The sequence below is a fragment of the Tursiops truncatus genome, chromosome 4 (assembly GCF_011762595.2).
Source record: "Tursiops truncatus isolate mTurTru1 chromosome 4, mTurTru1.mat.Y, whole genome shotgun sequence".
Lineage (NCBI taxonomy): Eukaryota > Metazoa > Chordata > Mammalia > Artiodactyla > Delphinidae > Tursiops > Tursiops truncatus.
Window position 1 is genome coordinate 10,546,134 of NC_047037.1, and position 521,888 is coordinate 11,068,021.

Below are 521,888 nucleotides of genomic sequence, written 5' to 3' on the forward strand. Positions count from 1 at the left end.
AACTTTGGGTGAATGATGCAGAATTGGAGATTGCTGCCCGGCACGTGGAGTGGAAGTGGAGGAGTGGGGAGAGAAGAGACTGTCTAGTAATGCTGCGCTCGTTCTTCAGTGCCTGACCCTGCCCTCCTGCACGCACTCTCCACCTTTCTCTGCCCTGCTCTGTGCTCAAGGAGGCTGATCCCAGGGGACTGCGTCAGCCATGTTCCCTGGCTGGCTGGCTTCTGAGCAGCCAGCAATGAGAGGCACTGGCAGGAAACTGGAAGGTGGGAGGAGAGAGAAAACAGAACATCTCTTCCCCTCTCTATTCCTCTCTGCTCCTTCACAGCTACAACGCCATGCCTGCAGCTCATCAGCCTCTGCTAATACTCTCTTCCCCTGCCCCTTCCAAGCCTGAAAGGGTGGTGACAGCTTCCCGCTGCTGCTGGTCCCTTGGTGCCTCAAGCCCCCGTTTGTTCCCTTGACCCGGATCACCCCTCTATAAGCAATTCCTTTATTAAAGTCTTTTCATTGCACCTTCTGGGTGAACTTGGTTTCAGGCTGGAACTCTGAATCAGGTGCCAAAGTGATGCACATGGGCTGAGCAAGGGGAAGTCAGAAGACCTAGTGAGGAGCAGACTGGGGTAGGTTGGTTTGGAGCTGGCCCTGCGCCGAAGTGTAAGTGTCAGATACCCTCCAGAGGTGGTGCTGGCTGGGTCCCACACATGACTTTAAGAGGCTTTATTTACCATCTACCCGTTTTGGTAGCCTGGCAAAACCCCTCCTCCTATATGACAGTGACATTTCCAAGCCTCCAAAGGTCTTCCCTGTGGCTGGCCAGGACGCCATTTATGCTAGGACAGGGCTAGAGAAATCCTCACAAATGCTTTTTCTTCTGCTATGGCCCCAAACATTGCAACAGGCCCTTTCTAGTGTAGAAGTTAGATGCACCAATGCCTCAGTTCTGACCCTGGCTCTTCCTCTTGCTAGCCATGTAACCTTGAATAAATAGGTAGTCCTTCTAGGCCTCAGCATTCTCATCTGCAAAATGGGGATAATAATGGGGTTGGGACAAGAACTAAGTGACCTACTACATATAAAGCTTAGCACAGTGGCTGACACCAACAAATACTCCAAAAATGTTAATATCTCCACCCTTATGTAGCCACAGGGCCTTAACGGTTTACTTCACCTTTCTGTACCTCCATTTCCTTCTCTATATACTGAGAAAATAACACTGACCTCCTGGGTCAGTGATCTCCTGTGTGAAGATCAAAGGAAGAAAATGTCAATGAAAGCGTTCTAGAAACTGTAGAGCATCTTATGAATGCAAGGTCTTTTAAAACATACATAATAATAATTATCACAATTTAAAAGCTAGCAGGGGGCCCTAATAAATATTTCAGTAAGCTTTCATACCAATATTTATAATGAGATAGAGGAGAAAATTTAATAGTAAGGCCCATGAGAAGGTCTTAGATAAAGAACAAACCATTTTTTAAAGAAAGATCAAGAGAACTTCTGAGAGGTGGATTCCGTTTCATTCTGAGGCTGACAATCTGAAAGTCGCTGCTGAAAAGTAATTTCTACCATAATATCTTATCCAAATGAACTGATCATTAAACCAACTATGAGCAGTGACTAAAGTACACTGGGTCAGATGCTTCGAAATGAATAAGTCACCCCAGAGAACTGTCAGAGCCCCCCTGCCATCTCCCAAGCATCCAGAGTGGGCCACTCCCCTCTTCAGGGCAGCACACCTCCATGCCCACCCCTACCCATACCTGGCCACACCCAGGGGGGCAGACGGCCACGGTCCAGAGTCCATGGCCATGACTCTGTCTGGAAGAGTAGACTCTCAAACTAGACTGTTTTTTTTTTTCTTGCCATTCATTCCCTACCTTTCCTTCATAATAATAAAGACATTGACTTTGTGGTGAGGGTTTTAACCTCTTGAAACTCAGAGGTTTTTAACCTCTTGAAACTTCCGTCTGTGGAACAGCAGTGTAGCATTACCTGGAGCTGGTTAGAAATGCACCATCTTGGGCCCACCCCAGATCCACTGACTGAGAGTCTGCATTTTAACACAATCCCAGGTGATTCATATGCCCATTAAAGTTTGAGAAGCACTGTTTTCATCTTTCTGAATCTCATATTTATCCTGCAAGGTTATTGTGAGGATTAAATGTATTCAAAGTGCCTGGCAAGTAGTAGGTGCTAAGTAAGTTATTCTCATCTTCCTTCACCCAGCACCTGGCCCTGCCACGCCTCTACGCCGTCTCCTTCTGCCTGAGCCCTGCTCCCTGGCCTGGGCTTCTGAACACTGACCTTAACTTGCTTCCTCAGATACTGCCACTTGGCTGACCTCAGCTCTTTCCTTGGAGTCCCTGGCAGGCTCGCTGGGAGCTGTTGCTATACTTCTCAGCACTCCCCGCTGACCTAGACTCTCCCCAAGCCCCACCTCTCTTGGCCTGTCCCTTCTTGTGGACACCAAATAGCCTACAGCAGTATTTATTTTAGTCATGGTGCCATTGCTCAATATGGCCTTGGAACTGCTCCTTGGAATTTGCTTTCACATCCTCACATGGTGCTGGGCCCAGTGTAAGCTCTCAACTAAATCTGCCTTAAGACAGTGCATGAAGAACAAGGGTTTGCTTCATACTAAGCCACAGTATTAAGGTTTATATCTCCATTTGGAGATTTGGTCTCTTTGCTTTTCCTTTTTCTCACTTTTCTTAGCCATCCAAAAGTGTGATGCAGAAGGCTGAGACTTAATGTCGACCCAGGAAGAAAGGGCCAGTGAGAATGCCCGACCTATTAGGATTCTAGACCCCAAGCCCCTCTGAACGGGAGCCCCTGTGGCTCCTCAGGGTCCAGCCCTACTCACTGTGATTCCACACTGATGCTTGAGGCCAAAATGCCAGATGGTAATGAAGTGTTCTGGTCCTGGCCTGGTCTTCTCCGCTTAGGTCATCGGAGGCTGATGGTGTCCTGTTCAATCTCCCTCACTAGGCAGTACTTCCCAGCTGCTGCAAGTCCTATGGCCAAAAGTGTCTGCCTGTGACCTTCTCTGGACACATCCTTCCTTGGATGAGCTGTCCCACCCAGAAAATTTTGAGATGTATCACCCCAAGCAGCCAATGACTGATGGATACAGGGGCACAAATCCTGGTCCCCTAGTCTCAAAGTGGAACAACTCTGTAGTGCAACTTACAATCTAGAGTGACCATGGATCAGGCCAAGGCTAGAATTTACCTGAGATCACATCCTGCTTCCTTTACTCCCTTACAGGCTCCTTTCCAGGGCATCCCTCAATAAACTGTGTGTACCTAAAACCGCTTCAGATCTGCTTCCGGGGAACCTGACCTAAGACAGTGTTCTTGGGAAGCCCAATATATAACACAAATAAAAGAACTGCCTCATTTGTAGCTGGGTAGAGAGCATGGAACCCTTACTGGCTGGTTCTCATGAATTTATGGTGACCAGAGAGGAAACTCTCCAGAGGACAGTCTGGAAATCGTAAAATAAATTGAGGAGAGAACATAAGATTGCTGGTCCAGATACACTCCTCCAGGGAAGATTTGTGTCATATTTTAGATTCCACATATAAGTGATATCATATGCTATTTGTCTTTCTCTGTCTAACTTACTTCACTTAGTATGATAATCTCTAGGTCCATCCATGTTCCTGCAAATGGCATTACTTCATTTTTTTTTATGGCTGATTAGTATTCCACTGTGTGTATATACACACATCTTCTTTATCCATTCATCTGTCGTTGGACATTTAGGTTGCTTCCATGTCTTGGCTACTGTAAATAGTGCTGCTATTGGCACGCTGGGTTGCATGTATCTTTTCGAATTATAATTTTCTCAAAATATATGCCCAGGAGTGGGATTGCTGGATCACATGGCAACTCTATTTTTCGTTTTTTAAGGAAGCTCCATATCGTTTTCCATAATGGCTGCACAAATTTACAACAGTATAGGAGGGTGCCCTTTTCTCCACACCCTCTCCAGCATTTGTTATTTGTAAACTTTTTAATGATGGCTGTTCTGACTGGGGTGAGGTGATACTTCTTTGTGGTTTTGATTTGCATTTCTGTAATAATTAGCAATGAGGAGCGTCTTTTCATGTGTTTGTTGGTCATCTGTATGTCTTCTTTGGAGAAAAGTCTATTTAGATCTTCCCCCCATTTTTTGATTGGGTTATTTGTTTTTTGATATTGACCTGCATGTATCTTTTGGAGATTAATCCTTTGTCAGTTTCTTCATTTGCAAATATTTTCTCCCATTCGGAGGGTTGTCATTTTGCTTTGTTTATGGTTTCCTTTGTTGTGCAAAAGCTTTTAAGTTTAATTAGAGCCCATTTTTTAATTTTTGTTTTTATTTTCATTACTCTAGGAGGTGGATCAAAAAAGATCTTGCTGCAATTTATGTCAAAGAGTGTTCTGCCTATATTTTCCTCTAAGAGTTTTACAGGGTCCGGCCTTTAGGTCTTTAATCCATTTTGAGTTTATTTTTGTGTATGGTGTGAGGGAGTGTTCTAATTTCATTCTTTTACATGTAGTTGTCCAGTTTTCCCAGCACCACTTATTGAAGACACTGTCTTTTCTCCATTGTATTGATATATTCTTGCCTCCTTTGTCATAGATTAGGTGACCATAGGTGTGTGGGTTTATCTCTGGGCTTTCCATCCTGTTCCATTGATCTATATTTTTGTTTTTGTGCCAGGACCATACTGTCTTGATTACTGTAGCTTTGTAGCATAGTCTGAAGTCAGAGAGCCTGATTCCTCCAGCTCCGTTTTTCTTTCTCAAGATTGATTTGTCTATTCAGGTTCTTTTGTATTTCCACACAAATTGTAAAATTTTTTGTTCTAATTCTGTGAAAAATACCATTGGTAATTTGATAGGGATTGCATTGAATCTGTAAATTGCTTTGGGTAGTATAGTCATTTTCATAATATTGATTCTTTTGATCCAAGAACATGGTATGTCTCTCCATCTGTTTGTGTTGTCTTTGATTTCTTTTATGAGTATCTTATAGTTTTCTGAGTACAGGTCTTTTGCCTCCTTAGGTAGGTTTATTCCTCGGTACTTTAGTCTTTTTGTTGCCATGGTAAATGGGATTGTTTCCTTAATTTCTCTTTCTGATCTTTCATTGCTAGTGTATAGGAATGCAACAGATTTCTGTGTATTAATTTTGTATCCTGCAACTTTACCAAATTCATTGATTAGCCCTAGTAGTTTTCTGATAGCATCTTTAAGATTTTCTATGTATAGTATCATGTCATTTGCAAACAGTGACAGTTTTAGAAACTATTCTTGATTTAGATAGTAGATTCTTCAGTTACAAGTAATAGAAACCAATTTGAGCCACCTTGAGCCAAATAGGGAAAAATATCATACAACCGTACAAAGGTGTCTCCCAAAATTCAAGTGCAAGAATGCAGCTAGGCCTCAGCAACCAGGAACTGGAAAGCCATCAGGATTCTGTCCCTTATCTCTGCGTGTTTCTGCCTGCTTGTCTCACTGTTTCTGCCTGCAGTTAGGCTTTCTCTGCATCTCCAATCTTCTTGAGATCATGTGGCCACTCAAAGCACCCATGTTTAGAGACTATATCTGAATCTCAGCATCAAATTCCCAAGAAAGAGAGTCTGAGTGAGTGTGCTTGGGTCAGGTGACCACTGCTGGCCCAATCAGCCATCGTCTAAAAGGAAGTGACTGCTCTTTTTTTTTTTTTTTTTTGCCAATTAGTTCTTTTATTTTTTTTATTTTATTTTTTTTTTAACATCTTTATTGGAGTATAATTGCTTTACAATGGTATGTTAGTTTCAGCTTCACAACAAAATGAATCAGTTATATATATACATATATTCCCATATCTCTTCCCGCTTGCGTCTCCCTCCCTCCCACCCTCCCTATCCCACCCCTCCAGGCGGTCACAAAGCACCGAGCTGATCTCCCTGTGCTATGCGGCTGCTCTTAAAGTAGCTATGCAGTGCCCATTTCTGTGGACCAGGGAGCAGTTCTCAGGGAGGACAGGGGTGGCTCACAGGCTGAGCAGACAGCCTGGGACGTTTTCCATTACCATTATCCATCAATAGGCAGTGGCACAGAGATGAAACATATTTTATCCTCAGGATCTAGATCAGGGCAGCCAATAGAACTTTGGGTGATAACGGAAATGTTCCAATCTGCACTCTCCGATATGACAGCCACTCACCTCTTGTAAGCTACTGAGCACTTGAAATGTGTCTGGAGAACTGAATTTTTAAATCTTACTTATTTTTAATTAATTTAAATTTAAGTAGTTGTATGTAGCACCATACTAGACAGTGTAAATCTAGGCCTTTCCAGTTTAAAGGTATGAAAACTGAGCTCCCAGACCACATAGCTAGTTAATAACACGACTGGAACTAAAAGCTTGGTCTCTTCTCTTTTTAATTTTCTATCCTATTCACTGGAATTGGGGAATCTGCATAAGTGACTTTCCCAGATAATTCAAATTTGCCATCTTAAATGTCCAGACCTAACCATTCTTTGATGTAAAGCTTTCTGAAATGCATTACACACTTCCCTGCCTTGGGGAAAAAAAGCCATGTGGCCATAACTGTAGACTTTTCTTAATGACACAGAATTGTAATTGTGAACCGCATTTGTCATTCTGGGTAATAATAGTGGGGACCTCAGAAGAGGGCCTGGTGAGGCTTACAAGGCTGTCTTCTCCACCCTGCATGGCTCTGCAGCTGGGAGTGATTTGCTGCTTCCTCTCTCCTTGTCACATCTTGATATGGTGGCTTCTGACAGCATCCCACCTCCCTTCACTAGCTCAGCAATGAACCAGGTATAGGAACTTAATCCGTAAATGGGCTTAATTTCACCCACAATTCTAAACTATTAGGCCTGGGGGAGTTTCACAACTGAGTCAGGTACAGAGGGTTTTGTACAAAATTTTCCACAACACACAGTTTTTTTTTCTTAAAGGTCTATGATGATGCAAGTCTCATAAAAGCTGATTGTGGGATAAATGGTATAATGTTTTATTTTACTTAAATTGTGCCACTCAATACGTCAATATTGCCATGGCTAGGGTCCCAAGGCAGACTAGGACTGTGCACAAAATAGTTTCAGAAATGAGACTGAAATTGGGTATGGATTATTTTAGATTACTTTCCTGAGCTGTTTCTCCATAGTGTATTCTCAAGTCATGGAACAGGAAGTTTTATGAGTCTTTTTGAAGATGTTCAAAAAACCAAAGTAAATTTTAAGAACACTAAAGGAAATAATAATGCATTCATTTTAGTACTCTCTACTTATACAGAGGCCAGACTTGCTGTGATTGTATCTATTCAAAACATATCTGAGCATATGGCAGCCAGAAAGGGCTCAAAGCAAGGGGAATAGTTGTCATGAAGCCTGTGCACTAGAGTCCCTGGCCCGTTCCCAGGGGAGACAAGCCACTCTGATGGCCTTCAGCCTGGGTCCCATGCTCCACTCCTGGGGCCCAGCCGGAGGCTGTAAGAGAAGAGTGATTCAAGGGAAATCTGGGTTCTGCTTCCTGGACCCCCAAAAGCCAATAAATGACTATGCACTCTGTTCACCTCCTCTGGGGAGAAGATAACCCATTTGAGAAAAAGTTCCCTTACGCAATTAAGAGGTGGGGTTTCTTGTCATCAGTGAGGGTGTTTTTCAGTTATCTGGATAAATTGTTTATGCAAAGGCACCACCACCAGATAGGTGTTCTGTATTTTTCCTTGGCCTCCTGGAACAGCTTGAGGATTTGCTCAAGGGAAGCACTCGTTTTGCCTCTACGCTGCTTTGGAAAATAACTTCAACAACATGTTCGTTGTTCCATTAGTTATTTATAGGCCAGTTTTGATTATCCACCAGGCAGGTTCCTGGCACAGTTTTCAGCCCTGTTTGCCTTTCTCACCTCCCACTGACACACACTTGCTGCAGCTTGTAGCGACTTAGAGTTTCACGAGACACTGCTCAGCCGCCCCCCACCCCAAAGATGTCTACAAACCAAAACAACCGAGACCCACCTTCCCCCAACCTTCCCCAAGAGTACTAGGAGGTCGCTGAAGAGACCTGGGGGAAGGCCGTGGACTGCGGCTGCCAGGCAGTGGGCAGAGAGCCCCAGGTGGACATGTGCCAGTGGACAGGAGGCTGGAGAGGGTCACTAGCCTGGGCAGGATGGAGATGCAATGGCTCCATAGCGTGGCATCATTTTGTTGTTTCAGGTGCTGTATGTTCCCGAGACATGGGACACGCCCTCCCCTGCCCAGAGTCCAGAGGAGTACAAATTCCTAAGTCCTATCAGAAGTACTTCCTTTCTATCTGCACCTTGGGCCCCAATAAAGGTGGCATTGCAAAAAATTCACATTAAAGGAACTCTCAGGGATATTTGACTGAAAGCTCAAAGGATAAAATATTGGAAGCTGATCTAAACTTGGAAAGGTTTTGGACTGAGGGATGTCTCCTGGGTCCTCCAGTCCCTAAGCCAGAGCAGCCTTCATGCTCGCTTGGAGCTGTGGTTTTAAGTGGCAGGGTTCTGATCCCTAGGCCTCGGCTCTGGAGATTCTGATTTCAGCTGGTCTGAGGTTAAGGCGTGAGCGCTGGAGTTTCCAAACATCCCCAAGTGATGCTAATGTGCAGCCTAGATTGAGAGCCTCACTTGGCCACAGTGTTTGCGAGTGGGTCTCTTCAAGTGCACAGCTGTGGCTCCGCTGATTTAGAATAAATGTTTGAATAGGAAGGGGAGGAGTACATACAGAGAACAATTCAGGAGCCACTGCACATCCTAGGGTCAACACTTCATTCACTCAACAAACATTTATTGAGGGCTGCTACTAGGATGCGTGGATGCAAAAATGCATGATGCAGTCACTAACCTCAAGGAAAAACCAACTCCCTGGAAGAAGGATTTGGACACATTCTGCAGGCCCCTAGGGTCCCCCACAGGGGCAGTCAAGTCTTGTCCTTCCTCTTCCTTGTTTGTGCCCAGTTGGTGACTCCTAATTTGCCTGTACTTGCACACGATTTGACAGAACATATATTATCCTGCTGCCTATAGTCTCTGGTTGCTATACAGAGTGCAGTTGCTTGAATTATGACAGTTATCTCTGCTAATAAAGTTCACTTTTTTACTGCAGAGTTATAAATACATATGCAGCTTGCATACTCAAGGAGGCCTGTGGGAGGAAACGCTGAGGCCCTTCTAGAACAGAAGCCGCTCCCTGGCACCTGCACATACATAACTTTCCTGATTCCCCCCCAGAGAGGCTCGTCTTCAGGACTTTCTTATAGAAATAATTTACTGTAAACAGCCCTGGTAAGAAAATCAGCAATTAGTATCCTTGACATTTGCATTCTTTCCTTGGGCCTCCAAATGGATTCCCAGCCATCCGCTTTCCTTTTCCCAAAGGAAAACTGGTCCCACAGGCTGAAGAACCTGGAAAGGCATTGAATGGGATGTAAAATAACAGCCAAATGGCAATCAGGAAGATGAGCGGCTGGAAGGGGGATGGCCAATCTTGTAAATCTGAGCCGTACAAGTAAGTTCATTAAATCCAGGATGTGCTCAGGATGCTGGTAAGGCATATAAAGAAGCAGCAGACAAATAAATCTGGCTGGTTATCTGGAGGAGAAGAGCTAATGGAGGAATTTTCTAAAAGGAGCTTTAACTTTTTACTGAACGCAGTGACACTATAAATTACCAATCAGCTGACTGGAATTTTACAATTTAGCATGGGATTTGAGCCTCTTGCAGGAGATTGTACCGTGTGCGTAATAACGGGTATGCGTGGTGACTGTTATAGAGCACAGTTCTTTGAAATATATAGCTAGCTACGTTGGTAACAAATATGTTTATTTGCAAAGAAAATTACGATTATGGTGTGAACAGCATGTAGCAGGAGCTGCTGCTTGTCTCACCAACAGCTTTTCCCCGGTTTCCTTGCTAGTCAAGCACTGATTTGGGAGGGGGGATGGGTGTCAATCCTCCCCCATGTGACAGTTGAGACTGACTTTACCCTACTCCCAGGATCAAAGGGAAATCCTGACGACCGGGGTGGGTGTGTGGGTGTGGTCTGTGGTCAGCTGTGTGGTTCTACCACATTCCCTTCTGAGTCTAGGAAGCAGGCTTCCCAGAGTCACTGTCTCAGCCTGTTCCAGATGACTGCTTCCAAGAGGAATTCAGGGCAAGATTTACAAAGAGGATGGTGTTATTCCTCTAGGGATGGCTGGAGCTGTATAGGTGGGCAGGTGAGAGATTGTCAGCAGCTTCCTGGCACAAACTTGAGGAATTACACACTTAGGTGTTTCAGGCTAAGATCTATCAGGGTCAACTCCTCTGATCTTCTAGGATAGTTTCTGAACTCTGCTCCTCCATCTCTCCCTGAAGTCATGTATGCCCCTAATTCTGTATTAAGTCCTTTATATCGAGAATGCATAGAATGGCTTTAGTTGTCCGTCCTGAACCCTGACTGATACAGTGGCCATGTGGTCCAGTTCTGGCCAATAGGTTGGAGGGCTTCTCCTTACTCCTGAGAAGGAGACTCTGGAAGAAACATCCTCTATCTGCCTCTGGATGACATGGCATTTGGATGCAATGCCTGGGACAGCTGTCCTGATTTGCTTCCAGCCTGAAATAGAGCCAATGTGCAAGCAGGAGGCAGAAATGTCCAGCAAGAGGAGCTGGAGTCCTGATGAACTTGCAGCCAGTGCCCTTTTTTTTTTTTTTTCCGGTACACGGGCCTCTCGCTGCTGTGGCCTCTCCCGCTGCGGAGCACAGGCTCCGGACGCGCAGGCTCAGCGGCCATGGCTCACGGGCCCAGCCGCTCCGCGGCACGTGGGATCTTCCCGGACCGGGACACGGACCCGTGTCCCCTGCATCGGCAGGCGGACTCTCAACCACTGCGCCACCAGGGAAGCCCCGCCAGTGGCCTTTTAATTGGTGCATACTCCGCCGTTAGGAAGCAAATGTGAAGATGGCTTGACGTTGACCGTCATGTTTTCCGGGGATGTGACGTTATACAGTGATTCACACCTGTTCTCCATCCTTAACTTTTCATATTCCCATCCTTCAGTCAAAGGAATACCCAGATCACCTGTGTCTCAGATGCATCACACACCTTTGAAATAGCTATGTGAGTTATAGGTTTGCATTGGCAGATGTGTCTATAATATTATTGCATCTTTTATCTTTTTTCTAATCCCAATGACACTTTAAAATACACTTACATTGCCAAAGCATTAGTACAATTCTATCATTTTGAATTTCTTCTTGTTTTACCAACATACAGGCGGTCCTCACGTTGCATGGTAATTCAGGAGCATAAAAATGACCATGTAAGTTGAAAGGGAGCAAAGCAATCTTAATAATCAATAGGACAAATTGTTCCATTAAAAAAAAGTTCCATTAAAAATTTTGCCGAAATATTAAAACCTTTTACTTTGATTGGTAAATGTACAGGGATAGTTTAAAAATAGCAAAACTGGGGCTTCCCTGGTGGCGCAGTGGTTGGGAGTCTGCCTGCCGATGCAGGTGACACGGGTTCGTGCCCCGGTCTGGGAGGATCCCACGTGCCGCGGAGTGGCTGGGCCCGTGGGCCGTGGCCGGGCCTGCGTGTCCAGAGCCTGTGCTCCGCGACGGGAGAGGCCACAACGGTGAGAGGCCCGCATACCGCAAAAAAAAAAAAAAAAAAAAAAAAAAAAAATAGCAAAACTGGAAATTAGTGAAGTTAGAACACACCTTCACACCATACACAATAATAAATTCAAAATGGCTTAAAGACTTAAATATAAGACATGACACTATAAAACTTCTAGAATAGAACATAGGCAAAATATTCTCTGACAAAAATCATACCAAGGTTTTCTTAGGTCAGTCTCCCAAGGCAATAGAAATAAAAGCAACAATAAGCAAATGGGACCTAATCAAACTTATAAGCTTTTGCACAGCAAAGGAAACCATAAATGAAATAAAGACAACCTATGGACTGGGAGAAAATATTTGCAGATGATGCAACTGACAAGGGCTTAACTTCCAAAATATACAAACAGCTCATACAACCAGTAACAAAAAAACAAACAACCCAATCAAAAAATGGGCAGAAGATGTACACAGACATTTCTCCGAAGAAGACATATAGATGGCCAACAAAAACATGAAAAGATGGTCAACATCACTAATTATTAGAGGAATGCAAATCAGGACTACAGTGAAGTAGGACCTCACACTGATCAGAATGGCCATCATTAAAAAGTCTACAAATGACAAGTGCTGGAGAGGGTGTGGAGAAAAGGGAACCCTCTCATACTGCTGGTGGGAATGTAAATTGGTGCAGCCACTATGCAAAACAGTATGGAGGTTCCTTAAAAAAATTAAAAACAGAGTTGCCACATGATCCAGCAATTCCACTCCTGGGCATATATCCAGACAAAACTACATTTCGAAAAGACACATGCACCCCTATGTTCATAGCAGCACTATTTACAATAGCCAAAACATGAAAACAACCTAAATGTCCATCGACAGATGAGTGGATAAAGAAGATGTGTGTACATGTACACAATGGAATACTACTCAGTCATAAAAGAGGATGAAATAATGCCATTTGCAGCAACATGGATGGACCTAGAGATGATCATACTAAGTGAAGTAAGTCAGAAAGAGAAAGACAAATACCATATGATATCACTTATATGTAGACACAAATGAACATATCTACGAAACAGAAACAGATTCACAGATATAGAGAACAGATTTGTGGTTGCCAAGGGGGTGGGGTGGGGGAGGGATGGACTGGGAGTTTGGGATTAGCAGATGCAAACTATTATATATAGAATGGATAAACAACAAAGTCCTACTGTACAGCACAGAGAAATATATTCAATATCCTGGGATAAACCATAATGGAGAAGAATATGAAAAAGAATATATATAAAACTGAATCACTTCGCTGTACAGCAGAAATTAACACAACATTGTAAATCAACTGTACTTCAATAAAATAAAATTTTAAAAAACAGCAAAACTAATATTTAATAGATTATTATTTAAAACAGAAGCATTGACAAAATGTTTTTTCTGTTTGTAAAAATTTTATCAAGAGTAATTTAATAGTGCACCCCTTCAGAGCATCTTTTCTATGCCTTAGCAAATGTGACACCCCTTCTAAGTTTAGATCAGCTTCCAATATTTTATCCTTTGCACTTTCAGTCAAATATCCTTGAGAGTTCCTTTAATGTGAAATTTTTGCTGTGTACTTCCTCTGGGACATCACCCTTTTGGCCACACCCCTCATTTATGTTGATAAATGTGCTTACTGGCTGCATAAACTTTTTTTTTTTTATTGGCCGCACCATGCAACATGTGCAATCTTAGTCCTTGACCAGGGATCGAACCTGTGCCCCCTGCAGTGGAAGTGCAGAGTCTTAACCACTGGACTGCCAGGGACATCCAGCATAAACTTTCCTGAATAACAGCAATGTCAACATTCTCAATATAGAAATATATATATTACTTGCAGCCAAAATAATCCTGATACAGGAACAACTATTACTCTCACTGTTGTAAATTCCATCCAAAAACTACCTGGTGAGTTCTAAATCAGACACAGTAGTAGAATTTGAAAAGAACTGTATGGAAACCTCTGGCGCTTGCCTCTGGAAAAATAGAAAATCGTGTTGTATGAATGCACCCATTCTATTGAATATATTGAATACTGAAGACAGTTTTATGGAACATCGACTACCTAAAATGCCAGTGTTTTTCTCCCGGTTCCCCTATGCACCACAAACCTTCTAGATTGGCACTAGAACCTATCTACCCTTCTAGGAAAAAGAAAAGAGGGGCACAAGGTCAGAGTTTTGGGAAAAGCCAGCTGGACATGGAACAGTTTTGTTAGGTCACTATCATCCAGGCCAGCAAATCAATAGAGTCTCACCGGGCAGGTAGCAGTGGCTTCCTGGAGCACCGTGTTGAATAGGACTTTGGGGCTATGTCTAGGTTCGACAAAAAAGAGCACTGAGATTGATTGGCAATGTCTGTCAGAGTTAAAGGAGAAGGGAGTGAGCACACTTGCTTTGTACGGGTCATTTCTGGCCTGGAGCCTGGTTCTCAGTTGAAAGATCAGATATTCACGTTTGCCAGCACATCAAAAGATATTTGATCAGGGTGTGGGGGTGGGGCGGGGGACTGGCGCAACCAAATTCATAAGACACTGATTTATAAATCAGGAGGACAGTTTATTGACTTAAACTAGAAATATTAGTGTGCACCTGTTTTGAAGTTGGACTCTGTGTGGCATAATGAAGAAACTCGGTCTTTGGAGTCAGGCCCACCCAGCTTTGCACCATGGCTGCATTTCTCACCAGCTACATAGCTCCTCAGACCACTCTGTTGATAAGGACATCGATGCTGTGTCTGAGACCAGAGGAAAAAAATGTCCTGATTAATTAACTATTTCTGAAGCAGTCAAGGTGGGGGGAGCGGGGGTGGCTATTTTTGGTATATATTGCTGTATGTTCTAGTTTTCACTAATCCATGTATTCTCTTCCGATAGGAAAGCCTAGTTTCTAGAATTAAAAATTGATTTTTGAGGGGATTACCTGGTGGCGCAGTGGTTGAGAGTCCGCCTGCCGATGCAAGGGACACGAGTTTGTGCCCCGGTCCGGGAAGATCCCACATGCCGCGGAGCGGCTGGGCCCGTGAGCCATGGCCGCTGAGCCTGCGCGTCCGGAGCCTGTGCTCCGCAACGGGAGAGGCCACAACCGTGAGAGGCCCACGTACCGCAAAAAAAAAAAAAATTACTTTTTGAATATGGATATGAAAGATGTTTGCTGCAGGATTTTTATGGCTAGTATCATCAATCTATCTTCACCATACAAACACAAATGACACATGAATAAGAAATGACGATTTGTGCCTCTGGATACCCACTGTCCTGCTCAGAGCTGGAGGAAAAAATGGTCAAATTTTGTCTCCTGCCTACCCTCCATTTTATATACATCTTCCATACCACCTGTGCTAACAGAAATATAACGCAAGCAAGAAAGGTGAGCCACATAGGCTATTTAACATTTTCTAGTAGTCACAGGAAAAAAATAAAAAGTTTTTATATGTTTTCACAAAAATTTTATCATATAGTTTTATTACCCATTATACCTTGTCCTACATACTCTCACTTAGAGGTTAATCTTTTTATTTAGCTATTGGCCTCAGGTGACTTTGGCTAAGGATTGCTATCTCAGAGAAGGAGACCAGGGCCCTGGTCCCCTCAAGGCTTAATCTCCCTAGTCTGCACTTGCCCCTGGGCGGCTGACAGGAGCTGCCCAGCCTGGCATTTGTGCCTCTCTTTGTGGAGCACTGATCTCTCCACAAGCACTGCTCTGGCAGGCTCTCAGTCAACCTAAACTGTTTTTCTACTTTGGAGTCTCCCAAAATGTCCACTATAATCGTGTATTTTTTAAAAGTTGGACAAAAAGACAGGTTTCTTTCTTCTTCATAAAGCTGCATTTATGGAAGTGAATCTATAGTTTTCAGATTCAGTACGTCTGGGCTGGGGCTGGTGCATTTGCACTGCTAAGCGTTCCCAAGGGACCGCAATTTGCTGGTCCAGGGACCACACTTTGAGAACCACTGATATATATCGTTCATTTCGTTGGAGGAAGGAGATGAGACACTTTGGTATTTGAAAGTAAAAGAATTTTGTAAAGTGGAAAGCATCAGGTTACACCTTTCCTCCAAAATAAGCCAATCCCAATTCTTTGTTATTCCTTCCCCAGAACCAGCATCTTAGCATGCTCCAACAGCCCCTCTTCTAAAATTTCTCCCCCAGCCTCCTGCTAGAGGCAGAGCACCCAGGTCCCTCCTCTGTCCTGGCACAGACCTCGACCACAGCCCTCTACTGTTCCATGGTGCGGTAAGCATCTGGGCATGCATGTTGACAGTCTTTCGGCTGGCAGCACCATCTCCCTAATGCTAGAAGCTCTCATGGCAGTCACTGGAACAAAGAGTGCTGAATGATTAAGTGAATGAATGGCATGTGTTTGGAAGAGAAGAAGGGGACTATTTACATGTTTGTTAAAACTTCTCCTAAGTGTAAGAGATAACAATGACACAGGAAATTCTTTTTTTAACTAAATTAAATTAAAATTTTTATTGAAGTATAGTTGATCTACAATGTTGTGTTAGTTTCAGGTGTACAGGAAATGATTCAGTTATATATATTCTTTTCCAGATTCTTTTCCCTTATGGTTATTATAAAATGTTGAGTATAGCTCCCTGTGTTATACAGTAGGTCTTTGTTGCACAGGAAATTCTTAAAAAACAAAACAACGAAAACACCTGGACCTCCTGAGAACTCATTGTAACTTTAAAATCACTTACATGGTGTCAATCACCCAGAGTTCAAAATACCCATCATCGTTCACAGACACGATTTCCATTTGACATAGATGCCGTGACTTGGGAGTGATGGACCTAAGCTGTGATATTCTGAAGAGAATGGATTCAGTGCCCTTAAAACACAGGGTCTCAGGGGTCCTTATTTTTTATTTTAACTTTATTTTGGAAAATTTCAAATATATACAAAAGTAAAGAGGACAACATAATGAACCTTCATGAATCAACTGTCCAGAATCAATAATTTTCAACTCATGACCAACTTGGTTTAATCTATAACTTCATCCACCTCACCAATCCATGTAATTCTTTTGAAGCAACTCCCACTGTCATATCATTTCAACCATAAAAAATGTCAGTGTGTACCTCAAATATATGACGATTCTTTTAAGAAGATAACACTATCATTATCACACTTAAATAACAAATCCTTAATATCATTGAATATTCAACCCATGTTTACATTTTCCCATTGTCTCATAAACTTTTTCAGTTTATTTGTTCAAATCAGAATACAAACAGGTTCAAAAATTGCAATAGGTTCATATGCTCTTAAGTCCCTCTTTTTAATCACTAGGTTCCCATTCTATCCCCTTTTAAAAAAATTTTTTTTATTTGTTGAAGAAACTGGATTGGTTATTTTATAATGTTTCCCACAGTCTGGAGTTTGCGGATTATATCCCTGTGGTATCATTTACCCTATCCCCTCCCTCCCCCTACAGGAAATAAATTTCTTTTGAAAGTATTGTATTTTATCCTTTCATTAAAAAAAGTAAATTAAGGGACTTCCCTAGCGGTCCAGTGGTTAAGACTCCATGCTTCCACTGCAGGGGGTGCAGGTTCAATCCCTGGTTGGGGAACTAAGATCCCATATGCCATGCAGCGAGGCCAAAAAAATAAAAATTAAAAAAAGTTAAATAGTAACATACCATACTACATGCACTTTTCTCTGCCTTGCTTTTTTCACTCAACCTTATATCCTGGTGATCCCTCCACAGCAGTTCACAGAGGTGGTCCACAGTCCTTTTTTACAGCTGCATAGTACTCCACCACATGGATGCTACATAGCTTATTCATCCAGTCCCCTACTGATAGACATTTGGGGTGTTTGAAGTTTGTTGCTATTACAAATAGTGCTGCAGTGAACAGCCAATATATCTCTTTGTATTTTTGCCAGGATATCTTTGGAATAGATTCCTAGAAGGGACACAGCTGAGACAAGGGATAATTGCATCTGTAGTTTAGCTAGAAATTGCAGGCACTCTGCTTTTAAACGTAATGTGTTTCTAGAAGTTTTGTCATAAAAGGAATTCTGGAACAGATCCTATTTTAGTTATCTATTGCTAAATAACAACTAACTCACAAAAGTAGTGGCTTAAAACAGCCCCATTTATTATTTTCTCATGACTGCAGTTTGGGTGGGGTTCCTCTGGGATGGTTTGTCTCTGCTGCATCTGGTTGGCTGGGACAGCTTGGCTGGGCTGGAGAATCCAAGATGGCTTTATTCATGTTTCACACCTCAGCTGCAGTGGCTGGGATGGCTGGACGCTGGCTGCGCTTCTCTCTCTCCATGTGGTTTCATATTGTCCAGAATTCCAAGCTTCTTAAACATGGTGTCTAGATCCCAAGGCAGTAAAACTGGAAGTTGCAAGGACTCTTAAGGCCCAGGCCCCAAAGTCATATGACGTTACTTTGACTTCTACTGAGCACATCTCAAGGCCACCAGATTCAAGGGGGAGGGGAACAAACTCCATCTCTTGTTGGGAGAATGATGTACATGTAGATGATATACGTACAGAGATGAAAGAAATTGTTGATGGCCACCTTTGCAGACAATTTACCACAGACCCCAACTGCATATATGTGTTACACAAACCACAAACGCATGCCCTGTTCTTATCTACTTCAGCGTCAGCAGACTGTGGAAAGGGTCCATAAAGGTGGTGAGAAGTGAAACACCTCTTTATACTGAAGGGTTCAGTGTGTGTAGTGGTAAAGCTCTACAGGGGGCCCAAAGTGGAGATAACATCTGCCACGCAAAAGGGAGAAAGTCCTCATTTGAGGCAGGGCACTTGATCACCTATCTAGAATGTAAACCTATCAACAGCTATTGTATTCATTCACTCTGTCTGTGTTTATTCAAGAACACTGTTCCATGCTCCAAGAGCACAGCGGTGAACACAACGGACAAGGTCCCAGCTCTTATGGTACTTACTTACATTCTAAATGGGGAAACACAGAACACGATCAGGAATAGAAAGATAAATAAGAGAATATCCTGCCCTTGAGGAAGATACAATGTAGCTGAAAGTAGGGGTAAGCAATGATGACCTAGCTAGAACCAAGTAGAGATAATGGAAAGACAAACAAACACAACTTTGTATGAGCAGAGGGAAACCCAGATTAGGGCACCTGCTCTGCATAAGTAGCTACAACACCAGCCAGGATGTCTGCAGAGGTATGGACAGTAATGAGAAAGACAGCAGTTCGGAGGAAAAGAGAGGAAGGGAGGGAGCACTGTGGCTGGGGGAGTTGGGGAATTCTGCAGATGGGAGAGACGCACGGCGGGGACCAGCCTCTGCCTGGGTACCTGACGCCATATTGGTGGGTCCCAGGGGGACCTGTGTGATTAAAGGTTCTCACCAAGAAGGCTTCCCCCCAAGGTGGGCTCCCACTACTTGTTGAGAGAGGGAGAAAGACAAAATGGGGACTTAAGACTGACAGATTGACCTGGGAGGTAGTGCTGTTCCATGTAAAATATCACAGTCAAAGGTCAAGGTCAAAGGTTCGAAGGTCAAAACTGGAGTCCCCTGACAGGTGTTCAAGGCTTGGTCTCTGGCTCTCACCTCCCCATGCTCTCCCTTGGTGATCTCACTCAGTCTGCGGCTTTCCAGAGCATGTAAATGCCAGTGACACACAAAAGATCTTCAATGCCGACATCTTGCCATACTTACATATCAACCGTTAATCGTACAGCACAGGGAACTATAGCCAATCTCCTGGGATAAGCCATAATGGAAAATAATATAAAAAAAGAATGTATATATGTGTATAACTGAGTCACTTTGCTGTATAGCAGAAATTAACACAACATTGTAAATCAACTACACTTCAAAAAACAAAAAAAACCCTACATACCACTCGGAAGCCTAATAGGCAATGTAAGCGTCACATGGCCAAATTGGAATCCTTGATTTTTCCTGCAAAAAAATCTACTCCTCCCCCAGCTTCCCTGTCAGTGAGTGGCACCTCCAGCACCAAGTTACTGGAGCCAAAACACTGGAGGCTTTCTTGACTCCTCTCTTTTTCTAACACCCCACATGCAGCCGATCAGCTTGCCCTGTTGTTCTACCTTCAGAAGAGATCTCAGATTCAACCACTTCTCAACACTTCTTCCCCTGCACCAAGCCTCCATCACCTCTCACCTTCTAACAGATCTCCTGCTGCCTCTCATGCTCCCCTTGGTCTATTCCCTACCCAACTGCCAGAGGAAACTTTTAAAACTAAAAATAAGGTCACAGAATATCCCTCATTAAAACCCTCCAATGGCTTACCACAGCAATTAAATGAAAATTCAAACTCCTAACCTCTCATTTGGCTTACAAGGCCCAGATTATTCTAGTCCCTGACCTGGGATTCAACCTCACCTTATGTTACACTTTCCTGTCCTTGCAACGCTCCAGCCACAATGGCCTTCTTTATGTGTCTTAAACATGCTTAACTTACTGCCTCCTTGGAACATTGCTCTTTCCCCTCCATCTCTGTGTGGCTGAAAACTCTTTTCTTAGGTCTCACTTTCTGGACAACTGTATCTAAAGGAGCCCATAGTTCAAATTCACTAAGCAGGGCAAAAGGGTACAGTGATGACAAGCTCTTGTGGTACTTACATTCTAAATCGAGGGAATCAGAACCTGGTAAGGTATATCCTGTTACCCTGCTTTACAGCCTTCATAGCATTGATTGTATTCTGAAAAATATCTTACTTACTCATTTTTTTATTATGTCCATCTCCCTGGTTCAGTATACATTGGCAAAGGGAGATAGGACAGGGCTCTCAGCTATCTTGCTCTGTACGGTACTTCTAGCCCTTACAATAGGGCCTAGCATACAGCTGGATCTCAATGAACTATATGAGTGAATATAGTTAACTATATGAGTGAATGTGCTTGCATATATTAAAATATATAGGAGTAAATTACAGTTACAAAGGAAGAATCTGTTATAGATGAAAAGCTGTTTATATCCTCTTCTCCTCAATTATATTCTTCTAAACCTTGACCTCCAATCCCACCTCAACATTATGTTGATGTCAAGGGTTATTGGACGCATTCATTACATTTGCCATCAGGGGAATAGACATCAGCCTAATTACCCTAAGGTGACATACACTTCCTAGAGGGCAACATACCTCTTTGCTTCCCGTAAAAATATATTCTTTCAGGGTGGTGTTAAATGTAGATGTTCCAGTGATGGGTTCTAATGGCATTTTCTTTGGTCTTTGACACGAGCAGTCATGACCTAGCCAGAACCAAAGAGACATAATGGAAAGACAGACACAACTTTGTGTAAGTGGAGGAAAACAAACACAGATTAGGGCACCTTCTCTGCACCCTATATGGACTAATACAAATAACAATGAACCTGATTTAACAGTCTGATGCTGAACAAACTATTTTGTCCTTCATTACAGAAAGAATTTCCTCTTTCTGTAACATCTAGGTAATCATGCTTATTCTTCCTGACTTCCTTATGATAGGTGTATTATTTTGTATCGCAATATTAGGTGCTGAGGTCTCTTGGGAATCAGTTAATCCATATCCAAATGTGGCAACTGAGGCCAGATGAGGTTAAGTGATTGACCCAGGCTCACAGCTAATTATTGGCAGGGCTGGAAACAGAGCTCAGATCTCAGGAACCTCAGGCTGGTGTTCTTTCTGCCTCACCATACTGAAACGTTTGCCCTGTGGTTTAGCTTCTTACAGGTGTATGCATTACCTTCAAGTTAGCTCATACAACTCTTGATGATTATTATCATCATTATTTTATTATTATCTTGATAATTCCTCTCTCCCACAGTGCTTAGTTGGTCACATATAAATAAATACTTATTGGGACTTCCCTGGTGGTCCAGCGGGGAAGACTCCATGCTCCCATTGCAGGGGGCCTGGGTTCGATCCTTGGTCAGGGAACTAGATCCTGCATGCCGCAACTACAAGATCCTGCAAGCGGCAATGAAGATCCTGATTGCTGCAACTAAGATCCGGTGCAGCCAAATAAATAAATAAATAGATAATAAAAAAAGACTTATTAAATGAAGGAATAGTCTGCCATCAGTCCACAATACCCGCCACCCCTCCCTGTTGTAATCATCAGCAACTTTCCAGTTATCTCCCCACATTCATTTGCACCTGCCTGTCTCTCCATGTGACCAGCTTTTCTTGGTAACTTTGACAAGCTCATAAATGTCCACCTGACAACTCTGGCCACTCAGTTTCCTAAACTCCTCACCTCCAATGATCTTTTCCTCCACCCCATATTAGGTACCCATTCCCATGCTCGTATAACTCGAAACCTTGATTTTAAGCACTCCATTATTTGACCATTGCCTCCTGTCTCCTAGTTCACTTATTTTAATACCTGCACTCCAGCCACTCTCCAACCCCAGCAGGAACTCTGGTCCTTCGGCCCCATCCGTTTTTCACTGTCCTTCCTCTCCTCACTCTCTTCTTCATCCAGCTAGACTCCCTGGTCCACCACTGTCATCACTTCTTCGTGTACATCCACAACACCCTTGCCATTTTCTTTCTCTATCATGCTTGCCCAGAAAAACTCCAGTCCTGGTTAAAGCCAACTCTATACTTTGTCCTTACACCCAAGCATTGGAACAAACCTGGTTAAAACAGTCATAACTTGCTGTTTAAACTTATGATCATAAATTATAGGAGGGCCCTCGGCAGTGCCTAGTAACTCTTCATGTCCTTAGTCTACCCTCTCTCACTCTTCCAGAGGCCCAGTCCTCAGTCTTACCTGATACTCTCACCTACTGATACTCTGGGAAGAAAATAAAACAAAAGAGAGCTAATAGCATCTTGTCCAATAATCTTATCTTCTCTACTCTCCCAGCCTCCACGCCTTAAGATGGATGAAGTGTCTGTGCTCTTAATTTAGGCTAAATTTTCTGTTGAGACAATTCTCCACGTGTCTCACATGTCTTTTGTTTCAGGCTATCTTATCAAGGATGTTTGTAGAGTGAACAGCTTTGGAGATAGAGATAGTGTCTCCCTTTGGAACCAACACCAGGGATGCTTACTGTCCAGTGTAATAAAAATAATGTCTCTCTCTGGAGCAAAGGACAGGTATGTTTACTGCCCCATATAAAAGACTGGGGTTTGCTGAGTTCAGATTTCCTTACTTGTAATGCAACCCACTGAGTGTGCAGGTGTCACCTGGCTCTCTTCACACTGCTCTGTGGGAACTGAGGTTCAGGAAACTGATGCAAGAAAATTCTGATACTCTGGTTACCACTCTCGCTGTGAGAAATGACGTCCTTTGTCTCTGACCCAGGAGTCTCACATTTTCTGCCAGCATCCATGAAATTGTGACAGGCTAACTTGTTAGCATGCAAGTAGGGTAAAGTCTCAGACACTTCAGAGTTCTTGACATGTTCTGATGCATCCTCTGAACCGCATCTCATCCCCCGCTGCCTCCTCAAGGACTTTGCTCCTGCAGGTATCTGCTCTCTCCTTCGCCTGGTCAATTTTCCCCTTTCGACTGTGTCACTCCTCAGCCTATACACAGGTAATAACTCCCACCTTAAAAGACAAAAACAACTTCCCTTTGGCTTCTCATTCCTCTCTATTTACTGCCCCACTTCTCTGCTGCCTTTTAAAACAAGACTACTTGAAAAAAATTGTCTGTACTCTTTTCCCGCACTTCTTTACTTCTCATTCCCTTCAGATTTTCAATGACACAAGTTTCCTGAAACCCTTCCTAAGGCTGTCAGCCACCTCCAGAGAGTCTAATCCAACGGTCAATTCTCATTTCTCTTTTTATTGGACTTCGCAGCACTCACCAGGTGACTACTCTCTTACCTGAAATACATTGTCTTGATGTGTGTTTTCTTATCCCACTCAATCTCTTTTGCTGGCTCTTCCTACTGTACTGAGGTTATGTGATCTTTGTTCTTCATTCCATTAATACAGTATATTACATTAATTGATTTTCAGATGTTAAACTAACCTTGCATTCCTGAAGTAAATCCAACTTGGTCATGGTATATAATTTTTTTTTGAATGTTGAACTTGATTTGATATTTTGTTAAGGATTTTTGAATCTTTGTCCATGAAGGATTCGTCTGTAGTTTTTTTTTTTTTTTTTTTTCTTGTGACAGCTTTGTCTGCTATGGTATCAGGGTAACACTGGCCTCATAAAATAAGTTGGGAAGTGCTCTTTTTGGTCTTCTGAAAGAGTTTATGAAAGACTGGTATTATTTATTCTTTAATTTATTTTATTTATTTTTATTTTTGGATGTGCTGGGTCTTTGTTGCTGTGTGCGGGCTTTCTCTAGTTGTGGTGAGGAGGGGCTACCCTTTGTTGCAGTGCGTGGGCTTCTCATTGCAGTGGCTTCTTTTGTTGCGGAGCAGGGGCTCTAGGTGCTCGGGCTTCAGTAGTTGTGGCATGCAGATTCAGTAGTTGTGGCTCTTGGGCTCTAGAGCGCAGGCTCAGTATTTGTGGCACAAGGGCTTAGTTGCTCCACGGCATGTGGGATCTTTCCGGACCAGGGCTCTAACCCGTGTCCCCTGCATTGGCAGGCGGATTCTTAACCACTGCGCCACCAGGGAAGCCCTATTTCTTCTTTAAACAGTTGATAGAATTCATCAGTAAAGCCATCTGGGCCAGGGATTTTGTTTGTGAGATTTTAAATTACTAATTCAGTATCTTTACTTGTAGGTTTAGTCAAATACTTTATATCTTCTTGAGTTGGTTTTGTTTGTGTACTTCTAGAAATTTGTCCATTTCATCCAAGTCTTTTAATTTGTTGGCATTAAGCTGTCAATAATATTCCCTTATAATCCTTTTAATTTCTATAGGGTAGGTAGCAGTATCCTATTTTCTTTCCTGATTTTGATAATTAGTGCCTTCTCTTTTTTTCTTAGTCAGTCTAGTTAAGGGTTTGTCAATTTTGTTGATCCCTTCAAAGAAGCAAATTAAAAAATTTTTCTCTATTGTTTTTCTGTTACAACCTTTATTATTTACATTTATTATTTCATTTATTATTTCATTAATAACACTTATTATTTCATTCTTTCTGCTTGCTTTGGGTTTAGTTTGCTCTTTGTTTCCTAGTTTCTTCAGATGAAGCTTAGATTTTTGATTTGAGACCTTTTTCCTTTTCTGATATAGGCATCTAAAGTTATACATTTCTAACCACTGCTTTAGATACATCCCATAACTTTTGATATGTTGTATATTTTTCATTAAGCCCAACTTATTTAATTTCCCTTGCGATTTCTTCTTTGACTTTTGGGTTATCTAGAAGTGTGTTGCTTAATTTCCAAATATGTCGTGTTTTCTCAGATTTATTTGTTATGGATCTCTAATTTAATTTCATTGTGATCAGAGGACATACTTTGTATAATTTTAATATTCTTTATTTTATTGGGACTTATTTTGGTCTTCAGCATATGGTCTATCCTAGAAACTGTTTCGTGAGCACTTGAAAAGAAAGTATGTTGCAGTTATTGAGTGGAGTGTTCTATAAATAGTAGTTAAGACAAGTTGGTTGATAGTGTTGTTAAAGTCTTCTCTAGTTGTTCTATCAATTATTTAATGTAGGGTGTTAAAATCTGTATTATTGATTGTCTACTTCTCCTTTCATTTCTGCTGGATTTTGTTTCATACATTTTGGGGTTTGGTTCCTAGCTGTATGTATGTATGTATATATATATATATATGTATATATATATATATACACACACACACACACACACACACATATATATATACACATATATATTTATTTATTAAAAAATATTATTTATTTATTTATTTAATTTTTTATTTTTGGCTGCGTCGGGTCTTAGTTGTTGCATGCGGAATATTTCTCTGTTGTGCGCGGGCTCTTCATTGCGGTGTGTGGGCTTCCTCTAGTTGTGGCGTGCGGGTTTTTTTTCTCTTCTCTAGTTGTGGTGCGCGGGCTCGAGAGCGCATGGGCTGTGTAGTTTGCGGCACGCAGGCTCTAGCTGAGGTGCATGATCTCAGTAGTTGTGGAGCGTGGGCTTAGTTGCCCCGCGGCATGTGGGATCTTAGTTCCCTGACGAGGGATTGAAACCACATCCCTTGCATTGTAAGGTGGATTTTTTACCACTGGACCACCAGGGAAGTCCCTATATATTTATAATTGTTATATCTTCTAGATGTTTTGACCTTTTATCAAAAATGTCTCCAGTAATATTTCTTGCCTTAAAGTTTATTTTGTCTGATATTAATATAGCCACTCTAGGTCTCTTGTGGTTACTTTTTTTTTCTTATTTTTTAAAAATTGAAGTATAGTTGATTTACAACATTGTGTTAACTTCTGCAGTACAGCAAAGTGATTCAGTTATACATATATATACATTCTGTTTATTTAATATTCTTTTCCATTATGGTCTATCACAGGATAATGAATATAGTTCTCTGTGGTATAAAGTAGGACCTTGCTGTTTATCCATTCCATATGTAATAGCTTACATCTGCTAACTCCAACCTCCTACTCCATCCTTCCCCCAACCCCCTCCCCCTTGGCAACCACAATTTTGTCCTCTATGTCCGTGAGTCTGTTTCTGTCTTGTAGATAGTTTCATTTGTGTCATATTTTAGATTCCATATATAAGTGATATCACATGGTATTTGTCTTCCTCTTTCCGACTTACTTCACTTAGTATAATAATCTCTAGGTCCATCCATGTTGCTGCAAATGGCATTATTTCATTCTCTTTTATGGCTGAGTAGTATTCCATTGTATATATGTACCACATCTTCTTTATCCATTCATCTATTGATGGACATTTAGGTTGCTTCTATGTCTTGGCTATTGTGAATAGTGCTGCTATGAACATAGGGGTGCATGTATCTTTTTGAATTATAATTTTATCTGGATATATGCCCAGGAGTGGGATTGTTGGATCATATGGTAATTTTATTTTTAGTTTTCTGAGGAACCTCCATACTGTTTCCTATAGCAGCTATAACAACTTATTTTTTTTACATCTTTATTGGAGTATAATTGCTTTACAATGGTGTGTTAGTTTCTGCTTTATAACAAAGTGAATCAGTTATACATATACATATGTTCCCATATCTCTTCCCTCTTGTGTCTCCCTCCCTCCCACCCTCCCTATCATCCTTCACTTTCAATCTACTTATATCTCTGAATCCCAGGTGTGTCTCTTGCTGACCTGTAACACAGAGTTGGAGCTTGCTGTTTTATTCAGTCTGATAAAATCTGCCTTTTGAGTAGGGTGTTTAGTCCAATCACATTTAATGTATTTATTGTTATAGTTAGAATTTCTTTTGCTATTTTGATAGTTGTTTTCTATATGTCTCATGTCTTTTTTATTCCAAGGAAGTAATGAAATCATGAAGTGCCAGTGTATTTGTAAACTACTTAATTTCTTGCTAAATAAAATATGCGAAATACAGAAAAATAGAAGGACTCATACATCTGTCACTCAGACATAACTTTATTTAATGTTGAAGGATATTTTCTTCCAGAGTTAATTTTTTTTTTCTATTCAGGTATTTGCTTGCTTGATTTTTAACAAAGCTTATATCATACCATTCATACAATTGTATATTTTTATCTCAGGCAGTCTATTATATGCATTTTCCATGTGTTTCAACTACAGAGGAGCAGTCATCAGCAGAGAGATAATTGAAGCAGTTAAGCAGAGACCCCCTTAGAAGAGCTTTTGACTCAATGAAATGGTTCTGAGGGCCCTGTTGTTGAAATAAGTGCCCTTGTCAAAGAACTGGACAGGTCCAAGGGTTGGTTTGGAAGACAAGGTGTCTGAGCAGCACCTGTTGCATCATGAGTCTCAGTTATACTTGGTTCTTAGTTTCTTACTTTGTGAAATATAACAAAGGAAAGGCATTGTCTCCTGTATGTTTGGTAAAAATCACCTGTAAAATGGCTGGATTTAGTGTCTTGGAGAAGCGGTATGAACTATTTTTTTTTTACTGTTGATTATGTGCGTGTACATGTGTGTTCATGTATAAATCTCACATGGTATCAAGCTTATTGATTTTATGGTATTCTAACGTTTTGTCTGCTTGTCTATTAGTTTCTGATGGTGCAATTGCCAACTTCTCTACTTAGTTCCATCAAATTTTGCTTTATGTGGTTAAGTACACACAAATTCATGAATGTATTGTGACTGTGTATCTTCATGGGGGATAGTTTCTTTTGTGATTCCTACAAATCACCTCTTTATCTCTATCAGTCCTTCTTGCCTTAAATTCTTATGCCTGATATTAATGTTATTAGGCAAACAATTTTGGGGTTAGTATTTTCTTGGTATATGGTTTTCTTTAATTGCCTTCCCCCAAACTTTTTGGTAATATTTTCTAACCATATATCTTGCAAACAGCACATGGTTGGATTTCTTTTTTTAAAAATCCAGTCAGAATGTATTTGTTGTGTTGTTGTTGCTTTTTAATAGGCCTAAACCATGTATATTTATTGTGATTAATAATATACTTGGACTTCTTTATACAATCTTATCTGAGTTTCCTATTTATCATAATTTTAGTTTGCTTTTCCTTTTCTTCTTTCTTGCCCGCTAATCTGGTAGCTAACTCTTCTCTAGGTCATTTTTTTTTTCTCTCTCTCCATAGGTTTGGAAGCCACACATTCTATTTCTCTTATTTTGGTGAGTCTCCTATGTTTAATATATATACCACTAAGGGGCTCTGTCATATTCAAGGCTGCCATAATCTTTTAAATAGCCTTTCTATATTTGGGATAATTCCCTAGTCACAGATCCCTCTTCCCCTGTGTAAAACTGAGAACTCAAATTTCCTGCCTCCCTTGCAGCTATGATGCAGGCCTACGATACTGGCTCTGCTAACCAGAAGCACCAGTGGAAATATGAGGATGTGAGGATACAAGCTCTGCACATGGCTCCCACTGTCCTGGTGCAGGTAGAGGCCGATATCCAGTTTGTAGAGGTGGCAGTGGCCGCAAGACTAATTTTCTGACACAGAATTGGCATTGATGCTGATGGCAGGAGCAGATGAAGAGAAGTTGAGCTCCTGGCATTTGGTGTTTGATGGGAGCAGCAGCAGTTTCTTTATCACACCAGCTCTATTACATGGTTTAGGGCACTTTTTCTAGAAGCTCAGCCCACGCTTGTTTTTTCAGCTCTCCCAGTGACTCTGGGAGCTGTTGAAGATCGATTTAACGAATTCTTGCTTGGATTTTGTTGTTTGCAACAAAAAACTTTAACCAATGTAATAGTTTGTCAAAGTCTAAAATTTAAGACTGCCTCACTCCTTCTGAATAAAAAAAGTTGTCTTTAACTCAGAACTCCTTTCTGCCATTATCTACCACATTTTTATGGGCTAATAATGTAATTTCACCTGGTTTTAAAATTCCAAAATACGGGTACTTAAAAAAATACTACTGATTTAGATTAACCAAGATATTCACTGATTTATCTGTTTATCCTTCCTTCTCCCACTCACTTATTCCTTTTGGTTTCAGCTTTTTGCTTGTTGGAGTATATTCTTTCGTATCTTTTTCAACGACCATCTGTGAGTCCTAAATTTTAAAAATGTGTTTATTTGGGCTTCCCTGGTGGCGCAGTGGTTGAGAGTCCGCCTGCCGATGCAGGAGACGCGGGTTCGTGCCCCGGTCTGGGAAGATCCCACATGCCGCAGATTGGCTGGGCCCCTGAGTCATGGCCGCTGAGCCTGCGCATCTGGAGCCTGTGCTCTGCAACAGGAGAGGCCACAACAGTGAGAGGCCTGCGTACCACAAAAAAAAAAAAAAAAAAGTGTTTATTTTATTCTTCCTCTTGAAAGATGGTTTAGTCAGGAATAGAATTCTGGTTTCTCAGGATGGACTCTCAATACATTGAAGATATTTCCCATTGTTTTCCATAGCCTATTGTTGCTAATAAATCTACTAACAGGTTGACTGTCATTTCTTTTAAGATAACTTGACTTTCCTCAGCGGTAACTCTGAACATTTTCTTATTGTGTTTGGTATTCTCTAATTTCACTACTATGTGTGGGTCTCAATTTAAAAAACTTTGCTTGAGCCTTAGCATCTTCCTTTGATCTGATAACTCATTTTTCTTCCAGTCTGACAAATTCTCACGCATCATCTCTATAGAGATTGCTTCTCCTTCATCCTCTATTTCCTCCAGAAACTCTTTTATATGTATATGAGGTTTTCCAATTCTATGCTCTAGGTCTCTGAACATATCTTTGCTGCTTTGGCAGTTTATGATATGCATTTTCCATGTATTTCAGGCTCATGATAAAATCCATTTTATAATATAAGGATTATCTGGCTCAAAAGCCATCAGTAGTTGTCTACTTCCTATCACATAAGCTATTCTTTTGGCTTTCCAGGTCCTCATGCATCCAGGCCCTGTCATTGATTAGCTGGGTAACAATGGGCACACCCCTTCTTTGGACCGCAGTTTCCTAACCTAAAAAGGTTACTGAAAAACTTAAATGATGTAAAGCATGTAAGGCGCTGGCAAATGCCCACTGTGGTTGTAGTACAGTAAGTAAACTTGGGTGTGGCTGCCTAGCTCACAGCAATTACCCTGGTGGTCACATCTACATGACATCTTTCCTCCCACTGTTTTAAACATGAATTCTCAATGGAAGCTGTCATCAATTCTCAGACCTTGCTTCTTTGGTTGTAGTGATTGGCTGAGGCATGGGCACATGAGTCTAGCCTGATTAGTCATTCCTTGAGACTTTTAAAATTTGAGATTTCCTTCATGACTGCACAGTACTTAAGATGTGAGTTGAGCTGCTGACTGCAGTAAGGGAGAATGAAAGTGACGTTTAGAAAAGGGTGGGGTGATAAGGGTGGGACAGAGAGATTACCAATACCATTCAAGTTCCTGACATCATCAGCTTTGATGACATGGGACTTTTCAATACTACAGATTCCTTTAATATTTAAATATTATATATATATATATGCCAGAATAACCTTATAATAAAGATTTAAAAAATAGTATCAGAATTTGGATATGAATCTTATTTCATTTTATTGCTCAATGACATAGATTTCTTATTCCTATTTTTCAGAATGATTGTCACCCTCTCTCCAGCTATGGAAATGTAGTTGCTGTAATAATAACATTAAATTTGAATGGTTCTGCAGAGTTCCCACAGCCTTTCATACCATTATCTTATTTGATTGCGTGAGATGAGTAGGCCAGATAATGTTATGCTTAGATTTTACAGATAGTGAAATTAAGATGCAAATTGGGCTTCCCTGGTGGCGCAGTGGTTGAGAGTCCGCCTGCCGATGCAGGTGACGCGGGTTCATGCCCAGGTCCGGGAAGATCCCACATACTGCGGAGCGGCTGGGCCCGTGAGCCATGGCCACTGAGCCTGCGCGTCTGATGCAAATTAAATGGTGTTCAGGGTGGAGGAGGGTGAGAACCAAGCTGGATATTAAGCATTATCTATTGGGAGCTTGGAACCTTCTATGTGCAAGTTGTCAGGGATGGTGCCTTGTAAAATACTTTCATTAATTAATGTGAATTAGAAAATCTCAGAAGAGCCCTGAAAACTTTCATTAGCTCAATCCTAAAACCTATTAAAATGCATACTTGGTCCACAATTTACGCATACTCTCAAATGCACTTGTTTTCCCTAAAGTGAATCTTCCTCTTCTTCCTAATCAAGTTTCTGTTATGCTTTTAAATTCTAGAACTTTTAACTCAGAGGAGAGGTTTCTGGGGGTGGGCTGGGGGAAGAGGGGGATGTATTAATTCCTGGCTAGACATCCACAGTGCTTAATAGGTTTGTGCATGAATGAGGGTAAATTCTTACACTCCTGGACTAAGAACTCTGTATTGGACATAGCACATGGGTAATTGTTTACAAAGGTGACTTGTGATCAAAAAGTACTCTAGCAATATTATCACAACATCTCTGTTGCGGAAAACTCAAGTGTTTTCACAGTATTAACTCCTTCACCCTCACTGAACTGATAGGAGAGGCAGGGTGGGAAACAGTATTCCTATTTTATGTGCAGGAGTTGATGAAGTAAAGGGGAGAGAGGTACTGAGGATGCAAAGCAAGAACAGTCTGGCTTCATCATGAGTGTTCCCTCACAGTTGTGAGGATCCCTCCATTTTAATTTGAAAATATAATTTATGATGAGGAATGTCATTTTAGATAATTGTTTCTATAGAATCAAGTCTTTGGTATGCCGAAGAATATTGGAAGGATCATGCTATTAGTCAGCAGTGTTTTTCATGTTGCATTCTGATATTTTCATTTTTTATGGGGCTAAAAGAAGTTTTTTGTTATAAGTGCAGCACTATAAGACACTGACAGCCCTGGCATAGGTCCCCTTTTCTCCCGACTGCCATTAGACCCAAATCGATCCTCTAAATAAAGTCTGTCCCAAGAGACACAATTGATGTAGGGAACAGGGAACTTTTTAAAACCAAGCCTGACGTCACACATTCGTGTTCTAACCATCTGTACCTTTTATTAACCAAGGGCTGGAGTCGCCCGGGCGGACAGACACAGGCGCACAGCAGTCTTCTCCCACACAAGCCTGGAATGGCAACAGTGTGTTGTTGCCTAAGAAAGAAAAGCCGTTTCAGAGCTGTGGGGTGGCGTGGGGGCGTGTGTAGCAGGGGAGTCATTCCTCTCCTCCTCCATCCAAGGATGCTATTTATTGGCAATCCAACACATCTTTTTTTTTTTTAAATTGATTTCTCTCGAGTGGGAGGCAAAACCCTTCAGATGCAAATGAAGAAAGGGGGAAAATGCAAGCCAGGCAGGAGGATTTGGGGAGAGAACCACAGCCTTGCTTCGGTTTGGAACCGCGGGTAGAGAAAGGCTTAGGCGTCCACACCAGTTTGGCTGCGAAGGTGCTGCCTTTCTGCTCAGAATGCCAGCATCGCCCCCCTCCCCCACGGTTGCTGCCCGCGGGAGGGCGGCCCCCCCAGACGTCCCCTCTAACCTCCCCAGGTCCGGAGGGGCGCGTGCCAGAGAGAAAAGGGGCGCTCTTTCTCCTTACACAACGTGCCAGACTCCGCCAGTTCACGCTCCCCTCCCCCTCCCTCCGGCCCTGCCCTCCTGCCCGCCCCCCAACCCCCGGGAGGACAGCCGCTTCCCGGTGACCATCTCTCACCCCACTCCCTTGGCTCTTGCATCCTGCGGAAGCCCAGGGGCGAATCCTCACTCCCCCTCCACGTGCAAGTCCTGTTCGCCACCCTCCCCTCGCCGCTCCCAGGACGGCAGCAGCCCCCAGGTGCCCACCTCTCACCCCCTTTCCGGCCCCTCACCCCTCACCCAGCCCCTGCAGTCTCCTCCGGCTTTGGGGAGCGTTCTGCACGCTCCCTCCACGTGCGAGCCCCGGGCAGTTACCCCCCACTTCCCGGGACCCGCACCTCAAGCCCGGGCTCCTCCCACCGCGCCCTGGGCACCTGGCTGCCCCTCCCCCGGCTCCGCTCCCTCGCTCGCCCCCGCCCAGTGCGCCCGGCTCCGCGCCTACCCTCACCGCTTCCTCCCCCGCCCTTGCCCATCCGGGAGGCGGGGCCCGAGCGAGCGAGGCGGCGTGGCCAATGGGCGCTCGTCTTACTCTGGCCTCTCCCCCGCGCGGCCGCCAATCGCGGCGGGCGGTGGTGGTAATATTGTGGAGTGGAGTTTGGATGCCGCGGCTGCCGCGGGCTGGAGCGGGGCGGCCGCGGGGGCTGCCCGGCTGTTTCGAGAAGGGGGCGTGAGGCGGCAGCGGCTGCGGAGACAGCGGAGGGAAAAAGGAAGAAAGGAAGGAGGAGGGCGGGGAGTCCTCGAAGAGGAGGTGGGATCCTCCGGTTCCTCACCTCTCGGCTGCGGAGGGCGGCGGGGAGGCGGTGCCGCCCCCTGCCCGCGGACTCCTTAGCTCACTGCCGCCGACCCGCCGCCTCCGGGCGCAGGCGAAGCTTCTGGGGCGGGAGCGGTGGCCGGGCGGCGCCGACCGCCATGGCGTTCCTCAAACTCCGCGACCAGGTAGGCGAGGGGCGGCAGGCCCGGGGGTGGGAGGGAAGGCGGGAGGAAGGGGGGGCCGGCGGTGTGGGCCGCTGGGCGCCCGCTCGGCGGGGCGGTGCGAGGGAGGCGGGGACACCTCGGGGGTCGCGGCGGCCCGCCTGTCAGCGCAGCCCGGCCGGGGGAGCCCACGTGCCGCCTCCGGCCGCCGCCGGCGGAGGGGCGGGTCCGCGCTAGTGCCGGGCGCCCGCGTCCGGGTCCGCGCCTCCTCTCCAGGTGAGGCCGGGGCCTAACAGGTGGCTTCCCGCAGCCAGGCGGGGCGCTGCCGGCGGCCGTGACCGAGGGTCACGACCTTGCTGGCTTGTTGGCGTCGCCGGGTAGTTCGAGGCCGACTCTCTGGGTCAAAGGAGATTTTGCTCAGGGAGTAGTTATTCAACGTGCAAGTTCCCACACTTGTTTTCTTCTGACATCTTGTGCACCATCTTGGTTACTTTTCTTGACTCAGGAAGAGCTGATACAAGAATACCTGAAGTGCGGTAAACTGTCATGATTCTTGGATTGAGGAAATATTTCGTGTCTAGGAACGAAATCGCAACTGTATCAGAATTACTTGTACACCTGAAAACGTGGAACGATGTAACAAGGCTTTCAGGCGATGCAGAGGTTTCCAAACATCTGAATCTCTCCTTGAAGGAAAACGGAAACGTGTGAAATATACCGAATCGCAGTAGACTCCTTAGTGCTGAGAATTTCTCTTTGCCATTTGTTTTTCTGAACAGAAGATAGTGAACAGATTTGAAGGGAAGGTAATTGCATGTATTGGGAAACTATTCCGAAAGTGAGTTCCCCTTTTGAAAAACAGTGAGGGAAAAACTTGAGATATATTTTTCAATGTTGTCTCTTAGTGAATATTGTACCTTAAGTTCTGAATCTAAGTAGTGTCATTTAATAAGTGAGTTTTCTGTTTAGGCTGATGGCTGAACTTGTGTATCATTTGGTATCAGAAAGTTTTTAGTTGGTGTTAACATCATCAGGACATGATACTTTGAGAAACCCTAGTGTTTAGTCAAGCTTATACTTTGTATTTCAAATTGTGGAACTGCATTGTCCAGTATGATAGCCACTAGCCACATGTGGCAACTTAAATTAACTTTAATTTTATTATTTATTTATTTATTTATTTTTGGCTGCGTTGAGTCTTTGTTGCTGTGTGCTGGCTTTCTCTAGTTGCGGCGAGCGGGGGCAGCTCTTCATTGCAGTGCACGAGCTTCTCATTGCAGTGGCTTTTTTTTGTTGTGGAGCACGGGCTCTAGGTGCGCGGGCTTCCGTAGTTGTGGCTCTCGGGCTCTAGAGCGCAGGCTCAGTAGTTGTGCACGGGCTGAGTTGCTCCTTGGCATGTGGGATCTTCCCGGACCAGGGCTCGAACCCGTGTCCCCTGCATTGGCAGGCGGATTCTTAACCACTGCACCACCAGGGAAGTCCCTAAATTAACTTTAATTTTAAATAAAATAAATTCAGTTCTTCATTCCTGCTAGCCACGTTTCAGGTGCTCCATAGCCCCACGTGGCTCTTGATTATGGTATTGAACAATACAGGTGTGGAGCATCTGTATCATCAGAAAGTTCTGTGGGGCAGCACTATTAAAGAATAAGAGGTAAAGCATAAACCAATTCCTGTACAGTTAACTCACGTTGTACTCTTAATGGTGTGTAACTCAAGATCCAGGGTCTCCACTAATCTTTACCAATCTAATGGCACCTTGTGGTTCCATAACTTATAGTTGAGGTAACAATTTTTGTTTTGTTTCTCGTCTTACGCTTTTGAAGAAAGTTGTTTGGATTATGTGTGTTAGAAATTTGGTGAACTTTTGGGAGAGCATCTCATTTTATTCACCATCAGATTTAAACAGAAACAGGATTGTATTTTCAGTTGGACATAAAATCCAATTGCACCTTTGCATTTGTGTATTTAGGAATTGCAGTTGTGAAACAATTGTGATGCTACTCCAGTTTTATATAATATCTATTAATACTTGGTGGTAAAGATGATATGTAAAATGTCACCTGTAAACTTGAAGGTATTTGGGCAAGTTAATGAAGTGGCATGGCTGGGGCCGGGGGGCGGGGGGAAGAACCTTGGGGTTTACCTCTAATAAACTACTAAGTAATTGGCTCAGGAAAGGAATAGCTGCTTTTAGAAGTCATCTTATGTGTTGATATTTTATTAGCTGTTAAAAGCGATGGTACAAATGAAATGGAATGCAAATACTATTTTAACCTTTCCCATCTACAGGACAGGCGGTTCAGCTAGACGAATTATTTTATTTGGAGGAAAGGAGGAGATCTGTTTAAGTACACAGAATTTTAAAGCTGAAAGGTAGTTGACATAGCATTTAGCTCAGTCCTCATTTACACTTGAACTAGGAGGTAGTAGAATCTGCTTTTCTATGTTATTTCCATGTACACCCTGTATTTTGCTTTTTTCCATCTTTGTAAATACAGTCTATTACATAGAAGCTAAACGTGGGTAGGGGTTGTTTTTCTTTGTGCATATAAGCATCAGGGGGTTCTAGGTGGTTTAAACATAAAATCAGTGAGTAAATAAAGCAGTTAGTTTTCATATCCAATCAATGACAATGAGTAAGACAGCTTTCCCTCATTTTGTGCCAACACCAATATGGGGGTAAGAAGTTACTACTGTGCTATTTTCTATTACTAGGTGAAAATAACTTTCAATTGTAAATGAAATGAAAAGAATTTGTTTCCTGTTTTTAGGAAACATCCCTGGATTTTTTCCCCCACAAAAAAGTGTTTATAACAGCACGAATCTGTAACAGTTGCAGGGTTTTATTCAACAGGTGTCACTGTCAGGTTTTTTCTCTTTGCAGTTACTAAAAATGTAATCATACATGGTTACATTTAAAATTTATTTTCCGGCTTTATTGAGGTATTATTGATATATAACATATGTAAGTTTAAGGTGTACAGCTTTGATTTTATACCTGTATATATTGTGAAATGCTTACCACAGTAAGTTAGTTAACACTTCCATCCCTTCATGTAATTACCATTCGTGTGTGTGTGTATGTGTGTGGAGATAACATTTAAGATCTACTTCTCTTAGCAGCTTTCAATTATGTATATATAATAGAGCATTGTTAATTATAGTTACCATGCTGTACATTAGATCCCCAGATCTACTCATTTTATAGCTGGAAATTTGTACCCTCAGACCAATTACAGGCTTACATTTTATCAGCAGTGATTCATAGTATACCCTAAAAAGAAAGGTAGATGGTCTTTGTTTGGTTCAGGGGTAACAAACTCACAACTGGGGAGTTAAATGGCGGCTGATACATGGCTTCAGTATCTAGGACACAATAGGGAGTGATGGGGATCATGGCAAATAGCAGGTATGTTAGCTGCTGTTCGCTCCAGGCCATTGTTTCTGTGCAGGTGTGCCTAGTATTTTTAGAACTCCAGTTTTTTGTAGGAAGCCAGAAATACAGATTCTTATGAAAAATTTCTATTTATAAGTGTTGGCAAGTTGGTAGATAACATTGAGAAAAATTCAAAGCCGTGGTTTTAAAAAGGGGGACCAGTTTATAACCACTAGTTTAGATCAGCTTGAGGAAACAAACTGTTATAAAATTAGATTCCTATTAAAAAACAGTTTTCTCTGAGATAAAATAGCCAAAATGGTCATAAACTTAAAAAAAATTGAGATATAATTTGCATACCATGAAATTCACCCTTTTAAAATGTTCAGTAGTTTTTAGTATATTCACAAAATTGTACAACCATTACCACTGTCTAATTCCAGAACATTTTCATCACTCCAAAAAGCCATTAGCCGGACTTCCCTGGTGGCGCAGTGGTTAAGAATCCACCTGTCAATGCAGGGGACCTGGGTTCAAGCCCTGGTCTGGGAAGATCCCACATGCCCTAGAGGAATTAAGCCCGTGTGCCACAACTACTGAGCCTGTGCTCTAGAGCCCACGCTCCGCAACAAGAGAAGCCACCGCAATGAGAAGCCCGCGTGCAGCAATGAAGACCCGATGCAGCCAAGAATAAATTAAAAAAGAAAAAGAAAAAGTCTTTAAAAAAGCCATTAGCAGTCACTCCTTGTTCTCCCCTCCTCCTACCTCCTGGCAGTCACTAATCTACTTTCTATCTCTATGAATTTGCCTGTTATATTTCATATAAATGAAATCATACAATATGACCTTTTATGTCTGACTTGTTTCACTTGGCATAATACTTTTAGCGTGAATCAATTAGAAACTTTTATATCATGTTTAAGACTTTCTAAAAAAAGTTTCTATACTTTTGTGCTGTTTTATTGCCTCTGGTAGTGTGCATATGTATAGTCTGGATGTTGTTTTTTTCTGTTTTCCGAGTTGGTTTTATAACTCAAGTTAAACTTTGTTTGCAGTAGTACTAAAAAGGATAATAGTTTTCACATTTGGATTATTTTTGTGTAGGAGCCATCTTTGTGTTCCCTCCTGGGTTAATGGTCATTAGGTAAGAATTCTTGCGGTACGCGGGCCTCTCACTGCTGTGGCCTTTCCTGTTGCGGAGCACAGGCTCCGGACGCACAGGCTCAGCGGCCATGGCTCACGGGCCCAGCTGCTCTGCAGCATGTGGGATCTTCCCAGACCGGGGCACGAACCTGTGTCCCTTGCATCGGCAGGCGGACTCTCAACCACTGCGCCACCAGGGAAGCCCATGGTTTTTTTTTTTTTTTTTTTTTTTTGAACAAAGTTGGCATATCAATGAGTAGATATTGTATGGATGAGAATAAATCACTGTTTCAGATAGTAAGTTCTCACTTGTCAAGCATTCACTAAGGGTAGAGCATTATTTGACTTTTCAGTAGGAGAAAAAACTAGATGATCCTTGAAAAATCTTATAATTGGGGATACAGAATGTATGAAATGCCCCCAAAACACTGATGCCCATATGTTCAAGTATTCCATATCGAGTGTCTCCTTGCTTTGTGTTGGAGATTGTGGGGGACACAGGGTAGAGTAGCTACCATCTCTGCTCCTAAGAATCTTACTGGCTAGAAAATGAGCGAAGACATGCATAAATAAATGCACAGCGTCTGAGATACTTCACATGAAAAGGTTTATAGAAGTTGAGGAAAAACATGGAGCATATTCTTTGGAAATGTAACTACTATATAATTCAGAAATAAGTGTGTTCTATGTTTCTTGACTTTTTTTTTTGAATGCTTTGTATAATACAGTGTAGAACATGGAGTGCTCCGTAAGAGATGGAGATAACATGATTCTGAATTCAGAAAGGATCAGATGATCTGATTGTAGGCAGAGGGAAACCCTCATGGCAAGGGAGGTATTTTAGGTCCACAGAAAGGGTTTGTTGAGAGCAAACATTTGGGCAGGAAAGCAACAAGAGGGAACCCAGAAGGCAAGCCAGAAAAAGAGGATGGTATATTTCTGTTGGGATAGTTAGGAGATAGACCCGATTGGTGGGTGTAGTTGGAAAGGACTGGAGGTAGATTAGTTGAATTAACAGTGACTACATTATGAAGTACTTGGAATACAAGGTTAAGAAGTTTGGACGGATCGGTAGGTGATGGGAAGTCTAAGCTAGGCTATGAAGAGCTTCAGGGGGAATGTGCATAAATGTACTTTTCTCAAGAGGGTTCATAGTTTTATTAGATCTTCTGAGGGGCCCATGACACCCCAAAGTTAAATAACCGCTACATTACAGGTTTTAGAAGAGTAGATTATAAAAGACAAATAGGGACACCCAAGACTGGTTAGGTGGCTACTGCTGTAATTCAGAACATATGTAAAACCTTTTAATTTAGTATAAACTGAGTATATTAATTACTAAGCCAAAGTTTGAATGGAAATGAGTACATCTTTAAAGGATCGTTATAGCTGTAATAATGACTCACTTATGTGTACAATTATGTCTTATATTCATATAACAATTGATAATCTTTTTTGTTGCATAGTCCCACTAGGGTCAATCACACATTAAAATGCAATTGAACATTGATTATGGTAGTGAAAAAAAAGCAGATAATCCAAGTAGTTAGGTATGGGTTGTATTAGGTTTTTCGGCATTTTATTTCCTTTTCGTTTTTCTAGTCTAATGTAAAATTCATATACCTGGGCTAGACTGAGATGCCCCTGGGAAATGTTCTGTGCCTGGAGGAAATAGTTTAGGATTAAGCCTTTTTGTTCTGGATTATGTATCCTGTGGACAGTTCACATCAAGCCAATCACTGAGTAATACTTACAATTTAAAACGAAAATTAAATGAAATCTCCAGTTATTTAAACCAATAATGTTTTAAAGTGTTACAGTGTATTGTACACGATGATTAAAGTTCCCAAGTACTTTAGGTTTGATTTCTACTCCGGTCCCTAGCCCCAGTTCTTCATTATACTATTGAGGGATTCATCTACCTTCCTTATGTGATACTGATTTTAAGAAAAGTTGCCAGGATTCTTCGTGTATACTGGTTGTCATACAAAACAAAGTCTAGATAGAATTACTACTCCCACAGCTAAAGTTCACTTATGCGCAGTAAATTTAAGTTCAGATTCTTAATTGGTGATGGTTTCATCTTTGATTTATTATAAGGTTAAAGGTTATGTCTTTTCTACTCTTGCGGATTTAAGGTCACAGGTAATATTAAACCATGCAGCACAGGACAAGATATTTAAAAAGGGAAATTAGGAAGCAGTTGCTTCTGACACAAATGCTTGTTCTGGAAGCCTAGAATGCAAGTTATTACAGTTGAACACTACATTTTTTTAAAAAATAAATTATTTATTTTTGGCTGCATTGGGTCTTTGTGGCTTATGTGCTGGCTTTCTCTAGTTGTGGTGAGCGGGGGCTACTCTTTGTTGCAGTGTGCGGACTTCTCATTGCAGTGGCTTCTCTTGTTGCGGAGCACAGGCTCTAGGTGCACGGGCTTCAGTAGTTGCAGCACGTGGGCTCCAGTAGTTGTGGCTTAAGGGCTCTAGAGCGCAGGCTCAGTAGTTAGGGCGCACGGGCTTAGCTGCTCCACGGCATGTGGGATCTTCCTGGACCAGGGCTCGAACCCGTGTCCCCTGCATTGGCAGGCGGATTCTTAACCCCTGAGCCACCAGGGAAGTCCCCTCTTTTCCTTTGAGGGAGCTCCCGGATTAAAAATGATGAAAGTCAGAAAGGACCTACTTAGCTATCTTTAGTATTGTATTTTTATTGGTGTAAATTAATTAGGATAAAATCAGATAATTCAAACAGGACTTTGAAAGATTTTATGTATGTGTTTGGTGTGGATGTGTATGTAGATGGGTAAACAAAAGGCATCTATGTTGGGTAGTTCTCTGAATGGTGAGAGGTTTCCCCCACTTTTTGAAAGCTTATATGCTAGGCGGTGTATAGTTCCAAGAGTGCAAGATTGGGTTATGCCAAGAGTGAGAATGGTGTCCCTGGGAGAACTTTATAAACAGCAAGGCAAGTGACATTCACATCCTGGAGAAATGGAGTTAGTTGGACTTCAGAGTTAAGAACAGCTGGCTTTTAAGGGATGTAAAAGCAAACTGCAGCATGAAGGGTGGGCAGTGCAGTTGAAGCCAGCTGAACAGATCGGAAGAGCAGGTGTAGTATTAGTCACACAGAGCCAGTAAGTAGCCTAATCCAAGGTATAGGCAGGTAGTTAGAAACCAGCATGTCTGTTAGTTGAATGATTCACATAGAGAGTTCTGGAATCGAGAGACTTCAGTAGAGGAGGGCTGGGGGCTGTAACCTTGCAGACATTCTCATTTGATACTGTAGCGGGGACAACGGAGGGAACGTGGTGGGAGTATTTCCCACCTTAGAAACTAGTCTGGAGTTCTAAATGAAAAGACGATGCAGGTGTATTATAGAAATGTTTTGGAAGATTGTGTATATGTTAAATAATGGTTAATCCACCTTGCTATTTTAAAGAAACTGTGAATTATTTTAAATAGCCTCTTAATAAAACAACTTATTTTTAATCTTTTATCATAAAGCTGAATTTCTATATATCATTTTCACATAAATTTAGATGTACTGACTTGATTGCATAACTATTACAAATGATCAGCAATACATGGATTATTTTGTATGTTCTGATGTATTACTGGTTTAGAACCTTCAGTGTTTTGGCTATTGAATTATTGCTTTTAAAATGTTGCTAATCAACCTGTGTGTGTTTTCTTTCCTTACTAACAATGTTCTACCTACCTATGACTCCAGATTCTATTATAGTCAAAAGAACTCCTTACCTGTTCACTTTCTAGTTTCCTCAAAGTCTTGGAGCCACAGTTTTGAACTTGGAATTCCTTTTGTCTGACCATAACTTTTTTCATCATTGGTTGTCCCGTCTTTTCACCCACAATGAAGCTGAGCTTTGCTGTGTTGGAACCTACTTCACCTAGTTGGTTAAATTCAATTTGGCCACAAACTGACCTCTTGAGAAGTCTTGAGCTCCTGATTGGAGCAGTATTGGCTAGGGTAGTGTTTTCTGAAGTGTGGGACAGCTTTTCCTACTGGTGTGTTTCTTGAGATTTTACGGGGTGACCTGTCTACTTGGACTTCCAGGTGTTGACCCACATTTCCTTGCTTCTAGTCTACTCAAGACCGTAGCCTGGTGTCCTGCTTCAGTCTCACTTTCCTCTGGCCTGTTTGGGGGTTTCCCAGCTCACTTCATTGTACCCTTTCGTATTAACCATTCCTACTCATCTTGCAGCTTTCATCTGTTTTTCCACCTCAGCCTCCTTTCTTAAACCCTTTGCCACCCTCAGTTCCTAACTTAAACACACCTCAGTCTCTTCCCCTTCACCTTGGTCTGCTGCCTCTTGGAATTTTTCATTCCTTTCCATTCCCACCCCTTCTCAGGCTGTGCCGTCTTCTCAGCAAGCCTTGACTCTCAGTGGACACTTTACCCACAGTTCCCCCCATTGGCGCTGTTAATGTCAGTCTTACATTCTTATCCTCTACCTTTTCCACTCTTGTCTGTAGCCCCAGTATTACCCTCTCAGGTTATGCCTTCCTTCTTTCCTGTGGCTTTGCTGGGCAAAAGAAGCAAATGACTTAAAGAAAAGGTTAAGTAAATATTAGTAGATGTCATTCATGGATATGGAGAACAATTATGATAGTCTTAATTGAATGTCTGGAATGCTGGAACATATACTTTTAATTCTGGCTCATTTATTTATTCCCTTTGTGACCTTGGGCAAGTTATTTCACTTAAGTTTGTGTTTCCTCGCCTAGAAAAGGGAGGTAGTTGTGTCTAGCTCGCTGAATTGTTGAATTAAATGAGAGTGTGTAAAACCCCTGGCACATAATTGGCACTTGATAAATGGCAGCCACTACTGTATTGAAATACTTTGGCTTGGGACTTAGCTCTTCCACTTTCTTACTGTATGACCTTGGGCAAAGAAACTAAATCTGAGCTGGAATTTGTTTTTAACATCTTTTTTGAGATATAATTCACAAAACCTGTACATTAAAATAATTTAATAATGTATAAATTAAATAATGTATAATTCAATGTGTTTTTTTGTTTTGTTTTTAGTAAACTCAGCGTTGTGCAACTATCAACCACAATCTAATTTTGGAATATTTATCACCTCAAAAAGAAGCCCTGGGCCAATGAGCAGTTACTCCCATTACTCCTAACCTCCCCTCCTTTCTCTTAACCTTAGGCAACCACTAATTTATAGGTATACCTCAGAGATATTGCAGGTTTGGTTCCAGACCACCGCAATAAAGCAAATATTGCAATAAGACAAGTCATGTGAATTGTTTGGTTTCCCAGTGCATGTAAAAGTTTTGTTTACACTGTACTGTAGTGTATTAAGTGTGCAGCAGCATTATGTCTTAAAAAAAACCAATGTACATACCTTAATTAAAAAATACTCTATTGCTTAAAAACGTGAACCATTTGACAATGCAGGGTTGCCACAAATCTTCAATTTGTGTAGATGTGTGTTTTAATTTCTCTTGGGAAGATTCGTATGAGTTGCTGAATTGTATGGTAAACTTCTGTTTAATGTTTTAAGAAGAGCCAAGCTATGTAATCCCTTTTGTGTGTTGCTGGATTTGGCTTGCTGATATATATGTATATTTTTCGGTACGCAGGCCTCTCACTGTTGTGGCCTTTCCCATTGCGGAGTACAGGCTCCGGACGCGCAGGCGCAGCGGCCATGGCTCACGGGCCCAGCCGCTTCGCGGCATGTGGGATCTTCCGGGACCAGGGCACGAACCCGTGTCCCCTGCATCGGCAGGCGGACTCTCAACCACTGCGCCACCAGGGAAGCCCTGGCTTGCTAATATTTTATCTCTCTTTTCTTGTGATGTCTATTTCTTTGGTATGAGGGTAATGTTGGTCTCATAGAATGAACTGGGAAGTGTTCTCTGCTCTCTTCTAGAAGAGTTTGTGAAGGATTTGTAGTATTTCTTCTTTAAATGTTTGGTAGAATTCACCAGTGAAGCTGTGTGGGCCAGGCCTTTTCTTCGTGATAAACTTTTAAATTAGTAGTTCTGTTTCTTCACTTGTTATAAATCTCTTCAGATTTTCTGTTTCCTCTTGAGTCAGTTTTGGTAATTTGTGTCTTTCAGGGATTTTTTTCATTTTATCTAAGATATCTAATTTGTTGGCATAAACTTGTTAAAATATTCCCTCATAATCCTTTTAATTTCTCTAAGGTTGGTGGTGATGTACCCCTTTTTATTCCTGATTTTAGTAATTTGTCTTCATTATTTTTTTCCTCGGTCTAGCTAAAGGTTTGTCAGTTTTATTGGTCTTTTCAAAGAACCAACTTTTGGTTTTATTGATTTTTTTCCCCCTATTTTTATCTTTTCTATGGTATTGATTTTTTCCTCTAACATAATTTCTTTCCTTCTGCTTACTTTGGATTTAGTTTGCTTTTTTCTGATCGCTTAAGCTGGAAGCTTACTTGAGGTCTTGATATCTGTGTGTACAGCTATAAATTTCCTTTTCTGTAAATTTTGATATGTTTTGGTTTTGTTTTCAGTCAGTTCAAAATACATTCTAACTAAAAAGTTCCCTTGTGATTTTGTGCTTGACCCAAGTGTTCTTTAGAAGTGTCTTGTTTAATATCCAAACATTTGTGGATTTCCTAAATTTTTTGGGTTTTTTCTAATTTAATTCCATTGTGATTGGGGATTATTTAAATTCTTTGTCTTTTCAGTTCTTTTAAATTTGAGACTTTTAGTAGCTACTAAAAGTAGCTGCTTCCTTGCAGGCGTAAAATATTTACAAATTTGTGACAGAGTTACAGTTTGTGGAGTGGGAACCATGGGAGCAGTCTGTGAAGTTCGTGAAGCATCCATCTGAGAACCACTGTTACAGAATGAATAGGTTGCTGCTGTGTGTGTGTGTGTGTGTGTGTGGAATGGAGTGTGTATTGAAACATTAGATAAACATCTTCTGGCATCTGACCATTTTTTCTGATTCTTAAAGGCTGGGTATATGTAAGTGGTACCTTTTAGTAGTTTTGATATGACAGAAGTGTTTGATCTTTTTCTTATATGATACTCAAAACTTTATTTTTGAAGTATAGTTGATTTACAATGTGTTAGTTTCTGGTATACAGCAAAGATATATATATATATTCTTTTCCATTATGGTTTATCACAGGATATTGAGTATAGTTCCCTGTGCTATACAGTAGGACCTTGTGGTTTATCTATTTTATATATAGTAGTGTGTATCTGTTAATCCCAAACTCTTAATTTGTCCCTCCCCCACCTCCTTTCCTCTTTGGTAACCATACGTTTGTTTTCTTGTTTGTTTTTTTTTTATTTTATTGAAGTACAGTTGATTTACAATGTGTTAATATCAGAGAGTGATTCAGTTACACCTATATATACATTTTTTTCATATTCTTTTTCATTGTGGTTTATCACAGGATATTGAATATAGTTCCCTGTGCTATACAGTAGGTCCTTGTTGTTTATCCATTCTATATATGTAATAGTTCTCATCCATAAGTTTGTTTTCTATGTCTGAGTCTGTTTCATAAATAAGTGCATTTGTGTCATATTTTAGATTCTACATATAACTGATGTCATATGGCATTTGTCTTTCTCTTTCTGACTTACTTCACTTAGTATGTTAATCTCTTGGTCCATCCATGTTGATGCAAATGGCATTATTTCATTCTTTTTTATGGCTAATATTCCACACCTTCTTTACCCATTCATCTGTCAATGGAAATAGTGCTGCTATGAACATAGGGGTGCATGTAACTTTTTGAATTATAGTTTTCTCCAGATATATGTCCAGGAGTAGGATTGCTGGATCATATGGCAACACTAGTTTTAGTTTTTTGTTTTTTGTTTTTTTTTTCGGTACGCGGGCCTCTCACTGTTGTGGCCTCTCCCGTTGCGGAGCACAGGCTCCGGACGCACAGGCTCAGCGGCCATGGCTCACGGGCCCAGCCGCTCCGCGGCATGTGGGATCTTCCCGGACCAGGGCACGAACCCATGTCACCTGCATCGGCAGGCGGACTCTCAACCACTGCGCCACCAGGGAAGCCCCTAGTTTTAGTTTTGTAAGGACTCTCCATACTGTTCTCCATAGTGGCTGTACCAGTTTACATTCCCACCAACAGTGTAAGTGGGTTCCCTTTTCTTCATACTCACGACTTTTTTTTAACCATAGAAAGGATATATAAGAGGTTTTTGATTGTTGTTTTTTGGGGTTTTTTTGTTCTTTTTGTTTGTTTGTTTTTGCTTCTTAGGAAAAATTGAAGAGCAGAAAACTTACTTATTCCAGGTTTTTGGTACCAGTTTTTCACAGAAGTATAAAATGAGAGGAAGAGAAGTCCCCTCCCTCACTCAGTCTTGCCAGATTTTGTTGTGAACAGTCCTTGTGACTGTCAGCTTGTCAGTGGATTTTTTTTTTCTTTGAATAACTTCTGCAGGAGGCAACCTTTTTTTTGGACTATTCTCTGTTATTGCCTGCATTTGCGTTTAGGAGTGCAGGATCTTTCCCCCCCATTTATAAAATCATTAAACTGAACCATTTTCAAAAGTTTGACGTAGTGTTTTCATTGAACTCACAGAAGTTAGAATTGAAGCTGTGAGAGAATTTACCTATTTAGTCTTGAGCTTATAATTTCCCAAAGAGTAAGGGCCACAGTTTTGCCCCGTACTAAACACGTAACAAGAAATTTAGGCCTGTAGTTTATATCATAGGCTTCCTGAATACTGAAATGCAAAAGAAACATTTTCACCTACCGCATTCAGTACTTTGATACTATCTACTGATATTGGTGAGAATGCAGGAAATTGGTTCCATTACACTGTTTTATATCCCTGTGGTTCTATCTGAAATAATTCTCTTTATATGACTATATTTATGGTCTGTCTCCCTCTACTGGAATGTGAACTCTAAGAGGGCAGGGGCCATGTCTGTTGTTTACTGCTGTATCCCCATCACCTACAGTAATGCTTTGCATATAGTGGACATTCAGATAATTGCTGGATGAGTAAAGAATTCTGATTAGGTGTATCTGAGATGGGACCCTGATACCTATATTTTTTTTTAAAAAAGCATCTCAGGTTATTTTGATATGCACTTCCAAGGCTGAGAACCACTGGGCTATTTTCCTTCTCAGACATGCAGTAATGTGCATAAGGTACAGAAGATATATCCTTACTGAAAGATCATTATTAGAGGCTTTCTCCACTCTTGAAATTGGGAAAACCTGATTGAGTTCCCTAGAAAGAAGAGTTTAATTCAGTATTGTTTTCCAAGTATTGCTTGCAGGTAAGACTCAGAATGGACAGTTGCTTTCCACCATCAGATAATTAAATTTAGGAGTGGTGAGAAGAAAGAGCTAGAATGGAATTTATTACCCCCCCACCCCCCATTTTTAACATCAACAAAAGGCAAGGTCAGGCTTCCTAGATGACTTCTCCAAAACAGTGATTTTCAGTGGTGGGGGATGGGATTTCTCTAATGACTGGGGACTTTTTTTTTTTTTTTTTTTTTTTTTTTTGCGGTACGCGGGCCTCTCACTGTTGCGGCCTCTCCCGTTGCAGAACACAGGCTCCGGACGCGCAGGCTCAGCGGCCATGGCTCACGGGCCCAGCCGCTCTGCGGCATGTGGGATCTTCCCGGACCGGGGCATGAACCCGTGTCCCCTGCATCGGCAGGCGGACTCTCAACCACTGCGCCACCAGGGAAGCCCATGGAGACATTTTTGATTGTCATAACTGGCGAGGAGGGAAAGGATACTACTGGCATCCATTGGATAGAGGCCAAAGGTGGTGCTAAACATTGTACAGTGAACAAGAAGACATCCACCCCCAACAAAGAACCACCTGCTCTACAGTGTCAGTATTGCAGAGGTTGAGAAACCCTGCTTTAAACAAGCCGCTTGGAGAAAGCATTAGTAGTTAATGTTGAGTTTGGCAATTATGAATACATGGAGCCTGTGTGTGTGTCTGTGTGTGCGTGCGCATGCACACATACCCGTTTTTGGCCCTGGGCAAAACTGAATGTCTGTGTAGAGAAACCTGTATGTATGTACAGGAAGACCTTGTTTTATTGTGCTTTTCTTTGCTTTACTGTGCTTCGCATATATTCCGTTTCCTGCACCTTGAAGGTTTGTGGCAACCCTGTGTCAGGCAAGTCTGTAGCGCTATTTTTCCAACAGCATTTGTTCACTTGGTGTCTCTGAGTCACATTTTGGTAATTCTTGCAATATTTCAAGCTTTTTCATTATTTTATTTGTGATGGTTATCTGTCATCGGTGATCTTTGATGTTATTGTAACTGTTTTGGGGTGCCATGAACCGTGTCTGTATCAGACGGTGAACTTAATCCATAAATGTGTGTGTTCTGACTGCTCTTTCTCCCTCTCCTCTGGCCTCCTTATTCTCTGAGCCACAACAATACTGAAATTAGACCAATTAATAAATAGCACTACTAATGGTCTCTAAGTACTTCTTGAAATGAAGAGTCACACAACTCTCACTTTAAGTCAAAAGCTAGAAATGATTAAGCTTAGTGAGGAAGGCATGTCAACAGCCCAGATAGGCCGAAAGCTAGGCCCTTTGAAGCAATTAGCCAAGTTGTGAATGGATGCAAAGGAAAAGTTCTTGAGGGAAATTAAAAGTGCTACTCCATTGAACATGCGAATGATAAGAAAGCAAAGCAGTCTTATTGCTCATATGGAGAAAGTTTTTTTTTTTAAATTGAGGTATAGTTGATATACAGTATAAGTTTCAATCAATATAGTGATGTACAACTTTTAAAGGTTATACTCTATTTTACAGTAATTATAAAAAATTATAGTCCCTGTGTTGTACAGTATATCCTTGTAGCTTATTTATTTTATTTATAGTAGTTTGTACTTCTTGACATAGAGAAAGTTTTAGTGGTCTGGATGGAAGATCAAACCAGCCACCACATTCCCTTAAACCATAGTCTAATCCAGAGCAAGGCCCTAACTCTCTTCAGTTCTGTGAAGGCTGAGAGAGGTGAGGAAGCTGCAAAAGAAAAGTTTGAAGCTTAGCAGAGGTTGGTTCATGAGGTTTAAGGCAAGAAGCCATCTCCATAACATGAAAGTGCAAGGAGAAGCAGTGAGTGCTCACATAGAAGCTGCCACAAATTATCTAGAAGATTTAGCTAAGGTAATGAAGGAAGCTACACTAAACAATAGATTTTTGATGTAGGTGAGCAGCATTCAGTTGAAGAAGATGCCATCTAGGACTTCATAGCTGGAGATGAGACGTCAGTGCCTGGCTTCAGAGCCTCAAAGGATGGGCTGACTCTTGTTAGGGGCTAATGCAGCTGGTGACTAAGTTGAAGCCAGTGCTTGGATTCTGAAAATCCTGGGGCCCTTAAGAATTATGCTCTCTACTCTGCCTGTCCTCCATAAATGGAACAGCAAAGCCTGGGTGACAGCACATCTGTTTAAAACATGGCTTACTGAATATTTTAAGCCCACTGTTGAGACCTGTTCCTCAGAAGAAAAGATTCAAGATGACTGCTCATTGACAGTGCACCTAGTCACCCAAGCACTCTGAGGGAAATGTATCAATGCAGTGAGATTCATGTTGTTTCCATACTTGCTAACACAACATCCATCTGCAGCTCAAGGAATAATTTTGACTTTCAAGTGTTATTATTTAAGAAATACATTTTGTAAGGCTGTAGGTACCATAGATAGTGATTCCTCTGATGCCTGTGAGCAAAGTCAATTGAAAACCTTCTGAAAAGGATTCACCATTCTAGATGACGTTAAGAACATTCATGATTCAGGGGAAGAGGTCAAAATATCAACGTAGAGGTTTGGAAGAAGTTGGTTCTAGCCCTCATGGATGACTTTGAGGGGTTCAAGACTTCAGTAGAAGAAACAACTGCAGATGTGGTGGAAACAGTAAGAGAAAGAGAATTAGATGTGGAGCCTGAAGATGTGGCTGAATTGCTGTAACCTCATGATAAAACTTTTAACAGATGAGTTACTATTTATGGGTGAGCAGAGAAAGTGGTTTTTTGAGATGAAATCTCCTGGTGAAGAAGCTGTGAAGCTTGAAATATTGAAAGTATATAAACAATTTTTCACTTTTAATTTTGAATAATGCACCAACATAAATAACCCCCATAAACAAAACTCTTTGAGGTCCTCAATAATTTAAAGGTGTGAAGGGGTCCTGAGGCCAAAATATTTTTGAACAGATGGTGTCCTGAGATTGGTTCCTCAGACACTGTTGAACCTATGTTTGTGTCTCTTGTTGGTTTAGGCTTCTATAGACTAGAAGATTTAAATTCCTTGGGCTTTGATAGAAAGTTCTGGCTTTTTATTTTGACCTGAGTATGTCTTTAATGTATAAAATATATAGCAGAATTTTCAAAGGTTAAATTTTGAGTTCATAGGGATACAAAAGCATTACTTATAGATTAGATGAGTGGAGAATTATATCTGGAAGAATGACAGAAACAATCACAGGAAATGGTAAATTATTTTGGAAAGGTTACAATAGACAAATGATTGTGGAAAAAGTGTCATTTTATGAGAGTCTTAGAGAAAAATTATGAATAGGTTTAGCAAACACCAAACACGTTAAGTATAAGAGACTGCATCCCCATAAAAAAGGGGATGTGATAGGAGCATTTTAATTATTAACACACACACTAGAGCTTTATCTAACCATAAAGAAATAATAGGCTTTCTGTTTCCTTAAACACTGAAAATAAGCTCTGTAGGTTTGAGTGAATTGTTGGTAGGTTACTATGCTTTAGGCAACATTTAGGAGAACCATACTGAAAGTGATTTAGAGGAAAAGAGACTTTCCATAGATATTTTCTTATCTATATAAAATAATTAGCATTACCCTGATTTATTAGAGGCCTGGTCTTAGTTAAGCCTTTGTAAAGGGTAAGTTTGGCTTGTGACCTAAATAGTATCTTTGGGGTCAATGAATAAGTGTTGCGTGGTGTGCAAAGGTGTGGAAGATCCAGAAGAAATCAGAGAGAAAAACTTGTCAAGAGTTGAGTTAACAACTTAAAGACAGTGATCTTTTCCCCCTAGATATTAATATTTTGGTTAACCCGATTTTTTAAATGTTATTTTTCTGTATTGCATTTTAATCCCTAAGAGGCTTGTAATCCTTTGAAGTGACCCATAGTCATTTCATGGTGGGGATTAGGAACTAGATTGTTAGGAAAGACCACAATTTGTTTTTTCTCAAATTCTAATACAAATAATACTTTAGCATTAATACTTGTATACTTAATTTTCACTAGGTAAATGTGAGGAAGTTCTATCTTTAAAAACTTGCCTTGAAAAAGAGTTTTTTCCTCATCACCAAGGTACTTTTTTTGAAACGTTTAAGTAGATATAGTTACCTTTTAAAATTCCGTGTTAAATTTTTTTTTAGATCAAATGATTTAAACTTATATTCCTATTTTATCTGAACAATAACATGATATATTTAGGGGCATAGGTCTTCATAAATTTTTTGTGTGTGTGATAGAATTCGTCAGAATACTATTTTACCACTGGTGTTAAAAAAAAAAATTCTCATTCCAAAATTAATCAAACAAAAAAATATATTACTCTAAACTATTCATTTATATAAAAGCAAAAAATTATTTTTCTATTTATTTTTCATTATGGTAAAATCAACATACATAAAATTTGTCATTTTAATCATTTTAAGATGTGCAATTCAGTGACACTAAATACATTCACATTGTTGTGCAACTGTCACCACCACCCATCTCCAGAACTTTTATCTTCACACATTGAAACTCTGTATGTATTAAACATTAACTCCCTATACCGTTTATCCCCCAACCTCTTAACAAACACCAGATACCATTCTGCTTCCTGTAAGTGGATCATACAATACTTGTCCTTTTGTGATTGACGTTTTTTACTTAGCATAATGTCTTCAAGTTTCATCCATGTTGTAGCATGTGGCAAAATATCTTTTTTAAGGCTGAATAACATTTCATTGTATGTGTATGCCACATTTTAAAAATTCATTAATCCATCCACAGACAGTTGGATTGCTTTCTAAGTGTCCATTAGGCTCTTGTGAGTAATGGTGCTGTGAACATGGGTATGTACGTACCTGTTTGAGACCCTACTTTCAGTTTGTTTGGATATATCCCCAGACGTGGAATTGCTAGATCATATGGTAATTCTGTGTTTAATTTTTTGAGGAAATGCCATATTGTACTTGTGCATTGATGGCTGTACCATTTTACATTCTCACCAACAACACATAAGAGTTTCAATTTCTCTGCACCTCACCAACATTTGTTATTTTCTGCCTGTTTTTCTGTTTTCTTTATAATAGCCATTCTGATATGTGTTAAGTGTTATTTTACAGTTTTGATTTGTATTTTCTCAATGATTAATGATGTTAAGCATCTTTTCATGTGCTTATTGCCATTTGTATATCTTTGGGGAAATGTCCATTTTTTAATTGGGTTGTTTTCATTTGTTACTGGTTTGTAGTTCTTCATCTATTCTGGATATTAATCCTTCATCAGACACATGATTTCCAAATATTTTCTCCCGTTCTGTAGGTTACCTTTTCACTGCATTTATAGTGTCCTTTCATGCACAAAAGCTTTTAGTTTTTACTAAGTTCAGTTCATCTGCTTTTTCTTTTGTTGCCTGTGCTTTTGGTGTCATGTCCAAGAAATCATTGGTAAATTCAGTGTCATGAAGCTTTTCCCATTTTCTTCTAATAGTTTTATATTAGCTCTTGCGTTTAGATCTTTCATCCATTTTGAGCTGATATTTGTATATGGTGTAAGGTAAGGGTCCAACTTCATTTTTTTGCACGTGGATACCCAGTTTTTCCAAAACCATTTGTTGAAAAGACTGTCCTTTCTCCTGTTGAATGGTCTTGGGACCCTTGTTGAAATCTGTGGACCGTATATATGTGAGGGTTTATTTCTGGGCTTTGTTCTGTTTCATTGGTCTATATGTTTGTCTTTATGGCAGCTCCACACTGTTTTGATTACTGTAGCTTTGTAGTAAGTTTTGTTTTTGTTTTTTTCTTTTTTTTTAAAAATTTAATTTATTTTATTTTTGGCTGTGTTGTGTCTTCATTGCTGCATGCGGGCTTTTCTCTGGATGCGGCGAGCAGGGGCTACTCTTCATTGTGGTGCACAGGCTTCTCATTGTGGTGGCTTCTCTTGTTGCGGAGCACAGGCTCTAGCCGCTTGGGCTTCAGTAGTTGTGGCACACAGGCTCAGTAGTTGTGGCACACGGGCTTAGTTGCTCCGCGGCATGTGGGATCTTCCCGGACCAGGGCTTGACCCTCTGGCTCCTGCATTGGCGGGTGGATTCTTAACCACTGCGCCACCAGGGAAACCCTGTTTTTTTCTTAATTTATTTGTTTTTCGCTGCATGGGGTCTTCATTGTTGCATGCGGGCTTTCTCTAGTTGTGGTGAGCGGGGGCTGCTCTTCATTTTGGTACGTGGGTTTCTCATTGTGGTGGCTTCTCTTGTTGTGGAGCACAGACTCTAGGCTGCAGGCTTCGGTAGTTGCGGCATGTGGGCTTAGTAATCGTGGCACACAGGCTCTAGAGCTCAGGCTCAGTAGTTGTGGCGCATGGGTTTAGTTGCTCCACGGCATGTGGGATCTTCCTGGACCAGGGCTTGAACCCATGTCCCCTGTGTTGGCAGGTGGATTCTTAACCATTGCACCACCAGGGAAGTCCCTGGAGTAAGTTTTAAAGTAAGGAAATGTGAAACCTCCAAGTTTGTTCTTTTTTTTCCCAAGATTGCCAAAACAGAGTTCCTTGAGATTCCATATGAATTTTAGGATGGATTTTTAATCTGTAAAAAGACATTGTTGGGATTTTGATAGGGATTATATTGAATCTGTAGATTACTGTGTGTAGTATGGACGTTTTAACAATATTAAGTCTTCCAATCCATATCTTTCCATTTCTTTGTTTCTTCTTTAATTTCTTTCAGCAGTGTTTTATAGTTTTCAGCATACAAGTCTTTTGCCTCCTTGGTTAAGTTTGTTCCCAGGTATTTCATTCTTAATGCTGTTGTAAATGGAATTGTCTTCTTAATTCCCTTTTCAGTTTGTTAGTATATTAAAAAACCCTGATTTTTTTGTGTTGATTCTGTATTCTACAACTTTGCTGAATTCATTTATTAGTTCTAATATTCTTTTTGTTTGTGGACTCTTTAGGGTTTTCTATGTATAAGATTATGTTGTCTGTGAACAAAGGTTATTTTACTTCTTCCTTTCCAGTTTGGATATGTTTTCTTTTTCTTGCCTATTAGTTTTAATAGATGGAGAGATAAAATAGGAAATGGTATTAGATGATTTAGAAATCTGTTTATCTGAGGCTTTACTATGGAAAATATATCTTGAAAGTTTTTCATGCTATTCCATGGAAACTGGGGAACTTAAGTGATAAAGGTAGTCTGCATTGCAAAGAAAATTTAACTCACAGCTTCTAGATTTATAATACGTTTTTGTTTGTTTGTTTTTGTTTTTTGCTATCTCAGAAAGCCTAATCCCAGTTGCAGTTTTCTTCTAGTCCTTGACATTGTGCATGCTTTTTGTTTTTTTCTGCTTGCTTTTGAAGGTAGTTGTTAGCATTTAATTATTCTTTGGAGTTTTTGTTTTTGTTATTATAGATATTTGTATAAGAGATGCCTGTAACCGACATTATAGATACATAAAATGTAAAGTCGTTAAAAACAGGTGGTACTCTGGAAATAAACTTTAATCATTTAGGTCAGATCTTAAGATGGGAGAACTGAGGCCTGGAGAGGATGTTAACTTGTACAAGGTTATACAGTTATTATCAATCAGGACTAAACCTCTTTGGTGATTTTTTTTCTCATTCTTTCTGTCTACTTGAATCATTGATTACTGCAACAGCCTTTTAATTGTCTTTATGGACTTTAGACTCATCCTTCAGTCTGTTCTTGCTACTGGATCCGAAGCATAGTACTTCTAAAATATGAACAGTTACATCAGTGTGTTAGTTTTTTCAGTTATTAACCATTGTCTTCAGGGTAATATTAGCATTAAATATAGCTAAGTCCATTACTTGGGTTGTCTGATTTAATACTTTGAACGGTTCTTTACTGTTAATTATCCCAGTTTTATAGATGAGGAAATTGAGACCAGGACTGTCTAATTTCAAAGTTTATGTTCCTAGGCATTATATTATTACTAGTTAAGTAAGACATTCAAGACTCTTTGTGTTGTTGCTCCTATCCACTTCTCTTGTGTTCAGTTGACATTTTTAACTGTAAATTCCTTGAAGGCCGATATCATGTCCCAGACCAAGCAGTTGCCTGATACATAGCAAATATTTGGTAAATGTTGAATAAATTTTAAGTAGTGAGTGAATGGCACAGGATAGTGAGCCTAGCCCAGTGTGAGAAGACATGAATATTACATCTGAAAGAAAAGATTCCTCTGACTGGCCATGGTCAGTAAAGGTCAGTCTTTGGGTTAAAGAACAGAATGAAGGAAATGAAATCCAGAGACATGATTAGAGATAGCAACTATTTGTTCTTGACTTAAATTAATTATATCTTTGGGTTGTAAGAACTTGAAAATGAATTCTCTAAGTAACTTTTTATGTTTTCAGGCCTGGTGGCGTTAAGGAGAGAGGCACCTGAAGACTTGAGACAGGGAAAGTTTACTTCATTTTTTAGAAAGGGAAAGAAGGAAGATTGCAGAGCTTGATGTGTGAAATTCTAGAGTAGATTATTTAAAGAATTACTTGTTTCCAGGAGAGATGAAGTACTAAACATTAAGAATTAGCCTGAATTCATTAAGAACAAACCAAAACAGCCTAACTTTTCTTTTTGTGCATGAAATCTCCTATCTTCAATGAATTGCACGAGATTTACAGATTACTCATCACATTTGCAGATGGCACAGATATAGGAGGGATAGTGTGTTAGCTGGGATGGGCTAGATTTTGCTGTAGTGATAACCTCTAAATCTCAGTAACTGAAAAAGTAAAAGAGATTTATTTATTGCTTCTATCACATGTCTGTTCTCAGGTCAGCAGGGTTCTCTGCTTTGTGTTGTTCTCATGCAGGAACCCAATCTGGAGTTTCTGCCTCCTGGAATGTTGCTTGTACTTGTGGTACCAGAGAGGGAACATGATGAATGTCATATCAGGCTTCAAAGCCTCCGTCACACATCACTTCAGCTCACTTTTAACTGATCAAAGCGGGGTGGCCACACCCAACCTGGGTGCTTGTGGGGTAGGGAAGTATAATCCTACCATAATTTGGAAGGAAGGGACCGAGAAATATCACTGAACATCAGTGTTGACTCGCTGAGATAGTGAGCACTTTGGATGACAGGTTAAGGAACTAAGAGGATTGAGCTTGGTAGGCTGATGTGATCAGCTGAATCAGACAAAGGGAAAGTGAAGAGGGAGAATTGTAAGAGCCTGTCCTTCCTTCCCAAAACTAATCCCAGTAGAATACTGTTGATGGAAGGGGCTGAGGGTTGCAGCTTGCTAGCTTTATCAGCACATGTGGCACAAAGAAGTGTAGTGGTTGGTGCAAGGGAAATGACAAAGAGGCTTCGATTCTGACTTACTCCATATGCCCAACTTACCACATTTCTGGATATAGGTGCTTGTTCAGATGGGAGATACACTTGAAATCATGTGATGTGGATGACTGAGGCAAATAAAAATGTGCAGCTGGGAAAATTCACCTGGGTAGGGGAGTGGGAGGCATCATGGCTGCCTCAAATATTTGGAGGCCTGCCATGGGAAAGCAGGAATGGACTTTTATCATATGTCACAACTAAGAAACTAGTGGATGAAAACTATAGGAAGTGATTTAAGCTCAGTGAAAGCAAGCTGCTAGTTTATTTTCTTTTTAATTATTTTTATTTTTTTAATGTTTAGACAGGCTTCCACTTTATTTATTTATTTATTTATGACTGTGTTGGGTCTTCGCTTCTGTGCGAGGGCTTTCTCTAGTTGCAGCAAGCGGGAGCCACTCTTCATCGCGGTGCGTGGGCCTCTCACTATCACGGCCTCTCTTATTGCGGAGCACGGGCTCCAGACAAGCTGCTAGTTTAGAGGTGGTGTAGAATACTTCTTCCTGGAAATAATCAGGCATCAGGTTGATTCCCCTGAAATTCTATGACTTTGAATGACAGAAGAATGCCTGTTTTATGCTAAGAACTTTCATAAACACTTAATACGAGTATGTAAACATTTATGTGATTATTTCTAACTTCACTGGTGAAAAAAGTGAGATATAATGAATTAGTGATCTAATAAAACATTTTTATCTTTATGCCTATTAAGTACTAGAACTCTGCTAGGAACTTGATGAATTTTTTTTTTTCCCCTAAATCTTACGTTAGTCTCATTTTATACACGAGGAAGCTAATTCAGAGATAATAGCTTGCCCAAGGTTTATTCTGGTTAACTGGTCAAGTAAGGATTTTAACCGAGATCTCTTCAATTCCCAAACCTGCTTTTTCTACTCTCTCACTCTAATAGTTACCTTGTGTTGCTTGCCTACCATGTTTGTGTCTCCTGGGAACAGTACCCCCTTATTTTGGGGTTCTGTCTGTCCATCTCTGTCCCTTACCACATAGTTCTAATGGGGCTTCCCAGAGTCCTCACTACTTGGTCACTTGCCTGCCTCCCTTCACATGGGCCAGTCAGAATTCCCTGGGTGTTTTTAAGTGAAACCAAGAAGGAGACTCATCCCTCTGTGGTGATGTGTGTAGTAAGATGTAATGTGTAAGACCTGTCTTTGTCATGTTCCTTGAAGAAAGCCAGTCTGCTTTGACAGGAGTGATACCCACTGTAAGTCCCTGGTTCCAGTGGTTCCTGATGCTCAGCTGCTTTCCTGCCCTTGCTATGATTCAGTTATTCTACCCTTCTCCTATGTGAGACATCTCCAGTATCTGACACAATTCCTATTTTGCTCAAAGGGTTGGACCTTGAACAGTACTGGTCACTTTTGAGAGATGCAGTATGGCTGTGGGACTGTGTGCTGGGCAAACTCCCTGATAGGGAAGAAAAGAACCATTGAGGAAGGTGGTCACCTCAGTGGCTCTTGAAGGTGCAATTTTTGTGTATATTTATTTGTACTGAGGAAAGGTGGGATTGTCAACACTGGTGATTTTGCAGAATTCTTTTTTTTTTTTTTTTTTTTTTTTTTCAGTACGCGGGCCTCTCACTGGTGTGGCCTGTCCCGTCGCGGAGCACAGGCTCTGGACGCGCAGGCTCAGCGGCCATGGCTCACGGGCCCAGCCACTCCGCGGCATGTGGGATCTTCCTGGACCGGGGCACGAACCCGTGTTCCCTGCATCGGCAGGTGGACTCTCAACCACTGCGCCACCAGGGAAGCCCCTAGAATTCATTTTTTAAAAGCCATTGGATCCATTTTACCAAATGTGGCCTGTGGTGTGTACCAGTATCTTATGACAAAGTCAGAGCCCTTCTGGTTGAGTAGTGTTTGGAGCCCTGGCCTCTTCATCCCCTTTTCTTTCCCTTCTTGGTTACTACCTGAGGTACCCTGATGTGATCTAGAAAGATTTTTTTTAACTTCCTCTCCTGTTTTTGTCATTAAACACAAGAGACAGAGCAGCTACTCTGGGGACGGATGGAGGAAAGGAGGAGAAAGATGGGCAAGAGATTTATGTTTATTGAGTCCTTAAAGTGTACTGAATACTTTATATGAATTTGGGGTAAGTGGCATTGTTCTTATTAAAGTTAAGGAGATTCAGTCTCGGAGAAGTTAACTTTGTTCAAGGTCACAGGTCTAATCCTAGATCTGTTCGAACTCTAAAACATGACCATTTCATGTAACTACTAGAGAGTAGTAACTACTAGAGATTATCTGTGCAGTAGGTCATGTATGTAAGTCAGAGATCAGAGTTAGTTGCATCTGACTTCATCTAATAAAAGATAAAGTCAGGGCAAAAATTCAGAGAAGGAACAAAAGAGGAAAAATTATTCTATAAAGGACTAAAAAGAGAAGAAACACAAAAATGATGGTAGGTCAATATTAATAACTAATTGAACTATATTGTGATACCAGTGCCCAGAAAAAGTATATCTCTCACAACACTGAACAGAGTGCTGTGTCAAACAGCCCAAGTTATAATACTTCTATCTTTGCCTCTAAAAATGATTCTCAAAAGACTAGAGAATTTTTTGTCTACTTCTGAGTTAACAGAAACAAATTATTTTTCCTTTTTGCAAGTGTAATAAAAAGACGTGTGGAGGGCTTCCCTGGTGGCGCAGTGGTTGGGAGTCTGCCTGCCGATGCGGGGGGAGCGGGTTCGTGCCCCGGTCCGGGAGGGTCCCACATGCCGCAGAGCGGCTGGGCCCGTGAGCCGTGGCCGCTGGGCTTGCGCGTCCGGAGCCTGTGCTCCGCATCGAGAGAGGCCACGGCAGTGAGAGGCCCATACCGCAAAAAACAAAAACAAAAACAAAAAGACGTGTGGAGTTTCTGAAGGGTGATGTGACCTTCGCGTTACAAGCTGAAAAGCAGCTGTGTGTAAGCACAAGTAGAGCAGAAGGTGGAGCTAATACATCTCCTTTCCTCTCCTGTTCTGTCTCTCTTAGGTGGTTTATGCTGATAAGAAGACAACTGTGAAAGAAACTAGTGTTCAGTTCTAAAAGTTGCATTACCTCAATATTTAAGCAAGGAAAACTACACATGATGGCTTCCGGGGCTTAACATATTTTTGGTAGTTGTCTGATAGCAGTACTTTTCATAAGGATCCTACTGTCTTACTGCAGTGCTTTGTGATAGGAATGGTGACCTGCTGGACCTTTGGGCCTACATTCTTCTTAAGCAGAGCTGGGTCCATTTGGACCACCGTGTCATTCTCATGCATGTGTGTGAATGCACATGCATGCACACTTATATGAGATAGAATCATCTGAAATATTAGTGTTGATGAAAGCATGCTCTTAGGTTCAAATTGTACCTGTATATCAGGACGTTGTTCAGTGGGGCTGACTCATTATCTAAGTGTTTTTACATGTCTTTCCGGAATTTGCAATGTTTTTGCCTATAATTCTGTTTGGATCTGATGTTAATGACTCTTGAGACCTATGTCTGTAGAATTATTTTCAGATGATGATTAGAGATGATGAGTTTTAGACTTTGTTTATAAGCTGCCATCTTTCATGTGATACACAAATAGTGAAAGCGACAAGTTTTGGTGCAGATTGACAAGGATGTGTCTTTGTTACGTTGTGTTAGTAATACAGACATGATGATAATACCGTGAATCAGATTTAATAATAGTAGTGCAGAGTTTCTGGACAGAAGCTCCTCAAGCTTTGATTTTTACTAAGTAGTTCTGTAGAAAGGCAGCATAAGTTCTGTATCTAGAAGCTGTTGTAATTGAACTTGAATTTTGTAAGACAAATCCCAAATCAAGCTGACGTTGGAGAACCTTTTTTTTGAGTTATCATATATGCACAAATATTTCAACAATACAGGAGATCCTGAAAGAATGGCTCCCAGGCATCCAAGGATTGCATGAGTGTATAAAAAACTCTCTAGTCCTAATCCGTGTGTGTAAGGGACAGGTCTCTCTCTCCTCCCACTTCCTTGCTCTCCCTTCATGCTGCTCTGCCTCCCGCTGGGATCGACAGAGCCTCTCACCAGCCTGCCCTTCCACAGGCTTGCGCATTTCAGTTTATCTTCTATGCTGAAGCCAAGCAGAATGATCTTTCTTGAAAAATATTTTAAAATCAGATTGAGATTTTCAGACACACAGGATAAAGTAAAATTCAGTAGAAACCTACATACCTAGTACCAGGAATAAACAGATGTTAATACTTTGCCCTATTTGCGTTGTCTCTTAAAAGAGTAAAATAGTTATATATACAGCTAGAGCCCTGTTTCCATCCTTCCCTAGATAACCACCTTGAAATTTGACTTACATCATTCCGTTTTTTGCACTTACACTGTATTTATATATCCATAAACAATATCGTAAAAATATCATAAACAATATGAACTGTTATTTTTGTGTTTTCTAAACTTTTAAATGGTATACTGTATGTGTCTTTTGCAACATTGTTTTAAAAATTTATTCATGGTGGTACATTTGTTGTAATTGCTATGTATCTCATACAAATAAATGCAGTTTATTCCCGTAACATACTGTAGTTTGGTAGTTTCCAGTTTTGAGCTGTTACAAAGAGTGCTGCAGTAGATATCCTGGTGTGTCTCCTTGTGTACATGCCCAAGTTTCTCTGAGGTTGACATGTGCAAGTAGGCTTTCTGGGTCGTGGCAGTTATACATGTTCACCTTTACTGTGTAATTTTAATTTTCTCCAAAGTGGTTGTACCAATTTATATTGCCTCTTTACTCTTAAACTTGTTGGTAATTGTTTTAGTTTGATTTCAGTTTTTACAGTCTGATGGGTATGATGTAGTATCTCATTTTAATTTGTATTTCTCAGATTATATTGAGATTGAATATATTTTCATATGTTTTGACCAATTGGAATTTTTTGTGTGAGTTGCCTGTTGTTCATTTTTTTCCCCTCCTTACAGTGCAGTCGTGTGTGTGTGTGTGTGTGTGTGTGTGTGTGTGTGTGTGTGCATACTATGATTTCTTTGTTGGTGGTGATTTTGTTATATACATCTCAATATGTTGCTAGTCTTTTCACTTTACTTATGGAGTCTTGTTCAGAAACTTTAAATTATAGTGTAATCATACTTACCAATCTTTTATGTTTTTTCCTTCCTTGTGAAAGAAACCATCAAGTTCCTAAAAATACAGTTTCTTCTAAAAATTTGCAGTTTCTTTACCCACTTAATTGTTTGACCCACCTGGAATTTTATTTTTGTATATGCTGAGAAGTTCACATTTTTCTTCAAAATTGACTCTTCCTTACTCTTTGATTTTTTATGTACATTGAAAAAAATTTCAAATTGCCATGGAAACTTGAGTTTAATGGTTATTCCATTGAAATTACGGATTTAATTTGGAAAATTGACATTGTACAATATTGAGTCTGGAAAAAGCAGATGATTCTCATGCAGCAGCCAGTTCAAACCTCATGCCTGTTGCCTGCCCATGTGTTTACTCACAGTTGCCATCAGACAATAATAGCGTTCCCTTCTCTTCTGTAAATCTTGCAGTAACCCTCACTGGCAGAGAAACGCTATCCTTGAGTCATTCGAGAAAAGGGATTCTGGAAAATGTAGTTGCAGACTTCAGCCCACAAGGGGTTTACTTGATTGTTGTGTAAGTTTTCCTCCCAATTGATATATTTCAGAGATCTTTGTCAGCAGGACATACATTTGTAATATACAGAGACTATATTAATTTATATTTCTATCTGTAGTGTGTTGCTTTCTTTTGTTTTACACCCTGCCCTCCTTATTATAAATGCCTTTTTACCTTTGTTTGGCCAGCTTGTTTCAAGACCAAGTCATCCTAGCAGAAGTGATACCTGACACATGCACACGCACACATACTCAGTTCTTCTACTTCTTGAGATTGGATTAGTTTTGCTTTCTTTATGACTGCAAAATTTAGTACTTATAAGCATTTTCATCAATTTAGTACTTATAAGCATTAATTAATTCATTTCATTAACACTTACAGGCATTTTCTTTCTGCCCCTTTTTAGGCCTGGGCTTTCTTAATTATCAGTGTGTATCCTTCTGTCATAAGCACATTGTGTGTGTGCTTGTCTCCTCTACTAAACTATAGCTCCTTCAGAACAATGCTGTGCTCTTTGTTACCAGCCCAGAGCACATAGTAACAACTCAGTAACTCTTGGAATGAGTGAGTGATACATAATTCTAAACAGGGTATATGCAGTTTTATAACCTTTTCATTTAGCAAAATATATTGCACTAGATGCTTTTTATATATTAATGTGATTCCTCACAACAACCATGCAAGGCACCTCTGTTTCATAAAAAATGTTTTGTCAAGAACACATTATTAATTATGGGGCTCCTATATATAATTTGGGTTGAAACCCAGCTTCATCTCATTTTAGTGTCACGCTTCACCTAGTTGCTACGTAATCTCCCAAATTATGATTTTTAATGGTTGCATCATATAACATCACGTTGATTTATCATTTTGCCCTTTAGATATTTAAATAATTGAATTATTCTTCAAAGGAGTAGATTACATTTCCAGTATTGAGTGAACCATTGTTCTAAATAATTATTACCATTGGTATGCATTTGATTCACCTATGTAGCTTTTAAAATTTAATTTTAACAGGCAGTCGTACGGTTCACCATTTAAAAGGAATGAAAGGATATAATGTAAAAATATGTCCTTATACTTCGATCCACTCACACCCAGGTTGTTTGGTTTCCCCTACTGTAGCCAACCAGTAGTATTTTTTTTTTATGCCTAGAGATTTTATCATTATATAAACAAATATTGGTTACTACTGCCTTTTACACAATGGAGAGTATATCACACACTGTTGTGCGTCTTATTTCCTCTCTCTACCTCCAGGATCATTCCCTATCAATACTTAAAGAGTTTTTTTTTTTTTTATTACTTACGGCTGCTTAGTATTTTCTTGTTTATATATACCCAGTTCCCTATTGATATCTAGGTTGTTTTTATGCTAATGCAAACAAGGCTGCAATGAATAACCACCTACTACAGGGCAGTTCTGTAGACATCACAGGTTAAGGGTTTGGTCCTCAGAAAGACTGCCCTCACTTCAGACACCAACTGCGGCTCCGGGGCTCCCACGCCACCCTCGCTTCCGACCTACTGGCTATAAATTTGGGGCTTCCCACTACCCCCTCAGGCTTGATAATTTGCTAGAATGACTTCCAGAACTCAGGAAAATGCTATACTTATGATTACAGTTTTATTAAGAGCAAAAGGATAGAGAGCTGAACCAGCAAAAGGGGGAGACACATAGACCTGAGAGGGTCCCACACTCAATTTCTGAGTCTTCAGGATGTGTTATCTGGGTCCTTGGACTCAAATCAGTAGTAATTGATAAGAGGCCAGATGAGAAATTCAGGCAAGGCTTTACTGGGGCTCGAGCTGTAGCAGGAGGGAGCGAGAACAAGCAAGAGGTGCCTTTGCTTGCTCCCCGAGGTGGGTGGGGGGTGTGGGTGTGGGTGTGTGTGAACTGGTCCCTTAAATGGGGTTTACAGTAGGGGCGGCTCGGTGGATAGGGACGGAGGCGTGGCTTAGGTGGTCTGCCCACCCCCTTGGTGGTGTTGAGTGCAGGGATCATGCATGTTACCCTGCTTTTTTTCCTAACACCTTAGAAGTGGCAGTTGGGCTTTTGGTCTTGTTGTATTTTGTTGTTTGTAATTTGCCCCAACTGCACATGCATGCAGTTATTTTTAGTCCCTTATAGTTTCTTTGTATTCTGTTGCTTGAAGAGACGTTTGTCCAGGTGTAAGCACTGTGACAGAGGGTCCCAGGTCACAGGTCCCAGCCTGTCTCAGACAGATCACCCTCCTAGCTTGCTGGTACTTCAGTGTAAAGATTATTTATTTGGGGGGATTCAATTCATAGGTATGATGGGTTGAAACATTGGCCACATGATTGAACTCAATCTCTAGCCTCCTCCTCTCCCAGGAGTTCAGGAGGTAAGGCTAATATCACATGGCTCACAGCCCCAGTCCTTTTATCACACGATGGTTCTTTCAGCATGGTCAACCCTAATCTGGAACAATCTAGAGGCCTGCCTTGAGTCACCTCATTAGTATAAACCAGTGTATGGTCCTTGGAGCTCACCATGAATAACAAAGACACTTCTATCACTTGGGAAATTCCAAGGGTTCAGATGCTCTCAGGTACCCAGGACAAAGACCAGACAAATTCTTCATTATATAACACCTACATATATCACTTTGCTCATGTGCAAATGTACCAACTACAGGCTAAATTCCTCTTTCTCCTCCCTCTTTCTTTTCCCCCCTTCACATAATTTAATAATCAAAACCAGATAAAGCTATACTTGAGAAGTCTTTCCCCCATTTTGTGTCTCATGAGTAAAATTTGTACAGCTCATTCCAAATGAATAAACCATGTTTGTTTCCCCTGTAGCCTTAGTGTTTCTATATGCAGATAAAAGCAAATACAAATATGTCTTTCTCTTGTTAACTTAAAAACATACAACGTAAAACCATGAGTCAAGCTTGTTCAGCCTGGGAACCAGGCTTCCAGATTGCTCTGAGAAACTGTTCTAAGGACGTAAGGGAGGAGGTCAACATTTGCGATTTTGGCGAATCTGGTACATGCAACCAAGCGCACATCTCGGTAGAAGGTTGCTGCTAGTCACAAGGAGCAGGCGTCTTAGTTAATGGTTTTAGTGCTTTTCTAAGTATGGGAAGATGCAAGAGTTTGGGGTTCATAAAATTTTCTCCTGAAAGTATCTAACTATCTGAAGGCCTGTTCTGCCAGTTTTCCCAGAACACAGAGTGTCTCCTTCCTGATCTCTACCCTGAACTCCTTTCAGGGTGTGTTAAAGGTCAGAGACTGCAGTGACTCAGTCCTTGTAGACATTCTTCAGTTGGTGCGCTCTTTCTTACACAAAAGACATCAGACTTTATAGACCCAATGTAACTTGCTCTTTTCACTTAAAAATGTATCCTGGAAATGTATTTCCATATCAGTAGAATATGCGTTCATAGTTTGCCGGATATTGACAAGTCGCTTTCCCACAGAGATTATGTTAATGACTCATTAGATTATGTTAATAACTCATTCATTCTAGGACCTAAACAGTTTTAGACTTGATTTTTGCCAGTTTGCGAGGTGATCAACGATACATCCATGTAGTTTAATTTGATTTTCTTTTACGAGGTTGAGCATCTCTTTATATGTTTGAGACATTTATGTTTCCTTTCCTGTGAATTGTTTGTTTCTATTCTTTGCCTTTTTTAATAGTGGATTCTACCCCCCCCCACCAATATTTGTCATTTGTTTCACTTTTTGGTTACATTTTTTAATGCAGAAATTTAATGTTTTTAGATGTTTAAATTTATGAATTTTTATTATGTCTTCTAAATTTTTGTGTCTTCCCTATTAGATTTTTTTTTAAATTGTGAGGTGGATTCTTCTAGTATTTTTATAGTTTTTTTCTATTTTTATTAAGGTATAATTTAGATATAGTAAAATTTACGCTTTTTAGTATACAGTTTTGTGAGTTTGTACAAATGCATACAGTCATGTAATGACCACTGCAATCAAGATAGAGAACAATTCCATCACCCCTAAAAATTCCTTTCTACCCCTTTGTATTCATCCCTTCCCCAGGTCCCTAGCTCCTAACAACTACTAATCTTTTTTCTGTCCTTAAGGTTTTGGCTTTTGCAGAATGTCATAAGAAATAGAATCATTCAGTATACAGCCTTTCACTTAGCATAATGCATTTGGTATTGTCAATTTTTTTAAAAGACGTTCTAGTAGGTGTGTAATAGTATCTCACTGTATTTTATTTTGTGTTTTTCTAATGATTAACGTCTATATATTTTTCATGTCTGTATATCTTCTTTGGTGAAGTGTCAAATTGTTTACATCTTTTGCCCATTTAAAAAATTGGACTATCCTATTACTGAGTTATAGGAGTTCTTCATTTATTTTGGATATAATTCCTTTGTCATATATCTAATTTGCAGGCACTTTCAGTCTGTGGCCTGTGTTTCCATTCTTTTAATGATGTCTTTCAAAGAGCAGAAGTTCTTTGTTTTGATGAATTTTAAGGAATCAGTTTTTTTTGTTTTTTTTTTTTTTTGCGGTACGCGGGCCTCTCACTGTTGTGGCCTCTCCCGTTGCGGAGCACAGGCTCCAGACGCGCAGCCTCAGCGGCCATGGCTCACGGGCCTAGCCGCTGCTCGGCATGTGGGATCTTCCCGGACCGGGGCACGAACCCGTGTTCCCTGCATCAGCAGGCGGGGACCACTGCGGCACCAGGGAAGCCCTGGGTTGTACTTTTGAAATCATCTCTAAGAAATCTTTGCCTTCACTGTCGTCACAAATATTTCCTCCTATATTTTCTTTTAGAAATTTTATAGTTTCAGGTTGAACATTTAGGCTTGTGATCCATTGTAAATTAATTGTATGTAGTATCAGGTAGAGGTCTAAGGTTTTGCTGCTGTTGTTGTTTTGGCAAATGAATTATCTAATTGTTCCAGACTATTTGTTGGAAAGATTATTTTTTCTCTGTTGAACTGCCTTTTGCACCTTTGTCAAAAGTCAGTTGACGACGCGTGTGTGGATATATTTCCAGACACTTCCATTCCAGCCCATCAGCTGTCTGTCCTTTGTCCAGTGTCACACTGTCTTGATTACTGTAGCCTTCTAGTAGTGTGAATCCTGCAACTTCATTCTTCATAAAATTTGTTTTAGATCTTGTAGTTCCATTGCCTTTCCATATAAATTTTTGAATCTGCTTATTAATTTCTACAAATACCACTGGGACTTTGATTGGGATTGCATTGAGTCTATAGATTAAATGAGGAAAAATTGACATCTTAACAATAATGAGTCTTCCAAGTACATGAATGTGGTATCTTTCTTCATTTATTTAGGTCTTTGATTTCCTTTATCAATATTTTATAGTTTTAGCATACAGATTCTGCATATATTTTGTTAAATTATACCTTAGTATTTCTAATTTGAGGTGCTATTATAAATGGTACTGCTTAAAATTTTTTTTATTTTTAGTTCATTGGTAGTATGTAGAAATACAATTGTATTCTATGACTTTGCTAAACGTATTAGTTCTGGAAACTTTTTTTTTTTAATTAATTTATTTATTTATGCTTGCATTGGGTCTTCGTTGCTGCGTGCGGGCTTTTTTCTAGGCTTCATGGCATGTGGGATCTTCCCAGACCAGGGATCGAACCCGTGACCCCTGCATTAGCAGGCGGATTCCCAACCACTGCGCCACCAGGGGAGCCCTCTGGAAACTTTTTACCCATGTTCATGAAATTTTCTACATAGACAATCATGTTATCTGCTAATACAGGTAGTTTTCTTTCTTTCCAAATTGCATGCCCTTTATTTCTTCTTATAGTGCTATCGCAGTGGCTAGGAGTTCCAATATGATAAATTGGAGTGGTGAGGGCAGGCATCCCTGACTTGCTTCCCATCTCAGAGAGAAATCAGTCAGTAGTTTCCCAGTACTTTTATATTTCTTTAAACACATACAGCTCAAAATAGTGATCACTTAATCTTTTTGAGTCCTAGTTAATTTTATTTTCTAATTTTATTTTCCAGGTGGCTTCCACTTTTCCTGGTATCATTCACTGACTTGTATACCTTGTGATTGCTAATGCATTATATGTACGTACATCTCTCTCTCTCTCTCTCTCTCTCTCTCTCTCTCTCTCTCTCTCTCTCTCTCTCTCTCTCTCTCACACACACACACACACACACACACACAAACAGAAGTTTGAACTTCTGTCAAAGCACTTATTGTACTGCTTTGCAGTTTACTTTTTACTTATCTCTTTCCCTTACTAGAAGACAAACATTTTGAGGGGGATAGGAAATGGTTCCTACCCTCAAGGAACTTATGTCGTGAATAATTGGTATTAGGTTGGCCCATGTGAAATTGCCGATGTTAATTTTTAACCTGTAGAGTCTTGTATCTATATGGGAAAAAACAGAAAAAAGAAAATGAAATTTCTCTTCTGCTAACAAGATCCAGTCATCAGTATGAGAAATAAATATCCATGCATAGCAAATTGTTCATGACTGTTGTGTGAAGAATCATAGGGGTATACTGATGTGAGTGGCATATGGCCTCGCCCTGGAGGAGCTGCTGTGCTGTGAGGACGGGGTGTGTAACTCAATGGTTCAACTGTTCTTATGTGCACCGTATAGCCTTATTGTGAATCCACTCATGATTCTAGACCCATGCCTCTCAGTGTCTTGGATTAGAAGACATTTTGGCAGTGATTTCTCCAAATAAGTTACTGCAAAGTTTGACAGACTTTGCTGTGTGATTATTTTGTGTGAAAAGATACTCTGTGTACATTTTTTTCAGTTTGATACAGCTTAATATTTCAGTCACTTAGCATCTTGTGGGTTGAGTAAACAAGAGTAGTAAACTAAGGGCACCAAACATTTTCCCTTTCGAAATAACTTGATATTTCAAAAGAAGAGGAAGCCATTAAGGGAATCGTAATACAAAAGTAAAACTCTGTTGCATTTCCTTACTCTAATTTTTTTGTGTAGTTTTTTTATTGTAAATTGTATGTAGAGCAAAACAATATTTTTGTATTTTATGTATATTTGTATACTATTTAGACTGTCAAGCTGGCCTTTTACTACACCATTTTACAAGTCTGGGAAAAGGATGTGTAAGCTTCATGAAGCCAGAAACAATTTCTCTTGTTTACTGCTGTATTCCTTGTACTTAGCACATATGAAGTTATTAACAAATGATTATTGAATAAGTATTGTGGCTTCTGAGGCTAGGTTAGCTGGATTTGGTTTAGAGTAAAAAAATGTAATTTTTACGTGAGATATATAAATATTAGCACAAATGAAAGTTATTGCAGTTACTTATTGCTTGATAAGCATCAAAAGATTTCCATAGTTTTTGAGGCTATTAAATTGTATTGGTAAATGCTATAGTAACAGAAGGCTATTAATATTAATCACAGATTCTCTTGTAACACTGTTTTGAGCTTGACTGTTAACAGGATTAAAACATAACTATTAAAACCTGTAAAACACCATCTTTCATTTGAAACTCTTGTTTAAAAATTCAAGATTCAGGAAAGACTACCTTTGAATTGGTAATAATACGATAGGTGTACTCAGGAAATTACTTCCTTTTGTGTTTGCTGCCACCAAATGGCAAGTTAATATTACTACTATGTCTGTTGCATTAATATGGTAGAAGACATAGTAAAAGTAATGCCCCTTGAATATTTTTTTGACAAGGTTAATTTTTTTCATTAAGAGTTTTGACAAGAGGAGAAATAACAATTTTTAATATGTTTAGAACTGTAGTTAACCTTCTTCTGCCAGGTGGATAGGATGGTTTCTGTCTTCTTTTAACATACTGGAAAGGCATATTAGAACATAGCAATAATCACTGTGACAGCAGTGATAAAACTGATGATTCTTTCAGACTAATAATATCGTTGACAGAATACTTCTATACAGAGAACTTAATTCTGACATTTGATCTAAGTCAGTGCACCTGAGAATTAAGGCTCCAGAATATTTTAGGCCTAGTTTTATTTATTTGAAGACAAGCCATTTCACTAAAAATAACTGTTGTGATATGAGCCTGAAAAAATTATTATATATGAATAAAAAAAGAGGAGTAACTCCAATGTTCAATCTTAGGAAATTGGTTAAATATAATACAGATGATAGTACTTTTGAATGTTATGTTACATAGTCATTGAAGGTGTTATAGAGGAATATTCAAGAACACGAGTAAGGTCCACATTGTCAAGTGGAAGAAAATGGAGAGAAGCAAGTTACTAAACAGTATATTATCACAAATTTTTAGTACATATATAGAAAATAATTAACAGTGTTTATCTTTGGGAGGTATTATTTCTTAAATTTATATATTTCTAAAATGAACATGTTTTTAATATTCAGAAATTATGTAGATTGAATATTTTATACTTTATAGACAGTTTGTTAGATTAAGATATCCCCGTGAAATTATTTGATAAATGTTATAGTAAATATATTTGGATAGTTTTTTGTTTTTTGAATTAATGAGAATGTCTTGTTGCTAGCAGTTCTGAGAATCTAACTGCACTTTTTGAGTCTCTTCAGAGAATCCAGCAAGAAATGGTTCATATATAAAGAAAACCTTTTAAAAACTCTGTCTCATTACACAGATTAATAACTTTCTTTCTCTTTTTAAAAATAATTTTCTTTCTTGATAGAAGGGTAAAACTAAGTTCTGAATTAGGAAGATTTTTGAATATGATCTAGTAATTCAAAGTACTAGTTTTTTTTTATATTGCAGCCCTTCATTTCTAGGGTCAGCATATTCTTGCTTTTGATATTTGTTTTCTGCTACAGGCCTGATACTGGAATTGAAACAATACCACTACTGCTTCCACCAGAGGAAATAGTGTGGGAATTCCTATTATGCCTAGGTGGTTTTCCCAAAGTCTCTCTGCAGTAATAGAGGCAGCTCTTGTAATTTGTTAGTTTGTTGCTCTTTACGCCTCCTGGTAACTTAAACTTCGCTTTTATATATAAGTGTATGTGAATAAATACTTAGTGTCAATGCAAATCCTGTGTTGTAGACATTCTGTTTATAAGTGTGGTGGGCCCTGTATTCCTGCGAAACTTAGTATAGCAACTTACTTAATAATTCAAATAGATTTTCAGTGGAGGGGGCTTAAGAATCTAATAAGCTCTCTCTCTGTTGGAGCTTGGAGAAGAGAATATTAAATAGCTGATGATGGCACTGCAGTTAGTTTTATTTTACGCTGAAACACTGACGTAGTACTGGACGTGTTCTTCCTTCTCTTGTCTGACTGGTGTCTCCCTGCTCCTAGCTCGTTTTCCTGTATGTTCCATGTTTGTTATGTACACTGTAGACATGTCAGCCGTTCACTGTAGACATGTCAGCCTGTCATCCCCAGGGAGCCACACTATGAGAGTGATGCCTGTGTTGTTAGTGAAAGTAGTTTAAAAATCTGCAGGTGTCAAACTGAAGGCACTAGTGAAGACACTATAAGCTAGTTTGATATCATTGGTATGGTTTGTTAGGCTTCTTATTTGAAATTCATACATACTGAAAGATTGTGTAGAAAGGAAGAAGCTATAGCCCAGTCATTGGCTTCTTTGCCATTACCAAGTGGCAGCCTGCCTCACTTTGTGATAAATAGTTTATGATGATTATCAAATGGTAATACCATTTGATATTAAGTAGACTTAATGCAACGTTGTTTCAAAACAAAAAAATCACCCTTATTAGCTTTTTGATTTTTTGTTAGTAATTTATTCCTGGTTAAACTTTTTTTTTTTTTTTTTTAGAAGAGGGTGATCAGAGAGGTGTTACTGGAAGCTGAAAATTTTTTTCCGGTAGATGGGGAGCTGATTATTGGGAAAGCATTATTAGGTTGTATTCTTCAACTTGGAATAATTTTGATGATGTCAAATATTCATATTCTCTTTAGGAATTCTGAATGCATTAACGAATTGTAAATCTTTACCTGGCTTTTCAGGATTATCTACCAACTTATCATTTAAATAAAAATGAAACATAGGATGCCTCTAATTTGTTGTTACCTGGAATGGCCCTTGCCGAGTGGAATTCCATTGGAAATTCATCCCTCACACACCTTATTTCTGTTCTTTAGAAACTGTTTTCTAACCTCTAGCTCAATAAAGGCTCTGGGTGAGTCTTGAATTTAGTCAAGCATTTGGGTAATGGGTGGGCAAGTCAGAAAAGGGAAAAATGTCAAACTTAAGATAGTAAGAATAAGATTGGATTGGGAAAATGGTAACAAATAGCAGACACCATCAACATCATTTAGCCCATTTATTTTTTCTTTCCTGGTAATGTGTATTGGAGACCATGTAGAGTCACAAATTTATAAGTTGTAATTTTCATCTTTTACCACTGGATGGTGCTTTTGCATTGGTTTCTGCAAATTTTCGAAATTTACATAGGAAATCATTTTTAAATTCTTCGTAAAGAACCAGTGAAATTAAGATAGCAGTATAATTGCTCTTATAGGTAGGTAAATTAAAACTAGTGAAACATAGTTTTAATCATTTGTGATCTAACACTCAGTTTAATTTTTAAAAAAAGATAGTAAGTCCTTGTGTATGAAATGGTTAAGAGCTATACCTGACTAGATTTTTTAATATAATCTTCAGTCTGCTACCTTAGAACCGTCTTAGATGTTTTGATTTTTTAAGTGGTACTGTAATTTAAATGGCATCTAAATAAAACACAGTTTCTTAATTTGTAATGTTAGAAAAAATTCAGATAGCTCAGGCTTTAAAAATTGTCCTTGATCATTTTGTCTTTTTCTCCTATCCAGTAGCCACCCAAACTTCTTCATTGAAGCCTTTTATTTCACAAATATTATATTCAAATTCTCTTTTGTTAGTTATCAAAGGACTTTTTGATCGTTATCCTGCTTGACTAAATTGAATGCTTGGGTCTGTAGAGTTTATTTGGAATTGTAACAAGGTTGTGGAAATCTCACTTCAAGGAAATAATAGTCTCACGTTAAAAGCATTCATGTATTTTAAAAAGCAAAGTAGGTACAGACAATAGAACATCAGTGTCTCCAAACACCTTTCTCTGAGGCCTTCTTTCTTCTGTCTAGTCTGTCATTACTATTTCCTTTTCTGTTCCTTGAAAGATTTTTTTGTATAAAAATAAAGTTATAAAAATAAGCATTTAGGGCTACCCTGGTGGCGCAGTGGTTGAGAGTCCGCCTGCCGATGCCGATGCCGAGGACACGGGTTCGTGCCCCGGTCCGGGAAGATCCCACATGCCGCGGAGCGGCCCGTGAGCCATGGCTGCTGAGCCTGCGCGTCTGGAGCCTGTGCTCCGCAACGGGAGAGGCCACAACAGTGAGAGGCCCGCGTACCGCAAAAAAAAAAAAAAAAAAAAGGATTTAAATTACGCCTTCTTATAGTCTCCTCTTCACTAGCGATTTGATGCCTTTGAGGTGCGGATTTAGAGGCCAGCTTCAAGCCTCAACAGCCTTGGTCTGTGCTCAGTGCCCCGCTGTTGCAGGTTCTCCGTAGCTGCGGGTGATGGCTCTGCCTTCATGGGTCTGCTTCTTAACAGCAAGCCTTCCACCCAGGCAGTGTTCAGGTTTTGGTCCCAACAATTATTAATGTGAATTTTTGTCATTTAACCCCTTTAGGACTTACTTTTCTTTACCGTTAAATAGTGGTTGATTTTAGCAAATCTAAGTAACACTATTACTCAGAAAAAACGAAATTACTCAGAAAAAACCAAATATGTGAACATATGAAGGAAGGAACAAATTATCCATAATCCTACCACTCATCTAACTAATCTCTTGATACTGTTGTTGCTTTTTTTAAAATAAATCCTTCTGATCATCATTATTTAACATAATTTAGAATCATACTGTGTGCAGTGGTGTGTTCCACTTAACATTTATGGGTATTGTCTCATGCTTTAAAAAATTCGGTTTCTAACTATCATTCAGTTTCACTGTATGATATATTCTAAATTTTAATTATTGTTTAACACTTAGGTTGTTAATGTTTTCTTATCAATGCTTCTTCAGTAAAATCTTGATATGTAAATTTCATAGGCTTCACATTACTTCCTTATGTCTACTTTCTTGCGAGTAGAAATGATAGTTTAAAAACTTTCAAAGATTTATCAATGCTATTTGACAGCAATTGGCAAAATTTATTTCCCCAGAAATGTCCTAATTTATTCCTCTTACCATCCTTTGTAGCCTCTGGTTTAGACTATTTCAGTAGCCTACTATTGTTTTCTCTGTCTTTAGTATCACCTCATTTTTAGGTCATCCTTCATACTACGTCCACATTGAGGCCTCTAAGTTACAAATCTGATTACGTCACTTTTTGACTTACAATTTTTTTTTAACATCTTTATTGGGGTATAATTGCTTTACAATGGTGTGTTAGTTTCTGCTTTATAACAAAGTGAATCAGTTATACATATACGTATGTTCCCATATCTCTTCCCTCTTGCGTCTCTCTCCCTCCCACCCTCCCTATAACTTACAATTTTTTAGTGGTCTCCCCACCATTCTGCAGTTAAAATGTGTATATGTCAGTGTGGCATTTAAGGCCCTTCATGGTTTGGCCCCTGCCTAATTTTCCAGCCTTATTTTATGCAACCCTACTATATATTTTGTGGATAAGCAGGTAGAAAGGGAGCATTCTAGGCAGAGGGAACAGTGTAGACAGTGGCACAGCTGCATGAAATGATATGGTATATTACAATTGTAACAAGTATATTTGCATTTGTGAAACTTAAAGACAGGGTAGTGGTGGGTGCCTTCCGTGTTATGTTTTAGTAAAATTTAGTTGACTAAATAAAAGCAGGCAAATAACATTTTATCTGTGATTTAGAGAAGTGACTTGTGGTATAGAAAATTGTTAATCAGGACTCTCGGTTACAAATCGCAGAAATCCCAACTCAAAGTGGCTTAAATGCAAAAGAAAACTGATTAGCCAGGCAGTTCAGCTTAAATTTCCTTACAATCCCAAAAGAAAAAGAGAGTATTTTTCCCTGATATCCTCAGCAGGAAACTAAAACCTTGAGGAAAATCCTGCCTGGATTTGATTGTATGTTCATCCCTGACCTAAACATGTGACTAGGAGTAGGGGGTGCTTTGGCCAGTCCTCGGTCTCTTGTATATCTTTGGACCAGATGTAATCCCTAAAGCAAGCGATTCTTGTGAAAGAACCCATGTCTGCTACAAGGATGGATAGAACTGGAAAAAGGAGAGACAAGAGTTGAGAGACCAGCTAAGAGGTGGTTTTGATAATTCAGATGAGGACTGAAGTGGGTCTGAACTAGGCCCCTGTGCGTGAAGAGAGTTTAGGAAGATTTTAGGTAGAATGCTTCGAACTTGGCAACTAGAATTGGGAGATAAAGTAAGGGAAGTCTTCCAGATAAAAGAACCATTTGGGGGAGTGGACTAGAGATGGTATGTTGAATTTTGATATGCCGAATCTGAGATAATACAGAGCATGCAGGTAAAAGGGCCCATTGAGCATTTGGAAGTTGTGTCTGGAGGTTAGGACTGGAAGTAAAGTCTTGGAAATATTACATAAGTGATGACTCATATTATAGAAATAGATGAGATTGTCCAGGAAGAGATTGTAGACCAGGAGGAAGAAAAGTGGACTGAAAGGAAAGCCAATATTTAGGTATAGGGGGTGGAAGAAAAGCCAAATGAAAGGGACTACAATAAAAAATAGATGAAAACTTTATGGAAGTAGCAAGAAGAGAGTTTAATAAAGATCACTGGTGTCCAGTATTGTAGACTAGTTGAGAAAAATGAAGATTTTGCAGTTGGTTCTCATTGGTGACCTTAGAGCAGTATCAGTTGAGTGGTGGTTGAGAATGGAGTCTGGCTGCAGTAGGGAGAAACGAGTAAAAAATGGAGTAGTATAGGGGGGCAAAGTTTTCTGTAGGCTAAGAGAAAGGAACAGGGATAGCAGTGAGGAATAAATCAAAGTGATACAAGAAAGGAGTTGAAATTGATAGAGTAAGATCTGTTAAGGAGATGGCAATTTTTTTTTTTTTTTTTTTTTTTTTGCGGTACGCGGGCCTCCCACTGTTGCGGCCTCTCCCGTTGCGGAGCACAGGCTCCGGACGCGCCGGCTCAGCGGCCATGGCTCACGGGCCCAGCCGCTCCGCGGCATGTGGGATCCTCCCGGACCGGGGCACGAACCCGTGTCCCCTGCATCGGCAGGCGGCCTCTCAACCACTGCGCCACCAGGGAAGCCCCGCAATTTTTTTTTTAAATGTACTTTTTTGCCCTCTGTGCCTACAGGTTCTTCCCATCAGACTGCAGAGTCATTGAGGTTTGGTATCTGGCATGTAAGAAGTGTTTAGTAAATGAGTACTGAATGAATGAAAGATCAGAGGGAAAAAATGGAAAATAGATATTTTGGGGGTAAACCAGAAGAAAGTTGAAGGAATCTATCTTTGCTGTCTTCTTATTGTCTGAGGTAGAATGCCAACAGAATGAATGCTTCCCTAGCTTACTTACCTTACTTCACTGCTGTGAGGAACTAATGTGAGAACAATTGTGAAGTGCTGGTATAAGTGAAAGGGAGTATTAACTTTTCATTTCTGGCATCTTAGTTTTGAAAGGGACTTCGAGTCAGATGACAGTTCTCACCAACTCAGAAATCCCATTTGCTTCCTTAACAACTGATTTAACTTCTTTTAGGTGTGTGATGTGTGGGAAGAGCCAGGCTTTGGAGACAGATGGGCCAGGGTAAGAATCCAGTTTTCCCCACTTCTTAGCTGTGTGATTTCCAGTTTTAACTTGTCTAGCTCAGAATTTATCTGTGAAATGGAGTGTATTTTGCAGGCTTGTTGTTACAAGTTAAGTACACATTAAGCGCCTAGAATCTAGGTATTCAGGTGACCTGGGATATTCGTCCCTGCCCCATATGAGCAGCCAACCTGTTCCATCTTCAGATAAAATGCTAGGTAAAAGAGTACTATCTTATATTGAACCAGATTTTATCTTCCTGCTTGTTACTATTCATTGATCCTAGTTCTTATTTCCAGACCTATGCAGTTTGGTATCTCTTTGCAACGACAGCACTTCAGATATTTTAAAGCTGGCATATTCTCCCTGTCTCCAAACCCCTCAGCTTCACTGAGCCACGATCATTCCTGGCTGTCTTCTTTGAATGTGTTCTGGTCTCATTACTCTAGGTGCAGTTTGACCTATGTCTAGTAGTGTTAACCTTACTTTTCCTAGAAGAGAAAAGTGAGATTAACAGGAAACATTTTTGACATAAAACTTTAATTTTAATTGGTCAGAATTAAAGTGTAATTTTACAATTTTATATTCTAAAGTATATTATTCTCTTTTGTCAGTAGTATTCATAAAATGATTGCCTTTCATCTGTCTTAAGATAAATTATTGGTGACTGATTTTTTTTCCCTTTTAAAAATAAATCTCCAAAGTTCTCAGAGTGTCTCATAATGGGGGGAAAACTAAACTATTGAAATATAATGCCAAGATTTAATTTTTCTATATAGTAAATAGTATACTGTTAGTTGCCTACCCACTGGCCATTACCCACTTCCTTCCTTGCAAGCCCCCAGTTTTGTTTGGTTGCCCACCTCTATCTCACATGACTTGGAGAAGTCCCTGATAGTGTAAGCTAATCATGGTAATCCTGCTCTGCTTAGTAGTGAGCAAAGTCTGGTCACATATCAGGGAAAGTCAGTTGAGGTATTGGGTTCACCAAAAAGTTAGTTCGTGTTTTTCTATAACATCTTACAGGAAAACCCGAACGAACTTTTTGGCCAACCCAACAGCTTCTGGGGAAGTCTTCTTTGTACCTAAAAAAGGAGACACAGAAGAAAACTCCCCCTTCTGCTGGACAGCAGTGTGTGTCTGATATGATGCCTTGAAGTATGGCAGGTATTATTTTGTGACTGTGAAGGTAATTATCCTAAGGTCCATGCTGAGTCTGACAGAAAAGCTGGAAGGAGCCCAGGTGTCTTAGGTGATAGTGTTGAGTAATCAGATCAGTCACCTTGGAGCCCCTTTATTTCACTTCTTTTTGTTTATGATGATAAGACTCTATTGTTTAAACTAGTTTGGTGTAACATGCTATTTTATTTTAGTTAAGGATAGCCCTGATATTAACAAACGTGTTTGATAATCTGTTGTGCAGAAAATTAGATACTTTGTGGAAGGCCCATTAAGATGTAATGGGTCTCAATTTTATGATCACGTTAGAACTATATTGGGGTCAAAGTTTCATAGGTATTCTTGCATTACTGAGTGTTAACTTGTGAACAAAGTAGACAAAAAAAGTTCTGTAATACAGTAACTGATAGCAGGTTTAACTACCAGTTTTTCAAGAATGAGCTTATCATCAATTCTGACAGGGACCCTCTTCTTCCCACTCAGGAGGTTAAAAATTGACTACATCTAAAGGAATCGGCACTGTTTTATTCTGAAGTACTGAGGTAATATTAAGTTATAAGCATGACGTTTTACAAATTTATCAAGAGCATGAACATCTATTTATGCAAAAAGATTCCATGACTGAAACACGTTAGAAACACCCTTTCCTTCTTTCAACAATAGAAGCTGCTTTGTAAAATTTTAGATAGCACTCTTTAATAAAGGAAACTAAAGAATATGAAAAATGTTGAAAACTATCTGAGTCATCACTTGGATTTTAAAATAGTTGCTTTTAGTGTTTTAGTCTCCACCCACCCTTCTGTGGTTTAGAAAGATGTGAATCATCTTCCTTAGTATTTCCCAACGATAGCTACTTTGAAATGGAAGTGGCGTATGCAGCCCCAATTTGTGTGTGAAACAACTAGTGTGCACTTCAGCTACTGATCCTACTGCACTTGTGGGAAATCCCTGGATGGCTCACATAGTTATTGCTCATAAAAGTAAACATTGGGTAACCATAGCAATTTATTTTTAAATTGAAAATTTTCTCCCTTCAGCTTGTAAAGTACAGTAACTTAATGCTACATTTACCCCAGTGTCACCACATTGTAGAAACCAGAATGAATTGCAGCTACCCTTTCTTCAATCTTTTTTAAAGAAAGGCAGAAATTCAGCCTATTTAAAATAAAAATTTTATACTCTAAAACTTTGAAATATTGGGCCTAAGTTGTCTTCAAAACAGTTGCTGAAAGATTATTAATTATGCAAACAATGTTAATTATATTTCAGAAAATGTTTTTATCATGGGTCTGGTAAACATAAGTCATATGCCAGACATGCTGCTAGTTAACATAAATTCCAGACAAAAATTATAAGAGATCAAATAGGGTATTTTCCCAAATAACACGATTTAAAAAACTTTAATTCAGTCTGGCCTTCAATCCAGTCTGAATGATGAAACTTTTGCTTAACTTTACTTGCTGAGGTAATCAAAATTATGCAGAAAATAATCTAACTTTAAAAAATACTGCTTAAATACAGTACTACATACTTCTCCTTTCTTCCTTAGTTTTGGCATATTGGGTATGTTCTAGAAAACTACCTGTATTGTTACATTTGGCTTGTTAAAATATTTTGCTTGCATACTTTTCAAAGGAAGTAGTTATTTTTCTCAAGACTGAAGTCTGAAAATAGTCATCTAAATATTGATTTAGACCTTAAGTTCTTATGTATAATTCATGAATCTACACTCTTCCCAGAAAACCCATGGACATTCCATGTCCTGTCTTCGCTGAAACTCAGTGTTTTCATAAGTACGTCCTTCTCCAGAGGTCTTCTTTAAGTGTAGCTGTTCCTTTACTCACAGCCAGTTTATCTTGGGAAAATGTTACTAGTCTACCTACCTATAAAAACCTTCCTTATTTTGAGGTGCATGCCATCTGGTAGGTAATTCTTCTATTTTTAGAACATTGCTGTTAAATCTCACTCTCCAGCACCTCTGGGCTGTAGCTGTTTTCCCATCATCTAGGTGATTTCATTTCTTCGTAGATGACATTTTGAACATTCTACTTCACAGTTCAACATCAGTGATCCTCTACCCTTAGCTCTAACCATGTACTCCAGTGAACACACCCCACAGCGTGTCTCGTGTACTGAAACTACTTTTATTTCTGTATTTTTGTCATTATCCAGCTTAGAACCCATGACCCATTTCAACTGCTAAACACTTACTGCTACTCCTTTTCAACATTATCTTTTCTCTGCCACTTACTAACTTACCTACATTGATCCTTTCCTCCTGTTTGAGAAGATAAAGATGCCTTCTTCATGACTCAGATAATTTTTCTACTTCCATTCTAGATCTTCCCTTCTTTTTCTGCGTCTGTACGATCTTCTTTCATTACTATTCCTTTTTTTTTATTAAGTTCTTTTTGTTTTTTTTTTTTGGCTGCGTTGAGTCTTTGTTGCTGCGTGCAGGCTTTCGGTGAGTGGTGGCTACTCTTTGTTGTGGTGTATGGGCTTCTCATTGAGGTGGCTTCTCTTGTTGCAGAGCACAGGCTCTAGGCATGTGGGCTCAGTAGTTGTGGCACGTGGGCTCAGTAGTTGTGGCACATGGGCTCAGTAGTTATGCCTATGGGCTCTAGAGTGCAGGCTCAGTAGTTGTGGCGCACGCCTTAGTTGCTCTGTGGCATGTGGGATCTTCCCGGACCAGGAATTGAACCCCTGTCCCCTACATTGGCAGGTGGATTCTTAACCACTGTGCCACCAGGGAAGTCCCTTCATCACTATTCTTTTTCAGTTATTCCCTATCTTTTTTTTCTCTTTTTTTACAATATTGTCTTCCAAACCATGAACATAGGATATATTTTCATTTATTATGTCTTTTTTTTTTTAAGATTATTTATTTATTTGGCTGCGTTGGATCTTCATTGCTGCACAGGCTTTCTCTAGTTGTGACGAGTGGGGGCTACTCTGAGTTGCGGTGTGTGGGCTTCTCACTGCAGTGGCTTCTCTTGTTGCGGAGCTCGGGCTCTAGGCATGTGAGCTCAGTAGTTGTGGTGCGTGGGCTTTGTTGCTCTGCAGCATGTGGGATCTTCCCGGACCAGGGCTTGAATCTGTGTCCCCTGGGTTGGCAGGCAGATTCTTAACCACTGCGCCACCAGGGAAGTCCCCTATTATGTCATTTTTAATTTCTTTTATCTCTGTTTTGTGATTTTCAGTTTGCAGGTCTTTTACCTCCTTAGTTTATTTCTAAGTATTTTATTGTTTATGAAGTTTCCTTTTCAGATGGTTAATTCTTCATGTACAGAAATGCCACTGACTTTTGTTCAGTTTGTATCCTGCACTTTTACTGAATTCATTAGTTAGTTCTAACAGTTTTTTTGTGGAGTCTTAAGGGTTTTCTGCATAAGATCATGCAACATAAGATCTGCAAACAGGAATAGTTTTACTTCTTCCTTTCTGATTTGGATGCTATTTATTTCTTTTTCTTGCCTAACTGATCTGGCTAGGAATTCCAGTACTGTGTTAACTAGAAGTAGTAAGAGTGAGTGTTCTTGCCATATTCCTGATCTTAGAGGAAAAGCATTGAATCTTTTCACCATTGAGTTTGTGGGCTTTTCATATATGGCCTGTATTATGTTAAGGTAATTTCCTTCTATTCCTAGTTGGTTGCAAGTTTTTATCATGAAAGGGTGTTGAATTTTGTCAAATGTTTTTTCAACATGATTGTGGTTTTTTAAAAATCCTTCATTGAGTTAATGTTGTGCATCACATTAATTGAATTTGAATTTTGTGTGATGAACCATGATTGCATGCCAGAGTTAAGTCCCACTTGGTTATGGTGCATGATTCTATTAATGTGCTGTTGAATTTGGTTTGCTAATATTTTCTTGAGGACTTTTGCATCTGTGTTCATCAGGAATATTGACACGTAATTTTCTTTTCTTGTAGTGTCTTTATCTGGCTTTGGTATCAGAGTAATTCTGGCTCATAAAGTGAGTTTGGAAATTATTCTTCCTCTGATTTTTTTGGGAAGAGTTTGAGAAGGACTGGCATTAATTCTTTAAATGTTGGGTAGAATTCATGAGTAGAGCCCTCTGGTCCTGGGTTTTTTTGTTGGGAGGTTTTGATTACTGATTCAGTCTCTTCACTAGTTATAGGTCTGCTCAGATTTCCTATTCATGATTCAGTCTTGGTTGGTAGTGTGTTTCTTTGGTTGGTAGTGTGTTTCTTAGTATTCATCCATTTATTCTAAGTTGCCCAGTTTGTTGGCATATAATTGTTTATAGTAGTCTTATATTCTTTTTTTCTCCTGTGGCATCAGTTGTAATATTTCCTCTTCCATTTCTGATTTTACTTATTTGAGTTCTCTTTTTTTCTTAGTCTTGCTGAAGATATGTCAGTTTTATCTTTTCAAAAAACCGAGTCTTAGTTTTGTTGATTTTATTTCTATTGTTTTTAAAATAGAGATTTTATTTCTGCTCTAATCCTACATTACTTCCTTCCTTTTGCTACCTTTGACTTTTCTCTGTTCTTTTTCTAGTTCTTTAGATGCAAATTTAGGTTGTTTTGAGATCTTCCCTTTTTAATGTAGGTTCATTGCTAGAAACTTCCTTCTTTGTGCTTTTGCTACATCTCATGAATTCTGGTATGTTTTGTTTTCGTTTTTGTCTCAAGATATTTTCTGATTTCCCTTTCGATACCTTCTTTGACCCACTGGTTGTTCAGGAATGTGTTTAACTTCCGCATTTTCACGACTTCCCTGGTGGTGCAGTGGTTAAGAATTCACCTGCCAGTGCAGGGGACAGGGGTTTGATCCCTGGTCCGGGAAGATCCCACATGCCGCAGAGCAACTAAGCCCGTGCACTGCAACTACTGAGCCTTTGCTCTAGAGCCTGTGTGCCACAACTACTGAAGCCCGCGCCCCTAGAGCCTGTGCTCCGCAACGAGAGAAGCCACTACAATGAGAAGCCCACACACTGCAATGAAGAGTAGGCCCCATTCGCCACAACTAGAGAAAGCCCACACTCAGCAATGAAGACCCAATGCAGCCATAAATAAACAAACAAATGCAAACAAATAAAGTAAAAAAAAAAATTTTCCCCCCACATTTTCCAGCATTCCCTTCTGCTGTGGATTATTAGTTTCTTCTTAAATATGTTAAATTTCACTTTGTGGACTAAGATGTCATCTGTCCTGGAGAATGTTCTGTGTTTGTTTGAGAAGAAAGTATTTTATGCTGCTGTTGGGTGGAATGTTCTGTATATGTCTGTTAGGTCAGCGGTCCCCAACCTTTTTGGCACCAGGGACTGGTTTCGTGGAAGACAGTTTTTCCATGGATCCGGGGCGGGCAGGATGGTTCAGGTGGTAATGCGAGCCAGGGGGAGCGGCAGATGAGCTTCATTTGCTTGCCCACCACTCACCTCCTGCTGTGCTGCCTGGTTCCTAACAGGCCATAGACCAATACCGGGCCGCGGACCGATACCGGGCTGCAGCCCAGGGGTTGGGGGCCCCGGGTTAGGTTTATAACAGTCTATTTTAAGCCGATAACTTTAATCTCGTACAAAAACTGTACACTTCTTTGCACCTACGCTTTGTTATTGATGTCACAATTTATATCTTTTTATATTGTGAATCATTAACATTTTATAGTTAGTTGTTTTTAATAATTTTGTCTTCTGTACTAGAATTAAAACTTATTTACATACTGCCATTACAGTATGACAGTATTCTGTATTTGTTTATATATTTACCTTTACCAGCACATTTTGTACTTTCATCTGTGTTCATGTTGCTTTTTAGCATCCATTCATTCCAACTTGAAGAAAAGCCTGTAGCATTTCTTGTGAAGCAGGTCTAGTGCTGATGAATTCCTTCAGCTTTTGTTTATCTGGGAAAGGCCTTATCTCTCCTTCATTTTTGAAGGACAGTTTTGCCACCTGTATTATTCTTGGTTGGCAGTTTTTGTCTTTCACCACTTTGAATATACCATCCCACTCGCTTCAGGCCTGCAAAGTTTCTGCTGAGCTGTCCCATGCTCTTATGGGGATTCCCTTGTATATGACAAGTCACTTTTCTCTTGCTGCTCTGTTGACAGTTTGATTTTAATGTGTCTTGGTGTGGATTTCTTTGAGCTCATTTTTTGGGGACCCTGTTGGGCTTCCTGGATCTGGATGTCTTATTTCCTTCCCTAGATTGGGGAGTTTTTGGCTATTTCTTTGAGTAAGCTTTCTGGCCCTTTTCTTTGTCTTTTCCTGGGACTCCCATAGTGTGTATTTTGGTCTGTTTGATGGTGTCCCATCAGTTCCGTAAGCTTTCTTCATACTTTTCATTCATTTTTCTTTTTGTTCCACTGGATAATTTCAAATAATCTGTTTTTGAGTTCACTGATTCTTTCTTCTATGTGACCTACTCTGATGTTGAATCCCTCTTTTGAATTTTTCAGTTCACTTATTGTATTCTTCACTTTCAAGATTTCCGTTGGGTTCTTTTTAAATTTTTCTATTTGTTGAAATTTTTACTTTGTCCACATATTGTTCTCTTGACCTCAGTGAGCATTTTTATTACCATTATTTTGGATTCCTTGTCAGGTAATTCATGTACCTCCCTTTCATTTGGGTCACTTACTGGAGCTTTATCTTGTTCTTTTGTTTGGATCATGTTTCCCAATTTCTTCATTTTCTTTGACTCCTTGTGTTGGTATCTCTACTTATAGAAAAAACAGACACCTCACCCAGTCTTCATGGACTGGTTTCATACAGGGGAAGATCCCAACCACTCAGCCTGGCCAGAGATTCTGGGGCTGTCTCAAACCTTTATACTAGTCCCAAACTGCCATCTTTATTCTTAGCAACCCCCAGGCAACTACAGTGTGCAGGATCTTGTCAGCACTCTGAGACAGTTGAGACAGAAGCCAGTCCCTCTGATGGCACCTGGAAAAGTTGGGACATTGGGCACACAGTCCAGTTATTTCCCTCTCCAGGGAGAAGCTGGGATCTGGGTTTTCCCTCACTTATTCTGTGCTGAGCTGGCATGGAGGGTGGTAGGAGGTAATGGTGAGTCCTTGCATGCTAATCCAAACCACTGTCTTTGTTCTCAGTGGCCCCCAAGCAGCTGGAGTATGTCAGGTCCCGTCAGTGCTCTAAGAGACAGAAGCCATGTTCTTGGTCAGCCCCCAGAAAAGTTGGAACATCAGCCACATGGTCCAGCTCTTACCCTCCCCAGGGGAAAACTGGGACCTGGGTTTTTTGCATCTGCTTACACTGGACTGAGCTGGGGGGAGGGGCTCTGGTGAATGCTTCCAAACTGCCTTCTTTGTTCTTAGCTGCCACCAGGTGTCTAGAGTATGTCAGAACCCATCAGCACTCTGAGACAGGCAAGACAAGACGCCAGTTCCTCCCGCAGCAACCCCAAGATTGGATGTTAAACGTACAGTTTAGTCCTTTACTCCCCTCCCCAAGGAGAAGTTTGTTGCTGTGGGTTTATCGCCAATTGTATGGCACTGCACCAGGGGTAGGAATTACAGCGAAAGGGTGTCTCAGATTTTACTACAGGCTTCAGTGTGGTTAGTTTTGCACAGTCCTGGGTGTGGAAGTCCCTCAGCTGGTTTCTGGATTTCACAAAGGGAACAAGTCCATGTATTTTTGGTGAATTAGCCTGTCCATGGCTTCTTGTTCACCAGCTTGCTGACATCACTTTCCCTATGTCTTTCCTTTTTGAAAATCAAGTTCTTTAACCTTCACCATGTTTATCTTGATCTTTACCTTTTTCCTTTAACCCTTTTTGGGTTAAATATTGCCTAATTTATTTATTTTTTCTCTCAAACTTATTGAAAAAAATGTAATCAGTGGTTGCTACCACCACTTTTGGTACTTCTCTTTCAGCAATCAGCCTACTGTTATCAGAAAAGGGACACAAACTCGTAAAATGTTAGAACTGAAAACAACTATAAAAAATATTTGATCAGTTCCCTTTCCTTTGATAGTAAAATAAAGGTACCTAAAGAAAGAAAGTAATAATGCTGACAGCCAATTTTTGTTAACTTAAACTTATGAACTCTGTGTGGAACCCTAATGTATGTGAAGAGGCCTCTGCATAATGAAGAAAATGGCACCTATAAAGTTCATGTACTTTGTTCACAAGAAAATATGTTACTGCCTTCAAGCCAGGGTTAATACTGTGATAAAATTAGGGAGGTGTTTATATATTTTGAGAGAAGAGACAAAGAAAAAAGAAAGAACTAGTGAGCCATTCAAGTTAAGACAGAAATATTTAGAAAACATCAACTAAGGCCATTATCTCCTAATGTGGTTATTTTACTATAAAACAGTCTAACAACGTATATTCATATTAGTGACTCTGAACCACCATAAAAATCTAAACTATGTTCTTTTCCTTTAGACAGTAATGTAGATAGCATATTTAAGTCGGTCGTTACAAATTTAAGCCAGTGTTGTACAACATGATAGTCACTAGCTGAATGTGGCTGGCTACTGTAACTGAGGAACTTAATTCTTAATTTTGTCTAATTGTCTTAGTTATTGGAAAACTTTTAAGTATGTTTGGAACAACTTGAGCACATGTATTGTAAACTTTATGAAACCTGAATAGAAATCAGTTATTTCCAATGAAAATTTAATGTTTGCATTGAGATATGCTGTAGCTATAAAATACACAACAAATTTTGAAGACTTAATTTTAAAAGTAAAATATCTGATAACTACGTTGATTCCAAGCTGATACAATATTTTGGATATATTTGATAACACAAAGTATTATTATAATTAATTTTACTGGTTTCACCATTTTAAAATGTGTTTACTAGAAAATTTAAGTTACCTATGTGGCTCACTTTATATCTCTTATTAGATGGCACTTATTTACACTTTGGGTAGCTAAACTTATTCTTGTGTTATAAATAGTTTTAGTGTTAAATAGTTTTAGCATTTCAACATTTTTCTCACAAATATGATCAAGAATAAGTTTTGATGTTAAATGTTCTAGCTAGTAGACCATTGGTTTCTTTGAGAAAGCATCCTTCCAGTAAATTAAAGGTGGAAAAATTATCAACAATGAGGTTTATAGATAGCTTTATAAAGGACATCATTTTTTTATGGAGTGGACAATTAGATGGTATCTTTACATACCAGTTAAAATTAATAAATTCATATGCTGCACTCTTACCAGTGACTGATTAGTGGCAGGTATAGTCTATATCTCTTATTTAAGTCTTCTATATATACTGCCTTTTATTGTCTTTTGTATTCTTACCTTGTACTTGTTAGTTTTTTTTGTGTATGATGTAGTACCTCATTTAAGCCACAGAAGGCCTTTTTTCCTCCAACTTTATTTAAGTATAATTCAGGTAATTCAAGTAAAGATTGTGTATATTTAAGGTGTACAGCATGACAATTTGATATACATATACCTATGAAATGGTTACTACAATCAAACTAAACACATTAATTAGCAAATCCATCACTTCACATAGTCATCATTTTTTCCATTTGTGATAGGAACACAAGATCTACTCTCGGCAAATTCGAAATATACATACAGTGTTGTTAACTATAGTCACCATGCTATATGTTAGATCCCCAGAATTTATTCATCTTAAAACTGAAAATTTGTACCCTTTGACTAACATCTCCCCTTTTCCCCCACCCTCAAGCCCCTGGCAACCCCCATTCTACCCTCTGCTTCTATGAGTTCAACTTTTAAAGATTTCACATATAAATGGAATCATAAAATATTTTTCTATGTCTGGTTTATTTCACTTACAGTAATATCCTTCAGGTTCATCCATGTTGTTGGAAATGGCACAGTTTCCTTCATTTTTGTAACTGAATAATATTCCATTGTATGTATGTGTGTGTGTGTGTATATACACACACACACACACACACACACATATATATATACATATATATATATACACACACACACACACCACATTTTCTTTATCCGTTCATCTGTCAATAGACACTTTGGTTGTTTCCATATCTTGGCTTTGTGAATAATGATGCAATGAACACAGGAGTACAGACATCTCTTTGAGATACTGGCTTAATTTCCTTTGGATCCATACCTAGAAGTGAGATTGTGGGATCTTGTGGTAGTTTTATATTTAATTTTTTGAGGAACCTCCATACTGGTTTTCATAGTAGCTGTATCAATCTCCATTCCCACCAGCAGTGTACAAGGGTTTCCTTTTCTCCATGTACTCACCAACACTTGTTGTCCCATCTTTTTGATGCTAGCTGTCCTAAAAGGTATGAAGTGAAATCTCATTTTGATTTTGCTTTGCATTACCCTAAAGATTAGTGATGTTGAGTACCTTTTGTTGTTGTCATGTACCTATTGGTCATTCATATGTCTTCTTTAGAAAAATACCTACTTAGGTTTTTGCCCGTTTTAAAAATCAGGTTATTTGGTTTTTGGGTTTTTTTGTGGGTGTTTTTGTTTATTTGTGTTTGTTTTTGCTGTTGAGTTGTATGAGTCCTTATATATCTTGGATATTAACCCCTTATCAGATATATGGATTGCAAATATTTTCTCCCATTCCGTAGGTTGTCTTTTCAGTTTGCTGATGGTTTGCTTTGCTGTACAGAAGCGTCTTAGTTTGATGTAGTCCCACTTGTTTTTCTTTGCTTTTGTTGCCTGTGTTTTTGGTGTCATATCCAAAAACTCACTAGGTTGCATAAGGTCTTTGAAGGTGAAGGTGGTATATGACATTTTGTGATCTCTTGGTGTGGTGTGCATAGTGGAGTGGAAATAGTAATATTAAGTATTTGTTGAATCAGTTGCTATTGTAATTTTGGTGCACGCTTTAAGAATAAGGTATTCTTGCCAAAAGGTTTTTAGATTATTTCAATGTACTGGAGAAGGATTGAACCAAATCTTTCCATTCTTTAGGAACTTTTTTATACTCACCTAGAATTAGGCAGCTTTGGGATTGTTAACACTTCATTTTCAAATCATGAGGGTATATGCTAAGATACAGACTTTGGATTAAGATTTGAAACCAACTTTGAGCTTGAAGGGACCTTAGATAAGATACAACAAATCATATTCCCCATTTTATAAATTTGGAAACTGAAGGAGGCCCAAATTGCTTGAACTCTAGTAAGCACTAGTTTCCTAACTCAGAAACCTGGTAGTTGTTGTGATTACCACCTTCTCCCTCACTCCTACATCCAGTTTGTTAGCATGTCCTATAAATCCTGTTTCTAAAATAGATCTGTCTCTCCATTTACATGCCCAGCATCCTAGCTCAGATTACTCATTCTTTTGGTTTACTGCAGTGGTCCCCTAACTAGTCCTTTGGCTTTCATTCTTCTACTTCATTCCATTCTCTACACCGAAGCCACATAATCTTTTTAAAGCAAATCATGATGACTACCTTGTTTTAAAAGTTTTAATGACTTTTCCATCCCTTAGTCAAAAATACAAACTTAATAACTTGGTTGACAAAGCTCTGTGTCATCTGAGTTTGCTGTTCCTCTAGCTGCATCTGCCATTGTCCTTCATGATTGCTTGCTCCAGCCACGTGGACCTTCCTTTAGTTCTTTACCCTCCAAAATTTCTTTTCCTTCTACAGTTTCTCACAGTTTGCAGTTATGAAATATTTATTTGTGTGTAAGCTTCATTGGTGTGTAAGCTTCATTAGAACAAGGATTGACTGTTCATAATTTTGTTTCCTTGACCTAGCAGAAAGCCTGGCACATAGTAGATGATGAATAAATACAGATGAATGGATGAGTCATTGACTGACTGGATGTTACCGAGCCTCCGTTTCCCATGTATAAATTGTAGAGTAGTACCCACCAGTAGTGATTGAGGATTCAGGGAGAATATGTGTGATAAATATTTGTTTCCTTTTCCCTCTGTTGATTTTCCTTTGCTTACCCGGGGTAATAGTGGATTGTTCTTCAAGCTGTTTTCTGGTCAGTTATTGTTTCTATTAAATTTGTTGTGGCTAGCATTTATAATTCATTTCATTTATTGAAAATGTAAGTGGCTGTATTGTACTAGAGTATGAATAGTAGGAGAACAGGGCTGGAAGGGTATATGCCCACTGATTGATGATTAAAGGAAGAGCAACATTCTCACTTAGAGTTAGGTTCAGCTCCATGTGAAAAGAGACTGAAAATCACAGTAACTTAAATGAGGCAGAACTTATTTCTCTCTAACATAAAAGTCAGGAAGTAGGCAGTCCAGGACTTTTATGGCAGTTCTGTTCCACAAAGTCCTCAGGGACCCAGATCCCCTCTAGCCTAGACTCTGGTCCTTATTTGGTTTAAGATGGTGGCCAGTCATCCATGTTCCAGGATGCAGAATGGATATGCCATTTGTCCTTCTAGGAAGTTTTCTGGAAGCCACATAACACCTCTACTTAAAAAGCTGGTTAGAACTTTGTCCTGTGGCTTCTCGCTGCAAGGGAGGCTGGGAAGTATCATCTTTGTCCTGTGGGACTCTGTACTTACCTAAAAACTTGAATGTTCTAGTTGAATGGAAAATGGCAAGAATGGATGCAGAATATAGGTCTTTGCAAAGAACACATCACAATAATATGTTAATGTGTTAACACTAGTATATAGTAATATTATAATAATGAAAGGGTTAACAATTTATCGTTATGCTGGTAGGGTGAAACCAATTGAGATCTTAAGGTAACATTGATGGTCATTTTGGAAGTATGATCGGTAAACATTAAAAAATCTAGTTGATAAATACATTACACATAGAGAATTAAATCTGATCTCTTATAAGGATTTTGAATTCATCATTTTAAAAACATACAGTGACATTTTTGCGGTGGCTGTACTGATCACAAGGAAATCTGACCAGTAGCCTAGAGAGCAGCTGTTTCTTGATCCCCCCCTTTCCTTGCACCCCCATTTGCTTTTAAATCTGTTCATAAGACTTTTTCTAAAGTATATGGACTGCTGAGGCATGTAACTCAAGAGGATTGTTCAAGATCCTTGAACTATGAGAAATGTTTCTGAAACATGATTTGAATTCACTTATCCCATAAGCTTTTTATTTTTTAATACTCAGAGACTAGTTTGGCACAGAGTAACCACTTAGCATACCCTAAATAAGATATTTTATTCTATAGTAATCAATCTGGAGTTCACAGATTTGTAAGAGATAAGACGAGCTTTGGGTTGACTCTCTATGCAGAAAGGAAAAATCATGTGTGTCAAAAAAAGGAATTCTGTTGTAACAAAATTGGGAACCTAAAAATAATCTTTCAGGATGTTTTTTTATCAGTAAAATGAAGGTTTTAAACCAGCTTTTCCATTAAGAGACTCTGTGTGAAGAGTAGGAGTAAGCTTTTGATAGGGTACATTTTAGTATAAAGAATGGAAGGATTATCAAGTTGTCAGGGTTGAAATTGTTAGCCTATTAAAAAATTAATCTAATTTGGCCTAAAAAGTAAATGCCTCAAGAAAAAACCACATCCCCTTGCCATTGTTCAGCTGAAAAAAGAAGCAACAACAAAAACTTAAGTTGTGTGAATTTAAATTTGCACAATTATTGTCAATAATTTTTCATCACGAGTACTTTTCTCCACTTTCTCCATTCCTAATTTCTTAAATACTTATTTACCTGTGTCCTTTTCCTTTAAGATGTGAGTTCCTTGAAACTAGGGGGCCTGTCTTTTTCAGGAGGAGATATAAAACAGTGTTATATGGTGCTGTTAACTTATATATAATATGTCAGTATTGTTTGTAATTTAATATATTATGGGCCAGTCCTTTTTACCCTTTCTTTTTCCCTAGACTGTAAAATACAATGAATGTGGAGGAATGCAGAACCCTGTAGTCTTACTTCTTGCCTAAGTTTACTGCACCCTCCCCCAGTAACACTTAATAAACACACTGGAGTGTAAGGACTAGCTTCTGAAGTCTCTCTAGAGGCCTGAAAATGGTGGGGACTTAGTAACTGAATGGGCTCTCCAGACACCAGTCTGAATCACCTCACCAGTAGGGGGAGGTTGTCAGTAGCCCTTTTTTTTTTTACTCTGTGTCTTCACAAAAGATATCTTTTCAACTCTCCTAAATATCTGTAATAATAATATTATCTTTATTTTAAACTTCACTATTAATAACACTATAAAGTAGATTCTGTTCAGTTCTTTAATAGATGTTGAAATGATTCACGGGAAGGTTAAATGACTTGCTCAAGGTCACACAGTTAGATTTGTTAGGGAAGCCCGATTAGATTAGTTTGGCTACAAAGCCTATCTTCTCAAACACTGTGCTGTTACAGTATGTCTCCTAGGTAAAAATCTCTGGAGATTATTATTCTTGGAAGTCTAAGAAATTTAGACTCAGGGAATTGAAGTAGTTTGCCCAAGGACACAGCTAATATATAATGGAATCAGAATTTGAACTCCAGGTAGGCTGACTCCTGAGCCCGTAGTGTTAGCTGACATTCAGCATAATTGTTTTATATGCTGTCAACTTATGTTGAATACATTTAAGTTGCTCTCCCACTAGAGGGCACGGAACTCATTCTGTTGCACTTTAAAGCCTCCCATGTTTACAGGTTAAAGCATATGAATCCTCCCCCCATTGTCTTTTGTAATTTTGCTACTCTATTCCAGAGTTCTTGTAACATAATATAATTTATTTCAATGAAATCATTTACAGATGGAAAAAATTGGAAGGAAAAAATATGTGTATAACACAGCCCCTGCCTTCAAAGAGCTTGCGTTCTGGTTGGGAAAAACCTAAGTATGGAAGTTGACCTAAACAGGAAAATAGGATGTACCTGCTTAAGTCTAAGTAGGTGAACTTATACACTGGATACTTTAGAACAAGTTAAAATTGTCCATATAAAAAGAGGTTTTGTTTGGGGGTGGGTGGGGCAGAACCCTGACAGAGACAGTAGAATATAGGATATTGTTACTATCGTGGTTTCGTTTTCAGATACTTCAGACATCAAGGTGATATTTTTTATTTAGCCCTGTGGTGACAGTTAACATCATTTTTGTATGTCAAAATATTTGCATGTCTTTAACTTGGCTTAAAACCATTTATATATTTTAAAGTAACCGAATTTTAAGCGTAGTATCTTGGTACAGTTATGTTAGGCTTACAGGTTTTTTCATAAACTGATACTTAATGGCTTTTGTTGTTAAATTCTGGCACTCTTATTTATCTATATCATGCTGGTCTTTTTTTTTTTTTTTTGGTAAGTCAACTGGCTTAAACGTGTGAGGTAACACTAGCCCTGAAGTACCTATTTAAAAATAACTTGTTTGGGAATATTATCACAGTAAATAGTATGTTCCTTTGTTACCTAAACTTTTTGCAATCATTATACATTGTTTATCTTTTAAAATCACTTTTACAGTCTATTTTGCAATTATAGGTTGCAAAGCTCTCAGGAGAGTGTGTACGTACAATCAGTGGAAGCAGAGTAGATTAGAAAGAGCATGTGTTTGTAATTAGGTACAACTTTATTAATTTGCCTAACTTTGGATATAATATTTAATTTCTAAGTCTGTTTTTTCTTCTATACTATGGCAGTGTAGCAAGGTCACTGTGAGTATTAAATGAGAATGTATAGCACCTAGCACATCACAAATGTTCAAGAATATTATGTTTATTAATAAGAATGCTGGTTGATAGAAGAAAGAACAAAGGTTGAGGAGGTCATGGTATTTTCTTTGTAGTTTTCCTGTGGGGAAATATCCCCATCCTTGAGTAAGCAGAGAAGCAGGGAGGAAACAGAGAAAGCCAACAATAAATTTTTTTTTTTTGCGGTACGCGGGCCTCTCACTGTTGTGGCCTCTCCTGCTGCAGAGCACAGGCTCCGGACGCGCAGGCTCAGCGGCCATGGCTCATGGGCCCAGCCGCTCCGCGGCATGTGGGATCTTCCTGGACCGGGGCACGAACCCATGTCCCCTGCATCGGTAGGCGGACTCTCAACCACTGTGCCACCAGAGAAGCCCAAATTGGTTGTTTTGACACTTATTTGTAGCTTGGGATAATTAATTTTTTAGGAAGGGAGAAGATTCTTTGCTTTGGTTACCCTGTGCCTTTTCACTACCAAGGACTTGAAACAATAGTTTTACATAGCTATTTAACAGATTTAAGGCTTTATTCCACATCCAGATGGGAAGATAGAATTATTTCTTTTGTGAAATTCAAGTGATCAATAGAATTTTACAATTATAATTTCTAAAATATGAAATTTTTATTTTTCCCTTTCAAAATATGACTTGGTTGTTTAAATTCGACAACTTAGAAATTGTTAGTAAATCTTAAATTTCTTTTGTTTAAACTTTGTGCATTCTTGAAAATAACATCTAGTAGATTGAAGATGGTCTTGGTAAAATAAGAAAAAGAAAACGTTAGGTTCATGGTATTTATATTCTCATAAAATGCTTCTTTATCTCTAGTTCTCTTTTATGGATTCACTGCAGACATTATCACTGCAGCTGTCACTATAGGGTTAAACATTTGCTGTTTTGTAACATATGAAAGCAGTTAAGCTGTTTGGAATTGTTTACTTGCTAAAACCAGTGTTAGTCAGCAGAGGCAGTACACCAGATTTCCTTGTGGCTTTTCGTGGAAAATGTTAAAAGCGCACTCATTTTTCAGTTACAGAGTTTTTTAGTTTGATCTGGATTAGTCACAGAACTGGCATGAACCTTCTCATTGTGAAGGCTGTCCAAATGCACTATTTTTTTTCTCCTGCTAGAGGAAGTTGCATCCTGAGCAGTAGCTCAGCTCTCTGGTAAGTGTAACATGTGAGCATTACTAGGCATTTCATTCTGCGGTTCTGCAGTCTTTGCTCTTCAGACTGTTGCTCAGTTGAAATGCTACTGTGGCGCCGATCCTGAGGTTCTCTATTTTTTAAGGACCTACTCATTTGAAGGTGTCAGTGGCATTTTGCAAGATCATCTGAGGAACAGGAAACCATCTGAAATCGACTGAAAAGGGTAACTGTAGCGGTTTTCACAGTGGAAGGAAACTATACTGGCACAGAGGCAGATGATTGAATAAAGTAGTTGGCTCAAAGAAGATGCACAGTCTGCTGTTTCTTCCTCTGAATGAAGAGTCTTTAATGGAAGCTGTATTCATGTGGAGATCAAAGAAAACACTGGAATGATAAACTACTGGGTTTTTTTTCCCCTTCTCTTTTTTAAAAATGAAAAGCCTGAAGCAGTAATTTGAGCTCAGATGCCTTCTAATTCCTTCGCAGCCTGCCTGTTCCATTCGGATTCTCCGCTAACACCATTTCTGCCTGGTGCCTGTGTCCTTTTGCTGGAGCAGCTACAGACCACTGCCTGATGGAGGAAGAATGAACGCTCTGCCTTGCCTATGCTGTCGATGGGAATAAAGCTAACTGTTTCTTATATGGAATATCTGGATTATTCAAGCCATATTCTAGTACCAAGAGTCCTATTGTCTCTTGTGGTCTGACTCATCGCATGTAAATGTACTGCAGCTTTGCTATTAATGCAGAGTGTTGTTTGTTTTTTTTTTCTTTCTCAAACACAGAAAGAATTGTCAACCTCTGAGCAACATTTTGAGAATTTGTATTGAGCTCTCGATGTATTTTTTTTCTGGATAGTATCAGCATTAAACCAGTGAAGCTGAAGAAATGAAGACAAATTAGAAGTGGAAACAGAACAATGAGATTTTATTTTTTGTTTTCAATTATAAGCAAGCCAGCTACTGGTAACTATATGACCTTGCAGGCAAGAGCAGGTACAGCTGCGATCTTCTCTGTCACAGCAGTTGTTTCTCATCTTATTCTGCAGCGTGTGTTGATGTCACCCAGACAGTGATCTTTTTATGCAAGTAAATTTCTATGAAACAGAGGGATGTGATGACTGTTTTGGTAGGGGAAAAATATTTTTAAATGAGCTTGTCCTGGACTCAGTTTTAGTTATTGACATGTTGATGTCAAATTTCTTTTGAGTTTTACAGTAACCCAACAGAAAATAACAGAATTGTTTTCTTAGTAAGTTACAAGTATGTAGTTATAATTTTAAACTTCACTTTTTCCGATAGTATTTATTAACTTTAAAAAACCAGCTGCGCTGTTCAGAGAATGATTCTAAGTGTTGTACAGAAGAGGAGGAAAAACTACTTGTGCTCTTCCAACTGTGACTTTTATCACATAGCTTAGAATTCAGTTTTTTAAAAGAGCGAATGAGTCGAGTGTGTATTGTTGTTTTGGAGGAGGTAGAAGATGAGTCTCCTGCATTCATTTCTAAGTTGCCACAGGAAAATAAGTCCCTACATTCTCCACCTTCGGGAAGTGTATTGGTAAGATATGAGAGTTTATGTTTACTGTATACTACTGAACTAGTAGGGTAAATTTTATTTTTTAAGAATAAATGTAATTTGCACTAGTTTCATTAAAAACCCAAATTAAAGCAGTATAGGTGTGTGAATATGATGCAATATTACTTGTAAATGAATGCACACATTTCTGATTTTCACTTATTCAGATGTTTAAATAACATTTCAGACTTTATCTCTTAATCTCTTAAAAAGACTTTTAAAAATAATTTGAGGATAGTAGTTATAGCAACCACATTTCTGTTTTCACTTAGTGGTTTTAAAAACCGATGTAACGGGAATGAGGGACTGTATGTTTTAGGAAAGGTTGACTACTGCCAGCAACACCGAGGCACAGCCTTTTCTGTAATGAATTGTATGTATTTACATGCAAGGCTGTTACATGAAAAAGAGTCAGACTTCATCTTTAATCTTATTTTTAATGCTGTTGTCAATTGACTTCTTGTTTGACTAGTATAATATGATACCTTATCAGGGAGGCTGTGTCGTTGATTAAGAACTTGTTATATTTAGATGTTCATGTGTCTGCCTCTTCATGTTATTCAGGTTTACAGTAATTTTTGGTCTTTGAATAGTAGTGATTTTCATCAACTGCCAGATTTTCTTTCTTTGGGTTTTTATCTTTATACATGTAATACTAACCCACGCAAGTTGTTTTGGTGCCCCAAACAGAACTTTTCAAGGAGGCCTTCGTGGGCCTCCACATGGGCTAGGAACTACTTGTTTGACAAGTTATATCCCACAAATAGATGTTGAGATGTGACACTTGTATTTGGAAGAGACTTTCTTTTTACCGTATGTATATTCAAAAGGCCTCCACTCATATAAAATAAAATCTGATTATGCTTATGCTACCTAATTTTGGTCATACGGTATTGATTTTTTTTTTTTTAATTAGGCCTTTTTTCCAAGGAGGAATCCTGTACTTTCATATGATTTGACTTCATGAAACTTGGTTCATGTCAAAAGCCAAGTGATTAACATGATAGGGAAGAAAATTTTTAGATTTAAAAGTTATGTGGAAATAGCTTTAGAATCATCCATGTGGTGTGATTAATGTTTTTATTACTCTCTTGTATTTTAGCCATCACTGGTGCAAGCTATATTTAATGGAGATCCTGATGAAGTTCGAGCACTAATATTTAAGAAAGAAGATGTTAACTTTCAGGTAAAACAGTTTCACTGATACCAGCCTTGAAACCTACTTTTCTAGAGTTATGATTTTTGTTAAAAGGCATAACACAATTCTGTAACAGCTGTTTTAAACGAGGGTAGAAGGGTCTTGAAGCAAACAGGAAGGGACTGGACATATATTCAGGGTAATGACTAAAACACAGGAGAACTAGGAGCCAATGCGGGTTTTTTGTTCCCCCAACTTTGTACTTTGAAAATTTTCACAGAATAGTTGAAAAAAGACTTTGAATACCCATATAACCTCCACTTATATCCAGCATTGATAACATTTACCATATTAGCTTTCTCTCCCATATTTACACAGATTATATTTATACTACACATATATTTTTTTCTTTCTTTTGCTGAATCCCATTTGAAAGTAAGTTATAGACATCATGACACTTCACTGTTAAATACTTGTGTGCATTTCAGATGAGGGTTCTTTCTTTTTTTGTGAACTTGAAAGAAGAGACATGTCTATAAAATTTATAATATATCTAACTTGATTGTGAGATCAAATTTGCTTTCTGTGAATAACATTATACACAAAGACTCATCTGTTTGGGGTCTCGCAACAAATAAAGACATACTGTTTGAAAATTCCTCAGACTTTTAAAGATACAGTGGATTTAACATTCAGGACTGACATGACGGACAGTTTTAGAAAGAGTGGGCGTATGGATAATTTCCTTCCATATATGTTTCTCCAGTGGCCAGACGTTTTTTAATTTACTAAACTGAGGCTGAAAATATATAATTAACTATAATAAGATCAAATTTATTAATGTATATGTTTTTACTGGAAGTGACTGTTTTCAGTATCTTTTTCATACATAATTCAGTTCTCTGAATGATGGAGAGTAGGGAGAGGTCATGATTCCTAAGGTCCCTATAGCAACAGCAAAACAGATTACCTGGAATTGATTGGCCAGTTCTAAGAAAGCTGTGCTCTGCCAGCTCATCTCCAACTCTCATCTTTTCCCTCATTCTTTTGGACAGTACTATTGTGACCACTTGATGTTAAGTAGATAAAAGAGGTATTTATCTTATTTTTAAAGGTTGAATTAACTGAATAGATTTGAATCTTTAACTAAAATTGTTCATCATTACATTTTTTTTTCCTTAAACATTCCTAAGTGAATTGCATTTAAGTTTACATTTATTGGAAACATGCACCTAGTTCAGGATTTATTTTAAACGGAGCGCTGGTCACTTTACGTAACTGGGGTGTTCTAGAGAGTCTGCTTTCTGTAAGACAGAAAATAACTATAGGGGTATAGACTAAGGAAAAGGAGAAAAAGGCTTTCTGTTCTGTTTAACTCTAGTATTTTTTGTTTGTTTTAAATAGAACTAACAAATCTCATCTTGGTGAGAAAGTTTGGACTATAATCCTACTTACCATGGTTAATTTCTCCATCATTACAAAGTCTCATTATAGCCAACTGCTTTTCTGCCATAGTAATCAAATTATCTTAAGTTTTTAAAATTTTATGCTCAAAAAATCATGTTTGAGCATCAGTTTATTCTCCTGTGATGTCCTTGGGAGGTATTGTGTTATCTGTAACTAGTGTGTGACCCCCTAACTTTTATGACTTTTAGCTTCTGCTTTTCTCCTTATAGATTCCTTTCCTTGCTTACTTTTAAAACATCGTTTCTTAACATCTCCTAGCTTGTTCTCTTGCTCTGAAACTTAGAACCAAGCTTAGAACTAAAAGTCTGGTTAGTGCTTCAAATCAGTATGAGAGTGACTTTGTCTTCAGTGATTCATGGGTTTTTGACAAATTTTTTTACAGTTGCTTTTCTCGTGTGACTCTTCACAGTTGAGAGTATAGTCATAATTATCAGATGTGTTAAGTCTTTGGCCATTGTTCTAATTTAGGATGGTAGTTTTTGTTTTTCTATTTTTGTCCTCTATGATAAGGAATCGCATAGAGTTTTAAGAGGCAGGTATGTATGTTTGTGTATGTGCAGGTGTGTGTAATAAAACTTAACTGTTTTGTAATATAAAACCCACTCACTCTTGATAGGTAATAAAATATTTTTAAGCTTTATGTCAGTGCGACAGTGGTGTTTTTCTAAAATAGATTTATTTAAATGAGTATTTGAGAATAACAGCTGACTTTTTGAAATTTACATTTTTTGCAGTTATTTTTGTAAAATTTTAGAGTGGGTAAAAGAGCTCACATTTGGTTCTATACTCTATACTGTTAAGTAAACATTGTTAATTATTTTAGGTTAGCTTCTTGAGTCATATCCTGAAGTTCTGAATACTGTGGACCACTAAATAGCATCTTTCTTAGTAACACACCTAATTGATTTTTAAAAAACTAATATAAAATATTACACATTCATATTATTTGGTCTGAGAAGGAAGTCTTTTATTGTAGAAGCTAGCTGAGATGATTTCACCAGAAAATACTGGAGTTTTATATTTGGAGGCTTTGGGCCACAAGTAGTTGACTGAGTAAATATAGGTTTATTGCTTATATAGTAATTTAATCCAGAACAAGGTAATTGGTGGGGGATTGGTTAAGACAGTAATGTCATATCTCTGAGTGAGCTTCTCTGTGAGACTCTTGGCTTTCTCCTCCTGGTAAAGAAATGATTGCTGTATCCTGCACTCAAGACAAACAGCCAGAGAAAGTGGAAAGGAAATTCTCCCTGTACATTTCCTTTTTTTCTTTTTCAATCAAGCAAAAAGATCTTTTCCAGAATCCCCACAAAACTCCCGCTGAGTTTCCTCGGTTACAAGCCCTCTGTAAACCAGTCCACCAGCAGAGGTAGAAGGGGATTAACTTTTTGCTTAGATCAGTCATTGTTCATCACCTGGTTCATCCCCTAGGGTGAGAGGCTTATCATCAGTGATTATATTGCACTCCGTATCTGGAGAAAATCAGCATTTTCATGAAGGAATAAAAGGGAAATAGTTGTTTGGGTAGGTAACCTAGTAGAAGAAGATTTTTTATTGCCTAAAAATAGTTGAAATAGCAAACTTTTAGAAGAATAAGTCACTTGGATATGGAAGAAGCACTGTAAAACAAACAGGTGAAACGGTCAAAAAAATTTAAAGGCAGATTGGTATACATAATGTAAAGAACAGTTGGAGCATAAGTTGTAAGACCTAAGTGCTTCTATCTTCTTACCTTTATGCTACATGAACAAATCCATTTCACTTATTAGGACTCACTTTTCTTTTGTAAAATGTGTGGGATTACATTAATGGCCTTCATGTTTTTTTCACACCCCAAATTTGGGATGCTCTAAAAATTCCAAGTGACCTTGAATGACCTCCTGCTTTTGCCCAGAAGGTTTCATTTGTATTTTCAGGTTTATGTGGCCAAAATAATAATAATAAATGACTTTCCCTAGGATTTACCAGAACTTAATGCCATGCCATGTTGTGGAGCCCAAATAATTAAATTTGAAATATTAATAACATATTTCAGAGGAAAGGTATGACTTTATAAGAAAATTTTCTACAAGCAGAAATTGTTTTTCTTAATCCACAGTGATAGAAATTGGTGTTAATTATAGCCTTTATTTCAGAGACAGTGATGTACCTAAACATTTTTATGGTACCTGCCTTTAACTCACACAGCAATCTTGTAAAGTTGGTAGGTTAACATTTCCATCCCACCAATAGGTGACAGAACTAAAACTTAGAAAGTATGTAGCAGAACAGACATTTGAACCTATGTAGATTTGACAGAAGCCGGGAAATAAAAAAGTAAATTGGAGAGAAATATTTTTTCTTTTGCCAAATAGTGCCATAAAGCAATAATTGTTAAAAAATGGATTTTTCCCCCTAAAAGTTATGTCCACATTCTGTGTGGACTCCTACCTTTTAAACTGTAATGCAAATGTGATCCTGATTTTCATAGTCAAGTGCTATTAAAATTTTAGCATTGCAAATGAGTGAATAAACAAGCCTCCCTTAGTGCCATGTTCTTTGGCTGGTTAAAAATGTCATTCGAAGTAGTGTCAGACTGGGGGTAATTATAATCTAGCCAACACCGTTTTTAGTGTTTAAAACAGGAAGTCTTAGATTATGACTTCTGTGACTGTGACCCTTTTTAAACTCAAAAGAATTGATTAAGAGCTAGTCAGTAGATCTTGCCTGTATCATATAAACTTGATAATTTTGAAAATGCTACCTTGTATATTTTGCATATTGGTTTCTGAATTTAGATGTACTTTTTTATTCAGAATATTTTGGTATTGATTTTGCCAAAGTAGTCTTCAAAATTATTAACATCTTCTAAGCTTTCAAAAATACTTTCTGGGATCATTGAAATGATGTTGCTTTTACTTTGTCAGATAAAGTGTTTGGCAAATACATACATGTACGTGTATGTACATCACACAAGGAGATCATTTGTTTTCATTATTATTGTAATAAGATAGTTGGCAGTTTACACAAAGTAGTAAACCATAAGTTTACACAGGTTGCCTGAATTCCACCCACCCTCATTCTTCACAGTGTTCTCTAGTCTTTTCTAGAAATTAGCAAGAAGTGCTCTAATCTTTAATAAATCTTTCTTGTGACCACAAGTCGCTTCTGCTGGCTGTCAGTACACCAAGCTGTTGATGTTTCTGGAGAGGTTCTTAAAAACCTCCTCACTCAGTTACTTGAGGTTATATGAACTCTCTGTCCCAAAACTGTATGTGTGTACATGGTCTTCTGTAGTTACAGTAATTAGTATTGTGGCCCGCAAACCTCCAGCCCCATCTCAAGTGTACCCACCCAGTTCCCAGCTGGCTTCCACGGAGCATGGAGTGAAACCGGGGAGGTAGTGAAGAGAGAAGAACCAGGTCGGCTTCCACCCTGGAGAGGGTTGCCCTGTAGTTTCTCCATCCCCAGAAACTGCACCTCTCCTCTGTTCTTGCCAGTGCTTCTAGATTTCAGCCTCAGATTTTTAAATTTTCTTCACCAGTGTTCTTGTTCCCTCCAAGATCCATAAATGAGTGTATGTTCCATGTCATTGTGACTAAATGGCTGTTATGCTGGTCCTGAAACAAAGGAGGTTTTGTGTAATGAAACCAGCTGTTTTTTCAGCTAGAAACTGGTGGTGATTTATCTTTGTATTCCATTCATTGTTTTTTATTTGGCATATATATTTCTTCATTTTCCTTTTTTTCATCCTGTATATTTGGGGAATCAGTCCATACCAGCCTAGAGAGAGCTTCCTTATTCTTTATAATCACATAGTTCTACGCTTAGGTGTTTATAACAATTTATTTAACCAGTCCCCCTTTTGGAGGGCATTTGGATTATTATTAGTCTTTATTGCTAATTGGTAATAAATGAGATAAATTCACCAAGTAAACAGACATTCTGGTGGGCAAGCAAAACTTTAATTAATTTATTTTTTAAGTAAAAGGTTTATTTAGAGGGATACATACTCCATAAACAGAGTGTAGGCTGACTCAGAAGGCGAATGCATGGAAGCAAAACTTAGAATGTTGGGATTTATTATGGATTATTTAAATATGTTATCAACTTCCCAAATAGACTAAATGTCCTCTAAGTTCTTTATTTGAAGCAATTTTAGTGGACATGTTTGTATAAATTGGTGGTGGGTAAATAATGATAGTTATATAGAATAGTAAAAATGTCATAGATTGTGTCCTAAATTTCAGCCTGAGCTGAAATTACTGATTGGCCTGGTAAGTCTCATCTAGCACCTCTGCCTATTTTTATTTAAGTTTTATTGAGGTATAATTGACATGCAATAAATTGCATATATTTAAAGTGTATAATTTCATAAGTTTTGACATGGGTGGGTATATGCCTGTGAAACCATCACCACAATCAAGATAGTTAACATTCCCATCATTCCCAAAGGATTCCATTTGCCCCTGACCTCTGATCTGCTTTGTGTCACTATAGATTAATATGAATTTTCCAGAGCTTTATACGATATGTCCTCCTTTTATCTAGCTCTTTTCTCTCAGAATAATTATTTTGAGATTCATCCATGTTGAGGCATGTGTTAACAGTTCATTACTTTCTGTTGCTGAATAGTATTCAGTTGTCTCAATATACACAATTTGTTTATCCACTCACCTGTTGATAGAGTTTGAGTTGTTTTTCTTTTTCATCTGTTACAAATAAAGCTACTGTGAAGGCATGTCTACAGGTCTTTGTATGAACATATGCTTTCCTTTCTCTTGGGTAAATATATGTTGGTGGAACGGTCAAACCATATGGTAGGTGTATGTTTAACTTTTTAAGAAACTGCCAGCTGTTTCCGAACTGGTTATACCATTATACATTCCCACCAACGGGATATGAGAACTACAGTTTTTTCCACATCTTGCCAATATTTGGTATGATTAGTCTTTTCTAATCTTAAACATTCTAATAGATGAGTATCTCACTGTGGCTTTAATTTGCATTTCTGAGATAACTGATGATGTTGAGCATCTTTTCATTGCTTCTTGGCAATCTTTGTATCCTTGGTGAAATGTCTTTTCAAATGTTTTTGCTTGTTTTTTCCCTTATTGGATAGTTTTCTTACTTTTGAGTTTTATATGTTCTGGACACAAGTCCTCAATCTGTGGCTTTATTTTAACTCTCTTCTGAGTGTTTTTGGAGAGCAGAAGTTTAAAAATTTGATGATGTCCAATTTATCAATTTTATTCTTTTATGGATTTTTGTTTTGGTGATGTGTCTAAAAAAGTCTCTCGGTGTCACATAGATTTTCTCATATCTTCTAGAAGTTTATAGTTTTAAATTTTACATTTAGATCTACAGCCTATTTCAAGCTAATAATTGCATGTGGTACAAGGTGTATGTCAAAGTTCACTTTTTTACATATGGATATATCCAGTTGTTAAAATATTTGTTGCAAAGGGGGGTTCCCTGGTGGCCTAGTGGTTAGGATTCTGGGCTTTCACTGCCATGGCCTGGATTCAGTCCCTTGTCGAGGAACTGAGAATTCCACAAGCCACAAGGCGTGGTCAGAAAACAATTTTTTTGTTGAAAAGACTATACTTTCTTTACTGAATTGCCTTTGCATTTTTATCAAAAGTCAATTGTCGATATATGTGTAGCTCTATTTATGGACTCTGTTATGTTCCATTGATGTATTTGTGTAGCTCAACATCAATACCACACCATTATGATACTATAGTTTTATAATAAGTCTTGAAACCAACTTTTTTCTTGTTCAAAATTGTTTTGCCTTGTGCTTCCCTGGTGGCGCAGTGGTTGAGAGTCCGCCTGCCAATGCAGGGGACACGGGTTCATGCCCCGGTCTGGGAGGATCCCACATGCCGTGGAGCGGCTGGGCCTGTGGGCCATGGCCACTGGGCCTGCGCATCCGGAGCCTGTGCTCCGCGGCGGGAGAGGCCACAGCAGTGAGAGGCCCGCGTACAGCAAAAAAAAAAAAAAAAAATTGTTTTGCCTATTCTAGGTCCTTTGCATTTCTGTGTGAATTTTTAGAATCAGTTTGTCAGTCTTTTGGGGAAAAAGGAAATTGGAATTGTGTTGATCTATAGATGAAATTGGCAAAAATCAACATTTTAACAATATTGGTTCTCCTTACCTATGAACAAGTTATATTTCTCCATTTATTTAGGTCATTTTTAATTTCCCTCAGCAAATTTTGTAATTCCACATTTACATCTTTTGCAGATTTATCCATATTTTATAAATTTCGTTCCTACTATAAATGTTATTTAATTTCAAAATAGGCTAATTATTCTCCACTTCTGAGATAATTTTTCCTGAGTACTTTATCCAAGGTTCTGGGAGTGATGAGTTTTTCTGGTTTGACTGGTAGGAACAGGACACTGTTTCCTGTGTGCGAAGCAGGCACTGTTCCGTCTAATGCGTGCGTTCTCATTGATGATGATATCACCTCCAACTTGGCAAAAATTGTGTTTTTTGTTGGGATGCATGTGTGTGTGCGTATATATGAAAAATCTCACATAGTACCATGATTTGTGGCCCTCTAAAGGGCCGAAGTGTATAAATTAGGTATACAGTGGTATTAAAATTTCATGGGGGCAATTAGGGAGAAAAAAATCTAAAAAGGCTCTTGGGTCAGGGTGATAAGGAAAAAAAGGTTGAGAAACACTGCTTTAATTATTTTGGATGCTTCTTTTCATGAGTCTCCAGTGGTATTCTTACACACGTCATGTGCTGCTCAGTACTCAGTGGAGTACACGAAGGGATATTCTGCAGGTCTCTGAGATTCTCTCCTTGTACCATCCTCTCCTCTCTGTTACTCTGTCCTGAGAATTCTAATCCTGGTTTTCTCCCCAGACTGTCAGCTCTGTCTCTTCAACTCAGGGAAATATGCCTATTAAAAATATACATAGCTCTGGAAAAGCCATTGAGAAGCATTTTATTGATTGAAACAGCTGACTGACATTCCACTGAATGTTTTCACACTTACACCTTACATATTTTGTGAAATGGCAATTTTTTATTGTAGTCCAGCAGTATTTTTTAAAAAGAAATTCTGTACATTAGTTTTCAAAACACTGGTGTTGCATTTGATAATTAAAATTGCCCAATCAGGGACTTCCCTGGCAGTCTAGTGGTTAAGAATCTGCGCTTCCACTGCAGGGGGCATGGGTTCGATCCATGGTCAGGGAACTAAGATCCAACATGCTGCAAGGTGTGGCCAAAAAAATAAAAAAGAAACCAAAAACAAAATTGCCCAATCATAGATGGCATCACCTCTGCTCCCTCTTACTCTTATAAGACCTGGTATTGATATGTAATTTTGGTGTTTTATTTTTTTATGAAAAGCAAGTAAGTCTTAGCCTAGGAGTATCTGATTACTGCTAAATTTGTAGAAGAGAGTAAATTCAGTATTTAGAATAGGATGCTCTGTGGACTTGTCTTTTTAATATTACTACTGATAGAGCAATATCTAGATTACAACATGAATTAATACTAGATTCAAAACTTCTTAAATAGAATTTGCGCCAGGGCAAGAATCATGCCTTCCACTGTGTAAGACAGATAGCACTGGAAACGGATTTTGGAGGTCTAGTAGTTACATCATCTGTTATAGATGAGGCAAAAATAAGACCCCTGGAGTTTATTTGGTCACTTCCATTTAGCAGAAATAGCTTAAGAGCCTGGATTTGTTAATGTCCAGTTCAGTTTTCTGCCCATGTTGTCTCCCCTGGCTTGACACCCCTCATTTCTGCCCAGTGGGTTACTATTACAGCAAAGTTCTTAGCTTTTCTCTTGTAGCTGTAAGTATATAAGCCCTTAGTAAATACTTGATAGCCTAATTTGATATAATTTGGTATGTTGGTTCATTCCCTTGATGAATATGTGCCATTTACCATGCTGGGTATTGGGGAGACCAGTCATATATACTTTTTTCCCCTGTCGTTCATGCTCTTTTCCGACTCAGGATATCAGTTGTGCCCACATTGTCTCCAACTCCCTTTACCTTGTCTCAATTTCTGTTCATTCTGCAGATTGCAGTTTATGTCAGGCAGAACTCTACGATGGCCTACAAAGGTCTCATTCCCTGGTGTACATCTCCTGTATATCTCCTGTACTGTAAATATGATAGGATGGCACTTCTGTGATGAGTTTATGACATCTGGCACAGTTGGCTTTAGGAAAGTGAGATTAGCTGGATGGACCAGACCTAATGACATGAACTCTTTAAATCTGGATCTAGAGTCAGAAACAAAGGGAGTAAGGAATGTGATATGAGGCAGATTCTCTGCTGCTGACTTTGAAGATGGAGGGGGCCACATGCCAAAGACTGTGGGACTGTGGGAGCAGAGGGATCCTTCTGGCTGACAGTCAGGAAGGAAAATTGGAACTTCAGTCTCTCAACTACAAGGAACCAAATTTTGCCTGAATGAGCATAGAAGTGACCTTTTCCCTTAGTCAGGCCTCCTTTTGAGAACACAGCCCGTTGACACCTTGGTTTCCACTTTAAGAGCTACCCTGAGCAGAGAACCCAGCCAGTACCATACTTGGACTTCTGCCCTACAGACTGGTGAACTAATAAATGAGTGTTGCTTTAAGCTGCTGTACTTATGGTAATTTGTTATGCAGCAATAGAAAACTAATACAAGACTTAAGTATCTCTTTTTCTGGAACACCTTTCCTGGTCCCCCAGGTAGTATTATGTTAGCCTAATAGATGGCTGTAGCACTCTGAACTTCTCCTTTGTAACACTCAATTTATTTGTGTCATGTTCAGTAACTCTCTGGAGATACAGACCTTGTTTGTGTTCTGTATTTATACCCAGTATAGTCATCCCTCAGCATCCATGGAGGATTGATTCCAGGACACCCTCCCCCATCTCCGCCAGACAACCAAAACCTGTGGATGCTCAACAAGACCCTTGTATAAAACGGTGTAGTATTTGCCATTTGTATAACGTACGCACATCCTCCCATCTTCATGTATACTTTAAATCATCTCTAGATGACTTACAATATCTAATACAATGTAAATAGTATGTAAATAGCTGTAAATACAATGTAAATGCTATATAAATAGTTGCTGGCCTGGGACAAATTCAAGTTTTGATTTTTGGAACTTTCTGGAATTTTTTTTTCCAAGTAGTTTTGATCCATGGATACAGAAGGCCGACTGTAAGTAGTAGCCATTTAAAAAGTGTTAGAAATGAGTAAATAAAAATAAGGCATAGTCTCTGACTTTAGCAAGTTTATAATCCAGAGTGTTTGGCTGTATTGTTTGTAGGTGTTTTCTTGTTTGTGTCAGGGGTGTGTGGGTTTTGGGTTTGGTGGGTGGGGGCAGTCTACTGTCAGTTGCCCAAGTGCAATTAAGCTAAACAGGCTTCTTTCCACAGTCTTTTTGCCTTGCATTCCCATCAGTACTTGTTTAGACAATTCAAATCACTTTGACATAGGAAGGGTGAATTCTTTAAAAAAGCAAAACCAAAAAAACATATGTGCTTGAAATGCAGGCAGGCAAAGGCTTTCGTGAAAAATAAATCTATCATTTGCACCATTCTGCTGATGGTCTATCAGAGCATTGACTTTAAAGAGACAGCTGGAGGTAGACCTGTTCCACCCTATTCTCTGCCGAGGGGACTAAATCCCATCTTCCCTCAATGCTCAGGAACAGAAGTTGGTTCTTAGGGAAGGTATTTAATAAAGTTTTTAGCATTTGCATTTCCCTGACAACCTCGAAAGCAGCTTTACTGTTGTATTACAAGTCTAAATCATACTCAGTAAATAGAAGTAAAGTTTGCAGGATTGCTGAGCATGACACATAAGCAACACAGGAAATAATAGAAACGTTGCAGGTGAAGAGGGGATTCAGAGATGTCATTCAGTGTTAAGAACTGCCTAATAAAGCCAAATGTATAGTTTTTTGATAACATGGGGTTCAGTTTTCATTCAGATCATGTTGCCAAAACAGTGACACATATAAACAAGTCTAAATAGCTAATACATTGGTAATTTTATGTAAACCAAAGTACCTGTAATAGCCAGAGTCAGATTTGGGAAAGGAAACTTCTTGTCCCATCCTATCCCAAATCATGTATTGACAAATAAAATATAAAATATTTTAGATGATGATTTTAGATTATCTACTGTGAAAGTGAGTGATTTGAGTCGATTAATTACTAAATATACATTTTTCATAAAACAACGATAAAACCTTGAGATATTTTTTTGTATCTTAGCATAATTACTTGTTGAGGAAAATGTAAATTACATAAATATTTTAAACTAATAATGTATCATTTTTTTCCCTCAGTAGTTTTTCTAGAGAATCAATGATTTGAATATGACTTACCCAAGTGATTTGAAGCATGTTTTCTTGTACAAGTGCAAAAAATAATAATTTATTCATTTTAGAATATATTTGTCTTCGTATGAGAAAACAGTTACAAAATGCTATATGTCAAGTTTTTATCATTAGTTTGGAAGATAGATATGTACAGTGAGGGTTTTGGTGTTTTGTTTACATAGAAACTAGATTATTTTGTTTGAGTGTTTTCAGATTGCATTGCACAAACGCAATTTCTGGTAATAAAATTTCTATTTTTATTCTTAATTCCCTTGTAGATCCAAATGGTAGTTGGGGGAAGGGCACGGGTGTAAGGGTGAGTAGTTTTCTTTTCCAATATTGAGGAGACTTTCATTTTCATTTTGAACATTAGTTCAGGAGAATGAATCTTGACAAACCAACAAAGGAAGCTACTTTTCTTAAGCTGAAATATTGTTTCAGAGCCTGTCTTTTCTGCCAATTTTTTTTTTAAGGATTTCCTTTTTTAAAAAAAGTGGTATGTATGTATGTATGTGTGTATGTATGCATTTATTTATTTTTGGCTGCGTTGGGTCTTCGTTGCCGTGCTCAGGCTTTCTCTAGTTGCAGCGAGTGGGGGCTACTTTTCATTGCGGTGTGGTGGGCTTCTCATTGCAGTGGCTTCTCTTGTTGCAGAGCACAGGCTCTAGGCGCGCAGGCTTCAGTAGTTGCAGCATGTGGGCTCGGTAGTTGTGGCACGCAGGCTTCAGTAGTTGTGGTGCATGGGCTTAGTTGCCTCGCAGCATGTGGGATCTTCCCGGATCAGGAATTGAATCCGTGTCCCCTGCATTGGCAGGTGGATTCTTAACCACTGCGCCACCAGGGAAGTCCATCCTCCAATTTTTTGATGCACGTTTCCTCTTAGTTCAAATGTGTTTTAATAGATATTTTGAAAGAATGTTGAAGCACTCATGTCTGATCTTTTTCTCCTTTCTTGTAACCTTTTAAAAATTATGAAATATAACTCATTTAAAATATGTAGAACAAATATAGAATGTGATGAATTATTTAAATGTAACCACTACCCAGATCAAGAAACAGAACACTCTAGCATCTCACAAGCGCCCTTTGTGCTCACTTTGTGATTAGAACTGTTTCCTCCCACCCCACAATGTAACCAGTAATCTGACTTTTTTTTTGCGGTATGCGGGCCTCTCACTGTTGTGGCCTCTCCCATTGCGGGGCACAGGCTCCAGATGTGCAGGCTCAGCAGCCATAGCTCACAGGCCTAGCCACTCCGCGGCATGTGGGATCTTCCTGGACCGGGGCACGAACCCGTGTCCCCCGCATCGGCAGGTGGACTCTCAACCACTGCGCCACCAGGGAAGCCCTGACTTTTATTATAGTCTCTTTCTTAGTTTTCTTTTATAATTTTGCCACCTAATTATTCCTCCCTAAAGCAGTATAATTTTGCATGTTTAATTAAATGAGTCATACAACATATATTCCTTTGGGTTCTTGTGCACAAACTATCTCATTTTAAAAATTTACCTGTGTTATGTATTGCTAAAGATTATTCATAGTATTCCACTGAATGCATATACCACAGTTTATCCATATTCTGTTGATGGACAGTTGGGTTGTTTCCAGGTTTTGCCTGTTGTAAACAATGCAACTATTCATAAGCACGTCTTCTGTTGCACATTACCGTGCATTTCTATAAGACATATACCTAGGCATAGAATTTCTGGCATATAAGGCTATGTGTATATTCAACTTAGAGAATGCTATATTCTTAAACAATATACACGCCCATTAGCACTATATGAGAATTTTTGGTGGCCCACATCCTTGGACCATATTCTTGCTTTTTGTCTTATTTATTTAGCCATTCTGTGGTATGTGGTAGTATCTCATTATTTGTAAAGTTTGAGGGTTTTTTTTTTTTGATGACAGTGTCACGTGCCTTTTTATATGTTTATTAGACATTCATATAACCTCTTTTATGAAGTGCCTGTTAAATCTCTTGCCCATTTTTCTTTTGATTTCTCTCTTTCCTTATTAATTTGCAGTAGTCCTTTATATATTCTGGATATGAACCCTTTGTGAGTTTTGCAGATATCTTCTCCCATTCCAATTTGCCTTTTCATTCTTTACTGTGTCATTGAACATGGGGTCTTAATTTTAATGTAGTCAGGTGTTTCAGTATTTTCCTTTATTGTTAATGCTTTTGAGTTTTTGCTACCTTAAGAAGTCCTTCCTTAACCTGAGTCATAAAGGTAATGTATTTGTTTCTCAGAGCTTTATCGTTATGCTCTTTAAATCTAGCTTTATGATATACTTGCAGTTAAATTAGGCATATAATGTGAGATAGTGGGGAGCTTTTCCCCCCTTTCCAAGTGGGTACTGAATTGTCCCAGCACAATTTAATTGCCCATATTTTGTTGGACTGTTTTCTAACTGTTGAATTTTGAAAGTCCTTTGTATATTATGAATGCAAGTTCTCTGTCAGATATGTGATTTACAAATGTTTTCTCCCAGTGTATGTCTTTTCTTTTTATCTTCTTAACTGTATCTTCCTGAGAGCAAAAAGTTTTTCATTTTGATGAAGTTGAATGTATCAGTTTCATGGATTTAATGTATCAGTTTCATGGATTGTGCTTTTGGTTTCACATCCAAGAGCTCTTTGCTTAACCTACTTGTTTTCTCCTATCTTTTCTTCTAGAAGTTTTAAAATTTTAGATGTGGCAGTTGGGTCTATGATTCTTTTTGAGTTAATATTTGTGTTAGGTGTTAAGTATAGATTGATGTTAATTTTTTGACATGTGGATATCCAGGACCATTTGTTGAAAAGATTATATATCCATTCAGTTGCTTTTTTACTTTTGCCCAAAATCAGTTGATCATATTTGTGTGGGTTGATATCTGGACTCTTTATTCTGGTTATCTCTTTCCCTTTTAATACCACACTGCCGTGATTACTGCAGCTTTATAGTAATTCTTGAAATCACATAGTGTAAGACCCCCAACCATGTTCTTTTCTATCAAAATTGCTTTGACTATTTTAATATCTTTGCCTTTCCACATAAATTTTAGGTTGTTATATCTACTGTGAGTCCTGCTGGGATTTTGATTAGGATTGTATTGAATCTATATAGATCAAATTGACATCTTAACAATAATGAGTCTTCCAATCCATGACCATGGTATTTTTCTCTATTTAGGTTTTCTTTATTTCTTTCATGAATGTTTTGTAGTTTTCAGCATATAAATCTTGCAGATTTTTGTCAGATTCATACCTAGGCATTTCTCTTTTTTCTTTCTTTCATTCTTTCATATTGTAAATGTACAGTTTTTAAAATTTTGATTTCCAGTTGTTAATTGCTAGTATATAGAAATACAGTTGCTTTTTGTATGTTTACCTTGCATTCTGTAATTTTTCTAAACTCATTCTAGGATTTTTTTTAATAGATTCCTTGGGATTTTCTCTATATACAGTACCTCATCTATGAACAGAGACAGTTTCATTTCTTCTTTCCCAATCTATATGCGTTTTATGTTACCAACTAGAACTTCAAGTATGAGAATGAATAGAAGTGATGAAAATAGGCAAACTTGCCTTTTTCCTTATCTTAGAAGGAAAGCATTCAGTCTTTTGCCATTAAATAGGATATTAGCTGTAATTTTTGTAAATTACCTTTATCAAGTTAAGGAAGTTCCTTTTTATTCCTAGTCTGCTGAGAGTTTTTTTAAAATCATGAAAAGGTGTTGTTTTTTAAATGTGATGATCATGATTTTTAAAAAATATTACTTCTACAGTTTTCGGTTTTTTAAATTTTATTTATTCTTTGGCTGCATTAGGTCTTCGTTGTGCGCGGACTTTGTCTGGTTGCAGCGAGTGGGGGCTACTCTTCGTTGTGGTGCGTGGGCTTCTCATTGCAGTGGCTTCTCTTGTGGAGCATGGGCTCTAGGGCGCGTGGGCTCAGTAGTTGTGGCTCGCGGGCTCTAGGGCACAGGCTCACTAGTTATGGCGTACAGGCTTTGTTGCTCTGCGGCATGTGGGATTTTCCCGGACCAGCGCTCGAACCCCTGTCATCTGCTTTGGCAGGCAGATTCTTAACCACTGTGCCACCAGGGAAGTCCAGGAACATTTACTATTTAAATTGCCCTCTGAATACTGCTTTAACTTCATATCACAGATTTTGATATATTTTCATTTTCATTCAGTTCAAAATGTTTTCTAATGTCCTTTGAGATTTCCTCTTTCCTGGGTTATTTAGAATTAGTTTTCTTCTTTTATTCTACTTTACTATTAAAGTATATACTTTGATTTTCAAATACTTGGGGATTTTCCAAGTGTCTGTCTCTTATTGGTTTCTGGTTTAATTCTGTTATGGCCAGAGTACATCCTTTGTGTAATTTCAGTTTATTTTAATGTATTAAGGTATGTTTTTTGGCCCAGAACATGGTCTACCTTGATGAATGTTTCAAGTGCAGTTAAAAATAATGTTTATTCTTTTGTTCTTAGGTAGCGTGTTCTGTAAATATAAGTTAGGTTCAGATGATTACTAGTGTTTTTTAGCTCATCTGTATCTTTGCTAATTTTTCTGTTTACTTGTTTTCTTTGGTACTGGGTGAGGCATGCTGAAGTTTCTTGTAATTGTGGATTATCTGTCTCTCCCTTCCTTTTTATCAGTTTTGCTTCCATGACTTTGAAGCTGTTATTAGGTACATATACACTAGTATTGTCATACTAATGAGGTTTTGTCTGCTTCTTATTTATTTTGGGGGTTTTGTTGGGGTTTTGTTGTTATTTATTTTTGATGAATTGACCCTTTAACATTATGTAATGTGCCTCTTCATCCCTGGTAACTTTCCTTGTTCTGATTTTTCATCTGATGTTACTAATAGAGATACTTTAGCTGTCTTTTCATTACTGTTTGCATGATATATCTTTGAACAACTTATAAACTTTCAGCATAAATATATCATTATATTTTAAATGGTTTTTTGTAGGTAGTATTGTTTTTATATCCAAAATGACAATCTGTGTTTTTTAATTATTGTGTTCAGATCATTACATTTAATGTGTTTATTGATGTGGCTGGATTTAAGTCTGCTGTTCTGTTATTTTTGTCCCTTTTAACTTTGGCTCCTCTATTCCCTCTTTCCTTCCTTCTTTTGGATTATTTGGATATACTGTTTTTGCGAACTTAATGACATTTTGACCATATCTTTATTATTTTCTTAGTAGTTGCTCTAGGGATTATAATATAAATACGTATCTTTTCACAGTCTACATAGAGTTAAAGTTTTACCACTTAAAGTTTAAAAAAAAACAAAAGCCCTTACTTTCCCCTCTTTGTGTTAGAGTTGCCGTGTAATATATGTAATACACTGAATTCCTTCCCAGATAACATTAAAGTTTTTTGCTTTCAGTAAATTGTGCATCCTTCATATTTGAAGATCTGTTTCCCTCTGGTAGCATTTCCTTTCAGCCTGAAAAAACTTCCTTTAGCATTTCTTGTAGACCAAGTCAGCTGGGAATTAATTTCCTTTAGCTCTCTTTTATCTGAGAAATGTTTTTATTCTGGCTTCATTACTAAAGGATGCTTTCATGTCATACAGAATTCTTGTTTGACAGGTTTTTATGTTTTTATTTTTCTTTAGTTTTCTGGCCTCCCTGGTTTCTGATGAGAAATCCACAGTCATTTGAGTATTTCTTTTATGTGTAACTTGCCTTTAAAGCAGGCTGAGGAAAACAATTTTTGTCTTTCTGTTTGGGTTTTAACAGTTTGATTATGGTGTGTCTCAGTATGGTTTTCTTTACATTTATCGTATTTGTAGTTCACTTAACTTATTCAATGTATAAATTTATGTCTTTTACCAAAAATTGGGAAATTTCCAACCATATTTCTTCAGATTTCTTTTTTTCCTGTGTCAGTTTCTTTCTCCTCTCTTTCTGGGACTCAGTGACACAAATGTTAACCTTTGATATTGTCTCAGATTGGTATTGTATTCAATACAGATATTTATACTGAAAATCTTCCTGGATACAAGGATAATTTCTTTAAAGGTATTAACAAGTCTTGGTTATATAACTAAGGGGGAAAGTCCTCCTTTTGATTCAGCTGGTAAATGAAAATATAAATTATATAAATCACTTAAAGAATAACATATAAAATCACTTAAAAGTAACATACTGCCACATAGACTTGACTTTAAAACATTTCATAGTTTAAAATTTTATTTCATAATTTATAATTTAAAATGGATCATTTTGGTTCCCACCCCCAAAAGAGGTTTCTGTGTGTGGTATATTTACAGAACCATGTTGATCCTTACTCACCACAAATAGCCATGTTTATATTTATCCACTGTGTTCAAGCATAGAACTTTTGAGATAAGATCAGATCTTTCTAGTGTATCTAGTGATTTAACTGGTATATTTCAAGTTCAGGATGAAGTTTTCCCCCCCTCTGATTGTAGCTGTGTAATCTGATTCTTGATTTTTTAGCTCTACTCTAAATTAATGTTCAAGGTTATAATACCTGTAATTTGCTAGTGCTGAATATTCCGATTATCTTTATTAATTGAGAATATGTGTTTAATTGAACAGTTAAATATCATGGCCGTAGTAGTATATACGCATATATTTGGGATTAGATTTCTTTTTCTCAGGCGGCTGTTATTATATAAAATGTTATCTTGTGCTGAAGGTTAATATTTATAGTTGAGTGAGGGCATGTTTGAGTAGCCTTGTTTAAAGTATTTGTTTATAAATGGAGACTGTTCTCCTCTGTGACTCCAAGGTACTAATAGTTAGTCCCCAAAATAAGCTTCATCAAGAAGTATGACTAGTTATTTGTTAAGTGTATCTTCCTTGTTTACTAGTCATAAACTGAAACTGTTAATAATTGGTTTAAATGTAACTTTCAGTTACATGTATTGTCTAGTAGGCAGTGTGATATTTTTTGTTTAAATTATTTATCTTATGAGTCTCCTGTTTTATTTGATTCTTTTCTAAGAAATGAAAATCTCTCTTCTTCCTAGACTTTGTACTATAAGTTTCATTTAATAATTGTAATTGTCACAAATTGAGGGCTGTAAAAAAGAACATTAAGGTTGTCATACTGTGGAAAATTTTTCTGAAGTGGGACCATACTTCTACAGTTATAGGACAGTGATGAGTCCTTTGTTACTGCTATGATTTTTTAAAATAGATTATTTTCTAAAATCCAACACATGTGCAGATATTTACAGATAAACACATGAACGTAAAGCACGACAGCTACCGCATTGTTGCTGTTAACTATTAAACTGTAAGGAGGTGAAGAGGTCCAAAGTGTAACAGTAAGAGGAACCTTGGCCTCTAAGCAGACAGACTAGACTCTAGCCTGTGTGTCCTTCCCTGGTTCAGCCTCTTTGAGCCCTACTTTTCTCACTTGTAAAACGAAGCGATTGAATTAGATGATCTCTGAGGCTGTTTCTGTTCCCAGTATGTTACTTTGACAAGTCTGTAAACTATTCTGTTTGCTTTGTGAATTATATCCCTTAAGCCTAGGTCATTTCACAGCGGTTTTGGGGGGTAAGAGGGATGCTTCATCACATTTTAGCTTAGACTCCAGTTAATGATTCCTTTTTCTTTTGTTACATTTTTCTTTTCAGTCGGTAGTAACAAAATTGATTTGAATTTCTACTCTAATAGGTGTCTTGCTTGTTCTGATATTTCCCTCATACCATGTTGTCTAGAACACTCAAGTATCTGGGAAGAAAAATAATATCAAAGGCCATATAAAATCACAAAGTGACAGAAACTTTGGCTACTGATTTAATGTTCATTCATTTTCCACCTTCTAATGGGCAGAGCTCTGATTTTGTTCAGGCATCTTATCCCCCACCTCATTCACTGGAAGGCGACCACTGAGAAACACTTGTGAGGTTCACAGACCAGAGGCACAGGCTCACTAAAAGACAGACTTACTCATAGGACTGTAGAACACTGGCCTTGCCCTTACACCTCACCAACACGTTACAAAAGGCGTAGTTATCCAGTACATCATGTCTGGTCATGAAGAAAAAATTATAAGACTTACAAAAAGGCAAAAACCACAATTTGAAGAGACATGAAAATTCTAAGAAACAACCAAAAGAAATGCTAGAAATGAAAAACACTGTAACAGAAAAATGAAGAATGCCTTAGCTGAGGAAAGAATCTCTGAGCTAGAGGATGTCTCAGTAGAATCCTCAATACCTTAGAAGCAAAGAGAATGAAGACTGGAAAAACAGAAGAGAACATCCAAAGACTGTGGGGCAACTACAGAAGGTGTAACATACTTATAATGGGAATGTCAAAAGGAGAAGACAGAGAAAGGAACAGAAGAAGTATTTGAAACGATAATGACTGATTATTTCCCCAACTTAATGTCAAGATACCAAACCATAGATCTAGGAAGCTCAGAGAATGCCAGGCATGATAAATGTGAAAAACAAACAAATAAACAAACTGTACCTAGGCATATCATTTTGCAAACTGCAGAAGATCAAAGGTAAATAAGTCCTGAAAGAAGCCAGAGTGGGGGAAAACACCTTATAGAGAAGCAAAGTTAAGAATTACATCCAACTTCTCAGACACCATGCAAGAAGAAGAGAATGGAGTGGAATATTTAAAGTGTTGGGAGAAAGAAAAAAAACACCAACCTAGAATTCTGCACCTTTATCCTTAGAAGATAAAGGAGAATAAAGACTTTATCAAACAGAAAAGTTTGTTACCAGTAGACCTGCCTTGCAAGAAATGTTAAAAGAAATTCTTTATACAGAGGAGAATAAGTCAGGAACTCGGATCTACATAAAGAAAGGAAGAACATTCCTACATAAAGAAGGAATAAGTCGAAGTAAAATATTTTCTTATTCTTCATTGGTCTTACATTTAAGTTCGTTCAAAACAATACTAAATATTCAATTATGTGTGCTTATATATATGTATATATGTCATATATTATGCTTAATTATAAGTGAAATGAATGACAGTGATGATAAGGAACAGGATGGAAGAATAAGGGTTATTTTGTTATTATAAGAACTGACAGTACCCATGAAGTGGTATTTGAAAGTAGATGGATTGGCTATAAACGTATACTGTAAACTCTAGGGCGACCATTAAAAAAAATTTTTTTTAAGTAGAACTGATAGGCTAAATAAGAATGGAGAGAAAATGGATTCATATTAAATTCATGCTCAAGTAAAGCCACAAACGGCAGGAAAAGAGTGGAAGATAAAAATAGGAATAAAGAGTGAGGGAAACAGGACTTCTCTGGTGGTGCAGTGGTAAAGAACTCGCCTGCCAATGCAGGGGACACAGGTTTGATCCCTGGTCTGGGAAGATCCCACATGCCGCGGAGCAACTAAGCCTGTGCGCCACAACTATTGAGCCCGCATGCTGCGACTACTGAAGGCTGCGTGCCTAGAGGCTGTGCTCTGCAACAAGAGAAGCCACCACAGAAGCCCGTGCACCGCAATGAAGAGTAGCCCCCGCTCTCTGCAGCTAGAAAAAGCCCATGCACGGCAACGAACACCCAACGCAGCCAAAAATAATAAATAAATAAAATAAATAAATTTTTTTTAAAAAGAGGGAAACAAATAGAAAAGTGTAATGAATATAGTAATATTAATCCAAGTATTGGGTTGGCCAAAAAGTTTGTTTGGTTTTTTCCATAAGATGGCTCTAGTAGCACTTAGTTGTCTTTAATTTCATTCAAAACAATTTCGTTAGATTGTATGTGACGGCTGTCATATCAGTGTGCATTTAAAAAAAGACATCAAAATTGGTGAATTTTTGTGTAGCCATTTTCATATTGAAGATGGAAGAAAATAACATTTTCAGGATATTGTGCTTTATTATTTCAAGCAAGGTGAAAGCACAACTGAAACGCACAAAAAGATTTGTACGGTGTACGGAGAAAGTGCTGTGACTGATCGAATGTGTCAAAAGTGGTTTGCAGAGTTTCGTGCTGGAGAGTTCTCGCTGGACGATGCTCCACGGTCGGGTAGACCAGTTGAAGTTGATAGTGATCAAATCGAGACATTAATTGAGAACAATCAACGTTATACCATGCGGGAGATAGCCAACATACTCAAAATAACCAAATCAAGCGTTGAAAATCATTTGTGCCAGCTTGGTTACGTGAATTGCTTTGATGTTTGGGTTCCACGTAAGTTAAGTGCAAAGAATCTTCTTGACCGTATTTCTACATGTGATTCTCTACTGAAATTTAACGAAAACATTCCGTTTTTAAAACATTGTGACAGGTGATGAAAAGTGGATACTATATAATAATGTGGAACAGAAGAGGTCATGGGGGAAGTGAAATGAACCACCACCAACCACACCAAAGGCTGGTCTTCATCCAAAGAAGGTGATGTGTATATGGTGGGATTGGAAGGGAGCCCTCTATTATGATCTCCTTCTGGAAAACCAAACGATTAATTCCAACAAGTACTGCTCCCAATTAGGCCGACTGAAAGCAACCCTTGACGAAAAGCATACAGAATTAGTCAATGGAAAACGCATAATCTCCCATCAGCATACCGCAAGACCGCATGTTTCTTTGATGACCAGGCAAAAGCTGTTACAGCTTGGCTGGGAAGTTCTGATTCATCCGCCGTATTCACCAGACATTGCACCTTCCGATTTCCATTTATTTTGGTCTTTACCAAATTCTCTTAATGAAAATATTTCAATTCCCTGGAAGACCGTAAAAGGCATCTGGAACAGTTCTTTAGTCAAAGAGATAAAAAGTTTTGGGAAGATGGATTTACGAAGTTGCCTGAAAAATGGCAGAAGGTAGTGGAAGAGAAGGGTGAATCATTGTTCAATAAATTTCTTGGTGAAAATGAAAAATGTGTCTTTTATTTTTACTTAAAAACCGAAGGCACAGGACTCTCTTGGTGGTGCAGTGGTTGAGAGTCCACATGGCAATGCAGGGGACAGGGGTTCGGTCCCTGGTCCAGGAAGATTCCCACATGCTGTGGAGCAACTAAGCCCGTGCGCCACAGCTATTGAGCCTGTGCTCTAGAGGCCGTGAGCCACAACTACTGAGCCCACGTGCCACAACTACTGAGGCCCACACGCCTAGAGCCTGTGCTTTGCAACAAGAGAAGCTACCACAATGAGTGGCCCCCGCTCACTGCAACTAGAGAAAGCCCACGCATAGCAACGAAGACCCAGCACAGCGAAAAATAAATAACTAAAATTAAAAAAAAAAAAGAAAAACCGAAGGCACTTTTTGGCCAGCCCAATATATCAGTAGTCAGTGCTCAAATGAACCAGTTAAAAGAAATTGTCAGAGATCCAAAAACAAGACAACTATATGTTGTTTACAGGAAACCTGCTTTAAACAGAAAGACACATATAGATACAAGTAAATGGATGAAGAAAAAAATACCATGCTAACACTAATCAAAAGAAAGCAGGAGTATATACTATTGGTGGGAATGTAAGTTGGTGCAGCCACTACGGAAAACAGTATGGAGGTTCCTCAAAAAACTAAAATTAGAATTACCATATGATCCAGCAATCCCACTCCTGGGCATATATCCAGACAAAACTATAATTAAAAAAGATACGTGCACCCCTATGTTCATAGCAGCAGTATTCACAGTAGCCAAGACACAGACACAACCTAATGTCCATTGGCAGAAGAATGGTTAAAGAAGATGTGGTACATATATACAATGGAATGTTACTCCACCATAAAAAAGAATGAAATAATGCCATTTGCAGCAACATGGCTAGAACTGGAGATTATCATACTAAGTGATGTAAGTGAGAAAGAGACAAATACTGTATGGTATCATTTATATGTGCAATCTAAAATGTGACATAAATGAACATATCTGTGAAACAGAAGCAGACGCACAGACATGGAGAACAGACTTGTGGTTGCCAAGGGGGAAGGGAGGGTGGAGGAAGGATGGAGTGGGAGTTTGGGATTAACAGATGCAAACTATTACGTGTGGAATGGCTAAACAACAAGGTGCCACTTTATAGCACAGGGAACTATATTCAGTACCCTGAGATAAACCATAATGGAAAAGAAATAAAAAGGAATGGGTGGGTGGGTGGGTGTGTGTGTGTGTGTGTGTGTGTGTGTGTGTGTCTGTGTAAGTAACTGAATCACTTTGCTATACAGCGGAAATCAACACAACATTGTAAATCAACTATACTTCAATTAAAAAAGAAGAAGGAAGCAGGAGTAGCGATGTAAATTTCAGACAGAGCATACCTCAGAGCAAGGAAAGTTATTGGGGTAAACAGGGGCATTATATAATAATAGAAAGGTCAGTTCTTCGGGAAGACATAATGATCCGTTTATATACCTAACAACAGAGTATCAAACTATGTGAAGGAAAAACTGATAGAACTGCAGGGGAAAATAGATGAAACCACTGTTACAGTTGGAGACTCCAACACTCCTCTATCGAAAATGGACAGATCAAGTAGGTGAAAAATCTGTAAGGACATAATCAATAGCTCCATCAAACAGCTGGATATAGTTGACATCTGTAGACTACTTTATCCAACAACTCCAGAATATACATTCTTCTCAAGTTCACATGAAATATTTACCATGATAGAATACCTTCTGGGTCAGAAAACACACTTTCTTCAACAAATTTAAAAGAAGAGAAATTATGCAATGTCTGCTCTTAGACCAAAATGGAATTAAACTAGAAATCAATAACAGAGAGCTAACTGGAAAACCCCCAAGTACGTGCAGATTAAAACAACAAACTTCTAAATAATTATGGGCCACAGAGGAAATCTCAAGTGAAATTTAAAATATTTTGTACTAAGTGAAAATGAAAGCACAACTTACCAAGGATAAGGATACAATGAAAGCATTGCTTTAAGCTGGAAATTTATATCATTGAATGTATATATTAGAAAAGAAGATTAATAATCTAAGTTTCACCTTAGGAAACTATATAGAAAAAGAAGAGCAAGTTAAATCCAACATAAGCAGAAGAAAAGAAACAGAGCAGAAATCAATTAAATTGATTTTTCTCTATTGATTTCCTGTTTTCAATGAAACCAAAAGCTGGTTCTTTGAGAAGATTGATAAAATTGATAAGCCTCTACGAGCTAAGAAAAAAGGAGAGGAGGCACAAATTACTAATATGAGAAATGAAAGAGGGGATATCACTATGGGTCCTATAGACATTAAAAGTATAATAAAGGAATAGTGTGAATAACTCTATGCCCACAAATTTGACAACCTACATGAAATAGACCAGTTCCTTAAAAAATGTTTTTGGGCCAAGACTCACAAAAGAAATAGACAATCCAAATAAGCGTATATCTATTAAGAAATTGAATCATAATTAATAACCTTCTGAAATAGCACCAGGCCCAGATGGATTCACTGCTGAATTCTACCAAACACTTAAGGAAGAACTTATACCAAACACTTAAGGAAGAAATTATACCAATTCTCTACAGTCTGTTTCAAAGGATAGAATCAGAGGGAATACTTCCTAACTCATACTTTGAGGCCAGCATTACCCTAATAGGAAAACCAGACAAAGACATTACAAGAAAAGAAAACTACAGACCAATATCTCTCATGAACACAGATGCAAAAATTTCTAACAAAGTATTAGCATATCGAATCCAACAATGTGTAAGAAGAGTTCTATATACCACGGCTGGCTGGGATTTATGCCAGACATGCAAGGCTGCTTCAACCTTTGAAAATCAGTTCATGTAATATATCAAATCAACAAGCTAAAAACGAAACCACAAGATCATATCAATAGATGCAGGAAAAGCATTTGGCAAAATCCAACACCCTTCATGCATGATAAATTCTCTCCATAAACTAGGAATAAAGGAGGAACTACCTCAACTTGATAAAGAATATCTACAAAAAACCTACAGCTTTATATATTTTTTTTTTTTCTTTTTTTTTTTTTTTTTGCGGTACGCAGGCCTCTCACTGTTGTGGCCTCTCCCGTTGTGGAGCACAGGCTCCGGACGCACAGGCTCAGCGGCCATGGCTCACGGGCGCAGCTGCTCCACGGCATGTGGGATCTTCCTGGACCGGGGCATGAACCCGTGTCCCCCGCATCGGCAGGTGGACTCCTAACCAGTGCGCCACCAGAGCAGCCCTAACATTATATATATATATATATATATTTTTTTTTCTAACGTTATATTTTAATGGTGAGAAACTCAAAGCTTTTCCACTAAGACTGGGTATAAGACAAGAGTGTTCTTTTTTACAACTCCTTTTCAGCATCATTCTGGAAGTTCTAGCTAATGCAAAAATACAGGGAAAGGAAATAAATGGTATACAGATTGAGAAGGAAGATATAAAACTGTCTGTGTTCATAGATGTCATCATCATCTAGGTAGAAAATCTAAAAGAATTGACCAAAGAAGGATGTGGAGCAGTGGGAACTCTTAGTCATTGCTGGTTGGAATGCAGCGTGGTACAGCCACTTCAGAAAACAGTTTGGCAGTTTCATAAAAAACTAAGCATACTCTTAGCGTATGATCCAGTCATCATATTTACCCAAATGAGTTGAAAACTTATGTCCACACAAATACCTGCACCTGGATGTTTATAGCTGCCTCATTCATAAGTTCTAAAACTTGGAAGCAACCAAGAAGTCCTTCAGTAGGTGAATGGATAAATAAACTGTGGTGCATCCAGATAATCGAATATTATACAGCACTAAAAAGAAATGAGCTATCAAGCCATGAAAAGACATGGAGCGGGACTTCCCTGGTGGTCCAGTGGTTAAGACTCCGTGCTCCCAGTGCAGGGGGCCCGGTTTCAATCCCTGGTCAGGGAACTAGATCCTGCGTGCTGCAACTAAAGCTCCCGTATGCTGCAACTAAAAAAAAAATCCCATGTGCCGCAACTAAAGATTCCACATGATGCAACTAAAGATCCCGCATGGTGCAGTGAAGATCTTGCGTACCACAACTAAGACCTGGTACAGCCAAATGAATGAATGAATGAATGAATAAATAAATAAATAAATTCTGATCTTAAAAAAAAAAGACACAGAGAAACCTTAAATGCATACTACGTAGTGGAAGAAGCCAATCTGAAAAGACTACATACTGTATGATTCCAACTATATGACATTCTGGAAAAAAAAAACTTCGGAGACAGTATAAATATGAGGGGTTGGGACTTCCCTGGTGGTCCAGTGGTTTAGACTCCAGGCTTCCACTGCAGGGGGCGAGGGTTCGATCCCTGGTCAGGGAACTAAGATCTCACGTGCCGCAGCTAAATGAATGCATGAATGAATGAATATGCAAATAAATAAATATGAGGGGTTGGTGTGGGATGGGAATGAATAGGCAGAGCACATAGGATGTTTAGGGCAGTGAAAATACTCTGATACCATAATGATGTATACACGTCATTAAACATTTGTCCAAACCCATAGAATTTACACCACCAAGAGTGAACCCTAAGGTTCTGGACTTTGAGTGATTATGATGCGTTGATGTAGGTTCATTAGTGTAGCAAATGTATCGCTCTGTTGGGGAGTGTTGGTAATGCTGGGGGCTGTGCATGTGTGGGGGTAGAAGGTATATGGGAAGTCTCTATACCCTCAGTTTTGCTGTGAACCTAAAGCTGCTCTTTTAAAATTTCATTAATTAACTAATTAATTAAAATAGATACACAGGAAAAGATGTCTTCTCTCCTGTTGCCGGATTTGTTTGGGGTGAACTAGCTTGAGATGAGCCTTTACACTGGTTATAACGTATAGTTGTAGTTGGAGGCACAGTGGAAAGGTAGAGTTTCTGAGAGACATCTGGATGATGTCATTGAGCTTCTGGATCAACCAACTTTGTCCGTACCCTTTATGAGAGTAGATCTTCTTTATTTTAAAGCCATTTTTAATTGGTGTTTTTCTGTACTTGAAAAATAACATAGGATACAATTAAAGAACTAACTGTAAACATTGTTTGTCCTAAAAGATGGTGCTGCTTTTAACATCTCATTAATACCATATTGAACTAAGAGAATAAAATTTCTCCCTCTTCTCTACCTTCCTTTCCCCCTTCCCCAACTTCCCTACAGCATATTCATGACTGTGTCCTTTTACAAGGATGATTGAGAGGTCATGTAAAATCTTCTTGTCTACTGTCGTCCAGAGTGTTTGTTACTGTCAAAAGCTAAACATGTCAAGTTCCTTTAGGTTTTGATTTGTGCTACTCTTTAATTTTTATCTGTCTTACAAGTTTTGCTTATGAGTTTGATAAATTCAAACCAGCAAATATTTATTGAGCATCCATTTTATTGCTCTGAACTTTTCAAAGTTTGGATTGCATTTGTTGTACTGAAGATTAGGATTTGCAAAGCATCCATTGCCATGTGCAAGGTATATTATTTGGGATGAAGTGTTTTTGTTTTGGCTTTTTAGTTTAACCAGCACAATTAGGTCATTATATTATTTTGAATATAGCTGACTATTGTTGTATATTAATTAGTGAATTGTTGGATATACATTTTCTTAAGTGTTTTTAGAAGTTTTTGGAGTGTAGACATTCATACCTGTGCACTGTCCCTGGTACTTAAATACAGTTGACCCTTGAACAATGTGGGGATAAGGGGCACCAACACCCCACCCAACCTATGAAGCTGAAAATCCATGTATAATTTTTGACCCACCTAAAACTTAACACTGATAGCCTACTGTTGACCAGAACCCTTACCGATAACATGAAGAGTCGATTAACACAGATAATACATGTTATTTTTATTACATACTGTATTATAGTAAACTAGAAAAAAAGAATGCTATTAAGAAAATCATAGGGGGACTTCCCTGGTGGCACAGTGGTTAAGAATCTGCCTGCCAGTGCAGGGGCCATGGGTTCGATCCCTGGTCCAGGATGATCCCACATGCTGCAGAGCAACTAAGCCCGTGTGCCACAACTACTGAGCCTGTGCTCTAGAGCCCGCGAGCCACAACTACTGATCCTGCGTGCCACAACTACTGAAGTCCACGGGCCTAGAGCCCGTGCTCCACAACAAAAGACGCCAGTGCAGTGAGAAGCCCACGCACTGCAACGAAGAGTAGCCCCCGCTCACTGCAACTAGAGAAAGCCCGTGTGCAGCAACGAAGACCCAACACAGCCAAAAATAAATAAATTTATTTAAAAAAAAAAAGAAAATCATAGGAAGAGAAAATACATTTACAGTACTTCACTGTATTTATCAGTACTGTAAGTTTACATCGTCTGTTTATAGGATGAATCATCTCTTACTACCTACATCAGTATTGTCTTATAATGATACAAAACACTAGATGTTATATGTATTACTAATACTAGACAACAAAAAAGAAAAGATAATATGAAAAAGAAATTCATACTTATTTACAGGTATAACAATTCATGCATTGATACTGAAGCAGCAACGTATGATTGCTTTATGGTAGCCTGGTGTAATCAGTTTCCCGGCAGCCTAGCTTGTACACTAATGAATGAATCATTATAAAAATGATTTATCTGTGTTGACAGGCTGATAACACATTTTCTCCAATTATAAGGGGGGTGGGAGGGGGAGAGGGAGGGGATACTGTATGGTAATTTAATTCTTTGAAAGCAAAGTTATAAAACTAAAAAACTAACATCATTTATATTAAATATCACTCACCTTATGTGCCTGAGTAAGGATAGACTAGTATGTACATATCTTTTATGCATTCATGACATACCTAACTTTTTCTTAGTTTTTTCAGTATATGTAGACTACATGGTTCATCTGCTAGTTTTTCAAATTGTCACAGATTTCCAAAATTTTTCCCAATATATTTATTGAAAAAAATCGGCATGTACATGGACCACGCAGTTCAAACCTATGTTGTTCAGGGCTCAACTGTATATACAATCCTGGATCTCTGGCTAGTGCAGCTTTTCTAAAGCAGTGGAAGGAGAGATAGCATGCTTATTACCCAATTATTTCTCAGCCGTTCCTTTTGCTTCCTGTGGAATACAGAAAGGGAATATAGAGGGACATCGTTCATAGGCTAATGATAGTTCTGTGCGTAGAAGGAATAAGCTAGATTTCAGTATCCTTAAGTGTGGGGAAGCTCAGCCTGTAGCTCAAATAACTAAGCAGTGTACTTGCTGCAGTTTTGCTTTTTTTTTCAAGATTCCCAGGAGAAGCCACAACTGGCCAAGCTTTGATAAATACTTTTATTTGGTCAGTTGTCAGTATAGCGTTTTGGTGAAGAGCCTGAGTTTGAAAGCAATTTCCTCATCTATTAAGAATAATGCAGGGGCTTCCCTGGTGGTGCAGTGGTTGAGAGTCCGCCTGCCGAGGCAGGGGACATGCCCCAGTCTGGGAAGATCCCATATGCCATGGAGCGGCTGGGCCCGTGAGCCATGGCCACTGAGCCTGGGTGTCCGGAGCCTGTGCTCCGCAGCGGGAGAGGCCACAACAGTGAGAGAGAGGCCCGTGTACCGCAAAAAAAAAAAAAAAAAAAAAAAGAAAGAAAGAATAATGCATGCTCAACGGTACAGTAATTTTGCAAAGTAAAACAGATGTGTCAAGTGCTTTATGCAGTGCCTACCGCAAAATAAAGATCTGTGGGTTGCACTCCTTTTCTGAGAAACTCCTCATTCCACATGGTTACTGTAGGAACTGCTGTGTTAATAAAACCTGACTTCTTCAGCTGTTCTCACTTGATTTGTACACATGTGAGCAACTAACCAAAGTCTGGTTGGTCAGAATACTGTTCTGAGGTTTAGAATTAAAAGACTTCCCTTTGGTCTGCTGAAGTTTTAAAAGTAAATCCCGGGATCTCTAATGCTTTGTTTCCTAATGTGAGGAAAATTGTTGTTGGTGAAGGCAAAGAAAAGCAGCTGATGCTGAAGAAACTGAGAAGTAGACAGAGTCCTGAATGTTTCACGTGCTCTTGTGGCCTTGCCACATGCCTTCCTGACCTAAGTTGTAGTTGTTGGTGCTCAATTCCATTAGGTATTCCGGTGTCCTTCTGATAAGTCCGTTTTACCTAAATTGGTTCAATTTAGATTTCTTTTGCTTACACCCAGTAATGCCATCTAAGGTATGTGTTCAATAAATAGTAACTCTTAAGGACAGTGAGAGAAACAGAGACTGTTTACTAGTCAAAATACTTTTTTAAAATGTATTTATTTATTTAATTTTTGGCTGTGTGGGGTCTTAGTTGCGGCATGTGGGATCCTTCATTGGGGACAGACTCTTTGTTGTGGCACAGGTTTCTCTCTAGTTGTGGCGTGTGGGTTTTCCCTTCTGTAGTTGTGGCGCATGGGCTCTGTAGTTTGTGGCACGCCGGCTCTCTGGTTGAGGCGCGCGAGCTCAGTAGTTGTGGAGCACGGGCTTAGTTGCCCCATGTGGGATCTTAGTTCCCCGACCAGGGATTGAACCCGCGTCCCCTGCATTGGAAGGTGGATTCTTTACCACTGGACCACCAGGGAAGTCCCCGAAATACTTTTTACTTACAGTTACATTCCTCTGCTAAATGCAGATGATTTTTCATGTTATAATCTAGAACTTCAAGGTTCCACAGAGGTTCTCAAAGTATTCCTTGGAAAAGAATCATAAACATTTAAGAACTGGTTTTTAATTCATTTATGTATAGTTGTTTGTACCCAGAGATTTGGGTAGTTGTCTGTCAGAGGCTATTCTAGAATGTACTGTGTTCTGGGACCCCAAAATCAATATAGGAGTCTTCTACAAGCTATACAGTACATTAGAATATTATTGATTCATGGCGGGTTTTCTTCATTAACATTTAAATTTGTTTAAACCTCTGTAGTGCCTGTGTGGTATGTAACTTTAAGCCAGGTGCTATGTGGGTATAAAATTGACTCTTTGCTTCCTCCAGATACTTATTACCTAATTATGAAACCATGACATAAGCCCAAAGTTGAGCAATAACAAGAATGCCATCTGTATGGTACAAATGATAATGTTGTAATAGAAGCACAGGATAGAGAGACCCCAGTGTACTGACATGCTCCTGAAGACTTTGTGACAGAGATGAAATTTGCGCTGGACCATGAAGAGTAGAAGGGATTGGGGCAGGGGAAAGGCATTCTGGGTGAAGGGAAGAAAGGTGAAAGATGAAAATGTGCTATTATTCATTCTATTAGTAGAGATTAACTGGTTTCAGCTATAGGTTAGTACTTTTGAACATCAGGTTAACGAGGGAGAGTGGACTTGATTGGTGATGATGTCAGCCACTAAGAGTGATGGAGCTTTTGATTTAATGAATGTGAAATTGCCTTCAAGTTTGATCTGCTAGCACGTAAACCCGTTGGATCTCTGTGATTTGAGGATGAGAGGATAAGTTTGGAGGATGGTAGTGAATTTAAAAATAAAAACTAAAAGCACAATCTAAGGATTTTTCCAGATAGCTGTAAGTGTACAGAGTGTCACTTCCATGCCAAAGTATGCTAGGGTTCTCTTATTTGAAGCATCTCAGACATCCGCCAACACCCTACAGAACTATATCCCCAAAGCCAAGGTTCACCGTGGGGTTTCTCTGAGTGCAGGCTGTTGAGGACAACCAGCCATCATAACTTACTTTATGAAGGGATCAAGACAAGAATGGATCTGATAAACCCTAGCTAAGTTCAGCTGAGTTCTATGGACCAGAAGCTGAGCATTGAAAGATGATACCCAGATACTCAACAGGGAAGTTTCAGTCTGATAGCAGTAGAAATAAAAGAAAAAGTAAAAATGATGGGGCAGAAAAGAGAGTGACCCTCATGGGAAAGTAAATTTGGAAAATAGAGAAAAGAAAGAAAAGCTACTTAGAAAATTATAAGAAATTGATAAGAAAAAGTGAAGTCAGACCACAGAATGTTTTGAGGGAGAATGATTAGTTTTAAGCAGACAGCGGTTAAATAGATAGTGGAGCCTTGTAGATAGAGTCTGTATAATAAGTTAACATCACACACCTGGAGCTCAGCTGCCACTGCTTCAATCCTGATTCTGCCAATTCCACATGATCTTGAGTGAATTCCTTAAACTTTTCTGTGATTTGATTTCCTTATATGTATTCACTTCCTTAACCTTGTGAGGTAAAGTTCTTAGAGCAGTCGTAGCATAAAGCAAGCTCTGTGATATTGGTGTTACTCTTCTTCCTGGTTACAGCTGATATACACGAATGCTTCAGTACCTGGAGTAGGGCAGAATTGCGGAATTGAGTCATTGTTGTGAAGGTTGTAGTTGAATCCGTATACATAGATGAATTCTTACTCTAAGTATTTCTTCTTGTACAGATGTTCTGTCTCTCTTTCAATTTATCATTTCTAACTTTTCACTTCTCTGTTTTCCTACCTTATAGGCTTCCTCTTATTCCAACCTGATCCTAGAATCTGCTTTAAGTTAAAGCTTCCACAGAAAATGTTGAGAATGTATAAGTGCAGTTTGAGTTTGCAGGTTTGACGCAAGGCACATCCTGTTAGATCTAATAGCTCTTTTCCTGGGCTGTGCTTGGGATATACCATAGATTCCCTTCTTTCTCACAGACTCATTCCCTAGGTTGTCTAACCTTGCTTGACTCTGTTTCGCTGTTTCTGGAGTTTGCCATAGTACAACATAAAAACTAAAGGATGTTTCTGAACACTTTTTAAAAACTTTATTTTGAAGAAATTATAGATACTCCAGAATTACAGAAATGGTACAGAGAGGATCTTGTGTTTCTATCAACCAGATTCCTCCTATGATGACATCTTACAGTGCATTATCAAAAACAGGAAGTTGATACTGGCATAGTACAACTAATTAGACCACATACCTTTCTTGGGTTTTACCAGTTTTTGCATGCACTCATATGGGGGAGGAGGAGAGGAGTGATGGTAACATCTCTGTGTATAATTCTTTGACATTTTGTCACATGTGTAGATTTGTATAACCGCCAACATGTTCAAGATGCAGAGCTATTGCATCACCACAAACGAACTCCCTCATGTTCCAATCACTTGTGTGTAATGCACCAGTCTACCATTAGCCTGTGGCCCAACCTCAAAGTGGTTAGCAATCACTGGTCTCCTTTAATATGTGTCCTTTTCCCATCTTTCAGAATAATCACTTATAAGCACTAAAGCTATTTTTCAGTTTGCTTTTATTTGGGGAGGGTGAATAATTTTTTGTAGTCCTAATCATATGCACAAATATCTTTTCAGGGCACCACATGAGAACTGTAAGAAAAATATTTATTTCAGTGGATATAATCAAAAGCTGTGTGATCAAATGAGTTAAATTTTTTGTTTGAGTCTGTTGTGTGTATTTCATAATTCTAGTTGGGATTGTTCTAGAATACAACACGGAGGTATGGTTTCTTTAAAAACCGACTTAATATCTAAGAAACATTTTCTTTTTTTAATGGGCACCTGGACTTGTGAAATGCCTGGTATGGGAAATTACTGAAATGCTTTTCAGCTGATTGAAATGTTATTTTTAATTTTTTAATTTTACTTTTTGAAACATGGTAATAACTCCATATGGTACCAAAGGCCACAAATGGTGAAGAATAACTCTCACACTTCAAACTCTAGTGTCAGAGTTCTTTACCCAGAGGCAATCACTGTATCTTGAGTATACAAGATATCCTTGAGTATCCTTCCGAAGATGTTTTATGCATGTTCAATCCTAGGAGTGTGTAGAACCTTTAGCATATAATTGTTTCGAGGCTGCGTTTTTCATTTAACACTGTGCTTTAGAGATGTTCCATTGATAAGGAACATGAGGGTCTGCTTGTTATTTTAAATTGAAAACATAGTGCGATATTGGGTTGGCCAAAAGGTTCATCTTGTTTTTTCCGTAAGATGGCTCTAGCAGCACTTAGTTGTCTTTAACTTCATTCAAAACGGTTTCGTTAGATTGTATGTGACAGCTGTCATATCAGCGTGCATTCAAAACAAGGCTTAGCAAAATTGATGAATTTTTGTGTAGCCATTTTAATATTGAAGATGGAAGAAAGAAAGCAACATTTTACATATTACACTTTATTATTTCAAGAAATGTAAAACCGCAACTGAAATGCACAAAAAGATTTGTGCAGGGTGTGGAGAAGGTGCTATGACGGATTGAATGTGTCAAAAGTGGTTTGCAAAGTTTCGTGCTGGAGATTTCTCACTGGATGATGCTCCACGGTCGGGTAGACCAGTTGAAGTTGATAGTGATCAAATCGAAACAATAATTGAGAACAATCAACATTATACCACGCGGGAGATAGCCAACATACTCAGAATATCCAAACCAGGCATTGCAGTCATCATTTGCACCAGCTTGGTTGTGTGAATCGCTTTAATGCTTGGGTTCCACATAAGTTAAGTGAAACAAACCTTCTGGACCATATTTCCCTATGCGATTCTCTACTGAAACGTAATGAAAACATTCCATTTTTAAAACAAACTGTGATGGGCGATGAAAAGCGGGTACCGTACAACAATGTGGAATGGAAGAGATTGTGGGGCAAGTGAAATGAACCACCACCAACCACACCAAAGGCCGGGCTTCATCCAAAGAAGGTGATGTGTATATGGTGGGATTGGAAGGGAGTCCTCTATTATGAGCTCCTTCCGGAAAACCAAATGATTAATTCCAAAAAGTACTGCTCCCAATTAGACCAGCTGAAAGCAGCACTTGACAAAAAGCGTCCAGAATTAGTCAACAGAAAATGCATAATCTTCCATCAGGATATTGCAAGACCGCACGTTTCTTTGATGACCAGGCAAAAACTGTTACAGCTTGGCTGGGAAGTTCGGATTCATCCGCCGTATTCACCAGACATTGCACGGTCCGATTTCCATTTATTTCGGTGTCTACCAAATTCGCTTAATGGAAAAAATTTCAGTTCTCTGGAAGACTGTAAAAGGCATCTGGAACAGTTCTTTGGTCAAAAAGATAAAAAGTTTTGGGAAGATGGATTTACAAAGTTGCCTGAAAAATGGCAGAAGGTAGTGGAAGAGAACGGTGAATCATTGTTCAATAAAGTTCTTGGTGAAAATGAAAAACCGTCTTTTATTTTTACTTAAAAAAACACTTAAAAAGGCACTTTTTGGCCCACCCAATATTATGATTTATAATAGGAAATATACATTTGGTCTTTGTTTCTAGCATAGAAAAACCTTTGGCATTTCCTATGAGGAACCCTTAACCCTGAACCCTTAACTTGTGGCACCTGATGCTGTCCCCTGGTAGGTGGTGTCAGAATTGTGTTGAGTTGTAGGACGACCAGCTGGTGTTGGAACTTTGCTTGGATGTGTGGGGAAAACCACCCCCCACACACACTTTGGAATTGGATTCAGAGCCCTTACATATTATTTCACAATGTGGATGTGCAGCTCAAAGACCTCTCATCTGAAAAATGTTCATAACTGGTAGTGATAAGCTGATCAAAGTCTGACAGAAGGAAGCATTTTAAATGATCTTTAAGCATTTTGCTGCAACAGTGTGTATTTTCCAGCCGTTAAAAAAAATACTGGTCCAAGGCTTTTTGGAGTCCACTGACAGTTCAATGTTACCTTCCTTGCATAGACCATACCCACAGTGCGTTATCTTTAATTCCCATTTTGGGTTTCTTTAAGTGATGTGAGAATTTAGATACCTAAGAATCAAACTGAGGGCAAAACTTCTCCATATCTTAACTGTTTGCCTTAGTGTTTCAGTTGTCTTGGCCACACCCAATTCAACAGTACTTTTTTTCATAGCTTGCCTTTATTGAGTCTTTATATAGTATTCAACCTACTGATCATAGAAGCAATTTGCATTTTTCATTCCTATTTCATCAGTTTAAGTAATATTTTTAAAATTTACATAAATGATTGCAGGTGCAGTTGGCACAAGCAGTTGTGGTAACAAACACGTCTTACCCTGGTAAACATATACCCAGCGGTAGGAGCGAGCATGCAGTGTCTTGGTTGTGGTGGTCTATTAGTCAAAACACATGGTGTGGGCTTCCCTGGTGACGCAGTGGTTGAGAGTCTGCCTGCCCGTGCAGGGGACACGGGTTCGTGCCCCAGTCCGGGAGGATGCCATGTGCTGCAGAGCGGCTGGGCCCGTGAGCCATGGCTGCTGCGCCTGGGTGTCCGGAGCATGTGCTCCGCAGCAGGAGAGGCCACAGCAGTGAGAGGCCTGCGTACCACACACACACACACACACACACACACACACACACACACACACACACACAAAACACATGGTGTGCCAAATTCACCATTAGTTTTACTCAGGAAACAGAAAATATGATTAATCATGTGATTCAGTTAAATGAAGGTTGGTTAAGAGCTGCTTGTGTTTCATAATTTTAAATAACCACTTCCTTATTGATGGGCATTGAAATTGTTTTCGGCATTTTGCTTCCTATATGATCAGTAAATATACTTAAGTTTTGTTTGCACACACATAGCAATACCTTTATCTTAAAAAAAAAATGCCTTGAAGGGGAATTCAGTGTGTATAAGGGAATAGTTATTTTTTCATTCTAATAAATTTTGTTAAAGGGAATCTTAAATGTTTTATTGCATGATTTTCAATATTTAATTGTAGTAAAGTAAAATATGATAGGTAAAGTTTTTTCTTTTAAAATTAACCAATTTATTCCTTAGTTTTTCCTTTCTCCAAATCAAATTAAAGAAAAAAGAAAGTTCATGAGTCATAAAATAATAGATAAATAGTATTTAAGGCATTGAGTCATAGAATTCCAGACATCTCTCACACATAAATGACTCACTTTCTGTGTGTGCTGTGTATGTGGTTTATACTGTGGAATAGATGTGTTCCTCAATTTGAGTGGGTCTGTTCATATTTAAACAGTAGGGAAGTTTGATGTGTTAGTGATTAACAGTGAAAAGCCTTAAGCCAAGGATCTTTTTATTAAATTGACTAAGTTAGGACTCAGCTTTGAATAAAGCCTGATATTTAGTGGTTCTGTGTTAGCTGTTTCAATGACAGTTTGTTCAGTAATTTCTATGCAAACCATTTGTTTGATGGGGTATGTATTAGAATAAAAAACATGGTCTTGTGGAAATTAGTTGGGGTTCGAGAGACAGGAACTCTTCGCTTATTAAAAACATTAATAACGACTATACCAACTATTTTAAGAACAAAAACAGTATCACAAATATATTAAAATTATATGAAGAAATGTATGTAGAGCCAGTTATAATTGTGTTACACATATCTTTCTAATTCCTTTATATACTACAGCTAAACCTTTTTGGAATTGCCTGTGAATATTTTTAACCCTCTTTTTTTTTTTTTTTTTTTTTGTGGTATGCGGGCCTCTCACTGTTGTGGCCTCTCCCTTTGCGGAGCACAGGCTCCGGACGCGCAGGCTCAGCGGCCATGGCTCACGGGCCCAGCCGCTCCGCGGCATGTGGGATCTTCCTGGACCAGGGCACGAACCGGTGTCCCTTGCATCGGCAGGCGGACTCTCAACCACTGCACCACCAGGGAAGCCCTAACCCCTCTTTTGACTAGCAGTTTTTTTCCTAATTTATTCTCATTGGCCTAACTATCTTTTCTTTGCATAATTGGGGTTTTGATTGCCAAACTGGAAAATTATTATGACGTGAAAATTTTCATTTTTTTAAATCTTGAAAGTTATAATGTTATCTTAATACAAGAGACCCCAAAACACAATACCTATTTAAATAAGAATTTTATTTCTCTTAATAGTCTAGAAGTTAGTGGTCCAGCTCTTTGTTGGTGGGGCAGCTGTGCTCTACAAGATGATTCAGTACGTTTTGCTTAACAGACTTGTAGGATATTGGCCTGCCTCTGCATGGTCAAAGCCGATACAGTTGCACATGTGCCTTCTAGCCTGAGGGAAGTGGGAAAGTTTTAGTCTAGCTCTGGATTGGTGTCTTTTAGGTTGAAGATGACCTGAAAGTTGTGCCTTTACTTCCACTCACGTACCATTGGTCCACACTAAGTAACAAAACTTCAAGGCATGCTAGGAGTCTATCCTCTTGCTGGTGGGTAAATAACCAGGTAAAACTTTATTCCTATGGACAAAGGGGAAAACGGATAATGGAAAACAACTAATAATCTGGCTCAAAAGCCAGTATCTAAAAAATTGGATGTAAATTTCAAACTGAATATTTCTAAATGAATAGCTTTCTCAGATACAGCCAAGTCAGCAACACTGTTGTAACTTTAGATGAAGTGTAATGTGAATTGAATCCCTGAATGTGACATTACTGTAAGATCTTGCTTCTCAAACTGGAGGACGTTGTTGTTTGAGGGGGGAAGTACACACAGCCATGCACTTAGATGTAGCTTCTCTTCCTGGAGGAAGATTTAGAAGACTATGCATAGGATAGGAATATATTTTAGAGCTAAAAACGAAATTGGCAGGACCTTTAAGAAAAAGCTTAGGATTATTTTAAGGGATAATTTCAGATCCCCAGAGATATTTTTTATTTTTGCCACTACAGTCCTGTGGAAACATTTTGATAAGCAAACTTTTTTGTTTGTTAGGGTTTGTTTTAGTTAGTTAGATCAACAATTCTAAACTATGTAAAATTGTGGAAATATATTGGGGGGGTGGGCAAGTAGTATGAAGTAAAGGAAATTTTCTTGTGTATACAAGCAGCATAGGCATCTTTATTCAAAGAAAGTCTTAAGTTATTTCTTTGTCATCTTAGATTTTTCTTTTATTCTTTGCTGCATTTTATACAATTCTTTTAAGGCCAAAATATATTTTTTAGGCTCTTCTTCTCCTTGCAGAGAAATAATGGGACTTGCAGACTACACTAGAGTTGTGGGAGTAGTAAGCTGTAGTTAATAATGGCTTTTCTTCATTTAAAGTATATTAAAATTAACTTTATATTAAAACTTATGTTCCATCTTTCCTTCTTATCACAGGACAATGAAAAGAGAACTCCACTGCATGCTGCTGCCTATCTTGGAGATGCAGAAATCATTGAATTGCTTATTTTATCTGGTATGGTAAGCTCTGTTTAAGAGCACATAATGCACATTTTGGTCATATTTAATATTTATTAAACCTCATTGACTATTTCTTCATACTTGTTAAACAACCTGAAACTTATTTGTTCATTCTAGAAGTAATGATCTCATATCATGTCCCAGGTACTGTTTTAGTGCTTAGAGTACATTGGAAAACAAGTCACTGCCTTGCGGAGCATATACTCTAAAGAAAAACAGGCTACAAATACAAGTAAATTTTACAGTATGTTAGAAGGAGATAAGTGCTATGGAAAAATGAAAAAGTAGACCAGAATACAGTCAGCCCTCTGTTTTCATGGGTTCTGAATCCATGGATTCAAACAGCCACAGATCAAAAATATTTGGAAAAAATTCCAGAGTGTTCCAGAAGGCAGAATTTGAATTTACCATGCACTGGCAACTATTTACATAGCATTTAAATTGTATTAGGTATTATAAGTAATCTAGAGATAATTTAAAGTATACAGAAGAATATGCATAGGTTATATGCAAATACTATGCCATTTTATATAAGAGCTTTGAGCATCTGTAGATTCTGATATCCACAGTGGGTCCTGGAACCAATCCCTTGCAAATGCTGAGGGACAGCTGTAATGGAGTGGGATGAGAATTATATAAGTTGGGTATTATATGGAGTAGTCATACAAGGCCTCATTGACCTCAGAGTTGCTGGGAGATGATAATAGTTCTCCAACGAGGAGGTGATAGTAGCTTGGAGCTAGTACAGCATTGGAGGGGTTTAGGAAAGATGTGATTGTAGATATATTTTGAAAATGATGCCAGCAAGATTTATGTCTTTAAATAGCTTGTGTCTAATTCTTTTTGAGGGCCTGTAAAATATATTTTAGGAAATTGTACTTTATTTTTAAATTTCTTCTAACCTGTTCAAGACCTTACAATATGAAATAATGGTAGAACTGTGTCCTATAGAATAGCACCTATGGTGGTCAGACTTCTTGCAGTCCTAAAACAGGCAATCAAAGGGAGTTTAGAAATATTTTTGTTGTATCCAGATGATCGTAAGTGATATTTATTGAAAAAGGATGCCTATGTTTGAATTGTGCTTATGTTGCCAGATTGCACAGATATATGCATAATGCAATTGGAGAGATAGTATCATTCCTTTGATATTTGGGAGAAGGAGCACTGAGAGAAATTTTGAGTGAAAATCCTCTTAAATAGTAGCCTGAATAGAATTTTGCCATTATAAATTAATAACGTTTTTTAAATGTGGTTTTTATAACAAATTGCATGATCTTATAGAATTACAGTCACTTATGGACCAAGCTAATATTCTTATATTAGTTTCTTTATGAATAACTTTATCACTGACATACTTCCTTGAAGATGTCTGTTCCTCTATGGATGCTAGCTCACTAGTTTTCAGCTGAAATTTACTAGAGGTAAGAACTGAGGAGGTTCAAGAGAAAAATAATGCTTCCTCTTAATTGAGGCATATTCTGCTTTAATAATATATCCAGGACCAGATGGCTTCACAGGTGAATTCTACCAAACATTTAAAGAAGAGTTAATACCTATCTTTCTCAAACTGTTCCAAAATTTGAAGAGGAAGGAATGCTTCCAACCTCATTTGAGGTCAGCATTACCCTGATACCAAAATCAGAAAAAGACACTACAATAAAAGGAAGTTACACCCCAATTTCCCAGATGAACATAGATGCAAAAATCTTTAATAAAATATTAATAAACTAAATTCAACAATACGTTAAAAGGATCATACCTCATGATCAAGTGGAATTTATTACAGGGATGCAAGGATGGTTCAGCTTCCACAAATCAATCAATGTGATACACGCCTTAACAAAATGAGGCTAAAAATCATATGATCATCTCAATAGATGTAGAAAGAGCATTTGACAAAATTCAACACCTACTCATGGTAAAAACTCTGAACAAAGTAAGTATAGAGGGACTATACCTCAACATAATAAAGTCCATATATGGCAAGCCCACAGCAAACATACTTAAAGCTGAAAAGCTGAAACCTTTTCCTCTGAAATCAGGGGCATGGTGAGAATACCCAGTCTGATCACTTTTTCAGCAGTCCTAGAAGTCCTAGCCATAGCAGTTAGGCAAGAAAAATAAATTAAAAGTGTTCAGATTGGAAAGGAAGAAGTAAACTGTCTCTTTTTGCAGGTGACTTATTACATATAGAAAACTATAAAGACTCCATCAAAAAACTATTAGAAATGATAAACAATTTTAGTAAAGTTGCAGGATCCAAAATCAATATACAAAAATCTGTGTGCTTGTATATACTAATAACTATCAGAAAGAGAAATTAATAAAATAGTTCCATTTATGATTGCATCAAAAAGAGTAAAATACCTAGGAATAAATTTCACCAAGGAAGTGAAAGAGCTGTACACTGAAAACTATAAGACATTGATGAAAGAAATTGAGGAAGGCACAAAGAAATGGAAAGATATTCCGTGCTTGTGGATTGGAAGAATTAATATTGTTAAAATGTCCATACTACCCAAAGCAACCTACAGGTTCAGTGCAATCCCTGTCAAAATTCCAGTGGCATTTTTCACAGAAGTAGAATGAAACAATCCTAAAATATGTATGGAACCACAAAGACCCAAGTAGCCAAAGCATTCTTGAGAAAGAACATTAAAACTGGAGCTTCCTGATTTTTAAACTGTATTACAGAGCTGTAATAATCAAAACAGTATAGTATTGGCATAAAAACAGACACAGAGATCAGTGGAACAAAAGAGAGCCCCAAAATAAACTTGTGCATGTTGTGATCGATTAAGGCAAAGGAGCTAAGAATAGACAATGGGGAAAGGACCATCTCTTCAATAAATGGTGGTGGGAAAACTGGGCAACTATCTTACACCATACACAAAAATCAACTCAAAATGGGTTAAAGACTTGAACATAAGACCCCAAATCATAAAACTCATAGAAGAAAACATACAAGGTAAGCTCCTCGGACTCAGTCTTGGCGATGATATTTTAGATTTGACACTAAAAACAAAGAAAACAAAATCAGATATAACAAGTGGGACTATATCAAACAACAAAGCTTCTTTCTGCATAGCAAAGGAAACCAACAAAATGAAAAGGCAACCTACAGAATAGGAGAAAGTAATGTGCAAATTATATATCTAATAAGGGATTGATATCCAAAATATATAAAGAACTCATATAACTCAGTAGCAAAAAACAGACAAACCAATCTGGTTAAAAGTCAGCCAGAGGGACTGAATACACATTTTTCCAAAGAAGACAGAGATATGGCCAAAGGTACATGAAAAAGTGCTCAACATCACTAATCATCAGGGAAGTGCAAAGCAAAACCACAATGAGATACCACCTCATACTTGTTAGAATGGCTATCATTTAAAAAAAGAAACAAGCATTAACAAGTATTAGTAGGGATGTAGAGAAAAGGAAAACCCCTGTTGGTGGGAATATAAATTGGTATAGCCACCGCGGAAAACAGTATGGAGGTTCCTCAAAAAATTAAAAATAGAACTGCCATATATGATCCAGCAAACCCACTTCTGTGTGTATATCCAAAGGAAACAAAATTACCATCTCAAAGAGATACAGGCATGTTCATTGCAGCATTATTCCCAATAGCCAAGACATGGAAACAACCTAAATGTATGTCAATGGATGAATAAAGATGATGTGGTAAATGCATACATTGAAATATTATTTGGCTGTAAAAAAAGAAGCAAATCCTGCCATTTGCAGCAATATGGATGGACCTTGAGGGCATTATGCTAAATGAAATAAGTCAGAGAAAGACAAATAATTCATAATCTCACTTACATGTGGAATCTACAAAAACCAAATTGATAGAAACAGAGAATAGATTGGTTGTTGCCAGAGGTAGACAAGTGGGGGGTGGAGGAAATGAGTAAAGGTGGTCAAATGGTACAAACTTCTAGTTATAAGATAGTTCTGGGGATGCAAGCTTAAAAGTCTCATCACAAGAAAAAAATTTTAACTATGTGAGGTGATGGATGTTAACTTATTGTAGTAATCATTTCTATATTATATGTCATATCATTTTGTTCTACATCTTAAACTAATATAATGTTATATGTTAATTATATAATAAAGCTGGGGGGAAAATAATGATCACCCAGAACAGTAGTCTTCAAACAGTATATGTACACTCTTGAGGTTCTGTAGTGGTGTTTCACGGGTTCTGCTTAAATTTGGTTTGAATGCCATGGTTGTTGAGGCCCAAGTTATACACTAATTTACATACCCCGATTTCAAAATAGCCTTATAATTGTATTGAATGAATTTTTAATAAGTTATAAATTAGAATTGAAACTAAGTGTTTTACCTGATAATTCCCTAAAGAAGAGAATTAAATACATGAACGGGAAAGTAGACAACAACATTAGGCTAATTTGTTTGTAATTAGTAATGAAAATTGTTACTGAAAAGTTTAGGGTAGACTGTTCTTACCCTTCATGTTAGTTACCAATGACATGTTACAATAGTAATTAGGTTAACTTTAGTGTAATCTTAAGAAAATTAAGCAATGTGAAATAATAATCTCCATTTAGCTCTTGCATTATACAAAAGTCATGGTATGCTCCAATAAGAACACACAATAAAGTAAATTACTATAATTTCATATTATAAAAACTACTTTGGTATCCATGGCAAGGAATAAATAGTTCCTAAAATATTTCTCTAAAACGAAAAGTGAAGAATATAAAGAAATTGATCGTTCCTTAGAGCCGTGTACTTCGATGTTCATGGATGTTTATGTTTCAGGTTTTGGTGGTTTTCTGATTTACTGTGGTGAGAAGTTAGGAAGTAACGTTTTGTAATTTGTTTCACTCTTGTGTTTCCATTGTCAAGAATTACGACGTTACAGTTTAATTTGTAATCATAATTCCCGCTGTTTTATCACACACACTCTGTCCTTATTCATAGCTTCTCTATTCCCAGGTTTTAAAATTTTGATGTCTCTTGGTTAAATAGACCTCATCATCAAGTAGTTTTTGTTTTTATATTTTCTGTAAGAGCTCATGGATATTGTATTCTGTGGTATCTTATTTATTTTGGACCATTTCTTTTTTTTTATTTAGTTGAAGGGTAGATAAGCTAGTTATAAAATTCTCAATTTATGCTTTTTCCTTTCAATATTGTAGATGTTACTCCACTGTCTTCTAGCGAGTGAAAGTCTTGAATTGAGCTCCTCTCTGCTTACATTCCATCCCCCCATTACACTTTCCACCACCATAGTCCATTCTCTTCTGCCTGGATGCCTGTAGGATTCAATTCTTTATCCCTGAAATTCATGCTAACTTTCCTAGGCTAAATCTCTTGATTCTTTTTGCTAGGGCATTATGTGAATGTACACTTTTAGTGTTGAAATTCGGATTTTTATTTCATTTATATCTTTCATTGCATCTTTACATGTTTTATTTCCGTGTGTTTTTCTGTCAGTAAATTTTTGTGCAGTGTGTTTTGCTACTAAAATGGATATCCTTCATCTGTCTTTATCAGCTATTTTCTGATTGTAATTTTGTCTTTAAATTTAGTTTTAAGTTATTTCCTTTTACCTATCCTTCATTCATTCAACAAATATTTAATGAGCCTGGCTGCATAGCAGGTACCGTTCTAGGTGCTGTGGTAGAGCAGTGAATAAAATAAATGAAGTCCCAGCCTTTATGGAGTTTATGTTTTAATGGGGGAGATAGTAGCAAGTTAATATATAGTTTGTCATGTGTTGATAATTGCTATGGAAAAATTAAAGGAATGGTATGTTGGGTGGGGATCAGTTGCTATTTTGTGTTGGGTTATCAGGAAAGGATTCAGTGACATTGGAGGAGATAAGCAAATATGGAAGCGAGCCTTGCATATGGTGCAGATGTTTACTGGAAATTAAGAGATTAGCAAGAACAAACACCGTGAGGTGTAGCATGTTTGGAGGCAAGTGAAAAAAGCAGTAGGAGGTAAAGCAGAGGTTGGGGGTGTTCCAGGTAAATACTTGCTTTGGCCCTTAAAGTGATGTGGAAAACCAATGGGGAGTTTTAGGTGGAGGGACAGAGGCTGACCTAGTTTTTTAAAGATTCACTCTGGCTGTGGCTTCAGATTCTTGACTGTGTTGTAAGACATGTCTGCTCTGCTTTTTGTTGTTTCTAGGCTTTTATCTTTGATTGCTTTATTTTCCTTTTCTCTTTCCTGATCTGCCAGCTCTCATCTCTTTGCATTGTTTTACCTCTTTCTTGGAGCTTTTCTTTGAGGTCTCTGTTCAGAACTTAATTTCTCTAAAGTTGTGTATAAAGAGTAGTTCACAAATTCTTCCTCTCCTTTCCTGGGATAATTTCTTTCAAATATATTTACCTATTAACTGTATTCTGCTCAGTTTACTCTGCTTTTGTATATTTTTGCTCTAGTCCTGTGCTGAATCCTTTAAGGTTTTTTTTTTTTTTTTTTTTTTTTGGCCACACCATGCAGCTTGTGGGATCTTAGTTCCCCTACCAGGGATTGAACCCGGGCTGTTAGCAGTGAAAGCGTGGAGTCCTAACCACTGGACTGCCATTATATATCATTGAGGAATATGCTTTTTCCAGAACATCTGTTTGGAGTAGGGAGGGGCAAAAAACGCCTCATAGATTAACTGTGTGGTTTCCTTTACTCATAGAACTACCTGTTAGATCTGTGGGACAGAACTACAAGACAGAGCTGCCAAGTAAACTATGAAAAACCTGACAAACTTTTTATCTTAAGTATTGGCATATCCCAATGATCTGTACTGTTCTAAGGTGCGATGGCTTAGGAGTGAATATGATTTGAACCTAATACATTTTTAGAGGGTGTCAAATTCAGAACCAGGCAGATCCATCACCTGACCCTAAACACGGTCCTAAAGTAAATTGCTTGAGGAAATTGGATCCCAAAGATTACAGGTGGGGAATTTTGAAGTGTGTCCATATTTCATTGGAGATCAAAGAAGCCTAACTAAAAGAATTGTGGGCTGACTCACATGATAGCTTCTTTTTGAAAAGGCTGTTTTATCTTGAAGATTATGAGTTTGGAGGAACTAAGGTGATTGGCAGTGGAAAGAATCAGAACATTCGAAATTCCTTAAAAATTTATTGATTTAAATAACTTTGTGTTACACATAATTAAAAAAAAAACCTTTAAAAAATAAATAATGAAGATTCTTGCTTGATCTCTCCTGTAGCACAGCCTTACCTTGTTCTTCTGTGTTATAAAGGGAGAGTCTCCTGTGGATGACCTCTAGATCATCTAAAAGGGTGTTAGATAGGGATTCTAGGACACAAACAGTGGAGAGAAGGGGGCAAAAGGACATTCACACAAACACACTCTTTTAGTCGAATTGGTAGCCTTCCTGAAGAAACTTCACTTGATGTCCATGATGCATTTTTAAGATTCATGGATGAGGGGTATAACTTTTGACATGTTATATGTAATCAAACAAGTGAATCCTTCCGTAGAGTCTATATAGTAACACTAGAGTCTAGTAGAATTACTCTTACAATTATTATTGAATGGAGCAAAGTAATTGGAAGCAGTGAGTGCTTACTATATCTCAAGTACTGTGTTAAATTTAGCTTTTTCATTTATGACCTCATTTTATCCTCAACTCTGAAGGTATTATTATAGATAAAGGAAGCGAAAGCATTTAGAGATGTGATAACTGGCTGAAAGTTATACTGCTAATAAAAGCTAGAGCCAGCATAGTAAGTCAGACCCAGGCTATCTGACTGTGGAGTTCAGGCTATCTGACTCTTAACTCTGCTGCAGTCTGAACTGTGCTCCCCTCTACACTCTACCCACCCCCATCTACTTAGCATTTAGTAAAATTTGTATAGAAAATAACTTTTGTTGAAGAACTTCTGTTTTAAGGACTAAATTTACTGGCTGCCTAAATATAGATATTTTTATGGGAGCTATTCGTGTAATGCTTATATTTTTCAAACATAGGTTTACCAGTACCTCAGGCTGTTTATAGCATGTGTTAGGTGGTTAAATAATGTGTTGTATTAATCATTTAATTGGCCTTTTATAGAAAATAAAGTTCTTAATAAGGAAATATGTATACTGTGTTTCTGGTAATAAGAATTAGACCTAAAGTGTGTGACGTTTGAAAGACTGCAGTGTTGGTATATAAGTTTACTAGGGCTGCCATCACAAATTACTACAAGATGAGTGGCTTAAACAACAAAATTTATTTTCTCACAGTTCTGGAAGCTGGAAGTACAAGATCAAGGTGTTGGCAGAGTCAGTTTCTTCTGAAAGCTGTGAGAGAAGGATCTGTTCTAGGACTTTCTCCTTGGCTTGTAGATGACCGCCTTCTTGTGTCTTCCATCGGTACATGTCTATGTCCAAATTTCTAATGCTTATAAGGATCCAGTCATATTGCATTAGGGCCCATGCTAAAAAAAAAAACACCTCATTTTAACTTAATTACCTCTGTGAAGACCCTGAGGTGCTGGGGTTAGGACTTCAGCATATGAATTTGGTGGTGGGGACACAGTTCAACCGACAATATCTATATATCCATAACACCCTCTTAAATGATACAGTGCACTAGCTTGGTGGTAGGGGGGGTGGTCTAGCATCACAGGTGGAAAAGTGGAAATGTACTTGCTTTTTGCTCATTCTTCTCCCAACCTGAAAACGGAATCTGAAGCTTTTGCCACTGATTTTGGTAGACAGCCAAAGGAAAGCATTATTTCCAGTTTGGGAAGAGTGCTAAAAGTACTTGGCTCCTGGCCCAGCTCACTGTATAGGGACTATCTCCTCTGTGGCTTAGGAGCAGAGAAAAAAACTATGCTCTGCAAACAGAAGTTTTAGAAAATTATTAGTGGGACTATAATTATTACAAACAAATAGGAAAATAGAAATAATTTTAATAGCATTAAATCTCAGGTACTTCGCCTAGATCAGAGGCTGATAGACTTTTTATGTGAAGGGTCATACAGACACACTGGCAACTACTCATCTCTACTCCTGTGATGCGAAAGCTACTTATTTAACACGTAAGTGAATAGGTGTAGCTATGTTGCAGTAAAACTTTATTTAAAAATAGGTGGCTGGCAGTCTGTGGGCTGTAATTTGAAGATCCCTGGCATTGATTATAAAGATATTATCTTACCTATTTAATGTTAAAGTAAGGCAAGGTATTTAATAAGCATGAAATAACTTATTCTGAGTATTTCAAAATAGGGTAGAATATTATCACTGGAAATGGATCGTAGAGATCATTTACCACAGCTCTTATTTTACTGATAACTGAGGTTCAAAAATCAAAGAATTGGCAGATCTTGGTGAGTGATCAGATTAGGGAGAAAGCAGGTGAATTAGTCTTCTTGCGGAATGAGACCTAGAGTCACATGGGACACTTGTGATTTGGTGCCTGACTTTGTAGAGCTCAGAAACAGGTGCTCCCTGTGTTCTTTTAACCTGGGGCCTAGCCTCCCTTGAGAGAGAGAGAGACAGAGACGCGCATGGGCATGCACACACAAGGATTATTATTACCAAAATGAAGGCGTAGGCATATGAGGAGCAGTCCCAGGTCACACAGCCTGCTGGTTACAGAGCCATTATTAGATCACAGGTCTTACTCCTGGGCTCCATCCGCTGACCCCTGACTGCCTCCTCATATGTCCAGACCTCTCTTCAGCTACATTGCTGGCAAGAGCCCAGGCTAGACTGATAAAAGTGAACCAGATTTTTTTATTTTTTAAAATTACTTTCGTTTTATCTCTAAATGTAGTAGACATGTATCTAATTTTGGAAGAAATTTTACCTTAAATATGTTTTTTCTTTTAAAAAGCTATTGTTTCAGAATATATTTTATATGTGTGAATTAGTAAATGAAAAGATTGGGTGAAAGGAAGAAGGTTATCTGGATTTTTCTGTATAATCTAACTGTGGTATCAAATGGATACAACCAAGCTGTTTGGATGACCCTGCAGTTGATTTTTGCTTGCTTGTTTTCTTTTTGCTTTTAACGTATTGGAAATCTGATCACATCTCTGTTCTGGAAAGGTGAATCCAAATTCAGATATTTGACGAGACGTAGGTTCTGGCTGCTTGTTCTTCTTCAGGGAAAGCTCAGTTGATGTACATTTGATAGATTTGTGGGTGAAAGGGAGTCTAGTAAAGACAGTCTTTGATTTATACAGTGGGGCATAACAACCTTGGGTTTTTCTAGATACGCTGCTAGCACTCAGGAGGCTTTCTTTGGGTGTCAGTTTGCAGTGGTCATCAGTGACATCATCCGCAAATTGCTGTCTTGTCTGCAGCTTCCACAGCAGTGCTTCTCCTACCACAGGGTCTCCCGGTAGCCTGACTGCAGCAATTGAGATGGCGCTGCTATTTTATGTTCTTTCCTGTTTTAATGATTAGGAAATAGTAAAGAAATTAATCTTTTCTTGAGAGAAACTTAAGTCTTGTGACTTAACATCATCCTTTGGAATCACAAATATTATACTCTGCCAGGTAGAGAGCCTGTGATGATGCTACTGGAGCTGTTACATTTGGTTTTATTTCTCTCTAGGAAGACTATTTTGTGTTTTCAGTGGATAGGATTTCTTTCTTTTCCTGCCCTCCCTCCCTCCCTCTTCGTTCTCTCCCTCCCCATCTTCCCCTTTCCCACTCTCTCCCCTTCCCCCTAGGTCTGTTCCCCTCCCCCTCTTCCTCCTCTCTGTCTCCCTCCATCCCCCGCCTCTCTCTCCCTCTCCCCTCCCCATCTCCTTCTCTCTCTCCCTCCCCTCTCCTTCTCTTTTTCCTGTCTTCATCTTCTTTGTGGCTAGTTTTCAGCTGTTGGATTAGTTACTTTACTCTGTAAATGTCTTTTCCATTACTGGAATTACTTTGTAGTGTGTATATGAATATGTAGCTAATTTTGGAGCTCTGTGTGGAACAGAAGTCTGGTTACCTTCAGAGAGCTCACATGAGATGAGCTCTGGTAGCCTGGACGTCTGATGTGCACTGCCATGTTTATTGTTCTTAAGCCATTTTTCATTGTGCAGCCAACTGCTGCTCTTATAATGGACCTTGCTATGCCATGTTCGTCTGTTAATATATAAGGCACATACTAATTTACCCATGTGGGCAGGGGAGATATTTGTTGTATTGTGTCCTTAGAGATAGCTCAACCATTACTCACATACTTGACCTTTAATTTCCAAGGCATTAAAATATCTGATTAGTGTTACTAGAAGATGACTTAACACAAGTGTCTTCTGAGATAGGATATGATTAGATGTCTAAAATTCCATTGTGCTGATCTTCCTGCAGTTAAGTATCTTTAGAATCTTTAAAAAAGAGCAAGCCAAATTTTTTATCAAGTTGTCTACTAGTTGCAAGTGGCAGCATGATGTGTCCTCGTTAAGCCACTAGTGGATTATTTGTTATAGTCACTCATGTTTTTGATAAAATTATCTTTGAATTTTTTATTAAAAGAGAAAGAAAGACGATTTAATTAATTAGTTAATTATTGTAACTTAAAATGGAAGAATGAAGCAAGCAGGTTTTTTACTTTGGGCTGCCAAATGCACCATAAATATTAGATTTTCTTCCTTCAGTTGTATATCTGATAACCCATTTCCAAAAGAAAGACAGACTATCTTCACCCTCTTCCTGCTTTCCAATTTTTTCTTTGCACTTGAAGCCAAATTCTTGGAGTGTTTTTTCATGACCACTCCTTTCATTTCATTTCCTCTTCAGTACATTTCACTTTTTGAACATGTAGTATTTCAGTGTCATTTCCGAATTAAAATATACACACCTTTAAAGGTATACAGCTTACAGCGCAGTTGCCTTTCTACCCTAGTTCCCCATCACATCATCCAATTCTTATTGCCCCCCACCACCAATGCAAACACATAGGCAACCGCTGTTCTTAATGTCTTAGCTTTCCTCCAGGGTTTCCTTTTGCAAATGTAAATATAGATACTTAACTCTTCCTTTTTCTATGTGAAAGTAAAGAATATTATTCATACAGCTCTCACTTATTGCTGTTCTTACATTTTTTTTTTTTTTTGCGGCACGCGGGCCTCTCACTGTTGTGGCCTCTCCTGTTGCGGGGCACAGGCTCCCGCCGCGCAGGCTCAGTGGCCATGGCTCACAGGCCTAGCCGCTCCACGGCATGTGGGATCTTTCCTGGACCAGGGACACAAACCCGTGTCCCCTGCATCTGCAGGCGGACTCTCAACCACTGCGCCACCAAGGAAGCCCTATTTTTACTTTTTATTTCTCAGATCTTTATCAGCACGTAGAGATCATCCTCATTTTTTGTGACAGCCACATTCTATTTCCTTGTCGGTTAATGCCTTGAATCAGACTTCTGACCCTTCCCATTTGTTGGAGGCCCATTTTCAGGCCTCATTCTTCTCTACTTCTGTCTTTCCGGGGTACTTGTGTCTTTTGAGTGTCTGTGTCACTACCCTTCTGGCCTTAATGCCAGGACCTGCCCTCCTACTGTGCACATAAATACAAAATCATAGAAGGAGGTACAGGAATTATAGAGAACCATTGAAGTTCCAAGTGATAAATGGGGAGAAGGAAGGAGCCTCTTCACTGTCTCTAGGGCTCCAACTTTCTGACCCGTGAGCATTTCAAGTGTTTGTGCTCTTACCCAAAACAAATGCTGACTTTATTGTGGTCAGAAAAGCTTCTTTTCACCATTTCGGTCTCCACAGAACCTGGCCAGTAGTTGTTCATATGTTTATTCCATTAATATACCACTGTCTCTGGCTGGGTTGTTTTTTTTTAATTGGCTGTGTTGGGTCTTCATTGCTGCACGTGGGCTTTCGCTAGTTGTGACGAGTGGGGCTACTCTTTGTTGTGGTGTGCAGGCTTCCCATTGTGGTGGCTTCTCTTGTTGCGGAGCATGGGCTCTAGGCACGCGGGCTCAGTAGTTGTGGCTTGTGGGCTCCAGAGCGCAGGCTCAGTAGTTGTGGCGTATGGGCTTAGTTGCTCTGCGGCATGTGGCATCTTCCCAGACCAGGGCTCGAACCCGTGTCCCCTGCATTGGCAGGCGGATTCTTAACCACTCTGCCACCAGGGAAGTCCCTCTGGCTGGTTCTTTATTTTGCTGACTCCCTTTCTTTCTCCCACAGCTTTAAGCAATCTTGAAAGCTCTCCTGCTGGTTCATGATTCACTGGCCCTGCCCACACAGAGTTCAGCTTCAACTGCTGCACTTGTGGATGATTTCCTACACCTGCCTTTCATTCATTTTCTCTCACATTCAGACTTATAAAATCTACCTCTAATGTATCCGTGCTACATGTACTAGGTACATTGGTTTGTATGTTAATCTTTTTTGTTGGTTTTTTATTGTTTGTTTGTATTTTGACTGTGCCGTGCTGCATGTGAGATTTCAGTTCCCTGACCAGGGATTGAACCCATGCCCCCTGCGTTGGAAGCTCGGAGTGCTAACCACTGGACCACCAGGGAACTCCCCTGTTAATTTTTGTAACAAGGTATTAGGGGATCTGGTTTATAGATGAAGAAATGTAGGTTCAGAGGGATCATATAGCTAGTTAGGGACCTATAGCTAGAGGTTATTCGGGCTGTAACTTGGAGTCACTGCACTTGATTATTACGTAGAACCTCACACTCAAAACAATGTAAACATTAGGATGTCTGAGTTCTATCCTTGATTCTGCTGTAGTTGACTCTGGCGGTGAGCTGCTTGCTTGTACCAGCATTTCATCATCTAGAAAGTATGGAGGTTGGACTAGGTTCCTAAAGCCTCTTCTCACTTAGCTAGTTATTATTCTAGATGTAAATCTAGGATTGCTCATAGTGCAGGACCTGTTGCAAGTTCTCTAGTCCTGAGAGTCAAGGTGGTTTCTCTCTACGTAGAGTGATCCCACGGTGTGCTGCTTCTGTTTGGTGGGGATTTAAGCACCAAATCAGTGGATTTTACATAGGTGATAGATTTTTTCCCCCTCAAATTATATAATACACTTATTGTCTTACTAAATTGTATTTCCATTCTATTAAGGAAAATTTGTGTCCATTGACTTAATGATTTTTAAACAAAAAATACATAGTTGATTTGTTTTAATTATTACTACTTTAGAACTTTAGGTATAACATGGAAAGACATGTGGATTGGTTCATTTCCTTTCTCAGTATTTTCCCCTAAGTTTATAGCCATTGTATCCATTTATAAAATAACTTTATAGTACTAAAGCATTTTTAATCAATACTGGAGAACTATTTTGATATTACTGTATTGCATTATAACATGATACATTCATTAGTAAAGAATTATAATGAAGACTTTGTAATGGTCTACGTTTTATGTCTTAGTATTCTTATTCATGTATTTAAGTATTTGAGGTTTTTAACACAAATTCTACATTGGGGTCTGATTTTCATTTTGGATGTGCTCTGTATAAAGGTGGCTTTTCTAGACTATATATAAAATGATGTTTCTTTGATTTTTAATAAAAAGAGCTAGTACCTTACTGGATAATTATATCAATTAAAAAGGATAGTTTTGTTTTGTAATTTAAGGGTGATTTATTAGCAGAAAGTATAAAAATGAAGTACTACATTTTCAGTTGTTATTTATCCAATTTGGACTATATATAACTAGTATTTCAGGATATTTACTTAAAACATTTTATGTAAAATATTTCAATTTATTTTTTTCTTCTTGTTGCAGGAGCTAGAGTTAATGCCAAAGACAACAAATGGTTGACACCTTTACACAGAGCAGTTGCATCTTGTAGTGAGGTATGAAATTTCTCTTAGTAAATATTTTGTATATAAAATCATTAAGTAGGCCTGCCTATGAGTCCATATTCAAATTCTGTATTTTCAAAAAAGGAAAAAGCAACTGAAAATACCTAGACTGGTCACTTTACTTTGGAATTTGTTCAAACCAAGTTAATTGTTCCATTTTCCTTTTGTGACTAAGGCCTCTTGGAGAGTCTGAAGTGGCAGAGAATAGAAAACCCTGCTTCTGTACTTCTTACAAGAGAGCAGTTGTTTTTCTATGTTACAAATTCCTCCTCAAGGCTTTTCTCTGCTGACTGGTTCACAGTAGCCTAATAGACATGTTGCAGAGGTTCTGCTGGTTGTGGTCAAGAAATAATCTCAGCAGTGTGTAATGACTAAATGAAATATTGTTTAGGTAAACACTGAAATTAGTTTCAGAAACATTACTTGATCTCACATGTTGCCAGTTCTAAATACAATCTTAAAATATGTTAGGTGTCTTATGAGGAAGAACAATTCCTTTTTATTTATAATCCTGTGTATTGTTTGACCTTCAAGATAACTGACATTTTGGGAGAAAGTTCATTTTTATATTTGTCATATCTTCTAGTCCTCATAACATCCTTGTAGGATAGATATTTTAAGGAACTGTGTAGTTAATAATTTGCCAGAACCACTCAGCTGTTGAGTAGCAGAGATGACACAAATACCTGGACCCTCTTTTTTTCTGTCATTTTACTGCCTTTCTAAAATGGATTGGGTACTTTTTACAGATGCATTGTGCCCAAAGCACCCCTTTTACCTATCTTACGATAGTTGAAAACATTTTTTAAATAAAAGGTGGGACTGTATAAATTAATGTTTTCTTCAGTTATTCAAATTGTGGGAGACGAGGGAGGGTGGCTACTGCTGCTTCTCCCCATCATGGGGCCAGATAGTTCTGGAGAGAGAAGGGGAACACATGCCTTGGGAGGATGTTTCCCCAGGAGAAACTGGGGGTGCTCCTTTCTGTTCATTCTTCTTTGTATTCCTCATTTCGAAGTACACCTTGAACCCCAAATGAGAGTTGGGTGAGTGAAGAAGAGTGGAGGAGAAGGTGGCTGGAAGGGAGGGACTGTAAATGCTGCGGTGTGACAGAGGCGGTCTGTTGACCATAAGCCTCTGGATCGGGAGAGGACGGTGGTCCTTGGTGGCTACAGCTAGTGAACTGTGGGACTTGGAACAGGAGACACTGGCTTCAGATATCACCTGCCACTTTCTAGCTGTGTGATCTTGGGCAAATCTGGGAATTCTGAAAACTAAGACCTATTAACCAAAATACTTTGAACTCTGAAATTCATAGTAATGTTTTTAAGTTAGTGGTTAGCCCTCTTGCAGTGAAGTTTCTTTAAATAAAGGCGGTTAAGGAAGATAAACATTGCCATCATGGCAACCTATTGATAAATTAGTCATACTTACCTATTTTTTGGTATGACTCTTGGAAATATGACTATTAAATTTAGTGGAGTTTTGTCAAATTAAATAATCAGAAAGAACACTTTGTATATTTGTAGAGATTATAAAACAGGCCAAAGATTCTTTAAAAAAATAATTAATGTTAAAGGCAGATTGCAGGTTCTACCCAGAGGCCTAACTGCTGATTTTTTAAAACTCTGTACGTGGCTTGAACTTAAGGGCAAGCTGTAGGTTAGAAAGCAACAGATCCTAATAAGTTTAAGTTTAAGCTTTTCAACCTAAAAAAGGTTTAGGCTTTTCATCCTAAAAACTACTGGGCTATGTAGTATTACTACTCTTCTGCAGGATTATGGGAAACAGCTATAAAATGTAACCATTCCATAAAAATATAACTTCTGTAAACCCTGAGCCCTAAGGATTATTTTTCTTTTAAAAGGAAAATGCCATGATTAGGAAAACTGCTAGGAAACCTAGTCAAGATTATCAGTTTCACTGGTGTTCTTTTAATTATTCTTGTCATATCCTAAGAGCAAAAGAAAGCTATACTTACATTACTTACTTCATTTAATAGAAAACATAACCGCAAAGGGGTATATAAAAAGGCAAAATTTTAGGTAGCTTTTGGTTTATGTTTTTGAGATACCATGAGAGAAGTAAGCTCTACAGAAGATGATTAGAGTGACTATTTTCTCACTTCTCCCAAGGACAGAGATGACTAGCATCGCTGAAGATGCATAGTAAGGAAGTTAACTCCTCACAGACAGTGGATGTCTTAAGGCTTAATTCCCTCACTGAACTTGGGTTTAGAAAGACTGCTTCGGGTTAACTATACCAAGTTCCCCAGCTCTCCTTCCGTGACATGGTTTCCATGCACCTGGTCATATTGTCTGGCTGCCGCATCTTTTCTCCACCACTGGTTTGTGACTGTCAATCTTGAAGTGTAGCATACAATCTAGCTCTCCATAAATGCTGAGTATTCTTCTGAATAAATCAGTTTCTGAATATTAGGGCTTTGTGAGTGTGTGTGTGTGTGTGTGTGTGTGTGTGTGTGTTATTTATTTATTTATCTATCTGTCTATCCATCCACATAACACTGGATCCTCTGAAGGATATGCATTTATTTCTTTAACCTAACTCCAGGAATTAACATTTTAGTTCTATCAAGATAACTGAGTTTAAAATATATTATCATGTGAGGTATTAGTGGTTCACCCAAACATTGTGTTTATTTGGAATGCGTTAGCCGTTCTTTTCCCTGTGCCTGACCGTAAGCTATGAATAAATAAATACTCTTTGGATATAATTAGTTAACCTTTTGTTATCACCCCACCCCCATATTTCTTAATCTTATTTAAATCAGTGTCATAGGGTATTACTTGTTTGTTTGAAGTCAAGGCACACCTGCAGCATTTCTTACACATGCATACCCTCTAATAATGGAAAAATCGGGATCAAGGTTACTATGGTAATTCTGTCATTAGTAAAACTATATCCTTGGTTATCTCTACATTTTTTTTCTAAATGCTTGTAATGTGTTGCTAATAAAATCTAGAATTTTACTAGGGTAAGACATCAGGCTCATTGGTTTGTAATTTCCAGAAATTTACCTTTTAAAATTTTTTTTTTGTTTTTGTTTTTGAATCTCCTGTCTTTACAGAGTTCTTTAGTTTTCTCTAAATTTTCAAAGATCACTGCTATTGTGATATGGCACTGACGTATATTATTCTGAGTAGTAAATGATGGATGTATTAGTCAGCTCAGCTGCCATAACAAAATACCATAGACTGGGTGGCTTAAACAACAGAAATGTTTTTTCTCACAGACTGGAGGCTAGAAGTCTCAGATGAAGGTCCAGCAGGGTCAGTTTCTGATGAGGACTCTCTTCCTGGCTTGCAGATGGCTGCCTTCTCACTGTGTCCTCACATTTGGTCAGGGAGGGGGGAATCTCTCTCTCCCTCTTCCTTGTCTTAGAATGCCATCAGTCTGATCAGGTTAGGGTCTCTCCCTTATCATCTCATTTAACTTTACCGCTTTGTGGTGGGGGGTGGTTAGGACTTTGACACGAATTGTGGGGTACACAATTAAGCGTCCCCAGCAGTGGACCCAGTGTCCAAACAGTCTTAGTCGTTGTGTTTACAGCCTTCTTTAGGTGCCATCTTACCCACCCTCAACCATAAACTGGATTTATTCTTGTTTTGCTGTGAAACGAAAGTATAGCTTTGATTTTTCTGTTCTTGCTGATGGAACATAAGTATTCCATACACTTTTCAGAAACTTAAAGGTATGCGTTGTGAATTCCAGTTGGAAATAATTAAGGCAAGCCTGGCATCTATAGTATGCTGTATTTGCCTAGTTTATCCAATTATAAATTCTTCATTTTGTTTTTAATTATTTTCTAGTACATCTATTTCCCAGGATGGTATTAGTGTTACTCCCTAAGTCACAAAATACCCTTCTTGAGGATGAAGATTGAGAATCCTGACAGTGTTTGTACTTTGTTCTCCACGATTCTGAGTATATATTCCCCTGTGTATCTTTTTCCCTATATTCCTTTTTCTTAATTGAAATATAATTTACAGTAAAATGCACAGACTTTAAGTGTGTAGTGTTGAGTTTTGGCAAATGTATACACCCATGTAACCTTTCTCCCAATCTAGATTTAGAAGATTCCATCACTCCAGCACGTTCCCTCATGTCCCTTTTCAGTCAGTCCCTCCTGTCCCCAGAGGCACCTCTCAATTGCCTGTTCTAGAATTGCCTGTTCTAGAATTTTATAAAAATGGAATCATACAGTATGTACTCTTAATGTCTTGACTTCTTTTGAGATTAGTCATATTGTTGTGTACATTAGTGGTTCATTTCTTTTTATTGCCGAGTAGTGTTTCCTGTATGGATGTACAACAGTTTATCTATTTTCCTATAGGTGGACATTTACATTTCTTGTTTTTGGCTCTTATGAATAAATAAAATAAAAAATAAAATAAATAAAAACATTCTTAGATGGGTCTTGTTAAAATTTCTCTTGGGTAAATAGCTGGATTGGAATTGTGGGGTCACAGGGCAGGCCTCCATATGTCTTTACTTAGCTACTCAGCAGGTTGATAGATTGATGGGCGTCTCTCCAGTCTTTTGCCAGCCTTGCGCTGGTTCCCATATTTCAGCAGTTCTGATTACTTTTTATTTCAAAGGCTATGTGCAAATCATGAATAATACTATTTTGCTTAGTCTTCCTTGCTACTTTGCATAGTTAGTTATTTTAATCTTTTGAACAATCTTATGTACGTTAGGTTTTTTTGCTTCATAGCAGACTTGAGATGAGTGATGGACAGGTGCTCTTTCCCCTCTTTACTGATAAGAAAACCAAGGGTCAGTTTTACTAGACTTGAATAGTTATACCTTGTAAATGACAGAACTGAGGTGATTTGGTTCTGGTCCTTTTCATTTCATATGTAGTTTGTTGTTCATCTGCCAAAAATAGGATGATCACTGTAAGGAGAAAAATTTTGCTACGTTTAGTTCTGATTATATTGCTTAATATTGATGGCATACTGGATTCCTTTCGATTTTGCCATGAGTCCAGTTTATGGATGTTCTGTGACATTTTTCTTGTGCTTCTGGGAGACCAATCCCTTTGAATGATAAATTCTTAATTTGCCTTGTTAACACCAACTTTCCCACCAGGTAGCATCACAACAAAGGCTTCTTCCCTCCCTCCCTCCCTCCCTCCCTCTCTTTCACTCTCTCTCTAATGAATTAGATCCTAGTGATTTTTCATTTTGTAAAATATAGCATGTGGAATACTTTGGGAAGTAGTATGTTTAAATTTTTTTATATTTAATGGCAAAGTGATAAATCTACTTTTTAAAGCTTTGAAAGTATAAATTAGTTGTATCTCACCATCTAGAAAAGCAATATTAGTAATGAATGTTTTTGAAGGATATTTGTCAGTATTTCTTGTACATTTTGATAGAGACTGATTGTTGTGCCTTTAATTGGAGGATAGAGAAAGGGAATGTTTTATTTTGATGTATCTTGCATGGCTCTGAGTACTGCCTTTAGTTCAAGCTATTTTGTTTTCTGGCTTGTTTATAGCAGGTTCTGCCAGAACTATTTTTATTTTCTCAAGAAATTTTATTTCCTTCATGTGTGTACAATTTCTAAAGCTGTTAACTCATTTGTCTTGTATATCTTCATATGTTTTAGGAAGCAGTTCAGGTACTTTTGAAGCATTCTGCAGATGTTAACGCTCGAGACAAAAACTGGCAAACACCTTTACACATAGCGGCTGGTAATAAAGCTGTAAAGTGTGCGGAAGCTTTGGTCCCTCTGCTGAGTAATGTAAATGTGTCTGATCGAGCAGGGAGAACTGCACTGCATCATGCAGCTTTCAGTGGACACGGGGAGGTAAGTGGTATTCAGTTAGACAGTGATTCTCTCTCTCTGCGTGTGTGCCCGCCCCCCCCATTATTAATGAACTTGCCTATTTTGCTCATTTTTATTTAATTTTGCCTTTTTCAAACCCTCAGACTTCTTTTCATGATAATTCATGATATATAGCTTTCTCAAATTTAGAAATTTATTTATCAGATACAGCCCCTGCACTTGAATTTCATGGTCAACCTGGGGAGATAAAGGACAACACTGCCAACTGTAACACAATGTGAAAAGTATGTTCTGTCATTGCAGGAAAAAATGTCTAGGAAGGTGGAACAGTTTCATTGTTCTCCAGAAAGATGGTGACAAAGGAAGGTGGAGTGTAGAAAACCTTTTTTTTTTTTGCGGTACACGGGCCTCTCACTGTTGTGGCCTCTCCCGTTGCAGAGCACAGGCTCCGGACACGCAGGCTTAGCGGCCATGGCTCATGGGCCCAGCCGCTTCGTGGCATGTGGGATTTTCCCGGACCGGGGCATGAACCCATGTCCCCTGCATCTGCAGGCGGACTGTCAACCACTGCGCCACCAGGGAAGCCCAAAAACATTTTCTTATAGTTTATTTTGAACATTTAGTCAAGAATTCTTTGATGACAGACCATCAAAAGAAAACAATTTAAGAAAATTAATATTTAGTTATCTTATACAAGGAGTATTGGTTAATGTTAAGTGTGCCATAGCAAAGAGTGGGGTTTATGTATGTACATGGAAGACTTAGGAAAGAATGAGACTCAGAGTTAGAAGAACCTTTGAGGGCAGCTTGTCCAGTCCTCCATTTTTGTTGCAGACACAGAAACTCAAAGAAGTAAAAATGGTGGTCCTACTGTATAGCAGAGGGAACTATATTCAATATCAATTCTTTTCCTGTAGTAGAAAAGAATCTGGAAGAAACATATGTATATATAAAACTGAATCACTTTGCTATGTACCTGAAACATTGTAAATCAACTATACTTCAATTTTTTTTAAAAAAAGAGGTAAAGTGACATTCCCAAGATTCCATGGCTGAGGGTTAGTCACTGCAGTGCTGTTTTCACTGTTCTTGGCTTTTGCAACATAAAGAATTCTTGTCTCTGCTGCAGTTCAGGTCACTAGATGAGTCCCTTTTTGACATCTGGAATGCCCTTTCTAATGGGGAAACTATTGTAAATATGCTTGAACCTAATGGAAATGACTTTTTTGGTACATTATGAGGTAAGTAGACTGTGCAGTGACCTTCAGGTCTAATCATTCTGATCCCAGAAACCTCTTAAATTTAATTCAAACACAGATGCAGTTACGGACACTGCATCTGTGTTTGAATTAAATTTAAGAGGTTTCTGGGATCAGAATGCACTTTGAATTTTAATAACACTTTGGGCTATAAAAAGGAATAAAACCTGTTGTTAAATACTCTCCCTTTAGACTTTCCAGATTTGTGCTTAGTTGTTCATAAAATACCAGGACACAAAGTGGCATCTTTAAAAAGATGCTGATGCCTGACTTCAGTAACCACCATAGTGAAACCTTTTTTCGTATATTGTCCTGTTGTTTATTAAATTATGTTAAAGCATCTTCAGTATATAGTCTCATCTTTCCTTTCTACAGATGCAGAAATTCAGTGCCAGAGAGCTTGAGATGAGTAGTTTTCACGATGGATATTCATGAACAGTTCTGCTTCTGAATGTTGATGAAACTGTGTTTATTTTTATTCCAGATGGTGAAACTACTCTTGTCTAGAGGTGCCAATATTAATGCTTTTGACAAGAAAGATAGACGTGCTATCCACTGGGCAGCATATATGGGTATGTGTATTTTAAATTTATTTTTTGACATTAAGTATTAAGGAAAAGTTGGACATTTCGTTCTTGCATTTGGTATAACATGTCTTTTGGGGTAGTGAGAAGTTGCACCATATCTGAGTTTGCTGCCCAAGTGGAACCAGCCTGGGAGTCAGGGGAGGTTTGCCAGGACAGGAGTACATTAGGTCCAGTTCTCCTGAAAGCTGTTTAAAATTAATTGTTTACTTTTAAAGGGAGAGATGTCCTAGACACAAGTTTGGGATACAGAGTTTAGATTGGTGTTTACTAAAAGCCCATTCTCATACCCATCCTGAACCCATCCTTGTTTGTATGGGAATATTAAGGTAGAAGTTGTGAAGATGTATTAAGAAGCCTGTTATCTTGTGCCAAGCACTGTGTTAAATAGGCATATCACGTTTGATTTCTACCACAGTAAGAAACTGAGGTTTAGATATCAGCTTTTCTGCTTTTAACATTCTTGAGGGAATTCCCTGGCAGTCCAGTGGTTAGGACTTCTTGCCTTCACTGCCGAGGGTGTGGGTTCCATCCCTGGTCGGGGAACTAAGATCCCACAAGCTGCTCAGTGTGACCAAACAAAGAAAAAAAAGGATTCTTGAAAAGTCTTAGGATCTGCACAGTTGCAGTTTGAAACTAACAGAGCTCATGGGAAAATGGTCCTGGGGCAGACTGCTTAAAACCTACGCAACTCCACGAGCAGAGCACTAACGAAAGCATTAATGGGTTTTTGAGGTAACTGGGACAGCCAGGGAGGAGAAAAGTCAGGCTTCCACAGGATACTTTAAAACGCACAGAAAGAACAGAGCAGAGATGCTGGCCTGCGGGCGCTAAGACCACGCAGGTCGAAGTGTATCTCAACCTGCTGCAAACCTTGCAAGTCCCATAGGGCTAGGCTGTGCCTCTGGAAGGAAGCCGTGGGTGGGGCATCTTACAATAGAGCTGAAGAACTCCTTTCTTTGCAGCCATGGAGCTCAGGGCTTTTTCTTTTCCTCCCAACAGTCTATTCTGCTTCTGCTCTTCTTGCTCCTCTGACTTAGGAAAAATTACATGGACTGACGGACCACATAGTGCTGGTCTCATTCCCATGTGCCTCTCATACTGACTACAGAGACAGTCTAGCCCCTCTTCTCACAGGCATAGCTTATCCTCACTACTCCCTGCCTTTGCTTTTGTCTTTTCCTAGCTCTCACTTAAAATTCGAAGGTTGATAGAAGATTATTAATTTTAAAAACTATATAAAATTGTAAAATACAAAAATGTAAGAAACCAAATGAACTCAAACCAGTTGACGGTAACCCCAAGGTCCAGGAAAATCCTTTGCCCATCATGGAAATAACTCTTGGACTCTTGGTGTTTCTCTCACACCAAAGGTTTGTGCCTCCAGTTATGTCATGGGCACTTTTCTTCTGTTAACTGAAGGTAAAACATCCAGAAGCAAGTCTCCTGTGGTGTCCTAAAGTGCCCTCCTCACAGCCTGTAGGTTTTCTGTATTTTAAGTCTTGGGGATTTTTCTGAATATTCTGGAATAGCTTATTCTTGACAGTTCAGGAACAGATAGTCTGTGATTTTAAACTATATACCTTATATTAAAAGGTTCACACATTAAGCAGAGGGTGTCAGGCCTTTTATCTCCAAAGAATTAAACTTGGCTAAACAGCTGTTTTCATAAAATTGAAGGCCAAGGAATTTTGTGGGTTGCCTCTAATTGAGCTCCCAGAGTAGCTGGGTGTGTATATCTCAGAGGCCCTTGGATGGCTTTGTTTTCCTTGATCTACTAAATGTCATTTTTCAGGCCAATTGTGGATTGTAAAAGATATTCTGTATTTCTTGGACCTCATAGTCCATTTAATTTTTGAGCATAAACATTCAGAGATTCATAATTTTCCTTTCCCTGTCTCTTCCTTCCTTTAAGCTTGGAAAAAGAGGAGTATTGACACACAGTTTCTAAAACCATTCAGTTGTTTTAGGTGTTCAGGATTAAAAAGGAGCTAAATATATGAAAGTAGGGAGTTACTGCCTGGTCTCTTAAGACAGGCCTTAAGTCCAGGTCATTGACACCTCTAGAGAATCTGCCAATATTAGCCTAAGAGACATTACATTATTGCATTACATGTCTTCTTGTAATTTATTTCTCACAGGCTTCTGTATTTGCCCTGGCCTTCTGTCCCCTGGTTGAGGCTACCCTTACTTTTCTGTTAGGTTCTACCTCTTATACTTCTGCTACGATTGAATCCTCTGTTTATGTTCCCCAGCCCCACCTCTGTCCCCAAATGAACTGATCATTTTTCCCTCCCTACGCTGTGTTTGCTCCTACCATGAACCTTCATTAAGAATCCATTTACTGTTACTGATGAACCTAGTTACAGGGCAGGAATAAAGAGGTAGACATAGAAAATGGACTTGAGGACATGGGGTGGGAGGGCGAAGCTGGGGCGAAGTGAGAGTAGCATCGACATATATACACTACCGAATGCAGAATAGTTGTTGGCTGGTGGGAAGCAGCAGCATAGCACAGGGAGATCAGCTCGGTGCTTTGAGATGACCTAGAAGGGTAGGATAGGGAGGGTGGTAGGGAGGCTCAAGAGGGAGGGGATATGGGGGCATGTGTATGCATGTGGCTGATTCACTTTGGTGTACAACAGAAACTAACAGTATTGTGAAGCAATTATACTCCAATAAAGATCTGTTTAAAAAAAAATCCATTTACTCATTCATGTTTTCTGTTGCCTTCAGTGCTTTTAGCAATATCCAGTCACTTTTTGCCTCAAAGTACCTTACTGTGGTGACTTTGACATAGAGGGTACTAAATAAATATTAATTACCTTGATAAGCAACTCATTACATTAATTCTTCTTAAAGCAATGCATAATTTGAGTTGATGTGAAATGGTGTTTTTCTTCTTACTTTCCTTTCCATAAAAACTTGTGAGCATAGCTCATTTTACTTTTATTAATACATTCATGAACAAAAGAAAAATGTAGGGAATTTTCCAAATTCCTGACAGATAATGATTACATTTATCAAATTCACGTTGCATGGATATAATTTTTTTAAAGGAGTTATTGACTACAGAATTATGTATGGCATGCATGTCTGCTGGATGCTGTCTTCTAAAAATACACCCATATGAATTGAATGAAATCTAGTCTCCTTGGTAGCATCGTTCTATAAATTGATAAGGAAAACACATATGTATTCTGGCTAGGTTCCACCTTGCTAGAACAATATCATTTACTTCACTCTAGAACTTTCTTCCCTTTTTTCTTTTAAATAGGTCACCCCAAACTGGCTATGGAAAGACCCCTTCTTCATGTTTTCAGTGGTCCGTTAAAGGAATTTTTACATATTTCAGATATGTGATTAAATAAATATTTGTCAATTTTAAGATTGTAAATTTCCCTATGCATGGCACCTTTTAAAAATAGGGCTTTATCGGTCTCAGGAAAAGTTCACACTTCCTGGAATCTACATAATTAATATGATCTAAGTCATTTACTTAGAATGATGTGTTGGTTTTGGATAGTTTTTCCATTATGTTTGTATAATGGGCCTTCTAGTCTTAAAAATCAGGAGAATTTGTTTCTTTTTGGCATATTTAGTGAATAATATGCATTTGCCCGGTTTAAAAAAGCTATATTTATGCGTGAGCCTCCTGGGCATTACAAGTCCTGGTTTTTAATACATTACAGTAAACCCAAGTAGTTGTCTTTCTAGAGCCATAGATCAGAGAGTAATGTGTAGTGAGAGATCTTTTGTACCAGTTAGTGCTCTTATATGATAGTCACATTTAATTTGGCATCTAATGATTTGACAGATATTCTTTTGATTTTTTCCTAAAAATATAGTAGATATTTTTCATATTGAAATGGGGAAAAAATAGCTGAATGTATCCACTTTAATTGATAATTTATATATATGAACAACTATATCTACTTGATTCTTTATGCATCTTGTAGACTCCTTTTTTCAAGGGGGCAAGGCACTATGTTTGAAAGTCTCATTTTTATAGTTATTTACTTTATATACTCCTTCCCTATGAGGGGTATTAAAAATGGCATCATTAGCAACTCGTTTAATGTAACATATTTATTAGGTACCTATTTTGTTTGAAATACACCAAGAAGTAGAGCATAAGAGCCTATGATATTTGCCTTTAAAGATATATATATTTGGGAACTTAATACATAAAAGTAATTAAAGAGTTTGTTAAATAATGATTCAAGTTTAAGATACATCACAAAGTATTATTATGTATGCTTATTAGATAGTATTTACAGGTACACTGTGCTTTTGGCCACGTAATTCTAGGCAACTAGAAGCCTTAAAAAGACTTCTAGGGAAGATAGGAACTGACATGACCTTCTTCGAGGATTAGTAACAACGATTAGAAAGAAACGTCCAAGCAGAACATTCTGTACAACGTAGGAATCAGTCCCATGAACAAAGGCACAGAGGTGGAAAGGCTTTTGGGAGGAGGAGAAAGTACTGTATAATCTAATGTGACAAGAAGTGAGGAGATAAGAAAGGAGAACAGCGGTTCTCCCTCCTTCCACCTGGCCTCCTTATGTGGTTGGGTAGGGCCTGAGACTAGTTCTGCCTAATGAAAGTAGCATCCCCTGTGGACCAGAGCATTTAATTGCTGGTGTGAGACTGTAGTCTGTTCCCCTTTCTGGCACAGTGACGAAGCTGCCTTCAAATCGTGTGTCAGCTCCATGAATCTGGATCCTTGCGTGACTGAGCAGAGCCCTCTGGCCAAGCTATCATAATGCTAAAGAGAAATAAAACACTAATTGTTTAAGCCACTGAGATTTGGGAGTTGGTTGTTAACCACAGCATGTATAACCTAGCCCAGGGGTCCTCATCCCCCAGAACCGGGCCACACAGCAAAAGATGAGCCGCAGGCAAGCCAGCCAAGTTTCATCTGCCGCTCAGCATCCCCCGCATAGGGCTGAACCATCCCCCCCATCACTCACATTACCGCCTGAACCATTCCCGCCCCACCCCCGCCACGTGGAAAAATTGTCTCCCATGAACCCGGTCCCTGTTGCCAAAAAGTTTGGGGACTGCTGACCTAGCCTATCCTGATTGTTAAGGCATCTGGTGGAAATAATAAGGGAAAAGAAGTTTTTAGCTGCATGTTCTAAAGACCTGACATTTTTTAAGAAATAAGCCCAAGTCACTCCCAGATTTCCACGTAGAAGAAGATTCTACAACATAAACTAATGTCTTACATTAGACATGAAAAGCTAACTTAAGAATTGGAGAATGTATTGAAACAACCTTGGAAACAACAAGATCTAGGTAAAAGGATTGCAGGGTTATCATTGGATAAAATAATTAAATGTATTATTTTCAATTATTAGTTACCTCTATCAGCATTTATCAAAATTATCCTGAATTCTTATTTTTTTCTTCTATCATCTCTCTGGTTATAATGTGATTAATTGGTGACTTGTCATGCATTATCTAGTTAATTTGTATTGTATTTTTACCTGTCTTTAAAGATATTCAGGATTGTATGTTTTCCATACACTCATCTTCTTGTTTTTTTCTTCATAAACACATTTTCAGGTCACATTGAAGTAGTGAAATTACTTGTGGCACACGGAGCTGAAGTGACATGCAAGGACAAGAAGTCTTACACACCTCTCCACGCAGCAGCCTCTAGTGGGATGATCAGCGTGGTCAAGTACCTTCTTGATCTTGGGGTTGATGTAAGCAGTACAGAAGAATGGAGCATTTTGTGTGTTTGTGATTTTGTTGTTGGCAGAAGTTATTTCAAATTTAAAAGATGATTTCTTACAATAAGATTTTTGTCTTTTAATAGTTTTATGTTTATAGTCCTTCACATAATATACAGTGCACTGATGTCTGACCAAGCCATGAAGTTAGTCAAATGTATTAAGAGGTAAAATATATTCCAAAGGTGAACGGTTGATTGACAGAAGTTTTTCTTTTCCATCACATTCTAGGCCCTGTAGCTTCATTTCAGCTATGGAAACCAGCAGATCAGACATATTTGGATTATTTTCCTAAGTGGCTGGGTTATTGTTAGTATTATTTGCCCAGTTTGTCTAATATTTCCTTTAAATGACCGTAGCTGTTCACATTACAGGATATTGGCCAGAGGCAGGCAGGAAAACTAGAGGCTTCTGGCCCATTAGCTGCAAGTGTTCCTTACTGTATGATCTCTTTGGTTCAGAGGGGTTGCTCCTTCATCTGAATATATTTGATTACGGAACTGGGATAGCTAAGAATACCTGGAACTCCCACAGTCCATCCTTTAGGCACAGTTCTGACAAACTCATCTGGTCTTTAAAACACAGATGAAAAAGCAGCCAGGTAGAAGGAGAGAGGGAGGTAGTTTAGATCAGCTGCAAAGACAGAAAGATAGGTGGTAATCTGGTTGGACAAAGAATACGTGGCAGAACTGTGGAGCTGGATAGCCTATTAATTTAATTTAAGAACTTTGTGAAGCACTTAGTTATTGAAAATGTAGGGATCAAAAATTCAAACACATTGTTAGGTAGAAGCTTGTAGAGTGCAAACAGATGAAAGTTTTATTTCAACTCAGCAGTTCCTAGCTCTGTTTCAACAGAGTGACATAATGCCTTAAGAGACCCTTGATCTAGATAAATGAGATAGCCTTGTTTCTGATCACTGTTTCAAGTCCATTCTGGTGCAATTTTTAAAGCTTATGTTATTGACAGCAAAATTATAAACTCTGGTGAGAGTGTTCTTCAGAAAAAGTGGTCAGACTTAGAGCCATTTAGTGACATGTGGCCTCCAATTGCATGACTTAGTTTCCTAGAGCTGAAGTGAGTGACTTAAAACAATAAATTTAATCTCTCAAAGTTTTGGAAGCTCCGAGGGAGAATCTTTTCTGTGTCCGCCAGCTTTTGGTGATGAAATCTAGATAACCTGACTAAAGTTAACTGTTGCTTTTTCACTTCCTCTAATTTCTGTTACCAGAGATGTGAGAAAAGAAAATGTTAAATAAAGTTGTGATAAGTTGGGGCCAACCACAAGGTTAGAGGGCACAGTCTCCACGCAGGACTGACTTCAGTTTTGATGATTCACTAGAAGGACTCCAGAAACTCACTGCAAGCTATTATACTCACAGTTATGGTTTATTATGCAGAAAAGATACAAATTAACATCAGCCAAAGGAAGAGACACACAAGGCAGAGTCTAAGAGTATTCTAAACACAAAGCTTCCATTGGCCTCTCCTTACAGAGTTAGGACTCCTTACTCTCCCAGCATCAGAACGTGACATATGCACATAGTATTGCTAACCAGAGAAGCACTCCTGAGCTTTGTTTTCAGAGTTTTATTGGGCCTCCACTACATAGGCATGATTGATTGATCAAAATTGCTCATATGGTTGATTTCAGTCTCCAAGTCCACTGATACCAGCGGACCCAAAGCCCCTCCCCTCCATCACATGGTTGGTTTATGTGGTGTGGTTGGCCCTGCCCTAAAGACCCGCTGTGCCTGCTCCTGCTCTCAGGTCCAGGGTAGCCAGCTCCCACCCTGGACAAGGACACAGCTGTCAGGTGTGCCATAGATGACCTCCCAGAAGACAGGAGCGAAAGTACAATTCTTTACCACAGAAAAGTTATGTAAACTTTAAAATATTCATCCAATATATTTTTTAAGAAATAGAAAGGAAACTTCAGTTACATGAATTATTTCTCAATGTTGACTATATTTTTTGAGCATATTCATTTTGGTAAAATGTCAGTATGTAGGCTGGAAAATATCTAAAGCCCAAGTTTGTTGCAAAAATGAATTAAATAGAAAAGGATGTCAGTCATTTTTAAAAAAATCTTTCTCTCTACTAATCACCAACTTTATTAACCTTTTGTCACTGTAAATAGCAGAAAATATGCGTGTTTTTCAATATGTGTCAGAATTTTCAATTTGTGTTCATTTTTCATGATTCTTAGAATTAATTCTGTGGTTGTCCCTTCCCTAGAATGCTTTTAAAAATATATTATTTGTTTTCATTTTCCTAAAATATCTCTTGGAATCATTCAGTTTTGTCATGAAGTAGACATCGTATATATGAGTTATGTTCCCTGAAGCTACAAAATCGTTTGACACCAAAATGTTGTTATGTTCATTTTTTTATTGAAGTTTAAGATTATAAGCCATATCTGTGTATTTATCCCTGTTTGTTTCTCACTTTAATAATTAGATTTCAACCACAGTGTTGCTAAAATAGCTCACAGCGATAATTAGGAAGACTGCTTTAAGATTGACAATTTTTTTCTTCCAATAGATGAATGAACCAAATGCCTATGGAAATACACCTCTTCATGTAGCCTGCTACAATGGACAAGATGTTGTCGTGAATGAACTTATAGACTGTGGTGCTAATGTAAATCAAAAGAATGAAAAAGGGTTTACTCCTTTGCACTTTGCTGCTGCATCAACACATGGAGCATTGTGTTTAGAGCTTCTAGTAGGCAATGGGGCCGATGTCAATATGAAGGTATGAAGTAATATCAGAATCCCTATCTAGTATTTAGGAGTTCACTGTAGTATCAGTAGCTACTGAAAAGGAGTGAATTACTGATAACACACAGATGAATCTTAAAAATACTATGCTGAGTGAAAGCGTTACACAAGAATATATTCACTATTTCCATTTATATAAGGTTTTAGAACAGACAAAATTCCAGTTATATGGGGTTCCATACGCTATAGTTGGGGAAATAAAAAAAAGAGAGAACAATTGTTGCCTCTGGGAGGAGAGACTGATGAAAAGGGGGCGTGGGGGAACTTTCTCTGTGGTGGTAATGTCCTGTATTTTGACAACTTTGTTATATAAATAAGTGTTAGTCAAAACTCATCAGGTGGTACATTTTTTGTATGTCTCATTGCATGTAAATGTTCCCGTAGAAGGTTACAAATCAAACAAATACTGAACCCTAGTTAATGATATGCATACCAAAGTGTTTAGAGGTAATAGGTAATGATATCAGCAGCTGACTTTAAAAAGCATCACTTAGGGACTTTCCTGGCGGTCCAGTGGTTAAGACTGCACGCTTCCACTGCAGGGGGCACAGGTTTGATCCCTAGTCTTGCATGCCACGCGGTGTGGCCTACCCCCCCCCCCCAAAAAAGCATCACTTAATTGCACGGGTGGGTAGAGAGATGGATGTATGATAATGCTCACATAGTAAAATGTTAGTGGTAGACTCTAGGTGGTAGGTATATGGGTGTTCACTGTAATATTCTTTCAACTTTTCTGTTTTGAAATTTTTCACTGTGTTAGAAAAATTAGAAGACTGATACAGTGTTTTACATATAAGAATAGTTGCTTTTTGGTTTTTTGGTCATTCACTTCCAAGAGTGAACATTTAAATTTAAAAATATGTGAAAATTCTGGAGCCAAAATGTACGTACTTTACTGCATAATTCTTTGGAAATGCACCTGCAACCACAGTTTTGAACATAACTACTTCATAATGTGTAATCATCATTTTATATTTTCCAAGATGCTTTCACTGATTGCTTCTGTATTAATTTATTAATTCATTCTTTGAGCACTTGCCAAACCATGTCTTGTGGTGTAAAGAAAAGAAAACCACAAACAAAATTGAACCGTTTAGGATTAGTAAAAACATTTAAGCTTCAAATGTTTTCAGAGCTTTCATTGCATAAAATTTCAGCTTCTTTTGTAGGTGTGATGAGCCAGTGTTTTTCAGACTGATAGAGAAAGGAGTCCATTTTCTTACCTGTCTAACTTTAGAAAATCCTTTAACGATGCCACTGACCCACTCTGACAGCTGTAGCAGCAGCAAGCCCATCTATAATTAGGTCGTTGCTCTAAATTGCCCCTTGCCAGCTAAAGGACAAAATTTATACATATCAACTTATGGAAGGAAAGGGCATGAGATATCATAAAGAACTCCTTTCTGGTTAAAATGTCTCTTTTACGAATATACATTTAAAGCTTTCAGTTCTCAATCAAATCACCAACTAAACTAAAATTTTATTTTTAATAATTTAAATAACTTCTAAATATTTACTGATAAGTTCAAACTGCTTATTTTGATTTGAAGAATTCCTGCTGTTTGGATAATCAGTGCCTAGAAAAAATATCAGAATTCTTGTGGGGGTGGGAAGTTAGTTACTTGTTTCCTCAAAAGCCTAGTAATATTTTTTAATGAAGAGTTTTTCAAAATAAAAACTTTGAAATTATCTTCATATTCTTCAAACGAAAAGATCTCATCAAGTAGTTTTAGTCTCTGTGAGACCCCTTTATGATAAAGGGGCTGTAGTTAAAATTATCTTTGTTAAATATTAAGTATCATGAAATAAGAGGCTTACCTATATCATTAACTATTATGCATTTTTTAGTTTATATGGGGCTGGGTAAAAATTAGGCTTTCTATTTTATACAGTGCCATTTAGACATGACTGTTTACTATAATTTGAAGATAATTAATCGCTTGCTTCATGTCATTGCCTACGTAGCTGACTCTAGTACCTATGATTATTTTTAAGTCTGTATTTTCTTTTGAAATGTTGAGATGAGAATCAGTTCTACAAGAGGGTCACTTGTAGTATAATGCTTAGCAGTGGTTTTATTTGAAGTTACCTCCCTAATGATTTAGAAAATTCAGTGGTAGATTTTACACATGACAAGGGAATGTTTTAGCAAAACAGTTAAGATGTGGTGGTTAAGTAGATTTGAAGACAACAGACCATGATGCTGGTTTAAAAATAGATTTCATAAAAGTTGCTTTAATTTTGTCTAAGGACGTATGACATCCTGCTGATGTGCAGTTGCCCAGTTATCTTACTGCCGAGTTCCATTGAAACACACTCCCTAAGTTGTTGATGACTTCTGAGGTACCGTCCAACTGACATTATGTAAAAATTGTTGATAGCAGTGAGTTTTCAACGCATAAGAATTTGCATTCATTCAAGAATATATCTTCGTTCCTGACACTATGTTTCCTGTATTTGTCAAATCGATGCTTATCGAATTATTGTTTGACTAACAAGTTAAGGCTTTGACATTTGCCTTGGAGGAAAAATATTATATTTGTTGACCCTAAAGTTCTCCTTATCAAGGCACCTTTCTCCTTCATCTTTTCCTCCCATTCCATTCTCTATTTTGATTTTTCTGTCCTTGATCAGGTTGTGGATGACTAGAATTGGAATGTGAACTTAGATTTGTAATTATTCAGTTTATAAGTTTTTTAATTGGTTGTCCTACAGAATACTACATAGAAGTAAAATGAATGGGTTTTTTTACATATTTATTAGAGTATAATTGCTTTACAATGGTGTTTTAGTTTCTGCTTTATAACAGAATGAATCAGTTATACATACACATATGTTCCCATATCTCTTCCTTCTTGCATCTCCCTCCCTCCCACCCTCCGTACCCCACCCCTCCAGGCGGTCACAAAGCACCGAGCTGATCTCCCTGTGCTATGCGGCTGCTTCCCACTAGCTATCTACCTTACGTTTGGTAATGTATATATGTCCATGCCTTTCTGTCGCTTTGACACAGCTTACCCTTCCCCCTCCCCATATCCTCAAGTCCGTTCTCTAGTAGGTCTGTGTCTTTATTCCTGTCTTACCCCTAGGTTCTTCATGACATTTTTCTTTTCTTATATTCCATATATATGTGTTAGCATACGGTATTTGTCTTTCTCTTTTCTGACTTACGTCACTCTGTATGACAGACTCTAGGTCCATCCACCTCATTACAAATAGCTCAATTTTGTTTCTTTTTATGACTGAGTAATATTCCATTGTGTATATGTGCCACATCTTCTTTATCCATTCATCCGCTGATGGACACTTAGGTTGTTTCCATCTCTGGGCTATTGTAAATAGAGCTGCAATGAACATTTTGGTATATGACTCTTCTTGAATTATGGTTTTCTCAGCGTATATGCCCAGTAGTGGGATTGTTGGGTCATATGGTAGTTCTATTTGTAGTTTTTTAAGGAACCTCCATACTGTTCTCCATAGTGGCTGTACCAATTCACATTCCCACCAGCAGTGCAAGAGTGTTCCCTTTTCTCCACACCCTCTCCAGCATTTATTGTTTCTAGATTTTTTGATGATGGCCATTCTGACTGGTGTGAGATGGTATCTCATTGTAGTTTTGATTTCCATTTCTGTAATGATTAATGATGTTGAGCATTCTTTCATGTGTTTGTTGGCAGTCTGTATATCTTCTTTGGAGAAACGTCTATTTAGGTCTCCTGCCTATTTTTGGATTGGATTGTTTGTTTTTTTGTTATTGAGCTGCATGAGCTGCTTAAAGTTTTTGGAGATTAATCCTTTGTCAGTTGCTTCATTTGCAGAGATTTTCTCCCATTCTGAGGGTTGTCTTTTGGTCTTGTTTATGGTTTCCTTTGCTGTGCAAAAGCTTTGAAGTTTCATTAGGTCCCATTTGTTTATTTTTATTTCCATTTCTCTAGGAGGTGAGTCAAAAAGGATCTTGCTGTGATTTGTGTCATAGAGTGTTCTGCCTATGTTTTCCTCTAAGAGTTTGATAGTTTCTGGCCTTACATTTCGGTCTTTAATCCATTTTGAGCTTATTTTTGTGTATGGTGTTAGGGAGTGACCTAATGTCATACTTTTACATGTACCTGTCGAGTTTTCCCAGCACCACTTATTGAAGAGGCTGTCCTTTCTCCACTGTACATTCCTGCCTCCTTTATCAAAGACAAGGTGACCATATGTGCGTGGGTTTATCTCTGGGCTTTCTATCCTGTTCCATGGATCTTTCTTTCTGTTTTTGTGCCAGTACCATACTGTCTTGATTACTGTAGCTTTGTAGTCTAGTCTGAAGTCAGGGAGCGTGATTCCTCAAGCTCCGTTTTTCTTTCTCAAGATTGCTTTGGCTGTTCGGGGTCTTTTGTGTTTCCATACAAATTGTGAAATTTTTTGTTCTAGTTCTGTGAAAAATGCCAGTGGTAGTTTGATAGGGATTGCATTGAATCTGTAGATTGCTTTGGGTAGTATAGTCATTTTCACAATGTTGATTCTTCCAATCCAAGAACATGGTATATCTCTCCATCTATTTGTATCATCTTTAATTTCTTTCATCAGTGTCTTATAATTTTCTGCATACAGGTCTTTTGTCTCCTTATGTAGGTTTATTCCTAGGTATTTTATTCTTTTTGTTGCAGTGGTAAATGGGAGTGTTTTCTTGATTTCACTTTCAGGTTTTTCATCATTAATGTATAGGAATGCCAGAGATTTCTGTGCATTAATTTTGTATCCTGCTACTTTACCAAATTCATTGATTAGCTGTAGTAGTTTTCTGGTAGCATCTGTAGGATTCTCTATGTATAGTATCATGTCATCTGCAAACAGTGACAGCCTTACCTCTTCTTTTCCAATTTGGATTCCTTTTATTTCCTTCTCTTCTCTGATTGCTATGGCTAAAACTTCCAAAACTATGTTGAATAAGAGTGGTGAGAGTGGGCAACCTTGTCTTGTTCCTAATCTTAGTGGAAATGCTTTCAGTTTTTCACCATTGAGGATGATGTTGGCTGTGGGTTTGTCATATATGGCCTTTATTATGTTGAGGAAAGTTCCCTCTGTGCCAACTTTCTGCAGGGTTTTTATCATAAATGGGTGTTGAATTTTGTCAAAAGCTTTCTCTGCATCTATTGAGATGATCATATGGTTTTTCTCCTTCAATTCGTTAATATGGTTTATCACATTGATTGATTTGCATATATTGAAGAATCCTTGCATTCCTGGAATAAACCCCACTTGATCATGGTGTATGATCCTTTTAATGTGCTGTTGGATTCTGTTTGCTAGTATTTTGTTGAGGATTTTTGCATCTATGTTCATCAGTGATATTGGCCTGTAGTTTTCTTTCTTTGTGACATCCTTGTCTGGTTTTGTTATCAATGTGATGGTGGCCTCGTAGAATGAGTTTGGGAGTGTTCCTCCCTCTGCTATATTTTGGAAGAGTTTGAGAAGGATAGGTGTTAGCTCTTCTCTAAATGTTTGATAGAATTCGTCTGTGAAGCCATCTGGTCCTTGGCTTTTGTTTGTTGGAAGATTTTTAATCACAGTTTCAATTTCAGTGCTTGTGATTGGTCTGTTCATATTTTCTGTTTCTTCCTGATTCAGTCTTGGCACGTTGTGCATTTCTAAGAATTTGTCCATTTCTTCCAGGTTGTCCGTTTTATTGGCACAGAGTTGCTTGTAGTAATCTCTCATGATCTTTTGTATTTGTGCAGTGTCAGTTGTTACTTCTCCTTTTTCATTTCTAATTCTGTTGATTTGAGTCTTCTCCCTTTTTTTCTTGATGAGTCTGGCTAATGATTTATCAATTTTGTTTATCTTCTCAAAGAACCAGCTTTTAATTTTATTGATCTTTGCTGTCGTTTCCTTCATTTCTTTTTCATTTATTTCTGATCTGATTTTTATGATTTCTTTCCTTCTGCTAACTTTGTGGGTTTTTTGTTCTTTCTCTAATTGCTTTAGGTGCAAGGTTAGGTTGTTTATTTGAGATGTTTCCTGTTTCTTTCTTTCTTTTTTTTTTTTTGCGTTACGCGGGCCTCTCACTGTTGTGGCCTCTCCCGTTGCGGAGCACAGGCTCCGGACGCGCAGGCTCAGCGGCCATGGCTCACAGGGCCCAGCCGCTCCGCGGCATGTGGGATCTTCCCGGACCGGGGCACGAACCTGTGTCCCCTGCATCGGCAGGTGGACTCAACCACTGCGCCACCAGGGAAGCCCGTGTTTCTTGTTTCTTAAGGTAGAATTGTATTGCTATAAACTTCCCTCTTAGAACTGCTTTTGCTGCATCCCAGAGGTTTTGGATCATCATGGCTCCATTGTCATTTGTTTCTAGGTATTTTTTTTATTTCCTCTTTGATTTCTTCAGTGGTCACTTCGTTATTAGTAGTGTATTGTTTAGCCTCCATGTGTTGTATTTTTTACAGATCTTTTCCTGTAATTGATATCTAGTCTCACAGCGTTGTGGTCGGAAAAGATACTTGGTACCATTTCAGTTTTCTTAAGTTTACCAAGGCTTGATTTGTGACCCAAGATATGATCTATCCTGGAGAATGTTCCATGAGCACTTGAGAAAAATGTGTATTCTGTTGTTTTTGGATGGAATGTCCTATAAATATCAATTAAGTCCATCTTGTTTAATGTATCATTTAAAGCTTGTGTTTCCTTATTTATTTTCATTTTGGATGATCTGTCCATTGGTGAAAGTGGGGTGTTAAAGTCCCCTACTATGTGTTACTGTCGATCTCCCCTTTATGGCTGTTAGTATTTGCCTTATGTATTGAGGTGCTCCTATGTTGGGTATATAAATATTTACAATTGTTATATCTTCTTCTTGGATCGATCCCTTGATCATTATGTAGTGTCCTTCTTTGTCTCTTGTAATAGTCTTTATTTTAAAGTCTATTTCATCTGATATGAGAATTGCTACTCCAGCTTTCTTTTGGTTTCCATTTGCATAGAATATCTTTTTCCATCCCCTTACTTTCAGGCTGTATGTGTCTCTAGGTCTGAAGTGGGTCTCTTGTAGACAGCATATACATATGGGTCTCGTTTTTGTATCCGTTCAGCCAATCTGTGTCTTTTGGTGGGAGCATTTAGTCCATTTACATTTAAGATAATTATCGATATGTATTTTCCTATTCCCATTTTCTTAATTGTTTGGGGTTCGTTATTGTAGGTCTTTTCCTTCTCTTGTGTTTCTTGCCTAGAGAAGTTCCTTTAGCATTTGTTGTAAAGCTGGTTTGGTGGTGCTGAACTCTCTCAGCTTTTGCTTGTCAGTAAAGGTTTTAATTTCTCCATCAAATCTGAATGAGATCCTTGCTGGGTAGAGTAATCTTGGTTGCAGGTTTTTCTCCTTCATCCCTTTAAATATGTCCTGCCGGTTCCTTCTGGCTTGCAGAGTTTCTGCTGAACGATCGGCTGTTAACCTTATGGGGATTCCTTTGTGTGTTATTTGTTGTTTTTCCCTTGCTCCTTTCAATATGTTTTTTTTGTATTTAATTTTTGACAGTTTGATTAATATGTGTCTTGGTGTATCTCTTTTTGGATTTATGCTGTATGGGACTCTCTGTGCTTCCTGGACTTGCTTAACTATTTCCTTTCCCATATTAGGGAAGTTTTCAACTATAATCTCTTCAAATATTTTCTCAGTCCCTTTCTTTTTCTCTTCTTCTTCTGGAACCTCTATAATTCGAATGTTGGTGTGTTTAATGTTGTCCCAGAGGTCTCTGAGACTGTCCTCAGTTCTTTTCATTCTTTTTTCTTTATTCTGCTCTGCAGTAGTTATTTCCACTATTTTATCTTCCAGGTCACTTATCCCTTCTTCTGCCTCAGTTATTCTGCTATTGATCCCATCTAGAGTATTTTTAGTTTCATTTATTGTGTTGTTCTTCGTTGCTTGTTTCATCTTTAGTTCTTCTAGGTCCTTGTTAGATGTTTCTTGCATTTTGTCTCTTCTATTTCCAAGATTTTGGATCATCTTTGCTATCATTATTCTGAATTCTTTTTCAGGTAGACTGCCTATTTCCTCTTCATTTGTTAGGTCTGGTGGGTTTTTATCTTGCTCCTTCATCTGCTGTGTGTTTTTCTGTTTTCTCATTTTGCTTATCTTACTGTATTTGGGGTCTCCTTTTTGCAGGCTGCAGGTTCGTAGTTCCCGTTGTTTTTGGTGTCTGTCCCCAATGGCTAAGGTTGGTTCAGTGTGTTGTGTAGGCTTCCTGGTGGAGGGTACTAGTGCCTGTGTTCTTGTGGATGAGGCTGGATCTTGTCTTTCTGGTGGGCAGGTCCACCTCTGGTGGTGTGTTTCGGGGTGTCTGTGGACTTATGATTTTAGGCAGCCTCTCTGGTAATGGGTAGGGTTGTGTTCCTGTCTTGCTAGTTGTTCGGCATAGGGTGTCCAGCACTGTAGCTTGCTGGTTGTTGAGTGAAGCTGGGTGCTGGTGTTGAGATGGAGATCATATTATGTGGAGCTGGGAAGTCTCTTGTGGACCAGTGTCCTGAAGTTGGCTCTCCCACCTCAGAGGCACAGCACTGACTCCTGGCTGCAGCACCAAGAGCCTTTCATCCACATGGCTCAGAATAAAAGGGAGAAAAATAGAAAGAATTAGAAGAAAGAAAGAAAGAAAAAAGGAAGGAAGGAAGGAAGAAAAGAAAAAGAAGGAAAGAAAGAAAAGGCAGGAAGGAGGGATGGAAGGAAAAAAAGAAAGAAAGAAGATAAAGTAAAATAAAGTACGATAAAATATAATAAAGTTATTAAAATAAAAAATAATTATTAAGAAAAAAATTTTTAAAAAACAGACGGATAGAACTCTAGGACAAATGGTGGAAGCAAAGCTATACAGACAAAATCTCACACAGAAGCATACACTCACAAAAAGAGGAAAAGGGGAAAAAATCATAAATCTTACTCTCAAAGTCCACATCCTCAATTTGGGATGATTCGTTGTCTATTCATGTATTCCACAGATGCAGGTACATCAAGTTGATTGCGGAGCGTTAATCCTTTGCTTCTGAGGCTGCTGGGAGAGATTTCCCTTTCTTTTCTTTGTTTGCACAGCTTCCAGTGTTCAGCTTTGGATTTGGCCCAGCCTTTGCATGTAGTTCACCGGAGGGTGTCTGTTCTTCACTCGGACAGGACGGGGTTAAAGAAGCAGCTGCTTCGGGGACTCTGGCTCACTCAGGCCAGGGGTGCGGGAGGGGCACGGCGTGCGGGGCGGCTTGCTGCGGCAGAGGCTGGCATGAAGTTGCACCAGCCTGAGGCTGTGCGTTCTCCCAGGAAAGTTGTCCCTGGATCCTGGGACCCTGGCAGTGGCGGGCTGCACAGGCTCCCCGGAAGCAGGGTGTGGATAGTGACTTGTGCTCGTACACAGGCTTCTTGGTGGCAGCAGCAGCAGCCTTAGCGTTTCATGCTCATCTCTGGGGTGTGCGCTGTTAGACGCCCGTCTCTGGAGCTCCTTTAAGCAGCGCTCTTAATCCCCTCTCTTCGCGCACCAGGAAACAAAGAGGGAAGAAAAGGTCTCTTGCCTCTTCGGCAGGTCCAGACTTTTCCCCGGACTCCCTCCCGGCTAGCCGTGGCGCACTTAGCCCCCTTCAGGCTGTGTTCACGCAGCCAACCCCAGTGCTCTCCCTGCGCTCTGACCAAAGCCCGAGCCTCAGCTCCCAGCCCCGCCTGCCCCGGCGGTGAGCAGACAAGCCTCTCGGGCTGGTGAGTGCTGGTCGGCACCGATCCTCTGTGCAAGAATCTCGCCACTTTGTCCTCCGCACCCCTGTTGCTGCATTCTCCTCCGCGGCTCCGAAGCTTCCCCCCTCCGCCACCTGCAGTCTCCACCCGCGAAGGGGCTTCCTAGTGTGTGGAAACCTTTCTTCCTTCACAGCTCCCTCCCACTGGTGCAGGTCCCGTCCCTATCCTTTTGTCTCTGTTTATTCTTTTTTCTTTTGCCCTACCCAGATACGTGGGGGAGTTTCTTGCCTTTTGGGAGGTCTGAGGTCTTCTACCAGCATTCAGTAGGTGTTCTGTAGGAGTTGTTCCACGTGTAGATGTATTTCTGGTGCATCTGTGGGGAGGAAGGTGATCTCCACGTCTTACTCTTCCGCCATCTTCCCCTCGTCCCCAAAATGAATGGTTTTTATAAAGCAGTATAGCCCTGGTTTTTCATAACCTTGCTTATCATGAACACTGCCTCATTGATTTTGTCACTTACCGATTTTTTTTTCCCACTCTTCAAGTGTTTATTCCATAATCAGTTACTGTAGAGAACAGAACCCCAGTTGTATATAGGTTGAAAGCAAGAAATATACAGTTTCTCACAATATATCCAGTTGTCAACCCAGATAGCTGTCACACCTGTTCCCACCCCACCGTGTACTTTAAATTTTGGTCAGATAAACAAAATACCCCAAATACTTCTTTCCTTTGTGATGGTCACATGTATGTTTTGATTAACAAAATAATTTTCGGGAAGAAAAGACTTTACCTAACTCGCAATAAAAGATATCACCTAACTCAGGCGTTGTTTTTCTTCATATGTGGAATTCCTCTAGAATTTCAGAATTTCTACATCAAACACACATACAAGGCCAGTCTGGTTTATTATTTTAAGTAATTTGAGAAAATAGCTAACATTATTTGTTACAAATAATTATAAACAAAATAATGTGTAAAGTTTTTTAAGTGAATTATAGTTTCTGAAGTTAATTCTAACATTCACTTTTCCTTGGTCAAGGAGGGATTCAGCATTTCTTAGAACAAAAGAATTGTAGCAGTGTGAAATTTTTGAACTGTGGGCAGCACATCCTGGCAGTACCACTTCCAGTGATGTGACCTTGGTCGAATCATTAATATCCTTTGTGCATCAGTTCCCCTACCTGAAATAGGAGTGATGCTAAGATTACACCACACCCACCACTCCAGGCCTTTTTAAAACTATGGGCATTGAGGTTTCTGTATATTTGTGCTTTATGATATACATACTAAAAAATTAGTTCATAATTTCAAACAGCTGTTTTACTGCCACAGGCTTCAGTTAAACTTAACGCTTGAGTGTAATAGTTCTACAGAGTAAAGTTGCAAGAGGATATTCAGAATAAAACTAACAATTACATGGTACAGATATAACAAGAATTTTAAATCTCTTGTGTGTTTATTTCAGAGCAAAGATGGAAAAACCCCACTGCACATGACTGCCCTCCACGGTAGATTCTCCAGATCACAAACCATTATCCAGAGTGGTAAAAAGTATTTCTGTTTGTTTTTTTTCTTAAGTGTAGTAAAAGCATCCACATAATGGTATTGAGGAATTGTCATAGCAGTATACACATTTTTGACACTTGATATCAGAGCTCATGAAAATCAGATAATGAATTTTAAATGCCACGTACATGTATCTTTTGTAATTTTGTTTTTCATTTATTTTTGTATTGTTTCCCTTAGATTATAAATATAATTTCTCTAGCAGTTAGTGTTGGCTTTTTTAAAACATGCTAGATAGAAAACTCTGCCTTTCTACTGCGAACTGTATTATATATTAAGAAAACTTTGTTTCATTTCTCTCTTCCCTTCTGACTATCTTGACCTGTTTTTAGCGTTTTCATTTCTTTTCTGAACTTGTCTTCTTTTGCATTTGAATTAGTACTAGGCAGGCTAAACTTTTAAATAAAAAGAACCTTTGGGTACTTTAAAGTAGTATTTTCACAAGCCATGTTCCAAGGAACTGTTTATTAGTAGTCCTGAAGACAATAGCTGTTCTGATTTTGCAGGGAAAGGGTAGGAATAAGCTCATGATGAAATAATTCATAAAATATTGCATGCTGTCTTCTTGGTGACACAGAGTGTGCACATTAAAGCTTTGGAAAGTCTCACTCTGAAGAAATGTGTTTAACTTCGTTTAAATACAGTGGTTTCCAAACTTATTGGATGCCCAGAACCCTTTTGTAATTTTTAAATCTGTTAAAATCTTATGCTTGTTCACAAAATTGCTTTAAGTGTGAAATCTAACCCCAGTGCCTGGCCCAGTAAATGTGCTGTGGATGAAATCTATGGTTAAATTGCTATACCCATTAGTTTGTGCTTTTTATAATTGCATTTTATATCACTTTCCATGTAATAGATTTGACTTGATCGTTATATTAGTCCAGTGTCTGATAGTATGTCCTTTATTGCAGGAGCAGTAATCGACTGTGAGGACAAGAATGGCAACACCCCTTTGCACATAGCAGCAAGGTACGGCCATGAGCTGCTAATCAACACTCTAATTACAAGTGGTGCTGACACTGCAAAGTAAGTACTTCCCAAGGTAGTGTTGATGCCTTGTCAGGGAAACGTGGATTTTGTCCTCAATGTAGTACTAATTGCTTGAGATTTATCCTCTTTTTATTGGCGATGTAATAGAATAGAATGTTTAATGTGATTTCATTGGTAAACCAGCATAGGGTATTTTTATATTTTTTTACCCCAGTTCTTTCTAGATTATGAATAACATACTAAAGTTTCCTTGTAAGATTTTGTTTGAAAGATGGATTCTCTTGCATGCTCTGCAGAAAGAAACACCCTACTTTTAAATTGATGTTTATCATTCTTATGTATGTTTTTAAATTTTTATTACCTTTTTTATGTTTATTAACATGTTTTAAATCTTCTGTTAAACTTTCTGTAAATGGTATGCTACTGTACACTTTTTAACTTTTTTTTTTTTTTTTTACATGAAGTTGTTGGTTTAGCCATGTAGTTATAAATTTGGGCTTTTTTTCCTCATCTCTATACGTAACTAGTTCATTCATTTTATAAAATTTAATTCTTGTGTAAAGATTTCACAATTTTTATTCATTCTCATTTACAAACACAAGTTGCTTCCAAGTTTTTACTATGACAAAAATTACTGCAGTGAACATTCTTAAACATTTTGCCTTGTGGTAATGATTCTCAACATCGGGGCAGGGGGAATGGGTTTTGCTCCTGAGGCAAATGTCTAGAGACATTTTTGGTTGTCATAATTTGGGGAGGAGAGTGTTATTGTCATCCAGTGTAGGTAGAACCTGGGGGCACTGATGACATCCTACAGGCACAGGATAACCCAGCCCCCCAGCCCCCAGCCCCCCAGAAAATCCATAGTGATGGTAGTGCTGAGGTTGAAAAGTCCTGCTCCTGCTCTAAGAGGAAAGCTGCTGGATAAGTTAAGTATTGAATAGTTTCTTTTTAATTTATTTAAGTGATTGCATTGTGATGAGGACACTGTCCTGTTCACTTTAGGCGTGGCATACATGGAATGTTCCCCCTCCATTTGGCAGCCTTAAGTGGTTTTTCAGATTGCTGTAGGAAACTTCTTTCTTCTGGTAAGTGGAACCTTCACAGACAGATTATCCCCTTTTACCTCCCCAAACCACCCCCCGCCATCTCCCATTTTAATACAGTCTCTTTATCCTGCTTTTCCAGAATCACATATAGATATGTCCATGTGTGGATCATTTATTAACCCCTCCTAGAAGATGTTGGACCCTTTAATTTTAAGATTTGATTTTCTCTTCAGCTCTGGGAAAGGTTTTATTTTTCCAGTGATTTCCTCCTCTCTCTCTTAGTTGGGGAATGGGGTGTGGAATATTTCTAGAGCAGTCCCTTTGTGTCTAGAAGTAAAATATCTTCATTTGCATGCTTCCTTTTTAAGAGCCAGTGGCCAGTTTACAATATCTTGTAGGTTTGTGAAATTATTTATGCCATATCTAATTACTGTCTTAAAATACCACATAATCAGTTCGAAGCAAAACAGGATCAATAGCTTTCTATAACTATTACTACAAAATTATCCTTATTAAATGCATAGAATTACTAAATATATAAGATTTAATTTTTAATGATATTCTATTTCTTAGCGTGTTAGGAAAGTTGAACAGATTTTGTATATTAATACTCTTGATTGCTAAAAGAATTATGGGAAAATTTCAGTGAAAATTAACATATTGTGAGACAGACAGTGAGTTTTTCTTAATGATATCTTTTAAGTGAGGTAATTGTGTTTTGAATGTTTTAAGTGTATGTGTGTCCACAAGTCATCACATACCCATTTATCTATGAAGGAGAATTCTAAAAACCTCTTCTCAGTGTTAGTATTAACGTGCAAGTATCAAAGCACCTATGGGTTTAAAAAAAAAGTTTTATTAAGAAATAATTCATGTATCATACAATTCACCTGTTTAAAATTTACAATACAGTGTTTTTTTTAATTCATATTATTATATTTATTTATTTTTTTTTTATTTTTTTCATTTTAACATCTTTATTGGAGTATAATTGCTTTACAATGGTATGTTAGTTTCAGCTTCACAACAAAATGAATCAGTTATATATATACATATGTTCCCATATCTCTTCCCGCTTGTGTCTCCCTCCCTCCCTATCCCACCCCTCCAGGCGGTCACAAAGCGCGGAGCTGATCTCCCTATGCTATGCGGCTGCTTCCCACTAGCTGTCTACCTTACGTTTGGTAGTGTATATATGTCCATGCCTCTCTCTCGCTTTGTCACCGTTTACCCTTCCCCCTCCCCATAGCCACAAGTCCATTCTCTAGTAAGTCTGTGTCTTTATTCCTGTTTCACCCCTAGGTTTTTCATGACATTTTTTTTTCTTAAATTCCATATATATGTGTTAGCATACAGTATTTGTCTCTCTCTTTCTGACTTACTTCACTCTGTATGACAGACTCTAGGTCTATCCACCTCATTACAAATAGCTCAATTTCGTTTCTTTTTATGGCTGAGTAATATTCCATTGTATATATGTGCCACATCTTCTTTATCCATTCATCCGATGATGGACACTTAGGTTGTTTCCATCTCTGGGCTATTGTAAATAGAGCTGCAATGAACATTTTGGTACATGACTCTTTTTGAATTATAGTTTTCTTAGGATGTATGTCCAGTAGTGGGATTGCTGCGTCATATGGTAGTTCTATTTGTAGTTTTTTAAGGAACCTCCCTACTGTTCTCCACAGTGGCTGTATCAATTTACATTCCCACCAACAGTGTAAGAGGGTTCCCTTTTCTCCACACCCTCTCCAGCATTTATTGTTTCTAGATTTTTTGATGATGGCCTTTCTGACTGGTGTGAGATGATATCTCATTGTAGTTTTGATTTGCATTTCTCTAATGATTAGTGATGTTGAGCATTCTTTCATGTGTTTGTTGGCAGTCTGTATATCTTCTTTGGAGGAATGTCTATTTAGGTCTTCTGCCCATTTTTGGATTGGGTTGTTTGTTTTTTTGTTATTAAGCTGCATGAGCTGCTTATAAATTTTGGAGATTAATCCTTTGTCAGTTGCTTCATTGGCAAATATTTTCTCCCATTCTGAGGGTTGTCTTTTGGTCTTCTTTATGCTTTCCGTTGCTGCGCAAAAGCTTTGAAGTTTCATTAGGTCCCATTTGTTTACTTTTGTTTTTATTTCCATTTCTCTAGGAGCTGGGTCAAAAAGGACCTTGCTGTGATTTATGTCATAGAGTGTCCTGCCTATGTTTTCCTCTAAGAGTTTGATAGTTTCTGGCCTTACATTTCGGTCTTTAATCCATTTTGAGCTTATTTTTGTGTATGGTGTTAGGGAGTGATCTAATCTCATACTTTTACATGTAGCTGTCCAGTTTTCCCAGCACCACTTACTGAAGAGGCTGTCCTTTCTCCACTGTACATTCCTGCCTCCTTTATCAAAGATAAGGTGACCATATGTGCATGGGTTTATCTCTGGGCTTTCTATCCTGTTCCATGGATCTATCTTTCTGTTTTTGTGCCAGTACCATACTGTCTTGATTACTGTAGCTTTGTAGTATAGTCTGAAGTCAGGAAGCCTGATTCCTCCAGCTCCGTTTTTCGTTCTCAAGATTGCTTTGGCTATTCGGGGTCTTTTGTGTTTCCATACAAATTGTGAAATTTTTTGTTCTAGTTCCGTGAAAAATGTCAGTGGTAGTTTGATAGGGATTGCATTGAATCTGTAGATTGCTTTGGGTAGTAGAGTCATTTTCACAATGTTGATTCTTCCAATCCAAGAACATGGTATATCTCTCCATCTATTTGTATCATCTTTAATTTCTTTCATCAATGTCTTATTTTTTAAGTATATTCACAGAGGTATGTAACCATGACTACAATGGGTTTTAGAACATTTTCATACCCCCCCCCAAAAAAAACCCCTCATTTTCAGTCCCCCATTTCCTCCCTCCCCCCAGCCCTAAGCAGTCATTAATCTACTTTCCACCTCTATAAATTAACCTATTCTGGACAGTTCATAGAAATGGAATCACCCAAGATGTGGTTTTGTGACTGATTTTTCTCGCTTAGAAATGTTCTAAAAGGTCATCCAGTGTTATAAACATGTATCAGTACTTTATTTCTTTTTATTGCTGAATAATATTCCATTGTATCCTATGACTTTTAAACAAGTACTCTAGCATTTGTTCTAAAACCCCCAATCCTTTAGTGGTAATTTTTTTTTAAATACTGTACATTATTAATCTATTTTCAATTAATTTTTACCTACTTGTAATTCATAGTTTTGTTTAAGATTGGGGGTGTGTGATTTTTTTTTTTACATATTTTTAATGTAATACTCTAATATAAAGTAACATACCTATACTATTACATAAGATATATTCATTCTTGTAGGATTTGATATAGATACCCCAGATGATTTTGGCAGGACCTGTCTACATGCAGCTGCAGCTGGAGGGTATGTTAACAAAATTTTTACTTTTTTTAAGAAGAGGATAGTTGATCGTGGCAGTTTTTTTTTTGTTTCATAAAATATAAATCACAATGTTTTATTCACTCTGCCTCATTTGAAAACACGCTTTTATACTTATTTAAACCTACCAATTTCATTATAATTACAATTTCATTACAATTACATCTTCTCAATGTATTTTTCCTGGGTAGGAATTTGGAGTGCCTAAACCTTCTGCTGAACACTGGTGCAGACTTCAACAAAAAGGATAAATTTGGAAGGTAGGGTGTGATACAGTTCCTCTGTAAAGCCTACTTAATGTTATTTACTTAATGACTTTCTTGACCTCCTAATGTGGCTTCTGAGAGTTAACTGAATAAATCTATGACTTTTGCATTGTGATCATGATTTGTTGAGAGGCCCCAATAAGTAGATAACTTCTGAATATTCATTCTCACCCACAGCCTTCTTCCAGCTGGGCCCCTGCCATAGCCCCAGGCTACCAGCCACAGCTTTACTTTATAAGCACTTCTATACCTCTTGTGATGTCATTCCTCTTCCTCCTCCCATAATCATAGCCATGAAAATATAAAACCGCATGGTACCTATGCTCCCTCAAAAAACCCACAAGAGCTGGAGCTCAGTGGTAGTTCTCCATTCCTTCAAGTCATTCTTTTGTTAGAGACTCTGCTGCCTATATTTGGTTCCAGAGCACTAGAAAGAGGGAGGAAACAGGTTACAAATCGATGTGTGATTTTTCTTTCTCCTCTTCTCTGACTCTCCGCACACACCCTGAGCGTGACCCACAGGAAAGCACCTGTGAATGCAGAGTCCCTTTGTAGTCACCCAGCCAATCTGCAGTCTCACTGTTCAGCCCCAGGCCTCATTGCTACTTGCATCTGTGATTGCAGTACTTAAAGCCACCATGATCTACTAAGTTACTTAGAATAGGAATTGACCCAGAGTCTGTTAGAACCACATAGGAAAGGACAGAAGGCAATTTGAAAAATAGAGGTGAGCATGCTGTAGTGTGTACAGAAATCTAAATATAATGTACACATGAGACTTATAATGTTATAATCTAGTGTTACCTCAATTTAAAAAAAATAGAGGTGGCAATATGAGCAAAATTGTGTATCAGGAGTTTGAGAATTTTATCAGAGTATGTGACAAGAGAGGGTGTGTGTGAATCTGTGTCAGTGCATGGGATTGGGCCAGTGCACAGTAGAATTACGTGTGGTAGGGAATCAGAAGTACATATAAGAAAAGAAAAGGAAAAATGACTATCTGACCCCATAATTATTTTGAAGAACAGACTGTTCTTATAAGCCTGCTAATTGAAGGAACTAATGACCCACAAAATCAAAAATCACTTTGTTTGACTTTGGAGTGCAATTTATAGCTAATTTATTTTTATAAGTGTACTTTAATCCAGCTTATATTAGTTAATTTGTAGCACTTGACGCATTCTGTACTACAATTAGGGCACATTCTGAGTTTAGAAGCTTGAAAGTAATTCAGGGTTAATTGCATTTTCAAAAATACTATTACTATATTATACTATTATCCAATAAAGTAAAATAATGCTTAACTGTCATTTCACCAGGTAAATATTTTAGAAAAAATTATACCATGAAGACTCTGGACTAAATTTACCTTCACTTTTCTGTTTTCTTCTTCTTCTTCTGTTTTGTTTTTTTTTAATGAAAGGTCATGGATAATCATAGCTTATTAATCTAAAGACAGAAACTCCTAAATTTAGTAATATTCTTTTTCATTTCAGTAACTGAGAAGAAGTAAGCTACAAATATTCCATCTCTAGAAATTAACAGTACTCTAAACTCTTCAAAATGATGAACAGCCTTCAAAACTATGCATTTTCTCCTTGAGGAATCTGATATTACTGTGCAGCTCTACCATATAGTTGATATATCAGCATCCTTTTTAATGCTTCTGTATTTTTCTTACTCTTTATTCCTCTACTGAAACAGGAACAGAAGCTGCTACCTATGAAACATCTCTATTAGTATAGGGGAAGCTTTGTTAAATGAAAGTTTTCTCAGATTGCTGATGGCATTAGGGAGGGAAAAAAAATAAGTTTTCAAGTTTTGGAGCAGAATATGAAGGATATCTGTAATTCACTCAAAAGACTGGAATTGTTACTGTCTGGGGACCATGAAATGATTTAATTGTGTTCCTGTCTTATTTTGTATTCTTAGAGGCTCTTTGCCATCTTAGTTTCTCCTCCAAGCTTTCTGTCTGGCCCTCCAAAAGACTTAGGTATATGGCAGAAATCAATCTCAGGCTTTCTATAAATATTTATAACTGGGTGGATCAACTGTGCTCTTGTTTACTGGTTTGTGTCCCTGACTTTTTTTTTTTTTTTTTTTAATTAACTTGGGCAAAAAGATCTCCACTGCACTATGCTGCTGCCAACTGCAACTACCAGTGCCTGTTTGCTCTTGTGGGCTCAGGAGCAAGTGTGAATGACCTTGATGAAAGAGGATGCACACCCTTGCACTATGCAGCTACGTCAGACACAGATGGCAAGTAAGTATCATGTGGTGAGAATGAAGGATTGTTTCTATCTGGCAGTTTTTATAGCAAATTTGTATTTCCTTTTTTGTACTTTTTATTATTGATTATCTTTCCCTGATGCTCTAGTAGAGAAAATAAGTTGTTTTCATAATTATTCCTAGTCATAGTTATTACCCACCTACTTCTACTCAGCAGCCTGCGTTATGAACTAATCGGGTAGAAGAAAGATCAAGGTCCCTTTTCATCCTCCCTTCCAAAAACACATCTTAATATCTATCACCTCCATGTTTTTTCCACCTGGCTTCTTAGAGGCAACAGTCTTGAGTATATCATAGGGAAAGGGAAAGAGGCAAGAGGTACACAGACAATGCCATCCGAAGATTGAGCAGAGATTGGGATGCCAGTATTCTTCAGAGGTAGAAAGTTCATATTTCTAAGGGATCCCTGTAAATTGGTATTCAAATAGGGAATAATTGAACTGGCAGAATCTGGCACATAGTTGGTACTGAATAGTGCTTAAATAAGTAAATTATATAGATAATGGAGTAGTGAGTAAATGTTGTCCAAGAATGACTTAATAAAATCAAAAGAATGAGAGATTTATAAATTCTTTCATAATTAATATTCACCCAAAGTTGATCAGACCCATTTATAGTACCTTAATGTATATTGCCTTCTTGGAAGAAAATGAACTCATTAGAGACAGAGAAGAAATCTTCAATGTCTGTGGTATTCCTCATGAGTCTGGGTCAGTGAAGGGTAGGAAAAACAAATAATGGTTTCTGGGGAAAGATTTTATAAAATATACTTCAAGGAAGTTGCATTTAACACAGAACTATTTCCTTGGTTTTTAATGTTTACTTTTTTACCTTCAAAATAAAAAGCATAATTTGATGGTATTACTCACAAATATTAATTTATTATAAATTCTGTAACTAATTTCAAATCCATTTCTATAAGTAACACTTCGTTATGTTGGATTTGTGTCTAAAATCCTAATCTTGAAAGCATTAGTAAAATATACTATCAGCCCTTTGTATCTACTGGTTTTGCATCTGCAGATTCAGAGGGTCGACTATATTCATTGTAGGGTTGTGTTCATTTATTATAAGGGACTTGAGGGTCCAAGTCTACGGTCTTTGGTATCCTCGAGTACTCTTGGAATCAGTCCCCCTTAGATACCGAAGGATGACCGTATTTTCTGTTTGGAGGAATATATCACTTTATACAATTTCATGTATACCAGAATAGTTAGATATAGATAGGTTTTGGGAGAAGCTAAGTTATTTGAAGTATGTTTTTGGATAGTAGAGCTTTAAAGAAAATCTCTGATAGAGACTTTGTAAATCAGAAAATATTTTGGTAAACTTGGGTAAGTAGATTATCCTCTGATTTATAAATTTTGTAATTTCAGGATTTGATTTATAGATTTTCCTAAAATAGATTATACCCCAAATGACTGTCACCATCAGAAGTCCTTTACCACTGTTCCCATAAACTGTTTATTGGGTACTGCCCAGCATGATCTAAGTAAACTCCACTGAGTTCATGTACACACAGACAGAGGTTACCCAATGGTCCTCCTGCCCTTATACAATTACATTAAACCTGAATTCTTATGCAGGAACAAAAGAATAACAATGTTCAACCTATACTGTTTGAGATTTGTGGTTTTATTTTAAGCCTGTCTACTTTTTCTTTAGAAGTATACTTAGTACTAAAGTGAATTAAATCGTTAGTTTTCTCACCTAATATAAACTGTTTTGAGCAATAGTCTAGAGCAGGGGTCCCTAAACCCTGGGCTGTGAACTGGTACTGGTCCGCGGCCTGTTAGGTGAGTGGCGAGCGAGTGAAGCTCATCTGCCGCTCCCCATCGCTCGCATTACCGCCTGGACCGTCCCCGCCACCCACTCGCCCCCCGATCCGTGGAAAAATTGTCTTTCGCAAAACCAGTCCCTGGTGCCAAAAAGGTTGGGGACCGCTGGTCTAGAGATACTTATTACTTAAACACTTAATTCTCAGTATGTCCACAAGCAACCTGGTGTACCAGAAAGAACATGAGCTTTATCCAAAAGACCCAGCTGAAATCATGGGGGCTTCATATTATACCTCTCTGAGCCTGAGCAAATAATTGTTAGGCAAAATCTTCTTTATCTGTAAAATTAGAATGAAGCGTACTTAGAATTGTGGGGAAAACTGAGGGCATGTGTATAAAAGAATCTAGCACTGTTTTTTGGAGCCTCTTTCTTATCTTTGAAGTATCAAAGTCCCAGAGGTCTTGTCTGATGCCATCATTTATTGCCTCAGTGATTTGTTCCCTGGGAACCTTCTGGAAACTATTCACTACAGTAACCATTTTAGGATACCAGAGGCATCCTTTCAGTAAGTGATTGTTTCGGAGGCTTAAATAGTAGAATTAAAGAGTTGGTTTATTTTTCTGAACTCCAAGGATTTAATTCCCAGGAATAGGTTGGATAATAAGAGAATCTGGAATAATTCTTTCTGCTGCCAAAGCCAGAGTGAAATATTTTCTAAAAGAAGAAACAAATTCCCCATGACTTCAAATACTGTTATTCAGTAATGTGTGTTTGTTGGTTTGTTTCTTTAATGATTGTTTAATAATGTCCTGTCAGCATCCCCAGGGAAAGTTGTATATACTTTGGGATTTTTGACACTCTGCCACCGGTTTTCTGCTGTTCAGAAGTGACATAAGTAATTGCAGTTCTACTCTGCCTTGTGTGCCTGTCTTTACTTGCAGTAAATGGAAAAATACATGAAATCGTTCCTACTCATTCTACTCATCCTGCTAGTCACCCCCATCATCCTGATGCTGACGTTCACTCTAGGCAGTCATGACTCAGCAAACAAATATATAGTTATTTTCACGGGAAAAACATACTAAATATATTAATTATTAACAAATAAAATCCTCTTTGCCATTTGAAGAAAAATAGGACTGGCTATGAGCATGATGGTGAGGACCTACCCCACGCCTGTGTGGTGTGTATAAGAGAAGGGGAAGGCTGGGGTTATTTATTGTGATTACATATAAGGAAGAAATCCTCCTCATGCCTTTTCTTCTGTGATAACTACCATTAACAGAAGTATTTCTATATGTTTATGTAGATCATTTCACATCCCTCACAGTGTAATCAGAGTTATGAACCTGGTACATGTCTGTCCATAGGCTTTTCTGTGTTCATATGGTTATATATACATGTGTTTATGAATGCATAGATATATTTCACCAAGATACACTTTTATGGAGATAGATGTTCACAAAAATGGGATCATATTTTGACTTCTAATAGCATTGTTTATTTTTGTCTGTTTTGAACTTTATATAAATGGAATCATACAGTCTTTTGTTTGGAACTTTTATAATCCTTAGGTTTATTCCTAAGTATTTGATATTTTTATTGCCAAAATAAATCTATCTTTAAATTTCCTTTGTTGTGAAATAGAGAAATATATTTGACTTTTGTATACAACTTTGCATTCAGTAGCCTTGTTAAACCTGTTTTATGTATGCATGTAAGACAGAACTGGGTTTGATTCTGGCTCTGCCACTTGCTGTGAGACCTTGGGCAGGTTACTTAACCTCTGCACATTTCATCTGTCAAGTGGGAATAATAGTCTGACCTTAACTCATGGCCATATGAGGTACAGAATATCTGAATTGCTTAGAACAATACCTGACACATTGTAATCTTCCTGTAAGGATTAGTTGTATTTTTTTAAGCTATGCTTAATATCTTTTTTTGTCAATCAGACACTTGTATACCATGATTGGGGAGAGTAGAGTTAGGAGGGCCTCTGGTGACAATGCCACATCCTCTGCCCTGGGCCGAGTGGTCCTCTCCCAGGGCTCTGACCAGCCGTGGGACACATGAATTTGACTTAGTCTGAACCTGCACCAGAAAAAGTGGTAGGAGCCCATGGACGGTAGGGGAAGAGTAGGAGAAGTTTAAATAGTTTGAAAATCACTCTGATTTGAATTACATGCTTAATTGGGATGAGGATATTTGTCTAACAAATGAAGAAAACAAAATATTTAACAGTAAGTTCGGTTTATTACTTAGCCATTTAGCCATAAATATTCCTCCAGATTTTGCATACATGGTTTATTTTAGGGAAATAAGAGAAATTATAGAAAATCTTCGTTTCTTAATTTTCTGAGTTTTATAAAATGAGCGTGTGTTAATTTACAATGAGAAAAAAAATTTAAGATTGACTCTCTCCCCTCCACCTCATTTGCAAATCAAAAGTGAGGTTCAGATTTTCAAGATCAAGCAATTCTGTGGTTCAGAATTTTATAAACACCCAGGTTAAAGTGTCACTAACTCATTAACCCCTGTGCTGAAGCATTTGTAGCATAGAAAGAACACTTGAAGAAAAGACCCAAGGCCTAGTCCTTGCTTTGCCATATTCTAGCCACAAGATTAGGAGCAAGTCATTTAATTTTCCTGAATGTCAGTAATTTTTTTCATTTGTTAAAGGTAATACTTACAAAGTAGTCATGAAAATTCATATTGCTTAGCAAAATTTGAAAGGCGTGGCAATAGAAGTAATTTTATGATTATAAATCAACTCTTAGTCTTTGTTTTGTTATAGGAGACCAATCATCTAGTAATATGAAGGTAGACAAAGAAATAATGATTTGATAACTACTGCATGTATTATGGTTGAATTATTTCAAACCATTTAATGTTGTATACTTGCAACTAGTAAATATAAGTAGTGCTTTGAGACTTGCTCTCCTACTTCCGAAAGTAAACGTGAACTTACCTACTTGTTTTGCTTTCCTTAAATAAGTCAGTTTTTTTTTTCCCCCAGTACTCATGTATCAGCAAGTTATCTTAAAATAGTTTGTTCCACTGATAGAATCTGCCTTGTGTTCAGGTCCCAGTAGGGAGAACTATTTCTGTTTTACCATTCACATCTAGAGAACTTGATTAAAGGTAAAAAGATGTGCCCTTGGGTGAAATGTTTCTGCCTTAAAGCAGTGAGACTGTCCTTCCAGGCCAGCAGGTCTTTCCTTCATCCCAGTGAGGATTGACCTGTGAGCTGGTACCTAAGCAGACTGTGTACAGAGTCTACACACTGCCTGAGATACTTCCTGGAGTGCCCTCAGAGCTAGTTTAGGAATACCGAGAAACACCAGGCTTGTTCCTTAGAGTCAGATTCGGGTGATGTCGTTCTATCATAGTGATATGCATTTCATCATCATTTTCACTGCATATAAATATCAAAATCCCACTTAAAAGGATGAACGTTTGCTACCATTAAGGATATTATAATAAATGTAGATTCTGTAAGTAATTCCTAAGAGATCTAAAGTACTTTAAGTAATTAGCATTAAAGAAATAAGGGTTGGCATTGCAAAGAATGGTCCTCATACATATATGATAGAGTTACTGGGTGATCAGTTACCTCGCTCCATTGTTCCTTTCCACTTGTTCTTATAACTTCATTATGCTTTTGGAAACTTAACAAGTAGTATCTGATTATAGATTTCCCCTCTAGTGGTAGAGTTAGTAGTTATTTAGACATACTGCAATATTAGACAAATTATCACTGAATAATTATGGACTTGGAATTTGAACATGAATGGTTTTAGATTATTTAGTTGAATTCCTACTCCCATCTATCAAATGAAGAAACAGAAGCCATTTCACCATAAAGGTGAAACGATTTGCCCAAGATCGTTGGTATCAAACTAACTCTCACAATAAATCTTTTAATTTCTAATTCAGTACTCTTTTTTTTTTTGCTACAGTAACATTTATCAGAATTATAACAAATTGTGAACCTTATAATCCTTTTATTTAAAAAAATTTTTTTAACATCTTTATTGGAGTATAATTGCTTTACAATGGTTAGTTTCTGCTGTATAACAAAGTGAATCAGCTATACGTATACATATATCCCCATATCTCTTCCCTCTTGCGTCTCCCTCCCACCCTCCCTATCCACCCCTCTAGGTGGTCACAAAGCACGGAGCTGATCTCCCTGTGCTGCGTGACTGCTTCCCACTAGCTATCTCTTTTACGTTTGGTGGTGTATGTATGTCCATGCCACTCTCTCACTTTGTCCCAGCTTACCCTTCCCCCTCCCCGTGTCCTCAAGTCCATTCTCTACATCTGCGTCTTTATTCCTGTCCTGCCCCTAGGTTCATCAGAACCATTTTTTTTTTAGATTCCACATATATGTGTTAGCATACGGTATTCGTTTTTCTCTTTCTACAATGAGGTATCACCTCACACCAGTCAGAATGGCCATCATCAAAAAATCTTACAGTCCTTTTAACATTACTTTCCTCATATTTTAATAGCACAGGAATAAAGTATTTCCCATGGGAAGGTCTTTCGTGTTACCTACATACCACTTTTACATCGTTCCCACACTTTTCATGTCTCTAATGCAAGATCCTTGAATTCTGACCTTGGTTTTGGGAGATATTTTTACATCCTTTCTTGAGCTTCCTAATGAGATACCATACTAACTGTGTATTCCAGAAAGATTGGATGCTCCCCACCACTAAGAGTTTAATCCTGTCAAACGTTATTTGAGTCGACTAGCTGGTGCCATAAATATAGACTGTATACGAAACAGTCTTCAGGTATACTGAACTTGCTGCCAGACTGTGGATAAAGAAGATTCTCTTATGAACGTTTTGTTTGTACTTTTACGATACTTACAGCCAATATCATTTAAATGACAAATGTATGTAGTGTAGATGTGTTTATGATTTTTACATTACTCAAATGTAAGAAAAATTTCCAGTTTTGAGTTTGTCTCTGTTTTTATCATTGGTTAAAATGCAGGATTTAGAATTTTGAATGTATCTTACTCTAATAGGTGCCTGGAATACTTATTAAGAAATGATGCAAATCCAGGGATCCGGGACAAGCAAGGATACAATGCAGTTCATTATTCAGCTGCATATGGTCACCGTCTGTGTCTTCAGCTGGTAAGATTCCTGATTTCTTGTGGAAGGACCAATGTAAGTTTATATTCTAATAATGTAATGACAGTGAGAATAAATGAACCAAGAAACAAATGCCTTTTAACATTTTTAGAATCCCTATCCTTCCTAAATTCATACTTGCCTCACTAAGCTTTCTCTCATTCCCTTTTCCCTTTCACAGAGAAAGGAGGAAATTAGATCTCTGGAGAGGGCTCCCTTAGAGCCCCCCATCCAAGTAGCATTCACTGCCCCTGCCCCTTTAAATGTTTTCCGGAATGTTTTAAAGAACTGTAACTGTGTCATATGTGAGAAATACGTGTTTCTGTGAGAGGAAGCGTCCCCCTGTGTATTCAGGAATTCCGAAAGACCCAGTCTTCTGTCAGTCTCTCCTGACAAGGGAGACTCATCTCACCATTCACCCCACTTTGCCAAACCAAAGGGAGAGTAAAAGACAAGTTAAATGATTCTGAAGTGTGTAGCACATGCTTCACGTTAGAGGTTTCTTCATTTAGACCTACTTATAAATTATATTAACATTGGTTCCCTTAAAGGGGAAATAAAATTCAAGGAGGGTGGGTATAAAAGATAGAAAAAAGAGGTTGACATACTTAATATAGCATTTAGAACCCTGCTACAGAAGTAGTATTTCCTTAGTTTATTATGGTAGCTTTAGACTAAAATCTGAGACCCATGTGTATAGATTTGTGGTCTATTATATTGTACAATTGTTTATTTAAAAGACTTCATTTTTGGAGGCAAAGGAAGCACAAGTTCAGAATAGAATTTAACAAAGCCCTATGTAAATAGAGACATGTAGTTAACATTTATCTCTTTACTGTATATGACTGCTTCCTCAACTAAGTATTTTTATTTTAAATTTTATTTCAGATTGCAAGTGAAACTCCTTTAGATGTTGTAAGTATTAATTAGTCAGTTTTCCCCCTAATACTGAGTATTTAAATATTTGCTCTCATTAGAGCTGGAGCCTGTCTTACACATTCCTGGGAACAAAGATAGTGACAGAAATCATGTTTGCAGGGGGAGGGAAGGTTCTTACTTGGTGGTAATTAAATGGCATTTCTCTCAAACTCTAAGTTTATAGCCCTCTCTCAAAGCTCTTAGCATGTGGTCCTTACCACATTTTCAGGATAATCCATTCCATAAGGTTGCTGAATTTAGTTTTCATAATAATAATGGTCTGGGATTTTTAAATCCATATTCAAGTATCAGTTTATACTCTAAAATGAATTTGAACTTGGGGGAGGGGGACCAGGAATAACTGCTGTGGTATGTCTAAAAGTACCATTTCTGACACTTAAAATTCTTTTCTTTCTCAGTTAATGGAAACCTCGGGAACAGACATGCTGAGTGATTCAGACAATAGAGCAACAATAAGCCCTTTACACTTGGCTGTGAGTATTGCCTTCACAGCCAGCTTGATGGCTGATTTACTGAAAATGTCTCATATCTGTTTGTGTTGACTCAAACTAGTACCCAGAACTTTTGGTCCATATAATGATGATCATGGAGTTAAAACTGTAAGAACTTTCTTAACTCAGAGAATTCTTGAATGTACTTCTGTTTCGTTTGTTTGTTTGTCTTAAAAAAAAGGTCGGGGGGGGGGGGTCGTTGGGGGGAGGGGGTTTGAGCTTCCCCCAAGGCCTGCCCTAAGGAGAGAATATGCCTGAGATGTGAATTTTAAAATGACCCACCCTAGTGGAATGGCTTCTGATTTCTTAAGCAGACGATATAAGAACTGTAATTTCTGTGGTATTTCTAAAACTTTTTGCTTACTTTGTGATTTTGGGGTGCTAAGTTTGTGTTCACTGGTCCTTCACTTGCTCATGCTATAGGATTTAACTACATGGTCTGTAATGTTCCTTCTAGCTTCAGATGCCACTGAATTTTTCCTCTTAATGTTCATCACTAAGAGGAGGAGATTAAAAGAGAGTGTGACAGTTCTTTTAAGTCAAATATGGAAATGAATTACCTTAGGAAATTTCAAGCAGAGCCCAATCTAGTTCTTCCTGCGCTGAAAGAAGAATTTATCTTTGAAATAAAGCATGTTGTGGGGAGCTGGGGGACTTTGAGAATCAGGAGAATTGGGTACTGTCACTATTTGTGAGACCTCTGATTTTAAGTATAGTAAAATGCTTATAAGGGTCTCTACTTAGGTTAATGTGTATCACAAGTCCAGTGATCCATTTAATTGTTTATTCTCACATATACTATTATTTTTTATTTTAATATTCTCCTGGCATATTTTCTAACACTGACACATGTACACTGAATTTTCTGCTTTGTCTTTCTCCCCCTTTCTCCCCAGCAGTACTTCCTACCATGGTCTAAATAACTAAGAAGACATGCTGAAGCTTCCTTTTTCCTTGCCCTTTGGGTCTTTGGAAATACTGTCTACTCTCCCAGACTTGCATAATAAATAAGTCATCTGGAAGTGCAAAGCTAGCATGGAGAAAATAGCTATTTTACTATGGGTGGCAAGAAATGACGTCTGAGCAGATGACTAGGCAGTTCTTCCTGCATCATTATCATCATTCTTATAATAATAGCGCCTCATCTCTTGAACACTTACTAGGTGCCAGACTAAGGACTTTGCCAAGTTTTTGAATGCATTATCTCAAAAACTTCAGTTTTTTAACTAGTTATTTTACTTCATGGCTATTGAGAATAGTGCTGTTATTAACATGGGTGTGCTAAATAGTGTTTTTAAGCTGAAATGGAAACAATTTTGTGATTTCATAATTAGGCTCAATGAAATGTGGTTATACCACCACTCTTGCATTTTGTACCCATCCCTAGGAGGTTTTTCAGAAATTACTGAAGTGATTTTTCTCCTTCCAAACTCTCCCAATCCAGGACGACTTGATGCAGTAAAAACACGCTGGCTTGAGGACTCAGGAAACTGGCCTTGGTCCTGCCTTCGCACATACTAGGCTTCTAAGCCTCTTGTCCCAGTCCAGTCAGAGCCATCGTGAGGGGAAGACTCCTGTGGCAGATTACCCTGGCTCTAGCCGTCCTTATTTTCCCTCTGCTTCTTTTTATACCACCTTCTGCATATACTGTGCCTCTCACAGTTCATTTTTAATAGCATAATTTTGTTGACCTGGTATTGAGGAACAAGGTTAGATGTGATCCTCAGACAGTAGAGCTCAGAGATCTCCAGTCACTTTAACCTTTGAGGGAGTCAGAAACATCAAGAGGTCAGTAAGGCCCAGAGCAGCTTCACCTCCTGCTGGTGCTTTCTGACATTTCCCACAAGAAGTGGTTTTATAGCCCTTTGGTACATTGCGGGGCCCTCTTTTTTTTTTTTTGCGGTACGCTGGCCTCTCACTGTTGTGGCCTCTCCCGTTGCGGAGCACAGGCTCAGTGGCCATGGCTCACGGGCCCAGCCGCTCCGCGGCATGTGAGATCTTCCCGGACCGGGACACGAACCCGTGTCCCCTGCATCGGCAGGCAGACTCTCAACCACTGCGCCACCAGGGAGGCCTTGCAGGGCCCTCTTTCTAGCTGAGTATCTCTTTTTAGAAGCAGGTGACATTTAGCACAAATATGGTAGAATTTTATATTTTTCAATTCCCTAATGAAAAGTTCACATGTGATCATTTACAGTTTGCCTGTATGTGCTAAGCTGCAGGGCTGAAAGGTATCAGAAAATGACTTGTCCCTTAGCTAAAAGGGGTGGCATGAGTGAACCAGAGGAGACATTCCTTCCCCATCAGAACTGTGTCGTTATTGCCTTATGTCCTGCTCAGCATCTAGTCCAATAAGAGTAATAGATGTTCAGTTGACATGTTGGTTTTTGAAATGAATTCTCTGGAAAGCAGACTGTGTAAAGAAGGGGATTTCAGTCAGTCGGGTTTCAAACAAATCTCTCAATCTTCTTGCTCTGCTGTACTGCTAGGACAGTGTGTAGCACATGGCAGTTTTTCAAGCAGGGCTCAGCCTAAATATTTTTGAAAAGAAATGTTTATTTTTGAGATGGCACGTTATGGGATGGAGTAGTCATTTTAATTTGAGAAATCAGAAGGCTCAAGTACTAGCTGAACTTCAGTTGCAACTATATCTATGATTTAAGTGTAGTAACACTTTATCGGGGAGTGAAGGGGGGGCACTGAACTGTGATGAAGAACACGGGCTCTGGAATCATAGACTTAGAGTGAAAGCTTTCATTGAACCCATGTCACACATCATTGAATGTCTGCCATGAACCAGACATTGTATACTCGTGAAAAGATCACCTGTCATTTGAACTTTTATTATTTGTGGAATACCCATTCCCTAACACTGTAGCCTACTAATTGATTATTAGAAAAATTTGTAGGTAACTTTCTGAATTATCAATACAGAAGTTTTAGATTATCTCAAATATAATGATGTAAGACAAGTTTGCTTACTACTCCCTTTATGTTTTCTAGGGTTTCTAAGAAGTCAGTCTAAATATGTATTTTTTAATTTATATTTTTATTTATTCCCAGGCCTATCATGGTCACCATCAAGCACTAGAAGTGTTAGTACAGTCTTTGTTAGATCTTGATGTGAGAAACAGTAGTGGAAGAACACCCTTGGACCTTGCAGCATTTAAGGGCCATGTAGAATGTGTGGATGTTCTCATTAATCAGGGAGCCTCAATCTTAGTCAAAGATTACATTTTGAAGAGAACACCTATACATGCAGCAGGTATGTCAAAGACTGTGAATGATTTTATTTACCACTTTCCATCTAATGCTCTTCTTTTTCAATTTCTTGTATATTATACTCCTGGTAATTGTTTTAACAATTTTGACTTTAACAGTTCTAATGATTCTACTCTCAGGGGAAAACCAACAGCAAGATTATAATCACTTTAAAAAAATATCTACCTTAGAAATCGGATTTATATAATAGTCTAACTTCTGAAGTACTTTATCAACAAAAAAAATACAATTTTTTTTTACTGCTTTTTGATGGAAATTCTTTTGGGTTGGTATGTGCTTTCATTTAATAACTGATAAACATTTTACTTACTGTACCAGGGTACTGCATTAAACATTTAATCAGACAGGAATACAGAGTGCCTGCTATGCAAGAACTACTCCATGGAGTGTTTTGTGATGTTGTAGATGTGTGAAAATGCAAAACTACATAACAATGCCACTGTGATGACTCAGTACCCGCTGTGTCACTAGCAGATGCAGATTCACAACTCTCTACAGGAATTACTACAAGGCAGTATTAATTTTAAATAATGAATTCAAGACTGGTATATGTGAAGAAATCCTAGCCAAGTATTTGTCTCATCCCCCGTAGGCCATCTTCGTATGGTTAGATTCATTTCACTTAGTCTGTTTTTATAGGGTGATCCTTAAAATGGATCCATTTGAATGTAGGTCTGGGACTTTGCTTCTGGTCATTTGGAAAACTTACATTTTAGAAGACTATAGGTAACACCCACTGTTGCTCCAGAGCAGCCTTTCAGAAACTATCAGATAATCAAGCAGGGCTCAAAGAAAAAAATTTTAATAATGGATTAAAAGTTCTAATAAGGATATGTATATAAACTGCTATATGGTAAAAACAAGAAGTCAAAATGCTATCATTTTCTGTTACCTTATTCTGAAAAAGAGTGACGTTGTATATTATTCTGCAACTTGAAACATTATATTGTAAGCACATTATTTGCAGAGCTAATTTAAAGCTTTCATGGAGTGTTTGCACTCTTAATAGATAAATATTGAACCAAGACACTAGTAAGTCCCTCAGAAGTGGCTGACCAATGCCATATAATTCATAAGTCCTACCCACTGAAAGAGTTACAGGTTACTGTTAGCACCCACCTCTTCAATAAATGCAAGCCTTGGTTAGAACCAGGATGCCTTTCAAATTTGGAGACCTGCTGGGGAGCATCTTACTCTTAAATCATAGAAAGGACATTGGTTCTGGATGTGAGCCAGTCCTTTCCCACAGGGATCTTATGCCTGATGCTTTGGGTGTTGAGCTTAGACGATACGAATACTCATCAGTAGCTGCTGTGTACTGAGTATCCGTGAATCCAGTTTAAAAAAAAAATGATGGGCCAAACAGAATTTCCTTGAAGTATCCCCAAGGATCACATCTAAAATCAAGAAAGAAGGAGGACTTTCACTATCAGGAATAAAAATATTTCCCAGACGTCCTCCAGACTTCTTAACATTTCAGTGGGCAGAACTTGAAACCAGTCATTGGCAAAGGAGAATGGGGTTGATGTGATTGACTTGTCTGATCATGATTTCATCCCTTGGCTGGAGGCAGGCTGCCCTTCCTGACCACATTGGCACCACCAGAGAGCTAAATAAAATGAGCATTTTCTTTCTTGCCTGTTAAGTTCAATGAATATTCCAAAATTATATCTAGCAAATGTGGTTTAAGATGGACATTTTCTATTTTATCATTTTATAGATATATAATTGCTGAAATTTTTGAATATCACTTTACAGCAACAAATGGTCATTCGGAATGCTTACGGCTACTAATAGGAAATGCAGAACCACAGAATGCAGTAGATATTCAAGATGGAAATGGACAGTAAGTTTTACTAATTTTTAAATTAGTTTTAGGATGTTTGTTAATCTTCATACCTTTGCCCCCCTATTTTAGTAAGTCTGTCATAGTGTGTAACTGAGTAACATCAAATACAGTTTTTTAAGTATACTTTAAAGTTGCATCACAGAAAGACATGTTTAGAAGGCAGGCCAACACAGTGTATTTTCATGGATGAAGTCTCGGTGGTGACGGAGCTGCTCCTGTTGTTACCTAGGACTCCTCTGATGCTCTCTGTGCTCAACGGGCACACGGACTGTGTCTACTCACTGCTGAACAAAGGAGCAAACGTAGATGCCAAAGATAAATGGGGAAGGACGGCACTGCACAGAGGGGTAAGCAGAAGTGTTCTCGCTTCCTTGCTGAAAGTTTTTATGACCTCATTTTACCTAAAACTGAACTAGGCTGTGTTTATATTTTTCTTCATTTAATTTTTACCAAATAATCTTTACTGTTTCTTTCACTATCTTAGTTTTTGAACTCTAATTTTTAACACCACAAAACACAACTTAATCCAGAGAAGAATAATGTTGGAACAGAATTTTTAAATCTTAGGGGCCTTCCCTGGTGGCGCAGTGGTTGGGAATCGCCTGCCAGTGCGGGGGTCACGGGTTTGACCCCTGGTCCGGGAGGATCCCACGTGCCTCAGATCAGCTAAGCCCATGCACCACAACTGCTGAGCCTGCACTCTAGAGCTCACGAGCCACAAATACTGAGCCTGTGTGCCATGGCTGCTGGGGCCTGGGTGCCTGGGGCCTGTTTTCCACAATGAGAAGCCTGCGCACCGCAGCAAGGAATGGCCCCTGCTCACCGTGGCTGGAGGGAGCCTGCGCGCAGCGACGAGGACCCAGCACAGCCAAAAATTAATTAATTAATTAATTTAAAAAAAATTTTATAACCCTAAAGCCTTGAGTAGAATTGATGTCAGTTTTACTTTTTCCCATTATCACAACTATTTTCTTATACATTTTTGTCTTAATTTTTTCACCTTTGAAATATTTTTTTGTTGAACTAGAAGTCCCATTATTCCTGGTTTTCATATTTACTTTTATTTTGACAAGGTCACTGCTTTAAATTTTTAAGCCACTTTGAGTAAAAATACTGGGTTACTCAAAATATGATAAATGCCTTGATTGGTGGGAGGACATGGGGAATATGGACTTTAAAATTCGTAATTAGCTATAATTGGCATGGAGTGCCCAACATAGTGTATTCAGCTACATGCAAATAATTTTTCTTTCAGGCAGTCACAGGCCATGAAGAGTGTGTAGATGCATTGCTTCAACATGGTGCTAAGTGCTTATTACGAGATAGCAGGGGCCGGACACCAATACACTTGTCAGCTGCCTGTGGACACATTGGTGTTCTCGGAGCTCTTCTGCAGTCAGCAGCATCTATGGATGCAAATCCAGCCATGGCGGACAATCATGGATACACGGCGCTTCACTGGGCTTGCTACAACGGTTAAGTACACAGACACAGACCCACGTTACCTGCCCGTTATGTACCACAGAGAGACAACTAACTGACACATTCTGACTTCCATGAGAATGATATATTAAGAATAACCTACCATGTAGTTATAGCTTACTCCAGTGCCTTGTCGTGCTAAAGCCAAGATGCTGGTTGTCACAGATGTTTTGAGATAAGCAGTCACTAAGTTTAAAAGGTTTTTAGACTTTTGCTTCAATAAGTATTTTGCATTTTTAAGATACTTTTATAATATTAATTACTTTTATAACATTATTAATATTGTTATTAATATACTTTTATTATTTCCAATGTCTTTTATATAGTTATGCTTGTATTTTTATTATATTTTTCTTTCTAAATGTACTTGTTATTAGGGGAAAAATGACAAAGGTAAGAGAAACAGTGAAAATGTATCATATTCTAGACTGAAATCTGTGTATGTTTTCTGAGCACGTTGCAAGTTAAGATCCTTATATCAACAGTAACATGTATGTTCAACATTTTAAGGGAATAAAATCCTGGTAGAATAAATCACGGAAGTAGAAACTAGAAACTTGGACACTTTTGTGGTTAAGTGAACTTGGCTGCATGATTATAACAGACTTACTTTTAGCTTCCTGGAGACTAACCGTCACAGTTAGTCCTTTTACAGGTAGACTCATTAAAGGTCAATCAGAGAAGTATAAAGCTATTTTTAAATGATAGATGTGAAAAATGGGATTTGGCTTTTGAAATGTCACTAAAATAATGTAAGTAACAGAGCATATTGAAGATTTGATCATCTTAGAAAACATTTGGGTACGTTATATGCAGTGTTAAAACATCAGTCCTGCCTAAGTGTATGCTTAGGGCTTTATCAGGGATGTGAGGGGTTTTTTATTTGTTTTGAATTTCAGTGTAGCATTCAGGTTATTGTTAGTTGTAATAGCATATCTACAAAACTAGTTGACAGTTCTAACAACTTTCCCTCAAAATGTACAGAAAATAGAAATTGCCTCTTTATATAATATCCACTTGCTTAAAAAAATAAGCATAGTGGCTGTTATAAAATTCAGCTGACTGCCTTGCCAGAGAGGAGGTTTCTATCTTTCTGTAATACACTTTTTGATGTGGTTCTTTTACTGGGAGCCATTTTGACAAATAATTGTTGAGTTGTGGTAAAAGAGGAGAAATCTGAATCTTGCAAAATTATAGTTTAAACATTTTCGTAAGCATTTTCTAGATAACAGTATTTTGATTTTCATATTAATTCTTGTATCAGAATTGAGAGCTCTATTCTTTTGCTCTGAGAAAGCTTTGATGTCTTCTTGAGGATTGACCTGTGGCTACATTTGGTCATTTTGCAACTCTGAGTACTGATGGTGCCATAGAAAACTTGAATAGTGAAATATATTGCTAATTCAGAAGCTTGGTTTAGTCAGTTTCATATGTTACTACCTCAGATCCTTAGCCAGAACAGTTTTGAAAACTACAAAACCTTTAGATTTCAACTCTTCTTCCTTTTTCAACTCACTAAAGTTGGTATTTAATGAATATAGCAAAGTTGTCCAAGATAAATCCTAAGTCAAAGAAGATACTGTATTTTGCCATTGAAATTGGTTTGTCTTTATAATGTAACTTGACATCTTACAAGTATAAGGAGAACCAAGCAGTAGGAAAACATCCACAGATAAAACTATTTTGAAACAGACTTTTATTGGTGCTTTTTTTTTTTTTAAGTCAGTGAGAATTAACCATTGGAAAAATCACACAGTAAGGTAGTTTTCCTCAGGTAGAGCATTTAGTGGTAAAAATACTGCTGTAACTGTCCTTTGGAGAGTTGCTATTTATTATAACATTCCTACCACGTCTTTCCGGAGAACACGGTTTTCCTAAAGTGAGTTTCTTACTCCATCACTGCTGAATTTAGACTCTCTGAGCACGTTGTGTACAAGACACAAAATTTTGCACAAACTACGTGCCTGGTTGCCATTTAAAGATCATAGCAGATGTGTCTAATTTCCAGACTGTAGCAAAATTGGTGATGATTCTGAATTGAGCTGGAAGGAATTAAATGTGTGTTGGCTATATGTACAGACTGTACAGGCAGTGTAAAATTAATACCATATTTACAGCCAAAAGCCTATTTTATAGTTTGGCATTCTGAGAGTAGAATATGTAAAATAGTTTTACTTTGACTAGTAATTATTGTACGGCTAAAAAAAAAATTGGAAGCACTCCAACAGGATAGAAAACAACCTTTCTCTCAAAATTAAAATGGAATGATGGCAAAGCTTTAGAAGAGAACTGGTTATACATACCCAACTTTAAAGTTCAGATTTCCAGTTTATGGAGTCATTCAATCACAGAACTAAGAATACTTCCATGATCTCATATGTTCCTTTTAAAAATGTATCAATTTTTACGAAGCTATAAGCATCTTCAGAATATCCCTCTAAAACATGAAGAGACCAGTTTTATCCTATATACTTTTATAAACCAGGACACAAAGTGAAGAAATTTTCAGCTTGACATGACCCCAGTAATGACTGCTGAATCCAGAGCCCCGGGACTCCCTTTTGCCATCCACAGTCTACGCAGACAGTGATTCTCACATCTTTCAGTCTCAGGACCTGTGGCTTATAGCTGTTAGTATTTACTGTATTGGAAATTAGGACTGAGAAATTTAAGGATATTTATTAATTTATTTTAAAATAATAATAAATCCATTACATGTTAATATAAATAGCATTTTTATGAAAAAAACTATTTTTCAAAAAAATATTAATAGAGTGGCACATTGCTTTGATGGCTTGTTAAAGAAAAGAATAATTTGCAGTATCACCCAGCAGCTCCCTAGCCCACACCTTGAGAACTGCTATCTCAGGAAAATAGGAGGCTCTCAAATCAATACTGGACAACTTTCCTTGGTTACTTCTTGGCCATGAGTTAACATTTGGAGAGGGAGAATTGAAGCAGGGTTTCCCACCCTCAGCACTGTTGACCTTTGAGGCCAGATAATCCTTCGTTGTGAGTGACTCGTGTGCATGCAAGAGGTTTAACAGCAGCCCCGGCTTCTACCGACTAGATGCCATAGCCCTTCCCTACCCCATCCCCAGCTGTGATAAGCAAAAATGTCTCTAGACATGGCCAAATGTCCCCTGAGGGCTAAAATTGCCCCTGTTGAGAATCAGGATGAAAGAACTGACAGATGATGGAACGTAACCATAGGTTTCCTAAAACATACTTTCTTTTCCTGCTAAAAACAATTATAGGATAAAAATTAAGATGAACTATTGTTTGAGAATGTTAGAGTAATTAAAAAAAAGAGCATCACTTTGTTAGCCAGATGTTAAGCCATGGAAGTAAAGAGGCTGTTTAAGAATCTAATTTATTCCTAATGCACATCCCAAATGACTAACGAAATAAAAGAAGCAACATTTCATTTTCTGCCATTAATACAGCAGTGGGGGTACTTTTACTAAAACTCTGGCTTTGAAAATTGGATTAAGAAAATCTGAGGTTTGAAAATCTGAGGTTTTCCCCTGTTTTCAAAGTTGCTATTAAAAACTGTGGGCCTGATACCTATTAGTAATCAATATACTTGACCTTTAACCCAGCAAGATCATTTCCAGAAAATTGTTCCTAGAAATAAATACTTTTTAAGTACTGGAACATTTACAACATTGTTGATAATATCACAAAGAAAAACTAGCAGTCACCTCAAAACCAATAATTAGAGATTAAATCCTTTATGATACATTCTGATACTGTGAAGTTTTTCCAAACATTCAACAATAGGATGTCTGTACATGCTAGTGTGGGAAGATACATAGTTTTTAAAGTAAAAAACAAGTTGCAGAACAGAACATCCCAATTGTGTAAAAATTTTTTAAAAAGGAAGTGTGTGTTTATGTGCATGTAGTTGTATATGCCTAAAAATTTTTTGGAACTCTAAGGTAATAATGGTCACTAGTGGTCACTAGAGAGTGGAACTGGGGAATGGGGTGGGGACAGGGACATGTACTTTTTTCCTTCTGAACGCTTCGATAGAATTTGAGATTTTACCATTAACTCCTTAGTAGAGCCAGAAAATATTCAAATTTTGAAGTTAATTATGCTGCATAAACATATATTATTTTGAAAGTTATACTATGCTATATAGATAGGACATTTTAAAAAATAATGCCCAAATAGCTCTAACTGGTCACCATAGAAAAGAATAATGAGACTAATTTTTTTCCCCCACAAAGTAAATATTTGTCATGTCCATAATAAACTGATATTGGACTTCCCTGGTGGTGCAGTGGTTAAGAATCCACCTGCCAATGCAGGGGACACGGGTTCGAGCCCTGGTCCGGGAAGACCCCACATACCATGGAGCAGCTAATAAGCCCATGTGCCACAACTACTGAGCCCATGCACCGTAACTACTGAAGCCTGTGAGCCTAGAGCCCGTGCTCTGCAACAAGAGAAGGCACCGCAATGAGAAGCCCATGCACCAGCCACAATGAAGAGTAGCCATCGCTCGCCACAACTAGAGAAAGCCCATGCACAGCAACAAAGACCCAACACAGCCAAAACACACACACACAAATAATAGTAAACTGATATTAAATTATCGTAAGAAGCTGCTGTACTTTAGGTCCTGAGGTTGTACATTGAATTCCAAAGTGCCTAAAAATGTGATGTTTAATGGGTTCAGGGAACTGATTACTTATAGTCCATGTAAAGCCTTATCTGTAGGGATATGTTGGTGTGTATGGGCACCTCAGTATCTTTTTTGGATTTTAATATCTGATCCTCATTTACTTATTTAGGTCACGAGACATGTGTAGAACTCCTTTTAGAACAGGACGTTTTCCAGAAAACGGAAGGAAATGCTTTCAGTCCATTGCATTGTGCTGTGTAAGTAAAGGCAGAATGAATCGGATTTGGTTTGAGTGGTTGAGAAATACACCATGGCTGTGGGAGTGATCACCTTGTTACCTTCACAGGATAAATGACAACGAAGGTGCTGCTGAGATGTTAATTGACACGTTAGGCGCCAGCAGTGTGAACGCCACAGATTCAAAAGGAAGGTAGGAAGTCAACCATGTAGGAAATTTTAACTACTAGATTAGTGTGGAAGAATTTAAAGAGACCCCATTATTAACTAAAAGTTGATTTTATATTTACAAGTATAAATTGTTACAAAATCCTAATTACATTCTCATTATAAAAGGCTTTTCTACCATGACTTTTAGCCAGTCTTCCTGGCTAAAAGATTTCCCTTTTTAAAGAAGATGTGTGTTGGGGCTTCCCTGGTGGCGCAGTGGTTGAGAGTCCACCTGCCAATGCAGGGGACACGGGTTCGTGCCCCGGTCCGGGAGGATCCCACATGCCGCGGAGCGGCTGGGCCCGTGAGCCATGGCCGCTGAGCCTGCGCGTCCGGAGCCTGTGCTCCACAACGGGAGAGGCCACAACAGTGAGAGGCCTGCGTACCGCAAAAAAAAAAAAAAAAAAGATGTGTTTGTTACCCAATGACTCTTTTTAGTAAAGTTAACAGATTTCTAAATAGGAAGAGTCCAGCTTTTGTAATAGATGGCAGTATTTGGGTCAGGATTTATTTCTTTCAGAATTTCCTTTAATGATGTAATTTTTTTGGCAATTTCATAATTTATACTAGTTTAATTAAGGGACTTCTATATTATCAGAAACACAAATTTTTGTGGCAGGAGTTAGTAAGCTCCCCCCTTTAAGCCTGTTTGTATCCAAGCAATGCCTAGTATGTAAACCCTTGAAAATTGCTTTCATAAATTAAAGAGTATACAGTGCACGGATTTAGTCCAGTCTTCCCATTTCTCTGTGTGCAGAACTCCTCTCCACGCGGCCGCCTTCACAGACCATGTAGAGTGTTTGCAGCTGCTACTCAGCCATAATGCTCATGTCAACTCTGTGGACTTCTCTGGGAAAACACCTCTCATGATGGCTGCAGAAAACGGACAGACAAATACAGTCGGTAAAAAAACTGCTTAAGGCTTTTACTATTCTAAGTGTGGATATTGCTTATGTATAATGTAGCTCCCATCTGACTCTAGTTCACTGAATTTTGCATTAGTTATCTCACCGCTTCTGAGATTTAAAACCTTTTACTTGCTTATACCCACGTTTTCATTTAGGCCCACAGTATTTCCATTTGCCCTTACTGATTGAATAGTGACGTTAGCAGGCAGTGTTAGGATAGTGGTTAAGAACCCTGGCTCTGGAGTCAGATCGAATGTGGTTCTAGATCTGCCAACTAAGCAACCTCATGCCTCAATTTTTTCATCTATAAAGTGAAAAAAATAACAGTATCTACTTTGTTAGGGTTGTTTTGAGGGGTAAATAAGTTACTATAAATGCAGAACACTTAAAACAGTCTTTGAAATTTAGTAAGACCTCACAAAAGGAATGTTAGTTGCTGTTGTTCTTGTCTGTTACTTATACAACAGTATAAAAATATGGTATAGACCTTTATATTACAGTGTGTTTTTTGCACTTAAGGTTTTGCTAGAGGGATATTTTTCCTTTCTGTCTTCATTTCTCTACAGTGAGTTATTAGTAATCTGAGGTGTATGTTCATAAGCAAAAGAGTTGATACAATTTTTCCTCCCAGAGATGCTGGTCAGCAGTGCTAGTGCAGATCTGACTTTACAAGATAACAGTAAAAACACCGCCCTCCATTTGGCTTGCAGCAAGGTAGGTACACATCTTAAGGATATATTTTCATTGTTAATATCAACAGTGGCATTTAAAGTTTTTCCACTTAACTAAAATGCACAGAGCTAGGGACCAAACCTCTCTAATAATCACTGACATCAGATTTCTTGGGAAAAAATACTGATGTGTTAAGCACCGTGGTATATGAAAGTTTCCAGTAAGCCAAGTAAGTTTTGGACCACAAGCCTAAACGTAATGATTGTCTTTCTCTAATCTCTCTGATCTTCAATATTCCTGTCCTCTTCTGTAACCCCATTACACCAACACGTTTGGGCAAATATTTAAGGCATTAGCCAAGAAAATGCATGGCATATGTATGGTGATGTATATGTTACATGGACTAGGGTTGGGGTGTATTGAGTGTATAAATTTATCTTTAATGGTGCTGAAGTTTTTAAGAGTTATTTGCCATAATTTTAGGGTCATGAAACTAGTGCCTTGTTAATACTGGAAAAGATAACAGATAGAAACCTCATCAATGCAACCAATGCAGCTTTGCAAACGTGAGTACTTTCAGTGTCTAGTGTAAACCTTGTGACCTATAATTATAAAAATGATTAATGGGGTTCTTTTTTAACATGGGACCATTGGAATCAGTCTATCACAGAAGCAGTTAAAAAATAAGGAACAGTTCTTATAAGTGACAAAACTCATTTCTAAAATCATCATAATTAAAAGGCATATTACTAAAAAAGCTTTTGAATTGAAATGTGTTGTTTCTCAGTCCAGTTTTATGGAGGAAAGTAATACTGTTCTGTGTATTTTATGGCAACCAACTGGAATAATACATTATTTGACACTAGCAGTAAATGAGGCAAAAAGTTTTATACGTGTCTGTGAGCTAGAGAGATTTCAGAAATAATCAAGTTCTAATTGTGAACCGCCAGCCTCCAGGTGACTCATTAAATCCTGGATCAGTGTCTCCCATTGTCCTCTCTCCATTTTCATTTGCTATTCTACTTTGAGACTTAGTAAAGAGAAAAACCTTATAATACTGGTTTCCATTCATGTATCAGTCAGATCCCTTAAGGGTCCAAAAATGAGTCATGGAACCTGTAAACTGTTCTCAGAGCCTGTTGGAATTTGTGCTGTTGCAATTTACAGTTTTTATTGTATATTCTATTATACGTGTTTGCCAACCACATTTCTTAAAACAACTTAAGAAGGCAGTTTATCAGTATCCATTCAACAATATCTGCTCTACTGCCCTTACCCCCACCCAGTCCCAGAGAATTTCTAGTTTACTTTCTTCTTCTATGGATTTGCCTTTTTAGGTGCTTCATATAAGTGGAATCATACAACAGTTGTCTTTTTGTATCTGGCTATTATATATAATGCTAAATAAACATTGGTATACAGAAAAAAAAAAACAAGGCAGTTTAGTTAGTAAAATCTCTTCAAACATTGAGTCTTGAAGGAAACTCACAAAAGGGTTTGGTGAAGGTGGAAACCTGTTGATGGGCCTAGTGCTGAGCTCAGGTGCATGACGAGGCCTGACAGTGCACTGCACACTGGCTCTGCCGTGGCCTGCTCCCATCTTCATTGCTGTCAGGACCACGGGCCTCCAGTTTGCATCTCTAGATCTGCACAGCCAAGCAAAAATGGTCTTCAACAACCAGGATAGAGAGAGTGAACGAGCACACACACACATGGGCGTGCACACATGTACATGTACACATATTTTTTTCCCTCCAGACCTCTGCATGTTGCTGCCCGAAATGGGCTAACAATGGTGGTTCAAGAACTTTTGGGGAAAGGAGCAAGTGTGCTTGCAGTAGATGAAAATGGTAAGTAGCTTCTGTGATCTCTTTCCTTAACCTGTTAGAAGCTTTCATCTTTCGATGATCCATATTTGAAGTAAAGTAGACTTGGATATTTTTTATTGGTCAAAGAGAAGAGCTGAAGTTAATACTGACTAGAACTTATACTTTGTGGCAAAGGGAATAAGGGCAAGAGAAGCAGGAAAAGTCCATCTAACAGGTGAACTTCTGAGTTTCATGTATTTATTAAATCAGAGTTAGGGTTTACTAACTTTGGTTTAGTTATCTTAGTATTCAAAGAATTTGTTCTGTCAACAAATATTTATCAAGGCCCTTACTTAAATGCCAGGTTTTGTCTAAAGCTAATCTTCCCACTTATGCACTAGGTCCTATCCTCTTTTGCATACTTGAGACTGTCACTTTAGCAATTCTTTGCTTTCGTGTCCTGTAATGATGACTTTTTTGTAGGAATCTTTCTAGATTACTCCCATCAGCATAAAAACGTTATTTCTCTCATCTTAAAAAATCTCTCATTGCTCCCACTGCTCCTACCAGCTGTTGCCATATTTCTCTGTTCCCCTTTGCAACACAGTTACTCAAAAGTTGGCTCTCCCTCTGTCTCCACTTCCCCTTTTTCTTGCTCTTGTGAATCCCCCCTGGTCAGGCTGTTACTGCCACCGCACTACAGAACGGTTCTCAGCAAGGTCACCAGTGACCACTGCAATGCTAAGAGTCACCTCTCCTTTCACTTGACACATCAGAATTTCACACAACTGATTATTCCTTCTTTAAAAATAAGAAAAGGCTTTTAATGTGGAATTGAAAACATATGTGAATAAGGGATGTGAAGGTTGCGATTTACCATAGCTAGTGTCTGCTGTTCCCCCTCAAAATCTCCATACTTTCCATTGTGCTGCACACTGTTCCCGGGATCAGTAGGTACAGATCTTTCAGGGCAGGATAAGAGGGAGAGTCGGAGAGAATACATATGATTTGATTATAATATCCTTCTTTAGCATATTCTTCTTTTTGTTGTTTATTTTATTTTATTCATTTTATTTTTGGCTATGTTGGGTCTTTGTTGCTGTGAGCAGGCTTTCTCTAGTTGCGGCGAGCGGGGGCTACTCTTTGTTGTGGTGTGTGGGCTTCTCATTGCGGTGGCGTCTCTTGCGGGGCATGGGGGCTTCAGTAGTTGTGGCACGCGGTCTCAGTAGTTGTGGCTTGCGGGCTCTAGAGCGCTGGCTCCGTAGTTGTGGTGCACAGGCTTAGTTGCTCCGCAGCATGTGGGATCTTCCCAGACCACGGCTTGAACCCATGTCCCCTGCATTGGCAGGCGGATTGTTACCACTGCACTACCAGGGAGGTCCCTAGGACATTCTTCATTCACAAATGCCTGGTTCCTTGAATTGATAACCAGGTGAGGATTTGTAACTCACTACTTTGTTGGTTAGATTAAATAACCAGATTTACTGGAACTGAAAATTTTTTGTTTATTTTTTATTTTACTCATTTCTTATTGAGGTATAACTGACATATGACATACAGTATTATATTAGTTTCAGGTGTATCCCTTTTTCTGGATAAACTTTCTTTACTTGGCTTTCAGGACTCCACATTTTCTTAGTTTTCCTCCTACAGTACTAGTTATAATTTCTTGCGCTATCCCCAGCTTGTTAATATTGGAGGGCTCTCGGACTTAGTACTCAGTTCTTTTTGCTTTCCCTACCTACATTCACTCCCTGGGTGACCTCATCCAGTCCTTTGGTTCTAAACACTACCTCTGTGCTGAGAATTCCTAAATTTCTGTCTCCAGCTGCCTAATAGACAGTGGATGTCTAGTGCACATGTCCAGAACTGAACTGATGGGCCTTTCTCTCCCCCTCTGCCAAGCCTGCTGTGCCCACAGCCACCCTTGGCTCAGCTGGTGGCCGTTTCCATCCTTACAGTTGCTCCTCGACCCCTCTCACACCCAGGGCACAGTCCACCAGCATGTACTACTGACCCACCTCCAAAGTATGTTCAAAATATGCCCACTTTTTTCCCTCATCTACCACCCTGGCCACGATCCTTTCAGAATACATGGGAAGATGCTTCCCTCTGAATCTCAGTTTACTGAGAACCCTTAAATGATCTCCAAGGCCCTACTGGGTCATCCTGCTCGCCATTACCTCTCCCACCTCATTTCCTACTCTTCCTCCATCGTCGCATTCTGCTGTGGCGGCGCCTCACACCAGGGATGTGCATGCATTGTCATGTTTGTTCTGGCTGCTTCCTCTGCTTGGAGCACTCTGCCCCCAACAATCTCTGACTAAACCCTTCACCTGTCTCCAGTCTTAACTCAAATATCATCTCTTCAATGAATCCCATTCTGACTACCCTTTTTATACTGCAGCCTGCTGCACACCCCCCATAGCATTTTCAGCTCTTGCTTAACCTGCTGTACTCCTTCCTCATTCTTTTTTCCATAGAGTTTATCTTCTAACATATGAGGGCAGGAGTCTTTGTCAGCTGCACTCACAGATCTACTCTAAGCAGTTAGAAGAGCGCCTGGCCATGTGGGGCTCAGTGAGTATGTGTTAGGTGATGATGTGCCGAGAACTGTGCTAAATCCTGCAGATACAGTGTAGAGTAAGACAGCCTACTTCCTTGAATGGCAGTGCATATAAACAGGCTGTCACAAGGCCCTTGAAGTAGTTCAGTTAGAATAACCCTAGAATGCCATGAGAGCTATCGGGGAAGGCATCCCCCAAAAGTGCGTTCTGAGCCAAAATCCAAAGGACAAGTAAAAAGTGGGGAGAAAACTTCTTAAGCAGAGAGTGTGACGTATTTAGAGATACAATGCAGGGCAGCTTGAGTAGTGAGTTGCGCCAGAGTCTCTTAGGTCAAGTGGCAAAGGATCTGTGTATCAGGGAGACAGCAGCTAGTCTGAAGGGGAGCAAGCCTAGACTAGGAAACAAGTTCACAGTTAGGGGTGGAAGGAGGGGGTGGGCAGAATTAAGGCAGAGACATTGGAGATGAAAGGACGTTGATGTTTCTAGAGCCCTTTTTTTTTTTTTTTTTTTGCGGTACGCGGGCCTCTCACTGTTGTGGCCTCTCCCGTTGCGGAGCACAGGCTCCGGACGCGCAGGCTCAGCGGCCATGGCTCACGGGCCCAGCCGCTCCGCGGCATGTGGGATCCTCCCGGACCGGGGCACGAACCCGTGTCCCCTGCATCGGCAGGCGGCCTCTCAACCACTGCACCACCAGGGAAGCCCTCTGGAGCCCTTTTGATGGAACCCGGGGAGGGAAGAAGTCGCCTGCAGCCTGGCATGGGGTGATGTGGCCGGGGAAGTGCCATTGTTTAAGATGAGAATGTAGGAGGAAGAGCTGGGTTCAGTTAGGGACATGAGAAAAGTTCACTGGAAACTCCAAGTGGGTAACTGGATGTAGATATATGGATCTGGAGCCCAAAGTCAGCAAGATCTAGGTTGGACATAGAGATTTGGGAATCATTAGTAAAATGTAGTCATGAAATCCATAGAAGTGAGTGGTATCACCCACTAAGATAAGTGCAGACTCTCCTAGCTATAAAAGAAACTTTCATTATCAGTAAATTACATTTCTGGAAATACAGCAACTATATAGATTAAAATCAGGAGCCTAAATCGCTAACTTGTATAAGATATTTGGTCACATTGTGAGGCTCTAAATCAATAGCCAATAGGCAATCTTTGTTGATCATTTTCAAGGTTTTATGTAGCTTTTCCTTATAAAGAGATGGAAGGGATAGTATAACAGATGATAATGAAGGTCGCCTGTGACCTGATGTCTTCTGACATACTTTGCAATGTGAAATAGTAATCACGGTCCAAAGTTGGCAAGTCATAGTAAGTACCCATCTTATTTTACAGTCGGTTCTAACCTTCACATTAATGATCCAGTTATAAATCGCTCCAGTAACAACAGAGGTTGATGATTAAATTAGGCTCTATGTTCTTACCATCTTCTCTCCCTACCCAACCAAGTGTTTCCTTACTTTGTTGTATTGATACTCTGTGGTGCCTTAGGGCTAAAGTCAGTCTTCTGCTAAAGAAGGGAACATATACAAAGGAAACATTTGTTTTGACTTAGGAGCTTTAAACCTGTTTAGTTTATCTGTTTTTCTTCAGTGGACTGTGACCCTAAAAGAAAAGTTAATTGATGGCCATGTGTCTTTCATTGAACAAGCATCTTTTGAGCACCTGCTCAGAGCCTCATTCATGAATCTGTGCACGTTTAGGCTTCTCAGCATGTAAGCACTTACAGAACGACAAATTAACAGTAAGACTCTCCCACCATTCTGAACAAAGATTGGTCAGTCTGTTTTTTTCCCCTTATTCTAGTCTGATATTGTCTATGAATCTGGATGGATAGAGATAAGTTGTGAGATAGTGGAGGAATCATCCATCCTGGGCCTCAGTTTCCTCTGCTATAATGTAGTCTGTTAGGTCTCCTCCCACCCTAGATTTCTATGACGTTCCTCTTTCTCTACTTATTGGAAAGTTCTGAGTCATTCCAGTAAAACCAATTTACTATATAAGCTAGGTAATTTAAAGTATGTGTAAAGTTGAAGGCCTTTAGGCTTATTTCCTTATGTTAGTGAAAAGAGTCTTAGGATGAGTAATTTTTAAATTTTATCTTTAATTCTAGGCTATACCCCAGCTTTGGCCTGTGCTCCCAACAAGGACGTGGCTGATTGCCTCGCTCTCATTTTGGCCACCATGATGCCTGTCTCATCAAGTAGCCCTTTATCATCTCTGACATTCAATGCCATTAACCGTTATACAAACACCTCAAAAACAGTGAGCTTCGAAGCCTTGCCCATCATGAGGAATGAACCCAGCTCCTACTGCAGCTTCAACAACGTCAGCGGGGAGCAGGAGTACTTATACACCGATGTGGACGAGCTCAATGACTCCGATTCGGAGACCTACTGACCGGCTGAGCCAGAGGTCCAGGGGGGAGTTCTGGCACTGACGCTTCAAACTGTGCTTTTCAGGAAAAAGGCACTTTCTCATTCACGTACAAATTCAGCCTAAGAGGAAAGATGACAGAGTGGGCGAATAGAAGAAATGCGGTAACATTAGGAAGAAGAGTTTTAAAGGCAAGTTTTGCAAAAGGAACTTCTAGAATCTTGAAATAGACTTGACCAGAGGAAAACACTTTGATGGCACATTGCTTTGTGGAATTATGTAATTTGGTTTTGCAGTGCCAAGAATTACTTGGGACACTGTGTACCCTAATCTGCTCACACAAGCAACACTATGGTGAAAGAAGAGATAAAGACACTAGATTTCAGTTTCATCAGTAAAACTACAACTAAATTTAAGGGCAATAAAAGTTTGGTACAGTAGGCATGATGTGCACAGCAAATTGCCAAAGGACCAAATAACTCAAAGGGTTGTAATAGAATGCCACTTTGCGGAAGCTGGAGCGGGTGAAATGAGACATTATCTAAACCAAACTTTAATATTTCTGAAAATGAAGCTGAGATTTGGTTTTAAATGTTGACTTTTTTTTAAGAAAACATCTGAAAGCCTTCTAATACTGTATTAAACCATGAGAGAAAGCAGATGTATTTTTACATTTTTTTTTCTTTTACATAAAAATTTTAAAATTCCAACTTTTATAATATTAGAATTGAAAACCAGCTGATTGGGTGCAGTCAGGGTGAAAATATTTGTGATGTAGACATGATGTAGATTGGGGTCGGGCTATTGTTGCCCAGTTATGAATGGTTTAGGTTTAAAATTGAACTATTTTTGTTTGAAAATGTAAAGAGTTTCCTAGAAGAAGGAAATTTCATGAAATCAGAAAGTATATGATTTTCACCCTATTGCAGCCAAGTGGTCCTGGGGAGTGGAGTTTTCAATCTCACTACTTTGGATGGTACACCTTCATCGCCTGTGTCACCCTTGTGCCTCCACAGTGGATTGGGGGATTTTTGTTGTCATTGTTTAGTGAAGAATCAAAAAGAGAAACTCCCTTGTTATTCATAAGTTAACGCCATCAGGTTTGGAAGGCATTTCTATATTGGGCAAGGTTTAAAATACTAAAGCCTTTAGGTCTTATTGACATTTAAAGTAGGGTGTTTATAACATGCTACTGTTTAGGGAAGGAAGCAGTTGCCTGCCGAATTGGAAGACTGCCTTTTAAGTAACAAAAAGAGGGGGGAGAGGCTGATGTTGAGGCTTTTAAATAACAATTTATATGGGTCTGCTTTTACTGTAACTGTCACTTTCCCAGTGAAAATGATTTCGCATATGTAGGGGGTCTTCCAGGTCTGGGTAGAGTTCCATAAATTTTCACAAAATGATACCCAATTTCATTTTATTCTTTTTGTATTGTGAAACTGGAAACTTTATGACATTGTAAATTATCAGCTGGTTTTTCTGAATATAAAGTGTGAAAACACAGAACAGTATTTTGATCTATTTGATAATTTTGTGGGTTTTTGAAGAATTAATGAGCATGTAAATAGAAATAGTGACTGCTTGAATACTGTATTTACTTGCACTCTTTCAGTACATCAAGATTCCTGTATATTTTAGAGTATAATAAAACACAGATGTGAGTTGTATTTAATAATGTATTTGTATCTGTGCATATTACCTAAAAATCTATAAAGTTTCTAGGGCATTGACTACTAGATTTTAAGCATTTTTTTCTAAAGTATTTACAGAAATTATAAATGTAATCATCCATCTTTTCTTTATAATATAAAGAAGTCATAATGGACCCTTCCTAATTATTAGTGGTAGGAAGGTGAATATGCATTTTAAAGACAGCAGACTACATTTTCTATTGTACCTTTTGAAAAAAAGAAAAAAACTCAAGAGGATTCTAAAAGTATACATATGTGTGCTTTCTCTTTCCTTTTAGGAATTCTCTTCTGAATTCCCTGAGGGAATTTTCTAGAATCTCAGAATTGAAAGAGACCTGAGGTTCATCCAGTCTAACCTCTTAACAAATACAGGAGTCTCTTCTACAAGGGTGATCTTTCCACCTTGAATACTTCCAGTGACTCTACCTCACCAAGCAGTCCATTCAGTTGTTGAGCAGCTCTGTTAGAAAGGTCTTCCTTAGGTGGAGCTGAAGCCTCCTTCCCTCCTGGGAACTTCTGTCCTTGGGCCCTGGTCTGTCCTCCAAGAGAAGGCTGAGAACATCGGCAGGATGTCTTACGCCCTCTGCCGTGTCTTCTCTTTTGCAGGCTATTTGACTTGTCTGCTGAAGTGATTTCCAGAAGGACTCATTAGACACACTGTTAGATTTACCGCCTCTAATGAAACCCAAGGTGTAACTATAAAGTAACAAGCTGTTTTTAATTTATCCTCACACATACCGGAATTTAGATCTTGCATCATTTTATGTAAATGATGCCATGACTGGAAATACTGGTGAGGTGGGTCTTCCGAATCACTTGCCCACTAGGAAAGCTATTCCATTGCTCTGTGATCCCATTTTGTGATAGTCTATCCCCCAGCTTGATCGACCACTTCCTTTGGTCGGCACCTGATGAGGGGAAATCCCAAAGTACTGTCCCGAACAGTATTTTAATGGCACTAGTATTGTTGGGGGAAGCACGCGGACTGCTTGAATGAAGGGACACAGCGCCAGTGAGTTCCTTTATAGTTACACCTTGTATGTCAGAGGCATTCAGGCCCTGTTCTGTAGTAGTTTTTATACCTGCACAGAATAGAAAAGCCTGTTTGCTTTTTTAACTTCTGCATGAAAGATGACATCTGAAGTATCTGCTATGTATTATAATACCAGCTTCTGTTGTAGAACTACTTTTAGGGCAGTGGTGGTAATAGCAAATGATCTCCTTTAATAAGACACACAACTCAAAACAGTGCCATTTAGTTCAGGATATCTCTAAGTGTAGCTGTCGGTTTGGGGTTTAATTTGGCTTATATTGGACCTTTTAAATGAAATAAAGTTTTTTAATGCAATAAACCAAGTGTCTTTCATGTACAAACTTCTTTTCCCTTAAAATATCTGATTAGTGTTCAGTTGTAACTGGTTTTTACCTTTCCTTAGAAACTTACTGAATTTTCGATAAAGCTGTTTTACAATTTAGATGAACCTTTCTAAATGGGCTTTTCAAATGCAGTTATTCAACAAATACTTACTGCTTGCCCGCTATATACTTGGGGATGGGAATGGGCAGAAAGTGAGCCTAGAAATTGGGATCTTGTCCGCTCGGAGCTCACAATTTCATCATGGAAAGGTACGTACCTAAAAGTGGAAAGTGTGAAAGTGTAATTGAGGTAGAGATGAACTGCTAACTATGGAAGGTCAGTGAACAACAAGTTCACTCTGGGAAGGGTGATCAGAACAGGCTTCTTGGAAGAGGTGGCGTTTAGGTTGGACATCGAGGAACAAATATGATTTGAGCAGGTGGAGAAGGGGCAAATGATATCTTGGATGAAAAGAACAAAATCAGCAGTTCTTAAAATGGTTGGTGGAGGGGAGGTGGATGGAATAGACATCAGCACTTAGCATTCCCGAGGTAAAAAATAGCTTATTATAAACATGTACAGAGATTAGCTAGAAGTGAGAACAAGGAGATATAAATAGGTAATTGGAGGAGCAGGTCAAGAAGGTGTTAATAACTTTTCCAAATCATCTTATGTTGATGATAACAACAGAAGGTGCATTTACGGTGTTTGTCATGTACCAGGCAAGGTTGTAAGTACTTGAAATCCATATCTTAATCCACACAACTGTCCTATGAGATGGGTCCTATTCATAGCACCATTTAACAGGTGAGGAATAAGGCAAAGAGGTGAAGTGACTTTTGCCCAAGCTTGTTTGGCCAGTAAATCATGAAGCCTAGATTCACCTCCAGGCAGTCATTTCCACCACTGGTGCTCAATCACCTGATGACCTCTAATATGCTTTCCGGTCCTTGTTGAAATTGGCCATTTTGAAGTTGGACCATATGCTTGACTACTAAATTATGTAAGTTCCTTTCAGTTTTATTATCCTAGGTCACTAGTTTTAAAAGAAACAGAAATGTACCGCAGCAGATGTTTATTGAACACCTGCTGTGTCCCAAGAACTGTGCTAGGCTCTGGGCATAGAGCAGTGAAGGAAGAGTTAATGGAATGTGTCCTCGTGATGGAGCCTAAGAGAATGACATCTGCTTACATTTCTGTTGCTGTTGCTGCCTCAGGTCTCGTCAAGCTAAAATACTCATCCTCGCTTATGCCTTTGCAGGTTGGCTGACGGGCTCAGCTGGGTGACGCCTCAGTCTGGAGTCTGGCTGGGCTTGACCGCTCATCGTGAGTTGGGCTCGATCTGCTCCGTCTGTGTTCTCTGTGAACGAAGCACAAGAAGGCAAGCCTGACCCACACAGTTCACGCCTCTGCATGCATCACTGCTGCTAATACTCCACTGGCCAAGCCCAACCTCAGTGAGATCGGGCAGTTGGCTGTGCTCGTTGGGGAAGGATAATTTGAGTTCAGTTCACAATTCATTTAACCCTGAAATGATGAGCCAGGCCAGCGTGTCATTGTTCTCAGTTTATCCACGGGCATGCTTAGCAGTCTTTGCTCTCTGCCTGTTCCTTCCCTTCTTGTGGTTCCTTCTGGTGTAAGGGATTCAGATGTAAAACTGGGTAGCAAAAATGAATTTGGAATTGGAAAGCTCTTCCCTGGCAGTGTCGAGCCGATCGGGTAGGTGTTTGATTTCAGTGTAGCACCATTCCCCTCTCGTGTCTGACTGTGACCATCCCTTCCAAATCGGAGCCTAATCTAACGGAAGACAGTAAAAATACACGGGGGTAGAACACTCTCCACTGTCTAGGTCATTTCCGCACCTCACCGTCTCCAGCACTCGTGAGTCTCCGTTTCTCTGCCTTCCTCTTTCTGTGTAATTTCTCATTTTCTCGAGGGTGGTTTACTCCTCTTGCCTTCCTATGATTCTTATCTGTCTTCTTTCTTGATTAGGACTGAAATGCAGGCTTAATTTGAAAAGCCAGTGATGTGATCTTAAAATATTTCTTCCTCTTCCCCCTTCTCTAAACTTGAAGAAAAATTGCATTTTCGCTTTTAAGCCCTTCAGCAAACAGTTTTTGAGTACACACTCTGCAGCAGGCACTGTCTTAAATCCTGGAGCTACGCCAGGGATGAAGTCCCTACCCTCAGGAGGCTTCCATTTTAGTTGGGGAGAAAGACAAAAAGGATGTCAATGGCGATTATTCTGCAGAGAAAGATTTGTGAGATTTGGTATTTGGGGGAGATCCTTGATTTAAAAAATGCCTTGCCCTTTTATGCACTAGGGGATTACACAATTTTTTTTTTAATGGGATAACCTTTTTTAAAAATATATTTATTTATTTATTTTGGTTGCACTGGGTCTTAGTTGCAGCAGGTGGGCTCCTTAGTTGCGGCACATGGGCTCCTTAGTTGCGGCAGGCGGGCTTTTTGGTTGTGGCATGCAAACTCTTAATTGTGGCATGCACATGGGATCTAGTTCCCTGACCAGGGATCGAACCCCGGCCCCCTGCATTGGGAGCGCAGAGTCTTAATCACTGCACCACCAGGGAAGTCCCTACACAAACAATTTCTGATGTGAGACACCATAAGGTTTTGCTGAGAAAGTGGAAGAATGTTGAAGCAACAAACTAATAAAAGCAGGAAAAGGATAGAGAAAGATGGTGAGCTAATCCCCAAAAGCAAACCTGAGGTTAAACTAACCCAAAGCATGTCATAGGTTAACCCAGGCATCAATTGTCATTTAAATAGAGGGGATCTGGGTTGATTGAAAGCGTTTCTCAGATGTCTCCTAGCTCTGCCATCCCTAGTCCATGACATGTAACTTGCTTAAACCTTCAGTTAGAAATGAACATGGCACAGTGCTTGGGGTTAGGTTACCACTAAGCTCTAAAACAGACTTTTCGGTCATGTTGGCCACCCCCAAAAAATGGGAAGTTGGTTCATGTCTGGTACCCAAAGTAACAGCAGGCACTGTTATATTGCCTCAGACCTAGTAGAAACAATCAAAATGCCTTTTTTGTGTTGACAGTAAATTTTTCACTTAACATCTTACTTCTTGTGTAACCTGGTTTGAACTCTTATCGTGCCTGCCACAAAGATGGTAGGACCCAGTATACATGAGAGGAAAGTTTCTCATGGTTCTGATACTCACTCATGGTAAGAAATGGCAAAGTCAAAGAGAATGTGAATGAAAAGAATTCAAGGTAAAGGGGCGCTTGAGAAGAGCTTTGTCTCTCCTCACATCTAGGTGGCCATAAGTGTGTAGGGGCATGGGAAGAAAGGCCATTTGTTGCCTGCAGTTAGGTGACTAGTAGAAATAGGACCTAAGACATTGCAAATGGTCCAAAAGCTTTTTCCAAGTGATGTCAGTGAAAATGGCAGAGCAAGGGCCACTGAGTCTTGATAAGATCATTGACCTTTGTGGCAGTTCAATTTGCTCAGTTTGCATTCCTCATTCCAGCTCTGCAGGAGCCTTAACAACTAAGCCCACATTTTTTTTGTTTTTTGTTTTTGTTTTTGTTTTTTTGCAGTACGTGGGCCTCTCACCGTTATGGCCTCTCCCGTTGTGGAGTACAGGCTCCGGACGGGCAGGCTCAGCAGCCATGGCTCACGGGCCCAGCCGCTCCGTGGCACGTGGGATCTTCCCGGACCGGGGCACGAACCCATCACCCCTGCATCGGCAGGCAGACTCTCAACCACTGCGCCACCAGGGAAGCCCACTAAGCCCACGTTCTTAGTGCAGACAAGCACCCACCAAAAGAAGCAAAACAAAACTAGAGCTCTTTCAAAGCTTCATTCCCAAGAATTCTCATTATTTTGCCTGTCTGATGGTTCCCTGGAAGATCCCACTTAGCACACTGCGTGTAGTTGAGCTAACTCAAAGTGGACCCAGTGTGAAGGTTACTCTCCCTGGAGAGGTATTTGTTGAAAACAATTACAGGAAAGAGTTTTGGGTTTTTCTTTTTAATTGAAATGTAGTTGATTTACAATGTCATGTTAGTTTCAGGTATACAGCAAGGCGATCAGTTACATACATATATATATATTTCAGATTCTTTTCCCTTATAGGTTATTACAAAATACTGAGTATAGTTCCCTGTGCTATGTAGTAGGTCCTCATTGGTTATATATTTTATATATAGTAGTGCATATATGTTAATCCCAAACTCCTGATTTATCCTTCCCCTCCCCTTTCCCCTTTGGTAACCATAAGTTTGTTTTCTGTGTCTGTGGGTCTACTTCTGTTTTGTAGATAAGTTCATTTGTGTTATATTTTAGATTCCACATATAAGTGATATGATATTTATCTTTCTCTGTCTGGCTTACTTCACTTACTGTGATAATCTCTAGGTCCATCCGTTGCTGCAAATAGCATTATTTCATTCTTTTTTATGACTGAATAATATTCCTGTGTGTGTGTGTGTGTGTGTGTGTATACACCATATCTTCTTTATTCATTCATCTGTCGATGGACATTTACATTGCTTCCATGTCTTGGCTATTGTGAATAGTGCTGCTATGAACATTGGGGTGTATGTATCTTTTCAAATTATGGTTTTCTCCAGATATATGCCCAGGAGTGGGATTGCAGGATCATGTGGTATCTCTATTTTTAGTTTTTTAAGGAACCTCCATACTGTTCTCCATAGTGGCTGCACCAATTTACATTCCCAACAGTGCAAGAGGGTTCCCTTTTCTCCACACCCTCTCCAGCATTTATTGTTTGTAGACTTTTTAATGATGGCCACTCTGTGTGTGAGTTTTGATTTGCATTTCTCTTAATAATTAGTGATGTTGAATATCTTTTCATGTGCCTGTTGGCCATCTGAATGTCTTCTTTAGAGAAATGTCTGTTTAGATCTTCTGCACATTTTTTTATTGGGTTGTTTTTTTGATATTGAGCTATATGAGCTGTTTGTATATTTTGGAGATTAATCCCTTGTTGGTCACATTGTTCGCAAATATTTTCTCCCAGTCCATAGATTGTCTTTTCATTTTGTTTGTGATTTCCTTTGCTGTGCAAAAGCTTTTAAGTTTAATTAGGTCCCATTTTATTTTTGTTTTTATTTCCATTACTCCAGGTGACGGATCCAAAAAGATACTGCTGTGATTTATGTCAAAGGGTGCTCTGCCTATGGTTTCCTCTAGGAGTTTTATAGTATCCGGTCTTACATTTAGGTATTTAATCCATTTTGAATTTATTTTTGTGTATGGTGTTAGAGAATGTTCTAATTTCATTCTTTTACATGTAGCTCTCCAGTTTTCCCAGCACCAGGCAAGAGTTTTAATGTTGCACTTGCCTTAGCAGGTGGATAAGAGCTGAGGCAAGCAACAGACAACCAAAAAGCTTAAAAAGAAAAGCTAGGGGACTAGATATCCATAAGACATGGTTCTAGGAATTCTAGAATGCCACACATACATGGAGTTGTGTGCATGCTTGTGGAAAACCCGAGGCTACCTGAAATTCTTGCCTGTGCCTAATTTTGAGGCTCTGCACAAACAGGAAGTGAAAGCCAATTTTCAACTGCCAGGCTGTGTTCTAAAGATGTGCCCTTACGTACACAGCCCCTTGGCAAAGACCAGGGAATTCTTTTGGTCCCAGGTGTTTAAGGAAATCTCTGTCCAATCGTTAGCTGACAGCTAAGCTAAATGAGTAGGGACTTCATTGGCCACAAATGGCAAAAGATACAGACTTTACAGAACATGTTCAGAAAAGTCACTGAACCAGTATAACAAGCAGCAATAACAACAAACCCTGGGGAGGGAGATGAATCTGATTTCCAGAATTGCCATGTTATATTATTTTAAAAGTCCAGTTTTCAACAAAAGATTGAGATATGCAGAGAAACAATGTATGGCCCATACACAGGAAAAACAATCAATAGAAACTATCCTTGAAGAAGCTGAGACATTGGGTTTACTACACAAAGAATGTAAATCATTTATTGTATTTTTTAAATTTTATTTATTTTATTTTATTCACTTTATTTTTGGCCGCATTGGGTCTTCGTTGCTGCATGCGGGCTTTCTCTAGTTGTGGCGAGCAGGGGCTACTCTTCGTTGTGGTGCGAGGGCTTCTCATTGCGGTGGCTTCTCTTGTTGCAGAGCACGAGCTCTAGGCATGCAGGCTTCAGTAGTTGTGGCACACAGGCTCAGTAGTTGTGGCTCACGGGCTTTAGAGCGCAGCCTCAGTAGTTGTGGCGTACGGGCCTAGTTGCTCCACAGCATGTGGGATCTTCCCGGACCAGGGATCAAACCTGTGTCCCCTGCATTGGCAGGCGGATTGTTAACCACTGCACCACCAGGGAAGCCCATAAATCATTTATTTTAAACATGTTCAAGGGGCTAACAGAAACCATGTCTAAAGAATTAAGAGAAAGTTTTTTTTAAATGCTTCATCAAATAGAGAATATCGATAAATATACAGAGATAGTATTTTTAAAAGCAAATGGAAATTCTGTATTTGGAAATTATAGTAACTGGAATAGAGGGCCTCAGTGTTAGATTTGAGTAGGCAGAAGAATCAGTGAGCTTGAAAATAGGTCAGTTCCTAGTCTTAAGGAACAGGGGGAAAAATGAAAAGTAATCGTAGCCTCAGAGACCTGTGAGATCCCAATAAACATAGCAACATACACAGCAGGCAAGTCCCAGAAGGAGAAGAGAAAGAAAAGGAGGCAGAAAAAATATTTGAAGAAATAATGGCTGAAAACTTAAACAATTTCAAAAACATTAATCTACAAACTCAAAAAGCTCAAAGAACTCCACATAGACTATAAACTCAAAGAGATCCAGCCTACACACATTATAATCAAACTATCAAAAGACAAAACAAGACTCTTGAAAGCAGAAAGAGAGAAGCAGTTCATCATGTAAAAGAAATCTTACTAATAAGAGTAACAGCTGGTTTCTCATCAGAGTCAAGGGAGTCAGAAGGCAGGGGCATGGCACTCAAGGCGCTGAAAGAAAAATGCTGTCAGTCAAGAACTCTATATCCAGCACAACTGTCTTTCAAAAATGGCAGACAAATTAAGATATCCTATTTATTTTACCTATTTGTTACTAAAATAAACAAAAACAGAAATAAAGAGCAACAGTAAATATAACAGCTAAGTAAATTTAAAGACAGTACAAATCTATTTTTTGTAAATCTTTATTTCTCTTATCTGATTTAAAAGTCAACTACGTAAAGCTATAATTATAAATCTGTGTTGATGGGCACACAATGTATGAAAATGTAGTTTGTGACAATAACAACACAAAGGAACAGGGGAAATGGAGCCAACTCCTGTAGAAAAAGGTTTTGTATAGTACAGGCATACCTTGTTTTATTGGGCTTCACTTTATTGCACTTCACAGATAATGCATTTTTTACAAATTAAAGGTTTGTGGCAACGCTGAACTTTCCCAGCAACGTATGCTCACTTCATATCTGTCACGTTTTGGTAATTGTTGCAATATTTGGAATTTTATTCTTACTATATTTGTTACGGTAATGTGTGATCCGTGATCTGTGATGTTCCTATTGTGATTATTTGGGGGTGTCACGAACCACACTCATATAAGATGGCTAATTTAGTAAATGTGTGTGTTCTGACTGCTCCACCAATCAGCCATTTATTTCCTCATCTCTCTCCCTCTCCTCAGACCTCCCTCTTCCCTGCGACACAACAATATTGAAATTAGGCCTATTAATAACCCTATAATGGCCTCTAAGTACTTTAAGTGAAGAGTCTCACGTCTCTCACTTTAAATCAAAAGCTAGATATGGTTAAGCTTAGTGAGGAAAGCATGTCAAAAGCCCAGATAGGCCAACAGCTAGGCCCAGTGCACCAAACAGCCACATTGTGAATGAATGCAAAGGAAAAGTTCGTGAAGGAAATTGAAAGTGCTACTCCAGGGAACACGTGAATGATAAGAAAGCAAAACAGCCTTATTGCTGATCTGGAGAAAGTTCTAGTAGTCTGGATAGAAGATCAAACCAGCCACCACATTCCCTTAAACCAAAGCCTAATCCAGAGCAAGACCTTAACTCTCTTCAATTCTGTGAAGGCTGAGAGAGGGGAGGAAGCTGCAGAAGAAAAGTGCGAAGCTTAGCAGAGGTTGGTTCATGAGGTTTAAGGCAAGAAGCCATCTCTGTGACATCAGAGTGCAAGGTGTAGCAGTGAGTGCTGACGTAGAAGCTACAGCAAGTTATCCAGAAGATGCAGCTAAGATCATTAATGAAGGGAGCCACACTAAACAACAAATTTTCAATGTACATGGACTGCCTTCTGTGGAAAGAAGATGCCATCTAGGACTTTCATAGCTAGAGAAGAGAAGTCAATGCCTGGCTTCAAAGCTTCAAAGGACAGGCTGACTCTGTTGTTAGGGGCTAACATTGCAGTTAACAATGCAGCTGACATTGAAGCCAATACTCGGATTCTGAAAATCCTGGGACCCTTAAGAATTATGCTATCTCTTCTGCCTGTCCTCCGTAACAACAAAGCCTGGATGACAGCACATCTGTTGATAACATGGCTTACTGAATATTTTAAGCCCGCTATTGAGACCTGTTGCTCAGAAAATAAGATTCCTTTCAAGACGACTGCTCATTGAGAATGCACCTGGTCACCCAAGAGCTCTGAGGGAGATGCACAATGAGATGCATGTTTCCATACTTGCCAACACAACATCCATTCTGCGGTCTATGGATGAAGGAGTAATTCTGACTTTCAAGCCTTATTATTTAAGAACTACATTTCCTAAGGCTATGGCTGCCATAGAGAGTGATCCCTCTGATGGATCTGGGCAAAGTCAACTGAAAACCTTCTGGAAAGGATTCACCATTCTAGATGCCATGACACATTCGTGATTCATGGGAAGAGGTCAAAATATCAACATAAACAGGAGTTTGGAAGAAGTTGATTCCAACCGTCACGGATGACTGTGAGGGTAGAGGAAACAACTGTAGATGTGGTGGAAACAGCAAGAGAACTAGAATTAGACGTGGAGCCTGAAGATGTGAATTGCTACAATCTCATGATAAAAGTTTAACAGATGAGGAGTTGCTGCTTATGGATGAACAAAGAAAGTGGTTTCTTGAGATGGAATCTACTCCTGGTGAACATGCTGTGAAGACGGTTGAAATGACAAAGGTTTAGAATATTACATAAACTTAATTGATAAAGCAGTGGTAGGCTTTGAGAGGATTGACTCCAATTTTGAAAGGTCTACTGGGGGTAAGATGCTGTCAAACAGCACTGCATGCTACAGAGAAATTGTTCATGAATGAAGAGTCAATTGATGGGGCAGACTGCATTGTTGTCTTATTTTAAGAAGCTGCCAGTCACCCCGGCCTTCAGCACCACCACCCTGATCAGTCAGCAGCCGTCAGCACTGAGGCGAGGCCCTCCACCAACAAAAAGATTACAACTCACTGAAAGCTCAGATGATGGTTAGCAGTTTTCAGCAATAAAGTGTTTTTTAATTAGGGCATATACAGTTTTTTAGAGATAATGCTATTGCACACCTAGTAGACTACAGTATATTGTAAACATAACTTTTATATTCACTGGGAAACCAGAAATTAATATGAACTAAATTGTTATAAGTTAACATGTTAGTTGGAATACCCAGGACAAACACTAAGAAGATAACTATAAATTATAAAAGAAATGACAAGAGAATTAAAATGGTACACTAGAAAATATCTAACACAAAAGAAGGCAGTGATGGAGGCCTAGAGAAACAAAAAAGAACAGATACAAAACAAATCGCAAAATGGCAGGTGTAAAATCTACATTATCGGTAATACATTGAATGTAAATAGATTAAACTCTAATTATAAGGCAGAGAGTAACAGAATGAATATAAAACATCCAATTATATACTGTCTATAAAACATGCGCTTTAGATTCAAAGACACAAATAAGTTGAAAGTCAGAGGATGAAGAGAAATACCATGGCAACAGCATCCAAAAGAGAGCTGTAATGGCTGTACTACTAAATAAATGAGACATATTTTGAGATTAATGAAAGCAAAAATATAACATTCCATTTCACTGCAGTGAAAGCAGTGCTTAGAAGGAAATTAAGCTGTAAACACAGTAAAAAGGAAGAAAGGTCTCAAGTCTATAATCTTCCAGTTTAAGAAACTAGACAAAAGGAGTGCAGACTAAAATCTAAAGCAGGCAGAAGAAAACGATAGAAATTAGAGCAGAAATAAATGAAGTAGGGATTCAAAAAAATAGAGAAAAATCAACAAAACAAAGTTCATTTACAAAAATCAACAAAATTGACAAACTTGTAGCTAGAATGACCAAGAAAAGAAGACGATTGAAAATCAGGAATGGGGCTTCCCTGGTGGCGCAGTGGTTGAGAGTCCACCTGCCGATTCGGGGGATGTGGGTTCGTGCCCTGGTCCGGGAGGATCCCACGTGCCGCGGAGCGGCTGGGCCCGTGAGCCATGGCCGCTGAGCCTGCGCGTCCGGAGCCTGTGCACTGCAGCGGGAGAGGCCGCGGCAGTGGGAGGCCCACGTACCACAAAAAAAAACAAAAAAATAAACAACAAAAAAAAAGAAAATCAGGAATGAAGAGGGGGGAATTCTAACCTCACAGAAATAAAAAATTTATTAGAGTACTATGAATAATTACATACCAACAGATCTGCTAACCCAGATGAACAAATTCCTAGAAAGATAAACTATCAAAACTGTTTCAAGAAGAAACAGAAAATATGAGTAGGTCTATAACACATAAAGACATTGAATTTGTAATAAAAAAAAAACTCCCCAGAAAGAAAAGCTCAGGACCAGGTGACTTCACTGGTGGATTCTACAAAACATTTGAAGAATTAACACCAGTCTTTCACAAACTCTTAAAAAACTGAAGAGGGGGAAAACACTTCCCAACTCACTCTGTGAAGTATTAACCTCATACCAAAACCAGACAAAGGCATCTCAAGAAAAGAACACTACAGACCCAATATCCTCTATGAATGTAGATGCAAAAATTATCAACAAAATAATATTGAACCAAATCTGTCACCATCTAAAAAGTCATATACACCATGAATATCCCTTATGAATACAGATGCAAAAGTCATCAAAAAAATACTATCAACCCAAATCTATCAATGCTTAAAAAGTAGTATATACCATGACCAAGTGGGATTTATCCCAGGAATGCAAGATATTTTCAACAAATAAAAATAAGCCAATGTTAAAAAAAATAAACCAATGTAATACACTGTATAATAAAGGGGGTAAACACTTGATTATCACTATTAATGGAGAAAAAGAATTTGAAACCCTTTCATGATAAAATCACTAAACACTAGGAGTAGAAGGAAACTTCTTCATCTATGAAAAGCCCACAGCTAACATCATACTTAATGATGAACGACCGAAAGCTTTTCCCCTAAGATCAGAAATGAGGCAAGGATGTCCACTCTCACCACATCTACTCAACACTGTACTAGAGGTTCTAGCCAGAACAATTAGGAAGGGGGCAAAAAAAAAGGCATTCATATAAAAAGAAGTTAATCTATTTGTAGATGACATGATCTGGTATATAGAAAATCCTAAAAACTCCACCAGTACATTATTAGTGCTGATAAGTTCAGCAAGTTTACCGGACACAAGATCAATATAAAAAACCAACTCTATTTTTACACACTTGCAATTAACAATCCAAAAATGAAATTAAGAAAACAATTCCATTTATAATAGCATCCAAAAAATACCTGGGAATAAAAATAAAAGGAATATAAAAATTTGTACACTAAAAATGACAAAACTAAATGGGAAGACACCCTGTGTTCATGAACTGGAAGATTTAATATTATTAAAATGGCATTCCCCAAATTAATCTCCAGATTTAATGCAATACCTATCAAAATTCCACTGATTTTTTTTGACAGAAATTGACCAAGTGACCCTAAAAAGTTCATATGGAACTGCCAAGGACCCAAAATAGCCAAAACAATTTTGATAAAGAACAAAGAGGACTCAACGCTTCCCAATTTAAAAACTTACTACAGTGCTGCTATAATAAGGACAAGTGTGGTACTTGCTTTAAGGACAGACATACAGATCAATGGAATAAAATTTAGTCTAGAGATAAACCTGTATATTTATGGTCAATAGATTTCAATAAGGTCACCAAGACAATACAATGGGTAAAGAATAATGTCTTTCAACAGATGGCGCTGGGACAGCTAGATGCTCACTTGCAAAAGAATGAATTTGCACCCCTATCTCACAACACAGAAAAATTAACTTCAGTGGATCGTAGATCTAAGCGTAAGAGCTCAAACAATAAAACTCTTAGAGGAAAACATAGCTGTAAGCCTATGACCTTTAATTAGGTATGACACCTAAAGCACAAGCAACCAAAGAAAGAAGATAAATTCGACTTCATCTTAAAATTAAAAATTTCATCACAAAATTAAAAACTTTTGTGTACCAAAAAACGGTATCAGAAAGTGAAAAGACAACCAACAAATGGAGAAAATATTTGCAGATCACTTATCTGATAAGGGTCTAATATCCAAAATAGGCAAAGAACTCTTACAACTAAATAATGAAAAGACAAGCCAATTTTTTAAATGGATGTAAGAGTTTAATAATTTCTTCAAAGAAGATATATGGGTGGCCAATAAGCACTTGGAAAGATGTTCAGCGTTATTAGCAACTAGGGCAATGAAATCACAACCACGATGAGAAACCACAACCACCGAGATGGCTGTGATTTTAACAAACAAACAATAACAAGCATTAGCAAGGATGTGGAGAAATGTATACATTGCTAATAGGGATGCAAAATGATGCAGCCCCTTTGGAAAACAGTCTGTCTGACAGTTCCTCAAATAATTAAACATTGACTGGTATGACCCAGCAATTACACTCCTAGATATATACCCAAGGAATTGGAAAACGTATATTCACATATAAACTTGTACATGAATATTCATGGCAGCATTATTCCTAATAGCCAAAAAGTGGAAACAACGCAAAGTCCACTAACTTAATGGATAAACAAATGTGGTATATCTATACAATGAAATACTATTCAACCATAAGAAGGGAGAACTTATACATACTACACAAGGATAAACCTTGAGAACATTACACTAAGTGGAAGAAGGCAGGAACGAAAGGCCACATAGTGTATGACTCCATTTATATAAAATGTTCAGAATGGGCAAATCCATAGAGATAGAAAGTGTATTAGTAGTTGCCATGGGATAGGGGGAGGGAGAATGGACATGACTGCTCGTGGGTACAGGGTTTCTTTTGGGGGTGAGGGCACTGAGCCGGCCGCCTGTGGGTCAGCACTGGCCCAGGTGGGTTTCCCTCAGCAGGGCTGTGGGCATGCCCTCCTCTCGAGAGCCCATGGTGGGCACTGGGGCGGACAGGCTGCCAGCAGGCCGTGGCTTTACCTTCTCTAAGAACAGGACTTTTTAAGCCCATCGTTGTCTCTCACTCCCTCTGCGCAGAAGACCCCAGAGAGGCGCAGCTGCACCCCCAGGAGAAACCACATGGACAGTCGCTTCCCCCAGGCCTCATTCCACCAAAAATACACTGGGCGTCTGCCCCTGTGTTATGGTCAAGATCGCCATCTGCTTCCTGAGTTTCAGGATCACAGCTGACAGAAGCGTATCACAACCGTGAGTCATACGTGCTTTTTCCTGAAAATGATTTATTTTATTCATTTCCCCCCTACCCTCCACTTTGTTCTGCCATCTGGCAACTACTTTTTATCGTAAAAAATCATAATTTCTTGTCCCCCTCATTTCTACTTCATGAGCAGTTAGTTAGTTCTAAATTGTCAGTAGATAGTAACTCGGGGAAAGCTTTCAGTACTCTGCTCAGAAGAGCAAAATGTGCATCCGGCAGGTGCTTCAGAAATGTGTGCTGGGTGAAGCAGCTCCGCCAAGCCTGTATTTCGGCCTGGCCTCTGCCTCTCTCTGGATGATTTGAATCATCTTGGCAGGAAGCAACAATATGCATTTCTGAGATGATTTCTGTTTCCCTGGAGCAGGGGCGGCCACATCCGGAGCCGTGTGCCCCCTCCAGCTCGCCCCTCCCGGGTCTGCGCCAGCATCTGGTGGGAGAGGTCCCCGTCCCGTTCCGGGGGGACCTCCTGGGTTTCCTCAGGAATTCTGAGCTGTTCCTGCAAATTCCCTGAAGGCCTGCCTGACTCATTCTAGGCCTTTGCAAGCGGGCAGTGAGTCAGCAGGTCTTTGCTTTTTTCCCACATGGATGATTCAATACACATCCCACAAATGAGAAAACTGGGGCACAGCCAAGGTTCAAATAAACAGTCGAGGTCTACGTAGTGAAGAGCAAACAGGGAGGCCAAGAAAGTAAAGCTGGTCAGTCTGACCCTAGGATCTATGCTCTTTAGTATCCTGCCTAAAAGCCAGGAAGGGGTCTGGAAAGCCACACTGGGGGGGGAATGGGGAAAGAATTTCATTTTTTACTTCATGTAATTATGTATAGATATATGCAAATACTGTTCTTAAAAACCTGATTTATAAAGGAGATGAAACTAAATATAGCCACACATTGAAGAGGCAAATCACGGAACGCTAACTATCCATTTTCTTTAAAAGCTGCAGATTTTCCACCTTAAAAATGATCTGAAACAGTTACTAGGCATAGAGTCAAAGTGACTTTGAAATGTTGGATACAAATAATACAGACCAGTGGCCTAAAGAATGTCTTCACACACTGAATATGATTTTGCACGTGCAGTTCATATTTTGGGAGGTCCTCGCTCTGTCCCTGGTGGGCTTTCCAAAGACACCTGTTGAGTGACTGAATAAAGACTAAGCGGGCCAAACCCCACACCGTTCCTGCAACCCGTCTGCAAAGAGAAGGCCCTGCCAGCGGACTGGGAATGAATTCCCAGCATTGTTCCACCCTGCACAGTTGGGCAGCCGGAAGGCTCTTGCCCAGAGCTAGCGTGATTTATTAAGGTGCCTGGAATCCCTGGATGAGACACGCTGTGCACAAGAACCTATGACTCATCTGTTCCCATCGCTGCCCTCTCTTCAGCACTTTTTTCCAGCCTCTCTCTCCGGCGCACTGCACTCTTTCTTTCCAGTTATTCTGAGTCCTGCCTGACACATTCCAATCACTGACAGAAAGGCATGTGTGAGAAAAGCTTCCCTTCTATTTTTAAAAGCTGCCTCAGGATCCACATTGCTGATGCTGCTGGCGGCTCTGGCACGATCAGTCCTGGGGGATGAATTCTGGCCAACCAGAATGGAAAAGTCCCCATGGCAGCCATTTCTAACACGGCTTTTGCTTTGAGAGTTTGTTTCTTACCCTAGAAAATGTTTGAGGCTCCTGAAATACCTGTATATCCTGGGTGTCACTTGATCAACAGCAAGAACACACACGAAACCTGCTGTTTTGTGGACATGTAAAATATAAACTGACATTTATTTTTGTGCTCTTAAAACAACTGTGTAATGGAAGATCTGCTGGAAGAAGACGTGGCTTGAATAATAGAAATGTGAGTAGAAAATACCAGAAAATGTCTCACGAATTTGTGCTTAAGAGAAAAAGACACTGGCGAAATCTGTCTCCCTACCTCTTCCCATGGCTCCCAGGATGGGCTCTGGAGCGAAGAAGTGGTCCCGGTGCTGTGAGTTTTGGGCAGTGCCAGTGCAGGAGGAGCCCACCCCACACCCCCTAGTCCTTCTCATACAACCGCCCGTAGAGAGCTGCCGTCACCAGGCCAGAGGACAGTTCGCTCTTCCTCAGGAAATAGTGATCATTCTCCCAGCCCAGCTGGTCAGGGGTTTCCAGGGTCATCCCTGAGGTCAGAAGCATTGGAAAGATATAGGAGGTACTGAAGTTCCCCCACAGGTGAAACTCAAATATCCCCGCAGCCTCTGTAACCTCCTGCCCACAGGTTTCAAAGCCAAGACCGCCACACTTGACCAGGGCACAGACTTGAACGTAGTAAGTGCCGTGCACAGTGTGAAGGCCGTCAAAGACCCCCAGGGCATACAGCTCCTTGGACAGAGTGGGCCTCTGGTAAAGCAAATGACAGCAAAGGCTATTTGCACAGACTTGGAGGTAGCCTTCCTTGCCCCACACGGGAACCAGGGTGAAATTGTCGTACATCATCTCAGAGTGAAACGTGGGAGGGGCATCCGTGTTCCATTTGGGGGCTCCATCACAGTGGACGTCCTGAGCATCCTTCTCAGAGTACGGATCCCCTGCCAAGATTTTTAAAAACTTACTGTGGGATGGGTCCATTTTCCCTGTGGCATTCCCTGTGCCAACGAGACCCTGTGGATTTTTGGCTACCTGGGCAATTATAAGGTGACCTTCGGGGCTTTCCATGTCATGGTGCCAAAAGGACTTCAGAGGGGCGTGTATGCCACTTCCCGTCATCCCCAGAGATGGATGGTGGATGTTCGCAGCCAGAAAGTTGACGCCGAAGGCGATGGCGAAACCCCTCTGAATCTGAATGGCTGCCAAGAGGGGGAGCTGGTTCATCCAGGCGGTCGGATACACGACATGCTTCACCTCCGAGTCTCTGAGGAGCCTGACAGCAGGGTCGAAGAACAATATGTCAAAGCAAGTGAAGATGCCAAACTTGCCAGCAAAGGGGGTATCAAAGGTGATGCGATCCACTTCCAGGGGGGTATTGAACGCTGCTTCAAAGTAGAGGTTTTGTTTGCGGTAGCTGTCAACCAGGGTTCCATTACTGCTGAACACCACGTTCGTGTTATACTGGTATCTGCCATCATTTGGGCACCCTGGGTCACTGCTATGACAAGGCTGCTTTGTCCCAAGATTGGCCACCAGGAACATCTCTCCCTTGACAGCCATACAACTCAGGCGCTGGAGGACCTAGAGGGAAAAAATAAAAGTGTAAATAAAGGAAATTTTTAAACGCTGCCTTTTTCTTACAATTTTAAAATAGTACCTGTATTGTATCGATAATATATAAATAGCTATCATAAATCAATAAGAAAAAAGTAACCACTACTGAAAGCGTGCAAAGGATATGAACAGGTGGTTCACAGATGAACAAATACAAATGGCCAACAAACATTGACAAGATGCTCAGTCTCATTAGTAGTAAGGAGATACAAATTAAAATGATAATGAGATATCATTTTTCACCTCTATAAGATTGGCAAAAATTAAAAAGACTGTTCTATCTTGCATTGACCAAAGGATGGGCAAACAGGCACTCATGCACTATTACTGGGGATGCAAAGTGCAATCAAAATCTTTTAAAGGGAAAACTTGGGGCTCTTTAAAAAATAATTTTTAAAAGTGCTTATCTTGGGGGGCTCCAATCAATATGGTGGAGCAGAAGGACATGGAGCTTACCTCCTCCCACAAATACATCAAAAATACATCTACATCTGGAACAATTCTCACAAAACACCTACTGAACCCTGGCAGAATATCTCCAACACCCAAAATCGCAAGAAGGATCTCCACACAACTGGGTAGAGCGGAAAAAAAGAAAAGGGAATTGGGACAGGACTTGTGCCCCTGGGAGGTAGTTGTGAAAGAGAAAAGGTTCCCACACTCTGGGAAGCCCCTTCAGTGGAGAGGAGAATCAGCCAGGCCACTGCCCTGCACTCCTCAGCCTGAGACGTGCATCCACTGGTATGTGCTGGGGCTGGGTGCTGAAACTCAGGCTTCAGAGGACAGACCTGGGGAGAGCACTGCGGTTGGCTGCAGAGACAGCCTGAAGGGGCTGGAGTGTGGTACGGGCTGCAACCAGCGGTATACATGGAGGAAGCCCGGGCCCTCCACAGAAGCAAAGGGCCTTTGTTAAGGAGCGCGGAAGGGAGGGGCGAGCCTGCCACAGTAGCCTCACTTTCGGCATGCTCATGGCAGGTGTGCGCCGCCACTGAAACCCCATTGTCAACACGCATGTCAGCAAAGCGAGGGATGGGGCCCACCACAGCAGCCTCTTTCTCCATGCGCTCCTCTACGAGCTCTGGGAGCGTGCTAGTGGGTTGCCCACATGCAGAGGTAGGGCTGAAATCTGAGCCCTCTCCCTGTGGCTGTGCAGATTTACCCTACTGGGGCCTGCTTTGTAAACTCAGCGCCTGAGGGACACCCAAGTGGACAATGGGTGTTCCCGTGGCAGGAACAGGACTGGCCTTAGCATCTGTGGGCTTTGTGGGTGCATGTACATAGAGGCTGGGCCAGGGTCTGGGCTGTTTCCATAGCTCCCACAGCAGGTCCAGGTGTGTGACTACTGCAGTCTTGGTACCTGACTTCAATGGATTTGCATTGGTAGCCTTGTGAAAACAATGCCTGAGGGACATCAGGGCTGACTGCCAGCATTCCCAAGGTTGAGATGGGGCTGAAGGCAGTGCCAACAACAGTGTACTTTGTAAGCATACAATAGGTGACACCACAGAGCACCCTTACGGGTGAACAGCTCTGGCAGAGGAATATTCAGTGGGTCCTCTCCCAGTGGGAGCACTCCAATCCTGCCTACTTCATACCCCAGCTCAGAAATGGATCCTAGGGGCTTCTACTCCAACAACTAGGGAGAAGACCCTGCTCAATACCCAGTGCAGGCTCTGGTCACCACACCACCACCACACCTCCTGTCAAGGGCATAACGGCCAGCACACACTGAGGAAAAGAGGTCGCAGGCATTCATAGTGAAAACAGCCCTCATACCAAAAAATATTAAACCCACACAGGCTACACAGGGACACTCCCACATAAAAATAGCCTTCCAGGACCACAGTAGATAATTGTTTCTCCCAAACTCACAGAGTAAGAGAAACATAAGTAAAATAAAGAAGCAGAGGAGCCACTCCCAATTAAAAGATCAAGAGAATTCCCCTGAAAGAACAAACAATGAAACAGATCTCTTTAACAGACACCAGGTTCAAAAAGGAGATAATGAAAATACTAAAGGAATTAAGAAGGACTATTGATAGAAATGCAGATTACTGTAAAAAGGAACTAGAAACAATAAAGAGGAGCTAAGAAAAATTAGAAAACTCATTTGCCCAGACAAAAGCTGAGCTAAAGGCAATGAACAGCAGATTGAATAATGCAGAAGAACAAATAAATGATCCAGAAGGTAGAATAATGGAAATCACCCAATCAGAACAGCAGACAGAAAGCCAGATTAGAAAAAATGAAAGCAATATAAAAGACCTATGGGATAATGTAAAACATGCCAATCTACACATAATAGGGAGTCTAGAGGAAAAGAAAGAGAAAAGGGGATCGAAAATGTATTTGAAGAAATTACGGCTGAAAACTTCCCAAACCTAAAGAAAGAAACAGATATCCAGGCACAGGAAGCACAGAGGGTCCCAAACAAGGTGAACCAAAACAGACCTACACCAAGACATACTATAAGTAAAAAGGCAAAAGTCAAAGATAGAGGATTCTAAAGGCAGCAAGAGAAAAACAGAGTTCCTTACAAGGGAACCCCTAAAAGGCTACCAGCTGATTTCTCTACAGAAAAGCTGCAGGCCAGAAGGGAGTGGCAAGCTGCAACCTAGGATACTCTACCTAGCAAGATTATCATTTAGAATAGAAGGAGAGAGAAAGACTTTCCCAGACAAGCAAAAGCTAAAAGAATACAGCAGTAGTAAACCTATCCAAAGGGAAATATTGAAAGGTCTTCTCTAAATAGAAAAGAAGAAGGAATCTATAGGAAAGAGGAAAATCGCAATTGGAAAATAAATCACTTAAATAAGCCAGTACACAGATTAAAATAAAAATGATAACCACAATGAACAGCAAACAGATGAATATGAAGGTGTAAAATCATAAAATAATTAAAATCATAAAATGTGAAAGAGGAGAGTATGAAAACGTAGATTATTTTTCTACAACGTGTTTCAGTCTATATGACTACCAGTCTAAAGCAATTAGATATAGGAAGGGGTTAATGTGCTTGAAATACAGGGTAACCACAAATCAAAAACATACAATATATTCGAAAAAACCAAAAAGAAGAGAACATAAGCATAACACACAAAAAAATCATCAAACTGCGAAAGGGAAAAGAAAAAGGAACAAAGAAGAAATTAAAAAATCAAGTAGAAAACAAGTTCTAAAGTGGCAATAAATACATATCTATCAATAATTACCTTAAATGTCAGTGGACTAAATGCTCCAATCAAAAGACACAGAGTGGAAGATTGGGTTAAAAAACAAGAGCCTACAATATGCTGCTTACAAGAGACTCACTTTAGGGCAAAGGACACACAGGTTGAAAGTGAGGGGGTGGAAAAATATTTCATGCAGACAGAAATGACAGGAAAACAAGGGTCACAATACTCATATCAGACAAAACAGATTTTAAAACAAGGGCCATAAAGAAAGATAAAGAAGGACTCTATATAATGACAAAAGGATCAATACAAGAAGATACTACACTCATCAACATATATGCACCCAATACAGGAGCAGCCAAATACATAAAACAAATACAGACATAAAGGGAGAAACTGACAGGAGCACAATAATAGGAGACTTTAACACCCCACTCACATCAATGGACAGATCTTCTAGACAGAAAATCAATATGGCAACAGAGATCCTAAATGATAACAATCGAAAAGTTGGACTTAATTGATATTTTCAGGACATTAAATTTTTAAAAAATGCATTCTTTTCAAGTGCACATGGAACACTCTCTAGGATTGACACCATACTAGGGCACAAAATAAGCCTCAGCAAATTTAAGAGGACAGAAATTATTTCAAGCATCTTTTCTGACCACAATGGCATGAAACTAGAAATCAACCCCAGAAAAAAAAAATGAGAAAAGACAATTACATGGAGACTAAACAACATGCTACTAAAAAGCCAATGGGTCAACAATGAAATCAAAGAAGAAATTAAAAAATACCTTGAGGCAAATGACAATGAAAACACAACCATACAAAATCTATGGGATGGGCTTCCCTGGTGGCGCAGCAGTTGAGAGTCCGCCTGCCGATGCAGGGACACAGGTTCGTGCCCCAGTCCGGGAAGATCCCACATGCCGTGGAGCGGCTGGGCCCGTAAGCCACGGCCGCTGAGCCTGTGCATCCGGAGCCCGTGCTCCACAACAGGAGAGGCCACAACAGTGAGAGGCCTGCGTACCGCAAAAAAAAAAAAAAAAAAAAAATCTGTGGGATAGAGCAAAAGCAGTTCTTAGAGGGAAGTTCATAGTGATACAGGCCTTCCTCAAAAAACAAGAAAAATATCAAACAACCTAACCTACCACCTAAAAGAATTAGGAAAAGAAGGGCAAACAAAACCTAAAGTCAGCAGAAGGAAGGAAATAGTAAAGATCAGAGAGGAAAATGAATAAAATGGAGATTAAAAAACAATAGAAAAAAATCAATAAAACCAAGAGCTGGTTCTTTGAAAGGGTAAACAAAATCAACAAACCTCTGCTCAGGCTCACTAAGAAGAAAAGAGAGGGGACCCAAATAAACAAAATATGAAATGAAAAAGGAGAAATAACAATCAATACGGCTGAAATACAGAAAACCATAAGAGAATACTATGAACAATTATACGCCAACAAATTGGACAACTTAGAAGAAATGGACAAGTTTCTAGAATCATACAGGCCACCAAAACTGAATCAAGAAGAAATAGAAAATTTGAACAGACTGATCACTACAAGTGAAATAGAATGTGTAATAAAAAAAAAAAAAAGAAAACTTCCTACAAACAAAAGTCCAGGACCAGATGGCTTCACTGGGGAATTCTGCCAAACATACAAAAAATAACCTATACTGATCCTTCTCAAACTCTTCCAAAAGATTGAAGAGGAGGGGCTGCTCACAAAGACATTCTATGAAGCCACCATCACCCTGATACCAAAACCAGACGAAGCCACTACCAAGTAAGAAAATTACAGGCCATTATCTTTGAGGAATATAGATGCAAAAATTCTCAACAAAATATTAGCAAACTGAATCCAACAACACATAAAAAAGATCATGCACCACAACCAAGTTGGCTTCATCCCAGGGTCACAAGGATGGTTCAGTATACACAAATCAATGTGATACATCACATCAACAAAAGACAAAAAACACATGATCATCTCAATAGATGCAGAAAAAGCATTTGATAACATTCAACATCCATTCATGAAAAAAACTCTCACTAAAGTTGGTATAGAGGGAATATATCTCAACATAATAAAAGCTTTTTATGACAAACCCACAGCCAATATAATACTCAAAGGTGAAAAGCTGAAAGCCTTCCCGCTAAAATCTGGAACAAGACAGGGATGCCCACTCTCACCACCTGTAGTCAACATAGTACTGGAAGTCCTAGCCACAGCAATCAGACAGGAAAAAGAAATAAAAAGTATCCGAATTGGAAGGTAAGAGGTAAAACTGTCATTATGTGCAGATGACATACTATATATATATAGTCTATAGTAACACTAAAGACTCCACACAAAAACTACTAGAACTGATAAATGAATTCAGCCAGGTAGCAGTATACAAGATTAACATACAGAAATCAGTTGCATTTCTGTACACTAAAAATAAATTATCAGAAAGGGAATGTAAAAAAAAAACAATCCCTTTTAAAAGTGCATCCAAAAAAAAAAAAAAAACCTAGGAATAAACCTGACCAAGGAGGTGAAAGACTTATATGCTGAGAACTATAAAATATTAATAAAGGAAATTGAAGATGATTTAAAGAAATGGAGGGACTTCCCAGGTGGCGCAGTGGTTAAGAATCCACCTGCCAATGCAGGGGACATGGGTTCGAGCCTTGGTCCGGGAAGATCCCACACGCTGCGGAGCAAACTAAGCCCGTGAGTCATAACTACTGAGCCTGCGCTCGAGAGCCTGCAAGCCACAGCTACTGAGCCCATGAGCTGCAACTACTGAAGCCTGCACGCCTAGAGCCCTTGCTCTGCAACAAGAGAAGCCACTACAATGAGAAGCCCGTGCACAACGAAGAGTAGCCCCCGCTCGCCATAACTAGAGAAAGCCCATGTGCAGCAACAAAGACCAAACACAGCCAAAAATAAATAATTTTTAAAAAATAATTTTAAAAAATAAAGAAATGGAAAGATATCCCATGCTCTTGGATTGGAAGAATAAATATTGTTAAAATGGCCATACCACCCAAAGCAATCTACAGATTTAATGCAATCCCTATCAAATTACCCATGACATTTTTTCACAGAACTAGAACAGATAAGCCTAAAATTTATATAGAACCATAAAAGACCCAGAATTGCCAAAGCAATCCTGAGGAAAAAGAACAAAGCTGGAGGCATAACCCTCCCAGACTTCAGACAATACTACAAAGCCACAGTAATCAAAACAGTGTGGTCTTGGCACAAAAACAAACATATGGATCAATGGGACAGAACAGGGAGCCCAGTAATAAATCCACACATCTACAGGGAGTTAATCTTCAACAAAGGAGGCAAGAATATACAATGGAGAAAAGACAGTCTCTTCAGCAAGTGGTGTTAGGAAAGCTGGACAGCCACATGTAAATCAATGAAGTTAGAACACATCCTCACACCATACACAAAAATAAACTCAAAATGGCTTAAGGACTTAAATATAAGACGTGACACCATAAAACTCCTCAAAGAGAACATAGGCAAAACATTCTCTGATAGAAATTGTACCACTGTTTTCTTAGGTCAATCTCTCAAGGCAACAGAAATAAAAGCAAAAATAAACAAATGGGACCTATTCAAACTTTATAAGCTTTTCTACAGCAAAGGAAACCATAAACAAAACGAGAAGACAACCTACAGACGAGGATAAAATATTTGCAAATGATGCGACTGACAAGGGCTCAATTTCCAACACATACAAACAGCTCACACAACTCAACAACAAAAAAACAATCCAATCGAAAAATGGGCAGAAGACCTAAACAGACATTTCTCCAAAGAAGACATACAGATGGCCAACAGGCACATCAAAAGATGCTTAACATTTCTAGTTATTAGAGAAATGCAAATCAAGACTACAATGAGGTAGCACCTCACAGCGGTCAGAATGGCCATCATTAAAAAGTCTACAAATAACAAATGCGGGAGAGAGTGTGGAGGAAAAGGAACCCTCTTACACTGTTAGTGGGAATGTAAATTGGTGCCTCCACTGTGGAAAACAGTGTGGAGGTTCCTCAAAAAACTAAAAACAGAACTACCACATGATCTAGCAACCCCATTCCTGGGAATATAACCAGACAAAACTATAATTCAAAAAGAAACATGCATCCCTGTGTTCACAGCAGACTATTCACAGTAGCCAAGACATGGAAACAATCTAAATGTCCATCGACAGATGAATGGATAAAGAAAATGTGGTATGTGTGTATAGATATATACACATATACATATATACATACACACAATGGAATACTACTCAGCCATAAAAAGAATGAAATAATGCCATTTGCAGCAACATGGATGGACTTAGAGATGATCATATTAAGTGACGTTAAGTCAGAAAGAGAAAGACAAATACCTTTGATATCATTTATATGGGGAATCTAAAATATGCACAAATGAACTTACCTATGAAACAGAAAGAGACTCACAGATATAAAGAACAGACTTCTGGTTGCCAGGTGGGGCTGGGGAGGGATGAATTGAGAGTTTGGGATTAGCAGATGCCAACTACTATATATAAAACAGATAAACAAGGTCCTACTATACAGCACAGGGAACCATATTCAATATCCTGTGATAAACCATAATGGAAAAGAATATAAAAAATAGTGAATATATGTAAGTATAACTGAATCACTTTGCTGTACAGCAGAAATTAACACAACATTGTAAATCAACTGTACTTCAGTAAAAATAATAAAATTAAAAAATAAAGATGTCAGTATCTATGAGATGCATAGAAAAGAATATAGGTGGATGCACTGACGGCAGTTTGTCTAGAAAGGGAGGTGGCTGAGGGATGGGGTGTGGTGAAGGTGGGCTTTCATTTTATTAACTTTGATTTGTTGTAGAAGCGTATATTCATGCATTTCTTGTGTGATCAACAAATAGAGAACGATCCGCAGATGAGTAAATGCCTCATAATAGCAGACATTTTTAAGTGAATGACTGGCACAGGGAGCTCGGGTTTGGCTCTCAGGCCCCTAAGGGCTCCTGTCACTCTCATTCAACACGTCCTGGCTCTTGGCCCTTGGCTTGGTTCATCTCCGTGAGCCTCCCACCTCCTGAGGAGGAAGGCTGGTCCCCTTACATACTTCCGTGTCATGGAATCGGTGGGGCTCCAGGCATGGGTTCCACCTGACCAAGTAGGGAGGAGGCAGGAAGTCCAAAAACGGGTAAATGGATGTTCTTGTGAAGTTGAATCCATGGATGCCATCTTCTGGAAACACTATAATCTGTACACCCTGCAAGTCAAAACATCAGAAATAGTCCGTTAACAGATAACGGGAAGCACCCCTTCATTCCTCTGACAGCCGTCCTGCAGCTGCTCTGAACCAGGAACCACAGAGGTCCAGACGTGGTAGCTGGGCTCGGCAGGGATCTGAGCCTTGGGGGAGCCGTCTCACTTGGCCTAACTCTGAGGGAAGAAAGACCAGGTCTTCTAGGGACCAGCACTGTACCGAGGGCTGGCCAGGGAAGAAGGTTACAAGTGAGTTTGGATGGGTTTGGAGTTGGTGGTGGTGCCATGGGAGATGGAGCGGCGACTGTAACAGGCCTGAGTATCAGGCTTAGCAGATGTGCTACCTCTAGTCCGGTGGGTGGTTTTCAACCTTCATTGTGCTTCTAAATCAGACAGGGGACTTCTGAAAACACAATCTTTGCTCAGCAGTGATGCTTGGGCCCATCCCTAAAAAGTCTGCTTCAATCAACTGTGGGTGCGGTCCCGGCAACAGGTCCCCACATGATTCTAATGGGCCCCAGTGGGCTGGTGGGTGAAAGTCAAGTGCATTGATTTTAGCATAGGGACCAGGACTTGCTCTAACTTGCATTTCTCCCACCGGGAGTTAGGAGACTCCCGTCAGAGCCCTGACCGCCCTACAGGCCTTCTCCCACACCTGGAGACGCCGGGGGTCCTTGCCTGTGACAGCCCGAGGCTCCCTGTGACAGGGGCAGCAACCTGAGGAAATCCAAACAGGGCAGCCCTCAGCTCCCAGCGCCAGGGCCCCTTCGGCTGCCGCTCTGCACTTGCTCGGCTGAAAATGTTAAGCCTGGAGCAGCATCACCCCACAGTGAAAGGTGGAGGAGGATGGCGGAGCAGGCATGAATAATCTAAAATCACAGGCAATTTGAGTCACTATTTCTGGAATGCACTGCAAACTCCTTATAATTTTTTTCTTGGTTATAAAAAATTTTTCAAAAGTTTCAGTGTAGAAAATTTGGAAAACACAACATAAAGGAAGAATTCATAATCCTATATCATGAAGATACTTATTGTTAACATCTTGCCTCTTTTCATTTTTTCCCCCTCTCTGTATAGGTGTGTGCGTGTATAATTGAGACAATAATAAACATACGGTTTTCCACCTTGACCCTCTCGCTACAGAGCATCAAGACTACAAAGATACCTTCAGAAATATCGCTTGTATTATATGCTGGATTATATTTAAGAGGACACCGCAGTTTATCCTCTGTTATTGGGCATTTGAATTGTTCCCAACTTTTTGTAATAAAAAAACTGTGGTGACCATCTGTGTACAGGGTGCTCAAAACACTTCCTGAATGAGCGTTGTACACAAATCTTTGATTGGAGCTCTGATTATTTCTTTAGAATAAAGGCTTATAAGTGAAAATACTGAGTCAAGTGTATGAAAAATTTTAAATTCTTAATACACGTTGCCAAGTAGCTTTCCAGAAAGCTTACAGCAATGTACACTCCCTCCAGCAGAATACGAGACTGGTCATCTTATTGCACATTAGAAAGAAAAATGATCACAAACTTGGAAATAAAGCAAGATGAAGAATTTATGTATACATTCTTTGTATACATGTATCTTTCTACAATATACCAGGGTACTGACAAGCACACTCGAGGATTATCCATCTAGTGAATGTATCACTGTTTGACTTTGCTATTTAATAAAACACCCTAAACATGACAGTTTTATTGCCCTGTACGACATTAGCCTGTTTTGTATCTATTAGCAGATTCATCTCAACATTCATTTGACTGATGGATACACTCACATCTGTTCCTGAAGTTATCTTTTGAACCAGCTTTACCATCTTGCTGGTTCCTGAGTTAATTAATGAGTTAAATAAGAGCTTTGACACATGTCCATTCTTCTCTATGTGTAAGAGTCATGTTTCTAACTTTCTGAAAATTATACTTGGACACATGTTTTCCTTTATTAAAAACACAACTTTGAAAGCACAGAATGGTTTCCTATGGACATTAACAGCTATGGATACATATTAGATTAATATTCAAATTAAATTGCGTTTCCTGAATATACATCTGCCCAGAATGAGGAGTCAGACTTGAGCCGGGACAGAACTTTGGGTCTGATGTGATTACTCATCCATTCTAGGAAGGAATTTGCATTCCTGATAAAGGGCTTGAGCAATTTTCTGACAGACCAGTGAGCTCAAGAACTCCTGGGGAATTCCGGGTGCCAACCCAGCTGACCACCCAGCCTAATATCTTTAAGCGCAACTCCTTTTCTTCCCTGTAAATGAAAGAACTCAAGCGAGAACTCATTTAATTGGCCTGCGGGAACCTCTGCCCTTATAGCAAGTTTGATATAAAACTTTGACACATGCATGGCATCAACCTGTGTTAGAGGTTACTTCAACACATATAACCACGTAGGGGAGCCGAGATGTCTGTAAGCCCTAAAAAATGACTGGATCAGCAGCTTTGTACCTGCTCCTGGACCACAAACAGAGAAGGAATGATGCCTGCTGGCAGCATGGGTTCAAGAAAAACATATGTTTCATTTGGGGGCAGGTGATTAAAATGCAGGGGAAAACTGCAGTCACAGTCTCTGGGTTTCAGTACGGCATCTGCCACGTGTCTTAGCGTGGTCTTGTGGACAGGATGGAGAAGAAGGGGGTGACATTTCAGCTGCCTGCAAGCCAACACCTCCGTGCAGAGAACGGACCTGTGTCAGGAGGAGGCCTGCCGGCACAGGCTGGTATGTTTTTACACCGGCTTCGGTGCAGACACAAATGAGGTATGTCCCAGAAGTGTGAATGACGTGAAGGTAACTGATATGCAGGATGTCTGTCAGTGAAGATCCCCAAATAGCCCACCAGGATGAAATTTAATGGCACTAATGTGAGGCTTTGCTCTCGGGTTAAATAAATTAACCTTACAAGTACAGGACAGCCATGGCAGCGTGTGTGTGTGTGTGTGAAAAGGGCTCAGGGGCTTTGGCTGACAGCAAGCGCCTGATGAACCCACAGCAAGGTGTGGCTGCCAAAAGCTTTCCTTCTGGGGACAACATGTAGAATGAGAACGGTGGCAGGTTTCCTCCGCCCTGCCCTCGACAAAACCGTGTGCAGCTCAGGGCACAGACGTAACCCGGAAAGTCTTGGGGGACAGGGCTGGAACCGCAACCCTCGAGGAACTGTGGATAGGACTGGAGAGACAGCCTGGGAGAGATGCTGGGGCCGTCCTCAGATCTGGGAAAGATGGCGTGTGTGGGATGGGATTCAGTCTGTTCTGTTTGGCTAGGAGGACAGGACGATGGGTGGCAGTTACAGGGAGGCTGACTGTTGTTCATGGAAAGGAAGCCCTTTCCAGAAGTTCCCACTGTCCTCAAGTGGACAGTGAGTCCTGGGCCACTGGAGGCGTCCAGGGGAAGCTGGACGTCGGGCTGGGAAAAAAAGAGCAGTGTCACCCATCAGAACAGCTGGACCGGGCCTTTAAGCGCCCTTCCAGCATTTGTGTGTTACATATATAGGTACTACAGGCTACATTTTAAAAGGTAGCGACGGCCAGTGGTTGTCCAGGCAGTGCTGACCACCCTGAACAGAGACAGGGGCTGTTTGGGCAGGACCTGCAGGCACCACAGGTCTGCCCGCTTAACTCACAGACACGGCCGTTCTGCTCGCAGGGAGCCCGCCTGCTGCCCGGGCAGGGCGGAGCGGGGCTTCCTCAAGCAGCTGGGCAGGTCCCCCCCCCACCCCTGCCGGGGCTCAAGGCCAGACTGCCCTCCCAGCAGGGCATTTTCCTACAGAGACTTCTGGCTCCCACACCTCCCCGTCTGCCCCACCCTTCCCGGCAGGAGCGGAAAAGGGGCCGCGCAGGAAGCCTTCACAAAGGCGGCACCGGCGTCCTTTGTCTGCTGGGCTGGGTTCTGTCTGGACTGAGCTCTCAGGCTTCGGGGTCTGGCGCGGGGACCAGAAAGGAGCCCCACGTCATCGGGAGGCAGCAAACACAGCTCTGGGGCCGCTTACTACTTTAGTTATCCTTGAAAGCCTCCGAGAGCACGAGAGGCCATAGTGCCTGCTGGCTTTCAGATGTTTATGCACATCTGAATCCACCGGGGAACCTCAAAAAATCCCAGTGCCCCGACGTGCTCCCCAGTTGACTCTGCAGGCGTGGGGGCCGGGCACACACATTTGTTTACAAGCACCCAAGCGATTCTTCTGGCGCTGCCACGTGCCTGGCCCTGGGCTTCCCAGGCCGGAGGGGAAGCATCACCTGGGGAATCTTGCTAAATGTACATTCTGACTCAGCAAGTCTAGGGCAGGCCCCAAATTCTGCACTCCTCCCAGCCCTGGAGGGTCTGCTGATGCAGACCACCCTCTCATAGCAGGACTCCAGCCAACGGACTCATTCAGCTCATCTTTACCGGCCGGGCTGATTTCCCAGAGGGAAACGCAACACCAAGGGCTAATCTGCGCTGCTCTGCAAACAAGCTGACCCGGGAGCGCTTCTTGCCTTTTGGGCTGCGATCGTCACTTGCTGTTCATAGATGTCGAGGTTCTGGTTCATGAGCTCCAAGGCCTGCTTGCGGCTGGTGAGGGCCAGCGGGTTCGGGCTCAAGATGGACCGGTGCTCGTACACGGCAGCCACGTACTGGGCAGCCTGGTTACGCTCAGCCGGGCAGCGCTCCTCGGCCTGGGCCCCCAGGGCAGCCACGCAACAGCCGCAGAGGAGAAGAGCGAGCTGACGGCCGGCTCCAGACATAATGCAGACCATCAATCTAGAACGCAATGGGGCAAGGAGAAAACAGCTGAATCCAGAATCCCACCAAGATTGGGGCTTGCGCAGCTGTGATTGATTAATCCCGGCAGTCAGACTCACCGGCTGTGATGCTGCAGCTCAGAGAGTTTCAGGTTCCTAATAAGAGGGTATGTGTTTCTCTCCAAACACGTAGTGAGTTATGTTTAAAATGGCTCACTGTGTTAACAGTCTGGTTTTAGAACATTTCCACAACAGACCCAATGTTTGCCACGATTTGCTTCCCCAGCAGGACTCTTCTAGTTGCACACTTCAGATTTAGGCAATAATAACTATTCTAATTATTTTAGAAAACTCTGTGACATACTCCACACCCCACCACCTGCCCTCAGTACACACAAACATACTACAGGTCAGCCATCTATACCAGCTGGGACTGTCGTGGTCCTGATAATACAGCTCGGCTATCTTAGCCATAAAAACCTGATGGATCACAATTCTCCCTGCCTTTCTCTGGTTAGTGATGAATATGAAGCGTAAGCCTCCCTTTACCCAGCCCCACATTCTTTAACTTGGTGCAGAGAAACTGCTGACTTCTACTTAAATGCCAGTTTATGGACCGTCAAAAAGAAGTCTCCCCATCAAAGCATGACTTTTTCCCCCTCCTTGAACTTGAGAATTGCCATTGCACACCATCACCTTCTCAACCTCTGTCTCTGGGACTCCAAAACTCCTGCTCAAAAAAAGCATACTCACTGGAAATAAAATCCCTTTGCAGTAATAAAATGCAACTTTCTAGAAAAGAAACTAGAATTTTCCAGAAAGTAAACTCAGCTTTGTAGTTCCTACTGTAAGAGATTAGAAGTAAACTTTCAATGACACTTCTGTGTGCCGTTTTTTCCCAAGAATAGGCATTTTAATTTCTAAAAGTTATGTGTCACTGGGTGTTTTTACACACAGTTCTGCCTTGAAAATCGGCTTGGCCTCCCAGCCACAGTCCCTCCCCAAGCACACAGACTTGCCAGGCAGTGCCAAGGCCAGGCCCCATGCTCCGTGGAGATGCGCCCGGGCCAACCAATTGCCCAGGAATCCAACTAAATGTCAAGACAGCAGAGACAAATCGAGGAACCACACTGCTGCTCTTTAAAGACAAAATGCCACCCTGCCCAAGTCTGACTCAGAACCCCCGTGTTTGCATTTCAAAACCAGACCCCCCAGGCCACCACAAATTTCTTTTTCTCTCAAAGTTCCAGAAACAAAAGCAACCATAAGTATTTTCAGCAGCAGACCACGGACTCGGGGTGCTCAGTCAGAATCCCCGCAAACTCAGGTACTTCTCAGGGTGGGCAGCGCTCTCCATCCCAACCCCGCCCTGTCTCAAACTGTCACTTCTCTCCTCAGGGAAGAAATGTTCCATCCAAATGCCAGGCGTGCTGCCGTCAGTCTGGGGCACTGTAAGCGGTGTTGGAAGATCAGATCAAGAGGCCTTTGAGTGAGCGGCCATGAGCTTTTGAGTAGAAACGGAAGTATAACTGATAAGCTCTCTTATCTGAATTTTGCCTCTGAAGACCAGCAATGAATAATTTTTTTGAATTGTATTTTATTTTTTTTATACAGCAGGTTCTTATTAGGTATCTATTTTATACCTATTAATGTGTATATGTCAATCCCAATCTCCCAATTCATCCCCCCAGCCCCGCTTTCCCCCCTTGGTGTCCATACGTTTGTTCTCTACATCTGTGTCTCTATTTCTGCCCTGCAAACCGGTTCATCTGTACCATTTTTCTAGCTTCCACATATATGTGTTAATATACGGTATTTGTTTCTCTCTTTCTGACTTCCTTCACTCTGTATGACAGTCTCTACGTCCCAGCAGGGAATAATTTTTAAAGTCTCAAAATCGGTTTCCCATTCCAGCTCTGGTTTCAGAATGATGATAAATGGGGAGTGGTTTGAGGGGAAAACTTTCATCTTCAAAGTCAAATTCGCAATATTTCTAAAGTATAAGGCCATGGCCTCACTAAGAGGGGGGAAACAAGGCTGGGTGGTGGGGGGAGCACATGAACCAGGACCCGGTGGGGGCAGGTCAGGAGGTCCTGGAGCTGAGAGCGGCGTTTGCGGGGTCCTCCTTCCTCAGCTAAGAGCTGCATGCCGCTGATGTGGGGACAAAGAACATTCGTTTAAATCTCAGGGACTGGGCTTCCCTGGCGGCGCAGTGGTTGAGAGTCCGCCTGCCAATGCAGGGGGCACGAGTTCGAGCCCTGGTCTGGGAAGATCCCACATGCCGTGGAGCAACTAAGCCCGTGCGCCACAGCTACTGAGCCCGCGTGCCATAACTACTGAAGCCCACGCACAGCAATGAAGACCCAAGGCAGCCATAAATAAATAAATAAATAAAATCTCAGGGCCTTGCAGTCCAGCAAAACAAGGAAATTGCGGAACCAGCAAGATATCCCCTTTCTTTCTATTTTGAGAAAATAAATTTAGATTATTTACAAAAAGAGCCTGGTAGGAGAGCCGTGAGTGGCAATCATTTCTGCGTGAACAGAGGTAGGTCAATAATAAGGGGTTATGCAGATTCAGCCAGGTATTCCCCCTTGAAAGAAGCAAGCCTGATGAGGTAGGAGAGAATGAGTCATTAAAATAAAAATAGGCACCACAGTGCACCCTTGCTGAAGAGTGGTGTTCTGGTTTTCCCTCTCTTCCTGGCAGGGGCTTTGAAAGGCCTGGATGGCAGCAGGGGGTGCTGGCAGGCGACAGGATGCAAGGGTACAGGTGGCCCGGTGATGGCTCAGGACGGCGCGCTCACCGAGTGGCTGAGGGGCCGGGGTCTCCCTGGGAGTCATGAGGTTCTTGGCGATCCAGCAACAGATCCACCTGCAGAGCAGGGCAGGGCCTGGACCATAAACAGAATGGTGGCTGGAGATGTGTGCTCAGTCTGAAAAGCTAGCTACGAACCTCCTTCCATCGTAGGCATTTGACGGGAGTCTAAACTCCAGGAAGGGCCCAGCGTGAAGGCACCACCGAGGTGACAGTGTGCTCCCACATCCTGCTTCCTGAGCTCCACTGAGGCGGGGGCGGGGGGCGGGAGACGGCAGGGCCGGGAGCGCGCTCACTTCGACATCCACGTGATACCTGCGGAGGTGCAGGCATCGGGGACCCAGCAGTGAAGGCGCCTAGCCCTTCCAAGTGGACCCTCCCCATGTATGCGGAAACTGCCACAATCAACACAGATCGTCTCCCTACTCATGATGGTTCGACTTTACGATGGTGCGAAAGCCATATGCGTTCAGTGGAAACCGTGCTCAGAATTCAGAATGTGGACTTTCCCGGGGGGTCCGGCATGTAGTACGACCCTCTCTCTGATCCTGGGCAGGGCAGCTGCAGCCCCCAGTCACGGGGGTGAGCAACTGATACACTGACAACCATCCCGACCCGCACTCCATTCTGTTCTTCCCTTTCAGTGCAGTATTCCATAAACTCCGTGAAATAGTCAACACTTTATTATAAACTACGCCTTGCGTTAGAGGGTTCTGCCCACGTGCAGGCTAATGTGAGTGTTCTGAGCACGTGTGAGGTGGGCGGGGCTGAGCTGGGATGTCCGGGAGGCTGCGTGTATCAAATGAATTTTTGACCCATGATATTTTCAACTTACGATGGGTTTATTGGGACGTTAACCCCATTGTCATTGCCAACTGACTGCACCTAACGTGTCATTTGGCAATAAGTACGAAGGAGCCATAAAGACGGGGAGGGGGCAGGGAGGGCCTGGCGTGGGTGGGGGTAGGTTTTAGACCAGGACGGGCTCCAGGAGAAGCCGGCGTCCGAAGAAGGTGCGAGAGGAGGCCCGTGGGTGCCGGGGGAAGAGGGTTCCAGGCAGCAGGCTGCTCGCTCTAAAGGCCCGAGTGGGAGCTTTCGGGTGGTTCAAGAAACAGCAAGGAGAGCGGTGGGCTGGGACCTGGGACCAGGGACCAGGGACGAGGGACCAAGGACCAGGGACCATGGAAGGCGGCAGAAAATGAAGTCAGAGGGAGATAACCGGCAGCTCCCACAGTGCCGCACTCTCTTCCAGCCTCATCTCCGTGGAGATCCGGTTAAACCCTGGGTCAATCAAGACGCTCCTCTGCTCAGAATTCCCCGCTGCCTGCAGAGTGAGAGCTGAGCCAGGAAATGATTGCTGGGGTGGGGACAGCACTGCTGGAGTGACATCTTCATGCAAAAGCATCCTGGTCTTCTCACCGCCCTACAGAAGCCTCTGCTTCTCAGTTCGTAAAGAAACATGTTCCCCTGACACTAATCCTGGTCAGGAGGGTTCTTATGATCTATGAGGGAAAAAAATCAAAGTCTTAAATTACATGGAAATCTATTTTGTGGAAATTTGGTAACATGTCAATCACTAGATATTTTTACACACAAGGAACTTTTGTTTTCCATCTTGCTAAATGAGTCACCTTGAAAGTAAGCTGTGTTTCCTTCCTAGCCATGCTATTACAATAGTGTCTTTTGCAATAAAATGAAAGGATTATTATGAAGGTATTCTTAATAAGATAATTTCAGAGGCAGGTATATACACTTAAAATTTTATATATAGACATACTGATCGTTTTAATAAAAGATCTTGTCACTCTTGTGAAGGAGAATGACAGCCCCATGATTGGGAAGTTGGCAGAGGAAATGTCATATCCTGTGGAACAAAGCTGAGGGACCAGCTAAGTCGTTAGGAGCGAGCACAGTATACGCTTCTATGTGTATCTGACAGGATGCCATGAAAAATACTGTTAAGTTCCAAATAGTTCTAAACCCATTCTCATGAGTTTTGTGATTTCCTTGTTTAAATCCTTTTACATAAGCAGGAGAAATGCCCATCTCCATCTAACTTACATAATCTGAATTTAAAGAAACCCCAAAGAGACCTTTATTTCCCAGAAAGCCTCTTGTTCTCTGCCTCTGTGCCTAGTGACCTGGTCCATGACCGGCCCTGGAACAATGTAAAGCCCCCCAGTGTTGTAGCTTGAACAGCTTCGTGCAAACCATCCACCACCAAGACTCTGATGCCTCAGGGGTGTGTGTCAGGTGGCAACTGAGTGAGGGTGATGCTGAGGTTCAAGGCTGAACGTACATGGAACAGTGAGTAAATTACCAGAAACTCCTGGCTGAACTGCTAAATTGTCATTTTTCTTTTACAAACATTCCAGGGGCTTCCCTGGTGGCCCAGTGGTTGAGAGTCTGCCTGCCAATGCAGGGGACACGGGTTCGAGCCCTGGTCTGGGAAGATTCCACATGCCAAGGAGCAACTGGGCCCGTGAGCCACAATTACTGAGCCTGCGCATTTGGAGCCTGTGCTCCGCAATAAGAGAGGCCGCGATAGTGCTAGGCCCGCGCACCGCGATGAAGAGTGGCCCCCGCTTGCCACAACTAGAGAAAGCCCTCGCACAGAAACGAAGACCCAACACAGCCATAAATAAATAAATAAAGCAAACTGTCAACAAGTAAAAATAAACACTATTATAAAACATTCCAGCTGTTACCTCCAAGAAGCGAGTGACATACAAAAGTGTAACCGTGGACCAGGCCTTGGACTGGGGCCCCTTTCTGGTGACGGGAGTAATTTCTCTTAGAACACCGAATGAGCAATCGTGGCACTTGAACCTAAATATGTCACCTTTCTTTTCCTCAAATGGGAAATTACCTTCATTATTTAAGACAAAACTTCCCCCTGAAATGCACAGGTGTTTAATGGAAGAAGTCTCTTTTCTTCACTTGGTTGTGCAGACGGAAAAGAGCGCCCACGAGACTCTGCTCCAAAGAAGAGACCCCTCCAGGTCCGCTACTGCCACCCTGTGGGCCAACGGAGTACCACTTACCCACGTGGGGATTTGCGCTGAAGTGCCGCAAGAGTGGGTCATTCTTAAGAAGTAAATGGATGTTTTTTCCTCCTTTCCGTTCCTAACACTTCATCTATCTCTTTTTTCCCCACCTAACTCTTTTACAGTGAAAAAACTAGACAACATTTGATTTTCCAAGATTTGGGTCTCATGAAAGCTATTTTTTTGTTTGCCATGTGCCTAGGACCTGTTTCATCTTCTGTATTCACAGGTTCTAAATTGGCTGTGATTTCTTACAGCAGCACACCCCATAGATGTGAGTGGGTGAGCAAAGCAATGCAACCCATCCGTAGATGCACAGCACTCTTCACAGGGAAATCTATTGAGGTAAAGGATCCAAAGGGACAAAGTGTTACATGGCTGCCACGTTGCATTTTCTGTTACACGTTAATGTTTTCAAACCACTTTAACATCCACTGCTTGATTCTATCTTCCTGTCACATAAAGCAATGAAAGCAGATGGTAAAATTCCATTTTCATGAAGAGGGAATCCTCCAGGACTAGTTAGTGGTGAGAACAGAATGGAAAGCAACTCTCCTGTCTCCTGGTCCAACCCTCCCAGTACATGTTCAAGACGGGGGTAATTTATCAGTCAGACCTTCAAAGACCACTGTGGTGTCTTCATTGCAGCTGCAGCAGAATTCAACAGAAATTCAAAGTACCCTCACAAGGGAGAGACTGGTTGGTCAGACCAGAGCAGTGGTTCTCAAATGGGGACGCTGACGCTGAGGCACCTGAAGGGCTTGAACGTGCAGTTCCCTGGACCCCTTGCCCAGAAGTTTTCACTCAGCAGACCTGGGGTAGGGCCCTAGAATATGCATTTTCCAATGAGTTCCCAGGTGATGGTGGTGCTGATACTCCTGGCCTGGGGTCACCTGCAGAGCCACTGGGCTGCAGGGTAAAGGCAGGTACATTCTGACACTATCTTCCCCTCGTGTCAAAGAAAGACATGAGTCAGAACCATCACCTTTATTTCCCAGGTGATTCTCCAACAAAAGGGCTGAGAGAATGTGGGCAGATTTCAAAGTGCTCCCACTACATTAGTGGAAATGACCAGCAAAGTATTTAAATACTCAAACTGGGGGGAAAAAAGTCCCCAGAACAATCTGGTCCAGGTCGGTTAAAGGATTCAGTGCTTGTCTTTGCCTTGACAGGAACATCACTGTAGAACCAGGTTGTTACTGGTTTTCATTTGTTTAAATAAGGTTCCTGATTTTAAAAGACTAGAACAGGGGTAAGAGATAGATATTCCATTAGGTAATTACATAAGATGAATAAAGAAATATGTAGGAATTAAATGAATAAGTAAATAATGTATAATATATTTATAAATTTAAATAAATTTTCATTTAAAAATTTTAACATAATTATTTATAAATATAATTATACATTTATAGGTAATCTGAAAAATCTTCCAATTATATTCTGCAAAAGTGTATCAGATTTCTTCTCAAAAGCTTATCTGGTGCTTCCCTGGTGGCGCAGTGGTTGGGAGTCTGCCTGCCTATGCAGGGGACGCGGGTTCGTGCCCCGGTTGGGGAGGATCCCGTGTGCCTCGGAGCGGCTGGGCCCGTGAGCCATGGCCGCTGAGCCTGCGCGTCCTGAGCCTGTGCTCCGCAATGGGAGAGGCCACAACAGTGAGAGTCCCGCGTACCGCAAAAAAAAAAAAAAAAAGCTTATCTGAAATCTTTGGGAGCCAAAAATGAATTGCTGAGGAAGTAAGTCTTAAACTGTGGTTCGTAGACCTTGGCCAAGGGAGCAAGAAAAGCACTCAGAGAAGGCTTCCTCGCTGTCCGTCAGTCTTGGGAGAGAAGAACGGTGGGAGCATTTGTAGCTACCCTGCTCTTCTCAGTCCCCTAGAACTATCATCAGGGTCTCTGAAATAAGACTCCATGGGTGTCAGCAAAGAATTGTCTTTCAAAGCCCTTGGGAAGGGCTTCCCTGGTGGCGCAGTGGTTGAGAGTCCGCCTGCCGATGCAGGGGACACGGGTTCGTGCCCCGGTCCGGGAAGATCCCACATGTCGCGGAGCAGCTGGGCCCGTGACCCATGGCCGCTGAGCCTGCGCGTCTGGAGCTGGTGCTCCGCAACGGGAGAGGCCACAACAGGAGCAACGGGAGAGGCCACAACAGTGAGAGGCCCGAGTACCACAAAAAAAAAAAAAAAAAAAAAAAAGCCCTTGGGAAATTTCATCCCCATTTCTTTGTTGGACTACCTTCAATTAGAGTCATCAGAAGAAGCACCTTCTAGGGAATGAGGACCTGAAGACTGGACATGGAGAAACACAATTAGCACATGGAAAATATGATGCCCTAGAACCACAGGTCAAATTTTTCAGGGAAGATGTGCTCAGAAGTGAGGGCAATGCAAAGGTTCTTTGTGAATTAAATGTATGGTGGATACAACATCTCTAAGGGCATGGTGGGCCAAACATCATGACACCACGTCCCATCACCTCTGTGCTCTTGTCTGCCAGTGCTCGGGACTAAAACACCCAGATCACAGGACCAGCAAGATGGTGAGGATGCCCTGCATGCAGAGTGTGGAGGACAATGGAATGGGTATTAGAGCCAGGAAACCGTGGTCCCCAAGTCAAAAGAACAATCCCTAACAGGATAGTCTGGAAACACTGAGAATGAATGATAGTAGGAAGAGTGAAAGAAACAACAAAAAAATCTAAGGTAAAATACAGCACTAGAGAAAACATGCCAAAGGCCTTCTCCTATGGAGGGTCCAGGAAGTATCTGCTGGGGAGAGGCACAGTCAAGCTCACCAAGAGAGAAACAGCAAAAGGCAGGCAAATGGGTCCAGATGCTGTCCCTCTGAGTACCTGTGGAGGATGCTCTCGACACAAGCATGGTGGCAAGCTGTAGGTGACCCACAGTGCAGTTAGAGGGCAGCACATGATCAAGAATGAGAGTGACCTTAGCCCTACTCACAAACGTGGCCAACTCCATGCAGGGCATGGTAAATGGCAGAGAAATGGTCAGTATCTCTGCTTTCGCCTCTCTTCCTAGAGGCACTGAGCATTTTTGTTTTCTTCTGCTTTGGACAGACTGGTAATTATTTGTGCGCCTTACTGGTAGTTCTCTGTATGCCACCACACTCAGAACAGCAAGAGGAAAAGTTTGATTGAATAAGTGATATTGGGATGACTGAACAACAATTTGGAAATAAGATTAAACACCTTACACCATATACAAAAACAAACTCAAAATCAGGAGGTACATGTTGAATGTTAGGAAAACTAGAATAAATTATAATTGGCTAGCAAAGGTTTGATGAAACAACTTTCTAAAATTTGAAGCAGTTAAAATAATAGAAGAAACAGATTGATAAATTAAAATTTACATGCAAAATATAAACATCAAGACAACACTGATAAATAGGCAATAAACAAGAACAGATTTAAAGAAGAAAACAAATCATAAACAAACACTTTGAAAAACTTTGAACTTATATACAAAATAAACATTAACTTGCACTATTTTAAAAGATTAAATTTGGAAAAAAAATAAACTAGTAAAGTGATTATAACAGTACTTTCTTATTGGGAAAAAAGTTTAATAATTCATATTATAAATCACAAACAGTATTCTTCTGGGACTTTATCTTAGGAAGTCATTTAAATAAGAAAAAAGTCAGTTGAAATGACAGCATACTATGGAAGTAAAGAATACGGGCTTTTGAGTTTTAAAATGTCTGATTTGAAATCCTGGATCTGGGAATTCCCTGGTGGTCCAGTGGTTAGGACTCCATACTTCCACTGCAGGGGGTACAGGTTTGATCCCTGGTTGGGGAAGTGAGATTCCTCATGCTGCGTGGCACAGCCAAAAAAAAAAAAGAGTAAATCCTGCCTCTGATACTGACTCATTATATAAGCTTGGATAAGTTATTTAACACAACGAAGCTTCAACTTCTTCATCTACAAGCTGGAAGTGAAAATACCTGATGTAAAGCACTTAATGTTTAATAAGTGGATGCTAGCTAAAACTGAAGAATAAGTCCCAGTAGATGAAAGCTGGAAACAAACAATATCTAACATCCAATATGAAGAAAGCTATGAAAATATATACAAACCAGGTGGAATATTAAGCAAAAATTTTAAAGATAGCTATGCTCAACAAACATAGTGAAAACTTTTCTCTGTTTACAGTGGTAACAGCGAAGTAAAACATGCATGCATGTGAACAAAGACTGGAAAAGAATGCGGATAACTGAAAACATGACAGGTCATCTTATGGAGATTTAAAATGTTTTCTTAATGTCACACTGTTTTTCTACTAAATGAAAAACATAAGGAAAAAAATAAACAGTTGAGACTTCTGGTTTCCAGTCTGGCATATAAGGAGCTTGGAAGCAGCCATTCTATGTTAACAAGTAAAAATGTGAACAAACTGAAAACCAACAGCTCTTCTTAGATACATCTGAGAACTGAGACCACAGGGCAAACTGCTGCCTCCAAAATTTAGAGAGACAGACAGGTGAATACAAAATATCACAACCTAACTGAGTAGAAACCTGTGAGCAGAAACCTCAGTGGAGCCAGTACCGGTACAGGAAAAGCTAAACTGTAACTGACCAGTTGCTGGAGGCTCAGGGTGGACAGGTCCAAGAGTGAAGAACTTCAGGGGAGCCCGGCTTTGGCAGGGTGTGCCCACAGTTCTGAGTTCTTCCTCTAGGAGCTGTACCCGGTCCTCGCAGTACAGCTGGAGAAAATCTCTGCGGCTAGAGAGAGCGGAAAAGCAGCCAGAGTGCACTGTTCCTCAGGAGGCCTGCCCTCAAAAGAAACTTTTAGCACAGCGAACCTATTGGGGTTTTATAGAACCTAAACGACCTAGGGAGAGGGAGACACCCAACTCCAGCCCCCTCTAGCCATCCTGTCCCAGCAGAGAGGTGGGCTAGACTGGGCAGTGTGAACTTGTCAAGTTCACTAAAAGACAGACCACAGGACAAAAGAGCACTTCTCACTTTCCACACCTGGCCAGCACTACTAAATGCCTGTTTATTACTGCTCCTCTACCCAGTACCTCATGTCTCATATCCAGCTTTCAAAAAAGAATTACTAGGCATACTAGAAGGAAAAAAAAAATTTGAAGAGACACATCAAGCAACAGAACCAGAGTCAGAAGTGGCAGACATGTTGGAATGATCAGACCAGCAATTAAAAATAACTATGATTTGGACTTCCCTGGTGGCACAGTGGTTAAGAGTCCATCTGCCAATGGAGGGGGCATGGGTTTGAGCCCTGGCCTGGGAAGATCCCACATGCCACAGAGCAACTAAGCCCGTGCGCCACAACTACTGAGCCTGCACTCTACAGCCCATGAGCCGTAACTACTGACCCCGTGTGCCACAACGACAGAAGCCCATGCACCTAGAGCCTGTGATCCACAACAAGAGAAGCCACTGCTATCAGAAGCCCACACACCGCAATGAAGAGCAGCCCTCGCCACAACTAGAGGAAGCCCGCGCGCAGCAATGAAGACCCAGTGCAGCCAAAAATAAATAATATAATTAAGAATATACATATATATATATATATATATTATAAAGTTACCATTTAAAAAAAATAGTGAAGATTGGTTCAAGATGGCGGAGTAGAAGGATGTGCGCTCACTCCCTCTTGCGAGAGCACCGGAATCACAACTAACTGCTGAACAATCATTGACAGGAAAACACTGGAACTCACCAAAAAAGATACCCCACAACCAAAGACAAAGGAGAAGCCACAGGAGAAGCCAAAGGAGACAGTAGGAGGGGCACAATCACAATGAAATCAAACCCCATAACCGCAGGGTGGTTGACTCACAAACTGGAGAACACTTATACCACAGAAGTCCACCCGCTGGAGTGAAGGTTCTGAGCCCCACGTCAGGCTTCCCAACCTGGGGGTCTGGAAACAGGAGGAGGAATTCCTAGAGAATCAGACTTTGAAGGCTAGTGGGATTTGATTGCAGGACTTCGACAGGACTGGGGGAACCAGAGACTCCACCCTTGCAGGGCACACACAAAGTAGTGTGCACATTGGGACCCAGGAGGAGGAGCAGTGACCCCACAGGAGACTGAACCAGACCTACCTGCTAGTGTTGGATGGTCTCCTGCAGAGGTGGGGGGTGGCTGTGTCTCAACGTGGGGACAAGGACACTGGCAGCAGAAGTTCTGGGAAGTACTCCTTGGTGTGAGCCCTCCCGGAGTCCACCATTAGCCCCACCAAAGAGCCAGGTAGGCTCCAGTGTTGGGTCGCCTCAGGCCAAACAACCAACAGGGAGGGAACCCAGCCCCACCCATCAGCAGATAAGCAGATTAAAGTTTTACTGAGCTCTGCCCACCAGAGCAACAGCCAGCTCTACCCACCACCAGTCCCTCCCATCAGGAAACTTGCACAAGCCTCTTAGATAGCCTCATCCACCAAAGGGCAGAGAGCAGAAGCAAGAAAAACTACAATCCTGCAACCTGTGGAACTAAAACCACATTCACAAAAAGATAGACAAGATGAAAAGGCAGAGGGCTAAGTACCAGATGAAGGAAAAAGATAAAACCCCAGAAAAACAACTAAATGAAATGGAGATAGGAAACCTTCCAGAAAAAGAATTCAGAATAATGATAGTGAAGATGATCCAGGATCTCGGAAAAAGAATGGAGGCAAAGATCGAGAAGATGCAAGAAATGTTTAACAAAGACCTAGAAAAATTAAAGAAAAAACACCTAGAAGAATTAAAGAACAAACAAACAGAGATGAACAATACAATAACTGAAATGAAAAATACACTAGAAGGAATCAATAGCAGAATAACTGAGGCAGAAGAACGGATAAGTGACCTGGAAGACACAATGGTGGAATTCACTGCCATGGAACAGAATAAAGAAAAAAGAATGAAAAGAAATGAAGACAGCCTAACAGACCTCTGGGACAACATTAAATGCAACAACATTCGCATTACAGGGGTCCTAGAAGGAGAAGAGAGAGAGAAAAGACCCAAAAATATTTGAAGAGATTATAGTCAAAAACTTCCCTAACATGGAAAAGGAAATAGCCACCCAAGTCCAGGAAGCACAGAGAGTCCTAGGCAGGATAAACTCAAGGAGAAACATGCCGAGACACAAAGTAATCAAATTGACAAAAATTAAAGACAAAGAAAAATTTTTGAAAGCAACAAGGGAAAAACAACAAATAACATAAAAGGCAACTCCCATAAGGTTAACAGCTGATTTCTCAGTAGAAACTCTGTAAGCCAGAAGGGAGTGGCATGATATGTTTAAAGTGATGAAAGGGAAGAACCTACAACCAAGATTACTCTACCCAGCAAGGATCTCATTCAGATTCAACGGAGAAATCAAAAGCTTTACAGACAAGCAAAAGCTAAGAGAATTCAGCACCCCAAAACCAGCTCTACAACAAATGCTAAAGGAACTTCTCTAAATGGGAAACACAAGAGAAGAAAAGGACCTACAAAAACAAACCCATAACAATTAAGAAAATGGTAATAGGAACATACATATCGATAATTACATTAAAAGTGAATGGATTAAATGTGCCAACCAAAAGACACAGGCTCGCTGAATGGATACAAAAACAAGACCCATATATATGCTGTCTACAAGAAACCTACTTCAGACCTAGGGACACATACAGACTGAAAGTGAGGGGGTGCCAAAAGATATTCCATGCAAATGGAAATCAAAAGAAAGCTGGAGTAGCAATACTCATATCAGAAAAAATAGACTTTAAAATAAAGAATGTTAAATAAAGAGACAAGGAAGGACACTACATAATGATCAAGGGATCAATCCAAGAAGAAGATATAACAATTATAAATATATATGCATCCAACATAGGAGCACCTCAATATCTAAGGCAACTGTTAACAGCTATAAAAGAGGAAATCAACAGTAACACAATAATAGTGGGGGACTTTAACACTTCACTTACACCAGTGGACAGATTATCCAAACAGAAAATTAATAAGGAAACACAAGCTTTAAATGACACAATAGACCAGAAAGATTTAATTGGGATTTATAGGACACTCCATCCAAAAACAGATTACACTTTCTTCTCAAGTGTGCAAGGAACATTCTCCAGGATAGATCACATCTTGGGTCACAAATTAAGCCTCAGTAAATTTAAGAAAATTGAAATCATATCAAGCATCTTTTCTGACCACAATGCTATGAGATTAGAAATCAATTATAGGGAAAAAAACCTAAAAAACACAGACACATGGAGGTTAAACAATACGTTACTAAATAACCAAGAGATCACTGAAGAAATCAAAGAGGAAATAAAAAAATACCAAGAGACAAATGACAACGAAAACACGATGATCCAAAACCTATGGGATGCAGCAAAAGCATTTCTAAGAGGGAAGTTTATAGCAATACAAGCCTACCTCAAGAAACAAGAAAAATGTCAAATAAACAATCTAACCTTACACCTAAAGGAACTAGAGAAAGAAGAACAAACAAAACCCAAAGTTAGTAGAAGAAGAGAAATCATAAAGATCAGAGCAGAAATAAATGAAATAGAAACAAAGAAAACAACAGTAAAGAGATCAATAAAACTAAAAGCTGGTTCTTTGAGAAGATAAACAACAAAATTGATAAACCATTAGCCAGACTCATCAAGAAAAAGAGGGAGAGGACTCAAATCAATAAAATTAGAAATGAAAAAGGAGAAGTTACAACAGACACCACAGAAATACAAAGCATCCTAAGAGACTACTACAAGCAACTGTATGCCAATAAAATGGACAACCTGGAAGAAATGGACAAAGTCTTAGAAAGGTATAAGCTTCCAAGACTGAACCAGAAAGAAACAGAAAATATGAACAGACAAATCACAAGTGATGAAATTGAAACCGTGATTAAAAATCTTCCAACAAACAAAAGTCCAGGACCAGATGGCTTCACAGGTGACTTCTACCAAACATTTAGAGAAAAGCTAACACCCATCCTTCTCAAACTCTTCCAAAAAATTGCAGAGGAAGGAACACTCCCAAACTCATTCTATGAGGCCACCATCACCCTGATACCAAAACCAGACAAAGATACTACAAAAAAAGAAAATTACAGACCAATATCACTGATGAACATAGATGCAAAATTCCTCAACAAAATACTAGCAAACAGAATCCAACAACACATTAAAAGGATCATACACCATAATCAAGTGGGATTTATCCCAGGGATGCAAAATATTTATATTGCGTATCAATATACACAAATCAATCAGTGTGATACACCATATTAACAAATTGGGAGCAGGGAGAAGTTCACTCGCGTCAGCTGATCCTAACTGACAACAGGAGAGGAGGAACCCCAGGAGGCAGTGAAGGAGGAGGGGGATGGAAATGGAGATGAGGATGGATCCACTGGTGCCCTGAGGAACAGCCCACACCTCCACTGGGGCCCCGGGATCCCCTGACGCTTCCTCGCCACAGCAGAGCTGCTTCTTGGTAGGGTTCCCGGGACGCTGCGGTCAGGGAGGGAAGGGCATGGCCCTGCACCGGACGAGTGATAGCCCTGGAGCTCCCTCTGACCCCGGAAGGAAGGGGGGGGTGGTGGGGGTGGTATAAACAATAGATGCGGCTCTGGCCTCTGCCAGCGTGGGGGGGATTTGGGGTGCCCTTCTTTGTTCTTAGACCTTGCTGCTGCCCCTCAGGTTGTGGTGGTGTTGTCCGGAAAGAAGGAAGGGTGAGGAATCCCTGGTTGGAGAGAGGCGTCGAGGTATCCTCTGAAATACTGACTTAAGCTGGATAATATACACTACTAAACGTAAGGTAGATAGCTAGTGGGAAGCAGCCGCATAGCACAGGGAGATCAGCTCGGTGCTTTGTGACCGCCTGGAGGGGTGGGATAGGGAGGGTGGGAGGGAGGGAGACGCAAGCGGGAAGAGATATGGGAACATATGTGTATATATAACTGATTCATTTTGTTGTGAAGCTGAAACTAACATACCATTGTAAAGCAATTATACTCCAATAAAGATGTTTAAAAAAAAAAAAAAAAAAAAAAAAAAAAAAAAATATTGAAAAGTTCCTGACCACTCTCTTTCATTACCAAAACCTTGTGTCTGAGGCCCCATGCATGCGCCCACCTCAGTGAACCCATCAGATCTCTCTCAGATAGCCACAACAGACCCTCTCAAGTTAATTTTAACCATATATTTGCCTGCACTTTATGGAGGATGAAACTATCAAGCCAAGTCAACATTGCTGCTGATCCAGGAGGCTTGGCAGCAGAAAATTAAACATCCGAACGTTTGTAAATGTGTGAAGAATTCTGATAGGACATCGAATGTTTTTTTAAAAACATTTTTTTAAGGGTGTTCAGAGCCCTGTGGAGGCTGTGCTCAGTCTTCAGACTCAATGCCTTTGTCTTCACTTCTGGGGAAAGCCCAGGTACTGTTATATGGTAGGTGCTTTCCTTCCCAGTCTGAATATGAGTGCGCAGACTTCCCCAGCAGAGAAGGGCCTGAACCCTGGGCTGTTGTGCCAGGAGAGTTACACCTGCAGCGGGACTGATGAAGCCGTCTCCGAGTGTGATGAGTGCTGCAGCCTGCAGTGTCTCCGCTGCTAGGAGAAGCTCCAGCGGCAGGAGCGCCTGAGAAACCATGAGCGGATCAGACTCAAAGCTGGCCACGTCCCTTACTGTGACCCCTGCAAGGACCCCAGTGGGCGTTCTCCAGGTATGAAGCAGACGGCAGACGTGAGGTGCCAGACCTGTAAAATCAACTTGTGCCTGGAGTGCCAGAGAGGACTCATTCTGGGGGTAACAAAAGGAGGCACCCTGTTACTGTGTACCATGTGGCTAAGGTCCAGGCATTGCTGGAGGAAGAAGGGATGGATGAGGACACCAAGACAAAGAAGATGACTGAGAAGGTTGTGAGTTTCCTCCTAGTAGATGAGAATGAAGAAATTCAGGTAACGAATGAAGAGGACTTTATTAGGAAATTGGATGCAAATCCTATCAGCATCTGAAAGTGGTTTCCATTTTTGGAAATACTGGGGATGAGAAGGCTCATACCCTCAACCACACTTTCTTTTGTGGCCGGGAAGTCTTCAAAACCTCCCCTGCCCAGGAGTCCTGCACTGTTGGAGTGTGGGCGGCATATGATCCAGTCCACAAAGTAGCAGTGATAGACACAGAAGGGCTCTTGTGGGCTACAGAGAATCTAAGCCAGAGAACACGGCTGCTGCTTAAGGTCCTGGCCATTTCAGACCTCGTTATCTATCGAACTCATGCAGACTGGCTGCACAATGACCTCTTCAAGTTCCTTGGGGACGCCTCAGAAGCTTATCTGAAGCACTTCACCAAGGAGCTCAAGGCTACCACTGCCCGCTGTGGCCTGGATGTCCCCCTGTCCACCCTGGGCCCTGCTGTTATCGTTTTCCACGAGCCTGTGCACACTCAGCTGCTAGACTCTAATCGCCCCTCCGAGGTGCCCGAGAAGCTCATCCAGGACCGGTTCCGGAAGCTGGGCCGCTTCCCTGAAGCCTTCAGTTCTATTCGTTACAAGGGAACGAGGACATACAATCCTCCCACAGACTTTTCTGGTCTTCGGCGTGCTTTGGAGCAACAACTAGAGAATAACAACACCCGTTCTCCCCGGCACCCGGGGACCATCTTCAAAGCTCTGAAGGCCCTCAGCGACCGCTTCAGCGGTGAGCTCCCAGATGACGAGATGGCACACGGCTCCCTTTTTCCAGATGAGTACTTCACCTGCTCCGTCCTGGGCCTCAGCTGTGGGGCTGCATGTAAGAACAGCATGAATCACGGGAAAGAAGGAGTACCTCGTGAAGCCAAAAGCCGCTGCAGATACTCTCACCAGTATGACAACCGGGTTTTTACCTGCAAGGCCTGCTAACGAGAGAGGCAATGAAGTCAGCGTGGTGCCCAAGACGGCTGCTTCAACCGACTCCCCCTGGATGGGTCTCGCAAAATATGCCTGGTCTGGGTACGTAATCGAATGTCCCAACTGCGGCGTGGTCTATCATAGCCGGCAGTACTGGTTTGGGAACCAGTATCCTGTGGACACAGTGGTGCAGACAGAGATTGTGCATGTGTGGCCTGGAACTGATGGATTTCTGAAGGACAACAACAATGCTGCCCAGCGCCTCTTGGATGGGATGAACTTCATGGCTCAGTCGGTGTCTGAGCTTAGCCTTGGGCCCACCAAGGTTGTGACGTCCTGGCTGACAGACCAGATCGCCCCTGCCTACTGGAGGCCCAACTCCCAGATCCTGAGCTGCAACAAGTGTGCTACATCCTTTAAAGATAATGACACCAAGCATCACTGCCGGGTCTGGGGGGAGGGCTTCTGTGACAGCTGTTCACCCACGACCCGGCCAGTGCTGGAGCGGGGCTGGGGCCCTGTGCCCGTGTGGGTGTGTGACAACTGCTATGAAGCCAGGAATTCTCAGTTAGAAGTTACTGAGGCACAGGTGGGTGATGAGGGCGGGACGCTGATTGTTCGGAAGGTGGGCAAGTCCGTGCAGAACACTTTGGGAGCTGTGGTGACGGCCAATGACATACCACTAGGTTTGGTGAAGGATGCGGCCAGGCCGGTGTACTGGGTACCAGACCATGAGATCCTGCACTACCACAACTGCCAGAAGGGGTTCAGCGTCAAGCTTTCCAAGTACCACTGCTGGGCCTGCAGACAGGGCTTCTGTGATGAGTGTTCCCATGACCACTGGGCTGTCCCCTCTTGAGGCTGGGACCATCCTGTCCGAGTCTGCTTTAACTGCAATAAAACGCCTGGTGACCTTTAATGCCCCCCGCAAAAGTGAAGAATAAAACCCATATGATCGTCTCAACAGATGCAGAAAAAGCTTCTGACAAAATTCAACACCCATTTATGATTAAAAAAACTCTCCAGAATGTGGGCATAGAGGGAACCTACCTCAACATAATAAAGGCCATATACAACAAACCCACAGCAAATATCATTCTCAGTGGTGAAAAACTGAAAGCATTTCCTCTAAGATCAGGAACAAGACAGGGATGTCCACTCTCACCACTATTATTCAACATAGTTTTGGAAGTCCTAGCCATGGCATTCAGAGAAGAAAAAGAAATAAAAGGAATACAAATTGGAAAAGAAGTAAAACTGTCACTGTTTGCAGATGACATGATACTATACATAGAGAATCCTAAAGACGCCACCAGAAAACTACTAGAGCTAATCAATGAATTTGGTAAAGTTGCAGGATACAAAATTAATGCACAGAAATCTCTTGCATTCCTACACACTAACAACAAAAGATCAGAAAGAGAAATTAAGGAAACAATTCCATTCATCATCGCAACAAAAAGAACAAAATACCTAGGAATAAATCTACCTAAGAAGGTAAAAGACCCGCACTCAGAAAATTATAAGACACTGATGAAAGAAATCAAAGATGACACGAACAGATGGAGAGATATACCATGTTCTTGGATTGGAAGAATCAATATTGTGAAAATGACTATAGTACCCAAAGCAATCTACAGAGTCAACGCAATCCCTATCAAATTACCAATGGCATTTTTTACAGAACTGGAACAAAAAATCTTAAAATTTGTATGGAGACACAAAAGACCCTGAATAGCCAATGCAATCTTGAGGGGAAAAAAATGGAGCTGGAGGAATCAGACTCCCTGACTTCAGACTATACTACAAAGCTACAGTAATCAAGACAATATGGTACTGGCACAAAAACAGAAATATAGATCAATGGAACAGGATAGAAAGCCCAGAGATAAACCCACACACATATAGTCAACTAATCTATGACAAAAATGCAAGGATATACAATGGAGAAAAGACAGTCTCTTCAATAAGTGGTGCTGGGAAAACTGGACAGCTACATGTAAAAGAATGAAATTAGAACACTCCCTAACACCATACACAAAAATAAACTCAAAATGGATTAGAGACCTAAATGTAAGACCAGACACTATAAAACTCTTAGAGGAAAACATAGGAAGAACACTCTTTGACATAAATCACAGCAAGATATTTTTTGATCCACCTCCTAGAGTAATGGAAATAAAAACAAAATTAAATGGGACCTTATGAAACTTAAAAGTTTTTGCAAAGCAAAGGAAACTAAAAACAAGACAAAAAGACAACCCTCAGAGTGGGAGAAAGGATATGCAAATGAGTCAGCGGACAAAGGATTAATCTCCAAAATATATAAACAGCTCGTGCAGCTCAATTTTTATAAAAACAAACAACCCAATCCAAAAATGGGCAGAAGACCTAAATAGACATTTCTCCAAAGAGGACATACAGATGACCAAGAAGCACAAGAAAAGCTGCTCAACATCACTAATTATTAGAGAAATGCAAATCAAAATGACAATGAGGTATCACCTCATACCAGTTAGAATGAGCATCATCAGAAAATCCACAAACAACAAATGCTGGAGAGGGTGTGGAGAAAAGGGAACCCTCTTGCACTGTTGGTGGGAATGTAAATTAATACTGCTACTATGGAGAACAGTATGGAGGTTCCTTAAAAAACTAAAAATAGAACTACCATATGACCCAGCAGTCCCACTACTGTGCATATACCCTGAGAAAACCATAATTCAAAAAGACACATGCACCCCAATGTTCACTGCAGCACTATTTACAATAGCCAGGTCATGGAAGCAACCTAAATGCCCATGAACAGACGAATGGATAAAGAAGATGTGATACATATATACAATGGAATATTACTCAGCCACAAAAATGAAGGAAATCGAGTCATTTGTAGAGACGTGGATGGATCTAGAGACTGTCATACAGAGTGAAGTAAGTCAGAAAGAGAAAAACAAATATCGTATATTAACGCATATATGTGGAACCTAGAAAAATGGTACAGATGAACTGGTTTGCAAGGCAGAAATAGACACACAGATGTAGAGAACAAACGTATGGACAACAAGGGGGGAAAGTGGCCGGGGGGGTGGTTGTGGTGTGATGCATTGGGAGATTGGGATTGACATGTATACACTAATATGTATAAAATGGATAACTAATAAGAACCTGCTGTATAAAAAAATAAATTAAATAAATTTCAAAAATTCAAAAAAAATAGTATCACCAATTAATTGGATATAATTATAGACTACTTCATCCAATAACACCAGAATACACATTCTTCTCAAGCTTGCATGAAATATCCTGTATTCATCAAGATAGAAAACATTATGGGCCATAAAACATACCTTAACAAATTCTAAAGAACGGAAATCATGCAATGTCTGCATTCAGACCGCAATGGAATTAAACTAGAAATCAATAACAGAAAGATAACTGGGAAATCCTCAAATACTTGGAGATTGAACAACTTGCTTCTATGATAACACATGGGTCAAAGGAGAAATTTTAAAATATTTTGAACTAAATGAAAATACAACTTATGAAAACTTGTGAGATGCAGCGATAGGAGTGTAGAGAGGGATATTTGGAACAGTATTGAATACATATATTAGGAAAGAAAAGAGATCTAAGATCAATAATCTAAGCTTTGGTGTGACCAAGGTGGTAGAGTAGGAAGGCTCTGAGCTCACCTCCTCCCATTTTGGGTATACCAAAATTACACCTATTTACAAAACAACTATATGAGAACAACCTGAAGGCTAGCAGAAAAGATTTTCTACAACTAAAGATATAAAGAAGGAGCCACAGGAGACTGGTAAGAGGGGCAAAGATGCAGTTTAGTCAACACCCACAAACTGGAGGGTAATTACAATTGTGGAGGTTCTCCCCAAGGAGTGAAGGGTCTGAGTCCTACACTGGGCTCCAGCCCAGAGGTCCTGCATAGAGAAGATGAGTCCACAGAAGGTCTCGCTTTGAAAGTCAGTGGGGATTGCATAGGGGAGAGCCAGAGGGCTGAAGGAAATACAGACTCTGCTCTTAAAGGGCACAAGCAAAATCTCACAGGCTCCTAGACCCAGGGCAGAGGCAGTAATTTGAAAGGACCCTGGGTCAGACCTACTTGCTGATCTTAGAGAGTCTTAGAGAGGCAAGAGGCAAATGGGGTCCCCCAGGGCACATAGATACTGATGGCGGCCATTTTGAGGTACTTGTTCTACCACGAGGACACTAGTGCTAGCAAGCACCATTCCGGAGTCCTCCCTCTAGCCTGTTAGTGCTGGGGGCTTAGCTACCCATCAGCAGATGGGCACCAGCCCTATATCCCCCAGGGCCACACAGCCAGCCACCCTGGGACCCAGCCCTGTCCAACAGCAGGCCTTCCAAAACATATAAAACAGGTCCAGATAGGTTCACTGGTAAATTCTACCAAACACTTAAGGAAGAAATTATACTAATTCTTTACAATCTCTTCTAGAAGACAGAATCAGAGAGCATGCAGTCATCCCTTGGTATCCATGGTTCCAGGATCTGCTGCAGATACTAAATCCACGGATGCTCCAGTCCCAGAGCCAGCCCTCAGTACACAAGGTTCCACATCTGTGGATTCAACCAACTGCAGATTGTGTGGTACTGTAGTATTTATTGAAAAAAAAATCCACGTATAAGTGGACTCATGCAATTTAAACCCGTGTTGTTCAAGGATCAACTGTACTTCCAAACTCATTCTATGAGGCTGGTATTACCCTAATGCAAAAACCAGACAAAGACATTACAAGAAAATAAAACTGCAAAAATCCTCAACAAAATATTAGCAAATCCAATCCAATAATTTATAAAAAGGATTATACACCATGACCAAATGAGATTTATTCCAGGCATGCTAGGCTGATTCAACATTTGAAAATCAGTTCGTGTAATCCATCACAACAATGGACTAAAAAAGAAAAATTGGATGCAGAAAAAGCATTTGAATACACTAATATGTATAAAATAGATAACTAATAAGAATCTGCTGTATAAAAAATAAATAAAATTAAATTTAAAATAAAGAAAAAGCATTTGATAAAATCCAAAACACTTCATGATAAAAACTCTCAGTAAACTAGGAATAGAGGGGGGACTTTCCTCAACATGATCAAGAGCATCTACCAAAAAACCTACAGTTAGCATCATACTTAATGGTGAGAAAAACTAAGTTTTCCTACTAAGATCAGGTATAAAACAAGGATGCTCCCTCTTGCCATTCTTTTTCAACATTGTACTAGAAGTTCTAGCTAATGCAATAAGACAATTAAAGGAAATAAAAGACATACAGATTGAGAAAGAAGATATAAACCTGTCTTTCTTTGCAGATGACCTGATTATCTACGTAGAAAATCTGAAAGAACTGATAAAAATAAACCTCCTGGAACTAATAAGTGATTATAGCAAGGTTACAGGATAAAATGTTAATATACAAAAGTCTATTGCTTTCCTAGGGACTTCCCTGGTGGTCCAGTGGTTAAGAGGATGCAGGGATCCAATGCAGGGGATGTGGGTTCGATCCCTGGTCGGGGAACTGGGATCCCACATGCCACGGGGCAACTAAGCCCACACGCCGCAACCACTGAGTCCACACGCCACAACTAGTGAGCCCACGTGCTGCAACTACAGAACCCATGTGCTCTGGAGCCCGTGTACCACAACGACAGAGCCCACGTGCTCTGCAGCCCATGTGCCACAACTAGAGAGAAGCCCATGAACCGCAACAAAAGATCCCACATGCTGCAACTAAGACCCGATGCAGCCAAAAATAAAATAAATAAATATTTTTTTTTAAAAAGTCGATTGCTTTTCTATATACCAGCAATTAACAAGTGGAATTGGAAATGAAAAACACAATACCATTTACATCAGCACCCCAAAAATGAAATACTTAGGTATAAATCTAATGAAATATGTAAGAGATCTATAAGAGAAATCACCAAACTCTGATGAATGAAATGAAAGGATTCCATGTTCATGGAGAGGAAGAATCAATATCGTCAAGATGTCAGTTCTTCCCTACTTGATCTACAGATTGAATCCAATCCCAAATAAAATCCCAGCAAGTTATTTTGTGGATATCGATAAACTGATTCAAAAGTTTATATGGAGAAACGAAAGACCCAGAATAGCCAATACACTATTGAAGGAGAAGAACAAAGTCTGAGAACTGACACTATCCAACTTCAAGACTTACTATAAAACTACAGTAATCAAGTCAGTGTGGTATTGGCAAAAGAATAAACAAATACATCAATAAAAAAATAAAACAGAGAGCACAGAAACAGATCTACATAAATACAGTCAACTGATCTCTGACAGGAGCAAAGGCAATACACTGAAGCAAAGACAGTCTTTTCAACAAATAGTGCTGGAACAAGTAGACATTACATGCAAGAAAATCAGTCTAGACACAGATCTTACCCCCTATGTGTTTTGTCCAATACCACCAAACAATTAACTCAGTTCTGACACTATCTACTTAAAGGTAGTGTCAGATCCCACAGCCTAAGGGCTCACTCCTTCCCCACTTTAGATGGTAATTGCAAACCCAGGTTATCTGTGCTTCTGACTGACTACATAGAGATTCCCACAACCCTCTCCTCCTGTTTGGTAATTTGCTAGAGCAACTTACAGAACTCAGAAACATTTATTTACATTAACAGTTAATTTAAAAAGACATGATAAAAGATAAAGATAAAAAAGCCAGATGAAGAGGCATATAGGAGCAAGGTATATGGGAAGGGGTGCCCTCTCCCTGTATCTCCAAATGTTCACCAACCCAGAAGCTCTCTGAACCCCGTCTTTTTGGGTATGCTTGATTAAATCACTGGCCATTGGTGACTGAACTCAAACTCCATCCCCTCCCCTCTCCCAGGAGGTCAGGGGCTAAATTACAGCCCTTCAATCACATGGTTGATTACCCTGGCAATCAGACCCCATACTTAGGGGCTTTCCAAAATTTAACACATTAACATAAACTCAGGTGTGGTTGAAAGGGGCTTGTTATGAATATCAGAAGACACATATTGCCCTTATCACTTCGGAAATTCCAAGGGTTTTAGGAGCCCTGTGATAGAAATGGGGATGAATACTAAACATATATTTGTTATTATAAATTTCATCACATACACCCTTCACAAAAATTAACTCAAAATGGATCACAGATCTAAATGTAAAGTGTAAAACTACAAAACTCCTAGAAGATAACATGGGAGAGAACCTAGATAACCTTGAGTATGGTGATGACTTCTTAGATACAACACCAAAGGCATGATCCATGAAAGAAATAACTGATAAGCTGGACTTCATTAAAATTAAAAACTTCTGTCCTGTGCCCAGAAATAAACTCACACACCTGAAACAGGAGGGAAGGGGGCAGGATACAACCTGTAAAAGAATGACATAGCTATTGGATAAAAAATAAACCGGTTAGAACCAACTAGGTCCAAGATGGAGGAAGATTCCACTTCCAGGAGACCTTGAGCCTAATTATATGTTCACTGTATACATTAGCATAAGCTACATGACACACCCACCAGTGCCATGACAGTTCCAAGGTTAACCATATAAGGTCAAAAAGTGGGCAGTTGCTCAATTCCTGGAAATCCCCACTCCTTCTCCAAAATAGTTGGAGTAATCCTTCCACTTGCTAGCCTATGAAATTACCCATCCCATAAAAACTAACCACCCCATATTTTGGGGCCTCTCGCCTTCTGAGATGGCCCATATATTGTGTAGTGTGTTTCTCCCAGGGCCATTCTCGCCTTTTGAGATGGACCATATTCTGTCTATGGAATGTGTATCTCTTTAAATAAATCCATTTCTTACCTATCACTTTCACTGAAAGTCTCTCACTGAATTCTTTCTGCGATGAGACATAAAGAAACTGAGCTTAAGTCCTGGGACCAGGTGTGTGATCGCAATTAAAAGAGAGTGGGTTCAATCCTAAAGATGCTACCAGAAAACTACTAGAGCTAATCAATGAATTTGGTAAAGTAGCAGGATACAAAATTAATGCACAGAAATCTCTGGCATTCCTATACACTAATAATAAATAATAAAGTGAAATCAAGAAAACACTCCCATTTACCATTGCAACAAAAAGAATAAAATATCTAGGAATAAACCTACCTAAGCAGACAAAAGACCTGTATGCAGAAAATTATAAGACACTGATGAAAGAAATTAAAGATGATACAAATAGATGGAGAGATATACCATGTTCTTGGATTGGAAGAATCAACATTGTGAAAATGACTCTACTACCCAAAGCAATCTACAGATTCAATGCAATCCCTATCAAACTACCACTGGCATTTTTCACAGAACTAGAACAAAAAATTTCACAATTTGTATGGAAACACAAAAGACCCCGAATAGCCAAAGCAATCTTGAGAACGAAAAACGGAGCTGGAGGAATCAGGCTCCCTGACTTCAGACTAGACTACAAAGCTACAGTAATCAAGACAGTATGGTACTGGCACAAAAACAGAAAGATAGATCAATGGAACAGGATAGAAAGCCCAGAGATAAACACACACACATATGGTCACCTTATCTTTGATAAAGGAGGCAGGAATGTACAGTGGAGAAAGGACAGTCTCTTCAATAAGTGGTGCTGGGAAAACTGGACAGCTACATGTAAAAGTATGAGATTAGGTCATTCCCTAACACCATACACAAAAATAAGCTCAAAATGGATTAAAGACCTAAATGTAAGGCCAGAAACTATCAAACTCTTAGAGTAAAACATAGGCAGAAAACTCTATGACATAAATCACAGCAAGATCCTTTTTGACCCACCTCCCAGAGAAATGGAAATAAAAACAAAAATAAACAAATGGGACCTAATGAAACTTCAAAGCTTTTCCACAGCAAAGGAAACCATAAACAAGACCAAAAGACAACCCTCAGAAATGGGAGAAAATATTTGCAAATGAAGCAACTGACAAAGGATTAATCTCCCAAATTTATAAGCAGCTTATGCAGCTCAATAACAAAAAAAACAAACAACCCAATCCAAAAATGGGCAGAAGACCTAAATAGACATTTCTCCAAAGAAGATATACAGACTGCCAACAAACACATGAAAGAATGCTCAACATCATTAATCATTAGAGAAATGCAAATCAAAACTACAATGAGATATCATCTCACACTGGTCAGAATGGCTATCATCAAAAAACCTACAAACAACAAATGCTGGAGAGGGTGTGGAGAAAAGGGAACACTCTTGCACTGCTGGTGTGAATATGAATTGGAACAGCCACTATGGAGAACAGTATGGAGGTTCCTTAAAAAACTACAAATAGAACTACCATATGACCCAGCAATCCCACTACTGGGCATATACCCTGAGAAAACCATAATTCAAAAAGAGTCATGTACCAAAATGTTCATTGCAGCCCTATTTACAATAGCCCGGACATGGAAGCAACCTAAGTGTCCATCAGATGAATCCATCCATCCAACCTAAGTGTCCATCCATCAGATGAATGGATAAAGAAGATGTGGCACATATATACAATGGAATATTACTCAGCCATAAAAAGAAATGAAATTGAGCTATTTGTAATGAGGTGGATGGACCTAGAGTCTGTCATACGAGTGAAGTAAGTCAGAAAGAGAAAGACAAATACCGTATGCTAACACATATATATGGAATCTAAGAAAAAAAATGTCATGAAGAACCTAGGGGTAAGACAGGAATAAAGACACAGACCTACTAGAGAATGGACTTGAGGATATGGGGAGGGGGAAGGGTAAGCTGGGACGAAGTGAGAGAGTGGCATGGACATATATACACTACCAAACGTAAAATAGATAGCTAGTGGGAAGCAGCCACATAGCACAGGGAGATCAGCTCGGTGCCCTGTGACCACCTATGGGGAGGGGGAAGGGTAAGCTGGGATGAAGTGAGAGAGTGGCATGGACATATATACACTACCAAACGTAAAATAGATAGCTAGTGGGAAGCAGCCACATAGCACAGGGAGATCAGCTCGGTGCCCTGTGACCACCTAGAGGGGTGGGATAGGGAGGGTGGGTGGGAGGGAGGGAGACGCAAGAGGGAAGAGATATAGGAACATATGTATATGTATAACTGATTCACTTTGGTATAAAGCAGAAAATAACACACCATTGTAAAGCAATTATATTCCAATAAAGATGTAAAAAAAAAAAAAAAGAGAGAGAGAGAGAGTGGGTTCAAGTCCCAATCTGGGTTTTGGCTGTGTTCGAGTCCCAATCTGAGGTGTGCAGTTTCACACCTATGGTCAATTAATCTTTGATAAAGGAGGCAAGAATTTACAATGGAGAAAAGTCAGTCTCTTCAGCAAGTGGTGTTAAGAAAGCTGGACAGCCACATGTAAATCAATGAAGTCACAACATACCCTCACACCATTCACAAAAATAAACTCAAAATTGTTTAAGACTAAAATATAAGACATGACACCACAAAACTCCTAGAAGAGAACATAGGAGTTCTCTCGCAAAACATTCTCTGATGTGAATCACACCAATGTTTCTTTAGGTCAGTCTTCCAAGGCAATAGAAATAAAAGCAAAAATAAACAGGACCTAATCAAACTCATAAGCTTTTGTACAGCAAAGGAAACCATAAACACAATGAAAAGACAACCTATGGACGGGGAGAAAGTATTTGCAAATGATGCGACTGACAGGGGCTTAATTTCCAAAATATACAAACAGCTCATACCACTCAATAACAATAAAACCCAAATAACTCAATCAAAAAGTGGGCAGAAGATCTAAATAGACATTTCTCCAAAGAAGACATATAGATGGCCAACAGGCACGTGAAAAGATGCTCAACATTGCTAATTATTAGAGAAATGCAAATCAAAACTACAGTGAGGTATCACCTCACACTGGCCAGAATGCCCATCATTAAAAAGTCTAAAAATAAATGCCGGAGAGGGTGTGGAGAAAAGGGAACCCTCCTACACTGTGGGTGGGAATGTAAATAGGTGCAGCCACTATGAAGAACAGTATGGAGATTCCACAAAAAACTAAAAACAGAGTTGCCATATGATCCAGCAATCCCTTCTTGGGTATAGATCCAAAGAAAACACTAATTCAAAAAGATACATGCACTCCTATGTTCATAGCAGCACTTTTTACAACAGCCAAACATGGAAGCAACCTAAATGTCCATCAACAGATGAATGGATAAAGAAGATGTCATATATATACATACATACAAACATACACACACACACACACACACACACACACACACACACACACACACATACATACACTGGAATACTACTCAGCCATAAAAAAGAATGAAATAATGTCGTTTGCAGCAACATGGATGGACCTAGAGATTATCATACTAAGTGAAGTAAGTCAGACAGAGAAAGACGAATAGTATATGATATCGCTTGTATGTGGAATCTAAAATATGACACAAATGAACTTATTTATGAAACAGACTCAGACATAGAAAACAAACTTATGAATACCAAAGGGAAAAGGGGGTAGGGGAGGGATAAATTAGGAGTTTGGGATTAGCAGATACAAACTACTCTACATAAAATAGATAAACAACAAGGTCCTTCTGTATAGCACAGGAAACTATACTCAATATCCTGTAATAAACCATATTGAAAAAGAATGTATACATATGTATAACTGAATCACTTTGCTGTATACCAGAAATTAACACAACATTGTAAATCAACTATACCTCAAATTAAAAACAAAACAAAACAAAAAAAACAACAACAACTTCTGCTCTGTGTAAGACAATGTCAAGAGAATAAGACAAGCCACAGACTAGGAGAAAATATCTGCAAAAGATAAAAGATGGTTACCCAAAATATAAAAAGATCTCTTAAATTCAACAATTTTGAATTCTTAAATTCAAAATATAAAAAGATCTCTTAAATTCAAATAAATCAATTTCAAATAGGCAAAAGATCTAACAATCACCTCACCAAAGATATATAGATGACAAATAAGCATATGAAAAGATGCTTCACATCATGTATCATTAGGAAACTGCAAGTTAAAACAATGATAGATACCACTAAACACCTAATAAATGGCCAAAACTGAGAACTGAGAACCCTGACAACACCAAATGCTGGCAAGGATGTGGAGCAACATGAACTCTCATTCACAGCTGGTGGGAATACAAAGGTACAGCCACTTTGGGAAAAAAACTGGTAGTTCCTTAAAACCTAAACATACAGTTCTCTTACCATGTGATCCAGCAGCCATACACCTGTATTTCCCCAAATGAGTTGAAAACTTACGTCCATGCAAAAACCTGCACGTAAGTGTTTACAGCCACTTTATTCATAAGTGCCAATACTTGGAAGCAACTGAGAGTAAGTGAATGGATAAACCGTGGTCCATCCAAACAATGGAATATTGTTCAGCATTAAGAAGAAAGGAACTATTAAGCCATGAAAAGACATGGAGGAAACTTAGATGCATTTTACTAAGTGAAAGAAGCCAATCTGAAAAGGGTATATATGTGTGACTTCAACTATATGACATTCTGGAAAAGGCAAAACTGTGGAGACAGTAAAAAGCTCAGAAGGGAGGGCTAAACAGGTGGAGCACAGAGGATTTTTAGGGCAGTGAAGCCATTCTGTATGATACTATAGTGGGGGACACATTTCATTATACATTTGTCAAACCCCACAAGATGTACATATAACACTAAGTGAATCCTAATGTAAATTACAAACTTTGGGTAATAATGATATTATCCAAATAATAATGCAATACCCAGTGCAATAATGCAATAATGATGTCAGACAAACATATAAACACCTGCCTGCCAGCAAAAGTAACTATCTGACATAGAAACTGGTACATCTCATCTTGGGTTTTGAAGGGGGGAAAAAGTATCCCCTGAGAAGTTATAACAAAGGTTGCCTTATGTGGGTTTAGGATTCAAATTCACAGATGTGGGATTCCCTGGTGGCGCAGTGGTTGAGAGTCTGCCTGCCGATGCAGGGGACACGGGTTCGTGCCCTGGTCCGGGAAGATCCCACATGCCGCGGAGCGGCTGAGCCCGTGAGCCATGGCCACTAAGCCTGCGTGTCTGGAGCCTGTGCTCCGCAACGGGAGAGGCCACAACAGTGAGAGGCCTGCGTACCGCAAAAAAAACAAAAACAAAAAAAAAATTTTACTCCAGTTAAAAGAGAAAACTGAATCAAGCCAACAATCACAGAAGAAACAACAAAGTTATCATACAACTATTCCCTTTCCATCCTCCACCCTCAAAGCAGGCCCAGACAGTTTCCAGAGGAATTCTTCCTAATTATAAAGGAGCAGATAATCCCAATGCTACTCAGTGTACCAGAACATAGAAAAAGAAGAAAAGTTTTTCTAATGAAGTGAGGAAATTCTGGTAACAAAATATAACAAAGTTCCACGATGTTATCTAGAATCCCGGATCTTCCTCTCTGTGCTTCTCTGTCCTCAGCATGCAGCAGCTACCGTCTTCAGGGTCACCTCGTGGTCACAAGAAGACTGCTACAAGTCCAATGCCATGCTGCGTGGAAGAGTAGGAGGGTATCTGTTCAATCAGCTTTCCCCAAAGCCCTGCCCACTGACTTCATTTAAATTGCTCTGGCCAGGGAATTCCCTGGCAGTCCAGTGATAAGGACTCGGCACTTTCACTGCCGTGGCCCAGGTTCCATCCCTGGTCAGGGAAATAAGATCCTGCAAGCCACGCAGCATGGCCCAAAAAACAAAAATTCCTCTGGCCAACAAGGGAACTCATGACCACTCCGAGCTATAAGGAAGGCTGGGGAGTAAGCTGCATTACCATCTTGAGTAAAATCAAGATTTTGCCAGATAAAATACAGGAGGCACAGTTAAGTTTGAGTTTGGATGTTGGAACATACGCTGAAAAATTATTCATTATTTACCTGAAATTCAAATTTAGCTGAGAGTCCTGGGTGTCCTGTTTTGTTCATTTTGTTTTTCTAAATCTGGCAATTCTACCCATAATTGGCCAAGTAACCATTACCCTGATTTTTATAGTTATCACTTCCTTTAAAAAATAAATAAAGCTTTATCACCTAATGTATATCCTTAGGCAGTATACTTTAGTCTTCCCAATTAAAAAGAATTGATATATCCTTTAAGTCTCTTTTAATCTATAGGTTCCTTTTCCATTCCTTTTATTTCCTTAAAATCAGCCTGTTGGAGAAGCCTGGTCATTTTACCTGTAGATTTTCCAATAGAATGCATTTTGCTTGCACATACATGGTAAGATTCAAACTTTTCCCCTTTCCTTGGTACTTCTTGCAAATCGACAGTTGAATCCAGAGATTGTACTGGACTCAGGTTCCATCCCTTTAGGAAGACTATGGGTGGTAGTATGTTCTTTCAACATGAGGCTTATATCTGACTTTCTTTTTATGATCTTAGCACAAAACATTAACCCTTAATACTATTTTCTATTCGTTGGGGATTGCAAAATGCTGGTATTCTAATTCTATCATTTCATTTTTATTCATTAATTGGAATACTTTTCAAAAAGAGGTATTTTATTTTATCTACTATTTGGTTATCTAATGGTACAGTTCATAAAGGAAAGGCAGGATAAATGCTAGATTCTCTCTCCCATTCTTTTTTTTTTTTTTAATTTTTATTGGAGTATAGTTGATTTACAATGTTGTATTAGTTTCAGGTATACAGCAAAGTGAATCAGTTATACATACACATATATCCACTCTTTTTTTAGATTCCTTTCCCATATAGGACATCACAGAGTACTGAGTAGAGTTACCTGTCCTATACAGTAGGTTCTTATTAGTTATCTATTTTATATATAGTAGTGTGTATATGTCAATCCCAACCTCCTAATTCATCCCTGCCCCCTTATCCCCTGGTAACCATAAGTTTGTTTTCCACATCTGTGACTCTACTTCTGTTTTGTAAATAAGTTCATCTGTACCCTTTTTTTAGATTCCACATATAAGTAATATCTTATGATATTTGTCTTTCTGTATCTGACTTACTTCACTCAGTATGACAATCTCTAGGTCGATCCATGTGGCTGCAAATGGCACTATTTTGTTCTTTTTTATGGCTGAGTAACATTCCATTGTATATATGTACTACATCTTCTTTATCCATTCCTCTGTTGATGGATATTTAGGTTACTTCCATGTTCTGGCTATTGTAAATAGTGCTGCAATGAACTTTGGGGTGCATGTATCTTTTCGAATTACGGTTTTCTCCGGGTATATGCCTAGGAGTGGGATTGCTTCTCTCCCATTCTTTTTATTTTTATTTATTTATTTACTTATTTTAATTTTATTTTTTATTTATTTGTTTTTGGCTGTCTTGGGTCTTCGTTGCTGCGCGCGGGCTTTCTCTAGTTGCAGTGAGTGGGGGCTACTCTTTCTTGTGGTGCACAGGCTTCTCATTGTGGTGGCTTCTCTTGTTGCAGAGCACGGGCTCTAGGCATGTGGGCTTCAGTAGTTGTGGCACGTGGGCTCAGTAGTTGTGGCCCCCAGGCTCTAGAGCGCAGGCTCACTAGTTGTGGCACACGGGCTTAGTTGCTCTGCGGCATGTGGGATCTTGCCAGACCAGGGTTCAAACCTGTGTCCCCTGCATTGGCAGGTGGATACCCAACCACTGCGCCACCAGGGAAGTCCCTCCCCTTCTTTTAAAAATCAGTTTTCAAGATAAGAAACTGGTATCTCTATTATTTTCTGAAGGTGACCAATTTTTTAAAAGTATTATGAACTCATGGATTTAAACATATTTCATGGATTTCTTTCCATTGCAATTATTATCATTATTGAAACTCATCCTACATTACCCTAATAGTTTCTGATACCTTTTTTGTAATCTAACTTTAAAAGATGTCCCAACCTTATTGTGTACATTTCCTGGTTCAGCTCTGAAGTGGCCATTTTGCCAAGAAGCCTTGCATACAAAACGATTCTTTGAAAAGACTAATGAAATAAACAAGACTCCATCAAGAATGATCAAGGAGAAAAGTAAACAAATACACACATGAACATGAAAAAATTAAAAGGGAACATAACTGTGATTACAACAAAAATTTTAGAACTGATTATTGGATGCCCTAGAACAAATCTATGCTAAAGGGATATGTGGATGAAATACACAATTTTCTAGGAAAATAAAACTTACCAAAACTAAGTCCAAAAAAGATAGAAAAATGAAGCTGACCAATTACCCAAGAAAAATTAAATTATCAGGACTGCCCTGATGGTCCAGTGGTTAGGACTTTGCCTTCCAATGCAGGGGGTGTGGGTTCAATCCCTGGTTGGGGAGCTAAGTTCCCACATGCCTTGGGGCCAAAAAACCAAAACAGAAGCACTATTGTAACAAACTCAATAAAGACTTAAAAAAAAAATGGTCCACATCAAAAAAATATATCTTAAAAAAAAAAAGAAAAATTAAATTATCAAAGACTCTCTAAAGGCACCAATACCGGTATATTTTTCAGTGGAATTCTCCCAAACATTCAAGGGAAAGATACATACTGTATCCTTATTATACAAACATATTTATACATACATATTTTATACAAACTATTCTGAAAAATTTTAAAAGACAGTATAACCTTGAAACCCAAGCTAGATAAGGATAGTTTAAGAAAGGAAAATAGGGGGCTTCCCTGGTGGTGCAGTGGTTGAGAGTCCACCTGCCAATGCAGGGGACACGGGTTCGTGCCCCGGTCCGGGAGGATCCCACATGCCGCGGAGCGGCTGGGCCCGTGAGCCATGGCCGCTGAGCCTGCGCGTCCGGAGCCTGTGCTCCGCAACGGGAGAGGCCACAACAGTGAGAGGCCCGCATATGGCAAAAAAAAAAAAAAAAAGCAAACTAACTAAGCAATGTCTAAGAAGAAAATCATCATGACCAAGTTGGATTTATCACAAGAATGATGGATCATTTAATATGAGAAAGTGTATCAACTTAATTCACCACATTAATAAATTAAAGGAAATTAAAATGTGACTTATCAGCGCTTCTTATCTATATTGTACTGGAGGTCTTAGCCAGTGCAATAAGATAAGAAAAAGAAGTATATCCAAAGAAGAAATGCAGATGGCCAACAAACACATGAAAGGATGCTCAACATCACTAATCATCAGGAAAATGCAAATCAAAACCACAATAAGATATCACTTTACACCTGTCAGAATGGCTATCATCAAAAAGAACACAAATAACAAATGTGGTGAGGATGTGGAGAAAGGGAATCCTTGTACACTGTTGGTGGGAATGTTAATTGGTATAGTCACTGTGGAAAACAGTAGGGAGGTTCCTCAAAAAAATAAAAATAAAACGACCATATGACCCAGCAATTCTACTCCTGGGTATATATCTAAAAAAACCCCAAAACGCTAATTTCAAAAAGATACAAGCACCCCAGTGTTCACAGCAGCACTATTTACAGTTGCTAAGATATGGAAGCAACCTAAGCGTCCAACAGATGAACAGGTAGAGAAGATGTGGTGTCTGTGTGTATATGCCTACACACATACATACACACACATAATGGAATACTACTCAGCCATATAAAAGAATGCGGTTTTGCCATTTGCAACAACATGGATGGACTTGGAGAGTATTATGTCAAGTGAAATAAGTCAGAGAAAGACAAATACTGTGTGATATAACTTATACGTGGAATCTAAAAAATACAACAAACTAGTGAATATAACAAAAAAGAAGTAAAACTCAGAGATGTAGAGGACAAACTAGTGGTTACCAGTGGGGAGAGGGAAGAGGGAAGGGGCATTAAGAGGTGCAAACTATTATGTATATAGTAAGCTACAAGGATATATTGTATAACATAGGGAATATAGCCAATATTTTATAATAACTATAAATGGAGTATAACCTTTAAAAAATAAAATAAATTTAGGAATGTTAAAAAAAGAAAAAGAAGTATAAAAGATATAAGAATAGGAAAAGAAGAAACAAAACTTTCATTAATCATATGATTACCTACAAAGAAACCCACGAGCATCTATAAGCAAATTATAATTAATAAGAAAATACAGTAGTTAAATTTAAGACCAGCATAAGAAAATTAATTGCAGTCTAATACATTGGCCCCCCCAAAACTAGAAAATGCAAATAACTAAACAGTAAGATACTTAGAAATAAACATAAGAAAAGATTTTAATTAAAAGATTAAGGAAGAGTAAAATAAATGGAGAGATATATAATGCTCATGGCAAGAGAGACTCAATATAAAGATATTGTTCTATCCAAATTAATTTATGAACAATGTAATTCCAATGAGTATTTCATGGAATTCGAGAAACTGATTCCATAATATGTACGAAAGAGAAAAAGGCTATGAATAAACCTAGAGGCAGAATAATGGCCCCGCAAAGATGTTCACATCCTAATCCCCAGAATCTGTGAGTATGTTAGGTTACATGGTAAAGGGGAATTAAGGTTGCTAATTAGCTGACTCTGAGATAGGGAGATTATCCCGGTAAACTTAATGTAATCACCAGCATCCTTGGGAGTGAAAGAGGGAGGCAGAAGAAGGGATGGCAGCATGAGAAGGACTTGGCCTGATAGTGCTCACTTTGAAGATGGAGTCAAGAACTTGAGAGGCCTCTAGAAGCTAGAAGGAGAAAGGCATGGATTCTCTCCTAGAGCCTCCAGAAAGGAACGTGCTCCTGCCAACACCTTGCTGTTATCCCAGTGAACCCCATTTCAGATTTCTGAACTACAGAACTGTTAAAATAATAAATTTATGTTGTTTTAAGCCATTAATTTTGTGGTAATTTTTTACAGCAGTGATAGGAAACTAATTACAATAGATAAGATGGTTTCAAAAGAACAAAGTAGGACTTGTCCTAAAATAAAGACTTATTTTAAAAATATAGAAATTAAGATAGTGTAGGACTGGTGTTGGGATAGGAAAAGAACAGAGAGTCCAGAGACAGACCACACATATATGGCAACTTGATAGATAACATGGATCAGTGGGATAAGAATGAACTATACCATCAAAGGTGCTTGGACAACAGGTAGTTTAGTAAATTGACTACAAAAATGGCTAGCAATTATTCCTCTCTCTGTGTTCATTTTCCTTTATCATGTAACATTAATGCCATCCCACTCAGAGACTGAGCTCTACCTATAACTTACTTTGGCTAATGCGATGTTAGCAAACATGGGCACACAAAGGCTTCTGCCATGGGATTTGTCCCCTTTTGCAACCTGCTGCCAATAAAAGAAGCCCAGGGAAGCCTGCTGAATGATGAAAGATATACGGCACAGTGGGGATAAGCCTGCCACCGTTGGGGACCCAGGGTCAACTTCCAGTGGCAGAGTGACCTAGCTGACTAGCAACTGATCACAGACACATGAAGAAGCCCAGCTGAGCCCAGCCTCACAGGATTATAAATTAAATGGTGGTTGTTTTAGGTCACTGAGTTTTAGAGTGGTTAATTACACATCAAAATCTAATTGATATATATATTATATGGAAAAAAAACCTGGATTGCTACTTCTCATCATATATATAAATCAATTTCAGGTAGACCAAGAGGCTTAAATATTAAAAAAAACTAAACTTTTTAATGAAAATATAGAAAAAAACCTCCATATATATATATATATATATATATATATATATAAACTCCATATATATATATATATATATATATATATATATATATAAAACTTTAGGGAAAGTTTTTTCAAGCAAGATACAAAGAGTATAAAATAAAGGAAAAGAATTGTCAGTTGTGGGAATTCCCTGGTGGTCTAGTGGTTAGGACTCCACACTTCTACTGCACGGGACGTGGGTTCAATTCCTGGTTGGGGAACTAAGATCCCACAAGACGCATGCCACAGCTGAAAAACAAAATTGTCAGTTGTGACCACACACCGAAAAAACACAAAATTTTGTACCTCAAAAGTAACAAAGTTAAAAGACGAAGAATAAGTATCCAGAATATATAAAGAACATGTACAGATAAATAAGAAAAAGATAAACAATCCAATAAAGGACAAAAAATATAAACAGGTAATTCACAGCAGAAATCCCAATGGTAAATACAAATATATAACTATATAATCTATACCTAGATATCTTCATTAGTAGTCAGAGAAATGGAAATGAAAATCCATTTCACAACCATCAAATTGGCAAAAAATTTTAAATTCCACAATTGAGGGTGCAGAGAAAGGGGAGTTCTTATATACAGAAGTTAGGGGTATAAATTGGTACAATAACTTTTGAGACCAATTTGGTAATATCTAGTAAAATTGATGACCCACCCCTGTTAAAGCAGGCAGTTAGCTAGATAGGAGCAGAGAAGGAGGGGCAGGGGCCAAATGGCAGGAAACCACACATCTTGTAAACAATGGGGGTCCTTGGGCAGACAAAGAAAAGCAGGAACCTCCAGACTGACAGGAAACTACACATTTGGGGGGTGATAAGTGTCCTGGAGACAAAGAAAGGTGGGGAAAGGCGGGAATCTCCAGTGTCTGAATGTAACATTTCACTCACTATGCCCTCATTACAATAAAATTAGCCTCACAGATAAGAAGTACTCATCATACACCAATGTCATGACACTTCTGATCAAGGCTAAATAAGGACAGAAATCCCTCCTCCCCTTGGGAAGGTGGAGCTGGGAGGAAAATCAGGGAATATGAACCCACCCCTTCCCTCCCCAGTGAATATTCCACCCCTTCATTTCTATGCCCCACAAACCAGCTTGCTGAAGAAACTCGGTGCAGCTACTCACCTGAGACTGCCTGCTCTCCCCTTGAGAGCATACTTTCTCTTAAATAAATCCTCACTTTGCTTTCTTGACCTCTCTGTCTCATCTCTGAATTCTTTCTGCTATGAGATAAGAACCTACCCTCTGATAACACTGCTAGATACATATACATAAAAACTCACACAAGTGCACAAGGAGACATGCAAGAATATTCAAAGAAAACTGTTTATAACACTAAAAAGCTTAAAACAACCTAAATGCCAATCACCTAAAGAAGGCACAGGTGGGAATTACAAACACGGAACTCAAGATAGTGGTTACCTCTACGGCACAGGGCAGGAGATGTGATGGGGGAAGGAAACATAGGGGTTTCGTTCTATCTGTTAAGTGTTTCTTAAGCTAGCGCTGGACACATGGGTGTGTGTTAATCTCTGTGCTTATTCATGTGTCTGAAAGATGTCATAAATTACATCTTTAAGTATATATAAATATATAAAAAATATATTTAAAAAAATATTGGGACTTCCCTGGTGGTGCAGTGGTTAAGAAACTACCTGCCAATGGAGGGGACATGGGTTCGAGCCCTGGTCTGGGAAGATCCCACATGCCACGGAGCAACAAAGCCCGTGCGCCACAACTACTGAGCCTGTGCTCTAGAGCCCGCGAGCCACAACTACTGAGCCCACGTGCCACAACTACTGAAGCCCGTGTGCCTAGAGCCCATGCTCCGCAACAAGAGAAGCCACCGCAATGAGAAGCCCGCGCACCGCAATGAAAAGTAGCCCCCACTTGCCATAACTAGAGAAAGCTCTCAGACAGCAACAAAGACCCAACACAGCCAATAAATAAATAAATAGATTTAAAAAAAAAAAAAGCTAAAGGAAGGGGCTGTAATGAAAGCTGATGGCAAAACAGAAGAAACAAATGAAAACAGAAAACATTTAAAAACTGATACCATGTTTCATATGTGATGGTTGACCAACCCCTGGGCCACAGGCCACCTCCGAGTGAGGAGTACTTGCATATGGAGAAATACTATGTTATGACTTCTAAGCCATTTGACATAAATCATTTATGTCCTCATAGCAGTTAGTTTACCCATTAAAACATAATTCTGGGGCCTAAGAAGTTACTATAGAAGCTGCCTATTTTAAATCTTTAGCAAGTATATTTTCTCCAGGTATTATTTTGCAACTCTAAGGAAATGAGCTGGTTGCCTGGATGTTCTCTTCGCCCAGATGTAAGAAAGCCACCAAATATCTCCCTCATAATCTCAGGTCCAGAGCCCACAAACACAGTAACCAGTATGCTCTCTGGAGAGCATGTAATCATTACTTTAGCCTTTTCTGTTAAAAAGAAACCTAGACTTACTCCTCCTTTGACCTCTTTCCACGAATAAACAAACAAGGCAAAACAAATAAAATTCCATGCCTACCACCAATGAAAGTAATAAAGAATGTGGTTAACGCTTACAATGTCTGCACAAAAGGCCTTGGGTAAGTTACAAAAGAATCCTGGAATCCTGTCATTGCCGTTGGATTGAAAGCAGTTGCTCCAAGTGCCTGCAAATCTTGGGGTGAGACTCTCAGCACTTTTGCCGAATCATCAGACCCAAGTGAACCATGGAATGTTGGGCCCTGAACTCAAAGCTGTAAGGTGAAGCAAATTTCAACAGTCTCACCGACTCCCTCTGCTAAAGGGCAGAGTCCAGTCAGTTGAGAATTTGTCCCTTTGCACAATTGGTTATTCTGAATTCAGGGAATTTGTTCCAATTCATAGTTTAGTTTTGTCACTTTATACTGAGTGATTCTGTCAGTGATTCTTTTGGGACAGAAGAACACAGTTCTTTGAACACAAGTCCACATGAACTGACTAACTGCCATCTACATGGTCTGTGCTACTGATGTCAAACCAGCCTTGAACCCATAAATCCAAATTAAGCAACAGTTTTTGGTAACAGGCAGTCACACATTTAATTATTAACTCATGCCTCTAGCATGAGTACAGAGCTAGTGGTTCTCAAGTCAGGCTGCAAATCAAATTTAGGTAGCAGCTTTAAAAAAAATACAGGTGCCTAATTTGTCTTAAGATGCTGATTCACAAGATGTGGGGTAGTGCCCAAGCAACTGTTTGTTTAAAAAGCTTTCCTAGTGATTCTGATGCTTGGGGATAGAAACTGTCATACAGGTACTGATATAAACAATCCCACATGGTACAGAGGTATAGGGTCTATGCTTCTCAAACAGGGACAGGAGACACTGTACCAAGGACTATTCAAAGCCACACAAAGAGCACTGTGCATCTTTCTGGAATGTCAATTTTATTTGACAGGTAAATATTTTAAAATGTCATTTGTATTTTGGGTGGTGGTTACATAGGTATATACAACTGTCAAAACTCATTTAAGATCTGTACATTTACGTGTATGTTTACCTCAATAAAAAGATCACTTTTATATTAAAATATGGATAGTTTCTGGAATACAATGCAAGATCTGCATTTATTTTCTAGATGAACTCTGAGACTTCAAAGAAATCCCCCTCTTAGATGGACTACCTTAGGCTAGGTCCCCATATCCAAGGGGGCCAGAGTGGGCATTAGGGCTTGAAATTTGAGGGGAAACCTTTTTGGAAGGTCCCACTGTCTTTAGAAATCCTTTCACTTCTAATGCTTTTCATTCATTTTACTACCCATGACCCACTCCTCTCTCTTCTTGTTTTTTTACTTTCCACATATTACTGGTCTTTTTGCTTTAAAACACTCCAGATCGTCAAAAATTTAAAGTTCCATTCTTCCTTACCATTGGCGATTTTGTTTGCTACTGAGCAGATGGTCTAATGACCCTGAGGCCATAGCCTCATAAATCACACATTTTAAGACCATTTTTTCACTCAAAAATGTATTTTAAAAGGTTCTGGTCCTGTGATAAACCACAATGGAAAAGAATATGGAAAAGAAAACGAATTCATATATATGTATAACTGAATCACTTTGCTGTACAGAAGAAATTAACACATTGTAAATCAACTACTGATTTTCTTTTTTTAATCAGTAAACTTTTTTTTAAAAAAAAGGTTCTCAGCTGCAGGAGCTGGTTGTGGCGAGGGACTGACTTTTAAGAATCACAACCCACCCCCCATTTCCTGACTTTGTAAAGACAAGAGTGGAGGGTTATTGGCAAGGGTTAGAGAAAATAACGGTCAAAAGTAACTAGGCTCAAGGGGCTCCTCTTATCTCCTGTGGCCAAAGGGCTTAACAGTGAATAGAGCCCAAGATTGTTAGTCTGAAGCACAGTCCGGTCCAATGGCTCTGGGTAAGTTACTTTATCTCTCGCTTGGGAGATTCCGTGTCCTCCTCTAAGACACGACGCAGAGTACACATCCGCTTACGGATTTAACTGACGGGTATTAATCTTCACGGACTGCAAAGCCACAAAAATATGAGCGTACAAATCAAAAAGCGTGTAAGTCAAATCCTCGAACTTAAGGGACGCGGAAGAATGACCACGCAACCCAAACACGACCTCGCCGTACAACCGGCAGCAACCAGCCATCCGCATCCCAGCAGCCTTTGCGAAACCAGCCCGCAGCCCCCAGAGCCCCGAGGCCAGGGGCGGGGCCGGGAGCGCGCGCCACGTCCCCTTCTGCCCAAGCCCCTAGCCCCCTTCCGCCCGGACTCCGCGTAAGTACCACCCGCCTTACGCAGTCTCGAAATGGCTCCGGGTGGTGGACTAAGGCGACAGGCCTCCGCGGTTCGACCTCTCACCTGCTCGGCACAGGCCTCCGCCTCCAGCTAGTCCCGCCTCCTCCTGACACTCTGCCGGCCGCGAATGGAGGGCCCGGGGAAAGGGCCAGGTTGTGGCAGGAGAGAGAGTGTGTTTACATCTCACCTCACCCCGAGCGGGCTGGTTTCAGCCCCGCCTCCTCCTCTCCGCCGTTTAAAGCGGTGGGTCGCCCTCCTCCTCACTCAGAGAAGCGGCCCCACGGTTGGTGTCTCCGGCGTTGGTTTGGCTGGGTGACTTCGCGTCAGCCTGCTGTCCACTGCGAGAGGGCCTCGAACTTCAGGTGGAAGATGTCGGAAAGTAACTTGGCAGAAAGCAGCGACGGACGCGAGACGCTGGTGTCTGGTGCTAAAGTCGTCGCCCAGGCCCTGAAAACACAGGTGTGCTGGACCTTCCTGATTGAAAGGCTCCTACGGCAGCCGACGGGGCCGAGACGTTGTCTTGGAAACGGGAGAGCGGCGGGGGAGGGCAGGGGGGAGCTTTGCTGGAGGTTTTCCTTTTAGCGGCCTCATTTCTCTGTTCTTGGCCCCCAGGATGTGAATTACATGTTTGGCATCGTAGGCATCCCGGTGACCGAAATCGCCCTTGCTGCCCAGGAGGTGGGCATCAGATACATCGGGATGAGGAACGAGCAGGCGGTAAGTATGGACTTGGAGAGCCGAATGCAAGATTGGGGATGAGTAATAATAATGGCAAATTTTCACTGCGGACAGTCGCCGCTTATCTCGCCTCTAATACTTTACACGTATCAATCACAACAATCCTAGGAGGCAAGAACCATTGTTAATCCTAGTTACAAATGAGAAAAGTGAGACCCAGAGGGGTTAAGAAACTTGCTCAAGGAGGCAGCTGGTATTGGCAGAGCCAGGATTTGAACTTAGGTATTCTGGGTCTGGAGTCCATGCTCTTACAGTATACAGTATTGTACTCTGCCCAGTCTAGAGTGTCAGAATTGGAAGGGACATTTACCTGGTCTGAATCCTGTCCCCTGACCTTCACTCTGTAACTAACTATTATTATGTGTCTGTGTATTATTTGTCCGGTCTGACTTCCCTAGTAGGCTCTGAGCTTCAGGGGGTCACGGATATTATTTTTTCTTGACACATCTGTATCCCCAGTGCGTAGGTAGAGCCTGCACTTGATAGGAGGTCCGGTAGTACCTGCAAGGTGAATGGGTGAAGGCCAAGTCTCATGTTGTATAGTAGGTGGCTCTGCAAAGTGACAGGTATCACAAATGGTAAAGCCGTGATTGGACTCCAGAGGTGTCCTAAGCCCCAGTCCAGTGCTCATTCCACCTCATTACCTTGCCACCCTTCTCGGAGGCTTATTTGGAAGCACAAGAAAGGAAGTTAGGACATTTTGCCAACCCAGTCTCATTTCTTCCTAAAGGGCATTTAGCATTTTTCCAGATTATCTTGTATTTAATTTAGCACCTTCCTTGTCTTCCTATAGTGAGCTGAAGTGCAGTTTAAAAATAAAAACTAACCATATGAAGGCCATGAAGGAAATTTCAACAAATCTCCAAGGATTGGAAACAAACAGTATATGTGACCTGACCATATGGAAATAAACTGGAATTCAATTACAGAAAGATAGAAAATCCCCAAACATTTGGAAATTCAGTACATTTGAATCCTTTATAAATATTTGAAAAGATTAATAAAATCAATAACCTTCACGGCAGACTGATTAAGAATAAAAGAGAAAAAATACAAATTACCAGTGTCAGGGGTGAAAAAGGGGATGTCACCATGGACCCTAAATAACCAGTGGGGTGAAGAAGAAATCACAATGGAAAATGGAAAACATTTTGAATTGAATGATGATGAGAAGATGAGATCTCAAACATGTAAGCTATAGCTAAAGCAGTTCTTAGAGGAAATAGTTTTAAATGAATCTATACTTAGTAAAGAAGATCAAAAAAAATCAATGCTCTAAGCGTACATATTAAGAAGCTAGAAAAAGACAACCAAGGTAAACCCAAACTGAAAATAATAAGTACAAACAAGTAAAATAATAAGTACAAAAGCAGGAATTGGGCTTCCCTGGTGGCACAGTGGTTAAGAATCTGCCTGCCAATGCAAGAGACACGGGTTTGAGCCCTGGCCCAGGAAGATCCCACATGCCGCAGAGCAAGTAAGCCCATGTGCCACAACTACTGAGCCTGAGCTCTAGAGCCCGCAAGCCACAGCTACTGAGCCCACGTGACACAACTACTGAAGCCTGTGTGCCTACAGCCCGTGCTCCGCAACAAGAGAAGCCATGACAATGAGAAGCCCACGCACTGCAAGGAAGAGTAGCCCCCGCTCACCGCAACTAGAGAAAGCCCACGCATGGCAATGAAGACCCAACACAGCCAAAAATAAATAAATTTATTTTTTTAAAAAAAGCAGAAATCAATGGAAGAGAAAACAAAGAAACAATAGAGAAAAATCAACAAATCCAAATATTGGTTCTTTGAAAAGATTAATAAATTTGGTAAATCCCTAGCAAGACTGATGAAGAATAAAAGAGAAAAAATACAAATTATCAATGTTAGGAATAAAAAAGAGGACATTCCTATTGATCCTGCAGACGTTTAAGCAATTATAAGATGATATTATGAATAACTAGATGATATGGACAAATTTCTTGAAAAACTAAAAATTAGATGCTTAAACCATTATTTAAAATTTACAGGTAGAACATTACTCGTTAGAATGAAAAATGTTCCAATTCCCCCTTACTTGAGAATGAATTATTATATACATACTTTATACATGTATAATACTTAATAATACTTATTACTTAATACAATTTAATACTATAAGAGTCCCAAAATGCTTAAGTCCCAGTGTTTTTTCTTTGTAGGCTTGTTATGCTGCCTCTGCGGTTGGATATCTGACCGGCAGGTAAACTCAAGTCTATGTTTTATCTCAACTTCTTTTTTTAAACTGAATTATAATTAACATACAGTATTATATTAGTTTTAGGTGTACAGCATAGTGATTCAGTATTTTTATACATTATGAAATGGTCACCACCATAAGACCAGTTCCTATCTATCACCGTATAAAGTTGTTAAAATATTATTAACTGTGTTCCTGTGCTGTACATTTCATCCCGATGACTTACGTATTTTATAGCTGGCAGTCTGTACCTCTTAATCCCCTTCACCTATTTTATCCATTCCTCCACACACCTCCCATCTGGCAACCACCAGTTTTTTCTCTGTCTCTGAGTTTATTTTCTGTTCATTGTTTTGTTTTTAAGAGTCCACATATAAGTGAAATCATATGGTATTTGGTTTTCTCTATCTAATTTATTTCACTAAGCATAATATCCTCCGAGTCCATCCATGTCGACACAGATGGCAAGATTTCATTCATTTTTATGACTGAGTAATATTTCAGTGTGTGTGTGTGTGTATCAATCACATCTTCTCTATCCATTCATCCATGGATGGGCACTGAGGTTGCTTCCATATCTTGGCTGTTGTAAATAATGCTGCATGGGAGGGTGGGAGGGAGGGAGACGCAAGAGGGAAGAGATATGGGAACATATGTATATGTATAACTGATTCACTTTGTTATAAAGCAGAAACTAACACACCATTGTAAAGTAATTATACCCCAATAAAGATGTTTAAAAAAAAAAAAATAATGCTGCATGAACGTAGGGGTACATATATCTTTCGGAATTAGTGTTTTTGTTTTCTTCTGATAAATACCCAGAGTGGAATTGCTGGATTGTATGGTAGTTCTATTTTTAGTTTTTTGAGGAACCTCCATATTGTTTTTCACAGTGGCTGCACCAATTTAAAGGCTGTCTTAAACAGAGGTTCTTAAGAAATTACTGTATAAATTGAAAATGGCAAGTTGAATTATATGGAGATACCTTTTTTTCGGTGCTTTAAGCTTAGAAAGTCATCTAGGGTAAAGCTTTCAAGTTCAATTTAAAAAATTGGGGCAGAGCACTACATTTCAGAATTACTTCCTGGCAAAGACCAATTTACATTATATATTTGTTAAGAAAATTTTTAAAAACACTTTTTTTCCATATAGAAATGTACTCAGTAGTCAAAAATTTGCTTCTGTATGCAGTCAACTTGATTTAGCCCAAATATAATAGGAGCAAAGTGTAAAGAGGTTAGTGAAATAACAGTGTGAGGATGGTAGGTACCTTATTTCTTACAGGAAGACTGATATAACCTTTTTTATTCTAATTAAAAAAATATTCTAATAATAGTTTTACAATTGTAGTAAAGATCTATATATCCTGCCTTTGAAGTTCAAGAAGGTGACATTTCACCCTAAAGTGATATGAATCAAGTGTTGCATTTGACCTGCTTTTAATAAAATTAATTCTGTTTTGCTTTTAGGCCGGGAGTTTGCCTTGTTGTTTCTGGCCCAGGTCTCATCCATGCTTTGGGTGGTATGGCAAATGCAAACATGAACTGTTGGTAATTACTTAAAACATTTTCTTAAAAATCTCAATGCATGATTTTACCGAGTGGAGCAACCACTGATCTGTGGTGGGAAGACCAGGGGTCAGGTGCTTAAGGAAATGGCTTAGTGAAAAATTAAGAGAGTTAGGAAGAAAATAAGAAAAAAAAATCAACAGCTCTTTTACCTAGAAAAAAAGACTATTAATATTTTGGAATAAATATGTGTATATTCCATATCTATCTATCTATATATATATATGTGTGAATGTGTGTATAAGCCTCTTTAAGTGAAGAACTGTTTATCAAAGATCCCAGTTCAGTATGCAACAATGTATTTAATTTTTCACCTTGTCTTGCATAACTAGCAGGACAATTGAAATCTTATATTTATTGAGTTGGCTTTATAAGCAGATTAGTTGCTCTTGCCCTTAATCCCATCTCTGGTTCTTTACTCATAAGATCATGTTAAAGGGGGATATGTTTTGATCAGTTCATAAAATGTTTAAATTTCCTGTGGGAAGGACATTGTTTTCTTTCTTGCCATGTGTTTCCTACTTTTTAGGGTTTGACTTCTTTTCTTTCGTCCTTCCTACACTTTCTCTTTCTTATCTACTTTAGTATCTGATAATTTTTGAGTAACTTTAACTTTGCTGTATCTTTTTTTTTTCTCCCCAAAGCATAAGAATTTTATTGCTGAGGAATTTTTTTCATTCTGCCATTTCCAAATAGACTCATTTAGGAAAGTGTGACAAAAGTTTTTTTCTTCTCTTAATTTCAAGAATAATAGGAAGGGCATAACAATTCATTTTACATCATCACACCCAGAGGTTTAGAATCAGTATCCAAAAGAGGCAGGGGAGAGAGGGGCATGGAGGAAAAATATTTACCGCAAATTACAGATTTTTCCAAAATTGAGGAAGTGTTCTCTCACACCAAGTTGTTTCCTAAATCTTTCTAAATTGGCAGTTTTTAAGGGAAAATGTAATTCTCTCTCTTTCTCTCTTTTTTAACATTCATTGAGTGTTTATTATTTATTGGGTACTTGCTGAGTACTTTACATGTTGATCTCATTTGTAATTCTCTTTTAAAAAAATTAATATTTCAGGCCCTTGATTGTGATTGGTGGTTCCTCTGAAAGAAGTCAGGAAACAATGGGGGCCTTCCAGGAGTTTCCTCAGGTACCCAACTCTAAGATCTTCCCTCTATCATTTTAGTAACGTAAGTATACTCCATTAAGATTTATGGAGAAGAAATTAAAACTCCTGTCTGCAAAATAAACAATTAAAATAAAAGTACCTGAGATATTTTAAAGGTAATTTTCCTCAACTACAAGAAACTCTCAGTGTGGTTATTAAGAAAGCTTAGGCTCTGTTTAGGAGCAATCTTCCAAGAAATACACCTTTTTGACAGAAATTTAAACTCTGAAAATAATCTCTTCAAAGAGTCAAGAAAATGCAGGAATAAAAATGGCTTGGGACTATCAGACTTTGAGGAAGAGAAAAGTTGAGAGGAAAACTCCTACTCATACCTGTGGGACTAAGACTACCAACTGTTAAGTAGATTTTATATCAAAAAGTATTAAGAGAAACAGTTTCTATTGAATATACAATGCTTCAAAGTACATTAAACAGTGAAAAATTAACACTACTGAATTTATGTCAAACAGCATAACAACAAAATATATAACAGGAAAACTGGCAGAAATGTAAAAATAGATTATTATTGTAATGAGATATAATAGATGAAGTTGTGTATTCCTGGCTTTAGAATTTCTGGGTCCAAGGATATACTTACTTACATTTTTAGGAGACATTGTCAGCTTCCCTTCCTATTTATATTCTCACCAGAGTTTATGAGAGTGCCTGTTTTCTTGTATTATGATAGATGCTGGGTATTATCTAACTTTTTTATTTTTGCCAATCTAAGAAATGAAAATTGTGTCTTGTTTTGATTTTCTTCCTGAATCACACCAAGGCAGAGATTTGGTTGTACTTTGAATAGGCTTTTTTTTTTTTAAGAAGATGTTGGGGGTAGGAGTTTATTAATTTATTTATTTATTTTTGGCTGTGTTGGGTCTTCGTTTCTGTGCGAGGGCTTTCTCTAGTTGTGGTGAGCGGGGGTCACTTTTCATCGCGGTGCGTGGGCCTCTCACTATCGCGGCCTCTCTTGTTGCGGAGCACAGGCTCCAGACGCGCAGGCTCAGTAGTTGTGGCTCACAGGCCTAGTTGCTCTGCGGCATGTGGGATCCTCCCAGATTAGGATTCGAACCCGTGTCCCCTGCATTAGCAGGCAGATTCTCAACCACTGCACCACCAGGGAAGCCCCTGAATAGGCTTTTAAGAAGCAATCTAGGTAATGCATTTTTCTCCATCTTGCCTCTAAACATAATAGAAAGTAATGGCTTAACATTTTGTCATCTTTCAGAAGAGTAATATGATACATGAGCTGAATTTTAAGTGATTTTCTTTTCGCATATAGGTTGAAGCTTGTAGATTATATAGCAAGTTCTCTGCCCGGCCAAGTAGCATAGAAGCTATTCCCTCTATTATCGAAAAGGTACAGTATTTAATTACAAGCTCTCCAAGTCAGCTGGTTTTTCTCAATTGCTTATTACCTGTGTTACTTTTATTCTCCATAGAATGAGTAGCAATTTGGAATATATTCAGGCAATTAGCAATGATATTGATAAATAGCTATGTACATTTTAATATTCACTGTCATTAACTTAATTAAAGAAACCGATAAAATAAATTATTTTGGAAAAAATTTCCCCTCTACTTTAGTTTTTAAAATTTTTTTAAATTATGGAAAAATAAAAAGAAGGATATAATGAAACCCTGGGTACCCTTTCTCTTATACTTTTGCAAGATTATTTTTGAAAATAATACTTATATTATTAAGTATTATTACTTAAATTTTTGAAAATTAGTACTTATTACTTAAATTATTTAAGTATTATTACTTAAATTTACTTTAAGTTTTTGAAAATTAGTACTTCTATTAGTATTAATGTAAGACCATCTCTTAGTTGATTAAACAACGTATTATAAGTTAGTTTTATATGTGAAGTTATATTTAAGCTGTTTCAAAAACCATGTGTTACAGAAACCATTTGATACATGTTACAACATCACAGTTTCTGAAACCTTTGCTAAATCATTAGCATTAGGAAGCAGGTGAAAGTAATGTTATAAAGTAAAGACTTGGAAGGCAGAACCTAGTAGATAATTTCTAGGACTAAAGTGTAATAGAAAATGAATTTTAAAGCCCTAAGTGTGTATTTTTTTCTTATCTCTCCCCTTTTAAACAAAAATATCTTTTAAAATATATAGAATCAATAGAGGGCATTTCAATGTAATTAAAATTGGTTACTTCTAAGGATGTTGCATCAACTAAGGATGTTGAGAAAAATCAAAATAGTGTTCATTTCACAATTTTAAATTATCTTTGAGTGGAATGTGATAATAAGGATTGAGATTTTTAAAATATTTTCTTCCATTTGTAATGAACTTAGGCAGTGAGAAGCAGTATTTATGGTCGTCCAGGTGCTTGCTATGTTGACATACCTGCAGATTTTGTGAACCTCCAGGTGAATGTGAACTCTATAAGGTGAGTAATAGTTAACTGGAGTTCTTTCTTAATTGTGTTACCATAATGCTTACCTTTTAAAAAGAATTGACCTAGCAGTTTATAAGTTAATCTTCAATTTGTCTTAACTTTTGAAGATTTAGTAATTAAACTGAATCCTGGCCAAAGGGCTTAATTCTCTTAATTAAAATGGCATTATTTAGGAATTATTTTGGGGTTTAATTACTAAATCAAATACTTGGAGCTTCACAAACTCCTCATTTGAAATTATTCTTTCAGTAACCATAAAAAACTAATCCTCATGTAGTATCGTTACTTAGAGTCTTCATGGTATAAACCAAGAGATGAAGTGACTATTGAAAAATAGTAATTTTCAAATAGTTCTAGTAAGAACTCAGCATAAAAAATTTCAGTCTGTCTCTGTGATTTAAAAATATTTCAACACCAGATGTTACTATGATTTGCCAAGTTCCCCTATTCCATAAATAAACACTGAGTGAACAATAAGTACAACAAACTGGTATCTAAGTCACTCCTGGTAAGGATGGGTACTTGGGTTACTGCATCACCCTGAGTACCATTTAGCGCATTCCTGCTGTCATGGACCTAGTGACTACAGAGAGACAGTGGGCATTTCTGTTCACTCAGGATACCAAGTAGAGGTTTCCATTTGGGAGAGTGAGACATCTATTCTTCATAATACCTGAACATGACAATCAAAATAATATTATTGGGGTTGGGGGGAGATGTGCCTTAGGTAAGTTAACTCTGTAAGCCTTCTTTAAAATTTTTGTAAAGATTTGGATGTCCTTTTTTGGTATTATATGCCCAAGTTTTGTACAGTATGATGTTTATTAATTAGGATAAATGAACTAAAACACTGAGGAGTTGGTGTCTAGAAATACTTAACTATGACAGTTTTAATATTTAATATTTCTTTCACTAATGCATATTGTGATACTAAAATATTGACTTACTCAATGAGTGGAAATATAGTGAGGTAGTTAAAAGCATGGACTTTGGAGACAGAAAAACCGATTTCAATCCAGTCTTTGCCACATGCCATCTGGGGACCCCAGGCAAGTTACCTACTTTTTGAGGTTTTTTTTTTCACAGTAGTGAAACAGAGATAATGGTAATACCTAATCTCATTATTTTGAAAATTAAATAAGGATAAATGGTACATAGTAGGTATGAAATATTAACTTTTAGTATTTTTTTTATTATTACTACAACAACAACTACTACCACAGTGTGAAGCCATTAATTCAGATTTCCTGTCAGTGAATTGCTCCTTTGGTTGTTAAATGATCTTAGGGAATAAATATTAATTTACCAGGTATGATAAGGATATTATGGTTATATGGGAGAAAGTCCTTATCTTTTAATTTTTAAGTCTTGCTGTGGTAATCTACTGTCAAATGGTTTAGGAAGAAATGTATATGTATATTTATGTGTGTATGTGTGAGGCAAATGTGGTAAAATATTAGTAGTTGAATTTACAGGGTGGGCATATGGAGTTTATTATACTATTTTTTCTACCTTTTTCTGTATTTGATATTTTCACAATAAAAAAGTTAAAAAGTTGGCCTCCTAATTAACAGAGCTCTTTATTTCCAGGTACATGGAGTGCTGCATGCCACCTCCTGTTAGTATGGCAGAAAGCTCTGCTGTATGTATGGCAGCATCTGTTATTAGGAATGCCAAACAGCCCCTTCTTATCGTCGGGAAAGGTAGCATTGAATGGAACTCTAAATCTTGCTAGGCTTTCAAAAGAATGCTGATTCTGTTTAGAAATTGTCTTCATTATTTATTAGCATTGGCTCTAATGTTTGAAATTGGAATAAAAATTCTCTTTATTCATTTAGCATTATTTATTAGTTTTGAAATCAGAATTATTCTAGAATGCCTGGAATATCACCTATTACATTTCTTTCTTTTTTTGTAAATTTATTTAGTTTATTTATTTTTGGCTGCGTTGGGTCTTCGTTGCTGAATGTGGGCTTTCTCTAGTTGTGTCGAGCGGGGGCTACTCTTCGTTGTGGTGTACAGGCTTCTCATTGTGGTGGCTTCTCTAGTTGCAGATCATGGGCTCTTGGTGCATGGGCTTCAGTAGTTCTGGCACGTGGGCTCAGTAGTTGTGGCTCGTGGGCTCTAGGCACACAGGCTTAAGTGGTTGTGGCACACGGGCTTAGTTGCTCCTTGGCATGTGGGATCTTCCCAGACCAGGGATCGAACCCGTGTCCCCTGCATTGGCAGGCGGATTCTTAACCACTGCACCACCAGGGAAGTCCCTATTACATTTCGTATGAATAAAATGTGTTTCTTTCCATTATGAAGATTACACATGAATATTATTAAAAATTTGGAAAATCCAGTAGATTAGAAAGAAGAAATCCCTTCATCCAAAGAAGATCATTTTAACATGTAGTACTTTTGTATTCCTTTTTGCATGTATATTTTATACCTTGTGATCATACTGTATAGACAGTTTTTTATTTATTTTTTTTTTGTGGTATACGGGCCTCTCACTGTTGTGGGCTCTCCCGTTGTGGAGCACAGGCTCCGGACGCGCAGGCTCAGCGGCCATGGCTCACAGGCCTAGCCGCTCCGCGGCATGTGGGATCTTCCTGGACCGGGACACGAACCCGTGTCCCCTGCATCGGCAGATGGACTCTCAACCACTGTGCCACCAGGGAAGCCCTAGACAGTTTTTTTTAAGTATACAATCTAATATCTTTTGGTATATTTACAAAGTTGTACATCCATCACCACAATCAATTTTAGAATATCGTTATTACCCTCTCCCAAATCCCACACCTCCTTAGCCCTCTGCCCCAGGCGACCATGAATCTATTTTCTGTCTCTATAGATTTGCCTATTTGGACACTTCTTTTAAATAGAATCATATAATGTATGGTCCTTTGTGACTGACGTTTTTGATTTAGCGTAATGTTTTCAAGGTTCATCCACGTTGTAGCATGTATCAGTACATCATTTCTTTTTATTGCTGAATAATAATGATAATATATTTACTATAATTATATATAATATAATAAATATAATTCATAGTTACTATTGTTATTATTCCATTGTATGGACATACCACATTTAATTTAATCCATTCATAGTTGATGGACATTCGGGATGTTTCCACTTTTGAACTACTGTGAAAAATGTTGCTATGAACATTCATGTACAAATGTTTGTGTGGATGTATGTTTTCAGTTCTCTTCAGTACGTACCTAGGAGTGGGATTGCTGGGTCAAATGGCCACTCTATTAGACAGTTTCGTATTATAGTTAATTCATTTAATGTTAGAATAACATGTTCTCATGGTGTTAAATTTTCTTCCCAAATATAATTTTTAATGTCCATTCATGTATATACTAATACTTTGCTGGCAAATATTTAAATCTTTGCCAGTTTTTGTTTGTGTTTAGAATAGCTGCAACAGACTCGTTTGTACTTAAAGCTTTTTCCATATTTAGGATATAAGATAGATTCCCAGAAAGAAAATTAATTAAATTAAAATGTATTCATATTTTAAGGCCTTTGGAACATATTGTCCAATTGCTTTCTCCCAAGGTATTGTACCAGTTTATACACATGTCAGCAATTTATTATAGTATCCATTATATGTTCTAGACCTAAAGGGGCTATGAATCATCTATGACCATGCTAGTCATTTATCAACTACAGGAGGTAACTACATAGAAATTAAAAACAGTTTTAGTAAAAATGGTGGACAACAGAAAAAAATTGAAGTCAGAGCTGAGTTTTGTACAGCTATGTGATATATTAGCTCTGTGACCTTGGCAAAAACTGCTTTGAGTCTCAGTTACCTCGCTTGTAAAATAGAGATTAGCTACCTCAACAGTACTGTTAAAATTAAACAATAAAATAATAGAAAGAGCTCAGTGGATGCTAGTTTTTGTACTTCCTTCAACCACCATTTAATGAGTCCTTATGATAAGGCAGGGATTATAGAAAACATTTGTGGGATATATAGAGAAATAATGGTTCCTACTTATAAGTAGACAGACCTGGTCACAAATAAGTGGGGTGTGTGTAGAGAGCTGAGGTGGATTCCCAGGGGAAGCAGCAACAATGTTCTTGTGTAGGTGGTGTGGAAAGACCGTTCAGAAGAGATGATGCTGTAGCCACCCCTTGAAATAATGGGTGACCGGTCACTGAGTGGACACAGAGAACCCACGCATTCCAGGAAGAGGGAACTGAATGGACAAATATTGAGGCAAGAAGGAGAATATAAGGAAACTTTCTGGATTAAAAAAAAGCGATTATTTTTCATCCTACATGGATGACAAAAGATTCTAAGGTAGTTTTATAGTGGGGAGCATTAAATTGAATCTGAACATACTATACTATTTACTGAGACTCAGTAGAGAATTATAACTTCTGGATATGGAGTAATATTCTACTAACCCTGAGAAAGAGCATAAAGTTAAATAGCTAAAACGATGGCCTTGATGACGTTAGAAACGAAATCATTTCTTTTTTTTAAAACATATTTATTGGAGTATAATTGCTTTACAATGGTGTGTTAGTTTCTGCTTTATAACAAAGTGAATCAGTTATACATATACTTATGTTCCCATATCTCTTCCCTCTTGCATCTCCCTCGAAATCATTTCTATATTCAAACAGTAAGTTGTTTTCATTGAGGGCATAAAGCATATGGTTATTCTGCAGGCACACAACTGTAAAAACAAATGATGTGACCCATTCGAGTTAGTCCGGTTGTGATCACAGGATTATAGAGCCTGTGAAGCGATCTACAGAGCTTTAGAAACGTAGACCCCTTGTTAGAATTTCCATACACAGACTAGATGACGGTGCAGTCCTGGTTAGCTGGTGGTGGGGAGCAAAGTGTGAGGTTGCTCTTCCCTGTCAGGGCAGAGTCCTTCCTCTCCTACCTGCACCTACCAGTAGATGTGTGTCCAGGGAATTGTGAGTAGTAATCCAGTAGGAAGGTAGCATAGAACTGACAATTAAGAGCAGCAAGAGATGTGAAGTGCAACTTTTGTTTAGGGGTAGACATCTTTCAGAATAATTGATAATATCACTTGGGGGGGAAATTAGAACTATTGCCTTCTTAAACATTTTAAAATACCAAAGATAAAAACCATAGTCACAGGACTTCCCTGGTGGTCCAGTGGTTAAGGTGCTTCCACTGCAGGGGCACAGGTTTGATCCCTGGTTGGGGAACTAAGATCCCACATGCCGCGCGGCATGGCCAAAAAACAAACAAAAACCATAGTCACGATTTGTTTTGAGTTTAAGCCCTGAGCAGGAGAATGTTTGAGAAGTTCTAAAAGCAATTTCACATGAACTATTTTAAGGGTCACAGTGTCTGGAGCTTAACTGACTTGTCCAATACATTTCAATTTCTTGTAGGTGCTGCTTATGCCCGTGCAGAGGAGAGTATCAGGAAGTTGGTGGAGCAATGTAAATTGCCATTTCTGCCCACCCCCATGGGAAAGGGTGTTATCCCTGACAACCATCCAAACTGTGTAGGTGCTGCCAGATCCAGGTACGTGGCGCTCCAGATTTTAAAGACAATGGCTTGGCAGATTCCAGGCTAATTTAAATTGTTTTGTGACTTTAATGAATCTAGGAGAAGTTCTGAAAGAATCACGTAATTTTAAGCACATTTGTTTCTTTTCAGACTTTTCAACACTTTAAAGATGTTGTCCTCTATCTCCTGACTCTCATGGTTTCAGATGAGAAATCTGTAGTCATGAGAATCTCTGTCCACCGATGTAGTTGTCTTTCTGTGGCTCCTTCCAGAATTTTTTTTTATCTTTGTTTCTCAGCAGTTTGATTATGATGTGTCTGGACACGGTTTACTTTTAGTTTATCCTGTTTGGGGTTCTCTAATCTTCTTGAATCTGTACATTGATACCTTTCACCAAATTTGGAAAGTTTCTGGCCATTATTTCTTCAAATATTTTTTTCTACACCAATCTCTTTCTCCTTTCTGGAGTAACACAAATATTAGGCATGTTGATATTCTCCCATAGGTCCCTGAATAACTGTTTAATTCTTTTTACTCCTTTTGTCTACTTTATATGTTCTATTTCTCTGCTGAGAACATTTATCTTCCCATTTATTTCAAGAATATTTTTGTTTACCTTATGGAACATAGTTATAATAGCTGATTTAAAGTATGTGTTTACTGATTCTAACATCTGGGTCATCAGTACAATTGGCATCTATTCATTATATTCTCTTTTGAAATTGGAATTTTTCTGGTTCTTTGTGTTTTGAGTAGTTTTGGATTGTATCCTAGAATTTTGAATACTGTGTTGTGAGATTCTAGGTCATACCAAAATCCTCTGTAGAATGCTGATTTTGTTTGTTTGTTTTAAGCAAGCAGTTAGCTTGGTTAGATTCAGAGTGCAGGTTCTGACTCACTCACTGTGAGCATGGTTCCAGGGTCAGTTGATTTCCAAAGCCTTTGCTATGCTCCTTTGGGTCTGTCCACACATGCCCAGCCCAGGGGTGAGCCCCAGCCCCAGTTCTGGATACAAACATGCTGGTTCATATCCAGAACTAGGGATTCCTTTTCTCTCTTAAGACATAGCCCACCCATTTCCCAGAGTCCCTTTTCCTGGCCCTTGCTGCTACCTTATCGTACCACACAACAGGTGCTGCCTTTGAGGCAAAGTGGCAGGAAAAAAAAGAAAGATGAAAGATAAGGGGGATGCCCCCATACTCTCCAGACCACAGGGGCCCCTTTTCCCAGTTCCTCTTGCCTGAAAAATGAAGTTTCTCTTGGGATTTTAGCTGCTTAGGACTTACCACAATGCCGCTGTGCTGCCCTCAGAGCACAGCTGTGAGAGAGAAATAGAGAAAAAGAAAATTTTGGAGCTTTCCCCCCATGCTCTCAGGCATGTGATCTTCTGGCCAAAAAGACACGGTTTCTCTCCAAGTTTTTGCTTTCCTTTAGTTCTGCAACTAGGACTGCTCTGAATCAAAGCGAAGAGATAAAAGAGGGGAAAACCTTAAAAACTCACCGCCTGCATGGGTCACTTCTTTGATCTCATCCCAGTCCACCTACTGTTGTTTACTTTTCAGAAGCCTCAGGTAGTTGCTTTTTATACTTGGTTCAGAGTTTCCACTGTATCAGTGGGAGAGCTCGGCTGGAGTGGGATTACCCAGCCTTGGCTGGCACTGGAAGTCTCTTCTTAGATTTTTTTTTTTTCTAATTGACTTCACTGTTCTTTTCACTGTTGTTTTTTTTTTTTTGCCCTGCCACATGCGGCAGCTTAGTCCCCAAGCAAGGATCAAACCCACACCCCCTGCAGTGGGAGCTTGGAGTCTTATCCACTGGACTGCCAGGGAAGCCCCTCTTCTTTTTAAATTTTTAAAACACACTTTCTGATAAACCATGTATTTTTTTCTTTTAATTTCTTTATTATGAAATATTATAAATATACAAATGAGAGAGTAATTCAATGAGTACTATGTAACCACCACTCAACTTTATCAAATATAATATTAAGTAGTATGTTGTTGCTTTAAGGTTTTTTTTTTTAAGAAACAAAAAATTACAATTTGTTTGTAGTCCCTGCATACCTTACCTGATCCCACTTCCTCCCTCCCTCTCCACAGTTTACCACTGTTCTACATTTGGTAATTTTCATGTTATCATGCACACACTAAATTAATTTTGAGGGGTTTTTAAATGTCATGTTTGTTGTTCAGTCTTTAATGTTGCTCATTTAATGCTATTTTAATAAGATTATATGTTTACTTTTTTCATATTAGTATACATTGTACAGTAGCCAAATTAATTATTACACTGTTTTTTTCCTTTAATATACTTTAACTTGGGTTGAGCTGAAGTTTATCTTCATTCCTGTTGAATTTTAAGAAGATAATATTGATGACATTAATAATATAAAAAAGGTTGTAAGGGGCTGTAAATAATTGTATCAACAATTTCAAGGGTTTTGGAGTATCTATAAACAAATCTGTCCTTCCATTTTCAGGTTTTTTTTGTTTTTTGGGGGGTGTTTTTGTGGTACGCAGGCCTCTCACTATTGTGGCCTCTCCCGTTGCGGAGCACAGGCTCCGGATGCACAGGCTCAGTGGCCATGGCTCACGGGCCCAGCCACTCCACAGCATGTAGGATCTTCCCGGACCGGGGCACGAACCCATGTCCCCTGCATTGGCAGGCGGACTCTCAACCACTGCCACCAGGGAAGCCCCCATTTTCAGTTTTTATCTGTTAGTTAAATTGGGTCCCACAGGACCAAAACAGTATATGAGGATAGCTTTTTTGACTATATAGTTGAAATAATAACTGAATTTCTCTGAAAAATAGCATAAGCCACTGCAGAAGATAAAAGCAAAAAAAAAAAACAAACCAAAACAGATCCTCTTTGGGCAAAAGATAAGAAAAATGGGAAATAGCCAAGAAGTAAAAAAAAGAAAACGCATGGCAGTTATTATAATAAAAATTATCCTGGAAAAAGGCATGACATTTCAATTGGATCAATAATAATGACAGTTGTATGCGTCATTAGAGCCACATCTGAAACAAAATGATACAGTGTAAAAGCAAGCAAAGATGTATGCGGTAAACAAAAGGAAAGCAAGAGTTATTAATATCAGAGTAGATATCAAAGTAAATATCAAAAAATTGAAGTTATATTGACAAAAATACTAAGATATATAAAACTGTTAGAAATATACTTGGTGTAATATTTTTTTAAAGCAGTTGGGAAAGTGAATCAATCATCATAAAAATACCTGCTTCAAGGAATCAATATGAAGTATATATTAAGATTCAAATAAAGATGTGCAACCCAGTACTGTTAATAACAAAGAAAAATATCCAGCATTTGAGAAGAGGTGAAATAAATTTGTGTTCAACAAAATGTGTAGCCTTTAAAATTTGTATTTAAGAAGAACTTAATGATAAAGGAAAACATTTATGATAAGCAAAAGCGCATGAGACATTTAGTGTATAAGCTCAACTATATAAAAATACACATGCATAGAAAAAAAGACTAGATGAAATTATGCCAGGATATTAATAATAGTTTATAAGTTTATAGTATTATTGGGAAATTTTGGCTTTTTCTTTATACTTTTCTGCTTTTTCCAGATTATCTACAGTATACTTATATTAATTTTTCTAATGATAAAAAAGTAATAAATGCTATAGAGTATAGATAAAGTCTTATGGTAGTATTTTCTACTTATTTCATCTTTTGGATTACCATTTAAATAGAATGGCTTCATAAATTATTTCAGTTTGAAAGATCAAATTTACCGTATAAGCTGATTCTCAAGAACAGTGCAAGATCCAAATTATTTAGACTTTTCCAAATACTTTAGAATAATTCAAATAAGAATGTAGATATCCCTTTTGTTATATCAGATTTTTCTTTTTAATAGGGCTTTGCAATTTGCTGATGTAATTGTGTTACTTGGTGCCAGATTAAATTGGATTTTACATTTTGGACTGCCTCCAAGATATCAGCCAGATGTGAAGTTTATCCAGGTACTCAGAGGAGAGATTAACTGATTGATTGATTGATTTTTGGCTGCGTTGGGTCTTCATTGCTGCACTTGGGCTTTCTCTAGTTGCGGTGAGCGGGGGCTACTCTTCATTGCGGTGCGTGGGCTTCTCATTGCAGTGGCTTCTCTTGTCGTGGAGCACAGGTTCTAGGCGCACAGGCTTCAGGAGTTGTTGTACACAGCCTCAGTAGTTGTGGCTCGCAGGCTCTAGAGCTCAGGCTCATTAGTTGTGGCACATGGGCTTAGTTGCTCCTTGGCATGTGGGATCTTCCCGGACCAGGGCTCAAACCCACGTCCCCTGTATTGGCAGGCGGATTCTTAACCACTGTGCCACCAGGGAAGTCCTAAGAGGAGAGATTTAAAATCAGAGCTATGTGTAGTTTATTGTTCTCTCAGCCATTATCAGCTCCACTTTCTTCTCGGCTTTTGTAAAGAACTGTTTCTCTTTTTACAAAAGTAGAATTTTATAAATTGTCTGGCATAATTACAGGTACCAAAGTAAGCTGCCTTTTCAGGCCTATGAAACATAATGTACCACTTTACTGCTAACCAGAAAACCTTTCAAAATCAAGTTTTCAATAGTTTGAAAAGCATAATTTGGCTCTTCTTCATAGTTCAAGTATATTTAAAGGTAGACAAAAGAGGTTCAAGTAGGAGGTAGATTAGAACAAAACATTCAGCATTGTTAGGGATCAAGTTATTCTTTTAGATTCCAAAACCGTCAGACACCCTTTGGATGGAAATATCTAAACAATGGTGCTAAAACTATGTGTTTGGAATAAGCTCTTGTATCTTTATGACCCCTCTTTATAAACCAGTTTCCTTACTGATGTGAAAGGTACTTCCCAGAAACCTGTTTGCCCTACACAGATTGTGTAAAGGTATTTTAATGGCCTCACTGCAATTGCTGTCTTCTCCCTGCTTACCTTTTACTTCCTAAGTCAACTTCTAATAGGGGCCATTGAAAACTAAAACCACAAACAAGCAAGACCTGGATTGTACTGGAAGATGCTGCCTCTTGATTACAGAATGAAGTGCATCCCCTTTGGGGTGCCTAAATTACATTTCCTCAAGAAGCTGTTTTCACTTGCCCATGGCCATCCAGAAATGGAGCTTCTGAGTAAATAGGATGAAATCATGCCGTTCCCTGGGAGTGGGTCTCAAAATGTGGTTCCTGGACCAGCAGCATCAGTACCTCCTGGGAAACCTGTTAGAAATGTATATTTTTGGGCCCCACCCCAGACCTCTTGAGGTCAGAAACTCTGAGGTGGATTCTTGCAGTCTGTGGCTTAACAGGCCTACCGGGAGGATCTGATATATGCTGAAATTTGAGAACTCCTGCTCTGAATAAGAATTCCAGGGTAATTAAGTAGAACCTTATTATTCATTACATTCAAAACTGTAATTGATCAAGTCAAATGCATTCCTGTGAGTATAGTGGAACAATAGTAAAGTTCTACAGAGTAGATTTTTTAAAAAATTTTTATTTATTTATTTTTGGCTGTGTTGGGTCTTCGTTGCTGCACACGGGCTTTCTCTAGTTGCGGCAAGCGGGGGCTACTCTTCGTTGCGGTGTGCGGGCTTCTCACTGCGGTGGCTTCTCATTGCAGAGCACGGGCTCTAGGCGCGCGGGCTTCAGTAGGTGTGGCACACAGGCTCAGTAGTTGTGGCACATGGGCTCAGTAGTTGTGCCCCATGGGCTTAGTTGCTCCTTGGCATGTGGGATCTTCCCAGACCAGGGCTCGAACCCACATCCCCCTGCATTGGCAGGTGGATTCTTAACCACTGCGCCACCAGGAAAGTCCCCGGAGTAGATTTTAAAATGAAGGAAGATAGTGAGGTTTCTTTTTTTTTAATGAACAATTACACGAGGTTTAATAAAATTTTAAATGTTCAAGCCTAACTGACACAGCAATTTTACTTCTTGAAGTGATGATAGTGAGGTTTCTATACTAGCTATGATACTCATATAGTTCCGCGGATTTATACTTTTATCAAGGAACTTCTTGAATATCAAATCTTAATCATATGCTTATGTGTAACATGCACAGTCCATTTACTGTCTTAATTCTTAAAGATTTTTAAGAATAAACAGTTTGTTCTTTAGCCTTGCCTCTTTTTTAGGTTGATATCTGTGCAGAAGAGTTGGGGAATAATGTAAGACCTGCTGTGACCTTGCTAGGAGACATAAATGCTGTCACTAAACAGGTGAGAGCCTTTGCCTGGGTTTTAGTTTATGTGGCTTGGTCTTTAGGGAAGTCAGTTCTTGAAAATGTTTAAATCTTGATTCACTTGGTGACAGGTCTATTAATATCTATTTTAAATAAAATTTATGATGTAAAGCTATTCTTAAATATAACTATGGAACTTGGTAAATCCAATTCCTTATGTATAGATAATTTGTATGTGGGTAAGTTAAGCATTTTTGAAAGGTGATCGAAAATTTAAAGGCATTCAGTCGGCACACTGATTTCAGCTATCTGAAAGATTATAATACAGCTCCCAGAGGAACTGAACTTACAGCCAAGAAATGGCTTTATGTACTGGAAAAAATCTAACTTAGTATTTCTTAAGGCAATAAAGAGATTTTTTACTCTTCAAACTGTAATCAGTGACTTATCCAGATTCTTATTATTTGTATATAATTTATACATTTCACTGTGACAGATAAAATATAGGCACATTTGTTACATGACTTTGGATACAAATTGGTATGATTGTCATGATTATACAAAATTAGGATGTAATCCCCAATATTAAAACACTCTGGAGCATTTGGTCTGTATCATGGGAATCCCTAGGTATTGGGGCTATGAGTCTTCTTGCAGGGGTTCTTTGGCAGGGTGACTTTCCTTCTGTTGTCAGAGGCAGAGGAAGGCTTACAAGCCCCCTTGCCTGTGAAGTATGGAGGGGGTTACAGTTCTGCTTTGTCTTGTGGGATCCCAATTTCTGGTAGAAGTCGTCACTGAACCAAGCAGAAGCTTTCCGTGGTACCTATTTATCTTCTATCAGTTGTTTACTGCCCAGAGGAAAAACAGAGTATGAGTGATGTGAAAGGTAGGCTACTATAGCTGTGTTGTCTTTTTTAGAAGAGATTTTTATGCTAATATGATTTATTTTCAAAAAGGAAAGAAAAAGTTTCTGCTTTTTAGCTTTTAGAACAATTTGATAAAACACCATGGCAGTATCCTCCTGAGAGCAAGTGGTGGAAAATTCTGAGAGAAAAAATGAAGAGCAATGAAGCTTTATCCAAGGTAATATGGGACCCACTGAAACTCAAGAATACTTCAGGGCCATGGTTCAGTTAGTTCTGTCATAGCATGACATTTGCATTCCTAAAATCATAACGTGTAAGATACACACACACACATTCATATATGTATTACAATAAATATGGCACCTGAAGTTTCTTGTGGAAGTGGGCATTGGAAAGGTTATAGCTCGTGAGTTACCGTGAAGCAGTGGAAAGAGGGGATCTGACATTGGACAGACAGTCGTAAGAGCCAATGTGGATGGGTGTGGCTCCTTGTCCTCAGTTTGACCTTGGCACCAAATCACAAGAGATCTTTTGGAACTTTAAATCCTGGGGCATGTTGGGGCATGTTTGTCCTGTAAGATATAAGTCCACCAAGGCATGCATTTATAATAGATGTTTCATCAAAACTGAAAATTTGATCTATACCACCTTTTTCATTTTTTTTTAATTTCCACTTTATTGAGGTATAATTTTTTAAATTTATTTATTTATTTATTTTTGGCCACGTTGGATCTTTGTTGCTGTGCGTGGGGTTTCTCTAGTTGCGGTGAGTGGGGGCTACTCTTCGTTGTGGTGCACGGGCTTCTCATTGTGGTGGCTTCTCTTTGTTGCGGAGCAAGGGCTCTAGGTGCTTGGGCTTCAGTAGTTGTGGCACGTGGGCTCAGTAGTTGTGGCTCACGGACTCTAGAGTGCAGGCTCAGTAATTGTGATGCACGGTCTTAGTTGCTCTGCGACATGTGGGATCTTCCCGGACCAGGGCTCAGAGCCGTGTTACCTGCATTGGCAGGCAGATTCTTAAGCACTGAGCCACCAGGGAAGTCCCTGTGGAGGTGTAATTGATGTATAAAATTGTAAGATATTTAAAGGTACATCATGGTGCATTGATAAACACACTGTGAAAGAGTTCTCCCCATCTAGTTAATTAACACATCCATCCCCTCACATTTATTTCATTTCATTTAATTTCATTTTATGTTAGTGAGACCATTTGTAGCTTTCTTTTTCAATTAACTTTTGTATCACTGCTGGAAATTCTTTTGCAACTTCCTTATCTGCACTCATGGCTCTGCCTGATAGCTGAAGGCTTTGAAATTTATAGTAATGTATGAAACTACCAAACCATCCACTGTTAGCACTAAAATGAGCCACTTCTGCAGGATTTGGCAATTTTTGTTTAAAGTCTTTGTATATGGATAGTGTTTTCTCTTTGATTGTGAGAAAGTTGTTCCTGATTTTTTTTTAACATCTTTATTGGAGTATAATTGCTTTACAGTGGTGTGTTAGTTTCTTCTTTATAACAAAGTGAATCAATTATACATATACATATATCTCTGTATCTCTTCCCTCTTGTGTCTCCCTCCCTCCCACCCTCCCTATCTCACCCCTCTAGGTGGTCACAAAGCACCGAGCTGATCTCCCCGTGCTATGCGGCTGCTTCCCACTAGCAATCTATTTTACGTTTGGTAGTATATATATGTCCATGCCACTCTCTCACTTTGTCCCAGCTTAACCTTCCCCCTCCTGTATCCTCAAGTCCATTCTTTAGTAGGTTTGTGTCTTTATTCCCGTCTTGCCCCTAGGTTCTTCATGACCATTTTTTTTTTTCTTTTTTAGATTCCATGTCTATGTGTTAGCATACGGTATTTGTCTTTCTCTTTCTGACTTACTTCACTCTCTATGACAGACTCTAGGTCCAACCACCTCACTACAAATAACTCAATTTCGTCTCTTTTTATGGCTGAGTAATATTCCATTGTATGTATGTGCCACATCTTCTTTATCCCTTCATCTGTTGATGGACGCTTAGGTTACTTCCATGTCATGGCTATTGTAAATAGAGCTGCAATGAACATTGTGGTACATGACTCTTTTTGAATTATGGTTTTCTCAGGGTATATGCCCAGTAGTGGATTGCTGGGTTGTATGGTAGTTCTATTTTTAGTTTTTTAAGGAACCTCCATACTGTTCTCCATAGTGGCTGCACCAATTTACATTCCCACCAACAGTGCAAGAGGGTTCCCTTTTCTCCACACCCTCTCCAGCATTTATTGTTTCTAGATTTTTGGATGGTGGCTATTCTGACTGGTGTGAGATGATATCTCACTGTAGTTTTGATTTGCATTTCTCTAATAATTCATGATGTTGAGCATTCTTTCATGTGTTTGTTGGCAATCTGTATATCTTCTTTGGAGAAATGTCTGTTTAGGTCTTCTGCCCATTTTTGGATTGGGTTGTTTGTTTTTTTCATATTGAGCTGCATGAGCTGCTTGTAAATTTTGGAGATTAATCCTTTGTCAGTTGCTTCATATGCAAATATTTTCTCCCATTCTGAAGGTTGTCTTTTCATTCTTGTTTATGGTTTCCTTTGCTGTGCAAAAGCTTTTAAGTTTCATTAGGTCCCATTTGTTTATTTTTGCTTTTATTTCCGTTTCTTTAGGAGGTGGGTCAAAAAGGATCGTGCTGTGATTTATGTCATAGAGTGTTCTGCCTATGTTTTCCTCTAAGAGTTTGATAGTGTCTGGCATTACATTTCGGTCTTTAATCCATTTTGAGCTTATTTTTGTGTATGGTGTTAGGGAGTGTTCTAATTTCATTCTTTTACATGTAGCTGTCCAATTTTCCCAGCACCACTTATTGAAGAGGCTGTCCTTTCTCCACTGTACATTCCTCTCTCCTTTATCAAAGATAAGGTGACCATATGTGTGTGGGTTTATCTTTGGGCTTTCTATCCTGTTCCATTGATCTATATTTCTGTTATTGTGCCAGTACCATACTGTCTTGATTACTGTAGCTTTGTAGTATAGTCTGAAGTCAGGGAGCGTGATTCCTCCAGCTCCGTTTTTCATTCTCAAGATTGCTTTGGCTATTCGGGGTCTTTTGTGTTTCCATACAAATTGTGAAATTTTTTGTTCTAGTTCTGTGAAAAATGCCAGTGGTAGTTTGATAGGGATTGCACTGAATCTGTAGTTTGCTTTGGGTAATATAGTCATTTTCACAATGTTGATTCTTCCAGTCCAAGAATGTGGTATATCTCTCCATCTCTTTGTATCATATTTAATTTCTTTCATCAGTGTCTTATAATTTTCTGCATACAGGTCTTTTGTCTCCTTAGGTAGGTTTATTCCTAGATATTTTATTCTTTTTGTTGCAGTGGTAAATGGGAGTGTTTTCTTAATTTCACTTTCAGATTTTTCATCATTAGTGTGTAGGAATGCCAGAGATTTCTGTGCATTAATTTTGTATCCTGCTACTTTACCAAATTCATTGATTAGCTGTAGTAGTTTTCTGGTAGCATCTGTAGGATTCTCTATGTATAGTATCATGTCATCTGCAAACAGTGACAGCTTTACTTCTTCTTTTCCGATTTGGATTCCTTTTGTTTCTTTTTCTTCTCTGATTGCTGTGGCTAAAACTTCCAAAATATGTTGAATAATAGTGGTGAGAGTGGGCAACCTTGTCTTGTTCCTGATCTTCGTGGAAATGCTTTCAGTTTTTCACCATTGAGGATAATGTTGGCTGTGGGTTTGTCATATATGGCCTTTATTATGTTGAGGAAAGTTCCCTCTATGCCTGCTTTCTGAAGGGTTTTTATCATAAATGGGCATTGAATTTTGTCACAAGCTTTCTCTGCATCTATTGAGATGATCATATGTTTTTTCTCCTTCAATTTGTTAATATGGTGTATCACATTGATTGATTTGCATATATTGAAGATTCCTGGGATAAACCCCACTTGATCATGGTGTATGATCCTTTTAATGTGCTGTTGGATTCTGTTTGCTAGTATTTTGTTGAGGATTTTGCATCTATGTTCATCAGTGATATTGGCCTGTAGTTTTCTTTATTTGTGAAATCTTTGTCTGGTTTTGATGTCAAGGTGATGGTGGCCTCGTAGAATGAGTTTGGGAGTGTTCCTCCCTCTGCTATATTTGGAAGAGTTTGAGAAGAATAGGTGTTAGCTCTTCTCTAAATGTCTGATAGAATTCGCCTGTGAAGCCATCTGGTCCTGGGCTTTTGTTTGTTGGAAGATTTTTAATCACAGTTTCAATTTCAGTGCTTGTGACTGGTCTGCTCATATTTTCTATTTCTTCCTGGTTCAGTCTCCACAGGTTGTGCATTTCTAAGAATTTGTCCATTTCTTGCAGTTTGTGCATTTTATTGGCATAGAGTTGCTTGTAGTAATCTCTCATGATCCTTTGTATTTCTGCAGTGTCCGTTGTTTCTTCTCCTTTTTCATTTCTAATTCTGTCGATTTGAGTCTTCTCCCTTTTTTTCTTCATGAGTCTGGCTAATGGCTTATTAATTTTGTTTATCTTCTCAAAGAACCAGCTTTTATTTTTATTGATCTTTGCTGTCATTTCCTTTATTTCTTTTTTCTTTGATTTCTGATCTGATCTTTATGATTTCTTTCCTTCTTCTAACTTTGGGGTTATTTGTTCTTCTGTCTCTAATTGCTTTAGGTGTAAGGTTAGGTTGTTTATTTGAGATGTTTCTTGTTTCTTGAGGTAAGATTGTATTGCTATAAACTTCCCTCTTAAAACTGCTTTTGCTGCATCCCGTAGGTTTTGGGTGGTTGTGTTTTCATTGTCATTTGTCCCTAGGTATTTTTTTAATTTTCTCTCTGATTTTTTCAATGATCTCTTGGTTATTTAGTAGTGTATTGTTTACCCTCCATGTGTTTGTATTTTTTACAGATTTTTTCCTGGAATTGATATCTAGTCTCATAACGTTGTGGTCAAAAAAGATACTTGATACGATTTCAATTTTCTTAAATTTACCAAGCTTGATTTGTGACCCAAGATATGATCTATCCTGGAGAATATTCCATGAGCACTTGAGAAGAAAGTGTATTCTGTTGTTTTTGGATGGAATGTCCTATAAATATCAATTAAGTCCATCATGTTTAATGTATCATTTAAAGCTTGTGTTTCCTTATTTATTTTCATTTTGGATGATCTGTCCATTAGTGAAAGTGGGGTGTTTATGTCCGCTACTATTATTGTGTTACTGTCGATTTCCCCTATTATGGCTGTTAACATTTGCCTTGTGTACTGAGGTGCTCCTATGTTGGTTGCATAAATATTTACAATTGTTATATCTTCTTCTTGGATAGATCCCTTCATCATTATGTAGTGTCCTTCTTTGTCTCTTGTAAGTCTTTATTTTAAAGTCTACTTCGTCTGATATGAGAATTGCTCCTCCAGCTTTCTTTTGATTTCCATTTTCATGGAATATCTTTTTCCATCCCCTCACTTTCAGTCTGTATGTGTCCCTACGTCTGAAGTGGGTCTCTTGTAGACAGCGTATATACAGGTCTTGTTTTTGTATCCATTCAGCCAGTCTGTTTCTTTTGGTTGGATCATTTAATCCATTTACACTTAAGGTAATTATCGATATGTATGTTCCTATTACCATTTTCTTAATTGTTTTGGGTTTGTTGTTGTAGGTCATTTCCTTCTCTTGTGTTTCCTGCTGAGAGAAGTTCCTTTAGCATTTGTTGTAAGGCTGGTTTGGTGGTGCTGAATTCTCTTAGCTTTTGCTTGTCTGTAAAGGTTTTAATTTTTCCATCAAATCTGAATGAGATCCTTGCTGGGTAATCTTGGTTGCAGGTTTTTCTCCTTCATCACTTTAAATATGTCCTGCCACTCCCTTCTGGCTTGCAGAGTTTCTGCTGAAAGATCTGCTGTTAACCTTATGGGGATTCCCTTGTGTGTTATTTGTTGTTTTTCCCTTGCTGCTTTTAATATTTTTTCTTTGTATTTAGTTTTTGATAGTTTGATTAATATGTGTCTTGGCATGTTTCTCCTTGGATTTATGGGACTCTCTGTGCTTCCTGGACTTGATTAACTATTTCCTTTCCCATATTAGGGAAGTCTTCAATTATAATCTCTTCAAATATTTTCTCAGTCCTTTTCTTTTTCTCTTCTTCTTCTGGAACCCCTATAATTCGAATGTTGGTACGTTTAATGTTGTCCCAGAGGTCTCTGAGACTGTCCTCAATTCTTTTCATTCTTTTTTCTTTATTCTGCTCTGCAGTAGTTATTTCCACTATTTTATCTTCCAGGTCACTTATCCGTTCTTCTGCCTCAGTTATTCTGCTATTGATCCCTTCTAGAGAATTTTTAATTTCATTTATTGTGTTCATCACTGTTGTTTGCTCTTTAGTTCTTCTAGGTCCTTGTTAAACGTTTCTTGTATCTTCTTCATTCTATTTCCAAGATTTTGGATTATCATTACTCTGAATTCATTTTCAGGTAGACTGCCTATTTCCTCTTCATTTGTTAGGTCGAGTGGGTTTTTATCTTGCTCCTTCATCAGCTGTGAGTTTCTCTGTCTTCTCATTTTGCTTAACTTACTGTGTTTGGGGGGTCTCCTTTTCACAGGCTGTATGTTCATAGTTCCTGTTGTTTTTGGTGTCTGTCCCCAATGGCTAAGGTTGGTTCAGTGGGTTGTGTAGGCTTCCTGGTGGAGGGGACTAGTGCCTGTGTTCTGGTGGATGAGGCTGGATCTTGTCTTTCTGGTGGGCAGGTCCACATCTGGTGGTGTGTTTTGGGGTGTCTGTGGCCTTATTATGATTTTAAGCAGCCTCTCTGCTAATGGATGGGGTTGTGTTCCTGTCTTGCAGTTGTTTGGCATAGGGTGTCCAGTAGTGTAGCTTGCTAGTCATTAAGTGGAACTGGGTCTTGTTGTTGAGATGGACATCTCTGGGAGATTTTTGCCATTTGATATTACATGCAGCTGGGAGGTCTCTTGTGGACCAGTGTCCTGAACTTGGCTCTCCTACCTCAGAGGCACAGCCTTGATGCCTGGCTGGAGCACCAAGAGCCTGTCATCCACACAGCTCAGAATAAAAGGGAGGAAAAAAAAGAAAGAAGAAGTTAAAATAAAATAAAATTATTAAAATAAAAAATAATTATTAAAAAAATTTTTTTAAGTAATTAAAAAAAAGAGAGAAAGAAGAGAGCAACAAAACCAAAAAACAAATGCACCAATGATAACAAGTGCTAAAAACGATGCTAAAAAAAAAAAAAAGAAAACAGACAGACAGAACTCTAGGACAAATGGTAAAAGCAAAGGTATACAGACAAAATCACACACAGAAGCATACACATACACACTCACGAAAAGAGAAAAAGGGAAAAAAGTATGTATATCATTGCTCCCAAAGTCCACCTCCTCAATTTGGGATGATTCATTATCTCTTCAGGTATTCCACAGATGCAGGGTACATCAAGTTGCTTGTAGAGATTTGATCTGCGGCTCCTGAGGCTGCCTGTAGAGATTTCCCTTTTTCTTCTTTGTTCGCACAGCTCCTGGGGTTCAGCTTTGGATTTGGACCCACCTCTGCGTGCAGGTCGCCTGAGGGCATCTGTTCTTCACTCAGGCAGGACGGGGTTAAAGGAGCCGCTGATTCGGGGGCTCTGGCTCACTCAGGCCGGGGGGAGGGAGGGGCACGGAGTGCGGGGCGAGCCTGCGGCAGCAGAGACCGGCGTGACGTTGCACCAGCCTGAGGCGCGCCGTGCATTCTCCCAGGGAAGTTGTCCCTGGATCCCGGGACCCTTGCAGTGGCTGGCTGCACAGGCTCCCCGGAAGGAGGGTGTGGATAGTGACCTGTGCTCGCACAGTTTTCTTGGTGGTGGCAGCGGCAGCCTTAGTGTCTCATGCCCAGCTCTGGGGTCCGCGCTTTTAGCCGCGGCTCGTGCCCGTCTCTGGCGCTCTTAATTTAATTTAATTTAATTTAAGCAGCACTCTTAATCCCCCTCCTTACGCACCAGGAAACAAAGAGGCAAGAAGAAGTCTCTTGCCTCTTTGGCAGCTCCAGACATTTTCCTGGACTCCCTCCCAGCTAGCTGTGGCGCACTAGCCCCCTTCAGGCTGTGTTCATGCAGCCAACCCCAGTCCTCTCCCTGTGATCCGACCGAAGCCCAAGCTTCAGCTCCCAGGCCCGCCCATCCCAGCGGGTGAGCAGACAAGCCTCTCGGGCTGGTGAGTGCTGGTCGGCACCGATCCTCTGTGCGGGAATTGCCCTCCGCACCCCTGTTGCTGTGCTTTCCTCCGTGGCTCCGAAGCTTCCCCCTCTGCCACTCGCAGTCTCCGCCCGCGAAGGGACTTCCTAGTATGTGGAAACCTTTCCTCCTTCACAGCTCCCTCCCCAAGGTTCAGGTTCCATCCCCATTCTTTTGTCTGTTTTTTCTTTTTTCTTTTGTCCTGCCCAGGTATGTGGGGAGTTTCTTGCCTTTTGGGAGGTCTGAGGTCTTCTGCCAGCGTTCAGTAGGTGTTCTGTAGGGGTTGATCCACATGTAGATGTATTTCTGATGTATTTGCGGGGAGGAAGGTGATCTCCACGTCTTACTCTTCTGCCATCTTGAAGTTCCTCTCCAGCTGTTCTGATTTTTTTTTTTTTTTGGCTGTTTTGTGTATTCCTCTGCATCTTGGTTCAGCTGGGTGTAGTTTTCTCTGTTCATGTAGTGTTTCTAACTGATGGAATCATGCATAAGCAAATACAAAATTCCAGCTATATTCATATTGTTCCCTAATATATCAGTCGTCTTGGAATAAATTTGCATTTTCCAAACAAGTAGAGTTGTCTCTATATGATTCTTTCTTTTTTGGAAGTTTAATCAATGACTTTCTCCTATCAGGAGCCAGTCTCAGTTTTCTTTCCTGAATGGTATAGTGATTAATTCCTTCTTTTCCATAGGAATCACCTTAGTTTAAGATGGAAGGATCTTGCCTCTCTTCTCTGGTGCATGAGTATAGGAGGGTCCCTCATCCATCTTGGGTATAATCTCTAGCAGACCAAAGTAGTACAGGTGAAGAGGCAGTGGGGCTTTGCTGCTGAAGCTCTAAAAGGCATTTGGCTAGACGAGGACAATAACCTTTCTGTTTCCCCTCCATTTAGAGACCCTCCAGAGTAGTGGGTAAAGCATATCCCCTTTCCAGTACATGTGGGGAAAGATTAGATTTTCTAAAACCCCAACTTCACTTTTAATTTTAAATATAGAGTCATATTTTAGATGAAAATATTCTAGAATAAAATTTTCACTTTTTCTAAGGCAGTGTTTCCCTGAAAGTGCTCAAATAAGACTGTTTAGTTTTGCTTAACCCAGTGTCTTCAGCTATCTTTACTATAGGACGTCTTAGTCTTTAATATGCTAGTGTGTGTCGTGGATCTCCAGGAAGAGGGATATTTCCTGCCTTATTTGATTGTGTCCCAAATTGGGACTGGGACCCGTTTTTCTTAGCCTGTCCCCTAGGACGGTTGACAGATCAATTAGCTTCTCAGAGTCGTCATCTAGTGGCCATTTGGGAATTTCATAGCCTTTGGCTATTGCAAGTAAGTTTGAAAGTAGCTTATTGATGCTGTTTATTTTCACTGTATATTAATTTAATTTGATTCTATTTCCCTCTGATACTTTAGGAATTAGCTTTCAAAAAATCCCTGCCTATGAATTATTACACAGTATTCTACCACATTCAAGAACAACTGCCCAGAGACTGTTTTGTGGTGAGCGAAGGAGCAAATACTATGGATATTGGGCGCACTGTGCTTCAAAACTACCTTCCTCGTCACAGGTAAAGGCAATTATAATGAATTGGAATGTGTTAAATTAGAAACTACAAAAAGCAGATTGAGAAAACATTTGAAAATTATACGCAGCCAGTGTAAGGACATACTTCATAAAAGTATTCGTAGGTGACGTTTTGTAGTGTTTCTATGCTTGGTATGTCCTGAGATCATGTGGTAATTTGTATACTCAGTGTTCGGAGGATATATTCACAGTCTTCCAAGAAATCATGAGTGATTTCTCCCGTTCATTTGCTTATGCTTAACAAATTAGTTCCTCACAGTCTAAAAACTTAATATTAAGGAGAATGTTTTATTGTTCTTTATTTTTCCATGAGCCATGTAAAAATGACTAGATTTTTTGCCAACTCCACCATCTGTGATATGCCCCAGAGGGTTTCATTTTAGCTCTGTTCCCCAACAGGCTTGATGCTGGTACTTTTGGAACAATGGGAGTCGGATTGGGTTTTGCCATTGCATCTGCTCTAGTGGCTAAAGATAGAAACCCAGGGCAGCAGGTCATCTGTGTGGAAGGAGACAGTGCATTTGGATTTTCTGGCATGGAAGTGGAAACCATCTGCAGGTAAGACAGCATCTTGAGTCAGCATTTCTTTCTCCAAAATATGAAAAATTATACCCAAGACCCACTTGCCTAACAAATAGTTACCAAGCGTTCACCATGTGCCAGGTGCCCCATGCATGGCACTGTGCTGTGTCCTGAGAATACTAGTATAAATACCCTGGGGTCTGTCTCATCCAGGACAGCATGTTCATGATCTCTCTACCATATGCCCAAAACCTGCAAAACTGGGGAGTAGTTTTTAGGTCACTGAAAAAAAAGTTCTGGTCTGATAAAAGCTTGTTTTCTGCAGGGAGATAGCAGAGCTTGGTGGTTAAAAGAACGGCCTCTGGGTCAGTTGGCCTGGATTTAAATACTGGCTTGACCACATCAGACCCAGGTGACTAGGGTTAAGTCTCTTAACCAAACTTAAGTCTCCTCTAAGGTAGGAATAGGAGTCGTACTAATTCCTACCTTATAGGACAGTTGTGAGGAACAAGTGCTTCAGAGGGAATTAAGTATGGAAGGTGTCATTCTTATTGACTCCCAGATCTGTGAAAACCAAGGGTCAGAAAAGCTCAGTCATTTGCCTGAGGTCCGTAGCTGCATAGTGGTGGGACCAGGTCTGCCAACCACTAACCTTGCATTCTTTCTACTGCTCCATGATGTTTCTGTTAATAATTTGATAGTGTTTATTAGGATAGCAAATGCTTAATTTTTGGTCTTACCGTAATATTACAAAAAAGCTTATAGAAAACTATCCATTTTCAAGTTAAAATTTCAATCCAATGAAAAGAAATTGCTTCAGAATGAAAAATGATTTCCTTTATATTTTGCTCTCAATTTTAGGTACAACTTGCCAATCATACTTTTGGTGGTGAATAATAATGGAATTTACCAAGGTTTTGATACAGATACTTGGAAGGAAATGTTAAAATTTGGAGATGCTACTACAGTGTAAGTAACCCAGAACAGTGTATATTTATGTTTTCTCAACTATTTTAATCTCTCTTTAAAAAGTCTGCTATACCGGAAACCTGCTTCTGTGGTGTCAGTATTGCTTGTTTTCATGGTCAGCTGCTCTAAAGGACAGGAACCCTGTCTGCATGGTTCCTTTTTGCACAACCATCCTTGACTGGCACTTCAATGAATAGTTTATGATCAGGGAGCCACTGAAGGCTCAGGTGAATGAGTTTCATGTCTAAGCCTTGTTAATGAAAAGGCTTATTGCAAATGCTACCAGTCCTACTATTCCTACTACACCATGTAGGAATATAGATGCTTACATATTGTTTATGATATAGAGGTCTTCCTTCCTTTTACCACTTAGCTAAATCTTGGTCATTTGATGACAGAGCCAAACTGAGACAGTATTGTGGCTGGCTGTGGGATGAGGAGGTTGTGAATCTGTTAGTCAGCCCCAGGGGAGCAGGCTGTGGGTATGTTTGCTATGCCTCGCTGACTGTTGTTTTGTTGTTATTTGCTGTTTTGTAGTAACCATTCCTTTTCTCCTCTTTTTTTTGGAGGGGGGATTCATAATAGTTGATGGTGTAGCCTTCACTGCCCAGTATAGTAGCCACTAGCCACATGTGGCTGTTTAAGTTAAAAATTCACTTCCTCTTTTTAACTAGTCACATTTCAAGTGCTCACTGCAACAGGTCACTAGTAACTACTATACTGGGCAGCACAGATATAAAAATTTCCATCATCACAGAAAGTTCTGTTGCACATTGCTATACATACAATAAAAAATGTATGGAAAGTTTAATATACTGGCATCTCAGTTTACGTAAAAGCATGCCTTTCATTTTAGATGAAATTTTTCCACAAATTATTTTAGAGAATTTTTTCTATTGACTTGTGACCTTCTTTTTCAGGGCCCCTCCAATGTGTCTTCTGCCACACTCACATTACGAGCATGTCATGATTGCATTTGGAGGCAAAGGGTATTTTGTACAAACACCAGAAGAACTCCAGAAATCCCTGAGGCAGAGCCTGGCAGACACAACTAAACCCTCTCTTATCAACATCATGATTGAGCCGCAAGCCATGCGGAAAGCCCAGGTAAAGATGATTGCTAAGCAGAAAGCAGAAATGCATCTCCCCTCCCACCCCCAAAAGTATCTACCAAATAGAACACCCTGTCATTTACTGAGTTCTGTCTAAACTGTTTCTGAGCTTGTCACTTTCATTTGTTTGTTCAATGAATATTTGTTGAGGTATGTGTTAGTTGTGCTGTGTCAGGTGCTAAGAATAGCATAGGGAGCAAACCAGGCTCAGACCTCACTTCATGGAGTTTACTGTCCAGTAGGAGAGTGCAGTCCAGTTACCTCTCAACTGAATGTATCACAATAGAGTGAGGCAATTCCTCTGAAGAAAAGAAACCCAGTTCTGAATGAACATAAAACAAAGGAACCCAAGAGGTGTGTGGAGAAAGGGAACCCTCCTACACTGTTGATGGGAAAGTAAATTTCCGTACTGTGGAAAACAGTATGGAGGTTCCTCAAAAAACTAAAGACAGATTTGCCACATGATCTAGCAATCCTGCTGCTGGGCATATATCTGGAGAAAACCATAATTTGAAAAGATACACACACCTCAGTGTTCACTGCAGCACTATTTACAGCAGCCAAGACATGGAATCAACCTAAATGTCCAATGACAGATGAAGATGTAGTGTGTGTGTGTATATATATACATATATATATATATGTATATATATACACACACACATACATACATACATACAATGGAATACTACTCAGCCATAAAAAAGGATGAAATAATGCCATTTGCAGCAACATGGATGGACCTAGATGGTATACTAAGTGAAGTAAGAAAGTAAAAGACAAATACCATATGATATCACTTGTATGTGGAATCTAAAATATGACAAATGAACTTATCTACGAAACAGAAACAGACAGATATAGAGAACAGACTTATGGTTGCCAAGGTGGAGAGGGAGTTGGGAAGGGATGGATTGGAAGTTTAAGATTAGCAGGTGCAAACTATTATATATAAAATGGGTAAACAACAAGGTCCTACTGTATAACACAGGAAACTATATTCAAAATTCTATTATAAACCATAATGGAAAAGAATATGAAAAAGAATGTGTTTGCGTATACACACACACACACATATATAATTGAATCACTTTGCTGTATAGCAGAAATTAACACAACATTGTAAATCAACTATACTTCAATAAAATAAATTTAAACAAACAAACGAAAAACCCCACAAAGGAATTCAATTTATATTGGAGTCACAAGGAAGACTTCTCAGAAGTGATGCTTAAACCGAGAGCTGAAGGATAAGTAGGGACAAATTCAGCAAAGAAGTGAGGGAAAAGATGTGCAAAGGCTCTTTGGCAGGAGGGAGCATGGCAAGTCCAAGGAATTGAAAGAAAGCCAAAGTGGCTGGAAGACAGAGAGTGGAGGAGGAAGCACAATGGGATATGAGACTATAATAGGGTAACTTATGCAATTATATTCAGAGTTAGTTACTTTGGCCTCTAAAGCAAAACTACAGTGTAGACTATAGCAGTAAAATAAATGACAAAGTGTGTAGTATGTTCCTCTCCCATCCCAGATTAAGTTGCTTTTCATACTTTGTACTCTGATTCTGATCCAGCTACTTTTGCTTTCTCTTATATACCTGGCCTCCATGCCTGCACCTTACATATCAGCTGTTGTTTTCAGTGTTTTACTTTTTTTCAAGTATTTTCTGTCCTGGTTCTTTATACATGTATCTGCTGTTAGATTTTTTTTTTCTTTTTTGAACAAGGCAGTGGACAAATGGGCAGAACAGATACCTGGACAATCAATGAAATATAAATTAATTTGGAAACTATGAAATATATAGAATTCTACTGAAATTCTGTTTCTATAAGACAGATATCAAGGACGTTGGTGAAAGGGTAACTACAGAACAGCCAGAAAACAGCAAAATGGCAATAAGTACATACCTATCAATAATAACGTTAAGTATTAATGGATTAGATTCTTGAATCAAAATAAATAGAGTGGCTGAATGCATAAAAATAAGGCATATCTATATACTGCCTATAAGAGACTCACTTCAGATATAAGGACACAAAGAGACTGAAAGTGAAGAGATGGAAAAAGATAATTCATACAAATAGAAACCAAAAGAAAGCTGGGGTAGCTATACTTATATCAGATAAAATAGACTTTAAAACAAAGACTGTAATAAGGGACAAAGAAGGGCATTGCACAATGATAAAGGGGTCAGTCCAACAATAGGACATAACATTTGTAAATATTTATGCACACAACATAGGAGTGCATATATATGCAAATATTAACAGATCTAAAAGGAGAAATAGACAGCAATACAATAATAGTAGGAGACTTTAATACCCACTTACATCAATGGATAGCTCATCCAGACAGAAAATCAGTTAGGAAACATTTGCCTTAAATGACACATTAGAACAGATGGCCTTAACAGATATACTCAGAACATTCCATCCCAAAGCAGCAGAATACACATTCTTCAAGTGCACATGGAATGTTCTGCAAGATAGATCATATGTTAGGCCACAAAACAAATCTTTATATATTTAAGAAGATTAAAAGCATCTTTTCCAACCACAGTGGTGTGAAACTAGAAATGTGTTACAAGAAGAAAACTAGAAAATTCACAAATATGTGGAGATAAAACAGCATGCCACTGAACAACTGAGGGGTCGAAGAAGAAATCAAAAGAAAAAATTTTAAATGTCTTTGAGACAAATGAAAATGGAAATACAACATATCAAAATTTATGGGACACAGCAGAAGCAATTCTAAGAAGGAGGTTCATAGCAGTAAAAGCCTACCTCAGAAAACAACAACAAAAATCAAACAACCTAACTTTACACCTGAGGGAACTAGGGAAAAAACAAAGCCCAAAGTTAGTAGAAGGAAGGAAATAACAAAGATCAGAGCACAAATAAATGACATAGAGCCTAAAAAGACAATAGAAAACACCACTGGACCTAAGAGCTGATTCTTTAAAAAGATAAAATTGACAAAGCTTTAGCTAGACTCACCAAGAAAAAAAGAGAGAGGACTCAAATAAATAAAATCAGAAATGAAAGATGAGCTATTACAACTGATACCATGGAAATACAAAATTTCATACAGACTACTATGAATAATTATATACCAATAAATTTGACAGCCTAGAATAAATGGATAAATTCCCGGAAACATATAACCTACCAAGACTGAGTCATGAAGAAACAGAAAATATGAACAGACCGATTACAAGTTAGGAGATTGAATCAGTAATCAGAACCTCTCAAACAAAAGTTCAGGACCAGATGGCTTCATTGGTGAATTCTACCAAACATTAAAAGCAGAATTAATATCAATTCCTCTCAAATTCTTCCAAAAATTAAAGGAGGAAGGGACACTTCCAAACTCATTTTTACAAGGCCAGCCTTACCCTGATAACCAAGACCAGACAAAGATACCACAAGAAAAGAAAATTACAGGCCAGTATCCCTGATGAATGTAGATGTAAAAATCCTTAATAAAACATTAGCGAACCAAATTCAACAATACATTAAAAGGATTATATACTGTGATCAAGTGAGATTTATTCCAGGTATGCAAAGATGGTTTGATAACTACAAATCAATCAAAGTGGTACACTTCGTTAACAAAATGAAGGATAAAAATCATATGATCATCTCAACAGATACAGGAAAAAGCATTTGACAAAATTCAACATTTGTGATAAAAAAATCTCAACAAAGTGGTTATAGAGGGAACATACCTCAACATAATCAAGGTCATGTGTCACAAGCCCACAGCTAAGATCATATTTAACAGTGAAAAGCTAGAGCTTCCTCTAAGATCAGGACCAAGACAAGGATGCTCAGTCTTACCACTTTTATTCAACATGGTATTGGAGGTCCTATCCAGAGCAATTAGGCAAGAAAAGATATGAAAGGCATCCAAATTGGAAGCAAAGAAGTAGAAGTGTTACTATTTGCAGATGGTGTGACATTATATATAGAAAACCCTAAAAACTCCACTGAAAAACTATTATAATAAATTCAGTAAAGTTGTAGGATACAAAATTAACACACAGAGTTCTGTTGTGTTTCTATACAGTAACAACAAACTATCAGAGAAATTAAGAAAACGACTTCATTTACAACTGCATCACAAAGAATAGAGCTTCCCTGGTGGCACAGTGGTTGAGAGTCCCCTGCCGATGCAGGGGACACGGATTCGTGCCCCAGTCCGGGAAGATCCCACATGCCGCGGAGCGGCTGGGCCCGTGAGTGATGGCCGCTGAGCCTGTGCGTCCGGAGCCTGTGCTCCGCAACGGGAGAGGCCACAACAGTGAGAGGCCCACGTACCGCAAAAAAAAAAAAAAAGAATAAAATACCTAGGAATAAATTTAACCAAGGAGATGAAAGATCTGTACACTGAAAACTATAAGACATTAATGAAAAAAACTGAAGAAGGCACAAAGAAATGGAAACTATTCCATGCTCTCGGATTGGAAGAATTCATATTGTTAAGCTGTCCATACTACCCAAAACAATATGCAGATTCAGTGCAATCTCTTATCAGAATTTTAATGGCATTTTTCACAGAAATGGAACAAACAATCCTAAAATTTGTGTGGAACCACAAAAGACCTCAAATAGAGCAATCTTAGAAAGAACAAAGCTGGAGGCATTAAATTACTTGATTTCAAAATATATAATACAAAATTTTATTAATCAAAACAATATGGTATTGGCATTAAAACAGATATATAGATCAATAGAACAGAATAGAGACCCCAAAAATAAAGCCATGCATATATGATCAGTTAATTTATGACAAAGGAGAAAAGAATATACAGTGGGGTAAGGACAATCTCTTCATTAAATGGTGTTGAGAAAACTAGGTAGCCACATGCAAAAGAATGAAACTGGACCACGATCTTACACTATACACAATAATTAACTTAAAATGGATGAAAGATTTGAATATAAGACCTGAAACAATAAAATTCCTAGAGGAAAACTGACAGTAAGCTCCTTGACGCTGATCTTGGAGATAATTTTTTGAATTTGACATAAAAGCTAAGGCAACAAAAGCAAAAATAAAGCGGGACTACCTCAAACTAAAAAGCTTCTGCATAGTAAAGGGAATCATCAACAAAACAAAAAGGCAACCTATTGAATGGGAGAAAATATTTGAAATCATATTGTCTGATAAGGGGTTAATATCCAAAAAATATAAAGAACTCATTTAGCTCAATAGCAAAGAACAATCCAATTAAAAACTGGGCAGAAAATATGAATTGACATTTTTCCAAAGAAGACATACAGATAGTCAACAGGTACATGAAAAGATGCTCAGCATCACTAATCATCAGGGAAATGCAAATCAAAACTACAATGAGGTATCACCTCATACATGTTAGAATGGCTGTTATCAAAAGACAAGAAATAAGTGTTGGCAAGGATGTAGAGAAAAAGGGAATCCTTGTGCCCTCTTGGTGGCAATATAAATACATGCAGCCACTATGGAAAGCAATATGGAGTTTCCTCAAAAAATTAAATGCAAAACTACCATGTTATCCAGCAATTCCACTTCTGTGTATTTATGGGAAGAAAATTAAAACACTAACTCTAAAAGATACATGCACTTCCTTGTTTATTGCAGCATTATTTACAGTAGCCAAGATATGAAACAGTCTACAGTGGATGACTGGATAAAGAAAATGTGGTGTATATATACGCAATGGATTATTATTTAGCCATAAAAAATAATGAAATCTTAGCATTACAACAACGTGGATGGGCCTTGAGGGCGTTATGCTGTATGACTTAAGTCAGACAGAGAAAGACAAGTATCATATAATCTCTCTTATGGAACCCAGAACAAACAAAAAAACCAAGCTCATAGATACAGAAAACAGATTGGTGGTTGCCAGAGTTGGGGGGTGGGGAGTGGGCAAAATGGGTGATGGGGGTCAAAATGTATAAGCTTCCAGTTATAAAGTCATTGGAGATGTAATGCACAGCATAGTGACTTTAGTTAATAATACTGTGTTGCATATTTGAAAGTTACTAAGACAATAGATATTAAAAGTTCTCATTACAAGAAAAATTTCTGTGACTATATATGGTGATGGATGTTAACTAGGTTTATTGTAATGATCATTTCTCGATGTGTACAAATATCAAATCATTATGTTGTATACCTGAAATTAATATAAGGTTGTATGTCTATTATACTTCAATTAAAATTTAGAAAGAGAGAAAGAGAGAGGCTCTGGCATAGCCTCTCAGGCTCTTTTCATAGCAGAGAGAAGAGCTACTTAAGAAGAAGCATGGTGATGGGGATGGTGAGCACAGAAAGGCTAGGCCAGAAAGGTGATGGCGTAGGTGGCATTAGCAGGGATTTATGTGGAGCAAGCAGGCAGGCTGTTTTCAGGTAGGATTAACAACTTTCAGAACCTACTCAGTACCTTTGTGGGTTTACTGATTGCCTTGAAAAAAAAAAAAAACTATTTGTTGAAATGATTTCTGCAAGCTAGACACCCAATAGGTAGGTTTTAAAATCGCATGTCATTTTATCTGTAGCTGAGTATATGCTTTTCAATAGCTGGGATGTCAGTTTTGCAACCAGAATGCCCTCCTTCTGGCATCAGGGCATCAGAGCACTAAGGAAACTAAAGCCACAAGGGGCTTGGTAAGCACATTCAGAACACACAGACAAAATAGACTTGAGACCTGTGTTAGTCACGGAAGGGCCCTAATTGATTGTCCCTTCTCTGCTAATGCCTGTCTAAATGATCTGCTTCTAATGGTCTATTCTCTGAATTCTCTATGAATTTGGGGGCTATTGCTGGAGAATACAAGTTCTTATTTCCTCTTGTATAATTCCATGAGGATTATCCTTGTATTTTTTGCATCTACCACTTCAACATTATTTATCTTCATTCCAGTAGAATTCCCCATATATTATAGTTTCTAAACTGTTTATTTTTCATTGATTGATTGTGTGTCCATTACCATTTGTCATTTTTTTAAAAATGAAGTATAGTTGATTTTGCAATATCATGTTTTAGGTGTACAGCATAGTGATTCAATATTTTTATAGATTATACTTTTATAAAATTATTCATAAAGTTATTATAAAATATTGGCTATATGCTCTGTGCTGTGCAATATATCCTTGTAGCTTATTTATTTTATACATAGTAATTTGCGTCTCTTAATCTCATACCCGTATCTTGTCCCTCTCCCCACTGGTGACCACTAATTTGTTGTCTGTATCTGTGAGTCTGAAAAGATACATGCACCCTAGTGTTCATAGCAACGTTATTTATGATAGCCAAGATATGGAAGCAACGTAAGTGTCCATCGACAGAGGAATGGATAAAGATGATGTGGTATAGATATACAATGGAATACTACTCAGTCATAAAAAGAAGGAAATTCCATGATCTGCAGCAACACGGATGGACCTAAAGGATATTATGCTTTGTGAAATAAGTCAGACAGAGAAAGAAAAACACTGTATATTATCACTTATATGTGGAATCTAAAATAAAACAAATGAATATAACAGAAGAGAAACAGACTCACAGATATAGAGAACAAACTATAAATGGTTACCATTTGTCATCAATTCATGGTGTAGCTGGCTGCTTCCTGCTATAAATACAGGGAAGACCTAATCTCTGCAGTTGCCTGTGTCCAGGCCACGTGGGTAGGATGCTTTTAGTCCTGGGCAAGGCTTCCATGCACTGCTTTTTCTCCTCAAGCTCTTCTTAAGACATGGGAGCTCGTGGTCCTCTTTGGGCCTCCTTCATTCCCTCTCTCTCTTTTTTTTTTTTTATTAATTTTTTTTGGAGTATAGTTGATTTACAATGTTGTGTTAGTTTCTACTGTACAGCAAAGTGAATCAGTTATACATTTACATATATCCACTCTTTTTTAAGATTCTATTCCCATATAGGACATTACAGAGTATTGAGTAGAGTTCCCTGTGCTATACAGTAGGTTCTTATTAGTTATCTATTTTATATATAATGGTGTGTGTATATGTCAATTCCAGTCTCCCAGTTTATCCCTCTCCCCCTTTTCCCCTTTGGTAACCATAAGTTTTTTTTCTACATCTGTGACTCTAATTTCTGTTTTGTAAATTCCTCTCTTCTTTTGCATGTACTTCTGGTTCTTTCAGACTCTAGTTTTTTTGTGCCCTGATTATTGTTAATGGGGGAAGATCCAGAAAGTGATGTTAGGTTGTTTTGTAGGACAAGACAGCAAGATTCATTAATGGATTTTTAGCTCCTTTTTGGGAAAAGCTCTAGACCAAAGACAAACTTCACTTTACCACCACTGTGGCTAGTGTGGTTATAATGGGACTTTTAGATTTTAGAGCAAGCAAAACAGGATATAGTTTGACACAGTTATTTCTTTTGACTGAATGTTTGTTGTCTTTTCTTTTTCTAGGATTTTCACTGGCTGACCCGCTCTAATATGTAAATAAAGATGCCAGTGAGTGACTTGGCATCTCTTTCCTGTAAGATGGAATTTTATTTTCCACAGCAAAATTACTATAATGTTAAAATTGTTCTGCAAAGAAAAATAAAAAACATTTCTAAATGACATTTTATAGTGCAGGAATTGATTAAAACCATAAAAAGATACCAGTATTCTACGACAGAAATAACCATTTACAGTTGAAAGAGGGGTTTATTAAATAGCACCATAACTGGTTTATTGAATGACACATCAGTATTCTTTTAAGGAAATCCATTCTTAAAGTCACATATCTTTTAATAACATCTTCGAAGAAAAAAGCTTCAGAACTATGCAATGTAGAGGCATGTTCAGTAAGTTGGAGTACCTAGACTATCTCTCCTTCATAGTTTATCCATTGACCACTTCATACCTTAGTCTACCCAACCTTAGTCTACCCAGTATTTAATGGGGCTTGTTCTACATCTTATGAGTTGGGTTTTTGTTCTGTTTAGTTTTTCAGGAAAGAACTTACTAAGCCAAAGGAGAAGTCACACCACACCCAAACTAATAATTTCAGGGTATATTTGGATTATCAACCTTAGTTTATGTGTACCACATTGAGACCAACAGAATCAACAGCCTTAATATGTAAAGAACTCTTATAAATAAGAAAAATATTAATGCACTAGCAGAAAAATGGGGAAAGGGCATGAATGCGTAATTAACAGAAAAACACAAATGATCAATAAAAGTATGAGTATGAATACAAATGAGTAGGTAAGTTAAATAGAAAAACCTTTTTTTTTACCCCAGCCACTTAGCAAAGCACTTTTTAAATTATAATTTTCAGTGTTTGGTGAGGGTGAAGTGAGGAGAGGAGTGCTGTGCTGGGGCGGAAGATGAAATTGGTACAAATTCCATAGAGGAATTCTAGCGTTGCTTGTATTTGCAATCATAAAATGTTCATACCCCATAACTTTTGACCCAGTGGGCCTATTTCAAGAATGTATTTTAAAGAAATAATAAAACATTTGGTCAAATATTTATATATAAGGACATTCAGCATAGTTTTATTTAGGAACAACTACAATGTTTAATAATAAGACATTGGTTATGTAAATTATGATCTGTCAACATCATAAAATAAAAATTGTGTTAAAGAATGAATATTTATTAATGGAAAAATAATCACAGCTACAAAAATGGATGGGTCCAGGTCAGGATATACATCTTTACTCATACACACATACATAGAGAAAAAAGGTGGGCACAAAATAAACCAAAATTTTAATATAACTTGGTGATGGGATTTAAGTAATTTTTATTTCCCTCATGTTTTTCCTACTTTTATAAGATTTTAAAGTAAAAATAATTATGTAATTGTATTACCAGAAACAGACATTGTTTTAAGAAAATACTAGAAATGGAAAAGTATCACCTATTTTCAGGGTCATTCTTGTTTATTATCTGCAGTTTTATAGATGAGTTGGAGTATAGGACTTTATATCCAAGTTCAGCTAGTTTGACTGTACCGTACATATCAGACTTATATCCGTTGGCTAGTTAGGGGCCTGAGTGACCTCCACAATGTTGTGGACTCCAGCTTCGAGGTGGGAACCCAGGAGATACTTGCAGGGAGCTGTGGCTTTGCCTGACAGGCCCTTGAGATCAGGCCTCCTGGCAGGTCCTCTTATGTATTCTGAGATACAGACTAGAGAGCCTGGGCTGCGGAAGAGCATAGGGAATATCCAAGGAGGGCAGAGAGTGGGCGGCTTATGTAATCTCATCAGTGTCCTACTCTGCCCGTGGACACTGGCCTCTGGCAGCCAAGTGCTACATAAGATTTTGCTGAAAGGTTGAGGGCTTGGTGAACATTTGTGAGTTGAACTATATAAATCTGGATACTAGATGTAATTTGGGGAAAAGGCTCCTTCTCTAGTCATATTATCTCAAGAGAGAAAAAAAGTTGGCAGGTTAATAGACTGACCAGCAGAGGTCAGTCTGAACAAAGATCAGATTAGTCCAGGACCACTGCCCACTGACTGCCTGCTTTATAAATGGGATCTTTCCTTAGAAGGATAAGATATTGAATAAGCCCCTCTAAAATGAATCTGTTGGTTGATAGTCAAAGTTTACTGGTAAATGTTTTGTATCCCCTAGTTTAATAAGGAACATTCTTACGGGATCCTAGTATGTTGAATACTCAAGTGCCTCATAAAAACTGAACTTTGAAAGATTATGGTTGTTTTCTTAATTTAGGAACGCTGAGAATTCAGGCTTGGAAATGACTTATCAGGTTAGTTCCTCTACTGATATTCTTTCCCAAACCTTTCATACTTCATGGGGTTGTCTAGGGGTTCAAAAAGTTATCCAGAAGCCCAGTGCCTGGTATATAGAAGGCACTCCATAAATGCCATTGTGTTTTAGGAAGATGCAACTTTAGAGAAGAGGAGAATGTTGGCTGGAATTGTGTCCTGTTTAGCAGTGTGGTTTCACTTTGCAAGTAAATGGGTCTTATTTCCCAAATAGAATGAGTCATTTCCTGGAAGACAGGGGCTGTGTGTTTTTATTTCCTTAAACAGCCACCTGCTCACTGGATAATAGCTGAATGAGAATTCATGATGTTTGGAAATAGCTCAGTGGATATTTTCTATGGTTATTTCACATATGCACTTCTGAAGTAGCTCAGCTTATTATGTCACTTGAGTATGTTTTCCTTAGGGAAAAGTTCTCAGATCTGTTACAAAGAAATAATAGGATTTCGAACACCAAAGGAAAATGAAAATAATATTGCTTCCAAAAATGTATTTATTCTTTTACTACTTTTAACTGAATTATAAGAAACATACAATATTGTGTTAGTTTCAGGTGTACAACATGGTGATTTGCTATTTTTATACATTATGAAATGGTCACCACAATAAGACCGGTTACCATCTGTCACCATACAAAGTTGTTACAATATTAGTGATTATGTTCCCTATGTGTACATTACATCCTCATGACTTATTTATTTTATAGCTGGAAGTTTTGACCTCTTAAACCTTGTCCCCTATTTCATCTATCCTTCCACCCTCCTTCCTTCTGGCAACCACCAGTTTATTCTCTGTATCTATGAGTCTGTTTTATTTTGTTTGTTCATTTGTTTTGTTTTTTAGGTTCCACATGTAAGCGAAATCATACAGTATTTGTTTTTCTCTGTTTGACTTACTTAGCATACCACCCTCCAGATCTATCCATGTTGCTGCAAATGGCAAAATTTCGTTCTTTGTATGGCTGAGTAGTAGTATATTGTATATATTAACACCATATCTTCTTTATCTAGTCATCTATGAATGGACATTGAGGTTGTTTCCATACCTTGGCTATTGTAAATAATTCTGCAATGAACATAGGGGTGCATATATCTTTTTGAATTAATGTTTTTATTTTCTTTGGATAAATACCCAGAAGTGGAATTGCTGGATTGTATGGTAGTTCTATTTTTAGTTTTTTGAGGAACCGCCATACTGTTTCCCATAGTGGCTGCACCAACTTCCTTTACTGTTTTTAAGACACTTCTCTAGGCAGTGGGGAAGCAATGCACTGCCATGAAGAAGTGGCACATGATTATTAAAGTATTGATACATGCAAACTTAGAGTGACTAGGATGGAATTTCATATGAGTGTATTAAGAAAGTTGGAAACCAGTTAAATTCCAGATGGGAATTATGATTGAGAAACTCTGGTAAAACTGACTCTGCTGACTGCTGTGGAGAGTGAAATGTATACAGATGAAGTTTGAATCATCTGGTGTTTTCTGGTTGCATTTGCTGCTGCTCATCTGAATAATGGAGTAATGTGGATAAAGGAAATTGAAGATCCTGTGAAATCCTCCCAAAGATAAGGTGCAGATTAAAGTACACTTTGGGTTCAGATCTGACAGGCAAGGCTGCCTAAGCCTCTGGTTTTCACTGGATCATCTTGGATCGTCCCTCCCCTCCAAGGCCTTTTCTTCTAGGAGAGAGGCTAGCTGGTTAGTGAACCCATGGTGAATCCAGGTTGTGTGGTTAACCCTGCAGTTAGGGAGCAGAGAGAAAAGGCACAGCTAGAAACCCCTGGATCTCCAGTTTCAAAGTTTGAAGGGAACACTTTAAATTTTGACTCAGGCCTGGAAATATCCAGAGATGGCGTCACCCATGATTTTCTTCCCAGGGGTCACTGGAGCCAGCTCTGTGGAGTGCTTCATCTACGGCTACCTGGATTGTCCTGAGGCTCATTCCCTGGTCCCAGCGTGTTCCCAGGTACTGCCTCCTCACCCCAGTGATCAGGGAGGGCTCAGGAAATCAGACCTGCTTTCCCCCTAGCCTGAGCTCTGTGTGCTCCCCGCCGTTTGCCATGTGGTATCAGCCATGTTGTCACCTCTTCCGTGAAGCTATCCTCTCTCCCAGCCCTCCTACAGCACCCTGCGTGTACCTTCGTCACTACGCACGATATTCATGATGCATCGAATTCCCATCTCCCTTCCCGCCTTGACCTAGTGCCTGTGTACCCAGATGTCACCCACCCCTCATCTTCCAGGGCCTGCATCCTCCTGCTGTTTGGCAAGCTCCTCTGTGGGCTCCCCCTTGAAGAATCGTGATATATACATCACGGACATTTTCTTGCAGGGGTGGCGGCCCCGGGGGGGTTATATCACAAAAGCCGCAGCAAACAATTCTGAGGGTGCAGCGTGGAGAGGTGAGCCACGGAGGATCAAAGCCCAGCCCTGGTGCCTGGGTTAGACAAGCCCCACTGTCCTTAGAGCCATGTAGGGGTGGGGTCTGGGCCTCGAGGCCCTGATGGAACTGGGCCAAGTCCCTCTTCCAAATGGAGGTCAAAAGTAAAGTTGAGTTACTGGAGATAAATACTTCTTTCACACTTCAGTGCTGTGCACTGATATTTACATCCACTATACTCCTAACTCCATTTCATAACTCACAGTGCCATTCTCGCCCCCTGCCCTTCGCCCACCGTCCAGCTGTGCCCTCTCCCCACCACTCTGCCTACGTCATTCTTCTTCAGAGCTTTCATGCTTATCTTCATTTGATTATTTTTCTGTATTAACTCTAGTAGCACAAAAAATCTAGTATTTTCATTGGAGTACATTTTAAAATTTAGTGTATTAATAGAAGGACTTCACATTCAGTAAGGCCAACAGATCAGGAGACGATTGCCAAGAAAAGATAGTTTCTTACTCACAGTTCTGGAGAGGAGAGGGTCCCACACCGTGCAGGGCTGCATGGGGAAAGGGTGAGGGTGGTCTCCGGGCACAGAGAAAGAGGCAACTTACAGCTGAAGTCTTTACCGTGCTTTCCTTGGAAAGAAACAGGTGAGGCAGATTAAGCTGGTTTAGGATTGGCTAGTTTGAACAATATCCATGGACTCCAGGGTGCAGGGGCTGCCCCAGGCATCTGGTACCTGACCCTGTGGTGATTAGGGAAGGGAGATAAGAGGCCTGGAACGTGAGAGCCCAATACAGAGCACTATAAAGAGGGAGGTTGGGATCGTGGGCTCAGGGTTGATTTGCATATAAAAAGAGTTGTTTGCCAACAGGGGACTAGCTAACCTGGGAGGGGCAGTCCCCGGGGTCAGCAAGGCCCAGGTGTCAAAGCATCAGCATTACAGAAAATAAGATGTGGTTAATACAGAGTGACGTTAAATGGATATGTATTAAATATTGTATTAAATACGAATATTTGGATGATTGGATCTTAAACTTTTATTTCTATTCAAGAATAAGGTATCTTTGAATTTATTAAAGTATTTGTTCCTCCGTGGAGTTTTAAAATTCTCATCCTATTGGCACTACACAACTTTTGTTAAACTTGTTCGTAGACATTATTCTGTTTTGTCACTATTGTAAATAAGTTCTTATCTTCCACTATATTTATATTTGGCTATTGTTTGCATAGTTTGTATACTAATTCCGTACCTTAATGAATTCTCTCTAACCTCTTCTTCCTTTTTCTCATCTGGTGACATTGGCTCGTACTTCCAGAACAATGCTAAATGATACTGATGACCGTGGACCACTTCCTTCTAGGTGTTTTAGAATCAGGATATCGTTTACGTGCTCTCTTCCTTCACGGGGATCAAAAGATGGCAAGAAAGTCTCCCCACAAGGAGTTACTGAGGGTGCAGGGCTTGAATATCTTCCCCAAGGGACATAACAAGATGGGGAAAAAATCCAAACTGTTGTTTGTGCTTGTGGTCACCTGCGACAAAAAGTGACTTCTTGGCCGTTGAATTAGGGCAAATGGGAGTGCTAGTCAATTACTTGCCACTTCGACTTCCTTCCTTCATTGGCACTGAGACCAGTGACGAAGGCAAACATATTGCCTCTGTCATCTGCACCTTCAGAATCTCAGGCCAGGGTCCCCAGGTGAATCAGCAGAAGGTGACCTCCTTTGCTCCCTCTTCCACCCACGGTGATGTGTGCATGGCTGGGGCATCAGTGGGGAGAGGCATTACTTCAGTCCAGGTCCTTTGAGAAGCAGATGCAAAGATGGGATTAAACGTGAGAATTTTATTAAGGGAAACATCTGTGTGAGAGGAAATGGGAGGGGCTGGGAAGGCTGGGAGGGCCATCAGACGCGATGAAAACGGGACCCCAGGAAAGGAGGACGGGGGGAAGGTTGGGTGGGAGCACCCTGGTTGCCACGCAGTCCAAGGAAGCTTTGGCAAGGCTTCTATCCGAGATATCTCCCAGGAAAGGGCCCCCCCCCCCCCCCCCGTTCACATCCTTCTGGACGCAGACATGGGAGGGGAGCCACATGGTGCCTGGGTGATGCAGGTTCAGCACAGATGCCAGAGACAGGTTTCAGGGAGCCTCCACTGGGGCTCTCTGTCAGTTCTGCTGCCGCAGGGCACTTCTGGAGGTCTCTCTACTGCTGCCGTAAGACTGTTAGAGCTGAAAAATAAGGGGGCCAAAGTGCATTCACCAAGACTTAAAATCTAAGGATCTGACCCAGGTCCATCAACAGCTCATTTTTCAGCTTTGGGCCGGGACTCTTCAGCAGAGGATGATAAGCCTGAATTTCCACCCTGCTCTGCTTTGGTGGTTATACCACTCCGAGCCTCAGTTTCCTCATCTCTGTAATGGGGGGAGGAAATAGAACACCTAACTCAGAGTTGCCTGGAGCATGTCTGTTTACAGAAATGCTTAGCAGGAAACCTTGTACAAAAGAGTGCTTTGATCACCATTAACCCCTCTCCCTTCACACCCTCTTCTGCCTCTGGCCCCCAACCCTCATGGAGTCACAGCTAGCTTTGTCCCACTGTGATAAGAGAAGTCCCCATGTCCCTGTAGTGACTGTGTACCTTTGACAGCTTGTCTGTTCCCATTGGGAAACTGGCCACAGCCAGCTTTTAATTTGGCCACCTTCCTTCCACAGCTCAGCACAGGCCTGGGCTGTCAGTGTAAAATCAGGAAAAGGCGCATTCATTTGAGCCAAACTGAATTAGCCAGGCCAGTCTGCGGCCGGGAAGTCACGTGCTGCTTTCCCAAACCAAACAAATTATTTTTAGATTATTCACTCTTTGGCATTATCCATGCCACAGCTCTCTCCTGTTAGGGCACATCAGAGAAAATTGGCTACGGCCAAATAATGCATATTTCGCAGCCATTTGTCTGCACTGGACCTCCATGTGCAAAGTGAAAAGTGGTTGAAATTGTGAAAAGTGGTTGAAATTGACCCCTAAGTTCTCAACCCTAGTGGTGAGTGCACTGCCATCACCGGGGGAGCTTCTATTTTATTTTTTTTAAGTTTTTTTTAAATTGAAGTAATTACAATGTTGTGTTACTTTCTGGTGTACAGCAAAGTGATTCAGCTATGTACATATATATATTCTTTTTCATATTCTTTTCCATTATGGTTTATTACAGGATATTGAATATAGTTCCCTGTGCTATACAGTAGGACCTTGGTTCATCTACTTTATATATAGTAGTTTGTATCTGCTAATCCCAAACTCCTAATTTATTCCTCCCCCACCTTCCCTTTTGGTAACCACAAGTTTGTTTTCTATGTCTGTGAGTCTGTTTCTGTTTTGTAAATAAATTCATTTGTATCATATTTTAGATTCCACATATAAGTGATACCATCTGATATTTGTCTTTCTCTTTCTGACTTACTTCACTTAGTATGATAATCTCTAGGTCCATCCATGTTACTGTAGATGGCATTATTCATTCTTTTTTATAGCTGAATAGTATTCCATTGTGTATGTGTGTGTGTGTATACATCTTCTTTATCTATTCATCTGTCGATGAACATTTAGGTTGCTTCCATGTCTTGGCTATTGTAAATAGTGCTGCTATGAACATAGGGGTGCATGTATCTTTTGGAATTAGAGTTTTCTCTAGATATATGCCCAGGAGTAGGATTGCTGGATCGCATGGCAACACTAGTTTTAGTTTTTTGGGGAACCTCCATACTGTTCTCCATAGTGGCTGCACCAATTTACAATTCCCACCAACAGTGTAGGAGGGTTCTCTTTTCTCCACACCCTCTCCAGCATGTATTATTTGTAGACTTTTTAATGATAGCCATTCCGACCAGTGTGAGGTGATATCTTGTTGTTTTGACTTGTATTTCTATAGTTATTAACGATGTTGAGCATCTTTTCATGTGCCTGTTGGCCATCTGACCCCCAACCCTCTGCCTCTGGCCCCCAACCCTCATGGAGTCACAGAGCTAGCTTTGTCCCACTGTGATAAGAGAAGTCCCCATGTCCCTATAGTGACTGTGTGCCTAAAAAGACATTGGAGAAATGTCTATTTAGGTCTTCTGCTTAATTTTTGATTGGGTTGTTTGGTTTTCTGATAATTAAGCTGTATGAGCTGTTTGTGTATTTTGGAAATTCAGCCCTTGTCAGTCACATCATTTGCAACTACTTTCTCCCAGTCCGTAGGTTGTCTTTTCATTTTGTTTATGGTTTCCTTTGCTGTGCGAAATCTTATAAAGTTTGATTAGGTTCCATTTGTTTATTTTTGCTTTTACTTCTATTGCCTTGGGAGACTGGCCTAAGAAAACATTTGTACAACTTCTGTCAGAGAACATTTTGCCTATGTTCTCTTCTAGGAGTTTTATGGTGTCATGTCTTATATTTAAGTCTTTAAGCCATTTTGAGTTTATTTTTTGTGTATGGTGTGAGGGTGTGTTCTAACTTCATTGATTTACATGAGGCTGTCCAGCTTTCTTAACACCACTTGCTGAAGAGACTGTCTTTTTTCCATTGTATATTCCTGCCTCCTTTGTCAAAGATTCATTGACTGTAGGTGTGTGGGTCTATTTCTGGGCTCTTGATTCTGTACCATTGATCTATGTTTTTGATCTATGTTTTGATCTCTGTTTTTGTGCCAATACCACACTGTTTGGATTACTGTAGCTTTGTAGTATTGTCTGAAGTCTGGGAGGGTTATGCCTCCAGCTTTGTTCTTTTTCCTCAGGATTGCTTTGGCAATTCTGGGCCTTTTATAGTTCCATATAAATTTTAGGATTATTTGTTCTAGTTCTGTGAAACATGTTATGGGTAATTTGATAGGGATTGCATTAAATCTGTAGATTGCTTTGCGTAGTATGGCCATCTTAACAATGTTAATTTTTCCAATCCAAGAGCATGGGATATCTTTCCATTTCTTTGAATAATCTTCAGTTTCCTTTATCAATGTTTTATAGTTCCTAGCATATAAGTCTTTCACTTCCTTTATTTATTTATATATTTTTTGATGTGATTTTAAAAGGGATCATTTTTTACTTTACCTGGGGAGCTTTTAAAGATCCTGGTTCTCAGGCCACACCCCAGCCCAATTACATCAGAATCTCTAGGGTGGGACCCAGGCATCAGTGTCTTTTAAAGCTCCCCTGGTGATGCCAGTGTGCAGACCAGTTTGAGAACCAGTAAAAGACAATTTCAAAGCTTCCTTCCATCTCTAATTCCAGTGACAGTGATCTTGAAGAGGGTACAGCCTACTTCTAATTTAATTCATAAAATAGGAATTGTGTGAGTGAATATTCCAGCAATTTTGTAATTTTATATTCTTCTTAAATTCCCTGCTCTCAATCATGTTCCTCTTTGGCATCTTTTTCAGTCAGTGTTTAGACTCATAATTAATACCTTTTCCCTGCATAAATATTTATTTACTTCATGCATCTGTCATAATTCCTTGTGTTCACTTGTACAGCCTGTTTGCGGCAGGTACACATTTCACAGAACTAGTTAACTTTTCTTTGTTACTCTAATAGAAATTAGCTCCTGAGCTCCAGTTCTGCTCGCTGTCTTACGTGTACAGCTCAGTGAATTGTTATGTAGGTGTGCGTCCATGTAAGCCCTGCCCAGATTGAGATATTTAACACTTCCCTCCGGCAATCCAGAGGGCTCCCTCCTGCCCTTTCCACCCAACCCTACATCCCCCAGAGGTAACTGTGCTCTAACTTCTATCACCAGAGGGTCAGAGGTAACTGTGCTCTAACTTCTTTCACCAGAGGGTAACACTCAAGTCTCCTTTGACTAAGTGCTTCCTCTAATTGAGGTTCACGCCTCTCCCCGGGCTTCTTCTTCCCTGAGGGTGATCTAGGTCTCCCATCAGAGGAGAGGTCTGCTTCAGGCATGGCTGTTCAGTAATCTATTTATGTATCACAGACCATCCCCAAATGTAGTGGGTAAACACAAGACGTTCTCTCTCACAGTTTGGTGGGTTGATGGGGCTCAGCCCATTCTTCTCATCTCACCTGAGATCTCGAGCAGCTGCGGTCTGACAGCAGCTGCACCTGGGTCCCAGAGGCCCTGCTGAGCTGGAAGGTCTGGGTTGCCTTCTCTTTCTGAGAAAGTAAAAATTAGCTCTGGCTAAGAATGTAAAAATCTGCTCAGCCTTTCATTCGGCTGGAGTATGAGACATGGATTGAATGATATGCAGAATTGACAGAATATATTCCATCCAGGGACTCACTGCAAGGGGAAAGGCCTAACAACCATCTTTGTTATTCCTGAGTAACTTTGTTTTCTAAAATCATAGACTATCAGAAACTTTCATCAGTAAGAATGACACGCCCCGATTTTGCCCAGAGGAGCCAAGTCACTTGGACACAGAGAAAAAGCCTTGGTTTGTTTCTGGGCAAACCTCAGATGCACCTCCTCAGGTGCAGAGTTTCTGGACACGGCATTTTCCGTCTAACATAACCGTTTAGTGTCTGAGGAAACATGACCCTGGCGTCCATCTCGCAGTCCTGAGCAGATGTGGAATCCTTTACACGGAGCCTGCTTTGCTTTGAGCCTATCAAAACTTTGATTCAGTACCATAATCGCCGAATTGTATACTCTAAAATGGTGAATTTTATGGTATGTGAATTTTGCGTCTGTGGAATACGGCATCTCAGTTTTAAAAATGATAGACAAGCCCTTGGCATGGAAAATTGTTGGCTCTTAATGCCACTTTACACTGAGTTTCTTTGATGACCTCAGTTTAGTAAACTGGTTTTTCAATTAAAAACAAACAAAAATCTCAGCTTCATTTGTATTCCGCTAAACCCCACCCTTCCCCCAAACCTTATGCTAACTCTGCTTTACTTTTGTTGGTGAGTTGCCCCATGATTCCTCTGGGGTGTGGTCTGTCTTTGCAGTGGCTCAATACACCTGGCTTTGTCAGGCCAGTTTGTACCTGACAGTCGTAAGCTGTCAGGAGGACAACCCTGGTGCCTTGGCACTCCTCCACATGGCCTCTCTCCACCAGTGGTGTCTTCCCCTCTAGGGCCTCTCCACGGGCTGCTCTCTCCAGCAGGGGACCTGGGCTTCTCACACGGTGGCTGACTTCCACAAAAACTAGAGTAAAAGCTGCCAGGCTTTCTTAAGACTTAGGCCTGGAGCTGTTACAGCATTTCTTGTGCTGCACTCTGTCGGTTACAGGGAGTAAGAGGCCAACCCAGATTCAGCGTGGGAGGGGACGGCACAGGTGTGGTTCATTGGGGGCCATCTTTGGAGGCCAGCTGCCACCACTGTCCTCTCTTCTCATGGCGTTCCATCATTAGGCTTCATCTGCCTTGTGTTTCAGCCTCAGGCCCTGCTAATCTGCAGATAGCATCCACTCTCTACAGACAGCCAGAGCTCTTCCAGTTTGCCCTCTGCTCAGTCCCTTCGGCTTCCCTCCGGGACCATGGGGAGTTTCTGGCCGCATTCCCCACACTGTGCTGGGATGCCCGGGTCTCTGCAGGCCTCTCTCAGGCCCAGCTGCCTGGGCTTCTCCCTCAGACCTTGTAATGCTACCACCAGGTGCCATGCTGGATGTGGCTTCTCGTCGGGGTCCACACCCTGGGGGTTCAGGCCCCTTGTGCTGGGGATTCCCCAGACCTGGCAGACTTACCCATCCTCTGAGGTAGTGAATGCCACTGACTGAAGGAATGGGGGGCTTTGGGAAAACAAGAAAAAAATGCGCAAGAGAAAATAGATAAAATGTAAGTATTTAGTATAACTTTTCTAGGAAATCTGCAACAGTGAGGGCTGTTCTGTTTCAGGCAGCTATTAATAGGGTTTTTTTTCTTTTTAATTCAATTTTTTTTTTTTTTTTTTTGGCTGCAACCTGCAGCTTGTGGGATCTTAGTTCCCCAACCAGGGATCGAACCTGGGCCCCTTGCAGTGGAAGCTCTGAGTCCTAACCACTGGACCGCCAGGGGATTCCCAGGCGGCATTAATATTGATTATCGGTATTGTTTTGATCTGAATTTGAGGTAATGATAATCAAGTTTACATAACTCTTAAGAACTTTCATACATATAATTTATTTCATCTTCACAGCAATCTTTTGAAAGGAGGGATTATTATTATTCCCATATTACAGATTATCTGTAATTCCCATATTACGGATAAGGAAACAGACTCGGGGAAATCAAGGGACTTTTCCAAGGTCACATATTGTATGGTTTTATCTTGAAGGGACAATTTTAAAAGAAAAAAGATTTGGAAGAGAACCAATGGGCCTGTGAATTTAAATGAGAATGTTTTGATTTTTCCATTTTGATTATCTTGCAAAATACTGGGCTTTTAGGGGGGGGAAACCTCAGGATTCCTAAAGACAATAATGGCAAAGTATGGAGAACAGTTGTGATAAAGTGAGAAAGAAATAGATCACACAGTACCATTCACTTCGCTAACCCTGCGTGTGGAAAACGTGAGCCTCTGGATTCCTCATCTGAGAAAAGATACGAGACGCAGCTCGAGCCCTGGACCCGCTAATGGGGCCGCCAGGCTGACTTTGGGCTGAGGTTTGAGGGTTCAGGGCCCTGAGCGACAGGCACCTGAGGATAAATCCAGCTCCTCAGCGATAATCCGCGTGGCTGCGTGTTTGAGTGTGTGCAGCCGAGGCTGCTCCACAAATTCCTGTATAAAGGAACTCACCAGAACAGGACATGGCGTTCATGAGACCTGCAGACGTGGGGGAGGAAGTGCTCCTCAAAGACCTTGGCTTTGGGGCCTTAACTTGGAAAATTGCCTCCCAGTAGGTCTTTTAATACATAGTGATCCTGCCTCTAAGTCATTATGTAATAAACGCTTTACATTCATTATTCTTTAAAAGCTGGACTCCATTTTAAATAAAAATAGACTGGAGACAAGAGAGGTCACTGACAGAAAATAGTACATATTGGTATGGCCTTATTTTCCTTTTTCTCTAAATGTGTTTATAATTGCACACCAGGACAAACAAGTTTGAGCTCTTTGAATAGAAACCATTTAAGCTTTCTTTGACAGTGTGACTCAACTTGGGCGAATAGGGTTGAGAACGATCCACAGAAAAGTAAAACAAATTGGCTACTTATGGAGCCACCTACTAATGGAAATGGAAATGCTTTTAGCACAAGTTCTTTCCAGGAATCTCCCAGACTGACTGAAATAGGGCAGGAATAAAAATGGAAAATTGGGCTTCCCTGGTGGCGCAGTGGTTGAGAGTCTGCCTGCCAATGCAGGGGACACGGGTTCGTGCCCCGGTCCGGGAAGATCCCACATGCCGCGGAGCGGCTGGGCCCGTGAGCCATGGCCGCTGAGCCTGCACGTCCAGAGCCTGTGCTCCGCAACGGGAGAGGCCACAACAGTGAGAGGCCTGCGTACTGCAAAAAAAAAAAAAAAAAGGAAAATTACTTTAGAACGTCATTTGAATATTGGATGCTACCACTTATCAGTTGCCTTGAGTTTGTGAAGTTCCTAATTCAAGAGCTGTTCACTTTTTTTTTTTTTGCGTTACGCGGGCCTCTCACTGCTGTGACCTCTCCTGTTGTGGAGCACAGGCTCCAGACGCGCCGGCTCAGCGGCCATGGCTCACGGGCCCAGCCGCTCCGCGGCATGTGGGATCCTCCCAGACCGGGGCACGAACCCACGTCCCCTGCATCGGCAGGCGGACTCTCAACCACTGCGCCACCAGGGAAGCCCAAGAGCTGTTCACTTTTATAAAGACAATTGAAACTGATATATAAGGCGGGGGTGGGGGGATGGTAAAAGAAATTTGGAGCATGTAAGAAAGGCCAAAAAGAAGTAATGATATATATTTTAAATTGACCTCAGTTCAAAATATGTTTTTGAATTTGCAAACCACAGGCCTCTTCCAGAGTGCCTCAATTCTGAGAATCTGTACGCCGATGAACTGAAATATAGTTACAAACGGAAATCTTAAAATACGGTTATGTATGCTTTTAAGGTGGATGTGATGTTTAAAGGGAGGGCAGGAACGTAGGGAGAAGATAAGAGACCAGAAGAAGACTGTCACAAAGTAGAATTTTCCAAGGAAGTTGTAAGTTTATCCAAATTTCCCTGCAGAAAACGGTCATCTGAGTAAGTGTACCCTAATAATTCAGTCACTGAAGATACACTTATTTTGCTAACTTTTAGACCAGTGGTTCTCAAAGTGTGGTCCATGGACCAGCAGCAGCACCTGGAAACATAAGAACTACAAATCCCCACCCAACTTCCAAGACTTCTGAGTCTTGGAAACTCAGAAATCTGTGTTTTAACAAGTCCTCTGGGTGATCTGACGCACGCTCAAGTTAGACCTGTTTACCCCAGATTCATAAGTTTTTAGTTCCAGGCATCCAAGCGAGGAAACTTGGCCCATTTTTCTGCTATTCAGGTGTGCCTCATTTCCAAAACACAGGGTGTCAGGAGGGGGAAGACGGGTGTGAATTGGTTCTGGGCGACAATGTCACATAGTTGGAGAAAGAGTGCTAAGCTCAAGAGAAGGACCAGCTGTGTGCCCCCTGCAGATTCAGGGCGGAGAGCTGGCGAGGATGCACAAGGAACCCAGAAGCCTTCTGAGAAGGAAAGAGCAGGTTGGAAAGCACAGGCTCGACTCAAGAAGAGCAGATAGTGGGGGAATGGCCACAGATTTTTGGTGCTCTGCCTTCAAGAGGTGGAGCTTAACTCTCCTTCCTTTGACTGTGGCCTGGACTCAGTGACTTGCTTCCAGTGACAGTGTGTCACTTCCAGGACTAGGTCACAAAAGGCTGTGGCCTTTTCCTTTTTCTCACTCTTGTATCACTCGTTCTTGGGGAAGCCTGCTGAGGTGTCACGAAGACACTCACAAAGCCTTGTGAAAAAGTCTGTGTGGCCAGGAACTGAGGTCTCTGAAGAGCTTCCAGCCCCAGCCAGGCCTTCAGATGACTGCAGAGACTGGGCCCCCTGCACCGCCCCGCCCTGCCCCACAGTGTGACTCAGATGGCCCTGGCTTCCGCCCTTTACCCCTCCCATCACCCACACTTGCACTCGAGCCCTCAGAAGAGGAGGACCTTAAATCACTGGGGTCTCTGTGTGTTTCCCCCTCTTTTGACTACAGTCTACCCCTGCAGGGGCAGAGGGAGGAGTGGTGGGAATAGATACACGCGTGAGCATGACAGGGGACCTCTCCCTGTTGTCTGGCACTACGGCACCAAAAATGCCTGTACTCAGAGCTGGAAGGGCAGTGGTGAGCAGGAACACATCTCCAGCCCCGTGTGAGGATGCATCAGGATTAACAGGTTAGGGCCATCTGAATATAGACTTGAACAGGCGGGGGCGGTGGTGTGAGAACACTTAAGATCTACTCCCCTAGCAAATTTCAAAAAGTATACAATATAGTATTGATAATATTAGTCACCATGCTGTACATTAGGTCTTCGGAACTTATTCATCCTGCATAATGCTGCAGCTTTGTTCCCTTTGACCAACATCTCCCCATTTACCCCACCCACACCCCCTGGAAACCACCATTCTACTCCTTGCTTCTATGAATTTTGACTTTTTTAGGTTCCATATATAAGTGAGGTCCTGTAGTATTTGTCTTTCTGTGCCTGGCTTCTTTTATTTCATTTAGCGTAATGTCCTCCAGGTTCATCTGTTGCTGTGATCTGAATGTTTTTGTTTTCCACAATGGCTGTACATTACATTCTCACCAACAGAGCACAGGGGTTTTTTCTCGTCAGCACTTCATCTTTTATTATTTTGATAATAGCCATTCTGACAGGTGTGGTGTGATATCTCATTGTGGTTTGATTTGCATTTCCCTGATGATTAGTGATGTTGAACACTTTTTCATATACCTGTTGACCATTTGGGTGTCTTTGGAAAAATATCTACTCAGGTTCTTGCCCTTTTTAACATCAGGTTATTTGTATTCTTGCTTGAGTTGTTTGAGTTCCCTATATATTTTGGATATTAATCCCTTATCAGATGTATGGTTGGCAGATATTTTCCCCATCCCATAGGTTGTTCCTTCACTGTTTCTTGTTTCCTTTGCTATACAGAAGCTTTTTAGTTTAATACAATCTCATTTGACTATCTGTTTTTCATTGCCTGTGCTTTTTGCGGTCTTATCTAATAAAGGATTGCACGCACCAATGTCAAGAAGCCTTTCCCCTATGTTTTCTTCCAGTATTTTAATAGTTTCAGATCATATGTTTTAGACTTTAATCCATTTGAGTTGATTTTTGTATATGGTGTGAGATAAGGATCCAATTTTATTCTTCTGCTTGTGGCTATCAAGTTTTCCCAACACCATTTATGGAAGAGACTGTCCTTTCTCCATTGTGTGTTGTTGCACTTTTTTGAAATCAATAGACCATAAATGTGTGGATTTTATTTCTGGGCTCTCTGTTCTCTTTTATTTGTCTACATGTCTGTTTTTATGCTAGTCTCATACTATTTTGATTAATATAGCTTTGTAATATATTTTGAAATCAGGTAATGTAATACCTCCAGCTTTGTTCTTCCTGTTCAAGATGACTTTGGTTATCAGGGTCTTTTGTGGTTCCATATAAATTTTAGGATTGTTTTTTCTACTTCTCTTAAAACTGCCATTGGAATCTTGATAGGGATTGCACTGAATCTTTAGATGGCCTTGGGTAGCATGGAAATTTTAACAATATTAATTCTTCCAATCAATGAACACAGGATATATTTCCATTTATATGTGTCTTCTTCAATTTCTTTCATCAGTGTTTTATAGTTTTCAGTGTACAGATCTCTCATTTCCTTGGTTAAATTTATTCCTAAGTATTTTATTTTATTTTATGCAATTGAAAATGTAATTGTTTTCTTAATTTCTTTTTCAGATATTTCATTGTTAATTCTAAAAAGACAACTGATTTTTCTATGTTGATTTTACATCCTGCAACTTTACTGAACGTGTTTATTAGTTTCAATAGCTTGTGTAGTCTTTAAGGTGTTCTCTATGTAATATCATGTAATCTGCAAACAGAGACAATTTTATTTCTTCTTTTCCAATTAAATGCCTTCTATTACTTTTTCTTGCCTAATTGCTCTGGCTAGGACTTCTAGTGGTATATAGAATAGAAATGATGACAGTGGGCACTCTTTTCTTTTTCCTGATAGTAGAGGGAAAACTTTCAGCTTTTCACCGTTTAGTATGACGTTAACTGTCGGCTTGTCATATATGGTCTTTATTTTAACACGCTTTTTAAAAAGTGCTTTGTAAGAGGTTTTCTGTGGAAAATTGGTAAAATCAAGTGAGATATAATGTTTTATTCAAAGGGGAAAACTCAATTAAGAGAATGCTTTAAATTGACTCTTGTGTTGCGGGAAAAGTTGAAAGATCTGAATATTTGGTACTTTGAGGGGTATTAAGGGACATAAGACAACAAAGATACAAGAAATAACAAGTACTACTAACCAGGTTTTTAAAAATTTTTTTTAATATTTATTTATTTATTTATTTGGTCGTACTAGGTCTAGGTTGCAGCAGGTGGGCTCCTTAGTTGAAGCTCATGGGCTCCTTAGTTGCGGCTCACCAGCTCCTTAGTTGTAGCACGCAGACTCCTTAGTTTTGGCATGCGAACTCTTGGTTGGGGCATGCATATGGGATCTAGTTCCCTGACCAGGGATCGAACCTGGGCCCCCTGCATTGGGAGTGTGGAGTCTTAGCCATTGCACCACCAGGGAAGCCCCTAACAAGTTTATTGAAAGATTTAAGTTCTTTTTTTTTTTTTAATATTTATTTATGTTTTTGGCTGTGCCAGGTCTTAGCTGCGGCATATGCGATCTTAGTTGTGGCATGCGGGATCTAGTTCCCTGACCAGGGATTGAACCCAGGCCCCCTGCATTGGGAGTGCAGAGTCTTAACCACTGGACCACCAAGGAAGTCCCAGAAAGCTTTAGGTTCTTAAACAAGCTCTATCACATCCCCCTTTCACAGATCCCAGGCAATAGTTCAAACAGGAATCATAGCTTTTGCTGTCAGTTTCAGGTATAAACCAACTCTCATTTTCAGGCTTTAGAAAGTCCAGTTCAATCTATACCAAAACTTCAACCTCTCATCCAGTTCAAATGCCAAGGGGTGTTAGGTGCCCACACCTAAAGAGAGTTACTGATGCTCTCTTATATGCTTGACACCTGATCTGTTTCCTGTGCCCTGCACCATCACAGTGGTCGGAAAACGTCCTAATGCATCTGCTCTGTAGCAGCCTTCTTTCTTCATGGGGTAGTACAGGACTAAAAGAAGCCATGAGCAGTCCTCTCCTCCCACCCCACCAGGTCCATAAGCAACATGTCTTGTATATACAAGAGTCTAAACATTCCCACATATAGGCTGAGAGGGAAACCAGCATTCCTTAAGCACCCGCTGTGTGCCAGGCACTTGCCACATGGTAATTCCTTTCGTTCTCGCAAAACCCCGGAGCCCAGTTTGCAAATGAGGAAGCACAAGCTCAGAGAGGCTTAGCAACTTGCCTATGATCACACAACCAGGAAATGGACTTGAATCCAGTTCTTCTGAATTGTATCCACTCCCAAATTTGTATCCTGTAGCTATAACCCCCAGTACTTCAAACTGTGACTGTATTTGGAGATAGGGCCTTATGGCTGGGCCCTAATTCAATCTGACTGCTATCCTTATAAGGAGAGGATATTTGAACACATAGACAACAGGGATGTCCATGCACAGAGGAAAGGCCATGTGAGGATGCAGCTGGAAGGTGGCCATCTACAAGCCAAGGAGAGAGGCCTCAGAGGAAACCAAACCTGCAGACACCTTGATCTTGGACTTCTAGTCTCCAGAACTGTGAGAAAATACGTTTGTTGTTTAAACCACCTAATCTGTGGTCTTTTGGTTATGGCCGCCCTAGCAGATGCATATACTGGACTAATGCATTTTCCAGACAGCATGTGCAGAATCACAGACTGTAATTGAGGATATGTCAGCATCTTCTCCTCTGAAGACTATTTTTCAGGAGTTGTTGACATGGCATTGAGGCATGGAAGCCAGAGCTGGACAGAGCTAGTTGTTTTGTTCCCAGCTAGGTGTAGGCCTGATGTGGGAGGTGTCTGGCACATGGTGGAGAGAGCCTGGGGGAGGTGGGGGGAGAATGCATTCGCCCAGCCCTCACCTTACACAGGGGGCTCTGGAACCTAACATTTATAGGCCAGACTGTGTGAAAGTGCCTTACACATGTCATTTCATTTACAGCTAAGGCCTCTACAGCTGCAAACTTGCATTTCCCTTGGCAAGAGGCAAGTCTGTTCTGAGACTTTGTAAGGGGAATCTTGACCCAGGCTGAATTACTCTTAGGGATTTTGGATATCTTGCAATGTAGTTTACCATTTTGCATATACCATGGAAATCCATTCATTAGTTCATTTAATGTTTATTGAATGTCTACTGTGTGTCAGATATGACACTTGGGCGGATAAAGAGAAGAACCAGTCATGGGCCTTGTGTTCAAGGAATTAATAATCTACTCAGAGAAATAAGACATGTATCAAAATAACTATATTGCAAGGTTGAAAGCACAGAGTAGAACTCCCTTTATATTAGCACATATACATACACACGAACATAAGTATTCTTCTTTTTGAATAGTTTAAATGTCTCCTACCACATGGCAAGGCATTGTATAAGGCATTTTAGAAGTGGTACATTGAGGGACTTCCCTGGCGGCCCAGTGGTTAAGAGTCCACGCTCCCAATGCAGGGGGCAAGTGTTCAATCCCTGGTTGGGGAACTAAGATCCTGCATGTTGCATGGCGCGGCCAAAAAAAGAAAAAAAAAAGGATAGAAGTGGTATATTGAATCCATAGTGTGGAAGAGGAGACCCCTCTCCCCACACTTATACCCTGGGCCACTCCTTCTAAGGCCATGTGCCCATGCCCTCCAAAAAAAAAGGAGTTATCGGTCTGATGGGTCAGAACCCAGGATCCTCACAGGGCCGTGTTGCTCATGGGTGGGCTCACTCTGCCTTAAAGATCAGCTCTGTGGCCTCCTGAGAATTCCTAGGGGCTGCTCACCAGGTCTGGCCTTGTCCCCCCCACCCCTCATTCTTGTCTCTGGAGGGGAGGGGAGCAGAAGCCCAAAGAAGGGCCAGTCATCTCAATTCCCTGGGGAGGAAGAAGAACCCTCTGTGGCTTCCAGGTCTGACCCACATTCCCCAGCTCAGCCTTTGCCAGAATCCATCTTGGTTGTTACCATAATTAATAAAGTGTCCTCAGTTCCCACTTGGGTGCTGAGACTTGCATGCAGCCCCCTAGTCAGGTCCTGAGTGGGGAGAGGTGAGTCCCGAGGTTGGCTGTTCCTAGTACAGGGAATCTCAGGGTTCATCCCCGACCCTTCCTCAGAGCCCCATAAGGGATGTTATCTCTCCTGAGCTCTGAGAAGTTTCCTCAGCTGGTGAGTGGCCAAGCTGGGATTCCAACCAGCTACCGTTTGACTTGAAACCGTAGTGCTGTTGCCACCATGCACACTGCCCTCTAAGTGCAAGAATGAAAATGAGGGAACAAGCGGGGACGGTCCCAGGAGCAAATGCATCCCTCCTGGCAGAGTTTTCATGGAGGAAGGAACATTTAAACTTGGGAGATCTGGGAGGATTTGGACATGCAGGGAGGGGGCCTTTGCCAGTGGAGGGGAGAGCAGGGATTCTGGAATAGGTGGAATAGGAGAGAAACGTGAGGCCAGCATTCCCTGCTGGCAGCTCGCAGCAGGAGCTGGAATTCCCTGCACACATGGAGAATCTTCCCGCATCGCCCAGCCGTTCACACTGGGAAGCGACCGCCTGTGTTCCAGGCCACCAAGATCTGCATCCAGCATCTTAGCTTGTTCTCTTTCCTTTGAGGACTCTCTGGCCATGAGGCCCTGCCACTGGCCCCCGAAGGGCCATGGCCACACCCACCCTGTGCCCGGGCCGGTCCCCTCAGGTGCCTCCCCATTCCCTGTGGTGTCTGAACTGGGGCTGGTGGTGTATAGAATGCAGGCTTCGGGGTACTTGTGTTCTAGCTCTGTGGCCCTGGGCAGGTCACCTAAGCTGCCTTCATTGGCCTCTGTTTCTGTAACATGCAGGGAGTGACAGCTACCTCCCAGAGTTGCTGTGAGGCAACCTGCCGATGCAGGGGACGTGGGTTCGTGCCCCGGTCCGGGAAGATCCCACATGCCACAGAGCGGCTGGGCCCGTGAGCCATGGCCGCTGGGCCTGCGCGTCCGGAGCCTGTGCTCCGCAACAGGAGAGGCCACAACAGTGGGAGACCCGGGTACGGCAAAAAAAAAAAAAAAAGAAAGAAAGAAAGAACAGGCGTGCAAGTATAATAGGTGTTTGATGACCGGTGATTGGCATCAGTGTTTTTATCCCTTAAGATCAGAAAGGCCTCAGAGTCTTCCATGAATCCCTCCCTGAGAACTACAGTCAAATCTCACCTCTTACCTTCCTCATCGGCTCTGGCACGCCTCCTGCCAAATTCCTGTAATCTAGACAGCGGTGGGCCCTCCCCAGATCACCTCTGACCCCGGTTCCACAGTCCTGGTCACTCCAAGTCTCCTCAGCACTCCTGCAGATTCCGAGGAAAGGCTTTTCTATCCTGCCCAGTCTCTACTTTGTCCTACACCAGCCCAGCATCTGTGAGAAATGTGCCCTTCATCGGTTCTAGTAACTTTATAAAGACCTGGGGGGTGGGGAGGCCTTTGACTGGGGCCAGTGTGATGTGAGAAAGATAAAGCCGTCCAGAGGGCTGAGGAGAGGCTAGGGGTCCGGGCTCAGCAGAGGTGTGGCAGCATCACACTGTAACAAGGAGGTGTAGGACATGTGCAGATTGGTGCAGCTGCCTTGGGAAAACACAATCGGCCACACTCCACCCTAGAAATATACCCAATCTGGTCGTTATTCACTGTCTCCCTCATCTCCACCTTCAGGACCCTCCTAAGGGGCCTCCTGCATCCTCCCACGTCCATTTCTGAGTCCCTTTCTTGCCATTTATATGCCAGGGTGATCCCGTTAAAACAAGAGTCAGAGCTTGTTGCTCCTCTGTTCAAAACCCTCCACTGGCTTCCACCTTAAAACAAAGCCCAGACTCTACATGACCTGGCCCCTGTGGCTTCTCCTACCCTTTCTCCCTCACCCACCCCTGCTTATTCTACTCCAGCCACAGGGGCCTCCTTTCCGCACCTGAGACAAACCACGTCCCCTCGGGTCTCTGCCAAGATGTCACCTCCTCAGGGAGGCCCTCCCTGATTAGTTCTCTCTCCATTCTGCATCACGCTGAATGCCTGGACTACGCCTGGACTACGCTTCTTGTCTGTCTTGACACTTTCACTAGATTGCAATTTCCTGAGGGCAAGGAATTTTATATATTCAGTTCACGTTAAATCCCTAACTCTTAGATCTTTGCATGGGACACAGCAGGAACTCAGTAATTATTCGTTGAGTGAATAAACCCTCTGACCTCTCTCTTACCTTCCTGAATCATTTTTTTTCCATTTCCATCTTCTCCAGTTTAGCCTTGTCCATCCACGTCCTAAGGACACGTGTGTTTGCAAAACATTTGGTAACTGTATATAAGGAAACAGGTTATCACATAATCCGTGGTAACCGCATGGAACATTTTTTTTTTAATCTCTCTAGTGCTTAAAAAAAAAAAAAAATCACTGCTCTCTTAACCCAGATTGTGTAGGTATATATTTTGGCCTTGCAGTTAGCCCTTTCCCTGTGGCTGAGCATTTTTAAAGCACTTTAAGACTTTAAGGAGGGGATTAAATACGGCACGTGCTGAGGCCCCGGTTTGCGCAGTTTGTTCCCACACAGACTGCAGGATGGGGAACCTCCTGGTTGCACGAACCACAGGGCCTTACTGAACGCAAACCCCAAAGCGGCGAGGGGCTGCCATGCCTGTGGGTGTTGTGCTCTGTCTCTCAGGTTATTTTTTCCTAAAGTCTGTGGTTCTCAAACATCCCTCAGCAGCTGCTGGTATTGCTTGCATTGGCCAAGATGTCCCTTCCCACAACAGGGGTGGGCATGTGCATAATTTTACAGAGCTGGGGCCATGCTCCTTTCCCACCCTGTGGAGTCCTGGGCAGCCCTGGCCTAGCAGTGTGTTAGGAGCGAGCCGTCCTGTTCCAGGGCCTCAGCAAACAGCACAGCTCCATGCCCTCGATCTCCACCTTCAGCTGCACAGAGACTAGATCCAAGCTTTGAGACCGATGCTTTGCCTTTACCTTGGACCAGGTCAAATTATGGCACGGCCTTCCTCCCCACCCCATCCAATCTCTTGGAATCCGAGGTGGGAGGGTATTGGTGCTGGGGAGGGGTATGAGGTCGGGGAGGTGACGGGGTCGGGAGTGATAACGTTCTCGCAATAAAGATATCATGGCCAGTACAGACAGTAAACTAGGAACATGCATTTGGTCTGGCTAGAAGACGATGAAATGAATGTCAGCTATGTTTTTGAGGGCTCACCCTCTGGGAAACCTCAGGCAGACCCACCACCCCACCTGCGAGAGTGGAGCTGAGGTCTGTTGTGTAGGTATGTATTTTGTTACATGTAAGCCTCTGGTGGCTTAACAATTCTTTTGAGCTCTTTTACTTCTGTGATTCTTGAAATATGTAACATCAGGAAACTGGCTTTGCTCAGGATTCGGGATGTTTTCCCTGCCTGTGGGCTTCAGTTCAAGCTCCATCCATCCTTGGTTGTCACAGACAATTTGGGGGTCTCCTCCGGCATCTCGAGCCCTCTCTGACTTCCTGTCTTAAAGCTGTGACCTTCCCATTTCCCTACCAAGAATGTGGTTTCCCCTCTTCATAGCTGAATGATTCTTGGACCCACAGCATTTCTGAGTCTGGTAGAGACGAGGTTGACTGATGATATTCCCTTGGGGAGCAAGTCTGGCCTGAGGCCTTGGAGCAACCGTGGCATCTGGCTCGGGTGTCAGCGTGAGGGGTTCAGGTCCAGTCTTGCCAGTGATCGCTCCGCCTGCCGGACAGTGGCCTGAATCTCTGCTGCTGCCCCTGGAGCCTCACAGAAGCCTCAATTTTCTCATCTGTAAAACAGGAATTATTAACTTTAGTCCTGCTGCCTTGCTCGTGACTGTCAAATGAAAAAAAAAAAAAAACTGTTAAACAAGATTTTATAAAAAGTAAAGCCCTGGGACTTCCCTGGTGGTGCAGTGGTTAAGAATCCGCCTGCCAATGCAGGGGTCATGGCTTCGAGCCCTGGTCCTGAGGATCCCACATGCCACAGAGCAGCTAAGCCCATGGGCCACAACTACTGAGCCTGTGCTCTAGAGCCCGTGAGCCACAACTACTGAGCCCACGTGCCACAACTACTGAAGCCCACATGTCTAGAGCCCGTGCTCTGCAACAAGAGAAGTCCCCGCAATGAGAAGCCCATGCACCGCAACAAAGAGTAGCCCCCGCTGGCCGCAACAAGAGAAAGCCCGTGGGCAGCAACGAAGACCCAATGCGGCCAAAAATAAATAATAAATAAATTTATTACAGAAACATGTATATATTCACTTTAAAAAAAAGTAAAGCCCTACATCACAATTATTTATTTAGCACACCAATGACATGTTTATTGTATAAAACAGAAGTAAAAGGGGGGATTAAATAATAGGAATTAAATAAAAATAGATTTGGGGTCAAGGTCCTTTTAGGGGAAAAAGCAAAGTAAATGGGTTTCTTTTCTGCAGAACTTCCCAGGGTCTTTGGTATGCTAGTATATAGTATACATTGCCAAGAGGGACATACAATAGGCCGCATTTCTCAATTTATTTAAACTCGTCTGCTTTTTAAAAACAGAGTTAGAATTGGTGCACCTCCAGCTCAGCTTGGGGGAAGGCTGTGTTGTAAGGTTATTGTCACTGCTGTGACTGCACTGCAGATTCAGTGGCTCAAGGCCCGCCCAGTGCAAATCTCTTCCCTGAAAGTGAGGGCACCCACACCTCCTGCCCTGGAGAGGACCAGCGGGCTCACGGCCTGGGGGAGTCCGGCTAGGCGCCTTAGACTTACTAGCAGCTTTCTCAACCGAGCTTTCCATTGCGCTGCGAGGCTCCATCAGTTCTGGCTCCGACTTCAGCCTTTGCTGCGGGACAGGGCTGTGAGGAAGGGCTCTCCAGGGCTTCCCAGCTGCCCTGTCTTGTCTGCCTGCTGCTGGCGCAGCTGCTGGCGGGGGTGGCCGGGGCCTTGGTGTAAGTGAATCATCCTTCATGCTGGGCCAGAAAGACCAGGCTCACAGCTCTGTTCTCTGCCAGGACCAGAAAATAATGGTCTGTCTGCCCCGCTCAGCACGTCGGCAGGGACTTCTTGGACCTTGGACATGCAGGAAAGACACCTTTTCCCTTTCTTCTTTCTTCTGTACTCCTAAGATAGCCAAGACTTTGATTTCGGGAAAAAAATCCTTTTATTTTTAAATTGCAAAGTAAGTAATGCTCACTGTAAAAATTTCCACTAATACAAATATGATTTGTATAAAGTTTAAAAGGTATAGAAGGCTAAGAAGGTGTTATTTGTATAAGATTGAAAAGGAAAGTTTCCCTCTTTTTCCCCTTAGCCCACATGCTTCCATCCCCAAGTGTGTAGTGTACATTGTTCTAGGGGTTCTCTTTGCCTTTCTCTTTGCACATATACATAATTGATAAATAGATTTGCTTTTTTGGTCAGATTTACTGCAACTTTCCAGTTTCACTCAACATGGACAAGCTTCCATGTCAGTGCATAAATGGGAACTATCTTTTTCTTATTTTTTAAAGTCACGTTTATAGAGGGAAAAATTTTTTTTTTTTTTGGCTGTGACACGTGGCTTGTGGGATCTTAGTTCCCCAACCAGGGATCGAACCCATGCCCCCTGCAGTGGAAGTGCAGAGTCTCAACCACTGGACCACCAGGGAAGTCCCAATCTGAGGGAAAATTTACATAAAGTAAAACTTACTGTTTTTAAGAGTACAGTTTGCTGTGTTTTGACATAGGAGACAACCACTCCAGTCAAGATAGAGAACACTGCTGTCACCACCAAAAGTTCCCTTTGCAGTCAACTTTCTCCTCACAACCCTAACTCCTGGCAGCCACTGATCTGTTCTCCATCCCTAGAGTTTTCTCTTTCCCAGAAGGCTGTGTACATGGAATTAAGCAGGATTAGCGTTTTGTGTTGGCTCCTTCCACTTTGCATGATGCGTCTGAGATTCAGCCACGTCCCTCGTTTCGGCAGTTCATCACATGTTACTGACTACGGTTGCCTTGTACACAGTTTGTTTATCTAGTCACCAGTTAATGGCCACTTGGGTTGTTTCTAGCTTTTGGTTATTACAAATAAAGTGGTTATGAATATGCACATACATACTAGTCTTTGGGTGGAAATATGCTTCACTTCTTTTAAACAAATACCAAAGAGTAGAATTGTTGGGTAGTGTAGTAAGTATATATTTAACTTTATAAGAAACTGCCAAACTGTTTTCCAAAATGGTTGTGCCATTTGGCATTCCCACGAGCAACTAGGAGCGTTCCAGTTGCTCCACATCCTCACCGACTCTTGGAATTGTCAGTCTTTTTAATTTTAGCCCTTCTAGTAGTATGTACTGGTATTTCACTATGGTTTTCATTTACATTTTCCTAATGACTAATGATGTTGAGCATATTTTCATGTGCTTGTTTGCCATGCATTTATCTTCTTTGGTAAAGTATCCATTCACACCTTTTGCCCATTTATTTTAATTGGGTCATTTCATTATTACTGAGTTGTAAAAGTTCTTTATGTATTTTGAATACAAGCCCCTTATCATATATGTGTTTTGCAAGTGTTCTTTTCTAGTTTTTGGCTTGTCTTTTCAATTTAACATTGTCTTTTGAAGAGCAGAAGTTTAAAAATTTTGATGAGTCAATGAAAAATTTTTTTCTTTTATTGTTTGTGCTTTTTGTGTCCTATTTAAGAAATCTTTTTTCACAGAAGCAGGGATGATCACTAGGGGTGAAGGGGGGAATGGGAAGATATTGGTCAAAGGGAACAAAGTTTTAGTTATGTAGGATGAAAAAGTTCTAGAGTTATAATGCACAGCATGGTGACTATAGTTAATAATACTGTAGTGTACACTTGAAATTTTCTAAGAGAGTACTTCTTAAGTGTTCTCACTAGAAAATAAATAACCATGTGAGGTAATGAATATGTTAATTAGCTTGACTGTAGTAATCATTTCACAATGTATATGTACATCAAAAAAATCATGTTGTTACACCTTAAATATATAGATTTTTTTTAAAAAGAGAAATATTTGCCTAATCCAAGGCCACTAAGATTTTCTCCTGTTTTCTTCTAAAAGTTTAATGATTTTAGCTTTTACATTTAGGTCTATGATCTACTTTGAGCTAATTTTTATGTAGGGGGCAATGTAAGGGTTATGGTTCATTCTTGTTTGTTTTGCATATGGAAGACCAATTTTCCAGCATCATTTGTTGCAGAGACTACCTTATTCTTTGTAAAGACTGTATAATGTTTCACTGAATGGAGTGAAAGCCTGTTTCAAATCTGAGGCTGTGATGAATATCCTTGCATCTAAACCACTGGGCAGTTGAATGAGTATTTCTGTGGAATCTCTGGGTGAAATGGCATGTGCATGTTAAGTGTTAAGTGATGGGGACCCCAGATTGTTTCTTAGTATCCCCCCCACCTACAAGGCTTGGGGTGGAAGGCTCTAACTTTGATTGGCTTTATTGGTGTAAGCCTTTCACAAATCTCAGATAAGTTCTTTCTGGAAAAATCTAATAGCTTGTGTTATTAGATTCTGAAAGATTCAGAGCCCTTCCAGAAGGGTTTGAAGAGAGATAATAATTTCTGCCTCAGTCAGTTAAGGTAACCTGATGTGAAATAGGCTCATAAAACACATGGTCCATGGGACACGGAAATTTACAAAACATGATTTAATAAATATTGGGGACTTATAAATACCTCTGTGCTGGGGCCTCCCCAGAGGGTACAGGTTCCCGTCGTAACGTTACATCAGTAGTGACTTCCCCCCGGTGGCCTGAGTGTACATTCAGCCTCCTGTATGCAGGCCACTGTCCACAGTCTCCACGCTCGCCCCAGCCCTCCCTGGACAAGGCCCTGGCCCACAGCTTAGTATGGCTGGAGCATAAGTTTATGTCACTTTTCCTACTTTCTTTTCATCTTACAATGGTGTGATTGGATCACATTAACTGACATTGTTGAGGATCTATTAGGTGACGAGGACTGTCCTGGGGCCTGCAGGGGTGCACAGAGCTCTGGAGCAGTCCCCCATATATTTTTTTAAAATATTTATTTATTTATTTGGCTGCACCGGGCCTTAGTTTCGGCATGCAGGATCTTCGTTGTCGCGTGCAGGATCTTTAGTTGTGGCACATGAACTCTTAGCTGCAGCACGTGGGATGTAGTTCCCTGACCAGGGATCAAACCCGGGCCCCCTGCATTGGGAGCGCGGAGTCTTAGCCGCTGGACCACCAGGGAAGACCCGGTCTCTCATCTTTAGAGACGTTAACACAGGTTAAATAGCAACATACGGTGGTTTAGAAGCAGTTCAAAAACAATACCAGCAGGTGTCACGGGCAGGACATAGTGACATAATCTGTGCCAACTGCACGGTCAGTGGTGAAATCTGTGCGCTGAGAGAAAGAGAAATCCCTTTGCTTCTCACGGGAGGAATCAGAGCTGGACGGTAAAAGTTCAGATTCCGGCACCAAGTTACTCAAAAGTTAGCTTCCCCCTACGTAGCCTGCATCTTCTCCAAGCCACCCAAAGCCCACTGCTGGGGCCAGAGGTTTCCAGAGTTAATGAGAACAAGCCTGAGAATTCCCTGGTTGGATTTGGCCAACAATCACGATCCTTCTGTTAAAAATTTTGGGAACAGTGACATGGCGTACCCCCTCTTTAAACTGCCCTGTTAATTTTGACTGTAACTCAAGTATATTCTTCATGCTTTTCTTATAAATCCTGTATCAGTTAGCTGTTGCTGCATAACAAATCACCTTAAGACCTAGTGGCTTCCGGACACTGAAGGCAAAAACAACAGCCATCTCATTTGCTCATGAATCTGTAATTTGGGCTGCGTTCATCTGTGTAGTTCTTCAGCTGGTCTCCCCTGGTCACTTCTGTGACTGCCATCATCTGGGGACCTGAATGAGGCCAGATGATCCAAACTGACCTCACTCTCTAGTGCCTTTTCTGAGATGACCAGACAGCCAGGGGCCTGCTGCTTCCCCCTCCCTGTGGCCTATTCAATAGTCCAGACTTTTTAATGTGGCAGCTGGTTTCCAAGAAAAGGCAAAAGCAAAAGCTGCCAGATCTGTTAAGGCCTAGGCCTGGAAATGGCACAGTGTCACTTCAGCCACATTCTGTTGGTCAAAGCTAGTCACAAGGCCAACCTAGACTGGACGGGAGGGGAAACAGACCCCGCCTCTTGTTAGGAAGAGTGGAGTGTACATACAGGGTTGGGAGAGGTTGTTGGTGGCCATATCTGCCGCCCATTTACCATGGCTCCACGGGTTTTATTTTGGCTGTCTCTATACACAATTTTAAATTCATGTATGAGTCATCCCGCGTTACCTAATTTAACCTTTCCAACAAGGCTTTAAAGGGGAATGCCTCCATTGTATGAGAAACCTGAGGCTTAGAGAGATCAAGCAATTTGTCCACGGTCACAGCAGAGCTGGAGTCAAGCCCCTCTGGTGCTGGTGCTGTGGGTATCACCTCATCCTATGCTTTCACCCAACCCCACCTTCCCCCAGAGTGAGGCTCAGCTACTGGACCCCAGAGTCAGGAGCTACCACACCATTTCTGAATTAGCTCCCATGAGGCCCTGGGAGTATGTTATGTAGATCAAAGCAAAATGTGGGTTATTATTTTAATTATTTATATAGAGAGACCTAAGGATCTCTATAACAGTCTTTATAAACTCATAAGAGGACTCATCGAAGGATGTGACACTTTTTATTTGAAGAATTTTGTCTAGCCAAAGGTCAAGTCAATGATGTTGTTTCCCAAATGCAGTTTGATCAATAATCATTCACTTTGCAATCCATTGACTCTTTTCATTTTTCATGCGCTGCTTTGCATGGGATAAAGGCTGCAGATTCTGGAGAGAGATAAACACTTTTTTATGGAGAAAGCTCTTTTGGAAACTATAAAATCTCCCCACCCACACCTCCGCGTTTTATTGGATTATTAAAGAAAAAAAAATCCAGGGTCAGCTTTACATTTGTCCCCCAGTGGGTAAAAATGTCACAGACTGACAGCAGAAGGAATTGTCTCCACGGAAATTCAGTTTGAATCCAGAGGTTCGAATGAATTCTGTGATGCTGCTGGACACCTCAGCTGCGAGGCGATAGGCACTGGTGAATGATCAATGAGGAAATCTGTCTGCCCTTGAGGACTGCTTCTAGTGGACATTCGAGATCTGGCTGCCTTTTTAATCACCTCTTCAATGGCCTCTTACCTCAGTCACCACAGAAGAAAATTCAGATATCTTAATTTTAATGAGGGCATTTGATCCAGTGCTCAAGATAAATATAACCCTGTGTAGTACGGAGAAGGTTTAGTGGGAAATGGTTGGCATTCTTTCTTGGTAAAGGCATGGGGAAAAGGAGAGAGAGGGAGAGAGAGTGAGGGAGAGAGAGAGAGAGGCAGAGAGAGTGAGGGAGAGAGAGAGGGAGAGAGAGGCAAACAGCGTGGGGAAGACAAAGCACAGATAAGCGAGGCTCCTTGCAGCCCTTCGTTGAGAACTTGACACTTTCCAGACCGCAGCCAGCATGGTTGTCCTGAATCCAGTGACCCTGGGAATTTATCTTCAGCTTTTCTTCCGTTTCATCGTGTCTCAGCCCACTTTCCTCACCAGTGTGCTTCCGATTTCAGCAGGTAAAGCAGGACCACAACTTCCCTGTCTCCCCTGTGTCGGGCAGGGGGAGGGAGAAGGGCTATTCTGCAGCCGTTCCCCTCGGGGTGGAGGGAGGCTGGGAGGGAGCCGGCCGCAGCAGCCTCCGGTCACCCGGCCAGCCCCCGTTGGGACGCCCCTTATGTCCTTGTCCCCGCCCAGCTGCTCAAAGCCAGAGACCCTTGAACAGACTGTTTCTTCCCCTCACTGGCTGCAGGGTTGCGTTTGGGTCGGGAATTGTGGGGAGCTTAACAGAGGCAGAGAGGAAGGCAAGTGAGTCGTCCAGACATTTCGATAAATACACCCCTGAACCCTATCCGGGGGGGCTCGGCCCACAGGGGATGCTGTGCAGCGTGCTGACCGGGAGGGAGTCCCGTTGGTTGTGCCGGGTCCGGGGGCCCCTGCAGCCTCAGGACCAGGTCTCCGTCTCTCCGGCCCCGTGGGCTTTCCTGCTGGGCTTTCTCCCCGAGGTGGGCTTCTCTTCGGCCTCAGCGAAGAGAGGAGGTGGAAGGGCTGCAGGGGGCAGGTGGACCCGGAGCTGGGTGTAGCGCTGGGGGTGGGGAGAGGGCTCCTTCCGCCCCAGCCTGGCAACCTCTCCTGAGGGCTCCAGGCTTTGCCCTTGTCCTGCCCGACCCCGGGCAGGGCAAGTATTGAGTTACCCGCACGGCTTCTTTAAAGCTTTCTGAGGAAACTCGGATGTTTCCGGAGGGCTTGAGGGGGCGGACAGACCCCAGGCTTGGCAGCCGGTCCCATCACTGCCCCCCTCAGTTCTCCTCTGTCACCCCTGGCTCTCCCCAGAAAAAGCCGTTTCCGTCACACCCTCCAGCACGCAGCTCCGAGGTACTTGAGTTGAGGCAGAAGTTTCACTCCCACCGCCTTTGCTGGGCGCAGGCTCTCCAGGAGGGAGGGCACAGCTCTGGATGCAGTCCCCAGCCCTCTCCATTCATAAGAATGGCTCAGTGACCCGTGGAGCTGCCAGCATCTGTGGGCCCTGAGGGAGGGACGCAGAGGAGGGTGCGGGGCTAATTATAAACGTGTGATGGGAGGGAGGAGTGCAGGCAGTTTGCGGAGAATGTTGGAGGTGGGGGGCAGGAAAGGTGGACGGTCCGGCATGTCCCGCCCCCGGTTCAGGCTGAGAGCGCCAAGCTTCTGGGAGTGAGTGGGTCGTTATTCAGGGGGGAAGCTTCATAGTTAATTTGGTCTGCTTGGTGGTTCTTAACCTTGTTTGGGCCATAGCTTCCTTGGAGGATCTGCCAAAGGCTCAGGACTCAAAGAAACTCAGTCTTCTGGTCCCAGCCCTGCCTCTGGCGGGCTCTCTGGCTTCTGGCAGGTGGCTGGCGGTAGACTGTAAGCACCACGCGGGCAGGGACTGTGTCTGTCTTGGCCATTATCACTAGTTACGTGGGGGAATATCGGGTAGATGCCCAGTAAGTAGTTGGTGAATGGATGAGTGCGTGAAGGAATGAACACTTTTCTCATCTGTAGATTGGAGTCTGCCATCATTTTGTACCACTTAATTTAGAAACAGTCACAATGGCTAATGAGTTCTGAAAGCTGGAGAGAAGAGGACCTCTGATTTTCTTCGAGCTCCTTGCCCTCGAGAGAGCCTCAGCATAGCTTAGACATCTCTTAGGCAAGACTTGGTACAGACTGTTCCAGTCAGGGTAACAGCAGGAAGGAGAAGTAACTCCGATGGTTCAAGAAAAGACTGGAATGAGGGGCCCGCTTTCAGGGGTGTGGGTGGGCTTAGGGGCGCCAAGAAGGAAGGTTGAGCAATGAGCAGCTGAGGGAAGCCTTTACCACCCCGGGGCTTGAGGAGACAAGAGGACCAAGTGGGGAACTGGATCCTGGGGAGATTTGGGACCTTGGAGGAGGGGCGGCTGAGAGGAGCCTTGGTCACAAGGGAACCCAAAGCAGAGAGCAAGCGCAGAAGAAATACCCCGACCGCTCTCCCCTCCAATCCGACCACCTCTTGGCAATGCCTCTCACGGCCAAACCCAACCGGAAGCCGGGGCAGGGGAGCCCCTTGATGCAGTCATGGGGGTCAGCCCCTGGCTGAGTGAAGGGAGAGGGAACTGAGAAGAGGTAGCCCACCTGTCCATAGGCACTTCTTGGTAAACTGCTACATCCAGGTCTTCTGGTGGGGAATGTGCTCTTTAAGCATTTGGTAAAACAGTGGGGTAGCTCTGGGGGGAACCACTAAGGTGTCCGCTCAACAGAGCAAAAAAGACATCTGCTTCCTCCTGCTTCTCACTTTGCTTTGTCCCCTTCTTCTTGTCGCCAGGGCTTCCTGATAGCACAGTTCAGAAATAAACTTATGCCCTGAAACGGGAACTGTTCCTTAACACGGGAGAACTTTAATCCTTTCAAAGTAGTTTCCCACAATCTGATGTGAAATAGTCTATATTCAGAAGCTCATAGATTCTTACCTCTTCTGAGGAATCCCAGCCCTGTGCACATAGTGAAAAGTGCCACCAGGAAGTCTTTTCATCCCACCCACCGTAGCTTAGTGAGCGCCTACTGTGCGCCTGGCACTGTGCGAAGTGGCTGCAGGGGACACAAGACAAGCAGGATGCGCAGCACAGGCCCCAGAGACGGGCTGGGACGGAGGAAGCACTCTTACAGGCCTGTGGGCTGCTTCTTTCCTTCACTCTCTTCAGAAGAGACTGGATTCCAGCAACGCCAGACACAGCACAGCTCTCTGGGTCAGATGTTCATTGCCTGGCAGCCTCCACTATCGGGTCCCTGAGTGGAGGAGGGAGCAAAAAGCATCATAGAGACCAAAATTGATGATAGCAATCCCAGCACTAAAGCACCTGCCCTGGATACAGAGAAAACTAGCCCAGGCCCTCACTCCAAACCTGTGAACTCTTACGTGGGCCATCATCCTCGCAGCTCAGTGAGCAGGCCTCTTGAGGGCGGTGACGTAGCCGCAGCACAGTAGATTGGGGAGGGGACTGCTGCTTAAGACAGACACAGTGACAACAAGAACAACAAAGGCAGCTGATAAAACTGATGACAAGAAAAATGGCAAAGAACCAGGGAATAGTTCTGAGAGGGGAAAGGATAGCCGATTGGAACTATTTCTAGAGCCTCCCTTCTGTATGTATCCCCTGAAGGCGCCACTGACTTACCGCTCGTTGACTGGTTTGCACTGTGAGAGCGGAAATGACCCAGTGAAGACAGACTTGTACTCACTTCATTTTGCCTAAGAAGGCAGAGATGTGTCATATATATTAATTTCTATTGAACATGGCCCTAAGATTCAAAGTGTCAGGAGCCCTAACTTTGGCATCTTTTAACCCCTGCCGGGCGATATACCACCCTAACACTCAGTGGCTGAGCAACAGTTGTTTATTGTTGAAGTTCATGTGTCTGTGGATCAGCTAAGGGTCAGCTGATCTGGCCTGGGTTTGGTGGGCCTGGCTGGACTCGCTGTGGTCTGTGCACTGACTCAGCCCCAGGGTCCATCCACGGATGTAGAATGTGGTGGCACAGACCCAAGGACAGTGATATTTATAGAATGAAAGGCCTTCTGCACACTTCAGTCTCTCACAGCACCCAGGATGGGGGTGGCCTCACTCCCGATCTTCAGATGGAGAAATGAAGGCTCAGAGAGGTTAAGTGACTTGCCCAAGATGGCACAGCTCGTGTGGGGAGAGCTGGAGACTGGAACCCTGCCCGCTGACTCTAAGTCCAGGGCTCTTACCAACGTAGACCAAATCTGCTATGGCCATGGATAAACAGTGATAGTAGCTTTTAAGGTCCTGTACCCCAGCCTCCAAAAACCCAGCTTCAGGTCTTTATCCTCTGCACTCTCCTGCCTTCTCTTCAGGACATCAGTGCCTGAAGCTCTCAGCAAACGATTGAGACAAGGACTTCATACTAAAGGGTGCATGACTTGCCAGGGTACTGGTTTATCTTTCTTTGGAGGTACTTGTATTGTAACAGGAGTTAAAGATCTAAGCTAAAGGAGGCTCTAGTGAGATGAGCTTCAACCTGCTCATTTTGGGGAATGAGGCTTCCTGGAGCCAGGGGAACCCCATTTCACAGACATTGTCTTCAGGGGTGTGAGCCAAACGACCCTATGCCCACAGACACACGTGGCTTCTCTTCTCCAACATGGGATTTCTCAGGCAGGCAGGAACTCTCCCGATGATGTTTGGGTCCAGGGCTCAGGACAAAATGGAGAGAAGACCCACCTCCAGTCCTGGAGAGTGACATCTTGTGGAAGCTTATGAGTTCTGTCTGGGTGCTGCAATCTTCTCCTGTGGGTGCTGGGACGTGACCAGGGCAGGCGTTTTGTGGCCTATAGTACGTGGTGTCCAGCCCTGCACTCCCCTGACTGGAAGCCAGCCAGGCCACTGCTTGGGACCAATCATGTTCTTGGCAGTAGATTATGGGCCATTTATTTGTGTCTGATGCTGGTCGGCTATTGTTTAATGTTCTGTAATGTACTTCCCAGCCATCTCCTCCGATTTAGCTCCCCATATTTCCTCTGGATAATATAATCAGAGAGGCTTCTTAAATTAAAGTGCCCTCCAGGGGTCCCAGCTTGCCCACTTCACCCCACCCCAAGCCTCGGAATGAAACAGTGGACCCCTCTCCAGCTCACAGAGGGGTGGGTGTGAGAGACAAGGACTTTCTCTCCAGAGATCCAGGCCAAGCACCGACACTGTCACTCACCACACCCAAGCCTTCCTTCCTCAGACCCACGACCATACAAAAATGACACAGATCCAGAAGGAACAGAAACCCCTCTGACTTGTGTGAGTCACAAAGTAGGCTGGGGACCCGTCTTCCTGAAACGCAGTTCACGTCGTAACTACTGCTTGCATTGCTCTTATAATTGGTACCAAGTGCCCCCAAACCCCTTATCTTGCCAAGCTTTTTCATAGCTGCTGTGTATTTGCTCTTCACAGTTGTCCCTGCTGTGGGAGCCTTGGGTCTAAATCCTGCCTCTGGGTGATTGTGGGACGCTCACACTGTAACTGTGGTGTGAGCCCCAACTCCCTCATCTGTAAAATGGGTATAGTAGTCTCACAGGATTGCTATGAGCACTTATTCATTCAACAAACACTTAGTAAGTCCCAACTCTGGTACCTGGAACTGGGATGCAGCAGTGAGCAGACAAAAACATCCTGCCCACATGGAGTTCCTGTCATCACCCTGAGAAGACTAGTCTGCTGGGCTCAAGGGGTGAATGAAAGACCCTTGCAGTAGAGCTGGAGCTCGCAAACCAGCTGCCCAAGGACCGAGTCCAGTCTTCACGTGGAGCTGTACTCAGCCATCATGTTGCAGTACTTAAAAAAAAGAGAGACAGAGAAAATTTTTTAAATTGCCTTAGTTGCTAACATTTAAAACTCAAGTGATTTAACAAAATTGTAAAATATATTTCTGATGACTCTTAAAAACCAAAAAACCTCTTGGAAACCAGGGCAACCTGGCAGTCCTGACCCACACCACAGCGACTGTTTGGCGTGGAGCAGCTCCCGAGTCCCCACTGCACGTGCCCGTCTCACACCCGGGCTGCCTTCCTCGTTACCTCTGCCTATCTGGACCATCTGGGTCAGAAGCCCTGCTGGTTTGGACCCTGCCTCATCCTTCTTTAGCAGTCTAGGCATTTTTCCAGACTTCCCAAACTCTGCAAAGCTCAGTTTGAAACTTAATGTTCTAGATCGGTGGTTCTCAAACTACAGCACTGGTTCTCAGCTCTGGATAGACGAGAATCACCTGGGATGCTTTACAGGAGCCCAGCGTCCAGACTGAACAGACCAATTTCATCAGACTCTCCAGGGCATGGGATCGGGCACTGAGAGTGTTGAGAGCTCCCCAGGTGATTCTAACGCCATGCCTAACCATTATAGCCCCCCCAGACTGTGGCTTTCTTACTTTACTGTGACTCGGGGTTTCTTCAAGTGTTTGAGGAGGTATGAGGGGCCTCTGTGAGGGGTCTGCCAGGAAGGTTTGTTAAGAGAGACTGCTGGGCCCACCCCCAGAATTTCTGATGCAGTGGGTCTGGAGCGGCGCCCATGAGTCTGCACTTCTAATAAGATCTCAAGCACTGCTGATGCTGCAGGTGCATGGGCCACACTTTGAGGACCACTGCTTACGGTTGTCCCTGAGTTCCTGTATTAGTTTCCTATGGCCACTCAGTGGTCACACTGTCTTCTTCTTCCGTGTCAGTCTTCCTCTGCCTCTCTCTTATAAGGACACTTGCGACTACATTTAGGGCCCACCCAGATAATCTCCCCCTCCTAAATATCTTAATTTAATCCCACCTGCAAAGTTCTTTTTGTTGTATAAGGTAACCTTTACAGGTTCCAGGAATTAGGGTCTGGACCTCTTTGGGGGCCATTAATCAGTTATTCTCCTACAGTTGCCTTTTGCACTGGGTCAGGTGTCCCCCGAGTGCTTTCTTTAAGGACCTCAGGATCAGAGGCACAGGCATGAATACTGTCGTCATTTGGATCCCTTTCCAGAGCCGACCCTGAGACAAGGATTTGGGGGCAAGTGGTGTGCTTGGGAGGTGATCCCAGTAGGGCATTGGGAAACCGAGACAGGGAAGGGAAGGCTGTCAGTCCTGGGGGAGTTCACGAGCCGATTCCTGCTGTGGGCAGCTGGGGCTCAGATCTCCTGGGACCTCAGGGAGACAGGGGACTGGGATATTGATCCACCAGCTCCTGCGGACATGCTTCCCCAGGCAACTTCCACGACTGGGGAAGCCTTCTGGCATAGGTACAGGTGCTTGTGACCGGAGCTGGCAGCCCACAGGGCCTGGCGAGTGCGGAGGCCTATGGCAGGGAAGCAGCAACATCTCCCAGCAGCTGTGGTCCTGCTGGCCCTTTTGCAGTTGCTTGCCCACCCGCCCCCTCTGGGCAGCGGCGGTTACAGCTCGGCACCCCCCTGCTGTGATACCAGAGCTGGGGTCCAGTAGCTAAGGGAGCCCCCACTAACACTAATAAAGTTACCTTGCATAGAGCACTGCTTATTTGCTAGACTCTTTACGTACCTGACTTCTAATCTTCACAACAATTTCACAAGACATTAGTACCCCAGTTTTACCAAAGAGGGAACTACCATTCAGAGAGATGCAGTCACTTGCCTGAGGTCACATAGTGCCAGGGCCAAGTTTCCAAATCAGGACTTCTGGGCCCCAAACTATTGCAGAGGCAGAACAGCCTATTGATTAGAAGGGGGACCTCTGGGTTCAAATCTTGTGTCTCCCTTAGCTTTGTGATGCTGGGCAGGCAAAGTGCCTTCTATGTGCCTCAGTTTCCCTGCCTGTAAAACGGGGCTCAGAGTAGGGTTTCACTCACAAAGCAGTTGTGAAGATTAAGTGGGCTAATTATGAACACAAAGAACTGTAAAAAAGTGCCTGGTGTGTGATGTATAAACCTTTTCTCTCATTATGTTCAGGACCCCACGCTGTCTCTACACATGCCGGGAGGTCATGATTTCCCCTAAGGTGCATTGGTGTCAAAAGGCAAAAGTCCCAAATACAATACAGACAATAACTTTTTGCTTAAAATATCCAGTGGGTTAAGGCCAAAAGAGGGGCTCAGCTTTTATCCGTTTTGCATTTGTGAACCAGTCCCTAAAGCAGGGACCCATTGACCAGGGAAGGAGGCTCTTCTCGTGATGACCAGCTTTCCCAGATGGCTTTAAAAATGCACCTGGCCCTATTCCATCGCCCAGCCCGGAGATTTCGACTCCATTCAAGCCCGCCCTTATGTCTCCACGGCAACCAACATAAGCACAAGCGGGAGGCAGGTGCTGGGAGCTGCGACAGCTGCAGAGGAGGCCTGGTGGCTGCTGAGGGCTTGCACCGTGAACCAGCTGAGGTCTGAAAAAAGAGAGGAAAGAAAAGAAGGAACTGTGAATGGGAACTGGACAGGCTCCTCCCCTCCTGGGTCTCCCTGCTCCTTTCCTCACGCATCCTGCCACTGCTCACTTGGTCTTCTTGGTATCTTTCTGAGAAGCCTGGAGAGAGCACTGGAGCTTTCCTGCTGCAGCTGGTAGATTTCTCTTGGGACACATGCTCCAGGAAGGACCTTCTGAGACCTGGCATGGGGGTCTTGGGGACCCAGGCAGAAGGGGGATGGGTGATGGTGGCCATCCCACCTGTGGAGGCCTACCTGCCGGACTGGGGCTTTCTTACTTTACTGTGACTCGGGGTTTCTTCAAGTGTTTGAGGAGGTATGAGGGGCCTGCCAGGTGTGTCATTATTGTCGAGAGTTCAAACCAGGCTGCCCTTTTTGCCCGAACTGAACTGGCTCGGTTTCTGAGATCATCTGCATTGGGGTGGACCTCACAGGGTGGCCCCCAAAAGGCCTCCAGATCCTCTGTGGTCATCCAGAAACCAGATTCTCCGCTGCTGAGGTTAGTGTTCAGGATTTAGGGGCGTTCCAAATGAGGACAACCCTTTCCCTCCTGTCCGCCTTCCTGAGAGCTGTGTTGGGCAGGTCGTGGCGGAGAAAGTCAACGGTGGGCACGAGTGTCCTGAGCGAAGGCCTTGGGTCTGGGTGGCGCTCTTCCACGCTCCGTGGCTGCCCACGAAGTGAACACCGGGAGGCCGAAAGGCTGTCTGGACGATTCAGGCCCTGGCAGCGCTTTCTGCAAAGTGTCTGAGTAAATGATTTCTTTTCTTTTTTTTCCTTCAATATCCGAGTTGACTGTCCAGCCCGCGCTTCCTCTGCTGCACAGTCAGGAAAGCGAGAGGGCGCCTGCCTGACCGGCATGGGACCTGCTGCTCAAGTCTAGGTCCAACTAGAAGGCGGCGGCGTGGGGACGGTTAGCCAGCGGGCTTGGCCACCTGCCTGTTTACTGATGTTCCCTGAGAGGAAACAGTGGTGGTGCTAAGGCACTGAGGTGGAACTCGGGAAACCTGGGATCTCTCTCTGACCTGCCACTGACTCTAGGACGTGTGTACTGTTGGACCAGCCATTTGCTGTCTGTGAGACTCATTTTTCTCATCTGTAAAATGAAGGGATGGACCAGATTCCAAAAATCCTCTTAGCCGTAGACTTTCTTTGACTCTGTGGCTCGCAAGTCACTTGCTAATTTACAGAATTAGCTCTTCCACAAAGCAGGGGTCTCAGCACATGTTTCTCTTCCGAGCCTTGGCACCTGAGAACTCACGACGTGGCAGGAAAAGGCGTGGGGTTCAGGTTCAGACAGCTGTGGACTTGAGTGACATCTTTGTGACCCACTAGCTGAGTGATCTTGGCCAAGTGGTCTTGGTTTTATTTCTTAGCACCTCGGTTTCCACCTCTGTAGAATGGGGTTAGTAAGAGTACCTGCCTCATCAGATGGCAGTGTAGTAGGTACAGAGCTTTGCACTGTGCCTGGAACATAGTTAAGCTCTCGGTCAGTGGTTGCAACCATTATGTCAAATGGCAGTGAGAGTGTTGGAATCCAGGCTGCTTGCCTTCTCCCGGGATGATTCGTTTTTACTATAATTCCACCTGCTGTTATTCAGTGGCTGGACAGGTTTGCTCCTGGTGCTGAAGAGTTGCAGAAGTCAGAGTCTCCATCGAAAGCCTGCACTGAGCGGGAACCATCACAGTGTGTGGGCTTCGGAACCGGAGGTCTGGGCTCAGAAGCCCAGCTCCATAGGACTTTAACTGTCAGAGCCTCAGTTTTCCTCATCTGGAAAAGGGGGGCACAATAGAGAGTAATTCGAGGGATTGTGCTGAGAATCAAAGGAGGAAGCATGGGAGGGCACGATCTGGAAAGCACGGGCTCACACCTGAGGATGATGCCTTAGCTACTGAGTCCTGAGCTGATGGGCAAAGTCCACCCACAGACGCCTCCCCGAGCTGTGAGGGAGAAAGCTCTCACCTCCCCAGACAAGGTGAGCACACTAGGAGCCCCCAGGGTGCTGCAGCCTGAGGGCCTTCCCCCCACTGGAAGTTGTGCAACCCTGTGTGGATCCAGCTGGTAGACAAGTCACTTCCCATATCCAATTCATCCGAGTCAGGAGAATGGGGCCCTCTGTCCACGTGGCATCTGCCTTGTATGGAATAACAGTCTTGCGCCCTTCCAAATGGACAGCAATGTCAAATCACCAGGCCTGCCAGTGTGGGTCCTCCTGGGAAATCAGAGGCAGATTATTAAACATGAAAATTTCAAACAGAATGCCAGCAAAAGGTGGCTGACTTGACAAAGATGCTCAGTTTTCTGGCCGCATACCCATCTGCTGCCACTTTGCATTTTGTTTGATTTTTTTTTCCTACATGAGGCAATAAAATCCATTTGAATGGATTCAGACCATGCTCATCCTCATCCTCATCATTAGCATGTTTAAATCTGTCTCTGTCTCTGAATTAATTATGACTATTACTTGATAAATGTAGCTTTTGATACACATCCCATTAATCAAATGACCAATTTTTATTGCATCTCCTACTATATACTTAACTATTATATTGAACAAGAAGATTCAGAAGACAAACTAACACAAGGAGCCCATAGTCTGTTTGTGACATTAAAATAACACAAATGGATGGGACTTCCCTGGTGGTCCAGTGGTTAAGACTTTGGCGCTCTCAATGCAGGGGGCACAGTTTCAATCCCTGGTCTGGGAACTAAGATCCCACATGCCTCATGGTGTAGCCAAACACACACACACACACACACACACACACACACACACACACACAAATGAAATAATAAATGAGAAGTGAAGTGGGTCACGGTAGCAGTATCTGGGGTGCACAGGTGGTTGGCATTTGAATGAACAGAGCAGTGAAGATAAGTTGATCTGGGTTCAAGTCCCACTCCCACCGTGCATGTTACTCATGTTACCGAGTGTTGTGATAGTTGACGTTTGCAGGTTTCATAGTTTAGAGAATGTTTGTGTTTCCTGCTTTAGGTCACAGATAAAACATCTCCTGGAAAACAAGCAAACAAACTTACATCTTATACCAGAATTAAGCACAAATCAATTAAGATTTAAACATAAGATATGAAAGCATAAAATTATTAGAAGAAACCTTGAGGGATTTGGGGGGTAATTTTAGTGGGGGGGGGAACCCAGAAGCCATCAAAAAAGGCTTTTACAATCGATTCTACCAGATAAAAAGAAAAAATTTGTGTATGGGAAAAACAATTAAAAAAAACAATGTCAAAAGATCAAAACAACTGGGGGAAATATCTGCAAGTCATCATAAAATGATGCTTTTTAAAATATATTTAAAAAAATTTATAATGGAAGACCAACAACCTAATGGAAAAATGGAATAAATACATAGGGCTCTAAAACATGTGAAAATATCCCAGCCTCATTCACCGTAAGAGAAATGCACATTAAAACCACACTGAAGTGCCATTTTTCATCCATCAGATGGGTGAAATTCAAAAGGTCTGACATCACGTGTGCTGGTGAGGGTATGTGGAAATAGATACCCTCATCCTCTGCTTGTGGGACGGAATGTGAATTGATGGAGACTTTGTGGAGATCAATTAGGCATCATGTGTAAAAACTACAAATGCACACACTATTAGACCCAGCAATTCTATTCTAGAAATTCATCCAATGGACATGCTTAACAACATATACAAAGATGCATGCAAAAGGTTATTCTATTGTATCATTGTTTTGTTGGGTTTTTTTGAAGCGTAGTTGATATACAAGGTTGTGCCAGTCTCTGCTGTACAGCAAAGTGACTCAGTTATATACATTCAGACATTCTTTTTTCATATTCTTTTCCATTATGGCTTATCCCAGGATACTGAATATAGTTCCCTGTGCTGTACAGTAGGACCTTGTTTTTTATCCATTCTGTATATAATAGTTTGCACCTGCTAATCCCAAACTCCCAGTCCATCCTTCCCCTCTCCCTCCCCCTTGGCAACCACAAGTCTGTTCTCTATGTCTGTGAGTCTGTTTCTGTTTCATAGATAAGTTCATTTGTGTTATATTTAATTTAATTTAATTAATTTATTTATTTAAAATAAATGTATGTATGTATGTATTTATTTATTTATGGCTCCGTTGGGTCTTCGTTGCTGCACGTGGGCTTTCTCTAGTTGTGGCGAGCGAGGGCTACTCTTCGTTGTGGCGCACGGGCTTCTTATTGCGGTGGCTTCTCTTGTTGCAGAGCAACGACTCTAGGTGCATGGGCTTCAGTAGTTGTGGCTCGCAGGCTCAGTAGTTGTGGCACAAGGGCTTAGTTGCTCCACGGCATGTGGGATCTTCCCAGACCAGGGCTCGAACCCATGTCCCCTGCATTGGCAGGTGGATTCTTAACCACTGCACCACCAGGGAAGTCCCCATTTGTGTTATATTTTAGACTCCATATGTAAGTGATATCATATGGTATTTTTCTTTCTCTTTCTGACTTACTTCACTTAGTATGATAATCTCTAGTTGCATCCATGTTGCTGCAAATAACATTATTTCATTCTTTTTTATGGCTGAGTAGTATCCCATTGTATATATGTACCACGTCTTCTTTATCCATTCATCTGTTGATGGACGTTTAGGTAGTTTCCATGTCTTGGCTATTGTGAATAGTACTTCTATGAACAGAGGGGTGCATGTATCTTTTTGAATTATAGTTCTGTCTGGGTATATTCCCAGGAGTGGGATTGCTAGATCATATGGTAATTCTATTTTTAATTTTCTTAGGCACCTCCATACTGTTCTCCATATTAGCTGTACCAACTTACATTTCCACCAATAGTGTAGTAGGGTTCCCTTTTCTCCATACCCTCTCCAGCATTTGCTATTTGTAGACTTTTAAATGATGGCTATTCTGACTGGTGTGGGGTGGTACCTCATTGTAGTTTTGATTTTCATTTCTCTAATGATTAGTGATGTTGAGCAGCTTTTCATGTGCCTCTTGGCCATTTGTATGTCTTCTTTGGAGAAATGTGTATTAAGGTCTTCTGCCCATTTTTCGATTGGGTTGTTTGTTTTTTTTGTTGTTGTTGTTGAGTTGTATCAGCTGTTTGTGTATTTTGGAGATTAAGCACTTGTCTGTAGCATCATTTGCAAATATTTTCTCCCATTCCATAGGTTGTCTTTTCTTTTTTTTTTTTTTTATGGTTTCCTTTGCTGTGCAAAAGCTTGTAAGTTTGATTAAGTCCCATTTGATTATTTTTGTTTTTATTTCTATTGCCTTGGGAGACTGACCTAAGAAAACATTGGTACAATTTATGTCAGAGACTGTTTTGCCTATGTCCTCTTCTAGGAGTTTTATGCCATCGTGTATTATGTTTAAGTCTTTAAGCCATCTTGAGTTTATTTTTGTAGGGTGTGAGGGTGTGTTCTAACTTCATTGATTTACATGCAGCTGTCCAACTTTCCCAGCACCACTTGTTGAAGAGACTGTCTTTTTCCCGTTTTATATTCTTGCCTACTTTGTCGAAGATTGACTGTAGGTGTGTGGGTTTATCTCTGGGTTCTTTATTCTGTTATGTTTATCGTTATGCCTGTTTTTGTACCAACTCCACACTGTTTTAATTACTGTAGCTTTGTAGTATTGTCTGAAGTCTGGGAGAGTTATGCCTCCTGCTTTTTTTTCTTTCCTCAGGATTGCTCTAGCAATTCTGGGTCTGTTATAATTCCATATAAATTTTTGGTGTATCATTGTTTATATCAGCAAATGTTTGCAAATCAACCAAATGCACATTAGTACAGGGCAGGGTGAACAAATTACGGTTCTTCCAAATGAAGGAATATTACATAGCCATAGGAAGGAATGTGTATGCATTTTATGCAGTAATACAGAATACTCTTAGAAATACTGTGAAGTATCACAGGTATAGTGTTATATTACAGGTAACCATTTGAGCAAGAGAGGGAAATATTATACCTACTTATTTGCTTCTGTATGCAGAAAATATTCATGCAAGAATACACAGGAGACTAATTGATAATAAATAATTGGAACTGGGACAGGGTAGGAGAGTTTTCAAGTATACACATTTATACTTTTTGAATTTTGAATCACATGAATGTATTACCTTTTCTAAACAATTAGACAAAATCCCATATATACATACAAAACAGAGCCTCTCATCTGGAGCACAGAATGGGATTTTTCTGTCTTTAAAAGTCCGTTAGACCCAAATTAGCAAAAGGAATTGAGATCTCAGAGACTTTCCAGAATGGTAGAATCACATAATTATAGCAGTGTTTATAAGGTTCCATTTGCCAACTTGTTCAGTCAGTAAGCTCTATTGCTCAGTTGAGTTCAAGGGGGTCAACCCAAGGTCCTCCATTTTCTGGAATCCAGGGATTTCAGTGACTCATGAGACCAATGGGTAGAAGTGTTCACTGTGCCAGTGGGCAGCCACGGGCACCCAGGGACCCTGCTTCCCTCTTCCCCACCTGCTGTGGACCCTCGGATAACAATTACTGGAGGTGATGGGGCAGGGATGGAGGCTCTAGGGAAAGGGCTAAGTGAGCCACATGGTTTCGAATCACAAGTGTCCGTAGAGCTAAAATGTCACCATGGATAAATGAAAGTGTGGGAACATAGCTGGTGGAAATACAGGGTATTTCCACTCAGCCCCGGTTGTCAGCACATGTTTGAAACAGCCCACCCTTTGGGCTCAATGCAGCTGGAGGGTTTCATCTCTAACCTGTGGCCAGATCTCCCGAATAACTCTAGAAACTTGGCCTCCCCCCATCAAGCCAAAGCAGAAGAGTTAATAGGATTCGCTGATTTATCCTGGCCGCCATAATCAAATTCAGAGCCAAGGCACAGCCAGCCCTGAGGAGGTTTCTTGATGTTGCCTCAGCTCCTAATAACATTGCCTCCTTCTTCCTCTCCATTTACCACATGCCATTTGGTCAAATTAGAACTTGAACTCAGAAAAGCAGATGCCTTCCTTTAGATAACATCCAAAAAATTCTCTTGTGGGAGGAAGGAGAGATGGGTTTGTCTCCTTAGATCTACGCACAAAGCAGTCACTTCTGATACATGACTTACTACAAATTAATGGCCAGTGTGAGGTGATTTTCCTTCATCCTTGTGGCCTGGGCAGCCTTATCGGGGGGGGTGGGGTGCAGAAGGGGATGTCCACCTCATGTCTTTCCTGAGGATTTGGTTACTTGCTCAAGGTCTCCTGATTAATGGCTACAGGCTCCTCCAGGCGACACTGGTGTCCTGGTTCTGTGTGCAGCTCCAGAGCGCCCAGATATTTGCTAGCAAGGGTGTTGGATATGGCCCACCCCCAATCCTAACCCTGAGGAGGTAACTTCTGGTTCTCTGTTGCCTACTTAAATTTTTTAAAGTTTATTCTTTTTTATTAGGGAAAATCCCAAACATTCAAAAAAAAAGTGGAAAGAATTGTCCAGGGAACACCAGTATGCCTACTGTTATGGGCTGCCTTGCATCTCCCACCTCCCCCAAAATGCGTATATTGGAGTCCCAACCCCCATTACCTCAGCATGTGACTGCATTTGGAGATAGGCCTTTAGAGAGGTGACTAAGGTTAAGTGAGGTCATAGCAGTGGCTCTGGTCCAATCTGACTGGTGTCCTTGTAAGAAGAGGAGACCTGGACACACATAGAGACACCGGGGATGCTTAAAAAGAGCAAAGGCCATGTGAGGACACAGGGAGAAGGTAGCCTTCTGCAAGCCAAGGAGAGAAGCCTTGGAAGAAACCAAACCTCATGATACCTTCGTCTTGGACGTCTAGCTTCCCAGACTGTGAAAAATGTATTTCTGTTATTTCAGCCGCCCAGGTACTTTACTATGGCAGCCCTAGCAAACAAATACACCCAGCACATAGATTCTGCAGTCGTTATCATTTTGCTATATTTACTCTATCCTCTATCTGTTTATCCACCTTATTTTATTCGATGAATTTCAAAATGAGTTGCAGATCCCTTGCCCACCTTGAAGAGTAACCTATTCAACAGAGAAAATAAATGCACACATGACTGAACCCTCTCTGCGGCCAGGATAGTCAGGGAGGTCGGATTGCGTTTACCAACCAGGAAACTAGGACCTGAAGATGAGTGATCATGAAGTTTGGTTAGAAAGACATGGCACTGGGTGTTGGAAGTGCCTCCAAGCCCAGCTGGCTGGGACACACCTGCGTTTGTCTGAGGTTCCCTGTTCATTCTTGCCGGCTGGTGAGGGTGTGGGGCAAGGTCACCACTTTGTGCTGGTCACCTCCAGTAGTCTCCAGGGTCAGACATCTGGATTCAGCTGATGTCTTCAATTCAAGACATCTGGCCAACTACCTACCAGCTGTGTGCGACCTCAGGCGCATCCTTAGATCTTGACCGTCGTCTGGAGACGAGGCTGATGGTACTGATATCACCGTGTGCAGTGGCTGTGGGGACCAGGGAAGGGTACCGAATGCTCACGAATGTTCCTGTGGCTGGCGCTTCACCCCCTGTTGGGGTAATGCCACCTGCTGTGACAAACAAACGCCAACATGTCCGTGACTTTGTCTAGTCAAAATTCATTTTCTGCTCACCCAAGAGTCCAGTGGCCCTGGTTGGGGGTGGCCGGCCTCCTCACTGGCATCCAGAGATGCAGGCCCTTTCTGTCCTGGCTCCAGCATCACCCAGGGCTGGAGTCTTCTGCATCCAGGCAGAACCATCGGTGGGAAGAGTCATGTGGCCACACGCCCCAGCTACCCTCACTGTGGGGGAGCTGGGCAGTGCCACCACTTCTCAGGGATAGCTCTGGCCTATGGGGTGGCGGGGAGCACACATTCTGGGGGAGTCCAAGCCTTCTCCTCACAGCCCCAACTCCGAGGAGGTCCTGGGATGTAAAGTCAGCAGCTGGGGGTTAAGAGTAGAGAGAGCCAGCCACCAGGGAAGGGCCAGGTCGGAGGGCAGCCGCCTGGCCCGCAAGAGCAGGGAAAGCAGCAGGAGTGGGGAGGGCAGTCTGATGGGGAGTCATCCCCCGGGGCTGGGGAAGCAGCCACCAGGAGGCCACCTTCTCCCAGGGCTGCACGAGAGTCCTGTTGAACTCTGACCCCAGTCCTAGCCATGTGGCCAGGACCAATCTTAAATTTACAGGTTTCTCCTCTGTAAATCGAGGGTAATCATACTCTGAGGATTCAGTGCGATAATGCGTGGGATGTGCTGAGTCCGGTGTTGTCATTGTTTCATGGATTTTGCTAAACAAGGCCCAGCAAGTAAGCAGCGCAGATGCCACTCCTTCCTTTCATCTCTGGGAGGCAATACCAGTAAGTCGTGACCCTCTTTCCTCAGGGTCCTTCTCAACACAGTGTTCCAGGAAATCTGCACCAATCGTTGGCGTTAGCAGATGATATGAAAACTCTTTGCCCTCCAGAGGCTAGACCGTGGGCGTTTTTGTCTCTCCATCCTGGTGGCATAGCAAGGGCTTGACACATAGTACGTGTTCAATAAGTGTTTGTGGGCTGAAGTAGGATCTGTTACAGGGCTCTGCTGTGGGCAAAACATTGGATCTGTGTCAAAGAAAAAATGATTCTGATGCTTGTTGAAAGCGTAAGGGAGACCCTGATGGAGACTATTGTCGTGGGTGGCAAGACTCTCTCGAGAGGGGAGAGAGATTGCGCTCAATTCTGAATTGAACAGGAATAAGTGGGGATTTGTAGTCAAGGAGCAGATCGAGGGGTTGGTAGATGGAAAATTACCAAGAGACCTCAAGGGTAGGGGGATCTTGCTTAAGCCACTTAACAGGATTCTCGCTGAAGGCAGGCCACGTGATAAGGTATCAGGGGTGGGGGAGATGAGGAATTTGATCAGATATCAAGGGTGAACGGATCTCAAGGGTGGCGATTCTCTCTAAACCGATTTAGCAGGCTTCTTCCTAAAACTGGACTCAGCAAGGAAGCCCAAGGTGGGGGCCTGGTTCAGAGCCTGACCAAAGTTTGGTCAAGGAGAGCGTGTCTGGCAGTGAGAAGACAGACCCCAGGTCCTCCAGCCTACTTCTGGGGAGTCTGAGTCCTTGGGAAGGGTGCCGAGTTAGCCAGGCCACACAGCCTCTCTGGGCAGCAGGGGTGGGAGACATGGCCAAGGGAAGATGCAAAGCAGACCCCACTTTGGGAGGCTCATCAGGAAACAGGCCTGCATGTGGCAGCAGTGGGGACAGGGGTGCTGGCCTGGTGCCTGGGAGGCAGTACTCCAGAAAGGTCTTCTGGCCTGGGTGATGAATCCCAGAGCTGCGATTAAGACAAAATACTGTGAAGATGACACCTGCTGACAGCTGCAGGAAGGCCCCGGAAACTTTTACTATGAATTAGATTTTGCAGGCAGCTCTGCTGGGTGAGCTAGTGCTTGGGCCAACAAGAGGCTGCGTCGAGGGCAAGGACTGCTCTCCAGGGGAGAAGAGAGGAGAGTCTCAGGAACCATCTCCCCTGGGAGAAGCAGGGGCTGGAATGGGCTTAGAGCGCATCTGGTCCAAAGCTCCCATTTACATTTGGGAAAACCAACCCCCAGCACAGATGTGAGTTCTCCAAGGTCACGCCGCAAGTTACTGGCCACACAGCACTGGAGGCCAGGACTCCTGATCTCAAGCTGGCACGCTTGGCCGAGGGGCAGTTAGGCAGTGAGCACACCTCCAGGCATTTGACTTAAGGAAATTCAACTGCTAGTGCCTGGAGAGACGGAGACAGAGAATGAGACCAAGTTAGAGACAGCGAGACAGAGAGAGAATGGGATCGAGGCAGGAGAGAGAGTTGCAGAAGGAGGGAGACAGAAAGAGACATTGGTGAGCCTGAGGTTGGGAGTAGAGACGCGGACACCTGCAGGGCTGGACAGGACCTCAGTGATCCTCTAGTCAGCCACCTTCGTTCTGACAATCATGAAACAAAGTATAGCTGAGTGGTTTACTTGTGTAAACCTTTCGAGGAGAAGTTTGAAGTGGAATGGTAAAAAAATAAATGCTTCAGGTGCTTAAAATGGCAAAACTTCCATCTCTAAGGGTTTTTGAAATGAGGCTTGAAAAATTGAAGAGCTGCAGGAACAGGCCCTGGCACCAGAGGATCTGGGTAAATGTGACGCAGAAGACCTTTCTGCCCTGGGCTGGGTTTCAGGACTCCATGCCCTCTGTGCTGTCTTCCCTGATGTTTCTGTGAACAGAGGGAGTTGCTCCAGAGAAGGAACAGAGCCTAACCCTCTCCTCCCTCATTCCTCCCATCACGGTACCAGCAGATATATATACTTTTTAATATTTATTTATTTATTTAGGCTGCACTGGGTCTTAGTTGTGGCATGTGGGATCTTTCAGCCACAGCATGAGGACTTCTGAGTTGAGGCATGTGAACTCTTAGTTGCAGCATTTAGTTGTGGCATGCATGTGGTATCTAGTTCCCCAAGCAGGGCTCGAACCCAGGCCCTCTGCACTGGGAGTGTGGAGTCTTACCCACTGGACCACCAGGGAAGTTCCCCAGCAGATCTTCTCAACTTTCAAAGCACAGCCCAAATGCCACCTCTTCCAGGATGCTTTCCCTGATTTCTCACTTGTATCCCCTGCCCCAACTGGTACCCATCACTTCTTGTATATCCCTCCAGACACCCCAGTGCCACGTTAGCCGCTTTTATTTTTCCACCTCGTACAAGTTATCTATGAAAATGTTGATAAAAGAGCCCCTATTCTGTGCTAGGAACTCCAAAAGCCTTGCTCTAATCCTTACAACGAATGAGCTAGGTGAGTTTCGCCATACCCACTCGACAGGTAAGTAAGCCGAGACTCTGAGAGAGTGAGTAAGTTCCTCAAGTTCAGATAGCCAGTAAGTGGCAAAAGCAGGGCTGCAGCCCAAGCTTGCCTGACTCTAGGGCTTGTACTCTTTCCACAACACTGACTGAGACGTTCCGAGGGCAGGGACTGTGTCTAGTCATTGTGTCTTGCAGGCATTTGGCACTCACTCACTGTGTATTTCTGAATGAATGAAACAGCAGATGAGTGAATGAATACAAGAAGTATCCTTTCTTTTGAAGGTTGTAGCTCAGTGGTCGGCAAACTACAGCCTGGGAGCCAAATCCAGCTTGCCTCCTATTTTTGTAAATAAAGTTTCATTGCAACACAGCCACACGCATTCCTTCCTGTGTTGTCTATGCTGCTTTCATGCACCATGGCAGAGTTGCGTTGCGGCAGAGGCCATGAAGCCCGTAGAGCCTAAAACGCTATCCGGCCATTTCCAGAAAAAGTTTGCCAACTCCTGCTATAGCTCATGGTCCTTACTAAGCTGGTTAAAACAGCAGTGCTTACTGCTTTTATGATCTAGAATATTTGTATGTTTGTGCACATGCTTGTGCCTTGGGTGCCTATAAAGTGTCAGATTTCCACGTGTATTTGGTATATGTCACTTAATCATTTTACAGGGAAGCTTCATCTAAAAAAGTTTGCCTCATGGGCCCTTTGGAAATATATATATATATATATATATATATATATATATATATTTTTTTTTTAATTAAGTTTAGCTTTGTTGCCAGCACTGGCATAGATGTGGTGACCTTCCCTGGAGCGGAGGCAGGCAGACTCCCCCCCACCCCACACCCACGGCGGCTGGGGTGACAGTGAGGATGGCCCTGTGAGGCTTGCCAGAGTGCAAAGCAGCCTGTTTCACAGGTTACCTTCCGTTTCCCCTCTGCTGCAGGGGCATCAGTATCCTGGGCTCCAGCCCCACCTCCTCCCCTGGGCTCTCCCTGGGGAACTCTTCCTCTCCCAAGCCACCCCCCAGTGCATCCTCCTGAGAGGCCAGAGCTCTGCCTCCCGTTCCTGCTCCCGGGAGCTCAGGACTGGCCTCCGGACCCCTGGCATCTGGGGCAGAAACGACACCAAAGCAGGGATTGTCCGACTCCCACCCCAAATGCCCAGCAGGCCAGCCGCTGGGAGCGCTGGGGGCGTGACAAATCTCAGCCAGCCTCCAGCGGGTGTCCCCCGGCCAGTCCGCCAGGGCCTTGCCCGCGATGACGGGGCCATCCCTCAGCCTCGCTCATCTGTTCACCATTTCAGGACTGCTCTGTTACTCAGCTTGCTGCTTGGGTGAGTTGTGTGAGTGTGTGTGTGTTTGTTGTTTTGGAAAAAAGACTCTTGGAAAGCAAACTTGTTCTGGAGGTTTCAGCAGCCTTTAAATTTTAAACTCCGCTGGTGTTGGAATTGCAACGTAAAGGGGCTTGACATTGGAGTTGATGGGGATCTTGGCACGCGTGCGTGCGTGCGTGTGTGTGTGTGTGTGTGTGTGTGCCTCTCTTGTGACCTTGAGTGGCAGGCTGGCAGCTGCTGCTCCCTTGGCTTTGAAGTAGCATGGTATTCTGTGGTCCGGGGCCACCCTGGCACTGGGTGGCCAAGACACTCTCCATCTGTCTCCAGGCTGGCTGGCAGCTCCAGGCTGGGTCATGCAGCTCACTGTCATCCCAGGGGCAAATGTCTTCTCTGTAGGTTGTGCCCTCACCTGCCTCCCAGGCCTGCTCAGTCAAATCGCAAGACAGCAAACTCCTAACATGGTTTTTCAGAGACGTTCAAATACCTCCAAGCTCTAGGATCAGAATATTTTTCTCAAGGTGTATGTGGTATGAGTGGGGTTGGTGTGAAGAAAGTTGTAAGGTGCAGCCTTCTCTGGAATCTGTGAATGGGGGAAAACCAGGCAAACTGCCGCTGGTCAGGGTGAGAACTTGGTTGTAGCTGAGCCATCTGACTCACGGTCAGAACCCTTAGTGATGCCACGAGCGTGTGCCCTCACCTCTCCTCTCCTTGGGCTCTTGCGAGCGCAAGTTCCAACAGGCAGTGGAGGCCCAGAGCGGAGGGGGCGGAAGTAATGAGCCTTAGCAGCTGTGGAGCAGTTAGTGCATGGCTGCACCTGTAATTTTCCCAACCTGCAAAGGCAGGATGTGTGTGTCACGTCTTTTCTTTGCTGCCTTCTAATGACACATTTGCTTGATTTGAGGGGTTGCTGCTTGATGCAAAAAAAGGGGGCAGAAACAGAAAAGGCTGTCTCTAGTGCCCTACTGATGGGCTGGTCTGGTGAGTGAGAGACCCAGCTGGACACAGTGGTGATCCTGGGGTCATATGTGTAAAAAAAGGACTTTGGAGGTGGTTTGGGCCAAATTCCTTGTGGTGCAGGTGGGGATCCTCAGGTTGAAGAAGGGAGTCACGCCGGGTCCCATGGTCACTTGCACCTGGACTCACATTTTGATCCAAGTCCCTATGTTTCCAAGAGTAGGTCGGAGTGAATCACTTTCCAAGGATATGCACCAGACTCAAGTGCGTAGTTTGTCCAAAGGGCAAAAACAGCATCAACAACAGCAAAAAGAAAAAAACCCCAAATGTTTGCCGAAAGCCTGCATTACACTCAGCATTGTTTCTACCTGTGATGTGGCCCTGCAGTGGCCACGCACAAAATGGCTTTGGTGTCTGTAAGTCAGGGGGGGCAGTCCCGAAACTCCACGGGGGTTGGCATTTCCAAGGCAGCTGCCTGGGGCTGAGCCACTTGGGGCAACCAGGTTTCTGCAGGCGCCGTGTACACACACACACACACACACACAGGATTGTTTCCATTACAACAGAGCCTCTGGGGCTTTCCAGGCTGGACCCGAGCTCAGACACGATTCCACGGAGGCAGCCTAGTCCGGAGAGACCTGGAGGCCGCTCAGATGACACCAAAATAGACATGTGAAGGCCTGTTTTAGTGATTGGGAGGAAGAGGCGAGGGGAAGCTGTTCCCAAACACGTCCACCTGATGGAAATATTCTGAGCTGGAATGAGCTGGAAATAAACTAGACGGCGCTAAAAACAAACCTCTCCAGGGAGCTGGGGGGCAGGCAGAAATAAATGGTCCTCACCTGCTGAAGATGAAGTGGGGGGAGGGGGAGGGGACAGAGGGAGGGGGAAGGGTGGACAGTGCAGTAGCCTTGGCAGGAGCAGCTGGTAGTGTGTCTTCCCTAAGGGAGCTCCAGCCTCCAGGAGGGAGTGAAGGAGGGACGGCTCTAAGGGGCCAGGGTCTTTCATCAGTGGAGGCTGCAGAGGGTGCAGACTGCAGGAAGCACTGGGGCCCTATATGGTCTGGAAACAGGAGCGATGAGCAGTGAGCCTTCGGCACGCGAACCTGCTGCCCCCCAGGTGCCCCTGGCTGGGAGAGGCCGTGCGGAGAACCACAGCTCAGCCCTTGCTGAGGCCCAACCGAGACGGAGGAGAGGCTGCAGCTGGGGCCGGGGAAGGGCTCTGGAGAGCTGCCCGCCTGCCCCAGGCCAGCCACAGCAGCTTACACTCTAGGAGAGAAACAGGGAGAGGAGTGCCATTGCTGCTGACGTCAAGTCTTGTAACAACACAGCGACCTGGCTGCCTGCCCTCCGGCTCGGCCGTGGCTCCTCTTCTTGGACACAAACAACCTCACAGAACGACAGCCAACGGGGCCACTCTGTGACCGTGATGGATCAAGATAAAAACAAGGCTACTCTGTCACCATGCCAGACACGGACACAACAACACTATCCCGCAGCCAGCGGGCCCTCTGTCGTTGCTCACGTGGGTAACCGTGCTGCTGCTTTATGCCCACAGCTCCTGTCTCCTCTTCTGGATGAGAATTAAGATGTAGCCACAGGACTTCCCTGGTGGTCCAGTGGTTAAGAATCTGCCTGCCAATGCAGGGGACACGGGTTCAAGCCCTGGTCCGGGAAGATCCCACATGCCGCAGAGCAACTAAGCCCGCGAGCCACAACTACTGAGCCCGAGTGCTGCAACTACTGAAACCTGCGCACCCAGAGCCTGTGCTCTGCAACAAGAGAAGCCAGTGCAATGAGAAGCCCGCGTACTGCAACAAAGAGTAGCCCCCGCTCGCCGCAACTAGAGAAAGCCCATGTGCAGCAACGAAGACCCAACACAGCCAAACAAACAAATAAATAAATAAATTTATTTAAAAAAAAAAAGATGAAGTCATAGACTAACCCTCATATCCTGACAGCAGCCAGTCCAGAGCAAGGCCAGACTTGGCTTCCCCATAAGCTCCCGCCAGCATCACATAGCAAAAGCCCAACTCCTAGAATAAATCCTTTCTCACGGCCTCTTACCGAGATGCCGATGGGTCCCCTAGTGTGCGTCCTCCCTCATGACAATGAGGCACTTTCTATCTCAGGTGGTTGTTCCAGGAACACCCCTGGCCTTCTTCTTAGCTCCCAATCTTTATTTCCACACACATGCAGTCATAGTGTCCAGATCAACAGGAAGGACTCTGGAACCAGAGTTCAAATCCTGGCTCTGTCGCTTACTAGTTGTATGACCTTGGGCAAGTTGCTTCACCTCTTTGCCTCAGCTACCGGATCTGTAAAATGGGGATGATGATCATGGTAATAATAGTACTTAACTCTCAGGGTTTCTCTGAGGATTAGGTGAATTTATATGTGTGAAGCATTTAAATGGTGCCTGGCATGTAGTAAATTTTAAAAATTAATTCAGCAAACATTTTCGGAATATCCAGTGTATGCCAGGTGCTGTGCTAGACCCTATGGATCAAAACTGATGCCCATCCTCACAGAGAGCACAAGGAAACACCCCATGGATAAGAGCTAACATGGGGTAAACCTGGAGAAAGCATAGCAGGATCCCTCCGTCTTGGCCTGGGAATCACGGAAAGCTTCTTGGTGGAGGGTGAACCTGACAGTTCTTGCTGTAGAGTAAGAGCCTCCAGGACGGGGCTGGGTGTGGGAGGGCAGAGTGGGCCCTGAGCAGAGCAGAGGGTGCGGCAGCTGCCTACAGGCAGGGGCACATTGAGGCACCGCTTTGCCCCCACAAGGCCTAGTCCAGTGCCTGGCAAAGCACAAGCACAGATGAACAAATGTCTCACACTAAAGCTGGAAGCTTTCCTCCAAACCAGTGCCTTCTCTGACTATTCTATCTTAGACTCGGACCACTGTTGCCCCAGGTGCCGTGCAACATCAGAATCACCCTGACCCTTCCTCCTCTTTCACCCCTGCAGTGCACTGACCCCCCCAGTCTCTTTCTCCCCAGGATGTGTGTGTGGCCCCTTCCTTCCGGCCCTCACTGCTTCCATACCACCGCAGGCCCTGATAGGATATCTCCACACCAGGCCTGCAGCCTGCTTGCTGCCTGCCGTTCTCTGAGCTCTCCTTGCCCACCTTGCCTCTACACCGTCTTTCCCAGCACCGTGTTGATCCTATTACTCCTTCACTCAGCACCTTCTGTGGCTCCCTACTACATTTTTTTAAAAATTTATGTTAACCCTCTTATTTATTTATTTATTTTTGGTTGCATTAGGTCTTCGTTGCTGTGCGTGGGCTTTCTTTGGTTGCAGCGAGCAGGGGCTACTCTTCGTTGCGGTGCATGGGCTTCTCATTGTGGTGGCTTCTCTTGTTGTGGAGCACAGGCTCTAGAGCACAGGCTCAGTAGTTGTGGCTCACGGGCTTAGCTGCTCCACAGCATGTGGGATCTTCCCGGACCAGGGCTTGAACCCGTGTCCCCTGCATCGGCAGGTGGATTCTTAACCACTGTGCCACCAGGGAAGCCCCCCTACTACACTTTGAATAAAGCCCAAACCCTTTGGTGGGGGATCCAAAACTGCATGATTTAGCCCCAAACTAACTTTCCAGCTCTTCTTTCCAGAACCTCCTCTCCCATTAGACCTACACCTTAAAACTTCTTGCTTCTGTGCTCTATTTAACCTATTTAGAGGGTCTGCCTGCCCTTGCTCCCTTCCAGAGAACCTTCTCCCATAGCCTCAGTGGAGCTGGCAACACACTGAGATGATGCTGAAGATTGGGCCTGGTCCTGGGTGGGTCTGCACAGCCACCCCAGGGACCTGTCACTTGACTGGAAAAAAATGTGTAGGGCCATCAGAGTCCCCGTCATGGATATTTGAAACAAGAGCCACAAAGGGATGTTCCAGGCAAAACAGATGCTGGAGGTAAACCATTTGAGGTGAGACCGGGTCAGCCATCATGCAGTGATGGGGGAGTAAAGATGCAAAAAAAGACAGGGTGGGTCAGCCTGTGGCAGTTAGTGCCCATCTTGCTCTCATAAAATAAAGGCAGAGTCACCTGAGTGAGGATGACACCAGTAAGCAGAGCCGAGAGGTCGGGAGAGACGATTCCTGCTGATGTCATGGAATTCCAGGTACAGCCCTGCCAGAAGCCATCTGCCTGAGGACTTCTTAGTTACGGCCAGCAAGATGGCAGAGTAGAAGGACGTGAGCTCACCCCTTCTTACAAAAACACTGAAATCACAACTGAACAACCATTGAAAAAAAACTGCTGGAACCTACCAAAAAAGGTACCCTACATCCAAAGACAAAGAAGAAGCCACAACAAAATGGTAGGAGGGGTGCAATCACAATAAAATCAAATCCCATACCCACTGGGTGGGCGACCCACAAACTGGAAAACAATTATACCACAGTGGTTCTCCCACAGCAGTGAAAGTTCTGAGCCCCACGTCCGGCTTCCCTGCCTGGGGGTCTGGCAATGGGAGGAGGAGCCCCCAGAGAATCTGGCTCTGAAGGCTAATGGGATTTGATTGCAGGAGTTCCACAGGACTGGGGGAAACGGAAACTCCACTCTTGGAGGGCACACAAGGTCACGTGTCCACCAGGACCCAGGGGAAAAAGCAGTGACCTCATAAGAGACTGGGACAGACCTACCTGCTAGTATTGGAGGGTCTCCTGTGGAGGCGGGTGGGCAGCTGTGGCTCACTGTGGGGACAAAGACACTGGAAGCAGCAGCTCTGGCATGTACTCATTGGCGTGAACCCTCCTGGAGGCTGCCACTTCCTCCCCAAGACCTAGCCCCACCCAACAGCCTATAGGCCCCAGTGCTGGGACGCCTCAGGCCAGACAACCAACAGGGTGAGAACACAGCCCCACCCATCAGCAGACAGGCTGCTTAAAGTCTTCCTGAGCACAGCCCTGCCCACCAGAGGGACAAGACCCAGCTCCACCCACTAGTGGGCAGGAGCCAGCCCCTCGCATCAGGAAGCCTGCACAAGCCTCTTGGATAGCCTTGTCCACCAGCGGGCAGACAGCAGAAGCAAGAAGAACTACAATCCGTGAGCCTGCAGAGCAGAAACCATAATCACAAAAAGTCAGACAGAATGAAACAGCAGAGGAATATGTCCCAGATGAAGGAAGAAGATAAAGCCCCAGAAGAACAAATAAGTAAATGGAGACAGGCAATCTGCCAGAAAAAGAATTCAGAGTAACGATAGTGAAGATGATCCAAGATCTCAGAAAAAGAATGGAGGCACAGACTGAGAAGATGGAAGCAATGTTTAACAAAGACCTAGAAGAACTAAAGAACAAACAAACAGAGATGAACAATACAATAACTGAAATGAAAAATACACTAAGAGGAATCAATAGCAGAGTAACTGAGGCAGAAGAACGGATAAGTGAGCTGCAAGACAGAATGGTGGAACTCACTGCCACAGAACAGAATAAAGGAAGAAAGAATGAAAAGAAATGAAGACAGTCTAAGAGACCTCTGGGACAACATTAAATGCACCAACATTTGCGTTATAGGGGTCCCAGAAGGAGAAGAGAGAGAGAAAAGACCTGAGAAAATATTTGAAGAGTAATAGCTGAAAACTCCCTAACATGGGACAGGAAACAGTCACCCAAGTCCAGGAAGCACAGAGAGTCCCAGGCAGGATAAACCCAAGGAGGAACATGCCAAGACACATAGTAGTCAAACTGACAAAAATTAAAGACCAAGAAAGAATATTAAAAGCAATAAGGGAAAAGCAGCAGATAACATACAAGGGAACTCCCATAAGGTTATCAGCTGATTTCTCAGCAGAAGCTCTGCAGGTCAGAAGGGAGGGGCACAATATATTTAAAGTGATGAAAGGCTAGGACCTACAACCAAGAATTCTCTATTCAGCAAGGCTTTCATTCAGATTTGACGGAGAAATCAAAAGCTTTACAGACAAGCAAAAGCTAAGAGAATTCACCACCACCAGATCAGCTTTGCACCAAATGCTAAATGAACTTCTCTAAGCGGAAAAGAAAATGCCATGACTAGAAACAAGAAAATTACAAATGGAAAAGCTCACCAGTAAAGGCAAACATAAAGTAAAAGAAGGAAATCATCTGCGCAAAAATATGCTATCAAAACCAGCAATCGTGAGAAGAGAGAGTACAAGTGCAGGATACTGGAAATGCATTTGAAATTAAAAGACCAGCAACTTAAAACAATCTTGTTTATATACAGACTGCTATATCAAAACCTCATGGTAACTGCAAACCAAAAATCTACAATAGATACGCATACAAAAAGGAATCCAAACACAACATTAAAATTAGTTGTCAAGTCACAAGAGAAGAGAACAAAAGAGGAAGGGAAGGGAAAGGACCTGCAAAAACAAATCCAAAACAATTAAGAAAATGTCACTAGGAACATACATATTGTTAATTACCTTAAATGTAAATGGATTATATGCTCCAACCAAAAGACATAGATAGACTGGCTGAATGGATACAAAAACAAGACCTGTATATATGCTGTCTACAAGAGACCCACTTCAGATCTAGGGACACATACAGACTGAAAGTGAGGGGATGGAAAAAGGTATTCCATGCAAATGGAAATCAAAAGAAAGCTGGAATAGCAATACTCATATCAGATAAAATAGACTTTAAAATAAAGACTGTTACAAGAGACAAAGAAGGACACTGCATAATGATTAAGGGATCAATCCAAGAAGAAGATATAACAATTGTAAGTATATATGCACCCAATATAGGAGCACCCCAATATATAAGGCAAATACTAACGACATAAAATGAGAAACCAATAGTAACACAATAATAGTGGGAGACTTTAACACCCCACTTTCATCAATGGACAGATCATCCAGACAGAAGATCAATAAGGAAATACAGGCCTTAAATGACACATTAGACCAGCTGGACCTGATTGATATTTATTGAGCCCTCTACCCAAAAGCCACAGAATACACATTCCTCTCAAGTGCACATGGAACATTCTCCAGGATTGATCACGTGCTGGGCCACAAAGGAAGCCTTGGTAAATTTAAGAAAATTGAAATCATATCAAGCATTTTTCTGACCACAACACTATGAGATTAGAAATCTACCACAAGAAAAAAACTGTAAAAAACACAAACATGTGGAGGCTAAACAATATGCTGCTGAACAACCAATGGATCACTGAAGAAATCAAAGAGGAAATTAAAAAAAGACAGGGTGAACAGATGCACAGAAGGAAGCGTAACAGAGGAGAGGGGGAGAAGAGGAGGGGGAGGGGGGAGAGAGGGAGAGAGAGGAGGTGGGAGGGGGGAGAGGAGAGAGGGGAGGGAGGGGAAGGAGAGGGGAAGAGAGAGGAGGGGGGAGGAGAAGAGGAGTGCTAGGAGTTTCAGTTCCTGCTCTTCCTAACATTTGGCAGCTTTATGATGAACCTCCCTTTTCTCCCACCTGAGCCGGTGTGAATGAACTTCTGCTTCTGGCAGTCACAGTGGCCTGAATAGAACGTTGTCTCTACCTGCTTTTCCTCCCTCCCCCTGGGGAGCCTTCCTCTTCCATCACCCCTGCCCCATCCAGTCCTTCAAGGTCTAGCTCTAGTGCCCCTGACTGCCCTAGACAGTTCCTGGGTCTGGAAGACTTCCTGTCTGAATCTTCCCCAATCTTCCAGAGCTAGCAGGAATACCACCTCCTCCAGAAAGGCTCCCATGTCCCTCCCAGCTGGTCATCACCTCTTCCTTGCTTCTCTGAATTCCCTCAGTTCCTTGTTAACTTACCTGGCCTGGGGCAGATGCTGCTTTTGTGTGGGAACCAGATTCTGTGGACTGTTCATGACCAAGCCAGTCTCCAAACATGGGATAAGACAACAGTTTCTAATGGGGCCATATTGTTTGTTTGTTTGTTTTTTATTTTTATTGAAGTATTTTATTGAATTACAAAGTTGTGTTAGTTTTTGGTATACAGCAAAGTGATTCATATATATATATATGAATATGAATATATATTCATATATATATATGATATATACATATATATCAGATTCTTTTCTATTATGGTTTATTACAGGATATTGAATATAGTTTCTGTGCTATACAGAAGGACCTTGTTGTTTATCCACTTTATATATAGTAGTTTGTATCTGCTAATCCCAGACTCCTAATTTATCCCTCCCCCATCTTTCCCCTTTGGTAACCATAAATTTGTTTTCGGTGTCTGTGAGTCTGTTTCTGTTTTGTAAATAAGTTCACTTGTATCATTTTTTTAGATTCCACATATAAGTGATATATTTGTCTTACTCTGACTTACGTCACTTAGTATGATAATCTCTATGTCCATCCATGTTGCTGCAGATGGCATTATTTCATTCTCTTTTATGGCCGAGTAGTATTCCATCGTATACATGTACCACATCTTCTTTATCCATCCATCAGTGGACATTTACGTTGCTTCCATGTCTTGGCAATTGTAAATAGTGCTGCGATGAACGTAGGGGTGCATGTATCTTTTTGAATTAGAGTTTTATCTAGGTATATACCCAGGAGTGGGATTGCTAGATCACATGGTAGCTCTATTTTTAGCTTTTTAAGGAAACTCCATACTGTTCTCCATAGTGGCTGTACCCATTTACATTCCCACCAACAGTGTAGGAGGGTTCCCTTTTCTCCACACCCTCTCCAGCATTTGTTATTTGTAGACTTTTTGATGATGGTCATTCTGACTGGTGTGAAATGGTGCCTCATTGTAGTTTTGATTTACATTTCTCTAATAAGTAGTGATGTTGAGCATCTTCTCATGTGCCTATTGGCAATCTGTATATCTTTTTTGGAGAAATGTCTATTTAGGTCTTCTGCCCATTTTTTGATTGGGTTGTTTGTTTTTTTGTTGTTGAGCTGTATGAATTGTTTGTGTATTTTGGAAATTAATCTCTAGTTGGTTGCATCATTTGCAAATATTTTCTCCCATTCTGTAGGTTGTCTTTTTGTTTTGTTTATGGTTTCCTTCGCTGTGCAAAAGCTTATTAGTTTGATTAAGTCCATTTATTTATTTTTGCTTTTATTTCTATTGCCTTGGGAGACTGACCTAAGAAAACATTGCTACAATTTATGTCAGAGAGTATTTCGTGGGGCCACGTTGGAAATTTTCATTTTCAGTTGTCACAGTGGCTGAGGTGAGAGGTTTCCCGCAAAGAGTGGGACAGAATCATACATGAAGAGTGATTCCATGTCCCACATGACTCTGAAATGTCACATGGATGATACATACCCTGTATAATTATCTCATCCTAGAAACTGATTCCCTTTGACATCAAATTTGTTGAACGGTTGTAGTATGAAACTGAGTTTTCTGAGACTACAACTGCTGAGTAATGACTGTGCTTTGTTTGGTTGGGATTTTACCCAGTGTTTTTCATCATTTGAGAAAATCACATTGCACAGCGGGCACGTCACTTGAAGCATCTGTGTTGCCTCTACTGCACCTTGTGCATTCACTGCGGTTTTGCATACAGGTGCAAGCATCTGACTACATCATCATGTTTCCTGACGTGCTAGTGCCTGACCACTTATAGTCACAATATGCCTGTTTATATCATAAATCACTTTTCTGAGAGTTCTCTTTTATATTATATTCAGAGCACTATATTGATTTTTTAATTGTATAAGTATGTTGTATTATGTATGAATTTCATTTTAGGATAACAAAGGTGTCTTTAAAAATGTTCCTTGCCAATGGGGACATTGTGTCTGAGGGCGCTGAGGACCGCTGGCCCTGACAGTGGATGCTCCTCTGCTGGGTGTGAGGGTGTGGGTGTGCTCAGGGCAGTGATTCCCGGGGCGCTGGAGCTGACACAAGCCGCCCCACACCGGGTGCCTTCTGGGGAGCACCTGCTGGTTGCCTGGTGTGTGAGGCAAGTCCTGGATCCCAGGGTGGAAAGAGAAGGCTAGCACTGTCCCCTGGGAGACAACACTGAAAACTGGGTTCAGGGCAAGAGGAGTGCAGGGGGTGGGGGGAAACCCGCCCATGTTCTGTGAGATCCGAGGTTTGGAGAAAGGGTGGAGATGGAGGTACCATCACGAGACCAAAACTGGGAGCTGGAAAATTACAGCTTTGGGCGATCATGGATCTCACTGCTATGAATGTTCTAGTACGTGTGTTGGGTGAACACATACTCGCTTTTCCATCGGTAAACGCCTAGGAGTGAGTTGCCGAGCTATCGTATGTGCCTATGTTCAGCTTTTGTAGACAATGCCGAGAATTTTCCAAAGAGGTTGAAGCAATTTCCACTCCCACCAGCCAATGCATGAGCCTGAATAGGAACCCTATTCAGCAGCATAAAAACGACAAGCAATGACCAGGAAGCCCCTCACAGACACTGTGTAGAGCAAAAGAAGGACACAAGAATTCATGTTCATATAAAGTTCAAATACAGGCACAAGGACTCCCCAGGGCTAGCAGCCAGGGTGGTGTACAGGGAGCAGTGCAGAGACTGGACAGGAGTTGAAAGGGCTTCTAGAGGCCAGGGAGTTCTGTGTCTCCACCCAAGTGCTGGCTTCTAGGGTGTGTCCCCTTTGCAGGAATCCAGTGGGCTGTACACTTAGGATCCATGTCCTTCCTGCCAGGTACACTTCAACACTGAACATGTACTAACACTGAACACGGGCATGTGACAAGGAAGCTGTAAGTATCCAGGGTCCTCTCTTCATCTCCTCACACCTGTGTCTGGAGACATTAAACCTTAGCTCTCCAGTGAGCATGGGTGACCTCGAATGTCTGTGTAGAGTCTGGAGTCAAATTTATGTTTGAAATCCTGGCTCTGGGTCTGATCAGCGCTGCCCCCAGCCCTGCTGCCTCCCCGCTCAGAACAGTTCCTTCTGGGCACAGCATCAAGGGTATTAACAGACACTGCCTTCTCCCCAACTGTTGGGGGTACCTTATGAGTAAGTTTGAACTTGGCATTCCTTGTCCCATCTACAGAGTGACCAGTCAGTGTCTGGAGAAGCAACCCTGGACCTCGTGATGGTCACAGTGGCCACACCATCTGTTCATTTATCCAGTGAAGGCAGGGGAGGGCTAGATCAGGTATAGGCAGGAGGTGTGCTCACACCCAACAGCCTGGAAATGAGACTCGAAAATGAGACGCAGTCTTCCCGGGCGTGGTGGACACCCAGAGGTCCTAGCACTGACCCCACGCTAATGAGCATTGTTTTCTCTGAACAGCCCTCCCCGGCCTGGATCAGAAGAAGCGTGGCGGCCACAGAGCATGCTGCCTGCTGACCCCCCCGCCACCCCCTCTGTTCCCACCACCGTTCTTCAGAGGGGGCCGAAGTCCGGTGAGTAGCTTTGGGCTCATGAGAGAGCAGACATGCAGGTCCCAGGGCCACCACACAGCTCACCTTCTCCCCCACTGCTCAGTGGGAGTCTGTCTGGAGGGATCTAGCTCTCTGCCCTCACGTGGCACGCGGAGCCCAGATTGGACATTTAGCTGTTTCTGGTACGTGTCTGTTCTCCCACCACCTTAAACAAGTGACAAAGGGAAATGCTTCTCAGCAGGGAATTGGACTTGGCAAGGTGTCCCATCCTCTCAAAAACACTGAGGTGAATTTGTAACTTTCTGGGCTCCTATCAGTGGCTCGGACATGGAATTTTCCCTTCTGTCTTTCTTCTGCCCAAGTGCTTGTGAAATTCCCTTCCACAGCCCGAACTGAACTTACACCATATCCATGAGGTGACACAGGAAACAGTCCTGTGAGAGGGAACGGAAGTGGGGAGAGAGGAAAAGGTGAGGAAAGAGCAGGGTCGGAGAAGCTGACCTAGAAGATAGCTGGCCAGGGCATTTCAGGGATTTGAGATGCTCCAGAACCTCTTAGACCTGTACCCTCCAGTACAGTAACCACTGGCCCTATGTGACCAGCTCCAGTTGAGATGTGCTGAGTGTAAAATACACATTGGATGCATTTTATAAGAATGTAAAATATCTCAGTATTTTTTTTACATTGAATATACATTGAAATAATAATACTTGGGATATATTGGGTAAGATAAAATACTTATTAAAATTGATTTCACTTGCTTCCTTTTACCTTTTTTATGTGGCTACCAGGAAATTTTGAACTATATAGGATGTCTCGCATTGGTGGCTCACATTATATTTCTCTTGGATGGTGCTGTCCTGGACATTGGATAAAGGCCCCTTGAGTGAGCTTCCTAACTCCATCCGAGAGGTCATTATCTCTCTGTAATCCATTCAAACCAGGTTCGTCTCAGAGCAGATGAGAGAATGGAAACTGGGGACCCAGAGGTCACCTTCTTGAGATGCCCACTGGGTGTCAGGGAAACGCCAGCCTCAGGGGCTGGGCTATAGAACAGGTCTGTGTCCAGGAGGTAACCATTCTTCTGTCCCCCAAGTCTGACCTGTAACCTGTGTCGCTTTGCCTTGAAGCTTCTCTCCCCAGACATGAAGAATCTCGTCCTGGAACTGGAGACCACACGGGCCCCATGCGTGCAAGGGTCGCTCAGCTCCCCCGGGCCTCCGGGGCCCCAGGTCGGTGCATCCCCCAGGCCCTACCCTGCTGTCCTCTGTTCAGAGCAGGGATGCCCTCTGGGCAGAGCTGCCCCTTTTCAGGTGACATGGGGTTGTCTTCCTGCCCTGGAGGAACCACATGGACAGAACACTGGTTCATCTCTGGGGGATTCTGCCTCCCAGCCTTGACGACCTCCTCCACACAATGGGGATAATAACTTCCCTTGCAGTACTGGATTTGGGGGGTGACCAAGTGAGCTGCTTGGTCGCTTGGGCACCCCCCAAAGTGGTGATAATGGGTGTGGTTATTATTATAGTTATCACCAGACAAACATTTGATGACAATGTGACCCCACCAGTGGACCCAGAGGTACCTGCATTCAGGCCAGAAAAATGGAGGTAACAGGGAACTTGTTACCCTGAGCTCAGTTTGGCCCCCAGATACTGGCACCACGTAGCTGACCTCTCCCCACCAAAGCTCAAGTAAGAGTGAGAAAAAGGCAAAATGCTAGAGAAAGGATTTTCTAGGCAGACAAAGAGTACCCTCCAGAGACCCTGTCTCACGGACTCCTGGCCCCTCTGGCCGGCCTGGGAGAGGGGGTCCATTGAGGAGGAACATCCCTCAGCCTGGGGTCTGGGCCTGTCATGGGGACGGGAAAGAGGAATTATGTCACCCTTCCTGGGGAACCCCTCCTGTGGCTTTCCATCATGGGAAGAAGACCAGACAAACTCCTCACCCTGGGAGCAAAGCCCCACACGCGGCACGCGGGGACCGTTATCTCCTGCATCAGCTCAAATGACCACCACTGCCCACTCAATGTAGCCACAGTGCACCTGTTGAGTCCTCAAGCACCCGAAGCTTGCTCCAGCCTTAGGGCCCTGCGGCTTGTGGCTCTGGCCGTTTGGCACGCTCTGCCTTCTGATTTTCACCATGGCCAGCTCCTTTGTCCCTCAGCACTCAGTGTGCCCGCCACCTCCTCAGACACGTCTGCTCAGCCACTCCGCCTGCAGTACCCTCCCCGTCACTCTCCACCCAATGACCTATTTTCTTTCTCGGCAGAGTTTTCTCACGTTGTTACGGTTTTCTTAGTTTTTGTTCCTTTGGTCTCCCTTTCATAAAATGTCAGCTCTATGGCTGGGGTTGGCAAACTATGGCCAGGGGTCCAATCTGGTTTTTTTTGTAGTTAAATATTATCGTCTCTGGCTGCTTTTGCACTAACGGGTAGAGTTGAGTAGTTGTGACAGAATTGCTATATCAGAGCCACAGCCTAAGATACCTCCTATCTGGCTTCTTACAGAACCCGTAAACTGACCCCTGGTCTTGCGAGCAGGGACATTGTCTACCTTGCTCATGCTGTGTGCCCAGCCCACACCAGTGCCCGGGGTGTAGAGCTTCCCCATCAATATTTGTTGAATGCAATGAGGAAAACAGGTGGACCAGAGCTGCCACAGAGGGGCTGGGGAGTCTGCATAAAGGCATGGTGGGCACCCGAGGGTCAGCTCTGGGGGGATTTCTATCTTCCCAGCCTTGAAGTCCATGCTGACAGCAAGTGATAGCACATGAGAAACGATGCTGAAAGCTCAGCCTCCCTGCACTGGTGCCGAATCAAATCTCAGAGACAGAGTTTTGGGTGAAGTAGAAGAGGACAGCTTTATTACTTTGCCAGGCAAAGGGGGCCACAGCGGGCTAATGCCCTCAGAACTGTGTGTCCCAACCCCAGAGGACTGGATGAAGAGTTTTATAACAGTGGTTCAAGGGTGGGGTCTCTGACAAGATTAGGGTGTGAGCAGGGCCTGCCCTCCTTTAACCTCATCTCCTCACCTTGATGAGCTTCTCTGGTCCCTTTAATCTTGCCTCAGGTGGTCTCCTGGCTGCTCGTCCTTTGTTCGAATCCACCCTTTGGAACTCAGGGAAGGTCATAGAGGCTGGAGTCTTGCCTACAAGAAACAGGGGACAGTAAGGCCAGACACTATAAAGCTCTTAGAGGAAAACATAGGCAGAACACACTATGACATAAATCACAGCAAGATCCTTTTTGACCCCCTTCCTAGAGAAATGGAAATAAAACCAAAAATAAGCAAATGGGACCTAATGAAACTTCAAAGCTTTTGCACAGCAAAGGAAACCATAAACAAGATGAAAAAACAACCCTCAGAATGGGAGAAAATATTTGCATATGAAGCAACTGACAAAGGATTAATCTCCAAAATTTACAAGCAGTTCATACAGCTCAATATCAAAGAAACAAACAACCCATTCCAAAAATGGACAGAAAACCTAAACAGACATTTCTACAAAGAAGATATACAGACTGCCAACAAACACATGAAAGGATGCGCAACAGCACTAATCATTAGAGAAATGAAAATCAAAACTACAATGAGGTATCACCTCACACCAGTCAGATTGGTCATCATCAAAAAATCTACAAACAACAAATGCTGGAGAGGGTGTGGAGAAAAGGGAACCCTCTTGCACTGTCGGTGGGAATGTATATTGATACAGCCACTATGGAGAACAGTATGGAGGTTCCTTAAAAAACTAAAAACAGAACTACCATACGACCCAGCAATCCCACTACTGCGCATATACCCTGAGACAACCATAATTTGAGAAGAGTCATGTACCACAATGTTCACTGCAGCTCTAAATAGCCAGGACATGGAAGCAACCTAAGTGTCCATCGACAGATGAATGGATAAAGAAGATGTGGCACATATATACAATGGAATATTACTCAGCCATAAAAAGAAACGAAATTGAGTTATTTGTGGTGAGGTGGAAGGACCTACAGTCTGTCATACAGAGTGAAGTAAGTCAGAAATAGAAAAACAAATACTGTATGCTAACACATATATATGGAATCTAAAAAAAAAAAACGTTCTGAAGAACCTAGGGGCAGGATAGGAATAAAGACGCAGACGTAGAGAATGGACTTAAGGACACGGGGAGGGGAGAAGGGTAAGCTGTGACAAAGCGAGAGAGTGGCATGGACATATATACACTACCAAACGTAAGGTAGATAGCTAGTGGGAAGCAGCCGCATAGCACAGGGAGATCAGCTCCGTGCTTTGTGACCACCTAGAGGGGTGGGATAGGGAGGGTGGGAGGGAGGGAGATGCAAGAGGGAAGAGATATGGGGATATATGTATATGTATAACTGATTCACTTTGTTATAGAGCAGAAACTAACACACCATTGTAAAGCAATTATACTCCAATAAAGATGTTAAAAAAAAAGAAACAGGGGACAAAAAAAGGCCTCCGTGCCTGGGACCGCCGCAGGCCCCGCTCGGTTTCAGAACCCACAGCGAACCCATGGGAAGGAGGTCCCTGCTGCCCCCAGACTTCGGTCTCCAGCCCCATATGCATGCCTCCAACCTCGTGCAATCCCACGTGTGTCACTCAGAGGCTGTGCTGCCGACTCTGGGGACACAGTGTGAGGACCAGCAACACTGGCGTCACCTGGGAACTTGCTGGAAACGCAGAATCTCACCCTCCCCTCCTCCATCCCACATCCTTCAACCAGAATCTGCATTTTAACAAGACCCTCCAGAGGAAATCAGTCCATATCAAAGTTTGGGAAGTGCTGAGCTAGGGAGAGCACAACGGCCTGTTACATAGTTCTCGTCCATTTCAAGAAAATGGAAAAAAGTGAGGCTTGGAAAAGAAAAAAGAATGGAACTGAAACTCTCCCTCCTCCCGTCCCTAAAACAGGAGAATAAACCAAAGATAGTGGTTCCCAAACTTTTCTGCACATTAGAATCCCCTGGGATTCCTGTGTCCCTCGGGAATTTTAAAAGATTCCCCAGGGGTTTCTAATGTGCAGAGAGGCTTAGCAACCCCTGGCTGAGGGGTTGTTGGTGATCTGGACAAGCCTCATAGAAATCCTGTTTCAGACAGGCTTTGCGTGAGGCGTGCTCACCTGCAGATCTTGGGGATGAAGTGGTGGCCTGGGGGTTTTGGTGGATTCCTCTCTGCTGTCCTGGGGAGCTTGGAAGACCGTTGGCCAACTGAGCATTTCATAGGCGCGTACGCTGAAGGCAGCTGCGTCCTGCCATAGGGGGTGTCAAGCTTTAGTGCGACGGGCCCTGGAGTCCCTGAGCTGGACTCAGCCCCACTCCCGTGGCTGGGCCGTGGGACAAAAACGCACTCTTCACATCTTAAAACAGAAGACTTTTGCTGTACCTGGTACCCATAGATCCACCATGGGAATTTCTGTGTCAGCTGCTCCTGCGAGCAAAGCCTAACTTCCGTCTTGTCTGGGCCCCAGGGAAACTTGGTAAGAGCAGCCGAAAAGACGTGAGAGGTGGTGCAGCATCTCGTTGTCAGCAAATAGCATATCTTCACGTCTCTTTAGCTCCTCTCACCAAGCACTAAGGATGTTTCAGGCAACCCAAGAATTCCAGGGAGAAAATGAAAATCACAGAGAGTAGGTGTGTGACCATTCATTACAATGGTGCTGCTGGAAACAGCCTAGAGAAAGCAAGAAGAGGGGGCCTAGGGAGGAGGGGCCTGGGCTGGAGAGTGTGGAGTGTCCTTCCTGCCGTGTCTGGAGCCCTGAGTCTGCAGAGAGAAGGAGGCTGCTGAGGAGCTAGGGCCCAAGGAGCCCCTCCCGGCCTTGGCTTCCTCCCACCGGCCTGCCTTGGGCTCATGCATGCTTTCTTCACTTCTTATCTTGATCGTGTAGGGCCCGCCTGGGCTTCCCGGCAAGACAGGACCAAAGGGAGAAAAGGTACGAACCACCTGTGTCTTCACCCCACCTCTCCTTGGTAGTTCCAGCCTGTTTTCTGGGGGCGCCACTGAGGGTTTGCAAGTTCAGATTTCAAAGCACGTGCTAATCCTGCCTTAGTGCGTGAGGATGGGCTCCGGGGTGACTGGGCTGCTGAAGGTGTGGGACCCCGCTGGTGCATCTGGGGGGGCCCCCTGACGTGGCGGGGGTGCTGTGAACCGCCAGGTGACCAAGCTGCATGGGCATGCCCGCTCATCAGCCCTGCTAAGCCCTCTGATTCCAGAACTTTTCCTCCAAAGCAGCCTCTGCTTACCTGTCTTCTCCATCCACAGGGGGAGCTTGGCCGACCGGGAAGGAAGGTATGGTCCATGCTGTTCTGTCAGCATTACGCGGGCAGCTGTGCTCGGTGTGCATGGGTGTGCGCACTCCTAGGGGTGGGGACCAGCTGCCCACCTCCGCGGCCCTGATACCCAGATGGCTGATGACAGCACTGCCATCCGATGAGGACAGTAGTGACTGGCATTCGGACTTCTGCCAGAGGCTGCCAAGCCTGGCCAGATTTCCCCCAGCCTCACACCACCTCATCCTGCCATCCATCAGAGAAACCCTCCAAGGCCTCAGCCAGTGGCACCAAATGACTCTCACTGTCAATTTGATCAAAGTGGAATAAAGTGTCAGACAGAAACAAATGGCTTTGCTTTAAGGCCCAGCTGAAATAAATGGGAGTTACTTCAGGTCACAGGGACTCAGTAAACCAAACACATGTTATTAAGGTTCTCATTAGTGTCAGGAAGGAGTCAACCCCCTGCCGCTTGCTGTAGTCAATGGATGCGGGCACTGAAATTGTAGGTCTTGGTGATATAGAAGAAGGTTCAAAACTTTGGCCAAGAAAGATGCCTCTGGTTCTAAATATAAATTACTATTTTCCCCGTTAAATGTTTTATTCAAATACTTTCACTATCAATAAGAGCCTCAAACAGACCTTTGTAAGGCAAAGTTCCAACCCTTTAAGGCACAGCTGACCACTCCAGTCAAGGCCCAGCGGTCGACTGAAGTGCTGGGCTGGGAGGATTCTGCCATCGTCTCCATGCTCAGGACTAACAAGGGCCGTGATTGATTAGTGATGTCTGCCATGGATGAGGAAGGCAGGAGCAGGAACTAGTACACATGCCAGTGCCTGTGATGTCTGGGTAGGGGCTGAGCCTTCCACATCTCCAGCTTGGCTAACTGAAATTAGCCAGTGGGTGCAGAGGTCAACATAGACCCCAAGTCGCTGCTCCCATGCTCTCTTGCAGGGCTTACTCTTCCATAGCTCCTTGGCTTATGTTGGGTTCCCTAGACACAGAGATAGAGATGGTCCATGCCATGTGCAAGTGAATTAATGATTAAGGGAGCTCTCTCCAGAGGAGCCTGAGGGGAGGGGAGACCCAGATGGGGCAGGGAAAGAAACCCAGTGTGGGGTGGTATCAGATGACATCCAACTTCAGTCTGATCCCTAGGGGAGCTCTGGAGTGTGAATGGCACCAGAGAATTTGTCCTGCCTTACCTTGATGTAAGGGGGCTGGGCTGTTGGCTGCAGGAAGGGGAGCTACATCAATTGCTGGGCAGCTCCAATTGCCCCCGGCAAACCCACACTTGCAGGTTGTAAGAAGGAAAGTGTTGGTACAGCAAGGAAGGTAGCCCCTGGGAAATGGGCATGCTGAGCAGCGGGGAAAGACCTTGAGGGAGTACCCCCAGCATCTGCTGCTGCTCTCCAAACATAATCCTCTCCCCTCCTACACTGCCTCCTTGGGGAGAACCTATGGGAATGCAGGGGACATTTGGGTGGATGGGTAGAGATGATAACGATCGAAGAACCAAGAAGTTTAGAATCCCTTCCCTACCACCTTCCATTTCTTGAATAGAAAAATCTTGTGTGTCGACATAATGTGACACCAGGGGCTTTAACTCATACCCGAGTGGCCCAACTTTCTAGGCCATCAGTCTTTGGAGGGTGGGGATGAGGGTCCTGGGGCCATGCTTGGAGGCCCCATACTCCCCTCTAGGCCACAGAGACAAATCTGTGTTTTTAGAGGGAGGGAAACAAACCCAGTTGTCCTGACTTTTGTTCTCTGTCTTTGAAGGGCAGACCCGGCCCCCCAGGTGTTCCTGGCATGCCTGGGCCTGTTGGCTGGCCCGGCCCTGAAGGCCCCAGGGTAAGTGTGGCAGCTCTCAGGGCTCCAGTGGCATCAGAACTGGAGGGGAGAAGATGGCGGCTCCCCAGGCCCCTGGCACATAGTCGGTGAAACTCACTTCCTCCAGATGGGGAGGAAGGAGAGAGCCTGAGGGCTGACCCGAGGTCCCTAAACACTTCCTCCTTTGCTTGGACTGCAAGACCTTGGTCAGGCCAACAGCTCGGCTTCTGTGAGAGGAGAAACAGGGGCTGCCACCTCTTTCCCAGGGGCCCTGTCCTCCTTTGTCCTGAGAGTTAGTGTGCAATTCTTTGGTTCCCTGAGATGACGCAAGAGGGGCTTGTGCCTGGGAAGCTGTTGGCCTGTCATGCAGGGGGTGGAGGGTGAGGGCATGGGAGTTGGGGGCTGGAACAACGGAAATCCTATATTCACAGAGGGATTGCCAAATGCTGGTGAAATCCCCGTCCTCAGACAGGTTAGGAAAAGCTAATACATCCACACTCATGTCTTTTTACACACTTTGGTCATAGACTATTGGGTGCAGAGGCCACGACTCCGAACTTTGACCTGCAGAAGTCAGGGCTGAGCAGGTGAATGTCACTGTCTGCTCTGACTCACTTATTGGCTGTATTTATTCTGAGAATAGAAAATTGTTCCCAGTCCTCTTAGGAAAAGTCCCAAGGATATTTCTTCAAAAATCCACTGTATAGAGCTGAGCCATCCAATATGGCAGCCACTAGCCACATGTGGCTACTGAACCCTTGAAACATGCCTAGTGCCACTGAGGAACTGAATATTTAATTTTAATGAATTTAAGTTTGCATTTAAAAACCTGTACTCAATTCAGTTAGTTGAAAATATATAAGTATTTTGGAGTAAACTGAGTATGTGAATCTGCTTTTTTAACTATAAATTTTTTGAAATCTAAATACAGATCAAGTATTTTAGATGAAAATTTAGCACCTGAATTGAGATGTGATTTAAATGTAAAATACACAACAGATTTCAAATATTTATTATGAAAAATGGATTGTAAACCTCTCATGAATAATTTTTACATTGATGGCATGTTTAAAATGATAATTAGATTAAATTAATTAGAGTAAATAAAATACGTTGTTAAAGTTAATTCCATCTGTTTAGTTTTACTTTTAATGTGACTTCTAAAAGAAGTTTAATATTAAGCATGTGGTTCACCTTATATTTCTACCGTTTAGCACTGGTTAAAGTTTTTTAGCACAAAGGGCACTGAAAGTTCCAACTGTAAACCATTCTGAGGGGTAACAGATCCCACCTATGAATCCTAGTCCCCTGCCTCCGTAGTATACACCCAGAGGCTGATGTTCACTCTGCTTGGCTGCAAACGTAGGGTAAGAGTATATGGAAACATCAGAAAGGCCCTCACTATGCAAAGAGTAGAGCAGATGTAGTTTTTTGGGGGTGCAGATACCTTGTCCTTTGAGGCCCCAGTGCCTGCATGCTCTCTCCCCCTCCCTTTCCCAGCCTTCTCTGGGAGAAGATCAAACATCAGTCAATTTACAACATGTTAGTGAGCATTTAGTTTGAAGATCTGCTCTACCTTGGACAATTTCATTCTATGTTTCATGTCAAATACCAGAATGAAGTGAGGAGTCTGTAGTCTTGGGCCCCTGGGAGCCAGCAAGGGAGGATTTGGGGTCCTCAGATTCACAGGCCAGCCCCAGTGTCCCCAGTTCTATCCTGATCTTGCCCATGCCTTTCCTGGTTCAGTTTCTCTAGGAAATGTCACTGTAGGTCTTTTTTCCCCTTTCTTCTGATTCCCACAGGGTGAAAAAGGTGACCTGGGGATGATGGGCTTGCCAGGGTCAAGAGGACCAATGGGCTCCAAGGTCAGTGTGTTGGTCCAGATAGATTTTTCCAGGTCTTCTTACTAAGGTTCTGGAGCAGCTGATGTCTATAAAGTGGGGACTGTGTGGCTGCCATCCTGGGCTGGGGATTGTCACAGATATTGGAGAGTCCCTTGCCAGAGTGTGCTTATCTTTACCAGCCCTTTGGGGGACATCGTGTCCTGGGACACAGGGGCAGAGGGATGCCATTCCTGCCATTATCTTGGGCAGCGAGTGTCAAGCCCCTGGACAACAAAGCAGATGGTAAACCTTTGTTCGGACCTTTGGGAGACTAAGAAAAGCAGTGTTCTTTTTAGCCCTGGTTTAAACACAACCCTCAGGGACATCTTTGTATTTACTGCTGCAACTCCCCCACGCCCCCCAAAAACGTGCAGCCCAATGTGGAGACACATCTCACCACCACATACAGGGATGGCCTCCACTCTTGCACCAAACCCAAAGGTCCTACAGGGCTGATTGTCAATTCACCTTGTGCTTTCTTTTAGGGCTACCCTGGATCCAGAGGGGAAAAGGTTGGTGCTTGTCTCTGATGGCTCCCCAGAGCCTGGTCTGGGCTGTTGGGTCTGGGGTCAGTGATGAGCAGAGGATGGGCCCAGGGGTCTCTTTAGTCAGCGACTGCAGCCACCACTCCTGGATATTACCCTGTCCTTTTTCAGGGGGCTGCGAGACAGGAGTGAGGGGCCTCCTAGCCAGGGCAAGTGGGTTAGGGAGGAGCTCCCGGAGGAGATGGAAGCCCCTCAGGCGGGGCAGTGAGAGCTGAAAGTTGTGCCGGGTGCAGCGTGAACACAGCTGACATGGGGTGCTGCACAAAAATGGCAGATGTGTTCTTAGAGCAAGCTTCTACCACACAACCTTCTTGTCTGTCAAAAACGGAGCAAAACCCAAAAAACCCAGCCAGACCCTGGGGACAAATTTCCTAGAGGATAAGAGAAAATCTGGGACCCGGAATTTTCTGTGGGTTGTCCTTTATCGGTGTAGAGGTCTTTGAGGTCAAAATAGAAGTTTATCTCACAAAGCATGCCTTCCCTGGGCCAGTCTCCTAACCTCTGAGCCTGTATCTTTGCCTGGGAAGTGAGGGTGCTGACCTATGGAGCTTTCAGTTTGAAATGCTCCAGTTCCCCCTCCCCCACAATGGAGTTAACTCATCGACTCTCTCCTGTGGTTTCCTCCTAGGGATCCAGAGGTGAAAGGGGTGACTTGGGTCCCAAAGGAGAAAAGGTAATGGGCATTGCATAAAAATGATAAACTTCAACAGAAATGGCAGCCCCTGCCCACCCCCATCTTGCAGGCTGACTGGCTGAATGAATGAATGAATGAATGGCTGACTGACTGACTGACTGTCAGAATGACTAACCAACTGACTCTCTGACTGACTAGCTGGCTGGCTGACTGGCTGACTGGCTGTTTGTCTGACTGACTGATTGACCAACTGACTGACTGGCTGACTGACTGATCGGCCAGCTGACTGACTGGCTGACTGGCTGGCTGACTGACATTGACTGACTGACTGACCGACTGGCTGACTCTCTGTCTGTCTGTCTGTCCAACTCACTGGCTAGCTGGCTGGCTGACTGACCAACTGGCTGATGGCTGGCTGGCTGGCTGGCTGGCTGGCTGACTGGCTGGCTGACTGACTGGTTGTCTGACTGACTGGCTATCTGACTGACTGACTGACTGACCGACTGTCTGAATGTCTGACTGTCTGACTGACTGACTGACTGGCTGGCTGGCTGGCTGACTGACTGACTGACTGGCTGACTGGCTGGCTGGCCGGCTGACTGACTGACTGGCTGGCTGACTGATTGACTGTCTGACTGTCTGACTGGCTGGCTGGCTGGCTGACTGACCGACTGGCTGACTGACCGACTGGCTGACTGGCTGACTGACCGACTGGCTGACTGACTGACTGACTGACTGACTGACTGGCCGACTGGCTGGCTGGCTGGCTGACTGACTGACTGGCTGGCTGACTGACTGACTGTCTGACTGTCTGACTGGCTGGCTGGCTGGCTGACTGACCGACTGGCTGACTGACCGACTGGCTGACTGACTGACTGACAGATTGACTGGCTGACTGGCTGGCTGGCTGGCTGACTGACTGACTGGCTGACTGGCTGACCGGCTGACCGACTGGCTGACTGGCTGACTGGCTGACCGACTGGCTGACTGGCTGACTGACTGACTGACTGACTGACCGACTGGCTAACTGGCTGGCTGGCTGACTGACAGGACTTTATCTTGAAGAGCTGACCAAACTCTTCCTCAGTCCTTTCAAGCATTATTTCAGAGGCAGTCACTGTGTTTGTTGTTCTCTTCACAGGGTTTCCCAGGACTTCCTGGAATGTTGGGGCAGAAAGTAAGTACCTAGAAGTAGTAAAAGTAGGTCTCAGTAACAAATTAGACCTTCCAGGCACAGTGAAAAGAGGTCTGCCTCTCCATTCATCAGGCATGAAAAGCGGGTTTCACTGTGGAAGTTTCTGGTTTGAAAGGGGAGCAAGTTGTTGAATGCATCAGTGGGACCTCCCTCCAGCTCAGTGGGAGGAAGGGATTCCCCATCTGAGGGCAGAGAGGCGTTCCCTGCATCTTCTGTCTGTCAGAGGGCTGTGGCACTGTTCAAAATCAGAAAGCTTTGTGCCCGGGCACTCAGACTGGAGCAGCAGTGCTCAAGGGCCCTGGCGTGGGTTTGAGACCACTGCTGCCTGCACCCAGCTCAGCGCTCCTTCAAGGGGGCACATGCATTGCCGGAGGCCCACAGAGTTATTTTAGTGGGTGACAGCTAAAACATTTTTTATTTGATAGGTAAATTTATTATCTATTTAAGTATTTAGTGGGATTTGCTTGGGACAAGGCTTAATAAAAAAGGAGTTAGTTTGGTTGACTTAAAGAAAAAATATTCAGTGAATAACAATAGAATGGTGTGCAGATGTGATAAAAACTGTGAAAGTGGCAACTGAGTGACAGACTTTTTTTTAACTTTTACTTAAGGTTAAGGAAGAGGTATGGGGGGGGGCGAGGGAAGTGTCAGAGAAAGGGTGCTTGAATGATCACTTAGGACAACCACCATCACAATGGTGGTCCCTCATGCTGTAAGGCACTGACATTGGAAACTTATTTTTGCCTAAGCCTCAGAGCATGATATTCTTCAAACAGGCAAATGGGATGCTTTCTTAGAACTCTAAATTGTTTTCAAGTTCGCCTTAAAATTTTATTTTCCAAACCTGAATGAACAATTTTCATCTGACTTTCTCTTGTCAGTAGATCATATTTAAATAATTTCAATCATCCGACATGATTATAATTTATCACTGCCTAAAGCTGTCAAAACCTCTGTCTCTGCTACCTACGTAGAGTGTTGGGTTAAAAATAAATAGATTCATTATATAAGCAAGTGAAAGGAAACATTAAGAGAGACAAATAATTTTATTTTAAAACACAGTCTAGGTTTTCATTCAGTGCAACAGTGGACATACATTCCTGTAAAATTAAGTATGACAGCTTAATTTTATGGTGCAGGTCTCTGCACCATTTACTAGACTTGCCATACAGAGTTCTCTCTCCCTCTCAGGGCAGCCTGTTTAAGACAGAGCTGATGTGATGACCATAATTAGGTCTTTGGAGAGAAATTAGATCAAGACATTACTGGCTGCTTCCAGCTGGTGAAGAGAAGGACCACACTTTCTTCAGACGATCTTTTCCAAAAAATTATGCTGTTTATGCTGCTGTTTTCTACCAGCCAAACAAGATACCTCTCAGCCCCCTCTAAACAGCCAAGGAAAATTATGCAAACACCTCCATGGCCACAGAGAATCCACCCTATCCTAGCAGGCCGAAGGACGTGACGGACGGGAAAGAAATCGTAGGTTTAGGGACAATTCTCGGTGAGGCGAAATGTTGGTAGCTTGACACATTCATTATACTGGCTGAGCCAACAGGTAATTTCAGCGCTTTACGCTTGGTCCTTACTGTGTATTGGTGTTCCCTGGAATCTTCCATTGTGTTGTACCTCCTCTGGCCTCCCTGGGAGAAGTCGTCCGGGCGTTTATCCTCGTCTGAGTGGCCGGGTCAGCTCTTCACGGGCACCAGCTGTGGCCTAACAGAAACTCTCATGGCTGCTGTTGCTAAGCTTAGCTGGTGTGGTGCCTTCTGGGCTATGGAGGGGTTACTGGGGGTAGGAAGGATGCCCTGTGGGGTGGGTTCATGAGCCAAAGAAGCCACCAGTGGGCCTGGAATCCTGGAAGAGCACAAGGAAGGAGGGGATGAACCAACATGGAGAGACAAGTTTTACAAAAGGCTGGCCTTAAACTCTGGAACTCCGCCGTTGGTACATGTGGTTCCGATGGTTCCAAAGAGAGATTTTCAATTAGGGACTGTTGCTTACGCTGCTTTCCGTGCCTTTTACAATAACTAGATTGAGTATGTGAACATGTGTCTGGAACATCTCTCCCACTAAGAGTTTTTATCTGAATCAAATGGGAGTGAGGTGGAACTCAAACCAGCTTTTTACTGAAGAGTGGGGAATTATATAACGTGAGCAGAAACATCCCAAAGATGATAGTCGTCAAAACTGTGTCCAATCATTCAAAAACCCATAGATCTGAATCTGTGCTAAAAACAAAGCAAAGCACAGCATACAATTTCAACTAAGAGAGAAGGCATTTCCCCCATCGGTGTCCCAGGCACAGGGGACTGAAATGCAGGCGCCTCCCACCCTAGCCTCTCTGGATGGGGATTTAGGAACCAACATGTGTGCTGCCCGGCAGCTGTCTCTCTCAGATAGTGACCTCCCCACCCACGGTAACATTCTCCTTCCCGTCCTCTTCCTTGAAAAACTTCTCTCCCTTCACACGACCTCATCGCTCTCCCAACCTCCCAGAGCAGCCCGCCTGGAAAAGACTGGGAGTGAGCAAGGAGAGGCCCCGTGGCCAGAGATTGGATCGACCTGGAGCTGAGATTGCTCCTTGTTTCCTCGTTCCTCTCTTGCTTCTCTTTCTTCTTTCCAGGGTGAAATGGGACCAAAGGGCGAGCCCGGGATAGCAGGCCACCGGGGGCCCACAGGAAGACCAGGAAAACGAGGCAAGCAGGTATGGATCCCAGGGCTCACCGGATCTCCTGAGCTGGGGTGCGGGTGTAGAGAGGTGGGCAGGGCGGGGCGGACAGGTCAGGGACGTTGCGGGGACACAGTCTCCAGCATCCTCTGGGCTGGGGGGCAGTAGCAGCACCCCTTCCGGGGCACCTGGGCTCTCCACCGAGGCGGGAGTGCGAGGCGGATGGGGTAGGATGCCCGTCCAGCTGTGTCAAGGCTAGAGGCAGGAGTGGGTCTTCGGTTCATAAGAACAGGTCTGTCTTATCCAAGGCAACTGGGAGTGGAAATCAGGTCTGCTCGTTCGCCCAGAAAACCTGCTTTTTGCCTCAGTGCCCCAGATGCAAATGGAGTTCTGGAATCAGCCCAGATATTTCCCTGCTGTTCAAGGATCTGCTGGGTCTCAACAATAGGGTGCTTTCTCCTCACTCAAGATCCCCATTTGTAAATGACCCCTTTATTGGCACTATTCAGGGTTTAGGGAAAGTTTTCATTCTGAATTCCCCTAGTCAGCAGGCTCTTGTGTCAAACCATGTGATGTGAGCTGTCCCCAGGGCCTCAGAGAACCTCTCCCTTTTGCTCGAATGAGACGTGTGTGACCCCGACTCTCTTGTTTGCCAGTCTGTTGGCTTTTTACCTCCTTTCCCATTATACATGTAATATATGATCATCACAGAAAACAGAAAATTCAGAAAACTAGGAAGGAAATCATCTAAAGACCTAACACCCAGGTACAACCATGTTACCATGTATGTACACTTCCTTCCAGTATTATTGCTTCCGTGGACTTTCTAGTCGCTTGTTCCTTTTATATCCGATATATACTTATTGTATCCTAAATTTTTAACTTAAAAATCACAACACACACATTTTAACTTGTTACTGCATTCATTAAGCACTCTTACTCTTAAACATTTTTTTAAATCTCTGCATCGATTTTGGTAAATAAGTAACCAGAGTAGATAGCTTGGACAAGAGAAACCTAACCAAATTATAAATAATGCCGAGAAGTGAACGTGTTTGGGCACATTTCCATTCTTTCCTTAGGCTAGATCTGTGGCTTTCAGACTCTGGCTTCCATCAGAATCATCTTGGGGGCCGATTAAATACAGATTCCCTGCCCCTGGTGCACTGGTGGTGGTCCCAATGTGCCTCTCCTCTTCCCCAATGTCGAGACCTTACTTCCCAAAAACTCTGACACAACTGCGGCTGCAGCATGGGTGGTTGTTTTTAAAGCCCCACATGAGTCTAATGTGCACCGGGATTCAGAACCATGGTAACACTACAAAGCCAATTCTGGTCTTTTCGAAATGAACTTAGGAAAGACATAGACTCCAACCTGATGAATCAGCTTCCATGATGACTTTTTTTTTTTTTTTTTTTTGGCGGTACGCGGGCCTCTCACTGTTGTGGCCTCTCCCGTTGTGGAGCACAGGCTCCGGACACGCAGGCCCAGCAGCCATGGCTCACGGGCCCAGCCGCTTCGCGGCATGTGGGATCCTCCTGGACCGGGGCACGAACCCGTGTCCCCTGCATTGGCAGGTGGACTCTCAACCACTGTGCCACCAGGGAAGCCCCCATGATGACTTTTGAAGTCACAATGTTCCAGTTTAATTTTTAAAGATTTACAGTTGGTGGCATGGCCATGGGTGGCTTCACAATGATGCCACAGATACTAATTTCCTAAAAACTAGGCTCAGAAAAAGAAGAAAAAAGGAAAAATCTTTTCAAAAAAATCGTTTTCTCCACTACTGCTGCATTCCATCCAGAATGTGTTATGCTTGGGGTTTGAGAAGCCGGTTGGCTTCTGTCATCTAGTTCTTTCCTTGGGCAGTGTTTGTCTTGTCCTGGTTAGGGCCGAAGCCAAGGCTCTTTCTTGACCCTGTTGAGAATGATTTCGTTGGAGCAATCTTAAAAACGACACCAGAAACACATCTGGGAGCTCAGAGAAGTTAGGGAAATGAGCTCATCTTCCTCCAGAGACGTTACAGACACCCGAGTGTGCTCCAGCCTAGACTGGACTCGTCAGCCTTGGGAGCGGACCATGATACTTTCTTTTGTCATGAATTAATTGCCTAGTAGAATCTTACATACAGAGTGTTTGTTGAGCCATGATGCTAAGAGTCTCTGGAGGTTATGGAAAGTCAACCCAAATCCTGGAATCAGAAATCTGGAAGGGGATCCAGGAGTAAGAACTGCAGATCCAGAAGGACTTTAGAGACCACCGACCCAATTCCCTGCATGTAGTCACCAGAAAACCGGGGGCCAGGGAAGTGGCCTGACCACCCAGGACCCCCAGCCAAGCCAGCTGCCAAGCAGGGTTAGAACCTGGAGATCTGAGACCAGCTTCTCCACAGCAATCTTCACATCACCCTCCTGCTTCAGGCCTGGCCTCCGGGCAGACCCAGGACAGCAGCTCTTGACTTTATCACACAAATCTTCAGTCACGGAGACACAACTTCCTTGACGGGAATCACCAGACTTGGTGGCAGTAAAGGAATAAAGAATGCTTTTCGGGCTTCCCTGGTGGCGCAGTGATTGAGAGTCCGCCTGCCGATGCAGGGGACATGGGTTCGTGCCCCGGTCCGGGAAGATCCCACATGCCGTGGAGCGGCTGGGCCTGTGAGCCATGGCCGCTGAGCCTGCGCGTCCAGAGCCTGTGCTCCGCAACGGAAGAGGCCACAACAGTGAGAGGCCCGTGTACCGCAAAAAAAAAAAAAAAAAGAATGCTTTTCCTGGAAAGCGCTGCTCAGTGAGTCCCGCTTACAGGGACGAGGCTGTTCTGAATAGATGACTGAGCAGCAGAATATCTGATTACCGCTGAGGTCAGAACAAGGAGCGTTCCCAGCTCCTTCAAGCTGTGGCACTTCCTGTGCTCAGAGCCAGCTGATGTGGCTCTTAGAAGAACAAGCCTTCGCTGTGGCTATATTAAGATGGTGTGACTTCCTTTGCCATCTGGGACCCATCTTGGTTGCCCCACGGAATGCTAAGGCAAGGCTTAAGACTCCCTCCATGAGGGTGGAACTGGAGACAAACTCTGACCTCACGATCCCGCATTAAGTGTTTAAGAACTCCTTGGACATTGCTGAGAGAGCCCCCAGGGCCATGTTGACAAGGCGGCAGGTCACACATCACATAGTGGTGAAAGGCGTGCCCGGCCTGCCTGTTCCCCAGGCTTGGCGAAGGTTATGTTTCATTAGGTGGGCGAGGTAGCCACAGCACAAGGGTATGAAGGGGACCAGGCCAAAGCCATCAGGCATCAGTCACTGTCCTGGTCGGGCCCCGGGCACGAGTGGACAGTTAGCAAATGGCTTAGGGGAAGGATCTACAGGTGTGCCATCCTTGGTTTCTGGGGTCATTCCTAAGGGCAGCTCTGGGGGGAGATGTGTGCTCTTAACCCTCCCAGAGCAGACAGCAAAGAGGACATGCTGTGTGGAAAGACTACACCTGCAGGTGTGCCTTTCGTTAAGAATCAGGACTTTTCTAACTGTGGGAAAAAGATGAAACTGAGCCAGTTGCTATGATAATCAGCTTGGCCCACAAAGCCCTTGATTCTGTGCAAACCACTTTTTCACCTTTGAGATCTCTGTTAGCCTCACAGCAAGCCTGTGCAGGTGTATATTGCCTGGCCCCATTTCACAGATGAGAAAACTGAGGCACAGAGCAACAACGTGAGTTACCCAGGGTCTCATGGCCAAGATGAAAACCTAGATCTCTCGACCTAGAGCCAACAAACTACATCCGCTTTGTGTGTTCAGCTTCTCCTCCTTCCCCATTTGGTCTGGGGAAAGGAGGTGAACAAAACAGATTCTGGCCCACAGGGAGCTTCTGTCTCCTGGAGAGACACAGAGGAAATGACCATACGAACAATGGTAGTTATGATCAGGGATAAAGGCCGTGAAGGAAAAGGGCCCATGATAGGGAGAACTGACTTGGTCAGGCAAGGTCAAGGAAGGCTTTGCCGCAACTGTATTTTAGCTGGGAGCTGAAGGATGGGAGGGAGTTAGCTAGGCAGAAGGGTGGGAAGAGGGGTTCAGGGCTGAGAGAAGAGTCTGGAGAAGGGAAAGAAAAGGCATGGTGCTGTTGAAGACCAAGAACGCCAAAAGCCTGGGAAATGCGTGGAAAGCCTGGCCGTGCAGGGCTGTGGAGGCTCCAGTAAGGAGTTGGGTCTTTATCCTGAGAGCAGCAAGAGGCCACGGGGTGGGAACAGCTCTTGTGCTGAGACAGAAATTGTCCTGATGAGCAGGCAGAGCCTGATGCCAGGCGACTGGCCTAAATCCCTGCTCTTTCCTGAGCCTTTCTTTCCTCACCTGCCCAGTGAGGAGTATGGTTTGAATTGGTTCCTATGTGTCTAGGACAGAGCAAGAAGTGATGTCTGTAGAAAACAAACTGACTGATACCCGAGGGGAGAGGGGTGGGGGAGGGGCATATGAGGGGTATGGGATTAACAGATACACACTACTACACATAAAATAGATAAGCAGCGAGGATTTACCGTGTAGCACAGGGAGCTATACTCAATATTTTTTAATGACCTATAATGGAATATAATCTCTAAGAAAACCCCACCAAATCACTACGATGTACACCGGAAACTAACACAATATTGTAAATCAACTATACTTCATTTTTTTTTTTAAAAGTACTGTCTATAAACATGCATCCATCACTGTCTCAATTGTCACTTGCCCTGAGGTTTTTAGGAGCTTGCTGGTCTCTCTGGGACCTCTGGGACTGCATCCTTCCCCTGGTACTTGCTCCAAAGTGCAAGGTGGTCCCTAATTTAGAGATGAATGGGGGAGGAGGTTTGCCATGTCCTGCTCTTATAACGGGCTCTGCCTTTCTCTCTGCTAGGGGCAGAAGGGAGATAGTGGAGTTATGGGCCCACCAGGCAAACCTGGGCCTTCTGGTCAACCTGGCCGTCCGGGCGCCCCAGGACCCCCGGGTCCCCCGTCTGCAGGTAAGAGCTACACTGCTTCACCTGATCTACGCTGTTGCCCTCCTGGCCAGCCTCCCAGAGAGCACAGGGAGATGTCAGCAGAGGCCTGCCTTGTGTTCTGAGTTGGAAAATGCCTGAAGCATTTCAATATATTTCTAATTTATCCACAATTAGACCCATTCAAATTTTACACGAGAGAGATAAACACTATTCTGGCTTTGTTTTGGGATTTGGGAGAACAAATAGAGGAGTGAAAAAGAAAAAAAAATCACATTGGTGATGTCATTTACACTTTAAGTGAAAAATAACAGGCAAGTATTGCATCAACTAACACCCTTTTCTAGAAGAACGTTTCATGGCTCTAAGCAATGCTCTTAAACTTAGAAGTAAAGATGACATTGCACATTTTTCTGTCTTACACAGTGTTATAAAAGAGTCCTTACAGATGTGCATCGAATATAGAAAGAAATCACTATAAAGGAATAAAAGTCTACCATTGAAGAGGGTACAGGTACACTGCTACCTTGTTTTACCTTGCTTAATTTGAGGAGCTAAGCCTTTTATTTAGTTTGTCAGCTCAAAGGAAGACCTTCATAGCACATCATCTATATAAGCACAGCAGCTCTAGGTCCAAGAATACTGTTTACTGACTGTGCAAGATTCTTTGTCCTCAGTTATACGAAAGGAATCAAAATTTTTATTCTAATTCTTTTCTTAAGAAAATGAAGGCATTTAAAAATCCCAAAGTGCACTTTTCCCCACTGTGGGGAAGTGTTTACAACCACATCATGGGAAGGTCAAGAAATGTCATTTTGTTAATCCTTAAAACCAAATGAAAACTGGCTCTGAGACTCCAACCTGCTAGGATGCCAGGGAAATTCAGTCTCAGGCATTAATGGGGTTCTCTCCACTTCTTCAACTGCCACAGAACCGTGGGGCAAAGATCCTGGGGAGTTATGGCAGATAAACATCACGGGAGGTGACCAGCCCTTGATCTGCCCCATTTACCTCTGAAATGCCTGTTGCCCAAGGCCACATGGTCAGACACGTGACCACCTTCCTCACGCCAGGCTTGGCTATCAGATCATCTCCAAGCCTGAGAATCCTGCTCCCCACAGGAAGGCCCCACAGCCGTCCCTCCTGAGACCTTGGCTCTCCTCCAGGATTTGGGGGTCCCCGTGCTCCCACATCTGGGGTGATCCTTCCTTTTCTGTCCTCCAGTCCCTCCCTCCTCACACTCCTCATACAGCGCCGCCCCCTTAGGAGCTTTTCTCTTTTGAGAACAGAAGGCAGAAGTCTTCAAACAGTACCTGTTTCTCAGCAAGAGCAAGAAAGCACAAAGTCTTGCCACCTCCTTGAAGTCAGGAATGAAAAAATAATGGAAGGACAAACATCAATTACTGTGACGAGTTATCCTGCCACCCTTATTTCTAACTGTTAGGGGAGCTGAATTGAGATGCACCTCAGGCCCTGTGTCCATGCCCAGACCCTGTTTCCCTGCATTGAATCGATGATCTGGATGAAGGTTCTTCCAGCCAGTCCTTTCCCTCCTCGGTTCGGATGCATAACGTTCCACTTGAGCCCATGACCCTGAGCTGCCGACCCCAGAGGCTGGGAGCGTGGCCTGAAGCCCGGGTTTTGCCTTTGGAAGGGATGCTCTTGACCTTTGGGGGTATTTAGGAGCTCACAAAACTGAGGAATAGCCAGGAGGTGTGCGGCTGAGGGGGTGTCCTCAGCAAACTAAGACCTTACTGGTCTCACTGTGTGTATCTGACTTGAATCCCATTTCCCTCCTAGGGCCTGGGGTGGGGTGAGAAGGGCAGGGCCTGGAGACCCTCAGCAGCTCCCTCAGATGCCCGCTTTTTGTGTTGCCAGCCCCATCCCTGTAGCAGGGCCAATGTAATCCTGTTTTCTCTCCTTGGTCCTCTGGCACCTTGTCTTTCAGCCTGGCATGCCCACCCCCTTCTCTCTCTACCACCCCATCCTCTGCCGGATCCCAGCCTCAGTGCCCTCTGCCCTCCAGTGGACTCTGCTGTCTGTTGAGCTGGAGCATATTCCTACAGTCCCTCTGGGTCCACGTGGCCTGAAATAGCGTTCCCGTCATCCTCTGGTCCAAGAGTCCCCAACCCCCAGACCTGTTAGGAGCCAGGCTGCAGAGCAGGAGGTGAGTGGCGAGCTAGTGAAGCCTCATCTGCCGCTCGCCATCGCTCGCATTACCGCCTGGAGCATCCCCCTACCCCTACCCGCCGGGTCCGTGGAAAAATCGTCTTCCAGGAAACCGGTCCCTGGTGCCAAAAACGTTGGGGACCGCTGCTCTGGTCCACCCCACCAACTCCTCTCCTTCCTTCAAAGCACTCTCTTCAATAAGGCCTTCTTGGTCCCTAACGGGATGAGTCTCCTTCCCTTGGGCCCCAGTCCCACGTTGCATCTGCTATGGCCCCTCCACTGTTAACTGTTTTCTGAGGATGTGTTTCCTCTTCCTTCTAGATGGCAGGTCCTTGAGGTAGGGTCTTGGCCAAGTCAGCTTTGCATCCGCATGGCGCCGGGCAGGTGGGGTGCGTGGGGCTGGCCCCTGCAGGTGCTCACACACCTGGTCTACTTTGACTCTCGGGCTGTCCCACCTGGATTATTGCGTGGCAGCCAAGCAGGATGCAGGCCAGCTCTTTGACTGATGTCCCCTCCCTGTGCCTTCCTTTGGGTCATTTCCCCTCTGGGGAACCTCCCAGAGTGAGGCTGCTGAAGAAAATGGGGCAAGAATTCTGCTCTTTAGAAATGTGTTTGGGGGATGGGTAGAGAAGGAGGGGGAGGAATTTAAAAGAGACCTTCCTGTGCCCAGGACCAGCTGGGTCATCCTCAGGAGTTGGAACAGGCCTCCACAGCGATTTCTGAGACTACCTTTGAGAGCCTGATGAAGTTCCACTCTCAGGAAAAAAATGTGTCTACCTCCACCCAAGATTCTGCTCACTGCTTCCCAGAGTTCCAGACCCCCTGCCCCCGATCCATCTTGGGATATCTTCAGGCTCTGTGGACCCCGGGTTAAACTGCCTGGTCTGGTCCATCCTTTATAGATGAGAACTTTGAGCCTCAGAGATCACAGAGATTCCCCAAGGTCACAGAGCCGACTGGTGGCCACTCCTGGTCCGGAATTGGCCTGTGACTCCTGGTCCCGAGACCCTCCCACGTAGCCATGCAGCTTCTGCAGGGGTAGAGTGGGATGGGGGTGACATGGATACGACTCCATGGTTCCTCTGCCTTCTCCCAGGTTACCCCTCGGACCTGCTCCCACTGCAGTGGCCAGTGGAGATGGGAGGCTCCCTGAGCAAAGATGCAGAGCTGGGTCCTCCAGCTGCCGGGGATGGGGGAGAGGCTGCCCGCTGGACAAGCTCCGAGGGGCTGAGTTGGGGAAGTTTGAGTTGCTGTGCAGCCTGGCAGGAAGCAGGCAGGGGTAATGGATGCCCTTGGACAGCTGGGAGGAAGCGGCAGGGAAATGATGGCGGGGGGGAGGGGGGCAGGAAGCAGGCTCCTTGCCACATCCTGTCTTCCTATCTGGAGGCCACCTCTGCTTCTGGTGCCTGGTGCTGGGGGGCGGGACGGTTCTGGGGAGACGGAGGGGGCAGGAGCTTCTCATTACCCAAGTTAACCAAGAAAGAGGGCCTGGGGACGGGGGAGGGAACCACAGTAAAATGCCTTTAGGATGTAATTTGCAATAACCAGATTACAAATTTGGCTGAGTCCTTCCTGACCCCAGACAGGGCATAAGTGAATCATTGTGGTACCTGGGAATTGCCAGCTTCCTGCGAGCATCAGTATTCCTGGACATGTGTCTTTTGAATGGCATAGTGTTAAGTCAAACATGAACTCAAATCTCAGCCTCACCACTAATTAGCTGGATAATGGGACAAATTCCTGAGCCTCTCTGAGGCTGTGGTTCTGGAGGAGAAGTTGGCGGTCACAGAGCCTGCTGGAAGGCGGCTCCCACGCTCTCCCATCCTTGGTTAACTCCCCAGAACATTCCTGAGCTGGTGGGGTCTCTGTCCCTCCAAGCATGAGACTGGCGTTCCTCCCAGATTGTATTTGTATTTCTTGTTAGAACGAGCGACCATAACTTGGTGTAAGATGCTGGCAAGCCTCCCTTCCCGGCCGGCTGGCAGCATCCCCATCTTGGACACATCTGTCCACCGGCTCAGGAAGGCTCAGGGTGTGGGCATTCCTGCTGGGGTCTCCTCCTCCAGTTGCAGCTGCTTCCTCAGGGTTCTGACCAGACCTCTCCCCCCGGGGTCATTTTTTCCCCCACCCTTGTGGGATCTGCAAACCACGTCCCCGATTGCTGACCGCCCTTGATACAGTAATACAACCTGAAACCAATGACTGGCTGATCTCCAAGCTCCCCCTTATTTTCCCAGCAGGAGGGGTACTTACTTATTTCTGTTTTCAGTGCCCATCTTTTCCTCTCTTTCTTCTCTCCCTGTTGGTGGCTCTGGCTCTAGCACTTTTCTGCCAGCTGGAACGGGACCTCTAGTCTTTTCTGAAGACCTTCCCTTTCCAGTTAGTCTGCATTCATTCATTCAGTTATCAAACATGTACTGTGCCCCTACTTTGTGCCACGCCCTGATGAGTGCAAACAGGCATCCACCTGCCTTTGTGGAGCTGACATTCTCCTGGGGGAGATCCAGCTGGCCTGGATAATCTCACAGTGAATAGAATCACAGAGATAAGTGCCAGGAAGAAAAGGCCTGGGGAACTAAGAAACTGTACTCAGTGTGAACAGGACGGAGTGTGAGCATTCAGAAAGGCTTCCCTGAGGAAGTGATATAGGAACCCAGATCGGGAGTGAGCCAGGAGGTGCCTGGGAAGGGAGGGATGGTGGGTGAAGAGGAAGATAGCCTGGTGGGGGGTTTTGTGCAAAGACCATTTCCCGAGACCAACGGCTCTCAACCTCGGTGCTCACTCGTGAGAGCTTTGAAAAGCACGGATGCCTGTGCTCCATTCTCAGCAGTCCTGATGGAATTGGTCTAGAGTGTGGCCTGGGCATCAGGGCCTTTACAAGTCAAGGTGAGAACTACTACCCTAGTAGGCCTCCTACCTTTCAAGGAGTGAATTTCCTGATCATATCTTTTCCGGACACTTTTCTCAGAATCAGGTAAGAACAAATAGGCTGAGCGTTTTCAAACATTCCATTTCTTCCAGAAGAAATCAAAGAAACCCACATTCAGAAATCCCTTTGTTAAATTCCTATATATAAGAACAAAACAAAACGAGTAAAAAAATGATGAAAGTTATCAGCCAGCAATGCACTCATCAGGAAGACGTCCCCATTAATAATGGTCTAAATATAAATAGGGATTGTTTCCCTCCTACAACAAAGAAGTCCAGAGGTGGACAGTGGCTGGCTTTAGTTCAGCCTCTAGGTCTCGCTCTCAGGGCCCCAGGCCCCATGAGGCCCTGGTCTTCCCTGCGATCTGGCTTCTCTTCTCACACTTGTTACTTCATTGTTCCAGCACAGCTGCTGCAGCACCAGATATCTTGTCTGTCTTCCAGACAGGAAGAAGGAGGAAACTGTGTCTCCCTCCAGCTATGCTTCTCCCTTATCAGGATAGACTTCCCCAGACACTCACCCTTCTACCACGGATCTTACATTGGCTGACACTGTGGCACACAGTCACCTCCAGGAGCGAGGGTGTCTGGGAAGTAGAATGCCCATCTGTCTGGTCTCCAAAGTATAGAGAGAGGGAAGGGAGGAAGAGGGCTGGGGAAGATGTTGCCACACCCAGTGTGGTTAAGGGACCCACACCTTGAACCAGAAATGTCTCTCTGGACCTCTCCTCCAGGCGTCCCTGAAGTCCACACTGTGGACTTCAAACTTCTGTCATGAAGGTTGCTGACACCTCCCTGGGCTGTTTGGTTTTCTCTTCCTTTGCTGGTAACAGCAGTCTGTTGCTTCCTAGGACACCTTGTAATGGGACCCAAAGGGGAAAGAGGATTTCCTGGGCCTCCAGGAAGATGTCTTTGTGGCCCTCCCATGAATGTGAATAACCCTTCCTACGGGGAGTCTGCGTATGGGCCCAGTTCCCCACGAGTTCCTGTGGTAAGGCTCTTCTGGGTGGAATCTGGGGTGGTCATCCCTCAGGACTCTCCGGGATTGGTGCTCCCCGGGCTTTGTAAAAGACTTTTAGTAAAACTTATTTCCTCCGTTATACTGGGCACAAGCTCGTTACAGGAAATTGGAAAATAAGGGAAAATCAAAAGAAGAAAACCAAGGTTGTGGGTCTATTTTGGAGTATTTTCTTTGTCTTTTTTTGTGTGTGTGTGTGGCTGTGCCGTACGTCTTGCAGGATCTTAGTTCCCCGACCAGGGATTGAACCCAGGCCTTGGCAGTGAGAGCGCAGAGTCCTAACCACCGGACTGCCAGGGAATTCCCTTCTTTGTCTTTTCTAAGAAAAAAAAAATTATAGAAAACTTCAAATAAATACAAAAGCAGAACAAATGGCATAAGGAACCTCTTTGTACTCTTTACCCAAGTTCAACAATTATCAACTCCCGGCTAATCTTGTTTCCTTTTTACACTTACTCACGACAGCCTACCTACCTTAGATTATTTTAAAGTAAACCCAGACATCAATTCATAATTTGAATGGGTAGGTAATACTCTGTCCATCATGTGGCTGTGCTGTGATTTACTTAACCAGAGCCCAATTGTCAGATAGGTATCAGGTGCTCCCAAGCTTTTCCCTGATATAAATAACACTGTAATGAACACTTTGAGTATAGGATTTTTGTTAAGAATCATTTCCAGGTGTTGAATTACTTGATTAGATGACATCACCTTTTTATTTATGTCTTTGTAACATTTTTTAAAAAATATTTATTTATTTGGCCATGTCGGGTCTTATTTGCGGCACGCGGTATCTTCGTTGCGGCGCGCAGGCTTAGTTGCCCCACGGCACGTGGGATTCTAGTTCCCCAAACAGTGATCCAACGTGCGTCCCCTGCCTTGGAAGGCGGATTCTTAACCACTGGACCACCAGGGAAGTCCCCAAGTCTTTGTAACATTTTAAATGTTATAAATTTTAAACCATGGTAGATATTTTTATTTCAAACTCAGACATTAGGAACTGGATTGGGAAGGTGTGGGAATCAAGACATTGGTCACCACTTCAGGAGGGATGCAGGCGTGTAAAAGCAAACGGCCCTTCCCACTGATCACCAGCCCAAGGTCAGGGATTGTTTCCTCCTCTGGCTCTTCCCCCGCCCTCGGTAGAAGTGTTTCCTGGAATCCTCACCAATGTTCCCTCCGGCAGATATTTGTGGTCAACAACCAGGAGGAGCTTGAGAGATTGAACACCCAACATGCCATTGCCTTCCGCAGAGACCAGAGGTCTCTGTACTTCAAGGACAGCCTTGGCTGGCTCCCCATCCAGGTACGGGGCGCTCAGCATACACCCCATCAGCAGAGGGACGCATCTCCAAAGGAAGGAGAGGCCTGGCGCAGAGCTTTCCATGCAAGTCTGAGTGCCCTCCCTCAGCCCGCCTCTGAGAGCTCGCCATGCCCTGGCTCCCCACGTGGAGCTCTGCTCTGGGCCAAGGCTCCAGACAGGCTCCCAGCCCCGCACAGCCTTCCTGCCAACCACAGAGCTCTGGCTACAGGAGAGGCGTGCCCTTCCCCCACTGCCCTGCCCCCGCCCAGACCCTCTGTCCCCGGTGCCTGGCTACCTGTCCCACTGTACCGGTAACCGTGCGTGCTGTGTTTCTCTGGCCAGCTGACGCCTTTCTACCCTGTGGACTACCCCGTAGACCACCGCGGCTCCTGCGGGGACGGGGTCCTGCAGCCGGGGGAGGAGTGTGATGACGGGAACGGCGATGTGGGTGACGACTGCATCCGTGAGTGGCCCCAGCTTGAACCGTTGCCGGGTGGGGTCAGGCCAAGCCCTGGACACCAGCTGTGCTGGTTTGGGACAGTTCTAGAGCCAGAGCTGGGCTGCTGGGGGGACGACCCTCCCCACTCAGGCCAAACGTGAGCCCTCCCACCGTCCAAGCATGGCGATGGGGTTGCTGTCAAGGATCTTGGCCCCAGAGAAGCCACCGGGCCCTCCCTTTCTTTTGAATCCTACTTCTTGGCAAAACCCACGTTCTAATCCAAGTTCTTATCAAAAGATAAAGGTGACGCAGGGCTGAGAGGCAGACAGGAGAAGGCAAGCATCTGACTCAGGACTCACTTTTAGCAGACAGAGTCCTCATAGCAGAGCTCTGTTTGGGGGACTGGGCGGCTGGGCTACCTTCAGCCTTATGGATGCTACCGGGACAGGCAGGCAGCATAGGGCTGAAGCGTCGTTTTTCTTTCTTTTTTTTAAAAAAATCAAGTGACAAAAGCAGGAGGTGAGGTGGAAAACATGAGCTTTTAGATTCAGATAGAGTTTGGACGCAGGCTCTGGAAGCCACTGAGTCACCCTCAGGCTCAGAGAGGAGGCTACACGGTGAGTGGGGTGATGGAGGGCCTCACTTTCCCCAACTGAAAAATGGGTACGACCGCACCGAACGCTCAAGCCTTTAGATTCTGTGAGATTCTGTGAGCTGACGTGCGCGTGGATTGTCTGGGTGCCATGAAGGCTCCACATCCCTTCACGGCGTTATTTTTAAAGTCCTGCTATGAGAAGCCAGGGCTGGGGACGTGTAGGTGCAAAGGTGGGTTCCTCGCCAGCAAGGAGCTCAGAGGAGGTTGACAGTGCGCAGGGGCAGGCGCAGGATGAAGTGTCTGGTTCTCTCCGTGTAGCTGCACTTCCCGCGACAGTTCCTGGGCGGTGATTCCTAGGATGCTGGCTCTGCCTGGAGTCCCCCTGCCCCTCGTGGAGATGACACAGCAGAAAGGAACTAATAGCTAGTCTCAAAGCCCTATAAAAATGAGGGTGGGTTCATACTCCTGGCCCCTCCCCTGGTGTGAGAACAGAGACCCCGTGGAAGACGGTCTGGCTCCTGAGGGACACAGGAAGCTCCCTGCAGACAGACAAGCGCCACCAAGGCTGTGACGTGCCCATCTCCCTACCCTCACCTCACGGGAACCCCCCCCCCGTGGTGGTCCTGCGACAGAAACAGTGTCCTCCCGTGGGATTGGGGTCTGAAGCTTTGTGGACATCCCTGCAGGAGGGTTCAGGCTCTGTGGGGTGGGGGGGGGCTCCTTCAGGCCACATGGTCCTGCCAGGCTGTCCCCCACCCCGCCCCCCTCTCAGGGCTTCACCTCCTGTGTCCCCTCAGGCTGTCGCCGGGCCTACTGTGGAGATGGTCACCGGCACAGGGGCGTGGAGGACTGTGACGGCTCTGACTTCGGCCACCTGACCTGCGAGACCTATCTCCCCGGGTAGGGACCACCTCGCGGGCTGCGACCACACCCCGGCCTCCCTCCCTCCTGCCTACTCCTCTTTCCTTCACAAATATTCCCGAATGCCTCTGTGTTCCTGGGGCTTTCTGGACTCTGAGGTATGGTGACATGGAACACATGCATGGTCCCTGCTCTCGCAGGGGGACAGTGCTAAACACAGAAACCCACATCCACTCAGAGCAGTTGCCCGCCCCCAGCTCCGCCTGGGCCCGCAGCTCACCGTGGCCCCTGGATGCGCAGCTCCATCGCTCCCGTGACCACACTGGTCTCCTGGGAGTGGGCCTGCCTGGGAGTGGGGGGCGGTGGAGGGGGGAGGTGTCCGGGCATTTCAGAGAATCTAAGCATCTGTAACCTGAATTCTCTGGAACCATCCGGGCAGGCCTGTGGGTACACATGAGATCCCACCAGCCTTAGTATCTAACTTTGGTGGCTCCAAAGTCCTCCCAGAAAACCCCAGGAATGGAGTCTTCCCTTCAATCACCCCCTGCAGTTGTTTCTGAGACCCCTTAGTGGGTGTTCACGTGGCTCAGTATCCTGAGTGTCCTGGCCTCCACGAGGACCTCTCCCAAGCCCGCTGAGGGCCTCTGCCCTGTGAGGCATGATCCCATGCCCAGAATGGGCTCTCCTGGGCTCTGTTCCCCCAGTGCTCACAGGACCAGAGCTGCGTAGCTTGTAGGGAAGGTAGGGAGGCTGCTCCTCTTCCAGTCCACATCCTGCTTCTCCCTTGGCCCCAGAGTGGATCCCTGGTTCCTCAGGAGTCCATCTGTCCAGCTGTTCCCTCCAGCCCCACTCCTCTGTAGGCTTGGACCCAGGACCCAAGGCCTGTCTCTCTCCTCCAAGGAGGTCGCCTCAATGCCCACCCCCAAACGCAGGGCAACAAATCAAACCGGGCTGGGGGAGCTCAGACCCCAAACTCCAAGCACTGTAGGCTGGGCCAGAACTCCACTGCATCTGTGTGTCTGTGTTCACTGCCCCTCCCTGAAGTAGGGAGGCTCCTGCCAGGCCCCTGCCAAAGAGTTGACGGAAGGACACCGCTGAGTATAGACAGTCGGACCTGGGGTACAGGGACATGTGGGGCCCAGGGCTTACCCCGCCGCTCTCTGTGGTTACTCTTTAGTCCCGAGAAGCCTCAGGGGATGCTTGCGAATGTGGGCGTGGTGTATCAATACAACACAGCCTCGGAATTAGCGCTTGGGCTTACAGACGTGTAGGCTGTGCTCTCCAATGTGGTAGCCCCCGGCCACACGTAGCTATTTAAATAAAGTTAAATATCCGATTCTTCATTCACACTAACCTTATTTCAAGAGTTCAATAGCCACATATGGCCAGTGGGTGCCACAGAAATAGTGCAGTGTGGTCTACTGGACAGCGCTGGAGAAAGGGCCGATTCTCTCTGAGAGGCTGCGTTCAGAGCCAGGCTACCTACAAACCCCTTTCCCCCAGATCCCTCAGATGGACTCAAGGGGAGAAGCCCCAGAGGCCTGGACTCAGCTGCCCCAAGCCCCTCACCTTGGAGCCCCTCGCCCTTAGGAGGGTGGCAGTAGGGCAGCTCTCAGATGAGGTTTGACCAGAGTCGCGAGAGGAGGCCTTTGAGAACATGGCTGTGTCCTTGGGGCTCCTGCCCACTGCCCCGTGTCTGCCCCCCTCAGGTCGTATGGAGACCTGCGGTGCACCCCGTACTGCTACATCGACTCTACGCCCTGTCGCTACTTCACCTGAGGGCCGCCGGGAGGAGGCGGCTGCACCCACGGAACTGGCAGCAGCTTCTCCACCCTCGGCAGACTGACCTCGCCCTGTCCTGGTCCGGTTTCCACCACCTTCATGCAACAGAAACAAGGACAAACTCTTGCTGCTAAGATGTGCTTTTAATGCAGTCCGACTGGAAGAACCTAGGACCACTGCATCCTGTCTTAACCCCGAGTACCGGGCCTCCTCCACACGCCCATCGCGACCCTCCGGCCAGACCGACGGCCTGCGGGGCCCTCCCTTCCGAATATCGTGGACTTGGCTTTGCACTGTTAGGCACACAGGCTGTTGGAGATTGCTCCCGTCCGCTGGGGGCATCTGGGGCGCACGCCTCTCGTCTCCTCTGACCTCTGGAAACGTGGGCATTCTCACCTGGCAGCTGGCCGGGGCTCCCCGGGCCTGGGAACCACAGAGCAGGGAAGTGGGCCTGTTCTTTGGGGGTGGCCCCCAGATCTGGGCCCAACTAGGGAGCCCCCCACCCCGCAGCTAACCACAGCCCAGCGCGGCCTCGTGTGGATGCGGCTTCCCCAGGCAGAGCCCCAACTGTGAATAAGTACCGAGACCGCCGCCAAACCCTGGGGTGCTGGGGTGCTTACCGTGCAGACGAAAGCAGAGCAGTGGCCTTCTTTTCGATGTTCTTGGGGCCTCCCCATCCCTGGTACCACCCTGACCTCCTGGCTCTGCGCACTTGGACCTCCGTCCTGTGAATGTCCCACGTGTCCATTTCTCCTTCAGGACATTGGCTAGCAGGCCGGCCACTGGTGTTTCCTGAGTCCTTTGGAAACTGCCGCCTGGTTTCCCATCTGGGCCCGATTGAGTACATGCTCCGGGCAGAGACGGCATCTGTCCTGGGCGCCAGCTCCTGGCTGCCTGCTGACTCCCGTGAGCCCTGTGACCTCCCTCCCTGTCTTCGTGGTGCATAGTCTTGTCCTCGTGTGCGTGCGCCCGAGCCGCCGTTTCTACAGGACCGTTAGCCCTGCGTGTCTGTGAGCTGCCTTTCATCACCATATTTCCTGAGTGAGGCTTAGCTTTGTTTGGGAAAGACGTCTTCCCCACGGCAGACTTCAGGTGGGATTTGCCCATTTGCCACCAGATGGAGGGACACTCCTGGGCCTGTGTACAAGGCCTGTGTCTTGGGCACTTGGCATTGTGCTGGTGGCCAGTCGTGGGCGAATCAGCCCCGGGGTGGGTGGACACATGGGTCAGTCTGGCTCCCTCCGCCTCTACTGCAAGTCCCGGGCTGATGTTCCATGGCCCACGTCTGTCCCATGTGAAGCCACCACCTTCATCCTGGCATCTCCGGATGGGAAATCAAGAAATAAAGGCGGTGTTCCTCCCTACTGTGGCTCTCTCTTCCCTGGGGGTTTGGGGCTGGTGTCCCAGAACTGCTGGATGGGATAAGGGCTCTGAAATCCAGTCTGCTTCCAGACTCGACAGAGGGTTCTAGAATGGGAAGCAGTCCTGCTCCCTCAGGGACGAGGGAGGAAACTGAGGTCCAAGGTCACCAAGCCGGGTCTTGCTCACCCCCAGCCTTGCTTTATGATCTTGCATAGGACAGAGTGGAAGTCCAGTACTGCCCTTGGACCCGGCCAAGAGTGGCCCAGTCCTGGGTCCCACTCCTTGGAGGGCACTACCCTGGCCTTCCTCTGGCCATGACCCTCCCCACGGGGCCATGGTGACACTTGCACACCCCATGCTGCAGGTCCCAGGAAACCCTAACTCTCCACCCGAGTGGTCCTGAGCCTGCTTCCGGGGCCACACAGCCCTCTCTCCGCGCCTGTCCTCCTGACTGTGGCTCGCATACACCTGTAAGCGTGAGGGGTGGCCAGGGACAAGCTGTTTTGCAGGGGTGGTAGATGGAGCTTGGAGACACAGGCCGCACATCCTGGCGTGAGGCGGGCCAGGGGCAGGGAGGCCCGCTCTCCTGGTGCTGCCACAGAAAACTTTGAGGAATCTAAAAATTCCAGTCTTCACGAAAGTGTAAGCAGAACCTATTTAATGCGTAACAGTTTGTCAGTTTGATCCCAATGTGAATACTCAGACATTTCGTGTGGGAGCCACCATCTGTGCTCTTGTCCCTGGACCCTGCAGTATTAGAGGGGGGCCGCCTCCAGCTATGTCTAGGGAGTGTTCTGAAAGGCTCAGGAAATGAGAGGATTCAAGGTCACATGTGTTGAGAATATATATAGTAATAGTCATTCTCCCCTTTCAGCATTCTGAAATGAAAAGATGAAAGATCGGGGAAGGTGGACCCGTGCCTCCCCTGAAACATTAACTCCGCGGCGTAGGGAGCAGCTTTGCCAGGAGCACGGACACCTGTCAGCAGGCCAGGCAGCCGCAGAAACACCTCCTGGGATCATCTGCTGGTGGGAGGCCCCTTACCCGTTCATACTTGGTTCATCACTTCCCACAGCCTCAGTTTCCTCACCTGAGAGACTTGAGACAGAGGTTGAATTTTCCAACTCTAACCGCTGGTGAGTGTGGATTCTGCCCTCCAGCTGTGACGGGGTATGTCCTTGGAGGGGTGATGGATTCCGTTGGCTACTCTCAAGCTGTCACGTGGCATGGCTGAGACTATGACAGGGCCTTCAGATATTGTCACCAAAGGAGGCAGTGTCAGTCCAGATGCTTTTGTTGGCAAGTAGCAGAAAATCCAACTTAAGTATGATATAAACCGCAGGGCAGAATTTATTGGCTCATATAACTCATAAGTTCCAGGAGTGGAGTGGCGATCAGGCAAGGTTCAATCAAGGCTTCCACTCCATTTCTCGGCTTGATTTATTTAGCCTCTCAGCTATTTGCATCTCTCCTGTTAATTCAGTCCTTAGGGTGGTCACAAGCTGACTACTACAGTTTCAGGCTAACATCTGGACCTTGTAACGTCCACAGGAAAAGAGAACATCTATTCCAGTGGCTCTCAAGAAGTTTTTTTCCCCCCAGGAGTTCCCAGCAAATCTTGCCTTGAGCCTTGTTGGCATGTTTTGGGTCACATGCCCATTCGTGAACCGGTTCCTGTTGTCAGAACGCTGCCTGCTGATCAGATCACAGCTGGGTTCCTGAACCCAGGGTGGCAAAGGTTTTAAGATTGCCCTTAGCGCACCCCCTGGGGATTCGCCAGAAGCATATAGGCTGTGCGGGGAAGGGGTGGCTGCTGGACCGGATATATTGGGGAGCAGGAATGGGGCAAATGTGACAAACTTGTAAGCTAAGTAAGGTCTCTGAAGGGAACTTGGTAACTGAGCTATAGGAACCAGTGCCTGGGAAGATGGTAGGACAAAGTTTCTGAGCGTCTTGGGGCAGACACATGGGTCCATCCATCACCCTAATAGGTAGGGGTGTGGAGGGCACATATGGGTCAAATTGCTTAAGATTCTCCAAACCTCATTATAATCAGTGGGCCAGCTTACACCCCAGTGACTGCTTTACTTGGGTTGTCTGCCCCAGCCCTCCTCTGTAGTGGAGTGAACCAATTTAAATTTTCAACGAAACGCAGATCTTCCATTTGTGTGGTAGCAGTGGGCTCATACACAGCTCGAGGTCCCTGGCGACGCACCAAGGGGATTATTATACTAGAGCAGCCCAGTTACCACCATGGGCACAGAGGGTCCAGGGTGTGGGCTGGTCCCCCACCCGCATGTTCATTCTTAACCATTCTGGGAGGGGTGCAAACCACACGAGAGTCATGAGTTAAGGATTCCCCATCCCACCTCATCCAACCCGCCTGCCCAAGAAATAGAGGAAGAGGATTCACACTGCCCGTATCAGAGGGGCATTCTCTCTTGTGGCTCATTTGAGTTCCGCAAGTCTCCGAGAAACCTCACCAAAGAAAGGAAGCAGCTATTTCCCCTGCCCTCTCTTCCCCCTGCCCCACTCCCTTCACAGGAAGGTAAAGGGGCCCACGTCACAGTGAACTTCTGCCCCCAGTAACTTCTTCAAAGGCAACGATGAATTTTGTCTTTGATGTTCCAACCCATACACAGAACCACACTCCATGGGTGCCCCACCCCGTCACCCTCATCCAACACCTACCTAGATGGGAAGTTCAAGGCAGTCATCGTGGTCATGGGTCATCACTTGAGACTCACCAAGGGTGCTGTGTCCTGGACCAGTGGTTCTCAAGCTTTAGGGTTCATCAGAATGACCCGAAGGGCTTGTCATTCTGACTCAGCAGGTCTGGGTTGGGGCCTGAAAATCTGGGTTTCTAACAAGGTCTCAGGGGATGCTGATGCTGCTAGACCAGGGACCTAAGAGCCTGCCCTGGGGAGATGTCTCATCTGAGAACAACTGCAGAAGACTAGGCAAAAAAACACTGGGAAGACAGTTGGGGACTTCGGGTGGGTGGCTTTTTTATATTCGTCATTAAAGCCGGGGGGAGGTCTATGTCCCTTCCTCTTGAGTCTAGGTGAGCTTTTGACCAATAGAACACTGCGGTGGTGATGCCTGTGCCTTCTGGGCTAGGTCATAAAAGGCCACGCAGCTTTTCAGAACACCTGTCCTAGGGGGAGGCAGCCAGCGCGTAAGATGGCCTCCCTGAGATGGCCTTGCTACAGAGGCCATGTATGGCCCCAAATGAGCCTGCTTCCAGCCACCCACCATGTGCCAGACATGTGAGTGAGGCCAGCTTGGACTCGCCACGCCTGCCCATCTGCCAACTGAGTGACTCAGTTGAAGCACAAGAAGCAGGATTGCCCAGCCAAGCTCTGTCCTAATTCTTAACCAAAAGATTCCATCAGATCAAATGGTGGTTGTTTTAAGCCACTAAGTTTCGGGGCAGTTTGTCGTTTAGCAATAGGTAACTAGAGTGGTGCTTTGGGTTGGAAAGGGTAGGTTAGCAAACTACACGCAGTGTACAGAGTGAAGTGCCCGCCTACAGGAGCCATTGGCTTGGGCTTGGCGCCCTCTGCAGGAACCACGAACACAAAGCTGTCTTTCTTACCTCTTCCGGACTTTTATCCCTCTGGCCAGGAGAAAAGCCAGAGCCCTGAGGGGCCTTAGTGATCATGCAGCCCAGGGTTCTCAACCAAGGTGGAGACATGGGGTCCACGGAGGCAGATTGATTGCAGTAACTGCCCCAATTCCCACACCTCCCGGGATCCAAAGACCTTTGCCACTCCTCACATCGACTGCTGGAGTGTATCTGCCCACCAGCCCCTTGATCCTGAACTTGGCCCTGTGACTCGCTTTGGCCAATGAGATGTCAGCAATTGTGACAGGGGTAGTCTCCTCTCATCTAGCTCCTCAGCTTCTACTGTGACAACATGCCCAGGCCAGGCTGCTGAAGATGAGAGACATGGAGTCCACCTGAGCTGCCCTAGCTGTGAGGGCTGAGGTCATCCTAGACCAGCTAAACCTGTCAAATCCCAGGCACAGGAAGGGGCCCAGTCAAGACCAGAACTGTCCAGCCACGTCCAGCCTAAATTGCAGAATAAACGCTTATTATGTTAAGCTTCAAGCTTTGGGATGGTTTGTTACACACTGTTGTGGTGGCAACAGTTACCTGAGGATCAACAGTCCCTTAGGTGATGGACATGCACCACCGCTTCCCCACTGAGAGTCCTGGCTCAAGTCTCCCATTTCCACCGGAAGACAAGGGAGCCGGGTATAGGATAAGCAGCAGAGGATTCCTGGCCTAGTTCTCTGAACACGTCATTGTCTTCAATCCAAATCTACTGAGCACCCAATAGGTAAAGGACGCCACAGAGAATTTAAAAGGAACATGGTCACTTCCCACGTAGGGATTTACAGCTATCCGGGCGCCAAGACCACAAGATAGGTGTGGGCGTCGCTGTATCCAAGGTGCAGAGGGCAAGCAGGAGGCAGGACCATTTCCAGACTGTGAGTGTCGACTGGGGGTCAGAGGTGTACACGCGTCCTTCTGTGCAGCGTGGCATTCCAGGTGGAAGGACTCTAGCGAGCTAAAATGACTAGGATACATGTCTAGGGATACCCCTGCATGGTTCCCAGACCCAAAGCTAAAAGCCTGCCTTTCCAGACCCAGTAAAAAGGCCTCAGGTGCCATGTGCCTTGCTAAAGCCACCCTTTAGTTTTGAACTTCACACCTTTTAAAACTGAAGTGTACATCCTAACGATCATAAACACCAAATTAAAAGGGAATCAATTTAGGTAATTAGGCTTAAGCACAAAGGATTCTCAAAAGAACCCTACATTTTTCACTGATTCCTAGATTGATTTCTAGTAAGAAAATAAAACCCACCAAGACATGAAGTGTATTGCTGACCTTCATTTTTTACTTAAATATAGTGATCTTTTAAGAGAATAAACCAAAAACACTTTACAGCAAATACTTTACATAAATATAAACGTGCATGTCTACCTCATAATCAAGCAAAATAAACTTTCAGGCACATGATTTTAATAATCATTAAAGAATGAGACAATGAACCCAAGACAAAGATAACAGGAGCAACAAAAAGGCATTTCATAACGCTTCAATTGGTCTTGTCATCCAGCCTACTGGTTAAGGCCTGAGTTTCATGAATCCTACCTTCCTCGCCAAATGGAAATATTCAATTTGGCTGTACCCAATGTATATCCACATAACAGACGGTTACTCTCTCAAAATAATGTAATAAATACATCACACGCACACACACACCGCACCACACCCTACTTAACCAGCCTCTCAAATAGGGAAGTAATAAGGATTTTGGAATTTTCAAGTTTTCCCACCACTGAAGCACATACATATTAATACCACACATAGAAAAATATGACTCTGCTACAGAAATGAGTGGCATCATGAGAAACCTCTAGCTTGTTAAGTTTCCCCAAATCACATCTTTACTGTGGCTTGCTTGCCATGGCTCCTCAGGTGCTTTGGACTTAAGTCTTCACACCTCACCGTTCGAACCACAGCGCGGCAGACGTTACACAGAACAAAGAAAAGGCAATTTTAACAACTCAGTTAGAGACTTCAAAACCACGAAAATCAGCATGGATAGCTTCCAGCTGTCTCCAAACACCTGGAATGTTTCCTCTACGTCTGCCCTCTGTGCTCCACTGGCTGGTTCTCTGCTCCCTTCCCACCAGGCTGTGAGCATCTACAGGTCTGTTCCTGGGCATCCTCCAGGGAACAGAGATGACCACGACGGTGCCTGCTTTGAAGGAGTTCACACCAACCAGAGCTCGAGCAAGAGGAAGGTCCGAGTGTGCACACAGTACTCCAGCTGGTGAAACCAACAGAGGAGGAGTCCATGAAGGGGGCACCCACAGAGACCCCTGAGTGGGGCTGGTGGAGGGGAGAGTGACAAGGCACGGAGGCAGGAAGAACAAGTCCAGTTTGGCTGGCAGGAGGGCACTCGTGAGAAGTAGTTTACGAGGCCAGATTCTTCATTTCCAAAAAGAAAAGATTCCTTACTCTGCTGGGTAAAGCTGGAGGGCTTGGGGAGGGAACCTCCAAAAGCTTTTGTGTAGAGAACAAAACGGGAGCTGTGCTAGCAGATGTTACCACTGTGCAGGGCCGGGCAGGATGGATGACGGGGAGAGGGTCTGAGCTCAGCGAGCCTAACTCGCCAAGCCCACTGCCACCTGCAAGCACTTCCTATAGAAACAAACATCTTGACCCGACAGGCCCCAAACCGCAGTTTTGTCTACATATATCAAGACTCTGGGAGGGGAAAAAAAAAAGAAAGAGAGAGGCTTAAATAGATATTTATAGTTCAAGTTCCTGGAACCTGCCCCAGCGAGCAAGTTAAGAGCAGTGAAACAATTCTCACATCCAGTAGCAATTCAAGTCTCCCAACCATGACCTTTTGGCTTCCCTGAGCTTTCATTACCAAGGAATTAAAATGTAATGATCAATTCATTATAAGTAAGTTCCTACATGCCATGAAATCCACTGAAGTCTCCTAACAGGCTGAGAACCCAGCACAGGGCACTGGCGTGGACCCCTGAGTGGCACCCAGCAGAGTGGCGTGAGCGTGCTGCCAGGCCCCCTTCTCCAGCTCACTGGAGTCACTGTGTGGGTCTAAAAGGTGACTCTGCAAGGCTCAACTCTAAGCCCCCACCATGGATCATCTAATTTCTTTCTAGGTCCAGACTGCTTCCCTCCACTAGCTGGGGAGGGAGAGGCCACCTCGAGGAAGAAAAATCACTCTTAATGTTCTTTATACCACTGAACCAAAGGAGACAGAAATTTCTCAGGACACAGTCATTCAAATTACAGAAATGGGCTACTCCATACTAATTATGGGACGACTTATCACACATTTGCTGCAAACAGAACAGTTACTAGTCACCAGTTTCCTGCAACAACAGATTCATCTGGAAACTGCACAGTGCAGACGGCAACCTGTGACTTTCTTCTAGCTGAATATAATAAATACAAATCAGTCTGGGAGTCAGGCACAAACAGTGGTAGAAAAGCATGAACAGAAAAACCTTATCAAAACATGTGCTCGTTTCACACTGCACGACTCCTATCCAGATTCTGGTCTGGAAACCGGCTGCCAGCTCATTTGCTCAAAGAGGCTTCTTCACCTCACCTCTCTACCATTTCTAGTCCCCCACTGAAACCTACTGAAAGAAACACACTCATTATGGATCCACATGGAATTAAAAGCCTCAATTTAATCGAGTCACATGCATCAGCACAGCGACTGCTGATTTAATCTGCTCCCCTAGCCTCATGTACTTAGGGACTGTTTGGATCTAAACTGGAGCTAGAAGTAGCCAACACTTCTTCCTTTTGGAATCCAATAAAAGCTCCAATGCACAACTGTTAAGTCCCATGTGTGCTTAACTAGAATCTCTGGTTCTAGTAAGTGAGATTCAGGGGCGGGAGCAGTGGGAAAAGCCCGGACTGGGGCAAGACACTAGCCCTAAACCAGCACTGCGCAGACGAGGGGCTGAGCCAGCAGAGCTCCGAGGTCCCCCCAGCTGACCCTCTCGGACTCCATCCTGAAGTCCGTTTCTACACAGGCTTCTCAGGCTGGGTCAGACAGAACTTCCTCACCACTTTGTGTCAATAATTGAAAGTGGTTTAAACATGCATCTATGCTGCAGTTTGAGGTTTCCCTCCCTGCCCACCCCTCAAAGACTGTGTTTCATTTCACTGGTGCAGACCATTTGGCCAACCTGGTGGCTGCTGAGGTTTACAACTGCATCACTGGCTAGGTGAAGAAATGGCCTTTGAGTAACCTAAACCAGGGCACATTTGTCTGTTTTTCGTTAACAGTGTTAACCAAATAAGAGATATAATTCTGTTAGTTCTGCTATAGATCTACTTAAAACTTTGAAACGTGACATTGTTCAAAAATTACACAAGAAAATCACCCATCACCGCTATGTTAAAGACAGGCACATCTGAGCGCTCCAGAGCCTCCAACTCCTCCTACAGTCACTGATCCCCACGTTTTCCTCTCGGCGTGGACTCCACGCTAAAGCAGCCCAGTCTCGCAGCAGATCTGTGCACAAAAAGTTGATTTCAAAAGATCCGGCTCTAGTCATCACTGTCACTGCCAGACTCACTCAACTGCAAGTCATTTCCTATAAAGAGAAAACAAAATCAAACCCAAAGTACCCAATTTAAAAATGACTTCCCCACGGTTCTTTGGTTGACTGCCTGGGCTCTCACACTACAGTAAAACCAGGCCAGTTCCATTTAATTAGGGAGGAAAACCGATTTGGCTCAGTGACAGAACTGGTGCAGTCAACGTTTTAAAGGAATTGCTATTTTTGGTATCTGCAAAGCACAGCAATACTGCTCTCTGGGATAAAACAGGGGAGGGATAGGCTAGACATACATGTGTCAATAAATGACAAAAAATATTTATAAATGACTCACTGTCTAGTAGAATTGTTCATATTAAGTTGCTTTATAAAAGTGAAAATAATACTAAGTTGGGCTTCCTGTTAAGGAAGCTGAAGACTATTTATACTGTGCATACCACTCACATACTAATCCAGTACCCCCCGACCCCTCTGGCCAGAACCTTCACATTACCTTATACCACAAATCTCAACTAATGAGCTCTATAAAGCCTCAAAGTTTTGTCTAGTGTGTGACATTTAGGTTTTAGGAGTGAAGAATGTAAGTTTTTCCATCTAATATGATAAGAATAACAGGACCCCAGTTGATACCACTTGGAAAAGAAGAAAAGTGAACTCCTGTATTTCTGGATTACTAATCTCTAGGCCACCTCTCCTCAAAGTTTGTTCTGAGAACCCTGGGGTCCCTGAGACCCTTTCAGAAGGATTCGACCTGAAGGCCTCTCTTTTCTAACTACATATCTATGTGATGCCACATTTTCTTCATATACTTCAACCTAAACAACTTACGGCAACAGATTGAATGCAGAAGCAGATGTAAGAATCCAGCTTTGTACTAAGCCAGATGTTAAAGAGATTGGCAAACTTTTAAAGCAATGTTACTCTTCATATTAAATATTTTTTTTATTTCGAAAATTTATTTTTCATAAAAATGTTTTTTTTCTTAACAGGTGATGGTTTACTGTTGTTCTTTTAGACGAATTACTATTTTAAGTATTTCTCAGTTTTAATTTCTAATATGGTAAATATTGATAGATATAAGCTACACACACAAAAGCTCTCTGGGGTCCTCAAAAGTTTTACGACATAAAGAAGTCTGAGACCAAAAAAGGTGACATCTGCTGCTCTAGATGTGGGGAAGGCGATGGGATCAACACCAGCTGACAACCTCCAATCAGCAGAGCTAAGCGCCATCACTTACAAAGGTGACATGCACATAAACAGGTCAGTGTAATGGAGCTGAAATCTCAGTTCTGAAATTTCTTATGCAATCAATTTGACCCGGGTTCAAACTGATCCATTTGTTTTTTTGTGGGGGGAGAAGATATAATACACATTACCATTCAGAAAAACAATATTATCATTACTCTGTATGTTTTCACATTAGGGTTTACCAAATTTGCGCTATTTACTGTGATTTTAGGGCTTATAAATTGGTTCCAGTTGATGATCCTGGTTTAAATAACTCCAGTACTTTACTGTATATGAGGTATGCAAAGATTAAGGTCTTGCCATGGAAAAGCTGCGGGCCAGGAGGACTTGGAGCTATGAAGAGCTAACAGAAGTTTAAGGCGCTGGTAGGTAGGTAAGAAGCACTGAGCCATTTTTGGCTCTTTTATTCTAAGGAATAGTTTAGCACTGACTGGGCAAAATGAAGATGCTGAGTTATAGCCACAGTAGCTGTCTGGTCGTTCTCCACTGTGAATTCCAAACTCACAGTGTGAAACTTACTCTCCCAAGCCAACTGAGAAGAGCATCAAGTATACCCTGCTATCCAGAAGCTGGGCCTGTGTTAACAGGATAGCAGGTAACAGCCTTAACTGACGTCACAAAAGTGTTGAACTCACTCAGATAGTAGAGCAAGGCCCAGCACAGTGGTTCTCCACTGGCACTGATTCCAACGCCACAGGGGCACTTGGCAATGCCGGGAGACATTCTGGGTTGACACACTGGAGGAAAGCAGGAGGTGCTCCGGCACCTAAGTGGGTAGAGGCCAGGGATGCTCTTTACCGCCCTACAAGGCTGGGGCCGGGCCTCACCTCAGGGGTTTACATGACGTCTACAGTGTGGGGCTGAGAGTGACCTCTGCCCGGCCCACAGGAGCAGGGTTACCTAGGCTAGCTTCCCCGCCACTGCCTCCTGACCTTCCAGCCTCCTCACAGAAGTCAGACGGGAAGAGAACATCCAACTCCAGGAGTCGGGAGAGAGGAGGGCGCAGAGAACCTGCACTCTCCCCACCTCCAAGACAAAGACATTTGTTTTTGTTCTCCCCTGCTTTGCTTTACCACCAACTGCACTCAAAGCCACCAGACGCTATAATGTCCCTTCCTTCCCTCCTGCGAAGGCTAGCTGGTCGCCAAACACCTTCGAAGGGCACAGGTTCCCAACTCTGTGGGCTGTGGGATACCGCACTCTGATGGCACTGGGCTCTCAGGACTGTATAAAACCTGGAGGTGGGGGACTGGGTGGGGGCAGGCGGCACCCCTAAAGCCTGGTATATGCAAAAGTACAGAGCTCTGCGGCTCACGTTTCAACACTTTCCAGAATTCACAAAACCTAATTTGTGCCAATAAGGAAAAGAAAAGAGATGGAACAGTTTTGTGCTTTTTCTTTTTTTACTGTTTGGTAACTTACTCTTTTCTGCTTCAAATTGCCTTTGTCAGGACCCTTTCTTATGCCTTAAGTACCGTCAGGTTTATAGACTCTGGTGTAAGATGAACAGAAGTTCCAGCTCTGGCCTGATATTCCCTCTCCCCACCCCAAGCCCCCGCCTCGGCCCAGAAGCGGGAGCGTGCACTTACTGAGGGTGCACATGAGCTGGTTGCTTCCTTGCGGCCGGCCGGTTCCGTTGGCGACGGCCGGCCTGCTGTTGTAGGGCTGCTGGTGTGACGGCTGCGGAGGGGACACGGGGCCGCTGTCCTCGCCTCCACTGCTGGAGCTGTCGTCATCGCTTCCTGACGAGCTCTCAGAGTCTGAGGAACTGCTTGCACTGCTGCTGCTCATCTGTTCGATGATGTCCACCTCGGCCCTCAGCTCTGGAATAAATGACGGGACGGGGGTCAGCGCCTCTGTAAACAGTAAGCCTCTGTAAACAGTAAGCTGGCAAAACCAAGAGCAACAAGGAATAACTGAAAATGAACTCCTGCTTCTTGAGTCCTTAAAAACAAACAAAATGACCCAAAGCAAAACCAACAAACAAAAACATCTAACACATCTCCAGAGAGACAATGGAAACATTTAATTCACCCAAAATAACCAAAAAGCAGACTGCTCCAGGATAATGATTCTTCTGAGAAATGAATTAAGTCTATTTTGCCTTTATCTACTTTAAAAAAAAAAGAATTATGAATTATGGGATTAAACACCGAATAAGAGAAGAGCAACATTCTGCTCATGGGCTCAAAAATACCTGACCAGGAACTGGAAGGTCTGAGCTCTTGCTCTGGATCCACCTCTGACCAGCAGGGAGACCCAGGTGGAAGGCAATGAATTTTCCAAGATGCTCCGGAAAAAAGAAGGGCCACAGCAGACAGCCTCTGGGGGCCTTTCCAGCGTTCACGTTCCACAGGTAAACAAGGCTCGCAGGAGGAGCCGTGGTGGCTGAAGAAAGACGGCGGGACGACACCCCTCCTCTGTGCTTTACACATTTGACTTACAGCATGCCTTCAGGTACCGCAATGTTAATAAATGTAAAGCAGGGAAGGAAACACATGTTCTACCTGACCATTTTAATGTGAGTGAGTACATTAACGATTCACCATAGGCTACAGCAAGGAAGATGCCAGATTTTCCTGTCCAAACCTACCATGAGGCCTTAAATGACTATGGTTCCTTTAAGCATAACTGGCAACAACAACCTGTTATGGTCCAATTCCTGTTCAACTAAAGTGAAAACTTCCATAGACAGCATTCTAATATCCATGAGAAAAAAAAAAAAAAATCCAGAGGCTTAAGAACTGTGTACCACGCAGAGAGTGACCTCGTTTGTGAAAAGACAGTATTTCCACAGGGTGAAAAAGGCAAACTTCCCAAGGGCAACTTTTTATCTTTTCCTGTTTACTACTGTTATGGGTTTGACTTTGTTTCACAGAACTTCACAAATATGAAATATAACACTTACTTTCATAACTTTCTAAGTGTCTGGACAACTAAAACCATCCACTGTGTGGGGGAGGGAGCCAAGGTGAGTGCCTCTGTCTTGGTTTTACCTTGGAGAGCCCGACCAGACCTCTAAGTCCTTCTAGGCCAGCGTCCCCAGTGTCCCAGGCGCTATCATATTTATGCACTTTTGTTAATACAAAGCAGTGGTCGTGGAACTTAACCTAGACACTATACTAACATTGGCACACTTGGTTTTTACCCCCAGTCCCTTGTCATTCTCTTCTTTCAAAGCCTTAAAAGGTGTGCCGTATGGACCTTTAGATGGCAGGCAGGCTTGTTTAAGCCTCAGGCCTCTAAGCAGAAAGCTGCAAAGACAGCCACAGCTCAGGTCACTGTCCCGGACTCTCCCTTGTCAAACGAGCCAAGTGGTAAACCTCGCCTCCACAGCCCGCCCCACCCCGCCCGCCATCACCTGTGGAACGGCGGGCCCTGCGGAAATTGTTACGATGGCGGAGAATGCCCACGCCACCGTGTACGTGGTCTCGTGATCTCCACAAAAACATCAATACCCTCCTCCAAGTTGCTACCATGGCTCCAGAAAATGCTCTCTACCTCTTTTGATATCATCCAGCTGAGGTTCAGGTGAGGGGTTATCCTTCAAGGGAGAGGTTTTGGGTCCAACCGGAGGCTTTGTTGGAGCTCTGAATGGCACAGGTGGCGGAGGCGGTGGTGGCTGTGATGGCTGTGGGGGACGCGCAGGCTGCTGTTCCATTCGGGCTTGGATTCTACTGCTCCCCTCAGCTCTGAAATGAGATACGGACTTTAAACTGGAGGGGCAAGAACAGTGGTTCTCAGGTTTGCCTCGTTTACCAAGCACCTGGAAGTCTCTGCAGAAGCCCAGGCTCTTTACAGACAGCTTCAAAATACTGATATTTGTTAATTTTATCACACAAACTACTCATTCTACTGCATTCCAGCTCTGCACCGTGCACCAGAGACACAGAGACGAATAAAACAGACTCGCTGCCCTCACGGAGCTCACATTTCATATCAAGCAGCAGGTAAGACACAGAGGTGGGATATAGTGCAATTACGAGAACCCATTTTAATAACGGAAAATGTAACTATTCACCTTGTGTGCAGTATAAAATTACAATTACACGTGAGTTATTAAACTAGCTCTTGAAATACTGGCCTGTTAGCAATTTTTTCCATTACCTATTTACTGCTTGCTCATTTTGTCACAGGCCAGCTCTTGCTGGCAGGTAGGCAGAGCACTCCACCCCAGACCAAGGAAATGCTACCTATTAACAATTTCTTTTGTAAATGGACTAGCTCAGCATTTTTCAAACTTTGGTGTCCACACAGATCACCTGGGGATCTTGTTAAAGTGCAGATTCCGACTTAGTATGTCCTGAAATTCTGCACTTCTAACAAACACCTAAGTGATAAAATACTGCTAGTCCCAGATGACACTGAGTAGTAAGTCAAACTCCCACAATCATCAGCTCTCAGAGGCCTGAGAGCAGCACCTGGCTGGTGGAGGTAATCAACACAAACACACTGTGAGTCACAATCTCACTGATCCTCAGTCTCGTCGCGCGTGCGCGTGTGTGTATGTTTGAGAGAGAGTGAGTGAGTGAAAGGGTAACAACACTACCTTTTCAAAAGTTATTTGTAAAGGTTAGATAATGCACGTAAAACATCTAGCACAGTGCCTGGCACGTGGTAATAAATAAATAAAGTACCCTCAATAAATGGTAGGTACTTTTACTTTTTGTGGAATGAGTAAAGAAAAATGGCTTGAGGAAGCATAAGCAAAAAAACATTAAATACTCTCTTTAAAATAATTGACAATAATTATTGTATCACGATATAAATAGAACCACTGGGTTACTTCTATTTACAGAATGAAACTTGACTTTAAAATAAAATCTAATTGGCTTCACATGACACATGTAATGTCTGTTGAATTAAAAATTAGAGAGCTCATTGTTCAAAAAAAATAGACAAAGCTTTACTTTGGTGTAATAATGACCTCAAATGTACCTTGTAAAAATTTAATGTTTTCACTCTAATAAAGTATATTATTATTTCTTTAATTTTTATTTATTTATTTTTTTGCTGTACGCGGGCCTCTCACTGTTGTGGCCTCTCCCATTGCAGAGCACAGGCTCCGGACGCGCAGGCTCAGCGGCCATGGCTCATGAGCCCAGCCGCTCCGCGGCACGTGGGATCTTCCCGGACCGGGGCACAAACCCGTGTCCCCTGCATCGGCAGGCGGACTCTCAACCACTGCGCCACCAGGGAAGCCCAAGAATATATATTATTAAATTATTCTTTCATAACTTTAAGTCTGTAAATTTAAACTTTATCCCTTTGGTGGTACTATATCAACCATCATGAAATTAATAAAACTGATTTAATCATACAGTACACTCCTTTCCGCAATGTTTTCTATGTTTCAGGTCTTAAAAGCATTATCTCTCTTTATTGCCTTTGAGGAAAAAATATTTTATTGACTTATCTGAGAAGAGAGAGGTGAAGCTGCTGAGACTGCCAACAACACGAAGCACCCAGGTTCTCACATCCTTATGAAATAACTGAATAGATAATGTAAATCTACAGAAACGGCACATTGATCTGTATCTGCTTCTTCACATACCTTGTTTTCTTGACCTGGATGCTGCTGCTGAGCTTTTCCAGCACATATTCTCCAGTGTCGTGATTGATAATAAGCACACAGTCCTTCTGGTAAGGCCGCTTGTTCCCCTTGAACACAGTCATCGGTGGTGTGGATCCCTACACGCCACAAAAGTACAATTCAGACAATCAAACCAAACACACCAGTTATGCACATCAAAACTGAATTTACAGGTGGCTTTACCTCATCACATCTTTTATCAGAGCTACTCAAAAAGGAACAGAATGAACCGATTTGTATTTTAACTCCTGCTGGCTTCCCAAGCAAAAATAAAGAGGAAATAACAATACGGCAAGAATCTGTGACTGTGCAACTGGCTCTAAGTAACCAAGAAATAAATATAAAATTTTTAAATTACTGTACATTTTTCCAGGGATTTGGGAAATGTTACAAATAATGGTAAAATGTGAACTGAGAAACATAAATTACGCATTACGTGTCTGACACTGAGAAGAGCTCTCACTGTAAGTAGTAAAGCTAGTGAGTGACCTCCGTACTTCCTTGTAATAGGAGAGTCCAGGCTTCCCCCCATGCCAAGTAACCACAGAGCATTCTCCAACAGCAGCTCGTTATTCTGGCTGGTTCACAGTAAGTACATCATTCCATTCACCCGCTTAAGCCCTTGAATCACTACCCATCACTCTAAGGCCAAAGAAGAAAATCTTTAAACGAGCCACCTTGCCCGGCTCCACTCGCCGCAGGCTCTGCAGGCTCCAGAGCAGAAGGAGCTGGCCTTCTCTCAGACCCAAGCTCTTTCTTGGAGGGATTTAACAGGGCTTCTGCCTGCAACATCCCACCCTCTCCTTCCCTTTTAATTATTCAACATTCAAATCTGCTCAAAGGTCACTTCCTCAGGCAAGCCTTCCCAGATTTTCCAAAATAAGTGCTACACTTTCTTATATTTATTTAAACTCGCTAAGGGCAAGAAACGTGCTTGTTTTGTTCAAGACTGTATTCTCAGTACCTAGTAGTGAGCCAGCATCCAGTAGGTGGTCATTAATATTTGCCAAATACAGCGTTTAATCCTCTGTATGGAATCAGAAACTGCTTGGCTGCTTGACTCCTTATTCATACAGTAAAAATTAAGAGTTGGAAGAGACCTTAGGGACCATTGATGTAACCTCTTCATTTTACATTTGGGAAACTAAGGTCCACAGGGAGATGATGTAACTTGCCAAAGGCAACAAGTAATGAGATAGCAGTTTGAACTAGCAGACAATAAGTTTTCCCCAGCACAAAGCTTCCCAGGTCTCCCTGTCCAGAGCCTTTTCATTCTATCACTGGTTACCGAGAACTGATGTTCCAGGACAGGGCTGGGACATGCACTGACCCATGGTCATTAAGAGTATTCTGTCTGATCCTTTGGGCTTTGTGATCAGAGCGCCACCTCGGGCAAGGCTTCTCCATTCAGCTTTTAACCGGGTTCCTCAGCCCTAAATGGGCTGAAGGCTCTACACCTCTGGTTTCTGGCTGAAACCACCAGCCTGCACATCACCCCTTGCCAGACTCATGACCCGTGTCGACCCTGCTCCTGCCCTCTGCACTCCTAAGCTGCTGGTTTACATCCGTAGGGCACCTGGGCCTTTCTCTCTGTAGCTGCTGGGGGGAAGCTATGTGTGTCTAAGGGAGGGGCCAGGTGTCCACACAGGAACCTTGTCTACTTTGGGACAAATGGGGGAAAAGGGAGCTTGGGGAAAATGACAAAGAATTATTTTTACTCAAGTACCTGGGAAGCATGAATTCTACCCCGCCCTACCCCCAAAATTCCTTTTTCCCTTATACTGGCACTTCAGAAATCTAGATATATTTAAATAGGAAGAAAATCAAATTGCAATAACATAGAATATGAGGATTCACTGTGATTCCACATTAAAAAAAACAACAGTGGGATAAAACCTACAGGGATATGCGGCAGCGTAATTGTGACTTCATCTCCTTTGCCGACCTGAAGCTCTCCTTCACAGGAAGTGTCTATAGATGCCGGCTTAAAGTCATCTAAAGTGAAAGGACAAAAGCATTTATCCACCAGGTTACTTTTGCTAAGGGTTTGCAGGGCATTCCCATGTAAGAACTGAAATTTTTTATAACTCAAATAAATGGAAAATACACACCATTTAGAATTTTTCAGAAAGCTATTTCATTGTGGACAGCTTCTCATATACAACAGCAGACAGAATAATACCATGAGCTGTGTGTACCATCGCTCAGCTTCAATAATTACCAGCTCTGGGACAATCTTGTCTCATCTATACCTCCACATACTTTTCTTCTCATTCCCAGTGGATTATTTTGAAGAAAAAAGGCTAGAATTTACACAACATTTTATTAAGCAAAGATATCCCCTTCTGCCAAGTGACAGATGAAAAATTAATGTTTTATTATCCACAATGAGGTGTTTTACTAGGGTTATTATAAGGATCAAAAGGAACAGAGCATATTTTTAAAATCCTGTGACTGTAAAACCCAATATGAAAGGCCATAGCACAATATAAGCTGATTTCATTTTGATAGGAACTGGCAAAGTTAGGATCTGCCACACTCCAGTTCCATAGCTTTAACAAGGATTACTCCTGTAGATGTTTGGAGCAGAAGGCTGAACTGTATTTCCAAAGGTTAATCCTGCCCATGTTTCTGAATTGCAGTTAGAGCACAGCATGAACAGCCACCTTACTCCCTTTTAATACAAACCTGCCTCAAACGGCAGGCCAGGTGCTTCTGTGAAGTGTCTTATTTACATTCCACATTGCCCTTCACTCTGCTAAAACATCAAATCAGTAAACTGCTCAGGAAATGACGCTCTTATCATATTCCCAATACCCTTCCTCTGAAAGGGCTGACCTGTTGTCAGTAGGAAGAAGAGTAATGGCCTGGCAAGTGACCACAAGAAAATAGAACTGCATTTATCTAACACACCCTCTTCCAAGGTGTTGAGTCACGTGTAGGAGGAGCTCCTCTGACAAAAACAAGTCTTAACCAGCATTGGGGCTACCAGGAAGGGAAACCAGGAGCCTGTGAATCACAGCGGTATGCTCAGTCAGCCAATTCTTCACCCAGGACACAGAGTGGAAGGGCCCTCTCTCAATAGGGTCTGTAATCATGGAGAAAAAGGAGGACAGCATAATGACTATCTCCACATTCCTTAGGCCTGCTCGCTCCTGCTTCCAAACATAGATCAAGCGCTAACTTATTCCTGGCTCTTAAATCCTAATTTTATTCTTCACCCACAAGGGATTTGGTCCCGAGGAAAAGTTGGGGTAGTCCAGGTGACCTCAAAAGACATCAAAATCACACGAAAAGCTAGCATGGAGACATTGAGGAGGGAGACTGATGAGGCACAGAGAGGATGTGGATTCTGGGGCTGCAAAGGGGATGAAGCACTGCGTCAGGGAGGGCAGAACCAAAACGGACGAGGGAAGAAAAGTGAGGAAAACAGGGAAGAAGAGAATGGAATAGGAGGGAGTGGACGCGGATCCCGAGAAAACAACAAGCGTTTCCTTGAAGCGTGGAGACCCCCAGTGGGGTCATGGCGGAAAAGCGGCTACAGAGAAGAGCTGGAGCCTGATGTGGTGTCGCAGCCTTTCAGAAATAAGAGGGGGAGCGTCAGTGCGCGGGAGGGCTGGACGCGGCAGGAAAAGGGGCCAATGGTCTTCGGAATAAGAGTTCGGTACCACGAGGCAGAGGAATAGTGTGGGAACGTCGTAAAGTTCTGGTTTGGGAGTGAGCTGGGAAAAACCCGAGGTTCCGGCGGATCCGGGCTGAGAGGAAGGGAGTTGACGCTGGCAGGGCTCCCTGGACACCGGAGGGGCTAAGGGCGGCCAGGAGCGACCGTGGGGGCGCGGACTCACAGCGGATGGTGTGGAAAGAGGTCCGCGGCCGCTTCTCGAAGCTCTCCCCGAGCCGCAGGCAGTGCTCCTCGCGGTCCAGCAGCGGGTTGGCCGTCCCGTTCATGGCCCCCCCGGACCTCGCGCCCGCACCGGTGCCCTCCTGGCGCGCCCGCGGCCCGAGCTGCCGGTACCGGTGTCCTGGGCAGCCGCGCTCCTGGGACAGCGCTCCAGGTCGCGCGGGGAACAGAGCCGGAACCCACCCGTGGCCGGAAGCAAATCCTGGCCTCCGCGTCCGGAAGGTGGGCGACTCTGAGGAAGCGGGGCCCCGGAACTTCCGGCGCCGAGGAGGGACTTCTGGGTCCGGAGCGGAAATGGCGGGGGCAGTGTCAGGGTAGAAGGACTCCGTCTGAGAAGCCCGATTCGAAGTCTTCAGGGGCGGTTTGTCCATTCGAAGGGTCATTTCGCTGTGGCTCCCAAATTTTGCTTCCGAGGCTGGCCTGGCTGAGGGCTCAGCGCGCCCGGCCCCACCCTCCAGGTGAACCTAGGAACTGATGACGGGGCCCCAGCGCGCGAGGGACTAGGTTCACGCCGTCCTCTCAGGCCCTCGCGGCCGGGCGGCCTGGGTTATCCCGGGTATCCTGGGCACCCCACGCCACGCGTCTCTGAGTCTCTTCCTCCCCTTCGCGTGCCGACGGTGACGCGAGGGCCTTAGTCCCTGGGAAGTGACGCCCTCTCTGGTTCGTAAGACTCAGAGTCTCAGGCCACCCGGGCTTAGCTCTGTTTTCCCCGAAAAACACTGAGTCTCCGGTCCTTGGAAACGGTGACTCTCCTTACAGTTCTGTGCGTGAGAGCCCTGGCCGCTGAATGTCAGCCCTCTGAAGGCAGCGGCAGTGTCTTGGTCTTTGTGACGTATTCAATAGCGGAGCAGGGATTTGTGTAAGGTCAGCACCTAGTAAACGTTTGCTGAGTTGAACTGTTAGGTGAAAGAACTGTTGTAGGACCACTAACTCAGCATCTTTAAAAAACTGTTCTAGAACCCCCCAACCGGAGCCTCATTCTTTTTCCTGCGAAACACCTGATGCTGCCTGAGGCTTGGACCCAACCTCAGGGACCACATCTGAGACAACCCTGCCTGTGTCTGCAGTATCCGCTTGAATTTCTCAGGTTGTTCAGGAATGGAGAATCTCCAGCAGTGTTAAATATATTACCATCAACTTAGGAGATGGCTACTTTGCAAAGGAAAGGGCTTCAGGCGAGGATTCTCAGCTCTGAAGAAGAGGAGAAACTGACAAGAGACCAAGCTTTAGTGTCTGATTATAAACAGCAAAAACTGGAAAAAGAGGCTCAGAAGAACTGGGACCTTTTTTACAAAAGAAATAGCACTAATTTCTTCAAAGATAGACACTGGACCACCAGAGAGTTTGAGGAGCTCAGATCATGTAGAGAGGTAAACTAATATTACACCTTATTTGAGCTGTTCTTCATTTAGAATGTGTAGAAGAGGGGGTGCTTTATTGCATTCCCAGGGGGAGTGTGAGATAATTTATGAAACCTCTCAGAGGCTTCATAAATTTTTGTACCTTAGATATACACTGTTTGTCTCGAGTAGTTTTAGCAGTCGCTGAGTTGTATAATACAGAGGAGAAAAGACGCTGTAACTGCAGTCCTGTTGTCTAACAAAGGCCAGTCACAGAATTTTGAAATCAGTGACTGGTGGGGCTTTCAACCACTTCACACCGACATATCAGGCCATCAGCATCATGCTTCTGTATTATGGCAAGAGAAGGAAAAGTAGATAAATGTATGCTTTTTTTGTAAGTTTAAAAAAAAAGGGGACATTTTCTGTTTTTTAAAGCTAATCTGAAAGTTGTAAATATTAAATTCATGATGAATGATTTCAATGGCAGGTTCATAATAATAATAATGATGAACACTTTATCATGCCCGTTTTCTAGAACTTTACATGTGTTCTGTAACTTAAGCCTTATAATAACATGGTGAAGTTTGGCGTTAGTATTATCCCCACTTGCTGATGAAATTGAGGCACAAAGCTGTTTAAGTGATTTGTTCAGTGATAGAACCCGGGGCGAGGGGAGGAGTCCAGATTTGAGTGCACGCGGTTTAACCTCAGAGCCTATTCTGTTAACCATTATGCTTTGTTTTCTCCACACCAAACTCCCAATGTTGGACGAGGTATCAGTGGCTTTGGGTTATCAGTTCACTTAATTGTCTACTGCGTGGGGGCAGAGACCTTGTCTCGTATTCTGGACCTTTTAGTTTTTTCTTCATTGTGTAGATGTAGTGTACTGTAACTTTGGGTTCTCTTTCCTCAGTTTGAAGATCAAAAATTGACTATGCTTGAAGCTGGTTGTGGGGTTGGGAACTGTTTATTCCCGCTTTTAGAAGATCCGAATATCTTTGCCTATGCCTGTGATTTTTCTCCAAGAGCAGTTGAATATGTCAAGGTTGGTGCACCAGCTGTGTGTTTTGTTATATTTTCCTAGACTTGTTGGACCTGCCTTCTACACCCATTTGCCCAATTTCAGTCCTCTCCCTGAAGCTAACCAGCTATGATCCCTGTGAACCTAGTTTTCCTGTTTACATGCATGTATAATACATACAGCAGAAACATAGCAGTATTCAGAAAAGTAGAAAGAAATACCAAACAACATCCTTATCCTTGTATCCAGATTTAATGATTGCCAGCATTTTGCTATTTTTGCTTTATAGACTTGCTGAACTGTTTTAAAGTAAGTTACAAATGTTGACACGCTTCACTCCTATATATGTATGCCTACATCTTAAAAAAAAATGAGGACTTTTTCTACATGACTACAATATACTTATCATGTCTGACAAAAATAACTGTAATTCCCTAATGTCATTAATACCCAGTCTGGATTCAGATTTCCCCCAATAGTCCCAGGTGTCTTTAATAGCTATATTTAATTAAGGACTACATCTTACACTTTATTATGTACCTTAGATCTCCTTAGCCTAAAACATTCCTGCCCTTCCCCTTGACCTTTTCCCCACTGACATTGAATTTTCGGAGAGCAAGCCATTTTCTATAATGAGGTCCCACATGCCAAATTGGGTCTGATTGTTTCTTTTAATCATTGTTTAACTTGTTTCTGTATTTCCTGTAAACTAGAAGTTAGATTTAAATCAGGTAAAATACTTTGGGCAAAAATACTTTAATAGCTGATGTTGTTTCTTTCATACTGCATCCTATCAGGAGGCAGTAGTGTAATCTCGCTGTAAGTGATGCTAGTTTTGATCGCTGGGTTAAGGTAGTAACTACCTAATTCCTTTGTTGCACAGGTATTTTCTTTTTGTCACTAACAGATATGTGGGGGATACTTTGGCAACATATGTAGTTTTCCACCAACCTTTCACAGTTTTAGCATCTATTAGACTTTTTAAATAGTGTCATCACATTGTACTATAACCTGCTTTCTTCGCTCTATGTTATATCTTGCCGAGTTTTTCATCCTAGTACATGTAGGTCCACTGCATTTCATTTACCTGTTGTAGTATTCCATAGAACGGATATACCATACTGTAACAATTGCCTTGTTGGTAATTGTTCGAATTGTTTCTAATTTTTTGCTCTTACAAGTAGGGTTAATGTGATCAAAATTGTACACATGCCCCAAAACACATGTGTACACTTATTTCTGTGGTGAATAATAGAATAGAATTCCTTGGAGAAAGGATACATGTTGAAATTTAAGTAGATAATGCCAGGCTTCCATCCAGAAAATTATACCAATTTATAATTTCACCAATAGTATAAAGATATTTTTTCCTCTATGCCCTTAACATTTGACATCAGTCTTCTTTATATCTTCCAATCTTATGGGCAAAAAGTACTGTCTCCAATTATTTATTTATTTATGTTTGGCTGTGTCACGTCTTAGTTGTGGCATGCTGGCTCTTCGTTGCAGTGAACAGGCTTCTCTGTAGTTGTGGTGCGCAGGCTCCAGAGCACGCAGGCTCAGTAGTTGCGGTGTGCGGGCTCTCTAGTTGTGGTGCTCGGGCGCGGTAGTTGTGGTGTGTGGGCTTAGTGGCCCCACGGCGTGTGGGATCTTAGTTCCCTGACCAGGGATCAAACCCACATCCCCTGCTTGATCTGTGACCCAGGATGTGATCTATCCTGGAGAATGTTCCATGTGCACTTGAGAAGAAAGTGTAATCTGCTGTTTTTGGATGGAATGTCCTATAAATATCAATTAAATCTATCTGGTCTGTTATGTCATTTAAAGCCTGTGTTTCCTTATTAGTTTTCTGTTTGGATGATCTGTCCATTGGTGTAAGTGAGGTGTTGAAGTCCCCCACTATTATTGTGTTACTGTCAATTTCCTCTTTTATAGCTGTTAGCAGTTGCCTTATGTATTGAGGTTCTCCTATGTTGGGTGCATATATATTTATAATTGTTATATCTTCTTCTTGGATTGAGCCCTTCATCATTATGTAGTGTCCTTCCTTGTCTCTTGTAACATTCTTTATTTTAAAGTCTATTTTATCTGATATGAGTATTGCTACTCCAGCTTTCTTTTGATTTCCATTTGCATGGCATATCTTTTTCCATCCCCTCACTTTCAGTCTGTATGTGTCCCTAGGTCTCAAGTGGGTCTCTTGTAGACAGCGTATATATAGGTCTTGTTTTTGTATCCATTCAGCGAGCCTGTGTCTTTTGGTTGGAGCATTTAATCCATTCACGTTTAAGGTAATTATCGGTATATATGTTCCTATTACCATTTTCTTAATTGTTATTGGTTTGTTTTTGTAGGTCTTTTTCTTCTCTTGTGTTTCCCACTTAGAGAAGTTCCTTTAGCATTTGTTGTAGAGCTGGTTTGGTGGTGCTGAATTCTCTTAGCTTTTGCTTGTTTGTAAAGCTTTTGATTTCTCCGTCAAATCTGAATGAGATCCTTGCTGGGTAGAGTAATCTTGGTTGTAGGTTCTTCTCTTTGATCACTTTAAATATATCATGCCACTCCCTTCTGGCTTGTAGAGTTACTGAGAAATCAGTTGTTAACCTTGTGGGAGTTCCCTTGTATGTTATTTGTCTTTTTTCCCTTGTTGCTTTCAATAATTTTTCTTTGTCTTTAATTTTTGTCAATTTGATTACTGTGTGTCTCGGTGTGTTTCTCCTTGGGTTTATCCTGCCTGGGACTCTGCCCTTCCTGGATTTGGGTGGCTATTTCCTTTCTCATGTTAGGGAAGTTTTCGACTCTAATCTCTTCAAATATTTTCTGTCGATGATTGTTCAGCAGTTAGTTGTGATTCCGGTGCTCTCGCAAGAGGGAGTGAGTGCACGTCCTTCTACTCTGCCATCTTGAACCAATCTGATAATCTTTTCCTTTTAAGGTACGAAGGTTTTATGTCTTGTTTAGAAGTTCTGTAATCACATAGATATGCTTTTTTAAATTTTGGTTATGGTTTTTAATCAATCTGGAAAAAGTTTGGCCATTATATCTTCAAGTATTTCTTCAGCTCTGTTTCCTCTTCTCTTTCTAGGATTCCAATTACTTGTATGTTATACCATTTGTATTGTCTCACAGCTCTTGGATGCTGGTTTTTTGTTTGTTTTTAACTTTTTTTCCGTTTCTTCAGTTTGTGTAATTTATTGTCCTATCATCAAGTTCATTGGTTCCTCTTTAGGCAGTAGGCATTCCTATTGATGAGTCCGTCAAAAGCATTCTTCATTTCTGTAACTAAGTTTTTTGTTTTTAGCATTTCCAGTTGATTTGTTTTGTAGTTTCTATCTCTCTGTGAAATTACCTATCTGATCTTGCATGTTGTCTACCTTTTCCTTTAGAGCCTTTAATATGTTAATCACAGTTATTTTAAATGTCCAAACCTGTAGTTCCAACGTCTGTGTCATATTTGAGTCTGGTTCTCATGATTGATTGTCTCTTCAGACCATATTTTTTCTTGCCTTTTGGTACGCCTTGTTCTTTTTTGTTGAAAGCCGGGTATGTTATATTGGGCAGTGGATACTGAGGTAATAAGGATTTGTAATAATCTAGACAGGAGTTGGGCTCTATTTGAAGTCTCTTGTTGCTATCGGCCTCAGAGACTTCAAACTCCTCTGGTGACTTTGTTTTTGTTGCTCCTCTTGGCTTTGGGTCTTCCCTTTGTGCTGTTCACCATGAAGAGTCTGTCTCTTGCAGCTTTCCCAGCAATCCACTGTTGTTATTACTGGAGATTTGTTGGTAGTATGTTGGGAAAGAGACTGTTCTCTAATGTTCTGATTCTCAGTTTTTGAACTGCATAATGGACCTGTGTCTTAGGGGTGTGGCCCTCACAAGTGTTTCTGCTTCTCCAGGAATAGAGCTTTTCTCTCCCATCGCTTCCCCGCCTCTGTCATCCTCTGTGGTCTTGAGGCCATTCTCTCTGCAGATTAAGACTAGGTCTGGGAAGAGTAGGGCCCTCCCCCAGTGGTAGTGGTACTCCACCAGTGCCCTAAGGATACAGGCCTCAGATAACTTTTCCCCTGCAGGTTAAACCTTTCCTCCCTTAAAGGAGGTGAGAAAGTCCAGCACCAGAAAGAGCACCATTGTCTCTGTGAGAGCCTGGTGATGTCCTTGGTGGAAACACCTGCAAAGGGTGGAAACATCCCGATGGCTTCATCTGTTTGTCACATTTCTAATTTTCTCTTTCCAGGCTGAAGGCTACTGCCTCAGGTAAGCAAACGCTTGGGTCCTGCATCTCCCTGAAGGCACTTGTTCCCTCTCCAGATTTGGGGATGGCTGGTGGTTCTTTGACCTCTGTTCTTTCATGGGTTCACATAAAGTTGCTGTCTGTCCAGCTTGTTTCCCATAAGGATGGGAGCTACGTCTCTCCACCTCTCTACATCTCTGCACTGGAGCTCCAAGTCTTTTATTACTCCAAGTGGTCTGCTGTCCTCTAACACAAGTGGATAGAGCTAGCTGTTGAAACAGTGAATTGAGTGAGAAATTAGTTTTCCATTCCTGATAATTGTCACCTGTATTATCTCCTTTTTTTTTTTAAATTTACTTTTGGCCACATTGGGTCTTTGTTGCTGTGCGCAGGCTCTCTAGTTGTGGAGAGAGGGGGCTACTCTTTGTTGCAGTGCACAGGCTTCTCATTGCACTGGCTTCTCTTGTTGCGGAGTACGGGCTCTAGGCACACGGGCTTCAGTAGTTGTGGCACATGGGCTCAGTAGCTATGGCTTGTGGACTCTAGAGCACAGTCTCAGTAGTTTTGGTGCACGAGTTTAGTTGCTCCACAGCCTGTGGGGTCTTCCCGGACCAGGGCTCGAACCCATGTCCCCTGCATTGGCAGGTGGATTCTTAACCACTGCGCCACCAGGGAAGTCCCTATTATCTACCTTTCTTTAAATCTAATTGTCATTTTTGTCATCTCTCTTCTGTCATATACACTACTGATCCCTCTTTATACATGGGTCTGTTTGGGGACTCTGTTCTGTCTCAGTGATCTATTTGTCCCCATTCTCAAACCACACTGTTTTAGTACTTCATTTTGTAATGTGTTTTGATGTCCAGTAGCGTGCCTCCTCTTCCACTGTTCTTCATTTAAAAATCGTCTTGGCAGGCTTCCCTGTTGGCACAGTGGTTAAGAATCCACCTGCCAATGCAGGGGACACAGGTTCAAGCCCTGGTCTGGGAAGATCCCACATGCCGCAGAGCAGCTAAGCCCGTGTGCCACAACTACTGAGCCTGTGCTCTAGAGCCCGCGAGCCACAACTACTGAGCCTGCATGCTGCAACTACTGAAGCCCACGCGCCTAGAACCCTTACTCTGCAACAAGAGAAGCCACCACAATGAGAAGCCTGCGCACCGCAACGAAGAGTAGCCCCCGCTCACTGCAACTAGAGAAAGCCCATGCACAGCAATGAAGACCCAACACAGCCAAAAAAAATAAATCAATAAAATAAATAAATCAAAAACAAACAAAAAAACAAAACCCCACAATGTGATATCACCTCACAGCCATTAGGATGGCCACTATCAAAAAAAAAAAAAATCATCTTGGCTATTCCTCAAGATTTTCACTTCCAGATGAATAAAATTTACCTTGTCAAGTTTCTAGAAATCTGTGGAGATTCAGTTGAGATTGCATTGGATTTATAAGAGGTAGAACTGACATCTTTTCAACATTGAACCTTCCCATCCAATAACTTTGTATATCTCTCAATTTATTAAAGTCCTTATTTACATTAAAGAAAAGTTTGATATTTTTTTCCATAATGCTCTTATACATGTGTTGAAACAATGAACCAAAATGTACCGGGAACACACTTGTAGTTTAAAAAAAAAAAAAAAAAGTTAGGTTTTATTAGCTTGCTGCATCAAGGGAAAATATACCCAGAAGAACTGTGGGAGCATCTCAGTAAAGGAAGCTGGAAGGACTTCTCATAGGGTTAAGGGAGCAGAGGCTGGTTTTGGATTATCATCCCTCTAGAGTTACATGCTTCTAAAATGCTCAGTTTGGAATATGTGATAGACTGTGTACACAGTTAAAAATGATTGGTTAATATATATAAAACAGGTAACCAACAAGGACCTGCTGTATAGCACAGGGAACTCTGCTCAATACTCTGTAATAACCTAAATGGGAAAAGAATTTGAAAAAGAATAGGTACATGTATATGTATAACTGAATCACTCTGCTGTATACCTGAAACTAACAACATTGTTAATCAAATATACTCCAATATAAAATAAAATTTTTTTAAAGGAAAAAAATGATTTGTTAAAATGAAATCTTGTCTGTTGTAGCAGTATTGAACATTACATGCTTTAATGTGCAAATGGTTCATTACTGTTTTACACAGTTACAAAGTGATCATTGATTTCTGTGCAGCAGTGTACACGTAGAAGTAGGATCTCCTTTTGATGCTGTGTTTTTCTCCATGTATCAACGTGGATGTGGTGTAAAAATTATTTTGTGTTTTTCTCCTCTCTAGCAAAATCCTTTATATGACACAGAACGATGCAAGGTATTCCAGTGTGATCTGACTAAAGATGACCTTCTGGAACACGTTCCCCCGGAGTCTGTGGATGTTGTCATGTTGATATTTGTGCTCTCTACGGTTCACCCTGATAAAATGCACCTTGTCTTACAAAACATTTACAAGGTTAGTAATTGGGAGCCTGCACTTGAGGGTTAGATGTCCTGATCTTTTCACTTACCTTCCCTCTGAGGCTCACGTGCTGTCTCGATTGACAGAGTCTCCCCGTTCTCACGAGGTGGGCTGCGTAGTCAGTGTAGGGAAGAAAGTTCTCCTGCATAAAACATCCACCCTAAATTCTCAATTGCCTGGTGGCCATCGCTGCCCTTCAGAGCTTGGCCAGCCTTGGAGCAGGGATGATTTTGCAGCTGCCTAGGATATGTGGAGTCTTCCTGTAAAGTGAGAGGAAGCATAGTTCAGTGCACAAGAGCACACAGTCTGGAGTCAGGGTGCCTAGAATCAAATCTGGCTCCCCTAATGTAGGCAACTTCCTTTACCTTTCTGAGCCTTCATTTCATTACCTGTGGAATGTTGAGATAATAGTTCCTAGATCTTAGGATCTGGGGGAGATTATATGAGATGTGTTTTAAGTGCTTAGTGCAGTGCCTAGAAATGGTGAGTGCTCTTTAAATGTCAGCTGTGGTCGTCATTGTTGTCACTCCCATCATTGTTGTTAGACTGGGGAGAACCCAGGTGGTGGCTGTGGCCACCAGGAGGCTGCTGCAGCACTCAAGGAGTAAAGCATCACTCCTAAGTCAGGTGACTCAAAACAGGCCACCTTTTCATTCCTCTCTGGGCCTCAGTTTTCTTGTCTGTAAAATGGGGGTGTCTTTCACTCATGGGGTTATTGTGAGATGCAGGTAAGATCAGGTTCGAGGTGCTTTGTAAACTACAATAGAGGCTCTCTTAGCTGTACAAACAGTGGGTAACCATGTTGATTAACTTAAAATCAACTAAGTCGAGAAATGATTTTTACAAATGGTACCTTCTTACTGTAAATATTTTATTATAAGTTAAAATATGTTAATACTCACTTATCATTCTTTTCATGTAGAGCCAAGGCCTTTTCTTTGAGTATGGGGCCATTTATCTTACATAAATCACACATGTAATAGAGTTTTGGTTTCTTTATAGCAAGAACTTAAAAACAATTGAAAAGTAATATGAGAGCAGATTCTTTTATATTTTTACCCAGACTTTCATTGTTGATTCTCCCATGCTTAATTAAGTAGAGTTTGTTCAGTGCTTGTTTAACAAGTCTTTCCAAAGTGGTCAACATACTTTTCATAGGAAATAAAACTGCCTTCTGTTCACGTTCGTATTGCATTGTTTATATACTCGTATATAATGATAAATCTCAGAACAACAGCACAAGCAAGCTTGGGAATGAACACCAGTGACTGATGGGAGCACCAGCTCCCCAGGAGGCCCTGGAGTGTAATGGCGCACGATCTAGAGAGCCTGGGAGCCTCACCTGCTCAGGGGGTTGTGGCTTCAGTCAGTTTACAGAGAGAATGGAAAGTGTCCAGCAAGCTGAGGAAGTGGACATTAGCTGAGAGCCTCTGTATATGTACAGCTGTACATTAAAATTTAACCCTGGTTCGTGATGTTTTAAAAGAGTAGTGAGGTAGAAATTTCAAGACGCTGGAAACCTGTTAGGGAATAACTATTCTCACTGAAAACAATTTTTTTAAAAATTCAGATGGTTTTAGCCCTCTGCTTGTGAGGTTTTGTAAGGTTTTTTTCCTCCTTACCTCTCCTTTCCCTGCCCTGGCATATGAACAGATGAGAACCCAGCGTATATCCACAGATAGGCATGGGACTTAAGCCAGGTAAAGAGGGAAGAGGGGACCGATGGGAGGATCCCTGATTTGATGACTCAGGTGAAGGTGAAGGTTTATGAAAGATGGGGAGTTAGAGAAAGAGCTGGAAAAATGGTGGAGGGGGTGGTCGGAGAGTTACTTGTGTGACATTGAGAGTATGAAGGGGTTATACTTTACAGTGTTGACAAGACCTTAGGACATTACAGTGGGAACGAGTGATTAAGGTAGGGTGGAGGACGAGATCTTTGGAAGAGAGAAGCTCAAATCATTGAGGCCAGCATATTTGGAAGCATAATCCACATGCATGTTGAAATTGATGGGAATTAAGAATGGAGTAGTATGAGGATAAAAGCATAAACCAGGAGACGCATTCATCATGAAATGGAGGGAAATGACCCTGGAACTAATAGATGACTAACAATAAGGGATAGCGGGTGATATGATCTGATGACAGGAGATTCAGACATGAGGCTTGGGGAAGAGAAAGGGGAATGCACAGAAAGTAGCAGTGGGGCAAGGAGAACCCCAGACCCTTTCCCACGGCCAGTGATACAAGGACCATGGGAGAAAACACAGCCTGACTTGAGAGGTTGCAGGGAAAACTGCGTCCTCAGGGGACAGTCAGGTTTTTGTTAGCACAAGAATGAAGGGGACGTTCAGGATACCGTGATTTGATGGAGGGTTTTGGGGATTAGGAAGGAGTAGGAGGTAATAGGGGCAGAGTAAGGAGTGTCTGGAACTTTGCTGGGGACGAGAGTGCCCAGTGTCAATATTCTATCCATCATTATACTGGAGGTCCTAGTCAGCTGGAAAAGACCAGAAAAAGGAATAAAGGGTTTTAGAATGAGAAAGAAACAGAACTCATTATTTGCAGATAATATGATTGTCTAATGAGAAAATATTAACAGAATTACATAAGTGTAAGATGAATGTACTCAGTGCCACAGAACTGTACACTTAAAAGAGAATAACATGCATTGTGCAATCTTACTTTTCCACTTCATGTTACGTGTTTTGTTTTACTTCTTTGTTTGATTTTGAGTTTTTTGGTAGACTTTTTTTTTTTTTTTTTTGAGGAAATTGACAGCTGATTTTAAATTTACATGAAGGAACAAAGAGTCAAAACACTCTTGAAGAAGAAGGCAATGGGGAGATTTGTACCCTACCAGATATAAAGGCTTGTTACAACTACAATTATTAAGACACAGTGGTATTGGCAGAGGGACAGACAAATTGACAAATGGAATGTGACAGCGTAAAAGCAGATCCATATATATATGGAAATTTGATAGTTGATAGAGGTGACATTGAAGATCCCTGGGAAAAGGACTGCTCAGCAAATGATTCTGGGACTGTTGGTAGGCCACGTGAGAGAAAACCAAAATTGTATTCCTACTTCACATCTATACAAGAGTCATTCCAGGTGGATTTAAAGACAAATGGAAAAGACAAAAGTTTAAGCCTTTCAGAAGAAAATATAGGAGAAAATCTTTGACTTCAGAGTAGGGAAAATTTTCTCAAAGATTCAGAAACATTCTATGCATAAAGATGATGGTAAAAAAATTAAGAGTTTCTGTTCTTCAAAAGACAGTATAATACAAAGAAATTGAAAAGACAAGGTGGGAAAAGTAACTTAAAATCTACTCAACTGAGGGACTTCCTTGGCGGTCTAGTGGTTAAGATTCCGAGCTTCCACTGTAGGGGGCATGGCTTCGATCCCTGGTCGGCCTAGTATCCAGAATGTATAAGGAATTCCTGAGTAAGAATGACAATAGAAAAATGAGCAAACAGTCATGTTACAGAAGAGAACACACAAATAGTTAACATATGAAAAGATAACCTCAGTAACCCAGGAAATGGAAAATAAAACCATAATGAGACACAATTAGATTAATAAAGTTAAGTCTGACAGAGCCGGGTATTAATGAGGATATGCCTATTCTTGATTTAAATGGAAACATACAGCATGTTATCTATATTTAGTATATAATGAAGTGTTATATTAAAAGAAAAGTTAACTTGAGTTGTCCCAGTCCATACCTGGCCCCTTTCTTATAGTAACAAATTCCATTTCAGCAGTCTTCCTGTTTTTACCCCCCAATAGAAATCCTTTTTCAGCTGACCTGGAATGAGTTCACGGCAGCAGTGTGATGCTGTCATGCATAGTCAGTCACTGGTTCATTAATTTGAGACCATGTGCTTCATCAGGAAATTACTGGAAGAAGCGAGCTCTCAGCCTCTGACAATCAGGCACCCTTTGGGCAGCTCTGCAGTCTTGCTTGATCAGCTACAGTAATAAGCTGTTGTACGGTAGAGATAATTACTCTAGGATGTTAACACCTGAGAAATTTTAAAACCACATAATTTTACACTGAAAGGCAGCCTTAAAGTTGAATTCCCTCAGTTTTGGAATAGAATGGTAAAATAAAAATTGACCAAATTTGTCATCAGAAGACGAGATTTTGGTTTTCCTGTGCCACTGACTTGCCTTGAAAGCCCAGGCGAGTCACTTGTACTCTGAGCCTCACTCAACGTGGAGTGGGTCTGGTCCACCTCACCTGCTTTCTTCCTGGAGCTGTTGGGAGGATGAGGACAGCCGGTGGCTGTACAGCCCCGCCATCAAAGGAGGTGTTATACCATAATTACTGTCTTACGGATGAGAAAATACATTCAGAGGGATGAAATGTTGTCCGTGGTCATTCAACCAGTTAACAGAAGAGCTGGGATATGGACCAGGATTTCCCAAATTCCTGAGCAAGGGTCCCATGCAGGCTTTCCTTCCCTCTGAAATTAAGAATGATTTCTTTCTCACATAGACTAAAATTTTCAGACTTTTTCCTTCTCAATTATTCACATTTTAAAATTTAGCATTTCTGACCAAGGTATGAATGTTTTTATCAAAGAGGCACTTTACTAACAATATTTTAAATGCATGCTAGCGTTGATAAGAATTCGCTAAATGACGGAATTCCCTGGCAGTCCAGTGGTTAGGACTCCGTGCTTTCAGTTCCAAGGGCGCGGGTTCGCTCCCTGGATGGGGAACTAAGATCCCACAAGCCATGGGGCGTGGCCAAAAACAAAAGAATTTGCTAAATGAGAAAATCTGCAGCACACTTGGAAGTATTATGGGCAATCTTTCCTATTTTATTCAGGAAGAGGAAACATCAAATTACATCAAAAATCTATAAAAGGTGCTACATGTCATGTCTTAAAAATCATCTTGTTGATGTGATGGGGCAGAATATATTTAATAAAATCAATGCCCCCTTTTGAAGTCCACTCTTATTTGGTAAAGTTATGCAGTTTGAAAGAATCCCCGCATAAAAAGCAAGTGTCACAGCGAGTACCACTTTCTTTTCATTCTGAAAAGCATATGGCTATTTGCTGTGTAAGAGAGGGGCAGTTATACCACTCCCGGCGGATTTTACCTTCCAATTTTTGAGACATCTGCTCTGTGACAGCTATTTCTGAAAGGCTGTAGTGAGGGACTCCCACCGGAGCCTGACACTGGTCCCTTCTCTACACACTGCACTAGCGTGAGGATGCTTCGCTTCAAATCAAGAAGTGCAGCAGTGTGGGAAGAATACTCAAGTTACCCCTGCCCTCACAGCCTCTCTTGTCTTGTCAGTAGTGAGGACAGAATTGGAATGACACCCCCCGCCCCTACTCTGCCCAGGGCTAACAAACATCCCTGATCCTGCAGTGTGATGCCTTTAACCCCAGCTTGAGTCCTGCCCCCCCTCCTTAGTAGCTTTTGTATGATCATGGGCAAATCACTTCCCTCTTCTGCTACCAGTTTCCTTGTCTCACAGAGGATAATCACACTCCTTCCTTCCTTCCTCCCAGAATTGTGTGAAGACCCAATGAGAAAATGTCTGGTAAGCTATAGAGGGCCGTCCACTGTTAGCGTGGTGGGCAAGCCATACAGAATTGTAGCGTGGGAGACCAGAGCTGAGACTCAGGATGAGGAAGCCCAAAAAATCAGTAAAAAGTGAAAATGACATAGTATTTTTTTAAAGAAACAATTTGACTGCAGGGTCATGGATTAGGAAATGGCTAATAAAATGGTGGGAGAACGTGCTTTAGTGAGGGTATGATTGTTTCTTCTAATGTCTTTAACACTTTAATTGTGTGACACTGGACCTTCCACAGAGCTCTCATTAGTGCTCAGGAAGTACCCCTCCAGTGCACAGGACACTGCCAAGTCTTAGCACACCTTTGCTTATCAGGCCCTTTTTCTTCATAGTATGGGTATTGCAGTCTGGCCCCTTTCATAACTGTCACAAATGCAAGTTATTTTAATCCCTAAATTAATCAGGTTTTATTTTATAGTAAGCTCTGTTTGACTGGGTCCCTGAATTACGTGCAGCCTGTTTTGTTTCGTAGGTATTAAAACCAGGCAAAAGTGTCTTGTTTCGCGACTATGGGCTGTATGATCATGCCATGCTTAGGTTTAAAGCCGGCAGCAAACTTGCAGAAAACTTTTATGTTAGACAAGATGGAACCAGATCGTATTTTTTCACTGATGGTAAGATTGCTGGAATCTGTCTTGACTGCTGTTTCCTTGATTGCATTGTCACTATGGTACCAGTTGGAGTGGGGGTGACTGTACCCCCCTTACAAGCACAAGGTCCCAGAACAAGCCCGCTCACGTGCACCACTTACCAGCCCTGGCTGTGAGCTCACGGGCCGCCTCTGGTGACCGTGTCCAGTTAGTGAGCCGGATCAGTGGACAGGCTCTGATGCGCCGCCATGTGGATGACGCCAGGAGCTGCGCTGGAAAGAGGGGAGAGCAAACCAGAATCTTCACTTCGTTCACTCAGGCATAAAGCAAATAGGACAGGGTAGTGCCTTGAGATTACTTGAGTCTCACAAAGGTAAGAAATCTTTTTCTATAAAAGTGATTGAGGGACTTCCCTGGCGGTCCAGTGGTTAAGACTTTATCTTTCAATGCAGAGGGTGCAGGTTCGATCCCTGGTTGGGGAGCTAAGACCCCACATGCCTCGAGGCCAAAATATCAAAACAAAAAACAAGCAATATTGTACAAATTCAATAAAGATTTCAAAAATGGTCCACATCAAGAAAAATCTTTAAGGAAAAAAGTGACTGAAACTTTTTACACAAATTTGCTATAGAGGGGTCTTTAAAAGGTCATGTTTGATAAGAAAACCATCCAAACACCAAACATGATTTTAAAACCATCCAAACACCGAACATGATTTTAGTCTTTTAGGTAGTTTTTTTTTTTTGGTACGCGGGCCTCTCACTGTTGTGGCCTCTCCCGTTGCGGAGCACAGGCTTCGGATGTGCAGGCTCAGCGGCCATGGCTCACGGGCCCAGTCGCTCCGCGGCATGTGGGATCCTCCCGGACCAGGGCACGAACCTGTGTCCCCTGCATCGGCAGGTGGACTCTAAACCACTGCGCCACCAGGGAAGCCCTCTTTTAGGTATTTTGAACGTTAGTTTTAAGCCTGTTAAATACAGGTATACCTCGTTTTATTGTGCTTTGTGGATATTGCATTTTTCGTAAATGGGATGTTTCTGACAACCCTGTGTCGAACAAGTCTATTGGCACCATTTTCCCCACAGCATTTGCTCACTTCATGCCTCTATGTCAGATTTTGGTAATTCTCGCAATATTTTGAACTATTATAAATTATTATATTTCCTATGGTGATCTGTGATCAGTGATCTTTGACGTTACTACTAAGGCTCACATGATGGTTAGCAATTTTTAGCAATACAGTATTTTTTAATTAAGGTATACACATTGTTTTTTTAGACACAGTGCTACTGCACACTTAATAGACTACAGTATACTGTAAACATAACTTCACATGCACTGAGAAACCAGAAAATTCGTGTGGCTCGCTTTATTGCAGTATTTGCCTTTATTGTGGTGGTCTGGAACCGAACCCACAATATCCCTGAGGTATGCCTGTAATCTGAACCATAAGATAATTACCTTCTTAAGCTCTAATTTTTACAACATTTGTACTTCTTGAAGTGAAATATTCTCTTAAAGCTAAAAATGAGTGATTACCGTTAAAACTACAAAACCATTAAAAATGTACGGTGAAAATTAAAAATTTGTTTTAATGTTTTGGATTCATGAAATCTGATTAAACCAATTATAAATGAGAAGATGCAATAATATCTGCAAAGTGCTTCAGAGCACATTCTTTGGAGTAATGCCCTCGATAAGAGTCTTTGTTTTTGCTACGTAGCCATTCTGTTTGTTTCACTTAATGTGTAGTGATTATTACTTGGATTAACTTTTCCTTAGGGTATGTCACTATCAGATGATTTTTTTTCTCTCCACTTTGGTCACTGATTTTCCTCCTTCATGTTAGCATAGATGAGGTGCTTGATGTAAACAAATTGAGCACACACGCACTTTGCATGAGTACAGCCAGTCTGGAATTGTGTTTCTTTTTACTCAGACTCTTGTCCTTGGGGAATCACAGTAGGGCAAGGAGGACAGACTCCAGGTTGTTCTTAAACTTTTTTGCTTATTGTTTATTTGGGAGTTTTTGTTTGACAGGGAGAAGTAGGAGTTTGTTAACTTTCCAGAACAAAACCTTTACCTTTTAGTGTTGAGGTTCTCCTTCCATTAAGGATGCCCTGTCTCAGCCTCCCGCCCCCCTCACCACTGCTCAGCGGTGCAGTGGAGTCCAGACTGCGAGCGCTGTTGATCTGCTTGTCTTCTAGAATTCCTGGCACGGCTCTTTATGGACACAGGTTACGAAGAAGAGGTGAACGAGTATGTGTTTCGTGAGACGGTGAATAAAAAAGAAGGCCTGTGTGTACCGAGGGTTTTCCTTCAGAGCAAGTTCCGAAAGTCTCTGAAGAACCCAACTCCTGTGACCCCGCGCCTGGGCCACGAGTCCTGACCTTTCACGAAGTTGATGTCTGTGCCTCCCCTTGAAGAGGAAAGTTTAAAGTCACTATTTTGTGTACTTTTATATTTTAACTTTTTAAAATGAATATATATACTTTTTATATTGAAAGGTAGCAAGTGTGTGTGTGTTACAGAATTGTAAATAAAATTGCAAGACCTGAAGAGGAAAGTTTTATGGTATAAAGTGATTTAGCCATGTTGTCTTAAGATTCCACAGAGGAAAGCACGAGGGCCCTGTAGCACTTAAAGAGACCCATGTCATTCATTACTCCTGAGGTCTGTAAATGTGTCTCTAGGCAGCATGTCAGACAACCCTGTGGAAAAATGAGGCCAAATAGACTAAAATAACTGAGCCCTGTGTATTTTTAGCTTGAAGGATTGTTCTCTTCTCTTCTTTCTCCAGTGTCTCATGTTTGCCCATTTCCCTCTGCTTTGGTTCATTTTATGTGCCTCCTTAGGACCAGTGTCCACAAATGCCACTTTTGCATTGGAGGTCTCAGGAACACCCCATGGCTCCCTGCTTCGTTCTTGAGACCGTCTGTAATTGGGCCAGTCCCTGGCCACAGTGCCCTGAGGGAGACGGGAAGGCCATCCCCTGTCCCAGCTCCCCACTGGGAAATGAGGCGGCAGCAGCTAAGAGGCAATGACTGCCATGGCTAGTTGCTGAGGTGGCATATGGGAAAATCCTCAGATTGGTCTGCTGACCTGTTTCCCAAGCATTCCTGTGTAATGACTTTCACTTTATAAAATGAAATCAGAGTTCTTTTGGCCTGCTAACAAAGCTGATCCTGTAGGCCATGATGTTTCCTGTTCATGAGAATGGTTGTCTTGAGTGTACTGCCTGGACCGCACACACAGCCAGCTAGGGCCCTTCAACGCCAAACACATTTGAAGGGGAGGGGTCCCTGTGGGGAGGGGCTGGCCAGTAGTCATAGCCGTTCTGTACAATTAGAGTCAGCCCTGCCGCTCCCGGAGAGAAGAGGGGACAGGCAGTGAGGCTCAGGCAGCATGCTTGCTGGGTGTCCTCACTCTGCCATCTGTCCCTGACTGCTTGGGAGGGCATTAAGGGGCAGGGGAAGCAAGAGGAGCCCCTGTCTGTTGCTGGTCTGTTGCTTTATGTGTTCTCTCCCCTTCTTTTGAAGGTTGGAGGATGGCTATCCTGGGTAAGAGCAGAACTGATGAGGACTAGTACAGAGTTGTCCTTTGAAATCAGCTTGTAAAGAAGATGAACCTGGTGGGGGACAGGGACTCACGGGCTTCCTCATGGAGCGAGGGGCAAGCCCAGCCCCAGAGCAATTTGTTGCGGGAGAGCCTCGACCAGCCCCAGGCTCCCCGCCTCCAGTCCAGAGCTCTTTCCTCCAAGTGGCTCCAGCAAGTGCATCCCACACCCAGCTTCAGCCCCAGAATGCTGCTAAATGTCCCCTCCTCGGAAGTCCTTTCACCTGTTTCCTCCACTAGGTCTGACCAATGTCACTTGGGTTTTAGTGGCTGAGCTGGATAAAAACAGGATATTTAAAGTAGAAAGTGGGGAGCAGTGTGGTGTAGTGTAAGTGTGGGCTTTTGTTGTCAGAAGTCAGTTGTGGCCTCACCACTCACTCTGTTTGAACCTCAGATTCCTTACGTGTAAGACATGGATAATTGTCCTGAGACCTACCAGAGGTGGCTGATCTGGCCGACCACGTGCCCTGGAGACGGGAGTGACTCTAAAGCAAGCCGCACAGGCTGACGAGGACCTGGCCATAAGAAAAGGCCCCTCTACCTTTGCCAGGAGTTGCCTGAGGGGATGCCTGTAAATGAGGCCCACGGTTTCCTCCAAGCACAACTTGGAGTTGTCTCTGTCCTCAGGAGCAATGATGGCCCCAAATTCCTGCCCCATAAAGGAAAGGCTGCAGATTTTTCACCTGGAATATTTAAAGCTGGCCTAATGACACGCACACCTCTGACACCCAGCCAGGTAACCTCTCAGTAACCCCACTTTAAAATGTGGTTGTAAAACATACTTCTAGTTAAATGAATGCAGTGACATGTCTATCATGGTTTGGGCCAGTGGATTGGGGTAAGAAATAATAAAAACATGGCTTCAGTTCTCTTGCCTCGGTGCCCCCGTGTTCATTCTCCCTGGGACACTTCCATTACTGCACCCCAGATTAAGACAGGGGAGCAGAATCTTCTGCTGGTTGGGTGCCCGGGAGATCCAGGAAAGCAAGGCCACAATGTGTTTAGTAGCAAAACTCTGTGACAGCATTTGCTAAATCATAGACTGTCAAGAGTCAACCAGTATTGCCTTGTCTTCACAGGCAGAAAATAGCCCCAGAAGGGTAGTGAGTACTGGTTTACAGTGCTATAGAAAATAACGTAAGTACTATAGTGCTCTTTAGTAAGGTATATATACCATATATAGTATAGAATATATATATTATACTATGCAGTGTATACCGTATACGATACTATATGGTACTATTAACTTCATTCGAGTTTTTGATATATACCACATACAACAATAACGCTATTTGGAATATAAACATCTGGGTTCAAGTCCAGGACTTGGCCCATACAAGTAGTCAACTTCTGCAAGCCTCAGTCTTCCCATTTCTAAGACTGAGATCCTGTTACCTGTAGCACAGGACTGCTACCAGATTAAATGAGTGCTTCATTTACTATAGAGTTACAGTCAAGTGCCTGTTATTTCTATTAGTTTGTATTCCCCAAGAAAATGACTTAATCCATACTCCTCTTCACGAAGCGGTCATATTTAATCTGACAGGGCCCTTTGAAAGGGCCCAGGATTTGGATGAGCCACCACAAGGTGGCGCTAGGTGCCAGATATTCCCACTAGCCTCAGCTGGGCCCCAATCTTAATTGCAGTTAAAGCGTGTCCATTTTTATTGTCTTTGAAGAGGAAGGGAAATGCTTGCAAATGTGTTTTCTAGGTCAACTTTAGCTCATAAGATCAATTTTGGCCTCACAGTGGGGATTAGAAAGCAAGGGTGCTTTTCTCCAGCACTCATTCTACTTTGCCTGCTGAAGGCAACATTTTTAGGCAATGGGCTCTGAAAGTGTCTGCAAGGCCTCACCCCTCCTCATCCTCAAGTGGTTCTGTGGACTTGCTTTTACGTTGCCGGGGTTTCAAGCAAGAGAAGGGACTGCAGCGTGGACACTTGTTTGCCTCACACATTATTCAGTTATCTTTGACAGCCTTCGGTTCTCTATTTCACAGCTGTCAATCAAGGGAGGGAAAATTGTGAAGTAAATCGTGTCTACCAAGAGAGTGTTTTCCAGGACCAGGTTTGCTGTTGGGGAGCAAATATTTAACAGAAACTTAAATAGGCTCCATTAATGAAACCAAAAATAAAATTAGCTGCGTTTTCACTTTTCCTTTCTGCCCTTCTCAGATGCGTGGCATTTCATTAGATAGTATTCAGTAGGTACCGGCTGGGCACAGGGTCCCGTGGGGTCACTGTGGCTGGAGTACAGGATTGGGAAGGGAGGCAGTGCGGGCACATACTGAGAGGTAGCCCTGGCCGAGTCTTCACTCAGCCAAAGCAAGACAGCTAGGAAACCAAATACAAACACAACCACCAGAGGAAAGAGAAACAGGAAGAAAGGCTATGGGAAACCTGAGCGTGACAACCGTCATCATTTAGAAAGAGTATTTCCACATTTTCACAGTAGAGGCATCATACGCTGTGGTCTGGGGCATGGCCGTGAAGATGAGAACGTGACACACAGCTCCTTTAGAGTATCTTACCAAGCACATCTAGAAAAACATCAAGACTAGCAAAATGAGACAATTCCCAGAGGAATTATAACTGCTAAAAATATGGTCAACTCTAGTTAGAAATAATCACAAATTAAATTGAGACTCTCCTTTTTCCTACCAAATGGATAAAGCTTAAAAAACAATACTCCATGCTGGTAAAGAAATAGATGTTCAGATTTGTTCAACTACAGCTGATACTTTTTCTTCCTTATACTTTTCTGAAGTTTCCATGATTTCTGTAATGAGCATATATTGCTTTTACATTAAGAAAAAACGTAATCTAGCATTCTCAGAACTCCTTTGAAAACCTCATAAGTTAAATGAACTAAAATCCTTGTGACAAATCTGCTAGAAATACCTTTTTAACCTTTAAGATTCTTACCCACCAGGAACTAGAAGACACCTCCCAGGAATAAGAGAATGGGTATCTTAGGATATTCTTTTTGTTCCCAGTGCTCTGGACTCATGGGGAGGTGCCTTGGATAGGGGACTTTCATCTGTTGGGCTGGGCCTCCATGGCTGCTTTGAATTTGGAAATGCATATCCTTCAGTTCCTTGGGGAATTTTACTCGAAATTTTTATTTAGTTATTCCTCACCACTACCAACACACACGTACAACACCCCACATGTATTTTCTCTCTTTCTGGAACTCTTATTAAAATGTTTCACTTCCTGAACTCATGCCATAATTTTACAATCTGTTCTCTCCTTCTCTGCCATCTCTCTTTCTTAACATTTTGCTTTCTGGGAGATTTAGCTCACAGTCCTTTCATTGAGCTTTTAAATTTCTGCTTTCACAATTTTAATTTCCAAGAACCTTTTTTATTCTTTCAGTGTCCATTTTATTTTATAAATTTATTTATGTATTTATGTATGTATGTATTTATTTATTTTGGGTACATTGGGTCTTCTTTGCTGCACGCGGGCTTTCTTTAGTTGTGTCGAGCGGGGGCTGCTCTCCATTGCGGTGTGCGGGCTTCTCATTGTGGTGGCTTCTCTTGTTGCAGAGCAACGGCTCTAGGCACGCAGGCTTCAGTAGTTGTGGCACACAATCTCACTAGCTGTGGCTCACGGGCCCTAGAGCGCAGGCTCCATAGTTGTGGTGCACGGACTTAGTTGCTCCGCGGCATGTGGGATCTTCCCAGACCAGGGCTCGAACCCGTGTCCCCTGCATTGGCAGGCAGGTTCTTAAACACTGTGCCACCAAGGAAGCCCTCAATGTCCTTTTTTTTTTTAAACAATGTTTTTATAATTTATTTTATTTACTTATTTATTTTTGGCTGCGTTGGGTCTTCATTGCTGCACATGGGCTTTCTCTAGTTGCGGCGAGCAGGGGTTACTCTTCGTTGCAGTGTGCGGGCTCCTTATCGCAGTGGCTTCTCTTGTTGCGGAGCCCAGGCTCTAGGTGCGTGCGCTTCAGTAGTTGTAGCTTGTGGGCTCAGTAGTTGTGGCTCATGGGCTCTAGAGCACAGGCTCAGTAGTTGTGGCGTATGGGCTTAGTTACTCCATGGCATGTGGGATCTTCCCGGACCAGGGCTTGAACCCGTGTCCCCTGCATTTGCAGGCGGATTCTTAACCACTGTGCCACCAGGAAAGCCCTGTCCATTTTTAAAATAGCAATTTAGTCATGTTTCATGGAAGCAATGTCTTCTCTGATCTAAGGCATATACTTTCCACAGGGGCAAAGTTGTCCCCCAAAGGGGCAAAAATCGGTTCTTTGGGGGTTGGCAAAAAATATTAGATATTACAATAAATTGCGGCCCTCCAAAACTCAACCATATTTGACAAAATCATATTCTTTAATATTTAATTTCTGTCATTAAGAAAAAATAAGTTTTGATTCTAATTTTTCTCCTTAGAGATGTAGTTTAGTTTTCATCTCCCTATATAGTCTCCCTATCAGTCTGGATTCTCCAGAGAAACAGAACCAATATATATAATTATATATTGTATGTATAATAATATATGTATACATTATATAATTATATAACATAAATACATAATTGTATATTTTTTCCTTAGTCAGCTTTTTATTATGATTTTGTTATTTGATTTTATCCACACAGTTAGATGTTCAAGTTCTTTATCCACTCAACCAAGTGGAGACATTTAATAGACAGACAAATGGATGGATTTGGGGGTATATTAAGGATAATGTAAACTGATAGCAAAACAAATAAGTATCTGACATTTAGAGAGGGAAAAACAAGCGGAATGAGAAATTCACAAAAAAAGCAAAGAGATGGGTAATTTAAAAATAAATAAGTAAATAAATAAGGAGAGAGAGAGAGAGATTGGTTTACTATAAGGAATTGGCTCACACAGGATTGGTTTATTATAAGGAATTGGCTTACACAGTTATGGAGGCTGAGAAGTCCAGGATCTACAGTTATCAAGCTGGAGGCTCAGGGGAGCAGAGAGTATAGTTCCAGTCCAAGTCTGACGGCCTAAGAAGCAAGATTGTTGATGGTTTAAGTTCAAGTCTGAGTCTGAGTCTGAAAGCAGGAGAAGACCAATGTCCCAGGTCAAAGACAGGCGGAGAGGAAAATTCGTTTTTACTCAGCCTTTTATTCTATTCAGGCCTTTAACAGATTGAATGAGGCCCACCCACACTGGGGAGGGCAACCTGCATTACTCAGTCTACTGATTGAAACATTAACCTCATCCAGAAACAGCCTCACAGACACAGTCAGAAATGATGTTTAACCTATCTGGGTATTCTGAGGCCCAGTCATCACACTCCATTTCCTTTTTTTTTTTTTTCCTGTTTTGGTCTAAACCTTTATTGTTAGGGGCTGTCCTCAGGTTTGTGGTGATCCTTGGTTTTCCATTCATATTTTTTTTTTTTTTTTTTTTTTTTGCGGTACGCGGACCCCTCACTGTTGTGGCCTCTCCCGTTGCGGAGCACAGGCTCCGGACGCGCAGGCTCAGCGGCCATGGCTCACGGGCCCAGCCGCTCCACGGCATGTGGGATCTCCCTGGACTGGAGCAAGAACCCGTTTCCCCTGCATCGGCAGGCGGACTCTCAACCACTGCGCCACCAGGGAAGCCCTCCATTCATATTTTTAAATGGGAAGCTAAAAGCTGGTTAGAACTCTGAGCATCAGGAGTTGTCAATGTAGGCTTCTCTGTATGGCAATCTGCCTGTTGCTTTATATAACCCACATTTTGATATCTTTAGATCTCTCCAGAAAATAATCTTCCAGTCCCTGCCTGGAAGATACCATCCTAGCTACCCGTGATCTGGGAGCCAAGCCAGTGAGGGGGTGGGGAAAATCTCAGTGTTCAGCATGTAAGCTTTCTCCTAGTTCACTGTGAAAATCTTTAGTACTACCTTCAGAACAGTGCCCCGTCCTTAAGGTTGCCTGGTGTGCCGTTATCCAGAGACTTTTGTTTTTAGCCACTAGTCTTGTTGTGGGGTTGGGGACATACAGTTGTCTGGCTCTGTGTGCATTGGGAGGGGGTTGGGAGTATAGATGCTCTTTAATGATTTTCAACCAGTTCTCCTGTTTTTAGTCCCATCTGCACCCACACTTCTAGAAATAGCTGGTGCTGCCAAGTCCTGGGCCACAGAGCCTTTGGGAGTTCTCAATGCAAACTGAGTTGCTCTTTGTTTTTCCTCACTATGGGCTTAAGGTTCAGCTTCTCATCTACAAGTCAGCTGCTATTCATCCTCCTGTGTTCAAGCCTCCCACATTTTATCATCTCTTTATGGTTTTGTGCAGTAAAGAATCCTTTTGTTATTTTAGTGGGGTTTCCAGAAGGAGCTGAAATAAGTACATGTGCTTAGTCTGTACATGCAGACTAATTAGTCAGTTGGGTCGGGAAGGAAACGGTAGCACACAGACTGGTGGACAATTTGAGCAGGGAGTAGATTGGCATGGTTGCCAAGGGTAAAGGGCCTGACAGATCTGGAGGGGCGGAGGCAACTCAGGGGAACTGAACTGGTGGTATGTGCTTCGAACTTAAAAAAGGTTCGTTCCAGGTATTGCCTTGACAGAGTCCAAGGTGTTGCTGAATCAGGATTGGGTAACTATTCAGAGAGCTGCTTCAAGTCGTATCCCAATGTATGCATCAAGGACCTTAGAAATAGCCATGCTTTTTTTCCATTAACTTCATTCTTAGGATTCTTGCCTAAGAGAGAAGCTTATATATATTTATTAGTGTATATATATATATATATATATATATATATATATATATATATATATATATATATATAGTAGCTTCTCTTAGGAAAGTATACATATGTGTATATATGGACTTTTCCCCAAAGATGTTCATTAGCAGTATTTTTATAATACCAAATATTAGAAACAGTCTAAACCAGGGCTTAACAAATGATGGCCCATTGGTCAAATCCAGCCCTCCTCCTACTTTTGTAGATGGAGTTGTGCTGAAGCACAGCCACCCCCAAGTACATATCGTTTATGTCTCCTTTCCTGCTATAACAGCAGAGACTATGGCCAGCAAAGCCTAAATACTTACTGTAAAAAAACCCACATAACATAAAATTTACCTTCTTAACCATTTTTAAGTGTACAGTTCAATAGTGTTAACTATGTTCACATTGTAGTTAAACAGAGCTTCATCTTGCAAAACTGAAACTCTCTACCCATTAAATAACATTTCCCTTTCCCCAGCCTGGTATTCTAATTTCTGTTTCTATGAATTTGAATACTTTAGATGCCTCAGATGAGTGGAATCATGCAAGTTTTGTCTTTTTGTTACTGGCTTATTTCACTTAGCATAGTGTCCTCCAGCTTCATCCATGTTGTAGCATGTGACAGAATTTCTTTCCTTCTTAAGGCTGAATAAAACTCCATTTTACGTATATACCACACTTTGTTCATCCATCAATAGGTATTTGGGTTGCTTCTGCCTTTTGGCTATTGTGAATAATGCTGCTAGGAACATGGGTGTACAAATATTTCTGTGAGACCCTGCTTCCAATTCTTTTGGCTATATACCCAAGTGTAGCGTGGCTGGATCATACAGTAGTTCTATTTTTAATTTTTTGAGGAACCTTACTGCTATTTTCCATAGTAATTGTGCCATTCCCCCCACCTTTTTATTGAAGTATAGGTGACATACAATATTTTTAGTTCCAGGTGGACAACATAGTGGTTTGACATTTATATGCAATACAAATTGATCACCACGATAAGTCTAATAACCGTCTGCCACCCTAAAAAGTCATTACAGTATTATTGACTGTATTCCCTATGCTGTACATTACATCCCTGTAACTTATTTATCTTATAAGTAGAAGTGTGTACCTCTTAATCCCCTTCACCAATTTTTCCCAACTCCCCACCTGCTCCCCTCTGGCCACCACCAGTATGTTCTCTGTATCTATGAGCTTGTTTCTGTTTTGTTGTGCTTGTTTGTTTCCTTTGTTTTTTAGATTCCACATATAAGTGAAATCATACAGTATTTGTCTTTCTCTGTCTGACTTATTTCACTTAGAATAATACTAGATCCATACATGTTGTCACAAATGGCAAGATTTCATTCTTTTTTATGGCTGAGTAATATACCCTTGTGTATAGAGTTGACCCTTGAACAACCCCAGGGGTTACAGGTACCACCCCTCTGTGCGGTTGAAAATCCATGTATAACTTTTGAGTTGGCCCTCTGTATCCACAGTTCCATCCACAGGTGAATCCACAGATTCAACCAACTGCATATTATGTAGTACTATAGTAGTTGTTTATTGAAAAAAATTGTGTATAAGTGGACCAATGCAGTTCAAACCCATGTTTTACAAGGTTCAACTGTATATACCACATCTTCTTTATCCATTCATCTATGGATGGACACTTAAGTTGCTTCCATATCTTGGCTATTGTAAATAATGCTGCAATGAATGAAGGAGTGAATATATCTTTTTGAATTAGCATTTTCATTTTTTCAGATAAATACCCAGAAGTGAAACTGCTGGAGTATATGGTAGTTCTATTTTTAGTTTCTTGAGGAACCTCCATACTGTCTTCCATAGTGGCTGCACCAATTTACATTCCCACCAACAGTGCATGTGGTTTCCCTTTTCTCCACATCCTTGACAAAACGTATTTGTCTTTTTGATAATAGAATAACAGATAATAACGTTCTGACAGGTGTGAGGTGATATCTCCTTGTGGTTTTGATTTGCATTTCCTTGATGATTAGTGCTTTTGAGCATCTTTTCATGTGTCTGTTGGCCTTCTTGTGCAAAAGCTTTTTAGTTTGATGTAGTCCCATTTGTTTATCTTTGTTTTTGTTCCCCTTGCCTGAGGAGACAAATCCAAAAAAATATTGCTAACACCGATGTCAAAGACCATACTGGCTATGTTTTCTTCCAGGAGTTTTATGGTTTCAAGTCTTACATTTAAGTCTTTAATCCATTTTGAGTTTATTTTTGTATATGGTGTAAGAGAGTGGTACAGTTTTTTTCTTTTCTTTTTTGCATGTAGCTGTCTAGTTTTCCCAGCATCATTTATTAAAAAGACCATCTCTTCCCCCCTCCTCTGTTGTAAATTAATTGACCATGTACACGTGGGTTTGTTTCTGAGCTGTCTATTGTGTTCCATCGATCTATGTCTTTTTGTGCTGGTACCATAGTTTTGATTACTATAGCTTTGTAGTATAGTTTGAAATCAATGAGCATGATATACCCAGTTTTGTTCATCCTTAAGATTGCTTTGGCTATTTGGAGTCTTTTGTAGTTCCATGCAAATTTTAGGATTATTTGTTCTACTTCTGTGGAAAATGTCATTGGTATATTGATAGGGATTGCACTGAATCTGTAGATTGACTTGGGTAGTTTGGACATTTTAACAATATTAATTCTTTCAATCCATGAGTACAGTATGTCTTTCCATTTATTTGTGTCATCTTCAATTTCTTTCATCAATGTCTTATTGTTTTCCAAGTACAGGTCCTTCACCTCCTTGGTTAAATTTATTTTAGGTATTTTATTCTTTTTGATGCAGTTATAAATGGGATTGTTTTCTTAATTTCTCTGACATTTCATTATTAGTGTATAGAAATACAACAGATTTCTGTACATTGATTTTATATCCTACAGCTTTACTGAATTCATTTATTAGTTCTAATAGTATTTTTGTGGAGTCTTTAGGGTTTTCTATATATCGTATCATGCCATCTGTATAGTGACAGTTTTATTTCTTTTCTAATTTGGATGCTTTTTATCCTTTTTTTTTTTCTTATCTGATTTCTCTTGCTAGGACTTCCAATACTATGTTGCATAAAAGTGGCAAGAACGGGTATTCTTATCTTGTTCCTGATCTCAGAGAAAAAGCTTTTAGCATTTCACTGTTGAGTATGATGCTGGCCATAGATTTGTATATATGGCCTTTATTATGTTGAGGTGTGTTCCCTCTATACCCACTTTGTTGAGAGTTTTTACCATAAATGGGTGTTGAATTTTGTCACGTGCTTTTTCTGCATCTATTGAGATGATCAAGTGATTTTTATCATTCATTTTGTTAATGTGGGTATCATGTTGATTGATTTGTGGATATTGAACCATCCTTGCATCTGTGGAATAAATCCTACTTGATCATGGTGTACGATTCTTTTACTTTATTGTTGAATTTGATTTGCTAATATTTTCTTGAGGATTTTTGCATATATATTCATGAGGGATTTGGGCCTATATTTTTTTTTGGTAGTGTCTATCTGGTTTTGGTATCAGGGTAATGCTGGCCCTGTAACATGAGTTTGGAAGCATTCCTTCCTCTTCAATTTTTTGGAATACAGTTAACCCTTGAATAATATGGGGGTTAATTCACATATAACTTATAGTCGGCCCTCCATATTCAGGGCTCCTCCACATACGTGGATTCACCCAAACACAGGCCATGTAGTACTGTAGTATTTACTATTGAAAAATATCGTCATATAAGTGGACCCATGCATTTCAAACCTGCGTTGTTCAAGGGTCAACTGTAGTTTGCAAAGAATAGGTATTAACTCCTTTAAAAGTTTGGTAGAATTCACCTGTAAAGCCATCTGGTCCTGGACCTTTGTTTTTGGGAATTTTTAAATTACTGATTCAGTTTCATTACTAGTGGTCAGTCTGTTCAGATTTTCTAATTCTTCTTTATTCAGCCTTGGAAGAGTGTATGTTTCTAGGAATTTATCCATTTCTTCTAGATTGTCCAATTTTTTGGGGTGTAATTGTTTGTATTAAGCTCCTATGACCCTTAATATTTCTGTGGTGTCAGTTGTAACTTCTCTTTCATTGCTGATCTTATTTATTTGAGCCCTTTCTCTTTTTTTCTTGATAAGTCTAGCCAAAGGTTTATCAATTTTGTTTATTTTCTCAAAGAACCAGCTCTTAGTTTCGTTGATCTTTTTTTTTTTTTTTTTTTTGCGGTACGCGGGCCTCTCACTGTCGCGGCCTCTCCCGCTGCGGAGCACAGGCTCCAGACGCGCAGGCCCAGCGGCCATGGCTCACGGGCCCAGCCGCTCCGCGGCATGTGGGATCCTCCCGGACCGGGGCACGAACCCGTGCCCCCTGCATCGGCAGGCGGACTCTGAACCACTGCGCCACCAGGGAAGCCCTCGTTGATCTTTTATTTTCTTTTTTAGTTTCTATTTCATTTATTTCCATTCTGATCTTTATTATTTCCTTCCATCTGTTAACTTTGGGCTTCGTTTGTTCTTCTTTTTCTAGTTCCTTTAGGTGTAAGGTTAGATTGTTTATTTGAGGTTTTTCTTGTTTCCTTTTGGAGATCTGTATCACTATAAACCTCCCTCTTAGAACTGCTTTTGCTGTGTCCCATAAATTTTGGAACGTTGTGTTTCCATTTTCATTTGTCTCAAGGTTTTTTTTTTTTTTTTTTTTTTTTGCGGTACGCGGGCCTCTCACTGTTGTGGCTCTCCCATTGTGGAGCACAGGCTCTGGATGTGCAGGCTCTGGACGTGCAGGCTCAACGGCCGTGGCTCACGGGCCCAGCCACTCCACGGCATGTGGAATCTTCCCGGACTGGGGCATGAACCCGCGTCCCCTGCATCAGCAGGCGGACTCTCAACCACTGCGCCACCAGGGAAGCCCTCAAGATATTTTTTGATTTCTCTTTGTTTTTTGTTGACCCATTGGTTGTTCAGAAGTATGTTGTTTAGCCTACATGTGTTGGGCGAGTTGCAGTTATTTCCTTGTAGTTGATTTCTAATGTCATACCATTGTGGTCAGAAAAGATCCTTGATGTGATTTCAGTTTCTTAAATTCTCTGAAACTTGTTTTGTAGCCTGTCATGTGACCTATCCTGGAGAACTTTCCAGGATAGATCTTGGAAAGAATGTGTATTCTTTGAAAAGAATGTGTATTCTACTGAATAGAATGGGTATTCTATTGTGTAGAAAAGAATGTGTATTGAAAAGAATGTGTATTCTATTGTATTCTGGTGGAATGTTCTGTAGATATCTATTAAGTTCATCTGGTCTAATGCATCATTTAAGACCAATGTTTCCTTATTGATTTTCCATATGGATGATCTATTCTTTGATTTAAGTGGGTTGTTAAAGTTCCGTACTATTATTATATTGCTCTCTGTTTCTCCCTTTATGTCTATTAATGTTTGCTTTTTGCATCTAGGTGCTCCTACGTTGGGTGCATAGATATTTACAAATGTTATATAGCCTCTTGTTGGGTTGATTGTTTTATCACTTTGTAATGCCCTCCTTTTTCTCTTGTTAAAGTCTTTGTTTTAGAATTTATTTTGTCTGATGTAAGTATTGCCTTTTTGTTTCTATTTGCATAGAATATCTTTCTCCTTCCCTTCATTTTCAGTCTCTGTGTGAGATCTGAAGTGAGTCTTTTATAGGCAGCATGTATATGGGTTTTGTTTTTTATTCATTCAGCTACCTGATGTCTTTTGATTGGAGCATTTAGTCCATTTACATTTAAAGTTACTATTGATAAGTATGTACTCATTTGTCATTTTATTAATTGTTTTAGGGTTGTTTTTGTAGCTATTTTTTGTTCCTTTCTTCTTCTTTTGCTCTCTTCTCTTGTGATTTAATGACTATCTTTAGTGGTATGTTTGGATTCATTTCTCTTTTCCTACATGTCTGTCATACGTTTTTGGTTTGTGGTTACCATGAGGTTCATATATAACAATCTGTGTACACAGCAGTCTTTTTTAACTCGATGGTCGCTTAAGTTTGAGTGCATCCTAAAAGCACTACAGTTTTACTACCCTCCCCATCACATTTTATGTTTTAATGTCTTACTTATATCTTTTTATTTTGTATATCACTTAACTGATTATTTTAGACATGATTTTACTACCTTTGTCCTTTAACCTTCATACTAGCTTTATAGGTAGTTGATCCACTACCTTTTCTATATGTTTGCCTTTACCAGTGAGATTTTTTTTCTTTCATAATTTTCTTGTTTCTAGTTTTGGCCTTTGTTTTCTGTTTAAATAAGTCCCTTTAACATTTGTTTTGTAAGACCAGTTTAGTGGTGATGAACTCCTTTAGCTTTTGCTCATCTGGGAAACTCTAAATCTTTCCTTCAAATCTGAATCATAACCTTGCCAGGTAGAGTACTCTTGGTTGTAGATGTTTCCTTTCACCACTTTAAATATATCATTCCAGTCCCTTCTGGCCTATAAAGTCTCTACTGAAAAGTTAGTTGATAGTCTTTCGGGTATTCCCTTGTCTGTAACTAGTTTTTCTTTTACTGCTTTTAAGATTCTCTCTTTATTTTTAACCTTTGATATTTTAATTATAATATGTCTTGGTGTGGATCTTTCGGTTCATTTTGTTTGAACCAGTTCATTTTGTTTCATCCCTGGACTTGGATGTGTTTCCTTCCCCAGTGTAGAGAAATTTTCAGCCATTATTTCTTCAGATAGGTTTTCTGTCCCTTTCTGTCTCTGTCTTCTCCTTCTGGGATCCCTATACTGTGAATGTTAGTATGCTTGATGTTTTCCCAGAGATCCCTTAAACTATCCTCATTTTTAAAAAGTCTTTTTTTTTTTTTTCTGTTCCAGTTGGGTGATTTCCATTACCCTGTCTTCCAGATTTCTGACTCATTCCTCTGCATCTTCTAAACAAGGGGTCCCCAACCCCCGGGCCATCCATAGCCTGTTAGGAACTGGGCCACACAGCAGGAGGTGAGTGGCGGGCGAGCGAGCAAAGCTTCATCTGCTGCTCCCCATCGCTCGCATTACCACCTGAACCATCCCTCCCCACCCCGTCCATGGAAAAATTGTCTTCCACGAAACTGGTCCCTGCTGCCCAAAAGGTTGGGGACTGCTGCTCTAAACTGCTGTTGATTCCTTCTCATGTGTTTTTTTTTTTTTTTTTTTTAATGGTATGTGGGCCTCTCACTGTTGTGGCCCCTCCCATTGCGGAGCACAGGCTCTGGACGCGCGGGCTCAGCAGCCATGGCTCATGGGCCTAGCCACTCCGTGGCATGTGGGATCTTCCCGGACCGGGGCACGAACCCGTGTCCCCTGCATCGGCAGGCGGACTCTCAACCACTGCGCCACCAGGGAAGCCCCTCTCATGTGTTTTTCATTTCAGTTATTGTATGCTTCAGTTCTGACTAGTTCTTTTTTATATTTTCATCTCTTTGTTGAAGTTCTCACTGAGTTCGTCCATTCTTCTCCCAATTTGGTAAGCATACTTGTGACTATTATTTTGAACTCTATCTGGTAAGTTGTTTATCTCTGTTTCGTTTAGCTCTTTTTCTGAGGTTTTTGTCTTGTTATTTCTTTCAGAAGGTATTTTTCATCTCCTCATTTTGCCTAACTTTCTGTGTTTGTTTCTATGTATCAGGTATATCAGCTGTGTCTCCTGGTCTTGAAAGAATGGCTTTACATAGAAAGTGCCCTGTGGAGTTCAGTGGCACAACCCTCCTCCCTGCCATTCTGGTCACCAGAGCCAGGTGCTCCAGTGGTATTCCCTGTGTGGGCCACATGTGCCCTCCTGTTGTGGTTGGGCCACAATTGATGTGAGCGTGCTGGTGTGCAGGGCTGGCCCCCAGAACAGAAGCCACTTTGGAGGGGCCTGGTTTCAGCTGCGGCCACCCACCAGGTGTGGTGGGGTGGGAGCTGCTTTAGGTGGGACAGGTCCTCGGGATCACTGGGGTGAGGTGCATGGTTTTAGCTAGACTGATGGAGAGTGATAGATATGGCGCCTGCCAGCACTGGCCTAGCTATGTGGAAAACCAGTTTAAAAAAATGGTGTCTGCCAGCACTTCCATCCCCAGAGAAAGTTCCACCAGATCCCTACCTCTGCAACACACATCCTAAGATCAGTCAGTGAATCTTTTTCTTGTATGGCCCAGGCGCTTTTCAAGCTGCTGCCTCTGCACTGTGACATAAGGCCAGTGAGTTTGTACACGAGTCTTTCAAGAATGGAGTATCAATTTCCCAATGCCCTCTGCTGTCCCAGATGTAAGCCCTGCTGGTTTTGAAAGCCAGACATTATGGAGACTCATCTTCCCAGTGTAGGTCCCCCAGGTTGAACAGCCCAGTGTTGGGCTTGAATCCCTTGCTCCTCAGCAGGGAACTCCATGGTTGTGATATACCTCCTGCTTGTAGGTTGCTGCACCAGGGGTGTGGGTGTTGACTAGACTGCATCTCTGCTCTGCTTACCCATCTCTGCGTGGCCTTTTCTTTATATCCTTAGTCATAGGAAATCTGTTCTGCTCATCTTTGGGTCATTCTCAGAGATAGTTGTTCTATATGTAGTTGTAGTTTTGGTGTGTCTGTGGGAGGAGTTGAGCGCATAATCTTCCTGCTCTTGCATATTGATCTGGAACTCAGTAGTTGAAACATTTTACAATCCCACCAGTTGGAACAAGGATTCCAATTTCTCCATATTCTTGGCAACACTTGTTATTTTGTGTATTTTTGATAGTAGCCATCCTAATGGATGTGAGGTGATATCTCATTTTGATTTTGATTTATATTTCTCTGATGATTAGTGAAGTTGAATATTTTTTCCTATGCTTATTGGCCATTTATATATCACTTTTGGGAAAATGTCTCTTCCAGTCTTCACCCAATTTTAGTTGGATTATTTGACTTTTTTGTGTTGAATTATAGGAGTTCTTTATATATTCTAGCATCCCCTTTTGCTGGAATCCCTTCTTGGTTTTACAGTGGCCTGGGTGTTGTAGCTTCTCAGCTGGTCTCTAGAGTTCTCACAGAGATTCTGTTTCATATGTTGTAGGTGTCTCTGTGGGGGAAGGAGGGCCTGTAGCTTCCTAGTCTGCTATCTTGCTGATGTGACTCTCATAGGAAAATGTTTTTAGGATTTTAATAGAATGTTCATGTCGTAATGTTAAGTTAAAAAAAGAAAATCCAAATATAAAATTATACAGTCTGTTCTGAACTATGTAAAAATATTCATAGAAAAAATACTGGTAAGAAATTCAGTACCATAAAATGTCACTACTTTTCTGTACTCTAAATATTTTACAACAAATATATATATATATATATATATATATATATACTTTTATAATCAGGGAGGGGAGGAAGGCAATTAAATAAAACAACCAGGAGCTCAGAGGTAGACTTGGGGGTCAGATTAGGAAAGGAGCCTTTGTATTCAGTGATCCAAAGAGCAGAGAAATAGTGCTCTGAGGGCATGCAGGGTAGAGTTAGGAAAAAAGAACATAATGGTGCAATAAGAATAAGAGGAAATGAGTAGAAGTCAAGCCAGTACCTTTGGGACAGAGGGGTGAGGAGAAAAGAAGTGACCTTCTAAGTCAGCCAAGATGTCTGAGGAGTTGACACTGGAACATCCCCACTAGAGGCATACTTTGAAGGGGAAGACTTCTGCCCACTGTGACATGGTCTATGCCCTTTAAACATAAGGGTTGGCACAAGGCAAGGGAACCACAGAGGAAGAGAAAGGGGAAATACCAAGAATTTCAGTCCTTCATGTAATGACAGTCCAAAGGTGCCCAACTTGAGGAAATTCCCCAAAGTAGGGTGACCAGCGATGCCAGTTTGCCAGGACTGTCCTGGCTTTAGCATCACAGTCCTGTATCACAGGACCCTCAGTACCAGGTAATCTGGGCAATTAGTTACCCTACAAGCCATACTCTTACACACACACACACACACACACACACACACACACACACACACACACACGGCTACCTAGCTTTGGCAGGCCTTTGAGGTAACTGAGAATGAATTCATCTTTTATTAGACGCTTCTCCAGTGGACAGTTTGGTGGAACCCCATTAATGAATGAGTACTTTCATGCAAAATAGATAAAGGTATTTATCTGGGCAAATGCAGCTAGAGTGTAGCTCGGGGTAGTACCTTTGTGTAGAAGGTGCCCTCTGGCAGACAGAGCTCCTCGCTAGGGGACACAGCTTGGCAAGCAGAGCTGTGGCTGTTTTCCAGGCTCCCATCCTCTTAGCAGGCGTTTTCACGTGGTACACAAACCACACAACCATTGGTGGTGGGCAGCCCTGCCACTCAGACTCCAAAGGATTTGTTTTCTGTCCCAGATGTCTCTAACATCGGCAATGCCAGAAAAAAGAAAACACTTTCATATTCACTGAACTATATATTTATTTTTTTTGCCTAGGAACTTTGTCTGCCATGTGTGTAAAATCCAAAATAAACACTGGATTAAAAAAATTTTTCACACATAGAATAAGGACCTACTGGAAATAGATGAAAAAGAAATAAAAAGACATCTGGAGGGGAAATGCTGTAGCCAAGGATGAGACTAGAGGTGGAACTCAGCCCTTTGATGTGCTTCTCTGATTCCAAGGAGAAGGAATTCATCCATAGGCACAAGCATGAAGACTACCTGTTTCTTTTCAACAGGCTCTTGGCTCAGTCAGTGCTATAAAGGTCACCTTGTCAGACCTTCACTACGTCTTTCTCCTTTCAGGTCTCTGATAAAATGTATGGTTAGGCTTTAAAAATACGTTTTCTATGTGTCTTCTATATTTTCCATCTTTTTGTCTCTTGTAATGACACTCTGGATCATTTCTTCAGATTTGTCTTCCAATTCTCTAATTCCTTCTTCAGTTGTATTTATTTTGCTGTGAAGCTTCCATTGAGGTTAGTATGTATGTATGTAGGTATGTATTTTGGTTATTGCATATTTTGTTAGAAGTTCTACTTAGTTCTGGGAAGACTATGTCACATGATGGAGTTTCCTATTCCCAAAGATATCAACAAACCTGCCTTGTTAACTTGCCTTGTTGAATTATTTGAGGCTTATATTGAAGGTTCCTTCCTTCAAGAAGTATTTGCATTTGCTCCTGCAAGGTATATAGAGGCACCGAGAGTCTCAGATCACCTTCAATCAAATTCAAGGATTGATATTCCCTGACCCAGACAATTAACAGTGTCTACCATATGAAGAAATGAACCAAGGAAATGAGAGAAACACACACATATTTAATATGGAAGATGGGAGCATGCTGCAGCCAGAGGTTGTCCCTGGGATTGCAGGCTATAGGACGCACTTAATTTCTTCTGTGTAGCAGCAGCAATTGTGTCAACAAGGGCAGGGAGAATAGTGAACTCCCAGGAGAATACGGACATGGTGGGAGCCTGCCAGAAATCAGTCAAACCGCCCCAAACAGCAGGCAGAACACTGTCAACAGAGGAAAATTCTGGGGTCCCCAAGTGCTCACCTGATTGGTTAGAGCTCCTAGTGAGTCCTCCAGGGCTTTTTGTATAGAAATATCGCATCAATATGTGATATGAATGTCTCAGACATGCCAGGCCATGGCGTTTGCAAGCTGGGGATTGGGGGCTTAGATTTGGGACTTTTTTTGTTCGTTCTAAATGCTGTGTCATCATCATGGAAGGATCACTTCCTCTCTCTGGGCCTTGGTTTCTCCAGCTGTGAAACAACAGCATTGTGTTGGATCAGTGTTTCCCAGTTTTTAATGGTCACACAGATCCCCTAGGGATCTTGTTAAGCTGTGGGTTTTGATTCGGTGAGTCTGGGATCGGCTCTGAGATTCTGTGGCTGTTTAAGAAGCTCCCAGGTGATTCCAGTACTGAACCATGGCCCACAGTTTGAGTAGAAACTTTGAACATAAGCTCCCCTCCCAGGTGGGTCTAGGCAAATAGGGATGCTTTGGAGCCTTTGGAGGCTTGCTGGTTAAACAAGCCTCCTCCTCCTTGATGGGATGATATTTCAGGGCTGGGCAGGGTCACCGTCTCTAGGAAGCCTTTCTTGGAATCTCTGTCATCAGTGCCTCTGACCCCCAAGCACTGTGATGTCTCCCAGATGGCAAAACCCTGTCTCCAGTATCAGCACAGTGCCTGGCACAGCTGAAACTCAATTAATGTTTGAGATATAAATGAATGGAAGGACAAAATAAATTTAATGGTGGGATAAGGCGATTGGGGGCAGGGGGTGACTCAGCATATTCCTGACCAGGCCTTAAAAGCCAGGTCTCTGTTTATTCTCAGAATTGCAAATATCCACTTGTCTCCTGTTATGAACTGAATTGTGTCTCCCACCCCACCCCACCCCCACCCCAATTCATGAACTGAAACCCTAGCCCCTGATATGACTATATTTGGAGACAGGGCCTTGAAAGGGCTAATTAAGATTAAATGAGGTCGTAAGGTGGGACCCTAATCCAATAGGACTGGTGACCTTATAAGAAGAGGAAGAGACACTGGGGATATGTTTGAAGAGAAAAGCAGGAAGGCGGCCGTCTGCAAGCCAGGGAGAGAGGCCTCGGGAGAAACCAAACTGCCGGCACCTTCATCTTGAACTTCCAGCCTCCAGACTGTGAAAAGATAAATGCCTGTTGTTCAAGCTGCCCAGTCTGTGGTGCTTCATTTTGGCAGCCTGAGCTGATGAACACGACTCTTGGAATGAATCGAGCCTCCATTTCTAGGCCAACTGCCTCTACGTTAACAGGAGAACTTCGGCCCACAGAGATCTCCCTCTGGGTGTGCTCAGCAATTTTCAGCCGTCCCAGAGACCAGGAGAGGAGAACCTCCTCTGGGCTAGGTCATTTTTGTCGGAAGACCAGATAAAAGGACTGTGCCAGATGGAATTTGTGATACCTCCACTGCTGGTTGGTTCTTGCTGGGACACGTTTGAACCCTAAGACTTGACTTTCAGCTGCCACATGCTTGCCTCACCCCTTCCTCTCGGTGCCTGTACCCGGATATTGTCTGGGCCTCTTCAGCCTGGTTCCTGCCTTTCCACATTCTACTCTGTATCTCGGGGGCTGGCCGCCTGGAAAATGCATTTCCCGAACTTCCTTGCCAGCTGGGTTCCTTGCCAGTTAGGTTCTGCGAGTGCAGGGCACCAGTGTGAGGTTGATTGGAACGCAGGAGGAAGGAAGAAACATTTGTTCTCCCTGTTTATGACATCAGCAGCTGTGCTAATGGGTTGTGGGCTCTGCACTGGTGGGTGCTGGGGTGGGGCAGCAGTGGGGGGCTAGGTGACCACAGGCTCCCCAACTCTGGTGGCAGTTTCAGTAGCATGAACCGGTGGCTTTGGCTTTTTACTCAACAGGAGAGGCAGTGATTTTTTTTTTCGGCTGTGCTGTGCAGCTTGCAGGATCTTAGTTCCCCAATCAGGGATCAACCCAGGCCCTTGGCAGTGGGAGCATGGAGTCCCAACCACTGGACTGCCAGGGAATTCCCGAGAAGAAGTGATTTTAATGGTCGGGGCAGCAGCAGCCACACTTTGATGTGTCATTGGCGAATGAGGGCGTGCCTGTGGGCTCTGCATACAGCTACTCTCCCCACTTTCCTCTGTGTTGCACGTATGTCAGAATTTCCTTCCTTTTTAAGGCTGGATAATATTCCATTATATGTATATGCTATGTCTTACTTATCCATTCATCTGTTGATGGACACTTGTGTTACTTTCACGTTTTAGCTGTTGTAAATAATGCTGCTATGAGCATGGGTTCGCAAATATCTCTTTGAGACTCAGCTTTCACATCTTTTGGGTATACACCCAGAAGTGGATTGCTGGATCATACGGTATATTTTCAAGTTTTTGAGGAACCATATTGTTTTTTACAATATTTACAGTGGATGTACCATTTTACATTCCCACAGATGGTACATGAGTTCCAGTCATTGGTTTCTTTATAACAGCACTTCCTCCTTGGGCCATGGGAAAAAGGTGTGAACATCACAAAAGCGGTCTGAATATAAAAGGCCTTGGGTACGTTATACATCATTCACATTTGGTGATGTTCTTAAGTTGTTGAACTGTAGGAGTTATGCTGAGGACATAGAGGCGATATATCTTCTACCTCTGATTGGGCTTCTATCAGAGGTGTAAGTCATATGCCTCTCTGGGCCTCAGTTTCCCCATCGGTATATAAAGTGATTGAATTATCAATACACAGTGTTAAACATAATTGAGCTTGGAAACTGTTTCTGAGATTGCCTCTTTGGTAGCATGCCTTAACAGAGTCAAAAGCTCAACTCAAAAACTGGAGAAATGATTGGAGTAATTGGGAGTCTTTGGCAGGGTCTCAAATTGGAAACTCAAGGATCAGTCAGCCCACAGATGTTTAGCTGATTGAATGAATATTTTTTAAACTATTGATTTTGAATTGCTGTAATTACGGATACAGGAGAGTTTAAAATCATAAAAGAAACTTAAATGTCACTCTATGGTAGCAAATTTGAAAACCTAGAAAAAAGATTTCTCACAAAATGTAAAATACCAAAAATTGACATAGGAAAAGTTGGAAAATTTAAATAAATCAGTTATTATAGAAGAGATTAGAAAAGTAATGAGATTTGATGTTGAAAAGGCATCAGGATGAAATGGCTGCATAACTGAATTTTATCTAACCTTTAAAATACAGATAATTACCATGTTATTTAAATCCTTGCTACTCAAGGTGTGGTCCATGGGCCAGCAGCATCAGCATCCCTGGGAGCTTGTTTGCCCCCATTCCCACCTACTAAACTAAATTCTGCATTTTTTTTCTAAATAAATAAATTTATTTATTTATTTTTGGCTGAGTTGGGTCTTCGCTGCTGCGCGCGGGCTTTCCTCTAGTTGCCATGAGCGGGGGCTACTCTTTGTTGCAGTGCGCGGGCTTCTCATTGCGGTGGCTTCTCTTGATGCGGAGCACGGGCTCTAGGTGCACGAGCTTCAGTAGTTGTGGCACGTGCGCTCAGTAGGTGTGGCTCGCGGGCTGTAGAGCACAGGCTCAGCAGTTGTGGCGCACGGGCTTAGTTGCTCCGCGGCATGTGGGATCTTTCTGGACCAGGGCTCGAACCCGTGTCCCCTGCATTGGCAGGCGGATTCTTAACCACTGCGCCACCAGGGAAGTCCTAAATTCTGCATTTTAACAGGAGTTCACTCACCTAGAGAGGTGATGGCATGTATATCAGTGATTAAGAAGCACTGGGAAAAAAAAAAAGAAGCACTGGGCTAGGGTAGTGGTTCTCAACCCTGGCTGAATATTGGAATTAACTGAGGAGTTTTAAAAATACTGGCATTTGGGGCTTCCCTGGTGGCGCAGTGGTTGAGAGTCCGCCCGCCGATGCAGGGGACACGGGTTCGTGCCCCGGTCCAGGAAGATCCCACATGCCGCGGAGTGGCTGGGCCCGAGCCATGGCTGCTGGGCCTGCGTGTCCGGAGCCTGTGCTCTGCAACGGGAGAGGCCACGGCAGTGGGAGGCCCGTGTACCGCAAAAAAAAAAAAAAAAAAAAAAAATACTGGCATTTGAATCCCACCCCCAGAGATTCTGATTTAATTAATCAGGTACATTGCCTGGGCATCTGCATTTAAAAATACTCCCCAGATGATTGAAAATCAGAGATTTAAACTGGGCCATAGAACAATATGGAAAGCTTTAAGAAATAAAGCTGACAAAGAATGTACCCACAAAGCAAAAAACAAAATGAAACTATAGACAAATCTCATTTATGATTAAAAATAAAATCCAGTAATGATAAAAATACAGTAAGACCAAGCAGAGTTTATTTCAGGAATACAAACAGTAGTATGCTGGTTTAATAACCAGCTCTCTGGGAAAGATAGATTAAAAAGGCCTGATTTGTAGCATTTGTCAATTCCTGTGGTGTAAATACTCCTACTAAGACTAATTTTAAGCGTAGTTAATTTTAAGCTACCACCATGACCTCAACTGGCTTGAAAATTCCTGAAAATTAAACAACTGGCTCTCACAATCTGATGAGAGCTCGCTGCCTCACACCACTAGAGGTTGATTCAAAGTGAGAAAATCCACCAATGAATCCATTCTGTCAGTACATTAGAGAAGAGTAACACGTGACATTAAAGAATGTCACATCACAAGTGCGCTCAGGATGGGATGTCTCGGGTGGGCTCCATCTCCACACAGGCCCAGGCCACATCCCTGTGTTGTCTCTCACCTAACTGGCTTCACTCGGTTGCCCGACCCACCGGTCCCTGAAGACATGTGACTTTCTGACACCTGCTTGGCTGCCAGGTTGGGCCTAGCCCAGACTTGCTGGGGCCACTATGCCCCTGTGGTCCTGGCAAGGCCCAGGCTTGATCAGGTCCTTTGGAGGTGGGTGATGAAGACGTGACCGTCACCCCTATTCTTCAACGGGCAGATCTGGCAGGGGAAAGTGCACTGCTTCCTAAATCCTCAGACATCCTGCTTCAGACAAGGTTGCCCTTTCCCAACCCTGAAACGAATGGAAGAGAGAAGGCAGGGGCCCACCTAATATCCCTGGGAAACGGGATGGGTTTCCCGCCCCTGCAGCGTTCTCGGCTAGTCTTCATGTGGTTCATCTGCTCTGCCCTGTGTTTCCTTGCTTCCTTGGCTTAATCATGCCAGTCCATTTCTCCTTCTGGAACTATGAGCCTCTGATATCGTTCTAGTAAATTCCCATTTTATTGAGACACCCAGAGTCCATTTTCATTGCTGCTGAACTATTCCTGGCCAACACCATCACTCTTAACTGAGAGGACTGCCTAGTGCGGGAATCCATATTGGTGTTTCCGTCAGCTGTGGTGACAATTACCAAAGTCATTTTCTGGGCCTTGTAATAGGATTCCGTGGCAGTGGGATCAGCAGCAGCTTCTGGGTTTGCCAGCTCTTCCAGGTCACCTTGTGGTTTCAGGGATTCCTAAAGAGCTCCTGGAATCACTGTGCTGTGCGCAGTCATTGCCTCTTATGTTCCGGGGAGAATGCTGGCCAGCCTGTGAGCTCTTCCTCCACACACTGCCCTCTCCACCTTGCAGGAACAATGGCGAGAAGCTGGCAGGGATTCTGCCGCATGAGCTTGTTTATTCTCAGTGGGACAGGTTTTATTTATTAATCACCAAACAAAGAATGATTGAGCACCTATTAGGGCCACTTTGTGCTGGGGACAGAGCAGTGAATGAGTTGGATGTAAACCCCTAAGCCCTGTATTTCACCAGGGGAAGGGAAAGTGAACAAAAAACAGACTAAAAAAATTAAAAAATGAGGTGATCTTCGGTGGGCATAAGGGTATTGAGAAAGTAAGAATGTAGAGGCAGAGAGAGGAGGCGGGAGAGAGCTCAGAAAGTCAGGGAAGGGCATTGTGGGGAAGGAACTGATCTGAGAGCTGAGTGGGGAGGAAGGACCAGACCTGTGAGGACGGGCGGGAAGAGCTCTGCAGACCCAGGGAGCCGCAGAGGCCGTGAGGGGCATGGGCTTGGAGTGTCTGGGGAGCCAGTGTGCAGTGTTGTTGCGCAGGGCCTGGGTCACCGAGGGGCTGGGTGCTGAGCACTGAGGCGGTGGGATTCGGCTTCTCATGGAAATGGGGGTGGGGGGGCTGGGAGGCAGGGAGGTTGATAAGATCTGATCGGGGCTGGAGAGGTCGCTGTGGCCGCGGTGTGGAGAAGGGACTGGGATGGCGCAGCCAGAGGCAGGACACGGGCTGGGAGGCCAGGGACGCCGGCGCGGGAAGCCATGGTGACGCCAAGCCGAGCTTAGTCATCTGAGCTCGCTCCTCAAAGACACCTCCACAGTCAGAACCGTCGCTGCAGCCCAGAAACACAGCAGTCACCTGCCAGAACAAAACAGCAACAACACGTATTTATGCTGAAACAATAGTGATTACAGGGCAGTGCCTCTTCAGCCATCCCTGCTGACTCCTGATCTCCCTGACAGCCTACTTCCTGCAGGGGCGGGATCTGCTCGGCCCACCTGCTCTGGCTTTATGGGCCGCTTGATCCCCCCAGGCCTCGGCCACCTCTGCCCGCCTCTCCCCCTGCTAGCGTGGTGGACCTCCACTGCCGACTTGTCATCATGCAGTGTCAGAGGCGCGGGGAGCAGACGGATTTTTGGAAATAAGCGTCACGTATTACAAATTATTTGATTGCTTTGACGTAACTTGGTTATTCATCTCCAATCCTTTATCATTCTGGAGGAATGTATCCACTCGTTCCTTTATCCATTTATTCATTCATTCAGTCAACAGGTATTTGTTGAAGCACGACTATATGCCACCTGGCTAGGAGCTGGAGATACTGAGGCAAGGGCACCGAACCCCCCAGGGGCATGGCCACCTGCAGATTTCACTGCCACTGGCTCTTCACTCGGCACCACCACTAACCAGACTTTCAGACCACAGAACTAGACTCTCTCTCTAGTAGAAAGAAGGAAATGAAAATTCTCATTTATCATTTACTCTGCGCCAGATACTGTATAAGGTGCATCTACACACCTAACCTTCAGCTCCTGTAACATCCTGTAAAATAGGTTTGATTGTTCCCATGTTTACTGATGAGTATATTGCGGCTAGAAGAGGTGATACTGTCTGCATGCTGTTATATAGCCAGTGAGTAGCAGACCCAGGACTGCAACCAGCTTTACTTGGCTGAAAAACCCATGCTCTTTCCACTTCACCATAGTTAAAACGTAAGGAAGTAGATCAAACTCAAATAAAAGGGGAAAACTTGAGCACGTGCTCAGGCCCTCCTGAGTCAAAGAAGAGTTTGAGGACAAGGAAGTCAGGGGTAATAAAGTCCCAACAGCAACCAAAGAACTGTGAAAACAATAGTAACAAACACAAAGGGACATCATGGAAGAGCCCAACCAGCTGTTTCATGTCACGGAGTGAGTCATCCCTGAAAGACTTCGGAGGAAGATGAGAAAATGGATAGGTTGGGGAATAATTACTCACTTGAACTTACTGCGAGGCAGAGTCCTGCCAGATGTGGTGTATTTAGCATTCAGCTGCCTGAGGAGGTGGGAGGAGAGCTCTCCTGGGACTTCTGGTTAAAGTCAGCCAAATGGTTCCCTCATCTCCGGGTCAGGAAGAGGACCCCTAGGTGCCTGGGTACTTGCACCCACTGGATTATTGGCAGGCCAGGGGGTAGAAGAAGAAACAGGAGAAAGAGGACAGATTTTTTTTAGGAATGTCCATTTTTCTTAAAAATTTGAGCAAAACCAATGACATTACTCTGATAACAAATGTTAATATATTATGAAAGAGACAGTCAGTTTTACAGGAAATTTGAAGATAACACATTTTCAAGGAAGTTTCATGATCTGTGTGGATCACTTCAAGCTTTGTTCCCAGACTCCTAATGATCCATCATCTTTGCTGGCAAATACTGAGATAGTCCTCACGGGTATCTCAAACCTGTGTCAAATCAACTACCCATGTCCCACCCTCAAATCAGTTTTAACCAACATTAACTAAATTCTCATCCTGGGCTAGATATTCCACTGGGTCCTGTTTAAGATGAACAAGGTATTGTTCATGTAGTAAGCCAGAATATATGCCCACAGACACTATAACATCATGTGTTACTTATGCTATGGTAGAGGCATGTGGAGAGAGTTATGTGCGCTTAGAGGAGCGATTAATTTTACCTGGGAGAGGGACCATGGCAGAAGACTTTGCAAAGAAGTTTCATCTTCTGCCATGGGGCCCTTCCTCATTCTAGCAGGGAATTTACTGCTGCTGGGGTGTGAGGAACATGGGAAGCACTGGCCGGGGGTTAGTAAGGTAAATTGTTGGGTTCAGATCATGCAAACCTTGAATGTCATCCTGGGCATCCTAGACTTTATTCCGGAGCCAATGGAGGGCAGGCATTGAAAGGTTTAGAATGGGTGAGAAATACAATCAAACCTGTGTTTTAGGAAGTTAATGAAGGTGGAGGGTGACTTGGAGGGAAGAGGTCTTGTAATTCAGGTTCTGAAGCCAATCACTGAGGTCTATCCTGAAACCAGCCTTTTGGGCAGCTCAGCCCATTCCTGTCACAGACAGATTTGACACATTTATGGAGCCCATTGCAATGTGTAATCACCCCTATAGGATGAAGTTATGTATTGCTAGGTTACAAGTTGTGGTAACATTTTGATAAATGCATTTCAATATAATTGGTTTCCTTTGTAATCTTATATGTTTTCCTTTATGCACTTAAAAATATTGTTTTGGGGACTTCCCTGGTGGTCCAGTGCTTAAGATTCCACACTTCCACTGCAGGGGGCACGGGTTCGATAGCCGGTTGGGGAACTAGGATCCCGCATGCCGTGAGGTGTGGTATATTGTTTTGGGAAAGACTCTGTGGACTTCACAGACTGCTAGAAGTGTTCATGGTCAAACGTTCAAAGATACTACATAGACCATCTTCTTTCCTTTCTCCACATGTAGTAACTCCCCAATCAAGTGAGCATTTATCAGACACCTCTCACTGGCTCAGGCCTGTGTCAGAGGCTTTACTCTGAGAATCTGGAGCCAGGCTGCCTGGGCTGGAATCCTGGCAGAACCCAACTTTCAACTCCCAGTTTCCTCCTCTGTAAATGAGGATAACAGTAGTACTCACTTCAGGGGGCTGTTGTGAGAATGAGATGAGCTAATGCACGTAAAGCTCTACACAGTGTCCAGCGTCCTAGTCCCAGACCGCAGCGTGTTTACAGTAGAACTAGGGGGACATGATGACATCAGGTGACACTGCTCAAGAACACAGCCGCTATTTGGTGCGACTCTCATTGTTTTCATTTCTCTTTTCTGGGTCTTCCTAAGGATGACCTGGAAAATTCTGCTAAAAAAAGTAGCAAGTAGTCATAGAATCCCTTTAAAGTCTGTATTTATCTACAATTTGGGTAGCTGTCTTAGTTGAGCTCCCGCCAAAAGTGGACCCTGAGGTAAGGGATTTATGTCAAGTCATCTTTGGGAAGCGATCCCAGGAAAGCAGAGCGGGAAGCGGGGAAGTGAGGGAGAGAAGAGAGCAAAGCTGAAAAGGGGGAGTTAACGAGCAGGTTGCCCATGAGGGCAGTGGGGCCTCAATCCTGCTGCGGCCCCTCTGAGAGACTGTGCAGAACACGCGTCCAGCTGTCCCACTAGGGTGAGGGCCGGTGGGCTCATTCACCAGCTCCTCTCCCTCGTCTCTGAGGCTGGCCTGGCGATCTTGTGTGCCGGCCCAGCCAGCTGCTGTGGCAGAAGCAGCCCGTAGGCGGCCACGTGGGTGCCCGAGGGAAAAGCCAGTGTGTGCGGAGCTGCCTTCCAAAGCCAAGGGGACCACACGGAGGGGTCCAGCTGGTGCTGCTTCAGTGGGGATGGAGAGGGAAACACGCCCTAGTCTGCAAAAGAGACAGGAAACAGATGAGTTTTCCCTTTATTTGATTAAAAATGTTACTGAAGGAGGTTTGATCCCAGCCTGCATCTTTCAACTCCTTCCTGCCCACCCCTTCTTGTCACAGTCTGTGATTTTCACCCGAGGTTCCTAAAGCAATTTTTGTGTGATTTGGTCTTTATGGGTGTGTTTATCAGAAATCCCAGCCACCCACACTTCAAAGCCCGCATATTATTGTGTGTAAACTTGTCAGGGATTTGAAGTTGGGGGAGAAGGTTGTGTCATAATATATTCATTATTTTGGTACCTGCTTATTAGCAAAGAAAACTGAGTCCCTGGAGTGATTCTTCTTTGCTGTTGTCTGTTAAACAAACACCAGGACTTACAATGTAAAATCTTAGGACCGTGGGACGTTAGAGTCATCTGGTTAGATTTCAGTATAAGCAGAGCCATAAGAGCTCGCACTTCTTTGAATAAATGAGTGACTGTCGCAGTGTTAAATTCCATAAAAAGCAGTTACATCTGCTCAGTTTCCAGATGAGAGACCGTGGATGCTGGGGAGCAAATTTATCATCATTATTTTAAAAAGCAGTAAAGGAAAAGAACTGTAGAATATCACATTTTTATCTATACTGTGAGTACAGTAATGTATGAATTACATAACTTTATGGGCAAGAACAGGAAGGTAAAATGGGGAAATGAATATGGTTTTGCCAACACAGTTCATTTTCTTTTTAAAACAGAAGGAGGAGAGGCCAGCAGTAACCTATCATCAAATCCCAGTGTGACATGAAACTCTCGGTGTCCTTTTATTACCCTCGGCAACTTTCCGAGGCTCAGATCAAATTACTGAGGAATTTCCCCAAATTTCCTACCACCCATTTCTGTCTCCTCTAAAAGTAGGCCAGAAAACCGGAGCTGGCCAGAGGGACACCGCACACACGGATAAACCTGGAAACCAGTACGCTAAGTGAAAGGAGCCGGACACAGAAGACCACATATTGTTCATCCCATTTATATGAAATTTCTGCAATGAGGAGATGCTATGGATATGGAAAGCAGATCAGCGGTTTCCTAGAGGCTGCTGGGAACAGGGATTGAGTATAAAAGAGCAGGAGGAAAATTTCCAGGGTGATGGAGTTGTCCTAAAACTGTATTATGGTGATGGCTGCATAGCTGTGTACGTGTAGTACAATTCATCAGATTACGAATTTTATGATATGTAAATTATACAATAAAGCTGTTTGAGACAGAAAGAGAAGGAGAAAGGGAGGGAGGGAGGGAAGGAGGAAAGCACTGGGAATTGTGCACTGCTACACCATTTCTAAAATGCAAAAAAAGGTTAGACAACAACTTCTGGTTACTGTGGGGCAGAAAAGCTCCCTGCTGGACGAGTTATAACACCTTGACTCGCAAGTAACATCCAGCAGCCCCTGAAAAACCTTTACCCCCAACATGCACTCTAGGGGAAAACTGACCTGTTTTGCAAGGGAACTTCAAGACAAACCTCCTGCCCTCCCCTCCAACAGACTGCCTGCCCCTCGGCCCCTTCGGAACAGATGGGCCAGTGCAGCACCGTCCCCTGGAAACACAAGGGGAGCCACATGTCTGTACTTCTACATTTTCTGGTAGACACATTAAAAAAGAAACAGATGGCATGAACTTTAATAATATATTTTCTTTAACCCAATGTGTTCAAAGTATGATCATTTCAGCATATCATCAATATAAAAATTATTGAGATGTTTTACATTCTTTTTTTTATACTATATCCTCAACATCTGATACGTGTCCAACAGCACATCTCAATTTCGACCAGCTGCATTTTCAAGTGCTGGAAAGCCACAGGTGGCTATTGCCTCAGACAACTCAGGCCTGGAGGCATCCTGTGGATCACACAGAGACTTCAGATGGTTTGAGGAGAGAATGGTTTCCATGCAGACTTCCACTGCTAATTAAACAAGCAAACAAGGAAAGGTATACGTTGGATTGTATAAAACCCTACTCATCTCTGTGATCCTCATTTTTAAAAAAATTAATTTTTCATATGGTCCTGAAGAATTTTTTAATGTACTCAGGGAGTTTCATTTTCAGGTCTTGGCAGTTAAATCCCTATGGTCAGCACACATGGCAGTGTTTAAAATTAATATTGCAAAGGAGGCATGTTGAGACTAGGAATTATGAAGCAAGGATTTTAGTTAAGATTAAAGGTATGTCCTTTATCAGGAAACTGCATTCTGTCCTCTCAAGGGAACAGCTGTGATGATCTACAGTAATAAGTCTGATTACTGTAATTATTGAACTCTAAATATCAGCCATCTAGAAATGACAACATCACAGACCATCTCAACCTACAGGTTGAAAGGGTCTCAGGTGGGCTCTTTTGGTTTGGCTTGATTAGGGGTGAGATAGAGGTTGTCCAGTTTGGGATAATACAACCAGTTAAAGTACTGTCAAGATTCTTACAATGTATATTCATTGATGGGTTCTAGTCTGCTGTCTCATTACAGGAGAATCTGATTAATTCTACAATATTTGCTGTCCAACTTTGACAATTCTACTTGGAGCTAACTACCCAGCTCTCTTGTGGAAATAAAAATTATTCTGCTGCTGGAGCACCTGAAAAAATATTTCTTTTCCCAGAAACACAAGAACTACATTTTCTCTGTCAACTCACAGATCCAAATAAGAATAAAGCAACCTCATAAAATCAGCTGGAGGAAGGCAAGTGATTGTTTGATTTCTCAGTTATTGTTGATTGTTCTTGGAAATCCCCCTTCGCTAATGGTGACCTTTTGTTCTGCTCTTCCTTTCCTTGGGTTAAAATTGTGCCCTTGGGATGCAGGTGTGTCCCTATTGGGCTGCTTTTCATCCCTGTCTCCTTCTCCTCATTTCCTGCCATACAAATAGCCCCACAGCCAGGGATGGTCTTGTCATTAGAGCCACGGGCTGATTAGGGGTGTCGTTCCATGGCAGGCCCCTCACACAAATGTGGGGATGGGATAGAGGCCTTCACCCTTGGTCCCTGCAGTTGATCTAGACCACCTCCCCTTCACAAGTCTGCTCTGCCCACTTGTTCTCTGACCCTGTAACCTCAATTCAGGCCTCCCAGGCCTCCATGGTCTGCTTGGAACATTTGTCTCTCCCTCAACCCACAGCCTTTTCCATTCACGCCTTCCACACTAGGGCCGGAGATGTGAAATACATCCATGCCCAGGATCAGCCAGGCTCTACTTCCCTGGCCTATGTCAAGAGTCAGCCTGGCAGCCTCACTTTGTTACCCCACTTCTTCAGCTTCTGGGACACTCCTCTTCCCAACAGTGCAGCTTCCCTCTTTGTTCTCGTTCAGCAAAGGAGCAACTTTATTTCTGAACATTCAAGATAAACACACTCCCATCATGCTCACTGATGCATGTTTTAGTTTAGGTTCTCCCCCAAACAAACCCTCAGCAGAGACTTGGGTCTTGGGTGCAGGTTGCCTTTTGGGGAGGGGTCCCGGGAGGTAGGAGAGAGGGAGTGGGGTAAGAGGAGAAAAAAGCCAGTAAAGGCTGTGTGCATCCACTGGTTATTGTTGTGGACATCAGGGGCTCCCTGTTGCTGGGGACTCTCCAAGGAATGGTGTAGAATGTCTTCCAGAATTGTACCCCTGAAGAACCAGAGACTGAGGCCACTGACTTTCCATCCACCCCAGTGGTTGAGGGCTGCCCTGGGAATATTAACACCCCCTGTTCTTCGGGCTGCTGGTGTAAGGGCAAAGTGAACTATCGAAGCTTCAAAAAGCCCTGAGGAAGGAGCTCAAGGTGGGTGCTGGTGGTGTGCACAGATAATGTCCCCTCAGCTACAGCTGAAACCCCGGAAGGCCAGAGGGGAAGTGGTGGAGAACAAAAAATCACTGGCTTTTTCACGATCCACCTCACCCCCTCAAAAAAACAAAAACCAAATATGTTTAAATGGAAATGTCCCCACAACCTGATGTAACTTCTGCAGGTGTTTCTTCATTTCAAGAGGATGGAATCCTCAAAGACAGCCAGCTTACACATGGTCAGGTCAGGGCCAAAGCAAGGGCCCTTTCTGCTGGAGGGCCTAGTCTTCTAACTCCTGTCTGTTCTTAAGTTAGATGTGTTTCAGTAACCAAAGTCAGGCCAAAACTGTGGGTCTTCCCTAGCCCTGTCGTCACTCTTCATCAGTCTATAAGAAGCTGACTCAGAGTCACACGGGACTTGGGGACAGAACTTTCCCCTCCTGTGCAAGCCAAGCTGCAAACTGGCCCAAATGGGGACTGCCCTTATTTCCACAGCAGAGCAGTCCCCACGGTGACATCTTCAAATGTAGAGATGACGAGGGGAGAAGTTCCTCGTCTTTGGGGCAACCAAAGCATGTCCAGATGGCTGCTGAGGACTTCAAGTCTGGGAAGAGGAGAGCTTGGGGAGCTTAGCAAGGAGCCCTCGGGTGCTGCCTATGGGAGACACTTAACGTCAGCAGATGACCTTCTAAAGTCTGTGACCTTTGAAGATACACTTGCTTAAAATTACGCTACTAATCACAGGATTCCCAAAGCATCAAGGTCATTCTTAAAACAGACACACAGACAAGCTGGACTGTAGGATAGGATTACCCAGGAGATCTGGGACCCTTCATAGTCATGGCATAGCTTGGCCTTCTTGGTAAGGGTTGGGTGTCCTAATAGATACTGTCCTTCCGCTGCCATTTATTGTACTCAGAATGCGTACACCGACCTTTATTTATATTAGCTTGTTTAATACATGACAGCAAAGTAGATCTATTATCACCAGTTGGCAAATGAGGCCACAGTGGCTTACAGAGGTTAAGGACCCACTCAGGGTCACACAGGCTCATAAGGAGCAGACGTGGGATTCTAAACTGGGTCATGGGCTAAGACAGAAATGTGGCTCGTGTATGATTGTACATACTCCTTTCTATGATCCGGGAAAACAGGCAAGCTAAAGGATCAGCCTGCACCTCTATAAAATAGGATGGCAAACGGTTCAGAGCTCAGATTTTGGGGTCACATCATCTCTTTGAAGACCCTCAGGGAATAGAATTAGATACAGAATTATCTCTGTGTCTTCTTTACAGTCTGTGATTAAATAGTTTTAAAAAGAACAATAGGTTCTGTGTACATGAATGTGTGAGTGTTTTGTCCTGGATGTTTGTCATAAACTAAATGTTTCCCAGAAAAAAAAAAAAATTGAAACAAAAATGATCCTTTGTATCCTTCTGCAAGATGCATTTGTGTCCCAATTTCAGAAATCTGCTTATCCTTTGGGCTGCACGTTTATATTTGGCCACAGATTTCAGAAGTTTGTATGAACTAGCTTCCTTGGGAAAGTGAGGAGGGAAGAACTTTGTGTCCCACCCAGCAGAAATGAGACTGCTGGCCTTATGGGTTTGCAGCCTTCTGACGATGGGGAGAAACCCATGAAAATCTACACTCGTCTCTCTGTGGCTGCAAGCTTTCTTTTTCATTTTGGTTTTTCTTGAATCTCTATGCATGCATCTCTGTTTTGCTCCGTCCAACTTCCCAATGAACTATCGGGGAGAAATGCCTCATTAGCGTCACAGACAAGTGATGAGCTGGCCCAGAGTAGGCGTTTCATGGAGTCAAAACTCCACAGCATTGAAAGGGACTTTCAAGGCCACGAGCCTGCAGTGGAAATGCATGGTTTTGACTCATTCGTTAGCAAAACTCGTCAGAAGAGGTCTCTATGTATTTGCTGTCTCCACTGGCCCATATCCCATGTTTTCCTCAATCCTGTCCAGTCAGTGTCCAGGACCCCTACTCACTGAAACAGCTCTGGTCAAGGTTTCAGACAGACCTCCTGTCACCGAATTTGGTGGTCACCTCTCTGTTCACCTGTCCCTCCACCACTCAGTGGCATTCAAGCCAGTGGACCACTCCTTCCCATCATCTCCCAGCTCCCTCCCGCCTTCCCAGACACTCCTTCTTAGTCTCTCCATTGATTTCCATGCCGAAGACTGGCCTCTGGTTCTTGCCCAGCCTAGGGCTCTCTCCACACCACTTCCCAGGAGGTATTTCTTCCTGGCTTCTGGCTTTCAATACTAGCTATTTACGGGTGATTCTCAAACTTGGACTCTGAGCTCCAGACTCAAGTGTTTAACTGCTTACATGACTTTGCCTCTTGGATGCCTGACAAACATCTCAAACTTAGTATGTGCAAAACAGAACTCTTGAATGCTCTTTTCACCCAAACTGCTCCTCCCTGAGCCTTTTCTCTTTTTGTTAATGGGACCACCATTGGCCCAGTTGTTTAAGCCAAAACTTAGAAGTCATGTTTGATTGCTCTTTCCTCTCATCTCTGTAGCCAATGGCTCAGCAAGTCCTGTGGGCTTCCTCTTCTCAACCTGTGTGCCAAATTCATCTTCTCTTGGTTTTTCACTCTGTCCTTCCTCATCTGGATGGTTGCCATAGCCTGATACTAGTTTTCCCGCGTTCACTTGTATCCTCCTATAATCCATTCCCAGAGCAGATCTTTTAAAAATGGAGGTCAGATCACGTGACTCACTGGTTTAAAACCCTCCAGTGGCTTCCTGTGACTTAGAATAAAATTCAGATCTCTCACGAAGACATATAAGGCACCCCCTGACTTAGCCCAGGGGTTGGCAAACTTTCCTGTAAAGGGTTCGCTAGTACCTATTTGGGGCTTTGTGAACCGTACGATCTGTGTTGCAACTTCTCAGCTCTGTTGGACCATGACTGCAGCCGTAGACACTAGGGCAAACAAACGAGTGTGGCTGGATTCCAAGAAAATTTCATCTACAAAAAACGCCGTGGGTTGGATTTGGCCTGTGGGTCACAATTTGCTGACCCCGATCTATTATCCCCTTTCTGCCTTTCCAACCCTGTCGCATACCACTCTGCCCTTCACTGTGGCCAGCCGGGCCAGCTGGGGTAGAAAGCCTCCCGAGACGGCTGCCACCAGTTCCTTTGGTCCCTACACACTAAAGCCACAACCCCTGAATATGCTGGCCCTACCACTACTTTGGCCGGTGGAAAGTGGTGGGAGGGATGTTCTAGGGCTTCCAAGCTGAGGATTTAAGGAAATTGGCAGCTTCCACCTCCTGTCTTGGAGTCCAGCCACCATGCTGTGAAAAAACAAAAGCCACACGGAGAGGCCACACGCAGGAGAACAGAATTCTGGGCCATCGTCCCGGAGGCCCCCCAGCCGTGTGAGCGAGCCATCTTGGAGACTCCAGCCTTTAGATGACTGAGGTCAGCTGGGATCACACGGAGCAGAGAGCTGTCGGGTGAGTCTGGTCATTTCACAGACTGTGAGAAAGAAAATGGTTAGCACCTTAAGCCATTAAGTGTTGGTGCTTTGTCTTACAGCCATGGATGATGGAAACAACCGGCCTTCTTTCTGTCTCTCCAACCCATTCCTCCATCGGCACCAGCTGGTCTCTCTGCCTGGAACACACCTCCCCCAGGTCTTCACGTGGCTGGTCCTTTTCATCCCTCAGTTTGGCCTGTAGCACCTCAGGTTTTGTTATTGTTACTGTGGTTATTGTTGTTTGTTTTGGAAAGTTGCCCTTTCTTTGCTCAGGCTGTGTGGCCAAACCCCCACTCTTTGCATCTCCCCATTGTCTGGACTCCAGAATCAACTTGCAGTAAAGGCCAAGGCAATCGGTCGTTCTCCCTCTCTGCACCCCGACCCCCTAGCCTCAGTTATTGATTCAGGGATGGACGTGTGACCCAAGTCAGTTCAATAAGAGTCAGTCCCGGGAATTGTGGGTGAGGGTTGTTAGGCAGGTTTAACTCAAGCCTGGAACTGCTGGTGCCCAACTGTCCACCACAAGGGGCAGGCCTGTCTGGGAACAGCGCAGACACAGGGGAGAGCAGGGAGGAGAGGTGGAGATGGTGAGAGAGACGCCCGGATCGAGCCATACTTGACGCTCGAATTTCCTTGGATTTTTAAGTTACACGAACCAGTACATCTGCCACTCCACGGTCACCCCTCCCTTCCTTTCTTAAGTCAGTTTGAGTTGTATTTCTGCCACTTGCTCAATTATTTGACTCACCTTCCACCATCTCCACCAAGGGTTAGGTTAAGCATATGAAATTGCTGTTCTTGTAGGTCAGAAATGACTGAACATCAGTAATTTCATCTGGCTAACTTATTTGAACACCTCCAGAGACAGGAAACTCGCTACCTATCGCGGCAGCTCAATTGAAAATTAGATAAACTTAACTGACAGAAAATTATTTTTCTAAAATGAAAATCCATATCCCTGTCCCTTCAACTTCACCTGGTGCTCTCCTCTGAACACACTTCACATTTAGCATCGCGCTTGACTGCAGACTCCAGGAAGGAGTCTCCCTTAGTTGTCTTCTCTCTAGACACAGTACCTTCAGTAATGCAGCCTACAGCATCCAAATCTTTTCAAAAAATGTTATGTCTTAAGCCATGTTTCTCCGTCTTGTTCTAGTTTATTTCAGACTAAGTTCAGGACCTTATATTTAGCCCCAGTGAATTTCACTCTGTTCTCTATGTCCCACTTACCCTAAAGGCTTCTGCCCCTGCCCATAGGTCAAAGTCTTTGTGAATTATTTTCTCTATAGTTGCCATAGTACAACAACACAATGGAAATCCAATGCCACAATCCGTATGAATCATGGTTGTACAATGTGGGTACCCCTTCCAGCCTTGTGTATCCTGCAAGTTTGAAAAGCATGCCTTCTCTACATTCAGTGAGTCATCACTACAGATGTTGAAAGGGACAGAGCTGAGAGTCAAGCCCAAAGGAGTGTGTGTGGTTGGACAGTGATCCATGAGCTATTGGGTTTGGTTGTCCAGTCAGTCACTACTTCTCTGACCTGGGCTAGCAACTGCCCATTTCTCAGTGTGTCTGTAGGAAGTCACATGACACCAGCTAAGTGTCTTGATGAAACACATAAGGGGCTCCTCATTACTGGGTATGCATGATCCCATTCCTGAAGGTAAGTAGAGCCGTGTGTTATTTGGGATAGGCGAAGCCATGGTGGTAAACAGACCCAAATGTTGAATGGCTAAACACAGTGGAATTTTGTCTGTAGCTTAGGTAACAATTCAGGCACTCAGGTTGGTACTGTCTTCTGGGCAGCTCCTCTGGGACCTAGGTTCTCTCCACCTCATGGGTGTGCCATTTTCCAGGGCAGCACTGTCATCTGTGTCCAGCCCAAAAGAGCAAAGAGCATAAGAGAGCGTACGTGGGAAGTTTTTGTGGGGCAGGCCTGAAAATGCCGTATCATTGCCGCTCACTTACTCAGCAAAACCACGTTCAGCTAAATGGGCGGTAGGAAAATGCTGTTTAGCTAAGTGCTTAAAGAAAGGGAGAACGGATTCGGTGAACAGCTGGTGGTCTACACTATAGGTAACTAACGTCCTCATGACACAAGATTAATCACTAAAAAGCTGACCTCATACACGTTCCTTCCTTTTAAAACCAACCTTCTGTCCCTGTCTATTGGGTTGACATCTTTGTCCAGCATCCCCTCTAGAATTGTCAGGCTACAACAACATAATGCAAATACAAGGCAAATAACATCAAAATTGGTGGCAAAGTGAAACTGTCAGTCTTGCAAAATAAGCTAGATTTCAAGATTAGGAAAGCTATTTTGGGGAACTGCCCTCATCATTTGCAAAGCCATTGACTAATGAGGAAATTGTAGTGTTGGATCAGAGAAAGAGGATGAGGACCAAAAAGACACTTTGAGAATGATATTAACGTCAAAAGGGTAAGAGAGACAACTGGAAAAAAATCAACAAACGCCTCAAGTATTTTTGCCAGAGTTATGCTGTTTATGATTGTGCTGTGAAAGTCAAATCTTAATTGAAGAATTTCCTATTATATGATATGAAAAGTTTATCAGAAAAATATGCCAAAAAAAATCCTCAGGCTTCCCTGGTAGCGCAGTGGTTGAGGGTCCGCCTGCCGATGCAGGGGACACGGGTTCATGCCCCGTTCCGGGAGGATCCCACATGCCGCGGAGCGGCTGGGCCCGTGGCCACTGGATCCCACATGGCCACTGAGCCTGCGCGTTCGGAGCCTGTGCTCCGCAACGGGAGGGGCCACAGCAGTGAGAGGCCTGCGTACCGCAAAAAAAAAAAAAAAAATCCTCAAAGACGGCAGAGGGCTAGGAGGACATGGAGTTCATCTCTCTCTGCAGATGCATCAGAAATACATCTATAGATTTAACAATTCTCACAGAATACCACCTGAAAACTAGCAGAAGACCTTGGACACCAGAAAGGACTAAAACAATCCCTGCATAACTGGGTGGGACGGAAAAAAGAAGGGAGAAGGAGGAGGAGAGGAAGTGGGACCTGCACCCCAGGGCGGGGGAGCTGAAACAGAGGAGAGATTCCTGAATTCGGGGAAAACCCTCTCCACTGGGGAAACCCCCTCTCTGATGGGGAAATCGATTGGGACAGAAGGGAAGTATTTGAGGCTGTCAGAAGATGCTGAAGCGGCTGATCTGTGGCAGATGGGGACAGAGTGAGACACAGACGATCTGTACCGGGGCCCTAAGTGTCCCGACTGGGACGTGTGTTCACAGGTGTGCAAGCGAGCTGGGAGCTGGTGCGTGGGGACTGGAGAACAGGCCCAGAGTGAGAACTGCTGTTGGCTGTGGGGAGACAGACTGAGGGGACGGGAGGGAGGAAAGCCGCAGCAGGGAATGCCTACAGAGGAAGACAGGACTGCCATGGAAGCAGGCGCTATTGCTGAGTCACACGCGGGGGAGGAGCCACTATTGTAGCCTCTCTCTCCCCACACACCAGCGCCTGCTGAGGTCAATAAAAGAAGCCCGCTCAGGGCTGGCTCTTGCACGCTGGCTGCCGAGCAATAAAAAAAAGCTCCCTCAGAGCTGGCCCTCACGTGCTGGCTGCAGGGCAATTAAAAGAATAAGCCCTCTCAGGGCTGGCCCTTGCACGCCTGCTGCTGGGTGCCAGGAAAACCCCAGCCAGGACTGGCCCTCACGGACCTTATGCTGGGCACCAGAAAAGGCCTCACTTGGGCCACATCTCTTGCGCCTGTGGCCACCGACTTCCCTGTGCATTTGGCACTGCCCGGGCTCCCATGATCCAAGCAGTCATACCACTTCTGTGCCCTGTCCTCACTGGGGCAGACCTAAGAGCTCCAAGGCAGCCTCTGGACCAGACTCCTGTGGGTGGACCACACGCAGAGGTGGGGATAAACCAAAGCTGAACCCCAGGGACGGGGTGACTGAGGGAGAGGATTGAAAATCTTTTCATCAGCTGTACAACCTGCAGGTTAAATCCCCGCGATCAGCTAGGTAGACCCTGCATCTATGGAATATCTGAGTAGATAATGAGTGTTCCCATGAAAGAAAACGGTCTAGCTCTGGCAGCTGTGGACTTTGGGGGCAGCACACGCAGGAACTGGGCCAGATCAGAGTATGAGGGGTCTCCACAGGTACCACAGCAGGTCCAGACACCAGCCCAGAGGCAGGACAGCCTCTTGGGGAGACGGAGGTGGGCTGTGGCTCACAGCATGTGCAAGGACACTTACAGAGGAGACCCCAGGGAAACATAATTATTACTATTAATTTTATTATGTTTTGATTCATTCTGTTGTTGGGTCTGGCTTCTTTTGTTCTTGTTTTTTCTTCCTTTTTTTGTTTGTTGTTGTTTAAGTACTCTTTTTTTATTTAATCTTCTGAGATCTTCATATTTCATAACATATTTTTTATTGTTTTTTAAAATATATTACTATTTTTACTTTGCTTTTCTGTTGTTCTGTGTTCTTTTTACTAATTTTTTCTTCTTTTTCTTTAATATGTTTGTAATTTTTTATATTTCCATTTCTACTTTGCTTTTCTGTTGTCCTGTGTTTTTTCCCTTTTAATTTAATTTTATTATTATTTTTAAAATCATTTTTATCGGTTTGTTCTGTTTCCTTGCTTTATTCTTCAGTTGGCACACTGCTATGGCTTTGCTTTTAGGTTTTATGTTTTTGTTAGTTTTGATCCTAATTGATTTCATTTTTGAGTTCTTCTATTTGTTTGGTTGTTCTCTTGCTTTTTTGTTTTATCTGGTTCTGTTTTTGTTCCTCTTGCCTGTGTGTGTGTTTGCTTGTTTCTGCTTTTGTTTGATTTTGTTTTTACCATTTCTCTGGGGTTTTGTCTTTTTTTTCTTTAATATATTTTCTATTTTACTTTTTCATATTTCTATATCTACACTGCTTTTCTATTGTTCTATCTTCTTTCCCCTTTCTCTTTTTCTTTTTTTTTTTTTATCATTTTTGTCAGTTTGTTTTGTTTCTTTGCTTCATTCTTCAGTTGGCACTCTGCGTTGGTTTTGCATTTTTGTCAGTTTCCTTTTTAATTGTTTGATTTTGTTCTTGGGTTCTTTTGTTTGTCTGGTTGTTCTCTTGCGTTTTGTTTTATTTGGCTCTGTTTTTGTTTCTTTTGTGTGTGTGCATGTTTCCTTGGTTTTGTTTGTTTGACTTTACTTTTTATCATTTGGGGTTTTGTTAGCCTTTTTCTTTTTTTTTAAATCCCCTTTATTGCAGAGATGAGAGACTTGTGGGGTCTTGGTTGCTTGACCGGAAGTCGGGCCTGAGGCTCTAGGGTGTGAGCACCAAGTCCAGGATGCTGGACCACTGGAGAATTCCTAGCCCCAGGGAAAAATAATGGCTGAGAGCTCTCTTGGAGGACTCTATCTGAATCCAAGACCTGGCTGCACCCAACTGCCAGCAGCTCCAGCGCTGGAGACCTCACACCAAACAACAAACAAGACAGGAACACAAACCCACCCATCAGCACACAGACTACCTAAAGTCATACTAAGCTCACAGACACCTCAAAATATACCACCTGATATGGACCTGCTCATCAGAGGGAAAAGACTCAGCTCCACCCACCAGAACGCAGGCACCAGTCCCTTCCATAAAGAAGCCTACACAAGGCACTTCCCTGGTGGCACAGTGGTTAAGAATCTGCCTGCCAATGCAGGGTACACAGGTTCGAGCCCTGGTCTGGGAAGATCCCACATGCCGCAGAGCAACGAATCCCGTGTGCCACAACTACTGAACCTGCACTCTAGAGCCTGCAAGCCACAACTACTGAGCCCGTGTGCCACAGCTACAGAAGCCCATGTGTCTAGAGCCTGTGCTCTGCAACAAGAAAAGCCACCACAACGAGAAGCCTGCACACTGCAATGAAGAATAGCCCCCTCTCGTTGCAACTAGAGAAATGCCTGCACGCAGCAACGAAGACCCAATGCAGCCAAAAATAAATAAATGTATTAAAAAAAAAAAAGAAGCCTACACAAGCCACTGGATCAACCTCACCACTGGAGGCAGAGAACAGAAGCAAGAGGAAATATGACCCTGAAGCCTAGGAAAGGGAGGCCTCAAATACTGTTAATTAGACAAAATGAGAAGACAGAGAAAATTTTGCAGGCAAAGGAGCAAGATAAAAACCCACAAGACCAAATAAATGAAGAGGAAATAGGCAAACTACCTGAAAAATAATTCAGAGTAATGACAGTAAAGATGATCCAAAATCTCAGAAATAGAATAAAGAAAATACAAGAAACATTTAACAAGGACCTAGACGAACTAAAGAGCAAACAAACAGTAATGAACAACACAGTAACTCAAATTAAAAATACTCTGGAAGGAATCAATAGCAGAATAACTGAGGCAGAAGAACGGATAAGTGACCTGGAAGATAAAATAGTGGAAATAACTGCCACAGAGTAGAAGAAGAAAGAATGAAAAGGATGGAGGTCAGTCTCAGAGACCTCTGGGACAACATTAAGCACACCAACCTTCGAATTATAGGAGTCTCAGAAGAAGAAGAAGATAAAAAGAAATGGTCTGAGAATATATTTGAAGAGATTATAGTTGAAAACTTCCCCAACATGGGAAGGGAAATAATCAAGTTCAGGAAGCGCACAGAGTCCCATAGAGGATAAACTCAAGGAGAAACATGCCAAAACACATATTAATCAAACTAACAAAAACTAAACACACAAAAAAAATATTAAAAGCAGTAATGAAAAAATAACATACAAGGGAATCCTCATAAGGTTAACAGCTGATCTTTCAGCAGAAACTCTACAAACCAGAAGGGAGTGATGAAAGGGAAAAACCTACAACCACGATTACTCTACCCAGCAAGGATCTCATTCAGGTTTGATGGAGAAATCGAAAGCTGTACAAATAAGCAAAATTTAAGAGAATTCAGCAGCACCAAAACAGCTTTACAACATAATGCTAAAGGAACTTCTCTAGGCAGGAAACAAAAGAGAAGGAAAAGACCTACAAAAACAAACCAAAACAATTAAGAAAATGGTAATAGGAACATACATATCAATAATTACCTTAAATGTAAATGGATTAAATGCTCCAACCAAAAGACACAGCCTGAGTGAATGGATACAAAAACAAGACACGTATATATGCTGTTGACAGGAGACCCAATTCAAAACTAGGGACACATACAGACTGAAAGTGAGGGGATGGAAAAAGTTATTTCATGCAAATGGAAATCAAAAGAAAGCTGGAGTAACAATACTCATATCAGACAAAATAGACTTTAAAATAAAGACTATTACAAGAGAAAAGGAAGGACACTACATAATGATCAAGGGATCAATCCAAGAAGAAGATCTAACAATTGTAAATATTTATGCACCCAACGTGGAGCACCTCAATACATAAGTCAAATGCTAACAGCCATAAAAGGGGAAATCGACAGTAACACAATAATAGTAGGGGACTTTAACACCCCACTTACACCAATGGACAGATCATCCAAACAGAAAATAAATAAGGAAACACAAACATTAAATGACACATTAGAGCAGATGGACTTAATTGATATTTATAGGACATTCCATCCAAAAACAACAGAATACACTCTCTTCTCAAGTGCACACAGAACATTCTCCAGGATAGATCATATCTTGGGTCACAAATCAAGTCTTGGTAAATTTAAGAAAATTGAAATCATATCAAGCATCTTTTCCAACCACAACACTGTGAGACTAGATATCAATTACAGTAAAAAACTGTAAAAAATACAAACACATGGAGGCTAAACAATATGCTACTAAACAACCAAGAGGTCACTGAAGAGATCAAAGAAGAAATGAAAAAATACCTAGAGGACTTCCCTGGTGGTACAGTGGTTGAGAGTCTGCCTGCTAATGCAGGGGATGCGGGTTCATGCCCCAGTTTGGGAGGATCCCACATGCCGCAGGATGGCTGGGCCCATGAGCCATGGCCAATGGACCTGTGCATCCAGACCCTGTGCTCCGCGGCGGGAGAGGCCGCAGTGGTGAGAGGCCCATGTACCACAAAAAAAAAACCTAGAAATAAATGACAATGAAAACTCGATGATCCAAAACCTATGGGATGCAGCAAAAGCAGTTCTAAGTGCCAAGTTTATAGCAGTACAATCCTATCTCAACAAACAAGAAACATCTCAAACAACCTAACTTTACACTTAAAGCAATTAGAGAAAGAAGAAGAAGAACAACAACAAAACCCAAAGTTAGCAGAAAGAAAGAAATCATAGAGATCAGAGCAGAAATAAATGAAAAAGAAATGAAGGAAACAATAGCAAAGACCAATAAAACTAAAAGCTGGTTCTTTGAGAAGATAAACAAATTGATAAACCATTAGCCAGACTCATCAAGAAAAAAAGGGAGAAGACTCAAATCAACAGAATTAGAAATGAAAAAGGAGAAGTAACAACTGACACTGCAGAAATACAATGATTCATGAGAGACTACTACAAGCAACTATTTGACAATAAAATGGACAACCTAGAAAAAATGGACAAATTCTTAGAAAAGCATAATCTTCCAAGACCAAACCAGGAAGAAATAGAAAATATGAACAGACCAATCACAAGCACTGAAATTGAAACTGTGATTAAAAATCTTCCAAAAAAAAAAAAAATCTTCCAACAAACAAAGCCCAGGACCAGATGGCTTCACAGGCAAATTCTATCAAACATTTAGAGAAGAGCTACCACCTATCCTTCTGAAACTCTTCCAAAATATATCAGAGGGAAGAACACTCCCTAACTTATTTTACGAGGCCACCATCACCCTGATACCAAAACCAGACAAAGATGTCACAAAAAAGGAAAATAACAGGCCAATATCACTGATGAACATAGATGTAAAAATCGTCAACAAAATACTAGCAAACAGAATCCAACAGCACATTAAAAGGATCAGACCCATGATCAAGTGGGGTTCACCCCAGGAATACAAGGATTCTTCAATGTACGCAAATCAATCAACGTGATACACCATATTAACATTTTGAAGGATAAAAACCATATGATCATCTCAGTAGATGCAGAAAAAGCTTTTGACAAAATTCAACACTCATTTATGATAAAACCTCTCCAGAAAGTCGGTATAGAGGGAACCTACCTAAACATAATAAAAGCCATATATGACAAACCCACGGGCAACATCATTCTCAATGGTGAAAAACTGAAAGCATTTCCTCTAAGATCAGGAAAAAGACGAAGGTGCCCACTCTCATCATTATTATTCAACATAGTTTTGGAAGTTTTAGCCACAGCAATCAGAGAAGAAAAAGATGTAAAAGGAATCCAGATTGGAAGAGAAGAAGTAAAACTGTCACTGTTTGTAGGTGACATGATATTATACATAGAAAATCCTAAAGATACCACCAGAAAACTACTAGAGCTAATAATGAATTTGGTAAAGTAGCAGGATACAAAATTAATGCAGAAAAATCTCTTGCGTTCCTATACACTAATGACGAAAAATCTGAAAGAGAAATTAAGAAAACACTCCCATTTACCACTGCAACAAAAAGAATAAAATACCTAGGAATAAACCTACCTAAGGAGACAAAAGACCTGTATACAGAAAATTATAAGACGCTGATGAAAGAAATGAAGATGATATAAACAGATGGAGAGATTTACCTTGTTTTTGGATTGGAAGATTCAACACTGTGAAAATGACTATACTACCCAAAGCAATCTACAGATTCAATGCAAGCCCTATCAAATTACCCATGGCAGTTTTCACAGAACTAGAACAAAAATTTTACAATTTGTATGGAAACACAAAAGACCCCAAATAACCAAAGCAATCTTGAGAAAGAAAAATGGAGCTTGGAGGAATCCAGCTCCCTGACTTCAGACTATACTACCAAGCTACAGTAATCAAGACAGTATGGTACTGGCACAAAAACAGAAATATCAATGATTGGAACAGGATAGAAAGCCCAGAGGTAAACCCTCACACATATGGTCACCTTATCTTTGACCAAGGAGGCAAGAATATACAAAGGAGAAAAGACAGCCTCTTCAATAAGTGGTGCTGGGAAAACTGGACAGCTACATGTAAAAGAAGGAAATCAGAACAGTTCCTAACACCATACACAAAAATAAACTCAAAATGGATTAAAAACCTAAATGTAAGGCCAGACACTATAAAACTCTTAGAGGAAAACATAGGCAAAACACTCTATGACATAAATCATAGCAGGATTCCTTTTTACCCACTTCCTAGAGTAATGGAAATAAAAACAAAAATAAACAAATGGGGGCTTCCCTGGTGGCACAGTGGTTGAGGGTCCGCCTGCCAATGCAGGGGACACGGGTTCGTGCCCCGGTCCAGCAAGATCCCACATGCTGTGGAACAGCTAGGCCCGCAAGCCATGGCCACTGAGCCTATGCGTCCGGAGCCTGTGCTCCGCAACGGGAGAGGCCACAACAGTGAGAGGCCCGCGTACCGCAAAAAATAAAAAAAATAAACAAATGGGACCTAATGAAACTTAAAAACTCTTGCACAGCAAAGGAAACCATAAACAAGATGAAAAGACCACCCTCAGTATGGGAGAAAATGTGTGCAGATGAAGCAACTGACAAAGCTTTAATCTTCAAAATATAAAGCAACTCATGCAGCTCAATATAAAAAAAAAAAAAAACTCAATCCAAAAATGGACTGAAGACCTAAATAGACATTTCTCCAAAGAAGACATATAGATGGCCAACAGGCGCATGAAGATATGTTCAACACTGCTAATTATTAGAGAAATGCAAATCAAAACCACAATGAGATATCACCTCACACTGGTCAGAATGGCCATCATCAAAAAATCTAGAAACAGGGGCTTCCCTGGTGGTACAGTGGTTAAGATTCCACCTGCCAATCCAGGATACACGGGTTCGAGCCCTGGTCCAGGAAAATCCCACGTGCCGTGGAGCAACTAAGCCCATGCGCCACAACTACTGAGACTGCATCTAGAGCTCGCGAGCCACAACTACTGAGCCTGCATGCCACAACTACTGAAGCCTGCACGCCTAGAACCTGTGTTCTGCAACAAGAGAAACCACAACAATGAGAAGCCTGCGCAACAAAACGAGGAGTAGCTCCCGCGCGCCGCAACTAGAGAAAGCCTGCGTGCAGCAACAAAGACCCAACACAGCCAAAAATAAATAAATAAATTTTTTAAAAATCTAGAAACAATAAATGCTGGAGAGGGTGTGGAGAAAAGGGAACACTCTTGCACTCTTGGTGGGCATGTAAACTGATACAGCCATTATTGAGAACAGTATGGAGGTTCCTTAAAAAACGAAAAATAGAACTACCATATGACCCAGCAATCCCACTGCTGGGCATATACCCTGAGAAAACCATAATCAAAAAGAGCCATGTACCACAATGTTCATTGCAGCTCTATTTACAATAGTCAGGACATGGAAGCAACCTAAATGTCCATTGACAGATGAATGGATAAAGAAGATGTGGCACATATATATAATGGAATATTGCTTCGCCATAAAAAGGAACGAAATTGAGTCATTTGTAGCGAGGTGGATGGATCTAGTATCTGTCATACAGAGTGAAGTAAGTCAGAAAGAGAAAAACAAATATTGCATGCTAACGCATATATATGGAATCTAAAAAACCAGTACCGATGTACCTAGTGGCAGGGCAGGAATAAAGACGCAGATGTAGAGAATGGACTTGAGAACACAGCGGGGGAAGGGTAAGCTGGGACGAAGCGAGAGAGTAACATTGACATATGTACACTACCAAATGTAAAATGGATGGCTAGTGGGAAGCTGCTGCATAGCACAGGGAGATCAGCTCAATGCTTTGCAACGACCTAGAAGGGTGGGATAGGGAGAGTGGGAGGGAGGCTCAAGAGGGAGGGGATATGGGGAGGTATATATGCATATCACTGTTTCACTTTGTTGTACAGCAGAAGCTGGCACAGCATCATGGAGCAATTATACTCCAATAAAGATGTAAAAAAAAAAATCCTTGTCAGTTGACTGATCATTTTTGTGGTGGTGAGTATTGCTATTCTGATGAGCTGGTGGCAATACTCTTTCCTGACTTCTCCAAGGCCCTGCCTCTAGATGTTGGTGTGCTCCCAGCTTCATCCTGGTCCTCTCCCCTTCAGCATCCCCCCTGTGATCTCATCCAGTTCCATGGTTTTAAATATCATCCATATGCAGTTGACTCTCAAATTTATATCTGTGGACTTGGCCTTCAGATGTGTATCCTCCTGTCTACTTGACGTCTCCACTTGTGCGTTTAATAGCCTCTCAGAATTAGGTGTCCAAAAACACACCTCATTTTTTAAAAAGTTAATTAATTAACTAATTAATTATTTTTGGTTGCATTGGGTCGGTTGCTGTGCATGGGCTTTCTCTAGTTGCGGTAAGCAGGGGCCACTCTTCTTTGTGGTGTGTGGGCTTCTCATTGTGGTGGCTTCTCTTGTTGGGGAGCACGGTCTCTAGGCACGCAGGCTTCAGTAGTTGTGGCATGCAGGCTTCAGTAGTTGTGGCTCGTGGGCTCTAGAGCGCAGGCTCAGTAGTTGTGGCTCATGGGCTTAGTTGCTCCGTGGCGTGTGGGATCTTCCCGGACCAGGGCTCGAACCTGTGTCCCCTGCATTGGCAGGTGGGTTCTTAACCACTGCGCCACCAGGGAAGCCCACACACCTCATGTTTTAAAATTTTATTTTATTGAAGTATAGTTGAATTACAATGTTTTATTAATTTCTGCTGTACAGCAAAGTGATTCAGTTATATATATATATATTCTTTTTCATATTCTTTTCCTTTATGGGAACTGAATATATATCCTTGTGCTATACAGTAGGACCTTGTTGTTTATCATTCTGTATATAATAGTTTGCATCTGCTAGTCCTAAACTTCCACTCCATCCCTCCCTCACCCCCTCTCCCCCTTGGCAACTGTAAGTCTGTTCTCTATGTGAATCTGTTTCTGTTTCATAGATAAGTTCATTTGTGTCATTTTTTTTTAGATTCTGCATATAAGCAATATCATATGATCTTTGTCTTTCTCTGTCTGACTTACTTCACTTAGTATGATAATTTCTAGGTCAATCCATGTTGCTGCAAATGACATTGTTTTATTCTTTTTTATGGCTGAGTAGTATCCCATTGTATATACGTACCACATCTTCTTTACCCATTCATCTGTCAATGGACATTTAAGCTGCAAAAACATACGTCTTGACTGCAAACCTTTTCCTCAAGTCTTCCCTGCCTCGCTCAGTAAATGGCAGCATCTTTCAGCCACTTCTCCATTCAAAATCTCAAGAGTCATTCTTAATGCCTCTGCCTCCGCCCGTTCCCACATGTTGGATTTGTCTTCAGAATACATCCTCAATCGACTCACTCCATTTACGCAGCCCAGCCATGTCTCTTTTTTTTTTTTTTTTTTGCGGTACGCGGGCCTCTCACTGTTGTGGCCCCTCCCGTTGCGGAGCACAGGCTCCGGACGCGCAGGCTCGGCGGCCATGGCTCACGGGCCCAGCCGCTCCGCGGCATGTGAGATCTTCCCGGACCGGGGCACGACCCACGTCCCCTGCATCGGCAGGCGGACTCCCAACCACTGCGCCACCAGGGAAGCCCCTCAGCCATGTCTGTCGCTAGGGCCCCTGTGACAGCCTCCTAACTAGAGTTCCTGCTCCCCCTGTTGCCTTCATGGCCATCCCTTTTCCACAGAGCAGCCATGGCCATCTTTTAAAAATACAAAACGGATCTTGCTATTCCTCAGCTTCAATCCCACCAGTGGCTTCTCATCACATTTATAATAAAATCCAAACTCTTTCCTGTGGCGTCCCAGGCCCCACATCTGATATGTGACCATGGTCATTTCAACACCCCCTCCTCCCTATTCACTCTCTGGCCATCTCAAGGGCTGTCCAGCCAGCTCCCTGCTCAGGGTCTGTGCCATCCGGATCACCCTTCCCTTCAGCGTGTGGCTGCCCCACACCTCCTCATCAAATCTCAGCTCGCATGTCATATCCACAGAGAGCCCTCTCCATCTCCCGTCTGAGGCAGCCTCCACCCTCCAGCCTCTTTATTTGGTTTTCCTATGTTTTTTGTTGCTCATCATGGCAATTATCATTATCACTAACTGCAACTATTTTGTTTACTTATGTATGTAACTTTTTTTCCTGTCTTCCCTTAGACTATAAACCACAATGAAGGCAGGAATTTTGTCTAATTTGTTCACTGCTGGGCCTTCATTGCCAGAGGCCATCACATAACAGATGCTCAGTAAATATTTGTCAACTAAATAGTCTTTAAAAGAGAAGAAAAAAGGTATTTTCATAATTTTAAGTTTATTTTGCAGAGTAAAGCCCCAATAAAAGTCTTTTTTCATTATTTAATGTGAAATTTTGGTTTCCTTTATAAGTGGGTTTATTTAAGTGGCCTTTTCCTCTACCAGTTATCTTTGAATAATGAAGATCTCCTGTCTTGTGTGTTTCCTTCCTTGGCTAGACTAATAAACTTGTGGAATAAGGAAGGGAGGGCAAGGCTGACATAATTTGTTCTTGGTTAACCCAAGCTAGATCACAGTGATCTATCATTTTTCTTCTGGGGCACAGAAATGACCTTTCCCTTTAAAATCCATTCTAGAATCATGCCTGCAATCTGTTATACTCACTGTTTTGCAGTGTATGGAACGCTCTTTCTTTTTAATGGAACACTTTTTTCTGTCTCCATGATTCTGGCACCATGTAAAATGTCTGCAGGTCCTTTAAGACCACAGATAAACATTGAAAGTTTCTTTCCTGGGTTCTCTAAGTACTCTGGCCTATAGTTCATCTGGGTCAAGACACTTGAGCTTAATTCAATTTAGGACACAAATAAAGATTCTCATTAGAGGGGAGCAGCCACAGTGCAAGACAATTTGGCAATACTATGTACCGATGTCACCAAGTCACAGAATTAAACAGATGCTTTGTGATCTGGAGGCCGTGATCCCTTTCAAAGAACTGGATTCTATAGTTCCTTGAGTTCTGAGAACCAGTCATCTGGGGGCGAAAAGCATTGTTGAAGGGTTTGAGGTCTGCTTTAAAGTTCTCTTCCTTCTTGCCACATGCCGTGGTCCTTTGGAGTTGGTAGGAAGTGAAGGGAGGGTGGGAGGAAGGCAGAGGGAACCTGCACCTCCTCGTCACCTTACAGCATCACCTTAGTGCCAGGGTGTGGCCTGTGAGACTGAGCAGGTCGGCCTCCAGGGCTCTGAGGCTAACGTATCCTTTCCAGAGGGTCAGCCACGCCTCCCATCTCTGGACTCTCGCCAAATAGAGAAGTGTGAATTTTCTTGTATTGCCTGGATTTTAACTGCTGCCTCAAATTTACAGAGCACCGTGCCAGCCAGACAACACATGCCCTCCAGTCTGATCCAGCCAGGAGCTCCCAATTTGCCACCTCTGACCTAAGGCAGCAGCTAAAGATGGCAGGGGTGGCCAGGAGAAGATGCTGATGTCTGTTTCGTCAGCCACTGCCACCAGGATGTGGTGTGAATGCAGATCCACTCTTCCTTAGTCCGGAAGAGCAGTTCCTACTTTATAGGGGTTAACAAGCAGATGCAAATAATTTTTAAAAAATCCGTGTTGCAGGGAATCTTCATTTAAATGGCATTGAAGTTTGACAGGAAGAGCCTTAATTTCACAGGAAGGAATCCCGTGATTGCTTCCTTGGGGCACAAGTTTGGTGGGGACGTGTCTCCCCAAGTAGGAAGACCCTATGATTTTGTCATCTCCATGTTTGGGGCCCTCACACTGGCACCTGGAATTGTGCATACATGTCAGAGGTGCTTAAAAACGTATTGAATTCATTTTGCTGACCACTTTCAGCTTGCAGATTTCACTTTTAAAAACATTTAAAAAAATCTCTTGTGTAAAATACCTGTTTCCCTCAGGTCTAAGCCATGGGGCAGAGGAAAAGAAGACAGAGGAAGCACCATGAATTAAAGTTTTGTCAGGGGACTTCCCTGGTGGTCCAGTGGATAAGACTCCGAGCTCCCAGTGCAGGGATCCCTGGTCGGGGAACTAGATCCCGCATGAATGCCACAACTAAGAGTCCACATGCTACAACTAAAAGATCCCGTGTGCTGCAACTAAGACCTGGTGCAGCCAAAATAAAAAAAACAATAAATAAATATTTTAAAAATATAAAATAAAGTTTCATCATGTGCCAGTAATTCAGTAAATACCATTTTATTTAATCTCCACCTCTCTGATTGGGAGGCACCGGTGTGATTACCCTTATTGTACAGGCAAGGATACTAATGTTCAGCTTGTCTAAAGTCAGCTCACCAATGGTTCAGCTGGGATTTGAACCCAGTTAAGATATCATTTTTGTCATTGCAGCTCTCCAGAAGCGCCACCAAAAGAAGAGATTTCCACTGCACCTCTGTTTCCTGGAGGCCCCCAGTGTTAGAAATGAAACTGGCGTGATCCTTGCAGACCAGCTGAGCTGGACCCCACTTGCTATGGTAGGGAAGTATATGGAGGCCACAGGAAAGGTCTTCCAAAGAGTTTTGCTCAACCCTTGGGTAACCTGGATCCCTATTTCCAAGTACAACAGGTAGTCGAACTGTCAGGGTTTCCCCTTTAAAATCTGTATGTTCTAAAAAAATGATAATTTATTATCTTCCCAGCCCAAACTTCTATAGCATAGGTCCCAACTAATGGTGTCATCAAGTCCCTCAGACTGGAAAGTTTGGAATCATCTTTGACTCTCCCTCCTTCCCTCCCTCCCTCTCTTCCTCCAGATCTTACCAATCACCAGCTTCCATGTAGTCTCAGGTCCATTCCCATCTTTCTATCCCTTGATTCAGGGATGGATCATCGCTCCCTGGAACTATCTTAACAGCCCCTCCCTCACCCCCTTACGCCCGCCCTTCCCGTTTGATCCAGCTTAGATCCCATGAGCCACCATTAAATCCCTACACCTGCTGTCACCCGCGATTCCCTCACCCCTCTTCCCCACCACCGTGGGAACCCAACATAATCCCAGCCCTGGTGAAATCTCGCGTTCTTACTACTTTCCACCTGTATCCTGACGCTGAAGTTGGGTAGGCAAAACCATTCATCCTGTGATGAGTGGTCTCATTGAGAATCTCCAGCCACAGATGGGTCCTCAGTGCAGCCTGACAATTATAATATATTCCCCTGGGCACTCACTTCCCAGCTCTCCTGGATAGCCATTCACATCTCTCCTCTAACCTCCAGGGTTTCTCCAGTGCCCCCCATGGCCCCCTTATTCACAGCCGATGACCTTGCTCACAATTTCACTGAGATAATGGCAGTAACCAGAAGAGGCATCCTCATCTCCCAGCCTAACTATCTTACTTTCTGTCCCACCAAGCTCCTGGGACCCCCTACACATGCTTCAGGCGCTGGAGTGCTCCTCCCCAAAGGGACGTGGGGTTTGCTCTCTCATTTCTTTGGGGTCTTGACTCAAAGTGCCCTTCTCAGGAAGCCTTCTCCATAACCACAACAGCACCCCTCTTTCTCTGTCCGTCCCCTACTTGGCCCTTGGCCCTGATCACCCTGACCTATTATACATTTATCTCCATGACAGCAGGGAGGTAGTGTCTTTTGTTCATAGTGATACCTTGGCCTCTGGTATAGTGTCTAAAACATATTAAGTACTCAGTTAATATTTGTTGGATGAATAAATGGACAAATGAGTGAACAGCATCTCATTGTCTATGGTCTGTAGTTCAAAGGTTGAGCCTGTCACTCAAGGCCCTTGAGGACCTGCCCCAGACTCTACTTTAGGCTTCATCCCCTGCCCCTTCCACTTCCCACTGTCCCTCCTGGGTCCCAAGTTGAGATGGTCTCTCTCTCTGCTGTTCCTGACCGGTCCACCCCCTCCATGATTTCCCCATGTTATTGCCTATCTGGGAAGCCCTTTCTTTCTTTCTTTGGCAGAATCCTCCTCCCTTGTTTGAGGAAATTCTGTTTATTATTCAAGGCCCAGTGTCATTTTCTCCGTAAAACCACGCTGGCCCTTGCCGGCAGAAGGTGGGATGACCTCTGTGTCCCCACAGAGTATGACACAGCCGTTTACAGCAGCCAGGAGGGAAAGGGCTGCTCCTCCAGGCAGGTGAATGGCCAGCACTAGCCCTCATTCTGCCCTGAACTCCATCCAAACTCTCTGAGGTCAGCAGACCTCCTTACTTCCTCTCAGGCCTCCACTCCTGGGTGTTCATAAGTTTGGGGGAAAAGGTCACGTTTCTCTTTTCACAAAAAAGGCCGAGAACATTTTAAACACAGTTGGAGACCCTCTCTTCACCCGAAGAGAGGAATGTGAGGTCCCTTGAACATGGCAGGATTTTCTTTGTGTGTTTATTAAATAAACCCAAGTTTCTTTCCACACCTATGGAAATAGAAACATCCCCAAACACTCACTCCAACTGGGGGACTAAATAAGGAGAGGGTCTCCCTTTGCTGGACACTTGCTTGCTTTATAATTCAGGCAGGAGGAGGCTTGGATGATAAATG

The 521,888-nt window shown here is 41.8% G+C and overlaps 6 protein-coding genes, 2 long non-coding RNA genes, 1 other non-coding gene and 1 pseudogene across 28 annotated transcripts; 7 read left to right on the forward strand and 3 right to left on the reverse strand.

Annotated features, from left to right (window-relative positions):
* Positions 1 to 33,286: 33,286 nt before the first annotated feature.
* On the forward strand, positions 33,287 to 219,078 carry ANKRD28 (ankyrin repeat domain 28). Of its 11 annotated transcripts, none has more exons than XM_019934409.3 (28): positions 33,287 to 33,636; positions 97,632 to 97,715; positions 137,339 to 137,417; positions 152,113 to 152,183; positions 157,827 to 158,027; positions 159,750 to 159,837; positions 165,424 to 165,566; positions 168,138 to 168,350; positions 179,524 to 179,602; positions 180,536 to 180,650; positions 181,620 to 181,702; positions 185,013 to 185,076; positions 185,283 to 185,351; positions 187,480 to 187,620; positions 194,470 to 194,581; positions 195,467 to 195,493; positions 195,916 to 195,990; positions 199,072 to 199,273; positions 201,049 to 201,136; positions 201,369 to 201,486; positions 202,395 to 202,614; positions 207,424 to 207,511; positions 207,601 to 207,684; positions 208,459 to 208,604; positions 209,241 to 209,323; positions 209,765 to 209,847; positions 211,040 to 211,131; positions 215,773 to 219,078. In XM_019934409.3, the coding sequence occupies exons 1-28, from the start codon at positions 33,610 to 33,612 to the stop codon at positions 216,057 to 216,059; spliced, it is 3,162 nt and encodes a 1,053-aa protein (XP_019789968.1). In that variant the 5' UTR covers positions 33,287 to 33,609; the 3' UTR covers positions 216,060 to 219,078. The 11 variants fall into 11 exon arrangements, with proteins under 11 accessions (XP_019789968.1, XP_073659778.1, XP_019789969.1 ...); XM_019934407.3 differs by lacking the exon at positions 33,287 to 33,636 and adding an exon at positions 95,018 to 96,511; XM_019934408.3 differs by lacking the exon at positions 33,287 to 33,636 and adding an exon at positions 95,018 to 96,511 and having other exon boundaries at positions 179,524 to 179,566.
* On the forward strand, positions 144,005 to 144,139 carry LOC117312263 (small nucleolar RNA SNORA18). The gene has a single exon (XR_004526521.1). It is a non-coding gene; the product is annotated as a small nucleolar RNA SNORA18 (small nucleolar RNA).
* Positions 219,079 to 220,486: 1,408 nt separating the features above from the next.
* LOC141278526 (uncharacterized) lies at positions 220,487 to 239,186 on the forward strand. The gene is made up of 2 exons (XR_012331289.1): positions 220,487 to 224,303; positions 232,603 to 239,186. It is a non-coding gene; the product is annotated as an uncharacterized lncRNA (long non-coding RNA).
* Positions 234,538 to 291,746, reverse strand: BTD (biotinidase). 4 transcript variants are annotated; one of them, XM_073803681.1, is made up of 5 exons: positions 291,419 to 291,533; positions 248,971 to 249,235; positions 244,337 to 244,486; positions 243,648 to 243,706; positions 235,819 to 235,981 (listed from the first exon to the last, which is right to left on the reverse strand). In XM_073803681.1, the coding sequence occupies exons 2-5, from the start codon at positions 249,229 to 249,231 to the stop codon at positions 235,966 to 235,968; spliced, it is 486 nt and encodes a 161-aa protein (XP_073659782.1). In that variant the 5' UTR covers positions 249,232 to 249,235; positions 291,419 to 291,533; the 3' UTR covers positions 235,819 to 235,965. The 4 variants fall into 4 exon arrangements, with proteins under 4 accessions (XP_033711178.1, XP_033711179.1, XP_033711180.1 ...); XM_033855287.2 differs by lacking the exons at positions 243,648 to 243,706; positions 291,419 to 291,533 and adding an exon at positions 291,607 to 291,746 and having other exon boundaries at positions 234,538 to 235,981; XM_033855288.2 differs by lacking the exon at positions 243,648 to 243,706 and having other exon boundaries at positions 234,538 to 235,981; positions 291,483 to 291,612.
* On the forward strand, positions 265,531 to 267,872 carry LOC101319951 (zinc finger FYVE domain-containing protein 1 pseudogene; annotated as a pseudogene).
* A 1-nt stretch (position 291,747) lies between the features above and the next one.
* Positions 291,748 to 343,122, forward strand: HACL1 (2-hydroxyacyl-CoA lyase 1). 4 transcript variants are annotated; one of them, XM_019934401.3, is made up of 17 exons: positions 291,748 to 291,878; positions 292,032 to 292,136; positions 294,349 to 294,389; positions 295,859 to 295,939; positions 297,030 to 297,102; positions 298,403 to 298,480; positions 299,439 to 299,533; positions 301,133 to 301,245; positions 304,931 to 305,066; positions 308,945 to 309,050; positions 311,192 to 311,275; positions 312,220 to 312,321; positions 321,745 to 321,899; positions 322,316 to 322,474; positions 323,300 to 323,407; positions 324,328 to 324,514; positions 337,146 to 343,122. In XM_019934401.3, exons 1-17 carry the CDS (start codon positions 291,789 to 291,791, stop codon positions 337,431 to 337,433), a joined length of 2,001 nt encoding a protein of 666 aa, XP_019789960.1. In that variant the 5' UTR covers positions 291,748 to 291,788; the 3' UTR covers positions 337,434 to 343,122. The 4 variants fall into 4 exon arrangements, with proteins under 4 accessions (XP_019789960.1, XP_019789961.1, XP_073659781.1 ...); XM_019934402.3 differs by lacking the exon at positions 337,146 to 343,122 and adding an exon at positions 332,940 to 333,095; XM_073803680.1 differs by lacking the exon at positions 337,146 to 343,122 and adding an exon at positions 328,585 to 330,422.
* Positions 343,123 to 363,629: 20,507 nt separating this feature from the next.
* Positions 363,630 to 391,331, reverse strand: LOC109549856 (uncharacterized). Its single transcript, XR_004526247.2, has 4 exons — positions 391,140 to 391,331; positions 372,538 to 374,676; positions 372,260 to 372,429; positions 363,630 to 369,886 (listed from the first exon to the last, which is right to left on the reverse strand). It is a non-coding gene; the product is annotated as an uncharacterized lncRNA (long non-coding RNA).
* COLQ (collagen like tail subunit of asymmetric acetylcholinesterase) lies at positions 364,271 to 430,277 on the forward strand. Its single transcript, XM_019934403.3, has 17 exons — positions 364,271 to 364,567; positions 397,692 to 397,804; positions 398,914 to 399,015; positions 403,685 to 403,729; positions 404,059 to 404,085; positions 405,850 to 405,921; positions 407,703 to 407,765; positions 408,269 to 408,295; positions 408,957 to 409,001; positions 410,104 to 410,139; positions 412,784 to 412,864; positions 417,718 to 417,823; positions 423,748 to 423,887; positions 425,101 to 425,220; positions 425,560 to 425,680; positions 427,049 to 427,151; positions 428,822 to 430,277. Exons 1-17 carry the CDS (start codon positions 364,462 to 364,464, stop codon positions 428,889 to 428,891), a joined length of 1,377 nt encoding a protein of 458 aa, XP_019789962.1. The 5' UTR covers positions 364,271 to 364,461; the 3' UTR covers positions 428,892 to 430,277.
* A 4,867-nt stretch (positions 430,278 to 435,144) lies between these two features.
* Positions 435,145 to 449,517, reverse strand: EAF1 (ELL associated factor 1). The gene is made up of 6 exons (XM_019934404.3): positions 449,079 to 449,517; positions 447,134 to 447,228; positions 445,195 to 445,331; positions 443,142 to 443,332; positions 441,230 to 441,463; positions 435,145 to 438,425 (listed from the first exon to the last, which is right to left on the reverse strand). Exons 1-6 carry the CDS (start codon positions 449,515 to 449,517, stop codon positions 438,379 to 438,381), a joined length of 1,143 nt encoding a protein of 380 aa, XP_019789963.1. The 3' UTR covers positions 435,145 to 438,378.
* METTL6 (methyltransferase 6, tRNA N3-cytidine) lies at positions 449,218 to 466,954 on the forward strand. 4 transcript variants are annotated; one of them, XM_073803683.1, is made up of 6 exons: positions 449,218 to 449,356; positions 450,092 to 450,504; positions 451,391 to 451,522; positions 458,017 to 458,187; positions 464,271 to 464,412; positions 466,596 to 466,954. In XM_073803683.1, exons 2-6 carry the CDS (start codon positions 450,280 to 450,282, stop codon positions 466,775 to 466,777), a joined length of 852 nt encoding a protein of 283 aa, XP_073659784.1. In that variant the 5' UTR covers positions 449,218 to 449,356; positions 450,092 to 450,279; the 3' UTR covers positions 466,778 to 466,954. The 4 variants fall into 4 exon arrangements, with proteins under 4 accessions (XP_073659784.1, XP_004324456.2, XP_019789965.2 ...); XM_004324408.4 differs by lacking the exon at positions 449,218 to 449,356 and adding an exon at positions 449,452 to 449,592; XM_019934406.3 differs by lacking the exons at positions 449,218 to 449,356; positions 464,271 to 464,412 and adding an exon at positions 449,452 to 449,592.
* Positions 466,955 to 521,888: the final 54,934 nt, after the last annotated feature.

Coding starts and splice junctions, on each gene's coding strand:
- ANKRD28 (XM_019934407.3), top strand. CDS start 96,395: ATGAGTCGAGTGTGTATTGTTGTTTTGGAGGAGGTAGAAGATGAGTCT. Junction 202,615..207,423: donor TCACTGGGCTTGCTACAACG/GTTAAGTACACA, acceptor TTACTTATTTAG/GTCACGAGACATGTGTAGAA. Junction 209,324..209,764: donor TCCATTTGGCTTGCAGCAAG/GTAGGTACACAT, acceptor CCATAATTTTAG/GGTCATGAAACTAGTGCCTT.
- BTD (XM_033855287.2), bottom strand. CDS start 249,231: ATGGTCTGCATTATGTCTGGAGCCGGCCGTCAGCTCGCTCTTCTCCTC. Junction 244,487..248,970: donor TGACGATCGCAGCCCAAAAG/GCAAGAAGCGCT, acceptor TTTGACTTGCAG/GGTGTACAGATTATAGTGTT. Junction 235,982..244,336: donor ACCGATTCCATGACACGGAA/GTATGTAAGGGG, acceptor TTTTCCCTCTAG/GTCCTCCAGCGCCTGAGTTG.
- HACL1 (XM_019934401.3), top strand. CDS start 291,789: ATGTCGGAAAGTAACTTGGCAGAAAGCAGCGACGGACGCGAGACGCTG. Junction 294,390..295,858: donor GTTGGATATCTGACCGGCAG/GTAAACTCAAGT, acceptor TTTTGCTTTTAG/GCCGGGAGTTTGCCTTGTTG. Junction 324,515..337,145: donor AAGCCATGCGGAAAGCCCAG/GTAAAGATGATT, acceptor TTTTCTTCCCAG/GGGTCACTGGAGCCAGCTCT.
- COLQ (XM_019934403.3), top strand. CDS start 364,462: ATGGTTGTCCTGAATCCAGTGACCCTGGGAATTTATCTTCAGCTTTTC. Junction 408,296..408,956: donor CTGGATCCAGAGGGGAAAAG/GTTGGTGCTTGT, acceptor GTTTCCTCCTAG/GGATCCAGAGGTGAAAGGGG. Junction 425,681..427,048: donor TGTGGGTGACGACTGCATCC/GTGAGTGGCCCC, acceptor GTGTCCCCTCAG/GCTGTCGCCGGGCCTACTGT.
- EAF1 (XM_019934404.3), bottom strand. CDS start 449,517: ATGACCCTTCGAATGGACAAACCGCCCCTGAAGACTTCGAATCGGGCT. Junction 445,332..447,133: donor TTACGCTGCCGCATATCCCT/GTAGGTTTTATC, acceptor TGTGGCGTGTAG/GGATCCACACCACCGATGAC. Junction 438,426..441,229: donor CCAGCTCATGTGCACCCTCA/GTAAGTGCACGC, acceptor TTCTCTTTATAG/GAAATGACTTGCAGTTGAGT.
- METTL6 (XM_073803683.1), top strand. CDS start 450,280: ATGGCTACTTTGCAAAGGAAAGGGCTTCAGGCGAGGATTCTCAGCTCT. Junction 450,505..451,390: donor AGCTCAGATCATGTAGAGAG/GTAAACTAATAT, acceptor CTCTTTCCTCAG/TTTGAAGATCAAAAATTGAC. Junction 458,188..464,270: donor TCTTACAAAACATTTACAAG/GTTAGTAATTGG, acceptor TTTGTTTCGTAG/GTATTAAAACCAGGCAAAAG.